This window comes from Jaculus jaculus, chromosome 9 (genome assembly GCF_020740685.1).
Source record: "Jaculus jaculus isolate mJacJac1 chromosome 9, mJacJac1.mat.Y.cur, whole genome shotgun sequence".
In the NCBI taxonomy this organism is placed as follows: Eukaryota; Metazoa; Chordata; class Mammalia; order Rodentia; family Dipodidae; genus Jaculus; species Jaculus jaculus.
Window position 1 is genome coordinate 123066255 of NC_059110.1, and position 482721 is coordinate 123548975.

At 49.7% G+C, this 482721-nt stretch overlaps 16 protein-coding genes, 1 long non-coding RNA gene, 1 other non-coding gene and 1 pseudogene across 42 annotated transcripts; 8 read left to right on the plus strand and 11 right to left on the minus strand.

Annotated features, from left to right (window-relative positions):
• The first annotated feature begins 17819 nt into the window (after positions 1-17819).
• Positions 17820-22216, plus strand: Trim47 (tripartite motif containing 47). Of its 2 annotated transcripts, XM_045159645.1 has the most exons (7): positions 17820-18540; positions 19578-19673; positions 19958-20188; positions 20329-20527; positions 20957-21031; positions 21301-21881; positions 21969-22216. In XM_045159645.1, the coding sequence occupies exons 1-7, from the start codon at positions 17860-17862 to the stop codon at positions 22002-22004; spliced, it is 1899 nt and encodes a 632-aa protein (XP_045015580.1). In that variant the 5' UTR covers positions 17820-17859; the 3' UTR covers positions 22005-22216. The 2 variants fall into 2 exon arrangements, with proteins under 2 accessions (XP_045015580.1, XP_004655253.2); XM_004655196.2 differs by having other exon boundaries at positions 17821-18540; positions 21301-22216.
• A 22245-nt stretch (positions 22217-44461) lies between these two features.
• On the minus strand, positions 44462-44568 carry LOC123463683. The gene has a single exon (XR_006639074.1). It is a non-coding gene; the product is annotated as a U6 spliceosomal RNA (small nuclear RNA).
• Positions 44569-47081: 2513 nt separating this feature from the next.
• Positions 47082-54968, plus strand: Wbp2 (WW domain binding protein 2). The gene is made up of 8 exons (XM_004655193.3): positions 47082-47192; positions 49240-49348; positions 50858-50993; positions 51853-51945; positions 52545-52679; positions 52905-53027; positions 53759-53835; positions 53946-54968. The coding sequence occupies exons 1-8, from the start codon at positions 47134-47136 to the stop codon at positions 53997-53999; spliced, it is 786 nt and encodes a 261-aa protein (XP_004655250.1). The 5' UTR covers positions 47082-47133; the 3' UTR covers positions 54000-54968.
• A 1278-nt stretch (positions 54969-56246) lies between these two features.
• On the plus strand, positions 56247-75927 carry Unc13d (unc-13 homolog D). Its single transcript, XM_045158779.1, has 32 exons — positions 56247-56419; positions 57127-57162; positions 57389-57496; positions 57615-57674; positions 57761-57827; positions 58057-58237; positions 58815-58859; positions 58957-59025; positions 59184-59253; positions 59422-59526; positions 59645-59737; positions 59812-59915; positions 61368-61485; positions 61564-61688; positions 61830-61920; positions 62002-62058; positions 62135-62232; positions 62316-62367; positions 62445-62575; positions 62677-62797; positions 63070-63213; positions 64233-64331; positions 64437-64643; positions 64808-64876; positions 66277-66356; positions 71713-71818; positions 71893-71964; positions 73248-73331; positions 73431-73551; positions 73700-73823; positions 74210-74406; positions 75244-75927. The coding sequence occupies exons 1-32, from the start codon at positions 56303-56305 to the stop codon at positions 75363-75365; spliced, it is 3273 nt and encodes a 1090-aa protein (XP_045014714.1). The 5' UTR covers positions 56247-56302; the 3' UTR covers positions 75366-75927.
• A 2273-nt stretch (positions 75928-78200) lies between these two features.
• Unk (unk zinc finger) lies at positions 78201-111498 on the minus strand. Of its 4 annotated transcripts, XM_045159176.1 has the most exons (17): positions 111350-111498; positions 93906-94115; positions 92905-93081; positions 92639-92769; positions 92062-92197; positions 91440-91557; positions 89494-89578; positions 87311-87453; positions 86714-86914; positions 85696-85761; positions 85079-85253; positions 83421-83522; positions 83131-83319; positions 80295-80476; positions 79572-79679; positions 79422-79457; positions 78201-78788 (listed from the first exon to the last, which is right to left on the minus strand). In XM_045159176.1, exons 1-17 carry the CDS (start codon positions 111451-111453, stop codon positions 78633-78635), a joined length of 2319 nt encoding a protein of 772 aa, XP_045015111.1. In that variant the 5' UTR covers positions 111454-111498; the 3' UTR covers positions 78201-78632. The 4 variants fall into 4 exon arrangements, with proteins under 4 accessions (XP_045015111.1, XP_012803598.1, XP_004655249.1 ...); XM_012948144.2 differs by having other exon boundaries at positions 79422-79679; positions 87350-87453; XM_004655192.2 differs by having other exon boundaries at positions 79422-79679.
• A 9677-nt stretch (positions 111499-121175) lies between these two features.
• LOC123463371 (histone H3.3A) lies at positions 121176-123586 on the plus strand. The gene is made up of 4 exons (XM_045158327.1): positions 121176-121329; positions 121822-121959; positions 122056-122209; positions 122308-123586. Exons 2-4 carry the CDS (start codon positions 121832-121834, stop codon positions 122434-122436), a joined length of 411 nt encoding a protein of 136 aa, XP_045014262.1. The 5' UTR covers positions 121176-121329; positions 121822-121831; the 3' UTR covers positions 122437-123586.
• A 7356-nt stretch (positions 123587-130942) lies between these two features.
• On the plus strand, positions 130943-134790 carry Galk1 (galactokinase 1). Its single transcript, XM_004655191.3, has 8 exons — positions 130943-131122; positions 132132-132321; positions 132763-132882; positions 133052-133187; positions 133312-133493; positions 134117-134267; positions 134344-134506; positions 134587-134790. The coding sequence occupies exons 1-8, from the start codon at positions 130958-130960 to the stop codon at positions 134656-134658; spliced, it is 1179 nt and encodes a 392-aa protein (XP_004655248.2). The 5' UTR covers positions 130943-130957; the 3' UTR covers positions 134659-134790.
• A 104-nt stretch (positions 134791-134894) lies between these two features.
• On the minus strand, positions 134895-171134 carry Itgb4 (integrin subunit beta 4). 4 transcript variants are annotated; one of them, XM_045158225.1, is made up of 40 exons: positions 171082-171134; positions 168246-168398; positions 166147-166229; positions 165789-165890; positions 165421-165625; positions 164689-164785; positions 164352-164523; positions 162045-162308; positions 161684-161773; positions 161253-161375; positions 160649-160813; positions 159971-160047; positions 157794-157996; positions 156166-156269; positions 155914-156012; positions 155620-155749; positions 153859-153981; positions 153662-153768; positions 153009-153042; positions 152642-152833; positions 152237-152340; positions 151934-151992; positions 151740-151763; positions 150536-150684; positions 150274-150453; positions 149656-149804; positions 147988-148192; positions 146976-147133; positions 146542-146722; positions 146268-146405; positions 140821-141003; positions 140603-140734; positions 138157-138393; positions 137837-137995; positions 137285-137434; positions 136129-136317; positions 135890-136045; positions 135645-135809; positions 135445-135555; positions 134895-135344 (listed from the first exon to the last, which is right to left on the minus strand). In XM_045158225.1, the coding sequence occupies exons 2-40, from the start codon at positions 168322-168324 to the stop codon at positions 135205-135207; spliced, it is 5418 nt and encodes a 1805-aa protein (XP_045014160.1). In that variant the 5' UTR covers positions 168325-168398; positions 171082-171134; the 3' UTR covers positions 134895-135204. The 4 variants fall into 4 exon arrangements, with proteins under 4 accessions (XP_045014160.1, XP_045014162.1, XP_004655244.2 ...); XM_045158227.1 differs by lacking the exon at positions 137837-137995 and adding an exon at positions 138913-139107; XM_004655187.2 differs by having other exon boundaries at positions 168246-168331; positions 171082-171114.
• Positions 171135-182625: 11491 nt separating this feature from the next.
• On the minus strand, positions 182626-221278 carry LOC101615430 (SAP30 binding protein). 2 transcript variants are annotated; one of them, XM_004655185.2, is made up of 11 exons: positions 221136-221278; positions 218585-218694; positions 213853-213900; positions 196780-196822; positions 191030-191118; positions 188811-188902; positions 188245-188305; positions 187646-187697; positions 185465-185523; positions 184066-184150; positions 182626-183790 (listed from the first exon to the last, which is right to left on the minus strand). In XM_004655185.2, exons 1-11 carry the CDS (start codon positions 221239-221241, stop codon positions 183609-183611), a joined length of 927 nt encoding a protein of 308 aa, XP_004655242.1. In that variant the 5' UTR covers positions 221242-221278; the 3' UTR covers positions 182626-183608. The 2 variants fall into 2 exon arrangements, with proteins under 2 accessions (XP_004655242.1, XP_012803590.1); XM_012948136.2 differs by lacking the exon at positions 213853-213900.
• A 159-nt stretch (positions 221279-221437) lies between these two features.
• On the plus strand, positions 221438-274479 carry Recql5 (RecQ like helicase 5). 3 transcript variants are annotated; one of them, XM_045159064.1, is made up of 20 exons: positions 221438-221769; positions 221878-222078; positions 224721-224842; positions 226872-227390; positions 228091-228196; positions 233901-234012; positions 237953-238115; positions 243252-243331; positions 270526-270744; positions 270961-271060; positions 271204-271240; positions 271365-271423; positions 271504-271577; positions 271800-271893; positions 272025-272156; positions 272372-272895; positions 272988-273078; positions 273299-273523; positions 273729-273795; positions 273886-274479. In XM_045159064.1, exons 2-20 carry the CDS (start codon positions 221949-221951, stop codon positions 273984-273986), a joined length of 2955 nt encoding a protein of 984 aa, XP_045014999.1. In that variant the 5' UTR covers positions 221438-221769; positions 221878-221948; the 3' UTR covers positions 273987-274479. The 3 variants fall into 3 exon arrangements, 2 of the variants coding, with proteins under 2 accessions (XP_045014999.1, XP_045015000.1); XM_045159065.1 differs by having other exon boundaries at positions 221438-222078; positions 273299-273480; XR_006638940.1 differs by lacking the exons at positions 270961-271060; positions 271800-271893; positions 272025-272156; ... (3 more) ...; positions 273729-273795; positions 273886-274479 and having other exon boundaries at positions 221438-222078.
• Positions 249192-267893, minus strand: Smim6 (small integral membrane protein 6). The gene is made up of 3 exons (XM_045159067.1): positions 267760-267893; positions 250747-250858; positions 249192-249705 (listed from the first exon to the last, which is right to left on the minus strand). The coding sequence occupies exon 3, from the start codon at positions 249674-249676 to the stop codon at positions 249524-249526; it is 153 nt and encodes a 50-aa protein (XP_045015002.1). The 5' UTR covers positions 249677-249705; positions 250747-250858; positions 267760-267893; the 3' UTR covers positions 249192-249523.
• On the minus strand, positions 259239-267897 carry Smim5 (small integral membrane protein 5). 2 transcript variants are annotated; one of them, XM_045159066.1, is made up of 4 exons: positions 267760-267850; positions 262207-262312; positions 260269-260415; positions 259239-259856 (listed from the first exon to the last, which is right to left on the minus strand). In XM_045159066.1, exons 3-4 carry the CDS (start codon positions 260393-260395, stop codon positions 259747-259749), a joined length of 237 nt encoding a protein of 78 aa, XP_045015001.1. In that variant the 5' UTR covers positions 260396-260415; positions 262207-262312; positions 267760-267850; the 3' UTR covers positions 259239-259746. The 2 variants fall into 2 exon arrangements, with proteins under 2 accessions (XP_045015001.1, XP_004655740.1); XM_004655683.2 differs by lacking the exon at positions 262207-262312 and having other exon boundaries at positions 267760-267897.
• Positions 274476-314528, minus strand: Myo15b (myosin XVB). Its single transcript, XM_045159068.1, has 64 exons — positions 312577-314528; positions 312039-312102; positions 311692-311801; positions 311450-311524; positions 311000-311096; positions 310641-310744; positions 310440-310503; positions 310224-310337; positions 309956-310117; positions 308064-308177; positions 307897-307955; positions 307691-307823; positions 306212-306307; positions 305876-306007; positions 303361-303486; positions 300624-300701; positions 300324-300439; positions 300192-300237; positions 299956-300080; positions 297709-297826; positions 297341-297504; positions 292748-292841; positions 292044-292100; positions 291698-291755; positions 291436-291566; positions 289040-289135; positions 288717-288952; positions 288458-288636; positions 288167-288239; positions 287384-287545; positions 287087-287187; positions 286918-286994; positions 286743-286824; positions 286474-286566; positions 286232-286335; positions 285919-286131; positions 285687-285768; positions 285398-285505; positions 285007-285325; positions 284834-284921; positions 284503-284716; positions 283999-284111; positions 283802-283861; positions 283166-283241; positions 282932-283050; positions 282665-282783; positions 282438-282579; positions 282140-282251; positions 281884-282056; positions 281352-281503; positions 281172-281232; positions 281011-281080; positions 280547-280623; positions 277365-277438; positions 277162-277277; positions 276970-277064; positions 276779-276856; positions 276592-276688; positions 276339-276484; positions 276037-276152; positions 275625-275758; positions 275316-275449; positions 275060-275200; positions 274476-274899 (listed from the first exon to the last, which is right to left on the minus strand). The coding sequence occupies exons 1-64, from the start codon at positions 314526-314528 to the stop codon at positions 274825-274827; spliced, it is 9096 nt and encodes a 3031-aa protein (XP_045015003.1). The 3' UTR covers positions 274476-274824.
• A 10409-nt stretch (positions 314529-324937) lies between these two features.
• Positions 324938-366416, minus strand: Llgl2 (LLGL scribble cell polarity complex component 2). Of its 4 annotated transcripts, none has more exons than XM_045159004.1 (26): positions 366368-366416; positions 354258-354362; positions 342503-342600; positions 340941-341022; positions 340254-340369; positions 339767-339925; positions 334930-335092; positions 334665-334797; positions 334373-334427; positions 333645-333799; positions 330381-330598; positions 330238-330305; positions 329956-330109; positions 329763-329867; positions 329260-329552; positions 329001-329151; positions 328405-328555; positions 327677-327793; positions 327388-327554; positions 326728-326992; positions 326396-326555; positions 326129-326157; positions 325883-325930; positions 325623-325665; positions 325481-325542; positions 324938-325277 (listed from the first exon to the last, which is right to left on the minus strand). In XM_045159004.1, the coding sequence occupies exons 2-26, from the start codon at positions 354330-354332 to the stop codon at positions 325270-325272; spliced, it is 3075 nt and encodes a 1024-aa protein (XP_045014939.1). In that variant the 5' UTR covers positions 354333-354362; positions 366368-366416; the 3' UTR covers positions 324938-325269. The 4 variants fall into 4 exon arrangements, with proteins under 4 accessions (XP_045014939.1, XP_045014941.1, XP_045014940.1 ...); XM_045159006.1 differs by lacking the exon at positions 366368-366416 and adding an exon at positions 366177-366207; XM_045159005.1 differs by lacking the exon at positions 366368-366416 and adding an exon at positions 354533-354633.
• Positions 337781-337880, minus strand: LOC123463808 (annotated as a pseudogene).
• Positions 366417-367293: 877 nt separating the features above from the next.
• Tsen54 (tRNA splicing endonuclease subunit 54) lies at positions 367294-376420 on the minus strand. Its single transcript, XM_004655680.2, has 11 exons — positions 376365-376420; positions 376096-376260; positions 375937-376000; positions 375749-375832; positions 375333-375437; positions 373254-373306; positions 370875-370973; positions 369989-370614; positions 368646-368706; positions 368254-368370; positions 367294-367784 (listed from the first exon to the last, which is right to left on the minus strand). The coding sequence occupies exons 1-11, from the start codon at positions 376418-376420 to the stop codon at positions 367634-367636; spliced, it is 1581 nt and encodes a 526-aa protein (XP_004655737.2). The 3' UTR covers positions 367294-367633.
• A 1175-nt stretch (positions 376421-377595) lies between these two features.
• Caskin2 (CASK interacting protein 2) lies at positions 377596-393317 on the plus strand. 3 transcript variants are annotated; one of them, XM_045158132.1, is made up of 20 exons: positions 377596-377714; positions 378834-379325; positions 384412-384463; positions 384961-385058; positions 385435-385580; positions 385680-385775; positions 385861-385991; positions 386134-386242; positions 386584-386692; positions 386820-386914; positions 388529-388790; positions 388904-389025; positions 389112-389181; positions 389274-389362; positions 389601-389711; positions 389786-389887; positions 389996-390134; positions 390285-391757; positions 391845-392067; positions 392433-393317. In XM_045158132.1, exons 2-20 carry the CDS (start codon positions 379232-379234, stop codon positions 392521-392523), a joined length of 3612 nt encoding a protein of 1203 aa, XP_045014067.1. In that variant the 5' UTR covers positions 377596-377714; positions 378834-379231; the 3' UTR covers positions 392524-393317. The 3 variants fall into 3 exon arrangements, with proteins under 3 accessions (XP_045014067.1, XP_004655240.2, XP_045014068.1); XM_004655183.2 differs by having other exon boundaries at positions 389112-389172; XM_045158133.1 differs by lacking the exons at positions 377596-377714; positions 378834-379325 and adding an exon at positions 384166-384280.
• A 279-nt stretch (positions 393318-393596) lies between these two features.
• On the minus strand, positions 393597-435511 carry Tmem94 (transmembrane protein 94). Of its 9 annotated transcripts, XM_045158126.1 has the most exons (33): positions 435454-435511; positions 419441-419531; positions 418127-418256; positions 409865-409984; positions 409515-409642; positions 409097-409233; positions 407635-407837; positions 406479-406630; positions 406053-406155; positions 405778-405864; positions 405437-405553; positions 405051-405107; positions 404652-404756; positions 403883-404047; positions 403429-403638; positions 402378-402693; positions 400109-400282; positions 399653-399755; positions 399343-399560; positions 398392-398573; positions 398166-398304; positions 397807-397922; positions 397573-397672; positions 397162-397270; positions 396765-396954; positions 396445-396522; positions 396079-396164; positions 395762-395843; positions 395350-395498; positions 395172-395266; positions 394987-395080; positions 394680-394850; positions 393597-394313 (listed from the first exon to the last, which is right to left on the minus strand). In XM_045158126.1, exons 3-33 carry the CDS (start codon positions 418148-418150, stop codon positions 394241-394243), a joined length of 4083 nt encoding a protein of 1360 aa, XP_045014061.1. In that variant the 5' UTR covers positions 418151-418256; positions 419441-419531; positions 435454-435511; the 3' UTR covers positions 393597-394240. The 9 variants fall into 9 exon arrangements, with proteins under 9 accessions (XP_045014061.1, XP_004655239.1, XP_045014063.1 ...); XM_004655182.2 differs by lacking the exon at positions 419441-419531 and having other exon boundaries at positions 435454-435496; XM_045158128.1 differs by lacking the exons at positions 419441-419531; positions 435454-435511 and having other exon boundaries at positions 403429-403572; positions 418021-418152.
• LOC123463359 lies at positions 434857-449037 on the plus strand. Its single transcript, XR_006638899.1, has 3 exons — positions 434857-434985; positions 435202-435368; positions 448655-449037. It is a non-coding gene; the product is annotated as an uncharacterized LOC123463359 (long non-coding RNA).
• The last annotated feature ends 33684 nt before the right edge of the window (positions 449038-482721 follow it).

The following is a 482721-nucleotide window of genomic DNA, read 5'->3' on the forward strand; positions in this document are numbered from 1 at the left end:
TTTCTAAAACTGGAATTACGTGTCTGCAGTGAGCACTTGAAGACTTTTTCTTTTTTTTAATAAAAACTCTTCAATGAAGGCTTCGTGGAAATATTATCACCCTGTCACTGGCCAGCCAGGTAACTTTGGCAAGTGAGGATAGCAGAAATTCGGCCTCCTATTACCCCACCTGATGGGTTTCAGGAGTCGGGAGAAGCAATAGGTGTTTTGTTTCTGGCTATTCCAGAACATGTTTCTGTGAAGATCTTGGTGTGTTTTTGCTCATATTTCTGGAAATAAAGTTGCTGAGTCATAGAGCAGGCGTCACCCTCCCACACTCACACAAATACCTCCTCTGCCACACACACCCCCTTTGGTACAGGGATGGCACCCAGGCAAGTTTTCAACTCCCAGCCTAGCTTCCCATCCTAGTGTAATTTCTTCTTTTTTTTAAAGTAATTTATTATTTGAGAGCGCATGAAAGAGAAAGAGGCAGACACAGAGTGAGAGTGAGAATGAGAGAGAGAATGGGCACACCAGGGCCTCCAGCCACTACAAACAGACTCCAGACGCATGCGCCCCCTTGTGCATCTGGCTTACACAGGTCCTGGGGAATCGAACTGAGGTCCTGTGGTTTTGCAGGCAAACGCCTTAACCGCTAAGCCATCCCTCCAGCCCTAATTTCTGATCCTGAGGATGGACACAAGGGTGTCTGCTTTTGTAATTTACATTTTCATCTGTTTTATTTATTTATTTTTTGTATTTATTTTTTGAGTCAGGACCCTACTCTAGCCCAGATTAACCTGGAACTCACTCTAGCTGAGGCTGCCTTCCAATTCCCACGATCCTCCTACCTCAGCCTCCCAAGTGCTGGGATTAAAACTGCGCACCACCCCGCCCTGCTTATTTCTGTGCTTTATAAACTCATGGGTCACTATTTCACAGCAAAATATTTGAAAGGCTCCAGGTATGGTGGGGCACGCCTTTAATCTGAGCACTCAGGATGAAAAGGTAGGAGAATTGCTATGAGTCTGAGATCAGCCTGAGTGAGACCCTACCTCAAAACAAACGAAAAAAATTCAAAGGTTCTTTCTCTCTTTCCCTCTTTCTCTGTCAAATAAATAAACAAATACTTTTTGAAAAAGGGGGTGCTGAAAAGAATGGCTTAGCAGTTAAGGCATTTGCCTGCAAAGCTGAAGGACCCAGGTTTGATTCCCCAGCACCCACGTTAGCCAGATGCATAATGGGGCGCACGTGTCTGAAATTCGTTTGCAGTGGCTGGAGGCCCTGGTGTGCCCATTCCCTCTCTCTCTCTCTCTCTCTCTCTCTCTCTCTCTCTCTCTCTCTCCCTCTTCCTCTGTCAAATAAATAAAAATAAATTTTTTTTAATTCAGAGGATAATCATGTTGAATTAGGGTTCTTTAGAGGAACAGAACTGATAGAATGAATCTATATTTCAGAGGGAACAGCCAGACATGGTACTGAAATAAAAAACAACAACCAAGGGGATTTACTAGGTGGGCTTTAACACAGTACAGGCTGGGTCGTCCCAACAACGGCTGTCTGCAGGCTGGAGAGCCAGAAGTCAGAGAACCCAGTAAATAGCTGCTCAGTCCATGAGGCTAAATGGCTTGTTAGTCCCAATCTGGTGCTGAAGGCCTGGAGGATTCCTGGAGAGCCGCTGGCCTTTGGCCCATGTTAGGAGACTGAAACTGGCTTCCCGTGTCAGTGAAGGATAGCAGCAACAGGGTGGATGTACTAACCAGCATGTAGCAAGGGCAGCCAGGTGAAAGGCTGGGATTTTTCCTGGAACCTTTCTATGTAGGCTGTCATAGCAAGGGCTGCCCAGCAGGGGGAAGATACCCTCATGGGCCTGCCCAAGAGGTGCATATGTCTCTTACTTGATTCCTGATCCAAGCAAATTGACAATATTAACCATCCAAATATGTACCCTACTATATATATATAGAGAGAGAGAGACTAGGCATGCCATAGCCTCTAGCCACTGCAAACAAACTCCAGATGTGTAGGCCACAATGTGCATCTGGATTACATGGGACCTGGGTCCTTAGGCTTCAAGCAAGTGCTTTAACTGCTAAGCCATCCCTCCAGCCCTACATATAGATTTTTTGAGGTAGGTTCTCACTCTAGCCTAGGCTGACCTGGAATTCATTAGGTAGTCTATAGTCTCAGGCTGGTCTCAATTTCACAGTGATCTTACCTCTGCCTCCCAAGTGCTGGCATTAAAGTCATGCACTACCATGCCCAGGCTAAAAAAATATTTTAATAGTTTTTACTTTATTCACAAACAGAGAGAAAGAGATTAGCGATAGAGAGAATGGATATACCAGGGGCTCTAGCCACTGCAAATGAATTCCAGATACATGTGCCACTTTATGAGTCTGCCTTTATGTGGGTCCTGGGGAATTTAAACTTAAGTTAAGTGCCTTAACTGCTGAGCCATCTCTCCAGCCCCCAGATGATTTTTTGTTATTGTTGTTTTTTTGAGGTTGGGTCTCACTCTAGCCCAGGCTGACCTGGAATTCACTATGGAATCTCAGGGTGGCCTCGAACTCACGGTGATCCTATCTCTGCCTCCCGAGTGCTGGGATTAAAGGCGTGCGCCACCACGCCCAGCCCCTGTTTTGTTTTTCAAGGTAGGGTCTCGCTCTAGTCCAGGCTGACCTGGAATTAACTCTGTAGTCTCAGGGTGGCCTCAAACTCATGGTGATCCTCCTACTTCTGCCTCCTGAGTGTTGGGATTAAAGGCGTGTGCCACCACACCCAGGTATGTCTGGTTTTTGTTTGGTTGCTTCACTAGAGGTTTGTCCTTGTGGTTTTGGGAGTCTTGCTATATAGTCCAGGCTCCTGATCCTCCTGCCTCAGCCTGCCACCTGCTGGGATTATAAGGCACACACCACCATGACTATTTTACACCTGGCTTACATATGACAGAAGGTTACTACCTTTCCTGTGCATAGCAGTATAGAGCCCTGCTGCCCTGCATCCCGCAAAGCCCCTTCCAAGCACACTTAGGCTACCTGGTTCTGATGGAACCAGGAACCTGCAGCTCCTTCTCCGCTCTGTACAACTGCACTGGTGTACCCAGAAAAACCAATCCAGGCTTTGGGGTATGACAGTGCAATGGGACACATTTGGTTGCAGGCCTTTCTGGCTTCTGTGTCCCACCCACCAGAGGCCTTTCCTGGATCTGGCTTCTGGGATGCAGAGTGAGGGGAGTGACCACCTGAGACAGGACAAGAGCAGGCAAGGATACTCTGGTTTCTCTTCAGACCAAATAAATCTTTCGCCTTTTACTAAAAAAAAAAAAAAAAAAAAAAAGAGAAAAAAGAGCAGGCAAGGGTACAAAAGACAGGGACCTTGTGGGCTAGGAGACCTGGAAGGTGTCTGACGGGGGGCCAGAGAGGTAAGGAGGACAAGGACTGCTCTGCTCTTTTCCAGGCAGGAAGGAAGCAGAATGGAGACTGGGATATAGGGCTTCAAATGGCCTTGGACTTAAAGATACTAGAAACAGTCCATGAGATCCTTTTTTAATTTTCATGAGGATCCTTCTTCCTGGGCCTCTGGATGAAAGACATGTGTCATCAAGACTGACTTTGGGGCTGGAGACATGGCTTAGCGGTTAAGCGCTTGCCTGTGAAGCCTAAGGACCCCGGTTCAAGGCTCAGTTCCCCAGGTCCCACGTTAGCCAGATGCACAAGGGGGCACACGCATCTGGAGTTCGTTTGCAGAGGCTGGAAGCCCTGACGCGCCCACTCTCTCTCTCTCCCTCTATCTGTCTTTCTCTCTGTGTCTGTCACTCTCAGATAAATAAATAAATAAAATTTAAAAAAAAAAGACTGACTTTGGTTTGTTTTGTTGTTTTGCTTCTGGGGCAATTCTGCTTCCGCTGGGGTCCTGTGTGTCCTCCTCTGCCAGACTAGCTGTGCTAAGGTATATAAAGCTGTCAGGCTCCATTTGCCACCTTTGAGACAGACAGGTGTGGACACATTCCTGCAAAGCTCAGAAGAACTGCTACCCCTGCCTCTGATAGCCAGAATTTATTTTGCTATTTATGTATTTATTTTCGAGAGCGATGAACTCCGGACACATGTTCCATTTTGTGCATTGGGCGTTAATGTGGGTACTGAGGAATTGAACCCAGGCGAGCAGGCTTTGCAAGCAAGTACCTGAACTACTGAGTCATCTCCCCAGGCTCTAGCCAGACCATTTCAAAAGGATTTCAGTTATTGGGCAACAACTCTGAAGCTACACTAATGGGAGTGAGTCACCATGATGCCATCACTGGTCCGGGCACTCCTGCATGAGCCTGTAGGACATGCCTGTTGTCTCCGCTAGTGCAGAGGCTGAGGCAGGAGGATCAGATCACAGGAATCAACTTCCAGATCAGTCTGAGCAAAATAGTGAGAACCCAGTAGTCAATCAATATGCCACCTCTCCTGACAAATCCCTTCTCCATACTTCCTTTCTTGGTGGAGCAGAGGAGACAGTGGACTTGGCTGCTAGGTGGGGAACCACTGGGTACCGCTCAACCTCAGAGCATCCCTCCCTTCCAGACCCAGGCGTGTCTGTGGCTTCGGCAAACTCAAATAGCCTGGCTGCCAAGCCGAAGAGCAGGGTGGTGCTGGCTTGGCCTCCTAAGTGCTCCTGGATCTTGGCAAACATGGAAAGGTCATGATCAAGAGCTCCTTGTGGAAACCAGCGTATGGAACTTGCTACCTGCCTTCCTGCCAAGCTGGGCATGCCAAGGCCCCCACCTCACATGATTCCTTCTGTCCACAAGAGCTTTTCCCACTGTGTCTCTAAGTCCTAGTGGCCTTTGACGGCTCAGCTCAGATGTCACTTCCACAATCCCCCAGCCTCCTCCAAGCATCACTGTCCCTCCTTCCTGCTGCACTTGTTCCTTTCCTAATAGGGAAATACAATGACGCAGAACCCATGTCTGGAACCCCAACTGCTAAGGAGACAGGGTGAAGACATGGAACCTTCTGGAGCTGATTAGGTCATGAGAGTGGCTCCAGCCTTCCTGGGTGAGATCAGTGACCTTAGAAAGGGGGCACTAGCCAGCCACGATGTGAATTCAAGGCCAGCCTGAGACTACCTCGTGAATTCCAGGTCAGCTTGGGCTAGAGTGAGACCCTACCTTGAAAATCCAAGCAAGAAAGAAGGAAGGAAGGATAGAGAAAGAGCTAAAAAAGGAGAAAGAAACAAAAAAAAAGAAAGGGGGCTAGAGATATAGCTTAGCAGTTAAGACACTTGCCTGCAATGCCAAAGGACCCAGGTTTGACTTCCCAGTACCCACATAAAGCCAGGGACACAAGGTGGCACATTTGTGTGGAATTCATTTGCAGTAGCTGGAGACCCTGACACTCCCATTTTCTCTCCCTCCCTCTCTCTCTCTCTCTCTCTCTCTGTCTCACAATAAATAAATAAATAAATAAAAGTTTAAAGAAAGAGAAAGAAAAGAGGTGCTCGAGAGGTCTCTGAAGAGGAAAGAAGGAAGGAAAGGAGGGAGGGAGGAAATGAAATAAGCTTAGGGCTGGGAATATAGCTCAATGGAAGAGTACATACTTCATGTGTAAGGCCCAGATTCAGTCCCCACCAAAACAGAGAGAGAGAGGAGAAAGATCAGTAGTCTACAGCCCGGGGCCCTCTCCAGAAGCTGAGCCATCTCAGATTTCCAGCCTCCAGAAATAAATGTTTATTGTCTATAAGCCAGCCAGCCTCTAGTGCTCTGTTACAGTAGCCCTAAGTGACTAAGGCAGAAGGTGTCGCGTACAGGACTCACTTCCCTGTTGCCCTTTGCGTTCTTACCACTGTAGATCTGAGACCATCAACAAAATCTTAAATTGACTCAGGCCCAGGGGAGGGACACCGATAAAGGATTTTAAGGATAATGCCTTACTATGCCCTCAGAGAGGTGGGGACTGAGGGGACAGGAGGAACAACAGCTTTTTGTATCCTTGAGAAGGAAACCTGGACACAGCAGTAGTCCTCCAGAGGACACTGGGCAAAGTCTGGGGACAATTTTGACTATAATGACTAGGTGGTTCCCCTGGAACCAGTGGGTAGAGGGCAGGGATTGCTCAGCACCCTGCGTTGCCCAACACAGCCTCCACAAAGTATCCAGTAAGTACTCAAAAAAGAAAAGGAAAGGAAAAAAAAAAAAAGAAAAAACAACCATAACAGGTCACTCGGAGACCAGGAAGACCTGGAACTTGTGAGTCATCCTGCTTCTGCCTTCCAAAGGCTGAATTATAAACAGGTACCAACCCACCCGGCTCAATGACAAGACAAAGCGAAACCTTCAGGGCTGGTGGGGGCGGGGGTGAGGCAGCTCGCAGGAAAAGCGCTTGCCCAGTGAGCACAAGGCCCTGGAACCAATCCCTGGCACTGGGGAAGAGAAACTGGGATGAGGGTAAAGGTGGCTCTGCCCTGTGGCGGGCACGTCCAGGTCAGAACTCTGCTCTGGCTGTAGCAGCTCCTTCCCTTCTTTCTTCCCGCTGGATTGCTCATGCTCTCCCTTCGGCTTCTGACTTGTTAAGGACTTTCTTAAACATCTGATGACCTGGGCTGGGGAAGTGGCTTGGTAGTTAAGGCATTTTTCTGTGAAGCCTAGGGACCCCGGTTCAATTCCCCAGGACCCACGTAAGCCAGATGCAGAGGGGGCGCATGTGTCTGGAGTTCGTTTGCAGTGGCTGGAGGCCCTGGTGTGCCCATTCTTTCTCTCTGCCTCTTCCTTTCTCTCTTTCTCCTGCCTCTTCCTCTCTCTCTCTTTCATAAATAAAGAAATAAAATATATATTTTAAAAAATTATTTATTTATTTATTTGAGAGCGACAGACACAGAGAGAAAGAGGGAGAGAGAGAATGGGAGCGCCAGGGCTTCCAGCCTCTGCAAACGAACTCCAGACGCGTGCACCCCCTTGTGCATCTGGCTAACTGGGACCTGGGGAACCGAGCCTCGAACCGGGGTCCTTAGGCTTCACAGGCAAGCGCTTAACCGCTAAGCCATCTCTCCAGCCCAAGAAATAAAATATTTAAAACAACAACAACAACAAAACACACCTGGGGATGGGGATGTAACTCGGTTGGTAGAGTGTGCCTAGCATGCATGAAGCTGTTGTTGCCAGCATAATACTGGTAGACATGATAGCCCATGACCACGTCTGGAATCCCAGCACTTGGGAGGTGGAAGCAGGAAGATCAGGAGTTCAAGGTCATCCTCAGCTATATAGCCGGCTTGAAGCCAGCCTGGGCTACATAAGATCTTGCCTAAACAGGGCCAGAGGGCTGGCTTAGAGATTACGGCTGGCACCTGCCTGAGAAGCCTAAGGACCCAAGTTCAATTCCCCAGTGTACCCACATAAGCCAGATGCACATGGTGGCACATGCTTCTGGAGTTTGTTTGCAGTGGCTACAGGCCCTAGTGTGCCCATTCTCTCATTCTCTTTGTCTCTCTTCCTATTTCTCTTTTAAATAAATAACTGAAAATAAAGTTTTTTTTTTCTTTAGAAAGATCTGTCTAAACAAATAAATAAATAACTTTCATCCTGGGTTCAGGGATCAAAGGGGATTTTTACATGCCTGAGCAGAGAGCTGGAAAAACAGAGTGACGTAGGCTTGGCAAGAGGGGTTGAGTGTGGCAGCAGCATGCACTGAGGCGTGGGGGACCAGGCTCCTAGAATACAGACATGGACATAAACACGGACCAAAGGGACATGGAGGATGCTGGCCTGCTTCCTCTACACAGCTCCCGGCTTGTGCTGAACACGGGTTGAATTTTGTGCCCCTCATGATAGTATGTATGCTCAGGCTCACACCTTTAATCCAGCATTGAGGAGGCAGGCATAAGAGGATTGCTGTGAGCTCAAGGCCAGCCTGGAACTACAGAGTGAGTTCCAGGTCAGCTTGGGCTACAGTGAAATTCTCCCTGGAAAAAAAAAAAAAAAAAGAAGAAGAAAGAAAACAATACTATGCTCAGACCCTAACTCCCCATGCCTGTGATTTTTTACCTTATTTGAAAATAGGACCTTGGCAAGTTAAAATGAGGGCATACCTTGGTTTCCCACCAGGAATAGATGGTAAGACCCTATTGCTGAAGACTCCACATACTTGGGCTGCAAGGCCACTGAGAAATCCTGCTGGAACTGAGCTGATAACCTCCTCCATGTAGACCAGCTGACAGAAAGCTGGAAGAAGCCATTCTACATGTAGTTCAATGGGAGAAAGAGATACCACCAGTGAAGATACTCAACAGTGGGCACTGCAAGCCTTATATTTGGCCAGCCAAGCCAAATGAGCCAACAGGTGAAATAGTGGCATGTTTGTCATGGTGGAAAACAACTGCCCTCTAATTGGACTGGAGGCCTGCTCCATGGGAGGGAATACATTCCTGATACCAAAAACTTAAAACAGGTGTAGTCACGAGCCCTAGGGGTATAATGTCTGCTGGTGTCTGGCTGAATGTATATACTATGCTTATCAAACTGCCCAGTAAGCACTTCTCTTAATGTTCATACCCTTATAATAATGCTACTGTCACTTTGGGTAGAGAATCTTCTCTTTTCAGGTGGCAGTGACCTTGGGATGACTCAAAAGGCATCATGGTGCTGGAAAGAAGTGACAGGAGTGCTCAGTACTACAATATCTCTACCACACTTTCCAAGGCTCTATTGCGGAAGAGGTGGCAGAAAAAAAAATAAGAGCCAAAGGAAGGGTAGGACTCCATACAACATGCTCCCTCCAGACACAAAATGGCCTGGATATCCATAACATCACAGTGTCTGGCACTACCTATACAAGACCATTGTAATAGGAGGAAAAGATGATGACATCAAAATAAAAGACTGATTGAGAGAGGGAGGAGATATGATGGAGAAAGAAGTTTCAAAGGGGAAAGTGGGGGGAGGGAGGGTATTGCCATGGGATATTTTTTTTCAGTAATTCAATAATTCATTCCTCTAAAAAAGTGTGTAAAAGTATATAGCTCTCATCCAGGATATTTTTTTATAATCATGGAAGTTGTTAAAAAAAATTTAAAAAGAAAAAAAAATAAAAAATAAAATGAGGGCATATGGCAGAGAGACAGGCCTTAGTGCATTTGCCAGTGTCCTTACATAAAGAGGAAGTTCTGGGTTGGGGTTCACTCATTGGTGCAATGTGCGCTGAGCATTTAGAAAGCCCTGAGCTCAACTTTAGCGTGCGCATGCGCACACACAGATACACACACAAATGGCAGTGAGAAAAGGGCATGTGGCAACAGATGTTAGAGTATTTATAAATTTATAAATGTATAAAGCCAAGGAATGTCAAGAATCGCTGGCCCCAGCCTGAAGTGAGTGTGGAACAACTGCTCCCTTACAGCCTCCAAAAGGACCCCCAGGACCTTGTTGTTGGACGGTAACGATGCTAAATGGCCCTTTATCACTGAGCCAACCTTGTGCCCCAGGTCCAATAACTGTTTTCTGATGGCAGGGTTTTGGACTACATAAAAAGGAGGAAAAGGCTGCAGAGATAGCTTAGCAGTTAAGGCATTTGTCTGCAAACCCTGAGGATCCAGCTTCGACTCCCCAGAACCCATGTAAGCCAGACATACAAGGTGATGCTTGTACACAAGGTGATCCATGTGTCTGGAGTTCAATTGCAGTGCTAGAGACCCTGATGTGCCAATTCCCTCTCTTTAAAAACAAATAAAGTGTCAGGCATGGTGGCACACACCTTTAATCCCATAACTCCAGCACTTGGGAGGCAGAGGTAGGAAGATCACTGTGAGTTCAAGGCCACCCTGAGACTACATAGTGAATTCCAGGTTAGCCTGGGCTAGACAGTGGCTGGAGGCCCTGGCATGCCCATTTTCTCTCTCTTTCTCACTCAAATAAATACGTAAAAATAAAATATTTTAAAGAAATTGTGTTTTAGAGTATCATCTGGGCTAAGTTTCTTTGTTAATTAAAAAAAAATTTTGTTTGATTTTTATTTATTTATTAGAGACAGTGAGAAGAAGAGAAAGAGAATGGGCACACCAGCACCTTTAGCCACTGCAAATGAATTTCAGAAACATGCACCACCATGTGCATCTCACTCACGTGGAACCTGGAGATTCAAACCTGGGTCTTTAGGCTTTGCAGGCAAGTGCCTTAACTGCTAAGCCATCTCTCCAGTCCTATTAAATTTCTTCTCCCTGGGCTAGAGGGAGACCCTACCTCTAAAAAAGAAAAGAAAAGAAAGAGGAGGGGCTGGAGAGATGGTTCAGGGGTTAAGGAGCTTGCCTGCAAAGCCTAGTGACCCAGGTTCAATTCCCTAGTACCCACTTAAAGCTGGATGCACAAAGTGGCACATACATCTGGAATTCCTAGTAGCAGCTAGAAGCCCTGGTGCACCCCATTCTCATTCTCTCTTTCTCGCTCCCTGTTTTCAAATAAATAGATTTTTTTTAAAGGAGAATAGGGGGCTGGAGATGTGGGTCAGCAGTTAAGGTGCTTGCCTGCAAAACCTAATTACCCAAACTCGATTCCCCAGTATCCATGTAAAGCCAGATGCACAAAATAGCACATGCATCTTGAGTTGGTTTACAGCAGCTGAAGGTCCTGGCAAACACATTCTCTTTCTCTCTTCTATCTCTCTGTGCTTACAAATAAATATTAAAAAAAAAAAAAAAAAAAAAGGAGAAAGCCGGGTGTGGTGGCACACACTTTTAATCCCAGCACTTGGGAGGCAAGGGTAGGAGGCTTGCCATACCCTGAGACTATATAGTGAATTATATAGGTCAGACTGGGCTACAGTGAGGCCTTACCTCAAAACCAAACACACACACACACACACACACACACACACACACATATACAAAAAGAGAGAGAGAGAGAGAGAGAGAGAGAGCAAATGAGAAAGAAACTAAGGTGGGCATGTTGGTGCACACCTTTAGTCCCAGCACTCAGGAGACTCAGGTAAGAGGATGGTTATGAGTTCAAATCCAGCCTGGGCTACAGAGTGAGTTGCAGGTCATCCTGGGATACAGTGAGACCCTACCTTGAACAAGATAGCTGAGTAGCAGCATTCTGCTCTCTGCTTCCTTACTGAGGACTGAATGTGACCTCAAGCTATTGACACTCTTCACCAGAATGGACTATATCTTCAAACTATGACCAAAATAAACGCTCTCTTTCTTACATGGCTTTTTTTTTCTGTTTTTTTTTTCCTCCTATTTTTATATTTATTTATTAGTTCCTTTCAAGGTAGGGTCTTACTATAGCCCAGTCTGACCTGGAATTCACTATGTAGTCTCAGGGTGGCCTCAAACTCATGACGATCCTCCTGCCTCTGCCTCCCAAATGCTAGGATTAAGGGCATGTGCCACCATGCTCGGCTTTGTTTTGTTTTTTGTTTTAAAGGTAGAGTCTCACTCTAACCCAGACTGACCTGGAACTCACTCTATACCTCCATCCTGGCCTCGAACTCACAGCAATCCTCCTACCTCAGCCGCCCAAGTACTGGGATTAAAGGTGTGTGCCACCAGGCCAGGCCTCACAATAGCTCACGAGCAGGGGGAGGAGACCACTTCAGTGTTCCAGAACTGAACAGTGCCAGGTGGAGGTCTGTGGAGAAGGTGGGATAGGGCCAGGCTTCTGCCACTCAGAAGTTGGCTAACACTGTCTGGCAGTGTTAGATGCTTAGTTAGAGGCAAACACATCTGTCTGCCATCTGGGTAACCATGGTGAGTCACAGCTCCTCTGAACCTCATTAGCTTCCTTAAAACAGTGAGATGTGAGCCGGGCGTGGTGGTGCACGCCTTTAATCCCAGCACTCAGGAGGCAGAGGTAGGAGGATCGCTGTGAGTTTGAGGCCACTCTGAGACTACATAGTGAATTAGGTCAGCCTGGGCTAGAGTGAGACCTTACCCTGAAAAAACAAAAAACATGATGAAGAGTAGAGTTTCAAAGGGAAAAGTGGAGGAGAGGGAGAAAGGGAATGTTGCAGTCCGGTTCGCATTGCTGGTAGAAATCACCCAACCAAGAGCAGCTTCTGGGAAAAAGAGATTTATTTTGGCTTACAGGCTCGAGGGGAAGCTCCACGATGGCAGGGAAAAACGATGGCATGAGCAGAGGGTGGACATCACCCCCTGGCCAACATAAGATGGACCATAGCAACAGGAGGGTGTGCCAAACACTGGCATGGGGAAACTGGCTATAAAGCCCATAAGCCCGCCCCCAACAATACACTCCCTCCAGGAGGCATTAATTCCCAAATATCCATCAGCTGGGAACCTAGCATTCAGAACACCTAGGTTTATGGGGGACACCTGAATCAAACCACCACAGGGAATTACCGGGGGATATTGTTTACAATCATGGAAGTCGTCAATAAAAATTAATAAAAGAAAAAACAAATAATAAAAAAGTGACGTGGTGGCGCACACCTTTAATCCCAGTACCTGGGAGGCAGAGGTAGGAAGATGCCTTGAGTTCGAGGCCACCCTGAGACTACAAAAAAAAAAAAGTTAGATGTTCAGTGAGTGACAGGCTTGCTGAGGTGTGTGGCACCTGAGGGGCTTTCGATGGAGCCCCTTGCAGAGGAAAACAGATCCAAGGGGTTCTGTACAGTGTCCTCCCAAAACAGACATTCTTGGGCTGGGAGATGGCTCAGTGGTTAAGGTGCATGCCTGAAAAGCCTAACAACCAGAGTTCATGTTCATCCCCCAAGACCCACATAAACCAAATGCAGAAAGTGGTGCATGCATCTGGAGTTCATTTGCAGAGGCAAGACACACTGGCACGCCCATTCTCATTCTTCCTCTCTCTTCTCTCAATCTACTTGCAAATGAATAAACAAACTTTAAAAATAAATAAATGAGGGCTGGAGAGATGGCTTAGTGGTTAAGCGCTTACCTGTGAAGCCTAAGGACCCTGGTTCGAGGCTCGGTTCCCCAGGTCCCACATTAGCCAGATGCACAAGGGGGCACACGCGTCTGGAGTTCGTTTGCAGAGGCTGGAAGCCCTGGCGCGCCCATTCTCTCTCTCTCCCCGTATCTGTCTTTCTCTCTGTGTCTGTCGCTCTCAAATAAATAAATAAATAATTTTAAAAATAAATAAATAAATGAATAATTAAAATAAAATACAGGGTTGGAGAGGTGGCTCAGCAGTTAAAGGTGCTTGCTTGCAGTCTGAGACTGCATAGTGAATTCCAGGTCAGCCTGGACTAGACAGAGACGCTACCTCAAAAAACCAAAAAGAAAAAGAAAAAAGAAGAAGAAAGCAAGCAAGAAAGAAAGAAAGAGAAGGAAGGAAGGAAGTACAGAGACTGCAAACCTCTTCCTTTACAGCAAGTCAAGGAAAACAGGATGAGAACAAGGGCATTTCCCTCATTAAGGAGACAGTTAACAGCCGCCTTTCATTGAGCAGGTGTTTGTTTCTTCTTCAGGCCCAAGGTCTGGAAAAATGTTGTTACCAAGGAACTGGCCCTTCATTCCCAAGACTCAGTTTTAGGGCTGGATTGTCTCAGCAGCTTTAGAACTTTATTAACCCTTTATTGTCTCTCTCACTTGGTTTTCTTTCTTTCTTTTCTTTTCTTTTCTTTTTTTTTTTTTTTTTTTGAGGCAAGCCCAACAGACTGGACTTTATAATTTTCAAAATTTTTTTATACTTTTACTTATTTATTTGAGAAAGAGAGACAGATAAGAGAGAATGGGTGTGCCAGGGCCTCCAGCCACTGCAAACAAACCCCAGATGCATGCGCCACCATGTGCATCTGGTTCTATGTGGGTACTGGGGAATTGAACCAGGTCCTTAGGCTTCACAGGCAAGTGCCTTAATTTCAAAGCCATCTCTCCAGCCCCCCCTTTTTAATGCCCCCTCTTTTTTTGAGGTAGGGTTTCATTCTAGCCTAGGCTGATCTGGAATTCACTATGGAGTCTCAGGGTGGCCTTGAACTCATGGCGATCCTCCTACCTCTGCCTCCCGAATGCTCGGATTATGCCCCCCCCCTTTTTAATGCGATACAGTAAGAGTGAGTGGAGGACAGAGAATTGGTGCACCAGGGCCTCCAGCCACTGCAGTCAAAATCCAGACGCGTGCGCCCCCTTGTGGGCACGTGCAGCCTTGTACACTTGTGTCACTTTGTGTATCTGGCTTACTTGGGAGCTGGAGGGTTGAACTTGGGTCCTTAGGCTTCACAGGCAAGCGCCTTAACCGCTAAGCCATGTCTCCAGTCCGTTCTTCTTGTTGTTGTTTGATTTTAATTGTTTTTGGTTTTTCGAGGTAAGGTCTCACTCTAAACTGGGCTAACCTGGTATTCATGATGTAATCTCAGGGTGGCCTCAAACTCATGGCAATCCTACCTCTGCCTCCTGAGTGTTGAGAGATTAAAGGAATGTGCCACCATGTCCAGCTCTTTTTTATTTTTATTTATTTATTTTTTTAATTTTTTTTCTTTTTTTTTTTTTTTTCTTTCGAGGTAGGGTCTCACTCTGGTCCAGGCTGACCTGGAATTAACTCTGTAGTCTCAGGGTGGCCTTGAACTCATGGCGATCCTCCTACCTCTGCCTCCCAAGTGCTAGGATTAAAGGCGTGCGCCACCACGCCTGGCTTTTTTAAAATTTTTGTTAGCATTTTCCATGATTATAAAAAAAATCCCATGTTAATTCCCTCTATTTTTATTTTTTTGGGGTGGGGTCTCACTCTAGCACAAGCTGACTTGGAACTCACTCTATAGTTCCAGGTTTGCCTTGAACTCACAGTGATTTACAGTGATACCTCTTTTAGCAGACAGATTCGGGTTGGCTGAGATAAACTTGCAGACCAGGCACAGTTATGGAGGAAAGGATTTTTATTGAAGCTTACAGATCCAGGGGAAGTTCCATGACGGCAGAAGCTGGCCTGCTTTCACAGGACCAAACACAGAGAAGCACAGCCTAAAAGTAAAAAGCCACACAACACAGCACACTTTAGAAACTCCAGCTAGGCACACTTTGCATATCTTTAGATTGAAATCTCAAACTCACCACCACACCTTAAGATCTGCCCAGTGACACCGCCTCCAGCCAGGTGGCTGCAGATGCAAACTACAAAGTAATAAACAGTGAATATATTGGGGCCCATCTATTCAAACTACCACACCTCTGCCTCCCGAAGGCTAGGATTAAAGGTGTGCTCCACCATGCCTGGTTCTGTTCTCATTCTCTCTTTCTCTCTCCCTCTTTAGGTTGTTGAGGTAGGGTCTCATTGTAACCCAGTTGGATGTGGAATTTGCTATATAGTCTCAGGCTGGTCTCAAACTCATGGCAATCCTCCTATGTCTTCCTTCAGAGTGCTGGGATTAAAGGTGTGCGCCCCCATGCCTGGCTTGGCTTTTCTTTCTTTCTTTCTTTCTTTCTTTCTTTCTTTCTTTTTTTTTTTTTTTTTTTTTTGTCTCGAGGTAGGGTCTCACTCTGACTCAATCTGACCTGGAATTTGGAATTTACTATGTAGTCTCAGGGTGGCCTCGAACTCAAGGTGATCCTACCTCTGCCTCCCTAGTGCTGAGATTAAAGGCCTGCACCACCACGCCTGGCACTTGGTTTTTCTTAATAACAAAGTTTCTCTAGACCAAGAGCCAGGCATGATGGCACACACCTTTAATCCCACTGCTTGGGAGGCAGAGGTATCGCTGTGAGTTCGAGGCCACCCTGAGAACACAGAGTGAATTCCAGGTCAGCCTGGGCCTGGACACATGTGCCACCTTGTGCATCTGGCTTACGTGGGTCCTGGAGAATTGAACTGGGATCCTTTGGCTTTGCAGGCAAATGCCTTAACTGCTAAGCCATCTCTCCAGCCCATTTTTTTTTTAAAAATATTTTTTTAATTTTCTTATTTATTTTTAGAAAGAAAGAGACAGAATGGGCACACCAGAGCCTCTAGCTGCTGCAAATGAGCTCCAGATGCATGCATCACCTTGTGCATCTCGTTTTATGTGGATACTGGGGAACGAAAGTTGGGTCTTTTGGCTTTGCACGCAAGCGCCTTAACCACTAAGCCATATATCCAGCCCTTTTTTCCTTCTTATAGAAGAATGTCACTGTGCCTAGCCCATAAGGAAGGAGTAGAAAAGTAATGTTCCACCTTGGAAAACCTACAAAAATTATTTGGGGGAGGAGCTAGAAGACAGATTAGTAAAGTGCTTGTCTTATAAGCATGAGGATCCGAGTTCAATCCCCAGTACCCATGTGAAACGCCCGGTTTGGTGGCATGAGCCTGTAGTTCCCAGCTCTGGTAGAAATGGGTGGATCCCTGGAGCCATCTGGCTAGCTGTCTAATCCGTGAGCTCCAAACCAATGAGAAACCCTGTCAGAAGGAGGTGGATGGTATACTGAGAAACCATGCCTCAGGCTGGCCTCTAGGCTCCACCCATATATACACAAGCACCCACACATCCATATGTACATACATACATACACACACACACACATACATGCTCCCCACATTCATAAATTATTTGTTCTCCTGGAAAATGTGTCTACTATCCACCATTTATTCAATTACTTACTAGTATTAGCATGGACACATGGATTTTTTTGTTTTCCGAGGCAGGTTCTCACTCTAGCTCAGGCTGACCTGGAATTAGTCTCAGAGTGGCTTCAAACTCATGGCAATCCTCCTGCCCCTCAGCTTTTTTTTAAAATTTATTATTATTTTTTTTTTTCTCAAGGCAGGGTCTCACTATAGCCCAGGCTGATCTGGAATTTACTATGTAGTCTCAGGGTGGCCTCAAACCCACAGAGATCCTCCTACTTCACCTTGCCAAGTGCGTGCACAACCACACCCACTTATTGCTTTTTTCTTTTCTTTCTTTCTTTCTTTCTTTCTTTATTTTTTTGAAAAACATTATTGAAGCACAACTTACAATAAGATGCCATGTTACCTAGAATGACCTGTAAGCTCAGCACTTGGGACGCTGAGGCAGGAGGAGGAAGGATGGATGAGGTTCTAGGTCAACCTCGGCTACATACAGAAATCATGTCTCAAAACTAACACCTCTACACCAAACCAAACTCCTTACCATACGATGCATTGTTTTAAGTGACCACTCTTTTTTGCTTTTTCAAGGTAGGGTCTCACTCTGGTCCCGGCTGACCTGGAATTCACTCTGTAGACTCAGGATGGCCTCGAATTCATGGTGATCCTCCTACCTCTGCCTCCCGAGTGCTGGGATTAAAGGCGTGCGCCACCACGCCCGGCTTAAGTGACCACTCTTAACCAATGCCCTCTTTGTTGGGCACCACAGGTGCATAAAAATAAGTGTCCACGGACTAGAACTGCATTCCTCAGAAAACGGATATAAATAATGGCATCAGCTTCCCACTTCAGATCTAAATAAAAAAGTCCCAGTTCCCCGTTGGTGGTGGTAGAGTCGGTAAGGGGTGAAAACATACATCAGCACTTTTTTCTACAGTCAGCAGCTCAGGAACTTCCCTAAGTGTGCCAGGGAGGGCCTGTAACGCAAAGGTGTGGGCGAGACACAGACACGGCCCCCTTACCCTCTCTCTGTAGAGCCTCCCCCCAACCGTGGGCGAGGGGTTGGGGCATATGCGCTCCCAGCCTCCTTTCCCGCGCGCCCCTGGGCATCCTTTGCCCTCGTCCTCTCCGCATCTGGGCTGCACTGCCCGCGACGAGCGGAGGGTCAGTGGACTGGCGCGGCCGGGGCGCCTAGGGACCTGCCGGCGGGGTGGGGCGGGGCGCGGCGGCTGCGCTGGGGGCGGGCCGAGCCTGGCGGGGGCCAGAGGGGGCCGGACCCTTGGCCTGGGTCCCAGGGGGGTGGTGCCGGGCGGCGAACGGTCGAGGTCCCTCCCAGGCGGGAGCAGCACAGGCGGTGCCCGGGTAGCGTTGGAGCCATGGACGGCAGTGGGCCCTTCAGCTGTCCTATCTGCCTAGAAGCTCTCCGGGAGCCGGTGACGCTGCCCTGCGGACACAACTTCTGCCTGGCCTGCCTGGGCGCGCTCTGGCCGCACCGCAGCGCCGGAGGCACGGGCGGGTCCGGAGGCGCGTCCCGTTGCCCGCTGTGCCAGGAGCCCTTCCCCGACGGCCTGCAGCTCCGCAAGAACCACACGCTGTCCGAGCTGCTGCAGCTCCGCCAGGGTCCGAGCTCCATGCCTACCCCGGCCTCCGCCCCGCCTCGGGGTCAGGCAGCGGAGCCCTCGGCGCCCAGCGAGCCTCCCACCGCGCCGGAACCGTCGGCTCCCTGCGCGCCCGAGCCTTGGTCCGAGGGCGACGAACCGGTGCGCTGCGACGCGTGCCCCGAAGGCGCGGCCCTGCCGGCCGCCCTCTCCTGCCTCTCCTGCCTCGCCTCCTTCTGCCCCGCGCACCTAGGCCCGCACGAACGCAGCCCCGCGCTGCGCGGGCATCGCCTGGTACCGCCGCTGCGCCGGCTGGAGGAGAGCCTGTGCCCGCGCCACCTGCGACCGCTGGAGCGCTACTGCCGATCGGAGCGCGTGTGCCTGTGCGAGGCCTGCGCCGCCCAGGAGCACCGCGGCCACGAGCTCGTGCCGCTGGAGCAGGAGCGCGCGCTGCAGGAGGTGGGGCTTGGGCACCTTGCGCGGGCAGGCGGGAGCTCGGGGAGGGGGTGTGTGACGGGGGGGAGGCTTCATTTCCTATTCTAACCTGAGCATCTTTGCAGTCCCTTCCAGCCTTGACTCGCCGTAGTGTAGTGCGGACGGGGAAGGGAGGGACCAGTGAGATGGGAAGGGCTTCTGGCAGGGGGACCTGAAACCGCGTCAATGCTCTTAGGGTGCACAGGGAAAAGGATCCAGGTTAGGCCCCTGGTGCCCGGTGGGAGCGCCACCGTCCCCCCTCCCCAAGTAGCTGGTTCCGGGCGGGCCCCATGGCTGTTGCGCTTGGCCCCTATGGGTTCCAGCTCAGATTTGCACCCCCAGACTGAGTCAGCTACTTTGGATGGGTGTGGCAGGCTACCGGAGTGTGATGCTGGGTGGGTTGGACACACAGAATCCTCTCTGTCCCGCTGTTCCGGGGCCATGGTGGGAGCGCGTGTGCCCAATGTCCCGCTCCCTCCCGCCCCCAGTTTCCTTTGGATTCCATCCCGGTCTTGGCGCCTCTGGCCTTGGGATTTTCCGTCACTCCCGCCTGGAGCAGTGACTCATAAGACCCAGGGGATTTGCCCGGAATCCCCGATTTTCAGGCATGGATTGAGAGACACGGGCTCTTTGAAGATTTGACTCCCTGGACAACTTAATGCTCTCTTGTATAGTCACGCCTCACTCCACTCTCATTCTGCCTCTTCCTCATTAGAGGAAATTCTGAAATGAATCTGAGCAACATGGAGATCCGTGAAGGGCCCATAGCGGCCCTGCTGCTCAGCATGGGAGGTGATAGCTACAGCCGACCTGTCACCAGGCATGGGGGGGGGGATGGCACCAGCCTGGGCAGGAGACACTGGCATATTTTGGGATATTATGGCCATTCCCAGACCTACCCACTACATGGAAGTCACTTCCTGGTCACCCCCCATGCAGTCCTCTGTAAAGTCCTGGGATCCAGTGCTGGGCTGTGGCCTCTGTCAGACCGTCCATCATACTCACTGGAATGTGACCCACAGGCTGAGCAGTCCAAAGTCCTGAGTGCTGTGGAGGACCGAATGGATGAGCTGGGTTCTGGCATTGCACAGTCTCGGCGAACGGTGGCCCTCATTAAGGTCAGACCCCACCCTAGACCCACACCTGTGCACCCGCGAAACAGGGTTCTGGCCAACTGTGTGAGTGTCCGCGTGGTGCTGACCCCGCCCAAGGAGCCCTGCTGAAGGCACTGCTCCTGCCCATCAGAGACAAAAGTGTCGTGCCTCCCCCGACCTATCTCAGATCCAGAACAGTTCGAACTGTTTCTTCTATCCCTAGGAGCGCAGGGTGGGCACGCGGAGTGGGGAAGGAGAGGCGGACAGTGACACCTGCTCACGGCTGCCCCCGCTGCCCTCTTGTGCAGAGCGCTGCGGTGGCCGAGCGGGACAGGGTGAGCCAGCTGTTTGCGGAGGCCGCAGCCACCCTGCAGAGCTTCCAGACTGAGGTGCTGGGATTCATCGAGGAGGGGGAGACTGCCATGCTGGGCCGCTCCCAGGGGGACCTGAGGCGACAGGAAGAACAACGCACTCGCCTAAGCCGGGCACGACACAACCTCAGTCAGGTCCACGAAGCCGACTCGGTCAGCTTTCTGCAGGTGAGGGCAGCTCATGGGCCACGGAGGCAACAGAAGCAGGGATGACGGGAGATGGAGAGGAGGGCAGCGGGCGCCTGGCCTTTCAGGGCAGTGCCAGCCTTGGCCAGCAGAGCCTTAATAGGCATTATTTGACGTCATAGGAGCTACTGGCGCTACGGCTGGCCCTCGAAGAGGGTTGCGGCCCTGGGCCTGGCCCCCCCAGAGAACTCAGCTTCACCAAGTCCTCCCAAGTGGTCAAGGCCGTGAGAGACGCGTTGGTCTCAGCCTGCGCCAGCCAGTGGGAACAGCTGCGGGGGCAGGGTGGTGACGACGTCGGGCTGCAGAAGCTGGGCTCAGAAGGTGAGTGCCCCCCCCAAGATGACTCACACCCCCCCACAGGGGATCCCCCACATGGGCCCCCAGGTCTGGTGCCCATCCAGGAATGGAGGGGGAAAACTGTGTGCCTGCCACAGGGAGGGGTCCCCAGCGACTATGATGACCAGCCTGTCTTTGGCTATAAGCTAGAGGGACCAAAGGGCCTCTAGTAGTCCACCCACTAGCTTCAGAGTGGCTGAGGCTCTGCAAGCAAGGAGGCAAGAGGCAGAACTCAGGTGCCGCTCATGCAGGAGAACATGGTGTCTTATCTGGGTGTGTTTCTGTCTACCCCCCAGGTAGCTGGGAGGGGGAGGGAATTGCAGCCACAGATGGAGTAGGGCACTGCCTAGGACAGTTCCACAGTCCAGCCATGGGCAGTCTAGAGAGATGTCCTCCCTATTTTCTCATATGCAGCTGATTCAGAGTCCCAGGATCCTGATAGCACCAACCTACTGGAGAGTGAGGCCCCCAGGGACTACTTCCTCAAATGTAAGTTCACGCAGCATCCCCGCTCCCACAGGGCCTCCTATGGCTGCTGGGCTGCTTTGGAAACAGGCTCCAGCAGGGCCTTGGCGCCAGAGGCTTGGGCTCCCTTCCCTAGTTTTTGTGGTGAACAAGCTCAGCTCAGTGGATGACCTCCATCAACCCTGAGCTGTATTCATCCCAGAGGATGGACAAGGTTGTGTTTGGGAGAGGTGGGTACCTGTGGGGTTACTGCCCTATCTGAGCCTGAAACTCTCTCCTATCCTTGGGGCCAGTTGCCTACATCGTGGACTTGGACAGTGACACAGCAGACAAGTTCCTTCAGCTGTTTGGAACCAAAGGTGTCAAGAGGGTGCTGTGCCCCATCAACTACCCCGAGTCACCCACCCGCTTCACCCACTGCGAGCAGGTGCTAGGCGAAGGAGCCCTGGACCGGGGCACTTACTACTGGGAGGTGGAGATCATCGAGGGATGGGTCAGCGTGGGTGTCATGGCCGAAGGCTTCTCCCCTCAAGAGCCCTATGACCGGGGACGACTGGGCCGCAACGCATATTCGTGCTGTCTGCAGTGGAACGGGCGTGGTTTCTCAGTCTGGTTCCATGGGCTGGAGGCCACCCTGCCCCACGCTTTTTCACCTACAGTTGGGGTCTGCTTGGAGTATGCAGACCGTGCCCTGGCTTTCTACGCCGTTCGAGATGGCAAGCTGAGCCTTCTGCGGCGACTCAAAGCCTCCCGGCCACGCCGGAGTGGCACCCCGGCCTCCCCCACTGACCCCTTCCAGAGCCGCCTGGACAGCTCCTTTGCTGGGCTCTTTGTCCACAGGCTCAAGCCTGCCTTCTTCCTAGAGAGCGTGGATGCCCATCTGCAGATTGGGCCTCTCAAGAAATCCTGCATATCCGTGCTGAAGAGGAGGTGATACAGGGCGGCCTCCTCCCACAGAGAGGCCCATCTTTACCATCAGGGAAGACACAAACCTTAGTGTTGCACACATCCCTAGTCCTCTCACTTCTAAAAGCCTCCCTCCACCTTTCATAATTTGACCTTCCACTTTTCAGGGAAGGGGTCTCCCAGCCCCTGGCCCCTGCAGGACTTGTTTTGGGAAACAATCCAGACTGCCCAAACCCCTTCTTTTCTGGGTTTCTAGAACAGCCTGGCAGGCAGTAGGTGCTCAATAAACATTTGTTGAATGAATGAGCCTTGCATCCTTCTCTCGGACTTTTTTAAAATTTAATTTAATTTTTATTTCTTGGACAGAGAAAAAGGGAGACAGAGAGAGAATGGGCATGCCAGGGCCTCCAGCCACTGCACACAAACTCTGGATGCATGCACCCCCTTGTGCATCTGGCTAACATGGGTCCTGGGGAATTGAACCTGGGTTCTTTGGCTTTGTAGGCAAATGCCTTAACCGCTAAGCCATCCCTCCAGCCTTCTCAGACTTTTTTTTTTAATTTTTATTTAATTATTTATTTTTGTTTTTCAGTATTTTTTTTTTCTTTATTTAGAGAAAAAGAGGCAGATAGAAAGAAAATGGGAAGCCAGGCATGGTGGTGCACACCTTTAATCTCAGCACTCAGAAGGCAGAGGTAGGAGGATCGCCATGAGTTTGAGGCCACCCTGAGTCTACAGAGTGAATTCCAGGTCAGCCTGAGCCAAACTGAAACCCTATATCGAAAAGCCGGAAAAAAAAAAAATGGGTATGCCAGGGCCCCTGGCCACTGCAAAGGAACTCTAGATGCATGTGCCACCTTGTGCATCTGGCTTACATGGGTACTGGGGAATGGAACCTGGGTCCTTAGGCTTCACAGGCAAGCACCTTAGCACTAAGCCATCTGTTGCAGCCTTGTTGTTTCTTCCAAGGTAGGCTCTCACTGTAGTCTAGGCTAGCGTGGAACTCACAGCAATCCTCCTACCTCTGCCTCCTGAGTGCTAGGATTAAAGGCATGTGCCACTGTGCCCCACTAAAAATTTTATTTCTTTGCAAGCAAAGAGAAAGACAGAAGCCATGGCCTGTCGACACTGCAGACAAACTCCAGATGCATGTGCCACTTTGTGCATCTGACTTTACCACCTGGGCCATGACACTTCGAACTTTGAGCTGCTGAGCCATCTCTTCAGTCCTCTCCAGGGTTCTTTAGCTCTCAGGATCTCAGAAGGGGCAGGCAGGAGAGGGTGCAGATCCCCTGGCCCAGGAAGAAGGGGCTGAAACAGTGTCTGCACTTCGGGGCACCCCAATTCCAGGCTGGGGCAGCCCAAGTTGCTTCTCCCCGAGTCCAGCCCCTGCATCGTTCCCGCTGCCCCAGTGTTTGCTTTGGAGGCCCAGGCTCCTACCACCCTTTTCACCCTTGATCCCACCAGCTAATTTTGGACCTGCCTGGTATATGCTGTGCCCAAAATTAAACACACGTCACACTCCCAAGGGAAGGACAGTACACTTGGGTATTGCCAATAGAACTGGAGACCTGGGCTTCTCTCTCTCAGACATACCTTCTCAGTCCATGGAGAGACTTAGCTGGGAACACCCAGGGTGTGACTGAAGCAGGGTGATAGAATAAAGAGGTCTATCCAGCTGGGTGTGGTGATGCACTCCTTTAATCCCAGCAGAGGTAGTAGGATCACCGTGAGTTCGAGGACACCCTGAGACTACATAGTAAATTCCAGGGGAAACACACACACACACACAAAAAGGTCTATGGGATACCCTGGAGTCTCAATTCTCTGCCTCTGCTCCCAGGCAGTGTAACAGCCCAAGGTCTTGTGTCTCAGGAGAGCTATTTTCCCAAAAGTCTCTGTGCCTTCTACCACCTCAGAAACTCTCTGGCTTGCTGGGGGGGGGGGGGTACTGGCCTGAGCCTATAGGGCGGCTGTGATTCCAGGCCAGCTCCCTTCTTAAATTCTTTATGACCTGCGTGCACCGTGGAGGCCAGGCGGCAGACGAGGGGCCTCTCAGCCAGCCATGCAAGGTCAGGCAGGACAATGGGTGAGTTATGCAGCCAGACAGCAAGGCCATACAAGTCCTGCCCCAGCCGCCTAGGCAGCTAAAAATAGCCCCTCCTCCAGTGCCTGCCGGGCCCTGCGGCCAGGATGTTGTTTTTCCAGGCGGAGCCTCCTGGCTCCTGGGGCTGAGTGTTCCTAGCACGGTTCCCATGGCAGCTACAGTTCCCACAGGTCCCAGTTTACCCAGCAACGCGGCTGGTAGGACATTGCTGCCAGTCGGGGCTTTCTAGAGCCTCTCCCCACCTACAAGGAGTCTCTACCCTTCACAGGGCCCTTCCCACTCCTAGGTCACCTGTGTGGTTTTTTTGTTTGTTTGTTTTTGTTTTTGAGGTAGGGTCTCACTCTAGCCCAGGCTGACAATGGAATTCACTATGCAGTCTCAGAGTGGCCTCGAACTCATGGAGATCCTCCTACCTCTGCCTCCCAAGTGCTGGGACTAAAGGCGTGTGCCACCACGCAGGGCTTGGGCCACCTGTTCTGTTTCCTTCCTCTCCTTCCCCCAGCTTGGCACATTCCATTCCACACACTCCCCTCACTTAAACCCTCTGCTCCCCCACACTGCAGGATGTCCTGGAATGTAAGCATGGCAGACAAAGGTCCCCACAGGCCTGGAACTTCCCTGGTAGAGTTGAACCTTAACAGTCATGGCCGTGGGTCCAGCCACTGGCAAACATGTCACTCGCACAGTGACTTCAGCTTGCTTGAAAGGGATGGTGTGTATGTGTGTCTGCATGGCGGCATACGTGTGTGCTGTTTGTTTGTCATCTGTGCCGGTGTCTGTGTGTCTGCCCGGGTGCATACCTGTGTAGGTGTGTGTTTATATTCAGCCCAATCGTTTTTCCAACAGTGCCCCAAGAACACCTAGGAGGAGGTACACGAGGTGTGGCAGGCGGCCCAAGAAGGAGGGAAAGTGAGGAGACCTATCTATCCCTTCATCTTCTCTGCCAGGGCTTTCATCAGAGGTTTTAATGTGTTTTATTCAAGATTGCTTGGTGCTGAGAGCCAGGCATGGTGGTGCATGTATTTAGTCCCAGCACTCAAGAGGCCAAGGTAGGAGTTAAGGCATTTGCCTGCAAAACCAAAGGACACAGATTTGATTCCCAGGACCCACGTTAGCCAGTTGCACAAGAGGGTGCACGCGTCTGGAGTTCATTTGCAGTGGCTGGAGGCCCTGGCGCGCCCATTGTTTCACTCTCCCTCTTTCTCTGTCAAATAAATAAATAAGCAAGCAAGCTGGGCATGGTGGTGCACGCCTTTAATCCCAGCACTTGGGAGGCATAGGTAGGAGGATCACCATGAGTTCAAGGCCAGCCTGCGACTATGAAGTGAATTCTAGACCAGCCTGTGCTCAAGCAAAACCTTGGGGAAAAAAAAAGGGGGGGGGAGGGGGGAAGAAGCAGAAAGAGTAAAGACTTGTCCAGGGCTACCCCATTTAGGATACTCTCTCTGTACTCCACAGCTTAGGTATGTCCTGCTCAGCAGCATGGGGTTGTGTGTGGTAGTCCCAGAACCACCAAAAAAAAAAAAAAAAAAAAAAAAGGAAGCTTGAGAGACATATGCTTTCTATAGCCAGGCATGGTGGCACACGCCTTTAATCCCAGCACTCAGGAGGCAGAGGTGAAAGGATCACTGTGAGTTCGAGGCCACCCTGAGACTACATAGTGAATTCCAGATCAGCCTGGGCTACAGTGAAACCCTACCTCAAAGAAACAAAAAAGACCGGGGCATGGTGGTGCATACCTTTAATCCCAGCACTCAGGAGGCAGAGGTGGGAGGATCGCTGTGAGTTCGAGGCCACCCTGAGAATAGAGTGAATTCCAGGTCAGCGTGGGCTAGAGTGGGACCCTACCTCAAAAAAACAAAATAAACAAGATAGAAAAAGAAAAAGAAATATGCTCTCTGCCCCTATTCCCACGGTCCCAGAGCCTTGGCAGAGCTGCCGGGGGGTCTGTGGCCTCCAAAGCTCCTGCCAGAGCCCCCGCCATCCCAGACAATGGTGGAGGGGGCGAAGGTTTCGGGCTATGGTGCTGTGTGTGAGCTGAATGCAGTCCCTTTGGGCCAGGCAGAGAGCCAAACTCCACTTTAGCTTTGTTTCTGTGGGAAAATAGGCTGCCGAGCTCCAAACAACAGGCTGAGAGTGGACTTCAGCAGCAAGCTTTCCCCCTTGGCAGCAGCAGACTGCTGGATCGGGCAGCCCTCTCTTCCCCCAAGCGCTCCAGGAGGGAAGAGGCCCGCGGTGCTCTTAGGGATCTTTCCAATCCCTCCCCCCAGGCGCAGTGGAAGAGGCTGGACAGAGACTGTGGCTAAGCTGGAGGGCCTGGCCAGGGAGATGGGCTGAGCTGGGTGTGGCTGGGCTGTGCAGACAGCTCGCCAGGGTTACAGCTTGTCTGGGAAGAAAACAGCCCTTAGCTGCAGAGTTAGAGTCCCAGAGGCAGTGTCCCCGCTTCCCCGCGAGGTGCCAGCACTCAGAATCTGGAAGACAAAGTCATTCGCTTTCTGGGCAGTCACATCTACTAGTAGATGCGTGAGAACTGTGGGGCTGGGCCAGGGAATAACTCAGCGGTATAGCACTTGCCTAGCATGTAGAAGGTCTGAGTTCCTCATATGTCAAGCAAGAACCCAAACCAGGGCTGGAGGGATGGCTTAGTGGTCAAGGCGTTTGCCTGCAAAGCCAAAGGATCCCGGTTCAACTTTCCAGACCCACTTAAGCCAGATGTACATGGTGGTGCACGCGTCTGGAGTTCATTAGCAGTGGCTGGAGGCCCTGGCACGCCCACTCTTTCTCTTTCTCTCTCTCTGCCTCTTTCTCTCTTGCTCTCTCAAATAAATAAATAAAATTTAAAAAAAAATTTAAATAACCCAAACCAAAGCAGGGAGAGGCTGTAGCCTGAAGTGGAGATCCCCGCTGTCCTTCGAGTGCCCTTAGAGAGGAGGTGGCAACAGGAGTTCATGCCACCAACCCAGGCTCAGGGCATACAGACCCAGCACTGAGGCAGGCAGGGGACATGATTTCATATTTTATGTACTTCATTATTATGTATTTTTACTTTTTGGTTCTTCGAGGTAGGGTTTCACTCTAGCCCAGGCTGACCTGGAATTCGCTGGATTAGAGTGAAACTCTACCTCAAACCCTCTCCCCACAAAGTTCTAACAATGAGCTGGAGAGATGTCTCAATGGTAAGGCACTTGCCTGCAAAGCCCAAGGACTCAGGTTCTATTCCTCAATACCCATGTAAGCCAGACTCTCAAGGTGACACATGTGTCTGGAGTTCATTTGCCATGGCTGGAGGCCCTGGTTTACCCATTCTCTCTCTGATTCTCTCTGTCTCTCAAATAAATAAATAAACAAATAAATAAATAAAAAGGCTGAGCATGGTGGCCCACACCTTTAATCCCAGCAGTAGGAAGGCAGAGGTAGGAGGATCACCATGAGTTTGAGGCCACCCACCCTGAGACAACATAGTGAATTACAGGTCAGCCTGGGCAAGCCGGGCGTGGTGGCACATGCCTTTAATCCCAGCACTCAGGAGGCAGAAGTAGGTGGGTTGCTGTGAGTTCGAGGCCACCCTGAGACTCCATAGTGAATTCCAGGTCAGCCTGGGCCAGAAGTGAGACCCTACTTCAAAAAAAATCAGGTCAGCCTGGGCTACAGTGAAACCCTACCTCAAAATAATAAGTAAATAAATAAATATATTTTTTAAAAATGTCTTAACAATTCTGGGGCCAGAGAGCTGGCGCAGAGGTTAAAGGTTCTTCCTTGCACCTTTCCCTGACAGCCTGAGTTCAATTCTCTAGTACCCATGTAAAGCCAGATGTATACAATAGCACATGCATCTGGAGTTTGTTGGCCATGGCATGAGACCCTGGTATAGCTATGCTCTCTCTCTCTCTCTCTGGTGGTTTGATTCAGGTGTCCCTCATAAACTTAGGTGTTCTGAATGTTAGGTTCCCAGCTGATGGCAATTGGGAATTAATGTCTCCTGAAGGGAGTATATTGTTTGGGGTGGGTTTTTGGGTGTTATATCCAGTGTCCCCATGCCAGTGTTTGGCACAGTCACCTGTTGCTATTGTCCACCTTATGTTGGCCAAGGGGTGATGTCCACCCACTGTTCATGTCATCATTTCCCCTGCCATGATGGAGCTTCCCCCTTGAGCCTGTAAGCCAAAATAAACCCTTTTTTTCCCCCACAAGCTGCTCTGGGTTGGGTGATTTCTATCAGCAATGTGAACCTACTGCAACAGTAAAGTGGTACCAAGAGTGGGGTTGTTGCTAGACACCTGACTGTGTGGCTTTGGCCTTTTGGAGCTGATTTTCAAGAGGACTGTGGAAGGAGTTGAAACCTTGGCCTAAGAGATACCTTTCAGAGCTGTAAATACAGCTTGATGGAGTATTCTGGTCAGAGTTGAAAGACCTGAATGCAGTAAGAACTATGGACTGTGAGGTTTGGCTTATGAGGGTGAGAAAGAGCTGTGCTTGGACTGGGCTAGCAGTTTGTGTGGGAAGCTTGCTCTTGTGCCCGTGTCCTGAGAAGTTGGGCAGGGTTGCTTTGCATAGAAATGAACTGGTGTGAGCAGAGGGATATGGCACAGAAAAAATGAAATCTTTGGGTGAACTTCTGCCTGTTCAGCTGCAATTGAGAGATTACAACCTTTGTCATTGGGCCAAATGACCTGTACTGAGGTAACAGAAGAATGTAGATTCTTTTGAAGGGGGCTGAGTGGTCAAGAAGTGTCCTTTCCTTAAAGTCTGCTTTATTACCCCTGGATTAGCAAATTGGCACCCTACCTGGTATTGTGGAGTGTAAGAAATGCTAGAAAGAGTGTCATTGAGTTTGCAACATGGTCTTGTGTTTTGGAAATGGCCATGGGCAGTGTGAAGCAGGTTTGCTGGATGCCTGCATGGAGACCCCGTGGGGCCATGGATTGCAGTGGAGATGCTGAGACCACCAGATGGCTGCTAAAGAAAGCTGTCAGCCCCGGATGAACTTTGCCAGGACCGTGAGTAGCCTAGCTGAAGGGGTGGAATTGGAACTCCAGAGACTTGTTGCTGGTTAGAATTATCGGACTTGGAGATTTGTCACTGGCTAGAGTCGTTGGACGTGGAGCTACAGAGATTGCTGTTTGCCCTGTTTAAATCATATATTCGCTGAATATTTCTTTCCTATGCACAATGCTATATTTTGCAAAGTGAATGTGCCATTATGGGTTTGGGGGGGCATTTTTTGGTATTATGGCTCAGTTAAAAGCCCTTGGATTATGAGGATATTTGAACATCATTGGGATTGAAAAAAACTATGGAGACTTTTTAAGTTGGATGAATGCATTGCATTTTATATCATGGATGGTTATCAGTTTATGGCAGCCAGGGGTGAACTGTGGTGGTTTGATTCAGGTGTCCCCCATAAACTTAGGTGTTCTGAACGCTAGGTTCTCAGCTGATAGATATTTGGAAATTAATGTCTTCTGGAGGGAGTGTATTGTTGGGAGCGGGCTTATGGGTGTGATAGCCAGTTTCCACATGCCAATGTTTGGCACACTCTCCTGTTGTTATTGTCCACCTTATGTTGGCCAGGGGGTGATGTCCACCCTCTGCTCATGCCATCGTTTTCCCTGCCATCATGGAGCTTCCCCTCGAGCCTGTAAGCCAAAGTAAACCTCTTTTTCCCAAAAGCTGCTCTTGGTTGGGTGATTTCTACCAGCAATGCAAACCTGACTGCAACACTCCCTCTCCTTGAAAATAAATAAATAAAAATTAAAAAAAAAAAAAGAAAAGAAAAGAAAGGAAGAGTCGAACAATCTCAGCCATTTCCCAGCTCTGTGTTTTCCAGCTGTGTGAGTGTGCTTCTTTGAGACAGGATCTCACTGTGTAGCTCAGGTTACCCCCAAACTCGAAGCAATCTTCCTCCCTCAGCTTACCAGGGGCTGAGACTACAGGCATGTGCCACCAAGTCTCCGTGTCTCAGCTTTCTCTAGTTCTTCCTGTCCTTTCTGTCCCTGTAACAGAGCTGTCCCTCCAGCCCCAGCTCCTCAGTATGAGGACAGGACCATCTTCAGACGGGACTTGCCTCTGGGGCTCTCTGGGGTTTCGGAAGCACAAAAGTGGAAGTGACCAGCAGAGGTTTACATAAACACTCCTCAGCCCCAGCAGGAGTCACTCAGAACAAATTTTGAAGCTGGGTTTGGAGAATTAAAACTGGACAGAGTGGAAAGATCCAAGCGGGGAGCCTTAAGGTGGGGCCCATCTCCATAGCAACCCCCCCAAAAGTCTACAACATGTGCTGGCCCTGTCTCCTGATGAAGGAGCAGGGAACTGGTGTTCCTCAAAAACCCACAGTCAAGGCCCTGCCCTGAAATAACTCACTTCTCCATCACCATCTCATGTAGCAGCTGCCACTCTCAGCTCTGCAGACAGTGGAAGGTGGAGTTACCAAGAACTTTCTTTCTTTCATAGGCTTCTTTGAAAAGAACTTACCGGGTGTGGTGGCCCAGGTCCTTAATCCCAGTACTCAGAGGCAGAGATAGGAGTATGCCTGTGAGTTTGAGGCCAGCCTGGAACTACAGAGTGAGTTCCAGGTCAGCCTGGGACTATGCAGTGAATTCCAGGTCAGCTTCGACTAGAGTGAGACCCTACCTTGAAAAAACAAAATAAATAAATAAATAAATAGCTAAAGGTATTTGCCTGCAAAGCCTGAAAATCTGGGTTAGCCCAGGTTTGATAAGACCCTAACTCAAAAAAGGAGGGCTGGTAAGATGGCTTAGTGGTTAAAATGACAAGCCTAAGGAACCAGGTTTGACTCTCCAAATCCCATGTAAGCCAGATGCACATAGTGGCACATGCATCTGGAGTTTGTTTACAGTGGCAGGAGGTCACGGTGTGCCCATTCTTTCTCTTTCCCTCTTTCTTTCTTTCTTTCTTGAAAGAAAGAAAATATAGTCAGGTGTGGTGGCACACACCTTTAATCCCAGCACTCGGGAAGCAGAGGTAAGAGGATCGCCTTAAATTCGAGGCCACCCTAAGACAACATAGTGAATTCCAGGTCAGCCTGAGCTAGAGAGAGACCCTACCTCGGAAAAAAAAATTCAGCTGGGGGGGCTGAAGAGATGGCTTAGTGGTTAAAGTATTTACCTGCATCTAGAGTTTGTTTGCAGTGGCTAGAGGTCCTGGCATGCCCATTCTCTCTCTAAAATAAATAAATTAATTAATTTAAAAAATCTCTGCTGGGTGTGGTGGCACACGCCTTTAATCCTAGCACTTGGGAAACTGAGGTAGGAGGATCGCCGTGAGTTCAAGGCCACCCTGAGACTACAAAGTTAATTCCAAGTCAGCCTGGGCTAGAGTAAAACCCCACCTCAAAAAACAAACAAAAAAAAAACACCTCTTCATACTAAGTATTAATCAAATTTTTAATATTCAGGTACAAGAAATATACCTGGGGAGAATGAGGGTGGTGTGGAGTGAGTAAGCCACATACGTGTTCCCCAGACCACAATATTACTTTGTTAGGTCCATTATACCAAATTGCACTGAACAGTTGACTTAGGCAATCTAAATGCATTGTTTCATGGTGAAGGAAGCCAAAATCAAGATGCTAGCAAGCTTGTTTCCTTTGGAGGCTGTGACAGAGTCTGCCCCGTGGAGTCACTCTCCCAAGTGCTGGTGGCCGGCTCACTGGCGGCGCTGGGAGTCCCGCACCCTTGGCTGTTTGCCTCCCTAAGGCGCTTGCCCTGGTGGATGTCTGTGACCAAGCTTTCCCTACCTAGCCACTAGATCCCGCCCTGATGGTGCAGTGACTTCATCTTATCATGTCTTTTTCACAAAAAGATTTTAGTTATTTACCAGAGAGAGGATGGAGGGAGAGAGCGTGAACGTGGGTGTTCTAGGGCAGTGCCACTTGCCACTACAAACAAACTCCAGAGACAGGTGCCAGTTTGTGCATCTGGCTTTAAGTAGATAATGGAAATCAAACCTGGGCTAACCCAGATTCACAGGCTTTGCAGGCAAGTACCTTTAGCCATTTATTCTTTTTTTTTTTTTTTTTTTTGGTTTTTCAAGATAGGGTATCACTCTAGTCCAAGCCGACCTGGAATTCACTGCATAGTCACAGGGTGGCCTCGAACTCACAGTGGGAACCTCTGCCTCCTGAGTGCTGGAATTAAAGGTGTGTGCCACCACACCTAGCTTTTTTAAATTAATTTATTTATTTATTTATTTATTTATTTATTTGAGAGAGAGAGAGAGGCAGATAGAGGAAGAAAGACTGGGCAAGCCAGGGCCTCTAGCCATTGCATAGTCCAGCTACATGCACCACCTTGTGCAACTGAATTATGTGGGTACTGGGGAATTGAACCTGAATCCTTAGGCTTCACAGGCAAGCGCCTTAACCAATAAGCCATCTCTCCGGCCCCCTTATTCTTATTATATCTTCTAATATTCTTATTTTTTACTTATTTATTTATTTTTGGTTTTTCAAGGTAGGGTTTCACTTCAGCTCAGGCTGACCTGAAATTCACTGTGTAGTCTCAGGGTGGCCTCGGACTCTCGGCGATCCTCCTACCTCTACCTCCCGAGTGCTGGGATTAAAGGCGTGCACCACCACGCCCAGCTTCCAACTTCCAGATATTTTTTAAATTAATTAATTAATTTATTTGAGAAAGAGGGGAAGAGGCAGATAGAGAGAATGAGAATGGCATGCCAGGGCCTTTAGACACTCAAACTCCAGATGCATGTGCCACCTTGTGCATCTGGCTTATGTGGGTCCTGGGGAGTTGAATCTGGGTCCTTTGGCTTTGAAGGCAAGAGCCTTAATCACTAAGCCATCTATCTCTCCAGTCCTCTTAATAACCTTAATTATTTTTTAATATTTTTATTTACTTATGTATTTATTTGAGAGAGAGAGAGAAAAACAGAGAGAGAGAGAGGCAGATAGAGAATGGGTGCATCAGGGCCTCCAGCCACTGCAAACAAACTCCAGATGCATGTGCCACCTTGTACATCTGGCTTACGTGGGTCCTGGGTAATTGAACTTAGGTCCTTTGGCTTTTCCAGCAAGTGCCTTAACTGCTAAGTCATTTCTCTAGCCCCTAGTAGCCTTACTTTTAAATAAGGTCAAATATGAGGAGTTAGTATATAAATTTTGGGGCGGGAGCCACAATTCAACCCATCACACCCACCCAATAAATTGCCCTGTGAAACAGTGGCTGAAATTCAGTGAGCCCCACATCTCCATTGCTTCCTGCCACACTCTACCAACGGGGGATGCAAAATGCCCGGTGGGGCTACTGTACAGAGACCTGCTTCTGTCTGCTCATAGCTCACCTCCACTTGGGCAGGTTCCCTTCCTTATTTGAGGTGAATCCAGCCTCAGCGTTTCCAAGCCCCTGCAGAACCCACACCCTTGAGCCCCTTCAGAAACACTGGCACTGAGCAGCAGATGGTTTCTTCTAGGCTTGGATAACTACTAGCCCCTGGGCTTCCTCCTTCAACATTCTGCTTGAAGGACTCGGAAGATGGTTCAGTGGTTAAAAGCACTTGCTTACACAGTCTGGCTACCAGGGTTGGCCCAGGATTGATTCCCCAGTACACAAGTTAAGTCAGATGTATAAAATAACACACACGTCTGGAGTTCATTTGCAGCAGCAAGAGGCCTTGTGAGCCTATCTCTCTCATACCCCTTTCAAATAAATAAACTGCTGGGTGTGGTAGTGCATGCCTTGAATCCTAGCAATTTGGAGGCAGAGGTAGGAGAATCATTATGAATCAATTATATATACATCACCACACCCAGCCAATAAAAATATTTTTTAAAAATATTTTGTGTTTTCTCTCAATAAAACAGTCATGTCTGTAGAGATCAAAAAAAAAAAAAAAATTCTGAAGCCAGGCATGGTGGCACACACCTTTAGTCCCAGCACTCGGGAGGCAGAGGTAGGAGGGTTGCCATGAGTTCAAGGCCACCCTGAGACTACATACTGAATTCCAGGTCAGCCTGAGCTAGAGTGAGACCCAGCCTCAAAAACAAACAAACAAACAAAAAAGCCCGTGTGGTGGTGCACGCCTTTAATTCCAGCACTCGGGAAACACAGGTAAGAGGATCACCGTGAATTCAAGACCAGCCTGAGACTACATAGTGAATTCCAGGCCAGCCTGGACTAGAGTGAAACCTTACCTTTAAAAAAATAAATAAATAAAATAAAACCAAAAAAAAAAAAAAAAAAAAAAAAAAGGTCTGGAGAGATAGCTTAGCAGTTAAGCAATTGCCTGTGAAGCCTAAGGACCCCAGTTTGAGGCTCAATTCCCCAGTACCCACATAAGCCAGATGCACAAGGTGGCACATGCGTCTGGAGTTCGATTGCAGTGGTTGGGAGCCCTAGTATGCCCATTCTCTCTCTCTCTCTCTCTGTTGCTCTCAGATAAATAATAAAAATAAAATAAAATAAAAAAGAAATGCAACTTGTTTGCTTTAAAAAAGAAAAGAAAAGAAACCCAAACTTGGCCTGCAGCAGTTTTTATTTATTTATTTATTTTTGCGGAGGTGGGTGGTTCAAGGTAGGGTCTCACTCTAGCATAGGCTGACCTGGAATTCCCTCTGTAGTCTCAGGGCTGCCTTGAACTCATGGCAATCCTCCTACCTCTGCTTCCCAAGTGCTGGGATTAAAGGAGTGCACCACCATGCCCAACTGTTTTTTGTTTTTTACCTGTTAGGATTCAGTGTCCTTCTGGGGAAAAAGTTTTATGATAAAAATGTTTAAACAGGGCTGGAGGGATGGCTTAGTGGTTAAGGCATTTCCTTGCAAAGCCAAAGGATCCCGGTTCGATTCCCTAGGCCCCATGTTAGCCAGATGCACAAGGGGTGCACACATCTGGAGTTCGTTTGCGGTGGCTGGAGGCCCTGGCACACCCATTCTTTCTCTCTCTCCCTCTCCCTCTCTGTCAAATAAATGAATACAAATATTGGGCTGGAGAGATGGCTTAGCAGTTAAGCGCTTGCTTATGAAGCCTAAGGACCCTGGTTTGAGGCTTGATTCTCCAGGACCTACATTAGCCAGATGCACAAGGGGGCGCACGCGTCTGGAGTTCGTTTGCCGTGGCTGGAGGCCCTGGTGCGCTCATTCTCTGTCTCTCTCTGCCTCTTTCTCTCTCTGTCTGTCGCTCTCAAATAAATAAATAAAAATAAACCAAAAAAAATTTTTTTTTAAAAAAGGAATGTTTGAGGCCACCCTGAGACTATATAGGAAATTCCAGGTCAGCCTGGGTTAGAGGGACAGCCTACCTTAAAAAACAAAACAAAACAATGTTTTGCTTAATCCCAGTCTCCCAAGTGCTGGGATTAAAGCATGCACCATCATACCCAGCCATTTCTTTTTTTTTTTTTAATTTAAATACTTACTCATGAGAGGGGAGGAGAATGGGCACACCAAAGCCTCTTGTCCCTGCAAACAAACTCCAGACACATGCTCCACTTTGTGCATCTGACTTTACATGAGTACTGGGGAATTGAACCTGGGCCATCAGGTTTTGCAATAAGCACTTTTAACCACTGAGCAATCTCTTTAGCCCCAAGAAATATATTTCTTACTGTGCCTTTTCTTTTTTGTTTTTGTTTTTGGAGGTAGGGTCTCACTCTAGCCCAGGCTGACCTGGAATTCACTATGGAGTTTCAGGTGGCCTCAAACTCAACAGCGATCCTGCTACCTCTGCCTTCCAAGAACTGGGATTAAAGGTGCACCACCACCCCCGTTGAAAAATGTAATTTTATTTATTTGTTTTTCAAGGTAGGGTCTTACTGTAGCCCAGACTGACCTGGAATTTACTATGTAGTCTTAGGATAGCTTTGAGCTCACAGCAATCTGGTATTAAAGGTGCATGCCACCAGGCAGAAAATGTAATTTTAAATGCTGGGTGTGGTGGTCCTTCTTTTATTTGTTGTTGTTGCTGTTGTTTTTCGAGGTAGGGTCTCACTCTAGCCCAGGCTGACCTGGAATTCACCATGTAGCCTCAGGGTGGCCTCCAACTCATGGCGATCCTTCTACCTCTGCCTCCTGAGTGCTGGGATTAAAGGCGTGTGCCACTATGCCCGGCTTTTTTGTTTGTTTGTTTTTGGAGATAGGGTCTCATTCTAGCTCAGGCTGACCTGAAATTAACTATGTAGTTTCAGGCTGGCCTTGAACCTCTGCCTCCCAAGTACTGGGATTAAAGATGTGCACCACCATGCCCAGCTTCTGTGCCAGTTTTTTTTTTTTTAATTTTTATTAGCATTTTCCATGATTATAAAAAAAATCCCATGTTAATTCCCTCCCTCCCCACTGTGCCAGTTTTTTGTTAATGTTTTTATTTATTATTTATTATTTGAAAGCAGAAAGAGGGAGATAATAGTCATACCAGGGTCTCTTGCCATTGCAAGTGAACTCCAGATACATGTGTCACTCTGCACAATGGCTTTATGTGGATAGTGGGGAATTGAACTCTGGTCCTTGGGCTTTGCAGGCAAGCACCTTAACTGCTAAGCCATGTCTCTGGCCTTCTGTGTCAGTTTTTCAGAACTGCTTATCAACCCTTTTAATTTTATGGTACACCGAGAAATGATCAATTGTTTAGTACAAATGGTATTTGGCTCACTGAGGCAAGCACATGAATGTTGGCATCAAGAGAGGACCCATTCAGGGGCTCACCTATCTGGCAGGTATTTCAGGCATGTCTGTCCCAACCCCCTTCTTAGCATATGGCTCAGGAAGCTCCAGTCTAGAAGAGGCAAGCAATTCCACAGAGCCCTGTGGAAAGAGATCCTATGTTACTGGAAACAAGCTGTGTCGGGTAGAAAGCAAGAGGAGACCTCTGACCTCTGAGGCCTGGACCCAGGAGTTTTCTTTCTGCTAACTTGGTTCCATAATGAAGTCACTGCACACTTCACTTTGGGTACTGGAAACAGACAGCCCTCTAAGGCCTTGGAAACATCCCTAGCAACATGTCATATGGTCATTTGTTTTTCTAAAAACTTGCAAAGTTCAACATTTCAGCCGGAATGATTAAGCCTGCTATCTCTCTACACCATGACTTCCTCTTCAGGACATTTCCCCTCTTGTCAGGAGGTGGCATTGTGACCTAATGAATGTGTATTGTGTTTCTTAAAAAGGGCCTCCAAAATTGTATAAGCCTGAGGCTCATAAAGCCTAGATCTGGGGGTTGGGGAGAAAGCACAGCAGTTAAGGGCACATGCTGCTTAAGTGGGAGGCCTGGGACCACGTGAGTTCGACTCCTCAGAACCCAGGTGAAAGGCTGGGCGCACGCTCATCTGGAATCCACAGGGCTGGCGCGAGGGGAACAACCTTCAGCTCCAGGTTGAACGAACTTCCCCTCCCAGGACGTACTCAGATGCGCAGCAGACAAGGAGCCCACGGTTCTCCTTTGGTCTACACATGCACGTGTGCACACACCACACCTAAGACACTATGCCACACACGCTCTACACACAGATGCACTATCCAAAAAAAAAAAAAAAAAAAAGAAAGAAAATGCATGTCTTTAGTCCCAGCACTAGTGAAGCTGAGTTAGGAGAATCCCTGTGAGTCTGAGGCTAGCCTGGGACTACAGAGCGAGTTCCAGGTCGGGCTAAAGTGAGACCTTGCCTCAAAAAAACAAAAACAACAACAACAACAAAAATCCCACCTATACCTGCCTCCAGCTCCATGTTTGGCAAAAGACAAAAGAGTGGGCAAACCAGGCATGGTCTTAATCCCAGCACTCGGGAGGCAGAGGTAGGAGGATTGCCATGAGTTCGTGGCCATCCTCAGACTACAGAGTGAATTCCAAGTCAGCTTGAGCTACAGTGAGACCCTACCTCACTGGGCAGGATCTGGAAGTTATTATTATTAATTTTTTTCCAGGTAGAGTCTCGCTCTAGCCCAGGCTGACATGGAATTCACTATGTAGTCTTAGGCTGGCCTTGGACTCACAGTGATCCTCCTACCTCTGCCTCCTGAGGGCTATGATTAAACATGTACACCACCATGCCCAGACCAATTTCCTTTTCTCAAAAAAATATTTTTTTTTAATTTTTATTTATTTATTTGAGAGCAACAGACACAGAGAGAAAGACAGATAGAGGGAGAGAGAGAGAATAGGCGCGCCAGGGCTTCCAGCCTCTGCAAACGAACTCCAGATGCGTGCGCCCCCTTGTGCATCTGGCTAACGTGGGACCTGGGGAACCAAGCCTCGAACCGGGGTCTTTAGGCTTCACAGGCAAGCGCTTAACCGCTAAGCCATCTCTCCAGCCCTCAAAAAATATTTTTATATTTGTAAACAGAAAGGGAAGAGAGACAAGAATGGACACACTAGGGTTTCCAATGGCTGCAAACAAACTCCAGATGTATGCATCCCCTTGTGCATCTGGCTTTATGTGCAAAGGTGTGCATCACAATACCTGGCACCAATTTCCATTTATTTATTTATTCATTTATTTATTTTTGACAGGGGGAGGGGCGGGGGAGTATTGGTGCACCAGGACCTCAGCCACTACAATGAAACTCCAGAAAATTCTGCCACCTAGTGGGCATGTGGGACCTTGTGCTTGCCTCACCTTTATGTGTCTGGCTAACTTGGGTCAGGAGAGTAGAATGTGGGTCCTTAAGCTTCACACACAAATGCTTTAACCGCTAAGCCATCTCTCCTGCCTCCAGTTTCCTTCTGTTTGTTTGTTTTTCGAGGTAGGGTTTCACTCTAGCCCAGGCTGACCTGGAATTCACTATGCAGTCTCAGGGTGGCCTCAAACTCATAGAGATCCTCCTACCTCTGCCTCCCGAGTGCTGGGATGAAAGGTGTGCACCACCACACTCGGGTTTAAAATTGTCTTATTATACGTTTACATACCTATTTATTTGAGGGAGAAGTAGATACAATAGGCATACTCAGGCCTCTAGCCCTGCAAATGAACTCCAGACACATGTACCACCTTGTGCATTTTTACGTGGTGTTACAGTCAGGTTCGCATTGCTGGCAGAAAACACCTGACCAGGAGCAGCTTATGGGAGAAAGAGTTTATTTTGGCTTACAGACTCAAGTGGAAGCTCCATGGTGGCAGAGGAAAACGATGGCATGAGAAGAAGGTGGACATCACCTCCTGGCCAACATCAGAGGGACAATAACAACAGGACAGTGTACTGGCAAGGGGACACTGGCTAGAACACCCATAAGCCCGCCCCCAGCAATACACCGCCTCCAAGAGTCTTCAATTGTCAAATTGCTACCAACTGGGGACCTAAGCATTCAGGACACCTAAGTCTATGGAGGACATCTGAATCAAACCATTACACGTGGGTACTGGGGAACCAAATCTGGGTCCTCTGGCTTTGCCAGCAAGAGCCTTAACTCCAGACCGAAGTTGTCTGGTTTTTTGTTTTGTTTTGTTTTGTTTTTGTTTTTCCTGTTTTTATTTTTTTGAGACAGGGCCTAGAACTCACAATCCTCTTGCCTCAGCATCACAAATACCATGATTACAGTCGTGTGTCACCATACCCACCTCATCTTTATTTTTTTTTTTAATTTAATTTATTAGTTTTCTTTTCAGCAAATACAGGCAGTTTGGTACCATTATTAGGCTCATCCATGATCTACCCCCTCCCAATGGACCCTCCTTGTTGATGTAAATGGGTCATGCATTGTGGAGTTGGCCCACAGTTATTGGTATGATAAATGTCTCTGCAAATCATGACCCAACATGTGACTCTGACATTCTTCCCGCCCCCTCTTCCGCAAAGTTTCCCTGAGCCATGTTGGGTTCATTTTTGGTCTGCTTCCACCTCATCTTTAAAGTTGCAAAATGCCAGGCATGGTGGTGCATGTCTTTAATCCCAGTATTAGGGAAACAGAAGTAGGAGGATCACTGTAAGTTCGAGGCCACCCTGAGACCCCCTAGTGAATTCCAGGTCAGCCTGGGCTAGAGTGAGACTACCTTGAAAAACAAAAAAAAAAAAAAAAAAGGAAAAAAAAAGTTGCAAACTAAGAAATTATTAATGAAGTTGAAATGAAGCAAAGATACCTGTTCATTTGGGTGGAGAACAGTTTTGCAAGGGAAACACGGGCCTAACAAGACTGAACCAGTGATTCCTAAAGGAAATGAGGCACGGACTTGTATCAAGTCCAGCAGTTGGAGACTGATTCAAATAAGGGTGGTCATTAATTTCCTATATCCATTGTAATGTCCAGGTCATGAGACAAAATTAGCCACTGCACTGTTCCTCAAGCCTTACAGAGTATTATTAGATACTACAAAATTGTTCTTCAGTGGAAACTCAGTTTCTGATATCAGGTCTACATGGCAATCTTCCTTCTGTCAGTAAATCTCTAAGTCTCAAGGCAGGATCTTACTATTTATTAATTTTATTATTTATTTTGAGGTAAGGCCTCTCTCCAGCCCAGGGTGACCTGGAACTCACTATGATCCTGTCTCAGAAAATGTCTGTTGCCAGCCTGGCGTGGTGGTGCACACCTTTAATCCCAGCACCTGGGAGGCAGAGGTAAGAAGATCACCATGAATTCGAGGCCACCCTAAGAACAAATAGTGAATTCCAGGTCAGCCTGAGCTAGAGTGAAACCCTGCCTCAAAAAAAAAAAAAAAAAAAATCTACTTAGTAGCAGAGGCCAGTAAGTTAAAAAGGAGACATAAAGGACATAAAGGGTAGAGAGGGCTGGAGAGATGGCTTAGCGATTAAGCGCTTGCCTGTGAAGCCTAAGGACCCCGGTTCGAGGCTCGGTTCCCCAGGTCCCACGTTAGCCAGATGCACAAGGGGGCGCACGCATCTGGAGTTCGTTTGCAGAGGCTGGAAGCCCTGGCGCGCCCATTTTCTCTCTCTCCCTCCATCTGTCTTTCTCTCTGTGTCTGTCACTCTCAAATAAATAAATAAAAAATTTAAAAATAAATAAATAAATAAATAAAAAATAAATAAAGGGTAGAGAAAGGAAGGGAGGAGGATCCTTAATAGGTTGATATTGTATATATGTAATTACAATGATTGTAATGGGGAGGTAATATGATGGAGAATGGAATTTCAAATGGGCAAGTGTGGGGGTGGGGAGGGAGGGAATTACCATGGGACATATTTTATAATCATGGAAAATGTTAATAAAAATTAAAAAAAAAAAAAAGGAGCAGTGTCAATTTTTTTTTTGGTTTTTCAAGGCAGGGTCTCATTCTAGCCCAGGCTGACCTAGAATTCACTATGTAGTCTCAAGTTAGCCTTAAACTTACAGCAAGCCTCCTACGTCTGCCTCTTGAGTGCTGGGATTAAAGGTGTGTGCCACCACACCCGGTTTACAATGTCGACTTTTTTGTTGTTGTTGTTTATTTATTTTTGATTTTTGGGGGGGTTTATTCTATTTGAGAACGACAGAGAGAGAAAGAGGCAGGGAGAGAGAAAGAGAGAGAGAGAGAGAGAGAATGGCGCTCCAGGGTTTCCAGCCACTGCAAATGAACTCCAGATGCGTGCGACCCCTTGTGCATCTGGCTAATGTCCTGGGGAATTGAGCCTCAAACCAGGTTCCTTCGGCTTCACAGGCAAGTGCTTAACTGCTAAGCCATCTCTCCAGCCCTGATTTTCTTTCTTTTTATTGACAGCTTCAATAATTGTAAGCAATATCCCAAGGTAATTCCCTCCCTCCCCACACTTTCCCCTTTGAAACTCCACTCTCTATCATATCCCCTTCTCCCTCTCAATCAGTCTCTCTTTTATTTTGATGGCATCCTGTTTTCCTCCTGTTATGATGGTCTTGTGTAGGTAGTGGCAGGCGCTGTGAGGTCATGGATATCCAGGCCATTTTGTGTTAGAGGAGCACATTGTAAGGAGTCCTACCCCTCCTTTGGCTCTTACATTCTTTCCACCACCTCTTCAGCAATTTTGGTTATTTTCTTTATTTATTTGAGAGTAACAAGATAGAAAGAGAGAAAGAGGCAGAGAGAGAGAATGGGCACACCAGGGCCTGTAGCCACTGCAAATGAACTCCAAATGCATGCGCCACCTTGTGCATCTGGCTTACATAGGTACTGGGGAATGGAGCCTCTCAAATCAGGGTCCTTAGGTTTCACAGACAAGCACTTACCGCTAAGCCATTTCTCCAGCCCTACAATGTCAACTTTTTGTCAAAGTGTACATAGTAAGAAAATTAAGAGTACAAAAGAGCACACTTCCCACTTCTATCTCTCTCTACACACACACACACACACACACACACACACACACACACACACACACAATATCTGCAAGCACAGAGAGAGAGACAGAAGACAGAATGGTCATGCAGGGCCTCCAGCCACTGCAAAAAAATATTCCAGATACATGTGCCACTTTGTGCATCTAGCTTTATGTGGGTACTGGGGAATCAAACCCAGTTCATTAGGCTATGCAGGCAAGCACCTTAACTGCTAAGCCACCTCTCCAGCCCCACAGTGCTCTTTCTTTTTTTCTTTTTTTTTTTTTTGTTTTTTGGTTTTTCCAGGTAGAGTCTCACTCTGGTCCAGGCTGATCTGGAATTAACTATGTAGTCTTAGGGTGGCCTTGAACTCATGGCAATCCTCCTACCTCTGCCTCCCAAGTGCTGGGATTAAAGGTGTGCGCCACCACGCCCGGCCCACAGTGCTCTTTTATACCAGTCATTAGTCCATCCCAAACTCCCAGAGCTACAGTTTCAAGTGGACCTTACCTAACATTCCATATAGGTATCCTGTTTCTATACGAATAGAAATGCATTTATATTCTATTCTGTATTTACTAGATCTCGGTCATCTTTCCATTTTAGCATATAGTTCGATTTTATTAATTAATTATTAACTTTAAAAAATGTATTTATTTGAGCCAGGCATAGTGGTGCATGCCTTTAATTCCAGCACTCAGGAGGCAGAGGTAGGAGGATCACTGTGAGTACAAGACTACTTTGAGATTACATAGTGAATTCTAGGTCAGCCTTGGCTAGAGCAAGACCCTACCTCAAAAAGTAAATATTCATTTATTTGAGAGTGAAAGAGAGAGAATGGGCACACCAGGGTCTTTAACTACTGGAAACAAACTCTTGGCACATGTGCCACCTTGTGCATTTGGCTTCACATAAGTACTAGGGAATCAAACCTGGGTTCTTAGGCTACACTGGCAACCACCTTAACTGCTAATTTTGCAGGCAAACACTTTAGCGGCTAAGCCATCTCTCCCTATTTTCTAGCCAAGGCTGAACTGGAACTCACTCTGTAGTCCCAGGCTGTCCTTGAACTCACAGTGATCCTCCTACCTCTGCCTTCCAAGTGCTGGGATTAAATAAGTGCACCTGGTCATATTACTCTTTTTTTTTAGGTACAGTTTTACTGTAGCCCAGACTGACCTGGATTCTCTACGGAGTCTCAGGGTGGGCTCAAACTCATGACAATTCTTTTTCAAGGCAAGGTCTTGCTCTAGCCCAAGCTGACCTGGAATTCACTGTGTAGTCTCAGGACAGCCTTCAACTGAAGCCACCCCCTACCTTTGCCTCCAGAGTGCAGGCATTAAAGGTACTCACCACCACATCTGACTTCATTTTATTATTTTTTTAAAACAATTTTGTTCATTATTTATTTATTTATTTGAGAGCAACAGACACAGAGAGAAAGGCAGATATATATAGAGAGAGAATGGGCGCTCCAGGGCCTCCAGCCACTGAAAACGAATTCCAGATGTGTGCGCCCCCTTGTGCATCTGGCTAACGTGGGTCCTGGGGAACCGAGCCTCAAACTGGGCTCCTTAGGCTTCACAGGCAAGCGCTTAACCACTAAGCCATCTCTCCAGCACTTTATTATTCTTTTCTTAACTTTATTTTTATTTACTTATTTGAGAGAGAGAGAGAGGCAGAGTGAAGGAGAGGAAGAATGGGCGCACCAGGGCCTCCAGACACTGCAAACAAACTCTAGACACATGATCCCCTTGTGTATCAGGCTTATGTGGGTCCTGGGGAATGGAACCGAGGTCCTTTGGCTTTACAGGAAAACGCCTTAACCACTAAGCCATCTCTTCAGCCCCACTACTATTTTTTTTTTAATCTTTTTATTTTAGCAGGAGATGGTGGTGCACGCCTTTAACCCCAGTACTTGGGAGGCAGAGGTAGGAGACTGCCAAGAGTTTGAGGCCACCCTGACACTACATAGTGATTTCCAGGTCAGCCTGAGCTAGAGGGTGACCCTGCAGTGAAAAACCAAAACAAACAAACAAACAAAGAAAACCTTTTTATTTTGTTTGTTGAGAGATAGAGCAAGAATGGGTACACCAGGGCTTCCAGCTGCTGCACGTGAACTCCATATGCATGCACCATCTCATGCATCTAACGTGGGTCTTGGGGAATCAAACCTGGGTCCTTTGGCTTTGCAGGCAAGTGCCTTAACCACTAAGCCAACTCGCCAGCCCATATTTTATTTTTTTATTTATTTATTTTTTTAAAAAAATATGGAACGCTTCACGAATTTGCGTGTCATCCTTGCGCAGGGGCCATGCTAATCTTCTCTGTATCGTTCCAATTTTAGTATATGTGCTGCCGAAGCGAGCACCCATATTTTATTTTTAAGTGCCATGTATATTGTACTTCTAGAAACTAATCCAACCACATGGAGCAGACTTCACACTCAGAATTCTTTTTTTTTCCTCAATTTTTATTAACATCTTCCATGATTATAAAAAAATATCCCATGGTAATACCCTCCTTCCCCCAACTTTCCCCTTTGAAATTCCATTCTCCATCATATCCCCTCCCCATCTCAATCAGTCTCTCTTTTACTTTGATGTCATGATCGTTTCCTCCTCTTATGATGGTCTTGTGTAGGTAGTGTCAGGCACTGTGAGGTCATGGATATCCAGGCCATTTTATGTCTGGAGGGAGCACGTTGTAAGGAGTCCTGCCCTTCCGTTGGCTCTTACATTCTTTCCGCCACCTCTTCTGCATTAGACCCTGAGCCTTGGAAGGTGTGATGGAGATATTACTCAGTACTCCAGTCACATATTTCCAGCACCATGAACACACCCAAAATTCTTAATTCACTGCATTTCCTTTCTTTTTCTAGTTAGGGTCTCAATGTAGCCCAGGCTGATCTTGAACTCATGATGATCCTCCTACCTCCACCTCAGGAGTGCTGGGATGGTCTTTTTAGGCAGGTGTGCCAGTTTTTCTCCCTTTAGGAAATAAATTTGCGCCTACAGGCTAAGTCATGCAGGTAACAAGATGTTAGCCCCTTGGGCATAAAATCAAATTCTGGGGCAGGAGAGATGGCTTAGAGGTTAAAGGCACTTGCCTGCAACGGACCCAGGTTCAATTCCCCAGTACCCACAAAGGCAGATGCACAAGGTGGCATATACATCTGGAGTTTGCAATAGCTAGGGACCTTGGTATGCCCATTCTCTATCTGCCTCCTTCTCTCTCTCTCTCAAAAGAAAAAAAAAAAATATATATATATATATATATGTATGTATGTATGTATGTATGTATGTATTTTTTAATCAGGGGCTGGAGAGATGACTCAGCGGTTAAGGCACTAGCTGAAGACCCGAGTTTGATTCCTCAGTACACAAGTAAAGCCAGATGCACAAAGGAGCACATGCATCTTGAATTCCTTTGCAGTAGCCTAAGGCCCTGGTTACACCCATTCTCTCTGTCTCTTCACTCCATCTCTTTGCTTGCAATTATATATATATATAATAGTTTTTATAATATCATATATATATGTTTTTGGAGGTAGGGTCTTGCTCTTCTATCTATTCCAAGCTGATCTGGAATTCAGTATGTAGTCTCAGAGCGGCCTCGAACTCACGGCAATCCTGCTATATCTGCCTCCCAAGTGCTGAGATTAAAGGCATGCACCATCACTCCCGGCAAATATAAAACGAAAAATCAAATTCTGATCCCCCACAATTAAGGATAGAATAGGATGTTACCTGTTTCCCTCAATTCGCTACAATTGCCGTGGAGGCACACAGCGCTGGGTGACTGATCTGAGAAGCGTCAGTGTCCCTTTGGTCGGTTTCACTACGTGTGGTTCCATTTCTGGTCGGGCTTAAGCCTTCCTGGCTGCCCTCTGCAACGCAGGACTGAAATCCAGTACGTTAGGGAGCAGCGCCATCGCGCGGGCGGCAGGAGGAGGAGGCCCGGAGGGTGATGGGACCTGGCCTGGAGCCCAGGCCCCGCTCCCCAGAGGTTCGCACAGCCCGCCTCTGAGCCTCTGGGTTTGAGCTGATTAAAGTGATGGGCGTGGTAGTGCACGGCTTTATTCCCAGCGCCTGGGAGGCTGAGGTAGGACGGTTGCCATGAGTTCGAGGCCATCCTGGAGCTACAGAGTGAGCTCCAGGTCTGCCAGGCTTTTTTGTTGTTGTTGTTTTCTCGAGGTGACCTGGAATTCACTATGTAGTCTCAGGATGGCCTCGAACTCACGGCGATCCTCCTTCCTCTGCCTCCCGACTGCTGGGATTAAAAGTGTGCGTCACCACGCCCGGTTAGGGTCTGCTAGCTTTAAGTTGAGACCCTTCCTTAAAACTAAATAAATAAAATAGTGATGGCAGTTTATTCCCCCTCGGCCGGCCCCCCTAGAGTACCCAAGCCTAGGAGTAAGCCACACAATGTCCCACAAACGTCGGGTGATTGAAGACGTCCCCTTAAGTGACTTTCAATATTCCATACATGACGTTTAGGTTGTTTCCGGAAAGGGTGGGCTACTTTTATCCACTTCTAGGGTCTTGAGGACTAACTCCCGTGTGACTTGGAGGCGGGGTAGGAGGGCTGCGCCCACGCCAAGGTTTATGCAAAAGAACACAGCAAGTGCGGCCCATTGGTCTGGAAAACTACAAGTTCCAGAAAGCTATCTTCCCTCCTGTAGGGAGAGATGGGGGCTTTCTGGACCACTGCCTTCTGGGAATCGTAGTCGTCGGCTTGTTTGTGATGCAGGAAGAACTGGGGGGGAGGGGGAGTAAACTACGATTACGTGAGAGTCTGGACCAGGTGATTGGTCAGTCCTAAACGCAGGACCTACGATTGGCCGACTCTAATAAGAACGACGCCACTCGAGGCGGGCCTAGGAGTGGCGCAGGCGCAGAGCATTGCAAGTCTCGGGACCCCGCTTGGAGAGACTATGGCGCTCAACAAGAATCACTCGGAGGGCGGCGGAGTGATCGTCAACAACACCGAGAGGTGACAACTCTGCGGAAGGATCCTGGCGCATGGGAGGGCGGGGTGGCGGCCACTGTGTGTGGTGGGCGGTGGGTGTGGGCTGCGAGCCCTGGAAGAGGAAGATTGATGGAGTCCGGTGCCTGGGGGAAGGGGGGGGGGTAACGGCCGGGGGCGGGGCTGGAGGGAGGAGCCGGGATGCTGGGATAAGCTGGGGGTGGAGGTGGGGTGCTGCTGGTGACAGGGTCGCAGGGTGACAAGTAGGCCTAGGGGTGATTCCTGAGTCTTTTTCCAGATCTGGTCACTTTAAAGAATTGGAGTTAGACAAAAATAATGGCCTTTTCTTGGACCTTTACTACGTGTTACTACGTGCGTGCGTGCGTGCGTGCCCCTGCAGCTGTTCTACCTTATCTGATACATAACTCTCAAACGCCCAGAAACTGCACACATTTTGCCGGTAGGGAAAAGTGAGGGCCAGAGAGGTTAAGTAACTTGTCCTAAAACACAATGCTGAGTAATAGACGAAGGAATTCCAGGAAAGGAACCTCGACACTCCAAAACAATAGGCTTAACTACCCGTATTCAGCCTTCCAGTATATTCCAGGTTCAAAGAGAAAAGCTAAGGTCCCAGGGGTAGAATTAAATAATGTTTGTCATCTGCTCAGCCCAGTTCTTGGTACCAGCGTGGATCTTCTGTCCTTTGAATACCTGGATGCTTAGGTTATACCCCAGAGCAGAGGTCTCCCGACTTCAAGATTCTTTCTACTCCCTGCACTGTGCATTCTGTCTCTCGGCCTCGGGGCTCTGTGGATGGCTCTTCTTTCCTCTGCACAAGTAACCTCTGAATTGAGCCTATGCTGGCTTGAATTGACTCTTGAAGGCCAGAGAGCTTCGTAAAAACCTGTCTCTCCAAGGGAGACGTGGTGGAGCCTACACCCATCCTGGGACCTGTCACTCGGGAATGACTGATGAGTCAGAGAAGGCCTGGGTGACACAGACCCAGAATGCTGACTGTCCATCTCACCTTTGCAGGGTCTGATTGGCCCAGCCTATTCCTGACCATTGCTACTTTTCTCTAAGAGGTCCTCTTCTGTAGTGTCAGTCCTAGTTCCTACCTACCCCTGCCCTGGCAAGAAAGTTGGGATATTTGGGACCTTTTTAAATGTAATCAGAGAAACCTCACAGTGTTCACTGGTTTATGGCATCTATTTACTTCACCCAGTTCTTTGGCTGGGCAAGGCAATTTTGATTCTGTTTAGTAACCGTTTTCTGTCTTTTTCCTTTCCTCTCCTCTCTCCCTTGGTACTGTTTTATTCTGTAGTCCAGGCTGGCCTTGAACTTGAGGCAGCCTCCCATCTGCTGGAGTTCACTACCATGCCTGATGCTATCTGGTAGCATCTTGTGGGATTGTTTCTCTCTTTCTCTCTCTCTTACTGGAATTTTTCTGTGTCTGGTCTACTGTTTCTTCTGCCTGGCTCAGGCTCACTGCTGCTAAGGAGGGTGTGCCTTGTTCTGGGAAATGCTTCAGTCTCCATCCCCCAAAAGACATGTCAACAGTAATTGAAGTTTAAGTCCAGTGCTTAAACTTTGATATTAAAGATGGCAAACTTAAGCTGGGCGTGGTGACGCATGCCTTTAATCCCAGCACTCAGGAGGCAGAGGTAGGAGGATTGCTGTGAATTCGAGGCCACCCTGAGACTACATAGTGAATTCCAGGTCAGCCTGGACCAGAGACTCTACCTCAACAAACAAACAAAAAAAACAAAAAACAAATTATTTATTTGAGAGGGAAAGACAATGGGCACATCAGGGCCTCTAGCCACTGCAAATGAACTCCAGATACATGTGCTATCTTGTGCATCTGGTGGTTCTGGGGAATTGAACCTAGGTCCTTAGCCTTCGCAGGCAAGTGCCTTAACCACTAAGTCACCTCTCTAGCCCTTCTTGGCTGTTTTAATGGTTTCCTTACAGCCATGTTGAGACAGTGTTCTGAGCAATTTTGCCCAGGTCTAGAATGGCAGATGTTATTTCCAAAAGTCTCATCAGCACCTTTTTTTTTTTCTTATCACAGCATCCTAATGTCCTATGATCATGTGGAAGTTACCTTCAATGACATGAAGAATGTGCCAGAGGCCTTCAAAGGGACCAAGAAGGGTACTGTCTACCTTACCCCTTACCGGGTGAGTTGCCCAGCAGGACAGTCCAGCTAGAGACACTGAGCTCTTGGCAGGTCACGTGTCTCTGCCTTATGACTCAGTGGCCTCTGGACCATAGTGTTTGTGCCTGGCTCTGCCGGGTCCTCTGTCACATGCTCCCGGGTTCTAGACTTCCAGGCTGCTTGTGCTGCTGCACTGAGTCCCTTCAGTTCCAGAGCTGCTGCCACAAAATCCCTCGCGCATTGTTGGCAGCTGCCAGGATGACTTGCCTGGAGCAGCCTGTGGGGCCTGTGCGCGCATCCAGAATGGTGGACGTGGGGAACAGGGTCCAGTAGCAGGGCCACGGCCTCCGTGCTGGGCAGAGGGCCCAGCAGAGCCCTGCAGAGTGAGAAACGCCAGGCTGCAGATAGGCCTAGCCGGAGTGTGCGCCGCGTGGACTCTGAGTACTGCAGACGGACAGTCTGAGTCAAAGGCTGCTGCCTGCGGCTTCACGGCACTGAGAAGCAAAGCCAGCTGGAGGAAGGGGAGCCTCGCTGCACGTTTTAACTAGCACAAACGGGAGCTCTCAAAACACGCACACTTCTGGAGAGTCAAGTTCACGTATTCAGTTACATTGAGTCAGTGTGGGGGTTCACTAGCCCCAGGATAGGAGAGCTCTGTGGCTGTTGGGCAGTGTCAACATGGTCTGTTCTAGGCTCGAGCCCTTGCCATTGCATTCTCTTGGAGGTTCAGTGTGAGCTCCTGCCCTGGGAGCCCCGCCTGCCCAGTCTGCACCTCCCAGTAAAGCAGACTTCACATGTGCGTCATGCCTGCACCTCTTCTGCCCCTCTTAGTGAACAGTGTGTCTTCCTCGTATATTCCGTGACCTGCATGTTCTTGTGAACTCAGTTTGACCTCTCTACACTGAGGCCCTTTTTTATTTTTATTTTATTTTATTTTTTAATTTTTATTAGTCTTTTCCATGATTATAAAAAAAATCCCATGGTAATTCCCACCCTCCCCCCCCAGCTTCCCCTTTGAAATTCCATTCTCCATCATATTACCTCCCCATCTCAATCATTGTACTTACATATATACAATATCAACCTATTAAGTACCCTCCTCCCTTCCTTTCTCTTCCTGAGGCCTTTTTCTAAAAGAATATTTTAATTTATTATTTTTTTTTATTTATTTGAGAGAGGGAAATGGACAGAGAGAGAGAGAGAATGGGCACGCCAGGGCTTCTACCTACTGCAAATGAACTCCAGACACATGCGCCACCTTGTGCATCTGGCTTACATGGGTCCTGGAGAGTTGAACCGAGGTCCTTTGGCTTTGCAGGCAAGCGCCTTCACTGCTAAGCCATCTCTCCAGCGCCAAAACTGAGGCCTTTTACTTCACAGCATTCCTGGGGTGGCCCTCGGCTGCCAGGCCTGGTATGCCCTTGCCTGCTCTGGCTCTGGGAGCACACTCATCACACAGGAAGCAGGTGGAAAGCGACGGCTGAGCCCACTGTGGTCCTGGCACCAATGGCCTGGTTGTTTCTTCTTGCAGGTCATCTTTCTGTCTAAGGGGAAGGACGCCATGCAGTCCTTCATGATGCCGTTTTATCTGATGACGGACTGTGAGATCAAGCAGCCTGTGTTTGGTGCAAACTACATCAAAGGAACAGTGAAAGCCGAAGCAGGAGGTAGGTGACAAGGGGTCTCCGCACATGAATGGGCTGCCAGTAAGGTGCTCTGGGCCACCTGGGAGATGTCCCCCAAGCCATCCCCTTCCCAGCTCTGGTTTAACTTCAGAGTTATGCCTGGGTTGCCAGCCGGCCTGCTAGCATGCGTGGGTTTTTGTTTCCCAGCAAGAGCTGGGAAATGCTGGATTAAATCTGGCAGCCCACAGCCCTTGTTCAGAGAATGAACCCAACAGAAGAAAGACTGAAAACTAAGTAAAGGTGCTTGTGAGTGTCCAGGCTCCAGATTGGAAAGGAACACTGTCCTGTTCCTTGGAGGGGCCTTTCATGAGACCCTGGAAAATGTAGCTGCCCCCAGGAAGCTGGAGGAGGCCCTGTCTGGTAGCGGACGCCAGAGGCCTCTGGATCAACTCCCTTCATTCACATCCAGCCAGGCTAGAGGGGTTCACAGTCTGTCCTCAGGGCCTCTCAAGCATGAAAGTTCTGCCCTGAACCTGAATGTGTTACAGGTCCCAGGAAGCTGCCAAGTGCTTTACTGGGCATGGAGAGAAACCCTTTGATGTTAGCTCTAAAACTAGCCATGTAGCCTTCGTGTTCATGTGCTTAGTGGGCTGGAACTGGGGGTGGGAGGATGGGCCTTTTCCAATAAAGTCCCTGTTCCAGACTTCTAGTGAAGCCAGAAGGAGGAGCTCAGCCAGTCTGCAGCGCCAGGGGGTGTGTGGGGAACAGGCAGTCCTGCCCCCTTTCCCACAGACCTCTGGGGCATTGGATAGGGACCTGAAGAGGACAAAGAGCCATTGTTTTGAAGGCGACCTGTTTTCTTTTTTTATGCTGTTCATTCACTGTCCTTGCCCCTTCTCAGGTGGCTGGGAGGGGTCCGCTTCCTACAAGTTGACCTTCACAGCAGGGGGCGCCATTGAGTTTGGACAACGGATGCTCCAGGTGGCCTCTCAAGGTAATCTAGGCTCTAAAAACTCAAGGCCAATAATACATCAAACATATGGTTTTTATTTTTTATTTTTTTTTATTTTATTTATTTATTTTTTTTTTGCTGGTGTCATTTTGTTTAAGCACCAAGAGATAAGTATATGGGCCCAGCTGACCACGGCTTTGGTTGGGAGAAGGAGGCCAGTGATTACTGTCTACCCTGTTGTAGACCTCAGAGTTGGGGTCTCCTCTTCCCAGAACAGGGGCACACATTCTGTACCTGGAAGAACTGTTTGGAAAACAAAACAAAAAACCCAACCATTAACTACTATTAAGCAGCCATTTTAAATGACCACGTGTTACGTTGGACACCCATCCCTGTTCCTGCTCATTCTTCACTCCATCCCTGAGACTCCTCCACCTACTGCTCACCTGCCCTTGACTCTCCTCTGCCGTGCCAGGCTCCGGCACCTCTCCCTGTCCTCTCTCCTTGCCACATGGTGACCTCGGCGGACCCACATAGGGTGGGCAGTGGAGTGGGAGCAGGGCTCATCGTGGTCACAGCCCTGGGACCCAGTAGTCCCTGAGGCAGGTGACACTCATCTCTCTTTCCCCTTGTACTTATAGCCTCCAGAGGTGAAGCCCTCAATGGAGCCTATGGGTACCCTTACATGCCCAGCGGGGCCTATGTCTTTCCCCCGCCAGTCGCCAATGGAATGTACCCCTGCCCTCCTGGCTACCCCTATCCACCGCCCCCACCTGGTGAGTGTGTCCTTTGCTGCCCAGCCTCACCCTCCCTACCCATTAACCCTCCCTGCCCCAGGTCAGGGGGTGCAGAGGGGAGACGTCCTTTCACCTGCTTCAGAACAGACGTGCTGGAGAGGCCTGGAGAATGCCCTGGGGAGCTGGATGGGCCTCCCAGGAGCAGCCTTCTGAGGGATCTAGACGTGGCTGCTAACCAGCCCCTGTTACTCTCTTGCCAAGCAGAGTTCTATCCAGGACCTCCTATGATGGACGGGGCCATGGGATACGTGCAGCCGCCACCCCCACCCTATCCTGGGCCCATGGAACCTCCAGTCAGCGGCCCCAATGTCCCTTCCACTCCTGCAGGTGAGGCCCCTGGGCTGGTTGCAGTCATTTGGGATCAGCCCTCTCCCCTCCAGGGTCTTACAGAGAATCTCACAGCATGTTGGAGACTACTGAGAACCCCAAATGATGAAGGTCCTCTGACTTAGGGGACCAGAGGGACCAGCAGGATAGTACCCTGGTGGTGAAGAGCTACATTCCCTGGGGCTGGTGAGCTCAGTGGTGAGCACTTGGGCTCCATTCCCAGCACTACCCATGCGAGGCCAGGCGCACTGGGACACACCTTTAATCCCAGCAATCAGGAGGCAGAGGTAGAAGTGGCACCATGAGTTCAAGGCCCCCCTGAAACTACATAGTAAAACTGGGTTGGCCTGGGCTGGAGTGAGACCCTACTTAAGAAAAAGGAAAAAAAAAAAAAATCACAGCTGAAGGTGAGGTGAGGTGAGGGAGAAAGCTCGATTCCAGCACTGTCGCCCCGTCCGTGTCTTCCCTGGAGCCATAAGGTCGCCCCGGTGCCTGAGTGTTCTCGTGTACGGTTGACCACAGGCTCTCCTGGTGGGCCTGTGTCGAGGGCCTGCGAAGGGCCTGGACAGGCTGGGTCCGCACGTGGCAGGTGGCTCGGGAAGGCTGCTTTGGTTGGTGGCCTGGCACGCCAGCTGCAGCTGCCCAGAGCTTCGGGGCCCAGAGTGCTGCTGCGCTGGGCAGTAGAGGGGAGGGCTTGCCACAGCACACCTGCCCTGTGTTTGCCTTCACAGCTGAAGCCAAGGCCGCAGAAGCAGCTGCCAGCGCCTACTACAACCCAGGCAACCCACACAACGTGTACATGCCCACGGTGAGCGAGGGGCAGGCCCCCTCCTTGGCTGCACTGCCCCTGCCCGGGAATTAGGGTTTGGAGGAGACCCTCGCTTGTCTGCACTTTCTCATGTGATCTTTCCTCTCTAGAGCCAGCCGCCTCCGCCACCCTACTACCCCCCAGAAGACAAGAAGACCCAGTAGATCCCGCCCACCTCCCTGCTGCCTACCCTCAGCATCCTGTCCTGCCTCTCCCTGGGGGCTGCAGCCTGGACTGGGGAGGCCAGAGAGGGCCCCGTGCTTCCCCAGCTCTGACCATAAACAGTTACGGAATGAGCGCTGGCTGAGGGAGGGTAGGGCTCCCAGCTCAGCCCAGGGCGCCGCGCCGCCCGGCGTCCCCCTCGCCGGCTCTGGGGTTCTCCGGAGCGCAGGATATCCCCTGTTCCCATTTCGCTCTAGTAGCCACCTTCCCACAGAGGGACTCTGGCCACTCCTACAGCAGTCTAGCCCCCCTCAGTCCGGTGGCTCCTGCACTCAACCTCGTGGGCTCATCATCCGACCAGCCACGTGTCTCTCTCACGGGCCCTGCCAGGCTGAATTCACATTCCTTCCCCTAGTCTGTGCCTAGTCCTGGAAGGCCACTGTCACGGTGGACTGTCAGCCCACATTCCACTCAGCCAGGCTCTGGCCCTGTCACACCAACCCTGCCACCCTTTGTCCTCACTCATTCTCTTGCCCCCTCTTGAACTGGGGAGTTTTTCCACTAGCTTCCATGGGTTGGGGGCCATTGAGGGCAAGGACACTATGTCTGGGAGGAAGTCTTTGTGACCCTCCTCTCTCCAAGGGGCTTCTCCATTGGAGCAGTAGAGCACATGCCTCGTCGCAGGCCCTTTGGGGGCCGCCGATAGGCTGGAAATGAGGGCCTCCAACCCTGTGTACCCTGTAACCTGCTGCCTGCTCCTGCTCCCCATAAGCTTCATGCCCCTTGGATGCACTAAGATTTGCTCTTTTCTTCCTGGACTGGCTGTAAAGCAAGGAGATGGTTATTTAAAGAGAATTCCCTATTTATTTGACGACAAAAAAATCCAGTTAATATATTAATGTGAAATAAACCCCGTTTGCACCTTGATTTGTTTGCAACAACTGTGAAATAGTAAAAATGAAGTGACTGGACCCTTTCTGGCTCTGTGTGGTGACCAGGGTGAGGCCTACCGGAAGCAGAGATAGCTGGCCACTGAGGGTTGGGGCTGGGGAGCCTGTTTCCTCTCCTGCTCTTGTTCTCATGACCCATGCCTCCCCACGGAGACCCCTGCACCAGGCTTGGATGGTGAGTGCCACCTAGTACAGGATGAAGCCCGGGTCTCCCCGGCCCTTTTCACCTCATCAGTCTCCTGATCTTTTTTTTTTAAGATTTTATTTTCATTTACTTTTTTATTTATTAGGGGGAGAGAGAGAGTGAGTGAGAATGGGCACGCTAGGGCCTCTGGCCACCGCAAACGAACTCCAGATGCATGTGCCACCATGTGCATCTGGTTTACGTGGGATCTGGAGAATCAAACCCGGGTCCTTAGGCTTCACAGGCAGTTGCCTTAACTGCTAAGCCACCTCTCCAGCCACCTCCTGGTCTTAAGTAGAGTTGCAGCCCTGGCCTCAGGGTCAGGAGAAGACATCTTATCCCTCCTTGTGTGCAAGGACTTGAGAGAGACAAGCCTGCTTAGGACAGTGTGGCTTGATGGCTTGGCCATGTACACCTTTGTGGCATTTTGCATACCTGAGGGAAGGGGAGTGGAGAAAACTGGCAAAGCTCACAGCCAAGCCTGTGCCCTCCTCTCAGTGAGTCAAAGAATTGTGGAAAAGCCCAGCACTGAAGTGTCCCATCCCTTGTGGCCAAACGCTCCCCGGTGGCAAGAGTGGCTTCAGGGCCTCTCCCACCTCTCCCTTCTGCCAACCCACTAGGGGTCTCAGGTTTAGCTGAGTCCCCTATAAGGGCACCTGGAGCATCCTCTTGACCACAGTGGTGGGGCGGAGACTATAGGGCTGTCCTTGGCTAACATAGCTTGGTCATGTCATCTCTCTGGAATGTGACCTGTAGGGTGGAGCGGGCTGAGCCACCACCCTGGCCCTGCCCCACCTCTGCAGGTCTGGAGCCTCTTCAGAGAAGCCTGGGGTGAGAACCTCATAGGCCCAGCTCAGCTTCCCTGAGTGCAGAGCGTGGACACAAAAGGCAGCTGCCTAGCCTGGTTCTGCCGCCCTTCTCAGGAGCTCTGGGCCTTCTCTCTAGGGCCTCCATGGGAGGGTGGGAGGGGCCTATCCACCCACAGCATCCACAGGATGGAGGCCAGAAGAAGATGCGGGGGAACAGCCCCTCCAAGGCAGTGACACCCTGATTCTTCCCTCCACCCTCCCCTGGCAGAGGGTGGCAGCCTTGGGGCTTTTTGCATCATCCTGCGGCTTTGCTGTGCACCCGGTGGCCACAGGGCAGCAGAGAGAAGGGCAGAGCTGCCACCATGGCGACACACTTCTCCCATCCCCAGCGGCGCCCTCCACTTCTGCGCCAGGCCATCAAGATAAGGCGCCGCAGGGCCAAAGACCTGCAGGATCCCCCGCCCCAAACCACCCAGGAGGTAGGAGTGACCTCGATGGGGAGAGGAGCCAGCCTGGGGTGCCCAGCATTCTTGGGGTACAGGAAGTTGGCTGGCTGCCTCCCACACCTGCCCTCTTTGGTCCAGGGTGTCGCTGCCTTGGAGGGCACAGTGCGGGGGGTCAGCAGAGTGGGGGTACACCATGTGTCCTCTGAGCTAGGGTGGTCCTATCAGGTCTGGGTCTGAGTCTCTCTAACCTCTTACCTTTGGTGGTCCTAATCCCCGGCTCCTATTCCTTTGGCTCCCAAGGCACCAGCCCTGTAAAGCGGTGTCTCTGCGGCTGGTGGGCTGCCTGGGGACCCCATGGGCCACCCAGGCCTTCCTGGCATCCCCCCACTCACCCACCTCAGCTGCAGGGCCTCATTTCCGCTGCTGGGGTGAGAGGCGGATGGCTGCCCGATAAGTAAACTCTGTGGCTGTTTCCTCTGGGGAAGGAAGAGAGGGTGGGGGCAGGTGGTAAGGGAGCACTGCTAGGCCAGCCGAGTGCCCATGGACGTGAGCCATGACAGATCAGAGCATGACCGAGGTGGCCTGGGGGTCAGCCCCTCGGAAGGCCTGCTGTGGGAACAGGTGAGGGACACAGGTGGACCTGGAGGCGGGGAGCCTGGGGCTCTGCTGCCTTGGGCCTAGGCCTTCCTGCCTCTGAGTCAGCAGACTTCCAGGGACACGTCTTTCCACCTCGCTCCTAGGTCGAGCCTCCATCCCACCACTTCTCCCCTGAGGAGGTAAGAGTTGGAATTGGGGGGTTGTGGAGGGGTGTGGAGAGAAGCCCTCCATCCTCTCAGAGGGAGACCTCACAGCCGTGGTAAAGTCTGATGGCAGCGGCCTGTTAGAAAACCTTCCGAGGGCTCAGCCTCCGTTGTACGTGTGCTTTGTCCCTGCTCTGAGGTGTTGGTTTCAGGGAGGGCTTCTGGGTGATGGGGTCCCTGAGGTGTCCCTGCTGCGTCTCAGCGGAACCTGCTATATGAGGAAGCCCTCTATACGGTCCTGCACCGCCTGGGTCAGCCAGAGCCCAACCATGTGAAGGAGGCCTCAGAGCTCCTTCGATACCTGCGGGAGGTGAGCGCAGCCCCCACCCTACCCACCTTCTTGTGGCTGGGGCTAAGGAGCCCCTGCCATTCCCACCTGGCTGCCCCACCCTGTGCCCCCAGCCTCCCACACCCTGCCCCCTCAACAGGCTTTCCAGGTTCAGCCAGCAGAGCACCAGCAACTACTGCAGCATGTCCGGGAGCTCGAGGTAAATGGGCCCTGGCACCCTGGACTAGGAGCAGGTGTGGGAAGCCCCTTCTTGGAGACTCAAGCCATTCCCTTCCATGCCTCCAGAAGCCAGTATTTTGTCTGAAGGCAACAGTGAAACAGGCCAAAGGCATTCTGGGCAAGGATGTCAGTGGTGAGTGTGAGTGGTTGTCCTGGGGGGTTCCTCTTCCCATCAGAGTCTGGCCCAGAAATCATGGCCAAAGAGCCCATCCCTTCAGGATTGGCACCATGCTGCGGACTCATACTTGGCATCTGGAAAGGCCCCTGTCCGGCTTCTTCAGTTCTCTTCATGCAGGAGGCTTGGCCCCATTGAACTCATGGGGAGACTGACTCCCCGGAGCCTTGTCATCCTTCCTCCCCAGGGTTCAGTGATCCCTACTGCCTGCTGGGCATCGAGCAGGGGGTGGGCATGCCAGAAGGCAGCCCCGTGTCCCGACGTCGGCAGAAGGCTGTCGTGAGACACACCATCCCTGAGGAGCAGACTCACCGCACCCAGGTCATCAGCCAGACGCTTAATCCTGTCTGGGATGAGACCTTTATCTTGTACGTGGCCCTGCCCCGGCATTTCCACTCCCTCTCCCCTGCCCCCGTTCACATCTAGGGTTCCTCTAGGCAGCAGGGTCTCTCTAGCCAACAAGATCAGTGGTTTTCCTGACTCAGGGGACAAGGCTTAGCCCTGGGCTCTCAAGATAGGCTAGACAGAGTAGACTAGATGGGACAAATCCATGACATAAGCAACATTTTGTATGTATGCATGGTGGGACATACCCTATGATCCTAACACACAGGGGGCTGAGGTAGGAATATTGGCAAGTTCAAGGCTAGCCTAAGCTGTATGGCAGGACCTTGTCAGATCGAGAGATACCCCAGGTGCTGATGAAGCAGGGAGAGTTGGGCCTTTCTGGGTAAATGAGGGGCCTTACATTGAAGGAGGGAAGGGAGTAGTTAGGAGGGAGGGGAGAACCAGTAGGAATGGCTGAGACTCCAAGATGAGAGATTATGAGGATGGTAGCTTCAAGGGACAGAAGGACAGACTTTGGTCTTATGGCCTGGTCTAACACAGGGAGGGGATCCTATCCCTCCAAGGCTCTTAGGCATGCATGGTCTTTTCTCCCTGCAGGGAGTTTGAAGATATCACCAATGCCAGCTTTCACTTAGACATGTGGTGAGTGGCATGCTCTGCCCCTGGGGGAAGGGACAGAGGGAGTGGGATGAGGTCACAGGCCCTTTCTCCGCGTCTCACTCAAACGCCTGACCTCTAGGGACCTGGACACCGTGGAGTCTGTTAGACAGAAGCTTGGGGAACTCACAGATCTGCATGGGCTCCGAAGGTGGGTGCAGCAGGCCCAGCGGGAAGAGGGGGCTCCCTTCGTCCTTCCCCCATATGCACCCTGAATGTTGGGCTGTGGGTTCTGTCCTTGAGGGCTCCGGTGGTGTCTGCAGCAGGGTAGATTCCAACCTGAACCCTCACGGATCCTGCCTCAAACAGGATCTTTAAGGAGGCTCGGAAGGACAAAGGCCAGGACGATTTTCTGGGGAACGTGGTTCTGAGGTTGCAGGTAAGGGCTGGGGAGAGGGGCTAGGAGGGAGGTAAAGGCAGGGAGAGTGAAGGGCTCTGGGCAGGGACTCCAGGTCTGATCCAAGCAGAACCTGGCCAGTTTCTCTGGCCCCCAACCCCAATTCTGTGCAAAGTCCTGACACTCATCACGGTGTCTCCCGCCTGCCAGGACCTGCATTGCCGAGAGGATCAGTGGTATCCTCTGGAGCCCTGCACTGAGACCTACCCGGACCGTGGCCAGTGCCACCTCCAGTTCCAGTTCATCCACAAGCGGGTAGGCCTAGGGCTTGGTCCAAGGGGTGTATTTAGCCCTTGCGTCTCTGGCCTTCCTGGGGTGTGGAGGATTGGCTGCACCTGGCACCTTGCTCACAGCACTGTTGATCCCACTGCAGAGAGCCACCGTGGCCAGCCGCTCCCAGCCTAGCTACACTGTCCACCTCCACCTTCTGCAGCAGCTGGTATCCCATGAAGTCACCCAGCACCAGGTACTGCCCTCTCAGGGCTGGCCACTACCAGAGCTACCTGCTAGGTTCTGACAGGACTGCACTGTTCTCCTCAGGCAGGCAATACTTCTTGGGATGCATCATTGAGTCCTCAGGCCACCACCATCCTCTTTCTCCATGCCACACAAAAGGACCTCTCTGACTTCCACCAGTCCATGGCGTGAGTATACAGCCCTTTCCCACTCTGCCTGCCTGCTGTTACAGGTTGGCATTCCAAAGCCTAACTCTAGGGAGTATGCTCTTGAGCCCAAACTGCATGGTTTAAAAATTATTTATTGCTGGGCGTGGTGGCGCACACCTTTAATCCCAGCACTCGGGAGGCAGAGGTAGGAGAATCACAGTGAGTTCAAGGCCATCCTGAGACTCCATAGTGAATTCCAGGTCAGCCTGGGCTAGAGTGAAACCCTACCTCGAAAAAAAAAAAAAAAAAAAAACCAACAACAACAACAAAAAAATTACTTAAAAATTTGTATGAGGGCCAGGTGGTCTTGCCACTGCAAATGAATGCCCATTTGGCTTTACATGAGTGGCTGAAGAATTGAACCTAGACTAGCAGACTTTATAAGCAAGCATCTATAACTGTTGACCAGCTCCCCCGTCCCATGTTTTACCAGGGCCTCCAGCCACTGCAAACAAACTCCAGATGCATGTGCTACTTTGTGCATCTGGCTTACGTGGGTACTGGGGAATCGAAAGTGGGTCCTTAGGCTTTGCAGGCAAGCACCTTAACCGCTAAGCCACCTCTTCAGCCCTGTTTTAAGTTTTAAATCAGTTGCCAACTTTTTTATTTGTTTGTATTTTGAGATTGAGTCTCACTCTCTAGCCTAGACTGACATGGATTTCACTAGGTAGTCTCAGGGTGGCCTTGAGCTCATGGTAATTCTCTTGCCTCTGCCTCCCAAGTTCTTGGATTAAAGGCATATGCCACCACATCTGGTTCTTTAAAAAAAAATTATTATTTTTTATTTACAAGCAGAGAAAGATAGAGAGAAAAGAGACAGAAAGAATTAATGTGCTAGGGCCTCTAGCTGCTGCAAACAAACTTCAGATGCATGTGCCATTTTGTGCATCTGCCTTTACGTGGGTACTGAAAAATAGAACCCAGGTTGTTAGGCCTTGTAGGCAAGCACCTTAACCACTGAGCAATATCCATCCCCCCCATAAGAAATGGTTTTAAAGAAGTACAAGGAAAGCTGGGCATGGTTGCACATGCCTTTAATCACAGCACTCGGGAGGCAGAATTAGGAGATCACCATGAGTTTGAGGCCATCCTGAGAATACAGGTCAGCCTGTGATAGAGCAAGACCCTACTTCCAAAAAAAGAAAAAGAAAAAAAAAAGAGAGAAAGAAAAGAAAAAGATAGAAAGAAATATAAAGAAAAAGGAAGAATGAATGAAAGGAAGAAAGAGGAAAATCCCTAAAGCTTTCTCAATCCAAATAGCTCAGTTTAAGAGACATGATTTGAAAAAAACATCTACAGAAGCAAAACTCCCACAAGTCCCCATCAGCCACTGGGGTCCAGCCTCTGCTGGTGATGGGGCTGCATAGGAAGCTCTGGAGCAGGGTAGGTCTTGCCAGGGAGGCCCTTGCTCAGGGCTTCTTGGCCCCGCAGGCAGTGGCTAGCCTACAGCCGTCTCTACCAGAGCCTGGAGTTCCCCAGCAACTGCCTGCTGCATCCCATCACCAGCATGGAGTACCAGTGGATCCGGGGCAGGCTCAAGGCCGAGCAGGTGGGTGAGCTGACGGGTATAGGGCAGGGCTCTGGCTCTGAGAGGCACAGGATCCCTCACAGGCTCACGGGTTTGCAGCAAGAGGAGCTGGCAAGCTCGTTCACCTCCCTTCTGGCTTATGGACTCTCCCTCATACGGAAGTTCCGCTCAGTCTTTCCGCTCTCTGTCTCCGACTCCCCAGCTCGACTGCAGTCTCTTCTCAGGTCAGTGGTCACCCTTCTGCTCCTGCGGGGGTCGGTGATGAGAGTGCGGGGCTGCTTGCAAGGGTCGGAGGGAGAGGTCTGCTGGAGGAACGATGGTAGAATGGCACAGCGGTCCTCGGGTCGGACCCCTTTGTCTCCCAGGGTCTTGGTGCAGATGTGCAAGATGAAGGCCTTCAGAGAACTGTGCCCAGACAATGACCCGCTACCCCAGCTGGTTTCTGAGGCCCTGCGGGTAGGCACCCTCTGTGGGGTGAGGATGGATGTGTACCTTGGCCCAGCAACCCTTCCTTGTTCACTGCCTTTCTGCCCACAGGCTGGCACAGTTGAGTGGTTCCACCTGAAGCAACAGCAGCACCAGTCCGTGGTTCAGGTAGAGAGACTGAGCAGTGGCTGGGGTGGGTGGGGCGCCCGCCGCAGTCTTACTCAGCCACCCTTGTCCCTGGCAGGGCATGCTGGAGGCAGGCAAGGCCTTGCTGAGCTTGGTGCAGGATGTCATGGGAGACCTACACCAGTGTCGTCGCACATGGAACAAGATCTTTCACAAGTGAGCTGAGGTGGGTCGGAGGTAGTGAACATGAGGGACCCTGGAGTCCACCCCCCGGGTCACACCTGCCATCTTTCCTCTAGTGTCCTCAAGATTGACCTTTTCTCCATGGCTTTCCAGGAGCTGCAGTGGCTGGTAAGATCCACTCTGTCCCCAGACAGCACACCTCTGCCCTGCTCCATAGCCCCGCTCACCACACCTTTTCCTTGCAGGTAGCCAAGCGGGTGCAGGGCCACACGGAGGCAGTGGGCAGCTCCATGTCCCCGGAGATGGGGGAAAGTCTCTTCCAGCTCTATGTCTGCCTCAAGGAATTCTGTCAGTTGGGCCCGGTCTCCTCAGACAGGTGGGCAACAGGTCAGGTGCAGGTGGGCTGCACATATGTACCAGGGCTGTGGCCCTAGGCCAGCCTCTGCCTTCTGCAGGCTGAGCCTCTGCTCTCCCCAGTGATGGAGTCATGGCTCTGGATGGTTTCCACCTCTGGTTCCAGCCTGCCATCCCTTCCTGGCTGCAGAAGACCTACAGTGTCGCCCTGGAGCGGGTGCAGCGCGCAGTGCAGATGGACTCGGTGCGCGTGCGCAGGGCCCCGGGTTTGGGGGTTGGGGCCTCTGGTCACCTGCTTGGAACATTTGCTTTGGATGCTCTTCTGGCTATCTGTGTGCAAAATGTGGTTCTGGGGGTTTACTAGGGCTTCCCTTTCCCCCAGGGCTCCTGTGGGCTGGCTGGGGGGGGGGGTAGTCTAGGCAGAGCCCTGCTCAGCACTGTGCTTGGCAGCGTTGTGGGAGGAATAAATTTGTGTCTGTCCTGAGACCTGCTTTCTAAGTGCTCCTCTTCTGCCAGCTGGTGCCCCTGGGTGAACTAACCAAGCACAGCACCTCTGCTGTGGATCTGTCCACCTGCTTTGCCCAGATCAGCCACACCGCCCGGCAGCTGGACTGGCCTGACCCAGAAGTGGCCTTTATGATCACGGTCAAGTTTGTGGAGGTACAGCGTCTACCATCTATCCTTCTCCACTGTAGGACGATCTCACTGCCACCCTGCCCAGTTTCTCCTAGGCCCTCAAAGGAGGAGCACCCTACCTCCTATGCAAGGTTGGGGTGTAGCTTAGTAGTGCAGTGCTTGTCTAACATGGTGAGACCCTGGGTTCCATCCCCAGCTCTGAAGAAAAAGAGAAAGGGAGAGAAAGCACATCTTCTAAATAAAATCAAAGTCTAAAGCCGGGCATGTTGGCGCACGCCTTTAATCCCAGCACTCATGAGGCAGAGGTAGGAGGATTGCTATGTGTTTGACGGTCACCCTGAGAATTCTTAGTGAATTCCAGGTCAGCCTGGGCTACAGTGAGACCCTACCTCAGAAAACCAAAACCAGGGCTGGAGAAATGGCATAGCAGTTAAGCACTTACCTGTGAAGCCTAAGGACCCTTGTTCGAGGCTCAATTCCACATTAGCCAGATGCACAAGGGGCACACACATCTGGAGTTCATTTGCAGTGGCTAGAGGCCCTGGCGCACCCATTCCTTCTTTCTCTCTATCTTTCCCTCTCTCTCTCTCTCTCTGTCTCCTCTCTCTCTCTCTCAATCTGCCTCTTCCTCTCTCTGTCTGTTACTCTCAAATAAATAAATAAAAATAAACAAAAAAAAAAAAGAAAAACCAAAACCAAATAGACAAAAAAAGTTCAAAGTCATTCTCAGCTAGCTACATAGTGAGTGCCTTTTTTTTTTTAAGTTTTTATTTTACTTTATTGCTTTGAGAGAAAGAGACAGAAAGAATGAGAGAGAGAATGGGCATGCCAGGGCCTTCAGCCACTGTACACGAACTCCAGACATATGTGCCACCTTGTGCATCTGGTTTACGTGGGTCCTGGGGAACCAAACCTGGGTCCTTTGGCTTTGCAGGCAAACGCCTTAACCACTAAGCCATCTCTACAGCCCTCGAGGCCTTTTTCTACTGATCCTGAGAGTCCATCTATTTATTGATCAATCCCTTTTAACCTACCTATTCCAGGACACCTGCCGGCTGGCCCTGGTGTACTGCAGCCTTATAAAGGCTCGGGCTCGTGAGCTCTCTAAGGGTCAGAAGGACCAGAGTCAGGCAGCCAATATGGTAAGGGCCAAAGCTGGATGGAGAGGCTGACCAGGGTGAAGAGGACCTGCGTGTGCTGTCACCATTCAGAAAAACCTGTATCTCTCTGCCCACTCCTGTCCCCAGCTGTGTGTAGTGGTGAATGACATGGAGCAGCTGCGGCTCGTGATTGGCAAGCTGCCCACTCAGCTGGCATGGGAAGCCCTGGAGCAGCGGGTTGGCGCTGTGCTGGAGCAGGGGCAGCTGCATAATACACTGCATGCCCAGCTGCAGGGCGCATTGGCTGGGTTGAACCATGAGATCCGTACCGGTGTCCGTACCTTGGCTGAGCAGGTACATTGTTTGATCCCCTAGGAATCCTCCCCTATCCCCCCGCAAGAACTGAGCTTAGTGCCTATCCCCCTACCCTAAACCTAAACTCAGGCCCCAGCCTAGCTAACTCTGTCGATTCCCCACTCACTTCCAGTCTCTCTTCATCTACCACTTTCTGTCCCTAGCTGGAGGTGGGCATTGCCACACGCATCCAGAAACTCATGGGTGTCAAGGAATCTGTTCTGCCTGAGGATGTGAGTGTCCCTCATACTGAGCTTCTGCCAGCCCTGCGTATCTGGGGTTGGAAAGGGTGCCTGAGGTGGGAAGGGGTTGGAAATCTTGGGGTGTCTGGGAGTGTCAGAGATTAGCCCCCCAGACTTGGTCCAGCTGTGACATCTTCCTCGGTTTCCCCCTTGGACGTTCAGTAAGATCATGGTATGGGCTTTCCCAACATCAGTGGTCAATGTAGGACTACCCTGGGGAGGCTCAGCTCGGCTCTGGGGCCCAGCAGGCCTAGGAACAGACCCTTTCCAGTGCCTACCAGTTCTATTGCCCTGTTTATGCGAGCTAGCTAACCCCAAGCTCCTCATCTGTAACAGGTAAAGTTATTCATTAATCTAGCTACTGTCGATAAGCACCTATTGTTGTCCTAGATACTGATTTAAGCACTGGGGCTAGATGAGTGAACAAGTTGACAGAAATTCCTGTTTTCCTACTGCTCACACTGTAGTGGGGGAAGGGGAAAAAGCTAAAGACACAGGTCTATACAACTACAATCTTAGTTGTAGCCATAATGATAAATATACATGCAGGTATGTGTGCATTTGCAAACACTTCTGTTTTTTAATTTTTAAAATTTATTTATTTGAGAGCAACAGACAGAAAGAGGCAGAGAGAGAGAATAAACGTGCCAGGGCTTCCAGCCACTGCAAACAAACTCCAGACACGTGCGCCCCCTTGTGCACCTGGCTAATGTGGGTTCTGGGGAATCGAGCCTCGAACCGGGGTTCTTAGGCTTCACAGGCAAGTGCTTAACCGCTAAGCCATCTCTCCAGCCCTGTAAATACTTCTATAATGTCTTAAATAATGATAAATTCTAGAGGATAATAAAACAGAGAAGGAGGTGGGGTGGGAAGTGTCAAAGTGTTATAATGTTAGATAGTGGCCAGGAAAGGCCTTATTCAAAGGACAACAGCTACTCGGGCGTGGTGGCGCACGCCTTTAATCCCAGCACTCGGGAGACATAGTAGGAGGATCACTGTGAGTTTGAGGCCACTCTGAGACTATACAGTTAATTCCAGGTCAGCTCGGAGCAGAGTGAGACCTTACCTTAAAAAAAAAAAAAAAAAAACAGGAAGCAATAAAAGGAGCTCTGAAGATGACTAGGGAAGAGCATATGAGGCTTTGAGGCAGAGGGAACAGCAGGGGCTAAGGTCCCAAGGTGGCACTGTGCTAGGCAGTGTGCTTAGAACCCACGGCAGAGGGCCACGGAGGGGAGAGGAAGACAGAGGGAGGCAGGGGTTGGGTTCTGCAGACATTACAAACAGGGCACTTAACAGCCCCTGGCCCTCCTCGTTCCCTCGCCCATGGCCTGGGGTAGGGAATGGGGTGGTGACTGAAATGGGCCTGAGCTGGACGTGTTCCTCACCCATAGGCCATTGTGCCACTGCTGAAGTTCCTGGAGGTGAAGCTTTGCTACATGAACACCAACCTGGTGCAGGAGAACTTCAGCAGGTCTGCGGCCCCCGCCCCGCCGTGGCCCCACCACCCCACCTCTCCAAGGCCTCAGCGTCTACTGGGGGCAGGTGCTAGGTTGCAAACCCCTTTGGTGACCTCCTTAGAGAGACTGCTCACAGGGACAGGGAGCCCACTGCCTTCCACGTCTGCACATTTCGTTCTGCCCAGCTCTAAGCACTTCCTTCTGTAAGCTGAGCAAAAATCTGCCCATCTATTCCTCCTTAGGGCTGGACCCACCTTAAAGCCTCTGACCGCCTCTTTAGGCATCTGGTGGTATTGGCCCAGAATTTAGGGGACCTTCTGGTTAGTGTTTAAAGTACGGATTCTAGACAGCCTGAGGCCAGACTCCAGCTTTGCTCCTTGGTGGTTTCAAACAGTTAACACTTTTCAGTGCCTGTGATCACTGTTCTGGTGTCCAGTGAGGACTAAATGGGTCACACGAGGTGCTGAGCAGTCTCTGTGAGCAGGAAATTGAGTGACTATTAGCTACAGTGATGCTGACCCCCATCCTGACCTTCCTCCAGGTGGAGTCTGCGCCCTGAGAATGCTATCAGGCATCTTCCTCAACTGCTTGCTTTCCATCTTGGTTTTGTTTATTTTCATTTATTTATTTGACAGCAACAGACAGAGAGAGGAAGAGGCGGAGAGAGAATGGGTACACCAGGGCTTCCAACCACTACAAACGAACTCCATTTGCATGCGCCCCCTTATGCATCTGGCTTATGTGGGTCCTGGAGAATTGAACTGGGATCCTATGGCTTTGACATCTTAACCGCTAAGCCATCTCTCCAGCCCTTCGTCTTATTTTTTTAGTGCATTTAATTTTTTAAATATTTTTGTATTTTTTTTCATTTTATGAGAGAAAGAGAATGGGGATGCCAGGGACTCTAGCCACTGCAAATGAACTCTGACACATGTGCCACCATGTGCATCTGGCTTACCTGAGTACTGGGGGATTGAACCTGGGTCCTTAGGCTTTGCAGGCAAGCACCTTAACTGCTAAACTATCTCTCCAGCCCCATTTTTCAAAAAAGTAAATTAAATATCTTACTTATTTATTTGAGAAACTGAAAGAGGCAGATAGGTAGAGAGAGAATGGGGCTGGGCATTGTAGCACATGCCTTTAATCCCAGCACTCAGGAGGCAGAAGTAAGAGGATCACCATGAGTTCAAGGCTTCCCTGATATTACATAGTGAATTGCAGGTCATCCTGGGCTAGAGCCAGACCCTACCTTGAAAAACCAAAAAGAGAGAGATTGCTGGGGAAGTGGCTTAGCAGTTAAGGTATTTGCCTGCAAAGCCAAAAGACCCAGGTTCAATTTCCCAGTACCCATATAAGACAGATGCACAAGGTGGCACATGCATCTGAAGTTCATTTTCAGCAGCTGGAGGCCCCTGTTACTCCCATTTCTTCTATCTCTCTCAAATAAACAAATAAAAATAAAAATATAATAAATTAAAAAGGGGAGTAGAGGGCTGGAGAGATGGCTTAGCGGTTAAGCGCTTGCCTGTGAAGCCTAAGGACCCCGGTTCAATGCTCGGTTCCCCAGGTCCCATGTTAGCCAGAGGCACAAGGGGGCGCACGTGTCTGGAGTTCGTTTGCAGAGGCTGGAAGCCCTGGCGCGCCCATTCTCTCTCTCTCCCTCTCTCTGTCTTTCTCTCTGTGTCTGTTGCTCTCAAATAAATAAATAAAAATTAAAAAAAAAAGGGGGGGAGTAGAAATGGGCATGCCAGGGCCTCTAGCCACTGCAAATGAATTCCAAATGCATGTGTCACCTTGTGAATCTGGCTTACGTAGGTACTGGGGAATCAAACCTGGGTCTGTAGGCTTCACAAGCAAGCACTGTAACTGCTAAGCCATCTCTCCAGCCCCAAACTCTTTTTATCTATTTATCTGCAAGTAGAGGGAGGGGTGGAGAATGGGTGCACTAAGGCCTCTAACCACTGCAAACAAACTCCAGATACATGTGCCACTTTGTGCATCTGGCTTTGTGTGGACACTAGGGAATCGGCCCCTCTAAAGGGTTTTGAACAAAGCTACTGCTTTTTATAAAGAGCTGGTTCTCATTTATTTGAGGAAAATGTGCTTGTGCCTGGAGAGATCACTCAGAGGGTAAAGTGTGGTGCTTGGTGGTTAAGCACTTGCATGCAAAACCAAAGGACCTAGGTTCAATTCCCAAGGACCCACGTAAGCCAGATACACAAGGTGATGCATGCACCTGGGTTTCATTTGCAGTGGCTGGAGGCCCTGTTGCACCCATTCTCAATCTCTCTCTCTCTCTCTGCCCCTTTTTCTCCCTCTCTCTTTGAACTAAATAGATAAAAAAAAAAATTTTTTTTTTTTTGGTTTTTCAAGGTAGGGTCTCACTCTGGCCCAGGCTGACCTTGAATTCACTATGTAGTCTCAGGGTGGCCTCGAACTCATGGTGATTCTCATACCTCTGCCTTTCTACTGCTGGGATTAAAGGCATGCGCCACCACGCCTGACCAAAAATAAAATTTTTAAAAAACCTTTAGGACTGGAGAGATGGTTTAGTGGTTAAGGCATTTGCCTGCAAAGCCAAAGGACCCAGGTTTGATTCCCCAGTACCCACGGAAGATGGATGGCACATGTGTCTGGAGTTTGTTTATAATGGCTAAAGGTCTCTTTCTTTCTCTCTCTCTCTACGTGCCTCTCTCTCTCAAATTAATTAATTAAAAAAAAGCCTTTAGAGGCTCTGGGGACATGGCTCAGTGGGTAAAAGTACTTTCTTTTCAAGTGTGACAACCTGGTTTTAGATCCCCAGACCCATGTAAAACCAGAGGTGGTAGCATGCTACCAGCAAGACAGAAGGTGGAGACAGGAGAATCCCAGAAGCCCATGGGCCAGCTAGCCTAGCAAGTGCAGTGCCGAACAAGAGACCTCCCTTAAACAAAGTGGAAGGCAAGGACTGACCTGTAACAAGGAGAAGGTGGGGCTGGAGAGATGGCTTAGTAGTTAAGGCAGTTGCCTGCAAAGCCTAAGGACCCAGGTTCGATTCCCCAGAACACACATAAGCCAGATGCACAAAGTGGTGCACATGTCTGGAGTTCATTTGCAGTGGCTAGAGGCCCAGGAGTACCCATTCATATCTTCTCTCTGTCTGCCTCTCTCTCTCTCTGTCAAAGAAACAAGTAAATAAATAAAATATATATTTAGGGCTGGAGAGATGGCTTAACGGTTAAGCACTTGCCTATGAAGCCTAAGGACCCCGGTTCGAGGCTCGGTTCCCCAGGTCCCATGTTAGCCAGATGCACAAGGGGGCGCACGCGTCTGGAGTTCGTTTGCAGAGGCTGGAAGCCCTGACGTGCCCATTCTCTCTCTCTCCCTCTATCTGTCTTTCTCTCTGTGTCTGTCGCTCTCAAATAAATAAATTAAAAAAAAATTTAAAAAAATACTAAAAAACAATATTTATATATATATATATTTAGAAAAAGGAGGAGGTGGAGAACTGATCTCAAGGTGGAAGGCAAGGACTGACTCTACAGTTGTTCTCTGATCTTCACATGCCACTGTGGCACGCACTCACACATGCATGTGTGTGCACACACATACAATTTCACACTTTGTCGTTGTTTTGAGCAGTGTCTCACTCTTGCCCAGGACTTACTCTGTAGCTCCAGCTACAGCGGTCCTCTTTACCTCCGTCTCGGGAGTGCTGGGATTAAAGGTGTGCTAGGCACTTTCACACATTAAAAAACATATATTTTCACTTATTTATTTACAAGGAGAGAGAAAGGAAGAGGCAGAGAATAGGGTACACTAGGGCCTCTTGCCACTATAAATGAACTCCAGGTATATGCACCACTGAGTCCTCTGGCTTTACATGGAAACTGAGGAATCGAGCCACCAGCAATCGCAAGCAAGTGCCTTTAACCACTATTCCCTCTCTCCAGCCCATCACACTTTTGTTTTCTGAGGTAGGGTTTCACTGTAGCTCAGGCTGACCTGAAATTCACTATGTAGTCTCAGGGTGGCCTCAAACTCATGGCGATCCTCCTACCTCCACCTTCTGAGTGCTTGGATTAAAGATATGCTCCAACACGCTCAGCTAAATGAATAATTTATTTACTTTTGGTTTTTCAAGGTAGTCTCACTCTAGCTCAGGCTGACCTGGAATTCACTACGTAGTCTCAAGGTGGCCTCATACTCATGGCGATCCTCCTACTTCTGCTTCCAGAGTGCTAGGATTAAAGGAATGTGCCACCATGCCTGGCTAAATGAACTACTTCAAAATATTTTAAAAATTTTTTTTGTTTATTTTTATTTATTTGAGAGTGACAGAGAGAGAGGCGGAGAGTGAAAGAGAGAATGGGCGTGCCCGGGCTTCCAGCCACTGCAAACGAACTCCAGACGCATGCACCCCCTTGTGCATCTGGCTAACGTGGGTCCTGGGGAGTCGAGCCTTGAACCAGGGTCCTTAGGCTTCACAGGAAAGCGCTTAACCACTAAGCCATCTCTCCAGCCCCAAAGTACTTTTTAAATATTTGCTTATTCATATATTTGAGAGAGGGAGAGAGAGAATGGGTGTGCCAGGGCCTCCAGCCACTGCAAATGAACTCCAGATGCACATGCCACCTTGTGCATCTGGTTTACGTGGGTCCTGGGGAATTGAGCCAAGATCCTTTGGCTTTGCAGGCAAGTGCCCTAACCACTAAGCCATCTTTCCAACACTTTTTTTTGGGTAAAAAATAAGGCGTCCTGGGCGTGGTGGTGCATGCCTTTAATCCCAGCACTCAAGAGGCAGAGGTAGGAGAATCGCTGTGAGTTCAAGGCCACCCTGAGACTCCATAGTGAATTTCAGGTCAGCCTGGGCTAGAGTGAGAACCTACCTCAGGGGAAAAAAAAAAAAAAAGGCATGGCAGCACAAGCCTTTAATCCCAGCCCTCAGGAAGCAATGGTAGGCCACCCTGAGACTATGTAGTGAATTCCAGGTCAGCCTAAGCTAGAGTGAGACCCTACCTCGAAAAACAAAACAAAAAAAAAATATTTATTTATTTAGCCTACACTGTCTGGAGTCATGATTCTGACAATAGGGTTTAGTCTTCCCCTGCACTCTTTCATGGTTTGTTGGTGTTCTGTAATCCTGCAGAAGAGGGTTCTCCCCTGAGGTTGACACATGCTAATTCCTTTGATCCCTGCTCATCCTCCTTCCCTCAGGAGGCCAGCCCCTCCCTCCGTCCACCACCCACAGTACTGGCCAGCTTCACCTTGTGGGGAAGGTAGGGTGAAGCCCCAAGGTGGGTCTGGGGCATCCCCTTTCTCAAGAGCATCTTTGCTTCCTCCTTCTCTGTTGCATCATCCTGTGTCTGGCACTCCGCTGCCCTCGGCCAGCCTTCTGACCCTGCTCTGGACCCACACTCTCAAGGTGCTAGCGGAGGCAGCCGTCTCCCAGCGTAGCTCGTCCCTGGCCTCTAGCAGGCTGAAGGTTGCCCTGCAGGTAATGATGCCAGCCATGAGGACAATAACCCTGGCACACTCCATGCCTGGGGTCACCTCTGCTCTTTCCTTCAGAACCTGGAGATCTGCTTCCATGCTGAGGGTTGTGGTCTGCCACCAGAGGCCCTGCACACAGCTACTTTCAAGGTAGGGGTCTTTTCACTATGTTTTTTATTGGTTTTATTCTTTTATAAAAAAAAATTATTTAGAGCCGGGCGTGGTGGCGCACGCCTTTAATCCCTGCACTCGGGAGGCAGAGGTAGGAGGATCACTGTGAGTTCAAGGCCACCCTGATACTATATAGAGAATTCCAGGTCAGCCTGACCTAAAGTGAGACCTTACCTTGAAAAAACAAACAAACAAAAAATTTATTTAGGGCTGGAGAGATGGCTTAGCAGTTAAGCACTTGCCTGTGAAGCCTAAGGACTCCGGTTCAAGGCTCCATTCCCCAGGACCCACGTTAGTCAGATGCACAAGGTGGCACATGCATCTGGAGTTCATTTGCAGTGGCTGGAAGCCCTGGTGCGCCCATTCTCTCTCTCTCTCTCTCTGCCTCTTTCTCTCTCTGTCACTCTCAAATAAATAAATAAAAATGAACAAAAAAAATTTTTAATTATTTGCGAGAAAGAGAGGGAGAGAGAATGGGTGCACCAGGGCCTTCAGCCACTGCAAACAAACTCCACGTAATGCATCTGGCTTATGTGGGTCCTGGAGAATTGAACCTGGATCCTTTGGCTTTGCAGGCAAATGCCTTAACCACTAAGCCATCTCTCCAGCCCTTGGTTTTATTCTTTTAGAGAGACAGAATTGGCGTGCCAGGGCCTCAGCCACTACAGTGAAACTCCAGCTGCTTGCTTCTAGTGGGCATGTGCAACCTTGCATTTGCCTCACCTTTGTGCGTCTGGCTAACATGGAATCTGGAGAGTAGAACATGGGTCCTTAGGCTTCACAGGCAAGTGCCCTAACCACTAAACCATCTCTCCAGCCCAGGGGTCTTTTTTCTTAACAGTGCAGGGGATAAATCCAGCTCCTTGTCATGAAAGGTAAACATTCTGCCAGAGTTCATGTGTAAGGCTCTTTCGGTGAGCTCTCAGTTTAGAGGTCAGGACAGGGAGTCTGTCTTTGTGCACATCCATACCTAAGACTCACTATATAATTCATGGGGCCTAGTACATTATTCAAAATTATTACAAATTTTAAGATGGCAGCAGTGGAACCAGAACCCAAGTGTGGTGCCCTTCAAAGTACAGGGTTCCTGTGCTTGCACTGGGCACAGGCATGCTTCCAAGCAGGCTGCCCAGTGCCTCCATCCCAGTGTCTGCCAGACATTGCTGGGCACTGTTTACCCCTTTCTCCACGGTCCTGTGGCACTGCTGCCTATGGTCAGGCATGCTGACATTCAAGGTAGATGCTGGGCATTGCGGTTCCAGGCTCTGCAGAAGGACCTGGAGCTGCAAGCAGCCTCCAGCCGGGAGCTCATCCAGAAGTACTTTCGTAGCCGAATCCAGCAGCAGGTGAGGCTCCCCTCCCACCCCTCCCGCGCCCACGGGGCTGGAGTGGCTCCCACCCTGCTCTTCCCCAGCTGATCTAATGCACGATCCATCCCATGCCAGGCTGAAACCTCCTCTGAGCAGCTGGGCGCAGTCACAATCAAGGCCTCCTACCGTGCCTCCGAGCAGAAGCTGCGTGTTGAGCTGCTCAGTGCCTCCAGCCTGCTGCCTCTGGACTCGAATGGTGAGCGGCACTCCCCAAGCACCCTCCTTGGGGCGGGGGGTGGGGGTCAGCAGGAGCTCTGGGTACATTTCCTCCAGTTACCAGGAGGCAGCTATGCTGTGAAGGGTGACTAAAACTCAGCCCCTCCTCCCCTGGACCACTTTGCTAGGATCCAGTGACCCCTTTGTCCAGCTAACCCTGGAGCCCAGGCATGAGTTTCCTGAGCTGGCCCCCCGGGAGACCCAGAAGCACAAGAAGGACCTTCACCCACTGTTTGATGAGACCTTTGAATTGTGAGTGGGTCGCTACTTTTCTAGACCTTATCCTTCACCTCCCATTGGGGGGCCCCCTTCCCCAAGCAGCCCATGAGATGACCCACATGGGACCTGAGGGAAGGGGCCTTTGGGGATGAGTTTTCCTGCCTGGGAGGAAGGGGTGGGGTATCCCACGTTGAATTCAGAAGCATCCAGGGAAGGTTGCTATATCCCGAGCTCTTCAGGGACCTGCTGCGGTCTGTGAAAGATGGGCCTGGCACAAGGTCAGTGCAGGTGTTATACCACATGGCAGAGATGAGCCTGGCATGTATGTGTCTGTCCTCAGTGAAGGTATAATCTATGCATTGAAGGGGAGGAGTGATGGTAGTCCTGAGACAGACAACCGAGACTCCCTTCCCTGACAGCCTGGTGCCTGCTGAGCCGTGCCGCAAGGATGGGGCATGTCTGCTGCTCACTGTGCTAGACCATGACACGTTGGGAGCAGATGACCTTGAAGGAGAGGCCTTCCTACCACTATGTAGGGTGCCCGGATTGACAGACTGTGAGGAGCCTGGAGAAGTACCTCAGATTCGACTGCCTCTCACATATCCTGTGCTCATTGGTAGGCCCGAGTCCCAGGGCAGGGAAGTAAGGGAGCAGGGGCTCCAAAGCTGCCCTGGGAGTGGGAGAGATGGAAGCCTGTGAAAAGGCACATGGCTTGTGTTGCTAAGGAGTCCAGCAAGTCTCCTAGTGGAGGCTTTGAGAGGTAACTTTCTCCTAGGCAAAAGATCACCTATTTTTAGGCAAGCCCAACACACTGGCCCCCCTTTTCCTTTTTGTGACAGGGAGTGAGAGACTCCAGATGCATGCGCCCCCTTGTGCACAAGTGAGATCTTGCATCTCCTTTTGCATTTGGCTTACTTGGGACTTGGAGAGTAGACCATGGGTCCTCAGGCTTTACAGACAAGCGTCTTAACCGCTAAACCATCTCTCCAGACCCCCTCTTTTTTTGTTTTGAGGTAGGGTTTCACTCTAGCCCAGGCTGACCTGGAATTCACTATGGAGTCTCAGGGTGGCCTCAAACTCACAGGGATCCTCCTACCTCTGCTTCCCAAGTGCTGGGATTAAAGACGTGCGCCACCACGCCCGGCTTCATGTGCCATTTCTGTCATTCTAGACCTTAGGTATATTAGCTTGTCTTTAAAAACTCCATTTTATTTATTTGAGAGGCAGCGAGAGTGCATATGGGCATGCCAGGGCCTCTTGCCACTGCAAATGAACTCCAGACACATGTCACTTGGTGCATCTGGCTTTATTTGGTTCCTGGGTATCAAAACTGTGATCTTCAGGCTTTATAAACACCTTTAGCTGCTGAGCCATCTCCCCAGCACCTATATTAGCTCTTCTAACTATAACCTCTCCCTCTCAAAGTCTGACCTTCAAACCCTTCTCTCCACAGGGGATCCAATCCTGCAGCTACTGGAGAGTCGGAAGGGTGATCGCGAGGCGCAGGCCTTTGTGAAACTGCGAAGGCAGCGAGCCAAGCAGGCCTTCCAGCACACCCCACGCCCCAGGCAGTAGGAGTGGGAGGCTAGGACAGCATGCTCTGTGGCTGCACTAAAAGCCTGGGGTCTTCCCTGCCACAATGTGGCCCTCCAGCCTGGTGTAGCTTGGAAGCCCAGCAGTCAGAAGGCTCACTGTGCAGACGCTCCTGCCGGAGCAGCTCGCGGTGATGGAGCAGCATCAATGCTAATCCACTCCTTGCCCATCCTTGCGACTGGCCTCAGCTCTGCCACAGCCCAGCATCTCCTAGTCCTGCCGCCACCCTGCAAAAAGCTGTTCTGTGGGACACGGCCCAGGGCCATCTGCCCCCGGGAACTGTGTTCCAGCTTCTGGAATGGAGCCCAGGGCTGTGTGAACAAAGAAAGGATACTACCAAAGCTGCCTGGGAGAAGGGTGGTGGCCACTACTAGAGGGAGCTGGGAATCAGGGACAGTGGCTCTGGGAGGGCAGCTGGCAGGCAGCACGGCTGGCACAAATAGAAACAGAAAGGACAGTTTTACTGTCTGATGAGAACACCTCCTCCCTCAGATGGCACCTGCCAACTAGAACTGTTCTTAGTGAAAATAAAAAATAAACATTGTTCACTACAGCTGGTCTGCTGTGGGCCTAGGAAGGCTTGTTAGGCCTGTAGGTCTTCTCCACAGCACTCAGGAGACATGAAGGGCCTCTCTCCTAGAATCCATGTGCCACAAAGCAGAGGTGGGAGTTTTGGAGCTGAGCCAGAGGAGGGCATGGGAAGGTCAGCGTTATTGGTATTTTGGCCATGTCTTTGAACATTACCATTTTATAACTGATACATCAGTTACTGTGGTCCTTGACCAAGAACAGGGGCCTGGTGTGAGGACCATGAGGCTGAGTGGCTGCTGGACAGTCCTGTGTGACAGCAGAGGGTCCCTGGCAGAGTCTTTCTGATAGCTGTGCTCCTAGTAAAGCAAAATGGCCTGAGCCTGCACAAGCGAAGGGAGGAGGTGGGCAGCTCTAGCTCTGAAGCCAGGTAGAGCCTCTACTTGGGTGTTTTCTCAATCCCAGGAGTGGGGCATAAAGAATGTATCTTGGAGCCAGGTGTGGTGATACACGCCTTTAATCCCAGCACTCAGGAGGCAGAAGTAGGAGGATCACCATGAGTTCAAGGCCACCCTGAGACTATACAGTGAATTCCGGGACAGCCTGGGCTAGAATGACACCCTACCTCAGAAAATAATAATAATAATAAAATAACAATAAAAATATGCTTTAGGAATGGGTGAGGGTAAGGCAGAAGGAAGGCAGTACACTTCCTCAGCAACCTCATATATACATACATGATTCATTTTACTTTATTTTTTTTTTTGAGGAAGGTTCTCAGTCTAGGTCTAACTGAACTGGAATTCACTATGTAGTCTCAGGGTGGCCTCAAACTCATGGTGATCCTCCTACCTCTGCCTCCCAAGCACTGGGATTAAAGGTGTGTGCCATCATACCTGGCTATAATTTTGTTTTTATTTAAGTGAGAAAGACAGAGGCAGATAGGAAGAGAGAATGAACATACCAGGGCCTCTAGCCACTGCAAACAAACTCTAGATGCATGCACCACCAAGCGTAAATGACTTTACGTGGGTACTGGGGAATCAAACCTGGGTCGTTAGACTTTGTAGGCAAGTGCCTTAAAAGCTGAGCCATCTCTCCAGCCCAGCCCCATTTCTTTTGATGTCTCTATACAATCCACCCTATCTGTTCTTTGAGAAACAATGAAGAGTCCTGTTGCTTTTTGGAAACTACTTACAGATGGTTACAGAGCCCTGAACAGAAGTCACAGGGCCTGGGTCTCTGTGTCAGAGAGCACTTAATCTGGCTTTGAGTTGAGATGGGTCCCGGGCCTCATCAGCTGCCTCCTCACACCACAGGGTGTGGCACGAGCTGTTTCCATGACTGAGAAAGGGCTCCAGCTCACCTAGCAGTCCTCATTTGAGCCCCCATCCCCCCATGTAAACAATGTACCACTGCAAGTTCATATTTTATTTCCAATAAGTTTGTTGATTTTTGCATTTTTGTAAAAAAGGAGAAAAAGTTTTTACTTAATTAATTGAAAGCCCTTTCGTGCTGAGCCCAAGGAGGAGGCCTGAGCCAGGGCAGACCTCCTGCAGACCTCTTGAGCCCACCCAACACCCAATGCTGGGAGCAGTCACTTCCCTATGCCCACTCTGCCCTCCCACCCCACTCCATCTCTCTGTACAGAACGATTTTAAAATTGAAGCTAAAACACAGTTTACATTGGACAGGCACGCACACACATGCACACAGGCGCCTGCCCAGAGTGGCAGGACGTCAGCTGCATTCAGAGAGCACCAAGGAATGCATATGAGCTCCTCCTGGCAAGGCGGCCAGGGCATGTGCCCCTTGGTCCTCAGGCTGCACTCCTCCCCAACAATTGCCCTGCTAGCTGCCATAGGGAGGGGTGGACGGCTCAGCAGCCGCATGCCAGAGTGATGGGGCAGTGCCAGCTGAGGGCAGTGCCAGCCTGGAAGGTTGACTATGGGCCAGGTGTTCTGGGGACTCCAAACTGTGGGAACCTCTGGTTTTAAGAACCTGAGGGACAGAACTGGGCCTTGCCCCTTGAGAGCATCAAGGGCCCAATTATGAGAATAGGCTGGCCCTGCAGCTTTGGCCTGCCAGCCCCTGTGGCTGTCGCCAGGGATAAATACACACTTGGTAAAGCTAGGAGCTAGGCTCACTTAGATCCCCAGCACACCCTCAGGCCTCCCAGAGGCCCTCACAGCTGGAGACTGGGAACCTGAGTCCATACTGTGACAGGGGCCCTGGCCAGAGGAGGCAGGGTGAGCAGGGCCTGCCCTCCCAACTTCCCCTCCCCTTAGCCCCTCCCAGCCTCCCACCCTTCCCTGCTCAGGCCCCAGGGAGAAGTTAAAAATAGTTAGTTCCTACATTAAAAAAAAGAGACAAAAAACATATTCTCTGCCAAAAGGCAAGTGGGAAAAGAGGGGACTTTGTTTCTGAGCAGGAAAGGCAGGGAGCGGGCAGGGAGAACCACAAAATAAGTCTTTTCTTTTAAAAAGTGCTTGGTAAGTCTGTTTTAAAGTGTGTGTCTATATCTATATACAGATATACACACAGACACTGTGCATACGCTGGCACCACGCACACCTGCACACACACAGAAATGTATACATGTACATAATCATATACATATACATATACATACATACATACATACATATATATATATATATATAATACTTTAAAAAGTCCTAGGTAAGAAGATCTGGGCCCAGCCAGGCCAGGCCTGCAGCGTCATGACTGGAGGGCATGAGCCAGGCTGGGCTGGCAGACAGGGCACTCACTGCCCTCAGCACAGAGCTCGCACAGCACGGCATGTTGGCATGGTAGTACCGCCCTGGTCTGCTCCTGACACTTAAGGCATTTCACCGACTGCATGTGGAACACGGCCTGCAGGGAAAGTGACATTGTGGTCACCAGCATGGTCTCTGCCCTCAACCTGGCCTTGAGTGGAGCAAGAAGTTCCCTTGATGCTACTTCAGCCCCCCTGGGGGAGGAAACTGAGGCACACAGCTCAACAGTGTGCTCACAGAATCCCAATGGCAAGTGAGAGTAACTTGGCTACAGCCGCCACCTGGGGAACCAGCTGGGGGCAGCCCCAGCCTTCAGGGCTACCGTTGGCACAGAGATTAATGCCTCTCATCATCCTATGTTCCCAACAAATACAAAGGAGGGGGCATGCTAAAGAGAGACTGGCTGCTGAAGGCCCATGAATGAAACACTGTTGTTTCCACTGGGTCAAGCTAACACAGGGACCCTGGGCATGCAGACAGGCAGCCTTGGGGCTTGCAGCACTTTGGAAGGTCTGCTGGAGGAGAGAGCTGCAGAGGATGTTACTGAAGTTTAAGTCAGGAGTGTGGGAGTAGGCACTGCCACCTTGCCAGTCCCGGCTTTCTTGCTCCACATCTGGGCATTCTTTCCTCACCCCCTTCCAGTGCTGGAAGGAGGCTTTCAGGAAAGTCTAAGAGCTGGCTGAGGGCCCTGTGCGTGCCCACCCCATGCTCCCTGATCTCCCAGGCTGACCTGGTCCACTTGCTCCAGGTGGGCTCGTAGCTGCTTCTGAAGGGAGTAAAGGGTAGAAAGTGAGAGTGCCTCCAGGTCGGGGGCAGCCGGCAAGGTGTGGGGGTCAGGCCGTGTGTGCAGCCGTTCCACTTCCTCCTGCAGCTTCTTCACCTGGGCCTCCAGCGCGTCCCGCTGCTCCCGGGCCAGCTCACACTCGGCGCCTGCTGCACTGGCCCGCTCACCAGCCTCCTCTGCCTCCTTCTTCCAGGCATCACAAGCCTGTGGGCCCAACACGCAGCGCCTCATCACGATGGCCTCTGCCCCTGCCCCCCTGCCCCCCCAGAGAGCATCTCCAGGAGCCTGGGTGGGCTACTCTGGCTGTGGGGCCTGCTAGGAAGCTGGGCCTGCTGTCTGGGGAGGGGACAGGGAGGAGGCTGCCGCTGCCTGCAAGGAGAGAGGTTTCAGAACCTCAGGAGACCCTTCCTCTGTGGGCAGGGAAGGGGGCAAGGCCTAGCATGGCTAGGGCATCAGGCAGGGCTCACATCCTGAACAGAACCCACAGGGCAACTGGCAAATGGCTGGACGGAGGGCCTGTTTCAGAACCTGCAACTCTTTAGCCCTAGAGTGTCCATGTTTCCAGGGAGAGGCCAGGAGGTCCTGTGGCCAGACTTTAGAAACAACTCCATAGGGAGTCCCAGGCCTGCAGTGCCAGCCACCCAACAACCTGACTGGCAAGACCAGTCCTCCATTCCCATGGGGGGAGGGTAAACAAAAGTTTCTGCTCTGTTCTTTAGGCTCCTAGTCCCCCCACCCCCATGCCCACTCTGTGTAGGATGGGCTTGGGCGGGATGCCACCAGGCACTGGGGATGGCAGGTGGGCATGGGGCCCAGTACCTGCTTGGCCTGCTTCCAGGACTCCTCCCACTGCTTGATGGTGCCGTTGGCTTCATCTAGCTCTTGGCGAAGCCGGGCCAGCTCGGCAGCCCCTGGCCCTGATAGGAAGGCAGGGGAAGTGCCTGGGGAGAAGCTTCCAGAGGCAAAATGCTCCCAGATGCTGCTGTTCATCCCGTTCAGACCTGCCCCAGGGAGGGGAGGAACATCAGCTGCGGCCCAGACCCTGGCCAGCCCTGCCTAAGTTTCTAGAGACTAACTGAACACCGGGTATATGTATGAGGGGGAGCATGGTGTGATGACCCTACCTGGGTCAGACCTGAACTTTAATGTGTCTACAACTTAACTAAGCTGTCAGTCCTCATCTATAAAATGAAGTTCCCAGGGCTAGAGAAATGGCTTAGCGGTTAAAGCACTTGCCTGCAAAGCCAAAGGACCATGGTTCAATTCCCCAGGACCCATGTAAGCCAGGTGCACAAGGTGGTGGAATTCATTTGCAGCAGCTAGAGGCCCTGGAGTGCCCATTCTCTCCTTCTCCCTCCCCTTTCACTCTCATGAATAAATAAATACAAGCAAAATAAATAAAATGAAGTTCCCAGACTGGTGAGATGGCTTAGTGGTTAAGGTGCTTGCCTGCAAATCCTAAGGACCCAGGTTTCATCCCTAGTACCCATATAAGCCAGCTGCACAAGGTGGTGCATGAGACTGGAGCTCATTTGCTAGAGGCCCTGGAGTGCCCTCTCTCTCAAATAAATAAATTACTTTTTAAAAATGAAGTTCCCAAGCCAGGCATAGTGGTGCATGCCTTTAGTCTCAGGACTTGGGAGGCAGAGGTAGGAGGATTGCTGTGAGTTCGAGGCCAGCCTGAGACTACATAGTGAATTCCAGGTCAGCTTGAGCTTGTGTGAAACCCTACCTCGAAAAAAAAAAAAAAAAAAAGAACAATGTGGAGGGATGGAGAGATGGTTGTTTAGCAGTTGCCTGCAAAGCCAAAGGACCCAGGTTCAATTCCCCAGGACCCATGTAAGCCAAATGCACAAGGGGCACATGCATATGAGGTTCATTTGCAGTGGCTAGAGGCCCTGGCATGCCCATTCTCTGTCTGTCTGCCTCTCTTTTCTCTCTCTCTCTCTCTGTGCTTGCAAATAAATAAAATAAAATAAAAAAAGAATAATGTGGAGAGTGATCGAGGACACATGATGTTGACTTCTGACCTCCACATGCATCCACACATGCATACATGAATGTATAACACACACACACACCCAAAAAAAAAAAGAAAAGGAACCACGTGAGTGTGGAGTAGGACAGTAAAGCCAGACCATGTGGCTCCAAAGGCCTGCTCATCCAAGTACACTAAGCTGCCCACCTTCCTAGTCAACAAATGCATATTAAAACCATGTCCTGCTCTCTTCATGGGGTTCTCACATCTATCTCTGACTTCCTTCTACCCACACGAACTACTCTAGTGACTCTTCCTTGTTCTCTTGCTACTAATCCAGAAAGTATGCACTGCCTGAGCCCTTCTGCCAGGAGGGACCTCCAGACCACAGCACAAAATTGGCATGACAGCAGACTCTGCCTACTTGCACCTCTGCCTTCGTCAAGCAGATGTTGTTTGCTTTCTTGCACAATAGCTGGCTCTGCAGAGAGTATTCTGTGAAGGTTAGATCCCTATGCCTCTCCAGTGGGATCCCAGTGTCTGCACCTCTGCCTCCAGCAACGTGGCAGGAGCTATTAGGAGGCACTTGCATCTATATGGCTGTGACTGACCATCACCTGGGAAGAGGATGTAGGGCTGGGTGGCAGTGCTATGTCAAGATGCCTCTAGAAGATGGGAGTCAGAAAGATGTAGCATTAGCAGATAAGCAGACATAACCCCACCATGGAAGTCTCCTCCAAGTTGGGGAGCAGTGTCAGATGAGGGAAGAACTTCAAAGGCTCTTAGCTCTTCCCTCTAACTGAAGGCTCTACCACCACAGGAGTGGTCTCTGAATAGCTGTTGGGGGATAGGGAGTGGGATGGGTGGGAGTTCTCATGAGAGGTACTGTGCAGGGGGCTGTGCTGAATGCTATATATCTATCACCTCAGGGAACATTTCCACAGCTCCATCCCAGGAGCCTGCTGGGCTCCTGACTGTGGTAGGCAAGTTTGTGGGTCTCTATGCTGTGTTTCTCATCACTGACTCTAGAGAGTCCTAAGTCCCAGTCACCTCTGTTCTAATGCTGGGCAAACAACTTCCTGGACTAGATCTGGGTCCCTGATGACTGCCTGCCAGGAAGGAAAACCAGGGACTAGGTGGGTCTGCTGCTCCCTTGGTCTCCTGCGACCTTGGTCAGTGTGACCAGCTGCTGGACAAAACTCTGTGTGTGTGTGTGTGTGTGTGTGTGTGTGTGTTGTGTTTTGCTGGGAATCAACCCCAGGACCTAGCACACGCTTGGTTACACTAAGCCACACTCAGTATGACAAAAGTGTGTGTGTGTGTGTGTGTTTCTGGGGGCCAACCTCAGGGCCCGGTAGATGCTAGGCTAACTGAGCCACACTCATTATGATCGGGCCAAACTGCACTTCAGCTAGGCCTTGGCCCTGCAGACTGAGACCACTGCTTCTCCAGATACTGGCCTGTCACTGCACTCCTTTCAATCCTCACAACCACTGCACCCATGCCACAGCACAGGAAGTAAAGACAGAGACTTAGCTGATGGCTTCACTTGTCCTTGGTCATGCAGCTATGGGTGAAGCCCCCTGGCCAGAAGCCTGTGTTCTGTCCATTGCTGGAGTGATGTACCAGGGACAGAACAACCAAAGCCACAAAGTCCTTCTCTAGTTCCCCTCTTACCCAAAGATCCATGTGATGCTGAGGTCCCCAAAAATGTATTTTCTGACTGGCTCAGGTGGCCTTGGGGCTGTTGCAGGAAATGTGAGGAAAGGCTGACAGGAGGTGATGGAGAGGTGGAGTGGAAGGAGGCCGAGCTGCCCAAGGAGCCTGGGATGTTCACAGGTGCAGAGCTCTGCAGTAAACTACCACCTGTAAGAGAATCCAGAGGCTGTTGAGGGCCAGCAAGCTATGTGGGTATAGGCAGAACGCTGAGGCACCCTCCAAGCCACCCTGTCCCCACTGCCTAGTACCGATTGTGATGCTGCTGGGGTGGGGCACTGTGCTGTTATCAAAAGTCTTCTCCAGGGCAGCCACCCCAAATTCATTCAGGTCCAGGTCATCCAAGGCAGACTCTAAGGACAGAGATTAGGGTGTGGGCCTCCAACGCCCTGGCTCTAGGCCTTCCTGATCTTGACCACCTCATCTCCTGCCCCTGCCACACCTCTGCTCAGCTCTCCCCTGTCCATAGTAGCCCCAACACCACCTGCTAAGTTCAGCCCAAGTATTTACTCTTTTTTTGTTTTAATACTTTTATTATTTGCAAGTAGAGAGAAAGATAATGTGCACACCAGGGCATCTTACCACTGTAAATGAACTCCAGATGCATGAGCCATTTTGTGCATCTGGCTTTATGTGGGTCCTGGGGAAGTGAACCCAGGCTAGCAGGCTTTGCAAACAAGTGCCTTTAACCACTGAGCCATCTTCCCAGTCCCAAGTATGTCTTTTTTTTTTTTTTTTCCCTAAAGCCATCCTTGATACTTCTACGAGTAAGCAAGACCAGCTAAGACCACATATTTGTAATCCCAGTGTCCAGAGGCTCAGGCAGGAAAACTAAGTTTGAGGTAAGCCTGGGCTACTTAGCACAGATCTCCTCTCAAAAACAAACAACAACAATAAAAGGGGGGGGGGGCTTTAGAGATGGCTTAGTGAAGCCTAAGGACCCAGGTCTGATTCCTCAATACCCATGTAAGCCAGATGAAAAAGGTGGCACAAGTGCCTGGAGCTTGTGTACAGTGGCTGGAGGCCCTGGCGTGCCCATTCTATCTCCCTCTTTTTCTCTCAAAATAAATAAATAAATAAATAAACAAACAAACAAATATGTGTGTGTGTGTGTGTGTGTGTGTGTATGGACTTTTTTTTTAAAGCCAGGCATGGTAGTACATGTGTTTAATGCCAACATTTCAGAGGCAGAGGTGGGATTGCTATGACTTTAAGGCCAGCCTGGGACCACAGAAAGAGTTCCAGGTCAGCCTGGGCTAAAACAAGACCCTACCTTGGGGGGGAGGGGGAAAGCAAACAAAATTGGTCTAATTTAAGATTACAGACTCCATGATAGAGGTGTCTGGGCTCCTTATATTCCATGCCATGAGTCCCATCCTGAGCTCACTGAAGCGGAGGTCTCTGGGCCCTTTGTGGGCAGTACACAGTAGGTACACTTAGGAGGGAGTAATCAAGCTTCCCTCCTAGAGGGCAGAAATAGTATGACATCACCTACTTCCTCAGTGCCTGCCAGGGGACTTGATATAAAGTGGACCCATAAATGATGAAGGAAAGGGGCATTGCTTTCCTTTTTGGTGCTAGGGATTGACTGAACCCTGGGACTTATTCATGCTAAGCATGTACTCAACCACTGAGCCATACCCAGACTAGCAGCACTTATTTCTTAACTGAGGACAGTGGCATGGGTGATCAAGGATGCCTAGGTGAATGAACCAGGATGACACATTTGCAGCAAGGACTTGTCTTAGCACTGCAATTTAAGCTCATTTTCCCTTTGGTACACAGGCCAGAGTATCCTCCCTGACTGCCCCAAGCCAGATGTCTAAAGTGTCTGATGTGCTTATGTGAGTCTCACTTCAGACACACTGTCTCTCTGACTCCAGGCCCAGTGCTGGCCCCGCCTAGTTACCTATGACCGACTCTACCGTGTCGCTGGTGGGGTAGAAGGGCAGGGCGTTTGCATTCATGCCAGGGGCGCTGCTGGTGCCTGCAGGGCTGGGAGGGGTGGCTGCCAGGCTGGAGGTGATGCTAGAAGAGATGCTTGAGGTCAGGGGACTGCCTACAGGGAGGATGCCCAGCATGTCCTGCAATGAGAATGAGGAGAGCCAATGGGATGCCCGCCTGCACAGGTTGAGGCACAGGCTAGGACAGGACAGGTGGAGCAAAGAAAATGGCACCTTCCAGGTCTGGACTAGCTGTGCCAAGCCCAGGTGGGCCACCTTGCTGAGTGGCTAGAGGTATAGTAGTGTAAACTCATAGGCTGCAGGCTCCCAGTAGAGGGAGCAAGGATGGCATCTGGCACTGATATGCTCCCTCTGATGGGTGGTGAGTCTAGAAGGGGAGGGGCTACAGGCCCGGACTCCCCCACCCTCTGGATTTGAGGCTAGGGCCTACCTTAGTCCTGCCCGACCTTGTGGGGAAACTGATGCCCTACCCCCAGCTGGTTGGAGCTCTGGGCCTGTCCTGTCCTGTCCACACTGGTGCCAGGAGGAAGGGACGAAGAGGGCTGGAAACTGGAAACTGTACCTGTTTGGGTTGAAGTAAAGGCTGCTCTTGACTCCTGGGCTCTAGTGAGTGGGACTTTAGTTTAGCCTGAGAGAGAAAAATCAGGGGAGGAGGTGAAGGTAGTGATGGGCAGCTCTGCTTCTAGTAACCACCTGACCTTGTCATGTACCACTGAGGCTGCAGGTAGAGAGGGCAGAGGATGACAGTCACCTGTTCCTTGCCATGCAACTCTTGTCCCCACACACCCTTCCACCTCCCACATCCCTTCCTTCCTACCCTAAGCAAGTTGCTTCTGCTCCTTTCCTCCCAGGTGACTCTTAACTCTCAGAAAAGCCCAGGTTTGTTCCCAGCTGTTAGAATGTTCCCAGCTGTTAGACCCTCCGCTGGGGATGGAGAGATGGCTCAGTGATTAAAGGCACTTGCTTGCCAGGCCTGATGGCTTGGGTTCAATTCCCCACTACCCATATAAAGCCAGAATACAAAGTGGCACGTGCATCTGGAATTTTTTTCTGCAGTGGCAGGAGGCGTTGGCACACCCACTCACTCTCTTAAATAAATAAAAAGCCGGGAATAGTGGCACACACCTTTAATCCCAGTACTCAGGAGGGAAAGGCAGGAGGATCACTGTGAATTCAAAGCCAGCCTGGGACCACAGAATGAGTTCCAGGTCAGCCTGGGCTAGAATGAGACCCTACGTCAAAAAGGAAAAAAAAAAAATCTTTCCATGTCCTGCTCCCCAAGGCCCTGTCACTTCATGAGGACAGCACAGTGAAGTGGAATAAAGGCATCCTACTCCTAATGACCGGCCCTGGAAAGGTATGTAGCGTCTTGAGACCCTTTCATCAGCTTGGAAATGGGGTGAAATCAACCACTCTGCTCAGTTCTGAAGAAGCTGAGAGGACAGTCAGTTCTACCTCCCAGTACCCTCCCCCCCCACAGCTGATCTGGGCTTCTCCTCCAAGCTACTCTCACCCCATGTAGAGAAGACAAAGCTTCTAAGTGGCTCTAAGTACCCTCTATTCATTCGTGCATCCCTTACCTGGCACTTGAAATTTTTCAGGTACTCAGCTCCCACCTGGTCTTCCCTCTCAAAACCAGGAGCTTTCTTATAGCTGCCAGGGGCAAGGCTGGACTCCCCAGGGAAGACAAGGCCCTCCAGGTTTGAGGCCTTCCTTCCAGGGCCTGGTGGGGAGCCACAGAGGTGTGATGGGCTTCCCAGGCTGCTGTTTCTACAGAGGAGCTGCAGAGGACAGGTGGGGTTGGGTGATATGCACAGTGCAGGCAGGACCATGGCCACCCCCAACCCACAAAGGAAGACATCATAAGCTGTGGACTTGGGCAGAAACCAGCACTTAGGGGCCCCTGAGTCTATGAGGGATTTGATAGGGAGGAAGTGATAGAAGGCTTATCCTAGCTCTACCCAGGCTGAGCAACACAGGCTCTGAAGATGCACCCCACCTCCACTCTGGCAGAGAACCCTGAGACAGAAAAGGCAGAACCCCTTTACCCCAGGACTAACACTAGGGCCTCCTCCCCAAGTACAGGCTGAGAAGGCCTCAGGCGCCTGGGGCACAGAAGCAGGAACTGGCTCCTGGGCAAGCAGGGTGCCCACCCTCTCCCCAGGGCAGACACGTACAGCGCTGAGGTCAGGGGCATGCGGGCTGCAGGGGCTCACAGGCACTGAGTCTCCGGCAGCAGATGGCGTGTGTAAGACAGGGCCTGGCTGGGTGGGGCTGGGCACAGCTGAAGAAGGCTGCACATCGTCACTCAAAGATGGCTCTGCAAGAGGGACAGGGACCAACAGACTCTCAAGCCTGCTTCATCGCTCCAAAAATGCTCCTGAGTACCTCTAAAGAGACCACACACATCCCTGCCCCAGTGGGAATTATCCCATTAGTTATCATTTCCACTGACACTGTATCCTCTACACTTACAATGTGCCAGCATTTTGCATTAACTGCCAATCTCCACAGTGACTGTGAAATAGAGGGAATATCATGGTCTTTATTTGTAAGGAAACTGAGTCAGGCTACATCTACCAAGATAACAAAGACAGGGCCAGAAGAGCTGGGATTTCAACTTGACTTACTATGACTCCACAGCCCTAACTACTGGTCACTTTTCTGTGCTACTCTGTTGGGTAGCCTGAGTGCCACAGCTAAGGACTACTCTGGGCCTCTCATATGCTTTTCCCTTCCAGAGCTCTGTGCTGGCTCTTCTCCAATCTCAGAGACAGGGCTGCACTTAAAAAGAGCAGTAACCTGAAACAGGTGTCAACCCCCAGCACCAGCTGTGACTGGAGGTGGCCTAGAGTCTGGACCTGCACTGTTTCACCCAGCAGCAAAGCCACCTGGGGTACCAAGCACTTGAAATAAGCTGATGTGAAATGAAATATGCTATAGGTGTTAAAATACCTATCAGGTCTGTAACATAGTCCAAAAAATAAATGACTTTCTGGTGTGTATAGGTGATGACTATGTGGTATGCAGACACGTGTGCACACGTGGAAGCCAGAGGTTGACATCAAGGTCTTCCTTGCTTGCTCTCCTCTTTATTTTACTGAGGTAAGGTCTCACTTGAACCCAGACCTCACCAATTCAGCTAGTCTAGCTAGCCAGCTAACTCTCTTAGGCTGGGATTTTTGGCAGTCACCATGCCCACCCAGCATTTATGTGGATGCTGGAGATATGAACTCCTAATACAGCAAGCACTTTACTGACTGAGCCATATCCCCAGGCCCTTGATTTCCCCCCCCCCCCCAGGGAGGGGCTCACTCTAGCTCAGGCTGACCTGAAAATCACATGAGTCTCAGGGTGGCCTCAAACTCATGGCAATCCTCTTACACCTCTGCCTCCCGAATGCTGGGATTAAAGGTGTGCACCACCATGCCTGGCCTGCCCTTGAAACTTTTTGATTTGTTTTGTTTTGTTTCTTGTTTTTCTTTTTTTTTAATTTTTTTTATTTTTTAGGTAGGGTCTCACTGTAGCCCAGGTTGACCTGGAATTCACTCTATAGTCTCAGGCTAGCCTCGAACTCACGGCCATCTTCCTACTTCTGCTTCCTAAATGCTGGGGTTAGCCCGGCGTGGTGGTGCACATCTTTAATCCCAGCACTTGGGAGGCAGAGGCAGGAGGATCGCCATGAGTTTGAGGCCACCCTGAGACAACAGAGTGAATTCCAGGTCAGCCTGGGCTAGAGCAAGACCCTACCTTGAAAAACAACAACAACAAAAAAGTTAAATGTTCCCAAAAACTTCAGTGACATATGGCATCTACCCCCCCCCCCAAGGTACTCCTGCTCTAGTCTAGGCTGACCTAGAATTCACTCTGTAGTTTCAGGGCAGCCTTGAACTCATGGCAATCCTCCTGCCTGTGCCTCCCAAGTGCTGGGATTAAAGGCGTGCACTGCCATGCCCAGCTCAGCACCCACCTTTTATCTGATTAGATAGCTCTGCTCTATAAGCCTGACCAGGCTCAATAGGGAGGAAGTACATGTTCCACTCCTGATGTCTGTCACAGGTGACCCGGTGGCTGACGAGACCTGACCAGTTGTCTTTTGAGGCACAATGCTCATCTCTCCTGGGACTATGAGTAGCACCCAGCCAAAACAGTCCCTGCAGTCTCTCCCATGGCCTTGGATACTCCAGGGCTTTGAGACCAGTTCCAGAGGGAAAATGAATTCTAGTGGGGACCAAGCTTACTGTTGCCTGAAAAGTACTCCTATGCATGAGGTGCTGCCAGGAACCATTCCCCTGCCTGAGCCTCAGCAGAGGGATGGGGGAGGAAGGAAGAAAGGGCATTGCCTCGGGGAACAGCATACGTTCTATGTGGGCAAAGGCGCAGAAAGGTCCTCGTGGACAGCTGCCCGACTGCTGCATGTCGTTGCATTTGGTGGATTTGTAGATCTGGAAGGGGCAGAGCAGAGCACAGCCTCGTCAGTCTCAGTGACAGCAGCTGACAGACGCCCTTCCTTCAGCAAGGTGGACCAGCCTAGAGTCCCTTTCATTTCTACCCTTCCACTCCCTTAAGTCTCTCCCCATCAACCTTGCTTTTTTTTTCCCCTCACTCTAGCCCAGGCTGACCTGGAATTCACTATAAACTATGAAGTCTTAGGCTGGCCTCAAACTCAAAGCGATCCTCCTACCTCAGTCTCCCAAGTGCTAGGGTTAAAGGTGTGTGCCACCATGACCCACTTTTTTTCCTTCCAAAAAAATTATTTTTTGTTAACAGCTTCCATGATTATAAAAAATATCCCATGGTAATAACCTCCCCCCCACTTGGCCCTTTGAAACTCCATTCTCCATCATATCCCCGCCCCATCTCAATCAGTCTCTCTTTTATTTTGATGTCATGATCTTTTTCTCCTATTATGATGGTCTTGTGTAAGCAGTGTCAGGCACTGTGAGGTCATGGACATCCAGGCCATTTTGTGTCTGGGGAGAGCACATTGTAAGGAGTCCTACCCTTCCTTTGGCTCTTACATTGCCCACTCTTTAAAAAAAAAATTATTTATTTGTAAGCAAGGGGTGAGAGTATAGAAGATCCAGGGTTACTTGCCACTGTAAATGAACTCGAGACACACATGACACTTTGTGCACCTAACTCTATGAGGGAGGCTTGGGAACTGAACTTAGGCCAACAATTTTATAAGCAAGGGCTTTAGCTGCTGAACCATCTCCAAGCTCCCCTTTTCTTTGTTTCCTTTCTTTATTTTTTGGTTTGGTTTTTCCAAAAAGAAAGAAAGAAGGAAGGGAGAAGGAAGGAGGGAGGGAGGAAGGAAGGAAAGAAGGGAGGGTCTTGTTTCATTGTATCCCTGGCTAGCCTAAAACTTGCTACGTAAAACAGGCTGGCCTTAAACTTCCTGTGATCTTTCTGACTCTGTCTCCTAAGTGTTGGAATAATAAGCTGGCACCCAACTGCTTTTTTTGAAACAGAGTCTAGATGTAGCCCAAGCCCATCTTAAACTCATGGTCCTCCTGTCTCATCCTTTCAAGTGCTAGGATTATGGGTATGCCCCACCATACCCAGATTCTCCCTACTAACCTACTAACTCCTGAGGCAACCCACCCCAACACTTTCCGTCTGGGGTCACAGGTACCACCAGCCATCATGAACAGATTGGTTTTCATGGTTTGGATTGGGGTTGTACCTCTGGGAAAACTTCCTGGGCATTAAATGAGCCAAGATCACAACTAGCTCAAAACACCCCTGCCAGGGAACATGTGGTTAGAATCTGTACTGGTTCCACTCTGATGTCTGTGGCCACATGAGACCATTTTTCTCAGGGCATCCTGGATTCCAAAGAACCAGGGGCAGGTACATGTGCCTCTTTATACACTACACAAGGTGTGCAGGTCCTGGGGATGGGCTGGAAGCTGCACTACAGTTTGCTGTTCTTTAGAAGCTCTGACCTGGAACAGGATAGCTGGAAAGGGCTTCCTTATTTTTTTAATCCTAGTGTCACAGGAGGATGAGCACCATGAGTGGCACATAGCTTAGAATGGCCAAGTAACCGGGCTTTGTCCACGTCTTAAATGGGTGGAGTGGGCAACAAACTAAAGCAGAGAGCTGTGGGGGAGGGGGCTCAGAACAACAGAAGCTGCACACCGAGGTGCACATTCCTCCAGGAGCTTCCTATGCATCCCTCTTCCAAGAAGGCGCCAACCCCGGCCCACATCCTCCTTGCTGCCTCCTAGCTTCTCAAAGGGAATGCATTAGGCCAGGCATGGCTCCTCAAAGTTCCTAGCTCCCTCTCTCACGGCCTACCTCTGGGTGGAACTGCTGCTCTGTGCGGGTGTGGCAATACTGGCAGGCGTCTCCATTCTCACACTTGCCTGGATCTCCCCATTCATCCCCATGTTTGACGTTTGGACAGGGAGATGACCTGGTCCAACGACAGGGTCAGAGAGAAGCAAGAGAGGGTAAGATTGTAACTTGTAATGTACCATCTGGATCCCCGAACAGGGCCCCACTCTGGCCTCCCTGTCTCACAGGTACAGGCAAAGAAATGGTGAAGGTCAGATAGGGTTAGAAACTGGGCTGTTCCTCTGGCCCAGCTGATTGTATTACCAAAGACACACTTTTACTCCCCTCAGCCAGGCACTGAGCCCATGCCACCTTAGGAGTCAGGCCACAGCCACACCACACTTCCCACACTATTGTGCCAGCACACACCCTGCAGAATAAAAAATGGTTGGGCCTCATGCAAGAGCTGGGCAAGGCTCCCACCATTCGGTCATCCTTCCTAGTCCCTCCCATTATAACTGGACCTGCAGTCTCCAGGGCTGGCCTCCCCTCTTCCCCAAGAGCCACAGTGGAAGCAGCCTCAGTTATGATCCCTTCCCTGCCACTCCTCCCACCCACAGCTGGCCTCCTGGGGCCAAAGGACCTGTATTTGTGCTTCCGGGGGCTCCGCCGCCGGTCCTTGCTGTTGTGGTAGTAGGGACAGGCATAGCCCTGGCGGCACAGCCGCGGGGGCTTCTTGCACGGCTCCGTCTTATAGTTGCCCAGCACATAAGCGGTCTCTGCACAGGGGGCCAGAGGGCAGGGGTCAGGGAGTGGACTGGTGTACCCCAGGAATGGCAGGAATAGAGTAGAAGGCAAGGAGGAGCTTCTGAGAAAGGTCCCAGAGCTGAGGTTCCCATGCAAGACATGAGCAAATCCACCTATTCATGTGCTATCGGCACACTAAGGAGGCCAAAGCTTATACTCATAGCTCACAAGGTCAGGACACCCCATGAGGACAGGAAAACATGGATAAGCCCAGAGGGATCTTGGGAATGCAGTTTATCTGGGAGAAGTCCCCTACAAGTGTATCTGAATGATGGGTTTAAGATGGGATGAGGCTAGGTAACTCCCAAAGGAAGTGGTGGCTTTGGCTACAGAAGGCAGTGGGTGGTTGTGAGCCAAATCTTTAGGCAGCTACGGGCAGGAGAAGGGAGAGGACAGCCTATGGTCATCTGTACCTTGCCACCGAGGTTCCTCACTTAGGATTTTTTCTATCATGGCATGGCTCGCAGCCCCAGCTGACTGGCCTTCGATGCTGCCCTCTACTGTGGTCTGGCCATTTTGCAAGGCCTCCATGGCCTGGAGCTCCCTAGGAGAAGAGGAAAGGACAGAAAGGATTGGGTAAGGGCAGGAGAAAATGGAAAAGACTGCCGTCCCCTTTTTGGGGGTCAGCAGCAGCAGCTGCCAGGCCCCTTCCTTGGAGCCCAGCCCAGCACCAGCCCACCTGATGTCGTAAACAGGGGAGCGGAGGTCATGAGGCCCGTGGGCAAAAGCACAGTGCAGGCCGTTTTTGGTGCAGTTGCCTTTCGAGTCAGTCTCGTGGATGCAGATTCCAGTTTTGTAGTAACGAAGGTGATACCTGCGCTCAGTGTCCCCTGTGGTCCTGTGCAGGAATGGGCACCTGGAACACAGCAGCAGAGATCACACTACTTCTCTTATGGCCTGGGCTACCCTCAACTGTTGAAAGGCTGTTAGTGAAGGTGGAGTGAGGAAGACAATGATGAGCTCTGCCAGAATGGCTCTGAACTTGAGTGTTGGTGCCTGAAGAGCCTAGAATCCCCAGACGGGCTACAAAGGCTTCCCCAGGGAAGCAACCAATCCCCTGAAATGTGGGCACATATCTTGTGTGCTCTAACAGGTGGGTGGAGGTGGGGGCAACAGGTGAGTCAGTGCAAGAAAAGTTGAGCATGTTGTACAGAACCCCGGTGGTGCCTCCTGCCACCTTTCTGCAAGGCTGAAGTAAACGAATGTTCCCTCTCAGGGACATCCCAGGTTTGTCACTGATTTTGGATCCTGTTTCTCTAAAGAGGATGTGGAAAGATACTTAAAGTCAGCAAACAGGGAAAGTAGTGAGGCTCTGTCTTTCTACACTGCCACCTTGGTGGAACTAGAGTCGTGCAGCAAATGGTGACAGAGCTGGGAGAGTCCCTGTGATCTCTAGCAGGACAAGAAAGAGGACCCAGGGAGCCAGTCTTGTTCTGATGTAGTCCCTTAGGTGTAGTGAAAGAAAGGCCCATTTTGAGTTTCACAGCAGAAAAAGGAAAGCGAAAGGGATTTTGGACTTAAATTAAGCTGGGGAAGGGGTAGTACAAGCTTGAACCCACAGGCAGGTGAACTAGGTGGCAGCCAGCCCTCCCCACAAGCAGCCACAAAACTGGCTTCCTATTCTGAAGGCATCTAGCCAAGGAGATCTGGGCCTCCTCTGGGGGCAGGCTGGACACTCACTCATCGCCCTCTGGACACAGGCCTGTAGCCTCGTCGTACTTGGTGCAGTAGACGTCAGGACTGTAGTTGAAGGTGCCGTCCCGACGACGGATGGAACGCCGCCGCCGCTGGTTCACAAAGTGCCAGTGGAAACAGGTATAGGGCCGATGCTGTGTGCATTTGTGCTGCACGAAGAGTGGGCACTGCTCTGTGCGGAACTCCTTCAGGTACCTGCAGAGAGAAAATCTGTGTGAGGCAGGCCAGGAGCAGTGAGCAAAGCTCCTTGCTTCTTAGCAAGAAGTTGGCCACCAAATACTGAGGGCCCTGCTCTGGGAGGCAGTTCTTCTGGGACACTACGAGAAGCTCAGGCTAAGAAAGGACCTTGGCTTTTGGATGCACCCCAACAGACAGATCCCAAGTCAGCCTGAAATACAGAAACCACAGGCCACAAGGGCTCTCAGCAGTCAACTGTCTGCAGTGGTGGCCAGTTGTAGTCTTCAGCAGCGGTTTAGCTGAGAGATCCAAAGTCTACCATGTGAAGTCACTCATCACAGGGAGAGGGCTATGAACCAGAGCTAGGGCTGGATTGCAGAAAAGATCCTAATGTGAGAAGGGGCCAAACCCAAGCAAAAAGGTAACAAAAAGGTCACTTTCACCCCACTATAATAAGATTAGAAGGAAAGAAAATGGATGTACCAGGGCCTTCAGCCAGGTGCTACCTTGTGTATTTTTATTTAGTATACTTTTTTTTTTAAATAGGAACATACTTTGTAGCCCACACTGGCCTGGAACTTGTAATCATCCTGCCTCAACCTTTTCTTTTTTCAAAATACTTTATTTGGGCTGGAAAGATGGCTTAGCAGTTAAAGTGCTTGCCTGTAAAACCAAAGGACCCAGGTTCAATTCCCTAGTACCACATAAGCCAGATGCACAAGGTGGCACATGTGTCTGGAATTTGTTTGCAGCAGCTGAATGCCCTGATGCACACAATCCCTCTAATCTGCCCGCCCCTCTGAAATAAAAGTAAATAAATAAGGGCTGGGGAAATGGCTAGCGGTTAAGGCACTTGCCTGCAGAGCCAAAGGACCTTGGTTCAGTTCCCCAGGACCCACATAAACCAGATGCACAAGGTGATGTGGAGTTCATTTGCAGTGGCTGGAGGCCTTGGCACACCCATTATTTCTCTCTCTCTCTGTCTCTCAAAAAATAAATAAATAATATTTTTAAATATATAAATACTTAAAATATTTTATTTATTTATTGAGAGAAAGCAAGGAGAAAATAGGCGGGGGGGGGGGGGTGAAGGATGGCACGGCCGTGCCAGGGCCGCTAGCCACTACAAACAAACTTCAGACACATGCACCACCTTGTGCATATGGTTTTATGTGGGTACTGGGAAAAGCAAACCTGGGTCCTTGGGTTTTGCAGGCATGTGCCTTAAACACTAAGCCATCTCTCCAGCCACTGCCTCAGCCTTTTAATGGCTGGGATTACAGGCATGTCCCACTATGTCAATACTTTTAAACATGAAGGAAAATCCTATAGAGACATGGTAGCAGTGAATTTGAATTATAAGTTATTTATCCAGGTATGCATGTATTTTTCACAATCTACAAACTCTATCCTAATTTTAAAAAGCTAGCAGCCGTGAGCCGGGTATGGTGGCACATGCCTTTAATCCCAGCACTTGGGAAGTAGAGGGAGGTAGGAAGATCACTGTGAGTTCAAGGCCACTCTGAGACAACAAAGTGAATTCCAGGTCAGCTTGGGCTAGAGCAATACCCTACCTCAAAAACCCACATTAAAAAGCTAGCAGACAGCCGGGCATGGTGGTGCACACCTTTAATCCCAGCACTTGGGAGGCAGAGGTAGGAGGATCACTGAGTTCGAGGCCACCCTGAGAATGCAGAGTGAATTCCAGGTCAGCCTGAGCTAGTGAGATCCTACCTTGAAAAACCAAAAAAAAAAAAAAAAAAAAGGCTAGCAGACTATTAGTAGTTCTAGTGCATTCACAGTTTCTAACCAACTAGGACCCAGATATCACACAACTTTATAACAATATCTGCAATAGAAGTTAAAAATAAAATTGCTGGGTTGAAGGGATGGCTTGGAGGTTAAGGCATTTGCCTACAAGGCCAAAGGACCTAAGTTCGATTCCCCAGGACCTGTGTTAGCCAGATGCACAAGGAGATGCATGTGTCTGGAGTTCGACTGCAGTGGCTGGAGGCCCTGGCATGCCCATTCTCTGTCTCTCCCTCTTTCTCTGTCAAATAAATAAATAAATATAAAATAGCAAAAAATAAAATAAAATTGCTATTAGAAAACAAACAGGTCTAAAATTGAAAGTAGATAAATATTTGGGTTAGTTTGATACAGTGCTATAGAAATTTGGCATCCAATCCATCTGAAGTGATCCCAATTTGGAACACTCTCTGACAGGGAAGCCATGTTCAGGGAGTGCTATTCAGGCATATGAAGTAGTGTCCAGTGACCTTCTGATTAGGAACCTATTAGGCAGCCTTTGATCCCACACCTGGCCTGTAGCCAGAGAGTAAGGACAGTGAGATTTCAGGGTGAACACAGTGAAAGTCAGGTCCAGTGCTATAGGAATAAACAAGTCAGCATTGTAAGGTGCAGAACCATTTGCTGCACCTTAAATTATTCTAGCCTCTCCCCCCCCCATTGTTTTTTGTTTTTGATTTTTCAGGTTAGGGTCTCCTCTAGGCCAGGCTGACCTGGAATTCACCATGTAGTCTCAGGCTGGCCTCGAATTCACCATGCTCCTCTTACCTCTGCCTTCTGAGTGCACCACTATGCCTGGCAGAGAGGCAGAGAGAGGGAGAGAGAATGGGTTCACCAGGACCTCCAGCTGTTTCAAATGGACTCCAGACCCATATACTACCTTATGCAACTGGCTTTATATGGGTACTGGGGAATCAAACTCGGGTCCTTAGACTTTGCAGACAAGCGCCTTAACTGCTGAGCCATCTCTCCAGCCTCGAGCCCACTTTTCCAGGTGCTGACTGGAGCAAGTCACCAGCTGTGAGCTGTCCTGGCTGGGGAACTAATGAGAAAAGTGAAGGGACCAATGCTGGCATGTGACAAGACCTACAACCATGTTGCTACTTTCTTCCTTCCGTAGTTGCTTCCTTGTCTTAGGACACCTAGAACTGCTGCTGGGCATGGTGGCTCATGCCTATAATCCTAGCACTTGGGAGGCTGAGGTAGGAGAATCTCTGTGATTCTCCAACCTGGGTTACAGTGAGTTCCAGGTCAGCCTGACCTAGAATGAGACCTGCTTTAAAAAAAAAAAAAATGAAAAGAAGACCCAGGAAGTCTGACAGAGAGAAAGAGCCGGGCGTGGTGGTGCATACCTTTAATCCCAGCACTCAGGAGGCAGAGGTAGGAGGATCACCATGAGTTTGAAGCCACCCTAATAGTGAATTCCAGGTCAGCCTGGACTAAAGTGAAACCTTACCTCTTAAAAAAAAAGGGGGGGGGAATGGAGAAATGACCAGGGCTTGATTCCTCCAGTACCCACAAAAAGCTAGATGCACAAAGTAGCGCATGCATCTGGAATTTGTTTGTAGTAGCTGGAGGCCCTGCCTCACCCATTCTGTCTGTTTCTCTTCTCTCCACTTATGAATAAATAAAAATATTTAGGGTGCAGAAAGAAAACATTAGGGTAGCTTAGTGTTTAAAGTGCTTGCCTGCGAAGCCTAAGGATCCAGGTTCCACAGAATAGAGGATCCAGATGTAAACCCAAGTAGCTATAGCCACCTGATATTCGATAAAAATGCCAAAAATATTCATTGGAGAAAAGACAGCCTCTTCAGCAAATGGTGTTGGGAAAACTGGATATATATCTGCAGAAGGATGAAAATAAGATTCTTCTCTCTCGCCATGCACAAGAATTAAGTCCAAATGGATTAAAGACCTTAATATCAGACCGGAAACTCTGAAAGTGCTAGAGGAAAAAGTAGGGGAAACCCTTCAACATATTGGTCTTGGCAAAGACTTTCTGAATACAACCCCAATTGCTCAGGCAATAAAACCACAGATTAACCACTGGGACCTAATGAAATTACAAAGTTTTTGCACCGCAAAGGACACAGTGAAAAAAGCAAAGAGGCAACCTACAGAATGGGAAAAAATCTTCGCCAGCTATATATCTGATAAAGGATTAATATCTAGGATATACAAAGAACTCAAAAAGTTAAATAATAAGGAATCAAACAAGCCAATCAAAAAATGGGCTATGGAGCTAAATAGAGAGTTCTCAAAGGAAGAAATACGAATAGCATATAAGCATCTAAAAAAAATGTTCTACGTCACTAGTCATCAGGGAAATGCAGATTAAAACTACCTTGAGATTCCATCTCACTCCTGTCAGATTGGCCACCATCATGAAAACAAATGATCATAAATGTTGGCGGGGATGTGGAAAAAAAGGAACCCTTCTGCACTGCTGGTGGGAATGCAATCTGGTCTAGCCATTGTGGAAAACAGTGTGGAGGTTCCTAAAACAGCTAGAGATTGATCTACCATTTGACCCAGCTATAGCACTCCTAGGCATATATCCAAAAGACTCATCACATTTCCTTAGAAGTACGTGCTCAACCATGTTTATTGCTGCTCAATTTATAATAGCTGGGAAATGGAACCAGCCTAGATGTCCCTCAACAGATGAGTGGATAATGAAGATGTGGCACATTTATACAATGGAGTTCTACTCAGCGGTAAAGAAAAATGAAGTTATGAAATTTGCAGAGAAATGGATGGACCTGGAAAGTATTATACTAAGTGAGGTAACCCAGACCCAGAAAGCCAAGCGCCACATGTTCTCTCTCATATGTGGATCCTAGCTACAGATGACTGGGCTTCTGCGTGAGAATGAAAATACTTAGTAGCAGAGGCCAGTAATTTAAAAAGGAGACATAAAGGGTAGAGAAAGGAAGAGGGGAGGATACTTAATAGGTTGATATTGTATATATGTAATTACAATGATTGTAATGGGGAGGTAATCTGATGGAGAATGGAATTTCAAATGGGAAAGTGTGGGGGTGGGGAGGGAGGGAATTACCATGGGATATATTTTATAATCATGGAAAATGTTAATAAAAATTTAAAAAAAAAAATTTAAGGGGGGGGGGAGGAAGGCTATTACCATGGCATATTTTTTATAATCATGGAAAATGTTAATAAAAATTGAGAAAAAAGTGAAAAAATAAAAATAAAGAAAAAAATATTTAAATTAAAAAAAAAAAAAAAGAATCCAGGTTCCATTCCCCAGAAACCAGATGCACAAGGTGGCACGTGTGTGTCAGTCTGTGCTAGAGTGAGACCCTACCTCAAAAAAAATCATTAATTAAAAAAAAAGGAAAGGCCAGGTGTGGCAGCACATGCCTTTAATCCGACATTCAGGAAGGAAGCAGAGATAGAGGATTATCTTGAGTTTGAGGCTATTCTGAGACAACATAGTGAATTCCAGTTCAGACTGGGCTACAGCGAGACCCTGCCTCGAAAAACTGAAAAGAAAAAACAAAACAGGGCTAGAGAAGATGGCTTAGCGGTTAAGGCGTTAGCCTACAAAGCCAAAAGACCCCAGTTCTATTTCCCAGAACCCATGTAAGCCAGATGCACAAGGTGGCACATGCATCTGGATTTCATTTGCAGTGGCTGGAGGCCCTGCCATGCCCGTTCTCTCTATATATACCTCTTTCTCTCTCAAATAAACAAATAAAAATTTTAAAAATTAAAAAACGAAAAAACAAAACCAAGGGCTGGAGAGTTGGCTCATTTGACTGGACAATAACTTTCTCACCATAAGCAATAAACCCAATTCATTTTATAAAGGTACTGAAGAAAATATCCTTGTTCCTTCAAGTGGCTCTACACGTAAAATGTCAAAAGTACAGCAATCAACAGTGAGGCTTCTCAAGCTTGCTGTGCGCACGTACTGTGTAGCTCAAGGCACATTACAGACTCACAACATGAGACAATTTCCTGGTGTGCACATGCAAGGGGCAGCCACTGGGAAGGCTGGGAAGAGAGAAGTCAGGACCTGGTTCCTCACAAGCTTTGCCATGTGAAACCAAGGCTGATGAGCTTGGCAGCAGGCCACATGCTCAAAAGGCCCCCTAGAGTACTAAGGACTTCAAAATGAGCTCATTTTTCTTTAACTTTTAAAAATTTGAGATAAAATTCATACAACATACCCATTCAGCATATTTGTGGCTTTCAGTGATTTATCACAATTTGTAATCATCACCACTGTCTAATCCAGAACATTTCTGTCACACTCAAATCCCATGCCTATTATCCTAAATCCTGATTGCACCCCTATTTTCCCCACAGAAGTCTGCTGCCAGGTGTCTTGAGATGACTGACCGAGGTGACACTACAGTGTCCACTGATGTAGAGATAGGGAAGCCGCATAGTCTAGAGGACACAAAGCTCAGATTTCTGGCATTTTTATAAATTACACTAATATAATTTTCATAAATCATCTAAGAGTAGCAGAGAAACTTACACACAGCATCCCTGTTCACATAACACATTAGTGTGCGCCAAATTCATCTAAGATACTAAAAGAAGGGAAGACAATCCAGTAGTAGGATTAGCCATTACTGTCCACAAGTAAAATTTAATCTATAAAAGATGCATGTGGGGCTGGAGAGATGGCTTAGCAGTTAAGCGCTTGCCTGTGAAGCCTAAGGACCCTGGTTCGAGGCTCGGTTCCCCAGGTCCCACGTTGGCCAGATGCACAAGGGGGCGCATGAGTCTGGAGTTCATTTGCAGTGGCTGGAAGCCCTGGCGCGCCCATTCTCTCTCTCTCCCTCTATCTGTCTTTCTCTCTGTGTCTGTCGCTCTCAAATAAATAAATAAATAATTTAAAAAAAAAAGATGCATGTGGATAGTAGGAAAACCATTAATATCAAACATAGCTGGAGGTCGGGCATAGTGGCACATGCCTTTTATCTCAGCACTTGGGAGGTTGAGGTAGAAGGATCACTGTGAGTTCAAGGCCACCCTGAGAATTCCAGGCCAACCTGAAATAGAGTGAAACCCTACCTTGAAAAACCAAAAAATAAATAAATAAAAAACATAGCTGGATTAAAAGCCAGGGGCTGGAGAGATGATTCAGTGGTTAAGGATGCTTCCTGGCAAAGTCTGATGATCAAGGCTTGATTCCAATGTCCATGTAAAGCCAGATGTGAAGTGGCATATGCATCTGGAGTTCATTTGCAGTGGTAAGAAGCCCTGGCATGCACATTCTCTCTCTCCCACACTTGAAAATAAATAAAAAGATATTTTTAAAATTATAATCCCAACACTGGAGAAGCTGAGGTAGGAGGATCACCATGAGTTCAAGGCCACCCTGAGACTATATAATAAATTCCAGGTCAGCCTGGGCTAGTGTGAGACCCTACCTCGAAATACCAAAGGGGAAAAAAAAAAAACTCGGGTTAGAGGATGGCTCATCAGTTAAGGGACTTGTCTGCAAAGTCTAGTGACCAGAGTTCGATACCTCAGTACCTACGTAAAGCCAGATGTACAAAGTGGTGCATACATCTGGAGTCTGTCTGCATTGTTAGAAGCCCTGACATGCCCATTCTCTCCATCTCTCTCTCTTCTCTTTCTCCTTGCAAGTAAATAAATAAAAACATTTAAAAAACAACAAGCCATGCCGGAAGTGGTGGCACACGCCTTTAATCCCAGCACAAGGTAGGAGTATTGCCATGAGTTCAAGGCCACTCTGAGACTACATAGTGAATTCCAGGTCAGCTGCAGTGAGACCCTACCTGGTAAAACAAAAACAAACAAACAAAGAACAACAAAAACTCTACCTTCAGCATGGGTACTTAACAATAGTAGAGCACATTTGGTGAGCTTGTTTGGAGGCCATAAGGAGTCATTTTGTCCTGCAAGAAAACTGGTTCTATTTGACAAGTAAGAGCTAAAAGGCTGACTGGTAACTCATCCTCTCTGAGGCTACTAAATAGTGATCATAATGCTGGGTGTGGTGGCACACGCCTTTAATCTCAGCACTCGGGAGGCAGAGGAAGGAGGATCACCGTGAGTTCGAGGCCACCCTGAGACTACATAGAGAATTCCAGGTCAGCCTGAGCTAAAGTGAGACCCTACCTCGAAAAACAAAAAACAAAACAAAAAAAAAAAGTGATCCTAGTGACATCAAGATATGCTCTAGGGCTGGGGAGATAGCCCTGGGATCCTATTCTATCTGCCTCTCTCTCTCTCTCTCTTTTTTTTTTTCTCTCTCTCAAATAAATAAAAAACAAGAAAAAATGGGGGGGGGATGTGTTCCAGCAGTGTGCTTACAATTTCACTGCACTTTGCAATGATGACTTAAGTACATGTTTACTTCCTGGATTTTCCAAAACACAATCAGACACAATCAAGTAAAGTTTGACACATTAATGTATGGACTTACAAAATTGCCTTGAGAGCTAGAGAGGGCTTAGCAGTTAAGGTGCGTGCCTGCAAAGCCAAATGACCCAGGTTTGATCACCCAGAACCCACCACTGAAAGGGAGAGTTAGGATATGAGGGGACTCTAATGTCGTTTTTTTTTTTTAATTTTAATTTTTTAATTTTTTATTAATTTATTTGAGAGTGAGAGACACAGAGAGAAAGACAGATAGAGGGAGAGAGAGAGAATGGGCGCGCCAGAGCTTCCAGCCTCTGCAAACGAACTCCAGATGCGTCCGCCCCCTTGTGCATCTGGCTAACGTGGGACCTGGGGAACCGAGCCTCGAACCGGGGTCCTTAGGCTTCACAGGCAAGCGCTTAACCGCTAAGCCATCTCTCCAGCCCTAATTTTAATTTTAATTTCTACTTATTTGAGAGTGACAGAGACAAAAAGAGGCAGAGAAAGAGAGAGAGAGAGAGAGAATGAGAATGGGCAGGGCTTCCAGCCATTGCAAATGAACTCCAGGCACATGCGCCCCCTTGTGCATCTGGCTAACGTGGGTCCTGGGGAATGGAGCCCTGAACCGGGGTCCTTAGACTTCACAGGCAAGCGCTTACCATCTCTCCAGCACCCTGTTGTTTTTTAAATATTCTCTTGTTTCTTCCTTCCTTTTATTTTTTGTTTGTTTTTCCGAGGTAGGATCAGCTCAGGCTGATCTGAAATTCACTATGCATTCTCAAGGTGGCCTCGAATTCACAATGATCCTCCTGCCTCTGCTTCCTAAATACTCTAGAATGATTTTTGCTTTGTTTTGTTTTTCCGAGACAGGGTCTTGCTCTAACTCAGGTTGACCTAGAATTCACTATGTAGTCTCAGGGTGGTGGCCTCAAACTCATGGCAATCCTCCTACCCCAGTCTCCCAAGTGCTGAGATTAAAGGCGTGAGCCACCACACCCAGCTCTCTAGAATGTTTTTATAAAACTCTTCCAATAAGACAGGTGTGGGCTGGACTAATGGCTTAGTGGTTAAGATGCTTGCCTGGAAAGCCCAAGGACACAGGTTCAATTTCCCAATACCCACTTAAGCAAGATATACAAGGTAGAGCATGCATCTGAAGTTTGTTTGCAGTGGCTGGAGGCCCTAGCATGCCCATTCTCTCTCTATCTGCCTCTCTTCTCACTCTCTTAAATAAATAAATAAATAAATAAATAAACAAATAGATAGATAGATAGATAGATAGATAGATAAATTTAATAAGCCAGGCATGGCAGTGCATGCCTTTAATACCATAGCCTGGGAGGCAGAGGTAAGAGTATCACCATGAGTTTGAGGCCAACCTGAGAGGGCTACACAGTGAATTCCAGGTTAGCCTGAGCTAGAGTAAGACCTTGCCTCTTAAATAAGAGGGCTGGACCCTCCCTGAAAATGCATGCAGCTCCAGTCAGATGTCCTCCCCAAGAATTCCATCTTCCCTTGAAGACAGGGAAGCAGGGATGTATACACTTCAGGCCCACATAGGATGCCAAAGTTCTTTCCAGTGAGTCCAAGCACACATGTCATGTGGAACAGGGATTCCCGGCTCTGCATCCCGGAAGGCAGAAGGCAGCCTCCATGCTCCCCACCCTGAGGCTGCCATGGAGCTCCACGGGGAATTCTAACACTGCTCAGTTAGTGTCTCACTGGGTCCTCGTCCCCCAAGAGCCATCCTCTAGCTGATTTGGACCAGCAACAGTAGGCTGTTCTTAACCTTTCCCCTCCCCCAAAAAAAGTTTCAGTGGAGCAAGAAAGAGTAAGGGGTAAAAATGTCAGGGACTGGGGGTGCAGCTTAGTGGTAAACTGTGTTTATCACTCATGACACCCTAGTTTCAATGCCCAACACCACACACACAAAAAAGTTTTTTTGAAGGGTGGTTACATCTGACCAACAAATGGAAATGGTATGTTTTATGCGCAATAAAAGTTTTTAAAAGAAAAAAAAAATAACAAGAGGGCTGGAGAAATGACTTAGCAGTTAAGTTGTTTGCCTATGAAGCCAAATGATCCAGGTTCAACTCCCCAGGACCCATGTAAGCCAGATACCCAAGGTGGCACATGTGTCGAGTTCATTTACAGAGGCTGAAGGCTCTGGTGCGTCCATTTTCTTTCCCTCTTTCTCTATATATCTGTTTGCCTCTTTCTCTCTCAAATAAATTAAATAAATATTTTAAAAGAAAATAATAAAACTCGGGCTGGAGAGATGGCTTAGCAGTTCAGCGCTTGCCTATGAAGCCTAAGGACCGCGGTTCAAGGCTCAGTTCCCCAGGTCCCACATTAGCCAGATGCACAAGGGGGCGCAAGCGTCTGGAGTTCGTTTGCAGAGGCTGGAAGCCCTGGAGCGCCCATTCTCTCTCTCTCCCTCTATCTGTCTTTCTCTCTGTGTCTGTCGCTCTCAAATAAATAAATTTAAATAATAATAATAATAATAATAAAACTCTTCTAATACACAAAACATACTTTTAGCCCCTGTCAACTAAAAAGCAAATTACCCAATAAAAGAATGCCATATGGTTCTTTGAACTGGAAGTGTCTTAATATACATAACTTGTTGGGGAGAGGGCTCAGCAGTTAGAGGGACTTGCTTTTTTCATACATATAAACTGTCACTTTGCTGAGTGCTAATCAAATACTTGGAACTGTCCAGCATGATACTGAGTCAACTGTTTTCTACAAGGACTGCATGCCTCCTCTAGCACAAGTGCCTGCTCTACCACTGTGCTGAAAGGATTAGCTTCCCTGAATGCAAGATTAAGAGATTAGGAGGAAATACCAACAAAATAATTATTGTTCAAACTATACATTGAATAATCCTTTTGGCTTAAGAAAAGGAGGTTTTAGCTGAGCATGTGGCTCATGCCCTTGGTTTTTCAAGGTAGGGTCTCACTCTCTAGGGCAGGCTGACCTGGAATTCACTAGGTAGTCTCAGGCTGGCCTTGAAATCTTGTGTACCACCACACCGGGGAGCTCATGCCTTTAATCCGTGCACTCAGGAAGCTAAGGCAGAGGATTCCCAGATCAAGGCCAGTCTGGGCTAGAGTGAGACCCTACCAGAAAAAAAAAAAAAAAAAAGACAGGACTGGGAAATGACCCAATGGTGAGAGGCACTTGCTTACAAGCTTGTCCATCCAACTTCAAATCCCCAGGACCCAGGTAAAGCCAGAAAGAAAAAGTAATGCCTGTCTCTGGTATTCACTGGCAGCAGCAAGAAACCCCAGCACACCCATACACACAGCTGCAAATAAATGAAGTTTTTTTTAAAAAGAACCAAAATCGGATATTGACAAGTAATACTACTGTTCACTTGATTCATCTGTCAATTCCAAAATGATCAAAAAGCCATTCTAATACAGATTCCATAGTATACACAAGGGCAACACAACATAGAAACAGTGCCATGGTGACCTCCTGTAAACCCAGCATTCCAAAGGTGCCAGACCTGTCCAAGCTACCTAGCAAGACCCTGTTTTAATTAAAAAACACAGGTCAGGGCTGGAAAGATGGCTTAGTAGTTAAGGCGTTTGCCTACAAAGTCAAAGAGCCCAGGTTTGATTCCCCAGGACCCACGTAAGCCAGAAGCACAAGGGGCACATATGTCTGGAGTTCATTTGCGGTGGCTAGAGACCCTGGCATGCCCATTCTCTCTATCTGTCTCTTTTCTATCTCTCTCTGCTTGCAAGACAAAAAAAAAGTCAAAGCTGGGTATGGTGGTGCATGCCTTTAAGCAGGAGGATTGCAGCAAGTTTGTGGCCACTCTCAGACTACACAGTGAAGTACAGGTTAGCCTAGGCTAGAGCAACACAATACCTTGAAAAACTAAAAACAAACAAACAAACAAAAAAAGCAGGTCAAAAGCCAAGTGTGATGATATACACCTTTAATCTCAGCACTCAAGAGGCAGACATAGGAAGAGGTCTGTGAGTTTGAGGCTAGCCTGGAACTACAGCATATATTCCAGGTCAGTCTGGGCTAGAACAAGACCCTACCTCGAAAACAAAACAAAACAAAACAAACAAATTAAAAAAAAAAACAAAAAACCCACAGGTCTAGGGCTGGAGAAATGGCTTAGAGGTTAAAGTGCTTGTCTGCAAAGCCTAAGGACCCAGGTTTGATTCCCAGTATCCACACATAAGTCAGATGCACAAGGAGGCACATGTGTCTGTGGTTTGTGTGCAGTGGCTAGAAGCCCTGTCATGCCCATTCTCTATCTGCCTCTCTCTAATATCTTTTTTTAATTATAAAAAACAAGGTTGGAATGGGTTGTGGTGTCACACGCCTTTAATCCCAGCACTAGGAAGGCAGAGGTAGGAGGACTGCTGTGAGTCCAAGGCCACCCTGAGACTCCATAGTGAATTCCAGGTCAGCATAGGCTAGAGTGAAACCCTACCTCCAAAAGAAAGCAAAGAGAAAGGTAACAGGGTAGGCCAGGGGTGTGATGGTGCATACCTTCAACCTCAACAACACTGCCGTGAGTTCAAGGCCACATTGAGACTACATAGTGAATTCCAGGTTAGCCTGGATTAGAGCAAAACTCTACCTGGAGCCGGGAGTGGTGGCGCATGCCTTTATAATCCCAGCACTCGGGAGACAGAAATAGGAGGATTACCATGACTTCAAGACCACCCTGAGACTACATAGTGAATCCCAGGTCAGCCTGGGCTAGCGTGAGACCCTACCTCAAAAAAAAAAAAAAAAAAAATCCCCCCCCCCAAAAAAAACACAGGTTGGGGTGGGCTGGAGAGATGGCTTAGTAGTTAAGGCACTTGCCTGTGAAGCCAAAGGATCCAGGTTCAATTCCCCAGGCTACAGGCCCTGGTGTATCCATTCTCTCTCTCTCTCTCTCAAATAATTAATTAATTAAAAACATTAGCCAGGCATGGTGGCGCATGCTTTTAATCCCACTACCTGGGAGGTAGGTGGATCGCCAGGAGTTCGAAGCCACCCTGAGACTACACAGTGAATTCCAGGTCAGCCTGGGCTACAGAGCCTACCACAAAAAAAAAAAAAAAAAGTAGAAAGATCTATCCCAGCACTCAGGAAGCAGGGGTAGGAAGATCGCCGTGAGTTCAAGGCCAGCCTGAGACTACATAGTGAATTCCAGGTCAGCCTGTGATAGAGTGAGACCCTTCCTCAAAAAAGAAAGAAAGAGAGGGAAAGAGGGAGGGAGGGGGGACTTAATAGGATGGTATTGTATATATATAAGTAGTATAGATTAATGGGGGTAACCTAAGTGAGGTCAGGGGAAGACACTGAGTAAAGGAAAGGTAGAGGGAGGGCTAATCAAAATCTAAGAGGATAAAAATAAATCATATGGAAACCTACTTTTTTGGATAATGGAACACTCAGAAGCCAAATATTGTTACTAGAAAATTTTCAGTGCCAGGGATAGGATACCTTCCAGTGAGTTGGTGGCCAGGGAGGTCCCTGATGACCCCAAAACATTATAGACCATTCCTGAGGCCCTTGGTTTCCCACCAAGAATAGATGGTAAGACCCTATTGCTGAAGACTCCACATACTTGAGCTGCAAGGTCAGGGAAATCCTACTGGAGCTGAGCTGAAAATCTCCTCCATGTAGACCAGCTAACAGAAAACTGGAAAAAGCTATGCTGTGTGCAGTTCAGTGGGAGAGAGAAAAATCACCAGTGAAGATACTCAGCAGTGGACACTGTAAGCCTTAAATTTGACCAGCCATGCCAAATGACCCAACAGGTACAATAGATGTATGTCTGTTATGGGAAAAACCAACTGCCCTCTGATTTGACTGGAGGTCTGCTCCATGGGAGGAAATACATCCCTGATACTAAAAACCTACAACAGGGATAGTCATGAGCCCTAAAGATGTAACATCTGCTGCTATCTGGCTAAATGTATATACTATGCTCACCAAACTGACCAGTAAACACTTCTCTTAATGTTCATACCCATATATTAATGCTACTCTCACTTTTGGCTAAAGAAGCATCTCTTCAGATGGCAGTGACCTTGGGATGACACAAAAGGCACCATGGTGCTGAGCAGTGACAGGAGTGCTCAGCACTGCAATATCTCTATCACACCTTCCAAGACTCAGAGTTCATTGAGAAAGAAGTGGCAGAAAAATGTTAAGAACCAAAGGAAGGGTAGGACTCCTTACAACGTGCTCCTCCAGACAATGGCCTGGATATCCATGACCTCTACCTACACAACACCATCAAAATAGGAGGAAAAGATGATGACATCAAAATAAAAGAGAGGGGTTGGAGAGATGGCTTAGCAGTTAAGCACTTGCCTGTGAAGCCTAAGGATCCCGGTTCAAGGCTTGATTCCCCAGGACCCACGTTAGCCAGATGCACAAGGGGGTGCATACATCTGGAGTTCCTTTGCAGTGGCTGGAGGTCCTGGCATGCCCTCTTTCTCTCTCTCTCTGCCTCTTTCCCTGTCACTTTCAAATAAATAAATTAATTAAATAAAAATAAAAAGAGACAGAGAGGGGGAGTGGATATGATGGAGAGTGGAGTTTCAAAGGGGAAGGTAGGGATTATCATGGGATATTGTTTACAATTATGGAAGTTGTCAATTAAAAAAAAAAAAAAAGCTGGGCATGGTGGCACATGCCTTTAATTCCAGCACTCAGGAGGCAGATGTAGGAGGATTGCCGTGAATTTGAGGCCACCCTGAGATGACATAATGAATTCCAGATCAGCCTGGGATAGAGTGAAACCCTACCTTGAAACACACACACACACACACACACACACACAGAGAGAGAGAGAGAGAGAGAGAGAGAGAGAGAGAGAGAGAGAGAGGGAGGGAGAGAGAGAGGGAGAGAGGAGATAGAGATAGAGATAGATAGATAGGTTGGGCTGGAGAGATGGTTCAACAGTTAAAGGAGCTTGCTTAAAAGCCTCAGGAAGCTGGGTGTGGCGGCACTCAGGAGTAGGAGGATCACTGTGAGTTCAAGGCCACCCTGAGACTACATAGTCAATTCCAGGTCAGCCTGAGCTAGTGAGACCCTACCTCAGAAATTGGAATTTCATTGGAAAATATAATCCACGTGCCAGAACATAAGGAAGTTCCAGAGCCAAGCCTGATACGTATGTGTAGGCCTGTACTCCCAGCTACTCAACTCAAGAAGCTCAAGGCTTGATACAGGGTGAGTTCAAGGCCAGCTTACTGAAACTTTATCTCAAATGAAAGGTCTGGAGATATATAACCTAATAGTAGAGCACTCCCCTAGCATGCAGGAGGCCCTAGGTTATATTCCCACTACTGCAAAACAATACAAAAAAATTACAGGACTAGAGAGATTGCTTCGAGGTTAAGGCATTTGCCTGTAAAGCCAAAGGACACAGGTTCAATTCCCCAGGACCATGTAAGCCAGGTGCATAAGGTGGCTCATCCATCTGGAATTTGTCTGCAACAGCTGTAAACCCTGGTGCATCCATTTCTTGCTCTCTCTGCCTCTTTCTCTCAAATTAACCCCCGCACTTGGGAGGCAGAGGTAGGAAGATCACCATGAGTTCAAAGCCAGCCTGATACTATGATACTACATAGAGAATTTCAGGTCAGCCTGGCTAGAGCAAGACACTACTTGTGTGATTAGATAAATTAAGTTATATTATTCCAAGGTTAGACAGAAAGATAGTAAAAAGTGGAAATACCAGACAAAAAGTGGCCATATTGGAAAAGTGAACCTGTGTTAACAGTGCAGTCAAGTTTAAATTACTTCAACCAACACAGGAGATTCCCACCAAGAAATCAGCACTCTTGCCCATGTGGTGGGCAGAGGTAGGAGGATCACTGTGAGTTCAAGGCCACCCTGAGACTACATAGCGAATCCTCAAAAAAAAAAAAACAAAGAAATCAGCACTCTTCCAATAACCAGTGTTTCCCAGTCCTGTTTTCTGGTCATCTGAGTGACAAGTCAGGCTCCTCCAGTCTACTTTCAGCTCTCTACTCCAAACATATGCTTCCTGCTTTTGGTTTACTGACCTTAGGGTTGTTCAACCCCTCAGGTCCAAAACCTCCATCATGCACACCTCAGAAGCCCAAGGGAATGAGAGGCACTCCTAGAGTGTCAGGGAAAGGAATACAAACAACATTTTGCTTAACAGGATCAACCACCTCACTGGTCTCTTTCTCCCACACCTAGCACTAGGCGGGGCTTACTGTGCCTTGAGAGGAAATGGTGACACATGCCTTTAACACCAGCACTTGGGAGGCCTTGGTAGGAGGATCACTGTGAGTTCGAGGCCAGCCTAAGAATAGAATGAGTTTCAGGTCAGCCTCGCGTAAAGTGAGACCCTGCCTCGAAAAAATAAAAACACATGCAGGGACACGGGACACATGCAGATTTCCAGGGATTTTTTCCATTTTACTATTCTTTTATCGTACTTTGGGGCTCCCTCTATTGCCATACTTTGGGTACCGTTGCACTCACGCTCCACCGAGGCCCACACTCGGGAGCTGTTGGCTCAGGCTGGACGTAACAGCCTGCAAGCAGGGATTTCCGTCTTTGCATGTGTCTCTAGGTGAATTCAGACAAGGGTGGTCAGGGTGGTCACCCCAAAGCATAGGCAAGGCCTGCGGGTCACAAAAGGCCTCCTGTGCACATGGCGCGACGTCTCCGCACAGGACTTGTCAAAGAAATATGTCATTCATAAGCAAGTCTAGGGTTGGCCCCCTGCACGGTCCTCTAGGTCACGTCGTGGACTTGTTTGACGGGTCAGAGGAACAATCGGGCCTCGAAGGCCTAGCCTAAGAAATGCGCACTTGGCAACCCTAACTCCTGACTTCCCCAGTCTGCAGCTGGGACCGAGCTTCCCGCCCCACAGCCCGACCAGAGGCTGGTGACAGTCGAAGGCAGCTGGGACCGGCCCCAGCAGGTTGGAACCGGTCTGGGCCGGGCCGGAGGAGGAAAGGGGGGGGAAGGCCGCCTCGCGCTCTCCCTGCGCGCGTGACTCACGCTGGCCGCTGACGTCAGGCGTGCGCGCGCGGCGGGGGGGGTGCTCTACGTACGTGTAGTGCTGCGGTTTCTCGGGCTGTGCCTGCAGCACCTGAGCGGTAGCGGCCGGGGGCGCCGAAGAAGCTGCGGAGCCGCCGGGCCCGGGGCCCTTCGACATGGTCCTGTCTTCCTGCCTCTTCGCCGCTCCCCTTTTATTATTCAGTCTGCGCGGTCCGCGCCGAGGACCCAGAGCGCCTGCGCCGCGCCACCAGAACGTGGAGACCCCCCGCACGGCAGCAAGGGTTGCTGGGAGTTGTGGTTCTCCGTTCGTCTGAAATTTTACCGTAGGCACAGAGTTACTGCCGAAGAGCTGGACTACAATACCCAGAGGTCTCTGCAGACGGTGTCCCGGATGCAAGCGACTCGCGACGGCTTCTGGGAATTGCAGTCCATTCGCTGTTACTTCGTAGCGGAGAGTTTTTGGTTGAGTACAGACAGGATCTCAATTTGGAACTGCAGCTTCTGGAGTTTTGGGAGCCCAGAGTTAGGGAGGCCCTTAACGACTCCAAGGAGACAGTTCCAAGTGTAAGTTCACTGCCAAAAGTGCAATAATTTACCTTGCCTCTCAATTGGTACAATTTGCTCATGGTTTGCAGTGCCAGCTCAGAGCAGTGCCTCCAAGCAAGCTAATATCCTCATGCCTGCCATGAAACTTAACCTGAACTGAACTAACTATACTGCTGGAAGTCAGCGTTTAAAAGAGAGCTATGCTACACCACACTTTCCCACGCTTCATTAACATTTATCAGCCCTGAAACATGAAACATCTCCACTTGGCTATAGCTCAGGCAGCTTGTTTCCAGTACATAAAGGGCCAAAGGCGAACTTAATCTCCAACTAGAATAGTCGTCGTACACTACCAAATTGAAGAGATGTTAAGCATCACAATAAACTCCACTGGAAGAATGTGACTTTTAGCAGGATACCTGAGTTACAATCCACTCTCTTTCCCTTTTCTGGAACATGGGCTTTTTGCAAGGCGAACTCCAGAGCGCTGAAATATCTCTCCAGCCCAGGAACACGGCCTTTTTATTTGGGGACTTATTTTCCCCTGCCCACATGCCACCAACTGGGCAAAAGTGTCTTCTTTGTAAAATAAGCCAGTTGCCCCAAATTTAAGCATTTGGTTCTGTGTTCTTAAAAATGGTCTTGCCAGACCTAGTGGCATACATCTTTAATCCCAGCACTTGGGAGGCAGCAGAGGTAGGAGGATAATTGTGAGTTCAAAGCCACCCTGAAAAAATCTCCACAAGCTGGGTATGGTGACATATGCCTGAAATCCCAGGACTCAGAAACACTCTGGCAGGCCCACCTTGGTTGCACAAGCCTTTAATCCCAGCTCTTGAGAGACAGAGGTAGGAGGATCCACATGAGTTCAAGGCCACCCTGAGACTACAGAGTGAATTCCACGTCAACCTGGGCTAGAGTGAGACTCTACCTTGAAGAACCAAAAAGGGATGGCTTAGCAGTTAAGATGTTTGCCTGCAAAGCCAAAGGACCCAGGTTGTATTCCCCAGGTGCCACGTTAACCAGATGCACAAGGGTGCACATGAGTCTGGAGTTCCTTTGCAGTGGCTGGAAGCCCTGGCGTGCCCATTCTGTCTCTGTCTCTGTCTCTCTCTCTCTCTCTCCCTCCCTCTTTCTCTGCCAAACAAATAAAAATAAAGTCTTTTTAAAAATACTGAGCCAGGGGCTGGAGAGATGGCTTAGCGGTTAAGCGCTTGCCTGTGAAGCCTAAGGACCCCGGTTCGAGGCTCGGTTCCCCAGGTCCCACGTTAGCCAGATGCACAAGGGGGCGCACGCGTCTGGAGTTCGTTTGCAGAGGCTGGAAGCCCTGGCGCGCCCATTCTCTCTCTCTTCCTCTATCTGTCTTTCTCTCTGTGTCTGTTGCTCTCAAATAAATAAATTAATTAATTTAAAATAAAATACTGAGACAGGAGTTTACTCACAAGTTTGAGGCCAGCCTGAGCTATACATAAGACCTTGTCTTAACAGTAAAAATAATATACATATCTTTAAACATATTATTATTAATATATGTATTTTTTTATAACTAAGTAACACTTGTTGTTTTGTTTTGGGAAACCGAGTCAGAGATAGAGTGTAGAATTAGAAATTTTACTCATGTGCGGGGCGTGGTGGTGCACGCCTTTAATCCCAGCACTTGGGAGGCAGAGGTAAGAGGATCTCCATGAGTTGGAGGCCACCCTTAGACGACAGAGTGAATTCCAGGTCAGCCTGAGCTAAAGTGAAATCCTACCTCAAAAAACCGAAAAAAAAAAAAAAAAGAAAGAAAGAAAAAGAAAATTTACTCTTGTCAACATGGATTTAGGGGAATAACTTCCAAAGCCTGAGTATTGAGCTCTGATGGCTCAGAATTTAAAAGAATTTTTTTTGTCTATTTTTATTTATTTGAGAGAAACTGACAGGCACATAGAGAGAGATAGAGGGCAGATGTGTGTGCCCCCTCATTCATCTGGCTAATGTGGGTCCTGGGGAATCGAACCTCCAAACTGGATCCTTGGGCTTCACAGGCAAGCGCTTTAGAATTTTTATAGACACTATAGCGGGCAGTTTGACATCATCTTGAATTATGTACTTGGTGGGTTGGACTTCTGGGTTACTTGACTGGGGGCAGGGGCAGGAAGAAAGATGTGCACCCCCATTAGACAGAGAGAGAATATGGGCCCACCAGGGTCTCCAGCTGCTGCAAACAAACTCCAGATGCATGTGCCGCTCTGTGCATCTAGCTTTATGTGGGTACTGTGGAATTGAACTCTGATCATTAGTTTTTTGCAGGCAAGGGCCTTAATGACTAAGCCACTTCTCCAGCCATGTGTCTAGAGTTCATTTGCAGTGGCTGGAGGCACTGGTGAGCCCTTTCTCTCTCTCCCTCAAATAAAATAAAAGAATAGAATAGAATAGGACGGGGCTGGAGAGATGGTTTAGCGGTTAAGCGCTTGCCTGTGAAGCCTAAGAACCCCGGTTCGAGGCTCGGTTCCCCAGGTCCCACGTTAGCCAGATGCACAAGGGGGCGCACGCGTCTGGAGTTCGTTTGCAGAGGCTGGAAGCCCTGGCGCGCCCATTCTCTCTCTCTCTCTCCCTCTATCTGTCTTTCTCTCTGTGTCTGTTGCTCTCAAATAAATAAATAAATAATTTAAAAAAAAAAAAAAAAAAAAAGAATAGAATAGGACGCAGCCAGGCATGGTGGCACACACCTTTAATCCCAGTATTTGGGAAGCAGAGGTAGGAAGATCTCCGTGAGTTCACAGCCACCCTGAGACTACATAGTGAATTCCAGGTCAGCCTGGGCAAAAGCAAGACATTATGTTGAAAAGAAAAATTTAAAAAGCCAGGCACAGTGGTGCATGCCTTTAATCCGAGCACTCAGGTGGCTGATATAAGAGAATCTCTGTGAGTTCAAGGCCAGCATGGGATAACAGAGCGAGTTTCAGGTCAGCCTGGGCTAGAGCAAGATCCTACCTTACCTCAAAAAGTGGGGAGAGGGGGCTGGAAAAAATCTCTTAGATGTTAAGGCACTGGCCTGCAAAGTGACTACACAGTGAATGCCAGGTCAGCCTGAGCTAGAGTGAGACCCTACCTTGAGAAAAAGCAACTGGGTGTGGGGTGCACATATTTAATTCCAGCACTAGGGACGCAGAGGTGGGAGGATGGCTATGAGTTCAAGGCCACCCTGAGACTAAATAAAACAAACAACAACAACAAAAAAAAGTCAAATGTGTCTGGGCTCAGTTGTGGTGTGGTTGACTGACATGGTAAGGTGAGGCCTAAGGATTGATCCATACATTGCACTGTATGGTCACAACTAAATAATAACAAAGATAATATACCATGTAGGCTACCATCTTGTTCCTGTTCCTTCATTGGTGTTCTGGCTCAGCAGCTTTCTGCCAGTTACCTAACTTCTCTAGGTTTCAATTTCCTCTTTAGTGAATTAAACAGTTTTGATAATATCAGCTCCTACTTCTACAGGACATACTTATTGTGAAGCTTGTGGAACACATTTATTACTGAAAATGGATGTTCGGATCTGTGTTTCTGCTGCGACAGCGCATTCGGTATTTCCGGGATGACATATAAACCAATTATTTGGATTTAACCACAGGATTAAAGCAATGCACAATAATTTTTTTCTTTTGGTTTTTCAAGGTAGAGTCTCTCTCTAGCCCAGGCTGACTTGGAATTTACTACTTAGTCTCAGGGTGGCCTTGAACTCACTGCCATCCACCCACCCCTGCCTCCCCACTGCTAGGATTAAAGATGTGCACCACCACGCCTGGCTCCAACAAGCTTTTATTTTATTTGTTTTAAAATTTATTTTATTTTATTTTATTTATTTGAGAGCAACAGACACAGACAGACAGATAGAGGGAGAGAGAGAGAATGGGCGCACCAGGGCTTCCAGCCTCTGCAAACGAACTCCAGACGCGTGCGTCCCCTTGTGCATCTGGCTAACGTGGGACCTGGGGAACCGGGCCTCGAACCGGGGTCCTTAGGCTTCACAGGCAAGTGCTTAACCGCTAAGCCATCTCTCCAGCCCAACAAGCTTTTATTTTGATTATACTGTATAAAGACATTGCTTTTGCTCCCACTTGCCAAGTTAGAAAAAAGAAGAACCTAATGTATGACTACTAAGTAAGATGGGCAAACTTGGGCTGGAGAGATGGCTTAGCAGTTAAGGCACTTGTTTGCAAAGCCAAAGGATGCAAGTCTAATTCTCCAGGGCCCATGTAAGCCTGATGAACAAGTAGCACATATGTCTGGAGTTGGTTTGCAGTGACTGGAGGCCCTGGCATGCCCCTTCTCCCTGTCTCCCTCACTCTCTGTCTCTCTGAAATAAATATCTAAAAATTTTAAAAATTATTTAAAAAAATATTTATTTATTTATTTATTTAATATAGAGAATGGGCACACCAGGACATCTAGCCACTGCAAACGAATTCCAGACGCATGTGTCACCCTATGCATCTGGCATTATTTGGGTACTGGGGACTCAAACTCAGATCCTTTGGCTTTGCAGACCTAACAGCTAAACCATTTCTTCAGCCCTATTTTGCTATTTTTTATTTACTCTGTGTGTATGTATGTATGTGTGTGTGTGTAGAGTATGTGTGTGGTGTGTGTCTGTGTACAAATGTGCATGCCCCATGCTCATGCACGTGAAGGTCAGAGTAGAGAATATTATGTGCCCTTCTCTTTTGGCTTATCTGAGTACTGGAGCTGCTGTCTATCAGCAAGGAAGCCCCCTTATGCTCTAGTTTCTCCCCTCCCCTCCAAGACTGGGATTACAATATGGCCATAGTCAGAATTTTTTTGTTTGTTTGTTTGTTTTGGTTTTTCGAGGTAGAGTCTCACTATAGCCCAGGATCCCCTGGAATACACTATGTAGTCTCAGGGTGGCCATGAACTCATTCAGTCCTCCTACCTCTGCCTCCCAAATGCTGGGATCAAAGACATGAGCCACCACTCCCAACCATATCCAGATTTTTGTGTTTTTTTTTTTTTTTCCACTACAGGGTTTTACTCTAGTCCAGACTGACCTGAAACAAACTCTCTAGCCCCATACTGACCTCAAATTTATGGTAATCCTCTAACCTCAGCCTCCTCAGTGATGTGGTTAAATGAACATGCTACTATGCTGGGCACCATGGCCAGCTTTTTCTGTGGGTCCTAAGGAGTCAAACTTGGTGGTCTCTGGCTGAGAGGCCCTCATACATAAGTGGTAATACTCTTTTTTTTTTCTTTTTTAGTTTTTTGAGGTAGGGTCTCACTCTAGCCCAGGCTGACCTGGAATTCACTCTATATTCTCAGGGTGGCCTTGAACTCATGGTGCTCCTCCTACCTCTGCCTCCTGAGTGCTGGGATTAAACGTATATGCCACCACGCCCCACATGGTAATGCTCTTAATTGTTGTTCCATCACTCAGCACATATCTTCATTTTTATTTTATTTATTCATTTTTTGGTTCATTTTTATTTATTTATTTGAGAGTAACAGAGAGAGAGAGAAAGAGGGAGATAGAGAGAGCCACTGCAAATGAACTCCAGACGCATGTGCCCCCTTGTGCAGCTGGCTAATGTGGGTCTTGGGGAATTGATCCTTGAACCAGGGTCCTTAGGCTTCACAGGCAAGCACTTAACCACTAAGCCATCTCTCCGGCCCTTATTTATTCATTTTTAAATATTTAATTAATTTATTTGAGAGAGACAGAGGAAGAAAAAGAGGGAGAGAGAGAATGGGCACGCCAGATCCTCTAGCCACTGCAAACGAACTCCAGACGTATGCACCCAACTTGTGCATCAAGCTTACATGGGTACTGAGGAATCAAACTTGGGTCCTTTGGCTTTGCAGGCAAGCACCTTAACTACTAAGCCATCTCTCAAGCTCCAGTCTTTTTTTAAAATCATTTTTAATTTTTAAAAATTAATTAATATGTTCTTTAAAATTTTTTTTTATTTATTTGAGAGAGGCAGGTAGAGAGAAAGAGAAAGTGGGTGTACCAGGGCCTTCAACAACTGCAAACAAACTCTAGACACATGCAACCCCTTGTGCATCTGCTTACGTGGGTCCTGGGGAATTGAACCAGAGTCCTTAGGTTTTGCAAATGCCTTAACTGCTAAGCCATTTCACCAGCCTTTTTGTTGTTGTTGTTTTGTTTTTTGAGGTAGGTTTTCACTCTGGTCCAGGCTGACTTGGAATTAACTATGTACTCTTAGGGTGGCCTTGAACTAATAGCAATCCTCCTACCTCTGCCTCCTTAGTGCTGGGATTCAAGGCGTGTGAAACCATACCCATTTATCTTTATTTTTGTTGTTCTTGTTTTTTGAGGTAGGGTCTTGCTCTAGCCCAGGCTGACCTGAAATTCACTTGGTAGTCTCAGGGTGGGGTGATCATCGTACCTCTACCTCCCAAGCACTAGGATTAAAGGCACATGCCACCACACCAGTTTCCTATTTATGTATTTTCTTTGTGATAGGGTCTCAATGTAACCTAGTCTAACCTGGAATTCACTCTGTAGTCTCAGGGTGGCCCAGAATTCACACTCATGTTCCTACCTCAGCCTCCATGTGTTGGGATCAAAAGTGTGCTCGAGGACTGGAGAGATGGCTTAGTGGTTAAGTGCTTGCCTGTGAAGCCTAAGGACCCCGGTTCGAGGCTCGGTTCCCCAGGACCCATGTTAGCCAGATGCACAAGGAGGCGCACACGTCTGGAGTTTGTCTGCAACAGCTGGAGGCCCTGGTGCGCCCATTTTCTCTCTCTCTCTATCTGCCTCTTTATCTCTGTGTCTGTCTATCTCAAATAAATAAAAATAAAACAAAGAAAATTTAAAAAAAAATCAAAAGTGTGCTCTACCACACCCAGCCTTTATTTTTTTCTTGTTTTCGTTTTGGTTTTTCAAGGTAGGATATCACCCTAGCCCAGGATGAACTGGTACTTATTATGTAATCAGGGTGACCTCAAATTCATGGCCATCCAAATGCATGTGCCACCATGTGCATCTGGCTTATATAGGTTATGGGAATAGAACCTGGGTCCTTAGGCTTCTTAGGTAACTATCTTAACTGCTTAGCCATCTCTCCAGCCCTAATTATTTTTTAAATATTTTTACTTTTTTTGCAAAGAGAGAGAGAGAATATGAATGGGTGTGTCAGGACCTCGAGCCACTGTAAACAAACTCAGACGCGTGCTCCACTTTAGGTTTTGTAGGCAAGCACCTTGACCGCTGAGCCATCTTGCCAGCCCTTGATTAGTTTTGTATTTGAAGCATCTGCATAGTGAATATTGCAATCTACATCTGATACTTGTTTGCTTTTTTTTCTCAATTTTTATTAACATTTTCCATGATTATAAAAAAAATCCCATGGTAATGCCCTCCCTACCCCCCCACTTTCCCCTTTGAAATTCCATTCTCCATAATATCTCCTCCCCATCTCAATCATTCTATTTACATATATACAATACCATTCTATTAAGTACCCTCCTCCCTTCCTTTCTCTTCCCTTTATATCTCCTTTAAGATACTTGTTTAAGCAAGAGTGAAGATTAGCGATTTTGCACATTTATCGGGTCTCTTGTCAAAAATAATACCTTCCGGAATGGAGAGATGGCTTAATGCTTAAGATGTTTGCCTGCAAAGCCAAAGGATCCTGGTTCAATTGTCCAGGACCCATGTAAGCCAGATGCACAAGGGGGCACATGCTCTGGAGTTCCTTTGCAGTGGTTGGAGGCCCTGGCGCGCCCATTCTCTCTCTCTCTCTCTCTGCCTCTGCCTCCCCAGTGCTGGGATTAAAGGCGCGCACCACCACACTCAACTAGTTCATTTTTAATAGTCAAACAAATACTATAATGGGACAATTTCCTTTATTTCATTCATTCGAATTACATAAGTCAAGAAATATGGGGCCAGGTAAGTCACCTCCTGTTTCACTCAAAGCACATGAGGGCTTAAACATGGAAAAAAGTTCTGCTAAAATGATTCTTTGATATGGTTCTTTGTATATACACTCCTCTTCACCAAAAACTATTTTTGGTTTAAAATACATATTCATAGCCAGGTGTGGTGGTGCACGCCTTTAATCCCAGCACTTGGGAGGCAGATGAAGAAGGATCACTGTGAGTTCCAGGCCATCTACAGAGTGAATTCCAGGTCAGCCTGGGCTACATTAAGACCCTACCTCGAAAAAACAAAATAGGGCTGGAGAGATGGCTTAGCAGTTAAGCGCTTGCCTGTGATGCCTAAGGACCCCAGTTTGAGGCTCGGTTCCCCAGGTCCCACGTTAGCCAGATGCACAAGGGGGCGCACGCGTCTGGAGTTCGTTTGCAGAGGCTGGAAGCCCTGGCGCGCCCATTCTATCTCTCTCCCTCTATCTGTCTTTCTCTCTGTGTCTGTTGCTCTCAAATAAATAAATAATTAAAAAAGAAAAATAAAATAAAATAAAATATGTATTAATGGGCTGGAGAGATGGCTTAATGGTTAAGGCACTTGCCTGCAAAGCTAAAGGACCCAGATTCGATTCACCAGTATTCATATAAAGCCAGATGCACAAGGTGGCACATGTATCTGGAGTTCATTTGCAGTGGCTAGAGGCCCTGGCTTGCCCATTCTCCTTCTCCCTCCCTCCCATCCTCCCTCCTTTCCCCCCCCCTCCCTCTCTCTCTCTCTCTCTCTCTCTCTATGTGTATATATATATATATATATATATATATATATATATATATATATATGCCTGTTTTTCTCTCCCTCTCAAATAAACTTAATAAAAAGGTATATATTCATAATATACAAAAACACTATACTTAACATTGTAACATGATCTGTTATATTGCAATTCTCACACTGTACTTAGCAATCAAAATGTAACGAAAAGTAAATGTTAGGGAATACATTTTATTGTACATTGGAAATTTTGTTTAAAAAAAACTCCTTAAAGTAGCCTGCTGATACAATCAAGTTTAGGCTCCTGCTAATCGAGATTTTCTTTAATCCGTTAGGGGCCAGTGCAATTCATTTGCATTGACTTTCCATTGCAGAGCTTTGGAACCAAGGGAAGGATCCAAACATAGCTCCGTTTTAACCAATAAGAACAGCCGCTTAGTGCTGTACTCTGATTCGTCCATTACTCTCTGCATCCATCCAATCAAGAGGCAACTTTAACAGCCAATCAGCGGCCCAAACACCCTCCAATCAGGACACGAGGCCGAAGCACGGCCTTTGTGTCGGGAGATGTCAGCGCGTCGGCGAAAGGTTCCGCCAATAGGAAAGGTCGTTGGTGTATGCAAATAAGTGCTCTGTGACGCAGAGACGCAGCGTGAAGCGTGCATATAAATATGGCGGCGTCGGGGGGTTTGCGGCGCAGAGCGGTTTGGTTGTTCGCTTCGGTAGCATCGTTTCTTAGGTAGGCGACTGCGGCACTTCGCTTGGCTCCCACCGCGGCGCGGCGATCGGAGAAACGGCTTGAGACTTCGGCTTTGGGTGCGTATTGGCGGCCCGAGGGTGACCTGAGGCTCCGGTAGCCGTCGTTGACCCAGGCCGCGGCCGTTGCGAGCCGACTGCCGGGGTGATTTAGGGGCGGCTGCGGGCTGGCTGGCGGGTGTCGCCTGCGAGTCTTGTGCGCTTTCGTCTTTGGGACAGCGCTTCTTTCCTTTTCTTCTTCCTAGCGGGTGATTTCCGAGGTCCGGAGGCCGCGGGGTTGGTTACGGGCAAAGCCCGGCCTCCGCCCGTCGAGGGAGGGAAGTGACTCCTCCCCGCGCCCCTCCCGCGGGAGGCCTCTGCTCCCGCAGCCTGAGTCACCGGGGGAGGGGAGGAGGAGCCGGCGACGGCGGCCGCGGGAGGACATCTGCCGCCCGCCGCGAGGCGGGGGGGGGGGGTTAGAGCGCGAAGACGCGGACAGGCGGTGGAATCCGGCGACGTTCCCTCCCCCCCCCCCCCCGGCGACGGTCTTTGACTTGGGCTGTTCTCTCGCAGGTGAAAGAAAATGGCCCGAACCAAGCAGACTGCTCGTAAGTCTACTGGTGGGAAAGCCCCCCGCAAACAGCTGGCCACCAAAGCTGCCAGGAAAAGCGCTCCCTCTACCGGCGGGGTGAAGAAGCCTCATCGCTACAGGTAAGCAAACGGAACAGTGGATCGGCCTTGATTGGTAGCGCCAGTGTCCTTTGCTGTCCCCTTTACATCTGCGTCTGTTTTGCCTGCACGCCTCAGGCCCGGGACCGTGGCGCTTAGAGAGATCCGGCGTTACCAAAAGTCCACTGAGCTGCTCATCCGAAAGCTGCCCTTCCAGAGGTTGGTGAGAGAGATCGCCCAGGATTTCAAAACCGACTTGAGGTTTCAGAGTGCGGCCATTGGTGCGCTCCAGGTAAGGGTTTGAGAAGGCGCTTGTAGCACTTGGAGGGAGGCTCGTGTGGTGGTTTCTGCGGAAAGGGAGTCTAATAGTGTGGCTCTTGTCCTCAACAGGAGGCCAGTGAGGCGTACCTGGTGGGTTTGTTTGAAGACACTAATCTGTGTGCCATCCACGCCAAGAGAGTTACCATCATGCCCAAAGACATCCAATTGGCTCGCCGGATACGGGGAGAGAGAGCTTAAGTGAAGGCAGTTTTTATGGCGTTTTGTAGTAAATTCTGTAAAATACTTTGGTTTAATTTGTGACTTTTTTTGTAAGAAATTGTTTATAATATGTTGCATTTGTACTTAAGTCATTCCATCTTTCACTCAGGATGAATGCGAAAAGTGACTGTTCACAGACCTCAGTGATGTGAGCACTGTGGCTCAGGAGTGACAAGTTGCTAATATGCAGAAGGGATGGGTGATATTTCTTGCTTCTCATGATGCATGTTTCTGTATGTTTATGACTTGTTGGGTAGCTATTAAGGTACTAGAATTGATAAATAAATGTGTACAGGGTCCTTTTGCAATAAAACTGGTTATGACTTGATCCAAGTGTTTAACAATTGGGGCTGTTAAGTCTGACCATACATCACTGTGATAGAATGTGGGCTTTTTCAAGGGTTGAAGATACAAGTCTTAACCACAGTGTAACTTACAGTTTCCTAAAAAAAAAAAAAGAAAAAAGAAAAGAAAGTAAACCTGGCAGCTATAGAATACACTATGTGCATTTATAATAGCTATTTTATATATTGTAGTGTCAACATTTTTAAATTAAATGTTTTACATTCACAAGTGGTGGGGAGTCTTGTCATTAAGGTGTGTGTAATGTAGAGTCCAGTTGGTTTTCCTCTAACTAGACTGCACTTGTTTTCATAGTAGTAAAATGCTATGCGTACTATACCTTGCATAAGTCCTCATTCTACCACATGTTAACTAACCCTCTAGCTGATAATGCATACACTAATGGGGGAATTTTATTTATAAGGGCTCTAGAATAAATAAGTTATTCACACCAGCATCTGTTACTAATCTAAACTAGTTAGTGCAGCTTTTCATTGTGTTGTCTCATAGCTAGGTTTGAGGGGTTTTGTTTATTTTTATCCCTTTCTAAGGAATTCTACGTTCCTTGTGGAGTTTTAGTGTGAACGTGTTGGGGAGGAGCATAGCTCCAGGTTATTAGGCCTCTGCCACTTAAGTTGGCTTGGGGTCAGGGTTACATCTGGTTACTGTCCTGGGGAAATCCCTTTTATAGAGATGGCCTTCCAAGTGGTTTTTAAATTTATCCTATTGAAGTTTTTAGGTCAATTATGTATGTTGACTAAATTTACAAATAAACTTGTTTATCCAACTAAGTGTCAAAAACCTAAATTGAATGTACAAAGTTCATAGGGTACTGTTCGAACTTAAGGTTATTACAGCTTTTGTTTAGGTAAAGGAATTATTTACAATGCATAATTGCAGAAAGCATGTAAAACAGCCCTTTGCAAATACTATGATAGAGGCTGGTGATACGAGTATTTACCTACCCCCAGCCCCATCTAAACTCAAGGTACTGATGTATCTGATGGGAGCAGCATATTTACAGTTTGCACCATAATGTTAACAAAATACTTGCAAGAACTACATATTTTAGGCTTAGGGTTTGGCTTGGGTGGGGGCACATTTGGAAATCCTAAAGATTATTTCAACAGTTTGATAGTTTAAAGCAATTGTCCGCTCTCAGTAATGACATACTGGAAACACAAAGCACTCTTTGTTTTTGGTTTTTCGAGGTAGAGTTCGCTCTAGCTCAGGCTGACCTGGAGTTCACTAGTTAGTCTCAGGGTGGCCTTGAACTCACAGTGATCCTCCTGCCTCTGCCTCCTGAACGCTGGGATTAAGGTGTGCACCACCGCGCCTGGCAACCCAAAGCACTCTTAATAGAAGCTAGTACAGTTTCTAATACCAGGTACCCCCCAAGATTGGATTTTTGAAATACCTTCTGTGTATTACCTTGGTTTAGAACTTGATGCAATTCTGTCTCAGCCTCCCAAATCCACCTATCACACCTCACAGCTAAGATTGTTTTAATTCCACCAGCTAGTGAAGCAGAGGTAGAGCAGGCAGCCTGAGAGTGTTGTAAGATTAGAGATATAATCCCCATCCAATGACTTTGGAAGTCTGTTAGACAAATCCTGGAAGTTGGACTAGAGTATGAAGGACAGGCAGTTTCCATTTATAGGTCTCAACCAGATTAAATAGTGTAACTAGGCTTCCCACGTCTTCCCTGAACACATAACTTAGAAATCTTGGTCTGAAGGAGCTGTACAGGAGAGGATATTCCTGGGTATGGACAATGGGCTGGAATTTATGACATCCTGGTTGAAGCTGATGTTCTGTGCCCTTGATTAAAGACTAGTTAAGGGCTGGAGAGATGGCTTAGCGGTTAAGCGCTTGCCTGTGAAGCCTAAGGACCCCGGTTCGAGGCTCGGTTCCCCAGGTCCCACGTTAGCCAGACGCACAAGGGGGCGCACGCGTCTGGAGTTCATTTGCAGTGGCTGGAAGCCCTGGCGCACCCATTCTCTCTCTCTCCCTCCATCTGTCTTTCTATGTCTGTCGCTCTCAAATAAAAAAAAAAAAAAAAAGCAAATGTTAAAGACTAGTTAAAAATAGTTTTCGGAGTTAAGACTTTCTCATAATTGTAATGGATGATGTTGACCAACTCTGATTTTGGTGCTGGGATTTGAACCTTGGGAATTTGTGTGCTAAGCAAGCAGTTCCACTAAACTACATTCCCAGCCTGAGAGGTGTGCCTCTGCCTCAAGAAGAGAGTGGAGAATCTAAGATGTCCAAGTTGTCCAGGACAGTAACCCTTTACTTGTGTATGGAACTAGTGTATGAAGGGTACCTTATGTGTACTCACACAATAAGGTTGTGTACATAGAGAAAAGCTGTGTTCACAATCATTTTGTTAGTAAAAGCCAGGCATAGTGGTGTACACCTGTAATCTGAGCAGGGGCAGTAGGATAACAAATGTGAGGCTAATTTGCCATAAATTTGTTTTGAGGCAGCATCTCACTAACCCAGGGTAGCTTCATATTCCTAAGTACTGGAATGAAGGTAATCAGCCATTTCATTTGCCCCCCCAAAAAAATTTTTTTGGGGGGGCAGGGGAATCTATCTGGTTTTATATAGGGTTGGGGATAAGCAAGGATCTTTTTTGCCTAGAATATTTTTGGGAGGGATAGGCTGGCATTCAAGGTAAGTGTCTTGAGCCCGGCTGACCTGGAATTAAAGTTTTAGTCCCAGGCTGGCCTCCAACTCAGCAATCCTACCTCTGCCTCATGAGTGCTGTTTAAAGGTGTGCTCCACCATTTCTGGGTGCTGGTGGTGTTTGTTTTTTTTTTCTTTTGGCAGGGGGTGGAAGGAAGTGTCAATGTAGGGTCTCTAGCTCAGGCTGACCTTGAACTCGCAGCAATCCTGCCTCTGCTGGCATTAAAGGTGTGTGCTATCACACGCAGTACTAGCAATTTAAACTGCTGGATGGAGAGGAAGCAGAGTGTGGTGGCACATGCCTTTAATCCCAGCACTCGGGAAGCAGATGGAGGAGGATCTCTCAAAGTTTGAGGCCACCCTGAGATTACATAGTGAATTCCAGGTCAGCCTGGGCTGGAGTGAGACCCTACCTCAGAAAACTTAAAAGAAAAAAAAAGGATGGAGAGTGGTTTAAGGCTTGCCTGTGAAGCTTCAAGACCCAGGTTCTATTCTCCAGGTCTCATATAAACCAGATGTTCATGGTGATGCATCTGGAGTTTATTTGCAGTGGCTGGAGATCCGGTCTTGTCCATTCTCACTCTCCCATCTCTGTCCCTAATAAAAATAAATCTTTAGGGCTGGAGAGATGGCTTCGTGGTTAAGGCATTTGCCTGCGAAACCAAAGAACCCATGTTCATATCTCTCAATCCCACGTAAGCCAGATGCACAAAGGTGAGGCAAGCACAAGGTAACACATACCCACTTGGTGGTGTAACCCATTGCTCCAAGCAAAAAGCTGGAGCTTAGCAGTTAAGGTGTTCATCTGCAAAGCCAAAGGATCCAGGTTCGATTCCCTGGGGAACCACGTAAGCACAAGGGAGCAATGCGTCTGGTTTTCGCTTGCAGTGGCTGGAGCCCTGGTGTGCTCATTCTCTCTCCCTCTTTCTCTCTGTCAAATAAATGAATTTAAAAAAAAAAAAAAAAAAAGCTGGAGAGATGGCTCAGGTTGAAGGCACTTGCTTGCAAAGCTTGAAGGCCCAGGGTTCACTTCACAGTATCCACATAAAGTCAGATGCACAAAGTGGCGAATGTATCTGGAGTTCCTATATTCATTCTTTTTGTAAATTTTTTGGGGTGTTACTCTAGCCCAGAGGTCAAATCAATCCTCCTATCTCTTCTCTGCCTTCCTCCCACCCTGTGCTAGGAATAAACCACCCCACCCAGCTTTTTTTTTTTTTTTTTTTTTTTTTTTTTTTTTTTAGGTATGGTGTCATTCTAGCTCAGGCTGACCTGGAACTCACTCTCTACTCCCAGGCTAGCCTCAAACTCATGGAGATCCTCCTACCTCTGCCTCCCAGGTGCTGGGGTTAAAGGTGCATCACCACACCCAGAAGAGCAATGCTTTATTGCCCTGTCTCCATCACATTTCCCTTCCCCATGGAAGAAGGTTCTGCAATTCCATCTACTGGGGAAGTCAGAGGAGGTGGTTTCAAGTGTAGTTGAACTCCTGGCAGGACTAAAAAAGCCACATGATCTGGACACTGTTGTGCATACAGCCAGGGCCCAGGGTCTCCCCAGCAGCTGCCATCTCTCATGCAACAGGCTATAGTTACAGGAATACACAGAGCAGGGGAGGGGCTGAGCATGCATGTCATGATGGAAGTGGACTTGGGGTCTTCTAGACCCTACTCCCTTACTAATTCCTTTGGTAGATATATTGGGCTGCAGGCCTGCCCCATACGCTCCTTACCTAAGCACTGAGCCATCATGCATCAGGGAAATGGGGTTTACAAGGCCCAGACATGGGTCCCAGTGTCCTGCTGCAGCCCCAGTGCTCTCCCTCTTCAGCTGCTGTCCTTCAGCAAGTCTCACTCTTCTGTCTCCCTCCAGTGCACTTGCCAGCTGCTGCTTCCTGGCTAGTGAGAGGTGCCCGAAGAAATGGCTACAGTCCCGAGCACTTAGGGACATATTGAAGTGTGGACTTGCTCCCTAGCCAGTAATAGGGTGGCCATCAGCCGAGAACGAGGATTTCAAAGAAGACAGGCCTAAGACTAGACCCACCACTAGTTTCTCTGAGCAGAAGGGTGTTGCTTGAGATGTGGGACTGTCTCGCTTGTTTCTTGAGTCATGTCTAACATGTAGCAGAGGCCCAGGCATGTTTGCTGGCCAAACCAATGGTTCTGGCAACCCTGTAGCACAGCTGGGTGGCTCTGCTTCTGGCACAGGTGGCAACAAAGCCTGATTCCACAGCGCTTTGGTTACTAGCCTCTCTCCTGAATGGGGAGTGCTCCATGTAGAAACCACCTCCAGGAGTATGGAGCATTTCGCCTTCCATTTCCTACTGAGAAGAGGCTGAGCTTTGCTGCTGGGCACTTTTGTAGGCAGAGGTCAGCAGAGCAGAGGCTGTAGGAGCCTGCAGTACTCACGAGGACAGAGTGGTGGCCGAGAGCCGGCTCAGGGCCATACCCAAGTCCAAGACCCACTGCTCCCACTCGGATGAATTCTGTAGCTATGTCTCTTTTCTTTTTCTTTCTTTTTTTTGGGGGGTGGGGTGGGGGGGAAGGGTCTCACTCCAGCCCAGGCTGACCTAGAATTCACAATGTAGCTTCAGGCTGGCCTTGAATTCACAGTGATCCCCTTACCTCTGCTTCCCAAGTGCTGGGATTAAAGGAGTGTGACACCATGCCCAGGCTCTTTTCTTCAACTGTAAAATGGAAATGGTAAATGTATTTATCTGATAGTGATAGGTAGGCTTACAAGAACTCAACAAGGTGTAAAACTTGGGTACAGTAGCCTGAGGACAACTGTGAAAATATTTGACCACAAAAGTCCAGGGCACCAGAACAGACACTGGTGGTTAACAGTCACTTCTACCTTGCAGGTGCATTCTGGCTGGATATCAGCCCTACAGTCTGGGCTGATTTGTACTTAAACTGCATATCAGGTTGTTTTTTTTTGTTGTTGTTGTTTCTAATTTTTCGAAGTAAGGTCTCATTCTAGCCCAGGCTGACCTGGAATTCACTATGTAGTCTCAGGGTGGCCTTGAACCAATCCTCCTACCTCTGCTTCCAGAGTGCTGGGATTGAAGGCGTGTGCCACCACACCCAGCTTGCATGTCAATATTTTAAGTACTATAGAAGCAGGACAAAGAGAAATAGTTACCCCCTGGGAACAGCAAAAAGAATCTCCAAGAATGGGTGAGGTGGCAGACCATCTGTTGAGAGCAAACATTTCCAGGGACATCTGTTTGGGAGATGAGAACAACCCTCATGTGGGGAAGCTAAACTGTGCCTGTAATGAAGAAGTTAGAGGTGGGACCATGCATACAGATCCTCCTCACATGAAGAAAGAGTAAATCTGAAAGGCTTAAGGGACAAAAGTTTGGTTTTAGTTTAGGAGACAGACATGACTGTTATAGAGAACAGTAATCTTTTTTTGTTTGTTTATTTATTTGGGAGTGACAGAGGGAGAAAGAGGCAGAGAGACAGAAAGAATGGGTGCATTATGGCCTCCAGCCACTGCAAATGAACTCCAGACACATGTTCCTCCCTCTTGTGCATCTGGCTTATGTGGGTACTGGGGAACTGAGCCTTGAGCCGGGATCCTTAGGCTTCACAGGCAAGCGCTTAACCGCTAAGACATCTCTCCAGCCTCCCCCTTTTTTTGAGTCAGGGTCTCTCCCTAGTCCAGACAGGTATTGAACTCATGGTGAACCTCCTATCTCAGTCTCCCAAGTTTATAGCAATTATCTCAATCACAGGAGGTTGGATTTCAGGCTGTCTGCCTCCCAACCAGATGGTGGGAGTCTGAGCCTCTTTATCTTTCTGGACAATTACACAAAGGAGAGTTCAGTAATGCCTGTTGAATTAATGGAAACCTGATATTAATAGCAGACATTAGCTGGGCACGGTGGCACATGCCTTTAATCTCAGCACTTGGGAGGCAGAGGTAGGAGGATCACTGTGAGTTCGAGGCCACCCTGAGAGTACATAGTGAATTCCAGGACAGCCTGAACTAGACTGAAACCCTACCTCGAAAAGCCAAAAAAAAAAAAAAAAAAAGCAAACATTGATTTTGTGCTGCTTTTTTTTTTTTTTTTTTTTTTAATCAGGTGCTGGCCTGGACACTCTACAAAGATTATTTTCTTCAGTTTCTTTCACAATAGCTTGTCCTGGAGAAGGAAACACCAGTCAGATGAGAAACTGAAGGGGCTAGGGAGATGCCTCATCAATTAAAGTTGCCTGCTTGCAAAGCCTGCTGGTCCAGGTTTGATTCCTCCAGTAGCCAGATGCACAAAGTGGAGCATGTGACTAGAATTCCTTTATAGTGACAAGAGGCCCTAGCATGCCATTCCTTCTCTTTCTCTCTGTCTACTTGCAAATAAATAAATAAAATTGTTTAAAAAATAAAGGGGAAGCTGGGTGTGATGGTGCACATCTTTAATCCCAGCATTCAGGAGGCCGAGGTAGGAGGATCATTCTGAGTTCAAGGCCAGGCTAGAGTACAGAGTGAGTTCCAGGTCAACTTGGCTAAAGTGAAATCCTGCTTCAAAAACAAATAATAATGATGATGATGTGGTGGGTAATCAACTGCCTCCAATTGCACATAAGGCCTTCTCAGCGGGAGAGAATTCCTAAGTGGTACAGGGAACCAAGTCATGTCCCATAGTCAGGAAAATCACATTACCCAGATTGAAGCCCCCTTGTGTTCCCTGTACAAGCCGAGTGGGAAGCCTCATGAAAATGTCAAGCCGGGCATGATGGCACACGCCTTTAAACCCAGCACTGGGAGGCAGAGGTAGAAGGATCGCTATGAGTTGGAGGCCATCCTGAAACTACATAGTGAATTCTGGGTTAGCCTTGGCTAGAGTGAAACCCTACCTCAAAAAAGAAAAAAAAATAATAATTGAACCTGGCGTGGTGGCAATCCCAGCACTTGGGAGGCAGAGGTAGGAGAATCGCCGTGAGTTCAAGGCCACCTACAGAGTGAATTCCAGGTCTGCCTGGGCCTAGAGTAAGACTCTACTTGGAAAGAATAAAATAAATAATGATAATAAATAAAAATAACAAATAAAACAGAAACAAAAACTGCTTTATTGACATGTACCCAGGGCCTTCTTACAACTGCTGGCTCTGGGAACCTAGGAGGCAGATGTCTCTGGGAATCCAGGTCTCCCTGCTGTCACTGCCCTGGCCGCAGATGTGACCAATGCCACTAGGGTCAGGAATGAGCAGTTGAGATCTCCCAGTCCTGCCAAGTGCTACTGGAGTTGGTGGCCCCAGACACCACACAGAAGGACTGCACGGATTCTCCTCGGGGGCGGGGGGGGGGGGTCATCCGCTCCTACGGCCCGCGGCCTGTGGGGCGGGGCTCCGCGGGAGGGGCGGGGCCAGGCGGGCGGGGGCGGGGCGTCTGGCGGGAGCGGCGGCCCAGGCTCCGCCCCCGGCATCCCGCGGCGGGGCACGCCCAGCGGCAGACGAGCGTCATGGCTGCTTGGAGACCGCCCCAGGTCGACGAGCTGCTGGCCGAGGCCCGACGGGCCTTCCGAGAGGAGTTCGGGACCGAGCCCGAGCTGGCCGTGTGTGCGCCGGGCCGCGTCAACCTCATCGGGGAGCACACGGACTACAACCAGGGCCTGGTGCTGCCCATGGTGAGGGGCCGCGGGGGGCGGCCGCGGGCAGGCGGGCGGGCGGGCGGCCGAGCGTGGGGATTCCCGAACGCGGGACCGAACTGGGGACGTGCCGTTTTCCACGTGCGAAGACCGGAAGCCGGGAATTGGGGGTGTGGACGTCTCCTCACTCGAGCCCGCCCCCTGGGGGCTGTTGATCATCCCTCTTCCTGGAAGTGTAAAATATGAGGTACAGAGGCGCAGGAGTAGAAGCACCTGCTGACTCGCTCCTAATTATCCCAACACCCGGGAAGCTGAGGTAGGAGGATCGCCGCAAGTTCGAGGGCAACCTAGACGACTTTGTAGCCCAGGAGAGTGACTCTGCCTCAAAACAAAACAAGATAGATCTGTATGAATGTAGCCCAGACCTCACAGAGACCTTACAGAGACGGAAACAGACCCTGGGAGCTGTTCTGAGTCACATGGTTCTTGGGTGTGTGGTCTGAGGAATGCCTTCTAGCTTTCATCCTGGATCTTTTTATCAGCCCTTCTGTGCAGCTTAGAAAATGAGTGATTGCTGTCTCCATTGATAAAACCTGGAACTTTTCTAGTCCCATCTCCTTTGCCCCATAGCTGGGATCCCATTGGCAGATACACAGCCCAGTCACACTGTGCACCATGCTCAGGTCAGGGTCCAGTTTGTTCCCTGGCTGCAACTTGCCCCACCCCTGAGGACCCAGACTACAGAACTCTAAGCCCCCAAGGCCAGCTCAGCACTCAGGCCCTAACTGCTTTGAGCCTATTCGCTCTCTTCACGTCCTCATCTGTCTCTGTTAGCAGAACCTAGCAGTTTGAATTCTGGCTCCTCTGTCCGATCACCTTGCAGAGATCTGGACACATTCTGAAGTCTCTCAGAACACCAGTGTCCTACCCATACAATGGACCACTCCACCCTTCAGGTCTTCTCCACAGTGTATTTGATGGATGAATGGGCTTTGTGGCTTGGAGGTGGCTCTGGAGGGATAAGCTATTACAAACTCTGTCTTGCCAGGCACTGGAGCTGGTGACCTTGCTGGTTGGCAGTCCCCGGACGGATGGGCTTGTTTCTCTCCTCACCACCTCCAAAGATGCTGATGAACCCCAAAGACTGCAGTTCCCACTGCCCACAGCCCAGCGGTCCTTGGAGCCTGGGATACCCCGATGGGCCAACTATGTCAAGGGAGTGATTCAGCACTATCCAGGTATGGGGAGTCTAGGCTGTTACTGGGAGTGAGGCCTCAGAGCCACAAAGCCCACTCATCCACCTGATAACGCTGTGGAGAAGGTTTGCAGGTTGGGACATCCCATTGTACAGATGAGAAAACTGAGGCCCCGGAGGCTTTGGTACTTGCCCTAGTTTTCCCTTTGTATGATTTGGAGGAGCGAGAATTCAGTCCCCAGCTCTCTGGCTTCCAGAGGCCTGAATCAGAACAATTAGGAAGATTGCCCCAGCAACCTCAAGGAAGGCAGTATGGAAAGTGGTGGACTCCTTGACCCCAGCAAGATAGAAGCTTCTGACAGTTGAGACCCATGCCATGGAAACAGCTGCTAGTCGGTTGCCTCACTTCCTGTCAGGACAAATACCCTTCCTGTGTCCGTCCTCCCAGCTGCCCATCTTACCAGTAGCACTCTTTCCTTTGCAGCTGCCCCCCTCCCTGGCTTCAGTGCAGTGGTGGTCAGCTCAGTGCCCCTGGGGGGTGGGCTTTCCAGCTCAGCATCTCTGGAAGTGGCTACGTACACCTTCCTGCAACAGCTCTGCCCAGGTATCACCTAGTCCCTACCTTCCTTCTCTGAGGCCTTTGTGGTCAGAGCCTTTTCCGGGCTTAGGGAGGGAGGGTGGAGAGTCCCCTTGGATTGTCATTGGAACCATTGCTGCACCAGTGTGGTCACCCCTCCTGGGCCCGAGCTTCCCCACATTACCCTGTGTTGCAGACTCAGGGGCACTAGCTGCCCGGGCCCAGGTGTGTCAGCGGGCCGAGCACAGCTTCGCAGGGGTGCCCTGTGGCATCATGGACCAGCTCATCGCACTGCTGGGGCAGAAAGGCCATGCGCTGCTCATTGACTGCAGGTTGGGGCTTCTCTCTCATCCGCTCACCTCATCATCAGGAGCTCCTGGCTGGAGCATGCCCACTGTCCAGCCTGGCAAGCAGAACCTTGGCTGTATCATCTCCCCTACTCCAACTCTATCCCAGGTCCTTGGAGACCAGCCTGGTGCCACTGTCAGACCCCAAGCTGGCTGTGCTCATCACTAACTCCAACGTCCGCCATTCTCTGGGCTCCAGCGAGTACCCCCTGCGGCGGCGCCAGTGTGAGGAGGTGGCCCGGGCTCTGGGCAAGGAGAGCCTTCGAGAGGTGCAGCTAGAGGAGCTTGAGGGTGAGAGAGCCGTCTGGGTGTATAGTCCTGCAGCCAGCCAAGCTCCGTTGGGGTGTCCATATGGTCTTGATCCTGGTGTCTGTCCCCTCATCTCCTGCCTACCCTAAAATCCTGCGAATCTTAGGGCTCCAACCTCAGCAGCACTGCTTAAGGCCCCGAAACCAGAGACTCAGTTTGTATACTGAGCACCCACTGTGCTGGCTCCCCATGGGGGGTCCTGCACATTGTCCCCTGCAGTCCTAGAGAGGACTGAGTGATGGGGAGACATAGTTTCCTGTTTTACAGTGAGGAGGGGCTAGTTCTGAGATGAGGGGACCCTTCAAAACCAGGCTTGATCCAGGCATGGTGGCGCATGCCTTTAATCCCACCACTCAGGAGGCAGAGGTAGGAGGATTCCATCAGTTCGAGTCCACCCTGAGACTACTTAGTGAATTCCAGGTCAGCCTGGGATAGAGTGAGACCCTGCCTTGAAAAGCAAACAAAACCAGGCTTGGATTAACCACTAGTCCTACCATCACCAAGGAGGGCTCAGTAAGCAGCTGTCCACTGCCCATCAGGCCCCTTCCACACCCTGAGGCCACAGGTGGAATGAGGCCGAGTTGCTGAGCCCTCTTTTCCCCCAGCTGGCAGAGAGCTGGTGAGCAAGGAGGGTTTCCGGCGGGCAAGGCATGTGGTAGGTGAGATTCGGCGCACGGCCCAGGCAGCAGAGGCTCTGAACCGTGGCGACTACAAGGCGTTTGGCCGCCTCATGGTGGAAAGTCACCAGTCCCTCAGGTGAGGTCCTCTGGATGCCCCATGCTTCTTGGGCATAGGTGGGTCCAACAGGCCTACCCTCCTCTATTCTCTGCAGGGATGACTACGAGGTGAGCTGCCCTGAGCTGGACCAACTGGTTGAGGCTGCACTCTCCGTGCCTGGAGTTTATGGCAGTCGCATGACTGGTGGCGGCTTTGGCGGCTGCACGGTAACACTGTTGGATGCTTCCGCTGCTTCCCGTGCCATGCAGCACATACAGGTAGGTAAGAGTCAGAGCCTGGGATGGCCGGAGAGGTGAGTGTCCAGGCCACCCATCGCTCAGCCTTGTCTCTCCCCCAGGAGCAGTACAGTGGCACAGCCACTTTCTACCTCTCTCAGGCCGCTGATGGAGCCATGGTGCTGCACTTATGAGGCGCCCCTGGGACGGACATGGGGGCATAGGGCAGAGGCAGCAGGTCCTGCAGTTCTGCTTCTGGCATCCGTCTTCTGAACCCGGGTGCTCAATAAACGTGTGCTTCCTATTGTGGTGGCCACCTGCCCTTAGAGGTGGGTGTGTGCTTGGGGGTCAGAGAAGGGGGGATGTCAGAGAATCACTGCCTTGCTCCAGGCTGGCACTTCTCAGGCCTGTGAAGAATAGCCAGGGCAGCTAAGCAGTAGCAACATCTTTATTAAGTGCAGAACAAAGGCTGAGTCTTTGTGCCGCTCTCAGCTCTTTGGTTACAAATGGGTTTGGCCCGGACAAGGGACATTCAGAAGGGCCTTCTGGAACCTCTGCCCCCTTTGTGCTTCACACAGGACACCTACCCCTGCTCTGTGGCCAGAAGCGCTTGTTCTGTGATCAACATGTGGGGGCTACGCCCCTAGGGGGTCCAAGGATAGAGTAGCTGAGGAAGGAGACGCTAGGGAGAGAAGCAGGGAGGGAGCCCAGGTTCCAGGACCCTGGAGAGGTTGTGGGGCTCAGGTCTGAAAGAACTGCTGTTCGACCTGGGCACTGAGGGTTCCGCTGGTGGTCAGTGTCCGGCTCACAAACTCCTGGGTCACATGCCGGGTGAGGGAGCCCCCTGTCTCCAAGTGCTGGGACCCCAAGGTCAGTCCATCTGCAAAGGAGAAGTTTAGAAGGTCCTGCTTGGGCCCCTGCTCCTCTCTGCACTGACTCTGTGTTCCCAGGAGCCAGGATCCCCATCTGTGGTGACTTACCCATGAGGAAGGGCTCTGTGGAACTGGTGTGAGTGGTGGTGATGGTGCTGTATTCACCTTGCAGTGGGTTCTGGAAGAGCCCAGAATGGCTGCCCAGCTGCGGGAACGGGCCTGGAGCGTGCAGACCCACCAGTCAGGGGATAGTGCCATGGGAAGGCATGGGCAGAGAAGGGCTGGGGTGAGGAAGGGGGACCACCCACCTCCATCCTGGGACTCGATGGTGATGATGCCCTCGCGCTCTGGCCCAAAGCCCTCAGTCGTCCTGGCCTGTACCTTGAACTTGTAGGGCACGTTCTCACTGAGGCCAGGCACCGTCAGCCTGCTCTCAGGGTTGTCTCCATCCACCCGGAATGTGGTGGCTGGTCCTGCACGTGGAAGATGCCTTTAGCCCCCGTGGTGCCTTCCCACCCTTCCACACCCACGCTACCTCCATCGTGGGCAGCACCTCCTCCTTGGGCCATCTCACAGGTCACCAGGTAGCCGAGGATATCTCCATTGGGCCTCCGTGGCCGCTCCCAGCTTAGTTGCAGCGAGTCAGGGCTCAGGGCGGTGAACACTAGCGGGCCTGGGGCACTGGGAGTGCTCAAAGTGAAGGCAGAGCCTGGGAGCGGCAGAGGTAGAAGGTCAGCTGGTGAGCACGTGGTGAGCAAGAAGACAGGCTGACTGGGAGGGAAGATGGCTCACCTGGCAGGGGGCAGAGGGGGCTCTGTGGGTGCACCTGTGACTCAATGGTGATGACGCCCTCTCGCTCTCGGCCCCAGCCCTCCTGGCTCTGGGCACGCACGCGGAACACATAGGAGTGGTTGGGCAGGAGGTCTTCCACCACCACCGAAGTTTGGCCTGGGCTGGGGATGTTGATTCGATACAGCTCGCCTGGGAGATGGGACGAGGGCAGACAATAGAGGGGTTTTACTCCTGCCCCTGGGTCCCTCCCTTCCCTGGGTTGCCATCAACCCTTGATCACTCATCCAGGTCTGCCTGGGGTTTAGGTCCAGTGTGGTATAGTTGGCTGGTAGTTAAAAGAATGGAGGGCTGAGGCTATATAGCCCAACTTTTTTGCCTAGCATGCACAAGGTCCTGGGTGTGATTTCCAGCACCAAAAAAAAAAAAAAAACAATACAAACGAAACAAAGGTGCCTGGACTGTGCATGCTATGCCCTGGTTACATCCTGTGCCCTAATTCAAGATCTGGGGCCACGGTGCTTCAAGTGTCTGCACAGGCATATGCCATTTCTCAGTTCCCACAAAGACCACTCAAGACCAGTAGAGGCCTGTTAAGCAAACCCTAGCATAGGAAATGACTTAAAAGAGGCCTAAGGAAGTAGGGCATGGTGGGACATGCCTTTAATCCCCATACTTGGGAGGCAGAGGTAGGAGGATTGCCATGAGTTCGAGGCCACCCTGAGACTACATAGTGAATTCCAGGCCAGTTTGGGCTAGAGTAAGACTCTACCTTGAAAAACAAACAAACAGGGCTGGAGAGATGGCTTAGTGGTTAAGCGCTTGCCTGTGAAGCCTAAGAACCCCAGTTCAAGGCTCAATTATCCAGGACCCACATAAGTCAGATGCACAAGGTGGCACGTGCACCTGGAGTTCATTTACAGTGGCTGTAGGCCCTGGCGTGCCCATTCTCTGTCTCTGTCTCTATCTGCTGCTCTCAAATAGACAAACAAAAGCAAGAGGCCCAAGGAGATGGAGGAAGCCTCAGCTCAGGGGTTAGGGTCAGAAGCTGGTAGGGCATTCATGCTCAAGGGATTTGGACAAGTGCTGCGATGTCTGTGTTTGTCATCACACGGGACCAAGCCTGGAAAGCTCGTAGCCAACAGCTGCTGAGCCTCACCGCCATTTAGCAGCTGGTACTCCACGCTGTAGCCCAGTAGCACACGCTCACACTGTGGTTCCTGCCAGCTCACTTTCAGAGATGTGGGCCCCAGGGCCGAGAACACCAGACGGGTGGGTGTGTCAGGCACACCCACAGTCCCACGGGAGTCTGGATGTAGAAAGCTACAATCAGTCTTAAGTTTAGGGGTTGGGGCCTTGGAGGAGTCATAGTGTGCCCCTCATTCATTTTGCAAGCTGGTACTTGCCAGGACACCCTGTCCAAGCTTCCCAGCCCCTCCCACACAAGCCTCCGAGCTCTGTGGTGTGTGTCTGCCAGCACCCCTCCCCTGTTTCTAGTGCAGCTCCAGCTTCACACTCCAGAAAGGCAGAGGCTGTGTTAGGCTTCAGCACTGGTGAGGGTAGGGCAGTGGTTAGCTTCTGTGTTTGGGCAGGGGTCCCTGTGAATGCAATGAGGCTGTGGCAGTGCATGGGCACAAGACCGCAAATGGTGGCTGGCTGGATGGCAGATGGAGCAGATGAGCCAAGGGAAGATGATGACCACCTCTACTACCTGAACCCCAAGAGGGTGCTGCTGGCTGCCCAGCCAGGATTATAGAATCTGGTGAACCCCTGGAGGGGAGGAGCCCCTTCATCTGAGCTCGGCTCCAGGACCCCAAGGCCCAGGACAGCGGAAGCCTGCTCCTCCCGTCTTCCCAGATGGGAGGGAGGCCTAGGGCAGGACAAAGCAAGAGTAAGGGGTGGGGGCCGGGAGTATGCTGCACATCTGTGTGTGCATTCTGTGTGCAGTGGGGGAGCAGCACGTTGGCAGCTGAGCGTCCAGGAGCTGGGAGGAAGGTCAGTGGGTGGGGCCAGGTTGGCAGGGTCACTCACCCTGGGAGGAGAGGGAGGTGAGGGTGGAGTAGTCCCGGGGCAGAGTGGCTGAGTGAGAGTGGTCTGTGCGGGTCAGAGAGTGGTAGTCCCGCGTGAGGGTGGAGGATGTGCTCAACACACGTTGGGACAAGTGTGGGCTCAGGCGGGTGCCGTAGGCTGCGTTGACTGCAGTCATCCTGTGCAGGGAGTTGGCGCTGCCTGGGAAGGCAAAGTCCGTGCGGCCATTCACCAGGTGCTCTGCATGGAGACAAAGGTCATCAGTTAGACCTGCAGCAAACTAGGCCTGTGGGGTAGGGGATACCTGTCCTCTGGGAGTAAAAACAGCTAGTCTCCCTCAAATTACAGAGACGCCCTGTGCCCCACCCTCCCCAAAAGGCTGTGTCTTCTGGCTGGCCTCCGTGTGATCAGCCGCAGCCAGGCCAGTTCCTAGGGAGAGCCTAATGCTTTTCAAGTCCCTGGAGGCCCTTGGGTTGTCTCCTTGGATACCAGAGTTTTCCCCTGGACACAACGGACTTCCGAAGTGGTGTGCCCCCAGTGGGGCAGGAATGTCACGGAGGTCACTGCCTCTGTCCTCCCCAGGGAGAGCCCAAGCCGCCTGCTCCTGGCACCCTGTGGCTCCAGAAGCTTGTCTGCGTGCAGTTTTGGGTCCTGGCCGAAATGGGAGACCCTAGGCCATGCGAGTGTTGGCCCAGGCCGTCACCGGGCGGGCGCCCGGCGAGTCTCGGCAGGATGGGACGGGACCAGACCAGCGGTCACCTCCCGGGGGCCGGGGCGTTGCGCTGCGGGTCTGGCCGCCGCCCTCCCCATCCGCGCCCCCAGCGCTGCGGCTGTCGTCGGAGGAGCGCCCGCTGCTGGCCGACAGGCGCGGGATCAGCTCCGGGGGCAGCCGCCACGTGATGCGCCGCAGGTCCAGCTCCTCCCCCAGCAGGGGCTCGAACTTCCAGCCGCCGCCTTGGGAACAACGAAGGGCCGCGTTGGCACCGCCGGGGGGGCGCGAGGCGGTGGCGCCCGGGAGAGCCGAGTGGAGGAGGCCGGTGGCGCCTTGGCGGAGCCCGTCCTCCCAGCTCTTGAGTCCAGGGCTGTGGGTGTCTGCACTGCAGGGACAGGGAAGCCCGGCGACAGGAGAAACCCTCCCTGCTGGAGCCTTTCCGTAGGAGCGAGTGCAGCTTTGGACACGGCTCAAGGACGGGCCACTAGCCTGAGAAATTGGGGGAGCCTGGCCGCTGTCACCCGCTGTGAAGCTTCCCTGGTTATTTAACCAGTGTGAGTCTGTTTCTCATCTGTCCAATGGCGAGTGATCTCGCCCCGGGCCTGCCTTGTCCCCAGTTCCAGTTTACAGGGACAATTCCAGAAGCCCCAAGGTGCTAGTAGCAATTGAGCAGGGACTCCTGGCTCTTATAACTGTCGCACGTCAAAAGCAGTTTCGCTCCCAGCTCTCAGGATGCAGAAACAGAGGATCTGGCAAGTTTGAGACCAGCCTGGTTTATATGTAGCGAATTCCAGGCTGCCCAGCGCTACATTCTAAAGACTTTTTTTTTTTTTTTTGGTTTTCGAGGTAGGGTATCACTGTAGGTCAGGCTGACCTGGAACTTACTATGTAGTCTCAGGGTGACCTCGAACTCACGGCAATCCTCCTATCTCTGCCTCCCCAGTGCTGGGATTAAAGGCGTGTGCCACCACACCCGGCTTCTAAAGACTTTATTATTAAAGTCCCCTGTATTCCCGCCCCGCCCCAAAAGAGTTTAGCAAGCCCAGGCTCTGCCGTATGGGGGCAGTGTATGTACACTGGAGACCTTAGGCAGATAGAAAGACACGAGTAAATGATAATCGTGCCCTATAGGATTTCCTACTCGGTGTGATTGGCATCTCATTTTACAAATCAGGAAACAGGCTCAGTGGGTTTAAGCAGATTCATCCAGGGCTCTACCATTGAGCTAAAAGTTGGTACTTAGAATGCCCAGGAAAGAGCAGAGGGCTCCTTTCGAATCATATTATACAGATCCTCAAGGGGGAATGAAAAGAGACAGTGGGTCTGTCACTACCTCACTGACTTTCCATCTTTACCAAGGATGTGGGAGGGTCCTGCGCCATACCACCTGGTCTCACATAGGCCTGCCCCTGAGAAGTGGCCTGAGTGACCTGACCACGGCACAGCTGGCAAAACTGCTGCAAAGCTATCATTCTGCGTACACAAACCTTTGTATATGTGCCTCTGTCCCCTAGGTGAATAAATATTCATATATCTTCATACACAGGTAGACACATGTGGTCCACAACAGCTCTGTCCTCTCTGCATACTCCATGACAAACTATAGGTTCTGGACATCTTGTGAGGCTGAGAGGAGACGTCTATTGACCTCTAGCACTTACCAGTCCCTTTGCTCTCTCTGGACACCAGGGGCAGCCCCACCCACAACCCCACCTTCCCTTAGTAGAGCCCACTCACCAGTGTCATCAGAGACACTGGGTCTCTGGCTGCTGGCTGGGGAGCGCAGAACGTCGTCGCTGTACATGAGGAAGCTATCATAGTCTTCTCCGCCTTGAGCATCCACGATTGGAATGTCAGGGATTATAGGGACTGCAAAGTAGGAGGAGGTGAGCTAGGCCCCCAGCCGGGGTCTCTCGCCCCCCAGCCCGCCCTGCACCTCCTCAGCCATCACTCACTGGACATGGGCCGCTTGGGCTGGGTGGCCAGGTTGATGATGGCCTCTCGCTCAGGCCCCCAGCCCGCCCCATTGCGTGCCTTCACCGTGTATCGGTATGGCTGCGATTCTCGCAGATTCTCAATGAGCAGCATCCGGTTCTTGGGGTTGTCCACCAGCACCTTCTTCATGGGCCCAATGGGTCCTGGGACAGGGAGAGTACTTCAGAGGAATCGCCCAGGTTCTTGCTTGGTCCCACTTTCATCTGTGATCTAACAGGATGGCTAGACAGCCCTGCACTAGCCCTGGGCTGAGCAGGGAGCATGCAGCTGCTGAGCTCCTGTCACTTGCTGAGTCCTTAGAACCTGGGTGCGAAGAGCATAGGGATGTCACCAGCTCTTTCCAAAGGACTCATTACGAGGTAGCAGAACCGGCCCTCGACCCAACGTGACTGCCACCACCTCTACCTATTAGCAGATGGTCCTGTAGAGCACTTCCACATGAGGCTTGCTTAGTTAGGCAAGGGTGCTTCTGGGATGACATCCTCCCACCCTGTGCTTATGGCCAATAGCCCAGCCCCCAGTTTCATGCTGAGGAGGATCAGGACTGGCAACATCACATCTATGATGGCAAAAGTCGGTCAGTCCTCCACCCATGCTCTGGGAGAGCAGAAAGCCAGAGTGCCAAGTGCTCTCTTGGTGACTTTATGTTTTTTAAGCATTTCTATTTATTTGAGAGGGAGAGTCAGAGAGAGAGAGCATGGGCACACCAGGGTCTTCAGCCACTCCAAACAAGCTCCAGACAAGGGCGCCCCCCTCTTGTGCGCATGTGTGACATTGCCTGCTTGCGTCACTGTGTGTCTGGCTCACATGGGACCTGGAGATTTGAATATGAGTTCATGGGCAAGTGCCTTAACCACTAAGTCATCTCTCCAGCCCTGCTCTTAGTGACTTTGAAGTGAATTCCAGGCACTGACCAGGCATACAAGGATGGGGCCCACTTTGTCAGAGGTACCAGGAACCATAGAATCCACAGAGATCAGGGAATCTCTCAGTTTCCTAAGATGTCCAGAGAATTCTGAAAAGTGGTAAGTGATTGAATTGACATGTACCCTTAGCAGACAACTGCTCAAAAAATTGGTCTGAGGGCTGGAGGGATGACTTAATGGTTAAGGTGTTTGCCTGCAAAGCCAAAAGACCCAGGTTCAATTCCCCAGGACCCACATTAGCCAGACACACAAGGGGGTACACACATCTGGAGTTTGCTTGCAGTGGCTGGAGGCCCTGGCGTGCCCATTCTCTCTCTCTCTCCCCTGTTCTCTGTCAAATAAACAAATAAATAAATGAAGTTAGTCTGATCCGGGCATGGTGGTGCACGCCTTTAATCCCAGCACTAGGGAGGCAGAGATAGGAGGATTGGTATGAGTTTGAGGCCACCCTGAGACTATATAGTGAATTCCAGGTCAGCCTGGGTTAGAGCAAGATCCTACCTTGAAAAATCAAAAAAAAAAAGTTAGTCTCCAGGTTGTGTTACTATTAAGCTGATTAAAAATGTCATCACACCCACCCACACTTTAATAGCTTGCCCTTTGCTGAACATGGTGGAACACGCCCAGCATTTATACTTGGGAGGCTGAAGTGGGGAAGCAAATTTGCCATGACTTTGAGGCCAGCCTGGGCTAGAATAAGACTCAGTCTCAAAAACAGTAACAAAGGCTGGAGAGATAGCATAGTGGTTAAGCGCTTGCCTATGAAGTTTAAGGACCCCAGTTCTAGGCTCAATTCCCCAGGACCCACGTTAACCAGATGCACAAGGGGGCGCACATGTCTGGAGTTTGTTTGCAGTGGCTGGAGGCCCTGATTTATCCATTCTCTCTCTCTCTCTCTGCCTCTTTCTCTCTCTGTCACTCTCAAATAAATACATAAAAATGAACAACAACAACAAAAAAAAACAGTAACAAAAAGCCAGGTGTGGTGGCTCACGCCTTTAATCCCAACATTTGGGAGGCAGAGGTAGGAGGATTGCCATGAGTTTTAGGTTACCCTGAGACTAATTCCAGGTCAGCCTGGGCTATAGCAAAATCCTACCTTGAAAAACATATATATATGTATGTATGTATGTGTGTGTGTGTGTGTATATATATATTTTATTTGAGAGAGAAAAAGGCAGAGAAAGAGAGAGAGGGAGGGAGGGAGGGAGGGAGAGAATGAGTGTGCCAGGGCCTTCAGCCATTGCAAACAAACTCCAGATGCATGGGCCCCCTTGTGCATCTGGTTTATGTGGGTTGTGGAGAATTGAACCAGGCTCCTTTGGTTTTTCAGGCAAACACCTTAACCGTTATGTTATCTCTCCAGCCATACATATGCACAAAGAGGTGACAGAGGAGTGTTCAGGACCGAGACATCTCTACTACACCTTCCAAGGCTCAAGGTCCATTGCAAAAGAGGTGGCGGTAAGAATGTAAGAGCCAAAGGAAAGGCAGAACTGCTTACAATGTAAGCTTCCAGACACAAAATAGCCTGGATATTCATGACTTCACAGTGTCTGACACTACCTACACAAGATCTTCATAATAGGAGGAAAAGATAACAAAATAAAAGAGATATTAATTGAGAGGGGAAGGGGAGATAATAGGGAATTATCATTGTTTATTGTCTGTAATTATGGAAACTGCCAATATAAAGTTGGAAAAATGGGCTGGAGAGATGGCTTAGCAGTTAAGGCGTTTGCCTGCAAAGCCAAAGGATCCCAGTTCAATTCTCCAGGACCCATGTAAGCCAGATGCACAAGGTGGCGCACACATCTGGAATTTGTTTTCTCTCTCTCTCCCCCTCTCTCTCTCTCAAATAAATAAATAACTAAATAAAATCTTAAAAAAAAAAAAAAGGAAGTTGGAAAAACCCGGGTGTGGTGGCACACGCCTTTAATCCCAGCACTTGGGAGGCAGAGGTAAGGAGGATCGCCATGAGTTTGAGGCCACCCTGAGAATACAGAGTGAATTCCAGGTCAGCCTGGGCCACAGTGGGACCCTACCTGGAAAAACAAAACAAAACAACAAAAAGAAAGAAAGAAAGAAAGAAAGAAAGAAAGAAAGAAAGAAAGAAAGAAAGAAAGAAAGAAAAGTGGCAGCTGAACGTGGTGGCATATACTGGTAATCCCAGACTAATACAGGAAGGAGTTTTGCCTCGACTTAGTGAGTCCCAGCTGGCCTGGGCTGAAGTGTAAGACCTTGTGTCAAAAAAGTAGAAGTTGGAGCTGGGCATGGCGGCACACGCTTTCAATTCCAGCACTTGGGGGGCAAAAATAGGAGGATAGCCATGAGTTCGAGGCTACCCTGAGAATACAGAGTGAATTCCAGGTCAGCCTGGGCTAGATTGAGACGCTACCTTGAAAAACCAAAAAGAAAGTGGATATTGGGTTGGGGAGATTGGTTAGCAGTTAAAGGCACTTGCTTCAAAGCCTGACAGCCCGTGTTCATTTCCCTAGTACCCACATAAAACCAGATACACAAAGTGGCACATGTGTCTTGGAGTTCATTTGCATTGGCAAGAGGCCCTGGCACACCCATAAAATAGCTCTCTCTCTCCTTCCCTCTTTCTGTCTTTCTTTCTCTCCTGGCTATTTTTTTTTTTTTTTTCGAGGTAGGGTGTCACTCTTGCCCAGGCTGACCTGAAATTCACTATGTTGTCTCAGGGTGGCCTCAAACTCACAGTGATCCTCCTACCTCTGCCTCCCGAGTGCTGGGATTAAAGGTGTACACCACACGCCCGGCTTAAAATTATTTATTTATTTATTTATTTATTTGAGAGTGACAGACAGAGAGAAAGGGGCAGAGAGAGAGAGAGAGAGAGAGAGAGAATGGGCGTGCCAGGGCCTCCAGCCTCTGCAAACAAAACTCCAGATGCATGCGCCCCCTTGTGCATCTGGCTAACATGGGTTCTGGGGAATCGAGCCTTGAACTGGGGTCCTTAGGCTTCACAGGCAAGTGCTTAACCGCTAAGCCATCAAAATATATAATTTTAAAAAGCATAGCCATGGCTGGATGGATGACTTAGCAGTTTGCCTATAAAGCCAAAGGACCCTGGTTTGATTCCCCAGGGCCCACATTAGCCATATGCACAAGAGACCCATGCATCTGGAGTTCATTTGCAGTGGCTGGAGGCCCTGGCACACCCATTCTCTCTCTCTCTCCCTGTCCCACTTTTTCTGTCTAATAAAATAAGTGAATAAAAATAAAATATTTTAAAAAATATAGCCAAGTGTGGTGGCACACGCCTTTAATCCCAGCACTCGGGAGGCAGTGGCAAGAGAATTGCCATGAGTTTGAGACCAGCCTGGGACTACAAAGTGAGTTCCAGGTCAGTCTGGGTAAGAGCGAGACCCTACCTCAACACACACACACACACACACACACACACACACACACACACAAAAGCACAGACAGCCTTGGCCTGGGGGCGAGAGTGGAGTGGAATGGAGGAGTCACATCCCTGACAACCAAGAAGGCTACAACTATAATAAGACTGTTGGGAATGACCTTTCGTGGAGTTGTGGGTCACTGTTGGTGTTAAAGACCAGGTCAGGAGCATTCTCCAGCGGTAGCCTGAGAGTGGGCTGAGCCTTGCAAGGTCAAGCCAAGCCAGAGGTGTAACAGAGCTGCCTGTAAGTTTCTTGCCTGGCTGCCTGTCTGATAAGATATTCCCTTCTTCCTCACAAGCCTGATGTCCAGAAAGTCCCATTGTCCCTGGGCTCACAGGGTGGTATGGGGGTGGTCAGAACCTCTTCCTTGAGAGTGACCAGCGGAAGCAAGAGTTCCTGTGATTGTACCTGTCCTGCTATGCTCCCATCATGCTCTCGCAGGGGATGCTCACCTGCACGTCTCTTCCAGGCCTGGGAAGAAATAGTTCTGCCAGGTGCTCTGGCCTCCAAGGATTGTCCACTAAATTGTTGAATGAAATATATGTATTTTTTTCTGAGGTAGGGTTTCACTCTATCTCAGGCTGATCTGGAATTCACTATGTAGTCTCACAGTGGCCTCAAATTCTTGGTGATCCTCCTACCTCTGCTTTCCCAAATAGTGGGATTAGAGGTGTGCACTATCACGCCTTGCATGGCCGGCTTTTTTTTTTTTGCCTCAAACTTTTGAGTTGAAGTGATCTTTCTGTCTCATATCCTGGTAACTCTGTTGTCTCTATTTCGGCCCTAAGAGAATCATGTAAAACTGAGTCACTTTGGTTACCTGTAAGAGAAGGTGTGTCATAGCCAAGGACTTCAGTGGATCTGTGTAATCCCTCAGAATGCAGCCTAGCACAGACCTGACAGAAAACCTCAAGATGCCTCAGGCTTATCCACTGACTGGGACAAAGGGCCTGGAGTGCCCAGGAAAGTCCCTTTCTCTAGCTCACTGTCCCTTCCCTTTCACAGTGGCTTTCCCGGGGGTCAGGAAGGGGGTGGGGACCTGCTCCTTACGGTTGTCTTCGTTGACCAGTCCATAACAGACCTCATAGGCGGTGATCTCGCCATTGGTCTCAGCCGGCTCGGCCCAGCTCAGCTGGGTTACCGTGGAAGAGACCACGTTGAAAGCCAGACGTCCTGGCTCACTGGGCACTGAATGGGAGGAAAAAGATCTGTCAGTGGGTCCGTGGCAAGGGGAGGGTAACATATTGGGTGGCAGGGAAGGGAGGGCTGGGCATCCTGCCAGCAAGGGAGCCGGAGATGATGGAGAGATATGACAAGTACTCACCTTCCTGGTGCGTGCGGCAGGACACCAGGGAGCTGTAGGGACCCTCGCCCTGGGCCCCATAGGCACACACCTTCATCTCATAGTCACAGTACGGATACAGGTTAGTGAGCTCCACAGAGGGCACCTTGCTGTCCAGCAGGTGGGCTTCAGACTCGGAGTCACCCTGGATCCAGTACCTCACCTGTGGGGAGGAGCCACTCATGAGCCAGGTGCTGTGAGGACAGAGTGGAGGGCATCCCACACAGCAAGGAGGTCCCTATTCCAGGGAAGGAGAAATGCCTGAAGAGCTCACAAATGAATCTCGCCTTCTGCAGGGGCATAGACAGGGTTCCTTCTGCCCACTGATACCAAGCATGCCCCCTTCCTTCCTCAGGGTGGCCCATCTCCCGAAGGTCGGGTGGGTGCCACACCTCCCTATTAGCCCCTCACCTTACCCTGTACCCCATTGGCTTGCCCGGAGGTGGCAGCCAATTGAAATGGATCTTTCTGGACCCAGCGGCCTTGGCATTGGGGTTCTGTGGGGCGCCCAGATCTGCACGGGTTAGTGATGATGAAGAAACGGTCTGATTTACGAAGTTCCGGTCCATTTCATCTAGGGTTAGGACAGTGGGATAGCTGACTCAGGCAATTTTACCACCAGGAAATGATAGAGACTCAGTTAAACAGCCAAGGCTTCCAGACCCAGAGGTTCCACTGAGATGCTGCCCATCTACCCCTCTGGGTATTAGCTGATGTCAACAGCATCAGGGCAAGCTGAGGGGAGGCCCCAGGGGCTCTCTGGAGGAGTGACGCTAAGATCTGACAGAAGCTAACTGGCTCACTCTTGACCCAGGGCTGGGTGCATCAGGCTGCTTGGCCATGTGGCTTGCCCTCTGGTTGAGACTAAGGCAGTCAGCTAAAGGGCAGGATGGCTAGGTGAATTTGAATTGCAGAAAGCTTTTTATTTTTGTTTTGAGGCAAGGGTTTCACTCTAGCCAGGCTGGCCTATAACTCATGGTAGTCTTCCTACCTCAGCCTTCTCAGGGTGGCCTCAAACTTGTGGTGATCATCCTCCTACTTCTGTCTCCTGAGTCCTGAGATTAAAGGTGTGCGCCACCATGCCAGCTACTTTTGTTTGTTTGTTTTGTTTTTTTGAGGTAGGGTCTCACTCTAGCCCTGAATTCACTATGTAGTCTCAGGCTGGCCTCAAACTTACAGCAATCCTCCCACTTCTGCCTCCAGAGTGCTGGGATTAAGGGCGTGCGCCACACTTTTTTTTCTTTTTTTTTTTTTTGTGGCAATAAGTATGCGTCAGATATTGCAGGGACACAGTGTTAGTGCACATTGTCCCTATGTGAAGTTCACATTAGCTTGAGTGTTCTGGTGTGTTTGACGATGCCGGAGCTCTGCTGAGAGGTCCCTAGTCTCTCCCTCCACTTGTTTACACTGACCCCTGGCTCTGCCCACCTGGCTCTCCGATGATGATAGTTGCTGCGTGGGGCTGGCCCAGGCGGGCCCCAAACTTGGGGTTGTTGAGTTGGACCTGGAAGCGGCGGCTCTGGCGGCCCCGTAGGAGAGAGTCTACTTCCTGCAGCTCCAGCAGCTTCACCCGCAGCTCCTTCCAGGTCTCCCCCGGCAGGAACAGCAGCTCGCCCTCCACTGGGACATAGTCCTGGGAGTGGGAAGAGCCAGGGGCCAAACCAGGGTTGGGGGATGAGGTGACTCAGAAACAACAATCTTCTAGGAGTCGAGAGGGACACATTGGGTCATTGTATCACACAGTCTCTGGGGGACACAAAATGACTCATATTTACACAGCACCTCCTGGCATCAAATCCTTTAAATATTAGCTTGCTTAACCGTCATATCTCTGAGAGCAGAGATTATCATTGCCCTGTTACAAATGAGAAAACAGCCCCATGGAGGATTAAGGAACTTGCCTAAACTCACGTAGGCAGTTGTTGCGGAGCTGGGATTTAGAGACATAGGTGGACACTCCTCACAGAGTCTCCCTCATAGTCCAAAAATTAGCTTTTTGTTTTGTTTTGTTTCCGAGGTAGGGTCTCCAGTCCAGGCTGACCTGGAATTCACTATGTAGTTTCAGGGTGGCCTCGAACTCAGGCGATCCTTGTACCTCTGCCTCCCGAGTGCTGGGATTAAAGGCATGTACCACCACGCCCAGCAGAAAATTGGCTTTGGTTATAGGCCTACCCAGGAGGGAAAGAACAGTCCCCCACATTGTAGCTCTGAAATATTGGGTACTGCCAGGTCCCAGGCCCTTCCTGCAGGGTAAAGTGTTTCAGTGTGTGTGTGTGTGTGTGTGTGTGTGTGTGTGTGTACTACCAAGGAAGAAAATGGCCTTTTTACAAAGGAAGCGCCAGGTGACACTTTGAACAAATATTTCATTCCTGGCATAGCTGGCTAGCTAGGCTGGTAGCTGGCAGAGACCTTCTCTATGTAAGAAGGGTAGCTTACAGGTTGAAGAAAAATAGGGAGAGGCAGCTTGTGTTTTTGCTTTTGTTTGTTTTGTTTTGTTTTTTCAAAGTAAGGTTTTGCTCTAGTCCAGGCTGACCTGGATGGAATCCACTATGTAGTGTCAGGGTGGCCTCGCTCCCAGTGATCCTCCTACCTCTGCCTCCCGAGTGCTAGAACTAAAGGCATGCACCACCACACCTGGCTTCTTTTGTTTTTAGTTTTTTGTTTTTGTTCTTTGAGGTAGGGTTTCACTGTAGCCCAGGCTGACCTGGAATTCAATATGTAGTCTCAGGCTGGCCTTGAACTCATGGGGATCCTCCTGCCTCTGCCTCCTTAGTGCTGGGATTAAAGGCACGTCCTACCACACCCAGTTCAGGGTCCATTTTTCTAAGAAAGTCTTAGCTACCCTAGGTCATTGAAGGTTGGACAAGAACGGTCTGAATAGGTTCCTGGCCCATCGAGAAGGAAATAGGCCCCTTGGCCTGGATCCCTAACAGTGGTGAGGCCTCTCTCAGTGTGTCACAGGCACTTTGGGTGAGCCACTCTTGGCAAAGATGGCAGATGCATCCTTGTCAGGGGTCACCACCAGCATTCAAGGCCTTGGGCAGTCTCTCTTTCCTGCTAGGGACATGTGCTCTCGACCCATCCTTGGAGCCGTACCCTGTTGCCTTGTGCTGTGTTGTCCTGTGTGCGGTAGGAGACCTGGGACTTGCCATTGTCCAGGATACGGCGGATGACAGGAATGCGTGCCACCTGCTCACCACGGCTGACCAAATACTCGGGCTGCTCAAAGGACACCACCCCGCTGGCTGCAAGGAACCAGGGTGCCGGTTAGAGGGTCCTGCTCTCAATCCCTTCTCTTCACCTTCCCTCCCTTCAAAACACCCCAGACGACAGAAGAATGGGATGGAAAAGTCTTTCGGAAAAATTTGAGGGGCTGGGGCACGAGAGATGGCTCAGATGCACAAAGTGGTGCATGAGTCTAGAGCTTGTTTGTAGAGGTGTGCCCTTTTTCTCAAATATATATATATATATTTGAGACAATGACAAATATATATATTTTTCTCAAATATATATATATACACATATATTTGACATATATTTGGCTTACGTGGGTCCTGGGGAACTGAGCCTCAAACCGGGGTCCTCAGGCTTCCCAGGCAAGCACCTAACCACTAAGCCATCTCTCCAGCCCCGACTTGTACTTTGGATATCAAGAGGCCCAATGAGCCCAGAGCCCCACCCCTTTCTGCCTCCCTGACCCCCACCCTGACCGACCGTGGTCCTTGATGACGGTGATGTTCACCAGGCGACGTCCGAGGGTGGCAGTGCCCACAGGCACATCAATGGCCTCCACCAGCAGCTGCTTCTCCTCGTCATCCTCGGGCCGGATGAAGAGAGGCACACGCACGTCCACCAGCTCCACCCCCTCCTGGAACTCCACCATGCCCCGGGCATCTAGGATGGGAGTCAGATGGGGGTCTTGGGGACCACATGGGTGGGAAGGGTGGGGGAGCGGCGCGGGGACCTTCTTGCTCACCCTGCTCGGCGGTGAGGGTGTAGTAGCCAGGGGCCACCTTGAGCTCGTGGAAGGCTCTCTGCTCCACCTGTTTCTCCGTCAGCTTCAGCAGGGTCTGCTTGGCTGAGCGGGGCGCCATCAGCACGGTGTCCACAATGGTGTGGTCTTGCCTGGTTTGGGAGGGGCCAGGGTGGGGGAGGGGGTCAAAATGCAAGACAGTGGACAGTCCTCAATACCAGGCAGTACCAGAGGCCCAGTGCTGGCTACACTTTCCTCAAGCTGCAGCTGGAACACCATTGCACCTCTGATCCCAGCAAGGAGCTCTCCTGCCCACCTCACCCAGAAGGGTCTGGCCATGGGAAAGCAAAGACGCTCAGGTCAGACTGTCTGGGTTCGAATCCTGACTCTGGCCCTTGGCAATTAGGCTACCTCAGGCAAATCACTTAACCTCTCTGAGCCTCAGTTTCCTCATCAGAAGATGGGAATAGCAGCCGGGCGTGGTGGCGCACACCTTTCATCCCAGCACTCAGACTCGGGAGGCAGAGGGAGGAGGATTGTTTTGAGTTCAAAGCCGCCCTGAGACTACATGGTGAATTCCAGGTCAGCCTGGGCTAGAGTGAGACCCTGCCTCAAAAAAAAAAAAAAAAAGAAAGAAAGAAAGAAAGAACGAAAGAAAATGGGAATAGCTAGGGTTCCCCCCTCCCACAGTTGCCAAGAGGGCAGACTGAGATGGGCAGACACCTGGAGCCCATAATGAGCACCAGAGGTACTGGCTGGATCCTTGCTCACTGATAGCCACGGGCTGCGACTGTAGTTCTGCTGTCTGCAAAGAGCCCTTTCTCATGCTTCCCACAGAAGGGCAGGACCCAGAAGAGGTGGGTGGGAGCTGTGAGCCCGGCTGGCCCACGGGCTTGGTAGCCTGCCTGCTGTGCAGGCTCAGCAGGAGGGCATCTGCCCCCAGACAGGAGGAGCCCCAGGCTCTATCTGGTGCCAGGGGAACTGGCCTGTGTGCCTTTGCTGCCAACTAGGGGCTGCTTTGTGGTAAGTGCTTCCCACCAGTATCTGTCTGATGAACAATCCAGGAGGGGGAGGAATGCTGAACCTAACCCATGAGGGACATGTGGCCCTCGCTTCCTATGGTCCAGACATGCCTGTGAGCAGAGGCTGGAGATGGAGACAGAGGGGACAGAAATGGGGCTGTCTCACCCACGTATCTTCAACTCACTTTTTTCCAGCATTGGGCTGCTGCCTGTAGAGACAAAGAGAGGGCCATGAGCAACAAGACCCCCCCCCCCGGGGTGGGGCACATTCCCTCTGGGGGCTTGAATGAGCAGCAACAAAGCAAACCTGGAAACCCTGGCTGGAAGGGTTCAGTGTGGCCAGGCACCCCCTCCTGACCTGGGGTCCTCTAGAACTCACCGGAACTTTGTCTGCTGGAGCTTGTGGGCACCGGACACCTGTCTGTACACCTCGTTCAGCTATGGGGCAAGGAAACATTGTGAAGCTGGATTTGGGGACTCTCAGGGTTGGTTGTCACATGCCTGGGGGCTAAGTCCTGAGATCGAGGTTCCGCTGCCACCCAGGGTGACCCCATGGCAGGCATGTGTCCACAAGAACCCCTCTCTCTTTGCTGCTTGGAAAAGTCAAGGTTCTGAGACGACAGCCCTCGGCTTTTCCACCGCACCCATGCCTGGCCCCCCCTCAGCTGCTTCAGGTTCTCACATTCTCCTCCACTTCCTGGCGCAGCTGGTCACATTCCCGAGTGCCAGGTTTCATCAGGTTCTCGGTGCAGAGGCGGGCAAGGCGCAGGGACAGCCCGTAGGGCACTAGGGGGCAGGCAGGAGGGATGGGCAACATCAGCTCCCTGCAGGCAGTGCAGAGGACCCTCCAGGATCCATGCTGGGAGCAACTGGTTGGCTGTTTGTCAGTGGGCCAGATACACCCAGACCTGAGGTTGTGGTATTATCATAACAGGGGGGTTGCAGACTAGCTTTCTACCAAGCCTCAGGTCTGCACCCACTACTCAGAGAAAACAGGAATGCTGTGATCTCAGGTCAGGAACAGCACAGGAGATCCTAAGGGCCCAAGGGCATGTCAAGAGCTGTAGCACCCAGCCCTGGCCCTCACCCAGCTCTGTGGGGTTGGTGCTGGCAGTGTGGGTGGCAAAGCCAGGACGCTGCACGTTGTTGGTGATCTTCCAACGGACCGTGTCCCGCCCTTTGAGGTTCCCACTTCGTAGCATAGGTGTGTCCAGGTGGTCCGAGGCCATCAGGTCTGCCCTCAGCATGTAGTGGTCTTCCTTGAAGCCCACCATGTGACCTGTAGGGGAAAGGCCCTCAGCACTGATCCCTCCCTGGACATGCTCCCCCACACCCCTCAGGTGAGACCCAGAGCCTCCCACTCCTCTGCTCCTGGTCCCATCCCCACTTCTCCATCCCAGCTTGGGGAAAAAACAACTGGGCATCCATTGCCCATGCCTATGCCAGCCCCATACCTTGGTTACAGCAAGGGAGAAGTGCCAGGCAGGCCTAGAAGATAAGAGATAGGGTTGAGCTGGACATGGTGGCTCACGCCTTTAATCCCAGCATTCACAGAGGGAGAGGTAGGAGGATCACCATGAGTCCAAGGACACCCTGAGACTACATAGTGAATTCCAAGTCAGCCTGGGCTACAGTGAGACCCTACCTGTAAAACCCAGTAATAATAATAATAATAAATAATAACAATAGAACTGGGCGTGATGGTGCACACCTTTTTAATCCCAGCACTTGGCAGGCAGAGGTCGGAGGATCACCATGAGTTCGAGGCCACCCTGAGACTACACAGTGAGTTCCAGGTCAGCCTGAGCTAGAGCGAGACCCTACCTCGAAAAACCAAAATAATAATAAATAGAGATATGGTTGAGGCTCCAGTTAATACCTAACCCTCTTCATGATTCGATCAAAGGCTCTGGGAACTGGGCGAGATGGCTACTATCTCGACTGTAGCAATGAGTGAACAGAGGCATGGAGTGATTCAGTGACTTGCTTAAAGCCTCTCAGCTGGGACTGAGTCCAGGTAGCCTGCCTCCAGGGCTGCATCTCTAGGCGGGCTGCAGGGGAGCCACAGAGGGTGGAGAGCTAGAGGGGTGGTGGTGGGGTGACTCGCCTTGCAACAGGCGCAGTACTTCCAGCAGAGGAGCAGCAACAGCGCCAGCAGCAGCAGGAGAAAGATGAGCAGGGGGATGAGCCACCAGAAGGAGCCGGGAGGACAGTCTAGAGGGAGAGAGGAGGAGCGAGAGGCGCTGTCTGCGTCTCTGCTCTGCTGCCGGGGACCGTGCCCGCACCCATCCGCCGAGGGCTCACCTTTCTTCCTGTGCACCAGGACGGTGCTGTTGGGCCCGGGGCTGCCGTCGCCCTCCACGGTGTAGCTGTAGGTACAGTCGTCATCCTCGTCCCGGAAGGAGCAGTACTCCACCACCTCTTCCGCTGCACCCACAGACAGTCAGCACGGCACCTAAGCCCCAGCCCCCCCCCCCCCAAGCGTACCCTAGAGCCTGGTCCTTCCTCCTCTGCCACCCAGCCTGCCCACCACAGGGCCAGGGGAAGAGTGTAAATACCCCCACACTGGGTCCTCCCCTGGCACAGGGGCAGGACAAGGTGGACTTGCCCTGTCTGCCCAGTGCCTGCCCCTCTACCTCCCCCACTTCCCTGAGCTGGGTGTGTTCCACAAGCCGCGTGTCCAGCCAGTGGAGCTGACCTTCTAAGGGAGAAGCTGTGGACTCCAGAGCCCAAACTACGTGCCCTGTCTATGCCTCTGCTGTGGGTACACCCCACACCTTGCCTGGCGCCTCCTCCCCAGGCGCTGGGTCCCCTATTCAGCTGTACGCCTTGGACCATCCTGTGTGCTCACTGCCTCCTGCTCAAACTGTACATTTTCTGGGCTTGAAACCCCCTGTTAGTTTTTTTGTTTGTTTGTTTTTTGTTTTGGGAGGTAAGGTTTCACTGTAGTCCAGGCTGACCTGGAATTCACTATGTACTCTCAAGGTGGCCTCAAACTCATGGTGATCCTCCTACCTCTGCCTCTCAGGTACTGGGATTAAAGGCATGTGCCACCACACCTGGCACCTGTTAGTTTTTTTAAAAAAATATTTTATTTATTTATTTGAGATATACAGATAGAGAGAGAGAGAGAGAGAGAGAGAGAGAGAGAATGGGTGTACCAGGGCCTCTAGCCAGTGCAGACAAACTCCAAATGCATGCACCACCTTGTGCATCTGGCTTACATGGGTCCTGGAGAATCGAACCTGGGTCCTTTGGCTTTGTAGGCAAGTGCCTTACTGCTAAGCCACTTCTTCAGCCCTAATTTTTATTTATTTGCAAGCAGAGAGGGAAAGGGAGAAAGAATGGGTGCACAGGGTCTCTTGCCACTGCAAACAAACTCCAGATAAATTCACCACTTTGCATCTGGCTTCACATGGGTACAAGGGAATTGAACCCAGGGCAGCAGGCTTTGAAAGCAAGCACCTTTAACTGCTCAGCTATTTCCCCAGCCTCTTCCCCACTGTTGGTTTCTGTGGATCCTCCGGCTCTGTTCAAAATCCCTGTCTAGATTGTGTGACCTTACCTCAGATTCCAGGTCCCTTACCCAGAGGAGTGACTCTGTTCTTGCTTAGTGTACCCTGCCTAGACGGGGCTGGGACTTGCTATGTAGGTGAGTATGACCATGAACGTCTGATCCTCCTGTCTTTACTTCCTGAGTGCTGGGGTTATAGGTGTGTGCCACCAAACTCAGGTTTTTCCTATCTTTGTTTGTTTGTTGCTTTTTCTTTTCTTTTCTTTTCTTTTTTCTTTTCTTTTCTTTTCTTTTCTTTTCTTTTCTTTTCTTTCCCTTTCTTTCTTTCTTTCTTTCTTTCTTTCTTTCTTTCTTTCTTTTTCTTTCTCTTTCTCTTCCTCCCCCCCCCCCACTTTCTTTCTTTTTTGAAGTAGGGTCTCACTTTAGCCCAGGCTGAGCTGGCATTCACTGTGTAGTCTCAGGGTGGCCTGGAACTCATGATGACCTTCCTATCTCTGCCTCCCAAATGCTGGGATTAAAGGTGAGTGCCACCACGCCCTGGCATTCCCTACCTTTCTTAAGCTCATCTACCATCTTGACCTTGAAGCTGCACTGCTCACACGTGCGCCCTTTTTTCTCCCCGGTGCCCCAGGCCTGGCACTGCACACAGGAGCGTAGGTCTTCGCAGAGGCCCAAGCGGATCTGGGTGGGAATAGGAGGAGCAGCTAGGGGCTGCGCCAGGTGAGCCCCACTGTCCAAGCCTGGTGCCCTGGGCCACCTCTGATGACAACAGGCCTAGTTCCTCCCTCCCACTCTCTCCTGTGCCTGGGGTTCTCATGACCACATCCCAGTGCTCCTGGCCTCACCGCTGAATAGTTGATCTCACAGGTGGTGTCTGTGTAGAGTGACTGCGTGTTGCAGTGACAGCGGCCGCACTCGCAGAAGCCACGCCCATTGCAGATGCCCTGCGACCAGAGGAGGCAATAGTGAGCAGATTGGGTCCCATCCTTGCCAGCTCCCCTTTCCTCTCTCCGCTGGCTTCTCTCTTGGAGAGGGTGCATGGCCCTGACCAAGGTCCCCTCTACTACCCACAATGCCTGCTCTATGCCCAGACCTACGCCATTGCTGTCGATACAGGTGGCATTGCTGAGGGGACAGTCACAGCTGCGGCCTGTCCAGCCAGGTTCACACACACACTGTCCCATAGAACAGCGTCCACGGTCTGTTGAGAAGGGGAAAAAAAACGGGGAGACCAGTGTTCACACTTGCAGTCCAAAGATGCCTATCTGCTAGGGAGGGCCTCTGGGGACCAAGGGGAAAAATCGCCTTTTCCTCAATTTCCTGAAATCTCCTCCCCTCCATCTCTCCCCCTCCATTCTGCCCTAGCGTACTCCCATTTTCCCTCTCTCTCTGTCTCTCTCTCATAAATAACTAAATAAAGTTCCAGATCAGTCTGGGCTAGAGTGAGACCATACCTCAAAAAAAAAAAAAAAAAGACAACAATATTCCCTTTTTGTCCACAGGATCGAGTCCTGCCTGGAACTAGAACCCAAGCCTCCTGCACTCTGGCCCCACCTCATTCCCCACAGGCATCTATATCCCCTTCCCGTTCCTATTTCCACTTGTGCCAAATGTCTGCCTTTCTCCAGATGTGCCAGCTTCACTCTTTCTCCTCTCTAACTATGCTCAAGGGTGGACAGCGGAAGAGAAGAAGTGGTGGGCAAAACCAAGAATGGAGGAGGGGGTCGCAAAGCTGGGGCATGCTGGGCGTGGTGGCGCACACCTTTAATCCCAGCACTCGGGGATAGGGGGTAGGAGGGTCACTGGGAGTTCGAGGCCACTCTGAGACTACATAGTGAATTCTAGGTCAGCCTGGGTTAGAGTGAGACCTTACCTCAAAAAACAAAAACAAAAACAAAAACAAAAAAAAAAAAAAAAGAAGAAGAAGAAGAAGAAGAAAGAAAGGAAAGGAAAGGGAAGCTCTGACCTCCGGTGGTATGCCAAGGGGAATTAATAAGTATTTGTATTTATTTGATGATTGGATTTTCTTTTTTGAAATTTTTATTTATTTGAGAGAGAGAGAGAGAGAGAGAGCAGGCACACCAAGGCCTCTAACCTCTGCGTAGGAACTCCAGACACATACATCTGGCTTTATGTGGGTACCAGGGAACCAAACCTGTGTCCTTTGGCTTTATAAGCAAAATGCCTTAACCACTGAGCCATCTCTCCAGCCTGGCATTTTCATTTAGTCTCCTTCGTCCAACTACCAACTTGCCCATGTCTCACCTTCCCAGCTGTGACCTGACTATGCGCTCATGGCCTGGGTCCCCAGCCCTGGCGGGATACGGAGTTCCATGCCTTGCTATGTCACATGACATGTTACGTCTTACAAGGCACCTTTAGAGAGCAGGAAGAGAAAAGAATGTCTTCTGATGCTGGAGGTCGAAGTGGGTGGTCATCAACTTTATGAGAGGGAGAGTAGAAAGGGGGTGCTGCCTACTTTTAGTGCTAGAGAGAACCTTGAGGGAGTGGGGGTCTTAAGGCAGGAGTGTGTGTGGCTGTCAGGCTTTGCGCATCAATAATGTAGATGAGGGAAGAGACGTCCAGATTGAGGAAGGGCTTAGGAGAGGCATTCATGGAGCTAGGAGTGGGGCTGAGCGTGAATTTGGGGGATCCCACCCCCAGCCCTGCTTCTCTCAGGGTCACCCTTCTTGCCCCCAGCACCAGCCAAAGCTTTGGAGCTCACCATTGCAGAGGAATCCGGAAGTGCGGGGACACTGGAAGTTGTCATACTCGCAGAAGTGACCCTCGAAGCGGCCTTCGCCATAGCACACACAGTGTCCGCACTGGCACTCCCCGCGGCCTGAGCACGGCTTGTCCTCGCCCTCCCGCAGGCAGGGCTGGGTGTCGCTCAGTGAGCCCGTGGAGCAGTTGCAGGTCTTACCGCTCCTGAGGGAGGACGTGTCACTTGTGCACAGCCGGGGAGCGTAGGCTGGAGCTTTTACTCTCCCACATTACAGAACAGGACACTGAGGCTCTGAGAGGGCGGAGTCAGGTCCAAGTCATGCAAATAGCAATGAGACCTGAAGCTCAAGGCCCTGGTACCACCTCACTAAATGAACCCCTCAAGTTATGCCAGACTTGTTCAGTGGCTCAAAGATGTCTTTTTTTTTTTTTAATTTGATTTTCAAGGTAGTGTCTTATTCTAGCCTAAGCTGATATGGAACTCACTCTGTAGTCCCATATTGGCCTCAAATTCATGGCAATCCTCCTACCTCTGCCTCTTAAGTGCTGAGACTAAAGGTGTGTGTCACCAGGAGGGTCTCACTGTAGCCCAGGCTGACCTGGAAGTTACTCTGTAGTCCCAAGCTGGCCTCAAACCCACAGCAATCATTCTGTCTCAAAGTTGGTTTTAGTTTTGAGACAGGGTCTTACTAGGTAGCCCTGGCTAGACTGGAGCTTGGTATGTAGACCAGGCTAGTCACAAACTTGCAGCAATCTTCCTGTCTATCTCCTAGTTTGTTGTTGCTACCTACCTGGTGAGGATGGGTTGGTGGCTTTTTGTTGTTGTTGTTGTTGTTGTTTGTTTGTTTTTGTTTTCAAGGTAGGATCTCACTCTAGCTCAGGTTGACCTGGAATTCACTATGTAGTCTCAGGGTGGCCTCTAACTCACAGGGATCCTCCTCCCTCTGCTGCTGAGTGCTGGAATTAAAGGTGTACACCACCACACCTGGCTCACCTAGCTGTTTTTCTTTTTTCATTTGAAAGGGAGTCTTACAAGTTTGTCCAGCTCCAAACTCCTGGTCTCAAGCAATCCTCCTGCCTTAGCTTCCCAAGTAGTTGGGATTAGTTGATACATGCATGTGCCTAGCTAGCAACTGTGTAGAAGTTTTAAAAACTCTTATTAATAATATTCATCTTCAAGCTCATTTAAAAGTTTTATTAGGCTGGGCTTGGCAGCGCACGCCTTTAATCCCAACACTCAGGAGGCAGAGGAAGGAGGATAGCCATGAGTTCGAGGTCAGCGTGAGACTACGTAGTGAATTCCAGATCAGCCTGATCTACAGAGTAAGACCCTACCTCAGAAAACCACAACAACAACAATAACAACAATAACAACAACAACAACAAAAATATATATTTACTTATGTGTGTGTGGGTATGCCAGGGCCTCTTACAACTGCAAATCAACACCAGACACTTGTGCCACTTTTTGATTCAGGTGTATGTGACTGGTTTGTGAATTGAACCAGGGGTGGCAGGCTTTGCAAGCAAATGCTTTAACCATTGAGCAATCTCCCTAATCCTTACAAGTTCATTTCTGAGTAGGTGGTAGGTTTTGCACATGGTTACAATGTTTAAGGTGAAAAAAGTAGACAGTAGGAGGCAAGTCACCCTCCTGCACCTGCTCTCTGCTCTCTGCCCCCGCCCATCAGCCACCTCATCTCATTGCACAGCGGTGACCAGAAACAGCCCACAGGCCCGTGGACAGATGCTTCTCAACTTGCAATGTGCTTGTGCCTGTGAAGCCCACTATAAGTCACATTTACTGAACCTCACCAAGCTACAACATAGCGTAGCCCAGCCTCATGAATCACTTTTGCAGTATCATAAATACAAAGAAAAAAAAAATTCCTAAATCAGAGCTTGTCTGACGGCACAGGTCGGTAACCCCAGCACTCAGGAGACTGAGGCAGGATTCTGAGTTGGAGGTCAGCTTAGGCAATACAGGAAGCTTCTGAGTCAAACCACCTGAAGCAGGGACTCTCCTAAATGCGTTCAGCTGAATCACCCGGACAACTCGGTGAACCTCTCCCAGCCCTTTCTGAGATCTGCCATCCCACCCCTAGCTGGGCATACAAGATGTGCCCAGGGTCAGGACCCTGAGGGGGACTTCCCCGGGGTGGCGCGTCCTTCACTCACCAGCCCTCATTGCACACGCAGTGTCCGCACATGAAGTCTCCCCTGTAGTGACAGCGAGCTGACCGCACCTCCTTTTGCTGGAACAAGACCACAGTGGGGTGTGTGAAGGGAAGAAATCAGGGCCGCTGGGCACTATTTATTATTTACGTACAGACAAGAGGTCTCATTTTGTAACCGAGACTGGCCTGAAACTTGTGGTTTTCCTGCCTCGGCCTCTCAATGCTGGGATTACAGGAATTCTGCATTATGCCTGAATTTTCTAAAAAATATTTTATTTTTATTTATTTGTTTGAGAGAGGGAAAAAGGCAGAGTATGTGAGAGAGAGAGAGAAAGAAAGAAAGAAAGAAAGAAAGAAAGAAAGAAAGAAAGAAGGAAAGAAAGAAAGAAAGGGGATGCCAGGGCCTCCAGCCACTGCAAACAAACTCCAGATGTATGTGCCACCTGTGCATCTGGCTTACATGGGTCCTGGGGAATTGAACCACGGTCCTTTGGCTTCACAGGCAAGTGCCTTAACCTCTAAGCCATCTCTCCAGCCTTTATGCCTGATTTTGCTGCTTCTATTGCCCTCTGAGCTTAGGGGCGGCTTTCGAGGTAAGACCACTGAGGGCTCTGCCTCATCACTCAGGGTCCCAGAGCTTGGCTCAGCTCCTCCCACTCACTCAGCAGGGCTCACATACCAGCTCACAGGCACACACATCACAGATGATGCCCACATCCATCTGGAGGCCATCAGAGAAAGAGGGTTTTAGGTGGATGTTGCCCCTCTGGTCCTCTTCTGCCAACTGGCACACGTGAGTCCCATCGACATCCTCCACGGCTCGCAGCAGCACATTGTACGTGCCCTGAAGGGATCCGGCTGTCAGCCAAGGGAGGCCTGATGACCAGGGGCCTTGGTGCCTAAAGCCCTCAACCCTCAGGCTTCTGGGGTGGTTCTGTGTCCTTGATCCATAGGTCTCTGCTTGGCCCTTCCTTAGGGCTGGGGAGTCCTTCCTTCTAGTCACAGTTACAAAAATGGCAGTAACAAGAGCCTCCTCTGGCTCTATGAAGTGAGGCCTCTTGCTTATCCCTGACCCTTGTCTTCCCATACTCTCATTTTACCCCTACTCTATGAACAAGGGTATGGACAAACTCATCCATGGGGCTTGACCATGGGGGCTTTCAACCTAGGTCCACTCGGCCCCAAGGGACACATACGTCGGTGCCCATTGTGAATGAAAGAAACCCCACCTCTGTAGGGCCCTATGCCCAGCGGCCTGTCCTGCTATACCCACAGGAACATACCACTTCACCCCGCCTGATGTGAAAGGATCCAGTCTTTGTCTTTTGGAATGTCCTGGAGGTGACCTCTGTCCGAAAGCCCCGGGGGCTGTCCAGGGCACGGATGTCCAGGTTGGAGCGAATGCGCTAAAGAGGGGCAGGTGACCAGTGGTCTGGGGGTGGCGCTGGCTTCACCCACCTTGGCCTGGCCTGGTTTCACCCCCACCCATATGGAGGACATATGTGAGTGGTCATGGGGACTCACACACAGTGGCAGAGCCTCCAACGAGCCAAGGGCTCTGCCCAAGTGAGTTCCTAAGGCCCCCTAGGGACGGCCAGAAATCCCTCAGTGGCCTACATCAGCCCCATTTCTGGACCACCATATGGACACCCCTTGCTCATTCTCCCCCACTCTGCCATGCCCCCCCAAAGGGTTTAGATTCCTCAGCCCTCACATAGAAGGCCTCTTCCAGCAGCTCCATGATGTTGGACGAGTCTTCCTGCAGCACTCCCAGGGAGGAGACGGGGAAATACGTGTGAAGCTTCTGCAGGAAACAAGGCAGGCCTTGGGCTAAGCCGCTCCACCCCCACTTCACACGCGGTGAAGCCGGGACCTGGAGCCTGCCATGTGTTCCACAGCCTTCCCTCCTCTTAACCCCCATCTGCTTGGCGGGGGGGGGGGTGCTTGTGAGGGGATGGGCAAGTGGCCTTCCCACCAGGGCCCAGAAGCTTTAGGAAGGAAGAGGGGAGGAGAAAGAGGGGTGGCTGAGAAGTTGCACACTGCTCCCTGCTGCCCAGTGCGCCCAGGCCCCACACCTCATAGTAGCTGTAGGAATAGTTGGTGACCGCAAAGATGGGGATAATGTTATGCTTGGCGAGCAGGCGCACTAGCGTGGGTATGGATGGGTAGTCCTGTGTCTTGTATTGGGTGTAGGTGCCCATGGCATCCAGGTGGCACTTCTCATCGTTGCGGTTCAGGATGCCTGCCAGCACGTTGGCACCGTCAGCCTCATAGTGGAAGGCAGACTCGGTGGAGAACACCAAGAGGTGGGTGCTGTCAGGACGCCAACCAATCGCCCCCTGGGAAGGCAAGAAGGGGCATGGCCCGTCAAGCAGGCTGCTTGTTTGAGGCCATACATCCCACTGTGTGGGGAACAGGGGAGGGAAAGAGAGTCCTAACATGGGGCTGGGTTTAAGCCACAGGACTGACAGCGTGGAGTGTCATGGAAGAGGCATGAGACAGCACGTGAGTGATGACGGTGAAAACTGAAGGCAGTCGTGGGGGAAGGAGAATGAACGCAGAGCATGCTCACTTTGAGCACCAGGCAAGGTGCAAGCCAAATTTGTTGGGTAGCTCCTCTGCCCAAGTTCTTAACCACTCTGCAAGAACTGTTCTAACTTCATAGGAAAATGTAAAGCTTTTAACTTTACATAGAGCATCCTGCTGCCCATCGTTGTTTTGAGCTTGTCGTCTAAAAAATATTTTTATTGGGCTGGAGAGATGGCTTAGCGGTTAAGCGCTTGCCTGTGAAGCCTAAGGACCCCGGTTCGAGGCTCAGTTCCCCAGGTCCCACGTTAGCCAGATGCACAAGGGGGCCCGCATGCGTCTGGAGTTCATTTGCAGAGGCTGGAAGCCCTGGCGCGCCCATTCTCTCTCTCTCTCCCTCTATCTGTCTTTCTCTCTGTGTCTGTCGCTCTCAAATAATAAATAAATAATAAAAAGAAATTAAAAAATATTTTTATTTATTTATTTGAGAGAGAAAGAGGGAAAGTGAGAGAGAATGGAAATGTCAAGGACTCCAATTATTGCAAATGAACTCCAGACACATGCACCACCTTTTGCATTTGGCTTATGTGGGTCCTGGGGAATTGAACCTGGATCCTCTGACTTCAAAGGCAAGTGTCTTAACTGTTAAGTCATTTCTCCAGCCTCTTTTTTTTTTTTTTTTTTGATTTTTGAGGTAGGGTCTCATTCTAGACTTAGGCTGATCTGAAACTCATTATGTAGCCCAGGCTGGCCTTGAACTCATGGTGATCCTCCTACCTCAGCCTATCTCCCAAGTGCTGTAGATTTTTTTTTTCTTTACAAGCTTTGGTGAATCATCTTCTCTCCTCTGTAGGACTTGATTACACTTGCACTCGGAGGCAGAGGTAGGAGGATCACCATGAGTTCAAGGCCAGCCTGAGACTACATAGTGAAATCCAGGTCAGCCTGGGCTAGAGCAAGACCCTACCTCAAAAAAAAAAAGGCTGGACAGATGGTTTAGTGGTTAAGCACTTGCCTGTGAAGCCTAAGGACCCTGGTTTAAGGCTCAATTCCCCAGGACCCACATTAGCCAGATGCACAAGGGGGTGCACGCATCTGGAGTTCATTTTCAGTGGCTGGAGGCCCTGGCATGCCCATTCTCTCCCTCTCTCTCTCTCTCTCTCTCTCTCTCTCTCTCTCTCTCTCTCTCCCCCTCTTTCTCTGTCTGTCACTCTTAAATATTTTTTATAATATAATGGAAAATGTTAATAAAAATTGAGAAATAAATAAATAAATAAAAAAGAAAAAATAAACAAAAAAATTTAAAGTTATTTAGGGCTGGAGAGGTGGCTTAGCAGTTGCTTGCAAAACCAAAGGACCCACGTTTGATTCCCTAGAGCCCACATAAGCCAGATGTACAAGGTGGCACATGCATCTGGAGTCCATTTGCAGTGGCTATAGACCCTGATGTGCCCATTCTCTCTCCCTTTCTCAAAACACAATAAATAAAATATTTTAAACAAAAACTTGGATCAGAGTTGAAGGCCACTGAGATGGTCTGAGGGTCATAGGGAATGGGGTCCACAGGTCCACACAGCCTGTTTATTTTATTATTTTTTTAAGTAGGGTCTCACTCTATCCCAGGCTGACCTGGAATTCACTATGTAGTCTCAGGGTGACCTCGAACTCATGGCGATCCGCCTATCTCTGCCTCCTGAGTGCTGGGATTTAAGGCGAGTGTCCGCCCGCCCCACTCCTCAGACCCTCTTTGAGGGCTTCTGAGCCAGTGGCAGAACAGGTCAGCAGCAGCTTTTGCCCCCACCAAGAAGCAGCAATGGTAGCCTAAGTGGGTTGGCAGGGCCCCTCCGGGTGCTCACCGTGCACACAGCAGCCTGCAGGATGGCATCGAAGCCCCCTTCAGGAGCATCCAGGTTGCCTGATATGCGCTCTCCCTGCAGCTTGTTCCTGAACCCCTCCACGTCGTGTGTCAGGCTGATGACGTTCTTGAAGGAGAATGGCGGATCACTGTTGGGCCAGGGCTCCTTCAGCCTGGCCAGTGGTGGAAGGAGAACGACTGTCAGGGAAGGGAGGACCCCACATGCCCCAGTGCTCACAACTCCTTTTAGCCATAGGAAAATCAGAAGTGCCAGCACAAGGGACAGTGGGCCACATGTCCAGGACCCCCACCCATCCCGGCCCACTTCAGCCACTCACTTCTCAGGCCTCATGTCTGTCTGAGGGACACTGACTTTGTCCACAAACTTGCCAAATCCAATGGTGTAGTCACTGGTAAGCTTGCCCAGGATATCAGCTAGGGTTAGCAGAAAATGGGGGGAAAGCTGAGCCCCAACATCCCCCCATAGACACGGAGGTCTCAGGCTGGCTTAGGAAGGCCATTCTTTTTTTTGGTTTTTTGAGGTAGGGTCTCACTCTGATCCAGGCTGACCTGGAATTCACTATGCAGTCTCAGGCTGGCCTCAGATTCACAGCGATCCTCCTACCTCTGACTCTCGAGTGCTGGGATTAAAGGCATTGTAAAGGTATGCCCGGCTCAGGGCCACTCTTATAAACACTCCGTTTTTGGGAGAAATGGGACATCTAGAGTTGTGCATCTAGCGACAAGAAGGTAGCTGGGGCACTGAAGCCAGTTAGGTGTGCAGAGCTGACACCCCCATGGCCTTGTGGTAGATGGTGCCCAGCTTGTCAGGGCCAGATGGTTCTGCTGTCTGTCTGGACCTTCTGTGAAATCCCAAGCAGTGTTCAGGGTCTGGTTGGGATCTATCCCTGAGGATAAGGGTACCCTGGGTGTGCGTGTGTGTGTGGGGGGATCAGATTTTCTGTAGTTTCTTCTGGGGTACTGGCAGCTGTCCTAAGTTTTAGCTTCCTGAGCCAGCTGGGTGAGCCCTGCCCTCCACCCACGTCCTCTCCACAGTGGCCCAGTTGTACCCAGCCTCTGGCCCATATTCTTGAGGTTGGCCAGATCGTCAGACATGGAGTTGGAGAAGTCCATGAGGATGTACAGGTCCACGGGGCTCTCCCGGGGCTCAAAGACTTGGAACTCAAAGAGCTTTTCTTCACCGGGCCGTAGCCGGGCCTGCAGGCCTTGTGGGAACACCTGGCTCCGGTGCAGGGTGGTGTCAATCTGGGTCTCCTAGGTCCAAGGAAGCAGAATAGCTTGCTGGGAGGGGGTGGGGGGGTCACTGAGTCTGAGTGGGGGGAGCCTCTCAGGCCTGCTAAGAGGTATACCATGACCCCCATACCCAGCCAGCCTTGCACATGGAGAGAGGCCCGCCCGCCACCCCCACTCCAAGTACCTCTGTGATCTCAAAGCTGCTCCTCATGAACAGTATGCTCTCTGGCTGGCAGCCCGCGGCCAGCAGCTCCTGCTGGGTGTTGCAACGCTGCTCCCTGAACAGCTGGCCAGGAGCAGATGGAGTCAGGTCAGGTAGTGGCTATTCCCTGAACTACCCCAATCCTGGGTTTATTTCCTTCTGATATTCCTGACCCTTGCCTCTTTTCCCACAACCACCTATCCTGGGGCAGGGTGAGGAGGTGTAAAGGGTAGAGTTGACCAGAATCAGAGGTCATGGAGTGATGGGCGTGTAGATCAGGAGGTAGCCTACGTCTGGCCTTTGGCTCCGAAAGGCAAGGCCGGCCGTCGTAGGAACTCACCTCGTCCGTGCAGTAGGCGCAGTCCTTGTCCACGCGGATACACTCGGTGCAACTCTTCACCTGAGCTTTCTTGCAGCGGTTGGCTGTCGAGTAGAGGGGGCAGGTACATGGGGAGACGTGCCCCCAGCTCTCTCACTCGAGAGAAGTGGGGTTCGAGGAAATGGTCTGCCCCAGCTAGCATAGCTAGAAGCAAGCAGAGCCAGTTTACCGATCAAATCTGGAGGGATGGGTAGTGGGGCAAAGATGGAGGTGCTGACTGACCTTGATGATGGCTGAAACACCCTGGCTGTCCCCCCACTTAACCCCTTGGGCCTTGCAAATGCTCCCATATTTCCAGGCCCCTGTGGTGGGTTGCATCCACCATACCCTGACTCGGCTGGTCTCCCCATTACAGTTCATACTTTCTGGACAACTGCCATAGGACTCCTCTGTCCCCTGAGCCTCCTCTAGGAAGGGGACTATATCTGTCTTGTAAAAGGCCAACATGCAGGCTGGAGAGATGGCTTAGTGGTTAAGCGCTTGCCTGTGAAGCCTAAGGACCCCGGTTCAAGGCTCGGTTCCCCAGGTCCCATGTTAGCCAGATGCACAAGGGGGCGCATGCATCTGGAGTTCGTTTGCAATGGCTGGAGGCCCTGGCGCGCCCATTCTCTCTCTCTCCCTCTATCTGTCTTTCTCTCTGTGTCTATTGCTCTCAAATAAATAAATAAATAAAATATGGACAAAAAATATTTAAAAAAAAAAAGGCCAACATTCTGTAGGATCCCAGCCAGGTACAAGATCAGGCACACAATAGTCAGTAAATGAATGAGGGAAAACCCCCAGTTTCCAGAAAGGTTATTGGGGTTCCCTTTCATTCTGCCTAGCTAAAAGCAGCATGATGCCATACTGTGGGCACCAGAGTACATAGTAGGGAGTCTACTGGGCTCCAGGTAATAGCTCGTTGGGTTTAGTGATGAAGGAAAAACCTTGTCTTACTGTGATTGTCAATACTGTGGCGTAAATATTCCCACTGCAGTCTCTGTGGTGATGTCCCCGATAGGCTCATGTATTTTGAGAGTGCTGAGGAATCCTAACCACTAGGCAACCCGGGAAGGTGGTTCATGTATGTATTTTGACCTGTTATTTTTTGTTTTTGTTTTTCAAGATAGGGTCTTTAGTACAGGCTGACCTAGAATCCATGGCAATCCTCTGCCTCCCGAGTGCTGGGGTTAACGGTGTGTACCACCATGCCTGGCTTCTTTTTTTTTTTTTTTCAGGTAGGGTTTTGCTCTAGACTACGTAGTCTCAGGGTGGCCTCAAACTCACAGCAATCCTCTGCCTCCCGAGTGCTGGGATTACAGGCGTGCGCCACCATGCGCAGCTGCTCATATACTTTGAATACTTGGTCCCCAGCTGGTTGCAAGTTGGGAAAGTTATGGGGTCTTTGGGGAGGTGAAGCCTTGCTGGAGGAGGTGGTCAGTGGGGACGGGCCTTGGGACTTTCTGCTCCAGCCCTCTGGCCAGTGCTACAGTCCGGCCACTCTGGCTGCTGCTTGCCTGCTGCTGTCACAAGATGTGATACCCCCGCTGTCTGCCATGTTTTTCCCGCCATGAGGGAAGACCCCCTTGTGACTGTCAGCTGGCAACAAACGCTTTCTTTCCACAAGCTGCTTCTGGGTGGGTGCTTTGTCCCAGCAATGAGGAGGTAACTGTTACGGTCTCCTTCAAGTTATGAACATGACTTCCAACTGACAGGAAACAGTTAATAGTTAAACGGTAGGAGCTGGTTCCATCTATTTGCCCACTGGGGCCACTCAGAGAGCAGCTGACAGGTCAGCGGTCTCTCTCCAAATTCCTCTAAAACTTTCAGCTCCACTGTCAAAGCCTCGGTCCCTCCTCTGAGCAGGCAGCTTCTCTACCTGGAGAGCCTCCTTCTCTCACATGAGGCCACCCAGCAGGGTGTCACTCTCAGAGATGAAGGGCATGGGTCCTCATGATCTCCAGCCTGGAAGGTGCGTGGGTATCCGCTGATTAGTGACAGTATTGGAGAAGCCCTTGTGCAAGGGCCAGGCCTTAACAGCTGCCTAGAGAGGGCTTCAGGGACAAGTAGAGCAGACTCACCCATATCCCCAGGAAGGCTGGCACTCAGTAATGCTGCTAGCAGCAGCTTTGCCCACGGGCTCGGATACGGTCCTGCCATCTTCCTCCTGCAGAACCACAATGGACACACGATGTCTCTATAGTCCTGGCCCGGCCTGGATCCCCATCAGCGCTCTGCCGGAGAGACAAGACCATGCCATCGCACAGGAATGGAAATGGAGACTCAAACAGGGTGCAGTGGCTCATGCGTGTCATCCCAGCGTTCAGGAGGCTGAGGGGACGGAGGTCCTTGACACTGTAGTGGCTACCAAGGGTGCCCCACTGGGAGTGGCAGGGGCTGGGAGTGTGATGCCCTGTCTTCTTCACTGCCCCTTCTTGCCAGTCCTGACACGGCCACAGGCCCCATATGCCTCTGCCCTACCTGCTCCCTGTGGCCTTTGTGGACTCTGTGCTTCGAGCCCGCCTCAGTGTCAGGTCTCCTGCTGCAGGTCTCACAGTGGGGCGGGCAGGGCTTTTTCTGTCCTGTGGACCCTACTGGGCCAAGGTCAAGCCCTGTAGGGATCCAGTCACCCAACTAGGGGACTACATCTCTAGGGGCCCTGTCTGTACCCTCTGCCCACTCGGTCCTGGCTCTCTTGCCCTTTATGAAGGTGGCAGAGGCAGGAGGAGAGGCTCCAGCTGGAGGACAGGTCAGTCTGGACTCTGCATTAACTGTGGCTTCATCATTTTCCCACCACCGCCAACCACCTGACCCCAGATCTGAGTTTTCAGAGCCAGTGCAAGGTTACAAACCCTGGCTGCTCCCTCACACACATGACAGTCTCAGGATTCCCACGACCTGTTTGGCTCACTACTAAACCATCTCAATGCACTAGAAACCATTTCGGTGGGCCCAGGCATTCCAGATGCCCTTGAATAGATGGGAAGCCTGAATCCTTGGGAAGGAAAGAGGCTGGCCACAGAACTACTGGGGCCTGCACAGCAGAGGGCAAAGGCCAGGGCCACACCTATCTCTTACAGGCCAGATCTCCCAGGGCTCCAGACAAAGCCAGGCCTACCAGCTTGCTTTCCTCCTTGAATACTTTCTCAGCATCCCAACTTGTAAGGCAGAGATAGCATTGGGACCTTGTGGACTGAGGTCCCTGCTCAGGTAAAGAGTAGGAAGGCAAGGTCCTCCTCCCTCTAAGGTATAGCCACTGAGGTGGCAGACAGCAGCCCCAGCAAACCCATAGCCAGAGCCAGGAGGGAAAAGCCACTCTTATCAGGGCAAGCAGCTAGGAGGGAGCCTTGAGTCAGCGGAGGGGTGGCTCCTGGGGGAAATGACTTTCTTGCAACCCCGGGGCATGGGCACCACACCCACATACTATACAATGCAGGCTGTAGACTTGGCCTCCCTGGGGCACCATTACTCAGGCAGGTATGGGCACAGGAGGGACAAGCCCAGTTCTCCTCACAGGCCTGGCACACAGGGCTGTAAACACAGCCAAGACAGTGACATGTAGCCAAGCACTTCAGAGCGCAGTCCAGACAGGACCCCAGTGGAGAGAAGCTTGCATGTCACTGTTTCCCACACCAGACAGTTGAGGCACAGAAGGCGGGGGAGGGGGGTCTCCCCATCCAGCAGCCAGAATGGGGAGGGTCTAATGGGGACCACCCACAGAAGCTGTGTTAACAGCAGTTAGGGAAGCTAGACAGTGTTTTGTTGGACTCAGCTTATGTTTAAAGACTTTTAAAAGTAGTTGGCCATTTTAGAAACAGTGAATTTTCACATAAAAGTTAGAAGATGGCTCTGTGGTTAAAGGCACTTGCTTGCCAAGCCTGCCCACCTGGGTTTAATCCCCCAGTACCCACATAATAAACAGATGCAAAAAGTGGTGCATGCATCTCACATTCATTTATAGCAGCCAGAGGGCCCTGGCATGCCCGTACCCTTCCCCACACACATGTGCACATAAATAAAAATATTTTAAAAATTAGGATCGAGCATTGATTGGATTATGTAGACTGAGTAGTCTGGGTTCAGCACACAGGAAACCCCCCCTCAAGGCCATCTCCTCTCCCCATCCCTGGCCTGCTGTGTCACCCATTGGGAGTCAGCGAGGAAGACACGTCGCTTCCCTGCTGTCCCGGTCAGCTGTCTTCTCTCCCCTCAGCCCCCTGGAGACACTCAGCTTTCCTCAGCTCTGATGGGGACAGCTACCGTGCCACCTGAGCCAAGGCTTGTGTTCAGGGTGTGGCAAAGCCACGGAGGAGGAGGAGGTAAAGGAGGAAGAGGCCTGTCCCTGCCCTTGGGAGCCATCTGGAGCTCCGGAGCCACAGGGACTGCCAGGAGGCCACCCCAGAGGCTATGGGCAGGAGGGTACAGTGGTGACGGCCGTTGGGCGAGGTCCTAGAAGCCTCACTTGGGAAAGGGACCTGAAGCTGGATTTGGGAACAGAGCAAGAGGGTGGCTGGCCAAGAAAAAACTCGGGGGACTCCCTACATGCCACACGCACCGGGGTAACATACAGCAGGCCCCGCGCAAGCAAACAGGGAGGGCATTCGCTGCTGGCGGGTTGCAGCACCCACTCTGCAAATCACAGAGGGGTACCCCCCCAACCTCCCAGCATGGCACAGCAGGCCAGCCAGACCCCACAGCCTCTACCTACTCCTCCTGCACATGCACCCAGTGCCCTCCTTCTTCTCCAGATCCTCTGCCCCTCTGCACTCAGCTGTCTCCCCCCCGCCCCCGTACACCCTGGCAGGCCTGGCACCTGTCCTGGCAGTATGAACGAAGGGCCTGCCAACCTTCAGGAAGGGAAAGGAACAAAAGCCAGGCAGTTTTGCGCGGGCTGTCCCATCGGGGCAGAGTACTCACTTTTCCTGGCCAGCCTTGGAGTCCCGGGGCGCCGGAGCCGGCGATGCGCCCTGCGGCGGCGTCTGTCTCCCGGCGGGCGGGCGGGCGCGCGCTGGACTTCCCCGGGCCGCCAGCCGCTGCGTCGGGCAGAGCGCGCGCGGGGGAGCCGAGCGGGTCCGGAGGGCGGCGGGCGGCGGGCGGGACCCGGCGGCTTTAAGGGCCGGGGCGGGCGGCGCAGGTAGGAAGGAGGCGCTGGTGAGTCAGGGCCGCCGCATTCCTGCGCGCGGCGCGCACCTGTCGGGGCAGGAGCCCGGGCCGCCGCCGCCGCCGCCCGGCCCGCCCCCCGGAAAGGGCTGCGGCTCCCGCGGCGCCTGCCCCGAGCCCCGAGGAGACCCGGTCGGCCGAGGGAGGAGCCACCCCTGTCCCTTCGCAGCCCAGACCCGAGCGCCCGCCGGCCTCCCTTCCCCTCCAGGCGCCCCGGCTCGGATGCCCAGGCCACCCCCGGGGCGGGAGGGAAGCAGGCAGCCTGGGCAGCGAGCCCACCCGACGGCCATCCGGGCGCGCGAGGATGGGTCAATAGGGACACCTGGCACCCGGGTCCCTGATCTGCTTATCACGGGGTCCTCTCTGCCTCCCGTACCTGAGAGAGAGAGACAGAGCCGCTCACACCTCCTTAAAATGTGAGTGCCAGTGCCCATCAAGAGTGCCAGTGCCCCCCCCCCTCCCGTGGAGTGTCACACGTTCCTGACAAGCTGGCTCTATTACTGCAGGCTCTCTAGTGCCTTTGGTTACCTTCCTGATCAGCGACTAGGTTGTTAAATAAAAGAGAGAGTGAGTTGGGGGTCTTAGGGCAACTCACTCTCACTTTTATTTTTGGTTTTTCGAGGTAGGGTCTCACTCTAGTTCAGGCTGACCTGGGATTCACTGTGTAGTCTCAGGATGGCCTGGAACTCATGGTGATCCTCCTACCTCTGTCTCCCAAGTGCTGGCATTAAAGGCGTGCGCCACCATGCATGGCTCTTTTAAAATATTTTATTTAGTTATTTTGAGAGAGAGAGAGAGAGAGAGAGAGAGAGAGAGAGAGGCAGATAAGAGAATGGGTGCACCAGGTCCGCTAGCCATTGCAAATGAACCACCTTGTGCATCTGTCTTACGTGGGTCCTGGGGAATTGAACCTGGGTGCTTAGGCTTCACAGCACAGGTAAGTGCCTTAACCACTAAACCATCGATCCAGCCATCTCCCTCCCTCCCTCCCTCCCTCCCTCCCTCCCTCCCTCCCTCCCTCCCTCCCTCCCTCCCTCCCTCCCTCCCTCTCTCTCTCTCTCTCTCTCTCTCTCTCTCTCTCTCACTCTCTCACTCTCTCTTTCTCTTTTCTTCTTCTGGCCAGGCCAGGCAGCCCTTTCCCCAAACTGTGGAAATCCAAGCCCACCAAGCTTCAGAAGAAAGGAGTGCTGTCCCTGCAATTTAGCCAGCTTTATCCTTCTCCTTGAACATCGTGCTGATGTCACAAGTTCCTGAGAGACTTCCATGTGTTCCCATCATTCTAAGGACATGACTTTTAATATTATGACTACTTTATCTATTTTTACTTATTATTATTACACACACACACACACACACACACACACACACACATATATATATATGTTTTTTTTTTTTGTTTTTTTTTTTTTTGGTTTTCCGAAGTAGGGTCTCTCTCTAGCCCAGGCTAACCTGGAATTCACTGAGGTCTCAGAGTGGCCTCAAACTCATGGCGATCCTCCTGCCTCTGCCTCCAAAGTGCTTAAAGTTGTGCGCCATCACAACCAGCCAATTTTTTTTATTTTTTATTTATTATTTTTTTTTTGAGACAGGGTTTCACTCTATAGTCCAGGCTTGTAGCTTGTGATTTTCCTGCCTCTGCTTCTCAAGTGCTGGGATTATAGGCATGCATCACCACATCTGGCTCTTTTATTTATTTTTGTTTGTTTGCCTTGGGACGGGGTGGGGGAACTAGGGTTTCACTCTGGCCTGGGCTAGCCTAGAACTCAGGGTAGTGTTTTCTTTCTTTCTTTTTTTTTTAATTTTTATTAGCATTTTCCATGATTATAAAAAAATATCCCATGGTAATTCCCTCCCTCCCCCCCCCCCGCGACACTTTCCCCTTTGAAATTCCATTCTCCATCATATTAGTCTTTTTTTTTCTTTTCTTTTTTTCTCTATTAACATTTTCCATGATTATAAAAAATATCCCATGGTGATACCCTCCCTACCCCCACTTTCTCCTTTGAAATTCTAATCTCCATCATATCCCCTCCCCATCTCAATCAGTCTCTCTTTTTTATTATGATGGTCTTGTGTAGGTAGTGTCAGACACTGTGAGGTCATGGATATCCAGGCCATTTTGTGTATGGAGGAGCATGTTATAAGGAGTTTTACCCTTCCTTTGGCTCTTACATTCTTTCCACCACCTCTTCCGCAATGGACCCTGAGCCTTGGAAGGTGTGATAGAGATATTTCAGTGCTGAGCACTCCTCTGTCACTTCTCAGCACCATGATGCCTTCTGAGTCATCTCAAGCCATCTGAAAAGAGAATAACATTATTATCTATTTATTTATTTTGAAATATAGTTTATCTATTTGAGAGAGAGAAAGAAGGAGAGAGAGAGAGAAGGCACACCAGGGCCTCCAGCCACTGCAAACGAGCTCCAGATGCATGCGCCCCCTTGTTATGTGGGTCCTGGAGCATCAAATCAGGATCCTTTGGCTTTGCAGGCAAACGCCTTAACCACTAAGCCATTTCTCCAGCTATTTATTTATTTATTTATTTTTATTTATTTATTTATTTATTTATTTATTTATTTATTTATTTGAGAGCGACAGACACAGAGAGAAAGACAGATAGAGGGAGAGAGAGAGAATGGGCACGCCAGGGCTTCCAGCCTCTGCAAACGAACTCCAGATGCATGTGCCCCCTTGTGCATCTGGCTAACGTGGGACCTGGGGAACCGAGCCTCGAACTGGCGTCCTTAGGCTTCACAGGCAAGCGCTTAACTGCTAAGCCATTTCTCCAGTCCTATTTTTGTTTTCTTGAGGTAGGGTTTTGCTCTAGCCCAGGCTGACCTGGAATTCGCTATGTAGTTTCAGGGTGGCCTTAAACTCAAGGCAATCCTAAGTCTGCCTCCCAAGTGCTGGGATTAAAGGCATGCGCTACCATGCCTGGGTTCGAGAGTAACATTATTAATATATGGGTATGAACATTAAGAGAAGTGCTTACTGGGAAGTTTGGTGAGCATAGTATATACATTTAGCCATACACCAGCAGACATTACACCCCTTGGGCTCATGACTAACTCTGTTGTAGATTTTCAGTATCAGGGAGGTATTCCCTCCCATAGAGCAAGCCTCTAGTCAATTAGAGAGTGGTTGGTTTCCCCCATAACAGACATTCCCCTTTTGCATCCCTTTGCTCATTTGGCCTGTATGGCTAAATTTAAGGCTTGCAGTGTCTACTGTTGAGTATCTCCACTGGTGATTTCTCTCTCCCATTAAACTGCATGCAAAATGGCTTCTTCCAGCTTTCTGTCAGTTGGTCTACATGGAGGAGGTTATCAGCTCAGATCCAGCAGGGTTTCTCAGTGGTCTTGCAGCCCAAGTATGTGGAGTCTTCAGCAATAGGGTCTTACCATCTATTCCTGGTGGGAAACCAAGGGCCTTGGCAATGGCCTGTAATGTTTTGGGGGCATCAGGGAACCTCCCTGGCCAACAACTCACTGGAAGGTATCTCATCCCTGGCACTGAAAATTTTCTAGCAACAATATATGGCTTGTGGGTGTTACATTGTCCAAAAAAGTAGGTTCCATATGACTTATTTATATCCTCTTAGATTTTTTAAAACGTTTTTTTGGTTTATTTTTATTTATTTATTTGAGAGCAACAGACAGAGAAAGAGGGAGAGGGAGAGGGAGAGGGAGAGGGAGAGGGAGAGGGGAGAGAGAGAGAGAGAGAGAGAGAGAGAGAGAGAGAGAGAGAGAGAGAGAGAGAGAGAGAGAGAGAGAGACAAGGGAGAGAGAATGGGCGCACCAGGGCTTCCAGCCACTGCAAACGAACTCCAGATGCGTGCGCCCCCTTGTGCATCTGGCTAACGTGGGTCCTGGGGAATTGAGCCTTGAACCGGGGTCCTTAGGCTTCATAGGCAAGCACTTAACTGCTAAGCCATCTCTCCAGCCCTCCTCTTAGATTTTGATTAGCCCTCCCTCCACCTTTCCTTTACTCAATCTCTTCCCCTGACCTCACTTAGGCCTTTTCACCCCCATTAATCTGCTCTTCTACTTACATATATACAACACCAGCCTATTATGCCCCCTCCCTCCATTTCTATTTCATTTATGTCCCTTTTCTAGCTTTCTGGCTTCTGATACTGAGTTTTATTCCTACTCACATAGAAGTCCAGTCATTTGTAATTAGGACCTACATATACGAGAGAACATACGACACTTGGCTTCCTGGGCCTGGGTTACCTCACTAAGCATAATTCTTTGCAGATCCATCTATTTTCCTGCAAATTTCATTTTTCTTTACCACTAAGTAGAACTCCATTGTGTAAATGTGTCATATCTTCATTATACACTCATTAGTTGAGGGACATCTAGGCTGGTTCCACTTCCTAGCTATTGTGAATACAGTAGCAATAAACATGAACAAGTATCTCTAAGGTAGTGAGACGAGTCCTTAGGATATATGCCTAGGAGTGGTAGAGCTGGGTCATATGGTAAATCTGCTTTTAGCTGTCTCAGGAATCTCCATACTGATTTCCACAATGGCTGGACCAGGTTGCATTCCCACCAACAGTGTAGAAGGGTTCCTCTTTTCCCGCATCCTCGCCAGCATTTATGGTCATTTGTTTTCATGATGGTAGCCATTCTGACAGGAGTGAGATGTGGGGTGGGGGCTGATGTAGGGTCTCGCTCTAGCCTCAGTTGACCTGGAATTTGCTATGTAGTCTCATGGTGATCCTCCCACCTTTGCCTTCTGAATGCTGGGATGAAAGGTGTGTACCACCATGGCTGGCTCTATTTTCTTTAATGTGGTACTGAGAATAGAACCTAGAGCCTCCTACGTGTTAAGTATATACCCTATCCCGTGGCATGGCATTTGCCATGCTGGCTTGAAATGACTATCCCATCAGACTATGAACCCAGAGAGCAGATGCTCTCTGACCCTACTTGGAGAGGCCTAGAAATCCATTCCTGGGCCTGGAGGAGCAGGGAAGCTAGTGCCTAGGTTTGGTCTGTGGAGAGCGGTGGCTTGTCCCATAGCCCCAGCACAGTGACTGGTCTACAGAAGGTGCTAAAAAAAAAAGAATGCTGGGCACACGCCTTTAATCCCAGCATTCGGGAGGCAGAGGTAGGAGGATCACTGTGAATTTGAGGCCACCCCAAGACTATAGATGAATTCCAGGTCAGCCTGAGCTAGAGTGAGGCCCTACCTTGAAAAAAAACAAAGGTGTTGGGGCTGGAGAGATGGCTCAGCAGTTAAGGTGTTTGCCTGCAAAGCCTAATGGCCCAAGTTCAATTCCCCAGTACCCACATAAAACCAGATGCACAAGCTGGTGAATGAATCTAGAGTTCATTTGCAGAGGCTAGAAGCCCTGGCGTGCCCATTCTCTCTTTTTATCCCAGCACTCAGGAGGCAGAGGTAGGAGGAGCCTGAGACTATATAGTTAATTCCAGATCAGCCTGGACTACAGCAAGATCCTACTTGGAAAAAACAAACAACAACAACATCCACACACACAAAAAAAAAAAAAAAAAGAAAGAAAGAAAAAAGAAAACAAAGCCGGGCATGGTGGCGCACGCCTTTAATCCCAACACTAGGGAGGCAGAGAGAGTTAGGAGGATGATCGTGAGTTCTAGGCCACCCTGAAACTACCTGGAATTTACTCTAGTCTAGATCCTCCTACTTCTGCTTCCCAAGTGTTGGGATTAACGGCATGTGCCACCATGCTGGCTTCAGCTCCCATATTTAAAAAACATATTTAATTTATTTATTTATGGGAGAGAAAGGTAGAGGTCACGCCAGGGAATGTAGCCACTGCAAATAAACTCCAGATGCATGTGGGGAACTAAACTGGGTCTTTAGGCTTTGCAGGCAAGTACAAGGTTCTCATGTAGCCCAGGCTAGCTTGGAACTTGATATATAGCTGAGAATGACCTTGAAAAAAAAAAAATATATATATATATAATTTATTTATTTATTTATTTATTTTTTTGAGGAAGAGTTTTGCTGTAGCCCAGGCTCACCTGGAATTCACTATGTAGTCCCAGGGTGGCCTAGAACTCATGGTGATCCTCCTACCTGTGCCTCCTGTTGAATATATATGTATTAGACAAGGTGTTGCTATGTGATCCAAGCTAGCCTCAAATTCTCAATCCCTTGCTTCTGTCTCCTGAGATTATAGGCATATGCCAGCACACTCAGCTTCCCAATTTTCTTTTTTTGCTTTTTCGAGGTAGGGTTTCACTCTAGTCTAGGCTGACCTGGAATTCACTATGTAGTATCAGGGTGGCCTAGAATTTATGGTGATCCTCCTACCTCTGCCTCCCGAGTGCTGGGATTAAAGGTGTACGCCACCACGCCCGGCTCCCAATTTTTTACTTTGAACATTTTCAAATATACAAAAATGTTAGCGGGGCATCGTAGCACATGGCTTTAATCCCAACACTCGGGAGACAGAAGTAGGAAGATTGCAATGGGTTGGAGGCCATCTTGAGGCTACATATGAATTCCAAGTAAGCCTGGGCTAACGCAATACCCTACCTCGAAAACAAACAAAAAAGTGGTGGGGCTGGAGAGATGGCCCACTAGTTAAGGTGCCTGCATGTGAAGCCTAAGAACCCAGGTTCAATTCCTCACAACCCACAAAAGCCAGATGCACATGTGTCTGGAGTTCATTTGCAGTGGCTTGAGGTCCTGGCATGCCCCTTCTGTCTCTTAAATAAATATAAAATATTAAACCAAAATAAATAATGATACAACTTTATTTTTAAAAAGTTGAAAGAATACAAAATTTTCATCATTATTTTTACCACCCACCCTGGAAAACCTTTCTTCCATACTGATGTTCATGTATTTGTTTTTTTTTTTTTTCAAGGTAGGCTCTCACTCTAGCCCAGGCTGACCTGGAATTCACTATGTAGTCTCAGGGTGTCCTCAAATTTACGGCGATCCTACTATCTCTACCTTCCAAGTGCTGAGATTAAAGGCGTGTGCCGCCACACCTAGCCTGTTTGGTTTTTTAAAACGTGTTTGTATTTGTTGTACATATCCTAACTTTTCATCCCTCTGCATTTCAGCGTGTCTCCTGAGAAAAGCCCCACACATCTCAGAGCCAGAACACATGTAAGAGACTTACCAACAATGTGCTTGTTAACTCATCTGTGACTCAATCCATGTTCATATTCTCTTAGCTGTCCCAACATGTCTATTATAACGGCCTCCTTTGGAATCCAAGTTCAATTTATGTCGTTTACTGCATTTGTTTTTTCCTTTTTTGGTTTTGTTTTTCTTTTTGCGAGGTAGGGTCCAGGCTGGCCTGAAATTCACTATGTAGTCTCAGGCTGGCCTTGTACTCAGTGATCCTCATACCAACATTTTTAGTTTCTAAAAAACATTTAAATTTTTTTTTTAGTTAGGTGTCGGGTGTGGTGGCTCATGCCTTTAATCCCAGAATTTGGGAGACAAAAGTAGGAGGATCACTGTGAGTTCGAGGCCACCCTAAGACTATACAGTGAGTTCCAGTTCAGCCTGGGCTAGAGTGAAACCCTATCTTGAAAAACCAAAAAAAAAAAAAAATTTTTTTTTTTTTTAATTTGTTAGAGAGAGAGAAGAGAGAATGAGAGCACTAGGGCCTCTAGCCATTGCAAATGAACTACAGATGCATGCACCACTTTGTACATTTGGCTTTATGTGGGTACTGGGGATTTGAACCTGGGTCCTTTGGCTTGGTAGGCAAGTGCCTTAACCACTAAGCCATCTTTCTAGCCCTAGAAATATCTTATTCATTTGCAAACACACACACACACACACACACACACAGAGGAGAAAAACAGAGTGGGCACTTCAGGGGCTCTAACCACTGCAATAGACTCCAAATACATGTACCACTTTGTGCATCTGGCTTTAAGTGGGTACTGGGGAATCAAACTTGGGGGTCTACACAGGCAGTCTCCACCTTAACCACTGAGCCATTTCTCTAGCCCATTTTTAGTTTTGATTAGTCTTCTCTCCCACCCTTCTTCTCATCAGTCCTCCTCTCCAGATTTTGTTTTTTCGAGGTCGGGTCTCACTCTAGCCCAGGCTGACCTGGAATTCACTATGTAGTCTCAGGGTGCCCTTGAACTCATGGCGATCTTCCTATGTTTGCCTTCCGAGTGCTGGATTAAAGGCATGAGCCATTTGCCTGTAGCCAGGTGTGCTGGTTTATGGTTGGTGGAGTGTTACCCTCCACCATAAAGAATGGGTGTGCCAGGGCCTCCATACGCTGCAAACAAACCCTAGATGCATGTGCCACCTTGTACATAGGGGTTATGTGGGTACTGGGGAACTGAACCTGGGTCTTTAGGCTCCTCAGGCAAGCACCTTAACTGCTAAGCCCCTCCCCCTTTTTTTGAGGAGGTAGTCTCTCACTCTCACTTTGTACTTCCAGGCTGGCCTCAAACTCACAATGATCCTCCTACTCCTGCCTCCCACGTACTGGGACTACACATGTGCACCAAGCCTGGCAGTCATGGGCTTCATCCGTAGCACCTCACTCTTCTCAACATGCAAAGGCCTCCAGGATTGCCAACACATGACCAATAGCCTTGAGTTCATGGCGATCCTCCTACCTCTGCCTCCCAAGTGCTGGGATTAAAGGCGTGTGCATCACACCTCGCTGTGCTGGTATTTATTTTGTTTTTTCCAAGGCAGGGTCTCACTCTAGCTCAGGCTAACCTATACACCTATGCACTGTGTAGTCTCAGAGTGGACTCGAACTCACAGCAATCCTCATACCTCAGTCTCCTGAGTGCTAGGAATAAAGGTGTGTGCCACTACACCCAGTTTATTGTGCCTTTTAAGTAGCTGATCTTTGTTCACAAGAACCAGGAGACACCAGTGATTTTTTAAAAAAAATATATCTGAAAGACATAGAAAATATCTGAAAGACATAGAAAGAGGCAGTTAAGAAAGCATGGGCACACCAGGGCCTCCAGCCACTGCAAACAAACTCCAGATGCATGTGCCACCTTGTGCATCTGGCTTATGTGGGTGCTGGGGAATTGAACCTGTGTACTTAGGCCTTCTCTCCAGCCCAATACCTGTGATTTTAGCCTACATGCAGCATTTTCTCTCCTACACCAAGAACATTGAGAATGGAGCAGCCATCTGCATGGGGTGGTCAGGAAGAGATTCAAATCCTGAGCCCACATTGGAGGTACTGCTTGGAGCAATGGTGTGGAACAGTAAATGTCTAGGTGAAGCAGGCCAAAGCAGCATAGGCCAGGGTGTGTGGGTGGGACAGAGGCAGAGTAAGGGCAGATTGATGATAAGAAACTGATGATCTTTCTGGGCATAGTGGCACATATCTGTAATTTCAGCACTCAGGAGCCTGTGGTCAGAGGATTCCAACATTGTGGAATTGAGGAACATTGTGAGATCTTGTCGCTGTTTTTCTTCTCCCTATTTGATTTTTTCAAGGTAGGGTCTCACTGTAGCCCAGCAGACCTGGAATTCACTATTCCTACCTGTGCCTCCTGAGTGCTGGGATTAAAGGTGTGTGCTACCACGACCTTGTTTAAAAACAAAAACGTGGTGGTGCATGCCTGTAATCCCAGTACTTAGGAGGCAGGGGTAGGATAGCCATGAGTTCGAGGACAACCTGAGACTAGAGTGAATTCCAGGTCAGCCTGAGCTAGAGTCCCTATCTCCAAAACCCAAAATAACCTAAATAAGTAAATAAAACCAAAACTGGTGGTCCCACATTGCCATAGTGAAATCTGGACCCTGCGGTAGACGTCTGGAAAGAAGTGTGGGTGCAGGATGATTGAGGTCTGGATGGAGTGGTCAGATGCAGCAGCCAGGGAGATTAGAGAGGTGCAGTGAGGGACAACGGTCTGAACTACAGCAGTCATAATGAGGTGGAGGAGGGGCTTCTGAAGTGAAATACAGGCTTTGGAGGTGAGCCCAGGTTTGCATCACACAGCTGTGTCACAGAAGGATCATGATGTCAGTGCCCAAGGTGGGAACCGCAGGTAGAGGGTGTGGACAGATGCTTGGATAGACCAAACTGTCCTGAGCAGACACCAGTCAGAAATAACTTTGAAACAAACAACAAAAAAAGTGGCAAAATAAGAAATAACTATGGTTGCTAGTGCCAATACCCAGTCTCTAGTCTCCATCAAGTAACACTGTGGGGATTGAGACCCTGGTCCCCACTGAACCAGTCACTTCAACTGTGCAAGGTCACAGCAGGATGGAGGCGTCCAGAAGACAGCAGCACAGTCCCCAGCCCTGTCAGGGATCTCTGACAGGGGCACTGGATCTGGACTCAGTTGTTTGCCTAGTATGCACAAATCCTGGATTGGATCCCCAGAACCATATAAACAGGGAGCAGTGGCTCCTACCTATGATCTCAACACTAGGGAGAAGTGGCAGGATAGGAATTCAAGGCCAGCCTGGGCTATAATCTACCTCAAGACTAGTCTGAATATCTTGAAAAAAGAAAAAATAAGAAAACAAGACGGGGGACCTTGGGGAGATGTCTTAATGGGTAAAAGTACTTATTGTACAAGCATAAGCACCTTAGTCTGCATTCCTACAACCTAGGTAAACATGCTGCCTGTGGTAGGGTGCACCTACATCCCAGCACTGGGGAGGTGGAGACAGGAGGGTATCCAGGACTTGCTGGGTAGCTAGTTTAGCAGAATTGGTGAGCTCTAGATTCAGTGTGAAGGCTAAGGAAGATATCCAAGGTCAACCTCTGGCCTCCATGTTTACAGGCACTCAAATACACACACATCACACCCACAGGCAAAAAATAAAAATAAAAAATATATATATATAAATTTAAAAACCCTGACGATGAAGTAGTCATGTGGTTAAGGTACTTGCCTGAGAAGCCTAAGGACCCAGGTTCAATTCCCCAGCACCCATGTAAGCCAGATGCATATGATGGTGCTTGCGCCTGGCATTTGTTTGCAGTGGCTGGCAGCCCTAGAATGCCCATTCTCCCTTATTTGCCTCCTTCTCTCTCTCAAATGAGTAAACATAAAATCAAAAAAATAAATTGTACTGGCAACAACAAACTTTGTAAGTCTTCACTTCTAAAACTCATGAATCCTCCTGACCACCTTAGGAAGCTCCAATGCTGCGGCCTGACAGGAGACAGATGGGGGACACTGGACTCCAGACCAGACGTGCGGACTGCCTCCCACAGACCTATGTGCCCTTGGCCAGCACGGAGCCCTGCCCGAGGTGTGCGGCTGGAGCAGCAGCAGCTCTTCTACCTAGGGTTGCAAAGTCCCACCAAGGAGAGATGGGAGCAAGTGTGACTTAATGTTTTATTCCAGGGACTTTAGGAGAGTGTCATACAACAGTACCTGCCACAATCTCAGGGCCACTTTTTTCAGTCTCTATGGCCCACCGAAGCAACAGGACTCTTCACAGCCTGCCTTCCTTGTTTGACACTCAGCTCTTCCGCTGGAGGGTAACTACCCGAAGGCAAAGGGCACCTGGGGCAGACTGTCCCTTCCTGAATCTGGGGCTGGCAGTGACTGAGGAACCTGCTTAGGTCCCAAGCACAGCAGGGAGACCATTGGTACTGCCAGGGGCTGCTGCTGGGCAGAGATAACGGCAGAGGAAGGGCGGGGTGGCAGAAGCCCTCCCGAGAGCAGGGCTTTCACATAAACAATGCGCTGGGGCCCAGCCAGAGCAGGAGGTGATTCATCTCCCCCACTGCGTGGATCCTACTGGCCACGCTCACTGGGCACCAAGGGACTGGAGAAGCCTTGGCCAGGTGCCCACACTTTGCCCCCTCCCTGTGCAGGTCAGGGAATGACACCCCAGCCTCTGGTATCTGGCCCGATTTCAAAAGCCTGGGTGTGTATCCGAAGCAGTGTAGGGAGTGTTCAAGTGCACCCAAGAGCACAGGCCTCTGCTCCCACTTCAGACGCTGCGGAGGTCCGGCCGTGGGGTCAGGGAAGCAGACATAAAGGTGTGTCTGAACTCCTCCTTGAACTCCCACCTGCCCAAGCCAAGAGGCATGCACTGGGAATGACCAGCGAGTTCCTGGGTACTCCTTTGAACAGTGCTATAGGATTCTGTCACCCCACTGTTCATCCTGAGGCAATAATCCCGACTGAGAAGATGGAGGGGCCCTTGAGCTTCACATGGCCTGAAAACAGCCACACAAAGGCTCCTTTTCGAAGGCACCTAGGAGCGCAACCGAGTTCTAAAATATACAAAGAGGCGCCTCCAGTGGGCGGTGGCCACTGGGCTACATAGCCTTTCAAGTCCTGAGTGTCTCCTGGTCACTGCTTGGCTTTCTTCACAATGGTGCCCACAGCAGAGATGACGGTGGTCTTGGAGCCACTGGCGCTTGTGGTGACAGTGACAACAGCTGGTAGGGTGGCTGTGGTGGTGAGAATGGTGGGCTGTGCTATTGTTGTCACAGGGATGGCAGAGTCCCACTTGCTCTTTCTCTTCTGGGCATCTGGAGAAAAGACAGAAGTTAGGGTCAAATCAACCAAAAGCAGAGCCCTTTCCTCACAGAGGAGCCAGAGTGGGGACTTGGAATAGAAATGGAAAGGCCCTGACCCAGGAGTCCTGAGGGCAGTCTGTCAGCTGGGACCGACCTCGGGCTCCAAGCTCAGCCAAGGGCACAGGAGGGCTGAGCCTGGCCACTCTCCCCAGGCTCCCAGAAAACCTGTGCTCCATCTACATAGGAGCACAGCAGTGCTGGAGGGAGCTGGGACAAGATGCCTCTACCTGCAACAGCTGTGCTGGCAGTAGTAGTGGTGGTGGCTGTGGCATTAGTTGTGGTGCCCTTCTTCGTGCCCGTCACAAATTCAATCTGGAGGGAGAGAGGTGAATGAGACCAGTACAGCGCTGGGTCCACTTCCTGTGTCACCTGTTTGTTCCTGGGGGGTAGCAGTTTGGCACTACACAAAGGAGGCACTGAAAAGCGCCCTGGCCGGGAGCATCTGGGGAGGGAGAGGTGCCTGGGAAGAGCTTCAAGGGGCTTTCACCACTCAGAACTTTCCTAACAGATGTGGGATCCCTCCCAGCACCAGAGCTTTCTGCACATGCCCAAAACTGGCTGGCCAGGCCCCTCCACCTCACACCCAAGAGGAGGTGCCACTGCCCACACAGGAGGGCAGTTCCAGCCCCCAGGTGCTGCAGGCACATCCCTGCAGTAAACAAGCCTGGGTTTGGAACAGAAAGGGAAAGAGAGAGATTCAATCAAGGGTTAAGAATGAGAAACCCAGCTTATCCCCTCGCACCAGCTCCCACATTCCTGTTCACCAACCAGGGCCACCAGGAATAAATTCAGGTCCTGCAGTCCCTCTGCTTAGAGATGAGGGGAGGGTCATGAGGGCCAGAGCTGCTCTTAGGCATTCAAGCCTAACAAGGCAGGGAGGGGCTGGTGTCCTGATGCCCAGCTTTCTTTCTTAGAGACTTAGTCATAAAATCACAAAGGATAAGATTTTGATCTTGGAGCCAAACTGATGCTCTTGAAGTGCACAAACCACACTGCTAGGAAGAAGTGGTGCTTAGGACGGGTGTGGCACATGCCTTATTCCCAGCACCCAGGAGGCAGAGGTAGGAGAATCACCATGAGTTCAAGGCCACCCTGAGACTACACAGTGAATTCCAGGTCAGTCTAGACTAGAGTGAGACCCTACCTTGAAAAACCCACCTCCCCCCCCTCCAAAATCGTGCTCAGGATCCTAAAATAAGGGGCCACCTGGCTATCAGGCATGTTATCTATAGGGAAATCACCAGGCAGGCTGCTGAGGTCAGCTCTGCAGGCCAAAAGGGAGCACACCCGGCTCTCACACTGTCAGAAGGAAACACCTCCTACCATCTGTCATTCAGGCCAGGACTGGCACTGAGCACCCACAGGGCTCTGCAGCTATGATGGGGGAGGGCACAATGCAGGGAGCTATAAGATGCCAAGGACGGAGCAGGGGGAGGCTTCTGCTAGTGGAGTCAGAGGCTTGTCACAGCATCCTGCTGAGGGCAGAGGGCATGGCCAACACTGCCCAGAGCCCTGCCAGGCAACAGAGAACACAGGCAGAAAAGCCTACGACTTGTGAGCTCAGCCAACAGGACCTGTGCGCTCCAAGCGCCTACCTTTTCATCCCACGGATCTGTCACAACTTACTTTGGTGCGTTCCTTTTTGGCCTTTTCCAGTTTGTCCATTTCAATCTTCTGGGCCTTTGCTATGGTAACAAGATAGGCAGTTCTGAAGCAGCTTATAACTGACACTAACCAACCTCTAGTTCCCCAGTGTAAAAGGATGCGAAACCCATGAATACCATTGGTACAAGGTCAAGCATTCACTAGGTTTGGTGGTGCATGCGTTTAATCTCAGATCTTAGGAAACAGAGGTAAGAGGATAGCCATGAGTTCAAGGCCACACTGAGACTATATAGTGAATTCCAGATCACCTTGGGCCAAAATAAGACTAAAACAACAACAACAAACACATCAACCCCCTCCAAAATGAACTGGAGAAATGGCTCAGCAGTTAAGGCAGTTGCTTGTAAGGCCTAAGGAACAGAGTCCCATCCCCCAGTACTCATGTAAAGCCAGATGTACAAGGTGGTATGGGCATCTGGAGTTCGTTTGCAAGGGCTGGAGGCCCTGGCTCATCCATTCTCTCAAATAAATAAATTAAATTAAAAAAGAAAAAGAAGCCAGGCATGGTGGCACATGCCTTTAATCCCAGCACTTGGGAGGCAGAGGTAGGAGGATCACCATGAGTTCGAGGCCAGTTGGAGACTACAGAGTGAGTTCCAGGCAGGAAAGTGACTAGGCATTGAACCCAAAGGTCTGGAGGATGCACATCCTGTCGGGAAGGGATTGCTGCTTTTGGGACTGCAGGCCCACTGTGACGACCTTCCTACCGACCAAGAAAGGCTGAATTATGGAATCTTATATGAAATCTTGACAACTAACTCAAAGTAAGACAAATTTTGTGTGGGCCCAAAACATACAGGTACAGGCTAGGATCTGGTCCAGGGACTGCTGGTTTGAGACTGAAAAAATTATACACACACACACACACACACACACACACAAACACACACTACATATATAGAGATCTTTTTGGAGGTAGGGTCTCGTTCTAGCCCAGGCTGACCTGGAATTCATTATGTAGTCTCAGGATGGCCTCTTAACTCACAGCAATCCTCCTACCTCTGCCTCCCAAATGCTGGGATTAAAGGTGTGTGGCACCACACCTGGCTTAAAAAAATATTTTTATTTGTTTTCGTTATGGGGGAGGGAGGGAGAGGGTATGCTGGGACCTCTAACCACTACAAACTCCAGACACATGTGACACCTTGTTCACCTGGTTTATAACTTAAGATTCTGACCTGGGCTGGTTCACCCCTCCTTAAACAGCCTGGTGGTTCCCTGCTTCTGGGAGGTCACTATATTGATGCTAAACATCCAACTGGCATGGTGCACTATAGCCCCTAACTTGTGGATTCAAGCGATTCTCCTGTTTCAGCCTCCCGAGTAGCTGGAACTACAGGCATGCAGCATTTTCAGACTCAAATTCTTTGCAGTTCTCTATGCTGTGTCCTCACTGGTTTCAGAGCACATGGGCCCTGTGCCTAGGGCATTTTGGTCTCTATTCTTTTCCTTCTACCAGTTTCCTCAGTAGGGCCTCCTCAGCCTTTTGGCCAAGCCAGGTGACGCTGCTTGCCAAAAAATCTCTGTTGTACCCACAAATCCCCCTCATATTAATTAAATAGTCATATTCATCCACATTAGAATTACTGGTTTAAACTATTCGTCTTTGCTATGTTCAGTCTTGTAAGCTAGGGCTGGGTACTGTCTTATTCAAGACCAAGTCACTAGCAGCCCCCATAGGCATAGATTTAAAAAAATGGGTCACTAAGCCAGGCATGGTGGCGCAACAACTTTAGTCCCAGCACTTGGGAGGCAGAGGTAGATGGATCACTGTAAGTTTGAGGCCACCCTGAGATTACATAGTGAATTGCCAGTTAGCCTGGGTTAGAGTGAAACTCTATGCTTTAAAAAAAAAAAAAAAAAAGGCTGGAGAAATGGCTTAGTGGTTGAGGTGACTGACTGCAAAGCCAAAGGACCCAGCTTCGATTCCCTAGGACCCATGTAAGCCAGATGCACAAGGGGGCACATGCATCTGGAGGCCCTGGCATGCCCATTCTCTCTCTCCTTCCCTCCCTCCTGTTCTCTCAAATAAAGAAAAATTAAAAAAATTAAAAATAAATAAACAAACATAAAAACATGGGTCACTTAAGATCACTGACTGATAGACTGGGTTGATGACTGCAAAGATGGAAGGCAGGCTACCTAATGCTTCATAGTAGGAGTCTTCAGACCAGCCATGGGGGTCAAACATATCCTGGAAAAGAAAAGGTTAAGCTTCAGCCAGTACAGAAGATCAGGTAAGAAGTGAGATGGATTTCCCTGGCTGGGAGCCCCACCCTCTCAATTACATAGGGTTTTCATCCCTGATTGCCAGCCACAGGGTGGCCAGGAAACTTCTACACAGGAGTACTGAGCAGGAGCAGCATGGTGGTGCACGCCTTTAATCCCAGCACTCAGGAGGCAGAGGCAGGAGGATCACTGTGGGGTCGAGGCCACCCTGAGACTCCATAGTGAATTCCAGGTCAGCCTGGGCTACAGTGAGACCCTACCTCCAACAGGAGAAATGACACTTGATCAGTACCACCACTAGCTGACTGGCAGTGGCTTACACCTGGGCTCTAATTGGTTGGGCTCTAAGTCTGCTGCTGGCATCTGCTGGCTTATTTCAGGGCAGGTACTCCAACAACAGACAGGCCGTGTTCTTTAACCAATAGCGGCGCTCCACGGGCATTTCTGTGGCACCTGATCATAGTCTTGGGAATACCATTACTCTCCAGCCTGTGTGTTTGTACGGGACATACCTTTGGGTAGTTGGTGCCCAGCTCATCAATGGCACAGAACTGGATCAGTTTCTCATAGATGCTAAAAGGAGAAGAGCACAAGAGGTGAGCAGGCTCTGGACTAGTCCCACATCTCTATGCAGAGTAGAACCACCAGCCCCTGGAGCTGTGACAGAGACGAAATCTTTAAATTCAGCTCACTTCTTCCAGTAAAATTTCCGTACCTCAATCACTTCTGGCTCTGCACCCTCCTCAGATGGAGCTCAGGACAAAGTGGGGGAGGGGGGTGTGGAGACAGTGACAGCTACAGATAATGTCTCTGACCTGAATTCAGTTTGCAGGGCTGGGCCGAGGCCACCACTTTCAGACTCACTCATTCCACATTTAATTTGGATCTAACTGGTAAATATCCAGCCACCTAACACAGATGACTATGTCTAGTAGGTAACTAGAGTAAGGAGAAGCCTGGGTGATGGTCCTCTTGAGTTCAAGGGTCATAGCTGGGCGTCTCCCTACAACCTCCACGGGGGTAACGTGCAGTCCAACATCAGTGAATTGACTGGCCTGCAGGCTGGTGGCAATCTCACCTGGGGTTCCGAAATTCTTTTTTCCTTTGAATAATGTAATTCATATCCATTCCCTCCTTGATTTTTCGTTCATAAAGTTTCTGGATTTTGTCCTATAGTGGGGAATAGAAGGATATGCATGACAGAAGCCCACTCACCCACAATCTAGTCTGCACCATGAACACAAACCCCTACAGCCACATGAAGCCAGACTCAAGCTGTATTTTCATTTTCCATCCAGCCTTTGATTATGTACAAACAAGACAAACCCAAACTAGTCTGTTTCCACTGCTGATTCCTCCAGATCTTCTCTGGGTGTCGGTACAGTGAGTAGGGAAAAGGTCAAGATAAGGAAGGCACAGAGAAAATAACTTTTCTCACTTTTCCCCCCCCTGAGGTAGGGTCTCACTAGCCCAGGCTGACCTGGAATAAACTATGTGGTCTCAGTGTGGCCTTGAACTCACGCTGATCCTTCTATTTCTGCCTCCTGAGTGCTGGAATTAAAGGCGTGCACCACCATGTGGCTCTCACAAACTTTCTACAATATCTTTTTCATGCAGGTTAGGCATACTCTCCTGGGATATCTCCTCTGGGATATTCCTCTACTCTTATGTCTTTTGTGAGGCGGCTCACAGACAGCTGGCTCATGTCATGGTGAGCAATAGTCTGTCAAGAGTTTTATGTCAGCAACACCCTTCCCAGACAGATCCTCAGGCCAGCTGTTTCACAGGACTACCTGGCCAGAATCCAGGCTCACCTACGATAGCCAGTACAGGTGTCCTCAGGAAAGGGACTCTGCTCAGCCCAGAGATGATGCCTGAGGCAGAAGGCATGAGTGTCACCCAGTGCCAGTGAAGAGGCTGAAGATACTCAGAGCAGAGCATATGACCCAGGAAGGTGGGTATGAGTCCAACTCAAGATCTAACTAGAGCTTCCCCTACTGACAGTGAAATGCAGATTTCTCCAAAAGGAAAAGATTTGGGACACAATTCACCCACCTACAAGAGGTGGGCAGGGTTGGAGTCTGGAGGTACCATGCAGTGCCCCTTAGAGCTTCTCAGGAGAGGTGTCCTACTCCCCTGGTCAGAAGGCCAAATTTTTCTGCCAAGATAGGGTTGAAGAAGCACTGTTAATCAAACACTGAACTAACAGGGAAGAGAGGCTGCTTTCCCCAGTGTCACCCCCCTTGCTACTGCAGGGAGGCCTTACACAGCAGGCTCAGCAACGACAGGCTGACTTAGTTTCGCTCTCCAGGGTACCAGACAGATTCTGTTATCTGACTGCTCAAACTGCAGCAAGGTTTCTACCCCTACGAAGATTGAAAAAGGAAGAGAACTACTCTAAACTTCAGGACTGAGTGGTTGGTTGTTTCTCTGGCAGTCTCTGACTTGTTCTTACAGGCTGACACCTGCCTGGCAGGGAGGGTGACGCCATTCTGAGGGATGATGGGGAAGGAGGTAGACACTTAGCAGAGGAGGAGACTTCTGGGAAAGAAAGAGAATCTGCGCTGCGCCCCTAGCCCTGCCTCTGGCCCTCCCCTGGTCTGCTGCATTCCTTAGTCCTAGAACCCATTAGTCACCCATCCGTTTGGGTGGTGCCATGGGCTTGCTGTGGGATCAAAGGCACAGCAGGTGGACTGGGTCCACGATTGTGTAGCCTTGGGCATCTTCTCTACTGTCAGTCACCAGGCCCCACTCACAGGTAAGCTGCAGAGGGACAGGAGAAACAAGCACGAAGGCTGAGATCTCAGCCGTGCTGAGGTACTGTTTCCAGGGAGCAACTGTACACACGAACAGCCATTCCTTGGGATTTCAAAACCTCAGGTCTGCAGGCAAGAAGCCTCTGATTCAGCACAGCAGGAAATGAGAATAGGAAGTTAACAGACTTATATGCTGTGCTTCTGAATTTTGGGCCCTTCTGAGATGTTCCCCCGGCTCAGACGGGTTGTAGGGAAAAGGTACATTGTTTAGGTAGAGTTAGGATCTTACTGAGGGCAGGCATGGCCAGGGGTGGGGGTGGGGGGCAGCACCATCTCACAGGTGTGTTGGGGGGGTATCAAATCTCAGACTCTGGCAAACAGGAGGTACTCAGGACTGCAAGTTCCTATTCAGTGCAGTTTCTTTGACATAGCCTTAGTTCTTTTCCTTGCCATGGCTTCTTTTAAGGTCATTACCATATCTAGACTGTCTAATTCAAGCTATCTCATCACATGGGACTCAGCACCAAGGCCTTGCACTTACCTGTAAGTGATTTGAACATCTGCCAGGGGGTTCTGGGGGTATCTTGATTTCATCAGGTGACATGTTCCGGACCCGTTCAGAAAAGGAGGCTGTTAAAAAAACAGAGTAGGGGCTGGAGAGATGGCTCAGCAGTTAAGGAACTTGTCTGCAAAACCTAAATACCCAAGTTCAACTCCCCAGGTCCCACATAAACCCAGATGCACACAGTGAAGTGGCATATACATCTGGAACTTGGGTGCAGCCGTTGGAGGCCCTAAGTAACACCCATTTTCTCTTTCTCTCTGTTCACAAGTAAATAAATAAACTATTTAACAATAACAAAAGAAAACAGGGGAAAATTCTATAGGAGGTAGTTAGGACAGAGGACATAAAAACACACAGAACATTTCTGGACAGGGACACATGCTGTGAAAACAGTAAAACAAGGTGTTCAGGTGTGGCTTCTTGGAGCGTTTCACCTGAGTTGAAATCAGATGAGAGCCCGCCATGTAGCCAAGTGCCAACCTGGGGGAAGGGAAATTCAGGCACAGAGAATGGATATAAATTAACATACGCTACCACTTTCCAATGACTAGCTTTTTGTTTGTTTGTCTTCTGAGGTAGGGTCTCTGGCCCAGGCTGACCTGGAATTCATTACGTACTCTCAGGGTGGCCTCCCAAGTGCTGGGTTTAAAGCAATGGCTAGCTTTTAAGGAAAGGGTATGTCTAGCAATATGCTGGAAAATGCTTAGCCAGCTGGAGGAAGGATAGAGGAGGCACTATATCCAAAGCCAATTCCTGTGGTGTAATCTCCTGCCCTACCCAATCTCAAACTATCAATGTAGAGATACTGAACTCTGGGTTGAGAAGACCTATCCATCAGCTCAGTGAGCCAGGTCTAGCCTCTTACAAGGTCAAATATAAAACAAACCTCTTAGGACTCTGGAAATCAGATCTACTTGATGCCACTCTTCCTGTCTAGGGCTGACCTGCCTAAGCTATAGGAGAGTGTTTTCCCTAGGTTTTGGGCACTAAAGCATCCCAAACTGCTAGTGCATAAAGAAATTTAAATTTTTACCTGCTTGGTTATTAGTTCAGGATCTTTCTAAAATAAACCAACCAATTCCCTCATGATCTGTCTAATTATTTTTGTGAACAAAAGGCCCCATTCTTATGTGAAGAACCATAACTCTCAAGGTCAAGTCCTTCAGAGACTGGCCACTGCCCACCCAAGGCTTGCCCCTCTCCTCACTCCTTCACTGTAGCTCCTGGCCACTCTGGACTGCAGCCTTGCCCTGGATCACAGAGACAATGCACTGTTTGTTGCAAGAGTCTATGTGTGCTCTTTGAAACATTCTCTCATGAAAAGGACCATACAATCAGCAAAAGCCAGGCAGAGCAGGGCGGGGCAGGAGAAGGGAAAGAATGAACAAATGACCAGTAACATTCAGCCAAGTACTTCCTGGAGACCTACTGTGTGCCAGGCCCTGAGCTAAGCCATTTCTGAGAGCAGCTCTTAGTGCCTAGGTGGAAGGGGCTGGCCTAGTTCAGCACTCCTGCCCCAAAGCATTATAAAGCATTACATATCATGTTTTAATCCCAGTCTCAAGGATTTTTTTTTTTTTTTTAAAGGACACTCTCATTTAGGGTCCAAGGTTGGCTCAAACTCCTGGGCTCAAGTGCCTCCTGATTGTCTGGGACTGCAAGTGTGTACCATAGCACCCAATTTGGATTAAAAGTGCTTTGATCTCTGCTGAGTTTCACCATTACTGCAATGAACACATTACTGAGTAAGGCTGGGGACAAGGCCCCAAGACCCGGTCAGTTCAGCTTCTATGGTCCAGTATGTGCACACTGCAAACACATGGAGGTCAGAGGTCAAGCCCAGTACAGTGTTTAAACACAAGTTCATGTGCTGGCTTTCAATGCCACAGTGGATTCTCACTGGACACGCCCTAAGGATAGACAGGGTGATATAGTTCAATGGTTCTGCTGTAGCCCAAGGGCAACTTCCACCAGGGGACTACACACTTCTCTGCCCAGCACCTTTCTTCTCAAGGAAGGGTGCTACCCAGCTCAGCTGGAATTCAATACCCACTTTGACTTCCCCCATGTCCCCAGCCTGGATGGGCAGGACTAGGCCTGAGCTCAAACAGGCTACAGAGACCAGTTCAGAGTGGAAGCAGCTGGAAAAAAGGTGGTCCTGACATTTCATGAGCATCAGTAATAAAAGCAAGGAGGCTTTGGCAGGCACTGGGCACATAGAGGAGGAGGGCTGGGGAGGGTATGTTGCATGTGACCGGGAGACAAAGAGTGCCCTTTGGCATTTGCCAGGAAAGCTTTCCAGAAAAACAGGGTGTGACACTGTTGCCACAGCAACCCCCCACCCTCTGGGGCATGAGTGGTAGACAGTAAAACAGGAGCAGGGAAACCCCTTTTGAGCTGAGGGAAGGGGGTGTAGCAGCAGGAGTATTCCTAGGAAATACAAGACAATGAAGGGACATTTTCACATTCAGGAAAACAAAGGTTTACTGCACAGATTTCAGGAGCGATTTTCCACTGATTTTCTTTCCGAAGTCCCAGAATGAATCCAGTGTGGAAGATGTTAGCCCATGCACCTTGTTTGGAAGAGCCAGAGCCCCAGACATTTTTCCCAGGAAATCTGTCAGGCCACGCCTGTGTCCAGACACTTGGAAGCCGCGTGTATGTCTGTGGCTGCTGCATGGACATGCTGGGGGTGGTCTAGAAGGGCAGCTACATGTAGGATTTGAGAAGCCTGCTGTCAGCATGAGCCACACTGCACATCTATGTCACAAAACATTGCAGTCTCCAAAGCTGCAGGTAGGAAGGACCCTGAACAGAGCATCTAGTCCCACAGGCTTGGAATATAGGACACGGCAGGGCAGGAACCCAGCAAGCAAGCACGGGTGTATGTGCTGAGGATGGCTTTAGACAACTTGAGGGAGCAGTAAATAGGCAGTGGGCTGTTCCCCACTTGAGTGACCTGGAGAGCCGACCTGGTTTGCCACATGATATCACGGTTCCAGGCATGGTTAGGTGGGGGGATGGGTGGGAATGGAGGGTACAGCCCTCAATCAGGCGCGGCAGTGCTGGAGCCCAAGAGCTAGCTCCTTGTTGTTCATTTCTGGGTGGGGCTGTCTGTGTGGGAATGCTTCCACCCATACCACGGGAGCATTCGGAGTCCTGACACCCACCGGAGTGAGTAACCAACGGAGGTGAGTTCAGGTAGAGGGTTAGCAAGCATGGCATTAACACTGAAACCACTACGAAAGAAAGAAAGAAAGAAGGAAGGAAGGAAGGAAGGAAGGAAGGGAGGGAGGGAGGAAGGAAGGAGAGAGAAGCCACTCTACACAAAACTAAAGACATCTCCGGTGCAGGAGCCGCCGCACCACCTACTCAGTGCAGAGGTGAGAAGCTTTAAAGATGCATGCGCTTGCGTCTTCCGTGCCGGAGTGAGTAAACGCACTGTGCTGTGCCCTACAGTAAACTGTTCCTCAGTGGAGGGAGAGAAAGAGAAAAGAGGGAAAAAAAGAAGACATGAATGTGTGCTCAGACAGAAGTTCTCAACCTGGGGTGATTTTGCTCCCCAAGGGGGCATAGAGTAATGTTTGGAGATACATTTTGTTATTTCACCTGTGGGGAGGAAGAGAAAACACTTCTGGTATCTAGTGGGTAGAGACCAATTCTGTGGCTAAGCACTCTATAATGCAGAGGATGGCCCTCCCAACAGGGAACCATCATACTATTAAAAAAAACAAAAAAAAAAAAACAAAAAACAAGGCGTGGTGGCGCATGCCTTTAATCCCAATACTCGGGAGGCATCCTGAGACTACAGAGTGAATTCCAGGTCAGCCTGGGCTTAGAGTGAGACTCTACCTCTAAAAACCAACAACAACAACAACAACAAAAAAAAGCAAAAAATAAACATGTCACAGAGGATGGGTGTGATGACATATGCTTGCAATACCATCTCTGTGGAAGGCTGAGACTTCATGATTAAGTCCAATCTGGTCTACATAGACAGATCTTGTTTCAAAAAAAAGGGCTGGAGAGATGGCTTAGCAGTTAAGCGCTTGCCTGTGAAGCCTAAGGACCCCGGTTTGAGGGTCCATTCCCCAGGACCCACGTTAGCCAGATGCACAAGAGGGTGCACACATTTGCAGTGGCTGGAGGTCCTGGCGTGCCCATTCTCTCTCCCTCCCTCTCTGTTGCTCTCAAATAAATAAATAAAAATAAAAAGCCTGGTACTGCAAAGTGAGTTCCAGATCAGCCTAAGCTACAGTCAGAGACCCTACCTCAAAGGAAATTTAAAAAAGCACAGAGAGAAAAAGTTGGGAGCTGAGCCAGTTGAAGCCCACATACACATTCCACCACTGGCCGGACACTGACGTGGACAGCTTGCTCTCTAACCCCAGACTCAGCGCTTCTTAGCTGGAATCAGAAGACTTCAGAGGAACATGGAGAAGAGAGGCTGTAGCTTCCAAAATTAGGGCTTATGGACACTCACTAGGAATAGGCCATTGGCCTTCTCTGCCCTTGAAGCCAATTACCACATCCCTACTGTGTTATTTTCTTTCCTTCCTCCCTCCCTCCTTCCTCCCTTCTTTCTTTTTTCTGGTTTTTGGAGGTTGGTCTCGCTCTAGCCCAGGCTGACCTGGAATTCCCTATACAGTCTCAGTAGGGTCTCAAACTCACAGCAATCAATCCTCCTACCTCTGCCTCCTGAGTGCTGGAATTAAAGGCGTGCGCCACCATGCCTGGCTGACTGTGTTGTTTTCTAAAGAACATCTCTAAGGTTAAAGAAGACCCTAGTGTTGATAGGATCTGAAAGCTCTGAACTCCATCTATCAGTAAACCCAGGGATGAAGGCAGAATCATGCTGAGGGTCTGGAATGCTAAGAGACACCCTGTTTCCACCCGATCAGTTCTTACAAGATGAACTGAGTGATTAATTCCCAGCACTTTAGATGGGGAAAACCAGAATACCCTTGCCTCCAACCCCCAGCAAAACGGTCCTCCCTTGGAGAAAGGACAGAGAGGGACACTGGAGGAGCACTTCTAGGGTAAGTCCCTGGACTCTGGACACCAGGGCTGGAGTGAGTGAGCTCATCAGGTACTGGGCTCTGCAGGTATCCTTTGGAAGCAGAACCAAACCAAGTAGGAACCTACTTTCTAAAGATTAGCAGAACAGCCAGGTAGAGCAGGTAATGGCTGTCACAGAGGAGAGCCTGACCCAGTGAGAGGTATAGCCTTACCAGTAACTTTCCCTGGGTCGGGCTTTTGGGGCTGGCACAGGACATGGCTTTGCTCATTCAGGGTTACCAAGGGCCCCAGATGCCAAGGCTGTGAAGTATATTCCTACCTAGGTACAAAGCTAAGTGCCAGCAGAGGCTGACTCCCCGAGCAACATGAGAAAGTGGAGAGGGAAGAGCAGTACAAAGCAGAGGCCAGGCACACGTGGCCAAAGTGAAGAGCAGATGGGCCCGGCTGAAAGGAGCCTGAACTTGCACTCGACAACACTGGCAACTGACCAAAGCCCAGTAAAATGCATGAAGAATGTGCTTTTCAAAGAGCTAGGGAGGGGGGGTGAGACCCAGTCACCCTAGGAAATGCCAAAGGCCCTGAGGGGGAGTATGAAGAGAGACTGCTCACAGCAGAGAGATGCCCCAAGGATCAGAGGCATGGGCAGAAGGCAACCTGCTCAGGGCCAGGCTCAGAAGTATGCCCCTGAGGGTCCCTGGGATACTTACCCACTAATTCCTGGGGATCTCGCTTCTCTACTTCTGTATTATCCTGCAAGAGAGCAAAACACAGAGGTGAGGCTGGCCTTCTCAGCCTGTCACTCTCTTCGTTGAGGGCCCACCAGGGGCTTTCGGAAGCAGGGGAAGGAAGGCACTGCTAGTCTTCTAAGAGTGCGCACTGCTTCAAGGGTCCTGGGATGACCCCAACCTCAGAACACTTCTCCCTCACCATTGTAGCTAGGAGCTCCCCAGCCACACATCATTCTCCCCCCCCCCCCCCCGGGCTCCAGGAGGGATCAGCACTGCTCCGTGCTGGTGAGAGCCCATCCAGCAGTGATCCTGCCCTGACTGAACATGCATGACCCGGACTGCTTCAAGAGTGACCCATGTAAAACAGTCAACTTCCAAGAGAATTTTCCTATTTTTACTTTAGCAAAATAATAACAAAAAAGCATAGACCTTATCACAAGGACTATGGGCAGCTCCAAGAGCCTGTTTAATTAATGAAGCTCCAGGAAGACCCCTGACTTGAGGAGCCGCCCCCCCTGGCTTCCAGCTCTCCTTCCATTGGCTTTACATTCTCCCCAAAGAAAAGCTTTCAATACTTAATGCAAACAGCCACTTCACATTCTGTAGAAACCAGATTCAAAGGCTCAACTGCTTCACGGTAACCACCTCAGCTTAAGCAGATCAAGGCGGAGACAAGGAGTCAAAATCCAGGATACAAGCTTATAGCCCACAGGGAGGAAGGCTTCCATGTGTGCTGGCCGCTTCATTTGTAAAATGGCAAGGTTATGCCTGCCCTCCTAAAATTCAGCAAGACCAGGGGTCTCAAGTGCCACTGTGAGCTAGTAATCAGAATGGCAAAGCTGAGCTCACAGAAAGGTGTTGGATCTCACTTCCCTCCCTTTGCTTAGAAGAGACAAGACAGTAACAGCTCTGCAACAAGATCTCCACATGAACACAGCTGTAAGCTGGACTCTCTTGGCACTAAGTAATGCTACCCCAAAAGGTGTGTGGAAGGTTTCCAAATGCCCTCCCCAGCAATGTATGGCCTTGGCCAAGACCAGACCCCTTCCTCTGAAGTCCCTCCTGATCCCGACAGTCCCAAAATCCTCTCTTTTCTGAACAGTGCAGCTATTCATTCAATCTGCAGGGGTACAATGTTGAAAAGCCAGGCTGCTTAGCAACCCATCCCTCCTAGCCACTCACCCTCCGCCAATCAGGTAGGCAAAGAGGAGATCCAACTGGGCTAGAGTAGAGACAGGGCCAGGAGGCAGGCCTGGAAAACTGCCACTTCAAGTTCAGGCTGGAGTCATAAATCAACTGCTGGATAGACAGTGCCAATTTCTCAGGGGACCAACAATTACTTTGTTACAGCAACTCTGGAGAAATAATGTTAAATGCATGCCAGTAACAAAATATGGGGCTGTAAAATTCCTTAGTTTTCCCCTAGAAGACCAATTGTAGGAAGACAGCTGGGCATAGGGAAGACTGGATTATGAACTCTAAGGGACCCAAACTCTCTCCTTCCCAAGGTCTAGTAGTACCCTACCAGCTCTCTTTCATGGGCAGAAATGCAGAGTTGGGGAGTAGGCCTGGTATTCACTGGTATTCTAATTCAGTGCCTGCCCCCTCCCCCTTTTTTGGTTTTGTTTTTCGAGGTAGAGTCTCACTCTAGTCCAGGTTGACCTGGAATTCACTCTGTAGTCTCAGGGTGGGCTTGAACTCATGGTGATATTCCTACCTCTGCCTCCCAGTGCTGGGATTAAAGGTGTGCGCCACCACGCCTGGCTGCTACCTGAGTTTTTTTTAGTCCTGTCTCTGGAAAAAAAATATTATCTACTACTTTGAGTAGTTGATAGCTTTCCTTAAATTTAAAAAGACCTAGAGAGAAAGATGTAGAGAGACTATCTCCTACCAGTCTTGTCAGATACTACTGGCCTCCTATTGGCCACACCTGTCATGTTTTGGGTAATTCTGCTTTTGATCAACAAAGCTGGGTATGAACCTTGTGAGCCCCAGGTCCTGCCCCTGAAGATAGCATCCCAAGTCCTTTGGGCATACGAGGTACACTCTGCCAAAAGTGCTCAAGTGATAGCTGCCCGGAACATGAGGAGTCAGGAGCCCAGACAGCAGCATCTCCTGTTCTTAATGATGACAGGTCCAGACTTCAATAGCACTGAGGAAAGCTCAGTCAGAAGAGGAGACTGCTGAGGATGAGGAAAAACATCCCAGAGATGCCTTTTCAGGGCCTGAGAGCACAGCTCAGTGGTAGCCTAGCATGCATGAGTTTGACTCCCAGCCTGTAAAAGCAAGCAAGCACACACCTCCCTCTCCACTTCTGGCTTAGTAGCATGGCTCCTTCAAGGCCTCAGCCACCAGTGGCAGGGTGGGCAGAACTGAGAAGGGGCTGCATCATATTACAAAGACCCACCCAGAGAGGAAGGCTGCACATTCAAGGCCAGCCTGGGCACCAAGAGTGGTTGAGAGCCTTCCTTAAATTAAAAAAGACCTAGAGAGGGGCTGGAGAAATGGCTTCGTGGTTAAGGCACTCACCTGCAAAGCCTAAGAACCCAGGATCAATCTCCCAGGACCCACATAAGACAGAATACATCTGGAGTTCATCTGTAATGCTGGAGGCCCTGGCATACCCATTCTCTCTCTGTCTCTCTGCTCCTCCCCCCGCCACAAACAAATAAAATAGTTTTTTTTTTCTTTTCTTTTTTTTTTCAATTTTAATTTTTTATTTATTTATTTGAGAGTGACAGACACAGAGAGAAAGACAGATAGAGGGAGAGAGAGAGAATGGGCGCGCCAGGGCTTCCAGCCTCTGCAAACGAACTCCAGACGCGTGCGCCCCCTTGTGCATCTGGCTAACGTGGGTCCTGGGGAACCGAGCCTCGAACCGGGGTCCTTAGGCTTCACAGGCAAGCGCTTAACCGCTAAGCCATCTCTCCAGCCCAATAAAATAGTTTTTAAAAAGAAAGACCTAGAGAGAAAGATGTAGAGAGAGCACCTCCTACCAACCTTGTCAGATACTAGGTGGCCTCTATGACACTGAACCCAATATCCAGGACAGCTACAGAAGGATGGGAACACGCATATGAGGAAGAACTGCAAATGACAGCCAAGAAGAGGGAAGAAAGGCTCCCATCAGTAAACTGCCAGTAGAGTAAGAAACCTGCTCTAGGAGACTCCTCATGCCCTTAACAGGCCAGTAGGGAAGGGGGAGAGAGGCATGAGGACACAGGTACAAAGCAATAAAAATAAAACACTGTGCTGCTTTTCTTCCCCAAAGAAGGGTTGTGAAATACGCAGGAGATACCTGTCTGAACTTGTACAGAACCTTCCCTCTGGCTTCCAGTTGGTCAAAGCAATTAACTCAGCCTGGAGATCTATTTGCCAGACAGCTGTCTGCATCAGCCAGGAGACAAGAAGGCCCTGAAGCCAAGGGACTCTTCCCTCCAGGAGGAAAACAAAAACCGCATCACCTTAGGTAAGAGCAGCTCTGAGGAGAAAATGATAAAGCTTTGCAGCCCCTGGTTCATATCAAGACACGAGAGAAACCAAAGTAAAACTAAAATTCACAGCTTTTGACAGAAGCCAAATAAGAAAGGGAGAAAAGAACAAGAGCACATAGACCCAACCCCAGCCTGGCACAGTAGCAGCTCACACTCACAATCCAGAACTCAGGAAGCAGAGTGGATCTCAGATTCTAGGTACATGTCAATACCCGGCCTCAAAACCAACCAACCAAGCAACTGAGCCAGGTGTGGTAGAATTCTAGAGGCTTATCATGATCCTGTATCAAAAAGAAACCAAATTTGGAGACAGACACTCCTCTTAAATTTGTAACTTGTTTCCCCCTTTGCCTTGCAAGCATTCACCTGAGACTAAAGTCCCAACAGCTACAACATGAGATGGCTGCCAAAGTGTGGAGAATGGTGCTGTGACTCTGCCACTTAGTCAACAATTCTGACCAAGGCCTCTAAGAGCTCAGGGACAGGGGCCTTCTGTCCTCAGGAGCCAGGGAACAGGGAATATGGATCCCACGCAAAGGAAGTAACAACAACTTGGAGCTATAAAGCCAGAGGAGCGGCCATGGGAGTGAGCTGGGAGGCAGCAGGCCCTGATGGAGAAGGGGAGAGGTTAGTTCACAGCCAGCCATCTGCCCTTTCTGGAACCAGACTCACAAACACGCACAGAGCCCCACTGACAAAACCAGTCACAGCACAGACAGCCTCTGGCATCTAGATCTGCCAGCCCACATGCTTTGGAGCAGTAGGCACAGGGAGAGCATTCAGCCAGGCAAGGCAAGCTCACAACAGGCTGGGTGCTTTCAGTCGGACAAAGTAATCCAGCAGGCAGGAAGGCAGACTGGCAAACAGCACCAACCAACCTTATATTCTCTCAGACCCGTGACAGCTATGGAGTCATAAAGTACGATGCCAACTTCTTTAATATGCAGAGTTTACTTTAAAAAAAAAAATCCTCATTGGGCTGGGGAGATGACTTAGCAGTTAAGGTACTTGCCAGCAAAGACAAAGGACTCAGGTCTGATTCTTCAGTACCCATGTAAAGCCAGATGAATAGAGTGGCACATCAATCTGGAGTTTGTTTGCAGTGGCTGGAGGCCCTGGCACACCCATTCTCTAACTTTTTTTTTCTTGTCCAGGTAGGGTCTCACTCTAGTCCAGGCTGACCTGTAACTCATCATGTAGTCTCAGAGTGCCTTGAACTCCCAAGTGCTGGGAATAAAAGCGTGAGCCACCATGCACGGCTCTCTTTCTCTCTCTCAAATAAATAAATAAAACGTAATTATTTTGCATTGGGTTTTTGAGGTAGGGTCTCTTTCATGCACCACTATGCCCAGTTTTTTTTTTTAAATTATGCTGGGTATGGTGATACACACCTTTAATCCCAGAGAGACAGAGGTAGGAGGATCACTGGGAGTTCGAGGCCACCCTGAGACTACATAATGAATTTCAGGTCAGCCTGGAGTAGAGTGAGACCACCTCAAACCCCCCCCCCCAACACACACAATGAATACTCAAAGCTGGGTATAGTGGCTCACATCTGCAATTCCAGTACTCATGAAGCTTAGGCTGGAAGATTGCCAAAAATTCAAGGCTAGCCTGGGCTACAGAGGTCAAAACACTAAAATTTATACCAAACCAAATGAAAACAAAACAAAACAAAAACCTCCCACCAACAGAATCTTCACCATGGTCTCAAGGCTTATCAGATATTTCAGCCTTTTTACCCCTCCCCTCTCCATGAGAGGCCTATTCCCTACCCACCCCCACCTCTTCCTGTGCAGACCCAGACCCCAGACCTCAGCATGAAGCCTGTTCCAACCCTGCCTATTGGGTCGGTATGGGTGGACATACCATTCCATGTGGTACACTCAAACCTGCCTGGTCAGCCAGGCATGGTGGCTCACTCCTCTAATCCCAGCACTTGGGAGGCAGAGGTAGGAGGGTCACCATGAGTTCAAGGCCACCCTGAGACTACATAGTCAATTCCAGGTCAGCCTGGGCTAGAGTGAAACCCTACCTCGAAAAATCAAAAAACAAACAAACAAAAAAAGCTGCCTGGTCTATATCTGGTACTCAGACATTGATCTACAAGCAAATACCAGATATACCCCACTACCATTCAGTCTAGTGTGGGGATTCATGGGCTATCTGTAGCTGCCATGAGGTAACCCCCAAGCCCTGAACCTGTTCAACTCTAGTTTCAATATGTGGATTCACTGAGGTCACCAGAAGAGACACTAACAAAGGAGCTAGGTTTGCAATAAAAGGTTGACTTGGCATAGGAAGAAGGTACAGAGATACACCAAGGCTGAATTTTAAACCATCAACCTTCCCTCACTAATTTTTAATTAATTAATTTACTTACTTACTTAAAAGGCAGAAACTGCAGATCCACACACTACTTTGAGGACACCCTGAGATTACATAGTGAGTAATTCCAGGTCAGCCTGGACTAGAATGAAATGGCTCAACGGTTAAAGGTGAATGTTTGCAATGCCCAATGAACCTGGTTTGATTCCTTAACACCCCATCCTAGATGCAAAGTAGTGTATGCATCTGTGATCCATCCCCCTCACTCCCACACAATGGCACGCACACTCACAAATAGGTACAACAAAAACACCCTAGGGGGCCAGGCATGGTGGTGCATGCCTTTAATCCCAGCACTCAGGAGTAAGAAGTAGGAGGATCACTGTAAGTTCGAGGCCACCCTGAAACTACATAGTCAATTCCAGGTCAGCCTGAGCTAGATAGAGTGAGACCCCCACCTCAAAAAACTAAAAAACACAAAGGCTTTCTGAATGGATGTGAGTCACTAAGAAATCAGCAATTCTGCATTACTTTGCCCAAAGACCCTCAGCCTTCAGAAGAAAACACAGGTTTGATAGAGCCACCCCCATCTTCCCCGTGGTCTAGGTTTCAACCCCCACATACAAGCGCCCTGGAGAAAACCCATCACCAGTAATTTCCTTCAGTTGTATCCTGTGGGCCAGGACTGGCCCCCCTCCATGGGCATACTGCCCGTTCAGGGATGGAAACACAGCACTTATCAGAAAAATGGGCGGAAGTTGGTGGGGCCACCGTGGATGCACTAGAGTTGCCTTCGCTCCCAGGCGATCACGACTGCAAGGCTCAGCTCACTGAGCAGACCCAGAGAAGGCTTCTGCAGGAAGGGTTAAACTGGAGACCACCAAAAGAAATTAAGCCAGTTCTAGCATAGTCTTGTAGACTGAAGAAAAGGCAGGGAATGGGAGAAAGGAAATGACTCCTTTCTCTATTGAAAACTCTGGTTAAATCAGAGCCAGTGTGGTTCTGCCACATAAAACATGTTGTAACCAACCAGACTTGAATATCAACTCATAAGTCTGACCAGGAGCCATTTCCAAAGGGATTTTTGTACCTATTTCAAGTGTCATGTATACTTGATTCAAGACACTTGAGGATTTTCAGTTTTGTTTTTAATATTTTATTTTTATTTAGTTATTTGAAAGAGGGAAAGGGAGGGAGAGAGAGAGAGAATGGATGCACCAGAGCCTCTAGACACTGCAGAGAAACTCCAGACACATGCGTCCCTTATGCATTAGGCTAATGTGGGTCCTGGGGAATTGAACCTGGGTCCTTTGGCTCTGCAGGCAAATGCCTTAACCGCTAAGCCATCCCTCCAGCCTGATTTTCAGTTTTTTAAAAGTTGTAGAGAATTGTCAGAGAGACTATACCATTTCTTTCTCTTTTTATTTAATTTTTACTTATTTGCAAGCAGAGAGAGGGAAGGAGAGAGAGAGAGAGAGAGAGAGAGAGAGAGAGAGAGACTATGAATGGGTGCACCAGGTCCTCTAGCTACTGTAAACAAACTTCAGACACATGCACCACATTGTACATCTGGCTTTATGTGGGTGCTGGGGAATTGAACCGGGTCACACTGATGCTGCCATTGAACCATTGTATCTGAGGTCAGCACCAGCTGAGGTGTTACATTAACAATGGGACAGATTTTCCTGAAGTACTGAAAGCAGCAGAATTGGAGATGCAAATATACTGGCAGGAAGGAAATTCATTATTCTGGGGCCAGAAGGAATCCCAGTGTCTTTAAGGCAGATGTTGGGGGGATTTACCTAACTCAAATTTTAGGATTACTATGGAGCAAATTTCTTTGGAACTCAGAAATCACATGGCCATTTCAAGGAAAATGGGTTAAAGCACAGAACCAAGGTGGGAAGTGCTAGATCCCTTCGGACAGGCAGTTTTCTGCATCATATAATTTCAAAGAGATGAGTCCCAGCTGCAAAAGGAGGGGCCCAACCACTCCTCAGTAAACAATCCAAGGCATCTGGCCCCAAAAGGAAGGAGGCAAGTTGGGGCTTGCACGGCTGGTGGGAGGGCAGACCGCTGGCTCCCAGTAGCTTCTTCCCTGCTGTGGAACCACACACAAGTGGGTGGAGCCTCTGGCAGTTTCCACTTCACTATGCTCAGACCAAGTGCAGCCAAGATGGCCTCTCTGGCATTGTGGTGGAGCCAAGAAGAGGGTGAGAGACTTGTTCCCCTTCGCCTGAGCTCACAACAACCAGCAGTGATGACTTCCACAGCAGGGTTGGTGCAGACTCAGGAGGTCTGTGGAAGTGAGCAGGAAAATCATCTGGCTTGGATTTCTTCCACTGTGGACAACGAGTGACTTCCAGAGCCTTTCCTGTCTGTCTTCCTTCTGTTCTGATTGGGTCACCACACAAGGACAAGGCCCCACTAGGCCCCAGCGCCTGGGATGAGTTCTCCTGAGCATGTCTGCTCTACAAGCTTCTAGAAATCCCAGGTCTCCCACTCCTGCAAGGACAGCCTTGAAGGTCATCGTCACGCTGAGATCAGGAGGTGCCAGGTGCTAACTGCTCTCATAGTACTAAAAATCAAAGGCCAGTCTCCTTTTCTGGTCCTAAGGTATAGGTGACACATCTTGGGGCAGGTGGGGCGGTAAAATCAAGATGGAGGTAACAAACAGATAAACCTCTTGCATAGCCTTCTTCCCACACCCTGAACAGAGCTAGCTCACTAAAAATTAACATTCATGCTGGGCACGGTGGCTAGTGGGGCATACCTTTAATCCCAGCACTCGGGAGGCAGAGGTAGGAGAATTGCCATGAGTTTGAGGCCACCCTGAGAATACAGAGTGAATTCTAGGTCAGCCAGGGCTAGAATGAGACTCTACCTCAAAAAAACCAAAAACCAAAACATAAAAAACAACAAAAACCTGAACTTATAAAATAGAAAAATTAACATTCATTTAAGTCTCACAAAATTCCAAAGGCAAACGATATTAATCTCATTTTGCAGATGAGTAAAACTGAGATAAATACAATGAAGTGGCTTGCCTAGCAAATGGCAGCGTGGAACTTCAAACCCAAGTATGCCAGACTTCAGTTAAAATGGCTTCACAATTCTCATCTTGTCTCTTGAAAACAAGACGCTGCAAACAATAAACTTTAAACCACTGCCTGGGTAAAGTGACATCAGGACAAGGCAGAAAAGGACTTTTCAGGAATGACATTCTACCAGGTCATGGAGTACAGCAGGAGTGAAACCTCAACTTAGGAGGAAGACAGCCAGATTTATGACCTCCCAGCTCCGAGGATCAGAAGATGCTGCTCCAAGTGTACAGTGCCCCAGTGAGTAATATGTGAGTGGACTTGAAGGAAAGGGCTGGTCTTGAAGTCGTTAATCAACAAACAATGGGGGCTGTCACCCTGTCTTTAGCCTAGACTTCCGGGGACTCACAGAAAACCCACCAGATTCTTTTTTTTTTTTAAATATTTATTTATTTATTTATTTGAGAGCGACAGACACAGAAAGAAAGACAGATAGAGGGAGAGAGAGAGAACGGGCGCGCCAGGACTTCCAGCCTCTGCAAACGAACTCCAGATGCATGGGCCCCCTTGTGCATCTGGCTAACGTGGGACCTGGGGAACCGAGCCTCGAACCGGGGTCCTTAGGCTTCACAGGCAAGCGCTTAACCGCTAAGCCATCTCTCCAGCCCCAAATCCACCAGATTCTTTTTTTTTTTTAATTTTTATTTATTTATTTGAGAGCAACAGACATAGAGAGAAAGACAGATAGAGGGAGAGAGAGAGAATGGGCGCGCCAGGGCTTTCAGCCTCTGCAAACAAACTCCAGACGCGTGCGCCCCCTTGTGCATCTGGCTAACGTGGGACCTGGGGAACTGAGCCTCGAACCGGGGTCCTTAGGCTTCATAGGCAAGCACTTAACCGCTAAGCCATCTCTCCAGCCCACCCACCAGATTCTTAATCATACTTAAGCTCTCTTCTCTTTCTGGGTGAACGACCATGTTGGCTTCACTGAGACAGGGAGCTTCAAGATACTACTTTTTCTGACCTGATCTGTGTAAAGACTATGGAAGGTTTCCCATTCAGAAGAGAACCTCCCTGGAGAGACTCCATGCACTGCACTGCGCGACAACTATACAAATACACTTAGGTCTGGCTACTGTCATGTACTGATTCTGGATTAAACCAGAGCTGAAGAAAACGTGAGTATGAAGGCACCAATGTGAAGCAGTGTGGTGCTCATGTTTCAGTCTCTGCTAGAGCAAAAGGCGGTACAGTGGCTCAGTCAGTAAAGTGCTTGCCATACAAGCATGAGGTCCTGAGTTTGGATCCCCAGAACTTATGTAAAAGCTTGGCACAGGGCTGGAGAGATGGCTCAGCGGTTTAAGGTGCTTGCCTGCATTGCATGTAAAGGCTAACAACCTGTGTTCTATTCCCTAGTACTCATGTAAAGCCAGTCTCACAACGTGACACATACATCTGGAGTTTAGTGGCAAGATGCCCTGGCGTGCTCATATTCTCTCTCCTTGAAAATAAATTAATTAAAAGCCTGGCACAGTGACTTATCCCTATAATAGTGCTAAAGAAGTAGAGACAGGATCCCTGGGCTTGTGGGCTAGCTAGCCTAGCCCAATCAGTGAGCTCCAGGTTCACTGAAAAACCCTGTCTTGGGCTGGAGAGACTGCTTAGCGGTTAAGACACTTGCCTGTGAAGCTTAAGGACCCAGGTTCAATTCTCCATGTCCCAGGTGCCAGCTGCAAATAGTAGCACATGTGTCTGGGAGTTCATTTCACAGTGGCTAGAGGTTCTGGTGAACCCATTCTCTCTCTCCCCTCTGTGTCTAATAAATAATAAAAATATTAAAAAAATTAAAGCTAGGTGTGGTGGCACACACTAGGAGGATTGATCATCTTGAGTTCAAAGCCACCCTGAGACTATAGTGAATTTCAGGTCAGCCTGGGCTAGAGTAAAACTCTATCTCGAATCCCCCTCCACACACAGAGGGAGGTAGGGAGGGAAGGGGGAGAGACAGAGAGAAAGAGAGTGACAGAAAATAAAATAAAAATGCTGTCTCAAAAAAGTAAGATAACATCATAAGAGGAGGAAAAGACCATGACATCAAAATAAAAGAGACTGATTGAGATGGAAAGGGGATATGATGGAGAATGGAATTTCAAAGGGGAAAGTGGCGTGGGGGAGGGTATTACCATGCGATACTTTTTATAATCATGGAAAATGTTAATAAAAATTGAGGGGAAAAAAAAGTAAGATAAGCCAGGCATGGTGGCACAGACCTTTAATCCAGCACTTGGGAGGCAGAGGTAGGGGGATCACCATGAGTTAGAGGCCACCCTGAGACTACATAGTGAATTCCAGGTCAGTCTAGACTACAGTGAGATCCTACCTTGAACAACAATAAAGAAAGTAAGATGGAGAACAGTTGAAGAAGGCACACAATGTCAACCACTTGAACCCCTCCCCCAAACACACCACAAACATACACACTCAAAAAAGTTTAAAGGGATAGAGAGATGGCTCAGCAGTTAAAGGTGCTTGCTTGTAAAGTCTGTTGGCCTGGGTTTGACTCCCCAGTACCCATGTGAAGACAGATGCACGAAGTGGTGCATACATCTGGTGTGCATTTGCAGTGACAAGAGACTGACGTGCCCATACATATTTACACACTTACATACATGCACATTTTTTGAAGATGTGATCTTGCTACAGTTTGACAGTAAAAATAAACACTATGGGCTGGAGAGATGGCTTAGTGGTTAAGGCATTCATTTGTGAAGCCTAAGACCCAGGTTCAATTCCACAGTACCCATATAAAATAAGCCAGATGCACATGGTAGTGCATACATCTAGAGTTCATTTGCAATGGCTGGAAGCCCTCATGTGCCCACTCTCTCTCTTCCCCCTCTCTCTGCCTTTTTCTCAAATAAATAACTAAAAAAAAGTTTAAAAATAAACAATATGAAAATAAAACTCAGAGGGTAAGCACCAGAAGAAAAAAAAAAAACACACACACATATCGTCCATGTAAAAGAAATGATCCAAATTTCTGGTCTACAAGTTTACTTTTGCTCTCCTACCCTGAAAAGTAATTCTTGGCTTTCAGAGTTGTCCAGAAGCATAGCAACAAAGAGACACAAATGGTCTGTTGCCAATGCTGTAAATGTACTCATGGTTCCTGCCTAACCATTCTTCGATACCAGGATGATTAGAACTCTGTCACTTTTTATAAAAAGCCACCATCTGCTTTGGACTTTAGTCATGAAGGTATAGTAAGCTCACCCAGAGCCTGACAAAAAAACCTTTTGCCCATGCAAAGATGTTGCAAAGCCAGCAGGTTCCAGTGTTTTAACTTGTGTGGTTAATGATGAAAACACATGATTTGAACCTATAGAGCTGCCCACATGCAACTGCCCTGTTCCTAAAAGCCATTCCTAAGATCAGAAGTTACAACAAACCCTGGAAAGTAAGCTCCACAGGCAGTTTTCATGGTCTAGATTTTTGACTCTGATATGTCAAGAGGACCAGTAATAATAATAGTAAGGACTTGCCAGGTGTGGTGGCGCACGCCTTTAATCCTAGCACTTGGGAGGCAGAGGTAGGAGGATTGCAGTGAGTTCAAGTCCACCCTGAGACTACAGAGTGAATTCCAGGTCAGGTTGGGCTAGAGTGTGACCCTGCCTCAAAAATACATAAGTAAAAATAGTAAGGACTTGGGAGAGGGAATGGAGAAACAATTAAGTCATATCTGCCCAACACAGATCCTTCATCTACACTGAGGCAGTAACACAGTAACTACTGAGGAACCTGGACTCTCTTCAGGGAAAGCAGAGCCAGGGGAGGCAGAGAACCATTCACCTGGCTGAACTGTGCCCATAGGGGAGGGCCCTTGAGGTTTCACATTCCCCCACACCCAACTCAAGGATACTATGACAGCTCCCAAAGGCTGCATCAAAGCACCCTACGGGATGGCAGCTAACTCACAAAGGTGCCACTAGGATATCCTGGCTTGAAGCTATAAACTCCATATTTTAGTCCCTCTTTTAAACACTAAGAATCATTTTTTAAACATTTTATTTATTTGAGAGAGACAGAATGGACATGCCAAGGCCTCTAGCTGCTGCAGCAAAAAAAACTCCAGATACAAGTGCCACCTTGTGCATCTGGCTTATGTGGGTCCTGGGAAGTTGAACCTGGTCCTTAGGTTTTGCAGGCAAGCACCTTAACTGCTAAGCTATCTCTCCAGTCCTAGACTTGCTGTTTTTTTTCGAGGTAGGGTTCCACTCTAGCCCAGGCTGACCTGGAATTCACTATGTAGTCTCAGGGTGGCCTCAAACTCATGGTGATCCTCATACCTCTGCCTCCTAAGTGCTGGAATTAAAGGCATGTTCCACCACACCCAGCTTCCCTAGAATTGTTTTTTGAAACAGAGTCTCAAAAAGACAGTTTGGGATAGTCCAAACCCAACCTCAGGGTAGCCTACAACTTGCTATATAGACTAGAGTGGACTCGAGTTCATGTTCTTCCTGCCTTACCCTTCTGGGTGCAGAACCCATCTTGGGATCTTGGAATCTTTGGGGGCTGGAGATATGGCTCAGTGGTTAAGAGTGTTTGATGATTAAGCATAAAAGCCTTTCCACCCAGAGACCAAGTTTGACTCCTTAGAACCTACACAAAAGGCCAGGCATGGCTACACCATGTCTACAAGAGCCCAGAGACTGGAAAATCTCTAGGGCTCACAGAACAGCAGCAGCTATGGGTTGAGGGAGAGACCCCATCTCATGGAAACAGCCGGATGAATATAAGATACCTGATGTTCTCCTCTGACCTCTGCATGCACCCACAGGGCATGCACATATGTATGCACATGTAACTATATCATACACACACACAAAAAAAAAAAAAAGTTTTCTTTTGAGCCAGGCGTGGTAGCACACGCCTTTAATCCCAGCACTCGGGAGGCAGAGGTAGAAGGATCACCGTGAGTTCAAGGCCACCCTGAGACTATACAGTTAATTACAGGTCAGCCTGGACCAGAGTGAGACCCTACGTTGAAAAACAAAAACAAACAAAAAGTTTTCTTTTACTTAAGGATCATACACACCTTTTCCAAAAATGCCAGAACAATTTTCCCTACCCAGTGTTAGCTCCTTGACCCAGAGACACTACTTTGTTTTGACAGATGCTGGTTTCTTGCACCAGATTCTTTTCATAGATTAGAGCCTGGACCAAAGGTTTCAGGGAGGCAGCAATCTCAGCCCCTCACAGCCGGCTGGCAACTGACTGCTCCATCTTTCTTGTTCCAGATCATCTATCCACATTTGTTTTAAAAGGAAGGGTGTGTCAGGGACAGTAAGTGGAAATACCTCTATCCACAGGAACTGTAGGAGTGGAGAAAAAAATAAACAAGAGAAAACGTTCCAGGGTATTAGAGGCCAAACACGGACAGAAGTGAGAAGCAAAGTGGGGTGCTCTTATACCAAAGGTAAACAGTTGAGGATAACACTTGAGCCAGGAGGTGCCCCTTCCCTGAAGTGAGGCCCTGTTAGAGAACTGCCACTGCTAAACCTAACCTGTTCTAGAGCAGCAGCGCCACCTTCTGTTGAATAATCAAAGCACAGAAAAGTTAGGGGCTTACAGAAGATGCTAGTGAAAAAGAAACCATGGACGTGCCTAACTATCCAGCTTCCTGTGGAATGCTCAGTCACCTCTGACCTCTTTTCAGCACCTTCAGAGCCATCCCAAACTGCAGGGCAAGGCTAAACACTCACTGTAGAGGTGGGCCTGGAGTTAACATCTCTTACCCAAATACCCAAATGGAGCCCTTTGCACTCATAAGTAACCCCTACTGTCACAGTGGTCAAATTTACAATGGTGAATACTTGTAATTCAAGCACTCAGAAGCTGAGGCAGGAGGTTAGAGAAAGAGGCCAGTCTTCTATATAATGAGACCTTGTCTCACAAAACAGATTAACAAAATAAACAAGTGCAATTTATTTATTGCACAGCCTTGGTACTTTTTTTTTTCTCATTTTTTTGAGGTAAGGTCTCGCTTTAGCCCAGGCTGACCTGGAATTCACTATGTAGTCTCGGTGGCCTCGAACTCTTAGCAATCCTTGATCCTCGTACCTCTGCCTCCCGAGTGCTAGGATTAAAGGCGTGCGCCACCACACCTGGCTAGTCTTCATACTTTTTAAAGTCAGTTACTAATAACTTCAAAGGAACATTCAGCCTTACTTATCTACCATGACAAAGTCCTTTCCCAAAAGGTTCCCAGGGAATACTTTGGGGTAGCCCAAACCCAACCCTGAACTTAGAACATCCATGACAAATGGTCTCTTAAAGCTCATGTGAAAAACTCCCACAAACCTTCCACATGAAGCAATTCAACTCAGTTTGGCTAAAGACTTCAGAAAGCTCTTTCTTATGTGAAGGCAAATGTCTTCCCTGTAAAGGTGTACTGCCTCATGAGCTGCACCTAGCTACCACCATCTTTCCCTCCTAAACCTTCACCAGTTTTCAAATACTTCACCCAAAACACAGTGCAACAAATTGAATGCAATAGCTTTGAGAATCTAGCTGTCTTATATTACATAGTACAATGAAGAGACTTGTCAATGATAATCATTCTTCCTACTATTTTCTCTTAGAAATCGTTTATTATGGCAATATGCAATGGGTTCAATTTTATTTTAAAATATGTATCAACTTTCCTTAGGTTTTTCTTTTCTTTTTAGTTTTTCGAGGTAGCATCTTACTCTATCCCAGGCTGACCTGGAATTCACTCTGTAGTCTCTAACCCTATCTCTGCCTCCCAAGTGCTGGGATTAAAGGCGTATGCCACCATGCCTGGCTATTTTTTGGTTTTTCGAGGTATGGCCTTGCCTAGGCTAACCTGGAATTCACTATGTAGTTTCAGGCTGGCCTTGAACTCATGGAGATCCTCCTTTTTCTGCCTCCCAAGTGCTGGGATTAAAGGCGTGTGCCACCATGCCCGGCATTTCCTGTTCTTTTTTTTTTTTTTTTTAAGATATATTTTATTTATTTGAGAGAGAGAGAGACAGAGACAGAAAAAGAAAGATGGAGAGACAGAGAGAATGGGCATGTCAGTGACCCTAGCCACTGCAAACAAACTCCAGATGCTTGCACCATCTTGTGCATCTGGCTTATGTGGGTCCTGGGGAATCAAACCTGAGTCCTTTGGGTTTGCAAGCAAGCACCTTAACCACTAAGCTATACCTCCAGCTCCAGCCTTTTCTTTTCTTTTCTTTTTTTTTTAATGTTTTTATTTATTTGAGAGAGAGACAGACAGAGACAGGGAAAGAGTGTTTCTTCAGTTTTTATGCTCTATCTTGGTTTGTTCAAAGCTGGGTCTCACTCTAGCCCAAACTGATCTGGAACACTATGTAGCCCAGGCTGGCCTTGAATTTACAGCAACCCTCCTACCTCAGTCTCAGTTCTGGGATTGAAGGCATGAGTTGCCATGCCCAGCTTCTTTCTCTTTCTCCCTCATTCCTTCTCCCTTCTTTGAGACTGGCCTCAAACTCTATAGCTAAGACTAGCCTTGAACTCTTGTTCACCTGCCTCTGCCTCACATGTGCTAGAATTATAGGTATGTGTCCTCACATCTGACTCTCAGTTTTAACTTCTAAGAATAAAGATCAACAGATAAAGCCAAAGTGAGCAAAAGCTCTTTGGGATCTTCAATTTTTAGTTATGTAATAAAACTAGGTTTTGGGACTCAAACATGTCTCAGTCTCTCTCAGACATGGTTTCACCTGCAGTCCAGGCCGACTTGCACTCACTATGTAGACCAGGCTGACCTTAAACTCATGGTGATTGCGCCTTAGCCTCCTGGGTATTAGGATTACATCATGAGCCAGGCATGGTGGTGTACACCTTTAATCCCAGCACTGGGGAGGCAGAGGTAGGAGGATTACTGTGAGTTTGAGGCCAGTCTGGTACTACAGAGTTCCAGGCCAGCCCAGGCTACAGTAAGACTCTACCTTGAAAAATAAAAAAACAAACAAAAAAAGAAACAGTATGAGCCACCACTCCTGGCATGAGGTTCTGTCATTATAAATGTCTATGTTGTTGCATGTTAGTGGCACAGTTCTTGACCCAACATATGAACTGAACTGTAATGTTAAAAAGCCTTGATTGCATCCAGCCACCCCTCCACAGCCAACACCAAATACCTTTGGGTCATCAGCCTCAGGTTTTTCAGTCTCTGAATCGTCATCTTCCTACAAGACAAAGAATTTAGAGAATTAAACTTAAAAGGTGTGAGCCTGAGAGATCTCACATGCATAACCAGGGGTTGGAGCAAAAGCCCATTTACCCAGCTGGGGTCATCCCACCAGGAACCCCTTCCCTACTGCATTAGCTACAACCACAAAAAGAGAAGGAAAAAGGAGATGTTGTGGAGTGAAGGATATACATCTGCAGCTTAAAAACAAGCTGTTGCACTGGTGCCATAGTCTGCATCAATGAAAGTCCTCAGGGTGGAAATCACATGAAAACTAGGGACGATGCAATATGCTTCAGAAAAGGGTAAGATCAGGCCACAGAACAAAACAGTGTCGCCACTGAAATATCAATTACTTAAAACTAGGACTATGCCACTTTTTGCCCTTTGTCTCTCATAGCCACAGGTATACATCAGACTGTACCTACCACTACACTACTCAACATCTAAGTGCTAGGCCACACTCACACACATCGGCACCCCAGTGGCATTTACACTAACATGAACACAGGGAAGTGGTATCAAATGACCAGAGAAAGTGACCCAGGTCAGCCTTTGTTTTCATTATTGCCATTGCCCCATTGTTCCCAGCTCTGTCTATTGTCCAAATAAGGCCTATCCACTTAAAGAACCATGGGGTACCCCAGTCTCCAAAGCAAACCTACGACTCAACTCAAAACTAATGCAAGGAGGTCAAAAGATGAGGCGCAGATGCCACATCAGCTATCCTATAAGCTAGCAAAATCCATATCACTTCTGTCACCTGCACACTCCCAGTACATGAAAAGCCTTTAATTAAATGTCCAGAAATAACTGGTTTTACTTTAAAGTGTTACTTTTTCCAAAGAGCTCTAATTTAACCCAAATATGACACAGCACTCCAGATGTTAGTAAATATCAGCTAAGCATGAAAAGATGTACTGATGGTTTAGAAAGAACCGCCCCTCATGATGCCAGAAAAGCAAATGCTTTCAATGCGATCTGCACAGCCTCCTTCAGATGAAAGCATCTAGCCAGGATGGGCTCAGCAGAATACACTCAGCTCAGAATGTCTCTATGGGGATCTGACAAGAGCACTTGACTACAATATGAAAGAGCTCAAACAGGAGAAAAAGCCAAAGCAAGTATGGATCAGTATTTCAATAACACACTGACAATGTGAGTTTAAAAATTCTGGATTGTAAGACGATATGTATGTATTGGAGAAAAGTCAAAAAAGAACCTACAGGGCTGGAAAGATGGCTTAGCAGTTAAGGCGCTTGCCTGCAAAGTCAAAGGACCCAGGCTCAACTCCCCAGGAACCAAGTAAGTCAGATGTAAAAGGGGGTGCACGCATCTGGAGTGGCTGGAGGCCCTAGTGTGCCCATTCTCTCTCTCAAATAAATAAATAAAAATAAAATATTTAACAACTAAAAAGAACCTACAAAATCTTTTTTATTTTTTTTTGAGACAAGGTCTCATGTAGCCCAGGCTGGCCTCAAACTCACTCTGTAGCCAAGAGTGACCTTGAATTTATCTTCTTGCCTTCACCCCTCCCCTCAGAGCTAGATTACAGACATGTGAAACCATGCCTGGTATATACAGCAGTGGTGGTTGAACCTAGGGCTTTATGCATGCTAGGAAGGCACTCTGCCAAGCTCACAAAAGTTTTCTAAAAAACTTCACTCAAGGGCTGGAGAGATGGCTTAGCGGTTAAGCGCTTGCCTGTGAAGCCTAAGGACCCCAGTTCAAGGCTCGATTACCCAGGACCCACGTTAGCCAGATGCACAAGGGGGCGCACACGTCTGGAGTTCGTTTGCAGTGGCTGCAAGCCCTGGCACGCCCATTCTTTCTTTCTCTCTCTCTCCTCTTCCTCTCTGTCACTCTCAAATAAATAAATAAATAAACAAAAAAAAATTAAAAAAAAAAACTTCACTTAAATCTAAATTATAAGCATTAATAGCTGGGCCTAAAGACATGAAAAAATTCTCATAAAAGAGTATAAAACAGGGCTGGGGAAATGGCTTAGCAGTTAAGGCATTTGCCTGCAAAGCCTAATGACCCTGGTTCAATTCCCCAGGGCCCATGTAAGCCAGATGTACAAGGTGGCACATGCATCTGGAGTTCATTTGCAGTGGCTAAAGGCCCTGGTGCACTCATTCTCTTTCTCTCTATCTGCCTCTACTTCTTTCTTAAATAAATAAATAAATAGTATAAACACAGAATACAGGGCTGGAGAGATGGCTTAGTGGTTAAGATGCTTGCCTGTGAAGCATAAGGACCCATGCTCAACTCTCCAGATCCCATGTAAGCCAGACAGGCAAGGTGATGCAAGCACACACAAGGTTGCATATGTGCATGTGTCTGGAGCCCCTGGTGCACTAATTCTCTCTCTCACAACAAAAAATAAAGTAAATAAAAATAAAATAATATACACAATACATTTCTGCTTAACTTGGAAAGTATTTTATTTGCTTTTGTTTGTAAGTAGTGCCGAGGATCAAACCCAGGGTGCTGGACAAGCTAGGTCCGTGCTATAAGTGTGCTAGTAAACTATATCCTAACACTTTTTTTATACTAGGGTAGGGTCTCACTCTAGACAAGGCTGGCATGGAATTCACTATGTAGTCTCAGGCTGGCTTTGAACTCATAGTGATCCTCCTACCTACCTCAGCCTCCCAAGTGCTGGGGTTAAAGGCATGCGCCACCACACCAGGCATTGATGCTAACGTTTATTTATGAATGTGTAAAAGAAAGTTAAGACAAAGGGCTGGAAATTCAGCTTAGTGGGTAAAAGCACTTGCTTCCAAAGTCTGGAGCCTGGGTCTGATTGCACACCCCATTCTTTTGTTAGTGGAAACACAGGTTCTCCTTTCTATTTTGCCAGGCACTTATTTACTTTATTCAGGGGAACTTGTGCTCAAGAACCAAAGGCACTTGGACACAATCACCAAGTAAGCTATCGTGATAGAAGAAGAATCAAAATGGATGAAAACAAAATAATCTTCCTTCCTAACCTGTTAATAAATGGAAAGATTTGAAGCCCCAAACAAGGTTAAAAATAATACACAGCTGGGCTGGAAAGACCGTTTAGCAGTTAAGATGCTTGCCTGCGAAGCCTAAGGACTCATATTTGACTCTCCAGGTCCCATGTAAAAGTTAGACACACAAGGTAAAACAAGCATGCAAGATCACACATGCATACAAGGTGGCTAGAGGTCCTGGTATGCCAATTCTCTCTCTTTCTCACTCATAAAAAAAAAAAGGCCAGTCTGTTGGGCTTGCCTCAGAAAAAGAAAAAAGAAAAAAGAAAAAAGAGTTGATTACAGATAAAAATGTTATAGCAATTATGATGAAACACTATTACAAATAAAATAGACAAACTATTTATTTATTTTTTTTTCTTTCTCTTTTTTTTTTTTTTTCCAAGGCAGGGTCTAACACTAACTCAGGCAGACTTGGAATTCACTGTATATTTTTAGGCTGGCCTTGAACTCACGGCAATCCTCCTTCCTTTGCCTCCCGGAGTGCTAGGATTAAAGGTGTGCACCACCATGCCCAGCTCTCATTTTTGTTTTATGAAGCAGGATTTCACTCTAATCTAGGCTGACTTTAAACTCATGGGCATCTCCTTACCTCAGTCTCTGAAGTGCTGGGATCATGTGCCACTATGTCCAGCTGGGACAAAACTTTATTTTTTTTAAAGACAAGCCCCATGGACTGGCCTTTTTTGTTGTTTTTAAATGTGAGAAAGAATTGGTGCACCAGGGCCTCCAGCCACTGTAATAAAACTCCAGATGCATGCGCCATCTAGTGGGCATGTGTGACCTCATGCTCCTGTGTTACCCTGTGTGTCTTGCTTAAGTGGGACCTGGAGACTTGAACATGGGTCCTTAGGCTTTGCAGGCAAGTGCCTTAACTGCTAAGCCATTTCTCCAGTCCTGGGACAAACCATTTAAGCAAGGAACGCCAACATTAAATACCCACTGATACTTGAGATAAATAAAATAATCCACTAAACTGGGTGCAGTGGTTCATGTTTGTTATCCCAGCACTCAAGAAGATGAGACAAGAGGATCAGGAGTTCAAGGCCAGCCTTAGCTACACAGTAAGCTTGAGATCAGCCTGGGCTTCATGAGATCCTGTCTCAAAGTCAGAAAAAAAAAACAACACCCAAAATCCGCCATAAATAACTCCACCCAAATTTCAATTTATGGCTCAGGGATGGAGAGATGGCTTAGCAGTTAAGGCGCTTGTCTGCGAAGCCTAAAGACCCAGGTTCAACTCCCAGAACCCACGTAAGCCAGATGCACAAGAAGACACATGCTGTGGTGCACATGTCTAGAGTTTGTTTGCAGTGGCTAAGGGCCTGGTGTGCCAATTCTTTCTCTCTCGTTCTCATTAAAAAAAAAAAAAAAAAAAAAAAACCCAAGGTGAAAAACAAATTTAATTTCCAAATGAAACTACTGCTAGCCAACCCAGCTTCTCTTTCCCTTTTTTTTTAAATTTTTTTATTTTTGGAGTGCTAGGGATCAAATCCTTGCACATATAAGGCAAGGACTGAGCTACATACATACGTATCAGTTGATATTATCTGATACCAAATAAAAGAGACAGAGGGATGAAGGAACACTGTTGACACACACAGATCAGTTTCTGACAAATGCAATGGTGCTTTGAACAGCTCTGGGTCTGGGACTTACCGACTGTTTGCTGTTCTCATCCTCCTCTTCTTCATAACCTTCTTCATCACCTCCGAGACGAGAAAAGTCATCCTCTCCATAGGCATCAGATACCAATCCACCTTTCTCTTCTGAAATGGAGGAGAGGGAGAGATGGAGGAAAAAAAAAATATAAGAAAATGTTCCTATAAATTATATGACCAGATTATTCCTGAGGATAAAAGGGGAATTTAAAATCTCAGGTAACTGGCTACAGGTCCAGATTGTGCATGTCAGAAGACCACAATTTAGTAGTTGAGTTTTAAGAATAAAAAAGAACACTACATTCTGTTTTAAAATGTGCCAGGCGTGGTGGTGCACGCCTTTAATCCCAGCACTCAGAAGGCAGAGGTAGGAGGATTGCTGTGAGTTGGAGGCCACCCTGAGACTCCATAGTGAATTCCAGGTCAGCATGGGCTAGAGTAACACCCTACCTTGAAAAACCAAAAATAAAATAAAATGTTTTTCAGAAGCTGGGCATAGTGGCACATGCTTTTAATCCCAGCACTCAGGAGGCAGAGGTAGGGGGGATCACCATGAGTTTGAGGCCACCCTGAGGCTACATAGTGAATTCCAGATCAGCCTGGGGTAGAGTGAGACTCTATCTCGAGGATTAAAAAAAAAAAAAGTTTTTCAGGGCTGGAGAGATGGCTTATCAGTTAAGGCATTTCCCTGCGAAGCCTAAGGACCTGGGTTCAATTCCCCCCAGTACCTATGTAAGCCAGATGCACAAGATGGTAATGCATCTGGAGGTCCTTTACAGAGACTAGAGGCCCTGTTGCACCCATTCTTTCTATCTGCTTCTTTCTCTCTCTCTCAAATAAATACATACACACACACACACACACACTTCCCGCCCCCCCCCCCCCCAGGTAGGGTCTCACTCTGGCCCAGACTGGCCTGGAGTTAACTATGGAGTCTCAGGGTGGCCTCGAACTCATGGCGGTCCTCCTCCTGCATGCTAGGATTAAAGCTGTGTGCTACCACACCTGGCTCTAAATAAATATTTTCTTAAAATATTTTTTGTTCATTTTTATTTATTTATTTGAGAGTACCAGAAAGAGGGGGGGAGGGAGAGAATAGGCACACCAGGGCCTCCAGCCACTGCACACAAACTCCAAACGTGTGTGTCCCTTTTGCATCTGGCTAACGTGTGTCCTGGGGAATCAAGCTTCAAACTGGTGTCCTTAGGCTTCACAGGTAAGTGCTTAACTGCTAAGCCATCTCTCCAGCCCCTAAATAAATATTCAAAAAAAAATGTTTTTCAATCCAGGCTAGGGATGTGACTCAGTGATGGAGAGCACTCAGCATCCGTGAGTCCCTGGTTTTTATTCCCAGCACTGAAAATAAATAAACAAATGTAACCCTATGTGCTGTCAGTTCACCTGTTACACCAAGTGAAACTGTCCTTTCTCTGTACCAGTCTAGCAGCTTGCTTCAACACCTCTTTTCACATGATCATGTCTACTTTGTATCATCTGCAACAGCAAACTTACCTTCTAATGAGACTGTCTTCCTTATTTTTGTACTAAGCCCCTCATTTTCCAGATGAGGAAACCCAAAGCCCATATATGTTAGGTAATTTGGTCTCCCCAGTCATTCAAGAAAGCTGTTCACGTTGTGATTCTCAGTCTATCAACGGCCACAGGATGACTGATTGGCTTTAAAAACTCATTAAGTGGCTGGGTGTGGTGGAACATGCCTTTCATCCCAGCACTCGGGAGGCAGAGGTAGGAGGATCGCCGAGAGTTCAAGGCCACCCTGAGACTACATGGTAAATTCCAGGTCTGCCTGGGCTACAGCAAGACCCTACCTCGAAAAAAACAAACAAAAATTCATAAAGTTCCTGGCGTGGTGGCATAAGCCGCTACTGCCAGAATTTGGGAGGCAGAGGTAGGAAGAATGTTGAGTTTCAGGCCAGCCTGGAGCCACAAAGTGAAAGCTGCAGGTCAGCCTGGGCTTAAGTGAGACCCTACTTCGAAAAAACAAAACAAAACACCCTCATAATATAACAGCATCAGCCAGGAGATTTAACAAGCTGCAGAATGTCCAGCTGATTATATCCCAGATCTGCAGAACGACTCACTTTAGAAACCTGGTTATTTGTTCCTATATGCTCAAAGATGCATTTCGGGCCCGTTCCTACATAAAGGTTATCAATTTAACAGGACACAAGCTTTATCGCCCTCCACGTACATTTCACTAATCTCCCCTCTCATCACACAGCGTGAGGGAGGGAAAAGGTAGTGATGCATCAGCCTGGGGTACCTCTGCCCCTCTGTCCATCCCTCTGCCCAGCAAGCTGCCTGATTGCAGTAAGTTTCGGCAGAATGATAGGAACAAAGGGACCGAGACGGATCGTCCTGACAAGTCTCTAATGCCCTGTGTAAAGCAGGACACTGACAGCGCTTCCCTGGGGGTTCCGGGATCCCGTAAGTGTGGTCCAATGGACACCTCTTTCCTCCCCACCCGGCAAGTGGGGCAGCATTCGGGGCAGACACCCGATTCCCCTTCCTTCCAGCTCGGGACTCACCCGCCGCGCTGCCCACAGCTTCGACTCCAGCCTCGCCATCAGACTCGGGCTCTGAATCTTCCGCGTAAACCGCCAGAGACGACAGAACATTCTTCTTCCCCGCCATTTTCCTCCTATCGCCAGTGCGGCTCACGCCGATGACCCAGGAACCGCCTTCCGTGAGGTTAAAAACTAACCTCTTCCGGATCCCAGGAGGCTCCGCGCCACGACGACGACCAATCATAACAGTCATTCCTGAGGCCCGCCCCGCCCCCCTGGCGCCCGCTCACGTCATCGCCGCGCGACGGAAGTTAGAGCGATGTGGAGTTTTTGCCTGACTGAGCGCCCAGCCGTTAGGGCTGCTGTGAGTTAGCGGCGGCGGCTTCCCTGACGAGTTGCCGGGCCGGCCGAGGCACCGACGGCGCTGGCGGAGCCGGGGCAGCCCAGAGCCAGCTGTGATATCGTGGGGGTGAAGTGAACAGCGTTGATTTGGGAGGAAGAAGAGTGAATGGGACGCTGCGGGGGCAGAAGGGCTGTCATGGCTGCCCTTACAGTAGTAGACTGTGGATCCTGGGGCAACGCCAGACAGCGCTGAAGACATCTGTGTTGCCTGTCGCGGTCCAGTCTCTAGCTCCGTGCCGCACAGTGGCCTAGGGTAGTTCAGGGTTTCTATTTGCCGTTTGAAAACGATCTGTTCCTAAAGTGTAACCTAGCAGGTGATGCCCACAGAAGGTGTTTTTTGTTTTTGTTTTTGTTTTTAAAGCCCAACAGGGAGTTCTCTTGGCAGCCCTCCTCCACCTCTGTCTTAAGCTTTGGCTACTGCGTGTCGCTAAGATGAGCACCCATCTTTCCTCTGGTCCCTTTGACCCTGAGCACAGGGTCCGGAGCGTTTTGAAGAAGGTCTTTGGGTTTGATTCTTTTAAGACGTCTCTACAACAGAGTGCAACCATGGCTGTAGTAAAAGGTAACATTACAGAGCTGCATTTTTCCTGGCTGTACCATAGCACTGTCGCAGAACCCACCCGCCTCCTCTTGACTCTTCCTACGTCAGCATTTTGGATAAGTCATTGGTTTGGAAATCTTTTAGACTTATCAACCAAAGCGTGCAACATTATTTTTTAAATTTTTCTTTATTTATTTGGGGGAAAGAATGGGCGCGCCAGGGCCTATAGCTACTACAGAGGAACTCCAGACACATGCATCACCGTGTGCATCTGACTTGCTTATGTGGCTTCTGGGGCATGGAACCTTGGGCCTTAGGCTTCGCAGGCAAGCGCCTTGACCGCTAAGCCATCTCTCCACCCCTGTATTATTATTATTATTATTATCATTATTATTTTATTATTACTTGAGGCAGAGTCTTGCAGTGTAGCCCTGGATGGCTGGAAGCCACTATGTAGACCAGGCTGGCCTTAAACTTGGCAGTGATCCTCCTGCCTCTGCCTCCCAAGTGCTCTGTCACAGGTGTAGGCCCTGAAGTTTGGAGTTTTAGCGGCAGAACCACCCAGCTCTTCTGGTTCTTTCATAGCCAGACTTACAGGTTGTCTTTGAATTCTCTTCCTAGACTCTTGTTGGTGCGCAGGCAGTAGTAAGGGTGGCCCTAATAGGCTAACCTTGTTATTGACCTAGGTAATCCTCTTAATCCTCTTACTGAAGATTGACTGGCTTGGGTCCCAGATAAAGAAGGAATGAATAATTAATACATAAACTGGAGATACGGTGACTCTTGGAGGTGGTCCAAAGGGAGCAGCAGAGTCAGTCATATTTTTACTTATTTGCAAGCAGAGAGAAGAGAGAATGGGCACAGCAGGGCCTCCAGTCACTGCAAATGAACTTCAGAAACATGTGGCACTGTGTGCATCTGACTTTATGTGGGTACTGGGGAGTCGAACCTTGGTCATTATGCTTTGCAGGCAAGCTCCTTAACCTCTGAGTCATCTCTTCAGCCCAGCAGGGTGATATTAATAGTGCCTTTATATAAACCAAAGCCTCTGAATGTTATCCTTGCATGTCTGCACAGATGTGTCTACTAACGTAACAGTGTTCTGTTAGTCATTTCAGTTTTTCATATCAGCAGATTCACACTATTTGCCTTTGTTTTATTAATTTTTTTAAAAAATTAAAAGGCATGCGTGGTGGTGTATACCTTTAATCCCAGCACTTGGGAGGCTTAGGTAGGAAAATTGCCATGAGTTTGAAGCTACCCCGAGACTACATAGTGAATTTCAGGTCAGCCTGGGATAAGCGAAACCCTACCTTGAAACACCAAAAATAAATAAATACATTATTGTGTGGTGTGCACACATATGAAAGCCAGAGGAAGATGTCGGTGTCTTTCTTGATTACCCTCCACTTTACTTACTGAGGCAGGGTCTCATTTGAACTCAGGGCTCACTGCTTTGGCTAATCTAGCCAGCCTGCTTGCCCTAGGAATCCTCTGACTCTGCTTCTTGAAGGATACGATTACAGGCTGGCTGCCATGCTTACCCCAAGGGTGCTGGGGATCTGAACTCCAGTTCTCATACTTGTGTGAGAAGTGCTTTTTCTGCTGAGTAATCTTGCATTTTTATTGTTTATTTGTTTTGTTTTGTTTTTTTTTCTGGGGTAGGGTTTCACTCTAGCCCAGGCTGACCTGAAATTCACTATGTAGTCTCAGGGCTGCCTTGAACTCACAGCAGTCCTCCTACCTCTCTGCCTCCCAAGTGCTGGGATTAAAGGCGTGTGCCACCATGCCCAGCTACTCTTGCATTTTGTAAAAAAAAAAAAAAAACTGTTTTATTACTCTTTTTTTTTTTTTCTTCAAGGTAGGGTTTCACTGTAGTCCAGGCTGACCTGGAATTCACTGTGTATTCTCAGGGGGGCCTCAAACTCATGATGATTCTCCAACCTCTGCCTCCCCAGTGCTGGGATTAAAGGCGTGTGCTACCATGCCCAGCTCATTACTCTTATTATTTTTGTTGCTGTTTGTTTGAGGCAGGGTCTCAGACTAGCCCAGGCTGACCTGGAACTCCCTTTGTAGCTAAGGCTAGTCTTGAACACACTGTGATCCTTTTACCTTAGTCTCCTGAATGCTGGGATTACAGGTGTGAGTCTGACTACTTTTTTTTCTCACTAGATAGGGTCTCACTCTAGCCCAGGCTGACCTGGAACTCACTTTGTACTCCCTGGCTGGCCTCAAACTCACAACAATCCTGCTTCTGCCTCCCAAGTGGTGGGATTAAAGGTGTGCACAACCTAGCAATCTACTCTTATTTTTAATACTATTACTAGAAATAGTTTTTCCTCATACCTAAATTTCCCAGGATCCTTGTCCTTTTCATAGAAAGGATGGAAAAGAAATTAACATTCTGAGGCTTTTCCTAAATTCTCATTTAGTTTTAACAACCAGGACCAGGTGTGGTGGGTCAGTCCTGTAATCCCAGCACTCAAGAGGCCGAGGCAGAAAGATTGAGCAAGTTTAATGCCAGTTGGTGCTACCTAGATGATTCCAAGCCAGTCAGGAAGATCCTTCTCATAAAAAGGAATATTTTTCTTCAATAACCTTGCTTAAAAGGCAGGAAGCACTGAAATGTTCTTTTCTCTTTATTTATTTTTTTTTATTTGCAGGTGACAAGGATGTTTTTGTGTGCATGCCCACAGGGGCAGGAAAATCCCTTTGCTATCAGCTTCCTGCTCTGTTGGCCAAAGGCATCACCCTTGTGGTCTCTCCTCTCATTGCTCTGATTCAGGTGAGGGTTAGGGGGATGAATATGGTAACCCAAAAAGATGATGAAGGAAAAAGTTGGGTGGTTTTTTTGGGGGGGTCTCTTTATTTGTTTGTTTGTTTGTTTTTGTTTTTTGAGGTAGGGTCTCTCTCTAGCCCAGGCTGACCTGGAATTCACTATGGAGTCTCAGGGTGGCCTTGAACTCGTGGCAATCCTCCTATCTCTGCCTACCGAGTACTGGGATTAAAGGCTGCACCACCACGCCCAGCAAGGGTCTTGTCTTTTTTGAGATATGGTCTCATTATGTAGCCTCAGCTATTTTGAACTTTTAGTCCTTCTACCTCAGCCTCTGATTGCTGGGATTACAAATGTGTGCCATCATGTCCAGCTTGAGGGGATTTTTTTTTTAATTTAAAAATTTTTATTAACATTTTCCATGATTACAAAAAAAAAAAATCCCATGGTAATTCCCTCCCTCCCCACCCCCACACTTTCCCCTTTGAAATTCCACTCTTCATCATATTACCTCCCCGTTACAATCATTATACTTACATATATACAATATCAACCTATTAAGTATCCTCCTCCCTTCCTTTCTCTTCTTGAGGGGATTTTTTTTAAGGTAGGGTTTTGCTGTAGCCCAGGCTGACCTAGAATTCACTGTGTAGTCTCAGGGTAGCCTTGGACTCTTGCCAATCCTCCTGCCTGAGTGCTGAGATTAAAGGCATGTGCTGCCATGCCTGGCTGGAGATGAGCTTTTTATTTTTATTTATTTATTTGACAGAGAGAAGGAGGGAGAAAGACAGGGAGTGAGAGTATGGGCATGCCAGGGCTTCAGCCACTGCAAACAAACTCCAAATGTGTGTTCTCCCTTGTGCATCTGGCTTTCATGGGTCCTGGGGAATCATACCTGGGTCCTTTGAATTTGCAGTCAAAGTTCTTAATTGCTAAGCCATCCCTCCATTCTGGAGATGAGCTTTTATAGCAAGAAGTTTCACTTCTTTATTTGGTCTTTGCTTCTCATTTTCACTAATTTGCCTGTGTCACTGTCTTTATTGAGTTTCTAAATTGCCCAAATGTGGGTTCTTTACATGCGTATCATTTTGGTGGGCCTCAATAAGTCTTCTATGTTTGATGGTCTGAGGCCCCTTACCTTGCATGGTTGTTTATTCTCCAGAGGAGAATGGAATCATATTTGTACATGCACCGTTCACATTCACATATGTTTATGGTGTAAGGATAGCTAAATTGATAGGGGTTATGTCTGGGATTGTACTTTACTTTGGCACTGGCACAGGTATGTACAACAGGAAAAAAAATAGTGGCAAGCCAGGTGTGGTGGTGACACCTTTAACCCCGGCATTTACGAGGCAGAGGTAGGAGGATTGGCAAGAGTTCAAGGCCACCCTGAGGCTACAGAGTGAATTTCAGGTCAACCTGGGCCAGAGTGAGACCCTACCTCAAAAAAAAAAAAGAACAGAAAAGAAACTGAGAATTTGCTTCCACTATATTTAGTGCCCACAGGTGGGCTGATAGAATCAGAATTGAGGAAGCATGGCTGTGTGGTTAAGAGCCATCCATCATAAAGAAAAGTAGACAAATGGGGTACAACCACAATGCTTAATGAATGTTCACTGAATCATAGGCTTGGTGCCAAGTACTGAGAGAGAGAGTGTGTGTGTATGTTTGTTGTACCTTTAAAGTGTAAAGTTTCATTTCTTACAATAATCCTAGGAGTTACGCTGTGTGTGTGTGTCTGTGTGTGCAAAGAGACTGAATATGAGTGAACTGAGCCTCAAGAATTATGAACCAGCCAGAGAATATGTAGCAGTCAAGTGAGCCATGATTAGATCCAGGTTTCTCTGACTCCAGAGCCTATCCTCTCAACCACTTCCCCTTTCATACTTCTGGGTAGAGGGAAGACGTATTGGAGACTGGGGGAGGAAGGATGCTTTATGACTGAGATGTGCCCCAGGGATGACAATGATGCTTACCACCAGTTTCTGAGAGCCGATCATACCCTACCCTGGATGCTTTTCTTTTCCTCCCTCAGGACCAGGTGGATCACTTACTAGCCTTGAAGGTACATGTGAGTTCCCTAAACTCGAAGCTCTCAGCGCAGGAGAGGAAGGAGCTGCTGTCTGACCTGGAGCGAGAAAAACCTCGGACCAAGATTTTATATATCACCCCAGAGATGGCAGCTTCAACCTCCTTCCAGCCCACACTGAATTCCCTCGTCTCCCGCCACTTACTGTCTTACTTGGTGGTGGATGAAGCTCATTGTGTTTCCCAGTGGGGCCATGACTTTCGTCCTGACTATTTGCGTCTGGGTGCCCTGCGCTCCCAACTGGCACATGTCCCATGTGTGGCTTTGACAGCTACAGCTACCCTGCAAGTCCAAGAGACCGTGTTTGCTGCCCTGCACCTGAAACAACCAGTGGCCTCTTTCAAGACTCCCTGCTTCCGTGCCAACCTCTTCTATGATGTGCAGTTTAAGGAACTGATAACTGATCCCTATGGAAATCTGCGGGACTTCTGCCTTAAGGCTCTTGGACAGAAGTCTGGTAAAGGGGTGAGGCACTGTGGCTGAAGGACCTTTGCTTTTCCTAGCTTCTTTGGTCAGGCTTCTTAAAACTTGTACACAAAGGGAGTTGTCCCTTTTATGACCTCCCATTGTCTCCCAGCAGGCAGTCCTTGTGTGTAAGATAGACTTACATGGGGTTTTCAAAGAGGATGCAGAGGCGTTAGAAAAGTTGGATTTTAAGCACTTTTGTCCTGCTTTGTGTGTGTGTGTGTAATTTTTTTATGAGTGAGAGAGAGAAAAAGCAAAAGAGACAAAGAATTGGCGAGCCAGGCCTTAAGCCACTACAATGAAACTTCAGGCTCATGTGCTACCTTGTGCACATGTGTGCCCTTGCGTGCTTGCATCACCTTGTGTGTCTGGCTTACGTAGTACCTGAAGAGTCAACCCTGGTTCCTTAGGCTTCTCAGACAAGTGTCTTAACCACTAAGACATCTCTTCAACCCTGATCCTACTTTTTATAAAGTGGGGAGACTTGTCTCAGGAGACTGGGAAGGATGATGGAAAGCACAGTGTTTTCTTTTTCTCTTTCTTTATCTCAAACAGTGATCCTCCTATCTCAGCCTTCAGTGTACTGGGATTAAAGGTGCTTGCTGCCACTCCCAGCTCACAGAGCTTCTTTTGAAGCAGGCTACACTCTAGTGGGTTGATTGTTGTTTCTCTCTTATTTTTCCCTACCCTTCCTGCTCAGTTGTTATCCGGGTGTGGCATTGTCTACTGCAGAACTAGAGATGCTTGTGAACAGCTGGCCATAGAGCTCAGCAGCAGGGGTGTGAACGCCAAGGCTTACCATGCAGGTAAGGGGTGGTTAGGCCATGTGGCTTTCTTCACTTTTTTTTTCTTATGGGTGTTGCTTATTTATTTATTTATTTCAGAGAGAAAAGTGGGGAGAGAGAGAGAATGGGTGCGTCAGGGCCTCCAGCCACTGCAAACGAACTCCAGATGCATGTGCCCCCTTGTGCGTCTGGCTAACATTTATTTGTCCTGGGGAATTGAACCTGGGTCCTTTGGCTTTGCAGGCAAATGCCTTAACCACTAAGCCATCCATCCAGCCTCTGTTGTTTATTTTATTTGTCCAAGGTAGAGAAGACAATGACTGCTCCTTTGGCAGAAACCCTTAAACTCCGTGCAGCTTTTCAGCTGGATTCCATAACTGCACCTGCACTTCGAGGGCTTCACTTTCTATCCTTACAATTACTAACAAGTGGCTAGAGGTTAAAACATAGTTATCAAGAGGTACAGTCTGGCCGGGCGTGGTGGCACACGCCTTTAATCCCAGAACTCAGAGGCAGAGGAAGGAGGATCGCCGTGAGTTCGAGGCCACCCTGAGACTACATAGTGAATTTCAGGTCAGCCTGAGTTAGAGCGAGACCCTACCTCGAAAAAAAAGAGGCACAGTCTGATAGAAGGGAACGTCACTTTTACAAGTTCTTAAAACCAGGTTTATAAGGAGTTGATGTATCAGCATGTCAGATCTTTATTTAAAAAGAGTAGAATGTAAGCAATATCCTAGTCCTCAAAGACTCCAGCATTGTCCCTTGGTACCTCTGGTATCTTATCCTTAAAATATTTGATGAATCTTTTTTTTGTAATTTTTTTTCTTGAGGTAGGTTCTCACTGTAGTCCAGGTTGACCTGGAATTCATTATGTAGTCTAAGGGTGGCCTTGAACTCACAGGGATCTTCCTGCCTTTGCCCCCCAAGTCCTGGGATTAAAGGCATGTGCCACCATGCTGCACCTGCCTTGTAACTTTTGACACAGGTGTAAATATAACCATTGAGTCAGTATAAATCCCTTTCTTTTACATTTTAGAGATTCTATAGGTGGGCTCTGAACTTAATGTGTATACAAAATGAATGAATAACAAATACCTACTTTTCTCAAAAGTAGGCTTGTTTCTCTCAAATCCTAAATGGGTCTGTAATCAAAGGTTATGTTGTTATAGACAGCTTCATAAAGAGCTAATTTGTATACTAAAGTAGGTGAGTAGGTGAGCAAAAGAAATAGCACAGTCCAGTTTCATCTTGAGAACCAGGTACTTTCTTATTTCTTTAGGCATCTCTTTATTTTTGATTTTTCAAGGTAGGATTTCACTGTAGCTCAAGCTGACTTGGAATTCACTAGGTAATCTCAGGGTGGCCTTGAACTCATGGCAATCTTCCTACCTTTGCTTCCCAAGTGCTGGGATTAAAGGTGTGCACCACCAATCCCAGTTTAGGCATCTCTAAATATTGCACCTAAAATGATACTGTTCCTGGAGACATAGGGTAAGTCCTGCTTGCAAAGAGCTTCATTAATAGGAATATAACAAAAGAAGTGCATTCTAGGTCGAGATTAAGAGAGAGAGAGAGAGAGAGAGAGAGAGAGCGCGTGCGCGTGAAATTCTTGGTGGTAGGAGAGGCCAGAGGCTGGGCTGCTCAGGTACTTGTACTTTAAGAAGCCAAATCTGCAAAATGGCCCTGTTTCCAATTTTACTTCAGGCTTGAGGAGCTGTGATTCGCTGTCTTTCCTGAGTAGATTAGATAGTCATTAAAGTAGATTGCTGTGATTCACTTTCCGTTGCTTCTCTGGTTAATTCTAATTGTGTTTGAGATAGGAAAAACCCAGGATCGAAGCATTAAAGAGAAAATATCCCATTCTTTATCCTCTTTTCTTCTTCTCCTAGTTTGGAATTGCTCTTACATAAAAGATAATTTTTTAATTATAAAACTGGTATTAACATGGATACCAAAAAGAAAACAGTGACCACCTTATGAACTAATAGATGCTAGAATACTTAAACCAGCCCTAGTGTGGACAACCTTAGAGTTAAGACTCTTGTTGTGAACAACCAATTAGAAAGCTTATTACCCTGCAAGCTGAAAAGCTAAGCCACTAAAGATTTGTTTCTGGGAGAACACTATACTTACACATAACTCTTCCCACCTGATGAAGCCATCAAGTCAAACAAGAGTAATGACAGTAACTTCAAACACTGTGATTCCTGTCCTAATTCAGTCACTTAAAACAGGTCCAAAAACCCCACTCAGCACACAACCTATGTGCGCCTTGCCTGAAATCAAGCAACACTGAACTTCTCTGGCTCCACAGTAAAGATGATTTGTAGGTCAGGAAGCAGAGGTAGGAAGGTCACTGTGAGTTTGAGGCCACCAAAAAAAAAAAAAAAAAAGTGAAGAGGGGAACGCCTGCAGGGGTCTGTGGGGAGGGGCTTAGGCCTCAGGGGCTCCAACTTATGCTTGCTGCAGAAATGCTTTCAGAACAGACAGCAGCCTGGGGAAAAGATGGGAGTCAGTGAGTGTACAGAGCCCCAGGTGGAAAGGAGAAACCATGAAAAGGAACACTGGAGAACAGCACCAGGGCCACTGGAGCACCTGCATGACCTTGAAGAAGAGCCACAGTCCCTGTAGGAGAAGGGGCCTGGTAACCATCAAGGATGTGTCACTGTGCTTCTCTCAGGAGGAGTGGAGGAACAGGGACCCCTCTCAAACAGACTTTTCCAGAGAATATGTAATGCAAGAAAACTGTGGGATGATAGTCTCTCTGAGATTTCCAATTCCCAAACGACATGCTTTCTCAACCAGGAAGTGGAGAACAATGGGTCCCTGGTCCCCATGACTTAGAGGAGAGGGATATTCTAAGGGTCCCATGCACAGGAGATGGAAGTGAACATGAGGGGGACACCCCTGAACTAGAAGCAGAACCTCCCAGAATATTATCCAGTGTGTCTGAAGACACCATTGTCCAGAATCTAGAACAGGTGCCACATGCCTGGCGGTTCTCTTCACTTTTTCAGGCATTTTATTTTATTTTATTTTATTTTATTTTATTTTATTTTATTTTATTTTATTTTATTTTATTTTATTTTATTTTATTTTATTTTATTTTTTGCTATTGGGAGGAAAAAAAGTTTATTTTGGGCTGGAGGGATGGCTTAGTGGTTAAGGTGTTTGCCTGCAAAATCAAAGGATCCAGGATTCCCAGGACCCATGTTAGCCAAATGCACTAGGGGGCGTACACGTCCGGAGTTTGTTAGCAGTGGCTGGAGGCCCTGGCGTGCCCATTCATTCATTCTCTCTCTCTCTCTCCTTCCCTCTTTCTCTGTTAAATAAATAAAAAGCTTATTTTTGGGGGGAAGGGGCGGCATGTGAAATTCTGCATGTGTGGAGGTCAGAGGACAACTTCAAGGTGTTGGTGCTCTACATTCTTTGAAACAGGGTGTCTTGCTGCTACAAACTTCCAGACTGCAACTGAATGTCAGTCTAGCTGGCCTGTGAGCTTAGGATTCTCCTGACTCTGCCTCCCATTGTTGTAGGCTCACTGGGGTCACAGATGCATGCACTACTTTGCATCCAGCTTTACGTTGGTGCTGGGAATTAAACCTGGACTAGAAGGCTTTGCAAACAAACACCTTTAACTGTGGAATCATCTCTCCACCTTCTCTTGCAGGCTTCTTTTTTATTTTATTTTTCTTTTGCAGGCTTCTTAATATGTCACTTGTTCCATATGGATTCCAAGTATTAAATGATCCATTATCTATTTCCAGATATTCATGTAGAGCTAAAGTGACTCACATAAATTCAATAAGAGGAGTCTAGATATAATCAAGGTCTAAAATGAGAGTTACGGGGCTGGAGAGATGGCTTAGCAGTTAAGTGCTTTTCTGTGAAGGCTAAGGACCCCGATTGAAGGCTTGATTCCCCAGTATCCATGTAAGCCAGATATACAAGGTGATGCATGCATCTGGAGTTCGTTTGCAGCAGCTGGAGGCCCTAATGCACCCATTCATTCCTCTCTCTCTCTCTCTGCCTCTTTCTCTGTTGCTCTCAAATAAATAAATAAAAAATAAATAAAACGAGAGTTGTGATTCCTGAGTTCTTTTCTCGACAGCAGGTGATGAGTTTTTATAAGTCCTAGTACTCTAAAATGTTGTCACTGGGCTGGAGAGAGAGTTCAGAAGATAGGATGCTTGCCTGCAAAGCCTAAGGACTTGAGTTTGATTTCCCAGTACCCATGTAAAGCCAAGATGCACAGTGACACATGCACCTTTAGTTCGTTTTCATTATCTAGAGGCCCTGGCAGGTCCATTCTTTATCTCTCTCTCTGTCTCTCTCTCTGCTTGCAAATAAATAAATAAAAAGATACGTAATTTTTTTGTTTGTTTGTTTTTCAAGGTAGGGTCTTGCTCTAGCCCAGGCTAACCTGGAGTTCACTATGTAGTCTCAGGGTGGCCTTGAATTCATGGTGATCCTCCTACCTCTGCCTCTCAAGTTCTGGGATTAAAAGCCTATGCCACCATGCCTGGCTTATGTAAATTTTTTGTTTTTTGTTTTTCGAGGTAGGGTCTCACTCTAGCTCAGGCTGACCTGGAAGGGTAGCCTTGAACTCACAGCCCCTTAAACACTAAGCCATCCCTTCAGCCCATAAAAATATTTGTTTTTAATATTTTGTTTATTTAAAAGAGAGAAAGAGGCAGATGGAATGGGTCCACCAGGGCCTCTAGCCACTGCAAACTAACTCCAGACATGTGTGCCACCTTGTACATCTGGATTTTACCTGGTCACTGGGGAATTGAGTGTAGGTCCTTAGGCTTCCACAGGCAAGTGCCTTAACTGCTGAGCCATCTCTCCAGCCCCATAAAAAATATTTTTAAAAAGTCATCAAAAGAGCACACAGGGATGGACAGATGGCTCAGCAGTTAAGAGCATTTGCTTACAAGGCCTAGTGGCCCTGGTTCGATTCCCCAGTACCCATGTAAAGACAGTTGCAATAGCAGGAGGCTCCTGGCTAGCCCATATTCAATCTCTCTCTGCTTGCAAAAAAAAAAAAAAAAAAAAAAAAAGCCTGGTATGGTGGTGAAGCCTTTAATCCCAGCACTTGGGAGGCAGAGGTAGGAGGATTGCCAAGAGTTCGAGGCCACCCTGAGACTACATAGTGAATTCCAGGTCAGCCTGAGCTAGAGTGAGACTCTACCTTGAAAAACAAAAAGAAGTTTAAAAAATTGCATAGACTTTCCAAGTTAGTGGATGTGTATTTGCTTATTTTTCTTCTGACATTTACTTACTGCACTGTGCCATGCAGGGGCTAAGGTCTTTATTTTCTTTTCCTTTTCTTTTTTAGACTTTATTTTTTTAAAAATATTTATGTTGTTTGAGAGAGAAAGGAAGAGAAAGAGAATGGGCACGCCAGGGCCTTCAGCCAGTGCAAACGAACTCCATACACATGCACCCCCTTGTGCATCTGGCTTGCATGGGTCCTGGGGAATTGAACCAGGATCCTTTGATTTTGCAGGCAAATGCCTTAACCACTAAGCCATATCTCTAGCCCGACTAAGGTCTTTATCTGTTGAGGCTCCATGAGGTTAAGTGTCTGGTCCATGGTCGTACAAATGGAAAGTGATGGATTCAAGGCATCGGTTAAGTGCCCAGGACAGTAGCAAGCCCAGGATAAACCTATGGAAAATGTGAGTTCCCTTAACCTTGACCACTTTCTTCTCCTTTCCAGGGCTGAAGGCTTCTGATAGAACACAGGTGCAGAATGAGTGGATGGAGGAGAAGGTCCCTGTTATTGTTGCAACTATTAGTTTTGGAATGGGAGTGGACAAAGCCAATGTTAGGTGAGTTTTGATTTGTTTTTGTATGTGTATGGTATGCATGTATGTGTGTGAGAGAGCAACATGCACATATGTGTGTATGTGGAGGCCAGGGGTCAACATTGGGCTTGCCCCTTTGAATGTTCTTCTCTTTACATAGGCAGGGTTTCTCACTTGAGCCCAGAGCTTGCTGATTTAACTCATCTAACTACCTAGCTTGCCACTGGGATTCCTGGTTGCCATCATGTCCACCCAGCAATTACATGGGAACTAGAGATCTGAACTCATGTCCTCATGCTGGTGTGACAGGCACCAAATGAGCCATCTTTCCAGCCCAGCTCTGAGTTTTGCTTTTTGTTCCCAATTGGGATTTGACTCATGGTGGACTGCCTGGTGCTTTGTAAAAGTCCCAAGTCTATACTCTGTGTAGTGCCACAGGGGAGGGGGCAATAGGAGAGTCCCTATAGCCCGTCCCCAAGAAATCTGGCAGCATGCAGACTGTCAGGTTTGTCTAGTCACAAGGTCCAGTTCACTCCCATCCTTCAGGTGGGCCAGCAAGGAGGCTAGAATGAAGTAACTGTTGTAGTCTTTTCCTGTGGGAAGTCAGTGGCAAAGATAGTACTGTCATAAACTTGTTAACAGTCTGGAGGAGTGTTTTTTTTGTTTTGTTTTTGTTTTTGTTTTTTTTTAACCTCTAGCTATGGCCTGATCTTTGGGAAAAAATTTGAGCTACAGTCTGAAAATACCAACAATAATGCCTTGTATGATATACAGAATATTCCTGCATATGTGATTATGCTGATCCGTAGTGTCACTGCTAGGAATTAGTTATTATACTGCATTTGAACAAACAGACTGTGAGATCAAGAGTTGGGCCCAGGAGGGAGAGATGGCTTAGCGGTTAAAGCACTTGCCTGTGAAACCTAATCACTCATGTTCCACTCTCCAGGTCCCATGTAAGCCAGATGCACAAAGTGACACAATTGTGCAAGATCGCACATGCACACAAGGGTCTAGGGTTCCATAGCAGTGGCTAGAGGACACCACGCCCCAAAAAAGAAAACAAACAAAAAGCAAGACATGAAAGTAGGGTGGGAAGTGGAGGGGATTGAGAGATCAAAGTATACTATATACTTCTGTATGAAAGTGTTAAAATAGACCTTTACCTGAGGTTCCCACTCCCTCCTGCCTAGTGTTCTTCTCGAGAGGGCTAGAGTACGTGGGAGGCAAAAGGTTGGCTGATTGTCAGGGTACACCTGCCTTTGAGTGTGCTATGGTGGGGATGAGGTGTTTTTTGTTGTTGTTTTTTCGAGGTAGGGTCTCACTGTAGGTCAGGCTGACCTGGAATTCAGTATGTAGTCTCAGGTTGTCCTCGAACTGATGGCGATCCTCCTACCTCTGCCTCCCAAGTGCTGGGATTAAAGGCCTGTGCCATCACACCTGACTGGGGGTAAGGTTTTTTGGTGGTATCGCTGCTTTTTAGTCACCCATGCCCCTGTAATACCAGTAGACCCCCAGTTGGACTATGACAGGAGGAGTAAAGAGAGTTGAGCCCTTCCTTGTTGGGAGTCAGCTTTGAGGTCAGCATCCTTAGCTTTGATCTCAGCTTCGTTGTTGGCTCACCGTGTGACCTTACACAGACTTGCCCACCTGGCTCTCCTTCATCATCTCTAGAATGGCCTCACTCACATGTCCGTGACTACCACTGAGACAAGACAAAGATAGTAACTGGCCATCGAAGAGACTAAATAAATACTTTCCTTTCCCTCTTCAAAGAAGGTAAAGTACCTAGAGTCATGCATCTTAGAAGTGGCAGAGCCTAAGCTTGTTTTTCTAACTCTTTAGCCATGAGGTTTTTCCTTGTTGTTCATTTTTAAAATTAATATTTATTTATTTGATAACAAGAAAGAGGCAGAGAGGGAAAGGGAGAGAGAATGGGTGTGCCAGGGCCTCCAGCCACTGCAAACAAACTCCAGGCGCATGTGCCACCTTTTACATCTGGCTTTATATGGGTACTAGGGAATCGAACCTAGGTCCTTTTTGATATATATATTTATTTATTGATAACTTCCATAATTGTAAACAATATTCCATGGTAATTCCCTCCCTCCCCCACTCTCCCCTTTGAAATCCACTCTCCATCAAACCCCCTCCCCCCTCAATCAGACTTTTATTTTGATGTCATGAACTCTTCTTCCTGTTATGATGGTCTGCCGTAGGAAGTGTCAGGCACTATGAGGTCATGGATATCCAGGCCTTTTTGTGTCTGGAGGAGCGTGTTGTAAGGAGTCCTACCCTTACTTTGACTTTTTCCGCTGCCTCTTCCACAATAGACCCTGAGCCATGGAAGGTGTGATTGAGATACTTCAGTGCTGAGCATTCCTCTGTCATTTCTCAGCACCATGGTGCCTTCTGAGTCATCCCAAGGTCACTGCCATCTGAAAAGAGAAAGTTCTCTAACTAAAAGTGACTGCAGCATTAATATATGAGTATGAACATTAAGAGAAATGCTTACTGGGAAGTTTGGTGAGCACAGTATATACTTTTAGCCAGACAGCAGCAGACGTTACACTCCTAGGACTCATGACTCCCCCTGTTGTAAGTTTTCAGTATCAGGGATGTATTCCCTCCCATGGAGTGGGGATCCAGTCAAATTAGAGGGTGGTTGGTTTCCCCATAGCAGATGTGCCACTATTGTACCCATTGGCTCATTTGGCCTGGCTGGCCAAATATAAGGCTTGCAGTGTCCACTGTTGGGTATCGTCACTGGTGATTTCTCTTTTTCCCATTGAACTTCATGCAGCATGGCTTCTTCTAGCTTTCTGTCAGCTGGTCTACATGGAGGAGATTTTCAGCTCAGTTCCAGCAGGATTTCTGTGATCTTGCAGCCCAAGTATATGGAGTCTTCAGCAATAGGGTCTTACCATCTATTCCTGGGCGGAAACCGAGAGCCTTGGCAGTAATGGCCTGTAATTTTCGGGGGCATCCGGGACCTCCCTGGCCAACAACTCACTGCAAGATATCCCATCCCTGGCACTGAAACTTTTGTAATAACAATCTATGGCTCCTGAGTGTTCCATTGTCCAAAATCGGAGGATTCCATATGATTTATTTATATCCTCTTAGTTTTTGATTAGCCCTCTCTCCACCTTTCCTTTACTCAGTCTCTTCCCCTGACCTCACTTAGGCCTTTTCACCCCCATTAATTTGTTCTACTTACATATATACAATATCATCCTATTAGGTCCCCCCTCCCTCTCTTTCTATTCCCTTTATATATCCTTTCTAGGTTTCTAGCCTATGCTATTGAGTTTTCTTCCTCCTTACACAGAAGTCCAGTCATTTGTAGCTAGTCCTTTTTCTTTGAAGGCAAGTGCCTTAACTAACTGCTAAGCCATCTCTCCAGCCCTTGTTTGTCTATTTAAGGCAGGGACTCACTTTACCCCAGGTTAATCTGTGACTCTGTTACCTATACTGGCCTTAAACTCTGATCCTTCTACCTCAACCTCTCATGACTCTAAGAATTTTTTGTTTTGTTTTGTTTTTTTTTTTGAAGCAGGGCCTTACTCTAGCTCCAGCTGACCTGGAACTTACTTATTCTGTAGTCTCGGCTGGCCTTGAACTCACAGAGATCCTTCTACCTCAGCCTCCTGAGTTCTGGGATTAAAGGGGTATGCCATCATGCCCAGTGGCTGTGACTCTTTTGAGGTTCACCATATATCTGGAGAAAGCCCTTGGTTTTGTTTTTTGGAGATAGGGTTTAACTCTAGTCCAGGCTGACCTGGAATTCACTATGTAGTTTAGGGCTGGCCTTGAAGTGATGGTGATCTTCCTACCTCTGCCTCCCGAGTGCTGGGATTAAAGGCATGCACCACCATGCCCAGCAAGAAAGCCCTTTTCTATTGATAAGATCACTTCATGGGCACTCAGCTCCTACCACATCTCATGTCCTTGAATCCTACAGGTTCGTTGCCCACTGGAATATTGCCAAGTCCATGGCTGGGTACTACCAGGAGTCTGGCCGGGCCGGCAGGGATGGGAAACCTTCTTGGTGCCGTCTCTATTACTCTAGGAATGACCGGGACCAAGTTAACTTCCTGATTAGGAAGGAAATAGCAAAATTTCAGGTAAGTCCTGGTGGAAGCCCTTTCTGTCTGAACTCATCACTCTCCAATTTCACAGAGTTTATCACTGGTGTAGGTGAAACTTCATAAATTAGAAGGGTTGATCTTGGCCTGGAAAGTATAGCAAGGGGGCATAGGTGGTAGGTTGAGCAGGCTGCTAATAACAAGCTAAGTTAGACTTCTTTTCTTTATCAACATTTAACTTTCCTAAATGCTGCTTTTTGTATATATGGTGTTTTATGTAGTCAAGATGAATCTTGCTTTTTTTTTTTTTTAATTTGGTGTAAGCAGAGGGAGAAAAGGAAAGAGAGAATGGGCATACCAGGGTCTCTTGCCACTGCAAATGAATTCCAGATGCAAGTGCCACTTTGTGCATCTGGCTTTACATGGGTACTGGGGAATTGAACCCAAGCTGACAGGCTTTATAAGCAAGTGCTTTTAACCACTGAATCATCTCCCAAGTCCAAATCTTGCTTTGTCTTAGTGAACTTCATTATGTAAGCATTCCCCCATTTTGTTAGATTTCTTAGTTTTTTTTTTTTTTTAATTTTGATTTTTGGAGGTAAGGTCTCGCTCTCACCTAGGCTGACTTGGCATTCACTGTGTAGTTTCAGGCTGACCTTGAACTCACAGAGATCCTCCAGCCTCTCCTGAGTGTTGGGATTAAAGGCACATGCCACCATAACCAGACAAGTTTTTTTTGTTTTTTTTTTTTTTTAGTTAAGGATTATAAGGATTATATTTATTTATTTGAGAGAGGGAGGGAGGGAGAGAGGTGTGTGTTCCGGGGCTTCCAGCCACTGCAAACAAACTCCATATGCATGTGTTACCTTATGCATCTAGCTTTACATAGGCTCAGGGGAATTGAACCCTAGTCCTTAGGTTTTGCAGGCAAGCACATTGGTGCATGTGCATAAGTAACTCTTGCTACTGCAAACAAATGCCTATCCAGCTTTATGTGGATAGCTAGGGAATTAAACTTGGGGCAGCAGGCTTTGTAAGCAAGCACCTTTAACTACTGAGCCATTTCCCTAGTCCCATTCTTGGTTTGTAGCTCTAGAATTTTATAGGTTATACAGTTCTTTTTATTTTATTTTTATTTATTTATTTGAGAGTGACAGACAGACAGAGAAAGAGGCAGAGAGAGAGAAAATGGACGCACCAGGGCCTCCAGCCACTGCAAAAGAACTGCAGCTGCATGTACCACCTTGTGCATCTGGCTAATGTGGGTCCTGGGGAATCAAGCTCGAACCAGGGTCCTTAGGCTTCACAGGCAAGCGCTTAACTGCTAAGCCATCTCTCCAGCCCCCCGATTATACAGTTCTTTATAGAAAGCCTGAAAGCAGACCCATACATAAATGGAAATTTTGTGTAAGATTGGTTATATTTTAAATCAACATGAAAGGGAGGAACTGCTGAGTAATTTGTGCTGGAATAAATAATAAAATTAGGTCCCTCTGTTATACCATTCATGTGTAAATTTCAGATGTGTTAGACATTTCAAAAAGCTCTAAAGTTAAAGGTAAATTTTTTTTTTTTTTTTGAGGAAAAGCAGAGTATTTCAGGATTTTAAAAGTATAAACTGGCCTGGAGAGATGACTTAGCAGTTAAGACACCTGCCTTCAAAGCCTAAGGACCCATGTTCAATTCTCCAGATCCTACATGAGCCAGATGTACAAAGGTGAGGCACATGCCCACTAGGTGGTGCAAGTGTCGAGTTCTATTGCAGTGGCTGAGGCTCTGGAACTCCAGTTCTCTCTTTCTGTCTCTAAAATTAAAAAAAAAAAAAAGTATAAACCATAGGTTGGAGAGGTGGCTCAGCAGTTAATGTGCTTGTCCACAAAGTCTAAGGACCCGAGTTTGGTTCCCCAGTACCCATATAATGCCAGATGTATAAGGTGATACATGTGTTTGGAGTTCATTTGCAGTGGCTATCTTTCTTTATCCATTTGTCCTTTCTCTTTCTTCCTTTTTTTTAAATTAATTTTTTTAAAAATATTTTATTTGTATTTATTTATTTGAGAGAGAGATACAGAAATAGGCAGGGGGGGGAGGGAGAGAGAGAGAGAGAATGGGCATGCCAGGGCCTCCAGCCACTGCAAACAGACTCCAGATGTTTGCACCCCCTTGTGCATCTGGCTTATGTGGGTCCTGAGGAATCAAACCTATGTTCTTTGGCTTTGCAAGCAAGCACTTTGACCAATGAGCCATTCCTCCAGCCCTTAAATTATTTTTTTTAAATTTATTTGGAAAAGAGAGAGGCAGATAGAGAGAACCTGGGCTGCTTGGTAAGTCTCTCAAAAAGCTAACTGGCTAGGGTGTGGCTCAATAATAGAGCTCATGCTTCACATTTATGAGGCTCTGGGATCAAGTCCCAGAACCACAGAAAAATAAAAATAAAAGAGCTGAAGCAAAGCCTGGTACCGTGGTATGTACACATCTCAAGGAGAAGGATGAGGGGACAGTACTGTCAGGAGCTTAAGCCAGTGCAGCAGCTTTGAAGGAGGATGGTGTCTACAAAGTGGGGCACTTGTGCTCGGCAGTTCAGCAATTCTCCTTTATCCCAGATAGACACATTGTCGAATGTACATCAGATGGACCTGACATCTTTGGCTGCTACTGAGATGAATTCATTATATCAGAACGTTTGTGGGAGAATTAGTGACACCCTGAAATCTAAGGAAGTAGAAGAGACAAACCTACTATTAATTTCAGAGGAAGCAGTTGTACAAGAGAGGAAATGTGATCATGGGAAATGTAAAACTGTAGTCCTGTGGTTTAGCATGGAGCGATGTTGACATAGTCATAATGAGGAAAATAACTGATCTAACAAATTCCAGTGTTAGGGCTGGGGTCCAGCCTCATAGAGGGCTTGCTTAGCATTCTGGGGCCCTGGGTTTGATCACTGGTGCTGCCAAGAACAAACAACCAAACAACAAACATTTGTACTGTGAACCCCTACTTTTCTGAGTTCTAACTAAAAGCATTATCTTTTTCTATCTCTTCTTTGGATGCTGGCTGAAAAAATAAGCTTCTCTGACACTGTGGGCCTTCTTCACTGTTTTCTCAATACTCACCTTTGCCTTATAGAGAAAAAAAAAATGACCTGGAATTCACTGTGGAGTCTCAGGCTGGCCTCATACTCACAGCAATCCTCCTACCTCTGCCTCCTGAGTGCTGGGATTAAAGGCCTGCGCCACCACGCCTTTTTATTTTATTTTATTTTTATTTATTTATTTGAGAGTGACAGACAGACAGAGAAAGAGGCAGAGAGAGAGAAAATGGACGCACCAGGTCCTCCAGCCACTGCAAAAGAACTGCAGCTGCATGTACCACCTTGTGCATCTGGCTAATGTGGGTCCTGGGGAATCAAGCTCGAACCAGGGTCTGGCCTGTTTGTTTTTTTTTGTTTTTTTTTTTTTTTGTTTGTTTGTTTTTGTTTGTTTTTTTTGAGGTAGGGTCTTGTTCTATTCTAGGCTGACCTGGAATTGACTATGTAGTTATAGGGTGGCCTCAAACTTGTGGCGATCCTCCTAACTCTGCCTCCCAAGTGCTAGGATTAAAGATGTGTGCCTCCATGCCTGGCTAAAAACATTTCAGTTTCTTTTGCAATATGGAAACTTGAACCCAGGTCCTCAAGCATGCTAGGCACTCTGCCACTTAGTTATATCCCTAGTCAATATTTCATTGTTTTTTATATTAGCACACAAAGTAATGGATTTCTTTTTTTACGTATAGATTAATCTTTTTTAAAATTTTTATTGTTTTTGTTGTTTACGAGGTAGGTTTTTACTCTAGTCCAGGCTGACCTAGAACTGTGTGGTCTCAGGGTGGCCTTAAACTCATGATGATCCTCCTACCTCTGCCTCCTGAGTGCTGGATTAAAGGCATGTGCCATCATGGCCAGCTTGGATTAATCTTTTTATTTTTTAATTTTTATTTTTAACTAGAGTGAAACCCTAACTCAAAACAAACAAACAAATAAAAAAATAGACATGTACAGAACATGCCAACAAGGCATAAGCATATCACTAAGAAATAATTACTGTTACCAGGTGTGGTGGCGCACACCTTTAATCCCAGCATTTGGGAGGCAGAGGTAGAGGCTCACTGTGAGTTTGAGGCCACCTACATAGTGAATTCCAGGTCAACCTGAAGTAAAATCGCCTTAACTGCTAAGTCATCTCTCCAGCCCTGGAATATTTTTTTTTTTCAAGGTAGAGTGTCACTGTAGCCCAGGCTGACCTGGAATTCGGTATGTACTCTCAGGGTGGCCTTGAACTCAGGGATCCTCCTATCACTGCCTCCCAAATGCTGGGATTAAAGGCATGTGCCACCACTAGAAATGTAAGTTCTTAACAAAAGCTTCCCCCTGGGCTAGAGAGATGGTTCAGTAGTTAAGGTGCTTGCTTGCAGAGCCTACACACCTGGGTTCAATTCCCCAGTACCCACATAAAGCCAGATGCAGAAAGTGGCACATGTGTCTGGAGTTCATTTGCAGTAGCTGGAAGCCCTGGTATGCCCACTCTTTGTTTCTTTCTATGTGTCATCTCTGTGCTTGCAAATAAATAAATAAAAATAAAAATAGGGCTGGGCATCGTGGCATGTGCCTTTAATCTCAGCACTGGGGAGGCAAAGGTAGGAGGATCATCATGAGTTCGGAAGCCACCTTGAGACTACATAGTGAATTCCAGGACAGCCTGGACTAGAGTAAAACTCTACCTCAAAAAAACAACAACAAAAATAAATAAATATAGGGCAGGAGAGACTTAGCAGTTAAGGCACTTGTCTGCAAAGCCTAAGGACCCAGGTCCAATTCCCCAGTACCCACGTAAGTCAGATGCACAAGGTGGCATATGCTCAGGAGTTTGTTTGCAGTGGCTACAGGCCCTGACACACCCATTCTCTCTCTCTACTTGCCTGTCTCTCTCAAATAAATAAAATATTTTAAAATGAAAAGTTCCCTCCCAGAAAGTTTGATTCAGTAATCTGGAGGTTTTGATGTGTACTCAGATTTAGGAACACTGCTTAATAAACAACTGTATTACTATCCTTTAATATTTTGCTCCCTTATTACTTAGTGTGGCAATAAGGTAGTCTGATTGGAAGAGTTGCTCAGTTGTCATTTTCTCTCTCCAGGAAAGGAGAGGGAACAAAGCATTTGATAAAGCCATGCTGTTGGCCTTTGATGCCCTGGTGGCCTTCTGTGAAGAATTGGGGTAAGTGGAGCTGAGAATGTAGTTCTTCCTTATTAGCAGGTGCAGGGCCCTAGGTTTGATTCCTGCACTGGCAGAAAATAAACCAAATTGGGGTGGCTTATTTTGGATGTGGAACATAGTATGGGATCATTTCCTTCCCCAGCAGCCATTACTTAACTAACCCACATAAGCTAGCTCATGGGCCACCAAGGACCGCCCCCTGCCTGAAAAGGTCATTATATCAGCATGTCAGGACCCTTACTGTTTTTTTTCTAGAAGCCCCTGGAACTGTGGTAGTGTAAGGATATTTTCAGCTTTTGGGGTGGTCAACCACCCTCTCATTTTACCGTTCTGGGATGGCTTGTGCTGTGAGCAACTCAGCCCAGAGTAATGTGGCCAGCTCTGAGACACTGGCATAGTGGTTATCACAGTGAATGGGACTCACTCATTTTTTTTTTGAGATAAGATCTCATGTAATCCTGGCCTCAAATTTACTGTGTATCAAAGGCTGGCCTTGAATTTATAATCCTCCTGCTCTCTCTCTCAAGTACTGGGATTACAAGTATGTATCATCATGCCTGGTGAGCATGGTCTGTATTACTCAGGGCCCAAACAGAAGCATGGGACCCACCTGTCTCCTGTCTGGTGGCAGGGGCCTGGTCACATGCTTTGGAGAAGTCACTCTTTTCTCTCGGAACACCAGCCTGCCTACATGGAACCCACTTCTCTATTTTGTCTGTACCTGTGGCAATGGGGCAGGGACCATAGCTCTGAAAAGAACTTGACAGCTGCTTGATGACAAGTTATAGCTGACTGTATGCTGTCACTAGTGTCCTGGGCAAGGGATATCTAAGAGGATTCTGTATACTTTGATGTATAAAAATCTTGGCTCATGGGCTGGAGAGATGGCTTAGCGGTTAAGCGCTTGCCTATGAAGCCTAAGGACACTGGTTTGAGGCTCGATTCCCAGGACCCACGTTAGCCAGATGCACAAAGGGGTGCATGCATCTGGAGTTCAGTTGCAGTGGCTGGAGGTCCTGGCATGCCCATTCTCTCTCTTTCTCTTTCTGGCGCCTTCTCTGTCTCTCTCAAATAAATAAAAACAAAAAAAATTTTTAAAAATCTTGGCTCAGCAGTTAAAGGCACTTGCTTGAAAAGCCTGTTGGCTAGGGTTCAATTTTCTAGCACCCACATAAAGCCAGATGCAATGTGACACATGCATCTGGACTTTATTTGCTATGGCAAAAAGTCCTGGCACATGTGTATGCATGTACACACACACATGCAAGTAAATAACTAAATAAATTTTAAGGACAAAAGTGCTCTTGGATTCATCTGCTCTCATGGAACCATCCTGGGAGCAGATGAACAGAATGATTGCTGAGGCATAGAGATGAATAAACCAGAGAGGTCATGGTCATAATGGTTATGGTAGTTATTCAGCTCTGGCCTCCTGATTTTCAGTGGAGAATTCATTTCATACATGTAACTATCCTCTTAGTGATTTTTAAAAATTTGTCTTTATTTTTATTTGTTTACTTTTTATTTTTTAAAATATTTTTTATTTATTTATTTGAGAGCGACAGACACAGAGAGAAAGACAGATAGAGGGAGAGAGAGAGAATGGGCGCGCCAGGGCTTCCAGCCTCTGCAAACGAACTCCAGACGCGTGCGCCCCCTTGTGCATCTGGCTAACGTGGGACCTGGGGAACCGAGCCTCGAACCGGGGTCCTTAGGCTTCACAGGCAAGCGCTTACCCGCTAAGCCATCTCTCCAGCCCTTACTTTTTATTTTTTAAGGTAGGGTCTCACTCTAGTAAAGGCTGACCTGAAAGTCACTATGTAGTCTCAGAGTGGCCTTGTACTCATGGTAATCCTCCTGCCTCTGCCTCCTGAGTGCTAGGGTTAAAGGTGCGTACCACCACACCTGGCTTATTTTTATTTTTGAGAGAGACAAAGAGAGCCAGAAAGATAGAGAATGGGCATGCCACGCCCTTTTACCTGCTGTGAAGAGCTCCTGATGCATGTGCCCCCTTGTGTGCGTGTATGCATTGCATGCTTGTGCTACTTTTGTGATTGGCTATACAGAGGACCTGGAGATTCAAACAAGCATTCTTAGGCTTCACAGGCAAGTGTCTTAACTGCTAAGCCATCTCTCCAGGCCCCCCCCTTTTTTTTTTTTTTTTTGAGGTAGGGTCACTCTAGCCCAAGCTGACCTGGAATTCACTGTGTAGTCTCAGGCTGGCCTCAAACTCACAGTGATCCTCCTGAGTGCTGCGATTAAAAGTGTGTGCCACCATGCCCAGCTCCCTCTTTTGCCAAAATTATAGTTTATTGTTTTTGGTGGTACAGAGAGTGTTTGTCTACGATGCTGGGAATTGGACCTAGGGACTCAGGACTCAAATGCTGTGCAAGCACTCTCTTACTGTGCTGCACCCCTTTCCCCTACAAGACTGGAGTGCTGATTAAATACACAGTACTAGTGCGAAGGCTGGAGAAATGGCACAGCAGTTAAGGCACTTTCCTGCAAAGTCTAACCACCTGGGTTTGATTCCCCAGTACCCATGTAAAGTCAAATGGACAAAGTGGCATGTGCATCTCGAGTTTGCTTGCAGTGGATAGAGGCCCTGGTGCACCCATTCCATCTCTCTGTCTCTTTCTGCATGTACCTAAGTAAAAATATTTTAAAAGTGCACAATACTAGTGTCTAGCAGATGTTTTAGACTCTCCTCTGGAAACCAAGGGGACACTTATTTGGACCCTGTATTTGGAATCTCATTTCCCTCCTACCCACTGATGACTTGGCAGCTCAGATGAGGTATTTCCTTCTGGAAATGGCTGTCTTTAACTTGGTCTCTGTGGCAGGACCACACCTACAAAAGTGGTGGGCTGCAGAGTTAGGCCCACCCTTATCTATGGCTATTACCACCAGAGAGCCCTTTCAAGACCCTGGTGCAAGGAGTTGCTCTTAAGGTGGAGTGAACCCTACTGTCATGTCTCGGCCAATGCTCTTTTTAATTTTAATTTAATTTCGTTTATTATCATTTTTATTTTTTGTTTTTATTTTATTTTATTATTTTTTGGTTTTTTGAGGTAGGGTCTCACCTAGCACAAGCTGACCTGAAATTCACTCTGTAGTCTCAGGGTGGCCTCAAACTCTTGGTGATCCTCCCACCTCTGCCTCCCAAGTGCTGGGATTAAAGGTGAGTACCAGCATACCCGGCTTGTTTTAATTATTATTTATTTGTGAGGAGAGAGAATGAAAGAGACAGTTGAGGGCTGGACAAATAGCTTAGCAGTTAAGGCATTTGCCTGCAAAGCCAAAGGACCCAGGTTCAATTCCCCAGTACCCCTGCAAGGAAGATGCCCAAGGTGGTACATGCATTTGGAGTTTGTTTGCAGCGGCTAGAGGTCCTAGCATATCCATTCTATCTGTCCTTCTCTCTCAAATACACAAATTAAAATAAAAAACAATTTTAAAAAAGAGACTCTTGATTGCATAAACAATGCATAGCATGAATTGAAAAGCACCTCTCTGAAGAAAATAAAAAATCTGGGCGTGGTAACATATGCCTTTAATCCCAGCATTCAGGAGGCAGAGGTAGGAAGATCACCATGCGTTCAAGGCCACCCTGAGAGTACTGAGCGAATTCCAGGTCAGTCTGGGCTAGAGAAAGACCCTACCTCAAAGCCCCCTACACACACACACACACACACACGGTCTGGGCATGTTGGCTCATGTTTTTAATCTCAGCACTCAGGTGGGAGGATTGCAGAGAGTTCAAGGCCACCATGAGACTAGACTACGTATTGAATTCCAGGTCGGCCTGGGCTAGAGCAAGACCCTACCTTGAAACAAAACAAGACAAAACCCCTCAATGCTAGATAGTTGCTCCTTTTCTTTTTTCTTCCCTTTTCTAGGTTAAACAGAGGTTTATTAGAAAGTGAATGAAAGGCAGACAGTGAGTATCTCCTTTTTTTCTCTCTCTTTTTGAGCTAGAATCTCCTGTACCCAGGCTGACCTTGAACTTCCTATGTAGTCAAAAATGACCTTGATCTTCTGATCCTACTGCTGGCATTGCAGATATATGCCACTGTGCTCAGCTTATATGGTGCTGGGGATTGAGCTCAGGGCTGGTGCATGCTAGGCAGGCACTCTACCCACTGGGCCACATCCCCAGCCTCTCGTTGCTCCTTTTCTAGGATTGCTTCTGGTTAGAGGCTGAGGTTGAGATGGCTGTTCCCAGCAGTGTTCCTTAGGAAAGCCACCTGGCAGTAAAGGACCAAACAGTGGGGTTGGCTCAGCTGAAGTGGGTACATTTCTAAAAGGAAGCTGCTGTAGGGGGTGGGATGTGGTAGGAGGAGTGTTAGGTCAATAGAAAAGATACTCAAGTCAGTTACAAGTGAGGCCAGGGTGGGGCAGGCAGCGGTTTTCATCTCACCTCTGCTGTGTAGCCTCTTTCTCTGGGCTGCAGCCACGAACACATTATTCATGACCGCATTTTACCTCTTAGTGTTACAGGAACACTTACTACTAGGCTTAGAGCTGCCTCTGGTCTGGCAGTCTGGGCACTTCAGGATGCAAGAAGAGCTCTGTGTTTGGACCTGGGTTGAACTGTCTCCTGGGAAGCCCCATAGGCCGCAGCCTCCATTTGTCCATCTGTGTGCTCATTTGGTCACCCAGTCATTTATTCAACCAGCAAATATTGATGACAACTCTGTGCCAAGCACACTGACCACAGGGACACAATGTGGCACTTATCTCATGGGGAACACAAGTACTTGTCAAATAATCATATTTAAAAAATCCAACTACTAGCCAGGCATGCTGGTACATGCCTTTAATCCCAACCCTCAGAAGGCAGAGGTAGGAAGATCACCATGAGACCATGAGTACGAGGCCAGCCTGGTACTACATAGTGAATTTCAGGTCAGCCTGGGCTAGAGTAAGACCTACAAAAAAAAGAAAGAAAGAAAGAAAAAGAAAAGAAAAAAGAAACACATATACACACACAAAAAAAAGAGGGGCAGGGCTGGAGAGATGGCTTAGTGGTTAAGGTCTTTGCCTGCCAAAGCCAAATGATCCCAGTACAATTCTCCAGGACTCACATAAGCCAGATGTACAATGGGGTGCATGCATCTGGAGTTCATTTGCAGTGCCTGGAGGCCCTAGCGTGCCCATTCTCATTCATTTTCTCTCTCCCTCTCTCTGCCCCTTTCTCTCTCTTAAATAAATAAATAAATAAATAAAATATATTTTAAAAATTAAAACAAAACAAAACAAGAAACTACTAGGCTGACAAGATGGTTCAGCAGTTAAGGAACTTGCTCAGAAAGCCTAACTACTGGAGTTTGATTCCCCAGTACCCACGTAAAGCCAGAAGCACAAAGTGGCTCATGCACCTGGAGTTTGTTTGCAGCCACTACAGGCCCTGGTGCACCCATATTCGTTCTCTTTCTCTTTCTCCCCCTTGCAGGAAAAAAAAAAAAAAAAAAGCAACTACTCAGGGAAGGGCTTTGAATGGTGCTTTGAGAACAATGGTAGTCCTACCCAACCCTAGGGGGAAAGGGGGGTTCCCCTGAGGTGCTGTATATGAAAGAGGTCATTCTAGCCAAAGGAATATATAGCATATATAGAGGCCCTGTGGCAGGGAAAAAATACACTTATTTAGGAACTGAAAGTTATGCTAAGAACCCAGGGATATGTGCCAAATAGCTGGCAAAAAAACCTGGAGAACTGTTTCTGCTGCTTAGAGGGCCAGACCCTATGAAGACATGCAGGCCTCAGGGAGTTTTGCTAGGCAAGCTGGCTGTGGTAACCATAGCTATATAGAAATGAATGCTCACGAGTTGGTTTTAAAAAGGAGTTTTTACTTCATCTGGTGATTTTGTGTCCTCCTCTGTCAAGGACTTGCAGAGTTGCTGGCTGGTCAGGGAACCTGTGAGAGGACCTTGTTAGCCACTGCTGCTCTCACCTGAGGCATAAGAGAGACCTCCATGTGCTTGCTTGTTGCTTGCTGGCAGCAGGGTGGGAGATAGAGAATTGGTATCAGACCAGCCTTCCTGTCTTGCTGTCAGACCAATCCCTAAGTCAGATCCAGTACTTGACCTCTGCTTTCTGAGCCACAGAGGACTCAGGATGGCCCACTGCAGGTATGAGATAAGCAGAGCAGCCCCCTTTTCCTGCTGCCTTCTCAGCCCCCTGGAAGTCAGGTCAGTCCTCTTCAGGCTTGGTCTCTTCCTCCCGATAGAGACAACCAAACACAACAGCAAACAGGATAAAGAATAGGAACATGAAGATGAACAAACCAATCACTATCAAGGCCCCCAGATCCCAGGGGTTCTGCCAGAACTCTTCATTCCACATCTTCTGGGCAACATTTGACCCACATAAACCTGGAAAAAGGGAAACAGATTCCCTGAGTACAGAGGTCCCAGAAGGCCATGTTCCCAGCCTGCACAGCACACCATTAATCTCGACCTCTGTGTAATCACAGTGGGTAGCTGTCTTTCTCTGTGGCTGGTGGACACTGAGGGAACAAAGCCTCTAGCAGTCAGTTTCTTTGGTAGGGTACGTGTTATCCTTTCTGGAGGCTGCCTCTGGAGTCTCCAGTTCTTTTCTGAGCAGCCTGGCATGAGCTGAGGTCTTTCCAGGTAGAATCTAAAATATCTGCCTTTAAGATCTCTCTGTTTTTCCTGCCCCAGCTACCAACTGTTTGGGAGGTATTTTGTAAGATCAGCGGGTAATGGAGTATGCACCTATAGTCTCGGCTTTTTTTTAATTCATTATTTTTTTTAGAGAAAGAATTGGTGTGCCAGGGCCTCAACCATTGAAATTGAACTCTAGATTCTTGTGCCACCTAGCGGGCATGTGTGACCTTGTGCTTGCCTCACTTTCGTGTGTCTGGCTTACTTGGGATCTGGAGAGTCAAGCATGGGTCCTTAGGCTTTACAGGCAAGCATCTTAGCCACTACGCCCTTTTCATTTCATGTAATTAATTAGTTAATTATTTTTAGAGAGAGAAAGAGAGCTCCTTTAAAGGCTGAAACAGGATGATTGCTTGAGCCTAGGAGTTACAGGCCAGCCTGGGAAACATAGGAAGACCCCGTTCAAAACCAAGTATAAGAGCAGAGAGTGGCTCAGGCCTCAGTAAATGTCCTTGGAAAACTGCGAGTCTAGCCATGTTCTGGAAATGGAGCTGGGATCAGTAGCTGCCAACGTGGAGCTAGTTGAAGAGGGAAAAGCCTTTACCTGACCTGCTGCTCACCCGTCTCACAAGGCAAAGGCATATTCAAGTTGTTACCTTCCTGGGTGGCCCTACACTTTTAGGGAGCCCAGGCTAAAGAGGCTGCCAGGTGACCACAGCTTTACCCAGGACTCAAAGTGACTGTTGGGTAGAAAGGGCATCAAACATTACCAAGTAGCTCTGAACAGACCTTCACTGCTGCCATCATAGCAAAGGTTGGCTAGGGCTGGTTTCCTGGCAACCGACACTCCCTTTTTGCCCTTATGTTCTTCTCAGCAGCATTCTGTCCTTTTGTGATGCCACTGGGGAGAGAGTCACAACATAGTTTAGGGCTGGAGAGAAGGTTCAGGGGTCCAGGTGCTTGCCTGCAAAGCCTAATGACCTGAGTTCAATTCCCCAGTACTCACATAAAACCTAATTCACAAGGGGGCACATGATTCTGGAGTTTGTTTGCAGCATCTAGAGGCCCTGGTGCGCCCCTTCTCTCTTTCTCTTTCTCTCTTTCTGTCGGGCATGGTGACACATTGATTTAATCCCAGCTCTTGGGAGGCAGAGGTAGGAGGATCACTGTGAATTTGAGGCCAGACTGAGACTACATAGTGAATTCCCGGTCAATCTGGGCTAGAGTGAAACCTTACCTTGAACTAACAACACACACACACAGCAACAACAACAAAAACAAACAAACAAAAAAAAAACCGGTTAAGAAGTCTGAACTGGGAGAAGTCCAACTTAGAGTGGGGGTGAAGGAAGAGACTAGATGCAGGGCCTATGCCCCAGGTCACCTGTCCACCTCCCCTGTGCACAGCTGCCTCTTGGCTCTTAGTCCAGATATGACCTGTGCTGACAGGACCTACCCAGAGCTTCGGAGGGCATCACATCCTGTGGTTTGGATGAACGATTAACTGCAGCTCTGGCTGGTGCCTCCTGGAGTGCGTTTCTGAGTAGGAGTGCTTAATCACCATTGGAGCCTGTCTTCTTCCTCTGCCTGCCTCAAGCACCACCTCAGCTGCTCTACGTCTTCCCTAGTGAGATAGAAAAGCTAGAAGGGGGGAACAAAGCGTGCACTGTGCTGGAAACCTGGTAGCCACAATCGTCTCCTTTCATTTATTTATTTATTTATTTATTTATTTATTGAGGTAGGGTCTCACTCTAGCTCAGGCTGACCTGGAATTTAGTATGTAATCTCAGGATGGCCTCGAACTCATAGCAATCCTGCTACCTCTGCCTCCCGAGTGCTGGGATTAAACGTATGCGCCACCACGCCCAGCTTTATTTTTTATTTTTAAAAAAACATTTATAGCCGGGTGTGTGAGAGAAAGCCATTATCTCCTTTAAAATCTGGGTGGTGTGGGTTGTATGCTGCCAGGAACTGCCTGGCACTGTGTCCCGTCATGAGAGCTCATGCTGTAGCAGACAGGCTCAACCCTGCTATTACAGTCGACTGGGAGCTTCGAGAAAGGTCTCCTTACATTAACCTCTGGGATGCTAGGGTACTGTGTTGTTTCCTCCCACAGTGACTCCTCAGGTATAGCCAAGGAGGTTAAAGAGGTGATGAGCAAGTTCAGTAAAACATGCTTTACTGTCCTGGGCTGGTTTGACCCCTAGTTCACCTGATGCTTTCCACTTCCTTGTGTAAAACTCGCTGACTAATGTCCCTGGCATGCCAGATACACACAGCAGCAGGCTGGTATCTGGCACACCCTGGCACTTTTGCTTCATTAGTTAAGTCAGGTTCTTATCAAGAGGCAGTTGTTTATTCCCAAACCGGTTTATGGTAGTTGTACTTGTTATTGTAGTTATAAAATGCAGTGTGACATGGCATAAACACATGAGGCAGTAGTAGCTGAAACTGCAGTTTGGTAGATTGGGAACAGGCTCAGAGAGGTTAAGCAACTCACTCAAGGACAGGGTGGAGTTTAGAGCCAGCTGTACAGAGCCTGAGCTCTGAAGCACTGTGTTCATTTCTCAGAGTAATCAAAGTTGTTATTTCTATAAAGACTATGTGTCACTTTGGAATCATTCAGTATTTCTGTAAAAAGAGGTTCAGACATGCTACCTAAACATTGGGACATTGGCCTGCTTTATAAAACTGGTGACATTTCACACTCAGATTCCTTTGCACATGTCTGCAAGTTCTTTTTCTATTCTCTCTCTCTGTCTTTTTCCAGGTAGGGGGGTTTCTTTCTAGCTCAGGCTGATCTGGAATTCACTCAGGCTGCCCTCAAACTCACCATGATCCTCTTACCTCTGCCTTCTGAGTGTTGGGATTAAAGGTGTGCTTCACCACACCCAGCCTCTTTTCTTCTCTTTTTATGAGAGAGCAAGAGAATGAGAATTGGCACACCAGGGCCTCCAGCCACTGAAGTTGAACTCCAGATGTGTGTGCCACCTTGTGTGCATGTGCGACCTTGTGTCACCTTGTGCATTTTACGTGGGACCTGGAGAGTTGAACATGAGTTCTTGGGCTTTGCAGGCAAGTGCCTTAACCACTAAGCCATCTCTCCAGCCTTTCTTTTTCTACTCTTAATGAAAGCAAAAACTACAAAATTGATACACAGAAATGCAAATCAGCAAGCCCACACTCAGAGAAAGAACTCAGTCCCACTCCTGAAAGGAGCCAGTGAACATGCATGTCAGGTTCCACTAAAAATGAGCTATGTAGAGAATGCATTTCATTCTAGGAAAGTTCTTTTACTTGACTGTTTTGTTTTGGTTTCTTGAGGTGGGGTCTTGCTCTAGCCCAGGCTGTCCTTGAACTCCTACCTCTGCCTCTCAAGTGGTGGGATCAAAGGCATGCACTACCATGCCTGGCTCAGCTTTTTCTTTTTTTTCTTTTTAAATATTTTTATTTACTTGAGAAAGAGGCAGACACAGAGAGTATGGGTGTACCAGGGTCTCTGCCACTGCAGCTGAACTCCAGATGCATGCATCACTTTGTGCATCTGGGTCCATGTGAGTATTGTGGAATAGAACCCAGGCCATCAGGTTTGCAAGTAAGTGCCTTCAACCACTGTGCCATCTCTCCAGCCCCTACTTGGCTTTTTCAGTTAACATTCTGCTGTCATGGTTACTATGAAGAGAATGAGATGAGGGGAATTGGAGAGGATGCTGCCGGCACAGGTGGTCTAATCTGGTCTGTGAGCTGAGGGCCTTCCCTGTGAGGAAGTGATGTGTAAGTAGTCGTGAAGTCTGTGTGAGTTAGGGGCAGCTTTCTTTGGTATTAACAGGGACCAAGGAGAAAACTGTGTTTTCAACATAGCAGTAATTTGTCCACTTTTATTTTATTTATTTACCTTGTGCATCTGGCTTATGTGGGTCCTGGGGAATCAAACCTCTGACCGGGATCCTTAGGCTTCACAGGCAAGCACTTAACCTCTAAGTTATCTCTCCAGCCCCCACAGTTTTTTGATCTGAAATTTGTATTACCAATTTATGTTGTGATGATATTAAAATGTTAACATTTGAACATTAGGAGAAAATGTTTCTTTGCTCTGTCAAGTTTTGCTAAGGTGATTTTTGCTTTGACTTCATGGTAGTTTGTGATTAAGTATAATATGCAAGCACCAAGGTCTTCAGTGTGGAGCGAGCACAGCCCTTTAAAAACATTTGTTTAAGATGGGTATGGTGAACTACACTTTTACACCCAGCATTTGGGAGGCAGAGGTAGGAGAATTTCCATAAGTTTAAGGCCATCCTGAGACTACATAGCAAATTCCAGATCAGCTTGGGCTAGACCCTACCTCAAAACAAACAAACAGACAAAAAGGGCTGGAGAGATGGTTTAGTGGTTAAAGTGTTTGCCTGCAAAGCCAAAGTATCCAGGTTAAATTCCCCAGGACCCATGTAAGCCAGATGCACAAGGGGGCACATAAATCTGGAGTTCGTTTGCAGTGGCTGGAGGCCCTGGTGCACCCATTCTCTCTCTGTCTGTCTCCTCTCTCTCTCTCTCTCTCTCTCTCTCTCTCTCTCTCTCTCTCTCTCTCTCTGCTTGCAAATAAATAAAATAATTTAAAAATTTTTAAATTTATTTATTAATTAATTTGAGAGAGACTATGGGTTCCCCAAGACCTCCTACCACTGCAAACGAACTCCAGAAGCATGTGCCACTTTGGAGCATAGCCCTTTTGAGGAGCTGAGAGCAGACACTGGTAGAACAGAGGCCATGGTGGGGGAAGGTGGCCAAGAAGGCTGGTGAAATCATGTGGAACTGTGCACTGTGGTGGCTTGGCCTAGGATATTGTGGACTGCGTAACAGCCATTTGGACCTTCCCTAGGCCTGAAGCAGCCTGATATCTGTAGCTGCCAGCAGTGTTCAGGCAGTCTTCAGTGAATGTTTCTTTTCCCACAGTGAGGGAATATCTGCCTTCTCTCTAAGGAAGACCCGAAACTGCCCATCCCAGGAGTGTGCTGGGCTGCTTTTAGACCATCTGAATAGGGTAGATAGAGACAGCCTTACCTCACATTTGGATCTAGCAGTTAAATGCTGGCTGGCATGGGGCAGGCACCTGCTACTTGTTCTGTCCATGTCTAGGGCTGTCCAAGGTGCCCACTGCTCTGCAGAGAGACTAGGAACTAGCCTTAGCCACCTTCCAGGAGGGCGTTCTGGATGCTGATGAAACCTGGCTTAAGGAAGAGTCAGAAAAGAAGTGGGCTGTTTCTTCAGAACGGAGGCTTCCACGACCCTTTAGCTGATAGTGCTGGGAGAGAAAACTACAAGGCTTTCTTTCCTTCCACTGGCCCTAGGGGTTTTGGGGGACATCTAGTTGGGTCCCATGCCAGCTGTTACCTATTGGTTCCCACCTACTCATGTGGAAGCAATTTTGAGACACACTTTGGGTGTGGATGTAAGGTTGGTTAATGGAGATAATGGAATCCATCTTCTGTCTCAGGCCCCAGAGGCCTCTTACCCTGGGCGTGGCTTTGCCCAGAGGCTGATTCTGCACTTTTTAGATGGTTGAACTTGGACAAATGACCAAGTATCACCTAAGGCCCAATTTCCTCATCTCTACGCGGGCAGAGTAACATCTCTACACCATTAAGGTATGACTACATATGCTTATATATGCCACAAGTGTTTAAAAGAGAAGACAGCTGGTCGTGGTGGCGCACGCCTTTAATCCCAGCACTCGGGAAGCAGAGGTAGGAGGATCACCGTGAGTTTGAGGCCACCCTGAGACTACATAGTGAATTCCAGGTCAGCCTAGACTAGAGTGAAAACCTACCTCAAAAAAAAAAAAAAAAAAAAAGCAGCAGCAGCAGCAGCCAGGGGTGGGGGGATGGCTCAGCAGTTAAAGGCACTTGCTTGTAAAGCCTGTTGACCCAGATTTGATGTCCCAATATCCACTGTAAAGCCAGATGCACAACTTGGCACATACATCTGGAGTTTGTAGCAGCAAGAGGCTCTGGCATGCCCATAGTTTCTGTCTCTGCTTGCAAATAAATTTTTTTTTGTTCTTATTTTTTAATTTTTTTTGTTTATTATTTGAGAGCAACAGACAGAGAGAGAAAGAGGCAGAGAGAGAGAGAATGGGCACGCCAGGGCTCCCAGCCACTGCATACGAACTCCAGATGCATGCATTCCCTTGTGCATCTGGCTAATGTGGGTCCTGGGGAACTGAGCCTCGAACTGGGATCCTTAGGCTTCACAGGCAAACACTTAACTGCTAAGCCATCTCTCCAGCCCTTGTTCTTATTTTTATTTATTTTATTTTATTTTTTCTCAATTTTTATTAATATTTTCCATGATTATAAAAAATATCCCATGGTAATACCCTCCCTCCCCCCCACACTTTCCCCTTTGAAATTCCATTCTCCATCCTATCCCCTCCCCATCTCAATCAGTCTCTCTTTTATTTTGATGTCATGATCTTTTCCTCCTGTTGTGATGGTCTTGAGTAGGTAGTGTCAGACACTCTGAGGTCATGGATATCCAGGCCATTTTATGTATGGAGGGAGCAAGTTGTAAGGAGTCCTACCCTTCCTTTGGCTCTTACATTCTTTCTGCCACCTCTTCCACATTAGACCCTGAGCCTTGGAAGGTGTAATCGAGATGTTAGTCAGTACTCCAGTCACTTTTTTCCAGCACTATGATACCTTCTGAGTCATCCCAAGGTCACTGCCATCTGAAAAGAAAAGATTCTCTACCCAAAGTGAGAGTGGCGTTAATATAAGGTTATAAATATTAAGAGAAGTGCTTACTGGGCAGTTTGATAAGCATAGTATATACATTTTTCTAGACATCAGCAAATGTTACACCCCTAGGACTCATGACTACCCCTGGTTTAAGTTTTCACTATCAGGGATGTGTCTCCCCCCCCCCCCCAATGGAGTGGGCCTCCAGTCCAGTTGGAGGGCAGTTGGTTTCCACCATGACAGACGTGCCACTGTTGCACCCGTTGGCTCATTTGGGCGGGCTGGCCAATTATAAGGCTTGCAGGATCCACTGTTGAGTATCTTCACTGGTGGTATCTCTTTCTCCCATTGAACTACCTGTAGAATGGCTTCTTCCAGCTTTCTGTCAGCTGGTCTACATGGAGGAAGTTATCAGCTCAGTTCCAGTGGGATTTCTCAGTGGCCTTGCAGCCCAAGTATGTGGAGTCTTCAGCAGTAGGGTCTTACCATCTATTCCTGGTGGGAAGCCAAGAGCCTCGGCAATGGCCTATAATGTTGTGGGGGCATCAGGGACCTCCCTGGCCAACAACTCACTGGAGGTATCCCATCCCTGGCACTGAAAATTTTCTAACAACGATCTATGGCTCCTGAGTGTTCCATTGTCCAAAATCGGAGGATTCCATATGATTTATTTGCATCCTCTTAGATTTTGATTAGCCCTCCCTCTACCTTTCCTTTACTCAATCTCTTCCCATGACCTCACTTTGGGCCTTTGTGGGCAAGCACTTAATTGCTAAGCCATCTCTCCAGCCCTTGTTCTTATTTTTTGAGGTAGAATCTTGCTCTAGCCCAGGACGGACCTGGAATTCACTATATAGTCTCAGGGTGGCCTTGAAGTCACGGCGATCCTCCTACCTCTGCCTCCCAAGTCCTGGGATTAAAGGCAAGTGCCATTACACCTGGCTAATAAATAAACATTTTAAAAGCCACTGGTCCCAGCACTTGGGAGGCAGAGGTAGGAGGGTCACCATGAGTTCAAGGCCACCCTGAGACTATATAGTGAATTCCAGGTCAGCCTGGGCCAGAGTGAGACCCTACCTCAAGAAAACAAAACAAAACAAAAATTTAAAGCCAAGCACATGCTTGTGGTACATGCCTGTTACAGTGTGGAGGCAGAGTTAGGAGATATAGTCCTGAGTCTGAGGCCAGCTTGGAGTTCCAGGCCAGACAGGCTACACAGTGAAATTGACTACTACCCCACCCCAAAAATGTTTAAGACAAGCCAGTCACAACGACACATATCTGTAATCCCAGTAATTGGGAGGGTGAGGCAATAGAATCATGAACTGGGGGCCAGCCTGAGCTACATAATGAGACCTTGCCTCAAGAAAATAGTAATAATACAGGGAGCTGGGGAAGGAGGACTTAATAGTATGCATGAAGCCCTAGGTCTAGTCCCATTGCCATAAAGAAAAATAAAAAAGGAAGACCTGGACACTTACAAGCTCTGTGAAATTCAGCTTCTTTCTCGTCATCGTCATTCTGAATCCTAGTTTGGGGAAGCTAAGGACAGATTCTTCGGTTTCTTTCATTTAAACATGTTCTTTCTACAATCTTTAACCCAAACCTGTCAGACAAGTCTGTGGACACCAAGTCAACCCAGTCAGTGAGGACTCCTGCCTGCTTGTCCTTGCCCTGTGGTCTGGATTGCCAGCTAATGATGGTGGGTTGCATCAGTTTAGGAGACAAAAGTACATGGGAAATTACAGAGCTCCTGTGGCTGGAGAGCTAGTGTGGGACATCATGGAAAACTCTGTCCTGGCTCTGTTGGCATATATGGAGCTTCACCTGAATGCCTGCACTCCCCTGGTTTCTAGATTTATAGCTGTAGGTTTGGAAGAGAAAGTAAACTGAAGGGAAGTAGGCAGGAATGTGTTTCAGCAGCTCCAGTGTTTAAAATGGGCCCGTGTACTATGTGTTGTCTCCCTGTTGAGAAGAACGAGGACAGCTCGTAGCAGTACGTGTCCATGGCCATCTTGGTTTATCCCAGCGTCTCCCAGGGAGCAGGTACCAGGATTGCTCCATCTCTTCTGGCTTCAGAAGATTGAGTGACTTAATTAGTAAGTAGCAGCTGAAGGTGTGAGCCCAGATAGCACACACATGAGAATAGGACCAAAGGGTCTGAATGCAGGTGATCTGAGTGGCCTTACCTTGTGTCTCTGACTAAAGAAATTTTGAAGGATCCAGTGGGCTGAGCCTGCTAGTGTGCACTGTTCAGGCAGAAGTTAGGGCAATGAGAACTGCTAAGTGGCACTCCTGGGTGCAGCCACCCACTCTGGGGCAAACAGCCTGGCAGCTGGGGCTTGTTAGCAGCTAATGTAAGACAGGAATGTCACCGTGCTCCTCTGCTGGCCCCATGACATTGCCACCTGTGTGGCATTCCTCTCTGTGTTATTTTCCAGTTTTCATGGGCACAGGGAGGCAGCAGCCTGGAAAGAACAGTCACTGGCCTTGCCCTTGCTCCGGCTCTGCCCTCTTTATGCACAGAGCCCAGCCCACACTCAGAACCACATAACCAGAAAGCTTTTACTTGGAAATAAGCAGGCACATTCTTGCTAGAATACTGACACATTTCCCTTCTGGTGGGGTTTTAGGATCCAGTACATATTGCACAAAGTCACCCTGATTGGTTTGCTTCTCTTTGGAATAAATCAGCAGAGTACCAAGGGCACCCCTCAGGTATGTGCTGTTCCCCAGAAAAGTATGAGGACCCCTATCTTGTTAACTTGTTTAACAAGTCCCCTGTCTTGTTAAAAAGTGCAGATTAGCAGAGGACCTGAGTGGCTTGTGACAGTTGTCTCTTCCTTAGCACCCAGTGTCCACGGGCAAATGGAGTTTTGTGCCTCTATCAGCCTTTGGTTTCTTATGTACCAGGACCTTGACAGGGCCAGAGCTGGGGCCAGGCAATCTTTGTCCAGAGGGGTGAGGGTCGCAGGGCCAGGCTGACAGCTTGTGTGTCACAACTCTGGAACACTCTTGTCCACCTTCTTTGCGGGCATCTCACTGCTCCTGTCCCTCATGGGGGAGACATGGGCCGCACCTGGACCCTCCTGCCTTTCCGCTCGGGGCAGCAGCAGTGTGCGCAGCAGTAGCTGCAGGCTATCAGCAGCAGCAGCAAGACAGTACCTGAAAAATGGAGACACCCGGAGCTGAGGGGCTGGGAGGGAGAGGATGCCTGCCCTCCTTCTGAAGAAAACCCCTGGAGGTGTGTTTCCCCTCCTCCTGTAGGACCTGAGAGGCTGATGGGTCTATGCTGGACACAGCCCTTGATCTCTACACTGTCATCTCCTCTGTTGCCCAAGCTTGGCTTCCTTCATCCATGGGTTAACAACAGGTGGTTCCCAGTTCCTAAAACTGCCATCACTGGGGTAATATCAGAGGATATGGGGAAATCCCTTGGCTTCCCCCAAAGGACAACTATTTTTTCCCTTATCTGGAGGATACCTTCCAGCCCTCCATAGCTGCATGGTCTGGTTCCCCTCCCATGGGGCACTGAGGGGACAGGGCGAAGGGGGGAAGGTGCAGGTATTCCACTTGCCTGTGAAAATGACGAGGATGGAGAAGGCCACAAGCTCCACAGGCTCTGCCTGGGGCAGTCCTTGCAACTTCAGCAGCAGCCTCTCACCCACAGAGCGCACCTCCTGCTCCAAGTCACTGACTGCCATGTTGCTGGGGCTCCTGTGGTCTGTGACAAGACAGGCAGAGTCCCCACAGAGCTGGCTTACAGGTTGTGAGGCATCACTAGTGAGCCAACCTCTCTCCTACAGCAGCCCGTAGAACAGGTTTGACAGGTCTCTCCTGTGTACCCCTGGTGGCTCACAGGGAGAGGAAGAGGAGGGAGGCTTGGAGGTTTGTGTTCAGTAGCTGCCTTCAGCCCCCACCTCACCAGCACTGCAGAGAGCAAGGAAAGCCAGTGATGAGAGTGACTGAGAGCCTACTTTGAGGGGCTGCCAGCCAAGGCCAATACTGTTGAGGGTTTCTGACCATAAGGTGGTATGACTTGGTTTACATTACTTTGCCTTGAGACACCACCAGGCTTGGCTGGGGTGCCTTAGCTGACAGCTCTCCATCTAGCCCCTGGGTCATGCAGGACCTTGCTACCTCCCCCAGGTGCCCTTGGGATGGAATGATCAGCCTCAGGACTTCACACTGATGCATTTTCCCTGCTTCACATGGGGGGGGGGGTTGGAGATGGACAGGAGGATCAAGCTCCAAGAACAGTTTATAGAACTATAGCTGGGACCAGCTGTAAGTAAAAATTGGCAGTAGTCGTCCTTTTTGGCTTAAAGGGTATGAAACAGTCCTCTAAGGTGTCCCACCAGCCTCATTTCTTTGCTCATTTTGTTCTCCTTTAAGGAAGAAGGGACCACACAGTGCTCATTTCCCTAGGCAGTCTTGTTTGTCAGGATGGGATCAGGAGTTCCAGGGCTGGCTCAACCAACCCCTCCCTTCTTGGCATTTGGACCTTCTATCCTAATCAGAAGAGGCCTCTGTCCAGAGAGCTTTCTCCTGTCTAAGGGCTTCCTGAGAGGCCCTAGGCAAAGCTCTAGGCTGAGTTGATGAGTTTGAGCCTGTTGAGCATCAGGGCTCCTCTCCTCTTCTACCTGTCCTATGAGCAAGAGGAAATAGGGACAACCTAGTTTCAACCCAGGCTGAACCAGTTCACTAAGAAAATTAAGTCTTGGGAGTGGGGCTGGTTGGCCAGGGCTTGTGTCAGACCTTTTTAAAAAAAAATTCTTTTTTTAATTTATTTGAGAGAGAGAGACAGAGAGAGAATGGGCACGCCAGGGCCTCCAGCCACTGCAAATGAACTCGATACATGCGCCCCCTTGTGCATCTGGCTAAGGTGGGTTCTGAGGAATTGAGCCTTGAACCAGGGTCCTTAGGCTTCACAGGCAAGCGCTTAACTGCTAAGCCATCTCTCCAGCCCTTGTTTTTGTTTTTCGAAGTAGGGTTTCACTCTAATTCAAGCTGACCTGGAATTCACTATGTAGTCTAAGGTGGCCTCAAACTTATGTGATTCTCCTACCTCTGCCTCCCGAGTGCTGGGATTAAAGGCGTGCGCCACCACACCCAGCTTGGTTCAGCTATTTAGTAGGCAGGTGGTACCCTCTGTTGTGGTGCTCTAAGATGGTTGTGGTCTGCAAGGCCTGTCACTCTTAGCATTGCTGCCTGGCGTAACAGGTTTAAAACCACCCTGCAGATCATGTGATAGAGCCCTCTACCCTGTATGTGGGCTCACTGTCCTCCGACTGCCTGAGTGCTCTGAGGCGCATTGCAGAAGATTGGACCTATGCCCATTTCCACTGAGTCCTATTTGTATGCTTAGGACTTGTGTGCTCCTCTCCTCAGACAGTTTTTTGTGGTTTTTTTTTTTTTTTTGGCTTTTCGAGGTAGGGTTTCACTCTAGCTCAGGCTGACCTGGAATTCACTATGTAGTCTTAGGGTGGCCTCGGACTCATGGTGATCCTCCTACCTCTGCCTCCCGAGTGCTGGGATTAAAGGTGTGTGCCACCACCTCCGGCTCCCAGACAGTTTTTCAGGAACTCTGCTACCAGCTGGCATGCAACTGAATTTCTTTCCTACAAAATACATGATACTTATGGCTTGTCGGTTTGTTATTGGGGTGTTTTGCATTCTTGTGCTAATGGGGGATGAAATCCAGGACCTCTTACATGCTATTGTACCACTGAGCTACATCTCCAACCCATACCGTACCTTCTGTAGTTTTTCTAGCTACCTTTCTAGAACACTGTTTTAATCACCCTGCCTCACTCCTCCTCTTGTGGCATGGACAGATCCTTTCATTTCTGATTACAAGATGAGAAAAGAGATGACGAGCCTCTGGAAGGGGCTTGGCCACAGGAACACCCTCTAGGTAGGGCCTGGCAGGCATCATTGGCTTTGGAAGCTGTCACCCCCCCCCCCTTCCTGTCAATTAACCCTCTACAAACAAGAATATCATCTTCCCATTCCTGGGTGTTTCTGGTACATGTCTTGAAGGAAGATGGACAAGCTAGACAGGGCATTTTCCCTCCAGGGTAGCAGGTAGATAGTGAGTCCATGGTGGAAAAGGCGATGATTTCTCCCCAGAGTTTGAGGCTTCCTGAGTTACTCCAGCTTCTCTCGTGCTGTCCACCAAGTTAGTGCATTTCTGCAAAGGAGGATAGATTCCAGTTGCCCAGCACAAGGAGGTGGAGTCCTGGGTGCTACTGCTTGTTACACCTGACATCTTCATTTCACACATGGGCCACTGAGGCCTGAGAAAACACAAGGCAAGGGGACCCAGCCAGTGCCTCTTCTACTCTCCACACCTTTTCTCTTCTCCTCTCTTCTCCTCTCTTCTCTTCTCTTCTCTTCTCTTCTCTTCTCTTCTCTTCTCTTCTCTTCTCTTCTCTTCTCAGGTAGGGTTTCACTCCAGGATGACCTGGAATTTACTATGTAGTCTCAGGGTAGCTTCAGACTCCGCAATCCTCCTACTACCACACCCTCTTAATGGTGTCCTGTCTTGCTCTGAGCAACAAGATAAGGTAGCCTGGTACAGTGCCACTGTCTGTGTGCTTGGCCTCTGCCCAGGAACCAGGCCCCAGGCCCTTTGCAAGCCTATATAAGCTGTGCATAGTCATTCCCCCACCCAACTTTGTGGGTCTGGGCCCTTGCTGATATCAGAACATCACCACCAGGGTGATGAGCACCAAGCTTTTTTGTTTATTTTGTTTTGTTTTTATGAGGTAGGGTTTCACTCTAGTCTAGGCTAACTTTGAACTCACTCTGTAGTCCTAAGCTGGCCTTGAACTCAGTGATCCTCCTACTTCTGCCTCCCATATGCTGGGATTAAAGGCATGTGCTACCATGCCCCGCTACAAGAAGTTTACTTTTTAAAAAATATTTTAATTTACTTATTTGCAAAGAGCAAGAGAAAGAGAGCAAAAGAAAGAATGAATATGGGTGTGCCAGGGCCTCTAGCCACTACAAATGAACACCAGGTGCATGTGCCACTTTGTGCATCTGGCTTTATGTGGGTACTGGGGAATTGAACCCAGGTCATTAGGCTCTGTAGGCATATGCCTTAACTGCTGAGCCATCTCTTCAGCCATTTATTTATTTATGAGAGGGAGAGGGAGAAAGAGAAGGGAAGCACTGGGGCCTACACCCTCTGCAAATGAGCTCCAGACACATGTGCCACCTTGTGCATCTGGATTATATGGGTCCTGGGGAATCCAACTTGGGTCCTTTGGCTTTGCAGGCAAATGCCTTAACCTCTAAAAGCCATCTCTCCAGCCCAACACCAAGCTTTTTAAGAATACATGTGGTACTTATCAGACAGATCTCATATGCTGTGCTGTTGTGAGCATAGGGCCATCCCCTTCTGGTCAGGAAGGAGACACTGCCTCTGGCCAGGTGGAGCAAGCTTGCATAAGGATGATGACCTCTCTTCTTCTATGTCCCCCAACCCTCAGGATTCCAAGGTCTCATCCTTAGAGGAATGGTATGCTCATGGTTCAGAAGCAACCTGTTTTCCCCCTCTCTCTTCATCTATCCTTGGTCTGACTTTTTCATCCTGATTGGCTTTGTGCCCACATTGCTTCATGCAGCCCAATGGAGACACTCCTTAAAAGAGGAAGCAGGCAGGGGCCTGGTGGTTAGGAGTGCTTTCTCACTTGTATGCCACTCCCAAACTAGGAAGAGAGTGGAGGAGGAGGGAAGAGGATCTGCTAGTCAGCAGTCTGTGGTACTGGGACCCCCAGGAACCTGCTGAGAGGTCTGAATGTCTGGATTTCCAGAGCTGGGAGAAAGGCAGTGGGCTGAAGTTAACTTGCTGTGCAGGGAAGGCAGAGTTCATTGGCGAGCTGCAGATTCATGCCCAGTAGACCTGAACTTCCCAGTGGGAAGCTTGTTGGTCCACACCAGCAGTGGCTCACCCAGCATGAACAGCAACATAACTTTGCACGTAGGGCTTCTCTAGGAAGTCCACTGGGAACTGTGAGTTGGCCAGCCACACAACTTTAGGATCTGACCTGGGTCTGCCTAATAGGTCTTGTCTGTTTTGCCAACAGAAGTGCCTTGCCCACAAAGAGCTGAAAAGGAACTCTCTGTCTACCTGGAAGTTGATATGTTAACATTTCAAGCTTAGGCCTGTGATCCAACAGAAAAGCCCTTGGGGGAAGAGGGAATTGGGGGGTCTTGTTCTCCAAAGAGGAAAGTGGCACATTCCAGCAGGTCCCCAGGCGTCTTCCCAGTGGGCTATTTAAAGCAAGGCCAACAGACAGATGCCTGATGCCCGATATAACTAGAGGCTGTCAGGTGACCCTATGGCATGTGCCCCAGCTGCTGTGCTGAAGAGAGGCCTTAATGTTCCCAGCTGTGGGCAGGGAAGCTCTGAGGCTGTTTTTTCTTCACTCAGTACCCTCACAAGTTTGGGAGAGAAAGCCAACTGGAACCACTGATAATTCTGTATTTTCTTAAGACTTTCTATCTCAGCCTCACTAAACTCCTTTTAAAACTGTTTTCAGGCTAGAGAGATGGCTTAGTGGTTAAATGTTTGCCTGTGAAGCCTAAGAACCCCAGCTTGAGGCTCGATTCCCCAGTACCCATGTAAGCCAGATGCACAAGGTGGCATATACATCTGGAGTTTGTTTGCAGTGGCTGGAAGCTCTGGTGTGCCCATTCTGTCTCTCCCCCCACCCCTGCCTCTCTCAAATAAATAAAAATAAGCAAAAATTTATAAAATGAAAGTAAATAACACTGCTTTTGCCAGGCGTGGTGGCACACACCTTTAATTCCAGTATTCAGGAAGTGGAGGTAGGATCGCTGTGAGTTTGAGGCCAGCCTGAGACTACATAGTGAACTCCAGGTCAGCCTGGGCTAGAGTGAGACCCTACCCCCAAAAATAACAAACAACAGGAAAAAAAAAACAACCCTGGGCTGGAGAGATGACTCAGCAATTAAAGGCACTTGCTTGCAAAGCCTGAAGGTCCAGGTTCAATTCCCCAGTACTTATGTAAAGCTGGCTACACAAAGTGACACATGCATCTAGAGTTTGCTTGCAGCGGCAAGAAGCCCTGACGTGTCCACTCTTATTCTCTTTTTCCCTCCATCTCTTTCTCTTTATTGCAAAACACACATCAAACTGTGCTTTCCATCTAAAAAGCAGGGGAGCCAGTTTTCCTCCCAACTCCAGGCTTAGGAGTGTCTTGGTTTGATCTTCTTAGGGTCCTCAGAGGTCCCTGAAGGACAGCTAGAACAAATGGTGGCATCCATCCCCTAGGCTCGGGTTGGGAGAGGAGCCTGGGCTGCAACACGGTCTGCCTGTTGCCCAGGCTGCCTGCACAGCACTTCTTGGCACAGCTTGTTGGGGGCAGGGCAGTAGGACAGAGGGAGGCTGCAGAGCTGCAACTGTGGCAGCTCCCTTGTATGGCATCTCTGGCCACAGATTCTTGCCATAGAGCAGGCCGATGTCCTTCAGGCCATACAGCTGCCACTTGGTACAGCTTCCTTGCTTCCTCTGCAAAACTGATAGTCCAACTTTAGGCTCCCCATGTGGAAGGGAGCTGGCGGTGTGTTTGTATCTGATAAGCACAGTGTTAGGGCTAATAGCCCCCAAAAGCTTCTTGTCATGTAGCCTTATCCTGCTTGAGAAGCAGCTTGAATAAAGCCTAAGCGACAGTTGTAGGAAGAGTGTGGGGCCCAAAGGCTGACCAGCAGGGCAGAGATGCCCTCTGTGCTGAGGGTTTGGTATGCTCCTTCTCTGCCATGGCTCCAGCTTGAAATAGACAGTAAGGTTTGAACCGTTGGCAGTCCCACTACCCTGGTCTTGCAGCTTTGCAGGACAGGAGGATTTCCTGCCTTAGTGACTGTTAAAGGTGGACGGGTTCCTTGCCTGCAGCTGTAGAAGCTGGGCATCCTTCTTCCTGCCAGCTTAGGGCCCATACCCATGTCCTGTGGATCCAGGACACCCACCTGCTGGTGAGCTCTTAGGGAAACAGCTCGCTGCTGCGCCCCTCTCTCGCCTGGCTAGCCGGGAGCCACTGCTCCAGTCCAGTCCTTCCTCCACCACGGCGTCCTAGTGCCATGAGTGAAGTCCTCCAGCCCCCTCACAGGCTCCCACTTAGCCAAGGATACTTGTCCTGCCCGCCGGTTTCAAACCTGGATGATTGCTTTTGTTTCTTGCTAGATAACGGCTTGTTCGCTTTGGAGGGAACAGCTGGGGAGGCGGGAGTGGGGGGCTCAACTCCAGTGTGAGGACAGGAGATGGGGGTAAGCAGCCTCTACTCACAAGGTCGTGCCCAAAGAAGGAAGAACCAAAAAATAGTTTGGAGGCCGCCATTGCGGTGGTGCAGTAGAACAACTGCTGGATCTCTCCCCAGCCTCGTTCATGTTCACCATCTCCCCTCCAGCCCTAGGTTTAGAATCAGGCATGCCTGTCATTTCACAGGGTCTCGAGGAGGATTCTGGGGATCTGAGTAGATGCAGGGACCCCTCCCTGGGCTGGTACTGACCTGAGAACACCTGGCAGCCAGCAGCCCAAACCCCTGAAAGATTTATAGAAGTTGCTGTCTTTTGTCCAGGATTCAGGTGGGCAGAGCTGCCACAGGTCCTGCTGCATCCTGAGAAGGTATGAGCTGGCTAGGCATACCCTGCCCTGCACAGGAACAGGGAGGACTCAGCCCTAATCCTGGGAAAAAGAGGCTCAGCAGGCATGTGGCCCTTTTTAAAGCCATTGAATAGAAAGGGCTTAAACTGATATGGCAAGTCAGCAGACCCCCAGCTCTGCTACACAGCAGTTGCAGGGTTGCTCTTGGAGCAGAGTACTCCCCCCACTCCTTCCCTAGCATAGGGTCCCAGGGCAAGGGAGAGCTCAGGTGTGCACAGGACGTCTCTGAGGTCCCTAGGAGAATGACCAAGTGTATCCCCCAAGACATTCCTCTCAGTGGTCGTGGTATATTGTGACCCTTCAGTCTTGGTGGAGACCCTGGCTGCCTTTCCCTTAATGCCTCCCATCCTGTTATTTGCGGCCGGCCCCACTTACCTGGAGCTCTGCGTGCCTCTTCTTCCTTCCCAGGCGCTGCCACTTTCCTGTCCCACTGCTTCTCCCCCAGCACCTTTCACCACCAGCTCCTAGCTGCTGACAGCCAGCCTAGGCTTTTTTGTTGTTGGTCGTCCTGGAGATGAAAGTGTCAAATTACCGTCGATAGTGGGAGCCTGAGGGAACCCTTACAGGAGTGCCCTCTACACTTTTGTACTCAGTGCCACTTCCAGTGAGGAAGTGGACTCCACATTGATCTGCCAGCTCCCTGCCTTCTCCTTCCTCCTCCTCTTCTCTCCCTTTTGCCTGTGGGCCAGACTGGGTGAGGATTGAGGACTGGGCCCAGGGACTGGGCTGATGACAGAAGCAATTAGCTCCTGGTCCCAGTGGAAATAACCCCAGGGGGCTCAGTCTGAGCTGCTGGGGAAAAGGGTGGAGCCGCTCTCCAGGCTCTTGAGCTCCCCAGCACAACCCGGACAGCCCTTTGGCTTGTGTCTTAGACCACCCCAGTGTGCTCCTCTGGCCACTCCCTGCTTAGTCCCTCCCTCTGTCCTCTCAGCAAAGCAGGAAGCCAAGCCGGGGAGCTACTGGACCACCCAAACAAGCAGGCAGGCTTTGCAAGTGGCCCCCTAGGTAGCCCCTTCTGTTACTCCGCATCCATAAGCTTGTAGGGGAAATTTGGGAATCCCGGGAGTAGCCTGCTTACTTGGTGAGGGGCATCATGTTCCTCCTAAGAGAAAGAATACTGCTGGTCTCATTCTGCCACAGCTGTCTCTGCACTTCTGGCCCGGCTGTCCGATGGCCAGGCTCTTTGACATTTGGTGGTTGTGCCACCAGCAGCCCAGGCTGCAGGAGAGAAACTGAGCCCAGCCCTGCAGTCAATGGAGCTCATTGAATCGAGCACAAAACTCCAGTGAATCAGAGCTTGGGGGCAGGGAGGATACCAACCGTGTGGCCACACCGCTTGGATGCCAGAGCCTCTCAGGGCAGGACAGGACAGCCACTGTATATAGGCCGCAATCTTGAGCAGAGGGAACTTGGGTCTATATTCCCCACTAGCAGGAGGAGGGTGTAAGAGAGCCCTCTGGTGGCCACCTCTGCTGTCTCCTGCCACTTCAGGGCTGTGCTTAGCCAGATGAGGAAACCTGCTTCTTTAGGGGCTTGGTCACAGTTGGCTTTTGTTATGTTACATGAACCTTGGTTTTGGGGGTCGGAGCCCAAGCAGTGAGAGAAGCTTTAGATAGAGCAGTTGGCGCCAGTTATTCTTGTCCTTAAGATTGGAGACTCAAGACAGCCCTGCCTCTGGGTCACTTCTCTTCTCAGGCTCCACACCTGTCTGAGGGTTAAGAGACCAGGTGGAGACTGCTTCCTGCCACCAGCTTGGGCAGAGGCTGGTTGTTCCAAAGGAGACTGTAATGGGGTTATGGCAATAGAAGACTCAGTAAGAGGCGATTCCACCGAGGCTGTGTCTTCCTGGCTTCACCACAGACTAAGGACAATGTCAGCTCTCAGAACTTCTTACTTCCCTGCTATTTCTTGGGGAGCTGTGTCACATGCAGCCCCAGCCTAGGGTTGGGACCCACTGGGTCAAGAAGGAGGCTTATGAAGATACAAGCAGAAGTTGAGAGGGGAGAATTCAGGAGGCTAAGGCAGGAGGACCATGAGTTTAAGGCTAGCCTTGGCTATAGAAAGGAGGGAGGGAGGGAGGAAAGAGACAAGTGGAGCATAGTCCTGAGGACAGGGAAGTCTGTCCTACCCAGAGAAGGGTGAAGAATGATGTCCTTAGGAGGACCTCCCCATCAGTCAGCAAGGCTTCCCCTCCTGCAGTATGGGTGGGAAGGACATTGAGTTTGATGGGTTACCTTGTCATTCCTGCATTTGACAAGAAGCAACTTAAGGAAAGGGTTTCTTTTGCCTTGTGCTTCCAGGGATATGGCCCTTCATGGCAGGGAAGGCGTGGTGGCAGGTGTAGGAGGATGGATAGACACGTTGCAGCCACAGTCAGGAAGCAGGGAATGATGAATGTGGGTGCCCAGCCAGCTCTCTCCTTTTTAAAAACATTTTTTAAATTTTATTTATTTATGACAGGGAGGAAGAGAGAGAGAATGGGCACATTAGAGCCTCTAGCCACTGCACACAAACTCCAGATGCATGTGCCACCATGTGTATCTGGCTTACATGGGTTCTGGAGGACCAAACCTGGGTCCTGAGGCTTCACAAGCAATGCCTTAACTGATAAGCCTGAGCTCTTTTTTTTTTTTTTTGAGGTAGGGTCTCACTCTAGCCCAAGCAGACCTGGAATTCACTCTGCAGTCTCAGGCTGGCCTCGAATTCAGGATGATCCTTCTACCTCTGCCTCCCAAGTGCTAGGATTAAAGGCATGCGCCACCACACCCGGATAGATTATCTTGACTAAGTTAAATGAGGTGGGAAGAAGCACCTTAACTGTGGGCAGCATCATTCCATGGGCTGCGTCCTGAACTGTATAAGAAGGAGAGAGCTAGCCACCAGACCACCAGAGGGTGGAGCGAGGAGCATGACCCCAGGGCTCAGAGGAGTAACCAGACAGGGTTCACGTCCTGGCTTCCAGCCACCCCTGTGTGATGTTGGGAGCACTCATTCACCAACTGTAAAATAATTAGCACCAGAGAACGTCTTTTGAAGTCCCTGTGGTTGAGGTGGTGCTGGATAGTGACACTAAGCCAGTGTTGGGTTAAACAAACTCTGGCTTGCCTCTGTCCCTCACCCCCATGGCACTACTTGTACTAGGTGCCGCCATGCTGCCATTGCCAAGTACTTTGGCGATGCACCGCCAGCCTGCAACAAAGGCTGTGACCACTGCCAAAACCCTGCCACTGTGCAGAAGCAGCTGGATGCCTTGGAGCGTAGCAGCAGCTGGAGCAGCACCTACGTTGGTCCCTCCCAGAGCAGCGGCTTTGATCCTGAGCTGTATGAGGGAGGCCGCAGAGGCTACGGGGGCTTCAGCAGGTGAGGAGCTGTGAAGACAGGACCCCCAAACCACTAGAACTGAATAGTCATTCCCTTGTTGCCAATGACAACCAGAGTGGCTCATGATTTATGCCAGCGGGTGGGCCTCAGTGTTACCTAAGCTTCCATTGTCAGGGGTACTACTGCCCTGCCAGGGGCCTGAGTAAGGAGAGCAAAATCCTGGCCTCAGCTGCTCACCCTCAGCCTGTGCTCTAGGTACGATGAAGGTTCTGGAGGGAGCGGGGATGAGGGCACTGGTGAGGCCCACAAGCAAGAATGGAATCTCTTCTATCAGAAGCAGATGAGCCTGCGCAAGGTGAAGGAGACGGGAACCTCCACACTCACATAGGTCCCAGGTGGTCCCCCTGCCCAGTCTCCCAAGCCCCTTTCCCAGCCCTGGGTGGGAGCTGTCCTGTAGCAGGGCAGGATACTTCATGGGTCCCTCATGTCATCTTCCAGGGTAAAGACCCCAAGATAGAAGAATTTATACCCCCAGGTTGGTACAGAAATCTTCACTTGTGAGCTGTTCTTGGGATGTGAATAATGGATGGTTCAATGGGAAGTTGGGGGGGCTCCAGAGAGCAGGAGTTTAAGTGGAAGCACCCCCACCCTCTCCCCAGATGAAGACTGTCCCCTGAGAGAGGCTTCCAGCAGGAAGATCCCTAAGCTCACTGTGAAGGTAAGAGGACAGCTCCTTATCTGTCCCCAGAGCCCCTCCCCTACCCTGATGCTTGGTGACCCAGACCTCTCTCCTCGCAGGCCCGAGAGCACTGCCTGGGTCTTCTGCAGGAGGCTCTGAGCAGTAACCACCAGGCTGCAGGGACTACTGATGGGTGAGTGTTCCAACCTATTCCTGTCTAGGTGTGACCCATCCTACAGGGGTGACAGTCCCTGAAGGTACACTGGTGTACCTTAGAGATGCCATTGGCTGCTGAAGGATGTAGGCTATAGGATGCCAGAGAGTCCTGTGGAATCCCTGTATCCATCCTTACCAGGCCCTGAAGCCAGTAGGACCACAGGGAGAGAGCTCAGACCTATCTCATTCCTTCCCACAGAGCTGATCTGCAGGCCAAGGCTGTGGAATTGGAGCATGAGATGTTCCGAAATGCCAAGATGGCCAACCTGTACAAGGCCAGCGTGCTAAAGAAGGTAGGCCAGGAGGCAGGCAGGGCAGAACGTGCCCATGGGCTTGGGTAGGAGAGGACATCTGCCTTCCCTCTGGCCCTGGAAGCCCTTGGTGGGGGTTAGCCCATCCTCTCGGCTGACCACAGGTGTTTTAGGTTGCCGAGATTCACAAAGCCTCCAAGGATGGGCAGCTGTATGACAGAGGTGACACCAAGAGCCGCAGTGCCAAGACTGAGCCTCCAGAACCCAATGAATATGACATTCCACCAACCTCACATTTGTACTCGGTGAGTGGTATCCTGTTATCTACCTAAAACCTAGGTTCAGGTAGGACACAGCCACTTGCCCTCTCCTGGCATCACTTCCCTGGCCTGGGATGCCAGAAAAAGCCATGGGGCATTTTGTCTTCTCTGTACCTTTGTTGCCTGTGGCCTCTTCTCTTATTAGCCTGACCCCCTAATGATCTGAGTATCTAAGCCTTCCCTCCTCTTACTCCTCACAGCTCAAAACCAAGCGGGTGGGAGCTGGCTTCCCCAAAGGCTCCTGCCCATTCCAGAGGGCCACTGAGCTGATGGGGAAGTCTCAGACCCTGATGCAAACTCCTGAGCCAGTGCCGGGAGGTGAGCAGAAGCCTCCAAGCTGGCCTTGCGGTCTCCAAGATGAGGACAAAAGTGGGCCCTTTCCTGGGCACAGAAGAGGTAGTGCTCATTGTGGGGGAGCCTACCCTGAGAAGAAGACAAAAGGATCCTCCCAGGGCAGTAAGAAGACCAGAGCCAGCAAGAAACAGCAGCTTCTAGCCACAGCAGCCCACACGGTTTCCCAGAGTATCACTCACTACTTCTGCCAAAGAACTGAATGCCTGCCTCCACTGGCCTCAGTCCTGAGAGCAGAAGGTGCCAGCTCCTCCTGTGAGGGAGTGCAGAAACTCCCCTTTGCACCAGAGAAGTCCATAGAGGAGGAAGGTGGCACTCAGGGGTATTTAATTGCTCCTTTTCAGATTGAGGAGCATCTCAGGGAGGGGCCAAGGTAAGGGCTTAAGTCGTGTGGCATTCTCCAGAATCCTTATGGTAGTCACTAACTGGGCCTGGAGCTCTGACGCTGCTCTTCCCTCCGGCCAGCACCTGCCTACTCAGTGTCCAGGGGCTCCCCGAGAATCAGTCCAGTCCTCCAAAGGAAACCCAGAAGAGCAAGCGGCCCAGACCCCAACAGGTACTGTAGAGCTTTGGCCATTGGGGGTGAGGGGGGGAGAAAAGGCCAGGAGCTGCTCTGCCCTGGTTGGGTTCAGGGAAACCATTTCTTCCCACCCTCTAGAGGAAGGTGGAACAGGCCAGAGGGAGCCACCTGGTGGGTGCTGAGGTTCAGGCTTCTAGAAGGGCAGTGCCAGTGAAAGGGAACCTGAGTGACCCACTCATACTGTGGCCCTGTCCAGGAGAATCCAGAGAGCCAGGCTCGGAAGCGGCCTTGTCCCTCAACTAAGCCCTCCGTCTTGGCTGAGGTCAAAGGCAGTGCCTTGGCCAGTAATCAAAGTACCATGAACAACGCGGCCCAAGACTCCTGCCAGCCCTCAGCTCCTGGCATCACCCTGAAGGAGGCAGCAGATGTTGTGGTCAGGTATCTGACCCCTTTCTACAAGGAGGGCAAGTTTACATCCAAGGTAGAGTGAGTAGGCCTGCCCTCCCAGGGCCTGGGATATTGGGTGTGATGGGGAGGCAGGGCAGCCCCTAAAATAATATAGGGTGGGGAGGAGCCAGGCCTAAGGCCAAGACCTGCCCCTGCCCTCCCTGGGTCTGCTTGGCCTTTGGCAGTGGCTCTGGGGCCCAAGGCAGGGCTGGTGCTCTCTGCTTTCCTCCTCCATCTAGGAGTTGTTCAAAGGCTTTGCCCGTCACCTGTCACATTTGCTGACTCAGAAGGCCTCTCCTAAGAGTGGTGAGTACCACCTTAGTCAGGGCCGGGGGGGTGTCTATGGGAAAGGCCTGCTCCTTACTTCTTCACATTGTCCCCTCCTTAAATCTACAGTGAAGGAAGAGGCCCAGAACCTCATCAAGCAATTTTTTCATGACCACACCCGCTGTGAGAGTGAAGCTGACTGGCATAGCCTGTGTGGCCCACAGGGATAGCCTGGTGCTGAGTGGACAAGGCCAGTATCCTCCTGGCTCTGTCATGGGCAGGCATGTGCCAGAGGCACCTACTTTCTCAGGGTCCTTCTTCTCCATCCCCTTTCTAACCATACCTCACTTTGGAGGTGGCCCCAGACATCCTCCTCTGATCTTCATGGCTAGGTGTTCTTGACCACATCCCCAGGTTAGAAGGTTTGGGTGGTTTCTCTGCTGCCAGGAGAAGAAGCATTGGCCTTTATCCTTATATTTAAGTTCTCAGCCAGGGCATGGACTGCTTGAAGGTACTGGAGCCTGCTCAGGTCACCTCTTCCCACACACCTCCCAGGCTTCCTTGAGATCCTACTGTTGCCCCAGGTGCCAAGTTTGTGGGAAGAAGTACATCAAGTCAAACCCCAGGCCTGCTCAGCTGCTCGTCAGCAAGGCCAGGCCCAACTGATGTATTTACAAGGGAATAAAGTTCTGTTTGTCTTGATTCAGACACACACACAACACACACACAGTCCATTTATTTCCTCAGCAGCTGCTGCTCCAGCGTCTGGGTAAGGGCCCGGAAGTGAGTAGGCATCTCCCCCACTTGGGCAACATCAGATGCCCTAGCTAAGTTCCAACAGCACCTCACTCTGGGTTTAGTACACCTCACAAGGAGTGTGTCTACTTATTTGCATGCTTGAGGAAACTGGTAGCCCTATCTCATGGCTTCCAGTTGGGCTCTGCCACCACAAGGTTCAGAGAAGAGCTAGGCAGTTGAGAACCAAACCAAAACCATTGGCCAGCATCCATAGCAGTCCATTGGTGAGATCTGAGCCAGGAAGAGACCTCTTCCTCAACTCTGCCTCCTTCAGTTGCCTGGCCACTGAGTGGAGGTCATACTGCCGTCCAGTAGGAAGACAATGGTGTGTTGCAATTCCTGGGCCTGCCAGACAGAGACACGTCAGCACAGATCCCTACACCCCATCCCCGCCTCCCCTACACTGCTCCTGAGCAGGGGCCACCAGCCTGGACCTGGGTTCCTACTCCTTGCCAGAGCTGGATACATCCTCCTTCCAAGGGCAGCAGAAGCCATGGCCCCTTACCTGTGGCAGTTCCAACCACATGGTCTGAGGGCTGTCTGCAGAGCCATAGTTGAGTTCCAGGCCAGGCGGGCCACCATCCTCCAGTGGACTGAGTAGGTGGAGGCGCTGCAGATCCTTCAGGGTGATGGAGCAGCACAGTTTCTGGGTAGTAGCAGAGAGAGCAGAGGTTGGCTTAGAGGTAGTAGGTGTCAATGCATGGTGTTAGAAGAGTGGCCTGAGGAGTTTACACTAACACAGAGGCAGGAACTGTGCCTACCTGGGAGCTGGGGTCCATGAGGACGAGGTGCCAGCGGTTGAGCCCCAGGAAGACAGGCCCAGGAAGGACCAGCTTGCTTGCCCGCAGCACCACATACACGGTATAGCCGAAGAGGGGAAGCTGGCGCGTGGCCTCTGGGGATAGAGCCAGGGCAGGAGTTCTGACCACAGAGGCCCTGCCTCATTTTGTTCCCCCTAGGGCAGGTAGAAGATGGACAAGCACAGAAGCCTCCTTGTCCTTCCCACCCCACCCCTTCCCCCCGAGAATGGCCTTGAGCCTCCACCCTGCAGCCCCTTACCCCAGACCCACCGATGAAGCTTATCTGTGCTTTCTGGGGGCTGTATTCTTGCAGCTGCCTCAGCTCCTGGCCCACCAAAGTCTTTATGGTCGCCATGTCCACCTGCCACTGCAGTGGCTTGGGAATGTAGGCCAGCAGGTCTTGCCTAGGATACACAGCCTGGGTCAGTTAGGCCCATGGCCCTTGGCTACCTTGTATAGAGCAGGTGATATGGTGCTCAGTGGCTGAATTGGTGCCTTCTGTGGGTAAGATAAAGGGCCCTGTCCCAGAGGAGCTTGGGGAGGAGTAGATAAGACAGGTGTCCACTGCTCTAGGCCAGTCTGGTCAGGTCACGGAAAAGCCAAGTGGTGAGGCCTGGGCCCAGAGATGGAAGTGAGGATGTGGGGGAGGCAAGACAGGAGGGGTTGAGCTGAGCTCACGCACTCTGAGGGAGGGCTCGGACTGGCCTTGCTGAGGTGCTGGAGGGCAGCCAACTGGGCAAGTTGAGCATCTGCCTGCGCGCTGGCCATCAGCTTCCCCTGCAGGTAGTCCCGCAGCACCTGAAAGCAAAAGTTGTACCACAACTTGCCCAGCAGTTGGTGGCTTGAGGGGCTGAAGCCTGTTGTTGCCACCATCCCTTCCCACTGCCACAGATCCACATCATCACGAGGAAGGGGTCTAGAGGTCAGAGTTGAATTTCACCCTCCTGGGGCAGCAGGGCTGTGCAGGTACTGGCAGGGGCTGACCTGGCTATAGTGGATGCTCACGTAGGTGGGGTGTTCGAAGTGCAGCGGGCTCTCCCAGCCAAGCCGCCGCGTGTGCAGACTTAAGTCCTGGTCCACCATTATGCTGTTGAGGTACTCGTGGGGCCACAGGGGTCGAACCAGGTCACCTGCATGGAGATCACAAGCTACCTTCCCATGGAGTAGACTGGCTCAGCGAGTGGGCTTTCCTCCCCTGATAGCCCAGCTGCCCTTTCCTTGCCCTCCCTGAACTCACCTTCACCTTTGATGAGGAAGAGAGCAAATTCCTGTACTTCCTGAGGGTCTGTGATGCCCATCTGCCCACACAGCTCCTCCAGCACTTCTCCTACCACCTGGGCACATGAGCAGGGCCGTGGTGATGGAAGAGGCAAGAGACTCAAAGCTGAGGCTCACGGCCACTTTCTTCAACAGCCCCTGCTCACCGTGAATGTCTGAATATTTGTCCTGTACTCCATGGCCCCAGGCATGTGAATTAGAAGCAGGCGGACTGCTTGTCCTTTCTGCCAGGCAGATTATAGGGTCAGTCACCAGCAGTCAGAAGTCCCAGATCCCTGTGGACACTTCCCTCCATTCCAAAGGAGTCCCCAAAGGCACATCTGCCCACCCCTAGTACCAGTAAAGCTTGCATTTCAGCCGGTGATGGCAGTTGCTGCCGCCCCCCATATTTGACTGTGCGCTGAAGGTGCTCCTGGCTGCTCCGGGCCAGCTCTGTAGATGGTCAAATTGGGGTGTGGGTCATGAGTGTGCCCAGGCCCTTCACCAGAGGGAGCCCTGGGAGTCCCCCTCCTTCCCCTCCCATGGGAACCTTGGCTGGGGCTTGAGTCTTGCAGGAACTTGGTCACGTAGGGCATCAGTGTGGTGGACGGGGGGAAGAAGCCTGTGAAGAGGCTGAGGAGGCTCCAGCCCCGAGCACAGCGCTCCCTGTGGGGCACACAGCCCGGGCTTCAGGCCAACAGGACCAAGGCGCCATCCTGCCCCGAGTGCCCTACCTCAGCCATCCCCACTCACGGCCGGGGGTGTCCTGTGACCTGCTTGATGACCTGGCAGTACATCTCGTCCCTGAGCTCCTCCTCCTGGCACAGCTGTGGAGACAAGGTCGCAGGGCAGTAGAGCTCAGGGGTGATGGCTGGGATAGTGAGAGAGAAGTCTTGCTAATGGTGATGGGCTGGGGCTGAGTCAAGATGACAACCATCTGGTCACCTCTCTGTCTTTCAGCTGAACAGTTGAGAGCATTTGCCTAACTGGTTACTCACTGTTGTTTTGTTTTGTGATGGTGGTGCTGGGAATAGAACCCAAAGACATGCCAGCACTGGTCACTGTCATTAAGCTGCTTTCTCCTGATGCCTCTCTAAGCTTTCGTGGCTCTCTTTTGCAGTTCTACTTGTCTTCCTGGCCCCCACCACTGCATGCCTTTGTCCCCTCAGTGCTCCCCAGCTGGTGACTTGGCACCTGCCTCCAGCCTGGGATCATCTCCCTTGAGTCCCAAGCCTGTTACTTGGAGGTCTGGAACTTCTTTTTGCTTTTTGTTTTGCTTTTGTTTGTTTTTGGCTTTTCAAAGTAGGGTCTCACTCTAACCCAGACTGACCTGAAATTCATTATGTAGTGTCAGGGTGGCCTCAAATTCATGGTGATCCTCTTACCTCTGTCTCCCAAGTGCTGGGATTAAAGGCGTGCGCCACCATGCCTGGCTGCTTTTTGTTGTTGTTGTTTTGAGATAGGGATTCATGCAGACCAGGCAAACCTGAAACTTGCTATGAATTTGAGGGTGGCCTTGAACTCCTAATCCTTCTGCTTCTACCTTCTGAATGCTGAGATTACTGGCACTTGCTGCCATGTCTGGTGAAGTCTGAGATTTCAGGCCCTCCAAGTCTAAAACATGCTCGGCTAGCCCCAGGTTGCTCTTCACTGAGCAGGTCTTTGCTGTGCCCCACTCCATAGTGATCCCTGCTGGCTCTGAGTCTTCCTTCCTCTCCCCTCTGCTGCTATCTCTGGATTCTGGCCAGCACCCTCTCTCACCTGGGGTCATTGCAGTCACTTCTTTTTGTCCCTAAGCCCCCAGAATCTTCAACAACTACAATGACCCTGTGAAATATAAGCAAGGCCTCTTCAATAAAAGGGTGGGAGAGCTGGCTTAGTGGTTAAGGTGCTTGCCTGTGAAGCCTAAGGACTCAGGTTTGACTTCACAGATCCCATGTAAGCCACACAAAGGTGAGGCAAGTGCAAGGTCGCACATGCCCACTAGGTGGTGCAAGTGCCTGGAGTTCAATTGTAGTTGCTGAGGCCCTGGTGTGTCAATTCTTCCTCCCTCCCTATCTCCCTTCTTCCCCTCTTTTTTTCTCTCTCTCAAAAAAAAAAATTGATTTCCATCTGAAAACCATTGATTGTGAACAGTGAGTCCCTATGATGGCCTACAAGGCCTACTGTCCCTGCCTGTTCCTGTCCTCCACGTTCCCCTCGCTTGCTCACTGTACTCTAGTCATGCTGGCCTTGCTGGTGCTGAGGCTCACCCTCTAGCTAGGACTGTTGCCTTTGCCTAGATCCCATGCACCCATGTCTCACACTTCCTCCTTCAGAGGTCTGTCACAAGCTGTCACCCTGGCAGCAGCCCTTCCTGTCTGAATATTCTCTCAAAGGATCTTCACTCCCAAACACATGCCATTGTTGACTGGCCCCTCCTATGAGAGACGTAGTCTTTCTGGGTTTACAGCTATGCCCTCAGAATGTCATAAGCACCCAGCACATACTTTTGAAGGGTTAGAAGGAATAGTTAGGGACAATTTAACTTAATTACTACTAGAGTTGACATGTTAGGGTAGGCTTGGCAGGATGGCAACAATAGGGAAGGGTTACACTTAATTGAGTCCCTATGGAAACTGAGTATTTGATTCATAGGCATTTTTATTCAGTTTTTGTAGGTAAGGTCTCAGGTTAGCCCAGGGTGACCTGGAATGCACTCTGTAGCTCAGGCTGGCTTCAAACTCACTGATTCCCCTACCTCAGTTTCCTAAGTGCTGGGATTATAGGTGTGAGCTACTGTATCTGGCTTGAGCCACTTTTTAATTATTTAATATTTATTTTGCAATCAGGGAGAGAGGAGAGAAGAGGGGAGAGAATACGTGTGCCAGGGCCTCTTGCCACTGCAAAGAAATGCCAGGCACATATGCCACTGTGTATCTGGCCTTGTGTAGGTACTGAGCAATTGAACCCAGGTCTGCAGGTTTTGCAAACAAGTACTGAACCAGCTCCCCAGTTTTTGTTTTGTTGTTGTTTTGTTTTTGAGGTAGGGTCTCACTCTAACCCAGGCTGACCGAGAATTCGCTATGTAGTCTCAGGGTGGCCTTAAACTCATGACAATCCTCCTATCCCTGCCTCCAGAGTACTGGAATTAAAGGCGTGTGCTGCCATGCCCAGCAACTCTCCAGTTTTTTTTTTTTAATTATTTGTTTTTATTTATTTGAGAGCAACAGACACAGAGAGAAAGATAGAGGGAGAGAGAGAGAATGGGCGCGCCAGGGCTTCCAGCCTCTGCAAACGAAAACTCCAGACGCGTGCACCCCCTTGTGCATCTGGCTAACGTGGGACCTGGGGAACCGAGCCTCGAACCGGGGTCCTTAGGCTTCACAGGCAAGCGCTTAACCACTAAGCCATCTCTCCAGCCCAACTCTCCAGTTTTTAAAATATATATATTTTATTTATTTGGGGGAGGGAGAATGGGCACACCAGGGCCTCTAGCCACTGCGAACAAACTCCAGACACATGCCACCTTGTGCATCTGGCTTTATGTGGGTACTGGAGAGTTGAACCCAGGTTGTTTGGCTCTGCAGGCTAATGCCTTAGCCACTCAGCCAGCTCTCTAGTTTTTTAAACATGCTACTAAAGAGTGCTGGCAAGCACCTGTAGCTTATACAATGGCAGAATGATCCAAAAGCTTAATGCTGTGAGCTGTTTTGAAAAAGTCTCTTAAAATACTTGGGTATTCACCCTGAGACTACAGAGTGATTTTCAGGTCAGCCTGAGCTAGAGTGAGACCCTACCTCAAAAAAGCAAAAGAAATAAAATAAAATAAAACTTGGGCATTGGGAGGGGAGAAGAAGAAATGGTGACCAAAGGAAGGGGGACTCCATTCAGACCTGGCTGGAGGACCAGAAGAGCTCCTCACTCAGGGAGGGCTTAGCACACATCCGGCTTACCTTCAGCAGCTCATACAGCAGGTCCAACTCATCCTTCCTCCAGGACTTAGACTGGTCCCCCATAAACTGCATCAGAACTGCAGGTGGGATATGGAGCACAGTGAGCTGGGCTGGGGTCTGGCCTGGTTCATACTGTTGCTCTACAGACCACCTGATGCCTTACTCTCCCTGGCTTTGTGGAGTAGGAAACAGGATCAAGGAAATGTTGAAGGTGCCCAAGGCCACACATGGTGAGTTGTATCAGCTGGACCCATTCACTGTCTTCCAGCCCCATATGCCACAGACTCCACAACCCGTGAGTGGGAACACAGGTAGGAGAGGAGTGTGGAGGCCCAGGGACCATTAGCAAGCTTTCTGAGTTGGTAGATGGGAGGAGCCAGGGAGACCTCAAGGAGAGAGGGGAGCCAGGTGCTCAGGTACAAGGCAGTGTGACTGTAGGACCAAGGATGCCTGAAACCACTCACCCCGGAAGCCCGCCACAGCCTGCCTGCTTGCATCCTCTTTCAGGCTGATGAGAGATTCCTGGATAGGAGCCTGTGGCCAGAGAGGGTTAGCTGTAGATCTGGGGTTGTGGGAGTCAGAAAGTAGATCCTCGGGCCATACTCCTCCCCACCCTGGCCCTTACCTTTGTGTACTGCACCAGGTTGACTGAAGCCTCCTTAGCACCTCTACCTGTGTGGTCCGGGCTGTAGGGGACAGAGGAGAAATCAACCTTACCTGCTTGGCCTTTCTGCCCTAGCTCTGAGAGCAGTGGCCTGGTGGGTCTGGGCAGGGGGCTCATATTGGGAAGACTCAGGGTACTCACAGAGTAAGAGGCTTCCGGAAGTAGCGCAGAGCAAACTCTTGCATGGTGTAGCTGTGGGAGTCACTGGACACAGAGGTGTAGGCCGTGACGGAGGGCAAACTGGTGGCCTCCGAATCATCACTATATGCCTGGCTCCGGGGGCGGGTGGGGCGCTGGGAGCACAGAAAATCTGGTGCCACCCAGCTGCCCACTAGTCTGGACCAGAGGCCCTGTCCCAGCACCCTTCAGCCCCAAGCACAGCGGTACCAGAAGCCAGGGAAGTCAAGACTGTTTATTGACCATCTGCTAGGGAGGCACTGAACTAAGTACCACGTGGGAGCCAGCTGGGCATAGGGCCCAGCCCCTGCCTGCAGAGGCCTTACAGTTTTACTGGGGAGACAAGGTAGGGATCAGGAGAGGGTCGAGAAGACAGTAGCACAGTGAGCACTGCCCACCAGGCCACCACAGGAATTGGGCAGCACCAGAGGCCATCATGCCCTTTCCTCCTGAGACTCCAAGTTAGGCTTCGCCTCCACCTCCCCGTCCTCCTCACCTCCAGGGCCCGGTCTGGAGCTAGTCCCGGTGCCCCAGGCTGCTGCAGCTTACTCTTGTGCTGCCAGCTGGTCCTCTGGCCCGACGAGAAGGAGAGGTCAGGAGCAGCAGCGGGCTGCACCATATCAGCAGGAAAAAGTCCAGACCGGCCTCCAGCAGAGCCAAACTGCCAGCCTAGAAGGTATCCCCAAATGGTGACCCACCCACTTAGCCTCTTGGCCCCCTCAGAGGCCTCCTGAGACCAGCTGCTGGGATACCTGGCTCCAGAGTGGCCACTGGCAACAGCTTGATGAGGTCCCCACGGTGGAAGCTGAGGAGGCTGTGGTCATCAGTGATGTAACTGCGCAGGGCAATGACATAGCCGGAGTCCTGCCGGCAGGTAGATGGGTGGGCCAGGGAACAACTCCCTGCCCTGGGTGCCCACCCCTCCGCCCAGCACCAAGGAGTTCTAGGGACCCTGCCTAAATTTCCAGTCTCATTTCAGGGAAGCGAAGCAGAGCAGGAAATGGCTCAGAGGTGGCTGCCTGCTCTTTCTCCCCACCAGCCCGCACTTGCCTTCCTGAGCTCATCCAGGAACTGTTCCACCATGGCTTTGATGGCCATCGCCCGGGCAGTGTGCAGCACGAGCTGCTCGTTCTTCAGAGACAGCTCCAGGGTGGAATCGCCATGGCACTCCACACCCAGCACCTCCGCAAAGCTGTGCATAGATAGGGTAGGGGCATGAGCCGGGGACGTCCTTTCGTCACACCCACCCTCCCTGCCCAGGCTCTGAGCCAACTCACCTGTAGGAGCAGAGTGTCTTCAGCTGGTTCAGGTGTAAGCTGGAGCCTTGGGTCACCTTCAGCAGTCTCAGTCCTCTGTGAGACACACCCAACAGCTGCACATCACTGCCACTCTCACCCTGTCAGGAAGATGGGTGGGTCACCCAGAGCTCCCCAGGGCTGGCAGTTGTACTTTGTCTATCCCTTGCCTTGCAAGCTCTTGTCCAGCCTGCAGAGGACATGAACCTGTGCCCTGCGTCCCTACTTCCCACCCTCAGCATCACTGACCGAGACCGGGAAGATGCGGGAGAAGTAATTGGCCCAGTTGTCCCGAGCAGCCACCACAATGCGCTTCTTGACGCTGTCTTCAGCAGTGGCAAGGGAGTCTAGGCCCACCTCCAAGTCTCCTGTGGGCAGGAGGGGCTCATGCTATCCTTAGGTCCCCTGTTTACATGGTGTTCCCACGTCACTTCCTCCCTAAGGGCAGGCCCGGCCCCCACATGCCAGCCCCAGAACCCATACCCAGCAGGTCTTTCATTTTGTGCCGCTCATCCTGGGAGATCCGGATGCAAGACTCTGCAAAGGTGTCCCGCAGGATCTGAGGCAGAGCCAGGTGGTCACCAGCAGATCCTGAGGCCAGAGCCCACCCCAGAGCAGCCATGGACAACATGAGGAAAAGGAGGAGGACCCAGAGGTCACTCTGTAGTGTCCCCGGGGGCATGCTGAAGCAGAGGCGGAGCTGGGACAACCAGAGGGCTCCGAGTCCAGGGTCCAGTCCAAATCTACAGCTCCTCTCCTCACCCTACATCCACCTGCGCTCCTGCCCTTGACCACTCTGCCCTGAGTCCCTACCAGCTGCTGCTGTTGGGTCAGCTGATAAGTGCTGCCTTGCCAAAACAGCAGCCATCATTTATGAAGTACCTAGCAGGTGCCAGAGACTGTGCTGGTACTGTGACATTCAGCTTGGAATCCTCAGCTGTAACACTATGCTGATCTCAGTCCCTGCTTTGCAGGGATGTTGTAAGACAGAGCTAGGCACACAGCAAGTGTCCCGCAGGCCGCTCACATGACTGTTAACCTCGCCCAGGTGCTGGACAAGGAGCCCAGGATGCTGCCTGTCTGCAGATAGAGCAGGGTGGTAGGTGGGCAAGTTCTCACCTGCTGGCAGAGGAGGCCAAGGCAACAGGGATGGCTGAAGTTCTCACGGGGGTAGAACACCTAGAGGAGCGTGCAAGGAGCTCAGATGGTGCCAGGCTGACCTTGCCCTCCCAGGCCCACCTTGACAAGATGGCTCATGGGGAGATGCTGGGGATTCCCTCAAACAGGCTGGGCTGAGGCTCCACCTTCATGCCCACCTCCTTGCGTAGGAACAACTTCCAGGGTGCGCTGGCATAGGAGAAGCACACGCTGCCTGATGGCACAAGGAGCTGTGTGGAGACACCCCAGTCTTCCATGGGCTCTGTCAAGGCTGGCACAAGGAACGGTGAGAGGCCTCAGATGAAGGCTGCCAGAACCAGGATGCCCCCTCACTGTTACTCCTGGCACCACTCCTGCCTTCATTTCTAGCTCTAAGCTTTCCCTGGTGTGCCTCAACACACCAACCTTAGCCACTACATTCATTCCATGGAGTTGTCAGGTCTGCGCTGAGAACAGCATCCTATGTGTCAGTCCCTCACTGCCAGAGAGGCCCAGGCTGTGCCCTGGGTAGGACCGCAGAAGCTAGAGCTCCAATGTCCGGAAGCCCAAGCAGCTAGTTGGCCTTAGCCAGGCGAATATGACTTAAGCCCGTCTGGAGAAGCTGTCAGGAGTCCCACTCCCACCTCAAGGGGGTTTGCTGCATGCGAACATGGCTTCCTCACCATAAGGCTCTGCTGAAGGCATTTGAGGTTCCTCAGACAGAGGCAGTGGGGGTGCTGGTGGAGGTGGGGGTGCCTGGGTCACAGGTGGGCAAAACAGATTCTGAAGGGGCCCCTGCTTTTCTTTGATGGAGGAGGAGGGCTCAAGTCGTGGACGGGCCTTGGGTCGAGGAGCCACAGCTGGTGGGGAGCCCTTCCCTTGGTTGAGGGACCGTGGCTGGGGGGACACAGAAGATACAAGGGCTGAGTCTATGGGTAAGGACTAACTTCCTGAGAGTTCTGAACTCCCAACAGATCAACCCTGCCCTAGAGAAGATGGACAGGGAAGACTCACCAATGGAGGTGAGTGGGCACCATTTATCCCTAGCTTAGCCAAAGCCTCGTCCTTAGGGTCATTTTTCTTCAGGAAAGTTTTGACAGGCCTCCAGGGACAAAAAAAAAAAGAGGTTACCAGCCCATAGGGTCTTTGAGGAGAAGCCGCCCTGGCCACCTGCCCCTAGGGTCCACCTGCTGGGTTGTACGGGCACGGGCACAGGGCTCGGGCGGCTCTGGTACATGCGGATGATGTTGCGAATTTCCCGGCTGGGTTCTCGCCTCTGAGGGGCAGGTTCCGTGCTGCGCACTGCAGGCCTGCTGGGCTCCCGGTCCTGCCTGCTCGGGCCCGGCTCCCGGTCCTGCCTGCTCGGGCCCGGCTCCTGGTCCTGCCTGCTCGGGCCTGGCTCCCGGGCCTGCCTGCTCGGGCCTGGAGCAGCCTTCTCTGCTGGCTCAGCCTCAGCTTCTTGTTTCAGTGGCTTCTTCACAACGGGGGGCCGAGGAGGGGACAGCACTGGCAGAGGAGGGGGTGGTTTGATACTGTACATAGGTGCAAGGGCTCTAGGACCCCTGCCTGGCCACCCACCTGCTCTTCTTTCTCCTTCCTCCTCTTCCTCCTCCTCTGTCTCATCCCCCTGAGGGATGGGAACCTTGGCCCGAGGCTTCACCGACTCCACCTTGCTCATCTGCTGTCCTGTAAATGTCCCACATGGCCTTCTTTGTCATCTGTGTTTGCCCAGCAGCCCCATGAACCTGCTTGTCTTGGCTCCTGGACAGGCCACACTTGACAGAGGAGGAGGGTCCACCCCACCCTCCCCTGGCCACCACGGGCATTGACAAGCATCCACATGGGCTGGTATCCTGAGTGCCCTCACCCATCTTCTGGAAATAGTCTCGTTTCTGCTGGAAGCTCTTGGGTCTCTGGAGTCTCTCTTCAACTTCCTCTGAGGGTTCCTCCTGGCAGAAGTAAGAAGTGAAAAGCAGCCCGTCCACCATGTCCCTCTCATAACGCCCTGAACCACCCCGCTCACCACCCGGTGGTGGCTTCCAGCAGACCTGGCACCTGCTGCCCGCATCCCAGCCCCCTGCCTAGCCCTGGCTCCTTACATTAAAGCAGGTATCTGAAGATTCCAAGTTACATTCTGGCTTCTCTCTGGGGGCAGGGGACGTCTTGGGCTTGGGGACAATGGCTGAGGGCGGGGCCTGTGAGGCAGCCCCAGAAGCCTGAGGGACAGCCTCAGAAGCAGGGGCTCGGTGCTGCCGCTGCCGGGCCTGCTGCTCCAAGGACAGGCTCATGGCCTGGGTGGTCATCTGCTGGGCCTAAGGGGGGAGAGGGGTGGCAAGTCAGGCAAGAAGTTTACCTGGCCCACCCCTCACATCTGCACTCTTCCGGCCAGCCCATAGGGCCCGCCGTTCTCACCAGGATCAGCGCCTGCTGGTTGATGAAGTTCTGCTGCTGGACTGACAGCTGCCTGGAGTCCAGGCTGGGAAGCAGGGGCTGTGGCTGTGGTGGCACCATCACAGCTGTGAGAACAACAGGTGGGTCAAGGCAGGTGAGCACCATGGGCAGAGCTTGAGTCCGGGTGCCCCGTGGACTCCTGGTAGAACCCTTCCTCCTCCAGCCTCGGAGCTGACAGCTGCTCTCTCCTGGCCCAGCCTCACCTGGCATGGCAGGGACTGTTCCCATTGCTGGCATCATGGGCGCTGGTATCATGGCTGGCTGGTATCCAGGCATCTGCACCATTCCTGGATAGACTAGGGAGATAGACTCTTAGATCTACCTCAGCTCGGGCCCTCTCGCTTCCTCCCCACCCCAGATGACAAGAAGCACTGATCACTAGAGTGTTGGGGACCTCCCACCCCAGCTGCCTATGGGGTCCCAGGGTGCACCTGCTTGTGCCATTGGGCCTAAGAGGGTCAGCCCCACTCACCCATGGGGTAGCCTTGTTGGGTGGGCCCGATGGAGCCCCCTCCCTTCATGCGATTGCTTAGGGCATGGCCTTGTTCCAAATCCTAAACGGACCATGGTCAAAGTGTCAAAGCTAGAGTTCAGGAGAAACAAAAAGGGTGCTGGAGCAGAGCGGGGAGGAGGAGACAGGTACTCACGCGGAGGCCTGGGGCAAGAACGGGCTCAAAAAGGTGGTCCAGGAAGCCGTCTAGGCTTCCTTCTGCCTTGGCTGCCCCTGTGAGGCAAGGGTAGATTGATGTATGCACCAGGGTGAGGGGCCACCTTCAAGCCCATTCTTGGCACTCTGCCTGCCTCCATTTAACTTACCTGGACGGCCTCTGCTGGGCAGTGTTGGGGCTGGTCCTGGAGGGAGTCCTGGGGGTAGTGAAGGGGCCTGGACACCAGGAGCGGGGGGGATATCCTGGGCTCTGCAGGAAACAGTATGTAGTTAAGAGTGCTAATGTCGTGCCACCTCCAAGGTGAGGGAGCAGCAAAGGTGTAGGTTAGGTGAGGGGGTTGTCTTTAACAGGATCTGTACATCACAAGATGACAGAGTGGCTCAGGGGATCCCCAGCAGGTTCAGGGGCAGGATAGGAAGGGGGTGGGATACTGGGTGGCACCTACAAGTCAGGAGGAGTGATGGGATAGCTGTGGGGAAGAGCTGGGTCCCCCAAGTCCTCAGTCTGTCCTATTAAATCCAGCACAAAGTCACAGCCAGCCAAATCCTGCCAAGCGTCCCCAGAATGCAGTGACACAGACCATCCACGAGGGGGCACCTCCATGCCTCTGGGTGGGACAAGAGGAAGCAGTGGGGTGGTCAGGTGGGCTAATGACAAGCTCACCGGGACAAGGAGAAAGGGGCAGGCTGGGGGTACCTGGGAAAGGGAGCCCTAGAGGTCCTTCCAGATGACCCACACATCCTCTGTGTGAGATGCAGGGCCAGGAGCTCAACCCCACCCAGCTGCCTTAGTCTCTCACATATCCCCTCATTTAAAATCTCTTCTCTGGGGCTGGAGAGATGGCTTAGCGGTTAAGCGCTTGCCTGTGAAGCCTAAGGACCCCGGTTCCCCAGGACCCACGTTAGCCAGATGCACAAGGGGGTGCGTGAGTCTGGAGTTCGTTTGCAGTAGCTGGAGGCCCTGGTGCGCCCGTTCTCTCTCTCTGTATCTGTCTTTCTCTCTGTGTCTGTCGCTCTCAAATAAATAAATATCAACAAAAAAATATTTAAAATCTCTTCTCTGCTCTCCATCTTGTACCTAGTTTGACACTGTCTACTTACCCTAAACCCTTGTCCCTGTCTCTGCCCCCTGGGGAGAAAGAAGCCTTTATCCCTGGGCCCTAGGGCATGCATAGTGAGAGAGTGGGTTGGGAAGATTGAGGATGGGGACACTGGTCCGTTCTGGTTACCTGCTCTGTAGAATACGCCCTGCAAATTGCTCTCCTGTAGTCCAGGATTCCACCTCTGCGGAGTAGCTCTCCTCTGCATGGGGGGGAGGGGGAAGGCAAGGGTGAGGGAGAGTGGACTTCATACTGACAGTGAGGGGCTGCTGCCCACCCCCACTGGAGAGGGGTTGTTTCAAAAGCAGGGTGGAAGGCTGTGAGGACCACAGAGCAGAGGCAGTGGGGAGACTGAAGCAGGAGGAGGGCAGGGCTGGCTCCACTGGGAATTGGGGAGGCCATGAAGGAGGCGGCCATCACCATTGAAGGTGAAGACGTCCAGCGCCATGCGGCCCCGCCGCCATCCTGCCTTCCATTCAAGCTGGGTGGGTGGGTGTGTCCGTGTGGCTCCAGGGGCCAGTGGTGTCTGCTCCAGGGCACCCAGCAGCTTATGCTGGCACAATGCTGCCATGCCCTGGGGGGCCTGGTCAGACACGAATCTGTGCAGACAACACAGAGTTGCTGTGAGGTGAGGTGCATGGGTCCCACTCACCAAGTCCCCACCCATGAGGCTTCTTACTTGAGCAATGGCTTCTGCAGAGAGGGCGTAGGGGGAAAGGCACTGAGCAGGACAGCCATGAGGGCCCAACCACGCTGGCTCTGCTGCTCATCCGGGTTGTGCCAGAGCTGGGCCACCAGCTGGCTGAAGAGCTCGTTGCGCAGTCCCGGCCAGCGCTGTGCCTGCCGCACCAGGTATGTACCCATCGTCTGCTCCTGCCAGGACTTCAGGGATCCGTCCCCCAGAAGCCGCAGCATCTGCAATGCAAAGCCAGCCAGGCTCCTGCGTGCCCTCCCAGTCCCCTGCAAGGTCCCTGCCCTGTGCCTCCCCAAGGTGTCACTCACCACTTTGTTGATCTCCAGGGCATGCTGAGGGTTCTCACCATCCAGCCGTGTCAGGGGCTTGGCTAGTGGCTGGCCTGGGCTGGGCAGAGATGGCTCCTAGAGGGTACGAAGTTGACATGGTGCTTGTCCTTTATGCTGACCAGTGAGAGGACGGTCCTAGTGGAGCCCCACAGAAGCATGCTCCGTGGGACAGGGAGAGAAGCTAGCCGCATAGCCATCTTAGATACACAGCTTAAGGGGCTGAGGAGGCTAAGCGGGTAAGAGTGCCCACTGGACAAGCATGAGGATCTGAGTTCGATCCCCAGAACCTACATTAAACAAACCACGTATGGGGCTGGAGAGATGGCTCAGCAGTTAAAGGTGCTTGATTTTACTGCCAGCCCGAGGTTCAGTTCCCCAGCTGCCCACATAAAATCAGATGGACATTCATTTGCAGCAGCAAGAGAGCCTGGATTCATACACACACACACACACACACACACACACACACACACACACACACACACATCATAAATAAATTTAGATAGCCAGGCACGGCTATAACTCCAGCACTGAGAAGGTGGAGACACGAGCATTCCTGGGGTTCACTGGTCAGCCAGTCTAACACAAAAGCCACCTCCAGGTTCAGAAAAAGATGCTGTCAGCCGGGCGTGGTGGTGCACACTTTACTCCCAGCACTCGGGACACAGAGGTAAGAGGATGCTGTGAGTTCGAGGCCACCCTGAGATGCCATAGTGAATTCCAGGTCAACCTGGGCTAGAGTAAGACCCTGCCTCGAAAGAAAAGAAAGAAAGAAAGAAAGAAAGAAAGAAAGAAGAAGGAAGGAAGGAAGGAAGGAAGGAAGGAAGGAAGGAAGGAAGGAAGGAAGGAAGGAAGGGGAAAAAGAAAAAGATGCTGTCTCAGGAAAAGAGGTGTGCACACAGAATGCGTGCATCTGCGCATGTGTGTGCGCACATGCACACACACACATTCATACACCACCACACACACTCAAAACAAAGAAATATGGCTTATTCTTTAATTAAAAAACTGATATCCATGTGTACATAAAAGGATAAAAAAGAAAATAAAAGCCATCATTACCAAGAAAATATAAAAACTCCATTACAAGGGTGGTCCACTCAGGCCATCTTAACATTTGGGGTTCTGAGGTAGGAGGATTGGGAGTTCAAGATCAGCCTGACCTATACAGGGATACCCTGTCTCAAAAACAACAGCCAGGTGTGGCAATGCACACCTGCCATTCCAGCACGAGGGGAGTAGAAGAACTTCAAAGTCAAGCCCAGACTCAGTTACATGGAAAGACAGACCCAGGCTCAATGAGAAGTCCCCAACAGCATGTCCTTGCTGAGGAAAACCAGTTAGCAGTTAGCCTCTCTCTTGTCTTACCTTGTGCATAGATATACACACCCCAGCACTCACCCTCCTTTGTTTTTAAGCAAAATTGGGATCCTTCTATATGTGCAATTTTGATAAGGTTTCCACCCAACGGGTCTTTTTACTTAAGCAATGGCTTCTGGGGCTGGAGAGATGACTTAATAGTTAAGGCACTTGCCTGAAAAGCCTAAGGTCCCAGGTTCAATTCCCTAGTACCCATGTAAGCCAGATGCACAAGGTGGTAGGTACAATGCATCTGGACTTGTTTATAGTGGCTAAAGGACCTGCTGCACCCATTCTTTCTATCTGCCTCTTCCTCCCTCCCTCTCTCTCTCAAATAAATATACATATTTTTTAAAGCAATGGCTTCTACAAGGTAGGCATAAGGGGAAGGTACAAAGCCGGACAGTTAGGACAGACCAGGCTCTGCTGCTGTTGTTGTTTGTTTTTGAAGTAAGGTCCCCTTCTAGCCCAGGCTGACCTGGAATTCACTATGTAATCTCAGTGTGGCCTTGAACTCACAGCAGTCCTCCTACCTCTGCCTCCTAAGTGCTGGGATTAAGGGCGTGCATCACCACACCTGGCCTGTTTGTTTTTGAGGCAGACCCAAAGCTGACCTGAAACTCAGTCTGTAGCCCAGGCTGGCCTTGAACTTGAACTCATGGTGCTCCTCCTATCTCTGCCTCCCAAGTGCTGGGATTACGGGTGTGTGCCATTATGCCCAATGTGCATTTGTTTTTCTGTTTAACACTCTGGCCTGAATAGTTTCCCTTCTCATTGAACATCCTTTAAGGACAATTTTAAGGGCAGGGCAATGCCACAAGTTTAGTAAAGGTGTGGCCTCAAGGTTGAAATCACACTCTATGGTTGGACTTTTCAGTTTAACAGGTGTTTTCCAAGCAGCCCACCTGCACCCACAGCTCTGCTGGCCACTGGGTACATGAGGGCTTCTGCCTGGCAGGTGTTACGAGGTGGGGAACACTCAGGCAGCAGAAAGTACTTGGGCAGAGGGGCCCCACCTGAAAGCTGGTGGAGACGAAGCTGGAGAAGGGAAACTGGTCAATGTCCGGTGGGAGGGTCAGGCTGGGCCGGACAGGAACCTCAGGCGGCAGGGACTCGGTGATACTTCCGGCCAGGATGTCCTGGTGGCCTGGAAGAAGTGAGTGGTGGGCATCCCAGAGCCATTCCGGTGCTCCACCATCCCCATCAGCTGCCAGCTACCATCTGCAGATGACGGGCAGCTTAGGGGAGAGGCATGTCAAGGGATGCGAAGGCACTCACCTTCTGCCATCCTCAGCATGGCGGCCAGCTCAGCTGGGATCTCCAAGCGCCCCAGGTCCTGGTGGAGAGGACCAAGTAAACAGAAAGTAAGGGACAGCCAAGAAGGACCACTCACGCCCTCATCCCTAGTATGAATAACATCCCCTCCAAGGTCCCTCATTCTGGTAACTCTAACAAGTGGGTCCCTAGATTCCTCCGAAGGAAACCAGAGGCACCCTAGTCTCTGCTCAGGGGCACATGAGTTATAGAACCCTTGTGGCAGCTGTGTGTCCCACCCTTCCCCAAGCTGTGACAGACTTGGGAGGCTCACACCCACCCAGAACCCTCTTGCTTCCAAACCACCTACCATATTTGCCACTTTCTCGCAGGCCTCACCACTATGTAAGCCACACGAACGTCCAAGCTAGAAGAGAGACAGGGAAAAAGCTGGTGCCCCCACACTACCCTGTAAGGAGTCAGCAGCAACCTTCCTCCAGCATCTCCCCAATTTAGCAGGCCAGCATCCCCTCCTGTCACCAGGAGTCCCTGAGGCTAGGAAAACAACAGCCTGGACTGAGAGGGGTCAGCTTGACAAACAGCTTGTCCCCACCTGCCAATGACCCTCCAGAGCGTTCACCGGCCTCTGTGCTCTGGACACTACTGCCTGTCTAGCACTGAGAGGAAGTGAGAAAGGAGGAAAGAAGGTCCCAGGGGACAAAGTCCAGCCAGGGAGGAGCCAGGGAGGGGGCAGTATGTGGGCACTGACCTTTGAGCTGCTTTATGGCCCTCAAATTGGAGTCATCAGCCTAGAAGAGTAAAAGGGGCCACAGGAGGCCAGACAGGATGGAAGGCACCCAGGCCTGGCAGCTGGGTAGGACAAATAAAGATAATGGCCCCTGGGTCCCCAGCCTGCATTGGCCAGAGGTAAATGGGAAGAGTTTAGCAAAAAATGGTTTCTCAAACATCTATCTTTACAAATTTAGGCTAAGAAGGGAGATGCTGTTGGGATTCACCCCACTTGGCCAGCCAAGGCTGCCTGGCTTCTACCCTGAGACTTTCCTGAACCCTCACCTTTAGCCTGCGCCTTCTTAGAAGCAGGGGCCGAGCCGCCAGGAGAACGGTGTTCAGCTGTCCCAGAGCTGCCTTCCGCCGGAGGTATCGCTTCCTGGAGGCCATGGAGGTGATGATGGCACACAGTTCCAAGCTTACACTACCCGCCTAGTACCTGAGCCCTCTAAGCTGAGATGTCAGGGTAAAAACTGACTCTGGACCACGAAATGCCTCTGATGGTTAACAGAAGCAGCAGCAAGGAACAGGACAGGGGCTGGGAGCTGCCAGCCCTGGTTCAAATCTCTTATTTGTCAGCTCTCCCCAGATGAAGAAGTGGTGCATAGGAGGGCTGCTCTCATAGCTATGCAGGGAACCTTTTCCAGGGAGATGGCGGTAGACACTGAGGAGACTCAGGGCTCATCAAAGTAGAAAATAAGAGGCTGCAGAGTTTTCAACATTAATGTAGACTTCTAACATGTCCTTCCAAGGCTCGGGGGACATAACAGAAGAAGAGATGGAAAGAATGTAAGAGCCAAGGACGGAAAGGTGTACTGGGAGGCACTGCCCTCAACACAGAACTGATTGGTACATCCATGACCCCACAGTGACTACCCATATCTCCACTGAGGAGGGCACTTAATGGAATGGGAGTGAGAGAAGGAGACATAAGAAGATAACTAGATGGGAATATAGCCAATTTCCAATATATTCATGTATTAAAGTTCCCAATAAAATTTTTATTTATTTTTTTAAAAGATTTATTTTATTTTATTTTATTTTATTTATTATTATTATTATTATTTTTTTTTTTTTGGTTTTTTGAAGTAGGGTCTCTGGCCCAGGCTGACCTGGAATTCACTATGGAGTCTCAGGGTGGCCTCAGACTCACGGCAATCCTCCTACCTCTGCCTCCCAAGTGCTGGGATTAAAGGCGTGCGCCACCATGCCCAGCTTCAAGATTTTCTTTTTATTTATTACAGTCAGAGGGAGAGTGAGAATGGGTATGCCAGGGCTTCTAGCCACTGCAGATGAACTCCAGACACAAGCACCACTATGTGCATCTGGCTTACGTGGGACCTGGAGAATTGAACCTGGGTCCTTAGGCTTCGCAGGCATGTACCTTAACTGCTAAGCCATCTCTCCAGCCCTTATTTTTTGAGGGTTGGAGAGATGGCTTAGCGGTTAAGGTGTCTGCCTGCAAAGCCAAAGGATCCCAGTTCAATTCTGTAGGATCCATATAAGCCAGATGCAGAAGGAGGCACATGCATCTGGAGTTCATTTTCAGTGTCTGGAGGCCTTGGCACACCCATTTTCTCTGCTTAAAAAAATATTTTTAAGGGGCTGGAGAGACGGTTTGGTGAATGAGCACTTGCCTGTGAAGCCTGAGGACCCTGGTTTGGGGCTTGATTCCCTAGTACCCACGTAGCCAGATGCATAAGGTGTTGCATGCATCTGGAGTTTGTTTGCAGTGGCTGGAGGCCCTGGTGTACCCATTCTCTCTCTCTCTCTCTCTCTCTCTCTCTCTCTCTCTCTCTCTCTGCCTCTTTCTCTGTCTCTCTCAAATAGGTAAGTAAAAATAAAAAAAATAGACAGGTGTGGTGGTGAATGCCTTTAATCCCAGCACTCGGGAGGCAGAAGTGAGAGGATTGCTGTGAGTTCAAGGCCACCCTGAGACTACATAGTGAATTCTAGGTCAGGCTGGAGTACAGTGAAACCCTACCTCAAACAAAAAAAAAAAAACAAAAAAAAAAAAAAACCCAGGTATGGAGAGATGGCTCAGTGGATAAGGCACTTGCCATGCAAGCATGCATACCTGAGTTTGGATTCCCAGAAGCCAGGTAAAGTTGCATGCTATAGAGGGTGTGTGTAATCCCAGCCCTCCTATGGCAGGATGGGAGGCAGAGACAGGAGAACCCAGGACACTTGGACCATCTAGCCTGGTGAATGCTAATTGTTCTGGTGAACAATGAGAGACTACTTCAAACAAAGTGGATGGCAAGGATTGACACCAGGGTTGTTCTCTGACCTCACACTTGCACACACACACAAGAGATCATTCTTGTAGAAAAGACAGCAATCAAGGAATCAGAACTGCAGGTTTCAGGGCTGGAGAGATGGTTTAGCTGTTAAGGCACTTGTCTGCAAAGCCAAAGGACCCAGGTTCAATTCCCCAAGATCCACATAAGCCAGATGTACAATGTAGCATATGCATCTGGAGTTCATTTGCAGTGGCTAGAGGCTCTGGGGCACCCATTCTTTCTATCTATCTCTGTCTCAAATACATAACTGTTGTTTTTTTTTTTCTTCCAAAACAGAGCTGGAGAACTGCAGGTTTGAATGGCCCCAGCAGTTAGGAGCATTTTGTGTGGTGTGGTGGGGGCACAGTGATGGTGGTGATGGTAACCAAACAGAAGTTACCTGGGATGTTGGAAAAAAAAAAAAAAAAAGAGTTCAGAGCTTGTGGTGATTTGACTCACGTGTCCCCATTAACTTAGGTGTTCTGAATGCTAGGTTCCCAGCTGATGGAGGCAGTGTATTGTTGGGGGTTGGGCTTATGGGTGTTACAGCCAGTTTTCTCAAACCAGTGTCTGGCACACTCTCCTATTCCTGTTGCCCACCTTATGTGAGCCAGGGGGTGACATCCACCCTCTGCTCATGCCATCATTTTCCCTTGCTATTGTGGAGCTTCCCCTTGAGCCTGTAAGACAAAATAAACCTCTTTTTCCCACAAGCTGCTCTTGGTTGGGTGATTTCTACCAGCAATATGAACCTGACTGCAACAGTAAAGTGGTATCAGGAGTGGGGTTGCTACTAGACACCTGACTGTGTGGCTTTGGCCTTTTGGAGCTGATTTTGAGGCCTTGGCCTAAGAGATGACTTGACTTGCATTGCTGTAAGTACAGCTTGATGAACTATTCTGGTCAGAATTGAAAGACCAGAATGCAGTAAGAACGACGGACTGTGAGGTTTGGCTTATGAGAGTGAGAAAGAGCTTTGCTTGGACTGGGGCTAGCAGTTTGTGTGAGAAGCTTGCTGTTATGCCCATGTCCTGAGAAGTTGTGCAGGGTTGCTTTACGTAAAAATGGACTGGTTTGTGCAGAGGGATATGGCACAGAAAAAATGAAATCTTTGGACCTAAACTACTGCTCATTCACCTGCAAATTGTTTGAGAGATTACAACCATTGAGATTGGGCCAGCTCACCTGCTCTGGGGCAACAGGAAGAATGTACTCTTTGGAAGGGGCCTGAGTGCTCAAGGAGTATCCTGTTCTTCCAAGTCTGCTTGATTCCCCCCTGGATTAACAAACTGGCACCCTATATTGTATTGTGGAGTAAAATAAATGCAGAAAGGAGAGGGTCATTGAGTTTGAAACACAGTTTTGTGTTTTGGAAATGGCCATGGGTAGTGTGAAGCAGGTTTGCTGGTTGCCTGCATGGAGACCCCATGGGGCCATGAGAATGAACTGTGGATTGCAGTGGAGACCCAGTGGAGATGCCAGGACCATGAGATGGCTGCCAAGGAGAGCTGTCGGCCCTGATAAAGTTTTCCAGGACTGAGTAGCCTAGCTGGAGGGGTGGAATTGGAACTCCAGAGATTTGTTGCTGGTTAGATTTAGAGACTTGTCACTGGCTACAGTTGTTGGGTTTGGAGCTACAGAGTTTGGTGTTTGTCCTGTTTAAATCATGTATTTCTTGAGTATTTCTTCACTGTGCCCAATGCCATTTTTTGCAGTGTGAATGTTTATTTTATGCCGTTATGGCTTTTTCTGAGATTTTTTTTTTTTTTGGTATTATGGCTCAGTTAAAAGATCTTGGACTAGGGCTGGAGGGATGGCTTAGCAGTTAAGCCAAAGGACCCAGGTCCGATTCCCCAGGACCCACATAAGCCATATGCACAAGGGGGCACAAGTGTCTGGAGTATATTTGCAGTGGCTTGAGGCCCTAGTGCACCATTCTCTCTTTCTCTTTCTCTGACAAATAAATAAACAATAAAAAATGTATTTAAAAAAGATCTTGGACTATGGGGATGTTTGAACATCATTGGGATTGATAAATACTATAGGGGATTTTAAAGTTGGATGAATGCACTGCATTTTACATCATGTAGAATTATCAGTTTATGGGGGCCAGGGGTGGAATGTGATGGCTTGATTCAGGTGTTCCCCATAAACTTAGGTGTTCTGAATGCTAGGTTCCCAGCTGATGGATATTTGGAAATTAACACCTCCAGGATGGAGTGTATTATTGGGGCGGGCTTGTGGGTTTCCCCATGCCAGTGTTTGACACACTTTCCTGTTCCTGTTGTCCACCATAATTATGTTGGCCAGGGGGTGATGTCCACCCTCTGCTTATGCCATCGCTTTCCCCTGCCATCCTGGAGCTTCCCCCTCGAGCTTGTAAGCTAAAATAAACCTCTTTTTCCCACAAGGTGCTCTTGGTTGGGTGATTTCTACCAGCAATGCGAACCTGACTGCATCAGAGCTGAAGAGATGGCATTGGGACAGGTAGACTTGTCCCGAGACCCCATATCACCCCAATTCTGCCCCACCACAACAAAGAATTGGCCACAGCCTCATCCTCCCACTTTGGTCCTTATCTGTAGCACCTGCCCACCTGGCCTGGAGCCCTCTAACACGAGCCTGCATCCGGGGCAGAAGGCGGAGGCGCTGGCGAGAGATGCAGGCGCGGAGGCCACGGTGCAGGGTGAGCAGGGCTTGGGAGCGACGCTGAGCCCAGAGCTGCTCCAGTTGCCGCCAGCCCTGTTCCCGCAACAGGGCCTGTGGGCAGAGGCATGGTCACCTCCTCTTCTCCCTTGGCCTCAGCCTCCCACTTTCAGACGCACAATCTATTCTGGAATTCCCAGGACAGCCTGCCACTCAATGCAACTCCACTACCCCCACCCGGACAACCCCCGGATCCACAGCTTGTCCCTATCTGTCCCAGCATGGCTATGTCTGCCAAGCAATGACACTCACACCCACCTGGGTGGCTCCAAGGTGATAGAGTGGTGACTCAGCCCCCAGCACCTGGCCGAGGATAGCACCACATCTCTCCTGGTCAGAGGCATCTTCCTGTCCCCCTGGTCCCAGTGCCCGGAACCTGTCCCAAGGACATAAAGTCAGGTCATAAAAGTGAGGCCCTCCTTTCACACTTGGTTGACACCTGTTACTCTTTTATAGTCTTGTAGTTTCTAGGTCATATGACAACTTGGGGAGCCCCACTAGAGCCATGTGCTTGGCAGAGCTGTGACACCTGGCAGAGAATGGAACAAGTGGGCTCTCTGCCCCAGAGAGGAGACAAGTCATTAGAACAGTGTGGCTCGTGCCATGAGGCCACTCTGGGCCGTGGGAGCCACAAGATGATGCTCTAGCTTCCGTCTGTCATGGACGTCAGTATGCGTGTACACAGTGGGGCTCCAGGTGGAGCTGTGGAAGGGAGGCTGAACAGCAGACAATAAACACGTCAGAGCTTGAGAACAGCTGTGCTCACTTCCCCTCACCAGGCCTCTGGGCTCAGGACTTTCTGCAAGAGGTGACAGCTGCTGAGCTGGCAAGTGACCCAGGGCAGGGACAGAACCTTCTCTACCTAGCCTTCCCAGCACCTAGCTCAAGGACAGGTGTACACACACCTTCTGCCTGTCGTGTCTCTACCTTTCAACCAGGATGTCCCAGCACCAAGACCATCATATGCAAAGAGGAATGCCAGAGCCCCGGGTAGGGCAACCCCCTCAGAGTCCCTGAGAGGTTGTCCAGGCAGCAACCAAGGCCAAACTTGCAAACAATAACATGAATGGTCACTAGCTTTCCTAGAAATTCCTGAACTCCCCAAACAGCTGTCCCTACCCTTATCATGCCGTGAGACCCGCCTGCTTCCCTAGGCTGCCCCTGCACCTGCCAGCCCTCCTCCATCTGAAAGGCTCTGTTTTCCCTCCTTCTTCCATATCTCACTGACTCAACAACCACTGCATGGATACCTACTGTGCCCACTTGGGCTCCACTGAGCTCCCAAGGCAGGCAGGGCCCCACCTCATCTACAGCAGGGCATTAGCACTGAAGAGGGACAGAGAAAGGCAGGAGAGAGAGAGAGATGAATGAAAACAGAGGAGGAGGCTTGTGGTGGCACAAGCCTTTAATCCCAGCACTCGGGAGGCTGAGGTAGGAGAACAAGAACCACATTGAGTTTGAGACTAGCCTGGTGCTAAGGAGTAATCTCCAAGTCAGCCTGAGCTAGAGTGAGACTACCTAAAAAAAAAAAAAAGAAGAAAGAAAGAAAGAAAGAAAGAAAGAAGGAAGGAAGGAAAGAAAACTGCACTCAGGAGGCAGAAGTAGCAGGATTGCCATGGGTGCAAGGCCACTCTGGGACTACGTAATGATTTCCAGGTCCACTTGGACTAGAGTGAGACCCTACCTCAATAAACAAAATAAGAAAGAAAGAAAAGAGGGCTGCAGGGATTGCTCAACGGTTAAAGGTGCTTGCTTGCAAAGCCTGATGACCTGGGTTGAATTCCCTAGTACCTACATAAAGCCATATGCACAAAGTGGTATGTGCATCTGGAGTTTGTTTGCAGTGGCTAGAGACCTTGGCACACCCATTCTCTTTATCTGCCTTTCTCTTTCTCTCCCTCTCTCTAATAAATAAATAGAAATAAATCTAAAAAAATAAAAATAAAATAAAATAGCCAGGTATGGTGGTGCATGCCTTTAATTCCCGCATTTGTGAGGCAGAGATAGGAAGATCACCATGAGTTCAAGGCCACCCTGAGACTACATAGTAAATTCCAGGTCAGCTCTGGGCTGAAAAAACAAAAATTGGGCTAGAGGGATGGCTTAGCAGTTAAGGCATTTGTCTGCAAGGCCAAAGGACCTAGGTTTGATTCCCCAGGTCTCACGTTAGCCAGATGTACAAGGGGATACACGTGTCTGGAGTTCATTGTAGTGGCCCTGTTGTACCCATTCTCTCTCTATCTCCATCATATAAGTAAATAAATAAAAATAAAAATACTAAAAAAAGAAACCTTTTTAATAGAATGCATGCTACTTCCAACCCTATCCATTAAAAAAAATTAAAAAATAAAAAATAAAAAGTAGTAGAAAAGGGGAGGAGGAAAAGAGTTGGAAGTCAAGCCAAGGGGAGCCCCCTGGGTCGGCCAGGATCCCCTGCCTAGTAGCCTCCCTGTCAGGTCCGCCCCCATCTGCTGTGTGTATGGCTGCCCTGCCCTGGGGTCTTACTTGGCCAGGAAGGCCTGGAAGGGTATTCGAACAGGGAAGTGGGCACTTCGGATGCCTATGGTCTCCAGTATGTCGGCCTGGTGAAGCTGCTCTGCAACATATTCCACATCAAAGAGGCCTGGGTGCTGTGGCCAGTGACAGAAATGATGAGAATTAGAGCTAGGTGCTTAGGGCTGAGAAAAGGGTCTTGGAGGAGAGGACGAGGTGTGGGGGAGTGGCAGAGGGAGGAAGCTCACCTTTCCAGGGTTGGGATTGAGGCAGTGGACGAAATAGACATGGCTCCTGTTGGGAGGAAGGTAGGGTCACTGGGTTCTGACCAGCTCCTCCTGCCAACTACCTGTAGGCTCACTGAGGGACACCATTCTCACCTGCCTAGCCGAGCTAGGAGGGCCCCTAGAGACTGCTGGAAGCGAGAGGCCAATGTGGGCCTGCCTTGCCCTCCTCCAGCCTGGTGTTCAGTCTCCTGGAACAGTGTGCCCACCAACTGCAGGACAGGATGGGACTGAGCTGCTCCCACCCACCACATGGCCCACCCACCGCATGGCCCCGGAGAGTCAGAATTTGAACCCAGACCCTGACAGGTTTAGCCCACTACACATGGTGCCTGGGACTTGAGGCTCAGGATGGAGAACAGAGTGTGTGGGCACCCCGGAGGGCTACTAGGGCACCTGAAGCTGGCTCTGCCTGAGCATGTTGACCACCGTGGCATCTAGATGGTCCTTGTTTCTGTGCAAGAACTTGTGGACCTGCAAGAGTGGTACAGGTTGTCGGAAGCAGAGCCAGAGGGCTGGGTGCAGGCGCAGCTCCTTCTCAGAAGCCAGCAGCCTCTCCACAGTGCTGTCTGAGGCTGCCTTGTCCTCACAACCCTGGGTGGGCACCTGGCCTTTCTGGTTCATTCTATCAGAGAGCCTACTTCTTAGTAAAGTGCTTCCAGTCTGGTGGCTTCAGGACGCCTTCCTTCCTCCTCAGTCTCCTCAGTACTGTCTTAGTTCCCCTCAGGCATTTCTTCTCCAGTTAGAACTTCACAATAATTTTTATCCAAATCCACTTCCCTCCCATAGGAATTCCATCAGGGTTTTGGCTGGAACCACATTACTTTCCAAATTCTAGCCTGGGTAAGGTGTCCACAAGAACACAGGTTTTCTCTCCATTTTCAAGTCTTCTTTTCTTTGTAGTTTTTTTGTTTTGTGTTTTTCGAGGTAGGGTCTCACTCTAGTTCAGGCTGATGTGGAATTCACTATGTAGTCTCAAGATGGCCTCGAACTCATGACAATCCTCCTACCTCTGCCTCCCAAGTGTTGGGATTAAAGGCGTGCACCACGACGCCTAGCTCTTTGTAATTTTTTTTATGAGTGAGAGAGACAGAATTGGCAACCAGGGCCTTCAGCCACCGCAAGCAGACTGCAGACACGTGCGCCATCTTGTGTGCAAGTGCAACCTTGTGTGTTTGCATCACCTCATGTGTCTGGCTTTGTGGAATCTGGAGTGTCAAGCCTGGGTCCTTAGGTTTTGCAGGCAAGCACCTTAACCACTAAGCCATTTCTCCAGCCCATGTCTTTTTTTTTTTTTTTTTTTTTTGGTTTTTCGAGGTAGGGTCTCACTCTAGCTTAGGCTGACCTGGAATTCACTGTATAGTCTCAGGGTGGCCTCGAACTTACGGCTGTCCTCCTATCTCTACCTCCCGAGTGCTGGGATTAAAGGTATGCGCCACCACACCCATCTTTCACTACAGTCTCTTGCCACTGCAAACAAATGCCAGACACTTGCACCACTTTTTTTTTTGTTGTTGTTTTGGTTCTGCTTTTCGTGGTAGGGTTTCACTCTAGTCCAGGCAGACCTGGAATTCACTATGTAGTCTCAGGGTGGTCTTGAACTCATGATCCTCCTACTGCTGCCTCCTGAGTGCTGGGATCAAAGGCTTGCACCACCCCGCCCGGCTGATTTTTTTTTGGAGGGGGGTGCCTAGGACCAAAGCCAGGGCCTCACACTTCCCTCAATGACTCTCCTCTTGGGGCAGGTCTCCCTGGGAGATGTAGGATTCAGAAAGGGGGAGAGGAGAGGCTGGAGAGATGGCTTAGTGATTAGGCGTTTGCCTACAAAGCCAAAGTACCCCAGTACCTATGTAAGCCAGACACACAAGGTTAGCACATGCATCTGGAGTTCATTTGCAATGGCTCGAGGCCCTGGGCGTGCCCATTCTCTTTCTTTCTTTTTTAGTATATTTCATTTATTTAAGAGAGAGAAAGAGAGAGAATGGGCACACCGGGGCCTCTAGCCACTGCAAACGAGCTCCAGATGCATGTGTCCTCTTGTGCATCTCACTTACATGGGGCCTGGAAAGTCAAAACAGGATCCTTTGGCTTTGCAGGCAAATGCCTTAACCACCAAGCCATCTCTCCAGCCCCCCATCCTCTTTCTTTTTTAAAATTTGCTTATTTTTATTTATTTATTTGAGAGCGACACACAGAGAGAAAGAGGCAGACTGAGAGAAAGGAGAGTGGGAGCGCCAGGGCTTCTAGCCCCTGCAAACGAACTCCAGATGCATGCGCCCCCTAGTGTATCTGGCTAACGCCCCATCCTCTTTCTTAAATAAATAAATAAAAATATTTTTAAGGGCTGGGGAGATGGCTTAGCAGTTAAGTGCTTGCCTGTGAAGCCTAAGGACCCCAGTTCAAGGCTCGATTCCCTAGGACCCAGGTAAGCCAGATGCACAAGGTGGCACATACATCTGGAGTTCGTTTGCAGTGGCTGGAGGCCCTGACACGACCATCCCCCACCTTTTTTTTTTTTTGATGTAGGGTCTCACTCTAGTCCAGGCTGACGTGGAATTCACTATGTAGTCTCAGGGTGGCCTTGAACTCACAGCAGTTCTCCTACCTCTGCCTCCTCAGTGCTTAAAGGCGTGCGCCACCACGCCTGGCTCTTTGTTTCTGCCTTTCTCCCTCTGTCTGTCACTCTCAAATAAGTAAATAAAAATAAACCAAAAAAAATTTTTTTTAAACCAGGCATGGTGAGTTTGTGGCCACTCTGAGAGTACACTGTAAATTCCAGATCAGTATGAGCTACAGCAAGACTCTACCTTGGAAAACCAAAACCAAAAAACAAAACACATAAATACAAATGCTGTCTCTATGTTACCACACCCCTCCTGATGATGCTATAGGACAGGAGAAAGGAAGCCCCAGTGGGCACAGCAGACTGTCAGGGTTCTCAGCTCCAGCTCCAGGCTTATGCAAGTCTCATCCAGAACCAATAATGTTTAAGGTGTGTCCTGTGGCTCAGGTGGACATGCCACTAAGGCTCTTACCTACTACTCTTACCTGCCGGGTGATTCATCTCAGGAGAGGTCACTAAGGTCACACTACCTCACTGATTCACCCTGGAGTGTGCCCCAAGACCAGATACCTGGTAAGTGACGGTGCCTGCGTAATGTCGCACTGTGAAGATAGGCAAGGGCAGCTGGGGCTTGGCGTAGCTCGGGTGATCACCATGGTGATAGTGGCACTTCTGGAGGAAGGTGTGGTCCGTGGCCTGATGAGGGACAAGTCACACTTCCCTCAGGCTTTATCCTGCCGCTCGTTCCCTGCTTGGACCTCACTCCCACCACGTGGCCCCAGATCCACATAGCGTAGTTTGTCCCCCAAAACTACTTCCTCAGATACGAAGTCAGTCCATATTTGAGTTCCTATAAAGAATTCACTCTCTTTCTCAATGACTTTACTTTTTTCCCCCTCACAGTATGGTCTCACTCTAGCCCAAGCTGACCAGGAACTCACTCTGTAGTCCCAGGCTGGCATTGAACTCACAGCAATTCTCCCAAGTGCCTCCCAAGTGCTGGGATTAAAGGTGTGCACCACCACACCCATCTGTGTTTCCTTTTTGAAAAAGAAAATTATTGAGACAGAGAGAAAAAGAGACAGAGAAACAGAGGTAGATAGAGAGCATGGGTGCACCAGAGCCTCTAGCTGCTAACTAATTCCAGATGCATGTGTCACATTGTACATCTGGCTCACGTGGGTCCTGGGGAATTGAATCTGGGTCCTTTGGCTTCGCAGACAAACATGTTGAATCACTAAGTCATCTCTCCAGCCCTATTTTTCCTTTTTTTTTTTTTTTTTTTTTTAGGTAGGGTCTTGCTCTAGCCCAAGCTGACCTAGAATTCCCTATGTAGTCTCAGGGTGGCCTTGAACTCATGGTGAGCCTCTTACCTCTGCCTCCCGAGTTCTGGGATTACAGGAATGCACCACCATGCCCAGTTTATTTTTCCTTTTTTTAAAAGACAGTTAGCAGGGCTGGGTCTATCTTGCATATTCCCATATAACTCCAGATGCAAAAAGTGGTGCATTCCTTTGCAGTAGCAAGAGACTGCGGCACAGCCATGCAATATGTATCCATGCAAATTAACATATAAAATTTTTTCATGAAATTTATTTTTATTTTACTTTTATTTTTCAAGGTAGGGTCTTGTCTTAGCCCTGGCTAACCTGAAATTCACTATGTAGTCTCAGGGTGGCCTCGAACTCCCAGCGATTCTCCTACCTCGGCTTCCCAAGTGCTGGGATTAAAGGACACCCAGCCCTTAAATTTTTTATTTTATTTATTTATTTATTTATTTATTTATCTATTTATTTATTTTTGAGGTGAGGTCTTGCTAGCTGTGGGTGCCAGACATGGTGGCCATGCCATTAGTCCCAGCACTCAGGAGGCAGAAGTAGGAGGATCGCTGGGAGTTCGAGGCCAGCGTGGAGCTACAGAGTTCCCAGGCCAGCCTGTGTTGGAGTGAGACCCTACTTTGAAAAAAAAAAATTATCAGCCAGGTGTGGTGGCGTATGCCTTTAATCCCAGCACCAGCAGGCAGAGGCAGGAGGATCGCTGTGAGTTCGAGGCCACCCTGAGACTCCATAGTGAATTCCAGGTCAGCCTGGACTAGAGTGAGACCCTACCTCGAAAAACCAAAGAAAAACAAAACAAAACAAGAATTATCACTTCTTTCCACCACACTGTGGGATTCAAGAGGGGAGGGACTGGATCTATTCTTGCTCACCTTTTACCCTTAGCACAGTCCCTGGCACACAAATTCCTTCCTCTCTCCTTGCTTCACATGTGTCATGGGTAGAGAAGAACCCTTGAGATAGCCCCAGGTGGCCTGGAGCTCAGTGGAACGCAGAGCAACGCCATGTGAACAGAGCCACAAGGTGCCTGCAGCTGAACAGCCACAGGACCCCACCTCTTCCAGTGTTCACACATGAAGTAGGTCGAGGCTGCCAGGTGATGGGGAGCTAGTCAGGCTTGGTAAGCCCTAGTTTATTCAAGAAGCACTTGTAGGTAGTTCATTTGGTACAATGCTTGCCTAACACACATAAAGCCCTAGGCTCCATCTCCAGAGCCTGTTAAACTGGGTGTGGGGGCCCATGCCTGTAGTCCCAGCATTGAGGAGGTAGAAGGATCAGGAGGTCAAGATCACCTGGACTACATGAGATCTTGAAGAAAGAAAGAGGGAGGGAGGGAGGGAAGGAAGAAGGAAGGATGGATCAAGGAAGGAAGGGAGAAGGGGAAGAAGGAGGAAAGGGAGGAATGGTAGGTAGGAGGGAAGATAGATTTGTGTCGTGGATCCCCTGGGGCTTGAGGTTCATTCCCTACCAGTGATGCCTGAGTGTAGCTACAGTGAACCTGCAAAAGCCTCACTCAGGTCCCCATTCCTGCCCACTAGGCCCTGCTGTCCCCCTTCTATGGCTGGATGTGGCTCCAGATTACTCAGAGATGAGATGTGAGCCCAGCTCTGAGGGGATCCAAGGCTCTGGGTAGCTTCTCTGGACCTTATAGCCTGGTTGTCCCCCGGGGAGTCCTGCTGGCTCCAGTATGGCTGCCCAAGGCTTCCACTCCCTGTCCCCACTTCTGAAAGTCATTGCCTCACTCTCACCTGGGGCAGCCATGTCTGGGCATCCAGGATACTCAACAGGCTGTGAGGATGGCCCACTAGGAGGTCCAGGCAGGACTCCCTCCGAGGTTGGGCGACATGAGCCCAGGGCAGCAGCTCCCGCTGACACTCCTCCTGGGAACAGAGCATTTGGCCACTTACAGTCCACGTTCTGGGGGCTCATTGATCTGCAGCAGGTATGACCTTCCCATTACACAGATGAGTAAACTGAGACTCAAAGTGCTGAGATGCCCTTTGGGAAGGAAGATTTGGGGTAGGGTTTCCTATGTACTACTTTGGCTTCTGTGTCCCCTGATTTGTCTGTGAATGGCTCCCTACCTCCTCCTGGGCCACCAACTTCTGGCTGGAGAAGAGCTGCAGGCGCTCACTGGCCAGATTGCTGCAAAGCTGCTCCAGGCCATTCACCCGTAGTGCCTGGGGCACATAAGCAGTGAGGGGGGGTGTGCAGGAAGTGGGGGGCTGTCCCCACTCTTCTCTTCAGGGTGCAGGACATGGTGGTTTCCCGGGGCTGAGGCTGTAGCCAACAGGGTCAAATCCAAGGGACCCTGGCACAGCTCTGGCCACCACGACTCTGCCTCAGCCATACACTGGGCCTCCCTCCAGCTCTCACACTCCACCACCACGGTGAGCCTTTGGGGCTCTGCTCACGGCCGGCCGGCCTTAGGTCTGGTGGGTGACTCTTCCTGGCTATCTAGCACACTGACTAACAGAACCCTATGTCTTCATCAGCAGTGCCCCGGGCTGCTGCTGCCTCCAGGAAGCTTTCCTCCCTGCTTCCTGTCCAGCCTGTGTACTCTTCCCCTTCATATCACTTTGTATCAAGCACACACACGTGGGCCAAGGACCTTCTTGGAGAGTAGGCCACCCAAAGCAGTGGACAGTGCTGTGTCCCATGCAGGAACCAAGGGGGACACCTTCTCTCCATACAGCCCCTGACTTGCTGCCCTTAGAGGCTAATAATCTTTGGGAAAAGGATGCAGAGGGGCTGGAGAAATGGCTTAGTGGTGAAGGACCTAAGTTCATTTCCCCGATACCCACATAAGCCAGATGCACAAGGTGGCATGTGTCTGGAGTTCATTTGCGGTGGCTGGAGGCCCTGGGGTACCCATTCTATCAGCTCAGATTTGAGGGATTTCTCTCTTCCCTCCTCTCTTGGTGTGTGGGAGGTAAGGCTGTGGGGCAGACCCATCTCTGTGTCCATGGGCTTGGAAGGCCAAGTAGGACGGTACTCTTCAAAGGTGATGTCAGGACAGGACAAAGGAGGGCAGTGTCTGCACAAATGGACCCTCTGGGTGGGGCTTCCATGACCCCCACATCATTAACTGGGGCGAGGTCACACAGCTAGTAAAGGGCAGGGCTCACACTTGGACGCTTCAGAGCCTCTGCTATGGAGCAGGACCATGCAGGCTGCAGTGGGTTCCAGCTCCTGCCAGGGAGAAACCAGGAGGGCTCCCAGCCCCGGGGAAGGAAGCAGGCCCTGCTTGGAAAGGCACGTGGGCACGTACCAGGCACACCCATCTCTTAACAGCATACAGCTGGAGGCAACTGAAGCCAGGGCCCCAAGGTTCACTGTGACCCTCAACCAGAACTAAAGCCCCAAGATGTGGGGCCCATTCCCTTCCGCCTCCATCCCAGAGATGGGCGCCTCCTTAGCCCTGCCAATGCTGCTTAGCTCCCAGGAGGAGGAGCCAGCAGAGGCACAAGGCCAGGCAGGCAAGGAGCTCAGTGGGAGCAGGAGAACCCCCCCCAGAACTACATCACAGCAAGACAGACATGCTGCCCTTCCCAAGGGGTGACCTCAAAGCCGTAGACATCCACGACAGTGATGGTGCCCACGCTGCCCCCCTCTCTAGAGGGAGTGAGCCTCGCGTTGATCCTCCTCAGTAGCCAGTCGAAGAGCCGTGAGTACAGGGCCTTGGCCAGGGCATCCCTGCAGGCACCGTAACTGAGCCACGCGGAGCACAGTGCCAGGCCGGGCTCGACTCTCCCATTCCTAAGGCTACCTGGCATCAAGGGCGCTTTCCAAGGACAAAGGTCTAGAGACCGGGCCATAGGGAGTGTCCTGAAAGCCAGAGGAGCCCACATAGCCTATCAGGACCGGGATCATTTTGGTATTTTCCCTGCAGGCACTCCAGGTTGTAGTCCCACCTCCCAGGACCTCCGGGCTCACCATGACTCTCCGGGTGACAGCCCCTTCCAGGCGTTCGGGCGGCATGCGCAGCAGCCGGGCTGCCATGTGGATCTCAGCCCAGCTGGACACGGCAGCCACCTCCTGGAACTCCCGCTGGACAGGAGGGGAAAGCCCTGCTTGTGGCATGGACATAGCCCCTCCCCCTCCCTCCAAGGGAAGGGCAGAGTGTTGCTTTGTCCAGCTACCTGCCCTGTCATGCAAAGGGCACATGGGGCATCCTGGACTATGGGAGGGGACAGGCTCTGGGTCTGAGAGCCTTTAGTGTGAGTCTTGACTCCCCCCTCCTCCACTTTTTTTTTCTCACTCTAGCCCAGTCTGACCTATGTGGTCTCAGCAGACATATTTTTAAATAAGTTCTTTTAACAACATTGTGATTTAAGAGCTGTTTCCCCTTTAGCAATAAGGTAGTGGAGGCTCAGGGAGATAAACCAGACTGGCCAGAGCTTCCCATTGTGTAAAAAGGGAAAGTCAGAAGTCAGCTTGGGCCAGGTGTGGTGGTGCACACCTTTAATCCCAGCACTTGGGAGGCAGAGGTAGGAGGATTGCCGTGAGTTCGAGGCCACCCTGAGACTACATAGTGAATTCCAGGTCAGACTGGGCCAGAGTGAGACCCTACCTCAAAAAACAAAAAGTCAAGTAGCCAGGTGTGGTGGCAAACACCTTTAATCCCAGCACTTGGGAGGCAGAGGTAGGATTGCTGTGAGTTTGAGGCTACCGTGAGACTACGGAATGTATTCCAGGTCAACCTGGGCTCTAGAGAGACACTACCTTACAAAAAAATGTCAAGTGGGCTGGAGAGATTGTGTAGTGGTTAAAGGTGCTTGCCTGCAAAACCTGACAGCCAGAGTTTGATTCCCCAGTACCCATGTGTGGTGGCTTGGATCAGATGTCCCCCATAAATTCATGTGTTTTAAGTGCTTGGTCCCTAGCTGATAGCAATTTGAGGGGGTGGAGCTTTGCTGGAGGAGGTGTTGTTGGGGGTGACTTTGGGGGTGTTATAGCCAGCTCCCCCTTGCCAGAGCTAGGCTCACTTTCTTTTATTTAATATTTTATTTATTTATTTGCAGGCAGAGAGAAAACACACACACACACACACACACACACACACACAGAGTGAGTGAGCAAGCCAGGGTCTCCAGCCACTGCAAACAAACTCCAGATGCATACATCACTTTGTGCATCTCGCCTTACTGAGGAATCAAACTGGGATTGTTAGGTTTTGCAGACAAGCACCTTAACCACTGAGCCATCTCTCCAGCCCTATGCTCACTTTCTTGCTGCTGTTTTCTACCTGCTGTGGCAGAGGTGATGTCCAGCCTTTGCTTGTACCAAGCTGTCCCCTGCCATCATGAAGCTTCCTCTCCAGACTGTAAGCCAAAATAAACCCTTTCCTCCCATCAGCTGCTTTTGGTCAGGAGCTTTGTCCCACCATCATGAAGGTAACTCTAACACCATGTAATGTGGCACATGCATCTGGAGTTCATTTGCAGCAGTAAGAGGTCCTGGCATGCCCATTCTCCTTCTCTCCCTGTCTCTCCCTCACTCCCCTCCCTTTTCTTCTCACTCTCAAGTAAATTTAATTTAATTTAATGTGTCAAGAGATCTCCCCCATGCTCATCTCATTACAGCTGCTCAGTTTCAACAAGTGCTCTTCTTAGGGATGGCAGCTGAATGCAGCGGGCACCAGGAGGGATGCAGAAATGTCAGGGCTCAGTTTTCTCACTTATGCAGTGGGGATCTGCTTCACGGGGCAGCCCAGGGTTGGGTGACTTCCTACACACAATGGTTTGGCATCATTGTCATAGCCCTGATTGTGTAAACCATCTCTGCCCACCTAACCTACCCACTGACCCTGCCCACAGGGAGCCCACCTCTGAAGAAGAGAAGCAGATGTTGCCCAACTGCAGAATGGTGGCCAGTACAGCCCAGATTTCAGTCAGCTCCTCTGGGCACAAACCCAGCACCTGCAGGGCCTTCAGCAGCCTTGCAAAGTCCTGGGCATCTTCCTTGCTCTGCAGCCTGCAAGCTCCACCCTGCAAAGCACAGCAGGCTAGCAAGCAGGGCCTGGCATTCCCACAGCCTCCTTAGTGCCCTGGTTGCAATCCTTGCCTGGGCACACCATGAGAGCTTTGCTCCTACCTGGTTGAGGTAGTAGTAGGTCTCAGGCCCTTGCAGGGAGAGTTGCTCACGCTCCGTGGGGTCCAGGCCTGCCAGCAGCTCATAAAAAACATGGAAGCTCCGTTCAGCCTGTGCCTTGGGAAGAACAACTGGCTTGGGAATAGCCAGGCTTGAGCCAAGCTCCTCCCTCTCTCCCACTCAGAACTGGAAAGGCATGGGTAGGAGGCTGGCTCTTACCTGAAACACCACTCTGGACGTCTCAAGCAGATAATGGGACACAGAGGCTCCCACAACGACCCCCCTATGGGCACAAGAGATAAGGTAAGATTGTCCGTAGTACCTACCCAGAGGCCTGAGGCCAAGGGCAACAACCCCTGCTCCCTAGAAAGATAACCCACAACAGGTGCCATTGTGCCAACTTTAATCCCTCTCACTTACTGCTGTAGGCAGAGGCATAACACTTGGCCAAAGCGGCTGGCATTGGCATTGAGGATGGTCTTGGCGTGGCCAAAGCTACTGAGCACGGGCAACATGTCCTCCAGCTGTGTGAGGGTGGGGGCACTCATGTATCCCTAGGATGGCACTGATATCCTGCCCATTGAGGGTCCGTCTCTATTCTGCTGGCCACAGCAGTAGATGGCCCATTGTGGGAGTTAATCCCATCAGAAGAGCCCCACTTCCCACCTCTGCAACAAGCAAAGCCAGGAGAAGCCAGAGGCCCACATGTTGGTCCCTCTTGGTTTGCTGGGAAATTGCCAGTTGCTCTCTGAGGGGAATCACTTCCAACCAGATCTCACCTGGCATCCACTGGTCCTTGCCTGCTCCTGCTCCAGGTTGCTTAGAAACTGCACGATCTTCTTGGCAGCCTCAGTCTTTCCAGAGCCGCTCCGCCCCCTGCAGGAGAGAGAGGCTAAGGGATGGCTGGAAGCCAGGAGGGTCTTAAGGAACAGGCACAGGGACCTTGCTCCACTGAACCCAGGTAGTGGAGATGGACCATCTGGAAGCAATACTTTCCCTGGAGAGAGCTCCCCCCACCCCAGAAATGTGGACACAATAGACCTGGAGCCTGGAGGCCAAACAAAAAGAAGAGCCACTCTGAGGGCCTTGTGAAGCAGGAGTACAGTCCACAAGGACAGTCATTCTCCTGAAATGCTGTCCAACAGGGCATCTGGTCAGTGGCTTCTAGTGACAATCTCAGGCTTTACCCCACATCCCCTCAGGATGGCTCATGGACAGCCAAGACTCACCCCAAGAGGATACAAGGGTCCTGCCCACCACTCTGAGACAAGCCATAGGCTGCTGCTCCAATGGCAAAGATGTGTCTGGGGGAGGAGGGTGGAAAATAAGAAGGCTGCCAGAGATGGGTATCTGGGGCCCTCCTAAGGTTAGGCAGATGTGCCCATAGGCCCCAGGACCTAAGTCAATAGGACACACCGGGGCCTGGCAGTGTGGGAGACCAGTGCAGGGGCAAAGGGGCAAAGTCACATACGGGGTGTTGTTGGAGGACTTCCTGGGACAGTAGCTTGCCATAACCTCTGCTGAGAAGAGAGGCAGAGGCTGGTGGGGGTTCACAGCAAGCAGGAGGGGTCCCCCAAAAGTCTGGGAAGAAAGCAGAAGCTCTCATGAGAAGGAAGCAGGGGGAAAGCAAATGCAGGACTGTGACGGACCCCAGATTAGCAAGACCACGGTATTGGTACCCCACCCACCATGTCCTCTAGGACCCCAGGCAGAGCTGGGATGAAGAGGAAAGAGAAGCCCCAGGAGTTCTGGGAATCCCTCTGTCTCTAGGAGGACGGGAATCCAGCCCACCACCCTTCCCTGTGGCCCCTCCCATACGTAGAAGTGGCCTAGGTGAAACCTCTTCTTGAGGCACAACAGCACGGAGCTGTCACACACCAGCCTGTGGAGAGAGCAAGGGGGAGGATGAAGGAGCTAGGGGATTAAGGACGTCCTGAGCCACCGACTGCAGGGAAGCCTGAGGCAACATGTACTGGGCTCTTCAGTGAACTGTCCTACCCATGAGGGCTGCTGACTCAAGAGAAGCTCTACACCAGCTAGACAAGAAGTCCCTCGGTTGGCTTGGTGGCACAGGCCTGTTGTCCTAACTGCTTGAGAGGCTGAGGCAGAAGGACTACAAGTTCAAGACCTCTGTGGGCATCTTAGTGAGATCCAGTCTCAGAACAAAACGCCGAGAAAAGGCTGGAGATACATCTCAGTGGTAGAGTGCTTGATCACTATAATATGCACCACGCCTTGGGTTCAATCCCCAGAGCAGATGGGTGGGAGACTCCCCAAAGGTTCACTTGACTTCCACCCCTCACCTGCCCTTTGAACTATGAGCCAGGGGTGGTCGGTTTGGAACTGCGCCCCTCACCGCAGTCGTGCAAGATCCTCGACGTCTTCCAGGTCCTCTCGGAGGCTCCTGCCCTCCGTACCAGGGAAGGACGTCGTCTCCAGGCCAGGCTGGAGTCCCAGCTCCAGTTGTCTTTCCAGCGCCGCCTCAGCGTCATCCTCGGGCTCCCATCGCTCCCTCGGGGATCCGCTGGGGCTCTTGGGCCTCAGGCGCGTCTCCAAGGTGAGTCGGGGCAGCAGAGCATCGGCGTCGTGCCCGGGGTCCTCGCGGAGGCCTGAGCCCTGAGCCCAGTGCACCGGGCTCTCGGCTTCCAGGGTCTCCGGCTCCGCTTCGCCGCTGGGGCGGTTCTCGTGCCCGTGGGTCTCGTGGTGGGGGGCCGGGGTCAAGGTGGAAGCCTGGTGGGGGCCGACTGGCCCTTCGCCAATGGCCCGTCCCCTCTCCCTGTCCTCCGCGGCCCCTGCGGGGACGTCCGTGGACACGTCTGAGCTCCTGCTGCAGCTCGACGCCCTCGCGGCCCGGTGGATTCTGGGGAAGACCACCGCGAACTTGGGATCTGGACTCAGGTCCTCGTCTTCGGAAGGGTCATCCGGGTTATTCCGTGCGTGCTGAGGGCTCGTTCCGCCGCCAGGAGGAGCCCGCGGCGACCCCGCGAGTCCCGCTAAGCCAGCCAGGCGCAGGGCTAGACGGCGCCGCAGCCCGGGCGCCCCGCCCCGCCCCTCTTCCGCCCGAGGCTCCGCCCCCTGCCGCTCGCCCTGAGGAGCCGGCGTAGCGCGCAGGCGTCCGCGCACGCGCAGTCGCAGCCAGCGCACGAGGCCCACGGCCCGCGCCACGCACTGCAACCGCGCTTTGAGGCCCGCGCGGCCGGCGCCCTCCGCCGAGGGCCTCGCGCGCAGCCTGCGGAGCATCACGAGGGCGGCCAGCGGCGCGGGTTCCCTCGGTCCTCCTTCCTGCGCATCGTCCCCCTCCGTGCACCCCGCCTCGCCCTCGCGCGCAGCCACCTGCACCGTCCCCATCACCTTCCCCACCTGGCGGCCCCCGGAGGCCCCGGCTGGGTCGCGCTCGGCGTCCTGCGGCTCAGCGCCCGGTCGCACTCCGCTGTCACTCGCGTCCGAGGTCGACCTGGAGCGCCCAGGAAGCCGCGAGCTGCCGGGGACGCGCGCGCAGCCGCCTTCGACGGCGCTGGAGACCGTGGCTTCCCCGCCCGGCTCTGTGTCCGGGGACCCGGGGACCTGGGTTGCAGTTCCTGGGCTCCAGTCCGTGTCTGGCCCGGAATCCTCACTCGCCCCCCGGGGCCCCGTCTCCGACGACCCTTCTCCCGGGAGCTCGGTGGCTTGCCCGTCGCTGCCCCGGGCGTCGCTGCTCAGACACTCGCCTGGCACCGGAGTTGACTCGAGCCCGGGTTTGGCGCCTTCGGGGCCGGTGTCTGTACGCTCCGTCGTGGGCCGCAGCCCCAGGACCCCGCCGCCCTGGCCGCTGCTCCCGCGGGCCTCGCTGTCCACGCAAGAGCTGCCTCCGTCCCGGCCCGACGTGTCCCCGTCCGTGCTCGCAGCCTCCCCACCGCCCCGCGCAGCCGGAGGTCCCCGCTCTTTCCCCCTCCTGCGCCCACTGCGCTTCTCCTTCCCTTCTTCTTCCCCGGGGACGCGCTCCTCCTCCGTGCGCTCCCCGCGGCTGTCCCCGCGTCCCCGACGCCGCGTGCTGCCTCGCCTCTCCCTGGCCCCCGGTGGCGTCCCAGTCCCTGCCCTCGTGCGGCCGCTGTCCTCTCCTGCGGGCTTCCTGTGGCCTGCGGAGGTTCCCTTCGTCCCAGTGGCGTCCGACTCCCTGGCAGGTCTCGCCTTCCGCGCTTTGCTGCGGCCGGGCCGACAGTCCCGGCCCGCTGCGCCGTCAGCACTGCCAGACCCAGACTCCGGCTCCGCTGAGGTCGGCCTCCCAGGTCGTGCTCGGCGCTGGGGCGCTTTGCATTTGCTCCCGCCCATGGTTGTCCGAGAAAAGACTTGTCTGAAACGTTTTCTCTTTCTGGGAATCTGCCTGTCCTCCTGGGTCTCGGTTGTGTGCCGCTATGCCCTCAACAAGCTCGGGCTGTCGCAGGGCTCCCGCCTTAGGCATGGGCATCAATAATGCAAGAGGCAGCGGGTCCTGACCCCCTTGGCTAACAATGGAGTGGAGGCTAGGGAAAGAGGAGACGCTTCCGCGCTGGACAAAGACCGTGAACCGGGCAACGGGCTGCTGGCACTCGCTGCCAAGCCAGAGTTACCTGGCATCAGACCAGACTTAAGGGCCAGGCACCATCTACTCCAGCCTGGCTATTTGCTCGCCAAGAGGGCAGAGTCAAAACTGTCTGGGTCCCCTTCTTCATCTGGGGGCTCCAGGAGACAGGAACCAAGGGGGCCCAGTATGCAAAGGAGCACCTTGTGAATTTTGTTCTTTTCATTGTGAAATATTCTCTACTAAAAAGTGTATAAAATACAAACTTACACATTGCACTGGTGATAAGCAGATGCCTGCAACCCACTGTGTTCATAGAACCTAACCAGACCTGATAGGTTCCTAATTATCCCACCTTGTGTGTTTTAAATAATAATTTAGGGCTAGAGAGATGGCTTAGTGGTTAAGGTGCTTGCCTGCGAAGCCTAAGGACCCAGGTCCGACTCCCCAGGATCCCCCCCATAAGCCAAATGCATAAGGTGGCACGTGCGTGTGCATGCGTCTGGAGTTGCTTTGCAGTGGCTAGAGGCCCTGGTGCACTCATTCTCTCTCTGTACATATATCTGTTCCCCTCCTCTCAAGTGAATAAATAAAATATTTAAAAATAATGCCAGGTGTGGTGGTGCACGTCTTTAATTCCAGCACTTGGGAGGCAGAGGTAGGTGGATCACCATTAGTTCAAGGCCACCCTGAGACTACACAGTGAATTCCATGTCAGCCTGCACTAAAGTGAAGCCCTACCTTGAAAAACAAAAAAAGTGAAAATAAATTAAAAATAATAGTTCAGGGCTGGGGAAATGGCTCAGTGGTTAAGGCGTTTGCCTGTGAAGCCTAAGGCCCCTGGTTCGATACCCTAGGACCCACGTAAGCCAGATGTGCAAGGGGGCACATGCGACTGGCGTTCGTTTGCAGTGGCTGGAGGGCCTGGTCTACCCATTCTCTTTTTCTCTGTCTCTTCCCCTCTCTCTCTCAAACAAATAAGTACAATATTTAAAAAAATAATTCGGCCTGGTGTGGTGGTGCATGCTGTTAATACCAGCACTCGGGAGGTAGAGGTAAGAGGATTGTCATGAGTTGAAGGCCACCCTGAGAATACAGAGTGAATTCCAGGTCAGCCTGGACTAGAGTGAGACCGTACCTTGAAAAACCAACAATAAAATAAAAAGTAATAATAATAATTTGCAGTGCTGAAGATGAAACCCAGATGTACTAGGCAAGCACCTTACCAGTGAGCTTACACTCTTGGCCTCATTAAATATTTTAATTAGTCCATTTTAACAAGCCCTCATTAATGCACCCCATTAAAACCCCCTTAAATATATATATGTATGTATTATCTACATTTTTTTTCCAGGTAGGGGCTCACCGTGGCCCAGGCTGACTTAGAATTCACTCTGTAGTTCTACACGCCCGGCTCGTGTGTCTCAATTTATTTACTTGAGTATGTTCAACCACATGTGTGTATAGGCACCCAAGAGTCTCTTGCCACTGCAAATGAACGCATGCAGCTTTATACGAGTGATGGGTGATGGGGAATTGAACCTCAGGCTTTGCAAGTGTCTTTAACCTCTGAGCCATCTTCTAAATATGTATCTTTGAGCAAGTAGTTTTGCCTCATGGTTCAAAATCACAAGAGAAGGGGCAGGAGAGATGGTTTAGTGGTTAAGGCACTTTGCCTATGAAACCTAAGGATCCAGGTTCCCACATAAACCAGATGCACATGGTAGCCCATGTGTCTGGAGTTCATTTGTAGTGGCTAGAGGCCCTGGCATGCCCATTCAACCTGCCTCTTTCATAATAAATAAGTAAAAATAAAACATTTTTTAAAAGCATAAGTTTCCTATACCTGATTCTCAGCTACTCAGTTTCCCAAAGGCTACCTTTAAAAAAATTATTTACTTATTTATTTGAGAGAGAGAGAATGGGTGTGCCAGGGCCTCTAGTCACTGCAAACAAACTCCAGACGCATGAGCCACCATGTGCATCTGGTTTATGTGGACCTGGAGAATCAAGCCAGGGTCCTTAGACTTTATAGGCATGCACCATAGTTATTAAGCTATCTCTCCAGCCCAGGGCTATTCATTTAATTTTTTAAAGATTGAATAACTTTATTGTATGTGCTGTATTTTCTACATATTTTTTTGTTTATTTTTACTTGAGAGTGACAGAGAGAAAGAGGGAGGGAGGGAGGGAGGGGGAGAGAGAGAGAGAGAGAGAAGGGGGGGAGAGGGAGAGAGAGAAGGGGGGGGAGAGGGAGAGAATGGACATGCCAAGGCCTCTAGCCACTGCAAAAGAACTCCAGATGCATCTGGCTAACGTGGGTCCTGGGGAATCGAGCCTCAAACCAGGGTCCTTAGGCTTCATAGGCAAGCACTTAACCACTAAGCCATCTCTTCAGCCTTGTATGTGCTATATTTTTTAAATATTTTTACTTTATTTATTTGAGAGAGAGAATGGGCATGATGGGTTCTCCAGCTGCTTCAAATGAACAAATGCATGTGCCACTTTGTGCATCTGGCTTATGTGAATACTAGGGAATTGAACCTGGGTCCTTTGGCCTTGCAGGCAAGCATCTTAACCACTAAGCCCTCTCTCCAACGCAAGGCTACCCATTTTTGTATTTTCTTCTAGAACCGTTCATCCAGAGAGAAGTTAATCTTACTTCCCATTTAACACAAGTGGAAGCTTATCTAAATCACAGCCTTGTATCTTCACCGATGTGTGCGTGTGTGGTGCTAGGGATGGGACCCAGGGAGGCCACTGAGCTACATCCCCAGCTTTCTTCACTGCCTTTTTTCTTTTCTCTCTCTTTTTTTTTTTCTTGAGGTAGGGTTTCACTTTAGCCCAGGCTGACCTGGAATTCACTATGTAGTTTTCTAGTCTCAGGGTAGCCTTGAACTCATGGTAACCCTCCTACCTTGGCCACCTGGTTGAGAGAAGAGAGAATGGGTGCACCAGGGTCTCCAGCCACTGCAAACAAACACCAGATGCATATGGTCTGTTGTGTGTCTGACTTTACATGGGTATTGGGGAATAGAACCCAGGTCGTTAGCTTTGCTGGCAAGTGTCTTAACCACTGAGTCATCTCTCTAGTCCATTCACTGCTTATTTTCACTCAATAACTTGACTTGGAGAATTTATAGTACACAGAGAGCTTTCCTCCTTTTTCTTTCCAGTCGTATAGTAAGTATGCCAACAAATTAACATACTAGAATAACCAATTGTTGCTGATAGAATTTTTACATCTGAAATGGATGCTGTCTCATCTCATCTTTCACTCAGTGACAGACAACACTAATTTCACACAAATCCAAGTAGAATTAACCCCTAGAATTAAACTTGCTGGAGCACAGGCTGTGTGGGTTTGTAATTGTGAGGTTTCCAAACTCTCCTTCTTAGAGGGACGCTGACCCAGAAGACCACGTGTTCACATACAACACCAGCACGTCTGCAGAGAGCTGTAAGCTGCTCTTCCCGCTGACCCCGCCCCCCCCCCCCCCCCCAGACGGCGAAGGCCTGTGGATTCAGAGGGTTTTTACATCCTGCAAAGAGTAGAATGTAGGGCGAGGCATTCCTTCACACAGTGGATTATTGTACAGCATTGAGAACCACATACAACTTCCAACAATGATATATGTGGATAATCTTGTAACCGCAGTGGTGAGTAAAAGAAGCCAGGCAGGAAAGAGTAACCACGGCGGACTCTGTTTATAGTTAGGGGAAAAACAGGCAGCGTGGTCTGCAGCATGGGCCCCCAGGATGTGGATGGTGCTGTGCGTTCAGTTTGTGGGGATTAGAGTTGAATTTCTATGACCCATACACCGCCGCTGTGAAGTTTATAAAGAGAACATGGAAAAAAGCTAACTATTTTGCCCCAAATAATAACAGCAATAGCTAGTAGCATGTTAGGGCTTCTGTCCTAGGTACTGTTCTGGGCACTTTGCTATTTTATCAGTTGCTTTGTGCCAGGGCAAAATACTGGGCCAGAGGCAGCTGAAGGAAGGAGTTGACTTCTGTTTACAGATCCAGAGCCCATCATGGCATATTAAATAGTATTAAATTTTACTTATTTGAGAGAGAGTGCTGGGGAGAGAAAAATAGACAAACCAGGGCTTCCAGTCTTCTTTTTTTCTCAAGGTAGGCTCTTGCTTTAGCCCAGGCTGATCTGGAATTCACTATATAGTCTCAGGGTGGCCTCGAACTCACAGCTGTCCTCCTACCTCTGCTTCCCAAGTACTGGGATTAAAGGCATGCACAACCATGCCCAGCTTTATTATTTATTTACTTATTTTCTAAGGTAGGGTTTCACTCTAGCTCAGGCTCACCTGAAATTCACTATGTAGTCTCAGGGTGGCCTTGAACTCATGGTGATCCCCTCCTATCTCTGCCTCCCGAGTGCTGGGATTAAAGGCATGCGCCACCATGCCCTGTTAATTTTTTTTTTTTTTTTTTTTTAATGAGAAAGAGCAAGAGACAAAGAATATTGGTGGGCCAGGGTCTCCAGCCACTGCAATTGAACTCCAGATGTGTGCACCATTTTGTGCACATGTATGACCTTGTGCATCTGGCTTACATGGGACCTGGAGAGTCAAATGTGGGTCCTTAGGCTTCACAGGCAATTGCCTTAACTGCTAAGCCATCTCTCCAGCCCTGCTTTCTTTTTAGACAGCACAGAAAAAACAAAAAAACAACACAACAACAAAAAAACCCAAACTGTGATGTTTGATTCAGGTGTCCCCCATAAACTTAGGTGTTCTGAATACTAGGTTCCCAGCTGATAGAGATTTGGGAGTTATAGCCAGCTTATTCTTGGTAGCGCTTGGCACACTCTCCTGTTCCTGTTGTGCACCTGATGTCGGTCAGGGGATGATGTCCAACCTCTGCTCATGTCATCGTTTTCCCCTGCCATCATTGGAGCTTTCCCCTTGAGCCTATAAGCCAAAATAAACCTCTTGCTGGGTGTGGTGGCACCCACCTTTATTCCCAGCACTTGGGAGGCAGAGGTAGGAGGATCTCTGTGTGTTTGTGGCCACCCTGAGAATACACAGTGAATTCCAGGACAGCCTGAGCTAGAGTGAGACTACCTCAAAAAAACAAACAAGCCAGGTGTGGTGGTGCACGCCTTTAATCCCAGCACTCGGGAGGCAGAGGTAGGAGGATCACCATTGAGTTCAAGGCCAACCTGAGACTGCATAGTGAATTCCAGGTCAGCCTGGGCCAGACAGAGTAAGACCCTACCTCGCAAAAACCAACCAACCAAACAAAAAACCAAAAACACTTTTTCCCACAGGCTGCTCTTGATTGGGTGATTTCTACCAGCAATGTGAATCTGACTGCAACACAAACCAAAACAGCACAGGACCTAACCACAGGCATGCCCAGAGGCTGTCCTAGTATCATCACTCACAGGTGATTCTAGGTCCTAGCAAGTTGATAGTTAATATAAACCATCACCGTGATGAAGTCATCGAATCCTCTAAGGGACAGGTCTACAAAGACACCCGCTTTATGGATGAAACCACCGGAGCACAGAGCTTCACTGTTAGAACTGGCTCCAAAGGCCCAGCTGGAGAATGAGTGTATGGTGTTGACCCCAGCTAACATCACAGCTCCAGTCCCTTGGTGCCCCCTATACAAGGTGCCCTGTGAACTCTTGGGACAAGCTCTCAAGATCGCCAGGCTCACTGAACCTCCTGTCATCTTGAGTGCTCTCCTCTCCCGCCTGGTGACACAGGCCAGGGCTGACTTCTCACCCTCAGAGCTGTTTCCTTCCTGAATATCATTGTACTTAACTTGCCTCTGAACTCAGGAAGGGAATATGGCCTCATTGATGATAAGGAAATGGCTTAAAGAGGTTAAGGGAACTGAGGACAGTCTGCTAAGTGAGGAGTGAGGATAAGGCCTCCTGTCCTTTGGTTCCCACTCTTCTGCTGAGTCCACTTTTTTGCTGGGAATCAGCTTTGGAATGATCCTTGCTGCGGTGGTTTGATTCAAGTGTTCCCCATGAACTTGGGTGTTCTGAACACTAGGATTCCAGCTGTTGCAGTCCGGTTTGCATTGCTGGTAGAAATCACCCAACCAAGAGCAGCTTCTGGGAAAAAGAGGCTTATTTTTGCTTATAGGCTCGATCGGAAGCTCCACGATGGCATGGGAAAAACGATGGTATGAGCACAGGGTGGACATCACCCTCTGGCCAACATAAGGTGGACAACAGGAACAGAAGAGTGTGCCAAGCACTGGCATGGGGACACTGGCTATAAAGCCCATAAGCCTGCCCCCAACAATACACTCCCTCCAGGAGGCATTAATTCCCAAATACCCATCAGCTGGGAACTTAGCATTCAGAACACTTAAGTTTATGGGGGACACCTGAATCAAACCACCTCACCAGCTGATGGAGATCTGGGAATTAACGCCTCCTGGAGGGAGTGTATTGTTGGGGGCAGGCTTATGGGCTTTATAGCCAGTGTCCCCATGCCAGTGCTTGGCACACTCTTCTGTTCCTGTTGTCCACCTTATGTTGGCCAGAGGGTGATGTCTGGGGCAGGCTTCTGGGTGTTATAGCGTTTCCCCTTGCCAGTGTTTGGCACACACTCATTCCTGTTGTCCACCTTATGTGGGCCAGGGGGTGATGTTCACCCTCTGTCCATGCCATCCTTTTCCCTGCCATCATGTTGCTTCCCCTCAAGCCTGTGGGCCAAAATAGACCTTTACAGGCACAAGCTGCTCTTGGTTGGGTGATTTCTACCATCAGTGCGAACCTGACTGCAACACTTGTCCAGCCTCCTGCCATGGGAGCGCCATTTCACCTCCTTGCCCATGTGACCTTGAAACAACCTTCAGGGATCAACTTAGGTAATTTTTTCTTTTCCCTTTCCTGTGCCAGGCAACTAAGCTCGGCTCCCAGCCTCGAGCCCTCACCAACCTAATTTTTGTGGGCGTGAACATATGCTTTTATGGGTGCCTGTGTACCTGAAAGCCGGGGGTTGGATTTGGGAGCCTTTCTCCGTTGCTCTCCACTTCCTTTACTGAAGTGAGGTCTCAGTTGAACCCGGAGCTCATTCATTCAACTAGTCAAGCCAGTTTGTCCCGGGGTTCCTGTCTGTCTTCTGAGTGCTGGTACTACAGACAGACCAGAATGTACATGTATGGTCTGGAGAGATGGCTTAGCAGTTAAGGTGCTTGTCTGTAAAGCCTAAGGACATATGTACAACCCTCTAGATCCTACATAAGCCACATGCACAAGGTGATGTAAACATGCAAGGTCGCACATGTACACAAGGTAGCACACGTCTTGAGTTTGATTGCAGAGGCTGCAGGCCCTGGTGTACCAATTCTCTCTCATGCTCATTTAAAAAAAAATGGAAAAAAGAATAGATTAATGGGGGTGAAAGGGCCCAAAGTGAAGTCAGGGGAGGAGATTGAATAATGGAAAGGTGGAGGGAGGGCTAATCAAAACCTAAAAGGATATAAATAAATCAAATGGAATCCTTCAGTTTTGGACAATGGAACATTCAGGAGCCATAGATTGTTGCTAGAAAATTTTCAATGCCAGGGATGGGACACCTTCCAGTGAGTTGTTGGCCAGGGAGGTCCCTGATGCCCCCACAACATTATAGGCCATTGCCGAGGCCCTTGGTTTCCCATCAGGAATCGATGGTAAGACCCTATTGCTGAAGACTCCACATACTTGGGCTGCAAGGCCACTGAGAAATCCTGCTGGAACAGAGCTAAGAACCTCCTCCATTTAGACCAGCTGACAGAAAGCTGGAAGAAGCCATTCTACATGCAGTTCAATGGGAGAAAGAGAAAATACCAGTGAAGATACTCAACAGTGGACACTGCAAGCCTCGTAATTGGCCAGCCAGCCCAAATGAGCCAATGGGTGCAATAGTGGCATGTCTGTCATGGTGGAAACCAAGTGCCCTCCAATTGGACTGGATGCCCGCCCCAAGGGAGGGAATACATCCCTGATACTGAAAACTTAAAACAGGGGTAATCATGAGCCCTAGGGGTGTAACATCTGCTGATGTCTGGATAAATGTATATACTATGCTTGTCAAACTGCCCAGTAAGCACTTCTCTTAATATTCATACCCTTATATTAATGCTACTCTCACTTTGGGTAGAGAATCTTCTTTTCAGATGGCAGTGACCTTGGGACGACTCAGCAGTTATCATGGTGCTGGAAAGAAGTGACTAGAGTACCGAGTAACATCTTGATCACACCTTTCAAGGCTCAGGGTCTAATGTGGAAGAGGTGGCAGAAAGAATGTAAGAGCCAAAGGAAGGGTAGGACTCCTTACAACATGCTCCTCCAGACACAAAATGGCCTTGATATTCATGACCTCACCGTGCCTGACACTACCTACACAAGACCATCAAGAGGAGGGAAAGATCATGACATCAAAATAAAAGAGGCTTATTGAGATGAGGAGGTGATATGATGGAGAATGGAATTTCAAAGGGGAAAAGGGGAGAGGGAGGGTATTACCATGGGATATTTTTTATAATCATGGAAAATGTTTTAAAAAATTGAGAAAAAAAAATAGAAACAACAACAACAACAACAAAGCAACCAACCAAAGCCGGGTGTGGTGGCGGATGCCTTTAATGCCAGCACCTTGGGAGGCAGAGGTAGGATCACTGAGTTTAAGGCCACCCTGAGACCACAGTGTGAGTTCCAGGTCAGCCTGGGCTAGAGTGAGACCCTGCATTGAAAAAAGCAAAACAAAACAACAACAAAAGGTCAGTTGGTTGGGCTTGCCTCAAAAAAAAAAAAATCTTTTTTGTATGTGTGCTAGGGGCCTGAACTCAAGCCCTCAGACTTGAGAGGCTTTTAATTTTTTTTAATTTTTCTGAGGTAGGGTCTCACTCTAGCCCAGTCTAGAACTCACAACAATCCTACCTCTGCCTCCTGAGTGCTGGGATTAAAGCGTGTGCCAGCAGGACTGAGTTGGGTAATCTTGATATAACAAGGTAAGTGGGGTAGTACCCCCAATCTTGGTTCTCCCTCCTGGCTTTTTCCATTCTTTGCCTCCTCCCTTGTTCCCTCTCTCCCATCCAGTCACCCTCACCTCCTCGGTGCAGTGTTTACTCCACGCTCTGCGGCTCTACAGGCTCGCAGCTAATCCTCCCGACCTTCTGAGGCAGTCCTGCTATTTTCTACTATTTTACGAGAGCCAGGTCATATGCCAGAAACAAGGGCTACATCTTCCTGAATTCAAAGTCTTAAGTGAACACTCATGGGGTCCAGGATGGCCTCAAACTTGCTACACAGTCACGGCTGACCTTGAACTTCCAATTTTCTTGCCTCCACCTCCCCAAGTGGTGCGGTTACAAGCGTGCAGCCAGGCAGGGACACCACCAACTAGGCCATATCCACAGCCCTGCAATGCTTGTCACCACTGTCCTGTGTCCCACAGTCTGCTGCAAGGAATCCCCAACTTCTCCATGCTAGCCCAGCTTCCTCCAGCTCAATCGCTAGAGGCTACCAAACCCTTCCATCAATAAAAATGGCTCCCCAGACACCCCCAACATGAAGTTGTCTTCTGGAACTGAAATAAGCAAACCACTGACATTAGCTGATGCTTCAGGGCGCTCAGAGCACAGCTCACTGCTAGGGAGCAGAGGCGAGCCCATGCTCAGCACTGGGGATTGTTTCAGTCCCACAGTCACAGAATTCTGGCCCTACCACTGTCTTCTTTGGGGGGAAACCACTAAGCATGGGCTCTACCACTGAGCTACACCACCAAGCCTCCACTGTCTTGACTCAGACGTGCTTGTATTATCATCACAATCTCCAATTCAGTCTGACAGGAAACTTCCAGTCGCTTGTCCCTTTGTCGCTTGTCTCTTTGTGTTAGTTCAGCTGACTAGATAAACAAGCTGTGTATCCCCTTCTCTGCAATCAAACCCATACAAACCTTCATAAGCTGGGGTGGGGCTTCCAGGCTCTCCGGGTATGACACGAGTCACACTGAACATGGGTCATACTTGTCACTTGTTCCCAAAGAGAATGTTCAGGCCCACACATGGTTTGCTGAGAGAAATGCGTGAAAAGCGCATCTGCTCTGCCCTGAGCACATCCTGGACTGGAGGTGGACCCCAGGGGAGGGAGGGTTTTCATTTGCATGTACAATTCTTGTGCCACTTGACAGATTCAAGTCCACTCCTCAGAAGAGGTAATAAGGTATTTATTAAAAATGTTCACTCAGAGGCAGTTGAAATTTATAATTTAAAACCCAGCCCACTACAAAAGGCGGGGGGAGGGGGACGGAGGAATAAAAACTGTGCAACACTGACAAAAGGACCAAGACAGACAAGGCCCCAGGAGGGGCAGCCCAGGGGTAGGGCCTTCCTCTCTTGAAGCCAGCAGCAACAGGATGGCGCCCGGGATGCTGGCAGTCCCTGGCCTGGCCATGCTTGGACCTCTCTGGCCGGGGCAGGCCCTGCAGAAAGGCCCTCAGTAGTGTGTGCTCATCTCACAGCCTGGATGCCAGCCGGCCCCGTTCACTCTGCTGCAGAAGGACATGGGGGGCAGCAGCTCAGGACCATCCTGGTGCCTCAGTCACCCAACCCTGAGTGCACACACAAGTGGTTTCCAGCGCCGGTATGGCCCTAGAGGCTTCTTGGGCCCTGGGGTGGGCAGGGGGCAGTTAGGACTCTTCCTCCTGCCCCTTAGTTGGAGGCAGGTCCTCCCCGGGGTCACCCACAACTCTACCTTCCCCGCGGCTGAGGCTGCATCCCCCGGCCACTCGGTGAGAACGTAAATTGCCATAGCTCCTGCAACGGCAAAGACAGTCACCGTCCACGGGGCCTCCTCGGAGCTCTCCAAGCCCCGTTCCAAGCGCTCAGCGACTTACCCTCGGTCCCCCTCCAGAGTGCTCTGGATTTCCTTCAAGACTCCTGCGCGGCAGGAAAGACCCCATGAGGCTGGCAGCGAATAACAGCCTTTTTCTCTCTTTTGCTAATGAATATGCTGGACAGGACAGGATAGTCCCCTGGCCTAGGGAAATGGCTCCTGGCTCCCTCACCCCACCCCCCGGCCTTCCAAGCTATGCCCTCACACCAAGATACCCTTCTTGCACTTCATGCCAGCCTCCCAACCCCTGCCCTGACTCACGTTCGTCATTGAGCAATGCGTGCTCCATCACTGGGCCAGGCTTCTTCTCTGGAAGGCAGAGCTGTCAGGTGGGCTTGTCCTGGACCCCCTTCTTACAAGGGGTGGGGGAGTGCTGGAAGCCCAGGGCCCAGCTACAGGGAATACTGTTCCCACTGCTAGCCCAAACTCTCCCCTCAGCCCCTCCATTTCCTTCCACCCCCAGGTCTACCCTGGAGTGGCCCAGGCATGCCCCCCAGCCTGTCTTACCCTCAGCATCGCTCTGGCTGTCCGAGTTCCTGTGGGGAGGAGGAATACAGTGAGGGCTGGGGGCCACTAGGCTGCTTAAGTGTTGGTCCTACAAGGACTGGGTGAAGTCACTTTGCCTGGCCAGCCCTGACCAGGGAGTGGAAGAGGTCTGGATTGGCAGCCAACTTGAGAAGGAGGGGGCCTTGGTCAGTCAGAGCAGGGGCCTCAAGGAAGGGAGAGGAGGGGAGGGGAGGGGAGGACAAGGCTGTGGAAAGGCCTCCTGCACACCTGATTTGGTCCGAGGTCCTCTTAGGACCCATGCCATTGCCATTGCTGGGGCAACTGTACTTCTTGGTTTTGGCTGAATCCACCAGACACCGGGGCTCAACCAGCCATTTGGTGGAGAGAGAGAAACGCTCAAACTCTGAGGGTGAGATCAGGTAGAAACCTGGGGCACAGAGAAGAAGCCTGGGTTGAGACAGTGGCAGGGACGCAGGCTTCCCTACCTAGAGAAGAGCCGACCTGGCAGCAACTGCTACACCTGCTCTTCCTCTTCCAGCGCCCACCCAAGAGCTCGGCACCTGACCCACCCTTAGAGGGCCCAGGAAGTGCCTGCCCACCTTGGCCATGTTTGGTAAAGACACAGGAGGCGATGCCACTGACGTCCTCTCTGCGGATGCAGCTGTACCGCACTTGGGGCTTGAGCAGGGGCAGCGAGACCACCTGGATGTCACCCAAGTTGGTGAGGACTGACAGGTGGTACTCCCCGTAGTCCTCAGAGCGGCAGCTGCCAAAGCGGGCCACGCCCACCCGCCGGACCCGTGAGCCCTCCAGGGCAGTCAGCCTCAGCTTCAGCTTGGCGCTCACTTTGGGCAGTGTGAATGCCTAGGACACAGGGTCACCAGTCACAGGTTATGCCACAGCCATAGCTCTCCTCCCGCTGCTGCTGCTGCTGGTACCCTGCCCTCCAGCAGACACCTGCCGGTGCTTGGGAACTCGGTGCCCTCAGCTCTCAGATGCACGGGCACTGTACTTGGGCCAAGAGGATGAAAAGCCACTCGCTTCCATGCGGGGGGATCTGTTCTCTTTCACAGACTCAGGCCCTGCCTCAGTATCCCACCTCTCACCCCAGGGCTTAAGGGCCCCACACAAGACCTCTCCCCTTCTTTGTGACTCTGTAGCCCTTCTAACTCCAACTCAAACAGAACCTTGAGTCCTAGCTGTCTGTATCTGTGCTCCGGGGATGAGCTCCACAGATGCTCCAGAGACTTCTGGCACACCTTAAATTGTTCCTCTGATATCACAAGCAGCTGGTGGCTCCCCTGCATGTCTGGGCTCTTTGACAGGTCATGGGCTACTTCCAGGGGCTCGGGAAGGGGTACACTGTGTCCGTCAAGCACCAGGATACCCACCACAGGGGCACGGTGCATCAGCTGGATTTCCTTGGCTACAGAGGAGATAAGTTGTAGAAAAGGCAAGTTGAGGCAGGGGCTGTGGTACGCGGCTCAGCTGGTGATACAACACACCCGACAGGCCAGGCCTCCTGCGACCTCCTCACCTACCACTCACCTTGCTCAGCCCGCACTGGCTCATCCATTCTGCGCTCTGCAGGGGGCACACGCAGGGAGAAGGCGTAGACGGTACCCCCATTGGTACCAGCCCACAGTGAGGGACAGTGACGGGAGCCTGCCAAGAAGTACAGGTTTGAGGATCTATCTAACCTTACCCTGGCTCCGGGGGTCAGGTGGTGCTAGATAACCTGGGCTTCCATGCCTGCCTTGCCACTGACCACTATGAGACCCTAAAGTCAAGTTGGCAGACTCTTTAATCTTCAGTTTCCTCCTCTATAGCAGACATACTGAAGACCTTGCCTCCCTCCTGGAAAAGCTGCCTCACAGCCATACTCAAGACACCACACAGGTGATCCTGAACCCGGGATGGCTCAACCGCCCCCAGCACCACGGCAGCCAGCAGGCACTACGCAGCCCCCAGCCCTCATGGCTGCTCTAGAAGGAAGACATAATTTCCTCATTTTATATGGGGGAAGCTGAGGCCCAGAAGAGGCAGATGATGTACCACATTTCTAGAACATGGTGGGACCTGGCATGCAAGCTCGGCGCTCTGACTGGAGGGCACGAAGGACAGAGAGAGAGATGGGGGATCCAAGCTCTGACCGCACACAGGCAGCAGCTCCTGTCTGCTCTAACTGTGGGATGCCTACCTACCCATGCCCTCACACTAGGAATGTCTCACACCAGGGTTGCCCCTACAGCCTCACTCTTAGGCTGGCCACTCACTGTCCCTCAGGTAGGTATCAGCGAAGTAGAGGGTCCGAACAAATCCTGTGAAGGAGTCCTCGGCAGAGCGGGCCTCGATCTTGCGCTGCACAGGTGCCAACTCCATGTTGTGCAGCCCCGTCCGCTCAGCCTTGGTGCTCGCGGCCTGCACCTGCAGCGAGTTGGGCCGGACTGTGGGTGAGCTCACACCTGTCCTCTCTGGGGCACTAACTTGCTCAGTGCTGACGCTCAGGAGAAGGCTCGCCTTAGCCATGCCACCCTGCCTGACCTGGGCTCAAGGGGACCTTGTCCAAGAAGAAGGCGCCCTGGGGAGGGAGCTTGTCTGTCCTCCCAACATGCAGGAAGAAAGGGACAGTAAGACACTCACTAGTACTTACTGGGGAGTTCCTCTAAGGTAAGTATCTCAACTGCTTCTTGCACGTGAGAAACTGAGCACAGAGGCAACATGACATATCTGAGGTTATTTAGAGGGTGGGGAGCCTATGTGGTCTGGATTCAGATCCTGTACTCGTGGCCCAGGCTAGAAGCAGGACGGAGAACTGTGTGGTCCTGCCAAAGCCTGCTAGCCTGGGCTCAAGGCCAGCCTTAGGCCTCACCTCTCCCGAGGGAGCACCTGGACGTCGCTTGCGGCTGGACACCCTGCTGCGGCGCATCCGGCGGAAGGACTGACGCAGGGATTTTTTGAGGGACTTCACCCGTGACAGCGGGCCCTCCATGGCCAGCTGGTCACTGGGATGCAGAGTGCACCTGAGAGTGGGGGTGGTGTGTCAAACCATCAGTGCTGCAGGGCCCAGGGGTCCTCAGAAGGCCTCTTTCCTAGCACCCCCCCGCCCCCGTTCTAGCTGGAGTGCTCACTTGACAAAGACCTGCCGACGCTGCTGGTGGTCAAAGAGGCCAAAACCATGGCTGGTGCCAAAGGCTACAAGTCGCCACTCGGAGTGCAGGGCCAAGGAAGTGACCACGGCCGGAGGCTGGCACTGCACCAACACAAAGGGTTGAAAGCCTGGCTCGAAGCACACGGGCCCCGGGCGGGCAGTCAGGCGCTCGTGCCCCTTCCAGCGGTAGCCCTCCTGGTCCTGCAGCAGGTCGGCCTCCACCTGCTCCACGGCGTGCTCGGCCGCCTCGTCGTTCAGCTCCAGCACCAGCACCTGGAGGGAGGGCAGGCGGTTCAGCGGAGCCACAGCCCCTGTCTAGCTCCAGCTTTTGTCCTGCTTTCTGAAGAAGGCACCCCCTGGCCCAAACAATCTGCGCCCTGGGAAAAGCATCGAGCTGCAGAGTGCTCTGGGTGACAAGAGGCTATTTCTACCCCTGCGGCCCACGTGACACAAGCACTCCGCCCTCAATCCCCACCTGGTTACCTGTCCTGCTGTGCCTGCCACAGCCAGGTAGCCACTGTATTTGCAGAGGAAAATCTTCTGGATGCCCAGCCGGGGATCATCGCTGTAGGGGTCAAAGGAGCCCACCTGTCAAGGTAGAGGAGGCCCGTGAGAGGCCATGGGCCGGTCATGGCATGTGTCCCCTCACCCACAGTTTCCAATTCCCTGGCCTCACCTTGCGGAGTGGGGGCCACTCATCCTCACCCTGGGCATTGAGGTTCTCGTTGGGGTCTGAGTCAGTGAGGAACACCTGCACTGTGCTGAGTTTGTACAGCAGCCGCAAGCAGACACCAGAGGCATCCCAGAAGCGCACCGTGCCATCCTCATGCCTGTGGGCAGAGCCTGGATAAGACTAACGCTAGCCAGAGTGCCCAGGGCCTGAGATGCGCACTCTGGGGCTCTGCTCCTACCCCTATGTTCTCCTGGAGAGAGGAAGAATAGCACTCAAATCACCTACCCTGTGAGCAGCAGGTCCCTCTGGGGTGGGGGTGGGGCCAGGCTGGTGCCACCATCAATGGGCCACTCCTGAAAGAAGAGATTAGGAGGTCCAAGAGAACCTGGGCCCGAGGCAGGGGAGGGCTGGGACTGGGCTGGACCTACCATGGTGGAGAAGTGAGAGTTCTGCCGGCTCCCCGCAGCAGTGATGCGCTCCCAAAGCTTCAGGGGGATGTTGGAGACGTGGTGGGAGCAGGTGATGGCTGAGCAGTGCAGGGAGGCCAGGTAAGGTGGCTGGACCGGTGGCCAGCCCACTGTTTGCAGGTCAATCACCACCAGTTCTTCCTCGGCAAGTACCACCAGTGCGTAGGGGTCATCAAAGGCTGGGGTACAGGTCAAGGGTCAGGGCCAGGAAGAGGCAGTTGGCCTCAGGCGGTCTACAGAAATAGCTCCAGGGCAGGACCTGGATCCCATCAACCCACACTGCTTGTCATGTCTCCAGCAAGACAAGAGCCCCAAGTGGAAGTGCCACGCTCAGGCCTTACTTTAAGAGGATCTGTCTGCCTACACAGGGACTGTCTTGTGGGGGTGGGGGGTGGAGTCTCTGAGAGCCAAACAGAGGCCCTGGACTTAGTCAGAGGTGCAGCAGCAGGGCTGCTAGAAGCAGCTGCATTTGGCAGGTTCAAGCGCTCTGCCTTTACTGATGGTCCAGATCTATAAAGAGCTGGATAGCAAGTGCTTCTCCTGTCCCAGCTCCTCAGTTCTAACTGGTCGAGCAACTGCAGGCAAGGCAATGTCAGCCAAGGGATGTGTCCTTGTCTATATACAATTTCTTTTTAAACAAGTATTTAGTTATCTGCAAGCAGAGAGAGAGAGAGAGAGAGAGAGAGAGAGAGAGACAGACAGACAGATAGATAGATGGAAAGAAAGGGTGCGCCTCCAGTTGCTGCAAATGAACTCCAGATGCACGTATGGCTTCCCAGGGGTGTTAGGGAACTGAACTTGGGTTCTTAGGATTTGCAGGCAAGTGGCCTTAACTAGAGTGAGACCCTACCTCAAAACAAACAAAGACAGACAGACCCTGTGTGACAGACAGACAGATCCTCTAGACCCAAGGCTGAGCATGGCACTTCTGCTTGGGGTTTGTCTTTTTTTTTTTTTTTTTTTTGGTTTTTCTAGTCCAGGGTGGCCTTGAACTCAGGGCAATCCTCCTACCTCTGGCTCCCGAGTGCTGAGATTAAAGGTATGCACCATCCCGCCCAGCCTTGCTGAGCCCCTGTGGTGCTAAGGTGATTGGGCACTGGCTATGTGGGCATCGTCTCCACAGTTACATCTCTTCCCCCAGCCTTCTCTGAACACCAGGTTCCAATATGGCTGCTCTTCCCTCTCAGTTCATTCTACTCAAATGTGTCCTTTCACCCAAGAGGCCTTGCTGGCCACTGTCTAAATCGGCACTGCCCTCTACTCCTGTCTGCTCATCTTGCTTTTTCTGGCCTCTAACGTATCTGTCAACCTGTCCACCACGTCTCCCCACACTTAAGCCCCATCAGAGAAGGGCTGTTCCTGGGGCAGGACATGGCACACAGGAGATGCTCAGTAAATGGGAAAACCTGCTCAGCACAAAGGAAGGCATTACAGGGAGCCTCTAGGAGATGGCATCGTGCCCGAGGGCAGCACTCATCACACCCATATGCCCACCTGCTAGAACTGTGAGTGGATCAGGGACATAAATGGACAATCACAGGAGGCTGGCCTGTCTTGGATATGATGATGTTTTTTTTCCCTCCTTTAAGTCTTTGGGACTGGAGAAATAGTTTAGTGGTTAAGGCGCTTGCCTGCAAGCCAAAGGACCTCGGTTTGATTCCTTAGTACCCACATAAGCCAGATGCACAAAGTGGTGCATGCACCTGGAGTTTGTTTGAAGTGGCTGGAGGCCCTGGCATGCCCATTTTCTCATTTTCTCTCCCTCATAAAAAATTAAAAATTAAAAAAAGTTGAGCCAGGTGTGGTGGTGCACGAACTTGGGAGGCAGAGGTAGAAGGAATGTTGGGAGTTCAAGGCCACCCTGAGACTGCCAAGTAAATTCCAGGTCATCCTGGGCTAGAGCCAGACCCTACCTAGAAAATCCACAAAACAAACAAACAACAACAACAAAAAACTTGAGGGCCAGGCATGGTGGTGCACGCCTTTAATCCCAGCACTTGGGAGGCGGAGGTAGGAGGATTGTCTTGAGTTCGAGGCCACCCTGAGACTACATAATGAATTTCCAGGTCAGCCTGAGCTAGAGTAAGACCCTACCTCAGGGGGGGGGGGAAAGAGAGGGGGGTGCTGGAGAGATAGATGGCTTAGTGGTTAAGGCACTTGCTGGCAAAGCCAAAGAACCTAGGTTCAATTACCCAGGACCCAAATAAATAACAATAAAATATTAAAAGGGAAAATGAAGAAGCAGAGAGCTTCCACCTTGAGGGAGGTGAGAGGGTGTAAAGCCCATGTGGGAGTAGGGATCCCCTCAACCCCTCCTACATCAGAAAGAGCAGCAGCCCAAATGAGCCCTCCATTGGTTTTGAATACACAGCTTAGTGAGTTTTACTCCTGCTTCCTCCTCCACACTGTGCTGGGGATCAGATGAAATAATCATCCAGAGCCAGGCGTGGTGGCCCATGCCTTTAATCCCAGCACTCGGGAGGCAGAGGTAGGAGGATTGCTGTGAGTTCAAGGCCACTCTAAGACTACATAGTGAATTCCAGGAGAGCCTGAGCTAGAGTGAAACCCTACTTCAAAAAAAAAAAAAAAAGAAAGAATGAATCACCCAAAAGGAGGGAGCAGCCACAGCTCAGGAGACCCCAGGCTCTGGCCCTCCAAAGTAGGAGAGAATGAAGGCTGAGAAGGAAGGAAATGCAGGTCTAAGGTTTCTCTGCATGGCTGGGAGGCCAGGAGAACTCAGACTGGGGTGTCTTTACCAGGCCCGTCTCCCACACATGGAAGCCTGGCCTGCGTAAGGCAGGGTCATTAGCAAAGGAGGCCCTCCCTTCTAGAGAGCTCTCAGACCTCCTCCCAGTTTCAGCACCAGTCCTTGCTGGCCACACACAGCCGCCCGCTACCTCACTGGAAGGCTGACTTCACCGTGTGGAGGCCAGGACCCTCTTGCCCAAGTTGAGCAAGTGTAGATCCAGCAGTGCGGCTCTGCCCTCGAAGGACCATGTCCCTTAAAGACAGCTCAGGGCAGACATGATACAGGACATGTCTGCAGCTGGGATCATGGCGAGGAGGGAAAGAACAGGGTGCAGTGGTGCCACGAGACTTGGTGTCACTAGAAAGGGGTGATGCCCAGGATCACGAAGGGCAGTAGGTTTGGAAACCTGCTACCTGTGCAGCACCTGTCATCTTCTGTGCACAGGTCTGGCACTTTCACTCTCAAAGCTTGCCTACCTGCTGCAGGGTCTGCCTCAGTGAGAACGGTGAAGTCGATGACACGAGAGGTGAAGTCGAAGGCTGTCTGCTGGCCGTTGTGGACCACTGAGATGCAGTGGCGGTCGCCGTAGCTAGCACGTGGCATGCCGCCCTGGAAGATGGTGAAGGGCAACCTGCAGACACAGGTGGGAGGTGGGCTGGGACTCCTGCACAACCTTGGACAGCGGCAAGCTGAGCCGGTAACTGGGACCTGCTGGAGCACACAGCAGTGACCAGCCTCTGTGGCACGGCCTGGGGCCTGGGAGAGGGGGGTGGGCAGAAGGGAGGCCAGTTTCAGGGTGACTGGAAGGGGTGGGATAGAGCCCCATCTCTTCCCAACTGCAACAGCCTAGGAGAACTTGGGGATGAGATGGGGCATCAGGTGTAGGAGTCTTGCAGCACCCCACTTCTTCAGAGTAGCTCCCTCTACTACCACATCAGGGCTCCCTTCTGAAGAAAGGGAACTGTGACTGACAGTGTGAAGCCCTGATGGGTATCAAACTGCTGGGAAGTTGGAAAGAAGGGGTAGAAATGGATTTTGCAAGAACTGAGCCACTGAGAGGCAGAAATGACAAAGCCACCTTCTCTCCCTTCCCTGAGTCCGAGACCCCTGATTGTTCTCCCTATGCGTCATACACCCAAGATGGACCCGGACAGTCTTCCTAGCCTCCCTGTGGAGAGTGGGAAGGACAAACACCAGTCCTTACCCCTGCTTGGTGGTCAGCCAGAAGATCTTGGTAATAGCTTTGCAAGGAAAGGGACCTAAAAGAAAACATGCTAGCTTGGCTTCCCACTCGTAGACATGTGTGGGTCCCCAGAGGCACAGATCCCTCATGTCTATACCACAAGTGCATGTGTGCTGAGGAAGCTGCCTCCAAGCAGTTCCCCGAGGATGATTTTACTTCTGAGTCCCATGTCCTACGTCCGCCCAGGAAAGACCAAAGGTTCTCCTCAGGTGGAAGTTGGAACCAGGCCCTACTGGGCAGGCAGAACACTGACCGTAAGGTATGGAGCTGCGCAGGGGCTCTGGGTGCTGGGTGTCACTCGATACGGGCCACTGGCAGTAGCTGCCATCAGAGTGGCAGGTGACAATGAGGCGTCCATCTCGCTGCCAGCTGACATTCTCCAGTTGCTTCATGGAAGAAGAGGAGAGAGCAACAGCCAAGATCAGGGAAGCGTCCCTAACGCCCATAGCCTGGGCCCTAGCACAGGACATATAGGCCACATGGGGCCTAAGAGAGTCACTCTCCCAGACACTACCGACCTGGTTGCTAAGGATATGGTAGAGCACACGACTGCCCTGAAGGTCCCAGATGACAATAAGGCCCCGGCTGTAGCCGATGATGATCTGGTTGGGGTCACGAGGGTGTTCTTGCAGAGCCTCCACCATCTCAAACACTCGCCGGTGGCGGGCCTCTTCTGGCAACCTAGGTGGGGAATACACACAGACAGGACAGTGATAAATAAATTCCAGGGGCTGGAGAGATAGCTTAGTGGTTGAAGCCAAAGGACCTAGGTTCGATTCCCCAGGACTCACATAAACCAGAAGCACAAGGTGATGCATGCGTCTGGAATTTGTTTGCAGGGGCTGTAGGCCCTGGCGTACTCATTCTCTATTTGCCTCTCTCTCTTTCTCTCAGATAAGTAAACAAATAAAATTAAATTAAAAAAAATCCTGGGCCTAGAGAGATGGCTCAGTGGTTGAAGGTGTTTGCTTGCAAAACCTACCACAACCCAGGTTTAATTCCTCAGCCACCCACATAGAAGTGGATAGGCATTTGATTGCAGCAGCTAGAGTCCTTTGCACATCCAGACCTACACATTTGCACGCACGTGGGTGTATGTGAACAAAAAAATTAAAAAAAAAAAAAAGAGTCACAGAGGCTGGCTGTGATGATGGGACATACCTGTAATCCCAGCACAGGAGACACTGAGGAAGCAGGATTATGAAACCAACAGGGGCTACGTACGGAAGGCAGCCTGCCTGAATTCCCCCCACCATAAACACACACCAGGGATGCAACGGCAAGTAACACAGTTATAAAGGCAAGAAGGAAGCTGGGCATGGTGGTGCCCACCTGTAATCCCAGCACTTGGGAGACTCCTCTAAAGCTGAGGTCAGTTTGATCTGCATAGCGAGTTCCAGGCCAGGTAAGGTTACATGGTGAGAAACTGTCTCTAAAAGTCCAAAAAAGTTAAAAAATAAAAATAAAAAACTAGCCAGGCATGGTTGTGCACTCCTTTAATCCCAGCACTCAGGAGGCAGAGGTAGGAGAATTGTGAGTTAGAGGCCACTGTGAGACTACATTGCAAATTCCAGGTCAGCCTGAGCTAGAGCTAGTCCCTACTTCGAAAAACCAAAAACACCAAACAAACAAACAAACAAACAAACAAACAAAAAAAAAAACCCACTAAACTAGCTGGAATCCCAGCACTCCAGAGGAGGCAAGAGATAGAAGGACCTCTCAGGTCAGGGCCAGCCTGGAACTTTACAGAGTGAGCTGCAGGTCAGCTTGGGCTACAGTGCGACCCTACCTCAAAAAACCAAAACACAAAAACTATATATATTTTTTGGTTTTTCAAGGTAGGGTCTCACTCTAGCCAAGGCTGACCTGGAATTCACAATCTAGTCTTAGGGTAGCCTTGAACTCATAGCAATCCTCCTACCTCTGCCTCCCAAGTGCTGGGATTAAAGGCGTGCGCCACTACACTCGGTTATTTTTTTTTCTTCCAGGTAGGATATATTTCACTCTGGCCCAGGCTGACCTGGAATTGACTCTGTAGTCTCAGGGTAGCCTTGAACTCATGGCAGTCCTCTACCTCTGGCCCCCAAGTGTTGAGATTGAAGGTGTATTTCCCCACACCTGGTTTGCTTGGGGTTGTGATGGCTGTTTTTTGTTGTCCTTCCCACCCCCGCGAGGAAGGGTCTCACTCTAGACCAAGATGACCTGGAATTCACTATGGAGTCTCAGGATGGCCTCCTATCTCTACCTCTGCTGGGATTAAAGGCATGCACCACCACCACCAAGCACCAGCTACTACTGTTTTTTTTTTTTTTTTTAAGTATTTTTATTTATTTATTTGAGAGCGACAGACACAGAGAGAAAGACAGATAGAGGGGGAGATAGAGAGTGGGTGCGCCAGGGCTTCCAGCCTCTGCAAATGAACTCCAGACATGTGCGCCCCCTTGTGCATCTGGCTAACGTGGGTCCTGGGGAATCAAGCCTCGAACTGGAGTCCTTAGGCTTTGCAGGCAAGCGCTTAACCACTAAGCCATCTCTCCAGCCCGGTTTGGTTTTTTTTGAGACAAGGTTTTCTTGTGTCCCATGCTGGCCTCAAACTTGCACCAATACCCCTGCCTCAGCTTGAGTGCTTGGATAATAGTCATGCACCACTGTGTTCAGCAGAAAGCACACCCCCACTACCACCACCATGGTGCGCTTTTTGAGACAGGGTCTTATGTAGCCCAAGCTAGCTTTGAACTTGATATGTAGCTGAGGTTGACCTTGAACTTCGGATCCTACTGTCTCTACCCTCCAAGTAATGAGATTACAGGTGGGCATCATCTTGTCCTTATGTATGTGAGGCAAGTATTCTACCAACTGAGCTACATCCACAGGGCCCTAAGAAGGGTATTCTTTGCGTCTGTGTGTGTGTGTGTGGGGGGGTGTGCACAAGTGTGTGCAGATGCATGTGCCCTGTGCAGAGGCTAAAGGAAGACGGGTCTCTCTACCACTCTTCTGCCTTACTTCTCACCAGACAGGGTCTCTCCCCAAACCTGGGACTCTTACTGCTTTGGGTTAGACTGGCTGACCAGGGATCTCATCTCTGCCCCACTCAGCACTCCGTGTGGCCACAGCCAGCTTTTTATGTGGGCACTGTGCATCAAGCTAGGCCCTCACACTTGCATAGCAAGCACTCTTATCAATGCAAAGCACATATTTACAGGGATTAAAATAGTTGGAAAATTAGATGATCTCCAACTTTTTGTGGAGCGGGGAGGGAGGAGAAAGGGACTGAGGGTGGAACCCAGGCCAGCACTTTCTACACACCACAGAAGCACCACAGACAGCACGGAGCCACAGCTCCACCTCTTTTTTTTTTTCAACTTATTTTAAAATATAGAATGCTTCACACATTTGCGTATCATCCCTGTGCAGGGGCCATGTTAATCTCGGCAATGTTCCAATTTCAGTGCACACACTGCCACAGCGGGGATCAGCCTCAGCCTCCTGAGTGCTCGAACTACATGCTGATGCTCAGCGCTATGCACGCATGCACGCGCACACACTCTACACTTCTAACCCTGTGTCTTTTGTGGTTATTTCCCCCAAAGGACAAAGGCCTTATCAATCATGAGACTTAAGGATGGCTAACATAAAAACCTAGAATAAGGGCTGGAGAGATGGCTTAGCAGTTAAGGTGCTTGCATGTGAAGCCTAAGGACCCAGGTTTGATTCCCCAGTACCCACATAAGCCAGATGCACAGGGTGACACACGCATCTGGAGTTCATTTGCAGTGGCTAGAGGCCCTGGCGTGCCCATTCTCTAATAAAATATTAAAAACAAAAACAACAACAACAACAAAAAAAGGCAAGCCAGGCAAGCCTAGGTAAGCCAGGCATGGTGGTGTGCATCTGTCATCCCAGCACTTGGGAGGTGGAAGTCAACGGATCAGGACTGTTCAAAGCCAGTCTCAGGTATATGGCAAGTAAGAGTTCAGCCTGGTCTATGTAAGAGCGTGTTGCAAAACCCCATAAAATGAAAATAGAATAATAAATAATTATACATAAAGTAATGTAATGAAACTAAAAAGAGAACGAAAACAGATTAGTAGGTGGGGTTCCCAGACACTCTAGCCTCTCCCTGACTTAGCTGTGGCCAGCTTACCAGAGTGAGGCTACTCTTTGGCAGGGCCACTTATGGAGGAACAGGTCCTCCCAATGTCCTGTCCATAGGCCTGGCCCTGGCTGAGCTCCAGCCATCCTGCATACTGCTATACTCTGACCTCAGGCATGCTGTCCTGGCCCAGCAGGAAAAACACAGGGTTTGTATTCAATGGGACCCCACCCCACATAAGAACCCTCCCAACTAAGGAATGTCCAAGCTGGATGAATGGGCCCTGCTTCTTCACTGAAGACAAGGAGAGCCCAGAACTGTGTGTCCCGAGCCTGGTCCACAGCCCTCCAGGCCAGGTCCCAGCACCCCAGCTTCCTCCCTTGCAACTGCGCACACTCCACCACTTCAAACTTGGCCCCACAAGCTCTTGAAACCCTTTCATCTCCCTCTGTACCCCAAGAGCAACTCTGACTCCCTCTATAGTTGGACCCGTACTCAAGTGGCAAAGCCTCTGGAACAGGCTCAGCAAACCTCTAGGCTGTGGCTGTCTGGGCTTTGCAGCCACAGCAATGGCTCATGAATGGAAGCTTGGTGCATGAGGCAGCAGAAGCTGGCCCAGCTCATGACCACTGCGGAGCTCTTGGGACTTGTGGCCTCAGTGCAAAGGACACTGGACTAGAAAGGAGCTGCTGGGGTTACACTGTCATCTTGTGCCTCACCTTTATTTTATTTTATTTTTAATTTTATTGGGGGGGGGGGGAGAATGGGAGTGCCAGAGCCTTCAGGCACTACAGACAAACTCCAGACGCATGCACCACCTTGTGCATCTGGCTTATGTGGGTCCTAGAGAATGGAACCTGGGTCTTTTGGCTTTGCAGACAAGCACCTTAACCACTAAACCATCACTCCAGCCCTATTTTTATGTTTTACTTTTGAGTTTTTTGGAGATAAGCAGTCACTTTAGCCAAGGCTGACCTCGAACTCATGGTGATCTTCCTACCTCTGCCTCCTGAGTGCTGGGACTAAAGGCATACGCTACCACGCCCAGCTCCCTTACCTTTAAATGAGGTGACAAATTACCCCCAAGACCTCTTTTTTGTGCTATGTTAGCAATACATGGTGTGACAGATTCTCAACCTTGGAACAAGTGGAAAGCTGAGGTCTTTCTGTCCTCACAGACTGCAGGACAGAAACAATAAACTGAGCCATAACTGGGACCCAAGGGAGACGGGCTGACCCACTCGAGGTGTCAGGAAGCTTACCACTGCAGCACGACTTCAGAGCTGATGGTCCTGTCATCCAGCAGGCGGAAGCCTGGCAGCTGTACCACAAACACATTGCCACTCTCGGTACCCAGGTAGAGCAGCTCTTGTGAGGAGTGAGGCAGGACCACGGTGATCTGTGTGGCACTGGGGGCAGCCCTGCAAATGGAAGAAAGATGCCTGTCAGCTGGCTGGTGTCCGAGCAGGGACCACCCTGGGACAGGATCCCCAGCTCCTGGCTGTCTTCCCCAACCCCAGGAGGATAGGCCCATGAAGGCCTTTAACATCTCCGGAGCATCTCAGGCTGGGATAAACGCAGTTATTTTCTGCCAAGGTAAGAAGTGAAGGCAAGAAAAGTGTCTCGGATCCTTGCACAGTGTGGCTCCAACACATGCCAGGCACTGTCAAGGGTGCAATAGCCCGCTCTGGAGCTGAGAGCAAGGGTAGAGTTGGGCTGGAAGAAAAAGGGGAACACCACTGTCCTCACCCTGGGGGGCCACGCAGTACAAAGCTCTCTTCTTCCTGCAGCTCTGACACCCCACCCTTGACCTTCAGGCTCCACAGGTGCAGGCTGTTGTCATCCAGCAGGGTGACCAGCTGGCACTAGGAAGAGAATGGGGATTCTAGAGCGTTGTTTCATTAGACACAGAGAGCCAACATTCTCCAGTGCCTCGTGACCTAGGACAGCCCAGCCTGTTTCAAGGAACCCCAGGACCAAAAGTCCCCTGCAGGGGAAAAGGGAATAGCTCCTGGTCACACTACCTTTCTGGAAGACATGAGGGTAAGAAGGGCAGGCAAAGGACTGGAGAGATGACTCAGCTGGGTAAAATGCTCGCCACACAAGCTTAAAGACCCGAGTTCAGACCCCCAGCACCCACAAATATGCAGGGTGAGGTGGCGTATGCCTGTGAAGAGGCAAAGATAAGGCTCCCCGGAGCAAGCTGCCTAGCTCGACTAGCTGGGTGGGTGAGCTCTGGGTCCAGTGAGAGACCTACGCCTCAGTAAGGTGGAGAGCCACTGAGGAAGACACCCAATGTCACACACACGTGCACCTGTACATGTGGATCCACACACATACATACATGCAGAGTGGACGCAAGAAATAAAAGTAGAGGGGGCGATGAGGTGGCCCTGTTCTTCTCCATCACCCCCCCCCCCCAGGCCAAGCACTCACCTGGCCAGGCAGGAAGTGAATCTGTATCACAGCGTTGTTCTCCCGGTGGAGTCCCATGAACTCCACCCCTGGGGCACCAAAGCTACGAGAAAGCTCAGGAAAACTTCAGAGAGCTTGACACCCCACCCACCCTCAGCGGCGGGCTCTATGGTCCAGGTGGCAAGAAGTGCACACAGGGAGGGGCCTACCTGTCTAGGGGCATCCAGCCAGCAACCTAACCCTCAGAAGAATTTCTCCAGTTGGGCAGGTGAGGGGCAATTTTCCAGAAAGGTAAAGAAAGTATTATCCTGGCAACTGTTAGGGCACCCTCTTCCATGGTAACATGAGCTATGATAGATAAGACTCACAAGTTCTCACCTGGTGGCACCTGTGAGAACACGGGGAGGAGGGGGGAAGTTATCCCTATCAGCTTTAGCCTGAGTCTTGGCACCAGGGATTGGCAACCAGGATATGACCATGGCTGGCAATGATTAACCAGCTGGGGATCACAGGTTGGGTTGGAGCAGGACCTGGGTGTATGCTAGCCCAAACACCTGACACCTGTACCCTCACCCATGCTATGACAGAAGGAGGGGTTCACTAGGAAGGAGGTGCCAGCTGAGCTCCCCAAAGCGAACCCTTGTCTCTCAACTCCCCTAGGACACTGAGACAGAAGGTACAGATCAGACAACACAGGGTTGTCTAGGACTCACGGCCAAGCCCAGACTAGCTGGAGAAGTCAATGGAGCAGGTCTTCTGGAACGACAGGCTTGACTCCAAAACCACACAGACCCCCAGCCACCTAGGAGCAGTGCTTTTGACAAAAAGGGCAACAAACTGGACAAGGTCTAGTCACAGACCAGGGAGGGCCTGTCCCTACCAAGCAGGGTCCATTCCCTTCTCAGGGGAGTGTGGGCCACCCTGGGGCTGCTTCACCACCTCCACTGGTGCAGAGCCCTGGGCCAGTCCACTCCAGCCTTTTCCGGAGTCAAGGGGTAAACAAACACAAGTGCTTCTTGGCCAGACACTGCCTCCTCTCACTGCCTTCAGGGCAGACTCCTGAGTGTATATCTGAAAACCTCCAAGAGATAAGAGGGGTCATCTAAAGCCTGCTTTCTGTAGGGGAGTGGGTAAATTGAGGGCAGCAAGGGAACAAGGCCCAGGCCTCCCTAGAGATGTGTCACAAGAGCCCAAAGGAGGATCTGAAAGGTATCCTCTAGGCTCCTGACCCACTGGCCACTCACGTACACAATGACAGGACACAGCCATCAGGCCCTTCTCTGGGACCTCCCGCCCTCAGTATAGGTCCCTTCCTAAACAGGTGTTTGCCCCCGCCCCCCACACTCCATCAGGGCAGAAGGAGAAGACGCTGAGGCCAGCCCCCCAGGGCCTCAGGCTGACTCCTGGGACCTCCAGCTGTAGGTGAGGAAGGGCCAGTGAAATATACCCACCGTTCCCCCTCTAAAGAGCACACCATTCGCCATGCCATTTCCTCTGCCCCTCTTAGCCCAACTGCCCAGGAGCACATGGGGAAAGGCAGACCTCCATGCCCCCGGCCCCTTGTGGTGGCATTGGAAGGATACAGCTTGACAGCTCCTGAGCGGGTGCCGATGGCCAGGATGCGCAATGAGGGGCTGTAGCCGAGGGCGCTGGGCTGGTGTGGGAAGCCATGTTCCACTGTCTGCAAGGAGAGCCATGCAGGTGAGGCAGACCCTATGCCTCACAGAGCCAGCCCAGCAGAAAGCAGGGATTTTGGGACCTCCTTAGGGTGTCAGAGCTAAGGCCACCCACTGCCCATCCCCGCAGTCACCACACTTGCAACTCACCCGTCCCCGACACCATGCAGGCCAGGAATGTGTGCTCCTGCCGAGAGCACACACCAGTCCTCCCAGCCCTGTAGCTAGGAGGCCTTAGGACATGCAGGGAGGGTGGCCCCCTGGAGACACTGTCCCTCCCTCAGAAAAGAAGCCTGCTGTTGCCTCAGTTCCAGGTCCACTCTGTGGCTTGAGGGCATCCCAGTATCTCTGCCTGGCTCTGACCTCTCTAAGGTCTCTCATCCCTAAGTTCTCATGAGTCCTGGAGGATTGTTACAGGTACACAATTCTTTTTGTTTAAGAGAAACAAAAGGTTTTGCCATGTAGCCCAGGATAGCCTCCAATTCATGGCAATCCTCTTGCCTCACCCTCCTGTGTTCATTCCTTACTGCAGAAGTGATACCTGTATACTGTAGAAAACTTGAATACATGAAAAAAAAATCCAGCCAGGCTTGATGGTTTCACGCTTTTAATCTCAGCATTTGGGAGGCAGAGGTAGGAGGACTGCTATGAGTTCGAGGCCAGCCTGAGAGTAGGTTGTGAATTCCAGGTCAGCCTGGGCTACAGCGAGACCCTACCTCTTAAAAAACCTCAACTACATAGCAAGTTTGAGGCCAGCTTGGGCTACAAGAGAGACTTCTGCACTTGCTTGCAAAACCTGCTGACCCAAGTTCGATTACCCAGCACCCATGCAGAGGCAGACACAAGTGGCACACACACACACATACATGTGCACATGTACAAATAAAGTGAAAACAAAAACAAAACTAAAAAATTACCAATACTCCTGTAGCTGGAAGAAATTCTTGCTAGCTTCTTGGCACTTAGCGTTTGAGTCTCTGCACATATATGCATTATTTTGTTTGTTTGATTTTGGTTTTTCAAGGTAGGGTCTCACTCTAGCCCAGGCTGATCTGTATTTCACTCTGTAGTCTCAGGCTAGCCTCAAACTCACAGAGTACCTACCTCTACCTCCCAAGTGCTTGGATTAAAGGGGTGTGCCACCACACCCAGCTAAGCTTCGCTGTTTTTCCTTAAGTCTTGCAACACTGAGAATGGAGTCCAGGGTCTCACACCTGCTGGGTAAATGTTCTACCCCGGAGCTGTGTACGGACATTTAAAAACAGATGTGGGCTTCAGATAAGGCTTAGTGGTTAAAGCACTTGCCTGCAAAGCCTAAGGACCCAGGCTCGATTCCCTAGTACCTACATAAACCAGATGTACTAAGTGGTATATTCATCTGGAGTTTTTTTTTTTTTTTTTTTTTTTGCAGTGGCTAGAGAGCCTGACACACCCATTCTCTGCCTCTCTCTCACACACAAATATTTTTAATTAAAAAACAAACAAAACAACAACAACAAAAAAAACAGGGATGGAGAGATGGCTCAGCAGTTAAAGGTACTTGCTTACAAAGCCTGATTCCCCAGTACCCATATAAAGGCAGATGCACAAAGTGGCACATGTATGTACAGTTTGCAGTGGCAGGAGGCTCTAGCACATCCATACTCTCTCTTGCTCAAAAAAACCCAAAAACCCAGATGTGACTGGCATTTCATACGTGTGTAGCTCTGCAGCCCGTCTCTTCATTTGGAGTCATTCCATGTTGAGAGGACATTTGTGGGTGCATATGGGCACGTTTGGTATGAGTGCTGATGTGCGCCTGCCATGGCATCTGGAGGTCAGAGGACGGCTTCTTCGTCCTCCAGCTCATTTGAGGAAGGGTCTATCCATGTTGCTCACAGTGGCATTCACTAGGCTAGCTGCCTGGCAAACTTGTCCCTGTGTCTGTCTGCCTCCCTACCTCCTCACTGCAGGCACACTGGGATTCCAAGACACCCACCAGTGTCTGGCTTTTTATGTGGGTTCTGGGGACCCCAACTCAGGTACAGGAGTGCACAGCAAGCCCTTCACTACACTGCTCTGTACCCCACTGTGGTTTTGAAATGACTGAACAGATGGAGAACGCTCCCAAGGTGGAGCAGCCTCACTCACAGGGCCTCTGTTGTGACATACTTAGTCTGATTTTAGAACTTCTGCAACGCCAGCTGCCCTGGCGATGAGAACCAAACTCCTGTGCTTGTCTGCAGTTTTGGGTGTTTCCTGAGGCAGCTGAAAGGGTATGTATGCAAACATTCCAAATCCACAGCATCTTCCAAAAGGTTTAAAGTTCTACTTCTCAATCAACTAACCCATGCCCACCTCAGGGGACAGCGATCCCAGACCTGGGTTAGAGCAGAAACTTACAGGCTCCCACCCCCTCCCCGCCCCCCTGAGGTAAGGTCTCACTCTAGCCCAGGATGGCCTGGAATTCACTATGTAGTCTCAGGGTGGCCTCGAACTCATGGCAATCCTCCTACCTCTGCCTCCAAGTGTAGGGATTAAAGGCGTGCACCACCATGCCCTGACCTTACAGGCTTTTTAAAACAAAATTTCTATGTGAAAGAACACGTATGAGAGGGAGAGGAAGGGGGGAGGGAGGGAGGGAGGGAAGGAGAGAGAGAGAGAGAGAGAGAGAGAGAGAGAGATATGAGATATGATTGATTTTGATTGGGCATGCGCCACAGCCTCTTGCCACTATAAACAAGCTGTAGATGTATGAGGCACTTTGTGCATCTGTCTTTATGTCGTTACTGGGGGAATTGAACCTGGGCAAGCAGACTTTTTTGTAAGCAAGCACCTTAACCAAGGAGCCTTCTACTCAGCTTGGGGTTCTTTGTTTTCTTTCTTTCTTTCTCTCTCTCTCTTTCTTGTTTGTTTTTCAAGGTCGGGTTTCACTCTAGCTCAGGCTGACCTGAAATTCACTATGTAGTCTCAGGGTGGCCTCAAACTTATGGTGATCCTCCTACCTCTGCCTCCTAAGTATTGGGATTAAAGGTGTGCACCACCATGCCCGGCTTTTTCTTTTCTTTTCTCTCTTTTTTTTTTTTTTCAAGATAGGGCCTCGCTCTAGCCAAGGCTGACCTGGAATTCATTATGTAGTCTCAGGGTAGCCTTGAACTCATGGCAATCCTCCTACCTCTGCCTCATAAGTGCTGAGATTAAAGGTGTGCGCCACCACGGCCAGCCCCGGGCTTCTTTGCAGAAAGAGATGAGCCTGGCTGGCAACTGCAGATCCAAGAGCACAGCAAATTTGGGGCCCACATCTCCCTGCCAGTACAGCCTAGCAGAGCTCGGTCCAGGGGTTCATAGAAGGCAGTCAGGCTGAGAGGAAAACTAATGACTGCCTACTTGGGGGATCCTAGAGGCTGAATGGGGAGGCAGGAATACAGTCTGCTCTGCAAATGGCAGTACCTGGATGGGAGGGCGGGGAGAGAAAAGACCCAGCAGGAGCCCCAGTCAGCCCAGGTCCCTGTTCAGCTATGTGGAAAATGCAGGGCCTGGAAAGCCCAGGGCAGATAGTGAGCGTCTGGAATGTAAACATTTCCCAGGAAAAGGAGGGCTAAGAATGGACAGGCTGGGTGGGTCAAGCTCCCCCAGGGGCCTGGCTAGGCCTCAGCCAGCTCCAGGTTGCTGGGACCCCCAGGAAGTCAGCTGCCAGAGCCCAGGAGAAAGCTTCTGAACCAGGAGCATTCTTCCCATTATCACCACCACCCGTGGCAGCAGCAGCTGAAGGCAAGGGCTTGTGGAATGTGGCATTTGTAGGGTACTGGAGGAAATGACTTCAGGAGTTTGGGGGCCAGTAGAAGGTCTCACATTCTGAGCCGCCCATGACATTAGCAATGAGGTAAGTGCAGTCACTGATCATCTGCAACGTGACAAGGGCTCTATCAAGGAGCAGATTTTTAAGTTTTCCTTAATTAGTTTAGATGTAAGAATGGATATATTAACTGGGTGTGGTGGTACATGCCTATAACTTTGGCCCCTGTAAGGTGAAGCTATAACACTGAGTCCCAAGTTAGCATGGGTTACATGAGACCCTCTCTCACAAAAACAGGAAAAGGAAGGAAGGAGGAAGGAAGGAAGGAAGGAAGGAAGGAAGGAAGGAAGGAAGGAAGGAAGGAAGGAAGGAAGGAAGGAAGGAAGGAAGGAAACAAAAAATTTTAGATAATCAGTTCAGTTATTGGAAAATTTTCAAGTGTACCTGGAACAACTTAAAATCCAAAAAGGGGGGCTTGGAGACATGGCTTAGTGGTTAAGCGCTTGCCTGTGAAGCCTAAGGACCCCAGTTCGAGGCTCAATTCCCCAGGACCCACGTTAGCCAGATGCACAAAGGGGCGCACACATCTGGAGTTCATTTGCAGTGGCTGGAGGCCCTGGCACACCCGCTCTCCCCTCTCTCTCTCTCTCTCTCTCTCTCTCTCTCTCTCTGTCTGTTGCTCTCAAATAAATGAAAATAAAAATAAATATTTTTTAAAAAATCCAAAAAGGGCAGGTGCTGGAGCTGGACCTGAGCAGCTCATTGTTTTCAACTGCTAATGTCCTAAACTTTTTCTTTTTGTTTTTTTGAGGTAGGATCTCACCCTAGCCCAGGCTGACCTGGACTAAGTAGTCCCAGACTGGCCTCAAACTCATGGTGATCCTCCTACCTTTGCCTCCCAGTGCTGGGATTAAAGGCGTGGGCCACCACACCCGGCTCTCCTGAACTTTTTTTCCTTCTCCTTTTAAAAGGACAGGAGAGCTCCGCGTGGTGCACACGCCTTTAATCCCAGCACTCAGGGAGGCAGAGGTAGGAGAATCTCCATGGGTTCGAGGACACCCTGAGACTCCATAGTGAATTCCAGGTCAGCCTAGGCTAGAGTGAGACCCTACCTCGAAAAACAAGAAAACAAACAAACAAACAAACAAAATATATATATATATATATAAAATAAATTTATTTTATTTATTTATTTATTTTTGTTTTTTTGTAGTAGTCTTGCTCTAGCTCAGGCTGACCTGGAATTCACTATGTAGTCTCAGGGTGGCCTCAAACTCCTGGCAACCCTCCTACTTCTGCCTCCCAAGTGCTGGGATTAAAGGCATGCGCCACCACGCCTGGCTGTTTTTATTATTACTAGATATGGACATATTTTGTATGTTAACATCCCCTGTTGGTACCATCCTTTCCCTCCCCCCTGCCCCTTTTCTGAAGAGGCCTCCCTCACTGGGGATGCAGGTCAACCCCATGGGGACTGTGGGTCATGCACTGTGGGGGAGGGGCAGAGGCAATGTCTGTGCAAAATGTCCCAATTTGTGGCTCTAACAATCGTTCTACCTCCTCTTCTGCAAAGTATTTCCTCATTTTCTTTAGGGTCTTGGGGACACTGCTGATCACCGGTCCCTGCCATCCCCTCCCCCTCTTCCAAGGCTAGTTTAGAAAAGGAACCCAGAGGAGGGACGGGCTGATCTCAAGGGTTTACTGGCTAGCGAGTCAAGCTCTAGGTTCATGGGAGATGCTGTCTCAAAGAGCAAAAGTGGAGAACAAGCGACACACAGGTGAACATGTGCACACAAACACATGTGTGTGCAAATTAAAAAAAATAAGGCGCTTGGTCAATCCACTCTGCCCTGACCCGTACCTCCCAGCTCATCACCAGGATGAAACCCAGAACTGCCCTGGGCAGGCTGTCATTCATCCTTGGACTGAACTTGAGGCATCTGGGGAAGACAACAGAGGCCACCTGACAGTGCCAGGAAGGCTGCTCCCCTCCCACCGCTGACTTCCTACTAAGGCTGTCAGCTTTCTGGGACCAAGGCTCCTTCAAGAGCAAAATAAGGGGCATAAACTCCACTCCAACAACTCTCTGGACAGGACCCAAGAAAGTGGGCTCAGATGTATATAGTGGGGCTCCAGGGGATTCCCCAATTCAGGGCACACTAATAAGATCCACCGAAGTGCTGAATCAATGCTGCAACTCAGGAAGCAAAAAACAGGCCTGAACACAGGGAGCCCAGTGGGCAGTGGGTGTGAGGGACTCCAGGGCCCTTGCTAGGACAGAGAGGAGGGATTTGGCAGCGAAGTTGATAGAGCCAAGGGAAGGGACAGGGAAGAGTGTGAAAGCCAGAGTGTGTCCTAGGGAAACCAGGTAAAGGAAGGAAAACTAGCCCTGCCCTGCCACTGATGTCCCCAAACCTTAGTGCCCTGCCCACACCCTACCACCTAATGCCCCTTTAGGCCTCGGTGCCCTCAGATCCACCAGGTCTACCTATGCAGTGACTCCCTTGCATCTTGTTCAGGCTCCTGGAAGGGGGAGTGAGGATGGCCTCGTTCAAGGAAGGCACCCATATGGCACAGGGCTGCCTTGCTAGGAGACCTTCAGGGCACAGGGAAACCCTGGGCCATTCCCACAGTGGGAAGCGCATGGGACTGCGGGCATAGCCTTGGGGGGGGGGGGCAGGAGAGTGGGATTCCCAGACCCACCTTCCTGACCTAATACCCCAGAGAACTCCAGCTCAGGATAAAAGGAGGAGAGGCCCAAAGCTTGGCAAGCCCTGGGCCTACCTTCCACCCACCTCAGGAGCCCTGTCCTGCTACCTGGGCTCAGGTGACCTCCGCCCAGGGAGAAGAGAATAAGGAGCTCTTTTGACAGGGGCTGGGGAAAGGAGAGCAGAGATTCCCAGTGGCTGCCAGATTGCAACATTAGCTGGTGTGCGAAAGAAAAGCCCCTAGTCCTCACCCAGGCTCCAGGCCCCAGGGTGAGGTCCCTGGAAGGGAAGGGAGCCAGCGAGAACCCCCTCTAACACACACGGCCTTCAGGAACTGGAGATTCCTGTGTCAGGGGTTAGGAAGGGGGCAAGGCAGGGACCAGAGAGCCCGGGGAGGCTGCCCAGGGCCACGGGGCACACCCACCTGGCCAGCAGGGTGGCTCTACCAGATTCTGGGTGTGGTCAGGTCAGATTTCTGGTCCTGGCAACCTGGCCCTCCCTGTGAGGCTGTCACCTGACACCAGGAGCCCAGCCATGCAAAAGCCAAGACAAAACCATCTGGACCTGGACTGGGGCACCTGGTCAGAACACACTGTTCGGCGCATAAGCGGGTGGGAGGTAGGCTGGGCAGGAAGGGCCTGGGCAGGGCCTCTGCAGCAGCACAGGACTGCCACCGAGGCCTGCTTACCCGTGGGTGCGGCCGATCACATGTGCCAGGGGTGCAAGCAGGTTGCAGGCAGAGTTCAAGGAAGGGGTTTCACCTTGACTGGAAGGCTCCTCTTACCCCTGGAGTCATATCAATCCCACACAGGCCCTTTGTTTGGTCCTCAGCAGCCCTGTGCAGCACTGATCTATCTCCCTAATGGGCCTGGGGACCCGCCGCATGTGGTGACTGTCAACTTCACAAGTGAAGAAGCGAGGCTCCAAGTGGCAAAGTCACTGTCCCTGGATCACACAGCCAGGTAGCAGATGGAACAGGGATGTCCCATCTACACCCAATGCCCTTGGGGATCTGCTCAGGCTGTGCAAGCCCTGAGGCCTCAGTTTCCTCACCTGTTGTGTGGGGACAACACCCATCTGTGAGTTGTCTTGGGGATGAGGCCACGACAGGCGCTCGTGTGCCCGGTACCATGCAAAGCAATCACAGTCCCTCAGCATGCCAGCCCAGGAGTAGGGAATGTTGTGATGTCTTTTTTTCAGATAAGGAAAAGGACAGCAGGCAGGCTAAGTAATGTGTCCGTGGCCACACAGTAAGAAGGTGGTGGCTGAGCCAGGATGGAGGCCCAGGCTGACTGGCTCCAAGTCCCTGTGCCTAACCACTGCAATTCCTAGTCCTGACACCTGGCATCCAACTCTTGCTGTGCTGACCTTATTTCCCTGGCAGCCAGCCCTTCTTCTGGTCACAGTCACAATTCTTGCCCAGGTACATGTGGCCCTCGGGCAGTTCCTGCTGTGAGGCATCCTGCTGGAATGGGTTAAAGGAATCTGGTAGAGGTGGGAGGAAAAGGCCTAGAACTGGCTTAGAAGCTGGTACTTGTGAACCATTTTAGGTCCAGTCTGTGACGTGCCACGGCTTCACTGCCATGCCCCACCCCCGCAGCATCAAGCCCTACAGCCAGGCCTTCAGGACGTAGCTCTCAGAAGTGGTTCCCTGGTGCAGACACCCTGCAGAGCTGACCCTTGCCTAACTGCGAACAATTCCTGCATCTAGCCTACACAAGCACACCACCTGCCACTCAAGATCCAACCTGGTGCATTCACTGTATGCAGGACACACGCTCACCTTGAAGGCCCTCAGATTCAACCCTGGACCAGTAACACCTGTAAGAGCCAGGCTATATGATTAGCCATGGATGTAAGTGTATGGCCCTCCAGTGTATGATGGACCTGTTTAGTCCTCACCCAAACAAGGGCAGCTTCTAACATCATTACCATTCTAGGAGTGAGTTGCCTGTTGTGGCCACGCAGTGAATGAAACAGGTAACTAGGTAGCGGTAGCCAGCCAGGTGCTAGAGTCAGATGCCTCGCTGTGAATACAGATCATGCTGTACGTGCCCATCCTGTCCTAATCCAAACAAACCATTTCTCTCAGAAGTGTCCTCCCCTCCAGCACCTGACATCACTATCCACACAGGCCAGAGACCCCAGGGTTGTCCTGAACACCCAATGTCCATCTCCTTCCTTGCCCACTGTCTTCTCTTCCCCATACCACATCTATTACCAGGTGTCGGCAATCATAAGCCCTAAATATTTCCCAGTTGTAGGGGTTCTCAACCAGGAGCAATTTTACCCCCAGGTAACACCTGGCAATGTCTGGCGACGTCACATTTGGGCAGGAGCATGACTGGCAGGCATCTGGTCAGAAACAGGAATGCTGCTAAACACCCTGCAATGTCCAAGACAGTCCTGAGAGCATAGCTGGCCCCAGAGGTCACCCGTGTGGAGGCTGGGAATCCCTGCTCAGGTCATGCTTTGGCCTCATGCTGGGGCTCTGGATACGATCCAGTCACAGCAAGGTCTCCTAACTGCTCTGAGCTTAGTGGAACAGCAACCTGAATCAGCTCTTCTAAGCTGCCAGTGGGACACTCTCACTCTACCCAGGTCCCCAGGTTACAGCCTCCCCTCAGCCCCACAGGCCCAGGGTAAGCCGGGGGTGAAGCTCCCATGAGCAGGGCCATCCTGGTCCCAAATCCTCCAGGATCTGGCCTCACCTTCCAATCACACCCTTCAGCTTTCTCCACACTCCCAGAGTGTCAATGAGAGTCTCCCTGGCTCCCTATTCTCCTCCCTACGCTGAGCTTCTCCCTCCTCTCTACTTCCGAGACTAAACGGCAGGCCACCAGCCCCTGCCCTCCCTTAACCTTCAAGGACAAAGGCCTTACCATCCAAGTCCCACAGCTCCAAGCCTTGGGCTATAGATACAGTAGGTTAGGGTTGAAAGGAAGGAGGCATGCAGAGGAGGCCAGAAAAACTCCAGGGTCTCCCCGTCCCTGTTACGAGGCCCAGGGATGAGGGAGACATGCTTGGGACCACCAGGGTGGGCAGGAGAGATGTTGAGGAAGACTCCTCCACCCTAGCTGCTTCCTTCCCAGCCTCACCCATGACACAGAGAGGAACTTGGGGCGGGGGTTCAGTGCTTTGCTAAGCCTGTCTGTCCGGTTTCTGCTGGAATTGGCACCTTTTCTAAGTGAGAGATCTTAGCATCACCAAGGGTGATAGAGGCAACTGGGGAGGGGGATGTCACACTGGCCTGCTGGTGAGTACTGAGGTTCTAAGCCTCACACATAGGCCCAAATTTTACCTCCCTCAGGAGCAAGAGCAACAAACTCCAGGTTCTGAGACTGCCTCTTTCCCAGCACCCGCACTCCACTGCCTATAGCCCAAAAGCAAGCCGGAAAAAGAAGCAGTCACTTACAAAGACCCCAATCCCAGAGGCAGATGTCCTTATGAAAAGCTCACCAACCGGGCATGGTGGCACACACCTTTAATCCCAGCACTCGGGAGGCAGAGCTAGGAGGATCACTGTGAGTTCAAAGCAACCTTGAGACTACAGAATGAGTTCCAGGTCAGCATGGACTAGAGCCAGACCCTACCATGAAAAACCAAAACAAACAAACAAATTCCCCATAATACCTTCTCCCATAGGGTAAGAAAGCCAGAGGAAAATGTCAGGGCATGCTGGGCCCCTCACCCAACTCTCCTGACACAGCAAGATCTGGAAGGCACCTCCCAAACAAACAAAGGATAGACAGACAAATACACACCCCAGCAGCTAAGGCTCCTAGACCACTGACCTTACCACGGAAGCTAGCCTGTTCATTGTCAAGTGTGTTAACAAGCCTAGAGCGAGGTGATGGGCAGATACCTCTCAGATTGTTAACAGGCAAAGGTGGATTTGAACCTGGCGAGCTTCCTTCAGAACTCTCAAACCACCACCACCAACAGCAACTGAAGAGAATTCAACCATCCAAACACCCATCAGTTCCTCTGTGGGACAGTGGAGCCCAAATTGAAGCTCCAAACATAAGCTTCCTGGCGGGCAGGCTTGGGCTTGAGTGAGATCCTACCTCAAAAAAATAAAGGAAAAAAATGAAAAGATAAGTAAGAGACAGCTTAGCAGTTAAGGCATTTGCCTGCGAAGCCTAAGAACCCAAGTTCAATTTCCCAGTACCCACGTAAGCCAGATGCACATGGTAGTGCATGCGTCTGGAGTCCATCTGCAGCGGCTAGAGGCCCTGGCATGCCCATTTTCTCCCTCCCTCCCTCCCTCTCTCCTAAATAAATAAATATTTAAAAAATTATTTTTAAAAAAGGCAGGTAAGGTGGCGCATGCCTTTAGTCCCAGCACTTGGGAGGCAGAGATAGAAGGATTGCTGTGCGTTCAAGGCTACCCTGAGACTACATAGGTCAACCTGAGCTAGAGACTCTGCCTGAAAAAAACCAAAAAATAAAAATAAAAAATAAAAAGTCAGAATTCCACCCATGGGCATGCCCTGGAGGTTCAGACTCCCCAGGGAAGAGCACCATAATGCTCCCCTTCCTGCGATGGGGGCAGACATCAAAGCAGAGGAAGAAAGTTAATTACCCCCAAACTGCTCCAGATTGCTGGGTGGCAGTGGCCAGGAGCTAATAAGCCACAACTCAGTCTTTACAGGCCTGTGTTGTCTCCCGGGGCAGACCAGTAGAGCTCCTGAGCCTTCAAGAGCAGCTCTAGACAGACAGATGCCACTTCCAGCCCATTCCCCTTTCCCCCAGGTTAGGGCCTGCAAGGCAAGCTACCTTTTCCTGTGGGGTAGTTTCAGGAGGAAGGGACAGTCAGGCATGGCATGGGAAGGCACTAGCATCGCGGGAGTACTACTGCATGTTAGAGTTCACTGTCCTTTCTTCTTTCCGATCCCCCGGCCTCCTTGGCAGCCCTGTGACAAGGCAGGCAGGGTCAGTTGCTCTACGCCCATTTTACAGGTGGAAGGACAGAGGCTTGATGGGGTCATTGGAGAGGTACACAGCCAGTGTAAGACTCGGAATAAGGAGCTCCAACTCCCAAGGCCAGCGGCCCTTTCTGTACTCCACTTTCAAAGTCAGTTTCCCTTGAGCCCTTTCGGGCAGTGCCAAGTGTGGACCTTCACTCCCTCTCCCCAGCCTAGCCTGTGGGGAAGAAGCCCTGCTTCCCTTCACTTACCTTGTTAAACTGGAACAGGTCTCGCTTTAACCTCTCCCTCATGGGGTCGTGCCCTGCTCTGAGGAACCTTCTCATCTTGCTTAGTTCGCAGCCTCTGCCAAAGACCTGGGGGAAACCAAAGCAGTCTTTGAGCTCGGGCCCACAGCCACCCAAGTCCTGAGGTGTTCCTGTGTGCCCGGCCCTGGCCTCTCTCTATTGGAGGCCAGCTTCACGGGTAGCTCCTGCGCTCCATCCACCGAGTGGTCCCCGACAGGAAGTGAGAGTGGGCTTGGTACCTGGAGGCCTGGACCTGTCCCTGCCCGTCCGTTTAGTTCTCTAAAGCCACCATATATAATGGGAGCAGGAGCGGCTGGAAGAAGCTATTTAGCTTGGCTTTATAGGAACAAGGAGGGCCACAGGCCCAGAAGTTAATTGGCTTAATTGTTAACCTGTTTTCTGAAAAACCATAAAATCCCAGAAAGGGAAACTTCACAAGCCTCCCTTATCCCTTAGAGCCAGTGAGAAGGCAGAGGAAGCAAAGGCTGTCCCAGGGAACTCAGAGCCCCAACAGAGCAAGGGGGCGGGGCGGGAGAGGGCCTGGCCCGAGGAGAGGCCTGGGGCGATTCCAGGCCAGAGCCCAGCAGGAATACTGGGCTGAGGGCTTCCAGCTCTAGTCCTCACAACTCTTGCCACTTCACTTAGGCTGGCATTGGCACCGGAGCCCCAGGTCTAATTCCAAGAGGCTGCTGGGGTCTCTGGCTCTATCAGTTCCAGCTCCCTGGGCTGTGATGGGATACATCTAGAAAGGCTCCTTGTCAGATGTTCATGGTAGCACATGCAGCCAGAACACTTGGTGGACAAGAGGATCACAATTCTAGGCTACATAATGTGACCTGATTTGTTTTAAAAAAGTCCCTTTCCCAGTCACCCTAGTAGAGCACAAATCAAGAAACCTGCACCCAATAAAGAAAGCAGCTCAAGGCCCCCAAACCACCCACCCACTACAGAAAGCACTCCCAGCCCAAAGGGAGATTATTTCTGGACTATCCTTGGGGGAGGGGAAGGATCATCTACACTCTGGCTTCCGCCTTCCAGCAGCAAGGTCTCTCTCCCGCTGGCCACAGGACACACCAGGCTTGTCCTTGGGAACAGTGGGGCTCAGGTCCTCTCCAGAACTGGCTCCCTTCATTTCATTGTACAATGAGAGACAAGGGAGCCTGTCCCTACTAGGGAGGCCTTTATTCTGGGTACGACAAGTAGGCAGAGACAGGCCAGCTTAGTGTACTAAGTGCTCGGATTGGAACAGGAAGTGAGGACGCCCAACCTCAACTGGGAATGAGGGTCCTATCCTTAAGGTGAAGTCTGAAATATGTTCTGGGAGGCTGGGGAGATGGCTTAGTGATTAAAGGCACTTGCAGGTCACTTCCAAACTACTCATCAGAAACCAGGTCTTGGAGAACTGTCACCTTCTGGGGACACTCAAAAGGGCATTATTTGTGATGAGGGTGTGTGTGAAGGAGTGGTTTGAGATTTCACATTTTAGGGAAGCCAGAGCACAGTGAAGTCTCCCAGTGGGGAGTGGTAAGTACCTGGTGCCCACTTGATGGCCTCAGAGAATGAGCACCAGACACGGGAGTCCTGAGGGCTGCTGGGATTGGAAGTGAATCCACTCCAGGCAGCAGAGGTCTCCAGCCCTCTCTGCTGAGCTGGCTGGCTGAACACCCCAGCCGTGGGGGAGGGCGGTGCAAGCTTGTAAATCAGCAGCTCTCCCCTCCCCAGCAGAGGTCACTAGGTCAGAAGCCACAGGAAGCTGGGAGTGACTTCCTGGAGAGGAAAGGGCCAAGCACACGCCTGGAGGAGACAAGAAAACCAGGGGCCATCTGTGCGAAGGACACCCCACAGGCTCGAAGATGGAGGGAGAGGACCCAGTCGGTGACGCTCCACACAGTCAAGCAGCAGCCGGCTCCCCCGACGCCCCGCGAGGCACCTGCGGCATACCAGGCACTGTTCCAGACCCCCCTGCATGTACCTGTCAAAACGTTTTTAAATTTAACCTGTGCTCACTGTAAAAACATCAAATACAGAGAAGAGTCTCTTTGAGAGAACCATGGGAACATGTGGGTACAAGTTGCGACCACCTGCGCCCTCGGTGAGCTTGTGCCACACAATTCGGCTGCATGCCACCTGCGACCTAAGTGGAGCATCCCCACCCGACAGACGAGGAAACCAAGACCACGGGCTCTAAGCAACGTGTCCAAGGTTTACCACCAAGCAGGAAACTGCAGAACTCAACTCTGACCCCGGGTCTGACTCGTAAATCGAAAGGCTTTATGAAGGAGTCAGCGAAGGATGGCTATTACAGGAGAGCAGATGCCTAATTATATGCCTGCAGTTAAAAGGCAGGGGCACGCGCACGTACTCCCACAGGCCATGAGCTCACAGCCAAGAAAGCAGCTTGGGGCCAAGAGCCTGGCCACTGCTTCCTGGGTGTTGGTGAGGTCTAGGCCAAGCAGGACACAGTGGCTTTCTAGGGATCTCACGTGTATCCCACAGGGGCCAGGCTTGGCAGGGGCAGGTCCGGAACGGGTCCCTTTTGTCTAAGTGCCCAGGACAAAGCATGAAAACACACCACCTGTTCTTGGGGCAGGAGGGCAGGTGTGGGCTCGGCTGGACTCACTGAAGGAAGGAAGCCCCTCTTACCCCAGACACGCAAGTTCGGTTGTAGTGAAGCCCGGGCAGCCAGGCCTTGCTGGTGCTGCCTGGTGTGGGGCACATCCTGTTTGCTCATCCCACTCTCGGGAGACAGGGCAGTAAAGAGTAAGCACATTCCCCCAAACCTGGTGACCCCTGAGACAGACCAGCCGTGTGTGTGGAAGATGGCACTTGTCCCCATGGTGTTCTGGAAGGATAGGGAGTGGGGCCAAGGAGTTACTGATTAATCATGGTGTCCACTCGGGAACCCTCCACAGGAAGTATCTTTCTTACTCTGATTCAGCTATTTTGTCCCTTTCTTGTCATTGTTCTATTTACGTAAACAGCGTGAACAATCATTTGTTAGCCGCTGAACGAATGAACAAATGAACAGAGGAGGCAATGTCTACGCTCAGGAGCTCAACACAGAAGTGTTAGCCATTTACAGTAAGCACTAGAAGTGTGAGTGAGATCTGACGCAGGGCTGGAGGTATAGCTCAACAGCAGCTTGTATAAGATGCTGAGTCTGAGCCTCAGTCTTGGCGGGGGGCGGGGGGGGAATCCAGGGTAGAGGGGGTCAGGCAAGCTCGTGTGTTCCAAGACAAGTCAGGCCAAGTTCATGGAGACACTCACAGAGATGACACAGGAGAGGCGAAAATGACAGTCAGAAGACTGGAGAGATGGCTTAGCGGTTAAGGCATTTGCCTGCAAAGCCAGAGGATCCCGGTTCAACTGTCCAGGACCCATGTATGTAAGCCAGAGGTACAAGGGAGCGCACGCATCTGGAGTTCATCTGCAGTGGCTGGAGGCCTTGGCATGACCATTCTCCCTCTCCCCCCTTCTTTCTCCCTCCAAACAAATAAACTTCAAAAAAAAAAAAAAAAGAAAGAAAGAAAATGACCTGTTCCCCTTCCTCTCCCCTCCCCATACCACATGGCCTCTTCCCCTTGGCCTGGGCTGCCCTCTCCACCTAGTCAGTCCCCCTCCCCCACCACAGGCCCTTCACTATGGTCTCTGAGCTCCTCTATCTCAGCCAGCCTCTCCTCCCTGCTCTGCACCCAGCGACACACACACACAGGCAGCCAACAACAAGGGGTAGGTGAAATGTGTTCAGCCCCACAGCTGAGGGCTCGCTATCCTGGGGACAGCAAATGACCAGTCAGTAGAAAGGAAGCACGGCAAGGTTTCCAGGAGCCTGGCGGAGTCTACTGGAAACATTCCCCAGACACAGACAACTGGAAGCATTTTGGGATTAGTGTTTGTTTGTTTTTTCACCTTTTGGTTTATCTGCAGGGTAAGTAAAAGGATCAGAGGAGAGGGGAGGGGAGGTCCCAGATTTGAAGGTGGGGTGGGCCTGGCTCCATTTTGTTGGTGGAATCACTCAGATGCTCAGAGGTCAAGTTAGCCTCATTGGGAAGGACACTTCCTGAACCCTAGAGGTATACAGCTGGGAAAGCTGAGCTGTCAGGCGGAAGAAACCTGCTACTGAGGAGAAAGGACCAAGAAAGAGGCAATTTTAGGATTCCATAGGCCAAGGATGCACAGCAGTCACCTGGGTCCCCACCTGGCAAACACCTTCACGCCCCAGCAGCAGGCACTCAGAGCTCATAGCCTGCCCATCCAAGCTGACCATTTTCTATTTCTGGGCCTTAGGTAGAACAAGCCTGAGAGTTCCCTATGAACAGTTCATCTGGTAATTTCCTTCCCTTCTTACTGCTCCAATCAGGCCCCACTGCCTTGTCAGCCAGCAGAGTGTTGCTGAGCCCATGACGGTCTGACTTACACCTTGACACCCACTAGAAAAACAAAGAAACATGAGAGCTCTCTGTTTTGGGGACAGGCTAGAAAATCCATACCTGTCCCATTCTCTGCTTGGGTACCACCCCTCCACAGAGACACAGACACACACTAACTTCCCCACCCTTCCATCTGAAAAGCTCAACAAGATTACAGGAGGCGAAAATAAAATAATCGTATAGGTGTGGCCTTGTCTCAGGCCCCCTGCTGTACGTGGCAGCTCTGGTTGTGTCTAGAAAGAAGGGGAGTCTCCAGGTAACATTGCTCATCCCATTTGGGGTACCTGGACTAAACTGTTCCTATTCAATCAAGGTGTGGCCAAGGTGAGCCCATCTGTCCTGGAGGTATGGATTGCACCGGTACCCCGGAAAGTCCCTCAGTAATCTGGGCAGTTCTACTCATCTGAGAGATTTGTGACTCCTGGTTTGGCCAAAGGAACAGGAGGCCCTGGAACCAGATGCAGCCTCCACTACAGATCCCCTCCTGCCAGTCACACCTCCTGTCCAGGACCAGCCCAGCCTCCTGCCTTCTAGGAGCACACACTGTGGGGTCCAAGCTCTCCTCTGCTCTCCCCTTTGTTCAGGCTCCCCACAACCTGTCACTGATCAAGGGGCTGCTCCCCCACTCTGACATCCTGTGTGAGGCTGGTATGTGGCTTTGGCCTCCTGTTTGGCAGATGTGAGAACACCCTTGCCCCTGCTGATAGGAGTGGTTGGGCAGAGCTCTAAGGCACTGGGACAGCTACCGACCCCTCTGGTCTTTGCACCAACTCAGATGCCCCATGGCTGCTTTGCAAAGGTCAGTGTTGTCCTGGAAAACCAATCTCCCAGAGGTACCAGGCAGGACCATGACCAGCAGCCTAGCAAGCAAACCTTAGTTAAAGAATAACTCTTGGGGGGGCTGGAAGGGTGGCTTAGTGGTTATGGTGCTGACCTGCAAAGCTAAAGAATCCAGGTTTGATTCCCCAGGACCCATGTAAGCCAGAGGTGGTGCCTGCTTGTGGAGTTCATCTGCAGTGGCTGAAGGCCCTGGCGCTCCCATTCTCTATCTGCCATTTTTCTTTCTCTCTCTGCCTCTTTCTCTCTTAAATATAAATAATAATTTTAAAAGTACTTTGAGAGAGAAATAAAGAGAATGGGCATGCCAGGGCCTCTAGTCACAGCCAACAACTCCAGACACATGTGCCCCCTTATGCATCTGGCTTATATGGGTCCTGGGGAATCAATCTGGGGTCCTTAGGCTTTATAGGCAAAGGCCCTAACTGCTAAGCCTCACTAAGCCATTTCCCCAGCCCATAAAAAAAATTAAAAAAAAAAAAAAAACCAAAAAACTCTTAGGAGACTGGAGAGATTGCTCAGTGGTTAAAGGTACTTGCTTGTAAAGCCTGATGATCTGGGTTTGGTTCCCCCAATATTCATGTAAAGCCAGATGCACAAAGTGAAACATACATCTGGAGTTTGTTCACAGCAGCAGGAGGCCTTACCAAGTCCACACACACATTCTCTCTCTCTCAATTAAAAGAAGAATTCCTGGGAGGTGTGACTTAGGAGAACCCAAGGGCTGCGCATGGCTAACCAGAGAACTGTTGTTATTGCTGTTGGGGAGTAAAAGGACTGAGTGCTAAGGCCAGATGTTACTCTGAGCGTTTCACACACAGCTCATTCAATTCTTACAATTACAAAATAACTGACTCAGGGCAATGTTGAGCTCCAGTTAGCAGTGCAAGTCCCAATTTGCCCAACTCCAGAATTCTCTGCTCAGTTTGAGCTCCTCTCCCAGGCTTTGGGATAGTACGCTGCATGACCCACTTGGGGGTTGACCTCCAACCCTACTACCCATCCTATGGAGCTACAACTGGGTCCTGATGAGAGGAGCTCAGGTTCCTCCTGGAGTATTCCCTCAAGGGCTCCAACTGGGCTCATGATGGATGTGAGCAGATTAAACGTACACATCCGCCCACACCCAATGTAGGCCTTCAGCCCCCTTCTATTACCCAACACCAGATTCCAGTGATGTGGTCAAGTGCAGGGAGAAGCATGACCGTTCTGGGGAGCAGATGGACAGCTTGGCTGGGGTTGTGGTGGGTAGATTACCTGGTTACAGTGCAACCTCCAACAGGACCAGAAACCTCAATGGCCGTTCCAGGAGCTGCCAGACGAGGTCAGCTACGGGAGGGAAGGCATGATTCCAGTTTCACCCGCTGTATCCCTAGCACCACAAGCAAGGCACTCCATCTCCCCAAGTTTTCAGTCGGATGTCTCCTCTTGCCAAGGCCCATTCTGGCCTTTTTTTTTTTTTTCTTTTGTAAAGTATTTATTTGTGAGACAGGGAGGGTACGAGCACGCCAGGGCCTCTTGCAGCTGCAAAGTTACTGCAGTTGCATGCACATGAGCACTGGGCAATTAAACCCAGGCAGATAGGCTTTGCAAGCAAGCACCTTCAAGCACTGAGCCATCTCCCTAGTCCCTGACCATCTTTAATCTATTTATTTTGATTTTTTTTTGGGGGGGGTTGCAAGGAAGGGTCTCATTCTAGCCCAGGCTGGCCTGGAATTCAGTGTGGCCTTGAACTCGTGGTAATCCTCCTACCTCTGCCTCCCGAGTGCTGGGATTAAAGGCGTGCACCACCACACCTGGCTCTGACCATCTTTTTTTTTTTTTTTTAAATGTGAACTTTAATTGTAAAAATTGCTCTGCCCATCTTTATTTACTTGAGAGAGGGAAAGAGGGAAGGGGAGCACGAGTGCACATGCACAAATGGATGTGCCAGGGCCTCCAGCCACTGTAAACGAACTCCAGATGCATGTGCCACCTTCTGCATCTGGTTTACATGGGTCCTTGGAAATCAAACTGAGATCCTTCGGCTTTGCAGGAAGGCGTCAAAACAGCTAAGCCATCTCTCCAGCCCTGCTCTGACCATCGTTTAAAGCTTTATCTCCACCGCTGTCGGAAGTCCCAATGCTTGCTCTGGTTCTTTTTATTCTACAACTCCCATCATCTGCTAATACACTGTTTTCTGTCACTCAGGCTCCCCCATCCTTTAGAAAGAAAGGGTTCCATACTGATAGAAACCTTTGCTTTAAGAATTATAGGGGAGGGGGGCTCTGGAGAGATGGCTTAGTAGTTAAGGGGCTTGTGTGCAAAGCCAAAGGACCCAGGTTCGGCTCCCCAGGACTCACATAACCCAGATGCAGAAGATGGTGCATGCATGTGGAGTTTGTTTGCAGTGGCTGGAGGCCCTGGTGTGCCCATTCTCTTTACTTGCCTATTTCTCTCTCTCTCTCAAATAAATAAAAATAAAATATTAAAAAAAAAAAGGGCCAGAGGGATGGCTTAGCAGTTGAGGCACTTGCCTGAGAAGTGAAAGGACCCAGGTTCAATTCCCCAGGACCCACATTAGCCAGATGCACCAGGGGCGCACATATCTGGAGTTCATTTGCAGTGGCTGAAGGCCCTGGAGCGCTCATCCTCTCACTCTTTCCCCCTCTTTCTCTGTCAAATAAATAATTAAAATATTTTTAAAAAATAAGAATTACATCCATCATCTAGAATCATGACAGGCTTACAATGAATGACAGGGTTAGATCAATGAATAGTTGGACATCTAGGGATTAGCTAGGCAAGGTCTTCCTTCTCCAATCATTGACCCTGTAGAATACTGAGAAAAGCCCACAGAGTCCTTCAGGAAAACTTCCCTATTCTGCTCTCAAGACTCAAGCCAAGGCCATGTAGAATTCACTACATACTGTCATGCTGGCCTTGAACTCAGTGCTCCTTCTACCTCAGCCTCCCAAGAGCTAGGATTAAAAGCATGCACCATCACACCCAGCTGACTGAGGCTTTAAGATACTCAACTTCTTGGTAAGGGGAATCCTAGAGTATTATTAAATATTAACACTATTCACCAGAGCCAAACAGAGCTGTGTCAAGCTGTCCCTTTCTTCCAACCATGGGAACACTGTCAGGTGCCTCAAGAGAAGGCCCTGTCTGGTCTCTACTGAATTCCTGAAGGGTAGAGTCAGATACCTCTTAGCTTCTCTGTCCCCACACCCAGGAGAGCCTCTCCTAACTCAAGAATTCATCGTGGCTGCTGGGAAGGGGAAGGACAGAAGTGACTATTCCAAGGACCATTTTCCTCTGAGGCAGAGGCAGGGAGAAAGCTACCTTAGAGAAAGCTGGGCATGGCCCTATAGGGCACAGCAGAAGGGTACCCCTAGGACCACTAGGGAAACAGACTGGGGAAGGCATTCACTGCCAGTAACCCCCAGGAGTGAACCCATCTTCTGCCCTGTACCTGGGCAGAGGAAAACAAAATTGCCAAGCAGAGCTGGCATGCCTTGGCCCAGGAGTACAGCAGCAGTATTACTGGGGAGATGTGAGGGCCCATCACTGCTGAGGACACCACAGTCTAGCCACCAGTGCTGCTGCACGCAGCCACCCCAGAGAGAAATCGGCTTCCCCAGCCTCCACTGTGGTGTGCAACTCAGGCAGTTCAACAGCTGTTCCTGATTCACCAGGAAAGACCAGGAAATGAAGGATCCTCACAATGCCCCAGAAGCTCTTGTCATGCCCAATCAGGGTCTCCCCGGGGACAGCAGAGCAATGTGGGCTGATGGCAAAGGCTCCAAACCTTCCACTCACTGCTTTCTCTCTCCCAGAGGGAAAGTGGTGGTGGTGGTGGGGGGGGGACAGGAAGCCCTAGTCGGAGAGAACACCTCTGCCCCAAATGTGGTTGGAAGGGTAAGATACAAAATCCCTGGAGAACAGCAGAACGGCACAGAAATGTCTCCCCCCGCCTCCCCCCCCACACACACACCGCATACAGAACGGACAGGGTGAGCCTTCCTGGCCTGGGCAGAGAGCACCACAGATCAGATTCTCCACTTAGGACCTCCCCATCAGCCTTTACTCCTGACTATTCCAAGAACTTCGGGAAGTCAGGGGCAGAGGACCAGGAGGTCAGAGGTCAGACGAGGAGAAACCACTGCCCTTTCTTTAATCCAGAGAATTCCAGCCTCCACCAGAGACTTCAAAAAAAAAAAAAAAATCACAAAATCAGGCTGGAGAGATGGCTTAGCAGTTAAGGCACTTGCCTGAAAAGTCAAAGGACCTTGGTTTGACTCCCCAGGACCAACATAAGCCAGATGCACAAGGTAGCACATGCATGTGGAGTTCATGTGCAGTAGCTAGAGGCCCTGGCATACCCATATAACACCCCCACATAAATAAAAATAAACCAGGCCTAGTGGCTTACGCCTTTAATCCCAACACTCAGAGGCAGAGGTAGGAGGACCAATCGCTGTGAGTTTGAGGCCACCCTGAGATTACATAGTGAATTCCAGGTCAGCATAAACTAGAGTGAAACTCTACCTCGAAAAACCAATAAATAAATAAATGCTTAAAAAAAAAAATCACAAAATCATGACCCCCTCAGCTGATTTCTGGACCAAGAAGCTAATTCCCTCCTCAATCTACCAGGTACTTGTGTCTAACCAAAAGCCTGCTGGGACTAATCACCCTCCAGGAGAAGCTAATAAATTCCATCCTCGAGTGCCTACACCATGTGCTCAAGTTTCCACCTTCTCAGCCACCTCTGGAAAACCAGGCTCTGGGTGGTTAAGTAACAGACCTACAGTTACACAGCAAGAACTCAGCAAGGCAGGTCTCAAAGCCATCTGATGTCAGGGAATGCTGTTGGGTATTGTGTGAGGAAAAGACTGCCAGGTAAAAGGAAAAGTCTTAGGGGTGGAGAGAAAGGTCAGTGGCTAAGGACACTTGTTTGCAAGGCCTGACAGCCTGGGTTCTATTCCCCGATGCCCACTTAAAGCTAGATTCACAGAATGATACATGCATCTAGAGTTTGGTTGCAGGGGAAGGAGGCCCTGGTGTACCCATTTTACCCCTACCCCATTTTCTATTTGCAAAAAAAAAGAAAGAAAAATCGTTTTTTTCAAGGTAGGGTCTCACTCTAGTCCAGGATGACCTAGAATTCACCATGTACTCTCAGGGTGGCCTTGAACTCACAGCAATCCTCCTACTTCTGTCTCCCAAGCGCTGGGATTAAAGGCGTGAGCCACCATGCCCAGCAATTTTTATTTTTTTTAAAGGAAAGTTGGTTTGGAGAGATGGCTCAGATGTTATAAATGCTTGCTGGCAAAGCCTGATGGCCTGGGTTCGATTCCCTAGTGCCCACCTAAAGCCAGACGCACAAAGTGACACATGCATCTGGAGATTGTATGCAGTGGCAGGAGGTCCTGGCACACCTAAACACAGTCTCCGTCTGCCTTTCTCTCTGCCTCTCACAAATTTAAAAAAAAAAAAAAATCTTTTTTAAAGGTAAAGTCTTTTTCTGCCTCACCTTCTTCCACTTTTGAAATTGGTTCATCCCCCCCCCATGGTCTCCTATTCCATTTTCAGGGTTTTTGTTTGTTTTTCTTTTCAAGATGGTCTTGTTTTGTATCCTTGTCTGACCTTGTCACAGCAACCCTCTCCAGTCTCAGGCTCTGAAGTGCTGGGATAACCACTCTGGGCTCCTTTTTTGTGTCCTACGTGAACAGGAGTCACCTGAGACTATAGGCTTTTTCTTCTTTTATGGCAGTCTGTTAAAATCCACACATTCCTCCCACGATCCTCAGTGCACCAGCTCACAAAGACCAGATGATCTTCCTCAAAAGTGGCTCTGACCTTGGCTTCCCCTGGGGAGGACCACTGCGCCTCTGTCTTGACCTCCCCGCCCTTCCCACACTTGATTTTCCTCCTAACCCCGACACACCCATTCCCTCCTTACTAAGAATGGCCTCGGGAGGACCCTCAGTCACTGACTCTCAGAGGGTCCCCGGTGGCCAGGTGAAGGCAGTCTAGGAGGACCTAAGGCTCCCCAAGGGAAGGGGCGCGGAGCCGGAGCCCCGCCCTCCTCACCCTGCGTCCACCTGTTTCGGGTTAGAAAGCCTCTAAGCGTCACCCCGGTGCTACGCGGTGACGGTCAGCTCCCCAAGGCCAGGGCCCGAAATGTGTCCACTAAACTGTCCCACCGCGGCAGAGCAAAGGCGAACTTTCTTGGGCGAGAATTTTTCCACTTCTTGCCAAGGCCCACGGGGCAAGCCCCCTCCCCGTCGGCGTGCAAAACAGACGGGGGTCGTCGGAGCGTCGCTTAAAGGTGTGCAAAGCCGAAAGGCTCCCGAGGCCCACGCCTCTCCCGCGGGCTTCCTCCGTCGGAGGATTAGGAGGGTCAGAGGGCCCCAGGGAGGGCGGGGAGACGGCGAGCGCCCAGATGGCAGCGGCGGGGGCTAAGCCGCCCAGGTAACGCGCCGGGCCACGGGAAGACCTCGCCCGCGGGCCGGCCCCGGGGGTCTCCGTCGCCGCCCGCCGTGGCCCCCGCACCCAGCCGCTACCAGACACCTGTTCCCGACAGCCGCCAACTAGCGCGCAAAGCCAAACTCCGGAGTTTGCAAACCTGGGCTTGGGGGAGGCGGACCAGGAAGTTCCCGGCGGCACTTTCTACAGGTGTCTTCCTCCGACACCAGCAGGACGGCGGAGATCCGGGCGCAGTCCGCCCCGGGAAGCCCAGGGGTCCCCGCCTCGGGTGCCCGGCGCACGCCCCTCCCCGCGAAGGAGGAGGGTAGAGCCCGCTGGGGGCCGACTCACCTGGAACCCCGGGTGGGCCCCCCGCCCGAGGCCTGCCGAGCCCGCCGCCCGCTCCCCGGGTTCCGCCGCGCCGGCCCACGGGCTGCTGCCGAGCGGCCGTCTCCTTCCTGCTCACCTCCGGCGCGGCGGGCGGGCGGGCGGGGGGCGGAGCCGCCGCTATTTACATAAAGGGCGAAGCCGGCGGGCCCCGCGGAACCCCGAGCGCCCGGCCCCCGCCTGGCCACGCCCCCCGCCGCGGGGCCCGGGAGCCGACGGGGCGGGGGCGCGGCCAGGGCGCCCCGGAGGGCGGGGACCGCGCCGCGGCCAATCGGCGGCCTCGGGGTGCGGCCGGCCCGCCCCGCCCTTACCTGCGCGCACCTGGCCCGCCGCAGGGCCGCGCCCCGTGTCCTGCCGCGTCCCGGAGAGGAAATAGTCCCCGCGGATCGCGCGCCCGTCCCCCGGCGGCGACCGTCCCTCCCACGACTTGCGCCCCGGCTGTCGAGGGAGGAGCGTGGCCCGGCCAGGTTTCAGGACCCGCGGTCAGGGCGGTTATGGGAACGAGGGAGGGCGCCACGGCGGGACGCGTGCCCTCGGGGGTGGGACCCCACCTTCAGTCTCTGCGGAAGCGGGCCGGGACCCCGGGGTCCCAGGAGACAGCCACAGCGGCGGGAATTTTTAGCTCGGGCTATGGCAGGGCCTGGAGTGCGGCCGGGCGGAAGGCCCGCGGGGACAGCAAACTGCGCAGAGCCGCGCTGGCTCCTCTGGCCCATTCCACACCCAAGGGCCTCTCGGGCACCCTTTTACCACCCAGCTAGGGCACTCGCCTCCCTCCTCGGTGTCCCCTTCAGAAGCCCTGCGACTTCCTTCTCCCTGGCCTTCAGACGAGGCAGCCGTCCTTCGGTGGACAAAAACGTCCATGAGGGGCAAGCAGTAGTCCAGTAAGGAGATCCAGAAAAGACCTATTTTTAATGGCTTTGGCTTTATGGCACGAAGCAGGCACCCTCTTTGTTTAAAGGCACAGCAGAGTCTTCTCTTCTGCCCCACCTCCTGGGCCTCTGAATAAGTCCTGAATTCCCAACTGGGAGGCAGCACTCTCAGGCCTAGGGCTTGGAAACACAGCAGCGGCCAGGCGGAAGGGGACGGGACACAGGGCAGAGTTTCACTTTTCTGCAAATAGCAGACACGGGTACTGAGTACTGACCCCTACAGCTCCAGGTCAGCCCAGCACAGGGGGCTGCCGATGCGGTCCCTGAGAACAGTTAGTCCGGGTCGCAGTGCCCTGTGTGGTCAGTGCTCCAGATCCGTAGGTAGTGTGAACTCTCTGAAGCTATAGAAGGAGATGTCACCGTGATCCACCACCGCAAAGATCAGGGGCACGTCCCCGCTCTGGTAGGACAGCCTCTTGAGGCTACAGAAGTCCGGGACAGGCTCATCAAATCTGTAGGGATGAGGGTTAAGACTGAGACCCAGCCATCGCCCACCCATAGCTCTTAAGCCCCAGCACTAAGGCTCTTAGGGAAGGGAAATTATAGGAACGGAGGGACAAGAATTCTGGCCTGTAGGCTTTCCTAGCTATAAGTTCCATGACTGAGTTCTCCAAGGCAGCCCCAGAACCCTGGCTGGGGGTGGGGGGGTGGTGGCTAGGAAGACAGGGTTCTCACCACTCTTACCCATTGTAAATCCCTCCAGAGAAATCCCTGCTGCTGGGTGAACCCATGACTTAAGAATAGGAAACTACCACATGCAAGCAGCACATAGACAGGGGTTCGAAGCAGTTTGGTGGATTCCTATGGGACTAACTGGCTGTGTGGACTTAAGTAGGTCACTTAACCCGTCTGGTTTTTCTCAGGGACTGGCAGGGGAGTGGAGCCTGGTGGTAGCCCAGGAGTTGCTCACTCATCTCATACCCACTAATGCACATGCGGGCATAGGGCTTGCCAGGGTTGTTCTTTCGGAATGTGGCCACAGCGTCAGCCTGGTACACATCGAAGCTGATCTGCAAGCCTCTAGGCCTCTCCAGCAACCTGAGGACCGAGTGAGAAACTTTAGGACAAAAATTCTCTCCTCTCCTCTTCTACCCTTCACCTACAGTACATCCTTTCCCATCACCAATTCTGGCAAGCAGCCTCACCCAGGGAATAAACCCACCTGTTTGTCATTTCTCCTTCCTTCCCTAGAGCTAAGTAAGGGTCCCTGGGGGTGATGTTCTCACTCACACCTAACTGCAGGATCCAATTCCAGCTGTCACTCCACCTGGTACCCAGGGTCATGGAGCGGTAGGTATAGCTGGGAAACTTACCCAGCACCTCCATCAGCAAGGTGTGTTGTCTGCAGCACAGAGATCTGCTGAAGGACCATGGCTACAGGGACAGTGAAAACAAAGTGTTGGGAGGAGATTTAGCTTTCCACATACTCCCTTGACACTGCCAAATCTGCTATCTAGGCTAGCGCTGCCAGATTACCAAAACGTATTTATTATAAGGACATTCCAGGAAATATTTAGTACACAACTTACTCCTAAAAAAAAAAAAAAAAAAAAAAAGAAATTAGTCATCTAAAATTCAAACAGGCCTGGAGAGATGGCTTAGTGGTTAAGGCACTTGCCTGCAAAGCCAAAGGACTTAGGTTCTAAGCCAGATGCACAAGGTGGAGTTCATGTGCAGTGGCTAGAAGCCCTGGTGCACCCATTCTCTCTACTTCTAATACTTAAGAAAAAACAGGGCTGGGAAGATGGCTCCGCAGTTAAAGGTGCTTCCTTGCAAAGCCTGCTGGCCCAGGTTCATTTCCCAAAATGCCCATGAAGACCAGATGCAAAAAGTGGTACAAGTGTCTGGTGTTTGTTTGCAGAGACAAGAGACCCTGGGGTGTTCATGCACTCACACATACACATAAATTATTTATTTTTTTAGTTTTTCAAGGTAAGGTCTTGCTCTAGCCCAGGCTGACCTGGAATTCACTATGTAGTCTCAGGGTGGCCTCGAACTCACAGCAATCCACTTACCCCTGCCTCCCAAGTGCTGGGATTAAAGGCATGTGCCACCATGCCCATCTCACATAAATAATTTGTAAGCCAGGATGCATATAGTGGCACATATGTCTGAAGTTTGTTTGCGGTGGCAGGAGCCCCTAGTGTGCCCATTCTCTCTCTTAAATAAATGTTTTTTTAAAGATTCAAATATAGAATTCCATGATGACTAAGTAGTTCTGAATCTGCTACAACATTTAACTTGGACCACTCTTGCTCTATTAGTTCCCTGTGCTTAAAGCCAAGAGCAGACAGGGAGCTTGCTTCTTACTTGGCTGTGACCGCTCACTTTGGTAGCACCATGTTCCTAGTGGGCCTGGGAGGGGACGGGCCCACAGCTAGTAGGTGGCAAGGCCACCCCCATTAGCTTGGGTTTGGTCTTAAGTATTCAGGCACAGTTTTCACCTGCTCTTGAACCTCCCTATGAACTGACTCACCATTACTAAACCTCCCTGTGAGCTGTTCTGTGGCCACTGTCACCACCTTCAGAGCTGTCCTGTGGGTTCTCCTCCCATACCTCAGGTCTCAACCAGCCCCAGTTAATCCAGTCCCTTTCACTGTCTTACGTCCCCTCAGCTACCAGTGATCTATGGGGCTGTGGCTGGGTGAGGGGGTACCTGGGGAGTCTGCTTGGTCAGGGTTCAGCAAGGGGGTGACAGGCTGGCCCCACAGGTGTGGAGGGCGATGCTGGCTCTTCTGCAGCTGCCGCCTCTGCAACAGCTCCTTGTACTCCCGCCAGCCGGAGCAGCGCCGCACCTCAGGGTCTGCGTTCACATCCTCCCGGAAGTGCTGGGCCACTGCATGCTGCTCCCGCTCCCGCCGGGACAGCTTCTCCTTGCGCTGGTTCAGCTTCTGGCACCAAGAATTGGCATCTGTCCCCCGTCCAGTGACATTGGCTGGGAGCAGCTCTGGGGCTGGGGCAGGTAGGAGGGTATGGCGACTATCTGAAGCCATATTAGGGAAGGCAATCTGGTCAAAGTTCCAGCGAGGCTTAGAAGCCCCCTTGATTCCATTCTCTACTTGGTCACTCTCCTGGACACATCCCAAATCCTCCCTGGCCACATCAGGGCAGGGCTCTGGCGACCCCTGCAGCTGAAAAGGGACCCTTGAGCCCTTTCTCGGGCTTGACTCCTGGGGTTTCTCCTCTGGGCACTGGCTGTTCTGGTCGCAGGCAGGTGGGCTGGTGGCCTCCAGTCTTACGGGTGGCAGGATGTCCTCCGGGAGCTTGGCCTTCTTAACAGACCTGAGAGACGTGGAGGAAGAGCAGCACATCTGCCCCTCATTGCTGAGATATGTGTATCCCACGGGAGCTGAGCACAGGCCCCTGCTATCTCCATAAGCCTGTGGGAGAGCCACTCAAGACCCCTCGTGTTTTAAAAAAAAAAAAATTTATTGCCACTGAGCCATCTCCCCAGCCTCAAGGTCCCCACTTAAAAGACTATGTTCTGTCTGAGATCACAGCCTCAGCATTCCCCAGAGGGTGACAATCACAGGGAGCATTACCGACAGCTGGCACTCCTCTTCCTCTTGCCAGTCCCATCCTCCAGGCACTGGGCATAGCCGTCCAAGTTAAGCTGCCTCTCATAAGGGGACAGGACGGAGCTGTGGGATGAGAACAGTAAACAGACTGGCACTTCTGGCAGGATATGGGAGGGACTGGCCAAGAAGACCAGTCAGAGGCCAGGGCCAGAACCACACCCAAGGGCCAAGGCTCTGAGCAGACTTGGAGGAAGAGTACCTGGGAGCAACTCTAAGGCCCCAGTCATGTGCTTTGCTCAGGTCTCTGGCTATCACCAATGACACCTCTAAAAAGACACTCCTGAAGCTGGGCGTGGTGGCTCACGCCTTTAATCCCAGCAGAGGCAGGAGGACCGCTGTGAGTTCAAGGCCACCCTGAGACTACACAGTGATTTCCAGATTAGCCTGGACCAGAGTGAGACCCTACCTCAAAAAAAAAAAAAAAAAAAAAAAAGACGAATATGTGATTAATCAGGCTAGAGGTATAGCTCCTCAGCATCCACAGAATAATACATATTAACTGCTGGTGAGAGAAATGAAGAGTTAGCTTGGAAAATGGAGAAAAACAAAGATGAAAATAACCACTGGAAACAGTTTTTTCTTTCTCTTTTTTCCAGTTTTTTTTTTTTTTCTTTTTCAAGGTAGGGTTTCACTCTAGCCCAGGCTGACCTGGAATTCACTATGGAGTCTCAGGGTGGCCTCGAACTCATGGCGATCCTCCTACCTCTGCCTCCCAAGTGCTGGGATTAAAGGCGTGCGCCACCACGCCCGGCCAGTTTTTTTAAAATATTTTTTGTTCATTTTTATTTACTTATTTGAGAGGGAGAGAGAGACAGATAGAGAGAGAATGGGCGTGCCAGGGCTTCCAGCCACTGCAAACAAACTCCAGACGCATGCGCCCCCTGGTGCATCTGGCTAACGTGGGTCCTGGGGAATCGAGCCTCGAACCGGGGTCCTTAGGCTTCACAGGAAAGCACTTTACCGCTAAGCCATCTCTCCAGCCCCAGTTTTTTTAATGTATGGTCTCATTCTAGTCCAGGCTGACTTGGAATTCACTCTGTAACCCAAGATAGCTATAAACTCACAGTGATCCTCTCACTTCTGACTCCCTAGAGGTGGCCTTAAAGGCATGAGCCACTTATACCTGGCTTCACATTTTTTTTCTTACTTGTACATACAAATCTTTTTCTGTTTTCTTTTTCTTCTAACAAAAATGGCATCTTACACAATTTTTTTAAATCCTTTTTTTATTATATATTGGGGCTCAGCCCCTTGTCACTGTGTCATTCTTCCCTGTTATGAATTTGTTATGCTTCCCGCTGCTGCTGCTGCACTGTTCAGTAGAGTAACCCCAATTCAAACTAGATTTAAAATCAATTAAAAATTTCAAATGAAAAATTCAGTCCTAACATTACTACAGAAAAGTACTATGGTCACCGGGCATGGTGGCACACACCTTTAATCCCAGCACTTGGGAGACAGAGGTAGGAGGATTGCCATGAGTTCAAGGCCACCCTGAGACTACATAGTCAATTCCATATCAGCCTTGGCTAGTGTGAGACCCTAACTCAAAATAACCAAAAAACAAAAAAGAAAGAAAGTTTTAAGGGACAGCTCCACTTTGGGAGATAAATTATAGCTTGTGTGAGCATGCTGCCATGCTGAGCTCTGAGGCTCTTTCCAAGTACACGGATTGTGCAAAGTGACAGTATTTTGTGCATGTTCCTTACTAAAGAAAAGGGAGTGGGAACAGGGACTGGGCTCTGCCACCCTCAGCAGTAAGCGCAAGGGCAGGCATTAGTCAGGGATCAGCAAGCAAACAGTCTCAGCAGGGAGTTTCTGTTCACAGCCATGCTGTTTCCCTAGGACAGAGTCCACTTTCACAAAAGAAAGGACATGCCTGTCTTAGAACTCTGGGAACATACTGTGTAACTGCAGACCTCCAAACCTGCAGGTCTCTGTGGATCTCAGCAAATGCCAGATTACTAAGGTGATGAAGGAAGGGACATCTAAACTAGTCAACTGCCTCAACTGTAAACCTCACTCAGTCCCTCATTCATGCACACACTCTGCGAGGCAGCCCGAACCTCTAAGTGCCAGGCACTGTAGCAGTACCATGCACTCATGTCCACAGTGGATGGCAGGTGCTTGGTCTTCATCTGAAAGGGCTCATTTTGGCAACCCTGGAGAAAGTACAGTGATGGGATTCATCCCAACATGCCTCCTTCAAAAGCACTTCTAGCCCAGACCCTGGGCGCTGCACCCCAGCCATAGGTTCCGAGGTAAGTAGAGGCTACTTTCCACCTCAGACTGGTCAGCAGGTTCCAGGACTAGAATGAATGGGAGAGAGGGACAAGGACTTACCTTGGCTGGAATCGACGAACCACATATCCCAGTCTCTTCAGGTGGCTGAAGACCTCAAGTGAAAAAAAAGTAAACTTACATGGCCATTTCTTCATTCTTTTTTTTTTTTTTTTTTTGGCTTTTCAAGGTAGGATCTCACTCTGGTTCAGGCTGACCTGGAATTCACTATGTAGTCTCAGGGTGGCCTCGAACTCACAGTGATCCTCCTACCTCTGCCTCCCGAGTGCTGGGATTAAAGGCGTGCGCCACCACGCCCGGCTTCTTCATTCTTTTTTTCTCTGTTCTTTTTCCCTTTTTTGATTTTTCAAGGTAGGGTCTCACTCTAGCCCAAATTGACCTGGGCTGTGCTATTTAGTCTCAGGGTGGCCTCAAACCCACAGCAACTCTCCTACCTCGGCTTTCTGAGTGCTAGGATTAAAAGCATGTGCCACCATGCCCCACCTAGTATTTTTAAAATTATTTTATTTGCAAGCAGAGAGAAAATGAATGGGTGCATCAGGGTCTCTAGCCCCTGTAAACAGTTCTAGATTCATGCACTTTGTGCATCTGGCTTTACATGGACACTCGGGGAATCATACCTGGGTTGTTAGGCTTTGCAGGTAAGCCCCTTAACAGCTAAGCCATTTCTTCAGCCCCCTCCAGTCTACTTAAAAAAAAAAATAGCTGGCTTGGTGGCGCACGCCTTTAATCCCAGCACTCAGGAGGCAGAGGTAGGAGGATCACTGTGAGTTTGAGGCCACCCTGAGATGACATAGTGCATTCCAGGTCAGCCTGAGCTAGAGTGAGACCCTATCTCCAAAAACAAAAAATTAAATAAAAATAAGTAAATAAATATTTTTATTTATAAACATATATCTTTTTTTCTTTTTTTTTTTTTCAAGGTAGGGTCTCACTCTAGCTCAGACTGACCTGGAATGCACTATGTCGTCTCAGGGTGGTCTCGGACTCACGGTGATCCTCCTACCTCTGCCTCCCGAGTGCTGGAATGAAAGGTATACGCCACCACACCCGGCTTCCCTCCTGTCTTTCTGATTAAGCTTCCTACTTAAGTCTCCAGCAAGGTTTTGCCTGCTGGAAGTGTTGCTGGTGGTGGATCTGAGTCCAGTCTACTGTGTATGTTCGGAGCCAGCTGTTGTCTTCTCTGCTGTGGAAGTGTGATAAAGTGAAGCAGCTTCCTGTCATGATGAAGCTTCCCCTCAAAACCCTTTCCACCCATAAGCTGCTTCTGGTCGGGTTCTTGTCCCAGCAATGAGAATGTAACTACAACACAGACTTCACCCTAGCTTAGTCCCTACCTTCTCTTACTGAAAACATTATCCTAAACACTATCACTTCTTTCCCCTTACTTTATCTTCCACCTGGCATGTAGTTCTCTATAAAGTCAACAGTTCATTTGTTTGGTTGGAAGTTTTGCTTTGATTTAGGACAAGGTCTCACTATGTAGACCAGGCTGGCTTCAAACCTGGCTGGTTTCAAACCTGCCTGCCTCAGCCTTCTGAGAATCAGGATTACAAGTTGGTGCTAGAGGCTTGCCATTTTATTACCCAGTTACCACCATTAGAATGTAAGCCTCAGTAGGACATTATGGCTCACCCTTTTATTCCCAGCACTGGGGAGGCAGAGGTAGGAAGATCACCATGAATTCAAGGTTAGCCTGGGCTACATTGAAATCCTGTCTCAAATATAAACAACAGGGCTGGAGAGATGGCTCAGTGGTTAAGGTGCTTGCCTGAAAAACCTAAGGACCCAGGTTCGATTCTTCAGTCCCCACATAAGCCAGATGCACAAGGTGGCACATGTGTCCGCAGTTCACTAGCAATGGTTAGAGGCCCTGGCATGCCCATTCTCTCTTTCTCTCTCTCATGCGCCTAGAGTTTGTTTGCAGTGGCAGTATACTCTCATTCTCTCTTTCTGTCTCTGCTTGCAAATAAATAAGCAAAAAAATTTTTTTAAAGGCATTCTGACAGCACTTGTGCCAGTTAGAGGCCCCAGCATGTGACACTGTACCTGGCACCTTAAAGACATTTGTTAATACTCATTGACGTGGCAAATAGAGGATCCTTGGGAGGAAGCAAATACCTGGTACTGTAGGAAAGTCAAGGCATCTTCTGTCTCAGACAGCAGCAACTGGTAGGCCTCCTGGATAGACAGTGGCAGGTCTTGGTAGAAGAGCTGAATAGAGCCCTGGAAATGCGGGCAACAGCTCAGCTCTGCACCTTTCCAAGCAGTGCCACTTGGGGCAGCTTTTTGGCTCTGATTCACACACACACACCATGAAAACAGCCAATCAGGAAAGGGGAGCAACTCTCTAAATTGGATTGGAATCCCTGCTGCCTGCAATGGGATGCTTGTCATCTGCTCCGGAAGGCTGACTGTAAGTTCACTGAAAACAACTGTGGGTTTTTGGAGTCTTTAGTTTTTGTTCCCAAAAGGAAAAAAAAGAATCATGTTCCTTGGTTCCAACCCCGTTCCCACCCTCCGGGGGCCCCACTCACACACTCCAGTAGATACAAGGCTTCTTCAGGATGAAGCCGCTGTTTCCCTTGCTCCGAGAAGCCCATGGTCTGCCAGAACTTCCCCTGTGTGGGACCCAGGGTGGGTGTCACCCGAGAGCTAAGAGGAGAGGGGTCCCCTGCCGCAGAGCATCCCCCTATCTCCCGCCCCCCACCTGCGGGCCGCTCACCGCAGGAGACTTCAACTCCACAAAACCGTCGTCGGGTCTCCACTCGGCGGCCACCAAGCTGCCCCTGGCGAGGAGTGGGGAGGACCGGGGTGGGTCTGCGCGGGCAGTCCACGGGTCCCGTCCACCCAGCCCGCCCCGGCCCCGCCCCGGCCCGCTCACAGGCGCTCCACGCGCTCCTCGGCCAGCAGCTGCCAGAGCTCCTGGCGACACCGGCGCAGCCGCTCGGCCTGGGCCGCCGAGCCGTCGGGAAGGAAGTCCTTGGGGCCATGCGACCGCTGGGGCAGTTTCTGCGAGCGCGAGCGGGCGGCGAGGAGCTCCGAGGCACTGGCGGAGGAGGGGGACACGGGGTCGGCACCGCGCATCGAGGCCACCCGGTCCGGTTCCGGACCTCGCGCCACCCCTCCCCAGGTCCCCCGGCCCGGCCGCACCTGAGCACGCGTCCTGCGGGAACCTCCACCGTGGCGGGCTCGGCTTCGGGCTCCATCTGGCCGCCGTGTGCGGCTGCGCGCGCACCCACAAGCCCCGCCCACCTCCCGGAACTCCCCGCGGCCCTAGCGCGCGCGGTTGGCACCTGCGCCCGGCTGCAAATCAACCCATTAAGCTTTCCGCTTTTCTGCCGGTGCCGGGTCCTAGCGCCCCGCCGACACAAGACCTGCCAGGCCACTTTGCAGAGGTTTAGATGCGCAGAAGCGCTCCTGGGACCTCTCTGTTAGTAAAAGTTGACAAGGAGACTGGACCCCCGGCTGCAATGTGTGTGATCTTACTCTCCACAGCTCTGGTCGGCCTAATAACCCCCTGCCATGGAAGGGCCAGGAGACCCATGGAAGGGCCAAGGGACCCATGGAAGGGCCAGGAGACCCATGGAAAGGCCAAGGGACCCATGGAAGGGCCAGGGGACCCATGGAAGGGCCAAGGGACCCATGGAGAGTGGTGAGTTTCTGAGTTCCAGCTTTACAAACTGGAGGCCACGTGGGTCTCTCAAGACGGGTCCAGAGAAATTCGGAGCTCCTTCAGGGTCGTCCGTAGGGTCTCTTCCTAGGGACGCCTAAGCTGGGTTTCAAGGGCAGGGGGGCGGGGGAAGAGGGGGGTAGGCGCTGTCCGGCCCACGCTGGTGCTGAAGCGCCACCCCGACCTCCAATAGCACCTCCTCGAGGCTGGGGTCCCCGTCGTGACACCGCAGGTCGCTCTAGAACTGACCACGAGGTGGCACCATTGCTCCAGCCAGCTGCTGTGAGGTTGAGACTGGCCCTGCGGATGGGGATCGCTACGGGCGTCCCGGGAGAAGATGGGGCAAAGAGGAAGGGGGCTTCCCCAAGTCAGGTCTTGAGGACTTTAAAACCAAAACATCATGCCTTCTCTCCTACCCAGTCACACTGATAGCTTCGGTCTAGACTACTAGCCCAGATTCCCTAACCGGGATAGAGCGGTGCCAAGCCTCGCCCACCCTCCACGCCCCTCCTCCCCATCATTTTCACCTGCGCGCATGCGCTCATTCGTTCCGTGCCCCTGGCCCGGACTGGGGTGGGGTGGGCGGGGCCTGGCACGGATGGGGGTGTGCCCCTGGGTTCTGATTGACAGCCAGACTGAGCGGCCGGGACGGTCCCCAGCTCCCGATCCGGCGGGAGGGAGGGGGGAGGGGCGGGATTTCCTGCGGGAGGCGCTGAGCCGGCCTTGGAAAAGGAGGAGAAAGGGGTGGGGGGGGGCAGTGGGAGCCAGCGTCCAGTGTGCCAGGGACCGAACTGAACCAGCCGGACCCCCGGCGGGGGCATCCGGGAGAGGTGAGACTGCGGGGTTTGAGATGGGGTCAGCACCTTTGGGGCAGACACAGACTAACTTTTCATGCGGGATCGACGAGTGCCTCCATCTCTCCGCTCCTTCCGAGCTCTTCGCGCCCCCTCTTTCATCCCACCCCCCTTCCCGCATCTATTCCTCCAACTCTTGGCCCCGCTGAGTCCCTCTCGCTGCTTTGTTCCTGGGTTCGGCCTGGGCTGGACTCGGCTGGGGGGGGGGCGGTTGTGCGACGCTGGAGGGGCATTCCGAGGGGCGGGGGAGCCAGGCGACCCCAGGCACTGCCAGGAGCGCCCTCCCACTGCGTGGATCGCGGGCCCCGTGGAGGAGTGACCTCCGGCTTGGTCTAGGGACTTCTGGGGAATGAGAGGTTCCCCACCAGGGCCCCAGGCCTGCCCGGGGCCCCTGCCACAAGACTGCTTACAAATCCGCCAGCACCGAGGAACTGACTTGAGATGTTCTGCTGTGAAGCCCAGGGGTTATAGTTTCGGGTTCGGGCTTCAAGGGGCCTTTGACCAGCAGTGCCCCTCCTCTGGCTTGGTTCTCTGCCCAGCTTCTCCCTCACCCCACACAAGCGGTGACGAAAGGTCAGCAACAGGTGTAGAAGTACAGCTTTTCTGTCCGGCAGGTAGAGCTACCAGAAATGGAGGGCATAAGCCCCCTACTTTACCCCTAAACCTCAGTGGGACTCGGGAATCCACCTATTAAAGTGAAGCCTACGTAGTAGGTATCTGGCGACAGGAGCCTTAGACCAGGAGTGACCCCTGCCCATATGCCTGTGCCACCCTCCCAGGCCCCACCTCCTGGCCTGCCAGTTGTCTGTGGGTGTCAGAGCCTGGGGCTGTGGAGAATGGGCTGCTGGCCCTGCCTGCCCCAGTGTGTCGTGCTGCCAGGGCCCCTCCTGTCCAAGGTTGAGGTGCTGCCTGGGGCCCCAGTGACTCAGCCTCCCCCTCCCGGAATGCCAGTGGCTCCCTCCCCACTCTAATGAGCTCAAACCCTCCACGACTTCCTTGGACTGGAGCGCTCCAGAGGTCCTGTCCTGCTCATTCCCTGTGTCCTGTTTCCCATCTGTGGCCCAGTCTTGAGCCAAGGCACTACGTCTTTTCCAGACCCCCAAGACTAGTCCACCGCTGTTGTCGGATTCTCAAGGGAATGCTGACTGCTCTCTGGGCAGGCATCAGTGCTTGTGAGCCAACCCAGGAAGATTGGTGGACCCAGTCCCAGCCTATCCCAGGCCAGTCGGAAGCTGCAGGCTGATCTCCATCCAGATTTCCACATAGCCTCTACCCCCTCCGAGACTGGCTTTCCTGCTTGTGGTGGCAGTTTGTGGAGCACCTTGAGGGAATATATCAGCACCTGACAACGATCCCACTGTGTAGGACCCCAGATGTGCTCCCCCAGGACCGGGAGCCCTCCAAGGGGCTAAAGCATGGCTCACTGACACTCAGTTGAATCAGTCTCCCTGCCTCTCCCTGGACTGAGCCCAGAGCCTGGCCTAGTGGCCAGGATGGGTCGTGAACAGGACCTGATCCTTGCCGTTAAGAATGGAGATGTGACCTGTGTGCAAAAACTGGTGGCCAAGGTCAAGGCTGCAAAAACAAGTGAGTACTTGGTGGGGTCACCATCCAGGTGAGACCCACCTCTGTATAATGAAGCTACAAAGAGCTGCTTGTGGGGGGGGGGGGTTGTCACTGTGGTCTGCAGACCTGACCTGTGAAAGGAGGGCTGTCTAGCTGTGCCTCTGTGGGAGAGCCAGAGAGGGTGGTAGGAACCTTCTCTCCCCCACCCCCACCCCCACCCCCCGCACACCCATCCCTTCCCACCTGTATTGTTGAGTGTCTCTAGTCAAGTTTCTTATCATCCCGGGGCACATAGGTCTTGACAGCAAAATAAGAGTTGAAGTACGTTCATTCGCATGTTTTGATCAGCTCCTATTTATTAGGTGCCATTTGTGTCCTACTGTGGACTGTGCTGCTGTGTCCTAACTAAGCTCTGGACCACAGGGGCAAACAAAACAGACCAAACCTTCAGCCCTTGGAGTTGCCTGCTAAGGAGGTGGCTTTTCAGATGTGTTTTTTGGCACAATGGGATTTTGGCTATGGATTGGGAAAGACTGAATAGAGCGCTGTACCCACTCACAATCCCGTATGCACACTTCAACCAGAGTATCTGTGGTTATGCCTAAATTTAATGAGGATGTCTAAAATATCTTTTTTTAAAAAGAGGGGTTATAAAAATAAAAAAAAAAGAGGGGTTAGGAGCCGGACATTGTGGCGCACACCTTAAAAATCCCAGCGCTCGGGAGGCAGAGGTAGGAGGATCGCCGTGAGTTTGAGGCCACCCTGAGACTACATAGTGAAGTTCAGGTCAGCCTGGGCTAGAGTGAAACTCTACCTCAAAAACCAAAAAAAAGATAAGGAAGAGGTTGGTTTTTTAATGTTGTTTGTTTCTTTGTTTGTGTGTTCTGGAGATGGAACTCATGGCTTTACACATGTTAGGCAAGCGCTTTATCACTGAGGTATATTCCCAGCCCCAAAAGAGAATTGTTTTCAAGAAAAATTCAACACCTTCTGACCATTACTAAATTTCATTTCCCCGTGGTTTATCTGCTTGTGTTCCTTGGGAGTGTGTGACCAAAACTCATTTTATAGAGGTTTCTATGTGTTGAGGACTCTAACCCTGACAGGGCTGTGTGGGATGGTTGCATGAATAACCACACTGAGCCCCATCTCTCAGGTCTCCCTGTGGTGAGACTCCCTCCCCCAGGAGAATAGAGCTCTTGGACTTCAGGGTGAGTTCTCTGGGTTGTCTCAGGAAGCCACTGGGCTCGAGTCCTTGAGATCCTAGACTAGCAAGTGTTTTTTGCTTCTAGTCCTAGTGCTGGAGCTGTTTCCCGAGGGGAGGGTCTTCTCTGGAGCACTAGGGCTCTAACCCCAAGACACACCTGGGCCCTGTGCACAGGAAGAAGTCCCCAGGCTACCTGAAGACATCTTATTATCCCCACCCACACCTTGGAGCTTGGTTGCCAAAAGGAAAGACGTTAATGGCGTGCACCCACCTGCACTGCAGGGCGGAACCCAAACATGCTGGACTCCAGCCCAAGATGGAGCTGTGGGCCGAGGTCCCTGTGCCCTGGGGAACTGGACAAGGGTGAACAGGGCAGGAAGAAAGTGATGAGGAGATTCCCAAGGGAGGGCCTCAGGCCTAAGTGGGAACCACTCTCCCTCTCTCTCACCTCTGTGTTGTTCTTGGACACCAGCCCAATGGGGCCTTGGTCACACTGCTGCTGGCCTCATAGACCTGCTGCCTCAAAGTGAGGCCCACTGGAGGGCAATGGGAGGGGTCAGAGCCTGGTGGCGGGAACCTATCGTCAGGCTTAGAGGTTCCAAGAGGGTTTCCTGTATCACGTAGCCAATGTCTAGGAAGAAGAGGTCCCTTCCATTCTATCAGTCCAAGGTGGGGACTCACCTGCATAGGGTACAGGTACAGGATGACAGGCTGGAACCTTCTTGTGAGTCCCTGGCACCATGCCTCCCTTCTTTGTCCTTTGAGAAGCAGGAAGACTCAGCTAGTGACAAAAATGAGATCACAAGGTGACCTTTACAAACCTTAATGAGTTTAGGAAGTAGTGTTACCCCCTGGCTTCCCTGTAAGATAGGAATTTTTGTAGCCAGTATACAGATAAGGAAAGTGACACCCAAAGGTTACTGACCTGCCTAAGGTCACAGATTCTGTGGGGAGAATTGGAGATAGACCTGTGTGGGTGCTCCCCCTGTGCCCTGTGCTCATCTCCACTGATTTCTGTGCATATCACAATCACCTAGGCATGGCTCTGCTTGAAGAGCTTAGATTCCCTGGAACCCCCTGTCCCAACTTAAAATTATCAGAAAGGGCCTGGGACTGTGTGATGACAAAGTTATAGTTTCCAATGTCATTCTCGGAGAGGGATGAGCATGCCTGCCATGCCACTGAGCAGCAAAAAAACTGCCAGAGGGAAGTATCTGGGCATATTTTTATTTTTAAGTTTTTTTTGAAGCAGGGTCTTGCTCTAGCTCAGGCTGACCTGGAATTCACTAGGTAGTCTCAGGGTGACCTCGAACTCACGGTGATCCTTCTACCTCTGCCTCCCGAGTGCTGGGATTAAAGGTGTGCACCACCATGCCCGGCCTGGGCATCCTTAAAAAAAAAAAAAATTTATTTATTTGTTTGGGAGAGAAGAGGCAGATAGAGAGAGACCGTGGGCATGATAGGGCCTCCAGCCACTACAAACAAACTCCAGATGCATTCGCCAGCATGTGCATCTGGCTTATTGTGGGTACTGGGGAATTGAACCTGGGTCCTTAGGCAAGTACCTTGACCAGTAAGCCATCTCTCCAGCCCTGAGCATCCCTTTATCCCTCCTGCCAGGCTGTCTAGAAGTTTCTAGTTAGTGGCTAGTGTTCCCTCAGCCTCTTCCCTCTGATGTCAAACCTGCGTTCCAACCCCCTCCCAGGTCCTTCAGGAACAGGTGGCTGAGAGGGGAGGGATGCTGCTGCCCCAGCCTTGCTCCTTCCCTCCCCCCCCCCACCTCCTTTCGGAACTCTCCTTCCATGGCCAGAGGAAATGCATGGGCTGGGGTGGCTGGCTGAGCTCACATCCTTTGCTCGGGCTTGAGTGAGTGGTGACAGAGCCTCAGAGCCAGGCTGGGGAAGAAGGTTGGGTAGCAGCGGAAGTGCCTGGAGCCACTGCCAGGAACCAGGACCCTCCACCCTCCTGCCGGTGTCTCCAACCCAGGGCCAGTCATATTGAACCTCTCCCTTACCACCTTTCCGGCCATTGTTCTAGAAAGAACAGAGCCACCCAGACTGGCCCTGCCCCTGTTCCTGTGTCCCTCCAGTCCACGTTGTCTGCTCCTCTCCGGAAGGGACACATCCAGCTGCCCCATCCCAGACCGTCCGTTGGCAGGCTCACAGAAGGGTGGGCTGGCTGAAGGACTCTGAGTCTCTTCTCTGTGGACCTCATTGTCTTGTTGGTTGAGATTCGGAGAGAGCAGCGCCCTGGCCAGCCAAGGTCACCCAGACAGGGAAGAGCAAAGCCTCGTTTGAACCATGCACTTCCTGCTTCCTGAGCTCTGTTCTTTCTCCTGCCCCAAATGGTTCTGTGTTACAGGGCCTTTCAAAAGGGATGAGAGGAGAACTGGGATCTGTTTCCTCCCAATGTCCCCCCACACCCAAACCTCTTCACTTCCCTGACCCTCCGTGGTTCTGTCCGTGGTTCTGTACTTGCCTTTGTGGTATAGAGTCCTTCAGCTCTGCCCTGTCCCTTCCCTCCCCATCCCTGATTCCCTCCCTGCTGGAATGAGGCCCTGCCTTGCCCAGGCTGCTAGGGTATTTGGGGGCCCACCAGGGCCTGAGGGGCAGGCCTGGACCAGCATGCTTGGCACCCTGCCCAGGCTGGGCTAAGCAAGGCCCCCCCCTTCCCAGTGGGGTGGGTTCTAGCAAGACTCAGGGGCCACCTATGACAAGGCTTTCTCCTCCTTCCCCCATACCACAAGGACCACTCCCACATGGCCTGGCTATTGCTGGACCCTCACCTGCATGCATCCTGCCCAAGGGAGGCAGTGCCCGCAGCTCCTCTGCCCAGGCCCTGGATCTCTGAACCAGAGCCTGTGGGTGTTGAATCAGTGGGTGCTCCCCAGGTAGCCAGAGACCCACCAAGATCCAGGGGGACAATCTGGGTACACAATGCCCCTCTTGCTGTAAGATAGCCTAGTATAGTAAGGACTGCTAAGTGATGATTTTTAAAATATATATTTTTTTTTTATTTGAGAGATAGAGAAAGAGGGAGAGAGAGAATGGGCGCACCAGGGCCTCCAGCCACTGCAAACGAACTCCAGATGCATGTATCCCCTTGTGCATCTGGCTTACCTGTGTCCTGGAGAATTGAACCAGGGTCCTCTGGCTTTGCAGACAAACACTTTAACCACTAAGCCCTCTCTCTAGCCCCTTGATGACTTTTTTTTAAATCATAGTTTGTAGGTGACAAGAGACAAGCACCCCTGGGGACAGGTTCTGGGGTCAGCCCTTTTCAGAGGATATAGCCCAAGAGGTTAAATGACCTGCCCCACACTTAAAGGCTGGCACATGCAGAACTAGGGCCAGTGTAGGTATGTCTGGTGCTGCCTTGCCCACCAAGTTTCACTCAGGGATGCCTGGGGCCTAGCTCTAGCAACTCCTCTCCTTAAGTACCCAGGGCCCCTCTCCTTACCCCATCCCCCTCTCCTTAGCCTAAGAGGACAATGTGACTCTCTCCCTGAGCCATTCAGGCAGGAATGCCAACCATGCACCCCGTGGGCCTGTCCCATCGAAGGCGCGTCATGCCAGTGCCCCCTCCCACCCCCTTTGGCTCTATAAACAAGCTGGGCTGGGGCCCCAGGGAAGTGCCAGGCCAGTGCTGCAGTGGCTCCCCGCATTCGCATTCAGTGCCCGTGAGCTGCCAGCCCATGAGTCAGTCCGGGAGCCACAGGGACAGGACCAGTGAAGGGTCATGGGCCAGGTGCTCTTCTGCATACCAAAAGGTCAGCTGGTCTGGGAAGGTATGGTGGAGAGAATGCCAGGTAAAGGTGTGGGTGAGTACACATGATGTCATGTACCCTGATGCCTCTGCGTCCCCCCTTGCCTCCTCTCTCCCCCCCCCCCCGCCCCCCAGAGCTCCTTGGATCCACGAAGAGGCTTAATGTCAACTATCAAGATGCTGATGGGTGAGTGTGTACGGCTAGGGGTAGAGTCCTGGGGCCGCCAGACTCCCTTCCACTCAGACTAGGCCCTTGAAGTCTATTTACTAAGATCTCCAGGGCCTGCCTGTGGAGGGCCAGAGGGAGGGAGGGGATCCTGCCCACCCACCTGCCTATAGAGTTAGCCCTGAGTGAGGGGAGGGGCCCACTTGTGTCAGATTCCCCCTGGGCCCCTTTTCTCCCTGGAGGATAGGAGCTTCTGGGCTCCTGCTCCCACGGCCCCCTCCTCTGGGCCAGCTGGGGGGGACGCCAGACAAACAGGCTTCTCAGCTGAGACACTAAGCCCTTTCATGCTGTGGCCCGGCTGCTGTGCGCTCCCACGGCAGGGTTGGCGGGCATAGGGGGGCAAGTAACCCATCACTGCCGGCCCCCAGAATGAGCCTGGGTGTGGAAGACCAGGACTTGCAGGGGGCGGGGGGGGAGACTACGTGCTGACACCCCCTACTTTGTGTCCACTGCGCCAGATTCTCCGCTCTCCACCATGCTGCCTTGGGGGGTAGCCTAGAGCTCATAGCCTTGCTGCTGGAGGCTCAAGCCACTGTTGACATCAAAGACAGCAATGGTGAGGTCCCAATGTGCCCTCCAACATGGGGAAGGCAGGGCCCCACCCCAGCCCCTGAGACCAGAACTAACATAACGATACTAACAGATACGGGGGGTCCCTTCTCTCAGGCTTTGATTCTGGGAGAAGTGGGTGGTACTTACTGCCCATGATTCAGATGAGGTTCAGAGAGGTCACAGCACTGGCCTGTCCTGAGGTTTCCAGGTCATCCCCGTGTGGCTACCGTGGGAACTCTGATTTCAGCCCTGTATCTCTGCATTTCTTTCTGACCAAACCTGGGGAAGCCTCATAGCCAGGACGGCTGCATACGCTGCCCAGGTCCCCTCACCAATGCCAGCCCAGGACCTCTCTCTCACCCCACTCCTCCTCCTGCTAGGCATGCGTCCCCTGCACTATGCAGCCTGGCAGGGCCGCCTGGAGCCTGTGAGGCTGCTGCTGCGGGCCTCTGCTGCCGTCAATGCTGCCTCGCTGGACGGGCAAATCCCTCTTCACCTGGCTGCGCAGTATGGGCACTATGAGGTGGTATGTGAGCCTGCCCCAGGGACATGGGGACAGGGAGCCAGGCCGGGGCCTGGGTCTGGCAGACCAGACCCCCTTACTCGGCTCCTCCTACCCCTCCAGTCAGAAATGCTCCTCCAGCACCAGTCTAACCCATGCCTGGTCAACAAAGCCAAGAAAACACCCCTGGACCTGGCCTGTGAATTCGGGCGGCTTAAGGTGAGGCTGGCAGACCTGGGGTCCTGGGTACAAGATATCTGTGGGGTCTCAGGAGGAGGCCCTGACTGACTGCAGGGTACTACAGGTGGCCCAGCTGCTACTGAATAGCCATTTATGCGTGGCTCTGCTGGAGGGAGAAGCAAAAGACCCATGTGACCCCAACTACACTACACCCCTGCACTTAGCTGCCAAGAATGGTCACAGAGAAGTCATCAGGTATCCCAGGGGACTCACCCAATTTCTCAACCCTTTCTGTGGGCTCATTGGTGCTTAATCGGTGCCCACCTGCTGCCATTTTCATCCTTGCTTTCAGTCTCTGACCCCCCCAGTAGTCAGTTTCACCCCCTGCCCACCACAGGCAGCTCCTGAGAGCTGGGATTGAAATCAACCGCCAGACCAAAACCGGCACGGCACTCCACGAGGCTGCACTGTACGGCAAGACCGAGGTGGTGCGGCTGCTCCTAGAGGTGGGTGTGGGAGCCTGGTCACGTCAGGCAGACACAGAGCCTCCATCATGTGCCAAAACCGGCGGGGGAGGCCTGGGCATTTTTGCATGGGCAGCAGGACAAAAGGGCCTGCTTCCTCTGACTGATGTTAAAGCCACATGGCTGGAGAGCAGACCCAACTGGTTCAGATCCCAAGTCTGCCTCTTATTAGCTCATTCTTGACCTGGTCTCTAAAACTCTATTTTATCGTCTGTGTGATCTGAAATTGATAACAGTACTCCCTTCTGGGTGGCTGGGAGGATTAGAGGAAAAGCGACAGGCCAAGTGCTCAGGATATGCTCATATGACACCATATACCCCAGGGAGGTGTGGATGTGAACATCCGGAATACGTACAACCAGACAGCGCTGGACATCGTGAACCAGTTCACCACCTCCCAGGCCAGCCGCGAAATCAAGCAGCTACTGCGGGGTGAGTGTGTATGAGGACGAAGACCCAGTGGGGATGGGGGATAAGGGCTGAGTGAAAGAAGGGGGTTGTCCTTGAGACCAGGAGGATCAGGACATTTATCTGATGCCTGCCTTGCCCCTCCTCTTAGAGGCGTCAGGGATCCTGAAGGTCCGAGCACTCAAGGATTTTTGGAACCTCCATGATCCCACGGCTCTCAATGTTCGAGCAGGAGATGTCATCACGGTGAGGGGCCCCCATAGCCATTCCTTGAGAATGCAAACAAAGCCAGGCATGGTGGTGTGGTAGGAGGATGGCTGTGAGTTCGAGGCCACCCTGAAACTATGTAGTGAATTCCAGGTCAGCCTGGATGAGAGCAAGACCCTATCTCGAAAAACCAAAATGAGAGAGAGAGAATGAAAACAATTGTTATGACTTACTTGGGTACCTGCTGACCTGTCCTTATATACTCTCTAATTTAATTCTTTCCAAATCTAGGCAATGTAGTTACCATTATCTTCTTTTTTAAATTTTTTTTTCATTTTTATTTATTTGAGAGTGACAGACAGAGGCAGAGAGAGAGAGAGCAAGGCAGATAGAGAGAATGGGTATGCCAGGGCTTCCAGCCACTGCAAATGAACTCCAGATGTGTGTGCCCCCTTGTGTATCTGGCTAACGTGGGTCCTGGGGAATTGAGCCTCCAACCGGCGTCCATAGGCTTCACAGGCAAGTGCTTAACCACTAAGCTATCTCTCCAGCCCACCATTATCTTCTTAAAAATATTTTATTTATTTATTTGAGAAAGAGGGAGAGAATGGATGTGCCAAGACCTTTAGTCACTGCAAATGAACTCCAGATGCATATGCCACCATGTGTATTTGGCTTATGTGAGTACTGGAGAATTGAACCTGGATCCTTAGACTTCCCAGGCAAGCACTTTAACCACTATACCATCTCTCCAGCCCCCATTATCTTTTTTTAAAATGTATTTTTTTAACTTATTTATTTGTAAGCAGAAAGAGAATGGGTATGTCAGGGTTTTTACCTGCTGCAAACAAATTTCAGACGTATGCACTACTTTGTGTGTCTGGCTTTACATAGGTACTAGAGTATCAAACTTAGATCATTAGGCTTTGCAGGCAAGCATCTTAACCACTAAGACCTCACTCCAGCTCCCCATTATCTTTTTTTTTTTTTTTTTCAAAGTAGGGTTTCACTCTAGTCCAGGCTGGCCTGGAATTCACTATGTACTCTCAAGTTGGCCTCGAACTCACAGTGATCCTCCTACTTCTGCCTCCCCAGTGCTGGGATTAAAGGCATGCGCCACCACCATACCCGGCACCATTTTTTGAAACATTTTTGTATGAGAGAGAGAATTGGCACACCAGGGCCCCCAGCTACTGCAGTCAAACTCCAGACACATGCTTCTGCTTGTGCACATGAACAACCTTGTGTGCTTACCTCAGCTTATGTGTCTGCCTTACGTGGGTCCTGGAGAGTCGAACATGGGTCCTTAGGCTTCGCAGGCAAGCACCTTAACTGCTACGCCAACTTTCCAGCCCTGCATTATCATATTGTACAGATGACAAAAGCCTAGAGAAGTTTAAGTGAGTTGTTCAGGGTAACACAGCTAAGCAAACAGTAGAGCTAAGACTGAAACACAGGCTTCTGCTTGTACCCACTGTGGCACAAGGGGATTGGGCTGGCTGCTGGCAGCAGGGGCCAAACATGGGCCACCACAGGCATTAGAGGCAAGCTTCGTGGGGAAGAGTTGGACCTGGCCTGCTGGACTGTGACTACAGGGACAGCCACCATCACTTGCCTGGTGTAAGTGACCACTCTTTCCACAACCTGCAATAGGTGCTTGAGCAACATCCAGATGGCCGCTGGAAAGGCCACATCCATGAGAGTCAAAGGGGCACAGACCGTGTGGGCTACTTTCCCCCTGGCATCGTCGAGGTGGTCAGCAAGCGGGTGGGCATCCCCGTGTCCCGTCTCCCCTCTGCTTCCACCCCACTGCGGCCAGGCTTCTCCCGGACACCACAGCCTCCCATTGATGACCCCTTGCACTCTCTTACCTATGGCCAGCTCCCTCGGATGGGCCTCAGCCCTGACAGCCCAGGTACATCCCCCCCGACACACATCCAGAGGGCTTCACTGGGCACTGGCAAGTTGCCAGTCAGCTGTTAGCAGTGCTAACTGAGGCTCTGACCCCTGTGCTTCTGCCCCCTGCAGCAGGTGACAGGAATAGTGTGGGCAGTGAGGACAGTGTGGGCAGCATCCGCAGTGCTGGCAGCGGGCAGAGTTCCGAGGGCACCAATGGCCATGGCACTGGCCTCCTTATTGAAAACGCTCAGGTAGGAGAGCGGGCCACTGGCATTGGGCAGGGGCCTACCCTCTGCCAGTTTTTCACATGCTAAGAGGGCCCCTTCTCTGTCTCCAGCCACTGCCCTCGGCCAGTGAAGACCAGGTGCGAGTGGGACTGCAAAGCCCATCCCTGGCAGGTAGGAAGGGTGAGTGGAGCTGGTACTGGTGCCCGGGAGGAGGCTGAGACCTTGGCGTCTTTTCCAGCCACCCCTGATTCCATTTCTTTCACCCTTTGAAGACAACCTGAGCCACCGCCCTTTGGCCAGCTACCGCTCTGGGGAGGTCTTCACCCAGGATGTGAGGCCAGAGCAGCTGCTGGAAGGAAAGGTGAGGTCTCCCTGGAGACAGATACCCTTTGGGCCTTAAAGGACCATGAAGGACTTTAGAATGGATTTATATCCACTTAGGCCCTGCCCCTGAGGAGACGGGGACCAATGGGAAGAGCCTTTCCTCAGCAGGCTCAGCTCACGCTGCCTCCCCCACCCACCATCACCCCAAAACACATGCTCGTGTGCACACACACATACACACTTACTCACCCCCAAACCCTCCCCTACCTCCACAGGATGCTCAGGCCATTCATAACTGGCTAAGTGAATTCCAGCTGGAGGGCTACACTGCCCACTTCCTGCAGGCTGGCTACGACGTGCCAACCATCAGTCGCATGACACCTGAGGTAGGCGCTGCAACCAGCCAGTGGAAGGCCCCGTGGGCAGAGGAGGGTCCTGATGCCTGTGCTCTGTGTGGCAGGATCTGACAGCCATCGGAGTGACCAAGCCTGGTCATAGGAAGAAGATTGCCTCGGAGATTGCCCAGCTTAGCATCGCCGAGTGGCTTCCCAACTATATCCCGGTGAGCAGGTGGCCAGGGTGGGGACTTAAGTCTCTTACCTAGGTCTCTGGAGGGCGCACTTCCTTTCTGGCTTGGGGAAGGCCACGTCTGATGGTGGCGCTCTTCCAGATGGACTTGCTGGAGTGGCTGTGTGCGCTGGGCCTGCCACAGTACCACAAACAGCTGGTGAGCAGTGGCTATGACTCGATGGGGCTGGTGGCCGATCTCACCTGGGAGGAGCTGCAGGAGATTGGTGTCAACAAACTAGGTAAGGACTGCCCTGAGGCTTCCTTGGTCGGACCCTCCGCCCCACGCCCCTGGCATCTACACGAGAAAGGAAAATCTCGGGTTCTGGGTGGCGGGGATGACCCTTCGTGGATCCAGCTCACCTTGGTGCTTCTGTCTACCCTTCCCCCAGGGCATCAGAAGAAGCTCATGCTGGGCGTGAAGCGACTAGCAGAGCTTCGCCGGGGCCTGCTGCAGGGCGAAGCCCTAGGTGAAGGTGGGCGCCGGCCGGCCAGGGGTCCAGAGCTGATGGCCATTGAAGGGCTAGAGAATGGGGACGCTCCAACTGTGGCTGGCCCACGCCTCCTCACCTTTCAGGGCAGCGAGCTGAGCCCAGAGCTACAGGCAGCAATGGCAGGGGGCGGCCCTGAACCACTGCCCCTTCCTCCTGCCCGTTCTCCCAGCCAGGAGAGCATCGGCGCACGCTCACGGGGCTCTGGGCACTCACAGGAACAGCCTGTCCCCCAGCCCAGCGTTGGAGAATCTAGCGCCCCACAGGAAAGGAACCTCCCAGAGGGTACAGAGAGGCCCCCTAAGCTTTGCTCCCCACTTCCTGGCCAAGGATCTGCCCCTTATGTTTTTATGTACCCCCCGGGCTCACCCTCTAGCCCAGCCTCAGGACCACCTCCTGGTGCACCCCTGGCCTTCTCTTACTTGGCTGGTTCCCCAGCCCCTCCTCCAGACCCACCCAGGCCCAAGCGCCGGTCCCACAGCCTGAGCCGCCCTGGCCCTGCCGAGGGTGAGTCTGTGGGAGAGGCCGAAGGGTCAGTGGGCAGTGCCTTGGGCAGTTATGCCACCCTTACCCGGCGACCGGGACGCAGCACCCTTACTCGGACCAGTCCTAGCCTGACCCCAACTCGAGGGACCCCTCGCAGCCAGTCCTTTGCCCTCCGGGCCCGTCGTAAAGGGCCCCCGCCTCCACCCCCCAAGCGCCTCAGTTCAGTCTCTGGTCCCACGGAGCCGTCTTCATTGGATGGGAGCACAGGGTCCAAGGAAGGGGTCACAGGGCCCCGGAGGAGAACACTGAGTGAACCAACTGGCCCCTCAGAGCCCCCCGGCCCTCCCACCCCTGCTGGCCCTGTGTCAGACACAGAAGAGGAGGAGCCTGGCCCTGAGGGGACACCCCCATCACGGGGCAGCTCAGGGGAAGGGCTGCCATTCGCAGAGGAAGGTAACTTGACTATCAAGCAGCGGCCAAAACCAGCTGGCCCCCCATCCCGAGAGACACCTGTGCCCCCTGGCCTTGACTTCAACCTCACAGAATCGGACACTGTCAAGCGGAGGCCTAAATGCAGAGAGAGAGAGCCGCTCCAGACTGCACTGTTGGCATTCGGGGTGGTGGGTGACACTCCCAGCCCCTCTGGCCCCCTGGCCTCCCAGACCCCCTGTGAGTCCCCCTCAGCTTCCTCCAGCCCCCCTCAGCCTGAGCCCAGCAGCCTTCCAACTCAAGAAGCCCCAGCCCCTCCTCTGAGCCCCGTAGCACAGCCCCCCGAGCTTCCAGGGCCCTGCGCTGGGCTGGCTGTGGAAAACTCAACAGGCAGCCGGCTGAGCGTGGAGACTGAGCCAGCAGCGGCCCCTGCCACCCTCCTCAAGGTGCCTGGAGCAGGTAGGAAGGGAGACTTGCACAGAGGGAGGAGGCACTCTGCAGTGTCATGTCTGGCTAAGTCACAAGCTAACCTTTTTGTCTCTACAGGAACAGCACCAAAGCCTGTGTCTGTGGCCTGTACCCAGCTGGCATTTTCTGGCCCAAAGCTGGCTCCCCGGCTTGGCCCCCGCCCAGTGCCCCCTCCAAGGCCTGAGAGCACTGGATCTGCGGGCCCAGGCCGGGCCCAACAGAGACTGGAGCAAACCAGCTCATCCCTGGCGGCTGCACTGAGGGCCGCTGAGAAGAGCATTGGTGCTGAGCAGCGAGAAGGGTGAGCCGAGTTCTGGGGAGGGAGAAAGGGCTGGTGTGGGAACAGCCTCTCCCTTGGGTCCTGAGAGCACTGGTGGGAGGCACTGCACGCAGAGGCTTCGGCTTCTAAGGGGATGTCAGGGCCTAAGTTTTCAAGTGGCCTAGATCTGATCTGTAGATTCCTAGCGACTGTCCCTTATCCCTGAGCCTCAGTAAACTTATCTGTCAGGAAGAGATGGTGACCCCAGCTATCAGGGGGATTGTGAACAGTAAAAGATGGATGGATACTAAGTGTTTAGGGCCAGAGACAGGCTCACACGGCTCCTTCCCCGCGCCAGCGGGCTGCAAGCACTGGCCTAACCTCATCAAGTCCTCGCCTCCCTCCAGCCCCCCAGGGACCTCCACCAAACACATTCTGGATGACATCAGCACCATGTTTGATGCCCTGGCTGACCAGTTGGATGCCATGCTAGACTGAGCAAGACTAGCCTGTGACTCCGTGTCCACAGTGGCCTGCCAGCCTTCACTACCTGTAACCCATCATGGAAGAGGCCTCTACCAGCCAAGGAAGAGGCAGCTGGCCGATTGGGCTGAAGTATCCCGCGCCAGAAGTAGCTGAGGGGACTTGTCCAAACCTGACTAGCTGAGGGCCTCTGTTGTGTGATGACCAAGCCCCTCCCATGGAGACTGCAGCTGCACAGCCGTGCCACTGGCCAGGGACCCCGGTGAGGACTTCTCTCCTCTAGGAGGAGGCAACGACAGGGCTTCTGGGGTACTCCTACACCTTCCTGCCCGGTGTCTCAAGTCCCTGTGCCAAGGGAATGCCTCTGGCTCCTTGCCAAGCTGCCCTGGTGCTCTGAGAGGCCGAGGAGGCAGTGCAGTTGGCTGGTCCCCTCCCCACAGGTGTACATAGGATATGTAAATACACAGCAGAGGCCTGTCCTCCAGGGAGTGGCCATGCTCGTCAGTTCCTGTCCCTGCTCCTGCTAGCCCATACTGGGAGGCAGTGAGATTAACAGATCTCCAATGTCCAAACTTTTTCAACTGTAAATATTATTTTTCAAGCAGACAGAAATGCTTATATTTTAAAAGGAATTTATTCTATCTATTAACTGCTTAAGAGGATGCAGTGGAGGAAGGCCTTTACACAACAACAGAAGCACCCACTGCCTACCTCTAGCTAGAGGCCTCATCCAGTTGGCCCAGGCCCAGGCTCTGTAACCATTAACCTCTTCCCCCGACTAACACTAATGAAAGTGCCATACCACGTGATTGGGCTGTGTTTGGATCTGTGCAGCAGACCTCCTCCAAGTCCAGCAGTCTCCCCTCAGCCAGACCTGAGGGCACCCACCAGTGGAGAGGGAGGAAGGCTAATGTCCTCTTCCCTGCCTTCAAGGATCCACTCAGTGCCTCAGCCCAAGGGTGGGTTGGGGGGGGGCTATGGTTGCTTTATAGATTGGCCACAGGTTTTTAAGCAATTTACAATTTTAATATAAACCAGTCAACATTCATTCCCAAAAGGCTCATTTCCAGTAAAAAACAAACAAAAAAAAAAAAAAAAAAACACAAAATCAAACAACAACAAAAAACATGACAGTAAAAACTCCCAGAATGAGGAACAGGGCAGGGCCACAGGGAGCCTGGGCTATGTTCCCCACGGCTGCCTTGTGGCTGGCTGGCGCAGGCACAGGAAGGGGTTTGAAGGTGAGGTGGGCTCTTCTCCATCTTCAGGCCCAGAGGGAGAGGAGTTCCTCAGTGCCACACCCAGGCCCTTGCCGCAGGAAGACCAGGGTGTGGGTGGTAGGATGGACACAGCATCTCCCACAGCAGTGGCTGATGCCTCAACAAAGGCTCAGGCTCCCCCATGCTGTGCCATAGATGCAGAAGGAGAGGGCACCAGGTGAGAGGCCCAAGGGTCCCACGAGGGAGGGAACGAAGAGCCCCTCTGCCAAGTGCCTGAGGTTATACATTCAAGAGTGCCCCTGGCAGAGCCAGGGAAGAGCTAGGGTAGTCCTATCAAGCCAAGGCCCTGGGCTAGCTTCTTCCTGGTCGCCAGTGACCAGAGCCAGGTCTCCAATGCCACAGGACACAAACACAAACCCTGAAGCATTCATGTTACCAACTTTGCAGACTCAGGAATGGGTCTGGCTTTAGCCCAGAGAAACCAGGCAACTATGGCCGCCATGGCCAATGGCTCAGAAGGGAGAGTTCATGCCCAGCTTAGTCTCAAACTGTAGCTTCTGTCGCTTCTGGTAGCGGACGCGAACCCTGGTGGAACAGGAGATAAAAAGAGACACGTTGGTAACTGCACTTGGAGGCTAAAGCCTATGTGCCAGCCACTTGAGAGGCTGAGGGAGAAGGATCACAAGTTCAAGGCTGCCTGGACCACAGAATGAGTTCAAGACCAGCCTGTTCTGCTTAGAGACCCTGACACAAAATAAAAATTTTAAAAAAGGTGGGGGGGGGGCAGGAATGTAGCCAGTGGTGGAGTGTGCTCTAGGTTCAATCCTCAGTACCAAAACCAAACACAACAGGTTGGCATAAACCCTCAGGGGGTGGGGCAGGATGCCAACAAGGTAACAAGTTTAAGGAACAAGCCTGGGCCCCAGTAGAAGTGCCCTGCTAACAGCTCACCGAATCTCATGCAGCTTTACGATCTCATTGGTAACCACCACAAGGACCAAGGACAGGCAGCCCAGGAGCCATGTCAGCAGAGGCACGTCCTCCAGGCCAAAGTGGACACGGGTATCCGTGTGTGTCCACAGCTGCAGGTCCACAGCTGTCTGCACTACCTGACCCAGGAGCCTGTGGGCAGAGAACAGCCCTGTGTGAACTCCACGTCATCTTGCTTTCTTCACCAAGATGACTGTTGGACCTTGGTCTCCCTCCCTCCCGAAATCCCAGCCCTGTCCCGCAGCCCCCTCCACCAAGCGCTACTCACACCACAGGCACAGTCACTGCCCACCAGAGGTTTGTCAAAGGGCTCTTTCTCCACAGAGGCTTAGTGCGATGCACATGGGTAACGGAGATAAAGACTAGAAAAAATAGCCGACAGGGTGTCAGACTTCCCTCTGGCCCAATGCCTCCCATTTTGAGGCATCCCCAACCTTCAGTCAGAACCCTCACCAGTGTGCAGGACAATCAAGGCAGCTGTGAGCTTCTGGGCAGACAACAAGCCATTGGCAAAGTCCTCAAACCAGGCCGGGGCCCTGTGGTCATTGCTGCCAAAGCAAAACAGAGTCAGCCTCTGGTGGAAGCTCAGAGAAGTGGGCGGGGCAGGAGAGGACTCCCTCAGGCCGCCCACCTGCGCAGCATGACTGAGGAGCAATTGGTGAGGTTGCGGGCCTGGGCGCTGTCACAGAAGCTCTGCAGTGTGAAGCCAAAGCAGATGAGGCACGAGCTGATGGTGAGGCTGAACTTGAGCAAGAAGCAGAGCAGGAAGTAGTGCTGGGTCTGTGGCACAAGGGAGGACGGTTACTCCCATGGTGAGCAGCCCAGCAGGCCCGGTACCTGGTCAGGCTTCACACGTTAAACAAGCTCTCAGCACTGGTCAGGCTGGGCAGGTGAGGCCCAGGGACCACACTCCATTCACTGCCACCTCCGCAAGCCGACGATCAGCACTCCAGACCTCTACAGAACCTTCCAGATTAAGCCACTCCCAGCCCCAGCCCTCAGCTCCTCTGAGAAGCACGGCTCCTCTCGTGTGCCGTACTTACCTTCTTAGGAATAGAGTGAAGGTTTTTGCCTGTTGCCATAGACATGATAGAGCTATGGGGTGGCTTCCCCAGCAGAGAAATGCTGAAAGGCAAGAGTGAGTGAAGACACTGTGACTGGCACCTTTGCCAATTCTCAAGGGAAAGTCTTTAGAGAGCCTTGAGTGAGGTGAAGCCTGCTAGATGGGTGGAATGAGACAATGGGATCTTGCTTCAGTGTCTCTACAAGAGAAGGCAAACCCTAAGCCATCCTGCCTGGGAGACCCACTGACACCCCAGCCCCATCTGCCTGGGCACAAAGTTGCTGCCAGACCTCTCACCTGAGCAGAGGGTAGCAAAAGCAGGACAGCCACAGGATGTCTGTGGTACTTAGGAGTGGTGGCAGCTGGACCAGGCAAGAAAGGAACTAGGCCAGGAAAGAAAGCAAGTAGATATGAGCAAATTAATATGACCTTAAGGGCCCCAGGGCTGCCCTGCCCTTGCCCTAACAGAAATTCTAGCTGAGAGGAGATGGGAGGAGAGAAGACATCTACCAATGGAATCATCTCCAAAAGCTCAGGGTAGACAGAGGCTCTGGGGACCCCTTGGCTATGATAATACCCCGAACTCCTTCCTCAGGTACTCAACTGTCCTGTACCTGAAGGAGCAAGTGATGAGGGTCAATACCTGTGCGGGCCCTGTCTCACCTGGATAACCACAAGGGTCAGCTGGCACTGCAGCAGGAAAAGGAAGCTCTTACGAATGCCGTAGGTAGCATGCCGAGCCTAGGGACCGAGAAGGACAGATTATGGCTCAGACCTGCCCATAGGTGAGGCCCTCCAGCCAAGCTTTAGCCAAGAGCCACATGCCCAGGATGCTCCTGTGAGGAAGGAGCAGAGACAAGTCCAACTGCCTGGGGAAGCTTCGCGTGGTTCCCACAGACAAGAAGGCAGGAAGCAAGAGGAAGGCAGGAAGCTGCCCCAAGCAACCCCTGTAGCCCTCCCCCCTCCACAGGCCTGAGTCTCACCTGCTCAATGAGCCTGATGATGCTTATGGTCTCCTCCTGGCGAAAGGTCAGGGAGCAAGGCAGGCTATTGAGCTGTCCTGACAGCTGCAAGGGAGAAAGGCCATCCGAGGCCTGGGCCATGGTGGTGCTGGTGGCATATCCAAAGGTCTCCCAGGAGCAGCGGGATGGATACAGGGGATCCAGGGCAATGCTGCTTGGTGTAGAGAAAGCCACCCATGAGCTCATTCCGCATAGACCCCATCTTCCAAAGGACCAAGCAGCCCATCCTTCCACCACACCCCAGTGTCTGGTCCCAGCCAGGTCAAGATCAACCATGGCATATGCCTCCAGCTACTTGCAGGCCCATGTGAGGACAGAGAGAGAGGTCAGCCCACCAACCCCAAGCTCTGGCCCTGACCTGATATCACTCTGGAGGAAGAGACAGCTGTTCCTCAGGTTGGCAGAGCTGCCCAGGCAGCAGGTCACCTCCCCATACTCCTGCATGATCTTTATCATCTCACACATGGCTGCAGGCAGCAGGAGGATAGAGTCAGGCAGGCAGAGCCCTGTGTGGGCACCAGTGAAGATCCACAGCCAGAAGAGCGGGACACAGCAGGGAGTTGGCCCTTCTTCAGAGCACCACCACCCAGCAGCATGATCATATGAACACGGTCACCTCTGACTCCATGGAGTGGGCATGCCAGTGCCATGCCACTAGATACCCCGTCAGCCCCATCCCAGGTTCCCCCACTCCCTGCTTGGGAAACTTCATCCCTCTGAGCCTCAGTGGCACCAACCCTCACAGCTCAGTGAGGACCACACCACTCACTCTCAGGGGTACAGTCAGTGAAGAGAGGCACCAACAGGGGCACGTTGTCAATGTTCTGCAGATGGGGCCTCACTTGGTGGATGCCTCGGGGCAGCTTGGCCTGGAGAAAGCAGAAATGCCAGTAGCCTTAGGATGGAGAGCAGAATCCCTGCACTTACCTGCCCTCTCTCCGCCCTTCTCTTCTTGAACCAGCTATGGGCACTTCAGGGGCACAAGAGACAGATCACATCATACCCGGTTGCAGTCCTCCAGGAAGCTGGGGATGTCACTGTCTGTAGGCTGGAAGCTGATGAGATCTGAATGCCCCTCCTCTTCCAAGAGAAGGAGCCCTTCCGCATCATCTCGGGACACTGGAAGTGAAAGTGTATCCCTCACCTTGGGCCAGCCTTCTAAGGAGGCTTTTCCTTGTCCTGAAGGTGGCACACAACTTCCTGACTCCAGGTCTCCACTCCTCCTTGCCCACTGCTGCTGCCCACAGGGATATAGGGGCCCTTTCCCAAGGTAGTATACTTATATGAGGCTTCCTAGCTGTAGTTCCCAGGAGGAGACCCTCCCACACCCACCCCATCCCCATTCCAAGCAGCTGCCCTCACCCTGATTAAGGTCATCATGGAGGGAGCCTGCATGGCTGGGGCTAGAGGGAGGGATCTCAGAACCAGGTATGTCACCATTGGGAGTGAGGGAAATGTGGCAGTTCCAGCCAGTCTCTAGGCCCATCTTTTCTGCAAATACCTGTAAAAGACAGATGGCAATAGCTATATAGGCCAAAAGTCCATGGAGAAAGGATCAGCAGTGACAGAAGGGGAGAGCTCTCCCTACCTTGCTTTTGAGCTCATCCTCCAATGAGAAGTAGACAAAACGGATACAGGCGTTGACCAGCCCATCAATGAGACGCACGATGTCCAGCCGGGCCTGGTACTGGGAGGACACCATGCCCATGAAGATCTGACCGCTCAAGGCCTGCATGCAGTCTTCCTTCTCCAACACCTCCCCGATCCCTTCTTCAGCCAGGCACAAGACACAAAGGCCAGCCGGCACATGACAAGACAACCAGGACAGCCCAGTCAGGATGAGGAGGAGCCATCAGATTCCAGAGATAGCCCAGGGCCACACACACAGAGGCCTCACCCAAATCAATCAGCACATGGGCCCCAGGGGACCACACACAACCACGCAAATGCACACACAGCCAAGATACATAAAAGAGCCAACAGACACAGGAGAAAAGACAATAAAAGGTACTGTCAGTCAGGTGGCCATCCTAGGGAGCCAGGCGGGCCGGCTCTGCTCCTGCCCAGCCTGCTGCAGGCCGGGGGATGCTCCCACCCTCTGCAAGCACTTCTACACATGGTCTCCACTGCATGCTTCCAAGATCCCTTCAAGGGTGCCCGCTTAGAGGCAGGTGGTACATTCTGAGTGTCTCTGTTTTAGCAGAATTTGGATCTAGGCTTTTGTCTAATTCTAAAAGGCTAATGTTCTGTAAATGCACTGTTTTATAACTTTCTAATAAAGTACTTTTTAGACATTAACCCCCTTGAACATCACAAGAAAACTGAGGAGAGTACAAGAGATGCCTCATTTTAGATGAGAAAACCAAAGGATTCCTCATGTCACCAGCTAGTAAGCACCACACTGGCATCCCAGCTCCTCCTGTGCACTATACATGGCACCATCTGCTACAAGTGATGCCATGGACTCTGGAGCCCTCCTGCTCCTGGGCTCACCAGCCCCAGGGAGATGCCATTCCGTGGAGTCAGAAGCCCTTAGTACCGTCAGAACTCCAGCTGTTGCGGCGGGTGTTCTGTTTGATGGGGATGGTGCTGGGCAGCTCACACATGGTGACCATGCTGTTCTGGCCGGGCACCTGCACCAGCTCAATGCATTTGCCATTGAGCTGAGAGGACAGTGCACAGTTCATGGGTTTGTAGGCAAAGGCAGAGCAATAGCCGGACAGGCAGGCACGCTGGTAGAAATCCAGCACTTTCTTTCTGCAGGGAAGTGGGAGGAAGTAAGGCGAGTGGTCCTGAGAGGCACAAGACTATGAGAAGGGCAGCAGGCCAGCAAAGACGTCCTCACACACCTGTCAGAACCCGAAAGAGGATAGATGTCTGCACCATCCCAGAAGTCTGTGCAGGCCTCCAAGACCACATCAGCAGTACCATGGGACAGCATCTGCTCTGTGCCTGAGGTGGAGAAGAGGCCACACCATGAGGACTCAAAGCAGCCCCTCTTTCTGACCTAACAAATAGCACACTGCAGCCCTAGGGGAGGGTGCAAAGACACTCCTGAAAGAAGGAGTCCCCCATGGAGCACTGCTGGGCTGCTCATGCAGACACTATACTTCCTAGTCTTTGGGGAGCCCCATCTTCTGTGACCCGGTCTTCCAGCCCAGCCCCTGCCACACTGCAGGACTCGGGGAGAGGTCTACTGTTTGTCTAACTTATCCTCCCTGGAATGGACAGGGATGGAGCCACAGCCCACTGCCCGCTCCCATCAAGCTATGGAAGGTTCAGATAGATGCTGGGGTGAGGCTCACTGGTGGCAGTGTCCTTGATAAAGAGGCTGATCATGTGGCTGAGCGGTGGACGTCGTTTGGTGACGTAGGAGGGCCGCCCCAGAGAGGTCTCCTTCACGGTCTCAGCACTGGGGAGGCGGTAGAGCGCCAGGTGGTTTTCCTGCTTGAAGAGCTCCTTGGCCCCTGGAGTGAAGCCTGTGGACAAGGCCCAGACTTGGGGTCTGAGGGTGGAGACAAGGCTCCGCCAGCCACCTCACCCACTGACACAGGTGGAAAGACAGAATCTACTTGTCCTGGCCTGCTCTTGCCACCTTCTCATCCCAACAATCAGTTTTCTTCCTAGACTCAGAAGCTCTGCCACCTATGTCAGTCTATTAAAAAGGAGAAGGAGGGCTGGACAGATGGCTTAGTGGTTAAGGCATTTGCCTGCAAAGCCAAAGGACCCAGGTTCAATTCCCCAGGACCCACGTAAGCCAGATGCACAAGGAGCACATGCGTCTGTCATTTGTTTGCAGTGGCTACAGGACCTGGCACACCCATTCTCTCTCTTTCTGTCTCTCTTATTTCTCTCTCCCTGTGTCTTTCTCTCAAATACATAAAAATAAACAAAAAAAAAAAAAAGGGAGGATGGAAAGCTGGGTGTGGTGGTGTATACCTTTAATCCCAACACTCAAGAAGCAGAGGTAGGAGGATCACTGTGAGTTTGGGGCCAGCCTGGGACTACAGAGTGAATTCAAGGTCAGCCTGGGCTACAGTGAAACCCTACCTCAAAAATAAGGGGGAAGGGCTGAAAAGATGGCTTAGCAGTTAAGCACTTGCCTGTGAAGCCTAAGGACCCTGGTTCGAGGCTCGACTCCCCAGGACCCACGTTAGCCAGATGCACAAGGGGGCATATGCATCTGGAGTTCATTTGCAATGGCTGGAGGCCCTGGCGTGCCCATTCTCTCTCTCTGTTGCTCTCAAATAAATAAATAAAAATCAACAAAAAAAATTTTTTTTAAATAATAAGGGGGAAGCCAGGCGTGGTGGCACATGCCTTTAATTCCAGCACTTGGAAGGCAGAGGTAGGAGGATCACCATGAATTTGAGGCCACCCTGAGATGACAGTGAATTCCAGGTCAGCCTAGGCTAGAGTGAGACCCTATCTCAAAAAAAAAAAAATAAATAAATATTAAATTAAATTTTAAAAAATAAGGGGGAAGATACCAGGAATAGATGGTAAGACCCTATTGCTAAAGACTCCACTTGGGCTTGGGCTGGAAGGTCACTGAGAAACCCTGCTGGATCTGAGCTGATAACCTCCTCCATGTAGACCAGCTGACAGAAAGCTGGAAAAAGCCACACGGCATGCAGCTCAATAGGACAGAGAGAAATCACCAGGGAAGATACTCAACAGTGGACACTGCAAGCCTTATATTTGGCCAGCAAAGCCAAATGAGCCAACAGGTGCAATATTGGCACGTCTGTTATGGGGAAAACCAACTGCCCTCTAATTTGACTGGAGGCATGCTCCATGGGACAGAATACATCCCCGATACTGAAAACCTACAACAGGGGTAGTCATGAGCCCTAAGGGTGTAATGTCTGCTGCTGTCTGACTAAATATATATACTATGCTCATCAAACTGACCAGTAAGCACTTCTCTTAATGTTCATACCCATACATTAATGCTATTCTCACTTCTTCATTATAGAACTTTCTCTTTTGAGATGGCAGTGACCTTGGGATGATTTAGAAGGCATCCTGGTGCTGAGAAGAAGTTGACAGAGGAGTGCTCAGCACTGCAATATCTCTATCACACCTTCCAAGGTTCAGGATCCATTACAGGAGAGGTGGTGGAAAGAATGTAAGAGCCAAAGGAAGGGTAGGACTCCTTCCACTGTGCTCCTCCAGACACAAAATGGCTTGGATATCCATGACCTCACAGTGCCTGACACTACCTACACAAGACCATCATAATGGGAGGAAAAGATCATGACATCAAAATAAAAAAGAGACTGATTGAGAGGGGGAGGGGGAGTGGAGGTTCAAAGGGGAAAGTGGGGGAGAGGAAGGGAATTACCATGGGATATTGTTTACAATCATGGAAATTGTTAATTATAAAAAATTAAAAAGGGGGGAGAGATGTCTCAGCAGTTAAAGGGGATGGAAGCTAAAAGGTACCAGTGCACATGATAAGTGAATGCCATGCTAGGGGACAGGTCTATCTGGAGTCAGTGATAGGCCTATTCTGAGAAGCCAGAAGCCACCCAGGTGGCCCTCCCCATTATCACCACCACAAAGCCATACCAATAAGACGGGCCAGCTCACAGAGGCCCCAGGGCACATGCACAGGCAGCACGGCACTGTGGCTCTCCTGTAGGGCAATGTTGCACAGGTGGTCGGAAAAGCGGCACAGGCGCTCGGTGACACTGGCATTGCACAGGTTCAGCAGCACGTTGAGGCCCAGGGGCTTGAGGGAAGTGAGGTGCAGCTGCCAGTTGGAGTCATCGAACTGGATGCAGGAGGGATTTTGCTGGTCTTGGGACAGGCTTAGCATCTCCAAATGATAGTCACACACGAAGTCTTCAGCCTCGTAGGATTCACCCTCTGTCCCAGGCTGGGTCTGGAGGAAATGTCGGGAGAAGGGGAACCTAAGCTGACACTAGTTAAGGGGAGGCCCTGGGACCCCAAGATTGGCCCCAGATGAAAGCACACCCTCCCCGAGGAGGGTGCAGCGCTCACATTCTCCTGCCTCTACTGAGACCCTCTCCCTGTCTCAGCTCCAGTCTACCTTCAGTATCTGTACCCAGGGAAGGCCTGGTAGGGAGGAAACTATAGCGGGTCTTTTTCAGCTGTGGCACAATAACTAACAGGATGCTATATGGCTTTGTGTGTTTAAATTTTTTTTGTTTATTTATTTATTTGAGAGAGAGAGAAAGAGGCAGAGAGAGAGAGAAAATGAGTGCGCCAGGACCTCCAGCCACTCCAAACGAACTCCAGACGCATGTGCCCCCTTTTGCATCTGGCTAATATGGGTCCTGGGGAATTGAATCTCGAACCAGGGTCCTTAGGCTTCACAGGCAAGTGCTTAACCACTAAGCCATCTCTCCAGCCCTGCTTTGTGTGTTTGGAAGTCTAGTTAGAACTGGATGGAGGACAAGGCTACATCATAGAAAAGAACCAGGTCAAACCTTGGGTGGTCATCTTGTGGCCAGACCTGGGAGCTCTAGGAAGACGGGCTGTGGGGACTCCTGCACTCTTTCGAATACCACCCATTCAGGCTGGGTTGTGTCCCCTTGGCAGGGGAGGCAGAGGGCCTATGGTACTCTCCTCTGCCTTCCTGCCTTCCTCCCCTCACCTTGCCGGGTTCTTCCTCGCCGCCCTCAGTATCCCTGCTGAAGCTCACGTTGGAGCCAGATGGGTGTTTGCTGCGGCCATGCACCTTTTGGTGGGAGTAGGGTTCAAGGGGCTTAGAACCATCACCAGGCCAGTCGCCACGCTCCTGCTCGTTGGAAAGGTGCAGAGCATTGTTGAGGGAGCCAGCAAGGAGGGCATCTCGCTCGTGGGGCTGAGGAGAACAGGAGCACAGTGGAGGACTAGGGTCCCATGGCTCCCGAGGACCAGGGAGACAAGGCAGTTCTGGGCCCTCACTGCCTTACCCTGTGGCTTCACCTCAGCCACTCAGAAGTGGCTCCCAGAGGTGCCTGAGCCACTTTTTCTCTCCTAATCATCACTATGCCAAGGCCACAGGCCAAGCTCCAAGGTTAAGCAGCCCAGACCAGACCAGCAGGGCCCATGGGAGCTGACCATACCTCCTCCTCTACCTCAGGATGGCAGAAGGAGCGGGTGGACAGGTCATCCGTGAGGTCCTCATGGCTACTGTGAGGTGGCTCCACCTTCCCACTGAAGAACAGCACAGTCTCTGGGCTGGGATTTGGCCATGACAGGATGCCTTGCTTGTCCACACAGCATAGAACCTATAGAGACAGAAGTCAGGGTTAGAAAGAGGATCTGGTAGGGGGAAGGGTGGCTGGAGGAATGGCTTAGCAATTAAGGCACATCCCTGCACCCTGCAAAGCCAACGGACCCAGGTTCGATTCTCCAGGTCCCACATAAGCCAGATGCACATGGTGGTGCATGCATCTAGAGTTCATTTTCAGTGGCTAGAGGCCCTGGTGCACCCATTCTCCTCCCCCTTTCCCTTTCTCTCTGTCTCTAATAATAAATTTAAAAAAAAAAAAATCTTTAAAAAAAGAGAGAGAGAGAGAGAGAGAGGATCTTGGGCTAGAGAGATGGCTTAGCGGTTAAGGCACTTGCCTATGAAGCCTAAGGACCCAGGTTCGATTCCCTATGATCCACATAAGCCAGATGCACAAGGTGGCATGAGCTTCTGGAATTCATTTACAGTGGCTAGAGTCCCTGGTGCATCCATTCTCTCTATCTGCTTCTCTTTCAAATAAACGAAATATTTTCTTAAAAAAGGAAAGAGGATCTGCCTTAGTCTAACTGCCCAAGGGCCACACAAACACATTCACAGTCCAGACCCAGCTAGACATGCCAGTACAACAGGTGCCTCCTCACCGTGACGGAACCCAAGCTGTGTAGCAGACTGGCACTGTGGCTTAGTGTTGGAGATGTCCCCTGGATAACCCTCAGGAAGTGGCCCCAAATGCAGCGCAACATTTCCTGGTGGGGGAGAAATAGTCTGAGGCCATCTGGGGCTCAGCTTCACTTCCCTAGAGTCACCTTCTAGGGTCCCAGCCAGGGGAGTGCCAGCAGGCTGGGTTTCTAGGACAAGGTATTGACATGTTATGGGATCAGGCCTGGGTCGTGCCCACATGCAACATACATAGGAGCAAAGGGGAGCTCCAGCTGGAGGCTCAGTCCATAAACAGAACCACACAGTTCCAGGAAGGAGCCTGAGGACACAAGGCTTCCTGGCTGCAGGGGCCTGGAGCAAAATTTGCCTCAGGAGCATACCTGAGCGGAGACGGCTTCGGTATAGCTGCTGAGCGTATCCTCTGAGAACTTGGCCAGCTGCACAGAGAGAGGCGAGCCTCGGTGAGAAGAAAGCTGCCTTCACACGGCCCTCCACACGAGCAGTGTGTAGCCACACGGGTGAGGCTCCCAAGGCCCTTTGGTGAAGGGCACCAGGCAATTCCCTCTCCCCCTGATGGGACAGATTCTTATTCATATCCGGGCCTGGCTAGAGACTATTTAGTAAGGAACAGGACTAAGCCCCTGGGGCCCAGGACCTCCAACATATTGAACCCAAGGTGGGACTGGACTTGTGTCCTGCTTCCTATATATCCAAGTCCCTGTTTTTGCTTCTGTCTCAGACCTCTACATGTTCTGGAGCGACCTACCAGGGAGCTGGGTGAGGCCTTGCTCATCTGGGCCAGGACGCGGGCTTCTCCACAGGCGGTGGCCAGAACCCAGAGGACTGGGAAGAGCAGGGGGAGGATGGGCAGCATGCCATTCACCTAGGGAGGAACAAATCACACACAAGGCTCCCAAGGAGCTGCTGGGTCAGAGGGAGGAGGAAGGAACCATATGGCTACCCAGAGTAGAAGGCATGGCTATCTAAAGAACAGGAAGGGAAGGAGGTGAAGGAAGTGATGTTAAGCTGAAGCCTGGGGATATTCCGGGCTACAGAGAGGGAAGGACACAGAGGGAAGCCTAACAGAGAAGAAAGCGCTATCCTTGCCTGAAGTTGGAGGAGGGTGTACTGCCAGGAGGTGACCCCAGGAGCACAGAACATGAAGCGCACGGCATTGGTGATGAGAAAGCAGGCCTGTGGGAACAGTGTGGGTACAGCCTTAATGCCCTCCCCTAGCAAGGCACTGTGCTATAGGTCCTTCCTTTGCCATCCACACCACAAACTCACTCCGGGCCCCTCTGCACACTCTCACCTGGGCTGGACCCCAACACTCCCCCATATGTCAGGCCCTCTCCCCTGTGCCATTGCCCTGCCTCACACACCAGGACCACGGGCACAGCATAGTGAAGCATCACTGACTGCACGGTGAACCTCTCATTGTCCAGAGCAGTGACTGGGCGGGACAGGGCCATGTCCAGGCACCATCTGTAGAAAGAGACAGCCCTCAGCCCCACTCAGGGGAGACACCAGAAACCTGTACCTTGAAAAGATTTGGGGCTTTTCTGCTGGATAGGGCTTCATAAAACACCATCAAGTCTACCCTCACCCTGGACATGGTACCCTGGGAAAGGGGCCTATGGCCACGTTCATAGATGTTCTGAGTCTAAGAATGTTCAGGGGATGCTGGGGAAAGGAACTAAGGAGATGCCTACTCTAAGTGAATTCAGACAGATGGGGTTCCTTCCTTGTTACAGGAAGCACTGAGGAAGAAAACAGCAGGGGCAGGAGGAGGCAGGTGGCCCTGCTACCTGATGTTGGCAATCACTGGAGTCTCCAGGACACGGAAGAGCCGGTACTGCTGGGGGTTCTGTGGCCCTTTCTTTACTTCTCCCCGGGGCGAGGGTGGAGGAGAGAAGGGGGGGAACAAGTCTCCAGGCTCCAGGACTATGTGTTCATCATCCTGCCAGCAGGGACAAGGAAAAAGGCTCTGTCAGAGTGCACTGGTTTCTGTTTTGTTTTGCTTTGTTTTGTTTTTCTTTCTTTCTTTCTTTCTTTCTTTCTTTCTTTCTCTCTCTCTCTCTCTCTCTCTCTCTCTCTCTCTCTCTCTCTCTCTCTTTCTGTCTCTCTCTCTCTTTCTTCTAATGAAAGATCTAAGAGAAGCTAGGCACTGTGGTGCACACCTTTAATCCCAGCACTTGGGAGGCAGAGGTAGGAAGATTACTGTGAGTTCGAGGCCGCCTTGAAACTACATAGTAAATTCCAGGTCAGCCTGGGACAGAGTGAGACCTTACCTCAAACAAAACAAAACAAAATGATTTAAACAATAGTAGAAGCAAAGGAAAGCAGGAAAGCTCCCAAGTGAGAAGCTGAGAGGGTTCCAAGCAAGCAGCTCTGGCTTGGTTTCTCATTATGTAGCCCAGGCTGACCTCAAATTCTTTTTTTTTTTTTTTTTTCCAGAAAGAAAGCACATGCATGAGAGAGAATTGACATGCTAGGACCTCAGCCACTGAAATCAAACTCCAGACACTTGCACTACCAAGTGGGCATGTGAACCTTGTGCTTGCCTCACCTTTGTGCATCTGGCTAATGTGGGATGTGGAGAATCAAACATGGGTCCTTAAGGCTTTGCAGGCAAGCGCCTTAACTGCTAAGCCATCTCTGCAGCCCTGACCTCAAATTCTTGATCCTTCTACTTCAGCTTTCCCAGTGCTAAGATTTCAGGTGTGTACACCACATCTCTACAAAGTCAGCTAAGTGGAAATGGATCCCAAGGTCAGGGACTGTCCACTAGTAATGTTGGATAAAGCCTGTGGGACTTGTGTTCCTAGCACTGAAGGATCAAGGAAAAGAAAGAACAGCAGGAGGAGAGAATGGAAGAGGTTCCAGCTCTGCCCAAGAGCCCCTGGGAAGCCTCCAGCCCAGATGTTTCCTGCTTTCAGATGTTTCCCAAGTAGCTTCCACTACCTTGATGCCCCTTAAGGAGGCAAAGGACTCCTGGCCAGGCCTCAAGGCTATGATGTCTCCTTCTACCAACAGGCTAACTGGCAGGTTCACCAGGTGTCCATCTCTGTAGGCCCAGTGCAGAGACCAGGATGGTGCAAAAGGCATGTGGAGGTCTGGATACATAGCTTTTGGCCACTTGATCTCCTTTCCATTCCTGAGGGCATCTGATGAGAACAGAAAGATGGCAACAGACTTATCACCTCTGGACAGCCTCAGCACTCACCTAGGGAGTATCACCTGCTCTTCAGCCTTTCCCAGAAGGTGTGAACCCACCCCATACATTCAAATGCTTTCTCTATTTCAATGACACCTTCCTTAGGACACCTTCCTTGATAGCTCCAGCCTTGGCACCTCCACTAGACAAACATGTGCCAAGTATGTAAACAAAGATGCCAGTACTGTTGGAAGGGACTGGAGAAGGAGTAACCTATCTTTCAGGTAATGGAAGATGGCTTCTAGGAAGACAGAGCATGCAAGATAGGCTGCAAAGAATGGGCACAGTTTTGTCAACTGGAGACAAGGAAAGAGAAATGATCCAGGCAAAGACAAGCAAGACAGACACAGAGCAGGTTCACACATAATGGCTCCAAGGCAGATGAAGGGTCATAACAGGAAGATAAACAGTAAGAGGAAAGTCTGGACAGGCAAGTTATTGCCTATGGCCAAGGCTCTGTGGCTGTATCTGGGATGGCTTGGAAGAGGAGGAGGGAGCCAATGATGGCTCCTGAGCAAGAGACTAAGCTCCCAGGAAGCAGGGCCCATCTTTCTTGGTCATCTGATACCCCAGTGCTTGGCACAGGTTTGCAACTAACTATTCACTTCAGAATAAATGAACAAATTCTCACTCAGCACTTAAAGGCCCACTGCTTGGACAGTGTGGCACTGTCAGAGAAAGGTGTCCTGAAGCAGGTGTGCTGCTTCTCGGACAATACTGAGCGTCCATGGAAAGCACCAGCCATGGCCTCTCCCAAGACATTAATGTAAACCTGGGGCTTAGTCAATGCTGTCTGGACAAAACAACATGAGCAAAACCCCTCTCCTTGAGGAACCACACTGTCTGTCCTGGGTCCCAGGATCCCTGTCTCACCTTGATTCCTACAGGCATCTCAGCTGCTCTGGGGTACTTTCTCACTCCCCCTGCCCTTACCATCAGACAAGATACACTTGGAAGAAAACATCTCAGGTGCTCTCCTACTAAGACACAGAGTCTTTTCTGTCACTCTCCCAAAATTAGCAATCCCACAGTGCTACCATCAGCTTCCTGCCTTCCCAGTCCACGGCTTGGTGACCACAGCTGTCCTGAAGCTCTCACTGGCCTGCTCAAGAAAAGGCAGGACATCCAACTCTTCCAGTGAAGACAGCCCAGGGAGTCCCTGACACACCACAGGGATCTTCCCCATGGGCAGCCTGCCCTCAGCCTCACCTTGGATTTGGTCAATGATCCCTCGGAGCCTGCGCTCCACCTCCCGGCGCTTCAGCCGATCTTGCCGCCCAATGAGGACGAGGTTGAGAAGCAGCAGCAGGAAGAGCATGGAGGCGTTCACCAGCTCTACTCCATGGCTGGGGTCGGGGAAACGGAAGGCAAGGTTCATTTCCAGACAGTAAGCCTCCCTCGGCCAGCCTTCATAGCCCAAGATACCCCTTCCCTCTGGTCACTTCTGAAAAGAGGACTCATCTAATATCTGACTCCAGCCAAACCTCTGGCCTCAGCCAAGGACCAAGGGGATTTTTATATGGTCAGAGCACCATGAAGGCAGCTCAGGGGCCACAGCCTTGTCAGAGTGCTGGGATGCACTGAGGGACCAAGTGGACATTTGTTGAGGTCATGGGACCCTGCTTACCTCCCAGCCGGCTGGCCCCCATAGCAGCCCAGCAACAGCAGCACAGCCAGCAGCATGAGTGAGGCCCCGGGCCAGTGAAAACAGGAACAGCGGTTACTGAGGTGCAAGAAGCTGTTTCTCCATGCCTCCTGTGGGGCAGAGGCAGGCCAGCAGTGAGAAGCCTGTCTAGAGCACCCCAATCTGTCCTCCTGAACCTCAGCGGCCACCTACAGCAAGTGCTGTCAGGATATCACCCTGAGGGAACCCAAACTTCTGACTTCCCACGACGTTTCAGTTGAGTCCTCTGTGCTCAGGAGCCCCTGCTTCTCTGCCATCCCACGCAGGACCTGGCCACCCCTGAAGAAGCTCACCTTCCATGTAACACATTTCTTCTGCTCTTTCAGGTGTCCCTCCAGCACAGCCTCCAGCTGCTCCTTCAAGACACTGAGGGCCTTCTGGGTAGACAGGCCCAGGGCCAAAGAGGGCTCGCCCTGCAGGGGAGAGACATTCAGCATCACCCCAGACTCTAGGTTCCTGCCCACGCTGGCTGGCCATGGCAGGCTGGGCCTATTCTCACTCACTGCCAGACCCTTCCTCCTCTCTGTAACCCTAACACCCATAAGCCCACCCCCAACAATACACTGCCTCCAACAGGAGTTAATTCCTGAATCTCCATCAGCTGGGATCCTAGCATCCAGAACACCTAAGTTTATGGGGGCACCTGAATCAAACCACCACATTCCACCCCTGGCCCCCATAAAATGATAACCATACATGATGTAAAATGCAATAGATTCATCCAACTTTTGCTTCTTCAAGACAGCTCAAGTGAGCCAGGCATGGTGGCACACACCTTTAATCCCAGCACTTGGGAGACTGAGGCAAGAGGAACACTGTGAATTAGAGGCCAGCCTGAGACTACAGAGTGAGTTCCAGGTCTGCCTGGGCTAGAGTGACATCCTACCTGGAGAGAAGAAGAGAGGAGAGGAGAGGAGAGGAGAGGAGAGGAGAGGAGAGGAGAGGAGAGGAGAGGAGAGGAGAGGAGAGGAGAAAGGGAAAGGGAAAGGGAAAGGGAAAGGGAAAGGGAAAGGGAAAGGGAAAGGGAAAGGGAAAGGGAAAGGGAAAGGAAAAGGAAAAGGAAAAGGAAAAGGAAAAGGAAAAGGAAAAGGAAAGAAGTTCCCAAGCAACAGCAAGGAATCCCTGGACATGAGACACCAAGAAAGGGACTCCAGCTGTCTGCTGAGAACTCCTGATGATGGGGCATGGGGCCGTGCTACCCTGGCTACTGGGACTCCTTGCCCTTCCCGCTCCAAGGGCCCCCAGGTCTGCTCTCTTCAGGAACCTGCTCTGACTTCACTTGCTGTTGGTCTGCACTTCTCTGCCTGACTCCACAGGTGCCCTCTCCCCTTCTTTGGCAACTTGACCTTGGTCCTGGCTGGATACGCACCTCTATTATTCTGAGAGGCTGTTAGGCCTGTAGGGCAGGGTCCTAGTGCCTGGCATCATGGGGTACACCTGAGTGGCGCCCCCAGTATTACCTACTGCTGGCTGCCTCAGCTTTTACAGTGGGTTGGCCCCAAGATTCCTGGCTCCCTTGTCTAAATCTTACCTAATCCCACTCTCCACAGTGGCTTTGGTGGATTATGGAGATAAGAGTTCCTTCTTCACAGGGAGGATAAACTAGTTATTTCAGCTCAGGGAGAAATGGCCTCCAGGCTGGGGCCCCACAGCCTAATATGGGTTAAGAACTGTTCCTAAGCACTCAACTCCCTTCAGTAAGACCCCAGCCCTCTTAGAGGCCAGGGTCCAAGACAAACAAATGCCAAGTGAGGCTCAGGTCTCCTAGAAGGGGAGAGGCCATCAGTGAGGCTCTAGGCAGGAAGACAAGGGGCTTGGTTCTGGGCTGAACTGGTTAGGTCTGTTTGTGCCCCCCCCCAGCCCCCAGGCCATAGTGGGAAGAGAACCCTGGGTCCCTAGCACCTTCCCTAATGCTGTCCCTGCCCCCCTTAGGCTCAGCCTTCCTGGTTCCTCTCCACAGCAGCATGTAAGAGCTGCTGGGATGGGCAGGATGGACATGCCTGGACCCCCTTCCAGAATTGATGAGGTGGAAAACACAGTGGAGGCAGGAAGGGCTGGCTGGCTGGCTGAGGTGAAGGGCTACACGACCAAGAGGGGGGAGCTGGAAGGGAGGAAGAACCAATAGCACACGGCTCCAAGGTCACCCGAGGAGCTGCAGAGCCTGGAACTACAACGGGGACCTCGTGCCCAGAAAGGACAGTTCCTAGCAAGGCAGAGAAAAAGCTCTGGACGTGGCATGCAGCCTTGAACCAGGCCTACAGACCTCGGGCACTCATTGGCTCTCCTGTGGCCATCCTGACATGCACTGCCTCCTTCCATGCAGCCCCACACTCAGGACCCCCTTGCCTGCCCAACCACCACTGGCTCTGTTGCTCTCCCTGTCCCAGGGACACGGTTCTTTCCCAGATGGGAAGGCCCAGCCAGAGGGTGGCAGATGCTTGCAGCGCAGGACGCCTGCAGAGCTGTGTGCAGGTTTCTATCTCCACACGTTGTGTCTGCCAGGGGCACCAGCTACGGACAGGGGATTAAAGACAGCACAGCAGAGGAAAAATAAACCATTCTAATTACACACTGCCCGGTGGAAGTGCCTGCCCACACATGCTTCAACTGAGTAGATCCAAGCCTGTTTGCTCACCCCTTGGTGGCAGGAGGACCCAAGTGAAAAGTCAGATATCTGCTTTCTCTCATCATGCCTCAGCTTTCCCCCAGAGGACAGAAGAGCCACAACAAGGAGCTAAGTGGAAAACTCGTACTTTCTGCAGGAGACTCAGAACTATAGGGAGTGGCACTGCCAGCCCTCCCCAGCAGAGTGGACAGGAAATCCCATGTGCCCGTGTACCTTTGGGGAGAATGTAGCAAGTCACTATTATCTGAGAAATAAATAAAAAACTAAGTCAACACACGGGCTAAGGTCAGCTTTTCTTGCTTCCTGGGGCCAAGAAGGGTGAGGAAAAATCTGACATGTGCTAAGTTCCCAAAGCTATCAGAGATTTCTCTTGCTTTCCAGATGCTAAAATCTCTAACCGACCCCTTTAGAGATGGGGGGGGGGGGGCGGATTTTTAAAAGAGGCTCTCCCTCTAGCCCAGCTTAATCTAAAATTTACTTTGTAGCACATTCTGGCTTGAACTCATGGAGATCCTCCTACCGCAGCCTCCAGAGTGCTGGAGTTAAATGCATAAACCAGCACACTTGGCTTCCAGAGGCATTCTTGGGGCCAAAAGTAAGGCTTTGTTTGACCTCAGAAGGACCAGGAGAAGGTGGCACTGAAGTCTTTCAGGCAGAAGCAGGCCCACCCCACTATTCTAAGTGCTCAGGCTCAGCCAGAGTAGAAGAAAGAATGACCTGAGGTAGAAAGGAAGTCCTGACGCAGGGTGGCTGGATGCCCGTCATGATCTGGGCTTGTTCTCCGTTCTGCCATTCATGGGGAGTAGAATGTGGCATTCGGGGGAAAAATGAGGGTAAGGGCTGGAAAGATGGCTTAGTGGTTAAGGCCCCATGTTCAATTCCCCAGTACCCATGTAAGCCAGATGCCCAAGGTGGTGTATGCATCTGGAGTTTGTTTGTTTTTTTTTCCTTTTTATTGTTTTTTTGAGGTAGGGTCTCACTCTAGCCCAAGCTGACCTGGAATTCACTGTGTAGTCTCAGGGTGGCCTCAAATTCATGGCAACCTCCCACCTCTGCCTCCCCAGTACTGGGATCAAAGGCGAGAGCCACCATACCCAGCTATGCATCTGGAGTTTGTAGCAGCAACAGGTCCTGGCATAGCCATTCTCTCTATCTGTCCCTCTCTCTCAAATAAATAAATAAAAATTAAATTAAAAATATATTTTATGGTTGGAGAGACAGTTTAGTGGTTAAAGCACTTGCTTGCAAAGCCAAAGGACCCAGGTTTGACTCCTCAGGACCCACATAAGCCAGATGCACAAGGGAGCGTACACATCTGAAGTTCATTCACAGTGGCTGGAAGGCCTGGTGCACCCATTCTCTCTCTCTCTCTGCCTGCCTACTTCTGTATCTCTTTCTCAAACAAATAAAAATAAACTATTTAAAAAATATATATTGTATATATAAATATATATATATATATATTTTTTTTTTTTAATGAGGATAAAAAAAGCCCATCTATCAAACCACAACTAGGCATCTACCTCTAAGCAAGACTCACTGTCAAGTGCACAGCTGGCTTCTGAGGGTCAAATGAGCCTTCAGAGGGCTGACACACTTGAGCCTCCCTGCACCCACCTCAGCCAGGTTTCTCAGATGACAAAACCAGAAACCCCAAGCCCTTGGTCCCCAGCCCATGTCCTTGCAGAGAACCTCTGGTGTTCTCCTGGCTCAGCCCTATTTCACCTGTTTCAGGAGCAAGAAAATCAAGGCTCTAGGCTCTGGTAGATAAGCCATAAATTTAGAGCTTGACCCAAAGCCTAGATAATAGATGACCACCTGTCAGGACTGGGTGGGTCCTGTTCCCTAGGCTCCTCCATTCCAGATGCTTTAATGGGTCCAGGTAGGGAGAATACCCAAAGCTGGACTTGGCACAATGCCCAATCATGGAAGCCTACCAGCCACTAGCCATGCTTCTAAGTTTGGCCTGGCTCGTAGGCAGCTAGGTGACTCAGAGGCAGCGGAGCGCTTGCTTTTCTCCCTCACTCTGACCCTGGCGCTTCCATTCACCTTCTCTCCGACTCCTGCAGCCACTAAGACCTAGGGAGAAAGCATCCTGGCCCTGGCTCCCAGCTGTTACCCACCCATGTAATAGGGGTGGAGGGTGAGCCCCCTCACTACAAAGAGATGGCATCCAGCCCTGAGGCTCTATCACCTGTGCATGGAGCCCTAGGTCCTAGTGTCCCTTGGCAGGATTTTCAGAAGCTCAAGCCCCAGGATTGCTCTGGGTAACTTGAGCACCTGGCTAGTATCTCCAAGACATGCTGCCTTTTTGGCTGCCAGTCCAAGTCTCCTTCCAAGGCCTTGATCACCTCAGGCTCCTTACAGCTGACCCCCGTTCTTCAGCATCTTTGGGACTCGGTTGGCAAGCAATAACCCAGAACCTCTTATAGCAAGCTAACAGACCTGCTAGTGAGAACTGCGAAAATCAAGCTGGCATACTCACAGTGCCGCATTTGCCCTGGAGGGGCATCCATAGCTCTGCCTGCTTGAAGAGCATGGGGCAGAGCCTGGGGGCCAATCAGCCAGCTGCAGTACTCCCAGCACTACCCTCCAGGAGAGAGGGAGGAGAGAGAAGAGGGGCGAGGGTGCTGCAGAGAATCGAGTGCAGCAGAGCAGAGCTTCAGTCTGCTGATTGATTCAGCCTATTTCCAGTCACACTGCAGACTCAGGGAGGGAGGGAGGAAAGGAGGGAGGGAGGGAGTGGGAGAAGGCGGTGGCAGGCTGCAACAGCAGCCCAGAGAAGGAGGGAGGGAGGGAGAAGGAGGCCCAGGCAGGGAGGGAGGCAGGGACAAGAAAGGAGAGTGAGAGGCTAAAGTTTGTCAGTGCCTTGCCAGGTGTCCAGGAGTTTGGCCCTTCAGAGGAGGCCACTGCCAGGTAAACTGAGGGATAGTGTGCAACCAGAGGATGGAGGATGGACTGACAGAAGCTGCCGAGCTTGGGGGCCGTGAGGTCACTACCGGTATCCAGTAGTACCTTGGGGAACACAAATACTGGCTTTCTTCCAAGACTACCTACCAACTGACCCCAGGTCACCAGCCGAGGTTACGAGCCCCACTGTGACTAAGTCCCGTCACCACTCAGAACATGGAGCCCAGCCAACAGCAGCTCTTTCCACAGTGAGAAATGCAGGAAGGTGCCTTATTAATAGCAACACATCCTGTGAGGAGGGGAGAACTGGCCAGGAGGAACTCCAGCGGGATTTCTAGGAAGGCCAGGAATATGGTGAAAGGAAGAAACCAGTGGCAGAGACCAGAACCAGTGAACGAGGTGCCTCTGAGGATTCTGAAACCCTCCCTCCAGGTGGTGCAGAGCAGTCCGTGAAGGGAAGAAGTGCCTTTGGGCACACCAGCCCCCAAGCTGCTGGCACCAGGCCTGGATACCCTTGGGCCTCATCTCCCAGGCAAAAAGGGGGAGGCTGGTTACCTGGAGCTCCCACCCCAGTATTCCTAGGAGTATCAAGCAGGGCCTGGGTGACTGAGAGTGCCAAAGTATGACTCCGGGAACCTCAGTTTGACATAAAGGAAGTTCTAAGCAGACCCTCTGGTAAAGGAGAAGTCAAGACACTGGAAGGGAACTACACATTTCTCTGCTGATAGTCAGGTCAGTCCTTAACATGAGCCTACAACATGCCAGAGAGTAGAAACTGCCTAGCAGGTCCCCTAGCTTGAGAGCAGGCTGGAGGCTAAGCGTGCTTCTCCAGGGCCCTCTGTCTCCCAGACGACACCATCTCCAGCTGCTGGGAGGGAAGAGGGAGCACCAGCACACATCAGCCTCTCCCGCCCCCTAGCTGGCTAGCACAACTAACTCCCTGGGGGCCCTTCCCAAACATTTGAATGGGGACAGAAAGGAGGGACTGGGCAGTCCAGAGGTTAAGGGCAGGAAGTCTCCGTGGGGAGCAGGAAAGAGGAGTGGGAGGGGTCAGTTTTGTGCCAGTCAGTCACTGTGAGTACTGTCATCTGTAGCTAAAGAGAAAGACATCTGCAGGGCGTGGTGGCGCACGCCTTTAATCCCAGCACTCGGGAGGCAGAGGTAGGAGGATCACCATGAGTTCAAGGCCACCCTGAGACTACATAGTTAATTCCAGGTCAGCCTGGACCAGAGTGAGACCCTACCTCGAAAAACCAAAAAAAAAAAAAAAAAAAAAAGAGAGAAAGACATCTGTCCTCTGTCTCTTGATCCCAGAAGGCACTACCAAAGTGGGAGGAACCACTACTAACCAAAACCTTCCCAGCTCTGTCAGCTCTGAGAGGGGAAAGCATAAAGATAGAGGGAGGAATGCCCCTGGTTTTGTGCACACCCCTAGGTTGTCTTCCCTCTTCCATCCTCTTCCCACTTCAGTGATGACAGAGTGGACCCCTCTCTATCTCAGAAATAAGATCCCAAGATGTCACTGCTACAGCATGTCCACCACGGGCTTTAAGGGAGGCTGAGGGCTGGTGGATCTGAAAGAAAGGGGGGAGGGTGCCAAAAATCATCCAACAACAGTCAAAACAGTCCTAGGCTGAGCCAAGGACCACCGACCACCTCAGCATTAACTGTCACATCAACAACTCCTAATCCTACTCCACTTAGATGCCATCTAGGTGCCCTGGGTCACAAGGTCACCTTTAGAAGCCCTGAGTGCTACTGAAAAGGTCCTTCCACAGGCAGAAGCCTATTAGGGCCTATTATGGAATTGTCTCTGCCATCAATCTTCAACAAGACTGTAATCCTCTATGAGCCAGAAGCAGGAGCCACTTTGCCAGCTCTCAGGGCTCTGCCAGTCTAAGGCCAAGATTCCATAGATATGGCTGCTGCTGGCAGTGATGTGGCTGTCTAGTTCAGAGCTCATATCCTGAGATTCGCCCAAGGAAAATGGCCTGGAAAGCAGAGACAGGTTAACCAAAGTGTGCAGAAGGGAGGCAAGAGACACATTGACTTCCTGGGAACAGTTTTTGTCATCGGAGAGAAGGGACAGGAATATTCTTTTGTTGTTGTTTGTCTGTTTTCATTTGCTCTTGTTTTTTGAGGCAGGGTCTTACTGGAGCCCAGGCTGGCCTGGAATTCACTCTGTAGCCCAGGCTGACCCCAAACTCACAGCAACCCTCCTACCTCAGCCTCCAAAGTGCTGAGGCTGTAGATGTAAGCCACCACGCCCGGGCAGGGAGGAGATTCTGATGGACAAATCTACCTCCATCCAAAGACTATGCACCTGGAAGTCAAGTCAATCTTACCACTGCCTATACCACCCAGCTGCTCATCTTGGCTGACTGGGGAGTGTGGGGTGAATTTAGGGCCTGTTGAGTGTTAGGCTACCATGGACCTATATCTTCAAGTCTCTTCTTACTTTCAATTTTGAGACAGGCTCTCATTAGTAGCCCACGCTAACTCTGGACTCATTTTGTATTTCAGTCAGACCTTGAACTTGTGATTTCCCTACTTCAGCCTCCTGAGGAACTGGGATTCCAGGCCTATACCACCAGGCCCAGCTCATCCCAGCTGATTAAGCAGAGTTTACAGTCTGGTTGAAAGCTCATCCCTAACCACAGACAGAGTGCTCAACAGTCCTCAGCATGGCTCGGCAGGTTGGGACACAGCCCTAACAAAGTGCAAACAAACTAAATGACACACCCCTGGCCAAGAAGGCTTGGAACCAACCCAAATCAGAGAGCCGGCTTCCATGCAGTTGTGTTAGCTAGGCCACCCTTCACCCTGTGTCCTTTCCAGCTTTGCAATGGCAACCTTTGAAGAAGGGGTCATGCTCATAGTTCCCAAACCTCACAACCATGCCCCCTCTCTCACATTTGTTGTGAAACCCCAGATGAGGATGTCCCAGAAAACCCAGGGGAGGAGAATCCAGAAGAGACACTCCCCCATGACAGCCACACAGCAACAGAGCAGGGCCCACCAGATGTTTCTCCTTCAGGTCCATGGGCCCAGGGTATTTTAGGCATGCCCAGATGAACACAGTCACCCTTGAAAGGAAGGTTTCTCCCCAACATGGACAAACCCAACTGAGTCCGTCACAGTAACAGCACCTGGGAAAAAGAAGAAAGGAACAGCATAAGTCAGATTGCCGAACTGGTGATCACTGGGCAGCACAAGCGTCAACCGAGCCGCAGAGTGGAGTGGAGCGCCGAGGACTGTTGCCCTGACCACCACGCAGCTGGCCTGTGCCTAAGGCAGCACTAGCCGGGACCATCAGCTTTGGATGAGTTCATACTGGAGGGCCAGTAGACAGACAGGACTCCAGAGTGGGCTCTGAAGGTGCAAGCTTTCTGTGTCAACCTTCATCTTCAGGGACACACTGTGCTTGGTTCCATGTGTACTCGGTTCATCACTGATTTCCAGGAAACAGACAGGAAAAGCCTTGGCTTCTCAGCATTTCTTGAAACTGGGGCTAAGGTTAGCACTGAGATTATCTGGAATCTAGATAAAACTGCAGTAAGTGGGGGACAGCAGGGCTAGCAAGAGAGAGGACTGAAGGAGCGACATGGCAGAAGCAGGCATCCTCTCCATGGGCTACGGAGCATGTGCCATCCTCTCCAGCATACTCATGCCCTTTGGCCCCTGGACCTCTTGTGAGAGTGACAGCAGTGCTAGGCAGACACCTGGGCAAGGTGTGCAAGATGCGTAAGCCAGTCTGACAGCCAGTATGACAAAAGTCAACGTGTCTAAGGCCACAACACCCTGAAGGTGCCTGATCTTGTCTGATCTTAGAAGCTAAGCAGGGTTGAGCCTGGTTAGTACTTGGATGGGAGACAAAAGTCAACTAGTTTTCTGAAAAGTGAAGATAGCCCAGGAGCTGGGGCTGCAGCTCAGTGACGGAGCACTTCTTAGCACGCAGGAGACCCTGCGTTTGATACTCAGCACATATTCAATTACCCCGACAATGTAACCTACCCCCCGCCCCCCGTCCATCCTGGAGATCAACATAGCTTTTATGGTCTCAGATCAGGGCATGTTCCAGAAAAGTGACACTGAGAAGCCAGGCATGGTGGCGCACGCCTTTAATCCCAGCACTCAGGAGGCAGAGGTAGGCGGATCACTGTGAGTTCAAGGCCACCATGAAACTACATAGTGAATTCCAGATCAGCCTGGACTAGAGTGAGACCCTACCTTGAAAAAAAAAAAAATGTGACCCTAAAAAAAAAAACGTAAAAAAAACGTGACCCTGAGTTTGGTTTGGTGCCAGCTGACTCCTCGTGGCAAGAGCACTAACCTGCTGATGAGGGCAGTTCTTTTTGGAGCCTGCAGCCAACCTCATTAGGAGGAGCCAGTCAGGAGCCCAGGAGAGCTGACCCATAAAAGAGCTGTCAAGAAACAACAGGAAAGACTGTCCAGAGGGCCCGCCAGAAGACCCAGGTCTGCAGCCACCAACTCCACTCCGAAACCACACCCAGTTCCTCCAGGCAGCAGTAATGCTGATGTCACTGGCCATGCTGCCAAGTTTCTCCCCACCTCTGCCTTTCAGTCAGGACCTTCAATGCAAAGCCCCACAGGGTCAGAAACAGTGACGCTGGAAGTGGCCTTGCAAAGCAATGACATTCCGTCTTTGGCAGCCAACTGAAATAGGATCCTGAGAGGCCAATCACTCCTCCCCAAGGCCATTCTTACTAGGCAGCCTGAACCGTGTTTACAGCTGTGGCTGAGGTCCCCATGACACCCCATCCCAGCAGGGGCTGAATGAGGTAGTTGCCACACAAGGAAAGGCACCAAGAGCCAGATGGGGACTGTGCTTGCTGACATCCACCAACAACATGACAAGAGTAAAATAAAATAATTCTGTGGCTGGCTAGAACCACAGCAGCACAGAGGGCAGCCAGGAACATGACATTTTTCTGAGTCTCTGTTTTCCCATCATTCCATACATGGGATTCTGGGAGAGAACTGTTCTTAACGGTTTGACCTGAAACCAGGAGCAGAATTCTTAAAGGGCCAGTTCTGACTTTGGCCCACTGAGAAAAAAGCACAAACTTCAAGGCCACATATCCATAGATTCAAATACCAGCTTCAACATGTATCAAACAGCTAATAATCATGACAAATTATTCGTCCCTTCAGCCTCTACTCCATACCCTTAGAATGAAAGTGGCAATTACCTATTTCACAGAAGTACTATGAAAATTATGTAAAAAGGCCAGCCATGGTGGCATACACCTTTAATCCCAGCACTTCAGAGGCAGAGGTAGGAGGATCACTGTGAGTTCAAGTCCAGCCTGAGACTACATAGTGAAATAGGTTAGCCTGGGCTAGAGCAAGACCCTACCTCAAAAGGGAGGAAAATGGGGAGATTGCTCAGTGGTTAAGGTGCTTTCCTGCAAAGCCTAAGGATCCAAGTTCAATTCCCTAATGCCCATATAAAGCTAGATACACTAAGTGGCACGTGAATCTGGAGTTCATTTGCAGTGGCAGGAAGCTCTGGCATGCCCATACTCACCCTCTCTGTCTGCCTCTCTCTGAAATAAATAAGTAAATAAAATTTAAAAATATGTATGTTGGGCTGGAGAGATGGCTTAGCGGTTAAGAGCTTGCCTGGGAAGCCTAAGGACACTGGTTCGAGGCTTGATTCCCCAGGACACATATTAGCCAGTTGCACAAGGGGGGTGCATGCATCTGGAGTTCATTTGCATTGGCTGGAAGCCCTGGTGTACCCATTCTCTCCCTCTCACCCCCTCCCCCCTTCTCTCTGTCTGTCACTCTCAAATAAATAAAAATAGACAAAAAAAATACGTATGTTGCTAGGCATGATGGCACACACCTTTAATCCCAACACTCAGGAGGCAGAGGTAGGAAGATCGCCATGAGTTCAAGGCCACCCTGAGACTACTATATAGTGAATTTCAGGCCAGCATGCAGTTCAATGGGAGAGAGAGAAATCACCAGGGAAGATACTCAACAGTGCAAGCCTTATATTTAGCCAACCAGGCCAAATGAGCCAACAGGTGCAATAGTGGCACACCTGTTATGGGGAAAACCAGCTGCCCTCTAACTTGACTAGAGGCCCAGTCCATGGGGAAGAATACATCCCTGAAACTGAAAACCTACAACGGGGTAGTCATGAGCCCTAGGAATGTAACGTCTGCTGCTGTCTGGCTAAATGTACATACTATGTTCATCAAACTGCCCAGTAAGCACTTCTCTTAATGTTAATACCCATATATTAATGCTGCTCTCACTTATGGTCAGAGAAGCTTCACTTTTCATATGACAGTGACCTTGGAATGACTCAGAAGGCATCATGGTACAGAGAATAAGTGACAGAAGAGTGCTCAGCACTGCAATATCTCAATATCGCACCTTCCAGGGCTCAGGGTCCATTGCCGAAGAGGTGGGGGAAAGAACATAAGAGCCAAAGGAAGGATAGGACTTCTTATAATGTGCTCCTCCAGATACAAAATGGCCTGGATATCCATGACCTCACAGTGCCTGATGCTACCTACACAAGACCATCATAACAGGAGGAAAAGATGATGCCATCAAAATAAAAGAGAAAGCTGGGCATGATGGCACACGCCTTTAATCCCAGCACTCAGGAGGCAGAAGTAGGCTGATCACTGTGAGTTCAAGGCCACTCTGAGACTATAGTGAATTCCAGGTCAGCCTGGGCTAGAGTGAGACCCTACCTCGGAAAAAAACAAGAAAAAAAAGTGTTTACATGTGTGTGCATGCACGCGCATGTGCATAGCAAGGCTTTTTGTTTCTGTGAAGGAATGGCAGACACTGTGCCCCTGTTTTTGCATTTGACATATGTGGGCACTTTAGGGATTGAACTGAAGGCGTTAAACTTTGCAATAAAAGTGCTGAGCCATCTTCCCAGCTCCACCTTGAAGAGAACTGACAAATATATATGACAGGTGGATTGCCACCAATAACCCAGCGATTGAACAAAATGTTTTGTACCTCATGGTCATTCCCTGGTCCCAGTTCTGCTGGCTGTCACTATAAGTTGGTTTTGATGCTTTCTGTTTTCTTTTCATCTACCTTTTGAGTCTAGGATTATAGATGGGAGCTACCACTCCCAGTGAGTATGTATACCCTTTCTCTCTTCCTCATATGAATTAAAACTTTTATTTTCAAATAAATAAAAACTTTTAGCACTTGGGAGGCAGAGGTAGGAGGATTGCCGTGAGTTCAAGGCCACCCTGAGACTCCATAGTAAATTCCAGGTCAGCCTGGGCTGGAGTGAGACCCTACAAAAAAAAAAAAAAAGAACGAACGAACGAATGAACCTCACTAAACTCTAAGTAGGCCCATAGGTACTGAAGAGGAGTTACAAGCAACAGGCAAGCAGGTACCGCAGAGAGTGCGCACTGGGGACGGGAGGGCCAGAAAGGCTCCTGGAAGAAGTGAGGTGGAGCAGAGCTTAGGAGGGAGGAGACACGAAAGAGCGATCCAAACAAGAGTTGCAAGTCCCAACAAAGGCACCAATGAAGAAATGCACGTAGCCTTTTTGGAAGACTGTGCAGCATCTGTTTGGTGAGAGGGAAGAGATGCCACACCAAACAGGGCAGGAACTAGAGGCCAACATGGAAAGACTCAGATTAAAAAGGCTCTGAGGACTCCCTGACACTTCCTGACAAGAACCCAGTATTTTAAGAGGAAAGATAATGGATCTGAGGGAGAAGGGACAAAAATGACTAGCCAGCTGAGTTAGAAGAAAATTACAGGAATTCTGGCTTACCACAAGGAGTACTTAGACAAAGACAGCAACAATACCTATGAAAAGAAAGGCTAGAGGCCTTCTGCTTGCCAAGTTCAGAATCAAGGTCAAAATGAGTCAGGTGAGTTAGGCTTGGGGATTCACTCCTATAATCCTAGCACTTGAGAGGCTGAGGTAGGTGGAGCACCATGAGTTCAAGGCCATTCTGGGCTACAACGTGAATGCAGGACAGCTAGAGCTACAGACAAAGCTGGGTGGAGGTCGAGTTGTCTGTCCTTGTAGGCCTTTCTAATATAATCAGCATTAGCTAGGCTTGCTTGCTGGCCTTCCCAGCACACTAATGGGATTGGAGAGTTGGTATCGAGTGAATAGCTGCACCCACAAAGAACTAACTGATCAACCAGTGTAAAGCTGAAAGGACATGTTTTACAACAAGTCACAGGGTTTTATCCTTGACATTCTAGTCAGTATTTTTACCAAAGACTTGGGTGAAGAAACAGATGGTATGGTAATCAAATCCTTGGATAACGTAAGCCTGGAAAAGACACAGTCAAGATCCAGGGAGATCTCAATAGACTGAAGCCATGAGCCAAATCCAACAGCCCCCATTTAATTGGGAAAAGTATTAAGCCTGAGTCCAAGCTTTAAAACTACCATAAATGTCTTAGTCATATGCTACTTCAGTATGTGAACATGGCCATGCAAGTATTCAGTCTACATTAACAGACATGCCATGGCCCCAGCACCATGTCTGGTTTCTGTACATATCAGAGCATGCCAAAAATATTTTGTTTAGCTATACAGAACATAGTTAAGAAAGAACGCAGACAAACCTGGAAGGCATCCAGAGATCAGGAACCAGTTGCAGGAACTATGACATGGGGGCTGGAGAGATGGCTTAGCAGTTAAGGCACTTGTCTGCAAAGCCTAAGGACCCATGTTCAACTCTCCAGATCCCATGTAAGCCAGACGCACAAAGGTGAGGCAAATGCAAAGTCACACATGCACACTAGGACATGCCCACTAGGTGGTGCAAGCATCTGGAGTTCAATTTCAGTGGTTGAGGCCCTGGCATGCCATTCCCTGCCACCCCCCACCCCCCGTCACTCTCTCTCTAAAATTAAAAAAAAATTAAAAAAGAAACTATGACACAGGAGATAGTGGAAAGAACTGAAGAGGCTTAGCCATACACCAGCACTGAATCAGAGTAGAGCTAGAAAAGAATGGTAGCTATCAGGTAAGAAGGACCAGACTGACTCTAGGAGGGCCCCAACCAGATCTCAGGCAAGAAGGGAGAAGACCACAAAATACAGGGGTCTCAGCCAGGTGTGGTGGTGCACACCCTTAATCACAGAACTCAGGAGGCAGGTAGGAGGCTCGAGTGAGCCTGGGCTATAGCAAGGCCATGCCTTGAAAAAAAAAAAATACAACCATCTAAGGCAGAGGATTATGAAAAGTTCAAGGCTAGCCTTGGCTATCTTATAAGTTCCAGGACAGTCTAGACTGCCTAGCAAGATAGCCCCCTTTTTTTTTCTTTTGGTTTTTCATGGTTGGGTCTCACTCTAACCCAGGCTGACCTGAAATATACTATGTAGTCTCAGGGTGGCCTCAAACTCACAGTGATCCACCTACCTCTGCCTCCCCAGTGCTGGGATAAAAGTTGTGCACCACCACACCCGGCTTAATAAAAACATTTCTAATACCACAAGACAAGTCACCTCTATCACACCTGCCACGGTCCAGGAAAAATTACAGAGGAAGTGGCAGACTGAACATGACTGCTGCTCTCACGGCTAGCCTGAGAACCTCCTCCAAGGAGATGATGGTAGATGCTGAGGAAATGCAAAACTCATCAAAGCAGAAAATCAGAGGCTTCCACAGAGCTCAACACTAAGGAAACTCATAACACACCACCACCACCACCACCACCACCACCACCACCAGAAGAGGGAGGGGAAAGACTGTGAGAGCCACAGGGAAGGAAGGAGTATCCTGAAGCATTGCCTGCCCCATTCTCCTACACCGACTCACTAGTGCTTTCATGACCCCACAGTAAATACTGATAATTCCACTAAGGAGGGCCCTAAGTGGCCTGGGGGTGGGGAGAGAGAATGTGAGTATAAGCCAATGGGAATATGACCAATATGCACTATGTTAAAATAAATAAATTCTTTAAAAGCCAGGCTAGACAGATGATTCAAAAGGTTAAAGGTCTTTGCTTGCAAAGCCTGATGGTCTGGGTTCAATGGATTCCCCAGTACCCATAGAAAACCAGATGCATAAAATGGCCCAAGTGTCTGGATTTTATTTGCAGTAACAGGAGACGCTGGCATGGCCATTCTCATTCTCCTTCTCTCTTAAATATTTCATATGGTGCTGGAGAGATGGCTCAGCAGTTAAGGAATTTGCCTACAATGCCTAAGGACCCAGGTTCAATTCCCTAGTATCCATGTAGAGTCAGATGCCCAAGACGGTGCATGAGTCTGGAGTTCATTTGCAGTGGCTAGAGGCCCTGGCATGCCCATTCTCTCTCTCTCTCTGTTTCCCTATCTGCCTCTTTCTCTCTCTTTTTCAAATAATTTTTTTTTTTTTTAATTAAAGCCAGGCTGGGAAGATGGCTTAGTTGTTAAGGCATGTGCCTACAAAGCCAAAGGACTCAGGTTCAACCCACATAAGCCAGATGTACAAGGTGGCACATGCATATGAAGTTCGTTTCAGTGGCCAGAGGCCCTGGTGTGCCCATTCTCTGTCTCTTATCTCCCTCCCTCTCAAATAAATAAACATATCTTTAAAAAATTAAAGCCAAAAAAAAAGAAAAAGCATACAAATTTGTTTCTGTTTTTTCAAGGTAGGGTCTCACTCTAGCCCAAGCTGACCTGGATTTCACTATGTAGTCTTAGGGTGGCCTCAATCTCATAGTGATCCTCCTACCTCTGCCTGTCGAGTACTGGAACTAAAGGCAAGTGCCATCACACCTGGATAATAATATATGTATGTGTGTATTTTTTTTTTTTTTGAGGTAGGGTATCACTCTAGACTAGACTTACGTGAAATTCACTATGTATTCCCAGGTGGCCTCTGCCTTCTGAGTGCTGCTGGGATTAAAGGCAGGTGTCATAACACCTAGCCTAAAAAAATATATTTTTAAATATATTTTATTTACTTATTTATTTGAGAGAGCATGGGCGTGCCAAGGCCTCCAGCCACTCAAGCAAACTCCGGATGCATGCACCACCATGTGCATCTGGCTTACATGGGTCCTGGAGAATCAAACCAGGATCCTTTGGCTTTGTAGGCAATGCCTTAATTGCTAAACCATCTCTCCACCCCCCCAAATATATTTTTTAAATAGAATTGTACACCTGGGTATAGTGCTACACACCTGAGATCTCAACATTTGGGAGGCAAAATTGCTGCAAGTTTGAAGCCAGCCTATACAGCAAATGCCCGGTCAGCTGGAGAGATGGCTTAGCTGTTAAGGAGCTTGCCTGTGAAGCCCAAGGACCCAGGTTCGGTTCACCAGTACCCACATAAACCAGATGCACGAGGTGGCGCATGTGTCTGAAGTTCATTTCTAGTGGCCAGAGACCGCAGCATGCCCCCCCCCCCTTTCTCTGAAAAAAGCAGCAGCAGCACCAGCACTTGGGAGGCTGAGGTAGAAGACAGCTATAAGTTTCAGATTGCCTGGGTAAGAGTGGGACAGCCAGGGTTTAATTTCCCAGTACCCATGTAAAGCCAGATACGCATGGCATGTGTCTGGAGTTTATTTGCATTGGCAAGAGACCTTGGCATACCCATACATTCTCTCTCCTGTCTTACTGTTTCCTCTGCTCTTTCAGATAAATATTTTTTAAAAAATTTTTTCAAAAGGGGTTGAAGACATAGCTCAGTTGATAAAGTGCTTGTCTAGTATGCATGGGGCCCTGGGTTCAATACCCAGCACCACAGGAACCATAAGCTAGGTATGGTACTACATGCCTATAATCCTAGCACCCAGGAAGTGGCAGAAGAATCAGGTGTTCAAGGTCATCCTTGGCTACTTGGGGAGTTTGAGGCCAGCCTCAAACCCTGTCTCAAATTTATTTATTTATTTTTTTAGCCAGGTTTAGTACTGCATGCCTCTAGTTCCAGCTGAGGCTGAGAGAGGAGGTGCACCATGAGTTTGTAACCAGTCTGGGCTACAGCATGAGTTCCAGGTCAGACTGAGCTAGAGTGAGACCTTGCTTCAAAAAACCAACAACAGGGCTGGAGAGATTACTTGGTGGGTAAGGCTCTTGCCTACAAAGCCTAAGGACCCAGGTTTGATTCATACCCATGTAAGCAGATGCACAAGGTGGTGCACGTGTCTGGAGTTCATTTGCAATGGCTGGGTGCTCTGGCATGCCCATTCTCCCTCTCCCTCTCCCCACCTCATAAATAAATAAAATATTTTTTAAAAAAGAGCCAGGCATCGTAGTGCATGCCTTTAACCCCAGCACTCGGGAGGCAGAGGTAGGAGGATCACAGTGAGTTTGAGGCCACCCTGAGACTACAGAGTGAATTCCAGGTTAGCCTGGGCTAGAGCAAAACCCTACCTTGAAAAACAAAACAAACAAAAAAACCAGAAGACTCTCACCACCTGATGTCAAGGACTATAATACTATAGTAATCAAGGTGGTATGGTATTGCCTTGGCATTTGAGAGTCCAGAAATAGATCCATATATATTTGGACGATTGATTTTTTTGTTTTGTTTTGTTCGCAAGGTAGTATCACACTCTAGCCCAGGCTGACCTGAAATTCACTATGTAGACTCAGGCTGGCCTCAAATTTACAATCCTCCTACCTCTGTCTCCCAAGTGTTGGGATTAAAGGTGTGCACCACCATGCCCGGCTAGACAACTGATTTTTGAGAAAAGTACAAAGACAATTCAGTAGAGAAAGAAAAGCTCTTTATTCCAATGGGGATGGGAACCTTAAAGACATTATGCTAAGTGGAACAAATACTGCATAAACTCTCTCCTTTGAGGTTTCTAGAGTATTCAAAACCAGGAAGTATGGGCTGAAGAGATGGCTTAGCAGTTAAGGAACTTCCCTGCAAAGTCTAAGGACCCAAGTTCGATTCCCCAGAGGCCACGTAATCCAGATGCACATGGTGCCACAAGTGTCTGGACTTTGCTTGCAGTGTCTAGAGGCTCTGGCGCACCCATTCTCCCTCTCTTCCTCTTCAAGAAATAAATTAAATATTAAAAAAAAACAGGAAGTAGAATGAAGTTGCTAGCAGCGGCAACAGGAGGGAATGGGGACTTAGCAAGTCAGGGAAAAAGTTTCAGTTAAGGAAAATGAGGTGGATAGTGGTGATGGTCACACAATAATGGAAATGTACTTAATGCTACAGAACTGGTTAAAATGATATTTTGTGGTTGCTGTTGTTATTGATTTTGGTTTTTCAAGGTAGGGTCTTACTCTAGCCCAGGCTGACCTGGAAGTCACTGTGAAGTCTCAGGTAGCCTCAAACTCACAGCAAGCCTCCTACCTCTGCCTCCTAAGTGCCGGTATTAAAGTGTGCCTCTACGCCGAGCTCAACGATTTTTGTTTTTTGAGTCAAAATCTCGCTCTAGCCCACACGGACCTGAAATTCACTGTGCAGTCCAGAATCCTCCTACCTCAGCCTCCCCAGTGATGGGATTACAGGTGTGAGCCATCATGCCTGGTTAAAATGATCAATTTTATGTAATGCATATTTTACCATAAAAAAATCAGCAAAGTTCTGATTCTGATTTTATAAGAGGCTCTGCCTAATGTTAACAAGGCAATATTCTCCTGTTGGGCTTCCTGTCCACTAATAGTAGGTTTATGCTCTTGGAGTCTACCTTAGAGACAGTCTCCTTCAGGAACATCTCTCAGTGCTTGCTGGTAGTGTTCTGTTTACCTTCCTGCAAAGGAAGACCGGTACCACAACTGCCTTTTTCAAGTGGATCCTGAAAACCAGCATCATGTAATTACACTAATATTTCTAGTTTTCTAATGCCACTCTAAGTCCTTCAAGTTTCTCCTTTCTTAAGCACCCCTCCCTGCCTAGGCCCCATCACTTTTGGCCTTTGGAACTAGCAAACTTCAAATCAATCAGTGTGAGATTTGCCAGGCCTTATGCAGCATCAAGACTGGATTGAGAGGCTAGGGAGATGACTCAGCAATTAAAGGCCATTGCCTGCAAAGCCTGACAACTCAGGTTTGATTCTCCATAACCCACATAGATGTACAAAGTAGCATCTGGAGTTCACTTGCAGTCGAAAGAGGCCCTGACACACCAATACTCTCTCTCTCTCTCTCTCATAAATAAATAAATATATTTAGATATTTAGGCTGAGGAAATTGCTTAGTGATTAAAGATGCTTAAAGACACTTGCCTGAAAAGCTTGTGGACCTGGGTTTAACTCACCAGTACCCTTGTAAAACTAGATGCACATGTGTCCGAAAGGAAAAGGAAAGGAAAGAAAGGAAAAGAGATCAGGTTGAAATCTGGCCCTTACCCTGCTTGCCACACCATGTGACCATGCTGTTTACTACTGTCTCAGCAGCCACAAACGAAGCTGATTATTACACAAACCCCCAATCAGCAAACCACCCATTCAGGCTGGCTGCTTTTTCGGAAGAAAAACATTCCTCTTTCAGCAGAGGCCTAACCTTTGCTTCACCTGTGCTGCTGCAAACAAACCCAGGCCTCCTGGGAAACTAGCGTTTAAACAGTATTTTTCAAAGAGCCTATTTTTTCTGCCACGAAAGACCCGATGATGAAAACAATGCAGACACAATAACAACCAACCAGGCAAAAAACACAGAAGCACATTTAAGAGTGTGCCAAGCCTGAGCAGAGGCTTATCACTTGAACATCAGGAATGGTCTTAGAAGCTCTGGGTCCTTCCCATGGCTCACACTGCCACGGTAAGAGCTCATACCTGACTGGCCAGTATTCACATTACTGCTCCTCCCTCCCTCTATAGACATTGTTTCTGAAGCCCAATTTAGAGGAAAGGAGGGCTGGAGAGATAGCTTAGTGGTTAAAGCGCTTGCCTGCAAAGCCAAAGGACCAGGGTTCGATTCCTCAGGTCCCACGTAAAGCCAGGTGCACAGGTGTTGCATGCATCTGGATTTCATTTGCAGTGGCTAGAGGCCCTGGCATGCCCATTCTCTCTTTCTTGCTGTCTTTCTCCCCGCCTCCCCCACTTCTCTCTTCCAAATAAATAAATATAAAATATAGAGGAAAGGAACAGAAGGGCGTGGTGGTGCATACCTTTAATCTCAGCACTTGAAAGGCAGAGATAGAAGGATTGCCATGAGTTCAAGGTCACCCCGAGACTATCAAGTGAATTCCAGGTCAGCTTGAGCTAGAGTGCCTATCTTGAAGAATAAATTTAAAAAAAAAAAAAAAACTAGAGGAAAGGAGCAGGGAGACACCAAAGGACTGTGACCTTCATTTCTCATTTGTTCTACAGAGTTAAGACTTCCAAGAGGTTGATTCTCTACCCTGGGATCTGGCACTCCCTAGCAACTTCTTAAAATAGAAAGGTGAAATGCTTTCTGCTCTCTTCCATTTCACTGCCCAGCCATGCCTCTGCTGACTAAGTTTTGAAGTCTGAGCACTGAGTGAAATGTGGGGGGTGGGAGTTCAAGGGATGGCTAACTTCAAATCTGGGGGCAAGTTATCAAAAGGACGGTTGCACTTCACCTCCCGAGAATCTACTGGTTTCTCTGCTTGTACCCTGACAGAGAGAAGCAGTGAACATGGAAGTTGGAGCCAATAAGGCAGGTGAAATCAGACTGCAGAGTTTGTGGATTTTATCTGAATATGCTACCTCCTACTCCAGGATGAGCCTATGTTGTAGAGTGTCCTAATGTTTACAGTGATTTTCAAACTTTTTAATTCTTAAAAATGTTTATTTAGGCTTGGAAAAATGGCTTGGCGGTTAAGGTGCTTGCTGGCAAAGCCAAAGGACCCAGATTCAAATCCCCAGTACCCACATAAGCCAGATGCACAAGGTGGCACATGTGTCTGGAGTTTGTTTGCAGTGGCTGGAAACCTTTGTGTGCCTGTTCTCTCTATCTGCTTCTCTCTCTCTCCTTCTCTAAAATAAATAAAATATTTTTTAATTATTTATTTAAGAAAGAGACAGAGAGAGTGAAGCAGACAGAGAGTGAATGAGGAGTATGAGCATGCCAAAGCCTCCTGTCACTGCAAACAAACTCCAGACACATGCATTACTTTGTGCATCTGGCTTTATGTGGGTACTAGGGAACTGAACCCCAGCTGTCAGATTTTGCAAGCAAGCACCTTTAACCACTGTGATATCTCTAGATAGATTTTTAAACCTTTTTCCTTTCAAGGTAGGGTCTTGTTCCAGCCCAGGCCAACCTGGAATTCACTATGTACTTTCAGGGTGGTCTTGAACTCTCAGCAATCCTCCAAGCTCTGCCTTCAGAGTGCTGGGATTAAAGGCGTGCACCACCACGCCTGGCTTTTAAAATGTTTTTATTCCACCAATCACTTCATTGCCTTTTAGATTCCGAACCTTATCTGTGCCATTGCTTAAAAAAAAAAAAAAAAAAGCGAGGGGGTAACAGGGCTGGAGAGATGGCTGAGTGGTTAAGGCATTTGCCTGCAAACTCTAACAACCCAGGTTTGATTACCCACATAAAGCCAGATGCACAAAGTGGCTGATGCATCTGGAATTTGTTTGCAGTGACTGGAGGCCCTGACCTTGCCCATACTCTCTCTGCTTGCAAATAAATAAATAAACCAAAAAAAAAATTTTTTTTAGGGGCTGGGGAGATAGCTTAGCAAGTAAGAGCATTTGCCACACAAGTAGGTCCTAAGAGGGCCTGATTGTCCTTAAGTTTGATTCCTTGGCACCCACATAAACAGCTAGGTATGGCCAGGCATGTCTCTAACCCCAGTCCAATGGGAAGCAGAGAGAGGAGAATCACTGGGGCTTGGAAAAAATAGCAGCTCAGTGTTCAGTGAGAAACTATCTCAAGGAAGTACGCAGATGAAGGATGGGGGTAGATACCTGGCTTTCTCCTCTGGCCTCTGCACGTGTCCACAGGGTGCATTCATGTGCGCATACACCACACACACACACACACACACACACACACACTACACATGAACATGCAAAAAAAGTTTGTTTGTAACAATCTCTGTTTATTGAACCCAGGGTCTTGTGCATGCTAGGCAAGCACTCTACCACTAACTTACACCCCTAGTGCCCTGTGTGTGTATGTGTGTGTGTGTGTGTACACACACATATGTGCATGCACACACACCAGGGTCTCTTGCCAATGCAAAAAAATGTCAGCCAGCGTGGTGGCGCACACCTTTAGTCACAGCGCTTGGGAGACAGAGGTAGAAGGATCATCATGAGTTCAAGGCCCCCATGAGACTACATAGTTAATTCCAGGTCAGTCTGGGCTAAAATGAGACCCTACCTCAAGAACACAAAAAAGGGGCTGGAAGGATGGCTTAGCAGTTAAGGTGTTTGCCTGCAAAGCCAAAGGACCCAGGTTCAATTTCCCAGGACCCAAGTTAGCCAGATGCACAAGGGGCACACGCATCTGGAGTTCGTTTGCAGTGGCTGGAGGCCCTGGTGCGCCCATTTTCTCTCCCTCTCCCTCTTTCTCTGTCAAATAAAGAAATTAAATTAAATATTTGGGGGAAGGAAGGCTAGAGAGATGGCTCAGCAGTTAAGGATCTTACCTGCAAAGTCTAAGGACCCAGGTTCAATTCCCCAGGACCCACATAAACCAGATGCACAAGGTGGCGCATGTTTCTGTAGTTTGTTTGCAGTGGTTGGAGGCCCTGGTGTGCCCATTCTCTCTCTCTCCTGCCTCCATGCTGTTCTCATATGCTACACATTCCCCTCCAGGACAGTACATTTGGTCCCAAAGACCAAGGAGGAGCTCACCTGACTCTCAAGATTTACTCCCCAAAATATAGAGACCCCAATAAATATTAACATTGAAAAAAATGGGCTGGGGCTGGAGAGATAGCTTAGTGGTTAAGGTGCTTCCCTACAAAGCCAATGAACCCAGGTTCGATTCCCCAGAACCCACATGAAGCCAGAGGCGCATGCATTTTGCAGTTGCTAGAGGCACTGGCATGCCCATTCTCTCTCCTGCCCCTCTTTCTCTCAAAAATAGGTAAATAAAAAAATTAAAACTGGTCTAGAAATAAGCCAGGCGTGGTGGCTCACGCCTTTATCCCAGCACTCGGGAGGCAGAGATAGGAGGAACACCATGAGTTCAAGGCCATCCTGAGACTACACAGTGATTTCCAAGTCAGCCTGAGCTAGAGTGAAACCCTACCTCAAAACAAACAAAACAAACAAATGAGATGGAGAAATGGATTAGTGGTTAAGGTGCTTGCCTGAGAAGCTTTAGGATTCAGGTTCGATTCCCCAGTATCCACATAAGCCAGATGCACAAGGTGGCATATGCATTTGATATTTGTTTACAGTGGCTAGAGACCCCAGTGCACCCATTTTTTTTTCTCTCTCTCTTTCTGTCTCTCAAATAAATAAATAAAATATTTTTTTAAAAATCATGGGCTGAAGCTGGGCGTGGTGGTACACGCCTTTAATCCCAACACTCGGGACACAGAGGTAGGGGGATCGCCGTGAGTTCGAGGCCACCCTGAGACTCCATAGTGAATTCCATAGTGAGGTCAGCATGGACTAGAGTGAGACCCTACCTAGGGAAAAAAAAAACAAACAAACATGGGCTGGAGAGACGGTTCACTGGTTAAGGTGCTTGCCTGCAAAGCCTAAAGGACCCATGTTCAACTCCCCAGATCCCATGTAAACCAGATGCACAAGATGGCACACACATCTGGAGTTCAACTTCAGTGGCTGGAGGCCCTTGCGGGCCAATTCTCTCTTACTTGTTTGCTCACACTCTTTCATTTAAAAAAAAAAATTTTTTTAAGATCTTTTAAAAATAAAAAAGTAGGGGTTGGAGAGATGGCTTAGCAGTTAAGTGCTTGCCTGTGAAGCCTAAGAACCCCGGTTCGAGGCTCAGTTCCCCAGGACCCACGTTAGCCAGATGCACAAGAGGGCTTACGCATCTGGAGTTCGTTTGCAGTGGCTGGAGGCCCTGGTGCGCCCATTCTCTCTCTCTCTCTATCTGCCTCTTTCTCTCTCTGTCTGTTGCTCTCAAATAAATAAATAAAAATAAACAAAAAAAATTTTTTTTAAGTAGGGCTAGGGAGATGGTTCGGTGGTTAAAGGCACTTATTTGCGTCACGCTTGGAAGCACACGCCTTTAATCCCAGCACTTGGGAAGCAGAGGTAAGAGGACTGCTGTGAATTCGAGGCCACTCTGAGAGTACTGGATGAATTCCAGGTCAGCCTGGACTAGAGCAAGACCATACCTCAAAAAATAAAAAATAAAAGTAAAATTAAAAAAAAAATTTTAAAGCCAGGCATGGTGGTGCATACCTTTAATCCCAGCACCCGGGAGGCAGACGGAGGATCACTGTGAGTTCGAGGCCACCCTGAGAATAGTCAATTCCAGGTAAGCCTGGGCCAGAGAGTGAGACCTTACCTTGAAAAACAAAAACAAACAAACAAAAAAAAAGTACTTATTTGCAAAGCTTGTTGGCTCAGGTTCCATTCCCCAGCACCCAGGTAAAGCCAGACCCAAAGTGGCGCATGCATCTGGCATTCTTTTGCTGCAGCAAGAGACCCTGAAGTGTGTATTCACACACACAATATATGTACATAGTTTTAAATATGTACATCAGTATACATGCATATATTATTAAAAGAAGATATACATCTCCTTTTACTTGTACAGATGTATGAAAGGAGATGGCAAAGAAGAAAAAAGGGTTAGGAGGGGCATGTGGTCAAATCAATGAGCTGTCAAAAGTTACGCGCCAATGAGAGGAGGGCTGGATTTGCCAAGCACGCAAGGGACTGTGAAAAGTAGGCATTAGGGGGTGTGTGAGAGAGAAACGGGAACACAGCACCCAAATTGCTTTCTAGAATGGCATGGCAGCCCAGCACGGATCTGGAAAGCCGCCCCGGTCAGTCCATCCGCCTGGGCGCAGAGGCGCACTGTCAGCACCAGGTCAGCCGGGGTGAGCGGCCGGGCGGAGCGCGCGCAAGGGACACACAACGGTCCTTCCCGGGACCGAGGCTGGGGACCCCCAGAGGCCTACACAGGAACACACATGGCCCCGGCCCGCGGGCGCCGTCTGGCCCGGGGCCCGGCCGCCACAGACCCCGGGGCAGGGATCCTTTGTTAGCCAGAACCTTTACTTCTAACGAGAAAACCCTTCCCTAGGGCGGGTGGTGGCGGTGACCAAGGGCCCCCCAGAGCAACCGTCTTGAGGCCGCGAAGGGAAGAAACGTCCAAAACCGGCGACGGGAGCCAGTCCCCCGACACTCCTCCGAGGGGATCCCCCCTGAGGCCGCTCTCTGGGTGCCCACCCCAGACTCTCCACGCCGCAGGTAAGAAAGCAGAAGACGCGGAAGGCCCGGCCCCATGCCCCCTTGCTCCCCTCTCTCCGGCCGACACGCGCCTCCTCGTACTTACCGGGGCCCCGAGGGCCGGCCGGTCTTCGTCCACCGCGTCCCGTCCCCTCCCAGCCCCCTCCTCACTTCGCGTCCCCGCCTCCAGGGGCCGCCGCCATGTCCGCTACGGGCAACGCCGAGAAGCTTTGCCTGGCCCCGTCCGGGCCACCGAGGCGCTGGCCAACCGGCGAAAGCTCCGGGCACTGATTGGTCAATATTTGAGACGGGCGGAGGGCCCTGGGTTTTTATTGGCTGTGTCCTGCGCTAAACTGTAGCTTCAACCGCCCCTCTGGGAGCCGGGCGGAACTAAAACGCATCCTCCAGGCTACCTGAGCGAGAGCCTGGCGTCGCGCACCTGAAGCTTCTGCGCCTTGGTTCCCGGAGTCCCTGACCTGGAGCCGGGACACAGCTCCCTCCCTGATGAGTTTTCCTATGAAATTATCCTAAAGATATGAGGAAGCAATACCCCAGCCTTTTCCTTCCTTCCTCTCTCTCTTCCCCTCTTTCTTCCTTCCTCCCTTCCTCCCTTCCCTTCCCTTCCCTTCCCTTCCCTTCCCTTCCCTTCCCTTCCTTCCCGTTCTCTTTCTTTTCCTTCCTTCCTTCCTTCCTTCCTTCCTTCCTTCCTTCCTTCCTTCCTTCCTTCCTTCCTTCCTTCCTTCCTTCCTTCCTTCCTTTCTTCCTCCCTCCCTTCCTCCCTTCCTCCCTTCCCTTTCTTCCTTCCTTCCTTTTCTCTTTCTTTTTCCTTCCTTCCTTCCTTCCCTTTCTTTTCTTCCTTTCCTTTTCAATAAGCCCTATTTTATTCCAAGGCCGCTGCTTTTTCCTGGGACCAAATGCCTAGAAACACCTGTATTTTGGAGTCCCTTCAAACTAACACTGCATCTAAGCCAAAGAGAGTCTAGGGTGAATACTTCAATTTCACCCTCAGTTCCACTGAAATCTAAAGGGAAAAACAAGTTTAAAAAATATTTTTTTTCTAGATAATTAGAGAAATCTCCTGGGAACCCTCTCTTGGGAAAACAAAACTAGCTTGTGTCAGTATTTACTTCTGTTTTCCCAGAGCTCTAAGTCTGGAAGACTTGCTTTTAAAAAAAAATGTTTATAGAATTGGAAAAGGGTCATAGCTGGCCTTGGGAAGTAAGAGCCCCTTCCCTCTATTATGAATTTAATCATGCAAGTAAAATTCCTTTTGTTTTAGCTGGACAAGAAGCCATTTTGCTGACTTGACTGTGTTTAAACCAGCTCATCTGTTGCTTAAAACACCCATAGAATCATCTCTCTTTACTGCAACACAAAATTCTTCAGTTTATTTTACAAATAAATAAATATATTTTTTCTTTTTCTTTAAGGTTTAGGGAGACTATTAGATTAAGAGAAAGAAGTACATAGAACTCCTGCCAAGGGGGTTAGAGAGCCCACATGGGAGTAAGGGTCATTTTCCCCAATTCCAGCCCAAGAGGGCTGGGGACAAGGGAAGGCCTACCAGAGCAGAGACCTGGAGGTTCGGGAATCTGGTGTAAGATATTTCTTTATCTCTCTTTCTTTCTTTCTTTCCTTCTTCTTTTTTTTTTTTTTTAAGGTAGGGTCTCACTCTAGCCCAGGCTGACCTGGAATTCACTATGTAGTCTAAGGGTGACCTCAAACTCACATCAATTCTCCTACCTCTGCGTCGTGAGTGCTGGAATTAAAGGCCTGCACCACCATGCATAGCTCCTATTTTTATTTTTCAAGTCAGAGTCTCATTCTAGCTGGGGCTGACCTGAAACTCACTCTGTAGCCCCAAGCTAGCTTAGTGATCTTCCTACCTCAACCTCCCTGAGGACTAACACCTAACAAGTCTAAATCTGTCCACCTGATCTCAAAAGTTTCCATAAAATGGGCTGGAGAGATGGCTTAGTGGTTAAGGTGTTTGCCTACAAAGCCAAAGTATCCCGGTTCAATTCTCCAGGACACATGGAAGCCAGGTGCACGAGGCACATGCATCTAGAGTTTTTTTGCATTCTCTGTCTCTGTCCCTTTCTCAAATAAAGTAAAATATATATAGTTTCCAAGGCCGGTCATGATGGTGCATGCCTTTAATCCCAGCACTCAGGAGGCAAAGGTAGGATTGCCATGAGCCATGAGTTCAAGGCTTCCCTGAGACTACATAGTGAATTCCAGATCAGCCTGGGTTAGAGTGAGACCCTACCTCGAAGAAAAAAAAAAATAGTTCCCATAAAATGGCGCAAACATACATTTTCTGGTCTAACTGCCACATAGATTCACCACGACAGTTTCAAACACGTTGGAGAACTATGTCCAGGGCTTTTAACTTTATTTCCTAATAACCTTAAGTCAACACTCAACATTGAAATACATCCTTATCCTAAAGATTCACCTTAAACATTCCTTTCATAAACACCTTCCTCCACTTTTACTCATTAAATACAATGTTCTGGCTTTGTGTTTTCATTGCTGCCTCCACAAAAGTATGGGGACCTGGGCATGGTGGCCCACACCTTTAATCCCAGCACTTGGGAGGCAGAGACAGGAGGATCACCTTGAGTTTGAAGCCATCCTGAGACTACCGAGTGAATTCCAGGTGAGTGTGTGCTAGAGTGAGACTTTCCTATGGAAAAAAAAAAGGCAGGGGGGAAGTGAAGGGGTTGGGGAGATTGCTCAGTGGTTAAGGTGCTTGCCTCTGCAAAGCTAAAAACCCAAGTTCAATTCCCCTGTACCCACATAAAACCAGATGCACAGAGTGGTACATGCATCTGGAATTCACTTGCAGTGACTGGAGGCCCTGATGTATGCCCATTCTGCTATCTGTCTTCTGTCTCTCTCTCTCTCTCTCTCTCTCTCTTTCTCTCTGCTTGTAAATAAATAAATATATATATTTAAAAGTATGGGGTGTTTTTAATTTTTTGTAGTTATTTTATGAGCGAGATAAAGAGAATTGGCATATCAGGGCCTCCAGCCACTGCAATTGAACTCCAGATGTGTGGGCCACCTTGTGCCCATGTGCGACCTTGCATGCTTGTGTCACCCTGTGCGTCTGGCTTATGTGGGACCTGGAGAGTTGAACATGGGTCCTTAGGCTACGCAGACAAGTACCTTAACCGCTAAGCAACCTCTCCAGCCGTAAATATTTTGTTCTTTTTTTTTTTTTTTTTTTGGTGGGGGGGTTTCAAGGAAGGGTTTTACCTTAGCTCAGGCTGACCTGGAATTCACTGTGTAGTCTCAGGGTGGCCTTGAACTCACAGCGATCCTCCTACCTCTGCCTCAAGAGTGCTGAGATTAAGGGCATGCATCACCACGCCCGGCATCCTAAATATTTTATTTATTTGTTTTTATGTGTGTGTGTGTATGTGTAAGCACACTTGTGCACATTCGAAGTAGGGTCTCACTCTAGCCCAAGCTGACCTGGAATTCACTCTGTAGTCTCAGGCTGGCCTTGAACCCACAGCAATCCTCTTACCTGTGCATCCAGAGTGCTGGCTTGTACCACTTTTTGCATCTGGCTTTATATGGGGTGCTGGGGAACCAAACCCAGGCTGGCAGGATTTGCAAGCAAGCACCTTTAACCACTGAGCAATCTCCCCAAGTCCAAGAATATGTTTAGTCCTGCACTCTTATATATGGGAAATCTCAAGCTCCCCAAGGACAGCGGCTTATCCTGGCAGATTTCTTAGCACCGTCCTTGTATCCATTATGTATTTGTTCAGTTGAATCATTTAGTTACTTAGGTCTTGGGTCTTTCTACTTCTTTCCATAAAACATGGTACCCTTGGGAACTGAACATGTTGGACAGTCACTTGCCCTGCTTCGCCTTGTATGTGGGACTGTCGCAGCCACACTTGTTTCTGAGCTCCATCAGACTCAATGAATTTAACTTAACTGAATGACTGCCAGCTTAAGGATCTGTACAATACACACACACACATATACACCCTGTCAGCCTCCTTTTTTATTTATTTACTTGAGAGAGAATGAGTGCCCCAGGACCTTCATCTGCTGCAAACAGGCTTCAAACATATGCGTCTCCTTGTGCATCTGAATTATGTGGATCCTGGGGAACCGAATCTGGGTCCTTTGGCTTTGCAGGTGAGCGCCTTAACTGCTAAGCCATCTCTCCAGCCCTCTAAGGGCCTTTTAGCATATCTTCTTGGTTTACTAGCACACCCAAGCAGCTGTAGGATCCATTTTTCCAAAGCCTCTCCAAGATGGCCGTGATAAGAGGGTCAGGATCTTCTAGTAGAGGTTTTCTCACCTACTTCCTGTGTCTTTTTCCTCTTCAGAATTCCTGCAAGGAAAAGCAACCCCCATCTGCATTCTCAATCCTTGCCCTCCAGCCTTCCAAGCTACTCCTTTTTTGTTTGCTTGTTTGTTTTCAAGGTAGGGCCAAGCTGATCTGGAGCTCACTCTGCCATCCCAAACTGGCCTGGAACTCACAGAGATCCTCCTACCTCTGCCTCCCAAGTGTTGGGATCAAAGACATGCACCACCATTCCCTGGGCCCCCATGCTACTCCTATCTGGAGGTCTGAACTGGTGCTCTTCCTTGTGTTGGAGATGTCCTTCCTGGCCTCCTTACTTCCTTAGTGGCTCCTTATTAAACTTTCAGATCCAGTAGGCTTGCCCCTGCTGCTTTCCCATGAGTCCCTGTGGATAACTGTAGCACCTTGCTTGCCACATGCTTTCTATCTTTGACAGGAAAATTGTATTAATCACGTATAAACACACAATTTTTCCCTCCTCCTGCCTGCTGGAGCTGATGTTGGTGCCTGGGAGGCTCCCACATTACTCCACAGTCTCAGGATGGCAGGAGGAAAGTAGGATTGAAAACACTGGTCCCCTAGTGCTTTGGTTTAACTCAGGATATGAACTTTAAGCAGAGAAAGAATATAGGGTTTTAGGGGTTTTGTTTGTTTTGTTGTTGATACTTTTTTCTTCAGCAGAGAGAAAGAGAGAGAGGGAGAAAAAAAAAAGAATGGGCATGCCAAGGCTTCCAGCTACTGCAAATGAACTTGATACATGCACCATTATACACATCTATCTGGTTTACGTGGGTACTGGGGAATCAAACGTGGGTTCCTAGGCTTTACAGGCAAGCATTTAAACTACTAAGCCATCTCTCCAGCCCCCTTTTTGTTCATTTTTATTTATGAGAGAAAGAGGCAGATAGAGAAAGAGAGAGTGAGTGAGAATGGGCATGCCAGGGCTTCCAGCCACTGCAAATGAACTCCAGACACGTGCGCCCCCTTGTGCATCTGTCCAGCCCCCTTTTTATTCTTTCCCTTTTTATTTATTTTTTTTTTTAAGGTAGGTTCTTGCTGTAGCCCAGGTTGACCTGGAATTCGCTATGTAGTCTCAGGGTGGCCTGTAACTTCATGGCGATTCTCCTACCTCTGCCTCCTGAGTGCTGGGATTAAAGGCATGCGCCACCATACCTGACTTGTTTTTTTGTTTTGTTTTGTGTTTTAATTAATTAATTAATTAATTTGACAGAGAAAGAAGGAGAGAGAGAGAGAATGGACACACCAGGGCCTCCAGCCACTGCAAATGAACTCCAGATGCATGCACCCCCTTGTGCATCTGGCTAACGTGGATCCTGGGAAATCAAACCTGGGTCCTTCGGCTTTGCAGGCAAACGCCTTAACCGCTAAGCCATCCCTCCAGCCCTGCTTTTGGTTTTCTGGGGGGACAGGGTCTCCTGCAGCCCAGGCTGTCTTTAAACTATCCATGTAACTAAGGCCGGCCTTAAACTCAATTTTCCACCTCCCAAATGTTGAGACTAGTGTGTGCCACCATGCCTGACAAGAGTGTTTCTTAAATTTGCCTGTGTGTATCTGGCTTTACATGGCTATTGGGGAATTGAACCTGCTTTGCAAGCAAGTACATTTAACCACTGAATCATCTTCCCAACCCAGCAAGGGTGCATTTTGTTGTGTGTGTGAGGTATGCATGCATGCATGTGTGTATGCTTGTGGGTATACATATGCAGACTCCTGAGAGCGATGTCAGGAGACTTCCTCAGTCACTCTGTACCTTGTTTTACTGAGGGAGGGTCTCTCACTTGAACCCAGGGCTCCCAGGCTCAGCTAGTCAGCTTGCCCCAGGGATCCCCAGTCTGCCTTCCCGGTGCTGAGGTTACAGTCGGGCTGCTAATAATACTCATGGCCAAGACAGATCCTGAAGTAAACAAATGACTCCATCAGCACACTGTGCAGAGAGCCAGGCGTGGTGGTGCACGCCTTTAATCCCAGCACTCCGGAGGCAGAGGTAGGAGGATTGGAGGATCGCCGTGAGTTCAAGGCCACCCTGAGACTACATCGTGAATTCCAGGAGCCTGGGCTGGAGTGAGACGCTACCTCAAAAAAACAAAACAAAACAAAGCAAAAGCAGTAAACAGGCAGTGGTACCAGCTTTCTTTCCGGCCCTTGGGTGGCTATGGAGTGAGGAGGGAATGAGGGTCAGGTGGAAATCCAAAGGATGAATACAATTTAACAGGGAAAGAGGAAGAGGACAGACATTCCAGACAGAGGCCCTAGCGTTAACAAAGGTCACAGGTAAGGAAGGCACAGGGTTAAAGGGGAGCCCCTCGTGACTGGAACGCCCAAGGGGAAGAGCCTAGGTCACTGGAGTCAACAGGCAGCTGAAAGGCCCAAGAATTCAGAAGCCCAGAAATACTATCACGCTCCAAAGGGAGCTTAAGCGGGCCCCTGCATACCTCAAACTCCAGGCTTTACTCTCTGTTGAAAGCAAGTAAAGAATCCCTCTTCTCATTATATCAGAGCCCGCTCCTAATATAAAACTAGGTAAAAAGGGCATGAGATAGCCCTCAAGGATGGGAAATGAGTAATAAAGTGAACCACTTATTTGGTTTCTGTAAATAGCCTACACCATAAGCCTTAATAGCCTGCACCATAAGCCTTAATAGCCCACACTGTAAGCCTTAGTAGCCCGCACCATAAGCTGTAGCAGCCTGCCTCAGACCACCAAGGTCATAGGAGGCTGATACCATACTCGGCTACCCCCACCCAAGGACCTGCACAAATGCTGACCACCAAGGTGATAAGAGACTGACTGGTCCACGAGGGGCTTGAACAAATTACACTAATTGGCTTAGAAACTATGGAGTGGCACAAACTGACTGGCTGGCACCCCGCGGGCTCCTGATATTAAAAAAATGATTGGTCTAATGCACAGGCTTTGTTAGAAACCCTATAAAAACTGTCCCATTCCTGCATTCGGGGCTCTGCAGTCCTCTACCCCTGTGCAGTGTACGACTGTGGGCCCCAGCGCGCTTGGAATAAAATCCTCTTGCAGTATGCATCAAGACCACTTCTCGTGAGTGATTTGGGGTGTCGCCATATCCAGGCAGAGCGTGGGGTCCTCGTTTTGGGGGTCTTACACAGCCACGTTGGGCCTTCCATACCACGACAAGGATTTTGAACTCTACTCTGAGGACATTGAGATTTTTTGTTATTTTATTTATTTCTTTATTTTTGAGGTAAGGTCTTACTGTAACCCAGGCTGACCTGGAATTCACTGTGGGGTCCCAGGTGGCGATCCTCCTACCTCTACCTCCCAGAGTGGTGGGATTAATGGCATGCACCACCCTGCCCAGCAGATTATTAAGCAAAAGGCCATGCTCTGATTGGCATTTATAAAAATAGAGAGCCGGGCATGGTGGCGCATGCCTTTAATCCCAGCACTCGGGAGGCAGAGGTAGGAGGATTGCTGTGAGTTCGAGGCCACCCTGAGACTCCATAGTGAATTCCAGGTCAGCCTGGGCTAGAGTGAGACCCTACCTCTAAAAACAAAATAAAACAAAAAAATAGTCAGTCTGCCAGGCGTGATGGTGTAATCCCAACACTTGGGAGGCAGAGGTAGGAGGATCTGTTAGTCTGAAGCCAGCCTAGAGCTACAGAATGAGATCCAGGTCAGCTTGGGCTAGAGTGAGACCCTACCTTGAAAAACCTAAAAAAATAAAATAAAAAATCAATCAATCAATCAAATAGTCAGCCAGGCTGCTGAGTAGAGAATGCACTGTGGAGGAGCAAGAGCAGCCTTGAGAAGCCTAGCGAGGAGGCTGGGCGGCTGGCTGAGAGGCCCCAAGCTCTGCGCTGTGGTGACAGCAGCCTGAGTGGCAGGACATAGATGTGTCCAACAGCTATTGAGCTGGTAGAACAGGCAAAACCCAGCACCTGGTTGGTGGGCTAGGGAGGAAAAAAGGAAGGAGCTGGAGAGATGGTTCAGCTATCAAATATGCTTGCTTGCAAAGCCTGATGGCTCAGGTTCAATTCACCAGTACCCACATAAAAGCTAAATACAGGAGCCAGGCATGGTAGCACACGTCTTTAATCCCAGCACTTGGGAGGCAGGGGTAGGAGGACTGCCGTGAGCTCAATGCCATCCTGAGACTACAGAGTAAATTCCAGTCAGCCTGAGCTAGAGTGAGACCCTACCTCGAAAACCAAAAAAAATAAATAAAATAAAATAAAGCTAAATACAGGGCTGGAGAGATGGCTTAGCAGTTAAGCGCTTGCCTGTGAAGCCTAAGGACCCCGGTTCAAGGCTAGATTCCCCAGGACCCACGTCAGCCAGACGCACAAGGGGGCGCATACGTCTAGAGTTCGTTTGCAGTGGCTGGAGGCCCTGGTGCGCCCATTCTGTCTCTCTCTCTGCCTCTTTCTCTCTGTCTGTTGCTCTCAAATACATAAAAATAAACACTTTAAAAAAAAAAGCTAGATGCACAAAGTGCACATGTACCTAGAGTTTGTTTGCAGAAGGACCTGATACACCCATATTTATTCTCCCCCCCCCCCCCAAGCACACACAAGAAAGAAAAAGAAAAAAAGGAAGGATAACTCCCTCAACCTTAGACTTCATTATCATCTTAGTCAGATGCCTGGAAGTGGCTAACTTAGAGCAAAATACTTGACAATGAGCTGTGACAGTGGTGTTGCCCCTGCAGCCCAAACACTTGGGAGGCCTTTGTAAAAGCACAGGAATGTGGGGTTATCCCAGACAACATAGTGAGATCCTCATCTCAGAAATAAAGTACTTGGGGGGCTGGAAGGCTGGCTTGGCAGCTAAGGAGGCTTGCTTACTCTGGTCTATATTCAATTCCCTAGTACCTACATAAAGCCATACTCAAAAAAGGGTGCAAGCACCCGGCATTTGTTTGCAGCAGCAAGAACCCTGGTAGAACTGCCCCCCCCTCACATGTGCAAATAAATAAAATTTTTAAATTTAATTAAATTAATTTATTTATTTGAGATTGAGAGAGAAAGGGAGACACAGATAGAAGAATGGGCGCACCAGGGCCTCTGCAAACAAACTCCAGATGCATGCACCACCTTGTATATCTGGCATATGTGGGTACTGGGGAATTGGTCCCACTGTTCCTCAGGCCGATCTGAAATTCATCCATTCATTCTCTAATATCAAGGTGGCCTAGATCTCATGGCTGTTCACCTACCTCTGCCTCCCAACTGCTGGGAATTACAGGGATGTGCCACTATGCAGTTTTTTTTGTTGTTTTTGTTTGTTTGTTTGTTTGTTTTTTGAGGTAGGGTCTCGCTCAGGCCCAGGCTAACCTGGAATTCACTATGTAGTCTCAAACTGGCCTCGAACTCAGGGCAATCCTCCTACCTACCTGTGCCTCCCAAGTGCTAGGATTAAAGGCATGCACTACCATGTCCCATTTTGAAAATATACTTTAAAAATATTTTTTGGTTTTTTGTCTTTTCTTTGTTTTTCTTTATTTATTTATTTGACAGAGAAAGAGGGAGAGGAGAGAATGGGTGCACCAGGGCCTCTAGCCACTGCAAACGAACTCCAGATGCTCGTGCCCCCTTGCGCATCTGCTAACATGGGTCCTGGGGAATCAAACCTGGGTCCTTTGGCTTTGCAGGCAAACACCTTAACCGCTAAGCCATCCTTCCAGGCCCATTTTAAAAATATGTTTACTTATTTGCAAGCAGAGAGATAGAGAGAAGAGAAACACACACAGAGAATGGACATGTCAGGGTCTCCAGCCACTTGCAGGCAAACTACAGATGCATGTGCCAGTGTGTATCTGGCTTTACATGGGTACTGGGGATTTGAACCTAAGTTGTTTGGCTTTGCAGGCAAGTGCCTGAGCAATCTCTTCAGCCAAAAAAAATTTTTTAAATAAAGGCCTGGACAAGCTGGGTGTGATGGCACACATCTGTAATTCTAGAACTTGGGAAGCTAAGGCAAGAGGACTTTGAGTTCAAGGCCAACTTGAACTACACAGTGAAACTATCACAAACAATAAAAAGCATTGGACAATGGATCATCTAGATAATATTCTTGTGTTTTAAGACTTCTTTTATCCAGATGGAGATACGAAGTGAGTCAGAAAACATGAGTGATTCAGGCCTGATTCAGGTTTTTTTAATAAGGAGTGTCACCCTGAACAACGTGCAAGCTGAATCGAGCTCCTCCTACCGCCCACTGGGGAGCATCCTTCACCATTGCACCATTTTCTTCCACATAGTCATTTGCTTAAAGGTGACGGGAGGAAATGGTGACTGTTTAATATCCCTGGACTGAAATTCTTTGAACTCATCTGAGCGAAACACCACAATCGGACTTGAGTTCCTTGCCAGAAATAACAGGGTCAGGATCTACATGCTGTGTGTGACAGATACATTATCTGTTGTCTCAGCCCACGTTTCAGACTCTTCCAGGCTCTCAAAAAGGATGGACCAAATGATCAAAGCACATAAGCAAACAGCTGACACAGAAAGAAAGCCAAATGCAAAGAAGTGTTGTAGGGAGGAGAATATTGGGTTTTACTAATAAGCAAAGGGCATTAAGTCGAAAAGAACACAGAGTGCCTTTCCCACCTAGCCAGTTAGATATAATAATAAAATTTAATAATACTGAGGCCTTGGTGAAACTGGCATGTTTATACATTACTTATTGATTGCAGTGTGTACTGCTGCAGTATCTTTGCTTGGGAATCTGACAGCAGTAATAAAACCATGAAACGATAGACTCTTTGTCTTGGTTGTCTTTCTAATTGGTAATACGATTTCAGGAAAAAATTGCAAAGCTCTGCATGTATGCATGTGTGTGTGTATATGTCAAGTGGTATTGGACACAACGATGAGTAAGTAGATAGGAATTTCTACCCTTGATATGGCTCAGTGGTTAAAGGTGCTTGCTTGTAAAGCCTGCCGGCCTAGGTTCAATTCCCTAGTACCCACGTAAGCCAAACACCCAAAGTAGCCCATAGGTCTGGAGTTCATCTGCAGTGATGAGAGGCCCTTAGTGTGTCATACTCACTCTGTCTCTATCAAATACACAAGTAAAATTAAAAAATAAGCTGGGTGTGGTGGTGCACACCTTTAATCCCAGTACTCGGGAGGCAGAGGTAAGAGGATCACTATGAGTTCAAGGCCACCCTGAGACTACATAGCGAATTCCAGGTCAGCCTGGGCTAGAGTGAGACCCTACCTCAAAAACCCAAAACAACAACAAAAAAAATTTTTCACTCAGGCTGGAGAGATGGCTTAGCAGTTAAGGTGCTTGCCTGCAAAGCCTAAGGACCCATATTCAACTCTCCAGATCTCACATAAGCCAGATGCACAAGGTTTCATATGCATCTGGAATACATTTACAGCAAAAAAAAAAAAAAAAAAAAAGCAACACACATCAAGAGTTCGATTCCATTGGCTGGAGCCAGTTTTCTCTCACTCTTGCTCTCGCTCTCATTCTCTCACATAAAATAACTTTTATCTTTCCTCATTAATTCACATTTTATTTGGATTGAGGATATTTGCTAACAGATGGTAAACAAGTAACTAAAATAATTTATGAGGGCTGGAGAGATGGCTTAGCAGTCCAGGCACTTGTCTGCAAAGCCAAAGGACACAGGTTCACTTCCCCAGGACCCATGCGAGCCAAGTGCACAAGCTGGGGCATGCATCTGGACTTCCGTTACAGTGGCTGGAGACCCTGATGTACCCACATTTTCTCTCTCTTTCCCTCTTTCTCTCTCTTTCAAATAAATAAACATAAAATATTTAGGGCTGGAGAGGTGGCTCAGCAGTTAAGGCACTTGCCTGCCAAGCCTAATGACCCAGGTTCAATGTCCCAGCACCCATATAAGCCCAATGCACAAAGTGGCACATGCTTCTGGAGTTCATTTGCAGTGGCTGGAGGCCCTGGCTCACCCATCCCCTATCTCTCTCTTTCTTTCTCTCTCTCTCTCCCTCCCTCCCTCCCCTCTCTCTCAAATAAATAAATAAATAAATAAATAAATTTTTTTGTTTTTTTGAGGTAGGATCTCACTCTAGCCCAGGCTGACCTGGAATTCACTATGTAGTCTCAGGGTGGCCTCGAACTCATGGTTCCTACCCTCTGCCTCCCAAATACTGAGATTAAAGGTGTGTACCACCATGCCCGGCTTAATAAAAATATCTTTAAAAAATTAAATAATAATTTAGCCGGGCATGGTGGCACACGCCTTTAATCCCAGCACTCAAGAGGGAGATAGGAGGATTGTCATGAGTAGAGGCCATCTTGAGACAACATAGTGAATTCCAGGTCAGCCTGGGCTAGAATGAAACCCTGCCTTGAAACCCACCCCCAAAAAATTAAAAAGAATAATAATTTATGGGTCTGAGGAGATGGCTCAGCAGTTAAAGGCACTAGCTTGCAAAGCCTGTTTGCTCAGGTTCAATTCCCCAAAACCCAAGTAAGCTGGACACAAAACACCCAAGTAAGGGCTGAAGAGATGGCTTAGCAGTTAAGCACTTGCTTGTGAAGCCTCAGGAGCCTGGTTCAAAACTCAATTCCCCAGGACCCACGTAATCCAGATGCACAAGGTCGTGCATGTATCTGGAGTTCGTTTGCAGTGGATGGAGGCCCTGGCTCACCCATCCCCTATCTCTCTCTCTCTCTCTCTCTCTCTCTCTTTCTCTCTTTCTCTCTCTCTCCCTCCCTTGAAACAAGTGTTGGGTAATTTGAGATGGGAACATAGATTTGAGGGAACATCTGATGAAGTGCATGTTGTCCCTACTCGTGTGGGTGTGGGTGTGTGGGTGTGTGTGGGTGCTAGTCTCAAAATTATTTTGCCTCGGGTTTGAGAATATAATTCAGCCCTTATCTACCTGCGAATTCTCAGGACAACTCTTAGAGCCTTTCATAACTTTATTAGAATAATTTTGAGCCACTTATTTTTCAACCTCACTTCTTCTTTTGCAGGATCCATTGGCTGATATTGTAAATCTGGAAGCAGAGTGCGGTTAACCTTTTATAATCTGCAGTAGTTTGGTATGTCCCAACTCGTGAATGTGGTTCTGTTTTTGGTTTATTTACTTGAGAATGACGTCTAGGGTGAAGCATGGAAGTTAGGGGTTGAAATGATGTGGGTAGTCGGCACCCCAAGTCCCGGGTATAGGGGTCTGCCTGCCAGTAAGTCCCAGCACTCAGGAGGTTGGGGCAGAGGATCTCCTGACGCCAGATTTTCTGAGGCTAGCCTGGCCAATGTAGCTAGGTCCTGTCTCATAAACAAACAAGAGCCAGGCATGGTGGCGCACACCTTTAATTCCAGAACTTGGGAGGCAGAGGCAAGAGGATCACGATGAGCTCGAGGCCACCCTGATACTACATAGTGAACTCCAGGTCAGCCTGGACTAGAGTGAGACCCTACCTCAAAAAAAGCAAAAAATAAAAAATAAACCATAGGTTAGTGGTAAGACCCTACTCCTGAAGACACCATACACTGTTGGCACGTAACATGGCGTGACATGGCTGGAAGCTGGAAGAGAGTCAGTCCCCAGACAGCGCGTCTAGTGCCAGAAGGTGCTAACTGAGCGACTGGGGGAATAATGACCAATATCTGTCCAAGCAACGTATGGTCTGACCTACTTAGCAGCAAACAACCTGATGTGATGCTCACACAAGCACAATAATGGCGCACATCCATGGTGGGAAACCAACTGCTCTTGATTTGGCTAACTGATCCCCCTCAGTGGAATGGAACCCATAGCTGGAGCTGGGAAACAAGTCAGAACCATATCCAAAAATGAGCCCGCTCTCCATTAAACTCTCTCTAAAAACTAATGGTTATTACATTTACTTGGTGCTAACTTTACTCTCCATTGGAGAATCTGCTTCTTTTTTTTTCAGATAGACGCAGATCCTAAGAAGAGAACCACCCCATCATACCTCAAAAAAGCCCCAGCTGAAACTAAAAATAATTGGGGAAACATGCAAGAATGCTGTTTTCTTGGTGAACTGGGAACCAGCACAACAGTTAAGGAGATAGACATAGAGGACAATCAACCCTTTTCAAACCTGATATCCAGAGACACAGAGACTCCCAAGATCTCAACATGGAAGCAGGCCTAAAATGAATCCAACATGGCTCAGGGACCTTTGCGGAAGAGGGGGCGGAAAGAATGTCAGAGCTACATGTTGGGTCATGACACAGAGACATTTCCTCCTACCCAAAACTAAAGGCTAACCCCACAATGCACGACCCATATACCCCAACAAGTAGGGTCCCTGTGGAGGGAGGGGGACAGGGAGGATGCAACAATGGTACCAACTTGACTGTATTCACTGACTACAAAAATAGAAAAAATAAAAATAAACCAAACAAAGGCTAGAGAGGTTAAAGGTACTTGCTTGCAAAGCCTGATGACCCTGGTTTGACTCCCCAGTGCCCACCATAAAGCCAGATGCACAAGTGGCACATGTATCTGGAGTTTGTTTGCAGTGGCAAGAAGCCCTGGTGTGGCCATTCATTTATTCATTCATTCTTTCTCTTCTTGCAAATAAATAATAAATTAAGGCTGGAGAGATGGCTTAGTGATTAAGGCACTTGCCAACAAAGCCAAAGGTCCCAGGTTCAATTCCCCAACACCCACGTAAGCCAGATGCACAAGGTGGCACATGCATCTGGAGTTTGTTTGCAGTGGCCCTGGTGTGCTCATTCTCTCTCTCTCTCTCTCTCTCTCTCTCTCTCTCTCTCTCTCTCTCTCTCTGTATATATGTGTGTGTGTGTTTGCCTCTATCTCAAATAAATAAAATACTTAAAAATAATACTAAATTAAAATTAAAAAAATTTAAGTCCGGATATGGTGGCTCATGCCTTTAATCCCAGCATTCAGAAGGCAGGAGGCAGAGGTAGGAGACTTGCCATGAGTTCAAGGCCACCTACCACCCTGAGACTACATAGTGAATTCCAGGTCAGTCTGGGCAAGAGCAAGATCCTATAGTGAAAAAAAAGAAAAAATAAACATATATATATATATATATATGTATATATATATATGAAGAAAAAATAAATTAAATTGAAATTTAGAGCTAGAGAGGTAGCTCAGTGGTTAAGGTGCTTGCCTGCAAAGCCTAAAAAACCCCATTTTTATTCTTTAGTACCCACACAATGCCAGATGCACAAAGTGGCACATGCATCTGGAGTTCATTTGCATTCTGCCCCTGAGCTACAATCCTAGCCTGGCACAACCATTTTTATTATTATTTTTATTTATTAGAGAAAAGAAATAATGACTTTATTATTTGTCTGGCTTATGTAGGGACTGGGGAATCAAACATGGGTCCTTAGGTTTCTCAGTTAAGTGACTTAACCACTAAGCCATCTCTTCGGCCCACTCCCCCTTTTCTTGAGACAAGTCTTACTATATAGCATAGGCTATCTGCTAACTTAATCCTCTTGCCTCAGCCTCCGGAACTTTTAGGTTGCAGAGGAATGTCAGTCACCATGTCCATCTAAACAACTTTCTAAGATAGGGACTTGAGGGCGGGTCAGGGGTATAAGGAACATTAGGGGAGTAAAGTAAAGTTCAGAAAGTGTCGACACACATCTATAATCCCAGCATTCAGGAGACTGAGGAAGGAGGATTGCTGTTAAATTTGAAGATTTTTTTTTTAATTTAATCCCGAGGTAGGGTCTTGCTCTACCCCAAGCTGACCTGGAATTAGTCTCAGGCTGGCCTTGAACTCACAGAGATTCTCCTACCTCCGCCTCCCAAGTGCTGGGATTAAAGGCGTACGCCACCATGCCTGACTAGTTTGAAATATTCTTTCTCAGCTGGGAGTAGTTGCCTCTCAGGAGCATGTGGCAGTATCTGGACATTATTGGCCAAAACCAAGAGAAGGTGATGGATGATGGGGCAGCTTGGATGTCCCATTAGATACTTGTAGACCTTAGGGATGTTATTAAATATCTATGACTCCCAGGACTGTCCCCACAACACATAATGATCTGCTCCAGACATGCTAGACATGGGACCATTTTTCAATCTTTGGGATTCCAAGTACCTGAGGCCTCTTTGCTCCCTAGACACATGACAACACACTCGGGAGGCAGAGGCAGGAGGATCGCTGTGAGTTCGAGGCCACCCTGAGACTACATAGTGAATTCCAGGTCAGTCTGGACCAGAGTGAAACCCTCCCTCGAAAAACTAAAATAATAATAATAATAATAATAATAATAATAATAATAAATATGACAACAGGAGTCTTAATGTCTACAGACACTAAGATCAGCCAGTCACAAAGCAGCCAGTGAATGCCTCCAGAGAAGAAGCCATGCCTCACTGCCTACCAGTAGAAATAGAGATTAGTCTCCTCGTTGCAGTTGTATGACTGGTGTACAAACAGAGAGGAACACAGCAGAAATGAGCATTTCCTAAAAAAGCCAGAAAAGCTATAAATTACCTTAAGACAAATAAATGTGAGGGGAGACCATCACCCCCTCAACATTGTTAAGTAGAGAAACTAAACAGATTTGAGAAGGAAACGGTCTGTAGAAGATGAACTTGGATGAAGAGGGGCAGGAAGCCCAGAGGCAAGCTGACAAGACCACCCTACACTCCACCCCCCAGAACCTTCTCCGGCACTCTTTCCCAAGACCAACCCCGAGTCTTCTCTGCCTGGCGTTCTGGATGCTTTTAGGTTCGTTTCTTTGTTTTCACAGTCAGATCTCATTCTAGACCAAGCTGATTTGGCACTCACTCTGTAGTCCCAGACTGGCCTTGAATACACCGTGATCCTCCTACTGCTTCCTCCCAAGTGCTGGGGTTAGAGGCATGTGCCGCCACACCCGCTGAACTCATTTTTACACAGCTTCTCATATTTGAGATGTGAGTACCCTTCATTAGCTACACTTTAAACTTGTGAGTAGTATCTCAAACAAACAGACAAAAAATATTTTTTGTTGTTTATTTGTTTTTTTGTTTGTTTGTTTTTTTGAGGTAGGGTCTCACTTTAGCTCAGGCTGACCTGGATTTTCTATGTAGTCTCAGGATGGCCTCGAACTCAGGATGATCCTACCTCTGCCTCCTAAGTGCTGGGATTAAAGGCGTGCGCCACCACACCTGGCAAATATCTTTGAGAGTATGAATTCAAATGCTCTACATTAAAAAACAAAAAAACAAAAAAAAAAACACCTGGGCTGGGAGGATGGCTTAGTGGTTAAGTCATTTGCCTGAAAAACCAAAGGACCCAGGTTTGATTCCCCAGGACCCACGTTAGCCAGATGCACAAGGGGGCACACATGTCTAGAGTTCGTTTGCAGTGGCTGGAGGCCCTGGCGTGCTCATTCTCTCTCTCTTTCTCCCTTTCTCTCTGTCAAATAAACAAACAAAGATAAAATACTTTTAAAAATATCTTAGGGCTGGAGAGATGGCTTAGCACTTAAGACTCTTGCCTGCTAAGCCAGAGGACCTCTGTTTGATTCCCCGGGAACCACATAAGCCAAATGCACAAAGTGGAGCATACATATGGAGTTTGTTTGCAATGGCTGTAGGCCCTGGTGCACCCATTCTCCCTCTCTCTGTTTTTTCTCTCTCTACCTCTCTCTCTCTCAAATAAATAATAAAAATAAAAGACAAAAAAAATCTTAAAAAATAAAAATAAATAATAAAAATAAAAAAATACACCTGAACTGGGCGTGGTGATGCACACCTTTAATCTCAGCACTCAGGAGGTAGAGGTAGGAGGATTGCCATGAGTTCAAGGCCACCCTAAGACTACATGGTGAATTTCAGGTCAGCCTGGGCTAGAGCAAGACCCTACCTTGAAAAACCACCAAATAATAATAATAACAAAATAAAAATACACTGAAAATTTGAGATAGGAGAGGAAATAGAGGAAAGATCAGGGAGGATAGCTGAGCAATGTGGAGAGAAGTTGGAGCCTCAACCATGGTAATGACAGAGGACTTTCAGGGCAAAACTGTGCTGACATTGAATTTAAAGCTGCTCATATTGCTGGTTTGTCTGTCTGTCTGTCTGTCTGAGGCAGCGTCTCACTCTAGTGGGATTGTGGGAGAATCCAGCAAGTACCACAGAGAAGTCCAGAATGAGTGTTAGCAAGTATGACATCTAAAAGTTTCAGGAACTCCCTTGAGCTATCTGAACTCTATTTGGATATAGTCATAAGGGGATTGTCTTGTAAAACTGAGATGGTCTAACCTGATATATATGTATTTTTTTGAGGTAAGGTCTCGCTCTAGCCCAGGCTGACCTGGAATTCACTGTGTAGTCTCAGGATGACCTCGAACTCACAGCGATCCTCCTAGCTCTTCCTCCCGAGTGCTGGGATTAAAGACGTGCTCCACCATGCCCGGCTCCAAATACAATTTTTAAAAGGAAAGAATGGCTGGGCCTGGTGACACATGTCTCTAATCCCAACACTGGAGGGGCAGAGGTAGGATCGCTGTGAGTTTGAGGCCACCCTGAGACTACATAGTGAATACCAGGTCAGCCTGGGTCAGAGTGAGACCCTACCTCAAAACACTAAAATATATATATATTTGGGTAGAGAGATGAAATAATACTTAAGGGCTGGAGAGATGACTCAGTGGTCAAGGCACTTGCCTGCAAAGCCTAACAAACCAAGTATGATTCCCTAGTACCCATGTCAGCCAGATGCACAAGGTGCAGCATGCATCTGGAGTCTGTTTGCAGTGGCTAGAGGCCCTGGTGCATCCATTCTCTCTCTCTCTTTCAAATAAATAAATTAAAAATTTATATGTATTTATTTGCTGGGGGGAGGCAAAACAAGTTCTATTGCTGCTGCAAATGAATGCTCATCTCACTTCACATAGGTATTGAACCCTTGCTGGCAGGTTTTGTAAGGAAGCACCTTTAATTGCTGAGCCATCTCCCTAACCACTCAATTAGTCATTAATTCTTCCTTCCTTCTTCTCTTGTCTTCCATCCTTTCGTCTTTTTTTTTTTTTTTTTTTTTGAGGTAGGGTCTCACTCTAGCCCCAGGCTGACCTGGAAATCATTCTGTAGCCCCAGGCTGGCCTTGAATTTGCAGTTATCCTCCTACCTCTGCCCACTGGCATTAAAGGCTTGTGCCACCATGCCCAGCTTGTTTTATTTTTAATATTATTTATTTATTTATTTATTTGCAGGGGGAGAGAGAGAAAGAATGGGTGCATCAGGGCCTCTAGCCATGGCAAACAAACTCCAGATACATGAGTCACTTTGTGCATCTGCCTTTACATGGGTTCTGGGGAATCAAACTTGGGTTTTTAGGCTTTGCAGGCAAGTGCCTTGACCGCTGAGTCATCTCTCCAACCCTTAAGTACTTTTTAAAATTTATTTATTTGCAAGCAGAGGGAGATAGAGACAAGAGAGACAAGCCAGGCATGGTGATGCATGCCTTTACTCCCAGCACTTGGGATGCAGAAGTAGGAATATCACCATGACTTAAAGGCCTAAAAGACTAAGACTACTGAGTGAATTCCAGGTCAGCTTGGGCTAAAGTGAGACCCTACCTTGGGAAAAAAAAAAAAAAGGGAGAGAGAGAGAAAGAGAAAGAGAGAGAATGGACATGCCAGGGCCTCCAACTTCCACAAATGACTCCAGATACATGCACCCCTTTGTGCATCTGCCTTTACATAGGGTTCTGGGGAATTGAACCCATGTCATTAGGATTTGTGGGCCACCTTAGCCACTGAGCTATCTCTCCAGTCCTTGTCCCATGATCTTAAATGGCACAGATATCCCGATGAGTTTTTATTTATTTATTTATTTATTTGAGAGCGACAGACACAGAGAGAAAGACAGATTGAGGGAGAGAGAGAGAATGGGCATGCCAGGGCTTCCAGCCTCTGCAAACGAACTCCAGACATGTGCGCCCCCTTGTGCATCTGGCTAACGTGGGACCTGGGGAACTGAGCCTCGAACCGGGGTCTTTAGGCTTCACAGGCAAGCGCTTAACCGCTAAGCCATCTCTCCAGCCCTCCCAATGAGTTTTGACTTCTTCCCTAAACCTCAGGTTTTCACTTGTTCCACTAATGTCTTTACTTGGATGTCTACTAAGCAACCCCAACTATATGTCCACATTTGTAGCCTCTGCCCGACAAGAACGTCCTCCTTCCAGTTCTCACCTTTGCAGAAATGGCACTGCCAAACACCCAATGCTCCACTGAGACCTGCATCTTACAGTCCTTCCCCTTCCTCTCTTCCTTCCTTCCTTCCTTTCTTTCTTTCTTTCCAGGTAGGGTCTTGCTTTAGTCCCAGATGATCTGGAATTAGTCTCAGGCTGACCTCGAACGTCTAGCCTCCTACCTCTGCTTCCTGAGTGCTGGGATCAAAGGCTTAGGCCTTAGCCACCAGACAGAAAGAATGGAAGCACCTCCAATGTCTGCAAACGAACTCCAGATGCATGTGCCACTTTGCATCTGGCTTTACGTGGGTACTAGGGAATTGAACTCGGGTTTTTAGGCATATGGACAGGGACCTTAACTGCTGAGCCATCTCTCCAGCCTCCCTTTCCTCACTTTCTGAACTCGATTGTCAGCAAGTGCTGTGGGCGCTAACTCCAAATCAACTCGCATCTAGCCTCTTCTATCTTTGTAAGTCTGTTACTGTGGTTTCTGCCACTACCAACTCCTATTGTACTTGGAAAAGCTCCTAGCCAGACCCTTGTTCTTCTCTGGCTCTCTCCATTTGGTCTTTTCCTGCAGACAGAAGGAGCTTTACACAGTAAGAGAGCATGTCTTCTCATGTCTTCTCCTGAATAACTTCCCATCAGATGAAATCTCAAGGCTTTATTATGGTGTGCCAATTATCTATTACTGCAGAACAAATGACCAAAAACCTGCAAATAAAAAATCTGGTGGAGCCGGGCATGGTGGCACATGCCTTTAATCCCAGCACTTGAGAGGCAGAGGTAGGAGGATCACCCTGAGTTTAAGGCCACCCTGAGACTCCATAGTGAATTCCAGGTCAGCCTGGGCTGGAGTGAGACCCTACCTCCAAAAACAAAAACAACAACAGGGGCTGGAGAGATGGCTTGGCGGTTAAGGAACTTGCCTGCAAAGCCAAAGGACCCAGGTTCAATTCCCCAGGACCCACATAAACCAGATGCACAAGGTGGCGAATGTATCTGGAGTTTATTTGCAGGGCTGGAGACCCTGACACACACATTCATTCCCCCCCCCCAAATAAAATATTTTTTAAAAAATCTGATGGATCAAGAACAATAAACAGCCAGGCACACACCTTTAATCCCAGCACTTGGGAGGCAGAGGTAGGAGGATCACCGTGAGTTCAAGGCCAGCCTGAGACTACATAGTGAGTTTCAGGTCAGCTTGGGCTAAAGCAAGAGCCTACCTCAAAAAACCAGAAAACAAAAACAATAAATCCCTATTATCCTAGGTAATTCCTTTGGGTCAGAAATCCAAGGAAACCCTAGCTAGATGCTACTGGCTGTGGTGTCTCATACGGTTGTACACAAGATGCTGGCCAGAGCTGGGTGCTGTGGTGCACACCCTAAGTTTCAGCACCGAAAGGTAGAGGCAGGTAAATTGCTTGAGTCCAACAGTCTGGAACAGCCACGTAACCAGGCTGGAAGAACCAGGTGCCCCCGCTCACATGCCTAAAAGCTAGTGCTGCTCTGTTGACAGGAAGCCTCAGTTCCTCATCATGGACCCTCCATAGTGCTTGGAGTGACCTCAGGACAGTGCTTCTTGCTTCCTCGAGAACCGGTGTTCCCAGGGGAACAAGGCAGGCAGAAGTTACACCCTATGACATGGGGGGAGGGCTACTTGGCAAGTCAATACCAAGAGGCAGGGGTCACTTGGGGCCATTTTGGTGGCAGGCTTTAAATACACAGGCCTGAGGTCCTTCCTTTATTTCCACCTGTCATAGACAGTCCCATGTTGCTGGGATGAACAGATAGACTCTGGGAGAAAGGGATTGATTCCAGTCTTCTAGATCCAGGGAAGTTCCATTTATGGTGGAAACCAGCAGACACCAAAAGCAGCAAGCAGACTCCTGCAGCAAGCAACGCGCCAGCATCAGCACACACACCAAACATCAGCCGCAGCAGGGGCCCTGCCCGAGCTCACACCTCTGTGCATACTTTTTGGCTAGAATTCAGATCTGCCCCCAAACACACCTTTGATCTGGACCCCAGTGACACCTTCTTCCCACCAGGTAGTTGGAGACCCAAGCTACAAGTCACCCCCCAGGGGGACCTAGAACGACCTCAGGCTGACCTGAAACTGCCTTTGTAGTCCCAGGCTGGCCTTGAACTCACAGCGATCCTCCTACCTCTGCCTCCTGAGTGCTGGGATTAAAGGCGTGCGCCAACATGCCCAACCCAAGTTACAGGCTTTAATAACATACCTAAGTCTATGGGGGACATACATTCAAACTACCACACCCCCCTTACTTCCTGCTACCCTCCTCCAATTGTCTCCGGCTCAACCCACCACTGGCTTGTTTCTGCTTCAGGATTTTGACAACAGCTTCTTCCACAGCCAATGTAGCCTGGGTGGGGGGTGCTATATGCAGAGTGTCCCCTTCTGTGAGACAACCCCCTTGACCTCCACCTAACATACTCCCTGGTCCCCTTCAGAAGGACTTGTTATTTTTTAGAATACTGGTCACTAACTGCCATGTGTCCTTTAAAAATATAAACTTTATTTCGTTGTAAGCAGAGAGAGAGACAGAGAGACAGAGAATGGGCATGCCAGGGTCTCTAGCCACTGCAAATGGACTCCAGATGTATTGCCAATTTGTGCATCTGGCTTTATATGGGCACTGTGGAATCGAACTTACACTGGCAGACTTCTGCAAGCCAGTGCCTTTAACAATGATGTCATCTCTCTAGCCCTGTGCCATATGTTCTGTGTACTTATTTGGTGCCAGTCTTCCTCCACTGGGATATAAATGACATATGAGCAGGAAATTGGATGTATGTTAATGATTGCTGTTTTCTCAACACTTACAGCCATACCCATGACACACTCATATATGTTGATAAACAAGTCAATGAAGGGTGTTCTAAAGTCTGATGAAAAGAAATTCACAAGCTCAGGGTGTGTTGTAATCCCAGCATTTGAAAGGGCTAATCTGCAAGTTTGAGGCCAGCCTGGGCCACATAGTGAGTTCCAGCCTGGGGTATACAGTGAAAGCCTATGTCAAAAAAGAAAAGGAGCAAGGTGTGGTGGTGCACGCCTTTAATCGCAGCACTTGGGAGGCAGAGGTAGGAGGATCACCGAAAATGCGAGGCCACCCTGAGACTGCAAAGTGAATTCCAGACCAGCCTGTGCTACAATGAGACCCTACCTCAAAAAATAAAAAAAGGAGCCAGGCATGGTGGTGCACGCCTTTAGTCCCAGCACTCGGTAGGCAGAGGTAGGAGGATTGCTGTGAGTTCGAGGCCACCCTGAGACTCCATAGTGAATTCCAGGTCAGCATGGGCTAGAGTAAGATCTCGAAAAACCAAAAACAAGAAACAAACAAAAAATGAAAAAAAGGGATGGAGGGATGACTTAGTAGTCAAGCTGTTTGCCTATGAAGCCTAAGGAACCAGGTTTGATTCTCCAGTGCCCATGTAAGCCAAATGTACAAGGTAGCACATGCATCTGGAGTTTGTTTGTAGGGGCTAGAGACCCTGGTGTGCCCATTCTAGCTGCCTCTTTCTCACATACAAATAAATAAAATATTTTAAAAGAAAAATCAAAAAGTAAAAAACAAAGAAAAGAGAGGGCTGGGAGATAGCATAGTGGTTAAGGCACTTGCCTCCAAAGCCTAAGGACCCAGGTTCAATTCCCCAGTACCTACATAAGCCAGATGCACATGGTGGCACATGCATTTGGAGTTCATTTGCGGTGGCTAGAGGCCCTGGAATGCCCATATTCTCTCTCCCTCTCTCTCTAATAAATAACTAATTTATTTAAAAAAGAAAAGGAAAGGAAGGGAGAAAAGAAGAAATAAAGCTGGAGAGATTGCTCAGTGGTTAAAAGCGTGTGCTTGCAAGGCCTGATAGCCCAGGGTTCGATTCTTCAGTGCCCCCATATGCATCTGGAGTTTGTTTGTGGTGGCAATAGGCCCTAGTGTGCCCATTCATTCCCATTCTCATTCATTCTCTCTCTGTCTTTTCCTCTGCTTGCAACTAAATAATATATAAATCTTAAAAAGAGCTGGGTGTGATAGCACACAATTTTAATCCAAGCATTCAGGAGGCAGAGGTAGGAGGATCACTGTGAGTTCAAGGCCCACCTGGAACTACAGAGTGTGTTGTGAGTTCTACATCAGCGTGGGCTAGAGTAAGGCCCTACCTCTTAAAAAAATAAAATAAAATCTGGAATGTAGCTCAGTTGCAGGGGTATGTATAGGGTCTCACATTTTTATCATCTCCCCCCAAAAATTGTACTCTTTAACAGTCACTTCCATGTCCCCTAAACCTGTCCTTCCCCTGTGCTAGACAAACACTATCTACTTTATATGTATATGATTTACCTATCCTGGATGTTTTGTGGAAATAGAGTCATTCAGTATGTGACCTTTACTACTGGTTTCTTTCACTAAACGTGATGCTGTCAAGGTTCACCACTGAGGTAGCCTGTCTCAATGCTGCATTTCTTCTTTTGCTGAAAAATATCCTGTTGCATAGAAATATCACCGTTTGTCTCCCCATTCACCCATGGCTGAGCATTTGGGTTGTTGCCACTCTTTGGCTGTTCTAACTTGCGATGCTGCGCATTCACGTGTGCATGTTTGTATGTACATGAATACTCTCTGTAGCTACCTGGGAATGGAAGTTTTGGTCACGTGCATGCAAAACCCAGGTTCTTGCCAGGTGTGGTGGTACACGCCTTTAATCCCAGCACTCGGGAGGCAGAGGTAGGAGGATCGCCATGAGTTCAAAACCACCCTAAGACTACATAGTGAATTCCAAGTCAGCCTGGATTAGAGTGAGACCCTACCTCAAAAAAAAAATAATAATAATAATTAGGGTTGGAGAGATGGCTTAGCCATTAAGCGCTTGCCGGTGAAGCCTAAGGACCCTGGTTCGAGGCTCAATTCCCCAGGACTCACGTTAGCCATGAGGCACATGCGTCTGGAGTTCGTTTGCAGTGGCTGGAGGCCCTGGCGCGCCCACTCTCCCCTCTCTCTCTCTGCCTCTTTCTCTCTGTCTGTCACTCTCAAATAAAAAAATAAAACAAAAATTTTTAAAAAATTAGAAAATTGGGCTAGAGAAATGGCTTACTGGTTAAAGTGCTTGCCTGAGAAGCCTAAGAACTCATGTTGGAATCTCCAAGTCCCACATAAGTCAGAAGCACAGTGACGCAAGCATGCAATGTCACACACGCACCATAAGGGGTGCACACCTCTGAAGTGCGATCATAGGGGTTGCAGGCCCTGGCGCACCCATTCTTTCTCTTTCTCTGTCTCTCTCTCTTTCTCTCTTTCAAAAAAAATATATAAGGGGAAAGTGTCAGGGGGGAGGGAGGGAATTACCATGGGATTTTTTTTATAATCATGGAAAATGTTAATAAAAATTAAAAAAATTTAAAAAAATATGTATATATATAGACTGGAGAGATGGCTAAACAGTTAAGGCACTTGCCTTCAAAACCTAATGACCTGGGTTGAACTCCCTACTACCCACATCAAGCCAGATGAGTGGCATGTGCATTTGGAATTCATTTGCAGCAGCTGTAGACCCTGGTGCATCCATTCTCTCTGTCTTTCTTCTCTTTCTCCCTCTCTCTCTCTCTCTCTGCTTGCAAAATATTTTTATTGAGCCGGGCGTGGTGGCACACGCCTTTAATGCCAGCACTCGGGAGGCAGAGGTAGGAGGATCGCCGTGAGTTCGAGGCCACCCTGAGACTACATAGTGAATTCCAGGTCAGCCTGAGCAAGAGTGAGACCCTACCTCGAAAAACCAAAAAAAAAAAATATATATATATATATATATGTATATATATATATGTGTGTGTGTGTGTGTGTGTGTGTATGTTTGTTTATTTATTTATTTATTTATTCATTTATTTATTTATTCATTTATTTATTTATTTATTTATTTATTTATTCATTTATTTATTTATTGCCTGGCATGGTGGCACTTGGGAGGCAGAGGTAGGAGGATCATAGTAAATTCAAATATGCCCTGAGAGCCAGGTGTGGTGGCACATGCCTTTAATCCCAGCACTCAAGAGGCAGAGGTAGGAGGATCACCACGAGTTCGAGTTCGAGGTCACCCTGAGACGACATAGTTAATTCCAGGTCAGCCTGAGCTGGAGTGAGACCCTACCTCGAAAAACCCAAAAAACTGAAACAAAACAAAACAAAAAAATCCACCCTGAGACTCCATTAGTGATTTCCTGGTCAGCCTAGGCTAGAGTGAGACTCTACCTTAAAAAAAACAAAATAAAATATTTTTATTATTTACTTACTTGAAAGAGAAAGAGACAGATGCATAAGGTGACACATGAGTCTGGAGTTTGTTTGCAGTGGCAGGAGGCCCTGGCACACCCATTCTCTTTCTCTCTCTCTGCCTCTTTCTTGCTCTCTCTCAAATAAATAAATAAATAAAGATTTAAAAACATCTAAAGAAGCCAGGTGTGGTGGCGCACGCCTTTAATCCCAGCACTTGGGAGGCAGAGGCAGGAGGATCACCATGAGTTCAAGGCCACCTGAGACTAGTGATTTCCAGGTGAGCCTGAGCTAGAGTGAGACCCTACCTCAAAGAAAAAAAAAAAAAAAAAGAAATAAACAAAGAAAGAAAGAGAAAAAGAAAAATCTAAAGGGGAAAAAAAAAGGTTGGAAGGGATGAGCGGGGGCTGCTTTGGGACATGTTCAAGGGCAGCACCTGAGACCTCCTGTCAATTTGCTCTGCTTAGCTACAGATAGTCCCTTGCCATGCCGATGTCAGATGTCAGCTTTTTTTTGCCTACTCCAGCAAAGGTGGTGGGCTCAGGGGCTGGTTGGCAGAGTAATGGCTGTGAGATCAATGTCGGCTAATAAACACAGGCACCGTCCCAGGGTAAGCAAAACTCCTGTGCTGGGGAAGAGGTAACCCCGTGCCAGGCTGTTTGTCTTGGGTGAAAAGGACAAGAAGCACACAGTGTTGCCTTGGTTTTGTTTTGATTTTATCACAGGGTGTGGTGAGCTTGCTGTTCAGAACCAAACGAACTTTAAGACTCCTAGATGTCTTTATTGGACTGAAGTTCAGATGCATTTGCAATTGTGGCAATAAACCCTTGAATTACCACACATTTTCTTTGGGTCCTCCGGAGCTTCCCCTCAAAGCCTGCTTTTCCTCTTTGGACCTCCCAACAAAATGAGCTGCAGATTTAGTGCAGTCATATCGGTATTCAAGAAGGCAGGAATGTGGGACAACCAGGCTAAGTGGTTTTGCTCAGATTCACCCAGTAAATGGGGCTGTAGGTTGGAGGCCAAAAATAAACTCTAAGCTTATCATTCATCACCCTTCCCACAGCAGAGAGATTAGGAGCTGCTCTTCTGTGGCTGCCTGGGTTTGCAAGGAGAAGGGGGCATGCTATTTAGGGAGCAAGTGCCTACTGCACCCAACCCCTGGGGAAACCCTAGCTGATTCGAATGTGCCCTTTCAGCTTGTAGTTTAGAAGGGAAAACCCAAGCTTATCTCGAAGGTACAAGCTGCCATCTTGCTCACTTTAAATATTTCTCATTTTTTTAATTTAATTCAATTTAATTTTTGGTTTTTCGAGGTAGCGTCTCACTCTAGCCCAGGCTGACTTGGATTCACTATGTAGTCTCAAGGCGATCCTCCTACCTCTGCCTCCCAAGTGTGCCACCTCACCCAGCAATAAATATTTCTTTTAAAAATATATTTTATTTATTTGCAAGTGAGCGAGATACAGAGAGGAAGGCAGCTATGCTCACCACTATACCATCAATACCCCATGAGAGAGAGAGAAAGAGGAAGAGACAGATAGAAAGAGTGAGCAAACAAACTCCAGATGCATGCGCCACCTTGTGCATCTGGCTTACATGGTCCTAGGGAATCAAACCTGGGTCCTTTGGCTTTGCAGGCAAGCAACTTAACTACTAAGCCATCTCTCCAGCTCTGCCCCCCTCTCTCTCTCTTTGCTTTTTAAAAAATTTTTATTTGTTTGAGAGAGAAAGGCAAAGAGTGTGAGAGAATAGGCACACCAGAGCTTTCAGCTTCTGCAAACGAACTCCAGATGCATGTGCCCCCTTGTACATCTGACTTACGTGGGTCCTGGGGGATCAAACCTGGGTCCTTTGGCTTCACAAGCAAGTGCCTTAACTGCTAAGCCATCTCTCCAGCCCTCCAGCCCTCTCTTTATTCTTGATAAACAACCAGGTTTGTCCAGTCCAGGGTTGCAGAGGAACCTCTTCAGCAAAGATATCAATCTCTGGGCAGCAGATTTTAGAAGAGAAACAAAAGTAATTAACATTTGGCCAGTAGCCTAGGTAGTGGTCCACACCTATAATCCCAGCACCTGGGAATCTGAGATAGGAGGATCACCATGAGTTTGAGGCCAGCCTAAGCTACAGAGGGAGTTCCAGGTCAGCCTGGGCTAGAGCGAGACCCTATCTTGAAAAATAAAATAAATAAATAAATAAATAAAATGAATTTGAAATGTACTACTGGAATACCATAGTGAGACCCTATCTCAAAAAATAAAACAAAATGAATAAATAAATAAATAAATAAATTTGAAATGTACTGAAAGGCCCAAGAATTCAGAAGCTCAGAAATACTATCACACTCCAAGGGGAGCTTAAGCGGGCTCCCTGCATACCTCAAACTCCAGGCTTTACTCTCTGTTGGAAGCAAGTAAAGAATCCCTCTTCTCATTATATCAGAGCCCACTCCTAATATAAAACTAGGTAAAAGGGCATGAGATAGCCCTCAAGGATGGAAAATGAGTAATGAAGTCAACCATTTATTTGGTTTCTGTAAATAGCTTGCACTATAAGCCTTACACTATAAGCCTTAATAGCCCACACTGTTAGCCTTAGTAGCTCGCACCATAAGCTATAGCAGCCTGCCTCAGACCACCAAGGTCATAGGAGGCTGATACCATACTCTGCTACCCCCACCTAAGGAATTGCACAAGTGCTGACCTCCAAGGTCATAGGAGACTGGAACCACACTCTGCTACTCCCACCCAAGGACCTGCGCAAATGCTGACCACCAAGGTCATAAACTAATTGGCTTAGAAACTATGGGGTGGCATCAACTGACTGGCTAACACCCTGCGGGGCTCCTAATATTACAAAATGATTGGTCTAAGGCACAGGCTTTGTTAGAAACCCTATAAAAACTGTCCCGTTCCTGCATTTACAGTAGTACTGGAATACCATAGCAAGACCCTATCTCAAAACACAAAAACAAAACAATTTTGCCAGGGTTTCTTGAACCCCACTAGAGTAAGCAGACCTGGGAGGCCTAGAACAGGGGCTGTGGCATTATGCAGGGACATGACTGTGGTGCTGCAGGACTGACTAAAAACTACTAACAACCCTGTGGAATCCATATAGGATTTTGTAAGAACACAATGGATGGAAAGGAGAAAACCTGTAGTGACTATGAAAGCCCCGATGCCATGTGTGTCGAACGTCTTCTTATGGTCAAGAATTTATTGTACCAGGGCTGAAGAGATGGCTTAGCAGTTAAAGCATTTACCTGCGAAGCCTAAGGACCCAGGTTCAATTCCCCAGTACCCACATGAACCAGATGCACAAGGTGGCGCATGTGTCTGGAGTTCGTTTGTAGTGGCTAGAGGCCCTGGCGCACCCATTCTCTCTATCTGCCTCTCTCAAATAAATAAAAACAAAATGGTTTTTGAAAAGAATTTATTAGCCAGGCATGGTGGCACATGCCTTTAACCCCAGCACTCAAGAGGCAGAGGTAAGAAGATCACCAAGAATTCGAGGCCACCCTGAGACTCCATAGTGAATTCCAGGTCAGCCTAAGCTAGAGTGAGATCCTACCCCCAAAAACAAAAAAAAATTTATTGCGCTGGTATGGTGGCACACAGCTTTAATCCCATCACTTGGAAGGCAGAGGTAGGAAGATTGCAGTGAGTTTGAGGTCACCCTGAGAGAACATAGTAAATTTCAGGTCAGCCTAGGCTACAACACCCTACCTCAAAAACAGATAAAAATAAATAAAAGAATTTATTGGCCAGGCATGGTGGCACATGACTTTAATCCCAGCACTCCACAGGCAGAGGTACAAGCATCACAGTGAGTACAAGGCCACCCTGAGACTACGTAGTGAATTCCAGGTCAGCCTGGGATAGAGCAGGAGCCTACCTCAAAAAACAAAACAAAAAAAAAAAAAGTGTGTGTGTGTGTGTGTGTGTGTGTGTGTGTGTGTATGGGTGTGCCAGGGTCTTTGCCATTACAAATATCAGATGCATGCACTGCTTTTTGCATCGAACTTTACTCAGGTGCTGGGGAATTGAACCCTAGCTGGCAAGCCTTTCAAGTAAGTGCCTTTAAGCACTGAGCCACCACCCCAGTACTCCCCCCCGCCCACAGTATATTCTTATAACGCTGCCCCTAATGGAGCCAATAAGTCACATAAAGGAAGGCAGGTTTATTTAAGGATGATTGCTGGACTCCTGCTCAACTGTCTCCGCAAAAGTTGTTATAACTGATGGCTCTTCATTAGACCCCCGTGTGTCTTGGGGTGGCAGGCGCTTTGTACAGGCGGGCAATACACTCTCGGCTATTTTTCCACCTGGCCTTCAGCAGCCTCATCTCGTATTGCAGGCTATTTTTCATTGCCATCCTGTTCTTTCTTCTTGTGTCCACAGAAACTACCAGTAATGCAGGCGTTTGTCCTTTCATGAGGCCCCCAGGATTCCCACAGGTTTCCTCTGAGCCCAAGAGCTGGTCCCTCCAACCAGAAATAGGGTCTCTTCGTGGCATCTTTTAGCTCAGTCCAAAAGGTCTCCTTAGCCAGGCATGGTGGCACATGCCTTTAATCCCAGCACTCAGAAGGCAGAGGTAGAAGGATCACTGTGAGTTCAAGGCCACCCTGAGACTACTGAGTGAATTCCAGATCAGCCAGGACCAGAGCGAGACCCTACCTTGAAAAAAAAATAAAAGGTCCCCTTGCATCTTGAATATACTTCTGAGAGGACTTTTTATTTGTTTTTTTTGTTTTGTTTTGTTTTGTTTTGAGGTAGCGTCTCCATCTAGCCCTGGTTAACCTGCTTTCACTCTGTAGTCTCAGGCTGGCCTTGAACTCACTGCAATCCTACCTTTATCTCCCCAGTACTGTGATTAAAGAAACAGTGAGGGGAGTCTAATTTTGGAAAAAAGAAGTAAATTAAATTTTACATGGGACTTTACAAATATTTTTATTTTATTTTATATTAGAGAAAGAGAGTTGGCATGCCAGGGTCTCAGCTATTGCAATCGAACTCCAGACGCTTTCGCCACCTAGTGGGCATGTGTGACCTTGCGCTTGCCTCACATTTGTGTGTCTGGCTTATGTGTGATCTGGAGAGTTGAACATGAGTCCTTAGGTTTAGCAGGAAAATGTCTTAACCACTAAGCTATCTCTCCAGACCACGATTTTATTTTATTTTATTTATTTATTTATTTATTTGAGAGCAACAGACACAGAGAGAAAGACAGATAGAGGGAGAGAGAGAGAATAGGCGCGCCAGGGCTTCCAGCCTCTGCAAACAAACACCAGACCGAGTGCGCCCCCTTGTGCATCTGGCTAACGTGGGACCTGGGGAACCGAGCCTCGAACCGGGGTCCTTAGGCTTCAAAGGCAAGTGCTTAACTGCTAAGCCATCTCTCCAGCCCAGACCACGATTTTTTTAAATTATTATTTATTTATTTACTTGAGGTAGGGTCTCACTCTAGCCAAGGATGACCTGGAATTCACTATGTAGTCTCAGAGTGGCCTTGAATTCACAACCATCCTCCTATCTCTGCCTCCCAAGTTCTGAGATTAAAAGCATGTCCCACCACGCCCGGCCAATGAATCTTTTTCAATGTTTTATCTCTGTGTGTGTGTGTGTGTGTGTGTGTGTGTGTGTGTGTGTGTAGAAGGATCTTCCAGCTTTACATGGGTAGCTGGGGAATTGAAACTGGGCCAATAGGCTTTGCAAGCCTTTAATTGCTGAGCTATCATTTAGGTTGAGCCCCTAAATCTTTTTATTTGATTGATTGACTGACTTATCTATGTGAGTGTGTATATGGATGCACCAGAGTCTCTTGCCACTGCAAAGGAACAAGACTCACATGTAAACTGGGCATGATGGCACACGCCTTTAATCCCAGCACATGGGAGGCAGAGGTAGGAGGATTGCCAAGAGTTCAAGGGCACCTTGAGACTACATAGTGAATTCCAAGTCAGCCTGAGCTAGAATGAGACCCTACTTAAAAAAAAAAAAAAAAAAAAAGCAAACAAGAGGCTGAAGAGATGGCTTAGTGGTTAAGCACTTGCCTGTGAAGCCTAAGGACCCTGGTTCGAGGCTCCATTCCCCAGGACCCACGTAAACCAGATGCACAAGGTGGTGCATGCATCTGGAGTTCATTTACAATGGCTGGGGGTCCTGGTGCACCTATTCTCTCTCTCTCTCTCTCTTCTTCTTCTTCTTTCTCTCTCAAATAAATAAATAAATAAAAATAAACAAAAACAAAGGAAGAAGCACGTGTGCTACTTTTGTGTCCAGCTTTACGTAGGTGCTGGGGATTTAAATTCCAGTGGGTAGACTTTGCAAGCAAACACCTTTAACTTCTGGGATATATAGCCAGTTCCTTGAATTTTACAAATCTTAAAAATGTAAGCCAGGCATGGTAGCACATGCCTTTAATCTCAGCACTTGGGAAGCAGAGATAGGATTGCCATGAGTTCAAGGCCACCCTGAGACTACATAATGAATTCCAAGTCAGCCTGGGCGAGAGTGAGACCATACCTTGAAACATGAAAAAATATATATATACTTTGTTGTCTTAGTAGATAAAGGCTTTGCCACAAAACTCTGAGTACCTGAGTTTAATCCCCAGATTCTAGACAAATGGAAACTGAGCTGGAGAGTTGGCTCAGAGGTTAAGACACTTGCCTGCAAAGCCTAATGACTGGATTCCATTCCCCAGTACCCACATGATGCCAGATGCACAAGGTGGTACATGCACCTGGAGTTCGTTTGCAGTGTCTAGAGGTCCTGGCACATCCATTCTCTCTCTTTTTCTGCCTCTCTCTCTCTCTCTCAAGTAAATAAAATATTTTTTTAAGTATAAAAGGAAGCCAGGTGTGGTGGCACATGCTTTTAATCCCAGCACTCAGGAGGCAGAGATAGAAGGATCATTATGAGGTCAAGGCCACCCTGAGATTATATAGTTAATTCCAGGTCAGCCCGCACCAGAATGAGACCCTACCTTGAAAAACAAAAACAAATAAACAACAACAAACAAAAAAAAAAGTATAAAGGGGATTGGATAGATGGTTTAGTCATTAAGGTGCTTGCATGAGAAATCTAAGGACCCAGGTTCGATTCTCCAGGTCCAACATAAGGCAGATGCACAAGGTGGGTCATGCATCTGGAGTCCGTTTGCAGTGACTAGAGGCCCTGTTGCACTCATTCTCTCTCTATTTCTCTGTCTCAAATTCATATATGTGTATGTATATATCTATATCTATATCTATATCTATATCTATATCTATATCTCTATAGAGATATAGATATAGATAGATATAGATATAGATATAGATATAGATATAGATATAGATATAGATATAGATATAGATATAGATATAGATATAGATAGATATACACACACACACATACATACATACATATATATATAAAGCCGGGTATAGTGGCACACACCTTTAATCCCAGCACTCGGGAGGCAGAGGTAGGAGGATCACAGTGAGTTTGAGGCCACCCTGAGACTACATAGTGAATTCCAGGTTAGTTTGAACTAGAGCGAGACCCCACCTTGAGAAACTAAAAAAAAACAAACTTAAAAAAAAAAGCATGTGTGTGTGTGTGTGTGTGTGTGTGTGCACGTGCGCGTGTGCTGGGGAGATGGCTCAGTGTTTAAAGGTGCTTGTTTGCAAAGTCTACCAGGCCAGGTTCATTCTCCAGTCCCCACACAAACCCAGATACACATAGTGGCACATGCAGCTAGAGTTCCTTTACAATGGAAAAAGGCCCTGGCTTGCCCATACTCTCTCTTTATCTCTCTTTCTGCTCATAAATAAATAAATATTTTCTAAAAAGACACAAAGAGATGAACAGTGAAAAATAGCTCTCCTCCCACTCCTGTTCCCTAATCCTCCTCCTCTCCTGGGGCAATTGACAGTATAGGTTTCTTGAGTACCATTCCAGAAATTGTCCTTGGTGTCTTGTCATTTATTATGTTACTTCTAATAGCAAAAAGTTATAAATCCCCTAACTGTCCATCAACAGAGAATTAGTTAAGCAAACATGGTAACCTAACAGTCTACAAAATGAAGTCCTGTGTGATTGCTAAAAAAAGGAGTGAGCTGGCGCGGTGGTACATGGCTTTAGTCCCAGTACTTGGGAAGCAGATGTAAGAGGATCATCAGGACTTCAAGGCCAGCCTGAGACTACAGAGTGAATTCCAGGTCAGGCTGGGCTAGAGTGAGACCCTACCTCTGGAAAAGAAAAAAAAAGAAAGAAAAGGAAAGAAAAAAGAAAAGATGAAGTGAATCTATATGCATCCATCTGGGAAAAGGTATACAATAAACTATCCAAATAAATAAATAAATAAATATTTAAAAAATCAGGGCTAGAGAGACAGCTTAGTGGTTAAGGCACTTGTCTGCAAAGACTGCAAACTCCTATTGGAATCTCCAGGTAACAAGTAGACCAGTAGATGTAAGCACGCAATGTCGCACATGTGCACAAGAGGGAGCACCCATTTTCTCTCTCTCTCTCTCAAAATAAATAAATTATTTTATTTAAAAAAAAATCAGGGCTGGAGGAATGGCTTAGCAGTTAAGGCCTGCAAAGCCAAAGGACCATGGTTCGATTCCCCAGGACCCACGTTAGCCAGATGCACAAGGGGGCGCACGCATCTGGAGTTCATTTGCAGTGGCTGGAGGCCCTGGCAGGCCCATTCTCTCACTCTCTCTCCCTCTTTCTCTGTTAAATAAATAAATAATTTTTTAAAAATCAGTCACTCTTGACCGGCTCCTGAACTTCCAGGTCTGCTAAGCCTGCCATACTCCCACAGAGGCTCTCTACACCTTCCTGCCTTCCTCATGGCAGGAGCTCTCTACACTTTCTTCTCTTTCCTTCTCTCAATCTAATAAAGTCTCTCTAAACCTTAAAAAAAAAAAAAAAATCAAGCCAGGCATGGTGGCACATGCAGACAGAGGTAGGAGTATCGCTGTGAGTTCAAGGCCAGCCTGATACTACATAGTGAATTCCAGGTCAGCCTGGGCTACAGGGCGAGACCTTACCTCAGAAAACAAACATGTACATTCAGGCCTGACATGATGACACATGCCTGTAATCCAGAACTTGGGAAGCAGAGGTACGAGGATTATGGATTATTGTGAGTTCAAGGCCAGCCTGGGCTAGAGTGAAATCCTACCTCAGAAAATAAACAAACAAATAAATAAATAAATAATAAATAAACTGCAGATTGAGTGAGAAACTCTGACTCAAGAAAACTGTGAATGAGCAGTAGAGGACACTGACATCTTCCTCTGGCTTCCTCATATACACACAAGATTCATGCATTTTCATACATGTGTATACACCATGCCATACACACTACATGTACACACATACATACACACACACATGCACCCATGCACACCCAAATATCAACTTCAGAGAGAAACTAGTATTTTTTTTAATCTTTCTAAATATTTTATTTAATTGTTTTTTAAGAGAGAGGAAGGAGAAGAAAGAGGTAGAGAGAGAGAGAACGGGTATGCCAGGGCCTCCAGCCACTGCAACAAACTCCAGACACATGCGCCACCATGTACATTTGGCTTATGTGGGTTCTGGGGACTTGAACCTGGGTCCTTAGGCTTCCCAGCCAAGCACTTAACTGCTACTCCATTTCTCCAGCCCCAAGGAAATTTACTCTATTTTATTTTGTTTATTTTTGTCTTTAAAAAAAATATTTTATGTAGTTATTCATTTGAGAAAGAGAGAAAATGGTCATGCCAAGGCCTCCAGCCACCGCAAATGAACTCCACATGCATGTGCTATGTGTATCCGGATTATATAGATCCTCGGGAATTGAACCTGGGTCCATTGTAGGCAAATGCCTTAACTGCTAAGCCATCTCTCTAGCCCTTGTTTGTTTGTTTTTTTTAACTTTTATTATTTTTAAAATTTTTTTTGTTTATAATTTATTTATTTGAGAGTGACAGAGAGAGAGAAAGGGAGAGAGAAACAGAGAGAGAGAGAGAGAATGGGTGTGCCAGGGCTTCCAGCGTGCGTCCCCCTGTGCATCTGGCTAACGTGGGTCCTGGGGAATTGAGCCTCGAACCAGGGTCCTTAGGCTTCACAGGCAAGCGCTTAAATGCTAAGCCATCTCTCCAGCCCTGGGAAATTAGTTTTGATGTACATGAAATAGGCATGTTGTCACAAATGTTTTGCTACACACAGGACCTGGTGGTGTAGGCCCATAATCCCCCTCCTTGGGAGACTGAGGAAAGAGGATCAATCACCAGTTCAAAGCTGGCTTGGGCTACAGAGCAGGCTGCAGGCCATTTTGGGCAATTAAAACCCTTTTTTAAAATAAAAAGTAAAAAGAGGGCTGGAGAGATGGCCTAGTAGTTAAGGTGCTTGTCTGCAAAGCCTAACAACCCAGGTTAAATTCCTAAGGACCCTGGTTTGATTTCAGATGTACAAGGTGGCACATTTATCTGGAATTCATTTGTAGTTGCTAGAGGCCCCAGTGCACCCATTCTCTCTCTCTCTCTCTTTTTTTTTTTTTTTTTTGGTTTTTCGAGGTAGGGTCTCACTCTGTTCCAGGCTGACCTGGAATTAACTCTGTAGTCTCAGGGTAGCCTTGAACTCGTGGCGATCCTCCTACCTCTGCCTCCCGAGTGCTGGGATTAAAGGCGTGCGCCACCACGCCCGGCTCTCTTTTTCTTTTTTTTTTTGAGGTAGGGAGTAGGGTCTCACTCTAGTCCAGACTGACCTGGAATTCACTATGTAGTCTCAGAATGAGCTCGAACTCATGGTAATTCACGTACCTCTGCCTCCCAAGTGCTGGGATTAAAGGCCTGCATCACCACACCCTGCTCTCTCTCTTTAATAAATAAAAATAAAATATTTTAAAAGTGAAAAGAAGGGGCTGGGGAAATAGCTTAGCAGTTAAGGCACCTGCAAAGTCAAAGCACCCTGGTTTGATTCCCCAGGACCCACGTAAGCCAGATGCACAAGGGGGCGCATGTGTCTGGAGTTCGTTTGCAGTGGCTGGAGGCCCTGGCAAGCCCATTTTCTCTTCCTCTCTATCTGCTTCTTCCTCTCTTTCTCTCTCTCTCTCTCTCTCAAATAAATAAATAATTTTTTAAGTGAAAAGAAGGCCGGGTGTAGTGACGCATGCCTTTAATCCCAGCACTCGGGAGGCAGAGGTAGGAGGATGGTGGTGAGTTCGAGACCACCCTGAGACTCTACATAGTGAATACTTGGTTAGCCTGGGCTAGAGTGAGACCCTACCTTGAAAAACCAAAAAAAAAAAAAAAAAAAAGTATAGTCTTGTCCAGCATGTCTACGCCTTGGGTTCAGTTCTCAGTACTAGAAAAACAAAGACAAAAATAAATGCTTTGCTAAGCATTGAGAGGAGTCATTTCATAATAAAGACAGCTGCATGTATGTGGTCTTGTTGGACCACAAGTTTAGGGCATGTTTTGAGAGCATATTTAGTTCTCTGTGGCCTGAGCCAGACTAGACAAAAATCTCTCTAGCTATAATAAGACATGTGGGTTCAGAAAAAGCACTCTAATTCAGAAGCAGGATCTATAGCTCCCAGGACAGAGAGCCCTTCTCAGGGAGTCTCCCCGCCTCACCTTTCACGGAAGACATCAGGGTGGGGCCAAGCTGAGCTTGAACATATGAACTCTGCACAGTGGCTCATTCCCAGCATTCTCCACTCACCAAGCCCACATTGTCTACATTCCCCTTCTCCTCCTCTTCTCCTTTTGCCTCCCGGGCAGAGATACTTGAGGTCACATAGCTTTGCCTTCAGCTGCTGAAGGGTCCCAAGGAAAGGGTAGAGCGAAGACTGACTGGAGACCATATGGAAAAACAAAGATCCCTTCCATCGTCTTTCTTGGCTGCTGGGGTCCATGTGTAAAATGCAGAGATCTTATATTTATCTAGAATTAACTTGGCAAATTCAAAGCTGTTCAAGTCCTGTGGCGCGCCTACTTATTAGAGAAGCTGCATTATTTGCTGCCACACTGTTAATAGGTCAGGAGAGTTCATGGTCTTGCCTCTAATACTCTGCCAAACGAACAGGTATTTAATTATCCCAACTGAAAGAAATTCTGCAACCTCAGTAACATAATCAAGTATTCAACTTTTATGTAAAAGAAAACAAAAAAGTCCCACTTAAATTTAATCTGAACCTACGAAGCAGGAATTTGTCTGGTTTCCAATAAATAAAGAATGTAGTGGGTGTCCATCCTCAGCCACTGGACTTGGATGTGCTCATTAAGTCTTCGAGCTTTAATGTCAACAGAAATCCCATGCCAGTTCTTTCATCTTCCACTTACATTCAGCATCCCTTTCCTCAGTGACTCCTGGGGTTCGGGCCTCTCTTTTCATGGCCTTCAAAGCAGACCAGAAACTGGTGATTAATTTTCTCTATACAGAACTGTCAGGAATAAGATCAACATAGCTTCTCCCTTCATCCCTTCTCTCTCTCCCTTCTTTCCTTCTTTATCTCCCTCCTTTTCCTCTTTACTATGCTAGAAATGAAAGTTAGGGCCTCACCATGGGAGTCAAGTGCTCTGCCACAGCTACCCTCCCCCCCCCCCCCCCCTTATTGCATGTTGTTTTGAGACAGAGTCTCACAATGTAGACCAAGATGGCCTCCGACTGGTGGTGATCCTCTTACTTCAGCCTGCTGGGTGTTGGGGTGGCAAGGGTGTTGCACCATGTCTAGCCTCTGATAGCCTCTTTGGGTTTTTCACATCTCTCACATACCTCAAGCATCGGGAACTGCTTGTCCGATTCATCTTTAACCTCTGTGTGCATAAGCACAGCTATATAAAGCAAAAGACTTTTCTCCCATCTGACATACATAAATATGAGAGTGAGTAATGCTGTCCCTTCTGGTCGCCAAGCAGTTCTGGTATTTATATTGATTTTAGCTCATGATGCTTACAGAGATTTAATATTCTTAAAGATCAAATGCTCATGTTAATTTGGAAGAGAATGGAGATTTGATTTCGTAACCAGAGCCAAAGATTTGAGAACTGGTTGATTCCTAGCCAGCAAAACTTTGGAGCATTTATTTATTTATTTTACAACTCAGAGCAGAGCAGAAAAGGTATTTGTAAATTTCCAAGGGCTTTGTGGCTGAGTGAAGTCTCATAAAATACTCAACTAGGGGCTAAAGTGATGGCCTAGTGATTAAGGCCCAAGGACCCAGGTTCAATACCCCAGGACCCACGTAAGCCAGATGCACAAGGTGGCGCATGCATCTGGAGTTTGTTTGCAATAGCTGGAGGCCCTGGTGTGCCCATTTTTCTCTCTTTCTCTCTAATAAATAAAAATATTTTTTTAAAAATCCTCAACTACAGCTGGGCATAGTGGCGCACACCTTTAATCTCAGCACTCCAGAGGCAGAGGTAGGAGGATCACTGTAGGCTTGAGGCCACCCTGAGACTACATAGTGAATTCCAGGTCAGCGTGGGCTAGAGTGGGACCCTACCTCAAAAAAAAAAAAAAAAAAGAAGGAAAGAAAGAAAGAAAGAAAGAAAAAGAAAAAGAAAAATAACAGAAAAACACTCAACTAGCTGGGCGTGGTGGTGCACGCCTTTAATCCCAGCACTCCAGAGGCAGAGGTAGGAGGATCGCCGTGAGTTCAAGGCCACCTTGAGACTACATAGTGAATTCCAGGTCAGCCTGGGCTAGAGCAAGACCCTACCTTGAAAAAAAAAAAAAACAAAAGAAACAACAGTACTCAACAAGGCAAAAATAGGAGAGGGATTAGAAAAGCATAACGCCTTAGAAGTGACTGACAAGTAATCCTATTCTTTTCCTTCCTTCTCTTTTCTCCCTCTTCTTTTTTCTTTTTTTTTTTAAATTGTTTATTTTTATTTATTTATTTGAGAGTGAGAGAGAAAGAGAGAGAGAGAGAGAGAGAGAGAGAGAGAGGCAGAGACTGAGAGACGGAATTGGCGAACCAGGGCTTCCAGACATATATGCCCACTTATGCATCTGGCTAAAGTGGGTCCTGGGGAATCAAGCCTCGAACCAGGGTTCTTAGGCTTCACAGGCAAGCAGTCAACCTCTAAGCCATCTCTCCAGCTCCCCTCTTCTGTTTTCAATTTTATTTATTTGCAACAAGAGAGAGAGAGAGGGACGGAGCGAGGAAGGGAAGAAGGCAGACAGAGAGAGGGAGCGAGAGCACCAGGACCTGTCTGCATTGTAAAGAGACGCCAGATGCATGCACCACTTTGTGTGCCTGGCTTTACAGCAAGTGCCCTCAACTGCTGAACCATCTCCCCGACTCTCTCCTCCTCCTCCTCTTCCTCATTCTCCTCTTTTGTTTGTTTGTTTTGTTTTTCAAGACAGGGTTTCACTCTTTAGCCCAGGCTAACCTGGAATTCAGTATATAGTCTCAGGGTGGCCCTGAACTCACAGTGATCCTCTTACCTTTACTTTACCTCCTAAATGGGATTAAACGTGTGCACCACCACAGCTGGCCATCCTTTTTCTTTCTTCTTTTCTCCTCCTCCTTCTCCTCTTCTTTTTTCTCCTTCTTGTTTTTTTAAACTTTTTTTTTTTTTCAAGGTAGGGTCTCACTCTAGCCCAGGCTGACCTGGAATTCACTATGGAGTCTCAGGGTGGCCTTGAACTCACAGCAATCCTCCAACCTCTGCCTCCCAAGTGCTGGGATTAAAGGCGTGTGCCACCACGCCCAGCTTTTTTTAAACTTAAAAAAAAAATTAGGGAGAGGGAGAGGGAGAGGGAGGAGGATTGCCGAGAGTTCGGGGCCACCCTGAGACTCCATAGTGAATTCCAGGTCAGCCTGGGCTAGAATGAGACCCTACCTCAAAAAAAAAAAAAAAAGAATAAATTTTTTTTTAAATTTCTGTTTTAAAAAAGTATATTTCTTAAAAATATTTAAAAGAGAGACAGAGAGAATAGGCATGCCAATTTCTAGTTACTGCAAACAAACTCCAGATGCATTTGCCACTTTGTGCATCTGGCTTACATGGGTACTGGGGAATCCAACCAAGGTCATTAGGCTTTGCAGGATGTGAATTCACCTCAGAGCCCCCTCTCTAGCCTTGAGCCCAGTTAAGATGCATCCTGAGCTCTTGAGCCAGCGGATGTGACTCAAGTCTTCAATCCCAGCACTTGGGAAGCTGAGGCAGGATGAGCATCTTGAGTTCAAGGCAGTCCTGGGCTTGAACAGAGTGAATTTCAGATTAGCCTGGGCCACAGTGAGACCCTGACTTAAAAATAAAAGAAAAGAAGGACAGGAGAGATAGCTTAGCAGTTAAGGTGCTTACCTGTAAAGCCAAAGAAACCAGGTTTGATTTCCCAGGACCCACGTAAGCCAGATGCACAAGGTGGAACATGCATCTGGAGTCTGGAGTTCATCTGCAGTGGTCAAAGGCCCTGGCATGCTCCTTCTATCTGTCTGTCTATCTATCTATCTATCTATCTATCTATCTATCTATCTATCTACCTACCTACCTACCTACCTACCTACCTACCTACCTACCTCTTTCTCTCTCTCTCAGATAAATTAAAATAAAATATTTTTTAAAAGAAAGACACTGGAGCCGGGCGTGGTGACATATGCCTTTAATCCCAGCACCCAGGAAGCAGAAGTAGGAAGACTGCCGTGAGTTTGAGGCCACCCTGAGATGACATAGTGAATTCCAGGTCAGCCTGAACTAGACTGAGACCCTACCTTTAAAAACAAAACAAGGGCTGGAGAGATGGATTAGTGGTTAAGCGCTTGCCTGTGAAGTCTGAGGATCCCAGTTCAAGGCTTGATTCCCCAGGACCCACGTTAGCCAGATGCACAAGGGGGCGCACGCGTCTGGAGTTCATTTGCAGTGGCTGGAGGCCCTGGTGCGCCCATTCTCTCTCCCTCTCTCTCTCTCTCTCTCTCTCTTTTTGCCTCTTTCTTTCTCTGTTGCACTCAAATAAATAAAAATAAAACAAAAAAATTAAAAAAAAAGAAAAAGACAGACAGACAGACAGACAGACACTGGGGCTGGAGAGATAGCTTAGCTGTTAAGGCGCATCCCTGCAAATCCCAAGGACTGAGGTTTGATTCACTAGTGGCCACAGTAAACCAGATACATATGGTGGCACATACCTCTGGAGATTGTTTGCAGTGAAAGAAAGAAAGACAGACAGACAGACAGACAGAAAGAAAGAAAGAAAGAAAGAAAGAAAGAAAGAAAGAAAGACACTGTAAACCAGTGTGTTGGCTCACGCCTTTGATCCCAGCACTTGGGAGGCAGAGGTAGGAGGATCACCATGAGTTTGAGGCCATCTTGAGACTACATAGTGAGTTCCAGGTCAGCCTGAGCGCGTGAAACCCTACCTTGAAAAACAAAACAAAACAAAATAAAGTAAAATAAAATAATGTGTGTGTGTGTGTGTGTGTGTGTGTGTGTGTGTGTACTAACCCTGGCCACTGAATAACTTATAAACCTAACAAAAAAAATTGAAAAGAGAGTAAATTCCCCCTGCTTTCTGCTTTGGGTTATAAAACCAAAGAAGGGTAGTGTAGCAGAAGCAGACGTGTGTTTCATTCAGCAAGTGGGCAGAAAAAAACCACAACTGTGGAGCTTATTAAATAAGTGGGAAAGTATTAGTTCTGTTCTGAACTTTGTGGTGAAGTGAGGAGGGCTGTCATTCCTGTTTCTGTTTTGGTTCCAGGGAAATAGGGTTTCCATTGCATGGGTTGCAACTGGATATTTCCCCCCTGCTCCAGGGCTGGAGCTGGCAGTCGTTTCCTGGCACTCGCAAGAGCTGCGAGTCCCAGCAGCAAGGTCAAATCCATTTTTGGAGCCAAATGGCAGCATTCCTTTATAGCTAGTTAACTTTACCGCCTCTGAGGTAACTCTTGCCTGTCTAGAGTGACATCTAATGGCAACAAAAGGGACTTGTCTAACTTTTCACCCATGTTTTTTATTTTTATTTATTTTATTTTTAAAATTGTATTTATTTGAGAGAAAGGGAGAGAAATAGGCAGGTAGAGAGAGAGAGAGAGAGAGTGAGAGAGAGAATGGGTACACCAGGGCCTCCAGCCACTGCAAACGAACTCCAGATAGATGCATGTGCTCCCTTGTGCATCTGGCTTACATGGGTCCTGCAGAAACAAACCTGAGTCCTTTGGCTTTGCAGGCAAGCACCTTAACCACTAAGCCATCTTTCCAGCCCCTTTTGTTGTTGTTGTTATTTCTCAAGGTAGGGTCTCACTCTAGCCCTCGCTGACTTGGAATTCACTATGGAGTCTCAGGGTGGCCTCGAACTCACAGCAATTCTCCTACCTGTGCCTCCTGAGTGCTAGGATCAAAGGCATGTGTCACTACATCCAACTGAGTCATCCTTTTGATAAGAGAGAAAGAAACAAAGACTATTAAAGCCCTTAGAGTTTGAGGCCAACTTGACCAACATAGCAAGATACTATGAAAGAGAAAGAGAAGCAAAGTGAGACCATTAAATCCCTTAGACCTTGGACTTTTTAAAAAATATTTTAAAATTAGATTTAATTATTTATTAGAGAGAGAGAAAGAGGCAGAGAGAGAGAGAATGGGCGCACCAGGGCCTCCAGCTACTGCAAATGAACTCCAGACACACACATGCGCCCCCTTGTGCATCTGGCTTATATAGGTCCTGGAGAGTGGAACCGGGATCCTTTGGCTTTGCAGGCAAATGCCTTAAACCGCTAAGCCATCTCTCCAGCCCAGACCTTGGACTTTTCCTGGCCCCAAGTTAGTGCTCAGTACCCACTAAGTGTAGGTGTGTGTACAGTGTGGTGTGGTGGGGTGTGGTGGGACCCCATACTCTCACCAGCAGCAGGGGCTGCCAGCCTACTCCCTCCATCACTCTTCTGTCTGATCTTGTTTTGAGTTGGAGCCTCTTTGCTGATTCCAGAGATTGTGGGGCTCCAAGAATTCTAGGGTCTCAGCTCCCTTGCGGGACTAAGGTTACAGACCTGCATAGCCAACACCCATCTGTTTACATGGGATCTGGAGATTTGAACTCTAGTGGTCTCAGGCCCTTTCATGCTTGTACAGGACGCACACTGGACTGCTGCTGAGCCATCTCTCTCCAGCCCTAGCTTTGATTTAAATTCGGCCACCTCTGTCTCCTAAGTAGCTGGGATCACAGGCTTCTGCCACCATACCCAGCTCCTATTTATTTACTTATTTGCCTATGAGAGCGCATGGGCAAGTGCAAACTCCCCTCTTGATATGTGACAGCTAGGGAATTGAACCAGGGCCAGTAGGATTTGCTAAAAAGCATTGTTGAATACTGATCCATCTCTCCAAACCCCCAGTTCCTATTTTATTATTATTTAAAGATGAAAGCCAGATGTGGTGGCTTTCATCCCAGCACTTGAGAGGCAGAGGTAGGAGGATCACCAGGAGTTTGAAGCCACCCTAAGATTACATAGTGAATTCCAGGTCAGCCTGAGCTAGAGTGACTTAGAGACCCTACCTTGAAAAAAAAAGAGTAAGGTTTGGGGCATTATGAAATTATTAATTTGACTGGATTAACCATTACATCACACACACGTATATATATGTATATATATACGTGTGTATATGTATATATAGATAGATAGATAGATAATATATGATCTTTAATTGTTAAAAAAAAAAACAAAAACAAAATCACAACAACCTTGAAGGCCAGACATGGTGGTGCATGTCTTTAATCCCAGCACTCAGTAAGCAGTGGTAGGAGGATCACTGTGAGTTTAAGGCCACCCTGAGACTACATAGTGAATTTCAGGTCAGCCTGGGCTAAAGTGAGACCCTATCTTGAAAAACCAAAATAAATAAATTAATTAATTAAATAAAAATAAAATGAACTTGAGAGAGGGCAGGAAAGATGGCATAGTAGTTAATGTGTTTGTCTGTGAAGCCAAAAGGCCCAGGTTCAAATCCCCAGGACCCATGTAAATCAGATGCACAAGGTGGTGCACGTGTCTGGAGTTCATTTACAGCATCTGAAGGCCCATTCTCTCTCTCTCTCTTTCTTTCTGTTGGTCTCTCTCTCTCAAATAAATAACAAAAAATAAAAAACAAATAAAAAACTTGGGGCTGGGCATGGTGGTGCATGCCTTTAATCCCAGCACTTGGGAGGCAGAGGTAGAAGGATGGCCAAAAATTCAAGGTCACCTTGTCACTATATAGTGAATTCCAGGTCAGCTTGGGGTAGAGTGTGACTCTACCTTGAAAAGAAATATATATACACACGCATATATATATATATATATATATATATATTTGTTTGTTTTTTGAGATAGGGTCTCGCTCTAACCCAGGCTGATCTGGAATTCACTACGTAGTCTCAGGGTGGCCTTGAATTCATGGCAATCCTCCTACCTCTGTCTCTGGAGTGCTGGGATTAAAGGCGTGCGCCACCATGCCCCGCGTTTTTTTTTTTTTTCCTATGTTTTTCTAGGTAGGGTCTCTTGCCCTTGTCCAGTCATGCTCTGCTAGCAAAGGAAGTGCTGATCTGGAATTCACTATGTAGTCTCAGGGTGGCCTCGAACTCACAGCGATCCTCCTATATTGGCTAGGAGTAAATTTTCAAGTGACCAATTGTCAACTGTCACTGGCTGGTTCTTTCTCACCAAAGAGAAGTCAAGAGTTGTGGACAACTCAAAAGTTATACTCGATGTGACCTTGGGTCAGCTCTTAAGGAAAAGGGTCAACTGTCAGGCAGGAATCCATGGCCCTCCAAGGCAATGCCCAGTTCCAACCTGTAGGTGGCAGCAGTATCATTCACAGAAAACAAAGCCAGAAAGTTTCTGTTGTCTAAAAATAACTGCCAAGGCCAATAGGGGAGAGACTTTCCACGATTAATTTACATTCGGGGGCGGGGAGGGGGTAACTTCTGAGTATGTTTTGTAAAAGTATATGCATATGGGCCAGATTTGGAAGAGAACATCTAAAAGCAACAATTGTGTTGAAATGGTGCAATTGTGGGTAAGTAGAAGTCTCATTCTGGTATAAAAACCTGCTGAGGGCTGGAGAGATGGCTTAGCAGTTTAAGGCATCTTGTTGCAAAGCCAAAGGACCCAGGCTCGATTCCCCAGAACCCAATAAACCAGATGCATGAGGGGGCACATGCGTCTGGAGTTTGTTTGCAGTGACTGGGGGCCCTGGCATGCCATACTCTACATCTATCCCTTGCTCTCTCAAGTGTGAATAAAAAAATTAAAAAATTAAAAAACCTGTTGAAACTAGCAAAACTTGCTAATTGCCAACTGACTACATCAGTCACTTCTGAATGTAATTTTTTTTTTCGAGGTAGGGTCTTCTCTAGCCCAGGCTGATGTGGAATTCACTATGTAGTCTCAGGGTGCCCTCTAACTCATGGTAATCCTCCTACCTCTGCCTCCTGAGTGCTGAAATTAAAGGCATGCACCACCATGCCTGGTCTAGGAGTCTTTTAAAAAATATTTAGGGAGGGGGCTGGAGGGATGGCTCAGCATTTAAGGTGTTATCCTACAAAGCCAAAGGACCCAAGTTCAATTCCCCAGGACCCACATGAGCCAGATACACAAGGTAACACATGCATCTGGAGTTCGTTTGCATTGGCTATCTCTATCTCTAAT

Coding starts and splice junctions, on each gene's coding strand:
- Trim47 (XM_004655196.2), top strand. CDS start 17,860: ATGGACGGCAGTGGGCCCTTCAGCTGTCCTATCTGCCTAGAAGCTCTC. Junction 20,189..20,328: donor ACTCGGTCAGCTTTCTGCAG/GTGAGGGCAGCT, acceptor TTGACGTCATAG/GAGCTACTGGCGCTACGGCT. Junction 21,032..21,300: donor CAGGGACTACTTCCTCAAAT/GTAAGTTCACGC, acceptor CCTTGGGGCCAG/TTGCCTACATCGTGGACTTG.
- Wbp2 (XM_004655193.3), top strand. CDS start 47,134: ATGGCGCTCAACAAGAATCACTCGGAGGGCGGCGGAGTGATCGTCAAC. Junction 47,193..49,239: donor ATCGTCAACAACACCGAGAG/GTGACAACTCTG, acceptor TTCTTATCACAG/CATCCTAATGTCCTATGATC. Junction 53,836..53,945: donor ACAACGTGTACATGCCCACG/GTGAGCGAGGGG, acceptor TTTCCTCTCTAG/AGCCAGCCGCCTCCGCCACC.
- Unc13d (XM_045158779.1), top strand. CDS start 56,303: ATGGCGACACACTTCTCCCATCCCCAGCGGCGCCCTCCACTTCTGCGC. Junction 61,486..61,563: donor GCAGGCTCAAGGCCGAGCAG/GTGGGTGAGCTG, acceptor ACGGGTTTGCAG/CAAGAGGAGCTGGCAAGCTC. Junction 66,357..71,712: donor GTGCAGGAGAACTTCAGCAG/GTCTGCGGCCCC, acceptor GCCCTCGGCCAG/CCTTCTGACCCTGCTCTGGA.
- Unk (XM_004655192.2), bottom strand. CDS start 111,453: ATGTCGAAGGGCCCCGGGCCCGGCGGCTCCGCAGCTTCTTCGGCGCCC. Junction 91,558..92,061: donor CCCCGGAAGCACAAATACAG/GTCCTTTGGCCC, acceptor TCGTTGGACCAG/GTCATCTCCCTGTCCAAACG. Junction 87,454..89,493: donor CGCCTTTGCCCACATAGAAC/GTATGCTGTTCC, acceptor TCCCTCTTGCAG/AGCCATCTTTGAGTGACGAT.
- LOC123463371 (XM_045158327.1), top strand. CDS start 121,832: ATGGCCCGAACCAAGCAGACTGCTCGTAAGTCTACTGGTGGGAAAGCC. Junction 121,960..122,055: donor AAGAAGCCTCATCGCTACAG/GTAAGCAAACGG, acceptor TGCACGCCTCAG/GCCCGGGACCGTGGCGCTTA. Junction 122,210..122,307: donor CGGCCATTGGTGCGCTCCAG/GTAAGGGTTTGA, acceptor TGTCCTCAACAG/GAGGCCAGTGAGGCGTACCT.
- Galk1 (XM_004655191.3), top strand. CDS start 130,958: ATGGCTGCTTGGAGACCGCCCCAGGTCGACGAGCTGCTGGCCGAGGCC. Junction 132,883..133,051: donor CCTGCAACAGCTCTGCCCAG/GTATCACCTAGT, acceptor CCTGTGTTGCAG/ACTCAGGGGCACTAGCTGCC. Junction 134,268..134,343: donor GAAAGTCACCAGTCCCTCAG/GTGAGGTCCTCT, acceptor TATTCTCTGCAG/GGATGACTACGAGGTGAGCT.
- Itgb4 (XM_045158227.1), bottom strand. CDS start 168,324: ATGGCAGGACCGTATCCGAGCCCGTGGGCAAAGCTGCTGCTAGCAGCA. Junction 152,834..153,008: donor TCTCCCTTGCTGTAACCAAG/GTATGGGGCTGG, acceptor TTTCCCCTACAG/GTCACATGGTGGGCTTCAAG. Junction 141,004..146,267: donor ACTGGTCAACGAAGACAACC/GTAAGGAGCAGG, acceptor TCCCTGTCCCAG/GACCCATTGGGCCCATGAAG.
- LOC101615430 (XM_004655185.2), bottom strand. CDS start 221,241: ATGGCGGGGAAGAAGAATGTTCTGTCGTCTCTGGCGGTTTACGCGGAA. Junction 218,695..221,135: donor AGCTGTGGGCAGCGCGGCGG/GTGAGTCCCGAG, acceptor CCTCCATTTCAG/AAGAGAAAGGTGGATTGGTA. Junction 191,119..196,779: donor AGATCCCCAGGAATTAGTGG/GTAAGTATCCCA, acceptor TTTTTTTAACAG/CCTCCTTTTCTGAACGGGTC.
- Recql5 (XM_045159064.1), top strand. CDS start 221,949: ATGAGCACCCATCTTTCCTCTGGTCCCTTTGACCCTGAGCACAGGGTC. Junction 224,843..226,871: donor CTCTCATTGCTCTGATTCAG/GTGAGGGTTAGG, acceptor TTCCTCCCTCAG/GACCAGGTGGATCACTTACT. Junction 272,157..272,371: donor CAACCTCACATTTGTACTCG/GTGAGTGGTATC, acceptor TACTCCTCACAG/CTCAAAACCAAGCGGGTGGG.
- Smim6 (XM_045159067.1), bottom strand. CDS start 249,676: ATGTGGAATGAAGAGTTCTGGCAGAACCCCTGGGATCTGGGGGCCTTG.
- Smim5 (XM_004655683.2), bottom strand. CDS start 260,395: ATGGCAGTCAGTGACTTGGAGCAGGAGGTGCGCTCTGTGGGTGAGAGG. Junction 259,857..260,268: donor CATCCTCGTCATTTTCACAG/GCAAGTGGAATA, acceptor TCCATTTTTCAG/GTACTGTCTTGCTGCTGCTG.
- Myo15b (XM_045159068.1), bottom strand. CDS start 314,528: ATGGGCGGGAGCAAATGCAAAGCGCCCCAGCGCCGAGCACGACCTGGG. Junction 286,132..286,231: donor ACCAGCAGGCGCTGATCCTG/GTGAGAACGGCG, acceptor CTCCCCCCTTAG/GCCCAGCAGATGACCACCCA. Junction 276,485..276,591: donor CTTCCTCATCAAAGGTGAAG/GTGAGTTCAGGG, acceptor ATCTCCATGCAG/GTGACCTGGTTCGACCCCTG.
- Llgl2 (XM_045159004.1), bottom strand. CDS start 354,332: ATGAGAAGGTTCCTCAGAGCAGGGCACGACCCCATGAGGGAGAGGTTA. Junction 329,553..329,762: donor TGGCAGGCACAGCAGGACAG/GTAACCAGGTGG, acceptor CCCTCCCTCCAG/GTGCTGGTGCTGGAGCTGAA. Junction 328,556..329,000: donor CAGGTGCTCCCTCGGGAGAG/GTGAGGCCTAAG, acceptor AACTCGCTGCAG/GTGCAGGCCGCGAGCACCAA.
- Tsen54 (XM_004655680.2), bottom strand. CDS start 376,420: ATGGAGCCCGAAGCCGAGCCCGCCACGGTGGAGGTTCCCGCAGGACGC. Junction 375,438..375,748: donor CCTTGTATCTACTGGAGTGT/GTGAGTGGGGCC, acceptor CCGCATTTCCAG/GGCTCTATTCAGCTCTTCTA. Junction 373,307..375,332: donor TGACTTTCCTACAGTACCAG/GTATTTGCTTCC, acceptor TTTTCACTTGAG/GTCTTCAGCCACCTGAAGAG.
- Caskin2 (XM_045158132.1), top strand. CDS start 379,232: ATGGGTCGTGAACAGGACCTGATCCTTGCCGTTAAGAATGGAGATGTG. Junction 385,581..385,679: donor AGTATGGGCACTATGAGGTG/GTATGTGAGCCT, acceptor CTACCCCTCCAG/TCAGAAATGCTCCTCCAGCA. Junction 389,712..389,785: donor TCAGTCGCATGACACCTGAG/GTAGGCGCTGCA, acceptor TCTGTGTGGCAG/GATCTGACAGCCATCGGAGT.
- Tmem94 (XM_045158123.1), bottom strand. CDS start 418,095: ATGGGGGAGTGTCTCTTCTGGATTCTCCTCCCCTGGGTTTTCTGGGAC. Junction 404,757..405,050: donor CCGAAGCCGTCTCCGCTCAG/GTATGCTCCTGA, acceptor CTCCCCCACCAG/GAAATGTTGCGCTGCATTTG. Junction 395,499..395,761: donor TTCACTCTATTCCTAAGAAG/GTAAGTACGGCA, acceptor CTTGTGCCACAG/ACCCAGCACTACTTCCTGCT.